This window comes from Paralichthys olivaceus, chromosome 14 (assembly GCF_024713975.1).
Source record: "Paralichthys olivaceus isolate ysfri-2021 chromosome 14, ASM2471397v2, whole genome shotgun sequence".
Lineage (NCBI taxonomy): Eukaryota > Metazoa > Chordata > Actinopteri > Pleuronectiformes > Paralichthyidae > Paralichthys > Paralichthys olivaceus.
The window spans coordinates 9,980,242-10,481,070 of NC_091106.1; the positions used below are offsets into that span (position 1 = coordinate 9,980,242).

General features: G+C 41.5%; 24 protein-coding genes across 54 annotated transcripts; 10 read left to right on the plus strand and 14 right to left on the minus strand.

Annotated features, from left to right (window-relative positions):
• Window positions 1–2,772: 2,772 nt before the first annotated feature.
• On the plus strand, window positions 2,773–52,071 carry unc5b (unc-5 netrin receptor B). 3 transcript variants are annotated; one of them, XM_069538278.1, is made up of 17 exons: window positions 2,773–3,631; window positions 34,901–35,131; window positions 35,417–35,560; window positions 36,122–36,225; window positions 37,234–37,414; window positions 37,523–37,690; window positions 38,075–38,239; window positions 40,897–40,929; window positions 43,262–43,456; window positions 43,796–44,164; window positions 44,275–44,362; window positions 44,628–44,802; window positions 44,885–45,124; window positions 46,754–46,903; window positions 47,994–48,158; window positions 48,259–48,437; window positions 49,320–52,071. In XM_069538278.1, the coding sequence occupies exons 1-17, from the start codon at window positions 3,544–3,546 to the stop codon at window positions 49,483–49,485; spliced, it is 2,841 nt and encodes a 946-aa protein (XP_069394379.1). In that variant the 5' UTR covers window positions 2,773–3,543; the 3' UTR covers window positions 49,486–52,071. The 3 variants fall into 3 exon arrangements, with proteins under 3 accessions (XP_069394379.1, XP_069394380.1, XP_069394381.1); XM_069538279.1 differs by having other exon boundaries at window positions 43,823–44,164; XM_069538280.1 differs by lacking the exon at window positions 40,897–40,929.
• Window positions 52,072–54,890: 2,819 nt separating this feature from the next.
• Window positions 54,891–62,246, plus strand: slc29a3 (solute carrier family 29 member 3). 2 transcript variants are annotated; one of them, XM_069538283.1, is made up of 7 exons: window positions 54,891–55,075; window positions 55,968–56,078; window positions 57,217–57,651; window positions 58,360–58,442; window positions 58,943–59,169; window positions 60,293–60,455; window positions 60,988–62,246. In XM_069538283.1, the coding sequence occupies exons 3-7, from the start codon at window positions 57,328–57,330 to the stop codon at window positions 61,613–61,615; spliced, it is 1,425 nt and encodes a 474-aa protein (XP_069394384.1). In that variant the 5' UTR covers window positions 54,891–55,075; window positions 55,968–56,078; window positions 57,217–57,327; the 3' UTR covers window positions 61,616–62,246. The 2 variants fall into 2 exon arrangements, with proteins under 2 accessions (XP_069394384.1, XP_069394385.1); XM_069538284.1 differs by lacking the exons at window positions 54,891–55,075; window positions 55,968–56,078 and adding an exon at window positions 56,111–56,798.
• A 406-nt stretch (window positions 62,247–62,652) lies between these two features.
• Window positions 62,653–70,636, minus strand: psap (prosaposin). Of its 2 annotated transcripts, none has more exons than XM_020093837.2 (14): window positions 70,439–70,636; window positions 67,939–68,072; window positions 67,643–67,717; window positions 67,407–67,532; window positions 66,636–66,848; window positions 66,409–66,552; window positions 66,263–66,319; window positions 65,173–65,331; window positions 64,980–65,072; window positions 64,684–64,867; window positions 64,040–64,203; window positions 63,866–63,946; window positions 63,563–63,670; window positions 62,653–63,392 (listed from the first exon to the last, which is right to left on the minus strand). In XM_020093837.2, exons 1-14 carry the CDS (start codon window positions 70,470–70,472, stop codon window positions 63,357–63,359), a joined length of 1,608 nt encoding a protein of 535 aa, XP_019949396.2. In that variant the 5' UTR covers window positions 70,473–70,636; the 3' UTR covers window positions 62,653–63,356. The 2 variants fall into 2 exon arrangements, with proteins under 2 accessions (XP_019949396.2, XP_069394383.1); XM_069538282.1 differs by having other exon boundaries at window positions 67,939–69,920; window positions 70,033–70,492.
• Window positions 70,637–71,562: 926 nt separating this feature from the next.
• Window positions 71,563–73,869, minus strand: mrps6 (mitochondrial ribosomal protein S6). Its single transcript, XM_020087901.2, has 2 exons — window positions 72,915–73,869; window positions 71,563–71,672 (listed from the first exon to the last, which is right to left on the minus strand). Exon 1 carries the CDS (start codon window positions 73,269–73,271, stop codon window positions 72,939–72,941), a length of 333 nt encoding a protein of 110 aa, XP_019943460.2. The 5' UTR covers window positions 73,272–73,869; the 3' UTR covers window positions 71,563–71,672; window positions 72,915–72,938.
• A 150-nt stretch (window positions 73,870–74,019) lies between these two features.
• Window positions 74,020–80,675, plus strand: nolc1 (nucleolar and coiled-body phosphoprotein 1). Of its 4 annotated transcripts, none has more exons than XM_069538276.1 (15): window positions 74,312–74,490; window positions 74,786–74,841; window positions 74,939–75,102; window positions 75,192–75,289; window positions 75,367–75,586; window positions 75,699–75,823; window positions 75,967–76,072; window positions 76,399–76,536; window positions 76,618–76,707; window positions 76,805–76,849; window positions 76,880–77,116; window positions 77,310–79,052; window positions 79,238–79,365; window positions 79,478–79,561; window positions 79,651–80,675. In XM_069538276.1, exons 1-15 carry the CDS (start codon window positions 74,329–74,331, stop codon window positions 79,807–79,809), a joined length of 3,555 nt encoding a protein of 1,184 aa, XP_069394377.1. In that variant the 5' UTR covers window positions 74,312–74,328; the 3' UTR covers window positions 79,810–80,675. The 4 variants fall into 4 exon arrangements, with proteins under 4 accessions (XP_069394376.1, XP_069394377.1, XP_069394375.1 ...); XM_069538277.1 differs by having other exon boundaries at window positions 74,318–74,490; window positions 75,367–75,399; window positions 75,454–75,586; window positions 76,805–77,116; XM_069538275.1 differs by having other exon boundaries at window positions 74,020–74,490; window positions 75,195–75,289; window positions 76,805–77,116.
• Window positions 80,676–87,577: 6,902 nt separating this feature from the next.
• micu1 (mitochondrial calcium uptake 1) lies at window positions 87,578–116,816 on the minus strand. Of its 6 annotated transcripts, none has more exons than XM_020094660.2 (14): window positions 116,589–116,729; window positions 113,169–113,333; window positions 111,313–111,508; window positions 109,197–109,359; window positions 106,979–107,022; window positions 104,729–104,740; window positions 99,278–99,283; window positions 98,466–98,580; window positions 96,966–97,048; window positions 96,025–96,225; window positions 94,650–94,787; window positions 92,583–92,691; window positions 88,692–88,781; window positions 87,578–88,483 (listed from the first exon to the last, which is right to left on the minus strand). In XM_020094660.2, coding segments are annotated over exons 1-14 (1,485 nt in total). In that variant the 5' UTR covers window positions 116,591–116,729; the 3' UTR covers window positions 87,578–88,322. The 6 variants fall into 6 exon arrangements, with proteins under 6 accessions (XP_019950219.1, XP_019950196.1, XP_019950236.1 ...); XM_020094637.2 differs by having other exon boundaries at window positions 99,221–99,283; XM_020094677.2 differs by lacking the exon at window positions 104,729–104,740.
• Window positions 116,817–123,453: 6,637 nt separating this feature from the next.
• Window positions 123,454–182,925, plus strand: mcu (mitochondrial calcium uniporter). Of its 2 annotated transcripts, none has more exons than XM_069538285.1 (9): window positions 123,454–123,635; window positions 149,657–149,770; window positions 173,397–173,460; window positions 175,547–175,717; window positions 176,104–176,208; window positions 176,346–176,506; window positions 176,957–177,160; window positions 178,303–178,419; window positions 178,585–182,925. In XM_069538285.1, the coding sequence occupies exons 1-9, from the start codon at window positions 123,522–123,524 to the stop codon at window positions 178,663–178,665; spliced, it is 1,131 nt and encodes a 376-aa protein (XP_069394386.1). In that variant the 5' UTR covers window positions 123,454–123,521; the 3' UTR covers window positions 178,666–182,925. The 2 variants fall into 2 exon arrangements, with proteins under 2 accessions (XP_069394386.1, XP_069394387.1); XM_069538286.1 differs by having other exon boundaries at window positions 149,660–149,770; window positions 178,585–180,062.
• A 1,524-nt stretch (window positions 182,926–184,449) lies between these two features.
• On the plus strand, window positions 184,450–194,981 carry oit3 (oncoprotein induced transcript 3). Of its 2 annotated transcripts, none has more exons than XM_020097664.2 (9): window positions 184,450–184,594; window positions 187,155–187,529; window positions 187,622–187,732; window positions 190,199–190,321; window positions 190,430–190,552; window positions 191,400–191,560; window positions 191,703–192,115; window positions 193,236–193,335; window positions 193,531–194,981. In XM_020097664.2, the coding sequence occupies exons 1-9, from the start codon at window positions 184,537–184,539 to the stop codon at window positions 193,681–193,683; spliced, it is 1,617 nt and encodes a 538-aa protein (XP_019953223.1). In that variant the 5' UTR covers window positions 184,450–184,536; the 3' UTR covers window positions 193,684–194,981. The 2 variants fall into 2 exon arrangements, with proteins under 2 accessions (XP_019953223.1, XP_019953232.1); XM_020097673.2 differs by having other exon boundaries at window positions 184,460–184,588.
• Window positions 194,982–194,985: 4 nt separating this feature from the next.
• pla2g12b (phospholipase A2, group XIIB) lies at window positions 194,986–199,584 on the minus strand. Of its 2 annotated transcripts, none has more exons than XM_020097684.2 (4): window positions 197,466–199,584; window positions 196,920–197,008; window positions 195,993–196,158; window positions 194,986–195,264 (listed from the first exon to the last, which is right to left on the minus strand). In XM_020097684.2, the coding sequence occupies exons 1-4, from the start codon at window positions 198,232–198,234 to the stop codon at window positions 195,146–195,148; spliced, it is 1,143 nt and encodes a 380-aa protein (XP_019953243.2). In that variant the 5' UTR covers window positions 198,235–199,584; the 3' UTR covers window positions 194,986–195,145. The 2 variants fall into 2 exon arrangements, with proteins under 2 accessions (XP_019953243.2, XP_019953252.2); XM_020097693.2 differs by having other exon boundaries at window positions 196,932–197,008; window positions 197,466–199,580.
• Window positions 199,585–199,724: 140 nt separating this feature from the next.
• On the minus strand, window positions 199,725–203,524 carry LOC109631808 (uncharacterized protein C6orf118). 4 transcript variants are annotated; one of them, XM_020090807.2, is made up of 10 exons: window positions 203,378–203,524; window positions 202,317–202,948; window positions 201,988–202,110; window positions 201,470–201,529; window positions 200,992–201,116; window positions 200,832–200,893; window positions 200,352–200,521; window positions 200,178–200,231; window positions 199,991–200,052; window positions 199,725–199,876 (listed from the first exon to the last, which is right to left on the minus strand). In XM_020090807.2, the coding sequence occupies exons 2-10, from the start codon at window positions 202,944–202,946 to the stop codon at window positions 199,828–199,830; spliced, it is 1,335 nt and encodes a 444-aa protein (XP_019946366.2). In that variant the 5' UTR covers window positions 202,947–202,948; window positions 203,378–203,524; the 3' UTR covers window positions 199,725–199,827. The 4 variants fall into 4 exon arrangements, 3 of the variants coding, with proteins under 3 accessions (XP_019946366.2, XP_069395089.1, XP_069395088.1); XM_069538988.1 differs by lacking the exon at window positions 203,378–203,524 and adding an exon at window positions 203,237–203,368 and having other exon boundaries at window positions 202,036–202,110; XM_069538987.1 differs by lacking the exon at window positions 203,378–203,524 and adding an exon at window positions 203,237–203,366.
• A 2,256-nt stretch (window positions 203,525–205,780) lies between these two features.
• pde10a (phosphodiesterase 10A) lies at window positions 205,781–260,534 on the minus strand. Of its 3 annotated transcripts, XM_069539077.1 has the most exons (23): window positions 260,406–260,534; window positions 260,115–260,291; window positions 232,115–232,246; window positions 221,404–221,432; window positions 220,103–220,226; window positions 219,344–219,393; window positions 219,084–219,224; window positions 217,516–217,671; window positions 216,907–216,957; window positions 216,399–216,457; window positions 216,071–216,122; window positions 215,294–215,436; window positions 214,904–214,996; window positions 214,526–214,712; window positions 213,535–213,677; window positions 213,227–213,310; window positions 212,992–213,142; window positions 212,712–212,867; window positions 211,718–211,890; window positions 211,474–211,585; window positions 211,190–211,270; window positions 210,332–210,420; window positions 205,781–208,610 (listed from the first exon to the last, which is right to left on the minus strand). In XM_069539077.1, exons 2-23 carry the CDS (start codon window positions 260,185–260,187, stop codon window positions 208,511–208,513), a joined length of 2,379 nt encoding a protein of 792 aa, XP_069395178.1. In that variant the 5' UTR covers window positions 260,188–260,291; window positions 260,406–260,534; the 3' UTR covers window positions 205,781–208,510. The 3 variants fall into 3 exon arrangements, with proteins under 3 accessions (XP_069395178.1, XP_069395179.1, XP_069395181.1); XM_069539078.1 differs by lacking the exons at window positions 260,115–260,291; window positions 260,406–260,534 and adding an exon at window positions 243,938–244,426; XM_069539080.1 differs by lacking the exons at window positions 260,115–260,291; window positions 260,406–260,534 and adding an exon at window positions 243,938–244,424 and having other exon boundaries at window positions 220,103–220,223.
• Window positions 260,535–261,698: 1,164 nt separating this feature from the next.
• Window positions 261,699–267,176, minus strand: tbxtb (T-box transcription factor Tb). Its single transcript, XM_020090106.2, has 8 exons — window positions 266,432–267,176; window positions 266,080–266,344; window positions 265,814–265,948; window positions 265,557–265,618; window positions 265,370–265,431; window positions 265,086–265,262; window positions 264,616–264,748; window positions 261,699–264,419 (listed from the first exon to the last, which is right to left on the minus strand). The coding sequence occupies exons 1-8, from the start codon at window positions 266,635–266,637 to the stop codon at window positions 264,149–264,151; spliced, it is 1,311 nt and encodes a 436-aa protein (XP_019945665.1). The 5' UTR covers window positions 266,638–267,176; the 3' UTR covers window positions 261,699–264,148.
• Window positions 267,177–267,260: 84 nt separating this feature from the next.
• On the minus strand, window positions 267,261–277,578 carry LOC109632024 (uncharacterized). Of its 4 annotated transcripts, none has more exons than XM_069539082.1 (12): window positions 276,633–277,578; window positions 276,294–276,449; window positions 274,192–274,272; window positions 273,955–274,093; window positions 273,744–273,852; window positions 271,070–271,166; window positions 268,751–268,822; window positions 268,567–268,670; window positions 268,327–268,387; window positions 267,953–268,077; window positions 267,737–267,855; window positions 267,261–267,646 (listed from the first exon to the last, which is right to left on the minus strand). In XM_069539082.1, the coding sequence occupies exons 2-11, from the start codon at window positions 276,423–276,425 to the stop codon at window positions 267,780–267,782; spliced, it is 996 nt and encodes a 331-aa protein (XP_069395183.1). In that variant the 5' UTR covers window positions 276,426–276,449; window positions 276,633–277,578; the 3' UTR covers window positions 267,261–267,646; window positions 267,737–267,779. The 4 variants fall into 4 exon arrangements, with proteins under 4 accessions (XP_069395183.1, XP_069395186.1, XP_069395185.1 ...); XM_069539085.1 differs by having other exon boundaries at window positions 267,737–267,801; window positions 276,633–277,573; XM_069539084.1 differs by having other exon boundaries at window positions 267,737–267,804; window positions 276,633–277,573.
• A 2,793-nt stretch (window positions 277,579–280,371) lies between these two features.
• Window positions 280,372–281,989, minus strand: prr18 (proline rich 18). The gene has a single exon (XM_020088455.2). It carries the CDS (start codon window positions 281,832–281,834, stop codon window positions 281,067–281,069), a length of 768 nt encoding a protein of 255 aa, XP_019944014.1. The 5' UTR covers window positions 281,835–281,989; the 3' UTR covers window positions 280,372–281,066.
• Window positions 281,990–284,282: 2,293 nt separating this feature from the next.
• On the minus strand, window positions 284,283–296,875 carry sft2d1 (SFT2 domain containing 1). The gene is made up of 8 exons (XM_020086643.2): window positions 296,534–296,875; window positions 295,920–296,006; window positions 294,506–294,588; window positions 291,564–291,645; window positions 290,789–290,824; window positions 290,636–290,694; window positions 287,733–287,762; window positions 284,283–284,824 (listed from the first exon to the last, which is right to left on the minus strand). Exons 1-8 carry the CDS (start codon window positions 296,597–296,599, stop codon window positions 284,782–284,784), a joined length of 486 nt encoding a protein of 161 aa, XP_019942202.1. The 5' UTR covers window positions 296,600–296,875; the 3' UTR covers window positions 284,283–284,781.
• Window positions 296,738–304,641, plus strand: lhcgr (luteinizing hormone/choriogonadotropin receptor). 2 transcript variants are annotated; one of them, XM_069539081.1, is made up of 13 exons: window positions 296,738–296,877; window positions 297,549–297,603; window positions 298,835–299,459; window positions 300,631–300,702; window positions 301,126–301,200; window positions 301,278–301,352; window positions 301,496–301,570; window positions 301,660–301,737; window positions 301,828–301,896; window positions 301,996–302,070; window positions 302,320–302,505; window positions 303,151–303,219; window positions 303,330–304,641. In XM_069539081.1, exons 3-13 carry the CDS (start codon window positions 299,044–299,046, stop codon window positions 304,492–304,494), a joined length of 2,355 nt encoding a protein of 784 aa, XP_069395182.1. In that variant the 5' UTR covers window positions 296,738–296,877; window positions 297,549–297,603; window positions 298,835–299,043; the 3' UTR covers window positions 304,495–304,641. The 2 variants fall into 2 exon arrangements, with proteins under 2 accessions (XP_069395182.1, XP_019952217.2); XM_020096658.2 differs by lacking the exons at window positions 296,738–296,877; window positions 297,549–297,603 and having other exon boundaries at window positions 298,574–299,459.
• A 1,096-nt stretch (window positions 304,642–305,737) lies between these two features.
• Window positions 305,738–319,022, plus strand: mertka (c-mer proto-oncogene tyrosine kinase a). Its single transcript, XM_020096643.2, has 19 exons — window positions 305,738–306,014; window positions 306,875–307,190; window positions 307,283–307,383; window positions 307,478–307,648; window positions 311,285–311,371; window positions 311,454–311,569; window positions 311,653–311,842; window positions 312,747–312,892; window positions 314,474–314,609; window positions 314,846–314,996; window positions 315,556–315,644; window positions 315,816–315,911; window positions 316,001–316,081; window positions 316,166–316,258; window positions 316,362–316,480; window positions 316,576–316,685; window positions 316,795–316,954; window positions 317,598–317,734; window positions 318,271–319,022. The coding sequence occupies exons 1-19, from the start codon at window positions 305,927–305,929 to the stop codon at window positions 318,707–318,709; spliced, it is 2,826 nt and encodes a 941-aa protein (XP_019952202.1). The 5' UTR covers window positions 305,738–305,926; the 3' UTR covers window positions 318,710–319,022.
• A 1,485-nt stretch (window positions 319,023–320,507) lies between these two features.
• On the plus strand, window positions 320,508–330,026 carry tmem87b (transmembrane protein 87B). Of its 2 annotated transcripts, none has more exons than XM_020097451.2 (19): window positions 320,508–320,704; window positions 321,656–321,716; window positions 321,807–321,898; window positions 321,998–322,132; window positions 322,234–322,287; window positions 322,415–322,586; window positions 323,204–323,265; window positions 323,933–324,116; window positions 324,205–324,304; window positions 324,411–324,504; window positions 324,680–324,751; window positions 325,759–325,867; window positions 326,021–326,079; window positions 326,170–326,273; window positions 326,379–326,449; window positions 326,557–326,630; window positions 326,800–326,852; window positions 326,954–326,984; window positions 328,287–330,026. In XM_020097451.2, exons 1-19 carry the CDS (start codon window positions 320,555–320,557, stop codon window positions 328,326–328,328), a joined length of 1,719 nt encoding a protein of 572 aa, XP_019953010.1. In that variant the 5' UTR covers window positions 320,508–320,554; the 3' UTR covers window positions 328,329–330,026. The 2 variants fall into 2 exon arrangements, with proteins under 2 accessions (XP_019953010.1, XP_019953018.1); XM_020097459.2 differs by lacking the exon at window positions 324,680–324,751 and adding an exon at window positions 325,026–325,097 and having other exon boundaries at window positions 320,509–320,704.
• Window positions 330,027–332,752: 2,726 nt separating this feature from the next.
• Window positions 332,753–344,605, minus strand: LOC109631464 (fibulin-7). The gene is made up of 8 exons (XM_020090260.2): window positions 344,310–344,605; window positions 342,884–343,046; window positions 341,217–341,393; window positions 338,348–338,473; window positions 338,126–338,263; window positions 337,035–337,172; window positions 336,469–336,607; window positions 332,753–334,282 (listed from the first exon to the last, which is right to left on the minus strand). Exons 1-8 carry the CDS (start codon window positions 344,385–344,387, stop codon window positions 333,910–333,912), a joined length of 1,332 nt encoding a protein of 443 aa, XP_019945819.2. The 5' UTR covers window positions 344,388–344,605; the 3' UTR covers window positions 332,753–333,909.
• A 2,066-nt stretch (window positions 344,606–346,671) lies between these two features.
• On the plus strand, window positions 346,672–355,899 carry LOC109635521 (zinc finger CCCH domain-containing protein 6). Of its 2 annotated transcripts, none has more exons than XM_020096745.2 (12): window positions 346,672–347,139; window positions 349,703–349,910; window positions 350,002–350,124; window positions 350,201–350,432; window positions 350,515–350,651; window positions 350,903–351,031; window positions 351,153–351,267; window positions 351,374–351,483; window positions 351,560–351,789; window positions 351,875–352,269; window positions 352,620–352,790; window positions 352,925–355,899. In XM_020096745.2, the coding sequence occupies exons 1-12, from the start codon at window positions 347,054–347,056 to the stop codon at window positions 354,439–354,441; spliced, it is 3,453 nt and encodes a 1,150-aa protein (XP_019952304.2). In that variant the 5' UTR covers window positions 346,672–347,053; the 3' UTR covers window positions 354,442–355,899. The 2 variants fall into 2 exon arrangements, with proteins under 2 accessions (XP_019952304.2, XP_069394943.1); XM_069538842.1 differs by having other exon boundaries at window positions 346,672–346,963.
• Window positions 355,900–355,932: 33 nt separating this feature from the next.
• Window positions 355,933–361,378, minus strand: LOC138413644 (uncharacterized). Its single transcript, XM_069538841.1, has 5 exons — window positions 358,111–361,378; window positions 357,853–358,032; window positions 357,601–357,773; window positions 356,236–356,353; window positions 355,933–356,141 (listed from the first exon to the last, which is right to left on the minus strand). Exons 1-5 carry the CDS (start codon window positions 361,300–361,302, stop codon window positions 355,938–355,940), a joined length of 3,867 nt encoding a protein of 1,288 aa, XP_069394942.1. The 5' UTR covers window positions 361,303–361,378; the 3' UTR covers window positions 355,933–355,937.
• Window positions 361,379–363,995: 2,617 nt separating this feature from the next.
• itga9 (integrin, alpha 9) lies at window positions 363,996–415,553 on the minus strand. Its single transcript, XM_020097653.2, has 28 exons — window positions 415,080–415,553; window positions 414,746–414,873; window positions 412,815–412,921; window positions 410,542–410,665; window positions 408,739–408,806; window positions 406,579–406,708; window positions 406,410–406,495; window positions 406,245–406,307; window positions 405,617–405,754; window positions 405,053–405,158; window positions 402,450–402,544; window positions 401,579–401,669; window positions 401,208–401,253; window positions 400,936–401,090; window positions 399,289–399,449; window positions 382,385–382,537; window positions 381,380–381,456; window positions 380,809–380,956; window positions 375,506–375,592; window positions 375,223–375,302; window positions 374,989–375,072; window positions 374,445–374,553; window positions 374,237–374,344; window positions 372,479–372,604; window positions 372,178–372,297; window positions 371,988–372,083; window positions 368,324–368,443; window positions 363,996–366,262 (listed from the first exon to the last, which is right to left on the minus strand). Exons 1-28 carry the CDS (start codon window positions 415,265–415,267, stop codon window positions 366,164–366,166), a joined length of 3,093 nt encoding a protein of 1,030 aa, XP_019953212.2. The 5' UTR covers window positions 415,268–415,553; the 3' UTR covers window positions 363,996–366,163.
• Window positions 415,554–418,387: 2,834 nt separating this feature from the next.
• golga4 (golgin A4) lies at window positions 418,388–443,536 on the minus strand. 5 transcript variants are annotated; one of them, XM_069539209.1, is made up of 25 exons: window positions 443,309–443,536; window positions 441,891–441,968; window positions 440,267–440,368; window positions 437,566–437,634; window positions 436,705–437,031; window positions 436,534–436,581; window positions 436,355–436,411; window positions 436,164–436,262; window positions 435,043–435,181; window positions 434,720–434,907; window positions 433,334–433,417; window positions 432,354–432,501; window positions 432,089–432,267; window positions 431,697–431,795; window positions 431,434–431,589; window positions 426,902–430,701; window positions 426,598–426,734; window positions 425,780–425,910; window positions 424,935–425,021; window positions 423,498–423,518; window positions 423,251–423,319; window positions 422,687–422,762; window positions 420,492–420,589; window positions 419,349–419,435; window positions 418,388–419,076 (listed from the first exon to the last, which is right to left on the minus strand). In XM_069539209.1, exons 1-25 carry the CDS (start codon window positions 443,384–443,386, stop codon window positions 419,062–419,064), a joined length of 6,372 nt encoding a protein of 2,123 aa, XP_069395310.1. In that variant the 5' UTR covers window positions 443,387–443,536; the 3' UTR covers window positions 418,388–419,061. The 5 variants fall into 5 exon arrangements, with proteins under 5 accessions (XP_069395310.1, XP_069395311.1, XP_069395309.1 ...); XM_069539210.1 differs by having other exon boundaries at window positions 426,613–426,734; window positions 434,720–434,910; XM_069539208.1 differs by having other exon boundaries at window positions 434,720–434,910.
• A 20,676-nt stretch (window positions 443,537–464,212) lies between these two features.
• kcnk12 (potassium channel, subfamily K, member 12) lies at window positions 464,213–484,298 on the plus strand. The gene is made up of 2 exons (XM_020091252.2): window positions 464,213–465,099; window positions 481,146–484,298. The coding sequence occupies exons 1-2, from the start codon at window positions 464,760–464,762 to the stop codon at window positions 482,036–482,038; spliced, it is 1,233 nt and encodes a 410-aa protein (XP_019946811.1). The 5' UTR covers window positions 464,213–464,759; the 3' UTR covers window positions 482,039–484,298.
• The last annotated feature ends 16,531 nt before the right edge of the window (window positions 484,299–500,829 follow it).

Here is a 500,829-nt window from a genome sequence, read left to right on the forward strand (position 1 = left end):
TCTCACTCTCACTTTCTCCATCAGTGTCTCTCGTCTCTGTCACTCTCCCCCTTACCTCTCCTGCTCCCTCGCCAGTCACAATAAAGACTGGGAGAATAAATAAATAATCCACAGTGTATTCTGTGCTCCAAGAAGCAGCATAATTGTTGTCGGAGGAGGGAGGCACAGGGAGTCATCACTTGTCCAGACGGATTATAACCTTTGAAGTTGGATTTGAGCAAAGTATAGCAATGCTGTTCTGTTGCCAGATACTGTCACATCTTAGAAGAGCGCCTTGCTTTTGGCTCAGCAGCACTCGTGCATATACATATACTGGCTCTTTGTCTGCCTCGCCCCACGCTCAAAACTCTGGGCTTCACTCTGTTTTACTCCCAAGTATCTTATTTAACATTTTACACTTAAGTGTTAATCCAATTTCAAATTACAAGTCACGCAAGGCTAAACCTTTCCCTCACTGACCATCAATGTGACTCAGCATCAGAAGGAATAAATGATAGACTCGGTATGAGCCAGGGAGTGATAATGTCCATAGAGAGTAACATTCAGAAAAGGCAGGATGTAATAATGACTGACATTTTCTTCGGGGAAAAAAAAGTCTGTTTTAATAATCTTTGTCACCCAATTATTCAAAATAAATTGATATATAAGAAAACATCCATCCATCCATTATCTATAATGCTTATCCTTTGAGGGTCACGAGGGGAGGTGGAACCAATCCCAGCTGATATCGTACGAGAGGGTGTGCAGGTCGCCATTGTATCACAGGGCCAACAAAAACCTATATTACACCAAAATGAATGTCTATACGCAGGTTATTTAAATAGCCATTGACTCCTTTCCTACTGCCAGTAGCAGTTTGCCATTCGTTTTTTTCCGTAATGTTGTGTCATGTTCAACGAATGTACCAGAAATGGAGGCCCTCTCACCTCTTTGTCTTGCTAAATTAATGTGATCATCCAGTCATCACGTTTCCACCACTGCCGATCGGAGCTGAAGCTGATTATAACCTTTGTGTACTGCAGAGTAATTTGACCCGGGAGTGAATGCGGTTTGAATACGGTCCCATTGCAGACAAAAACCAGATGTTTGTGGGTGTTTGTGAGTTTTTTGACCAGTGGAAAAGGGCCTATGCAGACACACACAACCATTCACATTCTCACCTACGGTCAATCCAGAGTCTCCAATTAACCTAACCACAATCTGCAGTTCTTTGGACTGTGGGAGTATTTGGGAGTGTCAGGAGAAAACCCACACAGCCACGGGAGGAGCACACACTCCACACAGGAAGGACCTGGACAAATCGGGATTCAAACCAAGAACCTTCTTGCTGTTCTGCCCGAAGCATTACATTCCCAAAACAGCTTCATTGCTATAGATTCTCCGTCTTTTGAGTTCTACCAGGATGATGAACAACCTACATCTAAAAAAAGATGTTCAATCCTCTGATGTTTTTATGATTGAGTGTGCTGTTGTCCCAAAATCTCCCCTGTGTTTGTCTGGCTCGAGGTCTGTCGACTATGGAGGCACACCATTTACATTTTTCTATCCTCATCAAACCCTCTAATGAGCACTTGTGTGCTGTATGTGCAAGCATCTGCACTTGTAATGATTCTCCACGCATGTATTTTTTCTTTCATTTGTCATCCATCTGCACATCATATGCCCATTTAGTGAAAGCATTAACATAGATTTGTTGCTCTATAATCCAGTGCTGTGTGGGCGTCTCATGGGAGAACATTTTAGGTGCAAGGGAAGGAGCTTCCCCAGCTCACAGAGCAGTGTTTGTAATAAACTGCAGAAGAAATTAACAGTTAGCAGGATTAGTGATTTTCTCCACGGCTCAACACACATAAAGGACGGTCACCTGAGGAGAGGGGAACTTTGGCGACATCGAATACATTCAGGCGCTGTTTTAATTTGAAAATGTGCAACAATCAATGACTCTGTCAGTATTAGAATAAAGCTATAACACTCGCTTTCCAATGTCAAACTGCGAGAGAAGCCTTAGACTTTCATCGTTGTTCTTACCTGCTCAATTCAACATTAAAGCACTCAACTTCCAAAGCAATAATCACCCTTCCATCATGGCCCCTGTGGTGTCCGCCCGCCAATCAGACCATCAGCACCGTCCAGGCAGACAGGAAACGACTTTGTTAATGAAGACTTGCTGCAGGAGACCCAGTCAGCTCCGGTCCTCACTGGAGACAGGCTCGTTTATGAAAGGGTGCTCTCTTGTGGCCACCTGGAGTAAAAATATGATCCTGGGGTGAAGGGGAGGAAGGATTGACAGGAAATAATATGCTCTCATAAAGAAAGACTGGTGCTGCATGGACTCCTTTTACACACTCAAGACAGCTGTCCACAGACTGCTTATAACTGCAGGAAAGAAAATGTCAGTTGTTATATTGAATGTCTAGATAGATAGATGTCTAGATAGAAAGATGTCTAGATAGATAGATAGATAGATAGATAGATAGATAGATAGATAGATAGATATAACATAACTTTATAGATGTATAGATTGTTCTCAGGTGAATATATATAAACGATGTTCCTAGATAATTCATCGTTTTATAGATATTGTTCTGAGATGATTATAGATAAACCTTGTTCCTAGATGATTCATAGTTTTAAAGATATACATTGTTCCCAGAAGATTATAGATAAACCTTGGTTGTTCCTGTTGAATCCGGAGCGGTACTAGGCGATCTATGGTCCGGGTTTTCTGTCTCTCCCCTCCCATCTATTTCCTCCTCGCCTGCCTCTGGTTTACCTTCACTAGTTCAGCCTTCACTCTGAAGAGAGGAGGAGGATGGTGTATGATTGGCCGGGCGGGGACTGGTAGTCCGGAGGCTGGCGTTGTGCTCCGCGTTGATTCTTGTTTACACCTTACGGACAGAGGGGGGACGAGACAGGACACCCAGGGGCCCATGCAGACCAGGACCCGGGAGTTCAGTGTGCAGTGTGCGCGGCTCTCTGACACCATCGCCCCGTGGTTTACTACATTTTATATGGGCAAGTTTGTGTTTGCTGGGAATCGGACTCCCTCGTCTAATTGAATCCCTCCATTAACAGCAGCGGTGCGTAAAAGTTTTTGGTGACTTTTTGTGGCACCTTTTTTTTGCGCTTATGGTTCCAGGTCAAGCGCGGCACAAGCTGAGCTGGACATGAAATCCACCAGGAATAGTCCCGACAACTTGTTTCTTGACATCCACACGGTGTGACATTTACGGACCTCTTCAAACTTTGATTACTGGCGGAAATTACAGCCTTTCTCATCTTTCTCTGCCAAGTTGCTCAGGGATGGATGTGTTGTGAGCCTGTTTGCGTCAACAGTCAGAAGAGTGAACTATTTACCAGAACCGCGGCATCCGAAAAACAATCATTGTACTCGTTAGTATTCAAGCCAATCCTGGGGAAACCATTCAGGGATAAAGACATTGCTATTTTGGAGACGAGAGCCACTTTGGTGTGTCAGGAGCAGCGCAGGTTCCCCTGTGTGGACAAACCCCGGGACGTTTCGCCACGGCGTAGCCGGAAAAGATGCCCTCTGCTCGGGTGCAGCGCGACCAAGGTGTCGGTCCTCTGGTTCTCCTCCTCCTGTTCGGCGGATATGTTGCGTCTGGCACTGGTATGTTTCACAAATCACTTCACTTTACGCATGTGTTACATGGCACAATATTAACAAAACACAAACATTACGCGCGCGCTCATACGCACAGAGTAGCTGTTATTTATTTATTTATTCATTACCAGCTCAAGTTAAAGAAAATATTCAGACTTTTTACTTTTAGTGTGCAACCTTGAAGTTACCATCAGATCTTACAACCTTTGGTCCATGGGAATTTAAAATAGCCTCGGATTGCACTAGTGGTCTCCACCTGTAACAGTGCAGGGGTCCGCGGTGCTGCGCAGACCTGCTGACCAGCACTTTTCTTATTTTACCGTCAGCAAAGTCTTCATCCTTTGAGGAGACCCGAGCTCAGAGCACTCTTTTCTACTCGGAGCGGAAAAATCAAACTCCCCCTGGTGCGCATGCAGGGAGTAATTAAGGTTTTGCTCCATGCCTTTTGGCCTCTCCAAAAACAGAATAAGCCAAAGCCTTGGGAAGAGTAATACAGAGCATTTCAAGGGCTCCACAGATTCTTCTAATTTTTTATTCTCAACGCAAGATACAACATCTAATGCCACATGGTTTGAGCGTGGGTGTACGCGTTGTTTTTCAACTCTCTCAGTGGATCATAAACCATTTATGCGTTTTTTAAATCATTATTTTTGTTCCACATAGTGTTTTTGGTTTGAAGAGAGCAGGCTTTGATGAGAGCAGACTTTTATCAGTGGATTGCTCCGTGTTAATGCCATCAAAGACTGCAGCCAGCAGCTCTCAAACACATTCAATCACTTGGCACACAGGGGCATGTTATTCAGGACCCGGGAAACCAAGGTAACACTGCCCATCTCCAGTGTTAGATTAATGATTTGCCTTAGTTTGACCCTTTGTCAGGCCAGCGTGGACACCCCCCACCCCCCCCCCCTTCTGCCTGATCAGAATGAAATACAAGGCAGAAATCTGAGGGTTTAGTGGATTGTGGATTAAGGTCTGTTTACAGTAGGAAAAGGAGAACAATGTGGACAACAATGAGCGCAGGATCCTCACGAGCTCTGCTAAAGGACTCCAGTAAATGAAGCTGTCCCTCATTTCTCATTTTATTTCTTATTTAACAACAGCAGTAATCTTTTGAGGGACACACTGACCGTCTGTCCAGGTCTGTGTGGCCACTTCTTCAAATGCCAATAAGAACTCCCCCCCCCCTGCTGTACCTCCTAAGGACCTTGTGTAGCCTATGTATTATTCCCCAAACAGTCAGAGCAGAAAAGCAGCTTACGTTTATTAAAATTGTGGACTGCTCTGAAATCCTTGCACGAGAAATGAGAATCATTGATATAAACAGGGTTAAACAGGGAGGAGGGGGACACCCGGGGACAACGGCTCAGTGTGCCCCAGTAAAGTTTCTGTCTGGGAGAGGAGAAGAAAGTAGAGATATATATTTAGGCAATGCATGATGGGACAGACAGATTGCATTTATCATCTTTCTTTCTCTCTCTCTTCTCATTATGTTTCCCACCCACCCCCAACCTTCCTGGCTCAGTCTGTGCCTGTGTTGTGGATGTGCTGAGCTCACATTTCTAATGTGTAGCTCCTCTTTCTGTGTTGATGTACACATTAATTACCAGGACTGCCAGGAACACTTGTCTGGAGTAACTACCCCGCTGTCCACTGTCCGTCTCTGCATGTGTCATTATTAATGACTTCTTCGGAATGAGAGAAAACCAACATAAGAGAAGTGTGTGCACTGTTTGTGAAACATCAGGTGCCCTGTGATCTCTGTGCATGTGTGTGTGGAGGGGGGAGTCCGGAGCAGAAGGTCAAGACAGGAGCGGAGTAAGGGCAAGGGTAGCGAAGGGGCAGTGGAGTGTTCCGAGTTAGAGAGCATAGCATGTCAGACACTCCCAGTGAGGTTTGGATGAATGGGGACACTCTTGTCTCATTTGTGTTAAGTGTGGGAATCCTCCTCACTCCCATATAACAGTGCAGCAGCTGCAAGGAGACTCACACCCTTCAATATTATATGTGTGCGCAAGTAAAGGGTTGCTTTAATATTTGTTTCCCTTCTTCTGACACGCTTTGGTCAGAAGAATCCTGCGGTTTTCTGACAGATTAAATATGATTCTTCAATGCGCGGAAAGACAGGAATGTGACGACAAAGCTAGCCTCAAACAAACAACAAAGCAGATTTGGCTTCAAAGACCCTTAACAGATTGAGATGTCAGATTAGATTAAAGTGGCTCTGAAACATGTAGTCATAACATAAGTGCTGCCAGGCTGTTGCATCTGCAGAGATGTGGACAGGTGGTTGGGCACCGTGATAAATAAACACACAGACAGCTCTCTTTGGGCAAGGCCATGGGCCAGACAAGTTCCCCGGGCAAGTCCTGCTGGCAGATCCGACCAGGCTACATTCTATCCTGGAGCAGTGCATTAGTTTTATGGCCGTCAGGCGGCAGGGGATGGGATCACTGGCCAGCCACTGCCCTCTCTGCTGTATTATTCATACGTGCAAAGTGGTCTTTGTTAATATTTAAAATGTGCTTATAATGCTCAAATCTTTGACAGCAGAGGAGAAGGAGGTGGGAGGGGAACAGCTGCTCGGCTCTCATTGGCGTAACTGACCCGGGTGGCTGTGGGGGTTAGTGGAGGATTTTAGGGCAACGATAGGCATTTATAGACTAGATAAAAGAGTGGCAGTCCGAAGTGTGCCAATTGCAGCTAGGGGCTGTTGCAGAGGATGTGTGTGCACCAAACAAGGAGAGGGGTTACACAGGGTAATGCTATCCATCGGATAGTGAAGGGGAAAAAGACCAGAAAGAGAAGATGGAAGAGAAATTAATCCATGAGGGACACTTTGAGACAGATTGATCTCAGGGCATGACTTTTGAATATTCTTTATGAGAAAAGAGTGAAGAGGAAAACTCCATAGCAGTGGCATTCAAGCATCATTAAACCTCTGGCACAGGCCATAGAATGAAGTGGCGAATGGGTGAAGAAAAAGGTGGAAAAGCGTGAGAAGAAGGCAAGCGATGTGTGCGGCAGGGTCCGTGGTTAAAACTCGCAAAGCAGCAGAAGAAACAGTGGTTAGGAAAGGATATTCTGGAGGAGGGAGGCGGAGGGTGGAAAGTGAAAAAGAGACACAAATCCACTCGGGAGATGTTTTTATTAAGGCTCTTATCGATGGAGAGAGCTCACAGTATTAAGAGTAGACATGTTTAATGCTTTGCCAATATTGTACATGTTAGATTGGACCATAAATCTGCACCAAACAGCAAGGTAAATGGAGGAGGGCGCTGACTGTAGAAGAATGGAAAGAGGATTAGCAGCAGCAGAAAGTTTTAAGCGGAGATTGGCAGACGTAAGATGAATATAATTTTAAGCAGCGGTCATTATTTTCTTTCTGCAAAGAAAATCTGCTCCCGAGGTGTTTAGAATGCTGGTTGATAATGATTTAATCAATACAGCAGGGCACACCAGCTATTTCAGTGTGAATGTTATTCAAAAGGAATACAAAAAGAAAAATCTGTACATAATTATCATCAGCGACTCTGGTTAAAAATGTTTTGTTAAACTTACACCAGATGGTCTCTGTTGCCTGGATCAAATAAAATACAGGAATGTTTCAATTTAATCCAATAATTTAAAGCCATTAAGGTCCGGAATAAAAATAAATTTAAAAACTTTTTTGACCAAACTTTTTATACCAAGATCAAGGTCGTCTTTTTAATATTAATAATATAATTCATTTAATTCTGTCTCTGACCCTTGAGGGCGATGCTTCAAAATAAATACAGGATTTTGGTTTGGGTTATGAAATGGGTAATAAGTTAAAGATAAAAGTTGGAGGCTGGAGTGAAAGAAGGGGGATGGATAGATGGATCAACCCAGGGTGGAGGAGGGAGAGTTTCGGTGGCAGATGGGAGCTGAAGTTGCTGCTGGGCCGGCAGGACGGGGTACCCCCTGCCCCTCCATTCTGCCCCTGTGGGGGGAGATGGGTGGGGCAGACAGGGAAACAGGAAGAAAACCTCAGTGGGGTTCCATTGTGCTTCAGATGAATAGGAGACTTTGGAGAGCTTTTTCTGCCCCTTTTGTGTGGTGGTAAGGGGGGTGGCAGCAGCAGAACACACACACACTCATTTCCACCATCCAAACTTACACAGTGTGTGTTTACTTCTTGAGAGGTGGGTTACTGTTGCATAACCACGCATGAATAGGAAAAGAGCACATCTGCTTGTTTTAGCTTAAAAATCACTTGATGATTGATGTGCTAAGATGCTCAGCGACATCACACACACACACACACACACACACACACACACACACACACACACACACACACACACACTCTCACAGTCACATATATGCAAACTGCGGCCACTTCCTCTGATGAAGAGGTAGCACATATGTGTATAATGGCTGAAGACCTGCTGGGTGACTTGGGAGGAGTGAGCGAGTGAAGGAATTTTCATTTAAGATCTCAGCAGCACTCTGAGCATCGTGACCAATAGGATCAGGATTCACTACGGGGGGTCATGCCAGATCCTGAATAAACCCCCTATAGACACATACACACACGTACACACACACAAACACACACACACACACACTTGGTAAAAGTGGTTGCGCCGAGGTTCGTGGATCAGAGGCAGTGTCAGCACTTGATTGGCTGTGCCGTGGTCCAGCGCTCTGCGTGTGTCCTCGTCTTTAAAGGGAGGTTTTTCAGGCCATGTAGATTCCCCTCATCTTCTTAGTGGAGGCTTTATTGTCTTCAAAAGGCAGTTGAGCCAAGTCCACTCAGCTTATACCGCAGCCGACCTGGTAATGCTTGTGTTTGTATCCGAGTGCAGGGTTATGTGGCAGTGTGTTAATAATATACTTTCTCACCAGGAGAGGAGATGTGCTGCATTGGAGCAAGTGGTGGCGTTATTCTGACTTATTTTTTATGAAAGCTACATTCCCCCACATCCACATTAATAAATTTGCCTCCACTTCCCTCTATTTCCCTTTCCTTTTCCTTCAATCTCTTGATAGTCTCATCAGGCGTATTTATAGCTTTATAGTTCCACATATACCAACCTCTGTCATCCATATCTTATTCACTCCATCATTTTTTTCCTCTCCCAGCCAGCTCTCTGGTGGAGTTTGGGAATTGCTCTTTAGAAGCCACTGTGAAGAATCCTATTTCTCTGAGTGTAACGCTTATTAGGGTCCCATCTGTCCTCGGGGTACTCATGAATGTGGGGGGTGTTTGGGTTGTCGAGGGGTAGGTAAAGGAGGGGAGCGAGGGAAGCTTTGTCATGCCTGCGTGTAAGTGGATGTGGGTGCCACTGGGGGCTTGTGCGAGGTGGGAAGGGGCTCTTAACATTGCAGAGCACACACACTGAGCAGCTGGTGTGTCTAAAGTAAGGGAATGACACACAGACCTCCCCGGAGATGCGGGCGTATTGAGCGTATACGTGCACGTGTCTCTGCCGGAGAGAGTGCAGTCGGAAATGATCCCGCTTCCTTCTGTTTGCATGGCAGCCAGCTAGGCAACAGCAGGACCCTCACTAAAAACTATTTTTTTCCTCCCCTGTTTTAAATCAAGCCGAGTGATGCTTAATGAGCGTATCTGTGGGCATGTGTTGATTGGGGGGGTTAAGTGTGTGATTGGCTGGATGTCAGCAGAGTGACACAGTGTTATTTAATGTATTGACTGTCCCTAAGTTAAATCACCATGTTTGTCTCTTAAGCTCATTGTCCCTGTCAGTAACTGATTGGCCACTTAATCAGAGGTCAACAAGGGCAAGTCCTGACCTTTCCTGTCCTTCTCCTTTCTATACCTTCTCTTTCCATTCCTCTTCCACCCTCTCATTTCTTGCTTTTACTTTCCTTTCCAGTTTGAGCTTCAAAGATCGTGTTAAAGAAAACGGTCTGCAGTGCATTATCAAGCTTCATCCCGAAAACACATGCAGACACATTCAAACACGCACAGTGGGGGCCATAATCCCAGTTTCTGCTTAGACCCTCTTGGATCGCAAACACAGCAAAGAGAAGAGTGAAAGAATGAGATCTGCCCTCATCCACCCTTTAATTCCTCCGCCCGTCTTCAGCTCCAGGACTTAATTCTTATTTCTCCTCCAGAGGCTTTGACTGGGAGCCTCCAAACACACAAGTAAAGATTCTCTCTTTCTGCCTTGGATGCAGGTCTTAATCAAGAGCTGACAGGCTCCTCTTGGTGCAGTCTGTGTGCTTGGCATGGGTGTGTGATGGGTGCACGCTGATGGGAAGTCAGCCGTATAGGTATTACTCCCTTTTCTGCATGGGTCACAGTCAGGTCACACTCCCAGTCTCATTCAGAACACAGCCCTCGTACACGGCCATCTCTCTCTCTCTCACTCTGGCAGCCGTTCTGAATTGCACAAAAGGAAAACCTGTTTTGTCCTCCTGGTACGTCTGCTGTACCAGGTGTACACGGCGCACGCCACAAAAAATGCCACCGGTCGAAGAAGATTTAGGAGTCGCTTTAAATGAGTGCCATGTGCGAAGTAGTGGGACGAGGTCTGGTCTAATGTGGCAGATGTACCTGCATGTAATTAAGGTTAGATTTAAGTGTATGAGCTCACACGCGCATCAAGTGTGTCAGCGGGTGTGTGTTTCAAGCCTCTTACCTGCTGCTGACCAGATGGGCTCAACAGCCGACCTCATGCTCACCTCACCCCGCCATTCCGCTTAGATTAGCTGGTGAGCTGAGCTAAGGCACACAGTCATTATAATGGACACATCAGCCCCGCCCTTCACCACCCACCAACACCCAATGCCGTACACACACATACACAGGGACAAACACAGGGACATGTGCAGTCCTCATTTGTCATACAGGATATTTGGGATGACGATATACAGTTTTTGTGTGTGTGTGTGTGTGTGTGTGTGTGTGTGTGTGTGTGTGTGTGTGTGTTTAGCTGGTTGGGCAGAGACCCTGGCCTGTTGTTTATGGGGATTATGAAAGCAGATGGACAGCCATGCTGACTGGTGAGGGTTCATTAACTCTGGGTGTCTCTGCTCTGACTCTGTCGCTGCTGTAGCACAGCTTCACTTGCCTGCAATCCTCTCAGCAACAAGATGTGTGTGTGTGTTTGTGAGTGTGTGTACCTACAGCAGGTATGGAAAGCATGTTGAATAAACAAAGGGAAGCCATATAGATGTTTGTCAATCACAAATAGACGTGAGCTTGAAATTTGTGCCTGATTAGTTTAGGCAGCGACTACCACTTTTTTGTTTTTGCACTCTCTACCATTTCCTTCCAGATTAACGTAATTTGCACTGAAGGATCCCTGAGCCATTTTGTGTCAAAGGGAGTCTTCCATACATGAGAGGAAACATGTTTCATGTAGTATGTTTTCAAACTGGATTAGGCAGAAGACTTATGATATAGCGCTATGCAATATCTTCAGCAGAGTGCCGTTCACATGGTGTTTCACTGCTCTGCCATGGGAGATGAATAGGTATAGTTATAGTGGGTCATTAAACACTGAGCGGTGTCTCTCTGTATAGCTTCAACCTTCACGCTGCAGCCAGCCCCTGCCCTCCTCTTCAACTGCTTATTAAAAGAAACATGGATCACGTAGGGGCCGACCGACGTACCTGTGGAGAGACAGACTGACAGACGGACCAGCAGATTCCTGGGCAGATGGGTGGTTTGTAGCCCTCAGAGGCCTTTGACGCCATTAGACAGACAGGAAGAGCAGTAGTCTGTCACCTGGTGTCATGAAGGCTTGGTAGGGATGTGACCATGAAACAAAAAGAATATATTAAATATTGATTATTTTCATTATCAGCTAATCTATTTATTCTTATTATCGTCATGATTACAGGATGGTTCCTGATTCGAATCCTGGTTTGGCCGATGTCTTTCTGTGTGGAGTTTACATGGTTTCCCCATCAGAGTGTGTTTTCTCTGACTATCTCCCACAGTCCAAAGACAGATTATGGTATGGTTGATTGGAGACTGTAATTGGCTGTAGATGAGAATATGAATGTGGATGTTTGTTGGTCTCTGCATTTTGGCCCAAAGGTATGATGCCATAAAACAAAGAAACCATAAACTTTCATATTAACAAGCAAATGTTTGTCATTTCTGTTTTATCATGACTCAGATGACTCAAAAACACTTTGGGAAATACCGTCATGTACACTCTTGAGGGGAGGTAGATGAAAAATATAGTATATTTCACAAAATGTCAAACTGCCTTTTAAAGGAATTATCATAATTGTTGTGACTGAATTTCACTGTTGATCAGCTAAATGTTTAATCATATATACACTGTATACGAACAACAGATGTTACCAAACAACACAAACACAAAGATTATCAAGTCAACACATCCTCAGAAGCAAGAAGAGATCATTAGCAGCCTGGTACCTTTCTGGTGTTCCCCCCCTGTGCCCTTGAGAGTAAATAAGGCCTGTAATGGAAAAATATTGAGTTGTACTGTGGAGCAGGGATAGATTGTAACTTCACTGCTGCTCTCAAGCCCTTAGTGACGAGGTGACAGAGGGTTTTAGTTCAATTTAAACAAGGACACTATAAACAGCAACAGGAAATGTAATGTTTTAAGGTGGATGTCAAGCTCCACCCACACCTCTGTCAGATCCAGAGTGTGTGTCTGTGCATGTGTGCGTACACGTGCATGGTCTGGTGAGTGTGTGTGTGTGTGTGCGTGCATGTGCGTGTGTGCTGTCGCTCCCGCCGCCCCTCTTCATGCTCCTGTGAGCGTGAGTTTGTGAGTGACGGTTATACAGTGGTGCGGAGTGTGTAAATCTCCTTCTCTCTAAAGCTCTCAGCAGTGGACCTTACATTAGCACAACAATTTACACATCTGTCCCGAGGCAAAGAACAGGCAACTCTGAGAATAATGAAAGCCTCATCCAGAGAGTGTGTGTGTGTGTGTGTGTGTGTGTGTGTGTGTGTGAGAGGGAGAGACTCTGTAAACAAGAGACGGAGGAGGTTTATTAATACCCCACCACCTCTCAACATCCTTTTGTCCTCCTATTCTCTGTGTCCCTCACCTCCTCTCCCCTTCTTCGAGTCAGAGGAGCGATTACATGCCACTGTCTCTCTTGTCTTTCATCTCCTCCCGTGAAGAGGAGAGGAATGAAGCTCTTCTGTGGCGTGTAATTACACAGAGACATCCTGGATGAGGGCGTCTGTCTCCACAAACAAAAAAAAGCAACCCCCCCCTCTCCTAAATACCTCTTGATAGGGGGGGGGGGGGTCTAAAAAGAGACATTTAACTGGCTTGCATCCACCCCGGGGCCCTTGTCTTTACCTGCCACGTATGGAGCTCTAATAAGTACTATCACAAGTCTATTTATCTCATTAGAAGCGCTGACACTAACATATGCGTGGCTCAGCTCCAGCACCGTGGGAATGATATACTCAGCTCCTGCGTTCATTTTAAGCACAAAGTCATAATCGTGACACATTTACAGGCCGGTGTTCCAATCTCACCCATGAGTCATATTGCTGAATGATTATGGAAGGGCGGATTTTTATGGGCTTACATTGGTATTGGCTCAACCTTTAATTGGCCCGATGCACATTTGCATTCTGCTAAGGTAATAATGGGGCTCTTTGGAGACACTTAAAACGAGAAAGTCATTGCACTCTGACTTAATACCACACATAGAAGTGATGATGCCTCCAGATGGCTTTTTTTTTTTTACTGAGTGTGATATGGCCATTTTCTGTGCATAATCATACACTTACACCCAATACTTTGCAAGTAGCTAACTTCTTGGCAGCGCCACCTGTCTCTTGTTTTTGCATCACAATATTTTTATTAGTTCATTACTTATTTCATACATTTTCACACTCGCAATTGAAGAGTAATGCAAACAGAGACGTGTTTCCTAAAATAAATAAAAGGTGATGATGCTAATAGGTTGTTCACCATGAATCTAGTTGACAAGTGAGAATCTTCTTTCCCGCCTCATCCTTTTAGTGTCGTTTCTGTTTCTATATATTTCTTTATGTATGAGCGTCATGCTGGGAAGCAAACAGAGGTCATACAGTGTGGTTTAAGATTCCGCAGAGGTCACCGAGGTCAAGCATCTCCCTGTTTGAGAGTAGGAGTTGGTCTGAATGTGTTTAACGTGTCTTTTTTACTGCTGTAATTCCGCCCCCATTCACGGAGACTTAACTGTTTCTCTGAACTCGCTGGGAGATGAAGTGAGCACTCTGGCCCAGCTCAAACAGACGTGGCACCAGACAATAGGCCGGGGTCTTCCAATGCACTTAGCCGAAGCTGCTGAATAGACTCTGAATAGACCTGTAGTGTCGCAGCCACGCAGCTGCCAGACAATAGCCTGCTCAGCAGAAAGGCAGCCGCTGACCTCGAGGTCTGCTCCGGCCCTGTCCGCTCTGATCCCTGAACCCTCGGGCGCACAGAGTCAGCACCGGCAAAGGCCACGGCAGAGACCCTGCAGTAAACAGAGCGAATCAAGCGCAATCACAGTTTAGAGCTGTGAACGTTGTTGTGCAGTATGCAGGTTGTAGTCAGCAAGGAAGAAAACGAAAATATGCTTTTATTTGCGAGTTAGATGAGCAGATCAATACCCGTCTCGTGTGTGTGCCCTAAATATGCAGCAAAAGCAAGCTGGTGTTTAGTTTAGTTTATCACAAACACTGGAAGCAGAGGAAAAGAGGTAGCATGGCACTGCTAATTGACTTATTAGATATTTTTTGTTTGATCCATTCAGAAACAGGTAAAAGTTGTGGTTTTATGTGCAGGTTTTATATTTTTACACACAGGCTGTGGAATTATTAGGCCAGGGGCGTTGATTTATTGGAGATTTGTCACAGTAAAGTTGGCACTGACTTCCCTAAAATGTCAAAATAGTCTTTTATTTTCAAAGATGTGGCTCCTCTTCTTAGGGCATAAAATCATAGTGACACTACTCTGCAGTATGTGCTCAAATCTTGTCCACTCCTTCTAGCTAAACTGAATCCAGTGATGTTAAGGTACTTATTTTGCATTTGGATGTGCAATCAGAACTGAGACTCAGGCGATTCCTTTTCTCCATTTTTTCTTTTATTAAGGTGGCAGGAGAAGTGTTTGCCTACCCAAATGAGCTTCTGAGGTCTTTGTCTTTCGTGTGATGATGCATTTTAATAAATCTGGATCCCATTTGGAAATTATTTTACTCGGTTTGGCTGTGAGACGAAAGAAAATGTTCTGGAATCCATCACACAGAGGGGATCTCTCCTTGAGTGTTTGAGGAGGGAATGGGAAGCATTTTATTCAACTTTAATAATAGCAACTCTTTGAGCTTCAGACACACTCTCATTTCCAAAAATAAACACTCCTACACCCAAACTCTAACAAAATTTTACACAAATCCCACCGTCAGGAACAAAAACATCAGCCACGGCGACGCAGCTCCCTGCATTTGATCACAAGCGGCCTCCCCCTCCGCCCCCGTTTGTGTTTATTCTCTGGATTATTCTGACCTAATCTCTTTAGAGCATAATTCAGATTAGATTTGTGTTATTATTATTGCTGTGTCCATTCCCCCACTGTCCTGCTGGGATTTCCTGACTGCTGTAGTGCTCCTGTGTTTGGAAAATTGATTAAAACTGCAGACCACTGCCCTAGATAGCGTAGGCTTGGGGAAAGTGGATGAAAATAAAATAGAAGCAAACACAAATGATACACTATGGCATTTTCTAAAAACATGTACTCTCTTAATAGAACAGCGGGAGGACATACTCAGACAGTGGCAGGCAATGCAGAAATCCCCCTCTGATTAAATATCTAACAATATACTCAAACACAACTTGTGCCGCAACCAAGTAGCTACCAGGAGTTTGCTTTGAACTTCATATAGCTATAAAGAGAACAAAAAAAACACCCCAGAATCCTCTGCTAATCACCTGAAGCGTACGTCTGTATGTGTGCAATTAGAGCTGGGGCTCCATCTGTATTTGAGCTGCCTACAAGTCGCTCAACAATGTGATGTGTTTAGTCTGCATTTTCTAGATAGTTTTAAGCACCATCTGCCTTTTAGCTCCGTCTCTAAGTTTGAAAATTTGGCCCTGAGAACCCTTGAATAAATTACAGTATATGGAAAAAATCACAGCGAGTGCAGAAAAAAAATGCATCCCTGTACCTACAGAGCAAAGGGGTCAAATTTTTCCTCTGTTTTTTTTCCAAAATACCTTTTATGAAATCATACGAGTATAAAATATTGCCTCAATTATTGAGCCAAATGACAGTGACTCATTACATGAAATAACCCCTTTGTATAAGTTGTCCCTAGTCCCACCACTTCGTTTTTTAAAACTCATTAGAGGAAAATACATTTTCTGCAATAGTAAGCACCTGAGTTCACCTTTCACAGACACAAAACATACAGTAGATCCCTCAGGGCTATGACCTGCATTTTTCCTCCCACCAGTGCTCCCCTTTGCTTACTTGTTTTCCTCAATTAAGATGAATTATAGAATTGCATAGGGGAGCAGGGACAAGGAGCATTCGCTGTGATGTTACCCTGAGGCACTCACTCAATGAGCTGGGGAGAGAGGGGGGGGGGGGGGGGGGGGGGGGGGGGCATAGTGCTGTAGATATTTTGGTCTACTATATTTTGGTCTTTGTGCATCACACCCTTCATATTCCTAATGGATATTCAAGTTTCCCCAAACATGAGAGCCCAAGCGCGTGCGCAAGAAGGAGAGAGGGTGGGAAAAGGAGCTGACGTTTAGGTTTATTGCTCATATGTGGTGATGGAGGAGATCAAGGAGGGAGAGGCGTAGGTGGGCAGGCTGTGTTTGTACTAGCTGTTGGGGACTCTGAGCACAGAGCCCGGGCTGCAGTGTACATTTCATTACTCTGTTCTCCTCCCGGGGCCCCAGGTGTGTGTCACAGCTTCTGTGGGCAGCAAAACACCATATGATTAGATGAGCTGCAGTAAATGGATACTATTGATCTCCACAACTTGTTATATGGAACCCCAAAGAACATGATGAGTCCAAGACAAGACGGCGCGATGAATCTCACACTGTACAAAATTGCCTCTTCTGCTGAGCTAACTCTTTCTCTTTTTCATCGTCACACTACTTAAGTACACAGGTAGCTTCGCTGTACGTCGTCCACTTTGCTTCACTGGGTCTTCCTATCCCTCTTTCAGTTTTTTTTTTATTTGCTCCACTGATTGCTTTCAGTGTCTCACCAGCCATTAAAATGATTGGAGACTGTGTAATGTATATTAATGTGCTTGTACTTAGAGTAGTTTCGCCGTGCATGCCATAATATTTCATGGGGAGAGAAAATACTTAGGGAGCCTCTGTGTCGGGTAATTAAATTGAGATTGTGATCTGTATTTCTACATATATATGCAGAATAGTCATGATGTCTCTAGTCATTATTTCACATTTATTCACTTTTTTTGTAGTTTTGTTACGATACAACGATACAAACCTTTAGTCCGGCAGCAGAGGTCGTTTACATTCATACTATTTCAGTTTGAAAATGCATCAACTCTGCTACGTATACGCCTGGTGTCCACACTACTCAGGAGTTTGAGACCTGCTAAAATGGAGAAGTTTGGAAATGTTGCTGGCCCCATGTTAGTTTGAAAACTCTGTGGCAGCGTTTAAGTCTGGACGGGCAGAAACTGCGAAGTTTGGACGATGGTGATAAACTCACAACTGCTTGCTGTTTGGGTCTTTTTAGTCACAACGTAACCTTCATTGATTTCTCAGGCTTCTATCACATGACCCCCCTTCCAGAAGAAAACAACCAACATTAGACTGTGAGTGAGTCACTGATTTCCGAACACTGGAAATTCTTTCTAAAATCCTTCGCTGGGGCGTCAGTGTTTGATTCATCGAGGAATAATGAGGGTTATTTTTAATGACAGTATAACCGGATCTCAGAGTAGGACCACCTGTGGGGAGTCCATTACAGATGAAGGTGAAGCCATAGCACTGGCTACGAGACCCCATACCTAGGCCTGTGTATGAAGCCCTGATTGCTGTGCAGGTTTTATCAGTGTGGCAGTAGTTCGTACTGCAGCAGAACCAAAGGAGCATGGCATGTGGAAGGCTGTGACCTCTGACCCACAGATTTGCACTAGAGTGTTGAGTTATGAGGGCACTAGCACGAGCTATGATAACAGAAGCCCCAACATGAATCCTGAATGTTATTAACTAGCTTCAGTGTGTTGCTGAGATGATAAAGTCGTGGCATAAATTTTCCATAATGCATATTTGCAGAGAAGCTATGTACACCCAGCATCTCATTTTATTCACATCAATCATTTTCTGTTTGCTTTGTAGTCTGGTGCCAGAGTGTTATTTATTGAAACAGGGCCAGTCTTATTATTGTGCATGATGTAATTGGTAATATTAACAGAATAGCGTGCCACTGTATATCGCACATGGTTTCTGTAATTTGCGACCCAAACATCAGTCACCGACATGTTCTCTAGCACATCCTCTCTACACTCACCGCACACACCGGCACACAGCAAAAGCCAGCCCTTTGTTGTTGTGGAAAATGGAAGTTGTGAAGTCAGTCATGCTGAATAGATTGTAAATTGTGGGAAAGATATAAACACCTTTCTGTTTGCAGGCTGCCATTGTGCTTCACAAATGACCCAGCTGACCACAGCCATATGAGGGTCAAGCAGTTCCATTCAAGAGCCGCTGTTGCTCTGTGGACCATCAGTATCAGGGGAGTTTGAACTATAAGAGACATCTCAAGAGAGAAAATAGAAAGTTAAGAATTGGATCAACAATACCACCTGCAAACTCTGAAGTTCAAACTCTTCAAGATTGCTCAAACCTTATCTGTTTAAAGTGACTGGGTCTGTCATAATAACAAACCCACAGGAAATATTCACCTGAGTAGAGTTTCCTCATTAGCTCTATACAGAGCATTGTTGTATCTTTAAGCTTAGTGTTTTGGTTTTCCAGCTCACTGCTTTAATACAATTGCTCGGCATTACTGTCACCATTTTCAGCTGCAAGAGGAAGCTGCAAGGAGCTCTGATAAATCCACTGTATGCCACATGTTCTGCACTAAACTGCAGAAAGATTAAATAAACCGTTAGCTAGTGATTGATGGCTTCATGTACATAATGGAACAAAGCAGCTTAAGATCCAGATCTTTTCCTCAGGAGTTGGTGGAAACCAAAACAGAGCTAAAAGGAGATTTAGGATTGGACTTTTACTTAACAGGTTTTTGCAATGTATGAAAGTACACAGATGATTGTCCGATCAATGAGAATTTGGTCAGATGAGAGAACCCAGATGACCGGGAGACTAAAGACCTCAAAGGTCCAGTCTGTAAGATTAAAGTGAAAGGGAACAATTGGCAGAAATTTAATTTAGAACAATCCTCATGATGTTTTCAGTAGTTTGTTTCATCTAAATTGTATGAATTGTAGTTTTCTTTACCCTAGAAAAGGCCCTTTATATTTAAATACTTTATATTTAAATCAGGTAGGGTCCTCTCTACGGAGGCCGCCATGGTTTTTACTGTAGTTCAGACTGGACAAACTAAACACCTTTTGAGTTTTTATGACAACTGAAGTTTGCTACAGGTTCTTTTTCATGTTTGGAAGGAGAGGGTGAGGTGAGGGGTGTTCAGCGGCAACATGCAATTTCAACACTCGATATCACTTAATTCTACAAACTGTACTTTTAATTGGGTATTAGCAGAAGTAATACCTCATATCTCAGTGTTTATACCAAATGTCATTAAGTTAACATTAATGCTTATCTATTTATTACCGAAGAGAGCACAGTATTTGGCAGTTTACGTTTTACCTGTGTTTTATTTTCTTTGGGTGGCGTACTGACGCCTCAGAATTCCCAAAGCGATTATAAAAAATCAATCTATGTTGAGCAAAATAATCCAGACTACTGAAGGCGAGATGGGCCTCTGTGTTGTGTAAATGAATGTGTGTGTTTGTGTGGCTTTAAACTCCCATACATCATCTATACACATTCCATAGATAGTCCCATAAATCCCTCTCAGAATAAAATTTAATCAGATCATGTAGTCTCCCATATGCTGCATGAGTGCTCTTGTTAATGTGGTTTGTGCCTACACACAGATAGTTCCAGTCCCTTCCTGTCACACTGATTTTTTTATCTATCACACTGTATCTTCCATCATAGCAATATTTATTAAGGAGCTGACTTGTCAGATTTAAGGCAAATCAGTGTACCTGATTAATGTGCTCCTCTGTGCACACCTTTTGTTTTTTACTTTCACCCAGTTCTGTCTTTCCAGGTCTTTGTGTGTGAGATAATTTATCTAGTGTCTAAGCAGAACTCTTTCCTTTGCGTTTCATCCTTAAGTAATCAATACTGGTCCTATGAATCCAGGTCATCTTGGCTCTTGTGGCTTCTCTGTCTCCCATTCTCTCTCCTGTGCTGTCCTCATCAGTCTCTGTCTCTCTTTCTCCCTTTTTCTCTCTCTCGCTTGTACTCTATTCCTGTCACTTCTTTTTTCCCTCTTCCGTCCTCACGTTCTGTCCTTTTCCTCCCGCTCTTCCACTCCTGAAAAATTACTTTACCCATCTGGACGGAGGCCTGCACAGCCTTACACTATTAGTCCTCGTGTGGCAGTGATTAAAAATAGATCAGAGTCAGAATTAGTCCAGACTCTCCAGCCCCTTCTTGTCTTCCCTCCTCTGATGCAGAATCATAGTGCAGAATGCTATTGGCCGCTGTAAAAATGGATATAAGAGCAAAAGTGAAAAGTTGGCAACAAAAAGTCTCAGTCTTACCTTTTTTCTGAGCTCTGAGTCTGTATGTGTGCATGTATGTATGTGTGTGTGTTCCGCCTGCGGACCACTTCGCTGGGTGCTGTCTCACGTCAAGCAGTGTGTTTGAGAGGCTTGTCGAGGTAAAGCTCCTGTCAGCGCCTGGCCTGAGGGAGTCTACTGATGAAAGGCCTCTTCATCATCCTAATGGGCTACACAAACCTCTTAACCAGCACCGCTGCCATGGCATCAGCTGGGTGAGGCTGAGGAGCGAGACGTAGAGGGTTGAAGAGAGGAAGAGAGAGCTCTGAGTGACTTGCCAAGGCCACACACACCAAGGACCACAGTGGAAAAACATACATAAGTGCACAGGTCAGAAAAAGGCACAGTGTAAACACAACAACGCTTGATGGGAGTCGGTGCAGAGGAGGAGTGGTGGCTCCGGGCAGCCGTGGGTTTGTGAGAGGTTCAGTAGGCCAGAGTCATTAGGATCTAGGACAGAGTGTTAATGCCCTTCTGTCCACTGGAGCTACAGCCATGTGCCCCCTCTATCCACTGGCAGAGACCCAGCCTAAGAGGGCAGGGACCAGAAATATGTCAAATTATACTTTTGATTATATCAGTCCATTTTATTTCATGATGAACTTCAGTTTAATGTGTAAAGAAAACCAAATAGGAACTACCAGAGAAGAGAAAAATACCTGAATATCACAAGAATTCAGGTCCATTTCTCCTCCGTTTCTAAAAGCTGCTCTCTCTACTGAACCAGATTCACGCCTGGAAGCTGCCCAATAAATTCACAATGTAATCTGCTGACCTCTGAGCAGCTCCACTGGGGCAGCTGGGGGTGAAGGGCCGTGCTCAGTAGTAATGAGAGCAGGGTAAGTTCTGCTCTCTCATATTCCCCAACCAGATTTCTTTAGCTTCAGGTACTGATGCCCATTTTTTTGCTGTGCAGACCATTTTGGAGGGATGGTACCGCTGGTCAGTGAAGTGATCTGTCACTTGGTGGATCCACCGGATTTCTGTAATATGACTGTAATATTTCAAAAACAATTTGATGGATTGACTTTCACCAGAGAATGAATCCTACAGACATTGACAAGAAATGTCCAAGTAGCCGTTGGACAGATTGCCATGACAGTGCCCAGAGGATGAACCTCAATGATGCCTTCATTAGGCCGACATTTGTTGAATGAAATAAGTATTTCATTGAATTTCATGAAATTTGACTCATTCATGGACCCTTGGGATGAAGTGTTAAGACTTTTGGTCATCCCCTGACTTATTCTGTTGCATTGTCATTGAGTCAAATTATAACTTTTTGCATTGTTTTTGTTTATGAGAAAATGCCTGTAAAACTTTCCTTTGTTTTTAGTGCTTGTTGGCTCACTTTGGTGTCGTGATTGTCCGCTCAGGGCACCTTTACTTGCTAGTGTCCTTCATTTTTGTAGCAAAGCAACATACTATTTCCGGCCTAAGTTACTGATAGCTCAAGAGGATATTTGTAAAGCTGTTAGGCTTGTTTGAAAGCAAGCAAGTTTAAACACTTGACTACTTGACAGATTACTACGAAACTTGTTGCAGGGAACAAACCAGTCTCTACTGAGAGCCATTCCAGTTCCTTCAGATTTTAAATACTTAACATCACACATTTTCCTCCGATCACCTTTTGCATAGTTGAACAATCAGATAGAGAACCCTTTTTCTTTTCTTTTTTTCTATTCAGTGGGGTTTTCAGGATCTGGATTTAAGGCTTAAGGGTGTGGCTGAGAGGAAGAGCCTGCTGCTGGGGGTGACAGAGGGAGGGATGCAGGGAGGAGGAGGGAGTAGAAGTCAGGGAGAGATTGGGAAAGAGTCTTTCATCATTATTGTCACAGTGTCACACACTCTGGCCACTCATTGTCACCATCAGTCTGCGCTGGCCCCGGGCGTCTGGCGGGTGACACTCTGCCTCTCCCTCCTTCCATCCATCCATTACTCCCTCTTTGCAGCTCTCACACACACACACCAGCACATTTTCTCTCTCATTCGCAGCCTACAATTTTATTTGCTTATGCCAAGGGGATTTCGTCATGCTCTCTTCTTCACTGCTCTCCATCACCACTCCATTCCTGCCTGTCCAGTCATACTGGTTCTGGCCTGAGGCTCTGGGATGTTCTCCTTTGCGTTCCAGCCCAGTCCCCATCCTGTCACTGGGTCAAGGACACGTTATGGTTGCTGCTCATTGAAGAGCAGCTAGAACAACAACTTTGACATCAGAGACGAACCATAGCATCATGAATGATTGATGCAGAAATGCTGACTCAGCCCACTGGGGAAAGAACCAATATTTTGACATGAAACATAACACGATTTAGGTTTGCAGAGTGGAGCAGTGATGCATGCAGTGTGTCTTTGCAGTGATGGTACCAGTCCCTTTGTGCAATGAAGAGATTTCAGTTCTCAGTGTTTCACAATCTGTTAGCGGCTGAGATTGCCTGATATGGAGAAGTTGGCCTGGCTAAAAGTGATAGTCTGTGAGATGCTTGTGCTTTAGTTATTACTTTTATGTTTTGTTGCTGCGCCGCGCTGAGATTACCTGGCAGTCAAACAGTGTGGTGTGTTTTTCCCTTCCTATCTTGAACTGCACATTTCCTTCTGAAGTTTAACTACCTCTGGGTTTAGGATTTTTCTTCCCCTTTCTTGCTGTTGAATTGGAAAAAAGGCACCACTATAGCTATTGTAAAGCAGCAAAAATAAATCCTGTTTTTAAAAATGTAAGGAATAATGATTGACGATCAAAACATTCAGATTCATATGTGGAAGACGCTTGCATGGAAATTTCGTCTTTCTCCTTTGGCCTGAGTCGAAGCACGGAGGGCAATTTATTTTGAGAGCATGATGAAGTGAAGTATAAAGGGAGATCAAAAAGGATAAAATGAACATTAGCCTCTGCACAGGACTACTTTTATTTACAAGCCCACAACGTTTTGCAGGGTGAGGAGATTGAATTGCACCTCTATCTTCAGCCTCTCCATTTGTCCTCCCCTGCTATCGCCACATCACCTCTCGTCATCTATCTCTTCCAACATGGATTTTCTGCCTATTAGTGCCCTAATCTTTCCTGGTCCTTACCTGCCTCTCCATCTTGTCTTGCTATCTGCCCATTTCAATCTCTATCCTTCTCGTGATTTTTTGAAAATGTTTTTTACGGAGTTCCTGTTGCTGTTATCCAAACCCTCATTTCAGAAACATTTTAATATCACTATATATATATATTTATTTATAATTTGGAGACAAGAAAATGTTTTGTTTATAGAATATTAATGCCACTACATTCTCTCCCACACTCTCACACACACACACAGAGGCTAGCCTACAGCATGTTGCTTGTTATGTACTGCATATCTAGGGATTTCTCTGATGCAAGGGGAAGCAATGGAGGAGCAGAGTGACGCCAACCTCTCTGTGTTTGTGTGTGGTGTGATCATGTCTGTGCATCCGTATTATTATTTTTTTTCTTCGTCTCACTATTGTTTGTCCATGTGCCATCACCTCTATCACACCGACTTAAAAAGTAAAAAGTTATTTGAGCGGAGACGTCTGCAGCAGTGTGTCATGCAGTGCGAACATTTATGACAGCAAGGTCTACTCATGTCATCAACATCTACACCGGCTTTTAAACCCTCTGTTGTCTGAGTGTGCGATGAGTCATGTGCACGGCCTGTCGATCTGCTGTCAATCCGGCTCATCTCCTCGTCCGTTCATTAGCATGACAGAGGATCTCTCCTGCCAAAGCAGTTAGTCACAAGAATCAGCCCCTGTCATAACACATTACAGCAGCAGGCATTTCTAATAGCACTGGCAATCGTGGCAACCGTAGCCGATGCCACACATTACGCACACACACACACACACGCATGCACACAAACAAGCACACGCACTAATCAAGAGTTGCACTTGATCTGCACTCAGGGAGTGTTTCTGTCTCTCTCTCCATCTCTTCTTTCTCCCTCGCTCTTTCCGTTCACATTTCCTCCCTCTGTCTCTCCCCTCCCCATTTAGCATGGCTACCCACACACAGCAAATCTCACAAGCCATGTCATTGACTTCCTTCTTTTTCCTCCCTCCCTCACCCTCCATCATCATATCTATAAGTCACCTGTACTCACCTCTCCATCTCTCCCCCATGTTCAAGTCTACCCGACTAGCTCTATTTCTGTCTCCCTCCCTCCTCCTCTCTGTCTTCGTAATGTTCGAAGAGAGCGAGACTTTTCATTTTAAATCCATCCGTCTCCTTCCCGTGATGTTTTAGCTCTCTCTCTCTCTCTCCTTCTCTGCTAGCCCCTCAACACTCTGCTCTCTCTTCATTATCACCTGCTCAGGATGTCTGATGAGATTTTTACAGGAAGTTTGATCCGGTCGTCTTCCTGTCTCCAGGGAGACCGGGTTGTCATATCAAATAATAAAAAACACATGTTGTGACGCCTTTTGCAGAATCTTCTCACGATCACAGTTCGTGTCTCATGGTTACATAGTTAACCGATGACAGCACAAAATGACAATAAGTCAAACTTCAACTGAAAAGTTTTACACAATGAGTGTCTTGAAATACAACTGTGAATGAGTTCCACGCTGAATTTGTGCTTGAATTGAAATGAAAGGGTTGCAGGGACTCAGGCTGTTGTTTGGTGCAACAACCGAGTGTGTTTGGGGTGAGGAACGTGTAATTTAAATGTTTCTGTGCCTCCAGTTTTACCGGAATTCCAGTCTGGGATGGACTTACTGGTTTTGTTGTGGCCTGTGTTATGTGTGAGGTCATGTGCACAACCCCACCCATACTGTGTGTGTGTGTGTGTGTGTGTGTGTGTGTGTGTGTGTGTGTGTGTGTGTGTGTGTGTGAGAGAGGGAGGGTGACACGGAGCGTGACACAGAGCTGGGATTTATTTGCAAGGCAAGAGCTGTCAAGACTGAGTGGCATTTTGCATTAACTGTGTTATCTATACACACACAAACACACGGCAGCAGTGGTAGTATTAGTTGTCATAAAGATTTGACCAATATGGCTGTTTAATGTGCACTGAACACAAAGTAGACTGTTTATATGCATAATGCAGGATCCTGTCTACTATTTTCAGAAGTTCAAAGACATGATGCATGATACAATTTAATGGCTCCGTGCACTTTGTTCATGATGCCACATCTGCTATTTGTCCTCTGAGTGGTGTGTGTGTGTGTGTGTGTGCATTTGCGTGTGTGTGTGTGTAGTGAGTTGTAATCAGTTCGGAGAGCAATGAGAGAGGACAGAAGAGTGACCTGGTGAGGGGATGGGAGGTGGAGTGTTGTAGAAGTTGGGGAATGAGCGGAAGGTGGTGGGGGGGGGGGGGGGGGGGGGTTAAACTCGCCTGTAGCCCTGTCGAGGCTGAAGCCGAGCAGGGTAGAGTAGGTAATTACAGGGGCCCAGAGAGGAGAGGCCTGTAATCAGCCTGCCCTCAGGAAGGAATGCAGCTCATCTTCTCATGTAATTACTGCCATTTAAACGGCCCCAGCCTCCAAACACTCATCCCACTGTACTGCTCACCTATTTACTGTATGTATGTGATGTATGTGATGTATATGTAAACACTCACACAGTCACAGTGACACAATCAGGGACAGAGAGGGAGAGAGAGACAAAGTGTGTGTGTGTGTGTGTGTGTGTGTGTGTGTGTGTGTGTGTGTGTGTGTGTGTGTGTGTGTGTGTGTGTGTGTGTGTGTGTGTGTGTGTGTGTGTGTGTGTGTGTGCGCCCCAGCTTATGGTTGTGGAGACTCCAGGCCTCTAGAGGAGCCGGCTCTGTGTGAATATACCCACCATGGCAACCAGTTACTCCATGTAGATTTGTGCAACTGTTATAAAGCAGCTGCGCAGTGGTGGAGCAGACAAGCAGTGGCGCCTTACACTCAACACGTACAGTTAGTCTACACACACACACACACAAAGGAAGGGGAAAAGAGTCACTCTGCCATATGAGTTTGACCTCCTCCAAGTAATAGTTGTGACATTGGTCTGTAATTTCAAGAAGATAATAGGAAAACAACTTCGTCTCACCCACTCTGTCTCCTCTCTCCCTCCCTTCCTCTCGCTCTGTCTCCTCACTCCTCTCGTTCTCTTTCTCTCTCCACCTCTGATAGTGATTGATAGTGGTGCTTGTGTATGCCCATGTTCCCATGCAGTAGGTGGTCGTCGGGGCACACACAGGCAACGCAGGGCCACTTTTTTGATGGGCTATGATTAATGAGCACTGTGGGGGGTGGCGCCCCCTAGCTGCGACGGAGCACACTTTCAACCGCGACACATCGCCCCCTCCTCTTGTCTACTCAAATGCACCAGTAGCAGCAGTGGGATCAGAGCTACAACACAAGCATAAATCCTCTTAGCGCTCTCACAGTCACACTCACCCACACATTCAAAAACACAGTCACAGAATCTCGCTCGGAGTAGGCTGTCCCCTGCATGCACAGTGGGTAAATATAATCCATGGTCTGCTACAAACACAGCCGCCCTACCTCTCACACACACACTTTAAATAGTGTGGGTCTGTGTGAAACAGCCACAAAATTCTCCAGGATTCACCCAGTTATCAGTAGAAAACACTACTGACTGTCACTGGGTCTTACTTAATGTCTGGAACCATGTACTTACATAACACATTTACGTGTGTGTACGTGTGTGTACGTGTGTGTGCGTGTGTGTTTTTTTCTACATTGGGACTGATGTAATAATGATCTGATGGGCTAATGGGGAAAAAAGACGGAAGATAAGTCCTTCATTCACTTCATTTACTATTAGAGGGTTACAGGGTAACACACCTTGCAGCTAAGTGTGCGGCATAACACTCGATATATGAGCCGATCTGTTAAAAGAGGTATTTCCAAGTGTCTGCATTTGTTGTGTGTGTGTGTGTGTGTGTGTGTGTGTGTGTGTTACCATGTCCTCAGGCTTGCTTTCTCTCCTCCTGCCAACCGGACATGCTGGATGGACAAGCGAAGCATTTCTGTCACTCTGCATCTCCATCACCTGCTCGGCCTTCCCCCTCTGCCAATCAGCCTCCTGTCACCTCTCTCTCTCTCTCTCTCTTTCTTTCTCCCTCTCTCTCTCTCTCTCTCTCTCTCATACACACACACATGCACGCATCGCTTTCGGCCTTTCTCTGGCTCACACTTGCACACGCTTGCACAATCAATTATACACTCAATCATACACGCTTGTATCTTGATGTAGCATGGGAGGCTTCACACTCCATAGAAATAGCTGCTCTGCAGGCGTCCTCACATACTGGAACCAATCAAAGGTGTGACACTGCTGTGATCAACTTCCAACAAGTTGCAGCTCCAAAGTTCCCGCAAGAAAAACAATTATGCATTTTTTATTTGTATTGGGTTTTGTATTGATGATTGTTCTACAATCTACACAGTTCTACACTTTCTCCCATTGTCCAGAAAAGAAGCAAAATATCTTGAATGGTACCATCATGCGCTGATGATGCAATTTTATTCAGTGCATATAGCGACTGGGGGAAGGCGGTATCATGGTCACAAGGACACGCCCGACCAATTGAGAGTCAGTCTCACCTATCAATCATGAAGTTTCTCCCTGTTTTCAAAGCACCACTTAAGTAATTAAAACCAAACTTACCTGGTAAATAAACATACATCAGTGTGATATAACATGACAGAAACCATCTTAGGGAATAATTCATTTAATTTGTAATATCACTTTTTAGTTTGGTCCATGTCCCATTCGCTAACATGGAGGAGACAGGGTTTCTGACCTATATTCCAGCCAGCCACCAGGTGTGGCTTCACACTCTGGGAGCTGTCATGTTGTCCATCTTTATACTATGTATATGTACTGGACATACAATCTGTGTTTTGTTTTTGAATTAAGGCAAAATAGTCGTGAATTTCATTTATGACATATTTGATTTGTTGTTGTCATTGTACATCTTTAAAAAAAAGAAAGGAAACATTGTCTGTTGCTAGTTATTAAGTGAAAAAAAGCTTAAAGAGAGAAGGTAGAAAGAATGAAGATGTACCTGAAGAGGAATGTGTGTGAGAGATGACGTACGTTAGTTAGACAGTCACCATGGTGAGTGCAAGGAAACAGGCTGCAGAACCATGTGGAGACACTGCAGGTGCACGTCTTGGTGGTAGCATCAATTTATCCAAACAGGACATTTCAAGGCCGTGTCAAAGGCTTTATGAGAGAGCACACAGAGTCGGATCTGTGTCCCTCCTAGCAGGACGTCAAATTTGGCTTCCTGTCGCTTAGCTACCAGACAGAAATGAAAATAATGGCTTCTGTTAGTCACTGGGGAATTAATGACATCCCTCTTTAAAAGATGACCAATTTGGCCCCCCCAGTCTGGGCTCAAAAAGCGTTGCTTATACTGGAGGTGTTAGTGCCAGTGTGTGCGTGGTAAGTCAGATGGGTGAACTGCATGACTCTTCACACTCTGTCTACTTTTGTTGGTGTGAGGAGTGAAGCTGTGTGGCTTCAACCTTTATACCTATCTGATGCCAACATCCACACACACACAGGCACACACACAGGCACACACACATTGTTTAAATGTAATTGTGCAGGACTTGTCATTGGCGTAATGTATTCCTGGCCTCTTACCTAAACCTTAAACATCACAACTGAATGCCAAACCCCAAACTAAACCTAATTCTAACCCTAAAGGCCTTTGCACATCAATGACAATGCAAATAAATGGCACACAATGACACAAATAGACAAAAACAAGCTGTATGACACAGTTTCACTGCTTGGTACCACGGCAGCTTCAGGATGCATTTCAGGATGTCCATGGGACAAGAAGAACGGAACAGGTGGCATCAAGATCATAGTTTTTCTTTAGTATTTGATTTGATTAAATGTCCACTTTGCATGTAAACAGTCCTACGTTTGGTTCATTCCTTTTGTTCAACAGTAGTTTGGTCGCCTGTTACTTAAAGTCGGCTACATCATATCTTTTTACAAAGTAATTTTGAGCATCTGATTATTATGTGTACATATCAGAATGGAAGAAATCCCGTCACTGATGTGAAAGCTTGTATTGACTAGGTACAGGTTCGAAAAATATTAACGTGCAAGTGAATCATACAAAAGACAAGTCTTGTTTGCTTTAAGAGCTTTAACCCTCAAACAACTATTTTAATTTATGGGTTCCAGAATTTTGATGCTCACAAGCACTGTGGTCTTCAGACCCCACTAATATATTAACACAAGGCAACACACACTCATGCATGCTGTCCCACTCACACTTTCAGGGATTTTCCATCAAATGTCTCAATTGCACGTCTGTGCACTTCATCTTCTCCCTGCTCGCAGGGTTCTTCTTCATCCTCGCGCAGTAAGTCGTTTTCAGGCTGATGAGGATGAGGTCAGTCTGAATATCAATCACTCGGTGTAATTGTCCTTTTAAAGAAGGCAAGGAGAGATTTTCCCCCTCCATCCATCTCCTTCTCTTTTGACCTGCCTCAGTGTATGTGTGTGTGGCGTGCACAACTCTACCTCAGTGCTTCCTAGCAAGAATGATGATAACGAGCTAAATTGGGTGAGGATGATGGATGTATGGTCAGCCGCTCAATGTTACATAATGGCTGCTGATCACTCCATTTATTGGTCGTATTTCCTGTTATCAGCAGTGTTGTTATATTTGACTGACTCACAGCCGTCTGTCCTTTAGTGGGCTGAGCTGGTTGTTCTCCATAGCTGCAGGCTATCGTCCTCTCTCTTTGCGTTCAAGGCTGGATGTCATTTGAAGTTGACTGTAGCTGCACAAAGTGCCTCGAATCCAGGAAGCAAGAGGGAAGGAGAAGCTGGAGTCAGTGAAGGGCAGGGAGACAAGCACTGCCATGTCAGACACCAAACTGGAGAGTGGAAGGGAGGAGGCGGTGCTATGTTGTTTGTTTGTTTTTGGCCTCATAAGAAGCCAAAGAAAAATAAAGTGATTCTCGATCTTGCCAAACCCAGTGAGACCCTGTGTCTTTTGTAGTGTTCCTCTGTTGTTCGGCTGCTTCAAAGTATACTTCTCCCTATGCTTTATTCTCCTTCTTTTTTTCCACTCCACTTCTGAGAGTTGTGTTGGGATAGTGAGGGCACTAGAGGGGACAGTAATGACTAACCCTGTAAAGGTAATGATAAAGTACAGACGCTTTAGACTCCATTCTGGCTAGAGGCACTGGGGCTAAGAAAATTACAGTGTGTATGTGTTTGTGTAAGAGAGAGAGAGAGAATGAGAGGCAACAGAAAAAAGAGGGTGGAAAAAGACAGGGGGCAGAAAGAACAACAGAGACAGGCTTTAGACTAAGACTGTTATTCATTTTCCTTCCCAGTTATTATAGCGGAACGGTATGTGTGTGTGTGTGTGTGTGTGTGTGTGTGTGTGTGTGTGTGTGCGTGCGTGCTGCATCGTCTCCCTCCTCTCCACTTGTCTACAAGTGTCTCCTGACCTGTCTTTGTCCAGCCCTCCTGTCGTCCCATATTGTCACCTCTGTCCACATTCCCCCTATCTCTCTCCCACACATTATTGCCTTCTAGTGTGGCCCCGCTCCGCCACTGTCACTCTGACTCCCAGTTACTCTGTCGTGAAGCTTCGCACTCCAGCCACCCGGTCACCAAAAGGACTTGCCTCCTTCAGTTGCACTGTTTGAGCGCCGCACACACATGTGTACAAGTCGATGAGAAAGCACATCATACTGTCATCTCGTCTCTGGGCCCGTGTGCGCAGGTTTGCGTGTGCACGATTGTGTGCTCCAGAAAAAGAATACCCAGACGTTTGTGTTTGCTTTCGAGCTGTCTTATGTCTATCATTAGAGTAATAAAAGACTTGCTGTGCTGCACGGCGAGGAGTTCTCTGTCTATAAGGTTCCTCCATTCCGCACAAATTGCCGGCTGCTGAGTTCTGATGGATGTTTGTATGGTGGCCCAAAAACACAGATTCCACTTTAAACCTCCAGCTCCATTATCTCGGAGGGAGACAGGGGAAAAGAAAGAAGCTGTCTGTCTCCTACCTCTGTCATGCAAAAGTGTTTTAATTAAAGTGCACAGGCCTTAGAACACACACACACACTGCACAAGGAGAAAGAGAGAGGTTTATCCCAACACATAGGGCTCTCCTCCCATTCTGTCTCCGTCTGAACTGCTGTCTCTCTCTGTTCCTCTGTCTCCACTGCCATTCTTCTCTTGCCTCCCTCCGTCTCTCCCTGTGCCCCCTCTCATCGCGCCTGAGGAGTGACAGGCTGTGTTTTTCAGCCAATGTTTGAACACCGTGCGATCAATGCCGGACAAAGGGAGGGAGCGGGGGTGAGAGGCGGGCAGGGCCGACACAATTGGTTATTGACAGAGAATTTAAAGTCTGAAAGACTGGGGGCGACAGCTTAGTAAATGGAGAGTGAGGGGATGCGAGAGGCGGGGAGGAAAGGATTGGGAGAGAGGCACAACGACAAGTGTGATTCACCGTCACGGCCAAGCGTCACTTTGAGATGTGTTAACTTTCATTATTCAGGTTTGTGTTTACCTGTGCGCGTACCTACTCACAGTAAAGTGCGTGTTTAATTGAGTGTATGCAAGTGACATTAACTGGGTGGAACCTGTGGGAGCAGAAACAAGCATGTGTGTGTATTGTGTGTGTGTGTGCGTGTGAGTGTGTGTGCGCATGGATTTGTTTGTAATTATCTTTCTCAATACACAGAACCTCAACACTAAGATGGGCACTAGAGTATTTCCTAACCACTCCGGCAAAACATATTCAGTAGCTGAGTGATGCTCTCATAAACACTCCCATCTTTTCCCCAGGTACTGCAGCTTCTTCCAACAGTCCAAAGATATGCAGCTTCAGTTGATGGGAGACTCTAAAATGCCCATTGGTGTGAAAATGAGTGTGAATGGTTTTTTTGATATGAGCACATACCTGCACCATGGGAAACGTCATATCTCACCATGTTAAAGAAAAGTTCCTGAAATCGGTTCTGTAGTTTTTGTGTAATCCTAATAAACAAGCAACATACAAACAGCAATGAAAACATCCTCCTTGGCGAAGATAACAAATGCAATCAGAGATCACATGACTCAAAGAAAGGGCTGACTGGGTTTAGAAAAGCTGCACAATTATTTAAAGAAAGAAATGTATCACAATTTTGTGTGTCCTTGGGATAAATGCAATGGAATCAGAAAGTCATGTTTCATTTTAAACCAAGACTTTATCATCTGTTATTCTGATCATTGCTTGTGATTGGTTTCAGCAGCTGATGGAAAATTATTAGTTTTTGTGTGTTTGCAAGTTTGTTATGCATTTCTATTTGTGGCCTATCTATTGCAAAACACTGAAAAGTAACAAAGAAATCTCCTGATATTTTGTGATTTTTTTTTTTGTTATCATCACCAGAATAAAAATGTTCTGCCTTTGCAACACAGCCTGGTGGGAGAGAGCGTGTGCAGAGACGAGGGTTCAGTTTGGGGTCACGGGTTAGTGTGTAAATATAGTCGACATTGAGAAGTGACGGGAGAAGAACAAGGATGTGTTTGTGAAGGGACGAGCTACAGAGAGGCAGAGACAGACAGAGGATGACGGGTGCATCCTGGGTGGCTGTCAGGCCTGGAGCAGCTGTTGCTCTTTCTGTCCGTCCTGCGGCCACAGCGCTGCCAGGCTCCAGGCTGTGGGCAGTGCCACTTCAGACTCTCTTCCCCACTGGCCCTTTTCCTGCTGGAGGAGACTCAATACCTGATGATGGCACAGCATCTCTGTTGGCCTCAGTTTGTGTCCTGCCACAACTTTTTCTCCGGCTTCCTTCATGCTTGCGTTGCCCTAATGTCTCCGACAGAGTGTATCAGGGGAACAGTGGGATGGGGGTGGTAAAGTGCTCATGTTCCTAAAATAGGTGATGCTAAGTAGTTTTCCCTGTTCCTTGGTTGTGGCATAACTGATTTGAAAACTGAACTCTGCAAATTAGTCTGGTTTAAATCTCTAAGTATTCTGGAAGCTGCCCTCACACCTCGCTCTTGAAATTTGAAAAAGTACAGCGTTATGAGAGACTCCCTGTGTAAGAGAAGCACAATTACCCACGAGCTGTGTTCATCTGCATGTGCGTGTCAAATGGAGAAAGTGCACTCGGCTGCTGACTGGAGCCGACGCTGTCAATCCCTTGCAAGTTTTTTATTGGAAGGTCAGACCCATTAAGAATTCATAAGAAGTTGGATTTACCCAAAATGCAAAATCTGAAAATTATGATGAGAGTTTGAACTTTGCTTAAAAAGAGTAATTTTCAATTTCAACATTTCAATTTTGGCTTTTGTACCACACCCTGACAAAGTGTGTAGTTGTATTTGTGCTGAATGTGTCAGGGTTCACGCAGGTCTATAGAGCTATTGCAGTAACTTCATTCTTCAAGGCAAAGGATGCTGCAGTCCTGTTGTCTGCAAGTGATATACCACAGGGTCCTCTCCAGTCTGTTGGTGCTTGTGTTTTTTGCTCAGGTATCCAGTTGATGGGCACGAGTTGTGGTTGAGTTTGCATCATATTCTGTCACCCTGACAGTCTGATGGATACTCTCTCCAGCATGATACGTTTGTTTTGGACTGTTGACCTTGGGTGTGATTAAAAAAACATTAAAATATTCGTAGAGATTTCCTGTCATATGCTGTTACTTAGTGGATGTCTGATGTCTTATCCACGCGTCTTGCCTATCATCATCTTGTCATAAGTGATCTCATGTGTTCGACAGCTTATGCCAATACATGGTCAGCTGTATTTATTGTGCCAACCTTTGACATTTTTAGAAAACAACATAGCACATAACAAAGTTATTAGTGCAGGCACATAAATCTCTCTGCTGCTGTGAAAACAATAGAAGCCAGTCACACCACAGCATTGATATACTGCCTGGGATCTATCCGTCATTATTAGAGAAACAAGTCAGAGTGAAGAGGTCAGAAATATTGTGTCCTTCCTGCCAGGAGAAGCTCTTGGCGGCATCGCTGCGAGGAAAGTGTCACATCGTAAATGTCAGGGGATAAATGTGCGATCAACAGGACCTGTCCATGGAAGGTCAGCGAGCTCCTTCCCCAGCTGAGAGGCGTGGACTCATGCAGGGAGACTAGAGCAGGACCAGATTACTGGCAATACAGGGAGGCGGAAATGTCACTGTGCCGATGCATCTTTAGTGAAAAACTGTCAGCTGCTTAAATGTCTTCTTGAAATAAAACCAACTTGGGTTCTCTTAATGTATGCAGTGCAACCCCACTGACAGAACTGTTCATACATGCCCTAAAGCTGGATTGAGACACACAAGACAAGCTGTCACACACACAATCCCCTCCAGTTATGTGATAGCAGATTGATCGCCATGGGATAAATTTGTCATTTTCTTTATCTTTGACGTCCCTGTTGGGGAGGTCAGAGTTCAAGATCCAAATACTGATGGAGACTCGCTGCTCTGCCTCCAGCTGGAGGGCACTTTAACTCAAATCTTTCCATCCTGACCACTTCTGTTTTCTGTTTCCAGAAAGCAGTGACTACAGCGAGGCAGAGGTCCTCCCCGACTCCTTCCCCTCAGCACCGGCAGAGCCTCTCCCAGAATTCCTTCTGGAGCCAGAAGACGCTTTCATCGTGAAGAACCGGCCAGTCCAGCTGCGGTGCCGGGCGTCGCCGGCCACACAGATCTACTTTAAGTGCAACGGAGAATGGGTCAATCAGAACGATCACGTCACCAGGGAGAACCTGGACCAGATCACAGGTAATATGCATACACACACACACAAACAGAGATCTGTACTGAAGACACAACCACACACAGTAATTTCACCTTGTATTTCACAGTCATAAACATCATACTCAATTACAAACATAATTTTCAACTACATAATCCATTAGCTCCTATAGGGTTTTATGTGCACATTAACAGCTTTTGGCCTGTAGCCAATGCATTATTTATATGCACTGTCAAAAATACGGCCCACTAGTCTCTCTCAACCCCTCTCTCTCACTCTCTCTCACTCTCTCTCTCTCTCTCTCTGCTCAGGACTGGTGGTGAGGGAAGTGGACATCTCCGTGTCGAGGACCCAGGTGGAGGAGCTGTTTGGGCTGGAGGACTACTGGTGCCAGTGTGTGGCCTGGAGCTCAGCTGGCACCACCAAGAGCAACCGTGCCTATGTTCGCATTGCATGTCAGTATCGAGTGTGTGTGTGTGTGTGTGTGTGTGTGTGTGTGTGTGTGTGTATGTGTGTGTGTGTGTGTGTGTGTGTGTGTGAGAGACAGAGTGAAAAGTGGGAAGCGAGATAGCAGAAGGGCAAATGTTTCTGACTTTTCTCTTGTCAGCTTTAGTATATATGCAAATGAACTTGCTGTTGCATTCCGTCTTAGTCCCTTGTGGTAATGTGTGGTGCAGGGTGATTGACACTGTGCATGTTTATGAGGGTATTAAGGAAAAAAACGACGAGTTACAGAGGCTTTTTGGAGCTTTGTGTGTGTGTGTGTGTGTGTGTGTGTGTGTGTGTGTGTGTGTGTGTGTGTGTGTGTGTGTGTGTGTGTGTGTGTGTGTGTGTGTGTGTGTGTGTGTGTTTGTGTGCGCGCGCGCGTGTGTGTTCGTGTGCGCCTGTGCGTGTGCATGCATGCGTGAGCGCGCGCTCGTCTGACAAACATTGGCACCTAGATAAACAGGGTGTCACACTGCTGTCATGAAGCATGCTTCACTATTTGTTGACTACACTTGTGTTGCCCACTGCAGACCTGAGGAAGAACTTTGAGCAGGAGCCACTGGGGCGGGAGGTGCGGCTGGAGCAGGAGGTGCTCCTGCAGTGTCGCCCCCCGGAGGGAATGCCAGCTGCTGAGGTAGCTCTCCCCCTCCTCATCCCTGCACTCATTTAGCCACGCTCATTTTCTATTTCACATGTTAGTCTTCCATCGCCATTGGGGTTAAATTAATGCTCTAGATATAAATGGGCAGTAAATACATCAAATATATTTATATCTTGTTGTGTCTTGCGAGTCCATGTGTTTTAGGGAGACAACAAAGCAGAGGGCTAGCTAATCAATAATCGATCGTACACATTTATGCACTACAGTTTACAGCAACATAAAGCAAGAGCGAAGAAAAGGGCAAGCCACTGAAGTTTGAAAGATTTAAGAGCATCCAGCTACGTGACACCATCAAGAAAAAAACCTCCTTAAACCATAAAGCGATCAGTAATAATACGCTCAGTTATTTGAGCAACAAAGTAAAAGAAGGCAGAACTTAAATCCACTTTGTGTCAGGTTTTTACACTAAGCTTCTCCAACTGTACGACACGGCATCAGAAATTTTTACTTCTCTCATAAAAGGCAGTGTAACAATATATTAAAATAGAAAAAAATGAGTCAGAAATGTAGGTTTTTATATTTATGTTCTGCCAGGCATTGTTGCATGGTTATTATGTTACATAAAAAGTCCCTAGCATGATAAAGTTATGTGATCGCAAGAAAACTGGAATTTAAAAATGATCACCAATTGCATTATTTGTGGTTGTTTTCTGCGATTATTGTGGAGTGTGTGTCAGTTTGGACAAAAGAAGTCACTCTAAACAAAAAAGATCAAATATTGAGCCGTGGCTTAACACTGCAGGTTTATACTGAATGAGTCTGTGTGTTTTGTGCCGACTCATGTTTATGCATACACACCTGCTAATTTGTACAATGATTTATGTGAAGAAATATCTGCCAAAAAAATTAGTCCATCCATCAGTCCAAATAGAAACAACACAGACGGCTGAGAGTTTGTCTAAACTAAACTAATTTCTTGTGGCAAAGTTTTATCGTTTTAATCCCGGTGCTGTAAATGTGTCTGTTCCTGCTTCTTCACAGGTTGACTGGCTGAAGAACGAGGAAGCCATTGCTCCGTCACAGGATTCCAACTTCCTGATCACCATTGACCATGATCTGATCATAAAACAGGCCAGACTCTCAGACACGGCAAACTACACGTGTGTGGCTCGTAACGTGGTGGCCAAAAGACGCAGCAGCACGGCGACTCTCATCGTTTACGGTAACGCAAACCTCCTGCCATTCATCATAGATGTCAGCCATGATACAGAACTATGAAATGATGGCTTGGGGGTATATTAGCACATTAATTGATCTGTCTCTCTGTCAGTGAGTGGAGGTTGGTCTTCTTGGACTGAATGGTCAGAGTGCAATGCTCAGTGTGGGCGGGGCTGGCAGCGACGGACACGCAGCTGCACCAATCCTGCTCCTCTGAACGGTGGCGCCTTCTGTGAGGGTCCGCCCTTCCAGAGGGTGACCTGCACCACACTGTGTCCAGGTGAACATCTGCATTATTTACATTTAAAATAAATATACATTGTATGTTTTTTTTCCAAATGGGCAAAGAAATATCAACATAAATTTTAAAACTTCATCATATAATTTGTTCATGTGGTCATGTAAATTCTCTCATTTGATCATGTATGTCATGTAGATCAGAAACACAGTGTTATGATTTGCTGTCACATATCATTCTGGTTCTTATTGCTTTGCCCCTGTGTCAGACCACCTTCACTCTAAAGTCCCAAAAAGTTTTGCACTTCCAGTCATTACATATGCATCGTGCTGCACTGTAATGTCACGCCCAATTCCCCCTCTACCTGGAGTGATTTAGCTGTTGGCTAGCTATTAAATGACTTACATCTGCGCTGTATCATTCCAGTGGATGGAGGCTGGACAGAGTGGGCAAAGTGGTCCGCCTGTGGTACAGAGTGCACCCACTGGCGCAGCCGCGAGTGCCAAGCTCCCCCTCCCAGGAACGGAGGGAAGCACTGCAGCGGCAGCATGATGGAGAGCAAAAACTGCACTGAGGGGCTGTGTACACGTAGTAAGTCACCAGATCAATTCATTTGAACTGGGGTGGTTGTTAAATGTCAAAAGGGAGTAAATATTTAGCTCATATATAATTCCTCATGTAATGTCTTCTAATTCCTAAGTTGCCTTTAGTAGAGATCAGCATCTGGTGAATTCAGTTCACCTGAGCTGTCTATCTAAATAAATGTGTTTCTATAGGGGTCAGCTCCCTTACAGCATATTTGTTGCTTCAGATAATAGTACGTTTTTTGAGCCAGTGATTTCTTTGCTCATGCTTCGGTTTTATGCGGTGGATTTAATTTCAAAGCTACTCTGTATGAAACTGTATTCCCAAGGTGCTTTAGTAATTGCAGCAATGTGAGAGTACAAATGTTGTAGAGTGAGATGAAAAGAACATCTCAGACAGATGTTTCACGAGGGAGAATTTAGGTTCGCAAAGAAAAGTGATCCACATCTAAAAAGCACAGATGGAGAGGGAGAAAGGGAGAGGGAGAGCGAGTGCACACTAAGGAAGCGCATGGAGTGGGAAGTGAGCATGACACGGCCAAGTCGAAAATTAGCACAGGGAAGAGCATATGAGAGTGAGTCAGACTCACACTGACGCCCAGTGTGCAGCCTGTGATGAGCACGGAGGAATCCAGCTGACAGCGCATTAGAATCTTAGAGACGCACATCCACAGAGGCAGTGAGATACGTTCAAGTACACACTTAAGCACACACAGAAACCAACACATCCGAGCACACGCACGAACCTTGTAAATGCACATGCAACGGTGGGGGATCATATCCACATTAAGTGCAGTGGTGTGGCTTCAACTCCATCAGACCTACACGCGACTCTTCACATAAACAGGCTTCCACAGAGCAGACAGATTAGACAAATACATTTTCTGATTTGGCTGCAGAGAGCCCAGCGTTCTCTGGAGGCCGTCAGGAAAACATGCTCTCAAGTCGGTCTGACAGAAGGGGGAGATGGGAGGCACTGCGCTGTATAAGAATCTGTGAAGGTGTCACTCTGCAACCTGCAGGTTACTGACTGACTTATTCAATTTCCACACTAAATGTGATTATGCAGCGGTCGCAAACATCCCGAAGACATCCTGACTCTGACGATCAAGAGTTTCTCTTTTTGTTAATCCCTCTGGGAATCAGCTAAAGTCATAAATGTAAAATACTCTGAGACGCCACTAACCATCCTCATCGCTGCATCCTGCCGGAGTCTTAATTGCTGCTGGATGTTTGGGAGATCCGAGAGAAAACATTTGGTGTTTTGATGATGCTCGAGCGATGAGGTGTTTTCGACACTCGCTCAGTGATGATTCATGTTGTTCTTATGTTGGAAAAGACGGTTCCTGTCAGGATGAAGGTGATAACATATTCTGTGGGATTTACATCATAATTATATGGTTTTAAATCTACGTCGTCAGCTACATGTACCACACAACACCAGGGCCCTCACTCATGTTTACGTCTGTCTTTATCTTTACCAATCTCATCTAAAACTTCTCCAAACCCATTTCTAATAGACTTTTATATTCATTTTCTCTTGTACTCGACATCATCCATCCATCCATTTTCTAAACCGCTTATCTTTTGAGGGTCGCATTGGGAGCTGGAGCCAATCCCAGCTGACATTGGGCAAGAGGCGGGGTACACCCTGGACAGGTCGCCAGTGTAATGGAAATTTTAACTGTCTGTACCTCGTATGAAATGTCTTTCTACTCCATGAACTTTCCTTTACCTTTTGTGCATGAACCTTCCTTAACCTTGTAAGAAACAAAGATGCAGATGCGACCAACCGAACTGGCTTTGGTCCAGTACTGACTGCGTTAACAGAAGAATCATTGTTGAAAATGTTTCCTCTATCTGACGATAGTTATACGACTAGAATATCATAAATATCTGGAGCAGTGAACTCTGTCAGACTTCTGCTTCACATTGTGATATTGAGAACTCTTTCCTATTCAGCTGAATATAGAACCTGATAGATTCTGATAGATACTTGGTTATATTCTTAGATACCTTTGTTATTTTTTGTTATATTCTCTGTTGTATTTCCTGCTTCAATAAATTCTCAAAAGAGAGTTTGCGAGAAATGTAATTTCTCTCACCAAGAATTTCCACCACAGTCAGCATATCACAGGGCCAACATACAGAGACAAACAACCATAGACACCTACTATCAATTCAGAGGCTTCAATTACCTTAATAAAGACAAGCAAACTCTTTGTCTTTGGACTGCGGGAGGCAGTTTTAGTATCTGGAGAAAAGCCTCGCAGACACGGGAGAGAAAGTGCAAACAGAGAGACCCTGGCCAAACTTGGATTCGAACAGGTCGACAGTGCTAATCACCACACCACTGTGCTACCCCTCTACATTTATCTACTCTCTACATTATATAAACAGTTATTCCACAATGCTGCACCTTCTATAACACATCCCCAGATATGGGTCATTTATTGTGTGGGTATAAAGTCTGTTTTCTTGTTCTCGGTATGCCCTTTATGTTTACATTTGTATTTTCATATTGACAAGCTATTGTTTCCTTTAGCCGTTTTCTGCTTTGCATTATGTTGCTGTATCTTTCATTTGCATAACGACTAGTCCATCCATTTTTATGTTTTATGTTTTTCTTCCTTTCTTCTCCTGTTTTTTCTCCTGTTCAAACAGATAAAAAGATTTCTATTGAACATGCAACCCATCGTAAGTTCACCTTCCCATGACTTCACTCTTTCTCTGCCTCATACTGTTTGTACTGTATGTGTGTGTGTGCGTGCGTGCGTGCGTGCGTGCGTGCGTGCGTGCGTGCGTGCGTGTTTGTGTGTGAGAGTGTGAGCTCATACAGGTTAGGAGTCCTAACATCTGTGTTGGCACGTGGATACGAGTGTGCATCATTTGTGTCGAGTCTGCCCGTCCACACTCTGTTGTCATCTCAGATCGAGCTCAGGAAGCCGCTGCTCACCTTCTTGTCCAGTTAGCTTACGATCGTTGTTAACCCATCCTGTCCATTATGTTGAGTAAGCGTAGCATAGGTTTCCGGGCTGGCTTCATTTTTGCACATTGCTCCACTTACATGACAGCTGGCTGCAACTGTAGCATGGGGTGTGTGTGTGTGTGTGTGTGTGTGTGTGTGGGGGGGGGGTTACAGTAATAATAAATAAATGTTTGAATTTGTTAAACATAAGAGAACCAGTTCAGCTCGTTCTGACCCAACATGACACAGAGAAAATCTGCAAGCTCTGTCATGGATGAGCTTAAGGACACGTCTATAAACTGAGACTCTGTGAGTGGAGGTGTCGTAACTTCCTGGAGAAAAGCTGTTGATTTCCGTCTGACTTTCCGTTAATCTGTGATATAGTTTACATTTGAAGTGATGGTAATTCCTCTTGCTCAATGTGACGTGGGCTCAGGGGAGAGCAGCCACAGTAATGCACCTAATTCGCCATTGTTCCGTTTCTGGTAACAAGTGCGGACGGCTGTCAGATTTGGTTCCATCGCGCCACGTGAGCATGGGAGCTCTCCTCTGCCAGCCTGTCTGCCTCTGGCTTTCCTCTTCCTCTCTCCGCCCGTTCCTCCTTCCACTCTCGCTGCTGCTGCGTAGTGTCGACGCTTTCCTCACAACTTCTTCCCCACTCTTCCCTGCTCTGTTAACACAGGCCTCTTCCTCAAGCACTTTTATCCTTATCTTTTTTCTCCTCACCATACTTATAATCCCTCTGTCCTCTCAACAAATCACAACCTTATCAGGCTTCTTCCTCTCCCTTTTGCCAAATTGCCTCTCCTCTAGCTCTCTTCTCCTCTCTTTATCCAGCCTGTCTACTCTCTCTCTCTCTTTTTTTTTTGTTGCTTTTTCTTTGTCTCTGGCCAACCTCTCTCCTTGTCTTTTCTGCTGTAGTGTGACTGGCTCACGTGTCTGGGTTGGGCCTGGCTCTGCTTGTGTGGAAGAGGAGGCCGTGGTGTGCTGACCACTCACAACATAGAGAAAAAAGGATGGAGCCGGCTGCCATAGTTAAAGAATAGCTTCACATTTTCATTCTATCTTAAAACAACACTCACACGTCCACACGTACACTGAAAGAGTCATCCGTCACCATGATTGTGGCTCCTCTCTTTGCTGGCGCGGGAGCGATCTCCTCCCTAATGCAATTCCAATGTAACAGATGGTTGGACAAAGTCCACTGTCCTAGTTCTGTGTAAATAATGCATTATAAGGTTTCAGCTGAAGCTCGTTTTCTAACTTCCAATGCCAATAGCTCATCACAGGGGGTCTGGCTTCACCAGGGATCTTTTTCCACAACTTTTAAAATTGTATGTAACGTTTACCCTCTGCATTAAATTCAACACAATCTTTATTTTTGGCAGATACACACTTAATCCGACGTACTCTGACTGTTGAAGCCTCACATTAGCTTCAGCAGGAACTTCTGAGAGTATTTTAACATAGATCAAGCACTGTGAGTCTCGTCCTTCATCTGCTACAAAGGAATCATGTACGAGGACGGATCCCCTCGAACTCTGTGTGGACATGGCAAAAAATTAAAGCGACCGACAACTCATTTAATGCACTAGTGGTCTTGTCAGTGTTGTCTCAAGATAGACATGAACAAATCTGAATCTATCTGTAAGAAAAGGGCTGCGACCATTTTCACCGCTGATTAATCTGTTGGTAATTTGTTTTGGTTAATCAGGAAGTCAGACACGTCAGACAGTATAGATGATCGAGATTAAGTATTGTGCAAGATGATGTCTTCGTCTCTTGATTTGTCGAATGCAACAGATTTAATTTTTGTAGCTGGAGAAAAGTTATTTATAGCCTGTGGACTAATTAATTAATTGACTAATCTTGTCAACACTAACTAATACCCCAACAACTAATTTATACTATTTCCTGCAGCAAATCAGATGACTTCTCATGAATGAATTTTCCTTTCCCCATCATTCCTTCCTAAATGGTTTTCCTTTGTGTTTCCATTGTATTTGTGTCTGTATGTTTTTTCCTGTGTCTCCTAACTCTCGTTGTTGTCCTTCTTTCCAGCGCTAGCTCCAGGTATGGGCGTAGCAGTCTACGCTGGTCTGGTGGTGGCCCTGCTGTTGTGCGTGATCCTGGCGCTGTGCGTGGGAGGGCTCGCTTATCGTCGCAGACGCCGCCATCTCCATGGAGACATCACAGATTCCTCATCCGCACTCACAACCGCTTTCCACCCCGGCAACTACAAGCCTCCCAGACAAGGTAAACACTTCATTCAATTCATTTCTCTTTTTCTTTTAATCATTGTGTTTGTTTTCACAATCTTCTTCACAATTCATTTAATTATCACGCAGCTATCTATAGCAGCTTTTAAATTAATTCTCTGTTATCTCCCCTCGCTTCATCATGTCTCCATTCTTTACTACATTACATTTTTTTTAATATTTTAAGCATTTGCTATGGTATCCCTTCTCTTGGTCTTGCCATCAAATATTAATTAGCATTAATCTGTTTCACTGGCATCACTCTCGGCGCTCTCTGTCCTGCCTGTGTCCTTTCTGGTGATAAGCGAGCAGATCCTCTCTCCTCCTGCGTCCACAGATAACCCTCACCCTCTGCATCCCTCAGCTCCTCCGGATCTGACAGCCACAGCAGGGACTTTCCGTGGGCCGCTCTTCTCACTGCAGCACGTGGTGAACGACAGCCCCCACAAGATCCCTATGACCACCTCGCCCCTGCTGGACCCCCTGCCCAGTCTCAAAATCAAGGTGTACAACTCCGCCACACTCTCCTCCATGGAGCTCCCCGCCGACATGGTCATTAGCGACGGGGAGATCCTCAGCCTGAAGTCGGTGGGCACTGTGGGTAGAGAGCGAGACTACCACAGTCACACACTGTCCAGAGAGCCCGGGCTAAGCACCAGTGCCACCCTGGGTAACCTGGGAGGACGCCTCACCATCCCCAACACAGGTAACTGTTGTTTCATGCACAAATGGGAAGATTCGTGTGCTCTATTGAGCAATGACGTGTCCACTTAGTCACACGTAAGACAAGAAAAGTCATGACGCTTTCTGCCTTAGGTGTGAGTCTGCTGGTCCCCCCTGGCACAATCCCCCAGGGGAAGTTCTACGAGATGTACCTCATTATCAACAAGTGGGACAAAACAACGTGAGTGCCGTCTGTTTCATTCATTTCCTTTGCAACCATGAAGCAGACTACAGCAGAATATCTCCCATGCAAGCCTTGCCTACTGTAAATCACATGAAGATTATTTGGAAGTTATCCCACTTGACTTGGATTATACACAGATATTTGACTAGATTAATTTCTTGCCAATTCTCTGGAAGTCTGATATTCCCTTTGTTCTTTTATAAATGAAGTGTGATTTTTTCTGCAACTGTTTTCCCTGTGTGTGTGGGGGGGACATTTACAGGCTACCCTCAGAGGGCAGTCAGACTGTACTAAGTCCTGTGGTGAGCTGCGGTCCGTCCGGCATGCTGCTGAACCGTCCTGTGGTCCTCACGTTGCCCCACTGTGCTCAGCTAGACACGCCCACACCTGACTGGACCCTCACACTTAAGACGCAGACGCACCAGGGGGCGTGGGAGGTCAGGCAGCTTAAAACTGGAATCAAATAATGGCGATCACGTTAGGCTGCTGTTGCGTCACTGAACCGTGCTTCTTTTTCAGGAGGTGCTGACGGTGGGCGAAGAGACTTTGTCGTCTCCTTGCTACCTGCAACTGGAGGAGGAGTGTTGTCACGTGCTCATGGAGCAGCTGGGGACGTACGGCCTGGTGGGTCAGTCCTGCCCTCCACAGCCCGCCTGCAAACGCCTGCAGCTGGCTCTGTTCGCCCCCCGAGCACCGTGCCTCTCGCTGGACTTCAGCCTCAGGATCTACTGCATCCATGACACCCCGCATGCCCTCAAGGTACTGATTGTGTTGCTATCCTTTATTCTTCTAGTGTGTCTTTTTCTCCACCGATTAAGCATTGCACTTCTGTAACAGTACTGGACACGAAAAAAGAACCAGAATTAATGCAGCAGAGCCACCGATACTGTCTTCTTTTCTTCCACTCATTCTTCTTTCTTGTCAAAACTGGGCACCGACATTACTCAAAGTATAACTCGTCTGCCAACAATTCTGGTGGAGATTCAGGTGCGTTGAGCAAGTGGCAGCTAATGCATCTTTGTGCAGCAATTCTCAAAAAGAGGTGATCCAAACAAAGATTTTTTTTTTTCGCTTGTACCCCCAACTAAAGCTGATTCAGTAATTTTTGACTGCTCTGTCTGGAGCCACAGAGGCTCTGGTGTCTGTGGCTTAGGAGGTAGTGCAGGTTATCCACCAGAAGATCTGCGGTTTGATCCCTGGCTCCTCCACTCCGTACTGCAGTGTCCTTTAGCAAGACCTGAACTCCAGTTTGCCCCTGAAGGCTTTACTGCAGCGTGTGTATAGAAGCATTGTATGAATGTGTGCAGCCGAATAGCCGACATGTTCTCCAGAACACAAACAACGCAGCAGGAGAGTCTCCACTAAGACGCATTCACAACACAGAAATCTCCAGAGCGTTCAGGTGAGGAGGAATGTTGCAGCAGGGAAAGGCAGGACGTGAGGCATTGATTAATCTGTGAAGATCATGTGCTTTTATAAACAGCACATCGACACCAGCGTCTTTTAATTCCACACATGCTCTGGACACAACCAAGGAAGCATTAACAGACATACATTGGTAAATAATAATTCAATTTAAATCTGCACTAATTTAAAATTGTCTGTTGTAGCTGGGTCTCTATGAAAGAGCTTGGTTTGGTTCTATAATGTCACAAACAATCTATTAAATCTATCTAAATGGTTAAAAAAGTTAAGAAATCCAAATAAAAGAGCAAGATCAATCCTCGCAGAGGACCTGGACATGCAAAACCAATACTACAAAAACAAGTACTACATGAAATATAATAAAATAGAAGTATAAATAGAAATGTGAAATCGAAGCGTGACACATGATAATAACAGTAAAAGTTAATATAGCTTATTTCCATAGTGGTTCAGGGATATAGAGGATCAGCCTCCCGTCCAAACTGATCCTGCAGATTCTTCCTGTTTCTAAAAATTACATTCTGGGGGCGTCACATGTTGGATCTTTCCTGTCCCAATAGAAGCCTCAAAATAGCACAGCACAATACAAGCTCCATACCAAACAACAAAAGAGCATCCAGTCAAAGTTGGAATGACTGACGTTAAATATTTTCCCTCTCCCGGTCCCTTTTGTGTGAAGTGTTCACAGACCAGCCGGGGTAGTAAACATGAGCGTGCCGCGTTCAGTTCTACTGGCATCAGATCACATGGTTCCTGGCTGCTAGAGTTTAAACAGCTTTCAGACTGTTAGCGCTCACACATATCCATTTGGGGATGCCGACTCCGGGAGTGCACGACACATTTTAATTAAGCATTTGAGAAAGTATGCTCTCCAATGTGTTAGAATTATAAATCCATAATAAAAGTGATCGAATGTGCATGTTTCTAAAAGCCCGTCTTCTCCTCTCCTCTCCGCCTGTGCAGGAGGTGCTGGATTTGGAAAGGAGTCTGGGTGGAGTTCTGCTGGAGGATCCCAAGCCGCTGCTCTTCAAAGACAGCTACCACAACCTGCGCCTGTCCATCCATGACATTCCCCACACCCACTGGAGGAGCAAACTACTGGCCAAGTACCAGGTAACATAATGCACCAGAAAAAACACTATATGACACTCAGTAGTGCTCATAAACCTCCGTCAAGGCTTCACAGTTGCCTAAAATTTGACCTGCACCAAATTTCTGTGGTGGTTTGGTTAATTGAATCGGTTAAATTAATTAAGCAGCTCATGTCCAATTTTTCTATTGTGACAAAGAGGTCACATGTATTTTGTGTGTGACGATTTTAAGATTAAAATTATATTTTCTTATTATTATTCATGAAATATGGTTGGCATGTTACATGTAATATAGGACATGTTATTTAAGTAAGTAATGTGTTGAATAAGTAAAAACTTTAGAATTAGCTGGCTTATGCACATGCGCCAAACATGCACACGGCTGTTTTGGAAATGTATGTTATTATTAACTTATTACCTAAAGGTATAGGTAAAATGTAAAATTAAAAATTAAAAAACATCCCTATCTCTCTGTTAAATAAAGTGGGGGAAACTATCCTGGATTTTTATGGAAATCCATTCAGTTGTTTTTGTGTAATTTTATTCACAAACCAACCAACACATAAACAGACAGGGGTTAAAACTGATGTGTATTGTAGGTCTGGAAGTGAGCATACGGCCTCTATTTAAATACATTACACATCATCAGAAGCTTAAAATTTGTATCAATGGATTGTCAGTGTTACTTATAAATTAACAAGCAAGACGTCCTGTTTTCACTTGAGCAGAATGGTTTATTTTCTCAGAGAAAACAGCCTGTGGACTTTATAGAAGTCACTGCTGTTGTAAACATGGAAACTCTCTGCTGCAGTCTCTTGGCATCAGAACTGAGATTGCAGTCGGAACCTTCTCTGAATAAACAAACGGCCAATCTGATAGTGTTTCTAATTTATGGACAGTGCGCTTTAGAAATAAATTGTGCTCTGACACTTCGAGACCCAGTTGCTGGAGGCACCCAGAACCAAAATAAAAATAGTGCACCCTCCTCGAATGGAAACAGTGTTCTAGATTGTTCGCTGATTGTGCTGCTCACGTAGGACGGAGGCTCTTTAATCACCACGTAGACACTTTTGTCCAGATTCTCACTTTACCACTTCTCTTTTATGTGACAGGAGATCCCGTTCTATCACATTTGGAGCGGCAGTCAGAGACCTCTGCACTGCACCTTCAGCCTGGAGAGAGGCAGCCTTGCCGTGTCGCAGCTCACCTGTAAGATCTGCGTGCGACAGGTGGAAGGGGAGGGACAGATATTCCAGCTGCATACAGACATCCAGGAGGTAATGGCTTAACAGCTAAGCACAGATCTAGAAAACTGCTATATGAAGCCACACAGTTGTTCCAAAAAGCAAACGAGACAAACCTCCCTGTCGTTTCCAGACTTTACCGCCACACTCGCCCCTCCCCTCAGGAGGCACCTGCCTGCCCTCCTCCCAAGTGGGACCCTATGCCTTTCGCTTGCCTGACTCCATCCGCCAGAAGATCTGTGCCAGTTTGGATGCACCCAGCGCTCGCGGGTGTGACTGGAGGCTACTGGCACGCAGTCTGGGCTTTGACAGGTCAGATCAGCCTCACAGGTTTAATGTGTGAAAGGCAGCATGGTCAGGCTAGCAGTGATAGATCTGTGTCACGTGTCTAAAGTTTGGTGTATGGGTCACAATTTTAAAAAGGGCTTGAAGTTGGGGTTGATGTGTGATATAACATTGAGCACAAATCACATACAGGCAACTGTAATAAAATAGTTATAAACTGATAGAACTGGAAGGAAGCTTGATTTTAAGCTTGGCTTAAAATAATCATTGAATAAATTCATTTTTACAAAAATTATAAACTTTGCATCCATCCTACCCCGTTTATCTACAGTGATTTTAATGTCAATGTTTTTAATCAAATTAAACTGATTTTTTTTTTATTACTGTTCAGATATTTGACTCTATAACTTATCAAAATAAAAGCTCTGTAATTTAGCCCAATATAAAGCATGACAGCAACTGACCAAACGTTTCGGTTTTACTTTGAAGACAAATTGCTTAACAGGAAGTGATTATATGAATGTTGTTGCTTATTATCTGGCGACATGAAAGTTCACTCCCCCCCACACACACACACTACAGAGCTACAGAGTGTGACTGGCCTGATGATTTAAATTGTATTAATGTATCTCATATTCAAAACCAAACCCAATTCTACACTCCACTTCATTGCACCATTAACAATACTCATGCCTGATGTGAAGCTGATCAGATGAAGATATGTGTTCCTCATACAGCCATTTGCTGAACTAGTGGGCAGATATAAGCAGATATAATAGTTTCAAAACTGAAGTGTAACCACCAGCAGTGTTATAACAAGTATTAATGACTGTAAATGTTCAATAATAAGGGAGAGGCTTCTTTTTGCCCTTTTCTTCATACAACTCCTCTTGTCTTTCTTCTCCTCAGGTACTTGAACTATTTTGCAACAAAGCCCAGCCCCACAGGTGTTCTACTGGACTTATGGGAAGCCTGTCACCAAGGTGACGCAGACCTGGTCTCTCTGGCGACTGCGCTGGAAGAAATGGGCAAAAGTGAAGTGCTAGTTGTCATGACAACAGATGGGGATTGTTGATTGGGCACGGAACAAGAGAGCAAACAAGACTTCTCTTTTTTTCTTTCCTTTTTTTTTTTACTGGCGTGATGAAAATAAGAAAACCTGCCTATGAATATGCACACCCTGCGAGTTTTTGGTTTTCACACGTACTGCGTTACCTCTGTCTCATCTCGCTTTCTCTCCACTGGCCACTGATCAGCCACCGTAGCTGCATCCACCATAATCCATCTCCATCCTCAGATAACTGATTCAGCTTGAATCCACCAAAGCAATGTTGCATATGCAAGAGTTAAAAGTCTGAGGGTAACAAAAGTATAAAATAAGTGTGAAGTCACCTGTTGGTGTTATTTCATGACACTTTTCTTTTATATAATACAAAATAATCCATGTATTCAGCACGCACAATAACCCAGTCAGACAAATGCTATCATGGGATCACCCAGGTTTCAGTGGCAGCATGAAAGTGCATGATTTATCCACCATCTCACCTCATGGCAGGGGCCTTTGTTTTCTCCACTGTCGCTCTGTGTGAGCAGTGAATGACGGGCAGCACCGACCCGTCCACAACCCCCTCAGGCTACAGATGCACGTGGACAAACTGGTCATTAATCGCCTTTGAATGAGACATCCTGGGATTTCCGGTTTAACTGCTTCAACTGTCAACAAATCGTACGAGCGCAGAGCTCTCGAGGTTCCAGACCTTGAGCTTAAAGCTTTGGGCTGATTTTTTTTTCTTCTAAACAACAGGTGCCTCCTCTTTGTGGTGGGAGGGCGAATTCTGTTGATGGAAGTGTGTTTTAAGAATTGGTGGATAACTCAACCGGCTGACTCTTTATATTGTACAGCACCAACAAATGCCTCAAAGCCTTGGCACATCTTTCCGACTCACTTGGGTGTTTCTCTTTCATCTCTCCTCGCGTTCCTCTATCGCGCTGCCACACTCCTCCGAGCTGTTGAGAATAAACTGCAGGAGAGCTTTCTGGTCATCTCTTAAAAGTTTCCTTTGGGGAACGCTCTATAAGTTATTATCCATTTGTGGATTTTTTTGTTTCCCATTGTCATTGCTGTCACGATATATAGACGCAGTTTTATCATTTGTGCTTCTTTAGGCTACTGAGCTGCTGTCTTATTTTTTATTCTGCGGGCCAAATGGGAGACATAGGTGCACAGTGGATGTCTCATGTTTATTTGTTATTTTTAAAACTGTGCATCTATTCAAAAAGTAAAAATATGAAGTGTAAAACATGATTATAGGTGGTGAAATGTCAAATGCGGTCACTGTTTTCGATCGGCTTTTTGCTTTCCTGTGACTGAGTGCGGTTTCCACTGCTCAGAGATGAATATTGCAGAATAGATTAGCCTCGCTTTGTGTCAACTAGGCAGCGAGGGCCCATCAAATTTACCTCAGCGCTAACTGAATCATGTTTCTATCTATTCTCTGTACGCCATTTAACTACATGTGTCCATCTGTCAACGTATCGCCATAATGCTCATTATGTCTCCGTCCTCTTAATCTGATAACGCATTGTTAACCTCTTTACTAAGCCGCCTGCTTTGTGGTCAGGGCCCCTCAAGCTACTCGCATTATCAATATCGTTCTGTCAGTTTATTGTTGGACGGGAATTGAAAACGCTGTCGTCAGTAACATCATCGTCTTTACTTAATTTCTGTGTGTTATTGAATCTGTTTTCTCCCTGGAGAGCAAAAAAAGAAATAAAGTGTTCATGTCTTTGAAACCACTAAAACCAAAACACAGGCAGTATCCCTCCTCTCCAGCAGTGAGTCACGTAACTGCTTTGTGTGAATGGACTTAAAATATACGTGTGTGTGAGAGTGTGTGTGTGTGTGTGTGTGGGCAGGTGGATGTGCAAATACAGTGTGTGCACACACTCAAGGTCTGTCATTTCTCTTTGTAAGTGCTATGCAAGTACAAAAGAAAAGCAAAGCATTTTGAATTATTTTGTTTCCTGGAATAGTAAATTCTATTTTTTCAGCCCAGGGCAATGACAGGGTTTTGTTTTTGTATCCTGAAGTGGTTTAACTGTGCTGATGGTAAATGTCTGTGGGAGAATCCTCCATCTGGATCCACCAACGAAGGAAGAAACTACTGAGAAAAAAAAAAAGCACACGTGGAAAAAGAAAACTGGTGCAATGGCTACAACACAAGTCGTGACTAACACTATGAACTCGAGCCCTGCAGATCTTTGCCTGTGAGGAAATAAATCTGAACTCAACCAGTTCAGTACTTTGGATCCCTGAACTCTGCAGGACTATTTTCTTTCCTCCAATCTTGTTACAGAGACTTGGTAGCTGTAGACCACAGTGTTTATTCGTCCGGATTTCTTGAGTATCTGTCGGATTTTTCAGCCATAGCTCTGGATCATTGTGCTGGAACTAGGTCTGGATTCTACCTTGTTCCTGTGCAAGAGAAAACTTCAGCCTTTTGTTCAAGAAGTCAGACATTTTTACAAAAAAAGAAAAACAGAATCGAATCAGTGACATTATTTTATCTCTGTAAAAAGTACCAATTGTAAATAAACGTCTAGCCTTCTTACTTGTAACTAAATACAATTTTTATGCAATAAATTATATTTCTTAGTTTAACAACAGTGTTTGTTTGGTGGTTTGTGTGTTTGTTTGTGGTCAAGATTACACAAAAACGGATTTCCATAAAACTTGGTGGAAGGATGTGATATGGATCATGTAGATCCAGGAATTTTTTATCACGTTTATTATCATTGAGAGATATCCTGTCTCTCATTTTCACCATTTTCCCTTAATGATTCATGGATCTTCATGAAAACATCAGGCACATTCAGGTAACTGATCTAATCTATGAGTGTGGGAAATCTAGTTTAGCTTGATTGAGGTTAAGTTGAATGTTGGGCTGTGGCAGAGGTGTAGGGTGCACCTTCTAGTTTCTGTTTGTTGTCATTAAGGTAAAACTTTTCTTACAAAAACCAAACAAATATCGGTGCAACTTCCAATATTTCCTGCTCCTTATCAGTGCAAGGTCACCGTTACATAGAGTCTGTGTTTTTATCAATTACACCTCATTTCCACGGAAAATTTAGAGCTGCTCAACCTGTCCCCTCTTTTTCTCACACCTCATTGGAAACATTCCCTGTAGGTCCATTTAGCTTTGAAAGCTTTTCCCTGGCAAGCTGTCGGGCCTTCAAATTAACAAGGTTTTACAGACACTAATAGTGGCCTTTGAGGTTCAACTCTGGGCCTTTAGATCTGACTTCAGCCTGTTTTTTATGAGTGCTGAATGTGTGGGGACTTATCAGATGAGGCTCTTATATCGAGGACAAACATCCCAGTGAGTCATCTGGAGCGAGTGTGAGCTGCACTATGCCTTTGATGGCAGGCGACACTTTGCACCTGTGTGTGTGTCATCAGATGCACTGCTAATTGAGGACTGATGTGCCACCCTGCAGTGCATTACTGAATTCATCCCTTTATTCATGCAGTGGTGGTATAACAGCTGCTTCAGCCCCGCCCCTGTACGGCATGTTTCTGTTACTTTTTACGTGAATAAATCAACTGTGAGAACATGTTAAACTGATCTGAGAACTCACTGATGCCAGATTATGCAAACACACACATTTTCATCACATATCCTTCTTCTGCATTATGAAATTACAGTGGTAGTCGACATAGCTCATCTAAATGATATGCAGTCTGCACTGACACATTGAGTATCCAAGCTTTACACTCTAATGTTATGAATTCCCTTTGTTTTAGTTTTACAATACACATTCAGGGAGGATATATTTGGTTTTAGGCTGCAAAGAAAAAACAATTTGCAGTCGAGCACTTGTGCAGATTGGTCTTTCGCAATAAGATGCGTAGTTGCAGAGGGGAAAGAGCAGTTAAGCAGCTGTGGGTTAGAAAATGTCTCCATGTTTGGACAGTGTCTCATTTAATTAGTTCAGTGGTGTCCACTCGTGTTACTCAGAGATCTGGGAGTCTGCGCTTTATCATTCCAGCTGAGCACAAAATCATTTGATGTCATGTTTCACAGCGAAGACTTGTTGTTTTACTCTTTTCACAGGTTCCTGTAAATATGTTTATAAAGCAGAGAGGTGCAGTGATTGGTATTTAACATGCTGCCCTCTAGTGCCCTCCACTGGTAAACATTAGTGCTGCACACCCATCAACTGTCAGTGGGCCTGTACACAGAGTGGTACAACCATAGACTGTGTGTAAAGATCAGAACTGTCCCTTCATGTTCCTCCAGTTAAATCCCTGACCTCCTCCCCTGCTCCGGTGTTCGAGCCCCAACACATTGACTTTATGTGTGACTTCTGGGGGGAGAGGTGATAGACAGAATTCACCAAAGACTGTGGTTGAGGTTCACACAGTGTTTGATTTGCACGATGTGGTTATGACGTGGTTTACACTATGGGGTTAGAAGCGGATGTTTCGCTGACACCCGGAAGTTCTCTGTGGTCGGAAAATGGTGTAAATAAACGAACATCGAGAGGTGCAGAAAATAATTCTCACGACTTCTTTATCCCATCGACTCCTACAACATGCCATACAAAACAAGTTTTATATCTGAGTGTGTTTTCAGATTAATAAAAGACAAACAAAAGATATCAAAAGAAAATCCCTGAGACATTTCTCACGAAGAAACTTAAAAAAAAATGCTTTACATTTTATTTTTAACCATTAGATTTGTGCATATCTCACAAATCAAGCTTAAGATCTGTATTTAGATCGAATCAGAAACCACACAAATTTCAATATAGAATAAGTAAACCCAACAAATATCATCCTATAATAAGGACAGTTTCTCGTGGATATGTATGTTTTAAATTCTGTGTTTTTAACTTTTTTTGGTTTAGTGTGTGTCTTCATTTCATGAGCTTTGTAGTAGCAAAAGCACAAACGAAAAACTAATTTGGACTCAGTTAAGTCTCGACTATTTACAATTCTATCTCTAAAGGGGTAGCCCATTCATGTCACATACATTTTTGGTATCAGATATTTTTACAGAATTTGTATGTCATATTGCAACCTTTTTTTTTTTTGCCTTTTCAGCAGGATTCTCAATAACTGTTTGTTTGTAGAAATCACTATCATCCGCATATTATGTAAATAACAATTTAGCATTAATTGTTCAAGCAATATCGACTCCAACTATAATTGAATAAACTTATTTTTACTCAACTCCGCTGTACCGAAAATAAAAGCTTCCGGCACCGCTTTAATTTTGGAAAGGCTGTACAGGAAAAAGGGCAAACTGCTGATAATAAAACCTTTTCAGGTTTGTGGGTCTGGCTTTCAAAATAATAGAAGTAAGTCACTTTATATTTTATTTTGATTTCCAGAATCCACTAATTCTTTAACAAAATAAATCACTTTATAATCACGATGGTTCAGTTCTGTGAAATATACGTTTTTAATCAGTCTTCTTTAGATTTGTGCAGAGGACGCTGTTATTGTGAAAGACTTGTACCGGATATGTCACTGTTGTCACTGTCGGGGCTGGAGAGTCAGCTGACCAGAAAACAGAGTCAGGTCGTGAAATGGATTTAAATGTCAGTGTAAGTCTTCACGAAAGGACAGAAACAACACACAGCTTCCCCCCGACACACAGGTACGTTGATATTTTACGTATTTAAGTCAAACAGCTCGGTTTCGTAAATTTGTGCCTCAAAGCGTAAGCTAGCTTAGCTTCTAATTTTGGAAAAGCAGTTTGAACATCACACTAAACAAATAAACCTCCACATGTGTCGCCTGAGGATCATGACATCGCAGACTGCGGCGGAATTAGCGCAGTTTTTAGCGTTAAAGGGTGTTAATGGAGTAAGTGAAAGCAGCTGTCTGCGGGGATAAGGATCATACTTCCCTGATCCAAACTGACCGGTGTGGTTTGAGTGTTTTCACGTCGTGTAGCTACATTTCCTTCCACTGATTATCTGGCTGAGCATCATGTGAATACTGGTTCCTCATTAGTGATGCACACGATGCCAGATCAGCGTTTTTGTTGTGTTAGTCAAACTTTCACCGCCTTGAATAGTGCAAACTAATGACATCTTATTGTGCAAGAAAGTCTTGAGCTTCTATTTCTATCCCGTCTCGTGTCTGCACCACCCCAGTCAGTAATTTTCAACATGTGAGGGTGTGGAAGAGACGCAGGATCAAACTGCTGTAATTGCAGAAAGTCAGTACATCAACTCAAACAACCTTAATAAAGGACATGCGGTTGCATTAACTTCCAAGAATAAACTGGTGAGTGAGAACGGACAGTCCTGTGTGAGAGCAGCGGGTTCACATCAACACGCTGCTGCCAAATACTAATGATGATTAGTGATAGCACATTGATGTCACATTCCTGCCACTGTTCAATCCTGTATCTTTCTGATCCCTTTGTAAACAACAGTGTGACATGTTCTGTGTAATGTGCTGAGCTTGTAACACATGTGTGAAAACATATTAAAAATACATGTTTGTTTCCCCAGAGGTTAATTATCACTCTTACATTGTAGCGTCACAGGATCTTAACATCTGGACTGATCTCTACCAGCTACAGTTTGGAAATATTTCCAGACTATGGCTTCAGATCAACAACAGTCTGGTCTGGACAAGCACAAGTAAAAGTAAGAATAATCCAAACCCTGTGTTTTGCAAAAGTAGTGCTCAGCGAAATAGCCAAAGATTATTACAAGATAAAAAAAAAAAAAGCTCTTTACTATTACTGATTTTGCTGACCTCATCGCCTGCTTCTGTGTTCGAGACCCAACACATTGACTTTGTGTAGAATTCACCAAAGACTGTGGTTGAGATTCACACCAAGTTTGATTTGCACAATGTGGTTATGATGTGTTTTGCACTATAACTCACTCCAGTAAGAAGCTGTGGGGTTACCATGGTAACAAGGGCTTAGAAGCGGATGTTTCGCTGACACCCTGAAGTTCTCTGTGGTCGGAAAATTGTGTAAATAAACGAACATCGAGAGGTGCAGAAAACAAAAATTCTCCAGACTTCTTTATCATTCTTTATCGATTATTACAACATATTATAAATATGTATCTTATAAAATATCATAAAAAACAAGTTATATACCTTTTCAGATTAATAAAAGACAAACAAAACAATATCAAAAGAAAATCCCTGAGACATTTCTCACTAAGATTTTTTTTTAACCAATTTTAACCATTAGATTTGTGCATATCTCACAAATCAAACCTAAGATCTGTATTTAGATCGAATCAAAAACCACACAAAGTTCAATATAGAAAAAGTAAACCCAACAAACATCATCCTATAATAAGGACAGTTTCTCGTGGACAGTCTGTTCTGGACAAGCACAAGTAAAAGTAAGAATAATCCAAACCCTGTGTTTGGCAAAAGTAGTGCTCAGCGAAATGGCCAAAGGTTATTACAAGATCAAAAATAAGAATTTGAGGCAATATCGAGAATTATCATGTCACATGCCCATCCTTTTCCCACTTTTGCTCCTGATTGAAGGTTGTGGTTTTAAACTCTTCTCTATGAGCAGAGAATGAAAAATGCTTGATAAACAGCAAAGTATTTTTTAAATCTGAGATCGATCAATTATGTGTTGTACATCCTCCCTGTCCATACACGATGCTTAAATGCTATATTGATATATATATTTGACCTTTGTTATATTGCTATTGATAACAATGTATTAACTTTGTTTACCACACAGTCATATGCAGTAGTATTACAATGTTGCAGTGATTTATTTTTTTAACTTCTTCTCTTTCGCAGGTCTCTGTTTAACACCTCCTGTCTTGTCTCCTGTTCTTTTCACTACCTCAACCTTCCCTGTTCTCTCTCATCTTTACTTTCTGAGGCTTCTGTATCCTTCTTTCCATCAAAATGGACGTCACAGAGCCGGTGCAGCCCAGTCTTAACTCCTCCTATGTTCCGACTGCTCTCGGCAGCCACAACATCTCTGAGGACGAGGAGAACGAGGATCAGAATGCCTCTGCGTCCCTCTTGCCCAAACATTCCTCAGTGCCTCTGGCTGTGCGCTACAGTCCAGAAGACTCTTATTGTCTTGTGTACATAATCTTCTTTCTGATGGGTATCGGCTCCCTGCTGCCCTGGAACTTCTTCATAACAGCCAAACACTACTGGCTCTACAAATTGAGTAACAACACTAATCCCAGCAACAGTGAGGATCAACGTTCACAACTCAGTGTGAGTGACAGGGACGCCAAACTCAACTCAAAGTATTTTTATTGTTCAAGTGTGTACACAGGAATCATGTGACAGATATGAGGACTGAGTGTCCTCTCACATTTGTCATCCATTCCAACAGAGTCACACTTTTAGAAATGCCAAAGGCTTGTCAATGAGGGATTAGTCAAAGTCAAAAAGGGTAAAAGAAAAATATCTTGCCTCTAAATGCTATTAGTCAGGATAGTAAACACAGAATAGGTAACTATTAATCTGCTTTGATACTATGTGAGTTCATGCAACAGCTATCAACTATCAAAGTGGACTTGTGTGTCATGGTTAGTACAACAATATCTGTCACAGAAAGAAAACAGCTACAGGAAGTAAGTGATGGATTTAAATGTCTTCACACCTCAGTTGATCTGTACAATGCAGCTACTATTAGCTGCCACTTCCTGATGGGATGCAGCCATACATTCTTGATGACACACAATAATTATAGTAATAGTAATAGTTGAGCATACAACAGCCAAATTTCTTTTCTGTAAAGAACAATAAAATTACTTTGAGCCCATTTTAGATTTTATATGAGTGAAACTACAAATATAAGAAATAAATGTTATATAAATGTGTTCTTCCCCTCCTCTCAGTTTCTCTTACTTGGTTTGATAAGATATTTAAATGTATGGGTGTGTGCTGTTGTGTTCAAAGAAACTCTTCTGTTCACAGGACTACTTTGAAAGTTATCTGGTCATTGCTTCCACGGTTCCTTCTGTGCTGTGTCTGATACTCAACTACTTCCTAGTTAACAGGTTGGCACACACACACACACACACACACACACACACACACACACACACACACACACACACACACACACACACACACACACACACACACACACACACACAGAGAGAGAGAGAGCTCCACGACAGATAGTATTAAGTACATTTTGCACAGTTTCACTGTTATTTTCCAGTGTTTAGTTGTTACAATGGTACATTTGTCCTTTTCTACATCCTTACAGCTTTATTAATCCTTCTGTGTTTCTTTACATTTGTCTGTTCTGGTTTGAGATAACATGAGGGTTTGATAAAGTGATGTTTCGTCAAATCTCTGCAGCAGAATACAATTACATTATTTGTGTAGATAATCAAATATATCACCTTTGTGTGGAGTCAGTATGGTTCATATTTATGTTGTACTCAGTTGTATAGTTTGTTACTTGTTCTCAAAGTGAAACAAAACATCTCATGTTAAATCAGAATTTCTGCCTAATCCCTGTACATCTGTGTGTTTCCTGTGCTGGTAGGTTGTCTCCCAGTGTCCGGATCCTGACATCTCTCTTTGTGATCCTGGGGGTGTTTGTGGTGACCACGGTGCTGGTGAAGGTGGACGTGTCAGACAGCAGGATGGAGTTCTTTGTCGGGACACTGATCAGCGTGGCTATTGTCAGTGGGGCCTCCAACCTCTTCTCTGGCAGCGTGTTTGGCATCAGTGGACATTTCCCCATGAGGATCTCTCAGGCTCTTATATCAGGTACTGTCCTCATTCAGGTCAGGAATGTCTCTTGTTGACACTGTTTTGGGTATTGTAGTATTTACACAGCACTATAGTAAAAATACTTTTTTGTGTTATCTTGATAACCACAGAATATGTGCTGTAGAGGCCTCAGAACACAAAACAAGTGCTAGTGCTGGTTCAGACCTGTGCTAACTTTTTAAGAAGCTGTTTAGAACAAGCTTAGAGTCACATCATTACGTCACTGATTTCCCAGTGGGTGATTGTTTGGGTGATTTATCATTTCATTGCTGATATAATGTTTCTACACATTATTAACACTGATCGGCACATAATGTTCAATACTTTCCTCAAATGGGTCAAATCTTTCTTCATAACTGCGCACATTCATTCATTTATTCAGTTTTTCTGGCCAAGAGCCAGTTCTTTGGCTGTTGAGACACAAAGAACTGATTCCAGACAAGCCACTAGCTCTGAACTGGCCCTGGGACGGCCTTTGTGGAAAAGGGAAATAAATGATCCAGTTTTTGGAGCATTGATTTAAACATTTGCATATTCATGCAACACTGATTTCATCATTAACCATCTCTATTACCTCAACCTTTAGGTTGAATGCAGTGTTTTCTTTAGTGGCAAATGATCAATTAATGGTTTTAATTTTATTCAAAGCAACACTATACAACTTTTACCTTAAAATCCCAGCCTCATAATGTGCTTGATGGTTCACTTATTTGGAATAGAGAGAAGGGTGCAGCTTTCATTCAATTCAAATGTCAGAGTGAGAGCCTCTTGAGTTTCTGCAGACCGGCTAGTAAAAAGTTAGCAGAAAGTTATAAGGATTCAATGTGAGAACACAGCAGTAGATCCTCTGAGTGAGCGAGTGGACGTGTTGTTTCTAACAACAGATGCAAAAACCTAAAGACAATCTTTTGTCTTTGATGAAAAAGCAGGTCAATTAAAACCAGCGTTCATTTCCAATATTCAGCAAGGAACCTTTGAAATAATCAAACAGAGTCAATCACCTTGTGTGGCTGTCGCTCAGTAAAACCTACATAGTGTTGCTTTAACGTAGACCGTTTGGTAGTTGAATGTTCTATCCTTAAATGACTGCACAATAAGCTGAGTCTTATTTTTTTCATAGGTCAGGCGATGGGCGGCACGCTGAGTGCAGTAGCAGCAGTAATGGACCTGGCGCTCACGAAGGATGTGACAGACAGCGCTCTGGCCTATTTCCTGACAGCTGACGTCTTCATTGTGCTCTGTATCATCACATATCTGCTGTTGCCAAAACTGGCATATTCAAGGTCAGAAGCAGACAAAGACATTGTGGGTCCTGTATGGATGAATATTTTCACATACCAAATCTGCCACGTGTCATTTTGCATACTACCACCAGATGGTGCCAGAGCTAGAAAAGTTCAAATCTGAAACACAGTGGGTTTAAATTGGTTCAAAATAACTAAATATTTAAGATTTACATGCATCAGTTATTTTGTATGCCAATTTAAAATTTTCAGCTACTGTGTAAAACTTCCTAATTTACTATTTAGGTCAGGAGCAATGCACATAATAGACACAATTCTATTTTCATTTTTCTGATGTATTTCACATGATGAAATTGAAGTAATTTGAAGTTTTACCTGTCCTTTGAATCAGAGTAATAATGACCTTATGATAACAGTACTGTAAGACGACATGATCAATACATCTTGTTTTTAAAATGATTCTTTACATTAAGAGCATTCAAAGCTGTGTTGCAGCCTAATTCTGTTAAAACTTCACAGATAAAATTCAGAAAGACATCCCACTCTTTTATGCCACTTCTTTCCCCTATAGACATTACATGCTGGCAGCAACATGCACCAGTGCAGGAGTGAGGACAGAAGATGGAGGTGACGGCTCAGTGAGCAGAGTCTCTACCCCACCACTGCGTCCCATCCTGAGGAAGACGTGGGTGCTGGGCTTCAGTGTCTTCTACGTCTTCTGCATCTCTATAATGGTGTTTCCTGCAGTATCCTCAGGGATCCAGTCTGTCAACAAGGACAGCGGCAGCCCCTGGACAACCACTTACTTTGTGCCTCTCACCAGTTTCCTCCTGTACAATGTAGCAGACTTCTGCGGCAGGCAGGCCACCGCCTGGCTGCAAGTCCCAGGCCCCACCAGCCGAATCCTGCCGGTGCTGGTGCTGTGTCGCACCATCATGGTCCCACTTATCATGTTTTGTAACTACCAGCCAAGGGACCAAATTCACACAGTGCTATTCACACATGATGCTTTTCCTGTGCTGTTTAATTGCATGTTAGGCCTCTCCAATGGCTACTTAGGAACTCTACCCATGATCTATGGACCTAAGGTGGTCCCTCGGGAGCTGGCAGAGGCCACAGGAGTGGTCATGTCCTTCTTCCTCACTCTGGGACTGGCTGTTGGATCTGCATTCTCTGTGCTCATCGTGCACTGCATCTGATCATGCTGTGAGGCAATGACCCTGTCACGTACAGTGGATTAACATAGCAGGACAGATGAGGTAGTTTGCCCACTGCTTATGAAAAACCAGGACCTCAAAGCAAAGCACATCAGTACAGCCGGTGTGTTATGAGGGAAAAACTTCTGATAAGCTTCTCATTGCCCCTCTTGTCTAGAAAGCCTTTTTCTAGACAAGAGGTTTAAACTGATGTAGCTCATAATGAGCTATAGGGGCCGAGCCTACATCTCTCTATGTTTGAAATGAGGAAATGGCTCCTAGAGTTGCAATCTATGCAGTCCATAAGGGACAATTCATTAAACAAACATTTCCTTTTATATGACATTTCGTATCGGTTGTACAGATATTTCAAGGAGAAAATTTGGGATAGATGTTTTGCAGGGGGTGTTAAATGTTATAGTTCAAAATAAATTAACAAACTTGCCAGTGGTAAAGAAACACCACCTCTTACTGAGGGACACAGGTGGAAAATGTGGCAAGTGTGCTCACTAAACAGGATGTGGATTTGTCTGTAACTTTTGTAACTGAACTTGATCACACATTATAAACTGAACATTTCCAGTAACTTGTGGATTTACTTGATCATGCATTATAAACAGAACATTTCCATTAAGTTGTGGATTTCAGTTATTTTTAAATGATCACGTTAGCTTCAAGTGACAAGTAAAGCATTTTGTGTAGCTTGGGCTAAAAGTAGCACTTCAACTGCTCAAACTGGTGTTTTTAAATCACAAACTCACAGATGACACATGGTCATTCTCCTGTAGTTAAATGGAGGAAATCAAATGACTTCCTGGGGAAGTTAACCCAGACACCAAGTCAGCTGTATTTGCAGTTTATGGAGCCCCTCAAATATCAAAAGTTAAGTGGGGTTGTTTAGTGTTGTATTGACTATGGAGTTGTTCTTTACATGACTTGATGGTTTGTGGAAATGGCCATTGTATAATAAGGAACCAGATTGATTCATTTTAAAAATACATGACTAAATTCAGTTTACAGTAAAGTAAAATAGACTGAAGTTTATTGGGATCATTTTAATTGTTAAAATGTACAGATCAATTGACAGTGTGCTCAGGGTTTAAAGCAGACAAATCAAATTTCAGATGTTTTGTACGTTAGAGATGCAGTGATTTACAAACAGTAGGAAGAGTGCAAACAATGGGAGGCACAATCTCAGACTTATCACCTCCACCTCAGCTCCTTTAAACAAAATCTAACCTATTTTGTCTACGAAATAGAAATTAGTTTCAAAGATCAGACATCCTACTTAAAGTAATGCCAGTCATTAACACACTGAGCCATCTCTCCTATTTGCAGTGAGTGGTTTCACCAGGGCAAAGAATCAGAATGGGGGTCGGAAGACGAGCAGGACGGCAGCCATCTGATGCGTCGTCAACATTATACAACACTTGAAAAAACTACAAAAACAAACAAGCAATGTAGGGAAATATAACAACTTAAATGTGCTCAGTGAGGCAATGACAGGCTTGAGCTGCAGGCCATTATACACAAATCACTCCTTCCCTGTCCCCCACCCCGAAAAAAAAAAAAAAAAAGGTCCAGTCCCTTTCCTCCATGACATCATTGAAAATATCAAAGTTAAGTTGAAACAGAAGTCATTTAAGTCTGTTAAAAAAGTAATGGGACAAAAATTAAAACTGGGAAGCAGCACTACCATATTGTTTCTTTTCAATTCCCTACAGATGAGTCTGTGCTTCTTCCTCTATACCCACACATGACGTTTGCAGTGAGCCACAGCCTGAAAGACAGAAAGAAGCGGTTGGGATGTGCTCATTAAAAGAAAACATGTATCTTTATAGTTTACATGAATGGATATGAAATTATGATTGTTCATATCCTCAAAACAGGCTTCAAGAGCACCCCACCGGAGACATATTTTGGTGTCCGAAAAGAACTTAAATTACTCACATTGCACCGAGATGCTGTCTCCATGTTTTTGCACCAGAATGCAGGTCCCCAGCTGCACTGCTCTGTTCCCAGCAGCCTGTGCACAGCTTCAGGACAGGCTCCTAGTTTCTGTTAGACACACACAAGTCAAATATTAAACCAGGCTGCAGGGACGCAGTGTAAGCTGAATATCAAATTTACTGTCTATTCCCAATAATACATGGGGGGGGGGAAGACACTATAATAGTAAGGACAACCTTAAATTCCCCTTCACAATGAAGATTATGCAACACTTTTTTCATGAATAAATATATATATATTTACCATGCAAACAAACTCTGGGTCAAGCATCTGGAGCAGCAGCTGGACAAGCATTGGCTCATACTGTACAATCATCTGGTCACACTGTAGACAGACCCAACAACACAGGGGTTAATATAAGTCTGTCACCTGAGGATGGGTAAAAGTTACACAATCTAAGAAGGTGCAACTTCTCACCTCAGTCTGGAAAGAGTCAGGCAGGAAGCTGCACACTTTCCTCACTGCCTCCTTTATCTGTTCCTCTGTAGCGTTCTTCTCCAGAATCTTATCGATGTAGGTAATGGCCGTCTCGCACACCTTGCAGTAGCCTCCTGCCTTGAAGCGAATCTGGTCAAGTGCAGCTGGAAACAATTCAAACAGAAATCAGTGTTGTGTTACATATGTGGGGAAAAACTTTGGGTTTAAAAGAGGTAAATGAAAAGTGATGATACAATAAGATCTCGATAAGATCTCTGTGCTGCCAGCAAAGCCATTGTTGCATTCAGCTTTTACTTAACGGGTTCAGTGCGTAGAATTTGGTGAAATCTAGTGGTGAAGTTGCATGTTGCATCTAAATACCCCTCCCCTCACACTCTCCTTCCAAACATGAGAGAACCTGTGGTTTTTGTCATAAAAATTCAAATGATGCTTAGCTTGTCCAGTCCGGGCTATTATAAAAAACATGGCAGCCTCCGTAGAGAGGACCCGCTCCCGATTTAAGTAAAAGGACCCATTCAAGCGCACATAAAACAATTTGTACAATTTTGATGAATACAAATGAGTGAAAACAACACTACGATTATTTTATATTTAATTTCTGCCTTTAAAGAGTGAAGACTTACGGACATATGCACGGCTGGCATCATTGCAGAGAGCCAGCACTGTGCAGACAGTCTTGGGGTCAGCCTGCTGCACCAGCAGCTCAATGATGGCCTGGCCGTAGGTCTCGATCAGGTCCTTACACTGGGCAGTCAGAGTGGAGGGCAGTATTGTGCACACCTTCTCCACAGCCTGAAGCACCTCCTCCTGAGACAAACACAGATGGGTCAGCTCAATAGCAGTGTCTGAACACCATTAGTCCCTTTACAGCAGTTTCTGTAATTATGGTAATGGTTGCATTGTGTTGCATGTGTCGCACCTCTGTTTTCTGATCCTGCAACATTTCCTCCAGCTGCTTCATCACAAACTCACAGATGGCACATGTTGGGGATTCCTTGACACGCACCATTGGCTAGAACAAACAGAGGCAATGTCTCATGTGAGCGTGAAATACAGAGGTGAATTTTTTCTTCTATCAATAACTGCTGATATGTCAGTTCGCCATAACTTACAGACTTAGCAGACTCCATCTTTGTGGCGGGGACCATCTTGAGAGCAGGAACTGTCTTGGCCGTGGACACAGTCTTGGCTGCCTGAAGCTTCAGCATGGGAAAAGACTTCTTCAGAGCAGCAGTACAGAAGCCAGCGTGGACGCAGATATCCTTGGGTTGCTGAGGACAGAACCAGAAACATTAGGATACACGGCAAAAGGTCTGTAGGCTAAATAGGCCACAGTGCATGCTATCACCATAAACCATGTTTTTTTTAGTCTGCATATCACACCACATAATTACCACCCATGCAAACATCTATCTCAACCCCCCTCCAAAAAAAACACATCTCAATCAGTTTTCTTATAACTGTAACACACACACCTGAAGTGTATGTTTCATTCTGCAGCTCAGAACTTAGTATTTAAGAAAGATTAGACATTTAAAACATGCTGTTTGTTATAGGCCCTTCATTGCATCACTCATTTAACCTATTCATCTTTTAAGACAAAAGATCCAAGCATACTTTAACAATGACTGCATTGTGAGGGGATGTTAATGAGACCCTTTGCTGCAGTGTGATCCAACAAGCACTCATTAGCCAAATAAACAGTGTTCAGGTAAGGTCTAGTGATATCAGTCATAATTAGAGCATTGTTGCACATGCGCCTGTACTGTTTGAGGTGAGTAGCTCTAGTGGAGTGGACAGCACAAAAAGCCAGAGCTAGTTGTTAAGAGGCTATAGGCTGAACACAAAGGAGACCTACCTGTTCCTGGGGAGCAGCACACAACACCCAGAGCGGGATGGAAAAAAGAGCAAGACAACATGAATGGAGGGAGGACAGAAAAGAAGAAACACACATGAAAAAAGATAAGAAATTAAATATGAAGAGAAAGTAAGGAATCCAAAGAAATGAATAGATTCAGTGAGCAAGCCAAGGGGTGGTATGGGCTTAGGACCACCAACAATTACAACTTATCAATCATTAGCTATGATGAACAGTTTAATTAGGTAATTATTCAATATTAGAATACACTGGCCATTCAGGTTAAAAGGGGACAAAAAAAATGTGTCTTTTACATCCTGAATTAGAAAAGTTAGAAGACTCACCATGGACATGAGCTGCTCAACAACAAGGGGGCCATAATTGGAGACATACTGCTTGCACTGCAATGAGAAAAACTGTTAATATACAGCATTTTGGGGACAGAAAATTGTTTTTAAAATCAAAAATGCTGAACTTGTTTGAGTCTTACCATGTCAGAGATGCCTGGCCCCAGCAGGTCACATTGGTTCTCAATATTCTCAATGAGAGTGTCTGTAAAAGAGGAGTTGGCCTTGGCCTCGGCTTGAGCATCAGTCAGGAACTTGATGCAGTCTTGGCACACCTGATCGTTTTTCTAAGAGAAACGCAAGATTCAGAGCAAAATGAATACAAAGAACATAATGTCTGTGTGGATGCAGAGGAAAGTTATTTCATTACCTCTTTTGTATCCTCTTTGACCACCTCCTGCTTGGGACTCTCCTGAGGATAGAGGAGCCCGGGCACATTGAGGAGGAAAGGAACCACTGGCTGGGCAAGGTCGATCTGAGGGATTTCATTGGACACAAGCTGCTGCTGGGCCTCAACCTTCGCCAGAGCTGCCTGCTGAGACTGACACAGCCCGATGAGAGCACACACGACGTTGGGATCCTCCTAAAGACAGAAAACATCATGTTTATTCAACAATTGGAACATTTTAATTGTCACTTTATAGGGAAGTGCTATCTGGAACAAATTGTCCCTTTTTGCTCCCATCATGGTTAGAGCAGGTGAAAGTTGAGACAAAGAAGCCTACACTAAATGGTCTCCCAGTCATGGGGTTTATACAATGACTCATCTGTTCCCCTTTAGACTTGGGATTCACTTCCCCATCAATAGCCCTCATTTAGCTCGCTGCACTTTTCCCTTTTTCATTGGGCAGATGGACCATTTAAGAGTCTTAGATGAGGCTGAACAATAAACTGACAAACAACCTTAATAAGACCTTGGGTTAAACATGGCTGTAGCTCATTTGTATGTGCTGAATATTGTTCTAAATTCAAACCTTGAATAAACAGTGATGGCAAAATTAAAAGGCTAATTTGTTGTGGCCTTAAACTAATTTATTATTTCAGCTAATTATTAGATTCAAGGATGCTCCAACAGTGACCATATTTAAAAAAAGAAAACAAAAACCACGCTATGGCTTGTTAATAGCTTGACAGTATTCACCAGTTCTCCAGTAAGAATTCCAATGATGATGGGATAATAGTCATCCAACATCTCCTTGCACTCAGCGGCCATTTTTTGATCAGGGATGAGCTGGCAGGCCTTCTCTAGGTACTCAAGGACCTCAGTCTGCAATCACAGATACAAACAGACATCAGTATTTCAAATTAGTTTTTAAATCTAGGTATAGTCAAGTAAAATCCCCCCCTCATCACACTGATTTTTGGTCTTTATCTTACCTCAGTGCCATTGTCCTTCAGTACCTGCTCCACCACTATCAACACCTCTTTACACAAGTCACATGGCACCGTTTTCTGAAAACACAATGAATGTGTAAAATAAATATGTATTTATCTCATATTTGTAAGTGTACAGAACACAAATATAAAGATATAAAGAGCATGTGTGTTATGATAGTGACACATTTCAATATAGAATAAAATAAAAAATATTACAGTTTCTAGAATAAACATATAGATGGTGCTTGTCACGATCTTATAAAAGAAATAATAAAAACTTTAAAAATCTGTCTCACCAACTGAGGCTTGTTCCACACGTTCTGCTGGCAGTGAGTCACAGCTCCACACAAAGACGCCGTCTTTATATTCTGACACCAGTAGGGGGGGCCACGGGCACACTGCTCAGTGCCCAGCAGAGGTGTTGCTGCAACTGCAACATGGAAAAAAATATATGATTTCACACTCTTACTACAGAGTTGAGAAAGCAGGTCACATGGTGAAACCATATTAAAGGAATATATATACAAATATTATACTAATACTAGATATTATTAATATAGTTTTTATTTAATGAATATATATTAATCTAGTTTTACCAAATGAACTCAGGGCTATGTCCGATTCAAGTTTTGTTTATTTAATATTTGAATTTTGCACTGAGGAGCCCAAATGTACAGACACTGACATAGCTGGAGATAAATGTTGTCTTTCTCATGCATGTCTTCCCAATTGGGAATTCTTCATTTTGACATTTCAATCAACAAACAAACTTGTCAGCCAACTATGAAATTATTAAAGACAGATTCAATCCTCTGCCATGGCAGTTTGTTCCAACCTCCCGAACCCAATCAAATACAGTTGTTGTTGTACTTGCTCTAAGAGGACTGAACTCCCTCAAGCATTGTGGGTAAATGGACTGCTTAACTGTTTTATAACTGTTATCAAGGAAAAACACTAAATCCTATGAGTTCAAACTGCTGAATAAAGTATCATTAGCATATGATTTCTAGTCTGGCATCATTTCCCACCAGCCAGCAACAGCCAGATGTAACCAGTCCGCATAAAGCAGAACTATTGTTAACAGTTGCATTTGCAGTTCCACAAATGAAAAAGTGGTTCATCACAAAATACATTTTACTGAAGTGAAATGGTGAAGTGAAACCAACCACTCTTATCAGTGGTTACGCTTTAGTAATTATGGTGGCCCAGCAAAGCACAAACCTTTGGTCCCTGAGCCCTGGGAGCCCCCCCCCCCTCTCTCAGCACTCATACCAGTGCAGCCACAGTTCAGGCAGGGCACTCCCACCCTCCGACTGGAGTCACATGAGCAGTCAAACAAAATAACAAGCTGTTCCGCAAGAGACAGACTGTACCGATGAGGAGGACATTTCTGGATACTACCACTTCAGCTCTGTAGTCAACCATTTACAGTCAACAGGGAAGTACAGAGCAGGGGAAAAACTGCATTATGTTTCTGTTGTCACCTGTTTGATAAATAATTCAACTTTTATGACAGGAAAAAAAGGCATAAATTGGCATATTTTTATGTAACTTTCTTTGACCCTGAAACAGATTATACATTTAAGTGAATCAGTTTAATCTGACACGATGAAGAGCAAAAAGCTGTGCAGGTATGACTCAGTTTGCATTGTTCAAAAACAACATGTGACCCCGAAACTAGTTCAGTGCAAAAGGCCTCACACATCACTTTACCCCAACGACTTAAGATAAGTAGAGAACATGCACAACCCTCCCCGATCAATATGTTTTAGTCCTGAAGCTTAACACAGGGAATCTTTAGTAATGTCTGCAGCAAACAGGAGCAAAGATCGTGGAAGTGCAAAGAATCCATCCACATGAATTCTTTTTAAACCAAAGTTCAAGATAAGGGCTAAATACACAAAGTCCTAATATGACTTGAAGGAACCAATATCACACAGCTTCAGCTCTAATTAAAAGCAAACAAATGAACTAATCCTTAAAATCACAAAGCCAAGCCAGCAAAATGTCAGGTGTTCATTTCTCTGTGACACACATTTGGCTGAACAAAAAAAGATGAGAGGGTGAGTGACTAACCGAACCGATTATGGTCAAGAGAAAGGGAACAAAACTGAAAATACACCTTACAAGTTACTGCTATTTAAGTGAAAAGCTAAACTCAAGGTTGATGTCTGGAGGGATTTACTTAACTTCTTGGAAACCAAACCAAGGGTGAAGGGTCAACAGAAGATCCCATTCAGTACAAAGCAGGTAGCACCTACCAGCCCTCAGTGAGTTTCTTAAAAAGAGTAAAGTTATTTTAAAACGACGTCAATGTCATCCAAAACAAGTGTGAGTTAGCTAACTGCTGTGTTAGTTGGCTTTGTGTACATGTTCCTTCATGTCCTCACCCAACGCTAGCGTTCAAGCGGCGTTTAGCTGACCAACTGCTGCTGGCTGGCAGGCTAACGCTTCAATAACAACATTGGCCGAGACTGTGCAAACAAAAGCGCGTTTGACCCTCAGAGACAAAATAGCAATTGAGAGAATATAAAGATTCACTGAACATCGACGAACAAATTCAGCTCCGTTCTGTATCAAATCGTTTTAAAGAGGACAGACGCCCGACTCGTGCGAATAACAACATGTCCAGAACAAGCCCGTGTTAGCAGTTAGCGTTAGCCGCTCCGCTTCAGACGCTTCCGCGTTGATGAAACGCACTTGAGTTACACAACTTGTCCGCCTTTACTGTGAGCTAACAGCGTGCACACACCGCTCACAACAACACCGTGCACCCAGCCACGGCTCTGGCGTTACCTGTGGCCACGAACAGCAGCGTTAGAGGCAGCATGACTGCGCTGTTTCTCGGGTGTTTCGGTCGCTCCGCGGGTTGAAGATGACTCGGGGAGATGTGATCACTGCAATGCAGGCGGCGGAGAGGCGTGATGCCTTTATGGCGTCTCACAGTCAGCTGACTGCTCGACCATGTGACCGAGTGATCTCATCAGTCGCCATCAGACGCCGATACTCTTTCAAAACTTCGAATGCCGTTATACAAACTTCATCTAACAGGTTGCATTCATGAGGTTTGACTTAGATGTCGAATGGATTCGTATATTCTAACAGCTTTGTGTTTCTACACTGAACACTGGGATTTTTACTTTGCAAAACAATGGTGGCTGCACATCTGACTGTTCGTTATATCAGCTTTTCGCAGCATCTGAATAAATGAATAAATGATCAAGATTAATTGCTAATTTCAACAGATTTGACAAAATAAATATATGAAATACCAATGATATGGGCATTATTGTTTGTTTGGATCAAAGTATACACAGATATAAAGATGTATATACGGTCTCTGCATGATATGTGGCCAAGCACAGGTAAACAACACTAATGCCATTCCAGCCAAGAAGGCCCCTGTATAGCATCGTTAACCCTGACCTCTTATAATCTAACAGGGCTTTTTACTGTGATCAGGTGAGGGCAACTGACCCACATTTGGCAGCATCATGGCCTTGTCTTACAGAACCTTGTCAGATGACAGTGAACAAGGTTTTATGGGATCAGGCAGGTGAACTTTCCATCTAAAGGTTGTCAAGCAGCACACCTTCAAACCCACTACTGGTGATTTCATAATGTGACAACTCAATTTTAGTGGTAAATCACATGTTTTTTCATACATGAATAATCCAGGATTCAACGAAATTGTTGAAAAACACCCTCTTGTGCAATGTAAAAGAAGGTTAAAAAAATAAAAAATCCTGCATCCGCTCCCTGATCCAGATCACCACCTAATTTCACAGGTTCTTCCTTGGGTCATGCCCCACACTTCCTCAAAATGTAATGGAAATGACTGAAAATGAAACCTATCACATTACTGAACATCACATGAAGCACAATGTCTAAAAGGAAGTCATGAAAAACTCAAAAGCATAAGTGAAAAAAGAGTAATTTATTATAACATTCTAATGCAGATATTCAACTAAGAAAAGGTCAAAGATGGAAGCATCACACTGTGTGTCTTCTGGAGACGAGCAGTGAATACCTGAAAAACAAAGGGAATAACGTTACATGGGGTTAAGATACAGCAGTCAGCACAGCATGGGCTCCATAAACAGAAGATTGAGGAAACAGACTGCATGAAGGTTGTCAGTGACAACCTGTGTTGGTTAAAGAACTGTGACAATAATGTGCACTGATCATGACATTAAAAACTGAAAAATAAACTTGTCACTGCTCTCTGGTGGACAAACTCTACAACGTGTCAATTTCTTGTCAACCAAATGAAACCAAAATCAAAATCCCTGACGAATGCCAACATATCACTCTGGCTCCACCGCATTTGAAACAAAAACATTCATATTATCACTGACCAAATGTGTATTTCCAACACTGGTGGTGCGGTAAGTCTGTATTATGTAAGCTCTCCTATTTTTGGACAATTATTCATCTGTGTTAATGACAAAGAGGCCAGCACCTTTAAATCATACAGTTATATACGTTAATGAGCTCTAGGGGCTACTTATATAAGTAATACAGTACGTATTATATAAGCACTCCACTTTTTGCTTCCTATAGGTTCCTCTGAACAGTGACCTGATTTACAGGTTTCAGGTTCAAGCTGACTTTAACATACAAGAAGACAGAGCACCACAGCTAACAGCAGGGCATCAATATCATAATATCAATATAGATCCATACTTTTGAAAGGGTCTTATTACAACTTTGCAAATCTTAACATTAAATAGTAATTGATTCATCATTTTACAACATGGGAATCAGTTTTATAGTTTTGGGACATCACCTCGGGTTACAGTATTTAAACCAACAGATTAATTGATCGTACTACACGATTCGGCTTAGACAAAATCTACAATCTGTTGGTTAATAATAAACACAGTTAATACAGCTGTTCATTTACACCCTCTTTTTTTTTTTAGGCACAACTTTGCTGCCTAATATCTTCCATAATGGACCCATAAAGCTGCCAAGAACAAAATATAATATGATAGTGTATCAAAATAATGCATGTAGGGTTCTAGCTCCTTGTAATGAATTTATTTCCATTAGGTTTATCAACTAAAACTAAATTCAACAAACAAAAATCGGAAATGTCACAGCAACACAAATGCAATGACATTTGTCGATCGTATTGGTTTCATATGTTTGACAAAAACAATCCTGAGGTTTGGGAGAATTGTGCACACATGAGAGCATGACTCCTGCTCATACACCAGCTGAGGGTTTCATTCATCAGAAGCATGGTGCTGCTGCACTTTATCCACACCTGTAATTCCTTCCTGACACTCAGTCACTGTTGGGGGCCGCAGCAGCTGCTCCCTGGAGCCTGGTCGTCCTTCTTCAGCACGGTGGGCCTCACCACGTCCACATCCCGCTGCAGGTGATTCAAGACGCCAGGGAGGATGTCGGGGGCCGCGTAGAAGTCGAGCAGAAAGTACGAGCCCCGGGTGTGCCTCTCGTTGTGCTTGGTGATCTTGTAGGGCAGCAGTCTCTCTCCCAGGTTCTCCAGTCCCCTCACCACTGCGCCCCTCTCCATCAGACTCTCCACAGTCCGCCGCAGAGCTGCCGCCGTCTCCGGCCGCTGCATCGCCTTCAGGATCAGGGCCAGCTCGTAGCGAGGCATGGCTCCAGAGAAGTGGTCCCTCAAATCACACGCGTTTAACTCCGCCGGCTCTGGATCTCTGTCATCACCTGGTTATTCCTCTGCGAAGACGACCATGTTGAAACATGAGGGACAAGGAAGGTCTTCCGTGATGACGTATAAAGCATGCGCCGCAAGACAGGACTCCACTCCTCTATCTAGGGAAGAACACGTCCTGATGTCTCAGCTTTCTGTTCCATCTAAAGCTAAAGACGTGCACTTTATAACAATCCATTATATTTACCCCTGTAACGAATGTTTGAGACTCGTGTTCAGTGTTGATCCTCTTTACTGTGCATTTAGTAAAACAAATAGAAACATTACAGAACATGTAATGTTTTCTTAATGTCTCCACCGTTTTGATTTTCACAATTGGGTATAAAATAACAACTTGTGTTTTTTTATGGTGAATTATTGTTGGTCTCATAATGGATGACAGACATGTATATAGTAATCATTTGATAACACTCGACAAGTTTTTTTGTGCACAAATGTAATTTATGAAAGAGCCACCCCAAGATAAAGTATATTTTAAAATAATATTTACTTTATTTTTTTAAATTTTATTTTACTTTTGAGTTGCCCCACTTATTTTATGTTTTTGTACATTCATTTATTTAGTGTTTTATGATTATTATTATTATTTCTCTTCAATTTATTTATTTTCTTTTTAAAATGAGGATCGTTACATAATATGTGGCGTTAAACCAGTAAAACTTTAAATGTACTTGTTATGATCCTGTGATTTAATTAACCAACACATGCGACACTGTTCACACCAGAGGAGAGTGAGCAAGAAAAAGAGGTCTCACTCTGACTCGTTTTCCTGACGCCACCGGGCGGAAATGATTTCCACTGAAAAGCTGAATCATCATAAACCATTAAACCATTATCTAAAGAGATTCATGTTTATCTGGATTATTTAAATTCAAGTCACCTGACGGTTAAATGAACGCATGAATCCTCTTCAGAAACTGTGTGATTTCTCTTAGCGGAGTGAACCATCTCAAGTCTCGAGGAGTGTGTCCACGGCATCATTATGCGCCGGAGCTCCGCACACTTCTTCCCTTCCAGAAAGAGCGTGGTAAAGATGGCGGAGAAGAGCTCGGTGCCGAGTGATCTCTACAAGTGCGTTTATTCATTTCTACGGGAAAACAAGTTCACCAGGGCGGCGCAGCAGTTCCTGAAGCAGACCCAAGTGGTAAGCAGCCACTGTTGTGCGGTTCGCAGACGCGTGGAAGCGCGGTCTCCTCCGCCGGTGTCGGAAGGGAAAGTAGTCCAGACATGTCGCACGAGGAGGCTGCGGATACGGATCGAGTCAGCACGTGGAGGCTCTCACCTGCACACCGTGTGTCAGCGGCCTCTTGTTGTTTATCATCGGCCGATTAATGTTTCAGATAATCACTAATGAAGATCAATGTATTCTGTTGTGCTCTGCAGGAGAAAGTCAAGGTACACAATGTACTAGTTAAATACTTCACGTGTTTTCTCCACAGACTCCCCAAGACGAAAATGAGGAAAACCTCGTCAACATCTACAACTTCTGGGTGAAGTGAGTGCTTGATTTTCTCGACAGTTTTCCAATGTTTTCTCTTTATTATCTCGAGGTTCTTCAAATGATATTAACACTTATTGATTACTCTTCCTAGGTCTCCTGAATCCAAGAAACGAAAAGCGCCTCCTACCAAGGCTGAAGCTGGCGACGGTCCATCGTCCAAGAAAGCAAAGCCAAGTACAGAGTCCTCCAGCAGCGAAGATTCGAGCAGCGAGGATGAAGAAGTTGCTGCAAAACCAGCTAAGGCAGCCGCTGCAGGTAAGATCACGAAGGCTGGTGGATTCTGTGTGAACCGTGGCTTTTAGAAATCATTTGCAGTATCAGATTCCATGTCGTGTTTGTTTTAGCAGCTAAGGTGGTCCCTGCTAAAGCAGCAGCTGCTAAAGCTGCATCCAGCAGCAGTGAAGACTCCAGTGACTCTGAGGAGGAGAAGGCTCCTGTAAAGGTTGGAGGAAACATCCATACTGAAGATATAACATTTAACCCATTGATGCTGGTTTTAAATATTTTTTGTGCTTATAGGCTCCTGTGAAGAAGGTTGCTGCTGCGAAGAAGGTTGTTGCTGCTCCTGCTGCGAAGAAGGTTGTTGCTGCTCCTGCTGCGAAGAAGGTTGTTGCTGCTCCTGCTGCGAAGAAGGTTGTTGCTGCTCCTGCTGCAGGTGGCACAAGGAAGAAAGACAGCAGCTCAAGCAGCGAAGAGTCCGACTCTGAGGAGGAGCAGCCGGCTAAAGCCCCTGCACCAAGTGAGTTTATTGCCACTGCCATTAATTCTCAACACTGCAACTTTAATTGGAGCCAAAATGCAGCTGATGAAAATGTTTTATCTAATTTGCCTCATCTAACTCTGGATAATAGAACCCAAGCCGGGTGCCGTCACTACATCTAAACCTGCTGCTCCTGCTAAAGGTGCAGGTCAGAAAAAACAGGAGAGCACCAGTGAAGACAGTTCCTCAGATTCTGAACCTGAAGAACCAGCAAAGGTATCCCAGAGAATCTGGTCATATCTTAATATTACATAGTGTTAATTGTATTTTTGAGTCAGTGCTCAATCAAACACTGATGGATGTTATTGATTATTGTAGACACAGCAGACTTTAACTGCTTACGTCATGTGTCCTGATAGGCTCCAGCCAAACCCACCCCAGTAAAAGCTGCTGCTGCAGCCGAATCAACCAGTGAAGACTCTTCATCCGAAGATGAGGCTCCTCCCAGTAAAAAACCCAAAGCAGGTGTGTTTATGTTTACCTTGTTGAGGAATTCCTTCTTTCTTTCGTTCATTTAGTTTGTTTTGCTGTTCAGTCCAAAAATGTGAATGACAGTTGCTAGTGCCATCGTATAATTTTAATAACCCCCCCCCTTCACAAATACAGCCCATTCCTCCCCAAGCCTGATTTGTTCCTCCATGGTCTTTTCTGGCCACCACGTGTCTCTTAAGACGAATTTGTCAAGAACTCATCCCCTTGTCCAACCCGAAATAATAATTCATGAAAATACTAAACTGTCCTGAGGCCCCGTCTTATGTCATGATGTTGATTGAATTCCTCTGCCCTTTTAGGAGCATACAGCGCCGTACCACCTCCTGCATCAGTCCAGAAAGCACCAGCCGCACCGGCTGCCAGCAAGGCCAAGGACAGCGACTCCTCAGACAGCAGTGATGACAGCAGTGATGAGGAAGAAGAGAAGAAAGTGGCTGGTAAGAAGTGACCACCTTTTACAGCATGTTACAACCGTCAGTGTTTTTAATACGTGTCTAACAACACTGTCATCCTCACAGCAAAACCTGCCCCAGTTAAGACCCCTGCTGTCAAACCTGCCACGGCCAAACCTGCTGCAAAGAAGCAGGAATCCAGCTCAGAGAGCTCAGGTAATGATTGGAAAATGGGATGGCCGCTTTTTACTTTTTGCTGACCTGATGACCAACGTGCGACAAACATTCTTCTTTATTCCAATGGTATTTCTAGATTCAAGCTCAGAAGAAGAGGCAAAGAAGACCCCAGCCAAAGTCACCCCAGCTAAAGCAGCCCCAGCCAAAGCAGCCCCAGCTAAAGCAGCCCCAGCTAAAGCAGCCCCAGCCAAAGCAGCCCCAGCCAAAGCTGCACCTGCTAAGAAGCAAGATTCAGACTCTGAATCATCAAGTTCAGAGGATGAAGAAGAGGTGAAGAAACCTGCTGCAAAGGTGACCCCTGCTAAGGCTACACCGGCTAAGGCTACACTGGCTAAAGCTACACCTGCCAAGACTCCCCCAGCTAAAAAGGAGGAGTCCTCAAGCTCAGGTAACAGATGCCGAAATAAAGCATGCATAATTTTAAGAATGATGCATGTTTGCTGTCATTTTGTAAATCTTGTCTCTGGCTTTTTGGGACAAAGGCCAGAAATTTTGTTGGTTGAGATTATATATAATTATTTTCTGGCACAGGCATTCATGTTTTTGTAAAAATCGTTCTGAAGGTTTTTCTTGTATCCTAGATTCAGATAGCAGCTCTGAAGATGAGGCTCCTTCAAAACCTGCCGCGAAAACTGCAGCCCCACCGAAACCTGCTGCTGCTTCCAAAGCCCCCACCAAGAAAGCTGAGAGCAGCTCTGATTCAGAGGACTCATCCGAAGATGAGGAAGAAGCAGTTAAAGCCAAACCCAAAGCAACTAAATCAACGACCCCAGCCTCAAAGCCTGCTACGCCTGCAGCTAAGACCCCTGCTGCAGCAGAGAGTAGCTCAGACTCTGACTCATCCTCTGAGGAAGAAGAAGAAACGGTCAAGTCTAAGCCTGCAGCAACTAAACTAGCTACCCCTGCTTCAAAGCCTGCCACTCCTGCTACAAAGCCTGCTGCTGCAGCAGAGAGCAGTTCTGACTCTGACTCCTCTGAGGAAGAAGAACCAGCTAAAGCTAAGCCTGCTACCCCTGCTTCAAAGCCTTCTACCCCTGCAACTAAGCCTGCTACTCCTGCTTCCAAGCCTGCTGCTGTAGCAGAGAGCAGTTCTGACTCTGACTCCTCTGAGGAAGAGGAACCAGCTAAAGTTAAGCCTGCTACCCCTGCTTCAAAGCCTTCTACCCCTGCAACTAAGCCTGCTACTCCTGCAACTAAGCCTGCTGCTGCAGCAGAGAGCAGTTCTGACTCTGACTCCTCTGAGGAAGAGGAACCAGCTAAAGTTAAGCCTGCTACCCCTGCTTCAAAGCCTTCTACCCCTGCAACTAAGCCTGCTACTCCTGCAACTAAGCCTGCTGCTGCTGCAGCAGAGAGCAGTTCTGACTCTGACTCCTCTGAGGAAGAAGAACCAGTTAAAGCTAAGGCTGCTACCCCTGCTTCAAAGGCTGCTACCCCCTCAACTAAGCCTGCTACTCCTGCTTCAAAGCCTGCTGCTGCTGCAGCAGAGAGCAGTTCTGACTCTGACTCCTCTGAGGAAGAAGAACCAGTTAAAGCTAAGCCTGCTACCCCTGCTTCAAAGGCTGCTACCCCCTCAACTAAGCCTGCTACTCCTGCTTCAAAGCCTGCTGCTGCTGCAGCAGAGAGCAGTTCTGACTCCTCTGAGGATGAGGAAGAACCAGCTAAAGCTAAGCCAGTAGCAGCAACTAAACCTGCTACCCCAGCAGCGAAGCCTGCCACTCCTGCAGCAAAGCCTGCAGCAGCAGAGAGCAGCTCAGACTCTGACAGCTCAGACTCTGAGAATGAGGCCTCAAAACCTGCAGTCAAGAAGCCAGCTCCAGCTAAAACAGTGGCTAAGAAACCTGCTGCTGCTGCAAAGGCCCCCGCAGACTCCAGTGATGACAGCTCTAGTGATGAGGAGGAACCCAAGAAGGCAGCACCACAGACCCCCAAACCTGCAGCCACAAAGGCAGCAGCTGCTCCACCAAAGAAGACTCAGGAGAGCAGCTCTGACTCCTCAGACAGCTCTGACTCTGAGGCAGAGACCAAGTCCACCCCTGCTAAGCCTGCGGTCACAAACGGCAAGGCAGCAACACCCAAGACCCCAGCCAAGACCCCAGCCAAGACCCCAGCAAAGCCAGAAGAGTCTTCATCCAGTGACAGCAGCTCCGAGGAGGAGGAAGAGGCCAGTAAAAGCACTAAAGTAAAAAAACCTGCAACACCAGTTGCAACAGCAAAGACGACTCCAGCAGCGAAACCTAAAGAGAGCAGCTCCTCAGACAGTTCATCAGATGAGGACGAAGCTCCACAGAAAGCAGCCACAGCACCCACCACCCCCACAACAAATGGTACGTCTCAACAAATACTGAACATGACGAGGCTTTTTAACAGGGAAGTCAAATATGTCGAGTTAGATGGCACAGTCATTACATGAAGCGTCACTCGCTTTGTACCTTAGTTTTACTGTGTAATGTCATGCATCTCAGCATGAGTGAGCTCTTGTAATGTTAACTGGTTCCTCTGATTCATGCAGGTACCAATGGAAAGAGAAAAAAAGATGACGAATCATCAGAAAGTGAAGACGAAGATACAGAGGTCACAACCCCAAAAAACAAGAAGGCAGCAACCACACCTCAGACTTTCCCTAAAGCCAATAAGAAGGTAAGAGCTGCGCTGTTCTGGAAATCTGTAATGCCTGAGTTACCAGTGAAGGTCTGGTGGCGGCTGGATAAAAGTGATGGACTAAATTTGATGGAAACAACTTGTCTTTCAGTCTTCCAACGTACCTTTCCGTAGAATAAGGGAGGAACAAGTTGATGTGGATCCCCGTCTTGCAGATAACTCCTTTGATGCAAAGGTCAGCTCAGTTATCTGTCTCATATCAACATTTTGATTGGTAGCTGAGATCACCAAATAAATAACCATTATGTTCCTTTGTGATTCCAGGGTGGATCCAGAGGTGACTGGGGCGAGAAAGCAAACGATGTGCTCAGGTTCACGAAAGGCAAATCTTTCCGCCACGAAAAGACCAAGAAGAAGAGGGGAAGCTACCGCGGCGGAGCCATCTCCACCACTATCAACTCCATTAAGTTTGACAGTGATTGAGCTCATTCTCTTCCTGGTTCCTGATGCGATCAAGACTTTGACTGTGCTCCCTTCCCCTGTATCCAGTCCCTCTGTCCTAAGAAGATCAGAGACAGAGGAACTCAACCTGTAGAGCTGAGCTGACACTTCAATTCAGTTTGCAGCTCTAAGATTGTAATTGAGACAGCTAGTTTGGTCTGAGGCAGCAGGAGACAGATGGACCCAGCTGTGCTGCATACTGTACTGGTTGACATCTACGTGACATTACACTTATAGCCACTAGGTGGCTGCAGGCCACCTGTTAATGGTAAAAAGCCAATATGAGTGTTAGGCCCTTTTTTTTCCTCTTGTTTTGACTTTGTTAACCTGTATTATTCTCAAATTACAAATGTCCTGTCACTTTGTTTGGTATCATGACTTTGTTCCTTTATCTATGTCTGAGTTGCAGCCAGCCATCTCACCAGGTTCTTTGTTGTGATACTGATTTTTAATGGAATCTTGAAGTTTGTTTGGTTGGTTGTTCCTTTTTCATGAGTCCACATTTAAATGGGGAGAGGGTGTGACCTTGGGCTTTTTCTCTTGACATTACATAAAAACATTTAGTGAGTAATCTCAGTTTTATACTGTATTTATTACGTTTTATTCCATTGACCTTTAGGACCTCCGATGTTTCTTTCATGCTGTATTCAAGCCATTTTGCTTTGAGGATGTTTCTTTTGATAGGATGCCCCTGTCTACCCCTCATTATTCTGTTCATCAGTGGTATGGAAATAATGGATTGGTACAAACTTAACAGAGCCATAATTGTCTCAATGATTTTTATTTAGTGTATGAACTTGTTTTTTTATTACCTGTTGTAGCTGTGATTAAAGACCTAACAGATTAAATGGTGTTATTGGTGTGCTTGGAATCACTATATTTATTCTTTCTTCAAACCTATATTCAGTTAGAACAGACAGAACGTAACCTTGAATACCTCACCACTAGGTGGCAGTGCAGCACATAGAGTGTCACTACCTTAATGTGAGGCAGTTAAGAAATTTTACTATTTATACATTCATGTTAATTTGTGTCTGAACACTCTTTACAACTCTGGCTTCATGCAACCCTGAACACAAATCATCAACCCTGGAAATTGTTGTTCCCTGAACTTTAAACAACACATTCTCTGTTTCTTCATCTCTCTCTTTCCTACTAAACATCTGAATCATTTTTCATAGAAATCTTATAGTTAAAGCGTTCTTAGTTCTGTACTTGAGTAAATTTACTTTATAACTCACCATCACTGTGTTGAGATATTACATACCAGGTTTACCTGCTGTCAAACGTCAGCCAGCTGAAACTCTCTTTTCTGCCATTTCAATGTGATTAATGACGTTGCTGATGTTTCTCCTCTGCAGTGTCTCCTTTCTCTTCTTAAAGCAGCTGCAGCAGGTGAAGAGTTGGAAGTCAGTGATGAGGTGTCCCTATGAAGTGTCCGTAGAAACTGGTTATTTCAGGGAGTAAAGTGGTATTTGACCAGTTCAAGAAGTAACAATGTGATACAACATCAAACAAATGTAACACAATGTTAAACTTGAACATCAAACAGTTCTGTGCTCACTACAATCACTTGACACACACACACACACACACGTTTGTACTTCTATGTTAGTGGACACTCACTGGCATAATGCATTTCCCAGCCCCTTACCCTAATCATCCAAACTAAATGCCTAACCCTGATTCTAACCCTAATCCTAAAACCAATTCTTAACTCAATGAATCTATAAGTGGGAGAACTGTTTGTTAGCATGAATCTCTCATTATGAGATTATTCTCATAATTGCGAATTTGTCAAGAAATAATGCAGAGATATTTCTTCACAAAAGGCCAATCCTATGATTGTCTGATATCTATGAGTGTGTATATTTGGTGCAGTTTAAATGAACTGAAGGGGCCTGTCGGCCTCGGCAGAGGTTTGCTCCACTGATAAGTGCCAGTTTAGTTGTCACCAGTTTAATGTTCTCATTTGGCCTCATTCACATGTAAACTCAGTTCATTTCCCAGTTTTAAATGTGACACTGGTTCCCACCAAAACCTGACAGTCCAACCAGGTTTGCTTTAGAGACACTGAATCTTTGACATCTCGTTAAACAACAAAGATGTGGTGGTTTGAAATGACTTGAACTCTTCTTCCAAAACAAAGATTGGTCTCTCTTCACAGCAATGCAAGCCTGGTGCCTTGTTAAGCAAAATAAATTTCCCCTGAAACTCCCTTTAAACAGACCATCAATGCACGTACATAGGATAATTATTCTTTTACAAGCTCATCATACATGACAGATTGCACATGACACATGGTTCAATGAAGCATACACTTACTGTATTAAGTGAGAGGAAGTCTGCAGTCACGCTAAATATAGTTTCCCTCCCAAGTCTGACAACAGTTAACCACGGAGCGTTGCTGCAGAGGACCCTGACAGATGTGTGTGCAGCTCGGGGGAGGGGGCTTGGGCGTACTGTAGAAAGACTGTAGAGCTGTTACTGGGCAATTTTACACTGCACAAATTTAGAGACTGTGCTGCTTGGTGTCATGTCCTCAAAGTTACTATGGGCCGCATGAGCCTTCATCAAGCTTTTGAATGCTTTGTTACTAAACACCTACGTGGTGCTTTCATTGCTTTTCTGACTGATTATTCAAAATCTATAAAAGTGATCTTCTTGAAAGTTCTTGAAACTGTGGAACATGAGCCCAGAAAGAAACCGTTACTTGTTGGTGTTGATGAGAACAAAAGGGCGGATACAGGAATTCTATTTTTAATCACTTTGTAATGGAAAACTTGCACATGACCTTAGCTTGAACTCTGATTTCCGTCTAATCTCACCACACTGGGATGATGTTGTTAATGCAGCATATGCCAATGCTCTCAATACACTCCTTAACGCCCTGAGGATCGCCTTTCCCAATAAAATTGACATGTCCAAAATTACAGGGTGCAAACAACAACCGGGAGAAACCGTGGGGGACTTCCTCACATGTCTGACCGTCCTGTTTAATCAACACAGCGGCATCCCGATACCCCACAACCTTGGCAACGAACCAGGGATTTATGAAACACATCTGAAACAGGCCTTCCTGAATGGTCTGCTCCTTCCACTACGGGCAGACGTAGGTCGCACCTGCAGCGGGCTTGGGGATGCTTGCTTGACCGAAGTCAGGCGTCATTCTGAACATGCCGAAAGACAACAGCTCCAGAAAACCCAGCTCACTATGATGCAGGCTGTGTCAGCACTGGCAGGGCCCTTTAACCATGGTGGCGGCACCAGCAGAGGCAACTTCACGGCTCCAGGAAGAGAAGGGAGGGGACGTGGACGTGAGCGTAGGTACTATCGAAAGGCCCCAGTTGCCAGAGATGAGTGTTACATCTGCAGGCAGAAGGAACACTGGGCAGTGGCAGCGAGTGGACAGTGCTGCATGAGCCTCCACATCTGACTGAGATGCAGAAAGGGGGGGGGACTTGTCTACCCGAGAGGAGCACACGAACATGCACACACGAACATGCACACACGAACATGCACACACGAACATGCACACACTCCACACACACCAGAGCACATACTGTACAACCTGTTGGCTCTTATGTTAAATACAATAGCGATGCTTTCAAGAAAATGCCTCAACTTGAACTGTGTGTTAACGGTCACAAACTTAAATTTATGGTCGACTCTGGTGCAGGTTCTTCTGTGGTTAGGATGTATTATTAGCCCACACTTCCTGAAATGAGTAGTCGCTTTATTTTCTCTCAAGCATGAGTGTCACAGACCACACATGAGCCGCTGTTTGTGTATCAGTGGCATCTCCCCATGCATGCCTCTACTGATCTGCTTTCCATGTCACACTCTTTTGTCACTTCTTCTTCTGAGTTTATGTCACTTCACATGTGACAGATGCATCTGATCATGCTTTTGAAACTGTGTTTTTTGAAACTGTCCTGAGGACTCTCTGGTTGTGTCTATCATATTCTGGTCTGGTTCCAAGAGTGCAGCTGCTGTCTCACTCACTGACCAACAGAAGTCACTGTTCTGCGTTCCGAATTCCAGCCCTCACATCTCGCTCTCCAAATCACATGATGACCAGTGGAGGGACCTTGGACCATTTGTCCGATCATGTCAGACAGTTTCAAATTGTATCCAAATCAGTGTCATCCTGCCACACGATCATTGTATGTGGTTGATCTCCATTCTCATATCATGTTGTCAAACTCCTCAGATGTTCTCCTCTGCTTGCAGACTTGCCTTTGTGGGCAAAGGACAAATACGATGTGGGCCTCATCAGAAACTGTGACCCAGTTACAATCCCCCCAAAATCTGAATATCGACCATGTAAACAACAGTACCCACTCAGACAGGAAGCTGTGGGTGGGATACGCCCTGTTTTTGAATCTCTGTTGCAGGCTGGTGGAATTATCCCCTGCCCTGATTCGCCTGTCCGTACTCCACTGTTTCCAGTTAAGAAAATCGGAGATAAAGGTCGACCTACTGAGTGGCGATTTGTGCAGGATTTGAAGGCTCTGAATGACGCTGTAATTCCTCGATCACCTATTGTTCCCAACCCGTGAACGTTGCTTTACCAAATTCCGCCTGACGCAGAGTGGTTTTCGGTTGTAGATTTATCCAGTGCTTTTTTTAGCGTTCCTGTCCACAAGGACAGCCAGTACCGGTTTGCTTTAAACTTTGAAAGCAAGGCCTACACATTCACACGCCTTTGTCGCTGCTACTGTGAGTCTCCAGGTTCAGCTCTCTTGCAGTATGTTGATGATTTACTCATTGCCAGTCCCACACAGGAGTAATGTGAAACAGATACGATTGCTTTGCTGACACATCTGGCTCGCGAGGGCCATAAAGTCAGCCTCAGTAAACTGCAGTTTGTTCAACAAGCTGTCACGTTTCTGGGTCATGCCATCACCAAGGACGTGTTGCTGTGTCTCTGATTCTCACGGAACAGAAGACCTCACATCTTTCTGCTGCTCGCTGGTTGAGGCATCACACTGTTCTTCTTGATATGCCCAACATCACAGTGAAACGCTGTTCAACCTTGAATCCAGCCACTTCCAGATGACGGGGAAGAACACAACTGTGTCGCTGAACTACAAGTCCAGTGTTCGGCATGACCTGACCTTTCCGACGAACCTCTTCCTAACTCTGACTTGATTCTGTATGTAGATGGGTCCGCCTCACGTGACCCTGTCTCTGGTACTAACTGTGTTGGTTTTTCTGTCTGTTCTGATAGTGACGTTCTCCTCTCTGGTCCTCTTCCTCATCACCTCTCAGCCCAGGCAGCAGAACTCATCGCGCTCACTGAAGCATGCAAATTGGCTACTGGTAAAACACTCACAGTTTGCACAGACTCCAGATATGCATTCGGTGTCACTCATGATTTTGGTGCTCTCAGGTAAAAAGATTGCTCACCATGGCCTCATTTTGCTGTATGCAAATGTGCTGCACACACGCGTGCCATGGATGTGGTGTCCAGGGGAAATGCCATAGCTGATGTTGCGGCTAAAGCTGCAGCTCGCCTACCACTTCCTCCTTCAAGTACACAGGCTGTTGCACTCACATCTGATATGTCCTCCTCTCTTTCTGCAGTTCAGTCCACTGCCACTCCTCCTGAGATTTCCCTGTGGAAGGCTTCCGGGGCTACGTTTCGAACTGGTGTGTGGTATGGTCCTGACAACAAACCCTATTTGCCTAAACATTTGGTTGGTAAAGACCATGTGTCAAAAGGGGGGATGTTAGCTATGATCATGGAACATTGGTTTACAAAAGGTTTCTCCACCTATGCTCAAAAACACTTGGAGGCATGTGTTATCTGTGCCACACACAACGTCGGCAGACCAGTGGCTGTAACCAGCCAAACGGCACACCCGCCACCTACTCGACCTTTTGAATATCTGATGATGGACTTCATAGAGCTATCACCATCAGAAGGTAAATCTCACTGCTTAGTGATGGTCGATATGTGGTCAAAATGGGTTGAAGCCTTTCCTGCCTCAAAACAAACTGCAAGTGTAGTCACCAAAGCACTGTTACGAGACATCATTCCACGATGGGGGATTCTTAGCAGAATCTCAAGTGACAACGGCAGACACTTCGTAAACGAAGCTGTCAAACTCTCATCTGGGAATGGATGTGCGAACACACTGTGCATATCATCCAGCCAGTGGTGGAGCTGTGGAACGAGAGAATGGCACACTCAAAACTAAGCTTGCAAAATGCTGTGAAGACACAGGTCTCACATGGACAAAGGTCCTGCCTCTGGTGCTGATGTATATGAGGATGAGAAAACAAACCAGGTCTAACCTTTCACCTTATGAGATTCTTTTTACAACTCCTCCCCACATTGGTGTGGGTCCTTCACCCTCTCCACTTCCATCCACAGACTTGTGTGATCATGATATGTTGTCCTATTGTTCTAACCTGACTAATGCTCTTTCAGACATCAGGAAACAGGTGACATCTTCCATACCTCATCCAGCGACTGAACCACTTCACAACCACCATCCAGGCGACTTTGTGGTGGTCAACAACTTTCACTTCCACAACTTTCGTTAACATTTTCACTGATTTCCCAGGAAATAATTCATGGATCTTGATGAGCAAAACTCTGTCACATTTAGTGGACCCACTTCTATGAGCAATGTGATGGAGAAACACACTCTAAGTGCCATCCTAGTTCATTAAGGTTTCTTGGATAGCTTAATCGCTGAAGCAGTAAATTACTATTTATTCTAGGTTTTCATTTCTTTTATAAATCGCTGTTAGAACAATTATTAGGGAAAAATTCAATACTGGCTCTGTCTGCACGCTGGCTGCTTTTCTGTTTCACAACATGAACAAGAAATTATTTGGGTGTTGGTATCCAAACATGTTCTGTCATAGTATTGATCCATTAATTAACAATTAAACAGATCAATGGTCCATGAGAGGAACTTGCAGCTCTAGTTAGATCTACGCACCTTTGAATTGGTTAAGCTCTACAGCTGAAAAAGCACGTTTGTGTAATGGAATAAACTTGTTGTTGCTTTTCAAACAAAACTAATTTGCATGAATGATAATAGGTTGAGACAATGTTCCAACCTTTTATGCTATTCAGCTAAAGAATCATTTAAAACCAGTTGGATTAGTTAAAAAGTGCATTTTCACAAAGCTGAGGATGAGCTGTTTTTCTTCGCTCAGGAAAAGTACTCATGCAAGTATTGAAGTTGTTATGTTTCGTGTGAGTGTGGAGCCAGATTCAAATCGAGATCTAGAAAGAACATGGGTGAGGAACAGCGATGAGTCCCTTCAACCTAATCTCCTGCTGAGCAGTTAGTCCTGAGAATCACTTCCTGTCTGTCAGTTGCAATGTGAGAAAGCAAGAGAGTGAGCAGCTTGTTTCAGGCCACTGCAGCAGTGTGTGTGTGTGTGTGTGTGTGTGTGAAGGGGCTGCAGGACAATCTTTTAATGGGCAGCAGAGGCTGAGGCCTGCCCATCCTGTCCATTTCAATTAAACAAAACTGCTGACTACTCTTGCACACTCACACACACATTCTTCTTTCACTGGTACGCATTCAAAACCATTGCACTCATTCAGCAGTGTTTTTTGCCTTAAAAATGTTTCAACCCATTTCATGGCGCACCATAGATTGGTTTCGCTAATCCTCCACTGTCCTCTTCACACAGTCAGAGGGGGAAAATGAGAACACGGCAGAACAATCCAACTTTGAAGTCGAGCCGAGCCGTTGTTTAGAAATAAATCTTAAACCACTTTACTTTATTAAAACATCTTTAATAGAGCATTTCTTTAACCATCCATCTTATAAAGTATTTAAGTGAGAAATAATAATTTGAGGATTCCACCCTTTGAACAGGACATTGTAAAACAGAGACAAGCATCTTTGATCATTCATGGGACAAAAACGATTGGGAGTAAAGCTGCAGTTGAAGCTATCAAGCTGAATGAAGAGGTGCTAACAAGATTACAGACTTCTTCTACCTGTCCCACCAAAGAAATAATTAAGGGTCTGTTGTCAGACTAGAACAGACTACTGCAGCGTTTATACAGCTGAAGGTCAAATAAGATTGATTCCACTTCTTCTCTTCCCTTTTGCAGTAAAACGTGTTAAATACAGATATCAAAGTGCTGTTATTAGCGTCACACAGAAAACTGTGAATATAACTTCTAGAATATGGCAAAAATACACATAAAAAGTTTGCGTGTATATTTCAAGATATACAAATACCCATGATGCTTTGGACAGGCACACCAGAGAGGCCTCTCAGGACACACAATGCTGTGTCAGCATGCTTCAGTCACTGAATTGATAGCTTGAACTACATAGGCATGCGTTAATGATTTATGATGCCCCTCAGAGCTGCCGTCCTAATGAGTTCATTGCACTAATTGTTTTTTTTTTATTCTCAAGACCTGTAGAAGGAGAATGCGTTTGATGCTTTATGGGTTGTTGCTTTATTCACACAGTGTCCTTCTCTTTTCGCTCAGCCGCTGCTTCCTATGTCTTGGGTGTGGCAAAGTCCCAGGCAGTGTCCTGGGCACACTTCCACATGGCCCGCACCAGCCGAGTGAAGCCCATGTCCTTGGGTTTCTCCAGCCCACGCATCAGCCGCTGCTTCATAATGGCTATGAACTCCTTATTACTGAGCTCTCCGTTCCCTGAGGAGGACAGGCGGGTCGGGGAGCAGCAGAAGAAAAGGAAAGTGATGGACACACGGGGTGAGAGGAGGAAATTATAGAGGAAGAGCAGGTACCAAGGGGGAATGACTTCCATTTATTGATGATTTCCATCTGTCAGTGGGGATGTTATTTTCTTCCAATAAATATCTGCAGTGGGGGTGATATGATGAACCTGTCAGCTACTTACCATCACAGTCGAACAGAGCGAACACCACGTCGCACACATGATCTGAAAGCTCCACCTTGGCCACAGTGCGGGCCACCTGCTTCATGGTAACTAGGAGACACAGAGAGACAAACACGAGTGAATCTTTTGCACTAATAAAATTCAGATTCTGCAATGTCATCTGAAAAAAAAAAAAAAAGAAATACCATACGTGTCACTTACAGACAATGTATCTGCTTTTACTGAAGCTATGTGTACATGTAGAGAAATCACTCACTAAACCCATGTTCACATGATCGTGCACTATATATATATATATATCTCAATACCGTGGGAAACAAGTTTATTTCTATATTTTAAGCACATGTCTGTAATAGGGGAAAACAATCAATAACTATGCTTTTTAACACAAAGTCAGTGCAGCTTATATTAACTGCATCAGGCTCAGGTCATATTCAAATGCAAAAAACAGAATGTCGAGAAGAATGCCCAAGCTAAACTCTATTGCCATCCAACCAAAAATGATGGAGTGTGAGAGGACGAGTACAGTGTATAAAGTGAAATTAAGATGTTGACTGGGCAGAAAAAACACTATTAGAACCACAAATAGATGATTAAAAGATAAAAAACTAATAAATCTCAACCAGAATTATTGATCGCCAGACAAACAAATCTGACAAAAGCTTACTGCAAATGGTGAGATTAAATATTTGAAGAGGAATCAGTCCAGCAAGAATCTCATTAGTGGGCTTCTTTGCTACATTTAAGAAGGACTATGCACTGTTCCATATAACACACACACACACAAATTAGATACTGTGCTCAATTAATGGGAAATCATTGTATTTGAGCAATAGATGACAGAAAGAACAGAAAACGTTATAAAAGAGAATAGAGAAATACAAGTCTTCCTTTAGCCTTTCAGTGAAGAAAGAGGGTTTCAGTGCATGGACAAGGGGAGGATGGAGATAAATTAGAGGCGCATGCCTGGCAGCTCTCCACAAACCCACAGCAGCATGTTGTCACTATCCCTCCGCAACACACTCACAAATTCACTGTAGTGACTAACACGCATGTACAGCTTGTTAGTGTGGAGACATGCAGCCAAAACAACACCCTAGAAACAAGCACCTCAGGGTTGACCTGCACTCGCTGCTTCATTAGTGAATCAGAACTAATGGACAAACTGGCATGAAACATATGGAGACATATTGAAGGACTGAATCACTACAGCAAATGAAGGAAACACAGACTCATCAAATGATTACCATATATTAAAAGTTACAGGTCCTCACCGCTTGCTCTCCCCTCACCTTTAATTGACTTCATTGTTAGGATCTGAAAGACTAATTAGTTCAGTAAAAATGAATGTGCTGAGGAAGATAAAGGAAATATTACTAATTTAAAGACTTTTCTTTTTCATAACCATCGCCCATCCATTTTCTGCCAATTATCTGGGGTTGGGGTGACACAGGTCAAACAAAGTATTCCAGATGTTACTATCTCCAGTGATGTTTTCAATCTCTTCCTGGGGGATCACAAGGCGTTCACAGGCCAGATGAAATATATAATCGCTGCAGTGTGTTCTGGGTCTACCCCGGGGTCATTTACCAGTGGGACATGCCCAGGAGGCGTCCTAAGCAGATATCCAAATCACCTCAATGGGCTCCTTGTGACGCAAAGGTGCAGCTGCTCGACTCGGAGCTCCCTCCAAATGTTGGAGCTCCCATATAGGAACATTCAGCCGCTCGCATCCACAATCTCTTTATTTCGGTCACTACCCAAAGCTCATGACCAGGTTAGGGTCAGATGTGTATCGGCTAGTAAGTTGAAAAACTTTGCCTTCTTAACTCTTCTCCTTCATGATCAAAACGGTCTGGTTCTGTAGCTATACTTTCTCGCTTCACCGATCCATTTGTCAATCTTCTAATCCCTGAACAGTTCCACTTGTCCAAACCCTCTGGTCCTCCTTTCATTAAAAATGGGAACCACCATCCAAGTCTGCCAGTCCACAGGCACTGTCCCAAACCTCTTTGAGGGTTCCCCTGGTATCATTATCAATCCTCATGAAAGAGAATACAGACTGACACAGTCAACTCTCTGTCCCTGAGATTGTTAAGTTAAACTACTTTTATGATGCTAGTTATAGTCAGTATTTTTTCAACAATAGCAATACAATGGATTTATAATCAGTAATTACCTCTTTATAGGGCAGTTTTCATATTTTAGTGGCAAATAGAATACCCAGCTGCTAATGCTTCACATAAAAAGTGTTCAACTGGCAAAACAAGGATGGTTTTTATCGTAAAGAATCCATGGTACAAAAGCTGCATCTACAACACAAGATGAATCACTGTTTGTATTTTTTGACAATATATCAGTTATATGTTTGAAAAGGAGTAATGCAAAAAGAGGAAGTAGCCACAGTCAACTCCTTAGCAAGTTCACGTTGGAATCTCTTGGAAACTCACAATTCAATTGCGATACAGAGGGCTGTGATTCGATTATAAAAAGAATTTCATTATTTTTGTATTCCTGTGTGACTACAAGAGGTGTGCATCTTCACTAGCCTCATGATTTGTGCTTTAAAAAGTCGCTTCTTCCTGTCTCACAAAAACCCCCCACATGTATTTAGTTATGAATTGATGGTGTCGGATCATGAATTCTGGTCACTTCAAACCTGATTTCCTGGCTGTGTGCGACTCGTGTTTGTGTGGCAGATAAACAAAAATGTGCCTCATAAATTCTAATGGGAATCAAAAAACACAAACTTAACGGCAGTAATGTTCAGATCCTAATAAACTTAATAGTGTTGGTTTTTATTGTTAAAATGTAAAGTGAGCGCAGAGTAGAGGGAGGACACTAAGACGTGGGCTCTGAAATGTGTCTGTCCTGAAGCAGTGGTGGTTATAATTATGCAGTGCCAGGACATTACAAAAAAGTAATGAAGCGGAAAACATGAGTCAAATATGTTCTGACTCAGCATTGATGCAGAGTCATCGTGGTGATAAAATTGATAAAATTCCCCAGCTTGAACAGCAAGGTAGCCAACTTTTTACAATGTTTTACCTTTCTGTGCACAAAATCAGATTCTCGTTACATGATGTTAAAAGGCAAATTACTGACTGACTTAACTATAAAAACAATGCAGGTTTGTATGGCTGCACTAAAAACAGACAGACCAGGTGCTTTTCTGTTAGATTTCTGTGTGTGTTTACTACTGTTGGTAACCACAGTTACCGGATCCACCGATTCTAGATTTTTTAAAACTTCTCGCTTTACCTTGGATGTGTGGTTAAACTGTTGTTATCAACCACTGTCAAGTCATCTGCTAACAGCTTTTTTTACACCCGTCTGGTGATCAGGAGGGAAAGAGTAACCATGATGGGGTAGCCTGGTCTCAACCCTCCTCTCCCTCCCTCAGTCTTGATGTTGACATGTGTCAGTGAGCATCAGTAGCCTGCACGGTCATGTGAGAAGTGATCTGTCATGTATGCATGTTTGTGATGCGTCATGTTTTCCCCCCCTGAGGCTCTGAGACCCCATCTTACCCTGCCTATACTTAAGCAACCCAACCGACACAAGCAATGAGTACCACAATGAGTACTACTACAATCCGAAACAGGCAAACCGTTAGTGAAAAAAATGTGGTGTTTGTGGTCCTTAAGCATGCGCTCTCCTGTGGGCACGGAGGAAGAAGCGGTAGACAAACGGATGGATAGATGGAGATACAGATGACAAATGGCTGAGCTATGACTGGGAGCCTAGCCAGGCAAAGAGAGACGTGGGAGGCTATGGCTGGATGGAGTGTTAAAAGCTCTGAGAGACAGAGTGTGAAAGTGACAACAGTTAAGTCTAAAGGGGAGTAATTAGGAGAAATTGAAGCAGCAGAAAAGGGCAAATGCAGTGTACCTTTATCTATGGAGGCTCCGGCCATGTGGTAGAAACTCAGAGCTGTGTCCACGTCATTCACGTTCTTTAAGAAAGTAAAGAAATTCTCCACCTCCTCAAATGTGATACCCTGAAACAGTAGAAAAATATGAAAAAAAAAAAAAAGAGTCAGGAACAAATCATTCATGCACTTTTACCTGAGCTGGGACAATTCTGTGATAAATTGGCCTACTGTTGCCATGACAAGAGCTGCACCTGCACAATGGCATTTTTTGGAGCAGCTCAGCAGTGTGATACAAATGACAAGAGGAAGTGGACAGAGGAAATCGTCACACATGGATGAACAGTGAGCCGCTGACAAACGGGGGAACAGACGGTCTTAGACACATATGCACAAATACACATACACAGTCACACAGCTGCGATGCTGCTGATGAGCTCATTTGCAAAGTAAAGTAAGCAGCTGGTCTCAGGCAATAAATAACACTTTTCTCATTTATGTTGGAGGTTATGCCAAGGCTGAGAGACAGATAAAGGGAAAGAAAGAAAGAGAGAGAGAGAGAGAGAGAGAGAGAGAGAGAGAGAGAGAGAGAGAGAGAGAGAGAGAGAGAGAGAGAGAGATTACTGATTTGCAGCAGTAATTCCTTGGAGAGGCTCAACTCGAGCCTCATCTTTTTCTCATGCCTTGGAGGAAAGGCAGCGTCCCGGCTCTGTTTTCTTTTCTCTGCTAATCACTGCATTTAACCGTACACACTTTCCGTATCATTGTTAACTTTTGTTTTTGCTACAGCACCTGAGGTTACAATATGCACTGGTGTAAGTTCAGTCAATTGAATGATGGGGCTCATTGCAGTGTAGCAGAACCAGCATGAACCCAAAGTTCATGCCAAGCAATGGAGAAAGGTATAGGCATATATTTAAGTTGGTTTCAAGCCCTCTACATTTAGAATATTTTTACATTTTCTCCAGTTTGGTCCCAGTGCATTGTTCTGCTTTATGCGACTGTTCAGTGAAGAGGGGCGTGGGTTAAGAAAATATATTCTTTCTATATACTATTTTTGTCAGCGAATTTGAATGCTGACACTGTTAGACACACAACTAAGCTGAAAAAGGAGAACCTGACTAACTGAAGAGCAAACGTGAAAGAAGAGAGAGCCTGAAGCTACAGCCATACTACTAAGTATTTGTTTAAAAGAGCATCAACTCTGCTACGGACACGCCAGGTGTCCACACTATGGAGTTTTAGAGCTGAGAAGTTAGAAGTTAGAATTTAGTTAGAAGTTTGGAAAGGCTGCTGTCCCTGTTTAAGTTGGAAAACTCCAGGGAAGCATTTTTAGTCTGGATAAATGTTTGGGTATGATGATGTTGACACTGCACTGATTCGTCAGCCTGCGATCACATGACCCTCTTTCAGAGAAACAACTGACATTAGCCTCGGCTACCAGTGTAGAACATAACCTGGATAATTAGAAGCATTGCTGACTCTTCAGTTGTCTGTACTAACAGCTGTTGTACAGTTAAATCCCTGCTGTACATTTTCCACCATTGTTGCTTCTATTTGTAGCCTAGCTCTTTCTGCAACTAACAACCAAATGCTTTCTGTGTACATGCCTGCACACTGTGCCTGACTGGTCATGTGATATGCATTTTCAGCTGTGTTAATATGGACAGGGATTAAAACTGATACACTTGTGTGGACAGAGATTGTTTAAGTTTGAAAACGCCATTTTCAAATGAAAATGTAAACTTTCTCAGAGAGAGCTCAGAGACAGATGAAGGATTAACTTATGTCCCGCTGCCAAGCACTGTCTGCTCTATGTTTGGTCACCACTGAAACAATGGAAGGTGGTGGATTGTGACTGTTGGTCAGATGGATGAGATCAGACTCTGAATGTGTTGTCCTCTCCCAGTGATGTATTACCTCTCATCTGTCTCTTTCACACACTCACCATGTCCCAGCACAATCTCCTTTTACCTCAGGCACACTTTGTCTGTCACACATCCTGGCATGTAGGCCAACACACCACCACATCGAGCACCATATATAACCACAGAGTACCAATCACTTTGAGCATGAGATTTATATACCTGCGCATCCTTAAACATCTTCTTCAATCCCTTCTGCATCAGCTTGAGTTTACGAGATTGGACGCCACTGTAGGCCAGCAACATACCTCCAAACTGTCTCTCTGTGATTCTGCCATCCATCGGATCATTCCTCTCAAACTAGAGGAGGAGGGAGAGACAGAGAAAAAGATGAAGATTGAGTGCTATGCAGAGAGACAAACACATGAACTGGAGGAGTAGGGCATGGTGAGATGGGAAACAGTAAATACTGGTGTCAGGCTTCAGGTTGAAGCACGTGTGGAGCTGGCATTGGTGACATTAAATCTACATGTGCATTTTTATTTTTTACAATGTTCCAGCAGTGAGCCTCGGCTGTGTCAGGTCAATCCATTCGATTTATATCTGAGGATGTTTGACAGCCACATGGCTTCCTCTCTCCCTCTTCATCTCTGAATGTGCCGACCTCTCAAAATGTTAATTTGTCGCACTTGCAAGAGGCAGCTGATGACTAAGCCTGAATAACCCTGATGTTTTAAGTGGTGACCTGTGTATTCATGCAGCTCTAGAGGATCCAATGATTGTGAGGTGAAGTTTCTGGTTATTATGACCTTTATGTTTTTACACATGATACATTTGGGAAAGATAATCTCTCATTTTCCAAATTCAGATTGTGATTTCAGCTTCACTAGGGAATTCACCAACTGTTATATTAAAACAAAAAAAGCTCAGAGAAGGGGAGAAAATACGCAAGAGACTAAGTTAATTACATACAGCTTGTAAAATATGGCAAGGGGTGAACTGCAGCCTCAGCAATCACAGAAAAAGTGCACACGTATGACCCACATTAAAACAGGGTCACCCTTATTTGTCGCATTATGATTGCACCCTCTGAACATTGTGGTACCATTAACACTTGATAGATGGTGCTTTCTTTCTGGCAGATGCTTTAGCTCATGTCCTATTCTTAGAGCTTTAGATGATGCTGCCCATTATGGTTCCATGTATCAGTTAGTCACTACCCATGCTAATTAAAAAGAAGAACCATATGCTCAACAACACTGATCAGTAGCTGTTACTGCAGAGAAGGAGGACAGGAGGGGGTCTGGTGTCACTCTGAGGAGGCAGATGACGGCTTTTATACACTGTTGAAAGAGTGACGCTGACCAGTGCTGACAGACCATTCACATTATATGTCTGTCATCCTTAGCCCTTGTTTTCAGAGGAAAACTGTTTGCTCATCTCTGAGCAGGTAATGAGAGGAGACCTGGATCAGAGCAAAGCCATAAAATTCAGATCCATTCATTACCACTGTACACAACAGAGCAGTGAAGCAGTGGATGAAATTTCTCAGTACAACACTGTCTTTCTCTGCTCATTGAAATTCCTCTTTCATTACCTCTAGTTTGAGCACATCGTGCTGCAGTTTCCTCTGAAACTCCAGGAAGCTGCCGATGGTGAGTTTTCCCTTCAGGTCTTCTCCAAAGAAGTATGTGGTGAGAGCAGAGCTGCAGCCGGCTGTCTTCAGGGTATTTCCTGTGGTGGAGCGGTCACGATGTCGCATGCCCATGCTGGTCTGAGAACGAATGATGCTCTGGACCTGAGGATGAGGAAAGTCCAATGACAACCAGGATCAGCGTGGACACTTTGTTTTAGAAATAGTTGTGACTCTTCACTTTCTGGAGACTATGGCAAATGAACTGTATTTATATAAATATACATTTATATACATTTTATGTCCTGCAGTTTTTTAATGGTTTTGTGGACTTGTTGATCACTCAAATCATTTCATAAACATCATTTAGGGAATGGGTTGGTTAGTGGAAGTCCAGCTCTACCTCCTGAGCCACATATGTCATATAAACATCCATTAAATCTCACAGTCATTGATTTAAAAATTATTTCATCAGACAAAATGACAAAACACAGCTTTATGTAAGATGAGCTTGCTATAAAATAGATTTACTTGGTTTCTTCACATTTCAAAACAGTTACATTTCAAAATTAGGGATTTACATTTATTCTCTTAGATACTTAGGTTTAACTGAAAAATATCCATCACAATAATTCTGTAAATGTTTTTAGAGTGTATGAATAACCCGATCAGATCCAGTGGTACAGTGAGTATTACATTATAATATATGGTAGACTGCAGTGCAGCAGTTATCTACTCCCTCTGAGAGTGCACAACATTGCGGGGACCTGCCTTTATTGGCTGTCAGTTTGCATTACTGGTTACTGTAATGCAATCATGAGCTACATTAGATTTACGCACAGTCCAGAGGTGTGCACTTGCTGTTTTAACCTTGCGTCTCTCTGTTTGCAAGATGAGCTGCTCACCTGTTCAAATTCCTCCAAGTCCACCTCTCCGTCACCGTTGAGATCAAACATCTTGAAAGCAATTTCAAAGTTTCTCTGGGGAGCTGGACACCACATGATACAAACACACACAAAGAGACACATTGTCACATCAGCATAGCATATTATGAAATCCAATGCTGCACTGGATCGACCCAGAAAATAGCCAAAGAGTTCAATACTGACTAAGTCATGAATTCTTCACAATCAGCTGCAACCTTCTAATTAAAGTGATCGTCTGCATACTTTCAGTAGATAAATTCAGCCCTCAGAGTTGCAGTCTGAAAATAATGCACATTTTCTATGCCAGACATACACAGACTATGAAGTCACATATTAAATAAAACACTACATACATTTCATTGAGCTTCACATTTGCTCATTCTACTTTATTTTACATTTTATTTGAATATGAAATACTCAATATTCCATCTGTGTAATTCAATACCTTATGTTCAATCCTGTTACAATTTGTTTACATTGAATATATAACTTCACTTTTCTGTTTCTATTTTTTTGTTGTTAATATTTTATATTGAGTTGTTCATTTATTTTACTGGGTGTCTATTTTTATTATTGTCTATCCCCTTTGCCTCTGTAATACTAATTTTCCTCTTTTGGAATTGGTAAAGAATTATTTCACGTTATCTTATCATATCATGTCTAACATTTATCCATCTCAAATAAAAATTCACTCAGTCACTCAAACAACCAATACCATAATATGTAGGGTTGTTCATACAGTAGCAATACTTCATATTTCTGAATTGTTTCACTAACCCTACTCCTTGAAAAGAAAATGTGGAAAGTTTCTCCTTTCTTATGTAAGAAATAATTAAACAGGAAAGCAGTAAATATGTGCAGTAGCACTATGAGGCTTAAAGCAATGTGTGCGTCCATTAGGAAAAATATGTCCTCATTTGTACTATTTTTGCGGCTGTGTTAAATGGATTGAAACCAAACATAAGGCACCCTGCCCTGCCTGCTTAGAATGATTTGTCCTTGAAAATTTCCCCAGAGACTTTCTCCATATGAATGGATTACAAAAAATGGTCGACCTAAGCTGGAAGAGAGACGTTTGCTTGCAATCAGTCAGAGCTTCATTAGACATTCAGAGATGAGGTATTTGTGTGAATCGACTCCATGCATCTACCATCAGTGGTAGATCAGGCTAAAATTATCTGAGTCTGTGATACACAGCATCTCAAAGGCAGCTAGCCTGGCAGAATCAACGTTATTAACTTTGGCAGAATTGGAGATCACTCTGAATGGGTAGCCAGCTTTGTGTCCTGAGTAATAAGATCATATTGGAAATTTTGTTTGACCTGATGCAGAAAGAAGGCAGACAGAGGAGAGCATCTTGGCACTGATTGGGACTGATTTGTGATACGAATGGTGGATTTTAAAGATGAGGAATGGAATGACTTAGGTCACAAGAACCATTAGATCTCTTAGAAGACTCTAGTTGAGCAATATACTTACTGGACAGCACAGTGGTGAGAAAGATGTAGTCTGAGAAGGAGATAAGGCCACATTCTCCCAGAGAGTAAAATATGCTGTCCTCATCTGCAAACTTCTCCCTCTCCTGGGCTATTTTCTGCTCATCCAGGTCAGGAAAAGGGGGGGGGGGGGGGGGGGAAGGTGGTATTAAAAACCTTTCACATGATTCAGCAAAAGCCTTATCAAGCCTTTACAGCTCCAGGTGTGGCTTTTTGTGTGTGTGCAATCAAGCGTGTGTGGGTGTGTCTTAGAGCAAAGCTCAATAAGAGACACGCAAACACAGAAACACACTGTTGAACCAGTATGAGTATGCATACACAGTCACAAAAACATTCATGCAAGTGCTGCATACACATGAAGCCATACAGGCAGGTGAGAGTGGTAGTTACATGTTCATGGTCAGTTCAGATACAAAACACATTAGTCACCAGAGGTTGTACTCACAGTGTGAAACTGACATAAAGAGAGAGAAAACATCACAAGAGCACAGGCGCACACAATCGATTAACCGTCTTTAACACAACCCAAATGTTAAAATCGTTAAACACAAAGTGACTTTATCTCTTTCACACACGCACAAAAACGCACAGGTATTTTTCTGTTAGCATGTGTATACTCACAGCATTGCATGAAAAAGTGACCTAATCACATGCACACTACAAGAGACTTGAAAGACAGTTTCCTGACAAGTAAAACGCTCTAAAAAAAAGAGAGTGGACAAGACGGACAAAGCATGCCTGAAGAGGGAGGGGGGCTGCGGGAGGTTGGGCTTCGTAGAGCCCGTGTGGAGTTACCTCCGTCTGCAAAGGTTCCATTCAGAGGAGGAGGAAGGAGGAGAAAAAAAACTGTTAGAGAACAGCGCGGCCTCTGCTGTCTTTAGCAGGGCCTTAAACAACAAAGACACATTCATATTGTTGTACATCAACACACACAGAAAAACATCTTGTTCACAACAAGATAATTGGGGATACCACTCAAATTAAGAATACAATTATGTTTTGCCATCTCTGCAGTCCATAATTACAATTTTCACGTATGAACAACAATAATGCCGGCCAAAGCTGGAAAGAATAAGGCAAAGACTGTGATTTGCCCAAAATACAAAATTATACTGCTCCACAAACAAGGCTATTAGAAAATGTGTCCAAAACTACTGTGTCTCCCTTTTCCATCTTTCCGAATATTTTCAATGGAGCGGTGATACAAATGAAAGCTAGTCCCATATTCTTTTAACAAGGAAACTGGGAAAACATATGTGAATACTACAATTTGGTGGTCGCCCCTTTATAGCATAACAAGTCTTACAAATTATTTTCCCATTAACCCACTCCCTCCTCATAAGACTCAGACTGTATCATGTCTGCTAAAGGCAAATAGTATAAGCTTATTAAATGTATCATCAATTTGTCTTTCTTCACTTTAACATATTGAAAATACAGTCTATTGTTGTTTTTACAGTTACATATTATTATTTGCAGTGTAAACAGAGAAGGGAGTGGGAGTGAGAAGGGTAGGTGAGAGAAAAAAGTTATTTTTGGAGCAAGGATACTGGTTGAGAGATGTAACAAAAAACACAATAAAAACTCTTGGTGTCATAAGACTTGAGGGTATCAGGTGTTTTTAAGTGGAAGTCTAAGTGATAGAGAGGACTAGAAATAAACAGATACAGTTTGTACATAGAGGAAAAACAAAGAGCAGGTTGAGAAAGTGAGAATAGAAGAGGTTGGTATTTGCCTCCTGAGTTTGGAATGATGACCCAAAGAGAACGCCTTCTGAGCCCGAGGGGGACCGGAGTCCTAATGTTATAATAACATGACATATAATAACTCACTATTTTTTTCAGTGTCCACAGTCAAGGACAAAATCACCCCAGCAGAATAGACAAAATGACATTCAAGGTAAACAAATATAACTCCAGTGGCAAAGACTGGAACCAAAATGATATTCTGCTGATAGAAGAAGAGATTTCAGAGAGTGCGTGGACATACTAACTAATAAGCACTGAGCTTTTCGAATGCTCAGATGCAGCCTGTGTCCTAGTTAGAAGAGAACATGATTCTCTTTTAGGATCCAACTCTATAGCCACAGTCTCCCCTGCTGAGCTGACAATATACTGTAGCTTGTACTCTAATATACAGTGTGCTATTACACTGTAACTCTCTCCAGAAAACTTCTGCACTGATGATGCAGACACAGAGGTGTGAAGTGGGTTTTATTTAAAGCTTTCCCATGAAGCTTTTGGGTTTTAGGGCCCCTACACCCCCACTGAAATCCTGTCTTATCTTCCCCTCTATCTTTTCTGTCATTGGTGCAAGCAATAGCTTCCAACTAAAGATGTGTAATATTGGATGCTCCAGCAATAAAACAGTAAAGCGTAGTTAGACTGATATGGATTTTTTGGGGGCCCATGTCGATATGTTATAAGAGTAAAACATTTTCCGATATATATATGTATATGTATATATATATATATTTTTAATTTTTTTTTTAAATCAATGATTCCTATGATGTCAATGTCAAGCCCTTCTGACAAGGAAATTAAATTCAGGCTTGATATTTTACAGTTAAACCATAAAAGTTATATAAAAACCTACAAATAAAACACAAATACAACAGAACTTATAAACATAAATTAAGAACGAAATCACTCGTGATCATATATGTCTTCATGTGCGAGAATGTCATGGCCGAGTCCACGGGCTGTGTCCAGATGAACCACCCAACTAGCCTGTGAGCTGAGGCAGAAACGCAGCACTGACAAGGCTTCTGGCTGCACGGTGCTGGCGGCAGGGCAGACAAATGTGCTGTAGTCATATTACACACACAGATGGGGTAAAGGGTTTGGTCAGGGCTAATCTCTCCACTCCATCAGGCTATAGCCCTATGGCTGCCTGGGCCAAATTTAAACTCGCCCAAGCTTTAACAGCTCAACAAATGAGACTCATACAAGTTAAAGCACAGCTAGGAGCGTGCATGCACAAGGGATAATTCTCTGTCTGCTCATTTCACATGAGAGGCCAAGAGACACTTTCTAAGCACAACACTGGAAAGTGAGTTCAAAACTTGGACACCATAAAAGTTCTTTAGGAATCTCACATTTATGTCACACAAAAACCTCGGATGGCAGAAAACTCAACAAATGATCAATGCTTTTATTAATGTCAATTGTCAATGTTATATTTGTTGACTTTCTTTTACTTTCAAACAAAAATATAGCCTTACATTATCAAATCAATCACATGGCACTGTTCTTCTTGCAGGTTAAATTATACCACTGCATTTCTGAAATCCTGCATCATCATGTCATAAAAAGCAGCAAGCTGTTGAAGCAATTATGAGAAGAGACGTAATTCAACATGGTATCCTATAGTCTTCTAACATGGACATTTATACTAAAATTCTGTCATGTACCACCCATGCATTTTCTGCTAGCTTTATTCTCATCATTTACAGTGAACACTTTGTGCGGCCAGGCATTTGGCTAAGGAGCTGATGACAGTTCAGTCTTGGCCCTCTCTAATACCACTGTGCTCTGTTATTGATTAAACTCCGTCCAACACTGCAGCTGCAGACAACCCGATAACAGGACAGAGAGAGAAGTAGATGATGAAAGAATGAGATATAAGCCATGTAGTTTGTGTTCAAGCCTTCGCACTACAAAGACAATGACTTTTCTAGGATATTGTCATGAGTCTGTTGTCTGCACAGTCTGCTCTGAGTGCCAAAACAAAGAGTTGTCACAGATGATGCTCAGGATGCAAAGTGATGAAATCTGCTCCCATGCATTCATGTTTGTGTGGCGAGTGTGTTTAAATGATGCCTGTTCCCAAGCGACCACTCATCTCTTGTACAGGTGAGTCTCACTAGAAGTCAGTGTACTGGAGCATCACACCAGTGGGGATACACAGATTTAAGAAAGCAAGAGACGAGAACAGTGTGACAGCAGTGTGGCGTGTGTGAAAGAGAGGGGTACGGGGGATGTGAGACAAATGCATTAAAAATGGATCAGTAGCTTTAAGTCCTTTGTGCTGCTTTGTGTGATGTGATAGCTGTGGGGTTAGAGTCACTGTGACAGGTACAATAAAAAGATGTGCGTATCAAAATGAAAGGGAATTCAGAATAGCCTTCTTGAGGGCAAAAGTCAACCTTGGACTGGGTCTGACATTGGCATGAATGATGGTCAAAAGTTATCAGTGCACTTGTCTTATACTGCAACACGGCCTCCATCCAACCCTCAAATAAAACCACCCACTTCATATAATCCATGCTAGATACTCAGCCTTGAACACCACAGTTAACTTAAACAAAACCCATCCTTGACCATCTGAATGGTTATGTGAGAGTATTTTCTCCTTACGCATGACGACACCTTGGGACCAAAACATCACAGTGTGTAGGTGCGTGGGCAGTTGTGTGGGTGAAAAGAACATTCATGTATTAGTTTTCCACCTCTAGTCCCAGGAGGAGCTGCAGAGCAGGTGTACTGTTAATAACTCATAATTATTCTGGGCGCACGCTCAGAATAATGGGCCATGATGTGGAACGCTCAATAAACACATTTTTGTCGCTGAGGAATGGCAGCTGTTTCATAAGGGGGGGGGGCACATTTTCTGACCAGGTGTACAGACAATCCAACCTCTTCTACATGAAGAAAGGGAAGAGAGAAAGAAATGGAGAGAAGGATTTGGTGTGTAAATGTGTTTATGTGCGAGTTTTCTTCTTGACACCAAAACAGACAGAGAGGGAAAATAAATCGTGGGACAGTTGAAGACAAAGTGAAAAGAAAGAGAAATAGCACTGTGACAGTCCAAGCAGCCGCCCCTGGGAGCTTCCTGCGAAATCAGAAAGAGTGAATATGACAACAGTTGGTGTAACGAGAGGCTTGTTTCCATTCAAGCAGCCCCCGCCACGCTCCATCTGAGTGACAGGTGTCCGCTCTCAGTTGTAACAGGTCATGTGGCAGATGCTGTGACTTTACACAGAGAGAGGGCCACAGCATGTAGGAACAGTTTCGACACATATTAGATCCAGTACTGCCTAAACCATGCTCTACAGAAATCATGCAGCATTGACATCTGAACAATCCAGAGGATGGATTTGTGAAGGCTACCAAGCACATCAATACAGCCTCGATGTTAGCTAGAAGAGCCATCTCCTGGGTCCAAACCCCCCCATGATGCCACCATGCGCAGAGAGGAGGCGCCACCACCAACTACTTGCTCTGTGAGACACAGACAATAGAGCAGTGCATGCTGGGGAAAAGGCTTGAGTGCCAAAGCAAGTGGGAAGCTAGAGGTGATATTTCTCAGAAGACATGAGCAGGAAAAAGGTGTTTATAAAGCAAGACAGAGGGACTGAAGGAGAACAGCTCTGCTGACTTAGTATTGACCAACAAAGTTCCTGACAAGTGAATCATTCTAGCAGCTCTTTGCATCTCAGTTTAATCTCTGTTTAGTAAATCCCTGTGCAGGTAAAGTATAAAGTATTCACTGTTAATAATTCAACAGAGAAGGCATGATATACAGCTGCATCTAACAAGCTATACAAAGAGCCCCAGTGTGCTGGAGCAGGTCTCACACTGTCCAATAACAATGAAGGGGTTGTGTTTGCATATCTACGCACTCACAATGGAGTGCACATCAACTTCAGTTTCTGACACTCCCCGTCATTATACAGTGAATATGTTGCCACTTGCCCTTTGCTGTGCTTGGCTTATCTTTGCATCATCCTGACTGAAAGAAGCATCCAGACGCACTTCAAGATCAAATCCTTTTGTAGATAAAGGCTACTTTATCTACACTCATCAAACTAAATGTGAATATCACAAGAATTGAATCACAAAAGGGCACGGCTGGAGACTAGGAGCAAGCAAATCTAAAATGATCAAGCTCATACGCATTTACAGAAGTGTAGGTGGTATTAGACTTTTGTATGTGAGTGATACAAGTGATTTAAAAGCTCTGGTATAGCTCTGGTTTGCTAAAGTTGTGATGTGGTCAACACAGAAAAACTAGTTAATTAGCTGTTCCCCTGGACTATCGACAGTGAATAGCTATGTCATCCATACTTCAAGAGAAGAGTGACAGAGTGAGTAATAGAAAGAAAGTAAAGAAAGTTTAAAAAAAAAAATAAAGAAGAGAGATGGAAGAAGAAGAAATATAAAGGAGAGGGAGGGAGTAGGTAGTGACTACGAAGTGCAGTTTGTCATTCAGGTGCACACATGCTGCTCAGAACACACCCCATACCTGCCAGAAGTCCTGCAGAGAGGGAGGGGCACAACGAGGGAGGAGATGGGGATTGGGGAGAGGGAGGGAGACAGCAGGGGAGTAGAGGAGGAAGAGAGGAGGATTGGGGAGTTTGTGGGAAGAGATGGGGTTCAGTAGATGGAATGATTGGGGGAGGGAAAAAGTGGGAATTTCAGAGGTGGGGAGTTGGCGATGATGGTTATTCACGAGGAAGAGAGGAGAGAGAAAATGGAGGGATTACTTGTTATGTGAATGAGAGAGAATGGCTGATACAAATTAATCAACAGTTAACAATGGCTAGGTCAGGTCACATCAACATATGATTAAAGCAGCTAAAAGCATGCCCACATCATCATCAGGGTGGGGAGGAGAACTCACATGGTGTGAATTGACAACAGAGAAAAGATGCAGTTAAACAACTGGTTGAACAAACAGAGAAATCCCATTTAAAGGCTCCTCAAATAACTGTGTTTCCAGGAGAACAAAAATAAAACAAACAGGGTGAGTCAATATGAACAGTTGTTAAACAACCAGACAGGGCATGTGCAGTTTGCCTACATACAAACTGAACCTGGAACAAATTGTGTGAGCAGGAGACGGTGAGGAGGGGGATGAAGCCAGAGGTTTATAACACGTATACTTTTATCTTCCCCTCAACTATGGACAAACAGTATGCATGTGACAAATCTCTCAGTTGGCTGTGCTATTTTTAAATTAAATCACGTGAAGTGAGACATAGAGGTCTTTAAAGAGAGCTCTCATGTTACTCTCACATAAATACTCTACTTCTTTCAGCAGATAACCTTAGCCTTGATCATAGTTTAACCCAAGCTGAAACACTCCCCTCGCACTTCACCACACCCTCCATCAAATTCATGATTTACACACTACAGAGATTGCGCCACTATACTCGCCGCGGCCATTTCATTTAGGTCTGATTCATTGCAGTTTTAAAGTTCATGTGAACTCGATTTCATGGCTTCTTGGCAGGAAACTGTAATGGTTTGTTCCACCTCCAACTAGCTAGGGGTGCCCATCAAGCCAATGAGGAAGAGGCATGTGTCTCTGGGCAAAAAGAGTTGGATAGTGCTTGTGAGGGAGGGGAGCTCTCGGGTCGCTCTGAGCATGGCAGGAAAATCTCATGGGACATCCAAAGCTAAACTCAGTAACAGAGAAAACCATGTGTCGAGGGATTTGCTTGGCAAATAAAAGAAACACGAGGCCTGAAGATAGGAACAACATTTATATAAGCAGACAAGGGCCATAAATATACCCTGCTCAGTTTCCAAATTTCTTATACTTGTGTTTCTAAGAGTATAATTTTAATTTCTTTCCATTTTTTATGTTGCTGTAACCCCCCTGTCCATGGTTAGTATTTATTTATTTCTATGACAGTGAGTCATACATTGTTTCTGTTTTATGTATCCACTTTTTTACATTGCTGTCATTTTAGTCAATAAGATGAATGAATTTGCCAGTTTGATTTGTATTGTACCTTATAGAAGAAGATCATTATGCTATTATTTATCACTTATGAGAATCGAGACTCAGAAAAAGACAAATATAAAATAGACATATGCTACTTACTTATTACAAAACAATCTCAGGGAATTACATTTTAGTTGTGTGTTGAAAAGCAAGGCTGACTTAGAAGTTAGTTAACTGTGAGTTGATACATGGTTTTTCTTGAGAGATACTATCTGACTTAAAAACCTCACATTCTAATCCCTAATTCCTTCAAGGTTTGCATATTTAAAATCCAAGGCTGGCAGTGATAAAACACTAAAATTAGTATTCTGGTATAATAAAGTCTAATTATCAAGTGCAAATGTAATTTGCTTAATCGTATGAAAGTAAGATCAATATTTCTGAGTTAAGTGACACATTTCTGACAAGATTCTTAAATGATAACTTTCTAGGTATGTGCATAAGGAAAATGCTGAAAAGTGAGAGCATTGTTCCTGGGACGGCATTGGTACAGTTGAGTTTTTCAAAAGACATTTTTACATTCAAGGTGCTACTGTTTTATCTCTATTGTATTCTTGTGGTGACGGGAGCTTCAGAAATCATCAACTAAACATCAACAAGAAGTAAATTATCTGCATACCCACACACCATAAAAGGTCATTGGTGAGTTTCATTTACTTTGGCATTAAAACATCTCTAAAAGATAAAACTCCCTACAGCTGAACTCCATCATTGCTAAACTGAACTTGTGTCCTTTTTACCACCCCAACACCCACTTCTTACCTTTCCATCATAGCGCTTCACAATGAACTGATCAAGGCCTAGACCTGAAAAAGAGAGAGACAAACAGATTAGAGGATAAATATAAAAAATGAAATGAGACACTAGTTAAACAGCAGGGGTATCAAGAGTTATGCTCAGCATAAAACACTGAAAATAGTTGGTGTCATTGCTGAGCCTCTAGTTATCAGTGATGTGCTAGAGATTAATAATAGTCATAAACCATCTTTTCCCATTTTGCCAGGTACTTAACAGCATTCATCATTGACTCTTCTAATGATCAGATATTACTTTATTATTAATTTTCAATCAGGATTTAGGTCAGAAAGTCACAAATGTTGACTGCATATAGTTTAAAATTTAAAATTATTATGTTTAATAATAATATCTGGAGGTTATTCACAAGTCCATGTCAATATTTCATGCAAAGATAATCAATAATCACTATAACAAAGCACATATGGATTAGAACATTAGAGGTTTTCACTGTGGCCCGGTCGTTTTTATCATTAGTGTTAGCGCAGGTCAATTTCTTTGTCATGTCTTTCTATGCAAATGTCATGGATTTATTTTTGTAGCAAAATAAATAAATTCTGCTCCCTTCAAAAAAACATAAAGAAATGTGATTACTCACACTTTTCACTAAACTTAATCAAATATACTTTCCACAATGAATTTTGCCTCAAAAAGACAACCATAACTTAAGTAATTCAAACTAATAAACCTTGTTGAGGTGATTATTTTTTAAACTACTGTGAGACACAGCAGTTCTTATCTATTAAATGTATCTATAAAGTAAATCCACCTGCATTTCTTCAGAGAAAATCATACAGGCTCTTGATCACACAGAAGCAGTAGCAGCACCAACTGACTGTCTTAATAGTTAGTGACAGTTGGAATATAATCTCATTAAGCCGAATGCTAATGAGTGAGTATCATAATTCTGTTTGAAATTGGCTTCATCAACATTACAGAAAACCTAATGACACCAAAGACCTCCACAAACAGCCCTACCGCCTTAGTAAAATTATTCTTTAATGTTAATTACTACAATAAACAGCGATTCAGGGACTGGAACTTTGAGCTGAAACCAACAATTCCGAATATTGTGCCAATAAGGTCTGTGCCAATTCAAAGGCTGTTTCATATGAAAAAGGTATTCAACTTTTGGCCAGATATGACAGGAAACAGCTGGTCATCCCCAGCAGCCCTCCCTTTTTTTGCAATGTGTCATGAGAAGGGTAACATCCCAGTCATAAAATTCACATTTTAGCTTAACAAGTTCATAACCACTTGAAAGCAGCAATATAATATTAGTCCCTGTGAGGCTGGACTTTTGGATTTTAAGCAACAAAAGGAACTGAGACCATCACTTTTTAAAACTGAACAGGGGGTCTGTGGGTTAACTCCACCTGGAGAAGGAAATGGCTGCCTGTGAAGTAAACTGCAGTTTCTCATCGCTTTTTCATCTGCTTAACTGTACCTTCTCTTATCCAACAGAGCTCAGCTCATCGATACTTTAATTGCAGTTTAGAAGGCGAAAGACAGGACAATGAAATGAAGAGCTGGGGACTCGTGAAGTAGGTCTGAGAATGGAAGGCCAATGGGGGCCAAGTCTTGAGCGTGGTTAACAGATGGAAGTGCTGAGGTGAGCAGGAACGGCAAGCGTGGATGTGACAGGCCCAGCTAAGTCCTTATTAAGTGCTAACAACGTTTCCTTGACTGTGAATCCTCACGATGAAACAGTTCTTACACACTGAGCATTCGACCAAAGGTCTGTGATAGAGGCGAATACACACTCACATAATAAAATGTGACATAAATCTAACTGGATTTTTGGTTTTGAATAACAAGATTGTAGCAGATAGAGTCAAGTGTGGAACTGACACATGTGTATGCCAAGTTAAGCTCTCTGCCATCCCAATCCTCCCATGGCTCAAGATCAAATATCTCTCACTGGCTTCATGTGTGACGCCCAAGGTCTGCTCTGTTTTGAAGCTGTTAATTGATACACCAACTGCTGTGTCGTGATAACCTCAACTCGCTGTGATCGGATAGTTTTGTCACCACCCTTAGCTTCATACTTGTGAACACAGTCAGAGGGATGGTTAAATCCTGAACTATGCTAAGTCCTAATCTGCGTGTGGTGAAAGTGGAGTCACATCTCAGTGAATGTTAAGAAATCAAAGAGCAAAGGTAGAAGGAAAGAGAAGAAACTCACTCTCAGGCTGCTTTTCATTTGGAGTTATGGAGCGTATGAAGTCCTGGGGCGTCATGTAAACCTCAGCATCTCCATGCTCCCCGATGACCTTCAGGGTGGCAAAATAGCGGAAAATCTTGTCCGGAGTCGAGTAAGCCCTTATCCTGTTCTCATACTCCATCACCTGCAAACCAGACAGGACGCACAATTAATCGAGCACAACTCTAATACACACAAAGGTGCAGAAAGTGACCAAATATTTCTACTTCACTGTACCAAAACAATGAAATCAAAGAACCAGCAATATTTCAATCCTGTGAGCAGCAAGGAAAATCACCTGAGTGAGATTTAAGATAGAATACTTCCAACTCTTTGGGAAATACAAAAACACATTTTTCAGCCTTGTTACTCATGATCCATGTCAGTGTTTATTTTACAATGCGTTTCAGATAGATGTAGCATAACTGGGAAACTGACAGTCTGTCAAGTGGTTATTTTATGTGATGCTGAATGATTGTGTTGTGTAACCTAAACAAACTCCCTATGGAAAAGTAAAAATAATTTTGCAGCTTCAACTTTTTGAGTTGATGCACCCACTTTGGTTGTAAACAGAATGAATGAGACAGACATACAGACTGATCAAACTAGATTTTCTTCATGAGTTTGTAACTATGATTAAGTGCTTTTCCTGCTCTTTACGGAAATATCGACGAATGTGTTCAATAAAATAAGCAACTATCTGTGTATCGACGGGAAGTTACAGAACAGTCATGTGGAAACGTGTACATCATGAGTGACACACTGTCATCTCTCTCTAGCGCTCATCTCCTGAGATTTACAGGCTTCTAAACTCAGCATCACCCATAGTGATTGAGACTGAAGTCTGTTCTTTTGACCTTAAAGCCTTTTATGCTCTCTCGCTCTCTTTCCATTAAAAAAATTGCATTTACACAACTGTATGTGTGGGGGGGATGCCTACTTCAAGACAGGTCAGTTAGTTATTCGTCTGACACAAGAGTGGTAAATCAGTTTACAAGTAAGGAGGTGGAAGCACTGAATTTTAAAACACACAGAGGGAATATTCACCTATAACTATATTGGATTCTGAAAATTGCAGCCACAAAAACATACATGAACCAAAAACTGAAAGTAAACACTCTAAAAACCTGCTAATCTTTAATGTTTCAGTACTTTCCACTACATTTATACAGGACTCACACTGAAACATTGTTCATTCACTTAAAAGTGGATGACGTCATGCATGGCTAAACTACATGGTGGTTCCATTGCATGGCGCTGTTTGTGCTGCATTTGGCAAAAGAGCTCAGTTTTTCATGCAGCAACTGAGGCAACAGCCAATCTGATTGATAGTTTAAACTAACACTAAAGCACAAGCGCTATCCAATCAAATCAAAGGAATGCGAAAGAGGCAGCACACCCACCGCGACGTGTTAACGCCACATGTTTGTGTGAGTCAGCATTACTGTAAACTTCTATCAAGTCTTGAACATTTGGATGGCAATACCAGTCTGAAGTATGGGTGCACAAGCACGCTGAGGCTCTATCTTTTATGTAGTGAGTGCGCTGGCATAAACAATCTATTTTTACCAACACACCACTGAACCCTATGTTGCTGTGAGCCGCTAAAACAGTTTGCTCCCTAGACATACAGTATGCTTTCAGCGCTCTATGGCAGCTGCAGAAGCAAGAGTGATCGCACAATTTAAACATCTGCATCCATTTGTAAGACTTACCATTGCATCATGTTGTTTGAAAAAAAAAACCCCATCTAATTTCCAATGCCCTCCTTTCCTTCTCCAACAACAATATGCAGAATAATAAACCATGTTGTGAAAAAAATTGGCATAATTTTCAAAACCCTTTGTTTCCTCTGCTTGTCCTCTGTCATCTGCGGCCTAATTAAAAGCAATAAAATCTTATGGGTGGTACATTTCTGTTATTTATGAAAGCAGAAACATGAGCTGATTACAATTGTGTATCTTCGTAAAATATTCTGTCAAAATATACTGATGTGTGCATATTCAGCATTGATTAGGAGGGTGTTAAAACACCATTCTGGATGTGAATTAAATAGGGGAGTGTCTAAATGGCAGGATGTTTACTTTCTATTGATTACCTTGCGGTCACGGAATCCAGAGCGTGGCTTCTTTTTTTTCCCCTCTGCCCCTTCATCCTTCACTTCCTTATCTCCGCTGCTGGCCTCAACCGATTTCTCAGACTCCGTCTCTGAGTCCGTATCCCTCATAAAATCAGCTTCCTCTCCTCCTGGTTGCTCAGAGTGTCGAACGGAAGACCCAGCGTCTGCATAAGCTCTTTTTTTTTTAAAAGAAAAAGATTAGACAAAGATTTATACCTGAGGAATAGTTTGATACTGACTGTCAAGAAGGTTAAGTATAACAATGTCTCTGTGTTTTGCAGTGGTACCAAGTAGAACAGGGGAAGTAGGTAGCTGACTCAGATTTTTTATGTATTTGTGTGCTGTGGGTATGATGCTAAGCAGAGATAAAAGAAGAGGAATGAGAGAGATTATCTGCTGCACTGCATTTTGCTTGTCTGTGCAATACGCAGAGGTTTACCATGCCAAACTCCAACTTGACTATTTTTCTGGCCAAATTGGAAATTGGAATAATAATAATAAATAGCCGGGTCTGTCTTAAGCAGGCTGAATAATTCAGTTTAATGAGACACACAGAGAATGAAGCCTGGGGTGAAGGCCTGGAACAGTCTTGTCCCATCAGTCTCAAATGCCCTGAGGTACCATCCATCACTCTACCTACTGCAGCACAGTCACTGTGTCCCCATAGAGCTCTCAAGTCAACACCCTCTCTACCATTTTGCCTTAACTAAACACCAGCCTTCTTAGTAATGGATAGTCATAAAAACAATGTGACACCCCTGGGTGGTGGCTTGGGTGTCATCAGAAATGCAGGTAAGCAACTTCAATGGGCGGTTTCACTAACAATTGTGTAACGTTGGGGAATCAAATCTGGCATGTGCTCTAGAGTCGTACTAATGTTAAAGACTGCACTGCAAACAACTGCTAGTTAACCTACCTAATACATTGCACTCAAAAGAGTGGAGTGTATAATGCAAAAAAATTCAGGTAAAAAGCTATGTGAGAAATGAAAACAGTTATATGACATTTTTGCAAGGAACACTGTATTTTAAGGTGGAGAAAAACTGAAGGTTTACTGGCAAGCCAGAGGCAATCAAAGACAGTCTTTTCCCATTAATTACCTCTGCTGCGCTGGCCAACCGCAGTCTAATTTGTCACGCTTCCATTATAAATCTGAATTTTCCTCCAGAAAATATGAAAAAAATCTCCATGTTTTGCTTCATCAACCATCTCCCTCTTTTTCTCAAACACATTGACTTGTCATTGACTGGGACAAATCATGCCGCCTCGATGGGCCAGGGGATCGCCAAAAAAATCCATTATGTTTTTATCGTCCTCTGCGGACAGACGGAGCTCAGCATAACATCAGTACCTTCTGCTTTAACTGTGAATGTTCATGTGATGGAAATAGAGCTCTCAACTGGCACGCAGACCTCTGCATAACACCTGCCCTCTACGTGTACCTGTCATTTGGATGTGCATTAGAGCGCACTGCATGCTTTTTCACTGGGCAATCCTCCATGATCAACCTTCATAAAATGCTCGTATTGACAGAGATCGTTTAATATATGAGAGTGGACGCAGCCTCACACGTCAATGAAGCGGAGCTGCCATATAAGGGAACTACAAGGGTTCAGCGTCTTCCCCAAGGACACTTCCGAGATGAAGACATAAGAAGTCATGGATTGAACCGCCCCAACCCAACATTCTGTGTGTGTTCTTATGTTTGCAAACCAGATTTGAACCAGAACTGAATAAATGATAAATAATGTAAAGTAGGTGTCAGAAAGTTACAATTATTTTCTGAACAGTGTAGAAGTAGAAGTGCACAAATGTAGTCATGGTATCAGACCTACCTTTTCCAAAGCAGCCCAGCGCTAGCAGACACACCAGTGACCCCAGCCAGGGCTGCCAGCATCAGCCTCCTCTGGGCAGGCCTTCGCACTGCCCCACTGTGGTAACGTCGGGACAACTGCGTTAGCCCCACTGAAACTGCGGACAATACCCGCAAGCGGAACATCCTGCAATGAAAAGAATTGAGATGTGGTGAGACATAAAACTGACACCCTATGAAATTAGAAACACTCCAGGTTATTTTCTTTAATTTCTGAAACATGGAGGGTTGTGGCCCGGATAAACAAGTGTTTGATAAAAATTGTCAATACCAACTTTTAATGATAGGTGCTTGAAATGTTCAGGGTTGTATTTCCCTGTTAAATGGTTGACCTGCAGTTGCATATTTGGTTATATATTGCTTGCTGGAAATTGTATTTAAAAATCATTTTAGGATTTGAAGCCCAAAACACCCTAAAACTGAACCACATATCTTTTCAACAGGTTTTGGTTGTTCGTTTATTTCTTTTTGTGGCATTGCTTTTGTGTACACAGCTGTGTGCTTTTGTCCCCCCCTCCCTTACCTTATTCTGTTAATTAGCTGATCATTGTCTAACACTGTTTTCACCTGTTCCTCATTGTGTTTAACCAATGATGTTATCCCTGGTTGGTTCTCACTGTGAACTGAAGCCTTTGTGTGTGACCTGTCCCTGTGCCACCAGTGGTCTGTGTTAATGAACAGAATAAGGTAAAAGGGTGGAAACAGCTCAGGAGGACAGGCTGTGACCCAACTTGGCTGTCAGAGAGGAAATACTCATCCTGGCTCTACAACTACTGAGATTGGAAAGATTAGTTGGAAAAGCTAGAAAGAGGCACACACCAGAACTTAATTGTAACCAGGCTGTTGCTTAATTCATCTGTGTCACTGGAAGACGATTAACAATTAAGCAAAGGGGGCTACTGGTGTGCATGCGTGGCTCATGTATGTGCACTTTTAAAACCGCGGTACGGAGGAGTTAACCTCATAGGCATGAAGCTGCTACCTGTCATTATGCTATCAACAATCCAGAAACTGAGACAAAATATGTCATAGTCTATGGGTGAGTGTTCAGCAGGATCTTGAGATAGCCTGGTCCTAAAACACTGGCACAAAAGACTACACACACCAGAGAAACAAACACATATAGAACATGAGGACAGTCTGTCGGTGGTTGGTGTATACAGCTGTATAATAAAGTAGCAAACAACAAGATCAATGGCCCATATTAGTACATAGAATGAGGCCATAATTACAGAATAATTTCTCAAATGTATCACCGCGGGAATTCGCCGATTTCTGCTTGAAATGTTTTTAGAGGTTTTATGTTCAACTGGAAAGATTTGTTTCATCTCTGCCCCAACAATGACACAAACACATATGCCAGACAAGCCGAAATCATACACAAGAGGCAGAGGGACAAACACAAAACACAGATTAATTTTTCTTGATCACTTTGGCTCAGAGCTGCCAGCTGAGGTCCGCCAAATTTTGTATGTGTAATTAATGTCCGCCTGGAGCTTTGAAATATGCTTATTGAGTTTAAACGAATCATTTTCAAAGTGAGAGTTACCTATGATCTGTAAAATCCCTGGCTGAGGCATACAAACACTTTTTTTTGTAAAGGAACAGTCAAATAAAAATCGTATCACTGAGTCCTACAAAAGAATATGTTAACTCCTACATCAACGTCAGCCAAGTAGGACTTGAGTTTAAATACAATGCTGCCCTCCTGATAGAATAAGGCATGGGATTTCATTTAACATATGGATGTCTCAAGCTGTTCTATTTCACACATTCAGTTCTTTTAATCGAGTGTCAATTGAACCAAGATTTCACCTGGTACCTAGTAAATCAATATCTGGTTCTATCAATATCCTCCACCTTACAGATAAACTGTATTTCAGTTGTGTGGATTATGCCATCTAAAAAAAGAGTACCACCTCAACAGCCATGGGCACTAGAAATGATCAGTCATGTCTTCAGTTCAGACTTGTAATGCATAATTCTCAAATAACAGTAAACTTGGCAGTTTCAAGAAGCTAAATTCTGCATTTCCTCTGTTGTTCAGGGATGTTTTCGGCCTCTGAGCGATAAACATAAACAGAGAGAGGGGATTATTGTCAGAAGTAGCAGAAGCACCGAAGAAGAAGTTTTTATGTATACCTCTTACCCTCAGTGTCTCATGAAAACAACAGTCACCAATTTGGAAATTTAAACCATTTTCAGACATGAACCTCGGAAAATTGGGCACAAACTTTGCCTTTTGCATATCTAGAACACAGCAGGGGATTCCCACAGACGTGTTCAAAAGACAATCTCCAGAGCTATCAAGTGAGGGGGGGGCATTTACTCAGAAATTCTACAGCAACATCGTCTGAAACTTGACATGCTTGTCAGAAACTAGAGTGAGGTGAAATATCTGTGTCACCTCTCAATGATTTTTTTTCATAAATATTTTAAAAGAGCAAGTTATGAGTGTCATAAAGAAAAAATTGCCAACTTTCCCGTCACTTTGCTCATTATTTCTACAGTAAAATCACTTGTAACTTGACATTCAGATGGTGGGAGTCACCATGAACAAGAGTGAGGTGAAATATCTGTCACCTCTCAAGGATATATAAGAAAAAAAAAACATATTTCATATGACATGTTATGAGTGTCATAATGGAAAATTCACATACTTTACCTATAATTTTCACAAAAAACATATTGACATATAATAATTCATTATACTTTTCTTGTGTGGACAACAAATCAATCGTCCATAAAAGTGCCATTGAACTTTCAACGTTTGTTTTTGTCTTTTTTCCGCTCCAATCGATACCCAGGGTTTAGAGTAGAATAAATATAGAATAAATAATATAGCAGAGGTTACCTCAACACAAACCAGTCAGACAATAATAAAGCTTTTATTCTTCCAATGTCCACTCATAGATCTCACCATACAACATTAAAAAAGGAGCGTGCCCTGGAAAATGTTTGTAAGTCAGAAAAATAATGTTGAAAAGGGAAAAAAAGAAACATAATGTTTATGATGCGGATGTTATGATGGACATGATGGACATGATGCACAAGGACCACAATGTTTTGTTTTTAGCCCCAGGTTAAGCTAACTGACAGCTGACTTCTGTAAAACAACGTCTGTAGTTAGCTGCCTGCTAACCAACATCAGCCCACATGTTTTCACCGTCAGTCCTCAGCATGTATAACTTGTTTTCATGATGTGACGGACTTAACTATCGAGTCCAGCCGTCACAGTATAGCTTCGTGGGGCAGCTAACGCCAGCTAGCCAGCAAGCTAACAGTGGACGTCAGGATTAAATGACAACTGTTAGCTCCCGGTTAGCTGCTACATATCGACGACATGCTACTATGTTAGCAAAGAAGAGACGTGGTAACTCACATTAATGGCAACTTGGACGCCAGTCAGTCCAAACGTGTCGCTGTGTCTTCTGCGTTGGACGGTCCGTCTGCAGAGATGGAGCCGCAGACAGCAGTTCCGTGTTCAGCAGCGGGGCGGGGCAACATCTGGGACCCACGCCCCGCGCTGGTCAGCCGTGGTCACCGTCCCTCCCTCTGCCGCTGGAGATGAAACTTTATATACAGTCTACGGGATTAAATGAGCAGTGGAGCTTTGTTTTCCACATCCGTCACCACTTATAAGAGATAAATGCCTTAAATGAATCATCACCGAAAGATTAAACATCTGTATATGGAGAAAATCTGTCTAAACCAGTCCACTCCGGTATTATTTACTGTTACTAACTTAGTTAGAATAAAAATAGAAAAAAAAAGTAACTCACACACAAGACAAAAGTTAGAAAGCACCCTTACATTATTTCCAAATGCTGTCTTCTTTATATTTATTGCAGGGTTTTTTGTGCATATCAAATAGGATAAGTACCCTCTGACTAAATATAAATAAACTAATAAAAGGATCTCATATAAAAATTGGGGCCCAAACTTACACCATTGTATTCATTTTAGTCAAAAATGATAATTAACCCCAAAAAATGTACTATATGATTAAGTTTACAGGCTGATTTTGGCTCCTGAGTGAAGGTTGTGGTTTTAAACTGTTCTTTGTGAGCAGAGAATGAAAACACAAAACATTTTAACAATCTGAGATCATTCAATTATTTGTTGTTGAGTTTCAAGTTTTTATTTTTTACATGCAGTTTACACAGGGTCAACAGTACAATGAAAGGTCAGACAAGAAGAAACCGGTCAGCTCAGCTGTGCAATAGTAAAATAAAAATAAAATCAAAGTTGAAGGAGCTTACTATTAAAAAAAAGACAAATACAATACTATATGATACTAAGACATAATACATTCAAAGGCACACATTCTTCTTTGCTAATATATCACTGTGTTTACACAATGGATAAGATGGATTGGACAATGGATTGATATACATTGTATAATGCAGCTTTGCTGTTTTGCAATTGAAAAATAATTATGTTGCAATGAATACTGATATTTTTTGCCCTGCTCTATGTTTAATTACTTTCTGCATATTTTGAGATCTCATTGCTTTGACTACAGCTTTGGCAATTCTCTTTCTGATTATGAAAACACTGAGTTTAATAACATGACAGAATTAAACTGGGAAGTAGGGAGTCCCTGCTGTCAGTCTTGCATGCCTTGACAGAGCTCCAGCCCAAAAAAATGTATCAGAATAAATTGTCTCTCCGCAGTGTGCCAGTTATAATTGTTGTCGTGAATACATTTGCTGGACTGAATGCATTATGTAAAAAGGAAAAGCTGCTGAGCTGCTGAGCTGGCTGGGGATGTGTCAATATAGGGATTTGTCACATCCTGTGAAAGTGCAGGTCAGATTTCAGCTTTATGTGACTGTACATCGATGTTAATGTGGTTATGAATAAAGTGAAGATAGACTGCTCGACAATGCAACACAGCACTGTACATTCAGTATAAACAGCAGTTAGTTCAAAAGGGACCATGTTCCCCCTCTATGCATGGTTTATTCAATTTATAGATTTGATGTTTATTTCCTGCACCTATGATACTTAAACTCATATTCATGAACTTAAAAACAGCAAAACAAGCTCTGTGACAAGGCCTCTCAAAAAATTGTTGCTTAATGATTTTTGATTAAGAGCCAATGACAGGAAATATTTAAAAAATCAAAGTTGCCACTGTGAGGTTTTAATGTCATTGTTCAGACCAAATCTGATATAATTAACTCTAATAACTCGCGACAAAGTGAAAAGACTGGAGACACATATTGTTAATAACAATAATAATAATAATCATCATCTATATGGCACATTTCAAGCACATTTTTACAAAGAACTCCACAGATATAAAAACAGAACATACATGCAGTGCAATTACTAATTTTAACACTTATTTCAAATTAATTCAAGGCAATTGGTAGCAATAAAACAAAATAACTACAATTATACCAAAAATATTAGCATTTATGTGGTCGCAAAGTAAGAGTTTGATTCTTTGCTCTCATTCAAGAGATATTCGGGGGATATTATTTAATTCATTTAGAAAACACTTCCCTGACAAGTATTCAGGATCAGAATCTGGGCATTCCGAGCATCTGGGTATTCTGTCAATATATTGATAATCAATAACACTATTACAATACTAAAGAAAGCTGTCGTAAGAAAGGTCAGGGGGTCACAGACTGTTCTCTGAGAGCTTTTTTGTTGACAGTTTGTCGTTGTTTCATGTAGCTGAGTCACAGGAGTTAATGTTTTCAGTGAAGTTTAATCGAAGGTGCCACTTTCATACCAAACACACACAACTAATACCTCTGATTACCTTCTCTATTAGAAATTATTATCTATACTAATCTCTTGGTCTTTTCCAATCATATTTTTTTTAATAAGGAACACCATTTAACTGTGCCTGCTGCCTCCAGCACAGGGTTCATTAATGCAAGCAATTTATCACAAGCACCTCACAATATGAGATTGCCCACTATTGAAATTATATATTGAATTTGAATAGCTCCAAGACAATAGTTACATCAGCATTGGCTACGTGTCCACAGTGATAGTGGAAATGTATCTGTTGCAAACAGGTTTTTCTCAATCACAAACACCATGTCAGTCTTTTCTTGTTCTCATACACGTTTTAAGATTTTGCATGTCCAATAGTTGCGTAAATTTGGAGCCTGGAACAAATCAGCCTCTTGATACCCAGATGTCTTTAAGTACATGCTTCAATAAGACACAACATGCAAATGACACATGTAAAATACATGTACAAGTACACCATCTCACATAGTTGGGAAGTAATAGCTGTTAAATAGCTCATGACCAGAGTGTTTTTAGAACTGTAACTGTGTCTGAGGTCATGGTGTAGAGTTTTGGGTCCTGGCCCATTAACCCTCAAGGATCAGCTAATTGCAGCAGTGTCGTGCTTGAAACACATCACATGCCTTGTTTCTACTCACGTTTCTACTTTCTAACTTCAGCTCTGATCAGTCTGACAGACTCAGTGTTTAAGATTAAGCTTGCAAGTCAAATGTTTACTTTGTAGACTTTGTGTTGAAATGTGACAATAATCCATACAACAACACACAGTGATTGACGCAAACCTACTATTGCAGCAGTGCAAAGGTGGAGCCGGAGATAAGAGGGGCCTGCAGAAGAGCCTCCTCAGTGCACAACAGTAATGCCACTGCTGTGACTTGTGTTTGGTTCATGACAGCGTCTCATGGCCTGAGTGTTCCATAGAGAACACAAATCCATTGGGAGAGTTTTGGGCCTTACAGCAACAGCAGCAGTTTTTGTGCTTGCAGCTGAACTGCTGTGTAGAATGAAAACTTTGGTGAAATTTGACCCACATGTACCTTACTATATAATGGTGACAGATGGCTCAGGTGAAGACCTGCAGACAAAAGCAGGCTCTGGTTTCAGCGGTCATATTGCTCTGTGTTGTCTGTGAGCCTTCATGTGTATGAGTAAGCACGAAAAGAAAAGAGCCGTTTGCTGCCTTAATAGGTTTGTGTTTGCAATATGTAGCACCTGATTGGTGGTGTGATGAAATAGACGATACACACCCACGCGTGCTTGTTTTCAGCATGCCCAGTTTGGGAGGGGATCTTGAATGCTCCTATGTGACGTTCCAGTCATGCATTGACACGCAGACACAAACACACACCTACGCACACAGGCAAGCGTACACGCCTTTTTTTGTGTTCTGCTCAATTGATCCATCTCTGACCTTGACATTTGCATTCAGAGGGTTTTTAAAAGCAGTTGTGTCATTATTAAAATAGTGTTTATTTTTTAAAGTTGGCAGACAATTGTCAAAATAGACTAGTCAGCAGAGATTATATTGGAATTGCATGAATCTTAATTTCCCCTGAAATTAAAGGTCCAGTGTGTAAGACTTGGGTGAAAGGGAACTATTGGAACTACAGTAGTTCAAACAGAACAAACTAAAAACCTTTTGAGTTTTTATGACAGCTGAAGTCTACCACAGGTTCTTTTCATGTTTGGAAGGGGAGGGTGAGGTGAGGGGAATTCAGCTGCAACATTAGATATTAGATATCACAAAATCTACACACTGTACCTTTAAGTTCAAACATTGAATCAAACATTGGATATATTTAAGGACTCATTTAAGAGTAGTGGTGTCACTTCTACTTGAACTTGTTATCTTATGTGTACTGCTTTCAGCCATTTTAATGGTGTGAGCTTGCTGATTTAATCTTTTATAATAAAAAGTTATGCATTTGCTATTACATGGATAGATGTTTTGGTCATTTTGTGCAATTATTTTCATTTTGAGTCCAAGGTAATATAATGAATAGATAGTGAGTAGATAAGATAAATCCAGTTAGTGTTATGACCTAGTATGCTACAGCTTTCATTATCACTCAGATATTGAGGTCTCACGTACATTGGTAAAAGTATTGGCAATTACATTTTGTTAGCCTCTCTTTATGAACTGAATTACTCTGATTAAGTCATTGATTTCACTCTACCACAGCTTGCTTTGTTTACAGTGCCAACGCACCCCGGATAGATGACATGTTCCATTTACCCACAGTACAGTTACAATGAGAGTGTAAAGGTTTATGTGAGCAGGTGCTCGGTAGTATTTGGCATCACACTAAAGATTCCCTTTGTGAATCAATGCACACTCGAGGCCCTGAGCAGGTCCTTGTCCATGGCTGAGAATTTGCATTTAAATTGCATTGCCCACGCAGCCAGATGCACCGCACCTGAAGAAGTACAGAAGGAGCCGAGATGAGTTGTAGTGATGACACATTACCACTGGATTTCACAAACAAACAGCAGACAATCTACAACAGCAAAACTAATAAATCTCTGTTTGAATATTTTACCCATGTTCATCTTTTTCTTGTTTTCTAAAGTTCGAGCTATAATATGAAGCTGAATTACAACAATAAAAGTTGCCTGGTTTCACCCTTGACAAATACAGGTGTTGCAAACTGTATCATATGACAGGATTGGTCAAAGATTACAGAAAACCTGTTAAATTCCACAGAGGGGAGTCTCCTTGACATTCATTGACCAAACAGGCCCATTACCACACCTCTTACCTACATTTGCACTGGTTGACTGAATCTGGTTGAAGCTAAACACCTCATACTTGACTTGTTTGCCCTTATGTTCTGACATTTAGGGACAGAAACACTGTCAAATGCTTGTACATTAAAGGTCCAGTGTGTACGATTTAGGTGAAAGGGATCTATTGGCAGAAATTGGTTATAAAATAATCCTAGTGATCTTTTCACAAGTGTGTTTCATCTAAATTGTAGAAATTGTTGTTTTCTTTACCCTAGAATGGGGCCTTTATATTTAAATACTTTTTATTTACATCGGGAGCAGGTCCTCTCTATGGAGGTCGTCATGTTTTTTACTGTAGCCCAGACTGGACAAACTAAAGATCTTTTGAGTTTTTATGACAACTGAAGTCTACCACAGGTTCATCTTTCATATTTGGAAGGGGAGGGCGAGGTCAGGTGTATTCAGCTGCAACATGAAACTTCACAACTAGATGTCACTAAATTGTTCACACTGAATCTTTAAGATGTAGCCCAAGCAGTTTAAAAGTCGTTGAAGATCAGTTCAGTTTGATTTGATACTGTGGGTATTTTGGGATGTCACACGAGCAACTGAAGGACAAAGCTAATATTAGACATAGTTATAGAGGAATGAATGGAGGCAGGGAGCAGGCAAACATCAGTTAGCCCTGTCTTATCATGTCTGTCTTTTTCAAATAAAGGTGAAGATCTTTGAGGTGATGTCAGCTCTTCACTAGTGCAAAAGTTTGCTATAGTGATAGCTGAGCAAGTCAGGAGACAGCTGCAGACAGGTATGAACACTATGTGGCTGTGTCTCAGCACGGTTGTCCACTGACCAGAAGGCTGGTTGACAGTGGTATTTAAAGCTTGTTCAGCACTTTGGCCAACTGTGGTTGTTTAAAACATGCTACAACTTTATACAACAATACAACTTTAGTGGACTTGACCTGATCCATATCACTTCAGGCAAGATGCTGGACCCAGAATCGGCCATGGTGTTTGATATATTTGTCCCTACCAGTATTGCACTGCTGAATACCACAGCACTTTACTGTTATATAATGTAGAATTATTTGGTGTGATGTGTATTGGTCTATGATCATATTACAAATCGATTTAACTTTCTATCTTGCCATGTTTGTATTGTCAATAAGTGTAACACTTGTTTTTCTTAAATACACAGGATTTATATGTTTTTAATTTTTAGCAGTAATGTTATGCACCAACAGTAACACAATACAGAGTTTTTAGTGTTGGATTAACATCCTGTATTCCATTATGACAGACAGGGAAACTGGAAACTGTGAATTTGGTCTCATGTGTATCGCAGTTTTATCTCACATATTCAGCACATTAGCATTTCTTTATCTTACAGTATTCTTCCACTGATATGATGTCAGCAGAGAGACTATAGAGGAGATAATGTTCAGAAAAGAAGCTTTGATTCAATGTGTCTTCATCTAATTTCTACCAAAGTAAAATGTAGTAATGCAGCAATGTCCTGCCACAGCACATCTGCACACATCTGGAATTAGATGCCACTTTTTGTGACCTTCAATAGAGCAAGTGAGTGTAGTGAGGTGTGTTAATAAGTCAAACGCAGTCTGTGCATGTGTTTGCTTTGTGGGAACACACAAGTATTTTTTCTCTGTGCAAACTGGTGCAACACTGGGCATGTGTATAAGCTATAGTCCAGCCCTAGAAAACCCGCCCACCACCCCCCCCTTCTTCCTTTCGATGTGTCTAGGTCGGCCTGCAGCAGTCTTGTCCCCGGCGAGTGTTTCACTACAGAGATGGCAGCGAAAGTGTGTAGGTCGGTGCTCCTGTTGTCCCGAAGCAGCGGAGCGACGGCCGGTAGCCTCCCCGCACTTGTCTCGTCACAGCGGCGACATCAGCACATACGACCGGTAAGTCCCAGGACGGTGCGCGCTCCGCCGACTACCAGGGCAAGAGAGGTTTGGGAGACCGGGAGGGAAGGAGAGGGAGAAAGCGGCGCTGCTCGCGGCGGCTGGGCTGGGCTGGCTATGGAAGTAAAGCTAACTAGCCTCAAGGTTTCTCTCCGTTCATGTGTTTCATGAAAGGTGAAGCACCGGGATGAGTCATGAGACCATCCTGGTGCCGTGTGATTGTGTTAATCAACAGCGGGACACGGAGCTTTCACACGGGTAATGCAGTTTTTCTCCAGTGGAGAGCTTCCTGGAGCTAATCAACACACCACTGGCGGTGCCCTGCCTCGTACAGTAACCAGCCTCCAGACACAGCTCTGCCCCACATCCCATGTTCCCCGCCGCGTCCTTCAACTTTGCAGGGGTATTAATCCAGCCCCTGTCATCCCCATTGTTGTGGGTTCATTTGAATGCGATCCCACTGTAGGTGATGGGACTATTTCTGCAGCAGATGTTGGGGTTTGAGGTTGGATCACAGACAGATGTGTGTCTGATTTTTTTCCTGTGCTGTTACAATAAGGATGTTTGGTGTGAAGATAGGCTTTTATTTTTTTGGGGTGCTGCAGGATGGTTTGGTTGCCAGTCCATGACCAATGGTTCCCCTCTCTCTCTTCTACACAGTGTGTGAACTGCAGCGTGTGTGTGTGTGTGTGTGTGTGTGTGTGTGTGTGTGTGTGTGTGTGTGTGTGTGTGTGTGTGTGTGTGTGTGTGTGTGGTGCAGCAGCAGCAGCAACTCCGAATAATGAATGTCTACCCAGCAGAGCTCCAGAGGAAAACTACAGTTGTGCTTGTGTGAGAGCAGGAGAGGGACACACACACACACACAAGCCCTGTAACATGGAAAACCCACACTTGGATGATGTCAGACTCTCCAGTCAGCCTGTCTTTATGCTCCCCGCCCTGTGGGTGTTTCCCCATTCAGCAGGGGGGGACCTGGGTTTTCCTGCAAGCTAATTCAGTTACTTTACACACAGCCACTGTAGCGATAGACGCAGCCTACAAAAAATGGCCCACAACCACAGCAAGGTAATTGGGTTTTACAGAACTGTCACTACGGCGCATTGGTGGTAGCACACGTCATTCCCGCCCCTGTGACCCACTCCCTCGGCAGAGTAAACTCTCAGCCCAAGCACAGGATGGACCTGAATACGAAAGAATGAGGAAGTCATTGCAGCCCAGGACAGAGCGATCCATTCGTTGTAGCAAGGAACATCACTGTGATAGTTTTTGGTCTCCTTTTGTCAACAGGGCTCACTTCTCTTTATGTATTTCTTTTTCTTGCTCTCTGTTTTTTCTTATGTTTGCCTTTTTTTCCTCTTTCTCTTGTTGTTCTTTTCCTACCCCTCCCTTGAACAAACACATGCGCATGCTTGCAACAGGCCTTGTGAAACCATGTGAGGCTTCTCCTTTCTGTGTAACAGGCTGGTCTGGATGTTAAGAAGCTGTCAAAATAGACACACAGTCTGGCGCCCCGTTGCTGTTGCCCACTGTGGACTATTACAACAGAACACATTTACCCCTGAGGAGAGGAAATGTTCTCCCCTTCTCTAAAATAACTTGGCCTATTTAAACCTTAAGTGATTTAACAGGGTGAGCTGTATCACTGCAGAGTTGGCCCTAATAGGCTTTCATTTCAGTCTGCTCAAGTTGTAGTTTTGTTTGCCTGTTGTATTGTGTCTCCGTCTGTCAGCTTTGCTGCTGCAGCTCCTGAACGCGGGTCTGTTACTGTGTGACAGTCATACCTCTATATTCATTTGTGAGACTTTCACTGCAGTGGGGGATATCTGTTTCTAGACGTGTGCCTATAAAGCTGCAGTAGGGAACGTGCCATGAGTTTCCACTAAGCATTTTGTGTCTGTTAGTGGGACATGTTTGCCAAAAAGCAGAATTATGCCAGTTTCAAGCAGTAAGCAGCTCAGACTCAGTGCTGCTTCTTTAACAAGGTGCAGTCCTGATGGGTTGTCTTCTCAGGTATGCAGAACAGACAGGGGGTTCCAGAGGCTTGCGTTTAACCTGCATCAGATAACTGTTGAGTCAGCCGTCATATTTAAATGATGCTGTCTGAAAGTGTGGCAGAAGAGTTGAGTCATTGCAAATGAAAAATTGCTCTAAAAGCACAGAGTCTCATGGTGAACCTGGGAGTAAAATGGAGATCGAATCACGTTTCGTTTACTTATTTGTTTCCATTTAAGCTGACGTGTTCATTAAAGCTGAGCAGTTGGTGGCTTTTGTCTTTGGGGCCACGAGTTCAAAGCCCACTCCTTGCTTAAAATCCAATCAGTGTAGGACTAAACTAATTTATCCCTGCTGCTTTGACGGGCTCACCGCTGAAGTTATCCGGCTTAGTGTGATAAGAGAGTAAATGTGTGCTTGTGGCTGTTGTCTGCTAAAGGTGATAAGATGGTTGACTGATTGATAAACCTGTCCACACAGGCACGCTCATCAATAAAATCCTGCCCTAATATGAGCAAAATGGTTTCTGACTCCATTTATGATCTCACATTTACATGTATGTAAATAGGTGTATTGTATGGAGGATAACACATTCAACAATAAATGATGAATGGAGGGTTTTATTAGCTGTCATTTATGCAGTTTAGCCTCATCAACGATTGCTTTGTTCTCACTGGAGCCTGATGATTGACAGGCTTGCCTCCTGTATGGAAAATAATTTATGGCATTTCAATACTGATATTAGAGGTCTCTAATGGTGACCTGCATATCTACCCCCAGATTTTATCGTACATTGTCTGGTACCTTAAGTGAAGAGAAATCTTAATAATCTTTGTCAGTGCGGCTGTATTGTTCCATCTTTTCAATGATATTGGATTACTGTCTGTACACAGGCAATTTTAATGGACACAAAGTGCAATCTAGAGGGTTTTCTTTAGTGGTTAAGACAATTGATTTGAGTATTCCTGCAGTGTTTCGTATGCTCCTGGTAGACTATATGATGTGAAGTGATATGATAGAATTTCAGTCAGTCAAAGGTAAAGTTACAAAAATGATTGATTTGTAAGCCTGTATATTCCATTCAGTCCATATAGCATGCCATGTTACTGCTTTTTATATGCTTACACTTTCCACATTAGTATACAATATTGACTACTTTGGGTACAGCGGACGTTAAAGGCCTGGAATAGCTACATGAGGTGCTTTGTAGCTTCACAGCAAACGACACAAAGAACTAATGTGGATAAGGGGAAAAAAAAGAACCCTCTGTTAAAAAATTCAAACCACTTGGAGAGGGATCACACAAAAGAAAACCCTCTTTCAGGGATTGGGGTTATCAGAAAGATCACCTATTTGATATCATTTAGTATTTAGAATACTGCTAATGCCAATAATTTGCTATCTGGTGTCAGACTGATAATCACAAAGAAATCCTTAATTGTAAATCAGCTGTAAGTCAAGCTGATATCTATACCCAGTAAACGGTTGGACAGTCGAGTAGTTCGGTCCACTGCTGAGCGCCCACTTCACTGTTTGAATTAGTTTTAAATTGGGGGCTGCAGAGAAATAGACAGGAAATAAAGGAGGACCAACCAATCTTGTGTTGCCAGGCAGGCGGGCTTGTTAGTCCACTCTTTTTCAGTGGCATCTGATCTTAGTTACAAAATGATTACATTTGCCCTTCTAACAGACTTCAGTGCCTGCTAAAATCAAAAATGTATCACAAGCTGTGACCCATATATGTTTTTGTGTCGTTTCTATGGGGATAGATTCCTGATAAAGGAGGCTACTGTGTTGCTACTAAAGCAGTGTCTCTACAGTGTTGCTGTTTGCTCTCATTTCTTTCTTTGTGTACAGAAGATCAGTGGAAATGTAGGTGTATTGGGGACATGCAGCAATTCATCCTATAATAATAATCATAATAATGTATAATGCAAGAATGTTAAAATATAGAAAGATGTTAGCATTAATAGCTCTGGATAGTGATGTTGTGTATGGTCCACCATTCTTCTCAGTTCTAATTTCAGATAACCAGGTAAGCACTATTATCGCTTAAGGTGATTTTAAACACAAACACTGGAAAATGTACGGATCCAAATATCCAGACAGAATGCAGCAGGAGATTGTTTAGGTCGGGCACGTTTACAACAACAAGAAGAGGAAGCGCCTGGAAAGAGCATGCAAACATTTTGCAATGTAAATCACATATCTTTGTATGTATTATACCACGTTTCATTTAACGTCAGGCCTAATATACAAAGGCCCTTGAATCTCATTGTATATCAGAGTTGACATCTTCATCAGTGTCTCCTTTGTGTATGGCACCTGTATTTCATCCCAAGATATTTGTACTGGTGGATTTTTTTTCACTTTTGTATCCAGTTTCCATTTGAAACAACATAAACATGCCCACTGTGCCCAATCACTGTGAATTTTTTTGTGGACATTTAACTGTTGTATTCCTACATGGGCTCATTCTGACATTTTCCAGATATTTTTACTAGTGGGCTGGCAGGAAAAAGTTCCAGAAAATGTCTAGAGCAACTGTAATATTTCGCATTCGCATTCTCACATACAGCCCCCCTGGAGTGTCTAGAGTTCAGTGCATGTCTAAGAGGAGCTAAACATGTTGCATTTGCACATACCCATGTCATAGGTAGATTTTATGACTGAACAGAAGAACCAGATTGTGTTACAGATACCATACTTGTGTCTACACCAAAACAAATGTATGCTGAATAATTAGTGCTTTAGAAATTGTTTAACTTTGGTCAAGGAACTACTTCAGTGTTTCAGTTTGTTTGGGGAATTCTAACATTTGTCATCTTGGCATCAAAACACTGTGCTCACTCAAGGGTGAGGTATGCGTTTCTCAAATTATAAAAAAATGCAGTTTATTAACAGATGATCTTTCTCCATTTCTCCTTCCTCATAAAAACAACTAAGATGGTTGACTTGAAACAACCCAGTGTGTCCAATGGATGCACACAAAACTGCTATTTTATTGGCCAGAACATTTTGTGTTAGGATTTAGCTTGTACTTGGCCATAATGAAACTGAGTAACTCAAGAACCATGCCTGTCTGTAGAGGCACATTCTCTCACTCCCTAAAACTTAAGTGAAAATACCATGGATTGTCTCGCCAAACAAAGTCACTTGTGTGTTGTCTTCTTGGTGCAGTGATGAAAAATGCAGTTTAAGTTAGTGTGTTTCTGACAGAGCTCCTGTCAGTTCAGATGGTGATCAGCCTGGCGAGCAGTAGCCAGAATAATCACCAGCCATGAGAGAGGGGCTGGTGTTGTTTGCATTTGTGGGTTTGTGTGGGACGTGTGCATGTGTGATTACAGCAAAATGTGGTACTGGCAGCAAACTGTCATGCCAAGTACCTTTAAGGGGGTTTCGACTACTATGGGAGTTGTATTATGATTCTGCAAATTTAATCTAAAATTCGATGTAAATTGGGTCCATGTCTTTGCAGTTGCAATAGCATCTGTTCTCTCTTTCCATCTTTGTGATTCATTGCCATATGGCGTGCACAGACAAAAGCCTCTTGCTATGTCTGACTGTGGGTTTCTTTTTTGAGCTGTCAACTCTACTTGTATGGCTCTCATTCACTGACCCTCAGTATATGTGACAGAATTCTTTTGTAAAAGAGGTTATTTCTCCCTTGTCGGGATCGGTTTGTGGCATAATTTGCAAAGTAAATATTTATTTTTTCAAAAAATAAACACAATAAAATTTAGAATCAACAATAGTTGGTGAGGGGTATAATTACATGCAGAGCAAACCAAGGTGCTACAAACATTTTAAACAGAAAGTCCATATCAAGTCAAAATAAACATAATTCCTGTCATGTGTCACATCTCATTTTTGAATTTAAACAGTTGAAATGAAAAGGACTGAATGAAACGTGTGATGAAACGAGTTGAAACGTGTTGAGCAATGATCTGATTAAAGTCCAAGGGCCTTCAAGTCCATTGTCCAGCATTTGTAAGGTTGAGGCCGCTCATTCCATTTAGACTATTCCTTGAAACCATTTGAAGCAGTTGGTTTTCCTCGCTTTCCAATGAATGAGTATTGTTCTTTTCACAGAGATAAATGCTAGTCCCATCAGCCGTTGTATCACAGGGGAATTAATTCCCTCTACCTGCCCAGTGGACACACAATGGGGCACATGCAACACTATTGAGATATTTACACAAAAAATTGAAGTTTTCTTTTTAATGTCAGTCTTTTCATACTTGAGAACATTTCATTGTGACATGTGTCTCTTTTAGGTACGAGCTCCTTGTTTTGTCTTGGCTGGTCGGAGTCCATCATCAATTCAGAATTCAGTTCTGTGTCACTTTCCCTGTTCTCCTTCCATTTCGGTTTATTTTGCCTTACTGCAATTTTCCTGTTTGCATCTGTCGTTTGGAAGATCACCAAATGTCAAAACGATCAAAAATATTGCTGTATAGAGTGATTTGTGGCTCAATTAATAAACGATGTGTAATATAAAGAATGAGACATGTCTGTTTTGTCACCTAATATAAGATACAGTCAAAGTGTGTGTTGTTAAGAGTGTGATTCGAGGAAGGTCTCTGGTAGCTGCGAGTTTGTAAATAGGAAAGTACTCAGGGTGCCAGAACGTCGTTGATGTGTGATTTCCATAGCAAGAACGTGTCCACCTTTCATTGTCTGCTTTCTTCAGTAGGAGTATGGCTGACCCGGCAGGCGTTCTGCACTGGAACTGAGTTTTATGACACTTTTCTATCACCCTTTTTTACTGTTTCCATTAATCAGGTTTATGAAATGTTGGAGCTGCAGTCTGAGACAAGCTTCAGCAGAAGAGATAATATTCCTGCAGCTCTTCAACCATCCCATGAACTAAAGTGGGTTATTGTGCTGCATTTGTTGGTTTACTGGTTTACTGCATATAAATACAGGGCAGCAACAAGGTTCCTGGTTCAAATTCCTATTCAGCCAGGGTCTTTCTGTGCTAAGTATGCATGGGTGGGCTTTTTTCCAGGTACTGCAACTTCTATGTGTCACCCCTGCGATGCACTGGTGACCTGTACAGGATGTACAGGAAAGTGGGATAGTGATGCAGTCATGGCACTGATAACATTTTGTTAATTGCTTCAACTATTGCTGCAACTGAAGGAAGTCCTGTTTGAACAGAATGCAATGCAGCAGCAAGTATTTTGTCACTTGACCCCAAAACAGATGTGAGTTTCATAGCTATATTGTTGCATAACTTTTCTATACAAGGTTGTTTTAAAGCAATGCACTGGCACAGAGAGAAAAAAAACCCTCCCTTTTCTTCTCCCTCGTATACCTCCACCAGACATATGCTGGTGCGTGTCCTGTTTCCCCTGTGCTTTCCTCTTCTAATTTCCCTGAGCTCTCTGAGTGCATCACACTACAGCACCTACTCAGCACAGTAGCCTTTCTCACGCTCGCCAGCTGTTTACCCTCTGGTCAAAAGAACTTTCCTAGAAGGTGAAATGGTTCAGTAGACTCTTGCTGAATGTTGCAGTATTCTTCAATCTGTGTCCTTGTTTGAATAAACGTTATCATTGTAATGCTTTCTTCAAGGGGCCACATGCGTTTGTAATCTGTTGTTCATTATGGAGATGCTGCAGCATTGTTATGGATGAGACTACTGTGATGGACAAAGGCCTCATTAGTATTCTGGAAGGGATTTCACCCTTGAAGTGGTAAATGACTGGTGAACCTCTGCTGTTGGCATAGACTAATTAGCTGCTTCCCATGTTTCTGTGTGGCCCAGCGTGTCTTCAGTCAAGTCTGCAAAGGACATTAAACTAGGCCAATGTGTGTAATGTGATGATGGATGGCAGCAACGCTTGGTTACCCCCTCTCATTTCTGGGACATGGAGCTGGTGGCATCCTCTGCTAGGAGGGCAGGTGAGTCTGCTGCTAGAACCTGAAGGTCATCGGCAGCTCAGCCTTTCCTTCCATTAGATTTGGGATTGGGCTCATTATTGTGACAGCCAAGCAAATCTGTTATAATGGTGGGTCCAAATAAGCCCTATAAATTAGCCTGGGCAGGTCCAGGTCAGCTGTTCCCACATCTGTCGAAAAAATGTGACAGTTATGTGAAAGCATTTCCAGGTATAGGTGCTTTGCCAATAGTTTGTTCAAATTCATACATTTACTTGCAGTTACTGGTAGGATCTGAACTGACTTATATAATTCTTGTTTGTGGACATCCTTTAATTGACTGTAATATTTGTTTATTACATTTTTACATCTATATTTACATAAAACCTTGGCGATGTAACCACATGAGGGGGAAAGAGTCAGTTATATCTGCAGGCCAGAGAGCCTTAAAAATAGGGCAGCCCTAATTGCAAATGAATATGCTAATGTGGTACCTGAAGCTGTTCATGTGTGGTTATCAACCTTTCTTCTGTCGGAGGCGTACACCCACTGGCTGCTCTAAAGGTGCCTCATCTTCAAAATTCACTCCCCACTAGGAGTTCTGACACTGATACAAATGTCCACAATCTTGCATATTGACACAGGACGTCCCTAATACACGGCGCCACTGCAGAAAGTGCAGCTCTCATTACTTTATCGATAAAAGAAAAACTAATTTTTCTTTATTCAAGTAACACCATGTTAATCTGAAAACTATTATTCTATTTAAAGTTAGGGCAAAACCAAGGTATGAATTAAACTGTGACTCAAACATCAAACCATTCCACCCCTACTCCTCGCACATCCTGCTTAACAAAGGCTTCAAGATGCATTTGCGTCCTGTCGTTTACTGATCACACCTTGTTTGCTTTTCATAGAGTTCAATTTGATTGAAGTGAAAAATATCAAGATTCTTCAATTATTGTAAGAGCAGGCTGGAGTTGACCTCTCCTAAAGGAATCAATTGATTTTTGTTTATATATCTTCATGTGGAATTAATACAAGCACCATTTTAGGGCTGGCTGAGTGCTGGGACATTGACAGTTGGTTGTTACAATTTCTCCTGTCTGACTTGAATTTTTTCACAATATGCAATGTAGTTTCACTTTGCCAATTCATGTGTGTCCTCACTTTTACTCAGGTAGGACCACCCTCTCAGAGGAATGTTGTGTGGATGCAGGCCCATTTAAATATCTGTTATACATGTCTGGGGAAAGTCAAGATTTTATTCTGGGAGTAAAAAACATTATCAGATTATTGCGAGTAGAGCGTCTCATTTCAATCCAATGATAAAGATGTATTTTCCGGATCCAAACTCCCCAGTATTCACACCATGCGTGCGCTTATCTACATTGTGCTGTTTTATTGAATTGAAAACAATATAGTGTATTGAGTCTGACAGCTCCGTAAATTCCGATTGTGCTGTGAAAAGCAGAAAACAATCATATCAGGGAAGAGGAGAGTCATCGCTGTAAGACGGGCAACAGGAGAGAAGAAAGTGGCTTGGCTGTCAAGAGAGGCAGCTCTTAATTGGAAATACTTCTTAGTATGTATGAATGAGTCGTGTCTCACTGATTAGTGGAGTAATGGCTGAAAGTTGTTCACAGGAATGTAGGGATTTTTTGATGTGAAGATTCCCCCGGCCTCGGGCTCACCCCTTCACTGAAGAGAGACTGAGTGAGCAAAGCTGCTTCTCATTAGCAGTCCCATGTCACCACCAGCCGAACTGAAAGGATTATTGCAGACGTCAAGCTGCTAAACACAGTTTGCCTTGAAATAGAAGTTTTTCTTACCATTGCACTGTTTCAGGCAACATTATCGATATATGGATAAAAATCCTCAGTCAACTTTTTGTGCTTGGTAGCATTCTCTAAAATGGAGCGAACCCTGCGAGCTAGTTCAGGCAGCCAATTTGAGCTGTGCTGCTCCAGTCATGTGACATACATCATGTGACATACCTCATTCTCCACAATCATCTATTATACACACCCACCTTATTAGACGACCTATTTAAGCAGAGAGACATTTCCCATCAACCCCTTTGCTCGCACTGCTGCTGCAGTATTGCTACCAGTTGCTTCAGCCCCTCCACCACCCCAGCATCCACCAGAGCCTAGACCCAAAACACAAAAAGTAGTCATAAGTATAAGTAGTCCTTTTGTTCCTGCTTGTTCAATGCACTAGGTTAATGGCGAGAGAGCTTGACATTTTCAAGTTTGTTACACCTTTTTTGTACCAGTGATTTGAGAGATCAGGCCAGTGTCTCCCCTGACAAAGCCTGTCGATCTCTGAGCAGCAGAGGACAGATTAGAGGCCTGCACCGCTGGAAGGGAAATCTGCATGGCATTAATCTGTGTAGCTAAACAATCTTCAGTTACCAAGGAAATAAGGGCTGTTGTTGGTTACAGTTAAACAGGATGTGTGTGTGTGTGTGTGTGTGTGTGTGTGTGTGTGTGTGTGTGTGTGTGTGTGTGTGTGTGTGTGTGTGTGTGTGTGTGTGTGTGTGGTAGGTGTGTTGTTTTTTTTTTGGAGCATTTACTATAGCACTCATTTAAGAGCAAGTCAAAGAAATGTGCAGATTAGACATGTGTCCATTTAAAGGTTATTTAGGAGGAAATTAAACTTGTCATCACATATTCTTGATTTGAAAAGAATATGCACGAGTTCTAAAAATAAATATATTTGTTGATATTTAAACATTTGCAAAATTACTTATTTTCTCTTCAAATGGAATTTAAAGGTCATATTTGAGCACTTGTTCTGCTAAGGAGAATAGTGTACGTCAGCTGGCCCTGCTCTGTTTGTATTTTGAGCCCACGCTTGAGGACACAACAAACATAGTAAAATATCTAGAAAAAAATGTCGGTGAAGTTGCTTAAGCTCATGACAACATCAATTTTCCTGCTGTTTTCCCTCATGGGCACACTCATTTTCTCGACATTTTACCAGGGGTCTGTCAGGAAAAGATCCAGCAAATATACACGACAAAATATGTCTGAAAGCAGATTGTAATGATGCCAGTCACCCTTTGAACGTACAATCACTATGTATCTCAGGAGGCACACAGAAAGCAGTGGTTGCTTGGCAGCTGCTCAGAGAAATGTTATCTGAAAGGTCATGACAGAACAGTATGTCTGCCAACCACAAAACAACATTGTGCATTACAATTTGTATTATCCAGAAGCTTCAAGGACCATTTATGCTGACTCACAAAACTACACTATTTCTGTTTTTTTCTTCTTCGCTTTTCCAATAACAGTCTGCTCTCTGTCTCAAATGAGCCGTCAGTATTTTCTGAATGATGCTTGTAGCAACCTCATTACACAAAAAGAAGTCAAGAACTGAACCTTAACTGAGATTGATCAGGCTTTGAGCACATCCAGCGAGTCAATGAGCCCCAGAAAGCAAGACTCTGTTCGGCCTGGCGCCTGATTTGTTTGCACTGTAATTACCCAGTTTGTAGCTGTGCCTAGGTACACAAAAACACACATACGCACACACACGGGATTCACCATGGAAAACAAAGATGCACACCTTTGTCCAACAATGGACTTTAATCCCTCAAGTTCTATTGTGTTATTTGTAATGATGAACTGGACCAGAGAGACATACATGGTCACAACAAGCTCATTCATAAGCTCATGCTATTTTAATACAGTTCTCTGGTGTTTGTGCATAGTTTCTTTGGTCTGATTCTCATGGTTTTCCTGTTGATTGGAGGCCCATCTCCTAAGACTACTTTACTGCCAGTTTTAAATGAATCAGGGATCTGAGCTTTGAGTCTTGTTTCTTTTAATTAACTCCTGTATCAGGATAAGTGGATCAATGGCTGGAGATACGTGGAATGAGCCGGTCTGTTACAGAGAACAGAGTGGAGGTTGAATGGGCACGAGATGAGGTGGGGAGGGGTCTTATATTATGTGGTGGGGCAGTGGTGGTGGTTAAGGCTTTTGTTTTGCTGCCTCAGCGCTTCAGAGCCTCATTCAAGCCGACCAGTCGTTTTAATGGTGTTTTATATTCCTGGGTGGACTGGAGGCTCTGACCAGATAATCCTATTAGAGGTGTACTTTGCAAGATGTTGCTTGGCATGGGAAATACTGCTGAATTATCATATCACGGTTTTTGGACTTTATAGGAAACAGGACGTTGTTAATGTTTGATTTAGCTCCTGTATTCACAAGCATTATGTGACTTGATTTTTGGTCATATAGCAGCTGTACATCGTGAGACCAAAGAGATCTGCAGTGTCAACCATTTTCCATGTATATAAGTGGTGTTCTGTCTTGCACGTGTGGACTTAAATGGGACAATGTGTGAGAGACACAATCTCATCTCTGCTCAAAGGCACCTCCAGGAAGCAGGACAGTAAATAAATTGCTTATGTAAATGTCTCTTGCTGCTTTAATCCATTGTTGATGAGGTCTGTGATGTGATGCTGAATTTCCTTACCTTTGGATTGAATGAACATTCAACATTTGACTCAGTGATATCACATCATCAATTCATTTAGGGGATAGTGATAACAACAGCAGCACTAACGGACACCGAAGAGTGAGTGCGTCGGCTAATCAAATCTGACGGCCATAGTTGTTCTCGGTCATTGAGTTAAAGCTGTGCTGTTTGCTGGAGCTCATCTTTAACGTGCAACTGCGACACGGGGCAACTTTATAGATAGGCATCCGTGTAGTCTAATGCTAATTAGCAAAAGTAGCATGACAGGAGAGGACTTTCCCTTGACTGTAGACAATTCGCTCAGCTCGTTACTTTAAAGGCCGCAGAGGGGGAAGTCTTTTTGTTCCTCTTTTCTAAGGCTGAGGCTTTGCTGCAGGTGCACTAAAGCTATGCGAGTCCGGCTCTTTGTTGTTATGGCAGATCTGTGAGGCGAATGCAAACCATCTTATCTCCACTGATTAATTTTTGTGTGTGAGATTTTGCATGCACACACTCACCGCACACCCGTTCTGCTGACGGACATTGAGAAAGAAGCTGTTGACCTCAGAAATGCGGTTTTCTCATCCTCATTCTGCGCACGGAGGTTGGAAAGCAGCAGGCCGCAGAGTCCCACGACCTTCTGCCAGAGAGGGTTAGCGATGACCCTGCTGCCCGCTGTCTTCACACTGATATCTGCCATGTGCGCATACCCTGCAGGCTTTGCATAAGCATAGACAAACACACAACCTGCTCTCACTCAAGGTTGTCGTCAGCCGTTTGTGTGAACACTTGTTCAAAGCCTTTGGTTTGAAATGAAGCTACAAGCAGAATGAGAGGCAGCACAGAGAGGTGGAGATACTCGACATTTCTATTCGCACTATACTGTTACTCATCCTTTGCCAGCTCGCCAGCGCCACCATTCTATAAATAGAGTGGTGAAGATGGTGGAGAGGAGACTTTGTTGGAGAATACATTTCCATGGCGACAGTCTCCGTTGGTCCTCTTGTGCTTTTCTGAGCAGCGAGCGATTGTGCAGGACTGGAGTCTGGTCTGATTGAGCGGGGACTATGTATTTACATTCCATATCCAGTTGTCAGGACAGTGTTTCCACAGCAGTGCAGGGAAGCCAGATTCAAACTAGTTTGTTCCTCTCTGCTGTTTGCTGTCTGAGTCGACTCCAAATATAGCAGCATCTACATTCTGCTTTGGAAATAACCTGTGACTGGCTCCTTCAAATCATCATTCGGCCTTGCTTAATGCCACACACGCGCGCACACACTCGCAAAGTATATGCAAATCAAACACTGCACTGCTTCTTACCCTGATGCATGTGGAATAACCAGTGTGGACAGACGCACACATGCATATTTGAATCTTATTTTCATAGAGCATAGAGTAAAAGAGCGTCTCATGGTTTTTATTTCACTGGAATCACATTGACCCCTGGTAGCCTGCATGAGGCATGTGAGTGTCTGCCTAAATGTAATCAGGCTCCATTATGTTGCTCTAAAGGTATTTAAAAGTCGCCACATGTCCAGCATTTGGCAGCTATAATAATTATTTGAATGTTTTTGGTTCAGCTGTTTCCTTGCTCTGCTCATTTGCATAACACAGTTTAAATATCGTCTCCAGGGTATTGATCTTACAGTGGACATGGACGTTCGCTGTACCTGTGGCACTGGAATAACTCAACTCAATAACTTGTATGAAAAAAAACAACTGATGCTAATATAAATCTGTTGTTTTCCCTTGGAAAATATTTGAGCTGTGAGGAGGATGCAGAAGAGCTGAGGTTAGCATTAGAGCGGATCAGCTGAGCGCTTTGTCCGGGTCCTGAGGGGAACTCTGGGGATATCCTGACCCGGATATGAGTGGGATGGGAAAGGCAAACAGATGCACTTTTTAAGGTGAGAAGATAAGGAAATATCAAGGTAAATATACAAGTGAACCGACAGGTTTCTGGAGCTTTTCAGTAGTTCTAGTGCAGCTGTTGCCTGGGTAACATGTTTCACATTGAACATGTTCTTTTTTCCAACAGAACTGAAGGTTATCCACTACATTGTGTCCTGTTCTCTGCTCATTATGCAAAAATGGCTTCTCCGCTCTTCACAAAGTCCTTTTACTTCTACAACCACCTAGTTTGTTTCTGCCCAACCTCAGATGCGACCCATAGGAGCGTCTCCTGAAATAGTGCACCTTTAGCTGCAGGCCCAAAAACAACTTGGTTTGGTTTTAGATCACCTGGTGTCCTCTTTCCTCTCGTCATATTTAGTACAGCAACTAGAGGACGCAACATTGATGTGTAATAAGCTGCCTGCACAAACAACCTGTGTGCTAATTCTTATTTTTTTAAGGAGAGTCTCTATCTGGCAGGATACAGCAGCACATTTCTCTGTGCAAACACTAAGTAGAAAGCTTTAACAAGTCAGCTACCAGGCTACTGCACTGCCCTGCACTCTTCACCTTCTTCCATTCAGCACGCTCCTCAGTATAACTGTAACGCTACGATGCACATGGCACTAGTGGCAGTTTTCATTCCATCCTTGAATTATTGATTTGCCTCTGAGGAGTTCCTTCACATGTATACTTCCTTTGATGCAAAATTGAATATGAATTATTATTTAGTCTAATATTATGTGAAATGAATTGTTACTGCTCAAGTTGGATCTTTTCCTTTGCATATTTTGCATTTGTCATGAAAACCCACAAGGGAAATTGCATTAACTCTGCACTCTGGTTCTTCTTTGCCATTAGGGTTTGTTTCTCTACTAATTCTGTGCTCACCTGACTTCTTTCTTCACACCAAAAGAGATGTTGTGTGTGTAAGGCAGATTGATGATTTAGGTGGAGCAAGAGGTTGTAGTTTAAAATGAAAGAAGATGGTGCGTATATGTTTTAAAATGATGAAATGACTGCAATACCTGTGCTCAGGACCTGTGACGTGAGCATGGTTAGGCATATGACCTGAATAGGGATGCACTAATACCACTTCTTTAGTCCCGATACCAACACTGATATACATTCTGGGTGTCTGACCCGAAATTGGTATATGTTTAATAAGATGTATGCCCCACTGTGTGGGATATATCCTTTGAACTTTGCTTTCCTTATTGTGTAAAAATACAATACATGCACATACATTTACTAAATTGCTTTTATTCAAATTTATAATATACTTGAATTATCTCCAACATTGACTTGAAATACAATTCAAATGCAAATCCAGTAAAGAAAAAAAACCAGGTTCATCATAAGAGAACAATATTAAAGCACAAACACCTCATAGCTCATCCCTTGTTTTTGAATTTCCCTATGGGGATTAGTAAAGTATTTCTGATTCTGATTCTGATTGTTGTCACTTATACTCGATCGTTTGAGTCAGAATGGATTGATAACAAATATCACTCAGCATCCGATCAATGAATCCCTTCACAGGAAGACACCGATGTTGTCTGCCCCAATGTCAAAGAGGTTTGAGTTTCACCCAAAATAAAGAAAGCATCTGCTGCCTCCATATATTTCTTTAAATCTCCCTACCTCTGTTACACTCGTCTATAGGATATAGCTCTTTTTAGTGGTTTGCTTATGATAAACTTTAGAAGTGAATGCACCACAGAACATCTTGAGTTTTATGTGAAAAGTGATACACAACCATAATATAGTGGGTCAGTGTGATCACTTCCTGATGTGAGGAGTAAATAGTGAAAGTGATGCGTGTTATATAACAGTCTGCAGAAGCAGTTCAATGAAAGTAGTAGGAATCCTGTTTCCTGTGACCTACAAAATCTTATTTCCTTAAAATGTAAATACCTGATAATAAAATACCTGCTGTGCCTGTTAAATACAGAAGCAATATACCGCACATGGGATCTTAGGGGAACCAGTCAACTGTATTCCACGTAAGCCTCAGTTTCAGCAGAGGCAAATGACAGAGCCATAAAGGTTTAATTTATGTGCTTAGCTAGAGTTACAGTACAGGTTCAACTTGTCGTCAAAGCTGAGCTACAGCGTTGTGATGCCATGTCTGCAGACTCGCAGGGTTACTCCAGAAGTGATCTGTATTCATAGTTGTTGATCCTGAGTCAACCTGCACAAACACAGTGTGGAGACGCCCATCAACCTATGTGCTCATTCGACTGCAGGCTGTTGTAAGCAGCTATTTCCTATTCACTCATAGCATTTTCCACTGGTTTAAGACAAATGGGTTCAGACATTTTTGTCAGGTGCTGGATCCAAAAAATGAACTGAACAATGAAATGCACTGAACCTATCTTATGTTTACAGACATTTTTACTAATATCGTTAATGTGTGATTATAAAAGTTACATCTTTCTTTTTTTTCTTTCACAGTTGAACTTATTTCTATCAGTATAAATTCTGGCAACTCTAGTACTTTATTAGAGTACCTTTTTTCTATATTTTCTGTAACAGTATATTTGTTTTTCTTTTCTTTTCTGCTTACCTATGGGATCTATAGCCTACATTTGACAATATTGTTAGTTCTGCCAAGGAGGATGTGTTTTCATTGTTGTTTTCTGTCTGTTTGTCTGTAATGGAGCCAAATCTATTGTAACTTGGTGGGCGGGGCCGGGTGTCAATATAAAAATAATTATTCATGCAGAGAAAATAGTTCTATGAAAAATATCAGGCACATATAGAGCTCTAACATCTATGAACACGTGAAACTGTGAGCAGTTTGCAGAAAATGTCTACATGATACAAGTATCTGGTCTCTATACATGCATATGCAATATGGTGAAAATGTGGCCAATCAGCCTTGAACGTTCTCTCTAGTTTTGGTTGATGGTTGAGGTTGTTCTAGCCCATGTGCTCACAGTCACACTCTGTCCCCATCATGTGGAAGTATCAGTCAGTGTTACCCACCTCTGTCCTGATTGGTCCAGCCACAGAGTAAATTGACTCTGAATCTCGCAGCACCTGAGCGATGAATGTATTCGTGTCTGTATATTACTTTGTACTGCCTAAGATGGCGAGTACCTGAGGAAGATCTTTGTAAGATGGAGACATAGCTTGTTAAGAATAGAGTCAAGCTATCAGTGCTGCGGGATGCTCTTGTAATTCTTGCCCCCTTTGTACAATTAGGAACCTGCCAATACTCAGTGTGTGAGCCATACTTTTCTAAATAGATGTAGCAATTTACAGTGAATGTTATTGAATGTGCCCTATTTCTGTGCTGAAACTGGAACTTAACATATTCATATAGCTCTGTGCCAGTAGGTGGTACTTGCTATTTGAGGATCTCACTGATTTGAACGAATGCTTTGAAATGATTGCACACACACGCAGAGGCCAACAGACATAAAGAGACAAACACTACTGCACAGTCCTTCCTCTCCTTCTAATGCTGGTTCTCTCCATCTGTCTCTCTCTCTCTCTCTCTCTCTCTGCCTGTGTTTCCTCCCCCTCACGCCCACGTTCCACTCTCTGTACTGCTGATCATCAGCTTCATCTCCATGACTCGGAGGATGTCTGTCTTTTGACATAAAACAAACAGCACAAACGTTTCATGTTAACCCTCCATCCATTACCTTGACACTGCTGTTTCAAAATCCCTTATTGGTCCTTCATTTCATTCTAATTTACAAGACACTAAAGGGATAGTTCACCCAAAATTGAAAATTCACTCATTATCGACTCACCACTATGTCGATGGAGGAGTGGGTGAAGTCTGTAAGCCTCGATATTCTAATTCATCTCAAAGTGGCAAAATTAACACCATGTTTTTAGACTAAATGTCCGCTGTTATCCTTCTCCTATAGTTATTGCAGCAGTCAGTCTAAAAACATGGTGTAAACATGCCAGCTGTTTTGAGTTGACTTTGAATGTCTGGTCTTACGGACACTTGGATGTAGTGTATGGAGGCATTTGTTTTTTTTCTGTTTTACATAATTATACATTTTACCTTTGTGGCAGTGGTTGCCAGTTACTTCAGTTGTATTGGATTTGGCTGCAACGCTGTTTACACCGAAACTCAAAGTGTTTTGTGGACTCAAACACTTCACCCACCCCTCCAACGGAATAGTGGCGAGTAGATGAGTGAATTTTCATTTTGGGGTGAACTATCTCTTTGAGTCCTCCCATTTTAAAGGCTAGATGGAACAAAGGCTTTCACTGTGCGATAAACTCTGCAGTGTTTGTTCTGACATTTCCAGGCCACTCTGATTCTGACAATGCCAGCAATGCTTTGGTGTTGCTCTCTCTGCCCCTCTAACCTTTATTTGGGTAACAGCTTGGTAATAAATGAAAATAAAATATTTCTATGGAAGACATAGGACTTTTCTCTTATTTTCTCTCTATGTCCGGCTCTTACTGTCCCTGAGACACCTGGGGATGAAGCTGCTTTGTTGCCGTACTCCATTATGAATGAAGGCAGTTTTCCGCCCGCCCATTCATCTCTGCTGCAGCAGGAGACGCTAAGCTGTCAACCCCACTCTCTGCACTCCCCGCCTTCATGACCCTGTTTGTGTATATGAGTGTGTGTATCCCACATGAGCAGTGCATAAATGGCAAATGGCTAGTGAGTTTTTGCGTGGCATACATGTTGCGGGTGTGTCCTTATTTCTCTGTTGATTTATGGTAAAGACCAACACTGACCATGCAACCCTCTCTCCTTCTGTCTCGGTTATATTGGTTTTTCAGAATCTGGGAGTGTGGCTCATGTTTCTCTGTCCAGCTCTGCAGAAAAGCTGCACACACGCCAGTTTGGTTCCCTGGGAATGCGACTCTGTCTATGATGTGATTAGTCTGAGTCCTTTATCCTCTCACTCACCTGGACAGGCTATTTTTCTATCTATCCTTTAGCCTCCATCTTTATTTGTCTCCCCATCATCTGGAAATGTCGGGGGAACCCCTGCAACTGGATCAATTCTCGTTAGCTTTAAAGGACTATCATTGGCCGGCAGCCCCCCTCCTCTCTACCCTGCAAGTGCAAGCACTGGATACCAGGGTGTGCTTAATGTGTTGGAAATTTCGTTTAACTGTCTTCTCCCCCATCTTCTATCTCACTCTTCATCCCTCCTCTTGGTGGCCAGTGATTGCCTGCAGCCTCCCCATGTTCTCTTCCTCTCACCCCTGACTGCCTCTGTTATACGAGGAAGATGCAGAGGGTGGATGAGCAAGGCAGAAGGAAGAGCTGAGAGAGGAAGATAAGGCGGAGAGATGGCCAGATCAGAATGTGAATTGCGTAAGTTGTACAATAAATGCTGGTAACTTTGGTGCAGAGTCTCTCGAAAGACCCAGTACAGAAGTGCTATCAGCATCTGCCCTGAATGATCACAAGTGGTCAGCGGTACGTACACTCAGACCACATTTGGAGGTGGTGTGGGACGCATTATTTTCGCTGCAGTGAACGCAAATCTGTCATGGGCCACATGTGAAGGACCGCCCACTCTGCTGACGTCTCTGACCCACTGCAGTTTAAACGAATTTGTGTGCTTCTCTGTGTCCATACCTTGATTTAATTTTTGCCACCCCCACAATATCAACCCTGATCATTACATTATGACTGATACTCTTTCCTAAATTGGTTAAATCTATCTTGATAGCTGTGCACCTTCATTCATTCAGTTCCTCCTGACTTCCGGCTCTCTCACGCTGACACACAAACACAGTGACATTGGACGCATCCGTAAACTCCAATAACATACTATTGTCTTTGCAGATCTAATGGGGAAGTGAGATTTGATCACAAGTGGTCACAGGAGATATGAACAGAGAAACTTAATGCTGCCCCGTTGATCTGATCTCTTAGGACAGATGTTAATACCAGGTCTGAACAGGGCCAAAGCTTTGTAGCCTCCGCTGACATGACCTTGTGCAGTACAAACACAAAGCATCAGACTCTACATCTTATTTTCTGTATGTATTCAACATACAATATTAAGTAGCTGTGTACATTTGAACACACAGGATGTGACGTAGGCTCCTCTCTCTGTACGATACCCTCCATTTACCATCTGCTGATGTATCGCTTAACTGGGAACAGACAGCATTCCCATTAATTTGACTGCAATTATCTCTCAGCTGCTTTTTCCTCCACTGGGCTGATATGATGTGGTGCGTGAACACACACACCATGCTCTGACACCTGCCTCACTATTCTTTCATGTCATTTCTTTACTGAGCAGCTTGTTAAAGTCACGCTGAGGAACCAGTGTTTATTAACCGTCATGTGCTTTATGTATACATCTCACTGCCCTTCATAGAGTACTGCACAACTTAATTATCGGGTTTAATTTAGAAAATTTGAATTTGTTTTCTTGGCCTATACACAGATTTCCATCGGCTTCAGCTACTGCTGTGGTGAGTAATGTTGTTAGACTGTTGGATCATTTATTAAAATAGTTTATTAGGTGGCTCTCTTGCTGTATGGAGTATAAAGACTTGACTTGAGCAGCGGCCTTGTCGAGTATACAAGACATTACCAACTGTTTCCACGTAGGGAATCATGTACACAATGAAATTGCTGAGGCTAATCAGGTCTTAGGTGGATGTAGCTGAAAACCCAGTCTGACGGCATCCTTCGCAGAGCACACCCACAGGCCTATTCAGTTGCACAATCCTCCGCGAAGGCCCACTTAACTTACCATCTGTGACACCTAAGTTTAACCATTAGCCAATCTGTGCTGTGAGATATCTTGTATAAAGAGACATCTGAGTCCTGAAGCTTCTTGCTGATGAGCAAGTAATTAAAGCTGCCGGGGATCACGTCAGTTCAGGCGTGGAGGAAATGTGCAGAGGTGACAAAATGCTGGAGTCTGGCTCTGGCTCCAAGTTCATGTAAAACTATCCTGCAGACTCCAGACATATGAAGCACGACTGATAAGGTGGAGTTACCTGAGAATCTCGGCAGCTGCATGCACCACACATGGATCTGATGTGTCTGTGATTGGAGGGGATTGGTCCCAGAGCAGCAGCAAGCTCATAGCTCACTACGCTTTAAGTCAATCAGCAAATCAATACATGACAGCTTGAGGTTGTTCATTTTCTCACTGTGACAAGGAGTATGAAGCACTTTTCTGTCTGAGCCCTGAATGTGTCACACATGATGGGGCTGGACCTTTGAAACTTGACTTATCATCTAAAATGAAAAAATCCAGTCCGTGTTTCAGATTTTCTTCTGAGTACATGTGTTTTGGACGACTGGAATCATTCTTGACTCAACAAAACCTAAAGTCCTAATCATGTGTTGCATGCGCTACTTCTGAGCTACTGTCCTGATAATAGTGGCACATTCCCATCACATTATGGTAAAATGATACATTTTCACACCTGAAAGTCCAAACTAAGGTCTGAACTAAGGTTCGGGTCTTTGTTAATAGTCTGATGGTGAAGTGTATTAAATGATGTGTTGTGAAAATTTGGAAAACTATTGAACCGGCTACTATAATATCAGTACCACTACCAGCACGACCAACTTCAGACACAATAAACAACTAGTTCGAGTGCACCTTATGAGCGTCCTTGGCGCTCATAGGTTATATCACCAGAAGAGGCTTGTAGGATTGCTTGCAATCTTCACCTCTGTTTTTCTTCTTCTATTGTTTAAAGCCATCTTTAAGTTTTACTTCAAACCATCATAGGGTTTTACATTAATACATTAAACATTGCCTTTTGGAGAATAAATATGAAATGTGAAAATAAAAATGATCTCCTTTTTATATCACACAGTAAAAATGTTCATATCATCGATTATTTTTCAAATTTTTGTTATTTAATAAGTCTTTCCTTTGAAAAATCTGTGTCTTTTATGTAAGATCTGTGCTGACTTTATCCTCCACTCTGGGTTTGCAGCCTTCCCACACTGCTGTACTCCAGAGCGTGTGTCTATTCGCAGTGGTTAGTGTTGGCACCAGTCACTGTTTATTTTATTAAAAACTACCAAGCTGACTGTTGTAATTGAGAAAAAAAGGTATCGCAAATTATTATTCCCACTTTATTCCCCGGCTCTGCTGTGCGATATTCAGAGCTACACATGTCTCACTCTGCGGCAGTGAAATCTTATCATCATGTTTTGCTGCAGGCTGGGAACTGGGATGTTTCCCTTTTTACTGCAAGTGGCTGGTTTAGAAGCAGAAAACAAGTATGTCTCTGCACATGTTTGTGGCTTTCTTATTTTTAATTCAAAAAGAAAGGTGCTGTTTGTTGGGACTAAACCAGCTGGGGCCTTTTTGTATCAGAAGAATAAAGTGGAGTACTTTCTGTATGATCCTGCCCAGTTGGTTGTAGCTGGTATCTAGAGCGAGCAGCTGTTTTCCCCTGAGGCAATCTAATCAACAGAAATAGACGGTGCCTGCCCTCAGCGGACCAGAGGCCTGGTGGTGCGAAGAGGTCACAGCTACTTCTTTAAGAAACTACTCTTATAAACTGGTGCACATGGTGACACATGATGTACGTGTCTGAAACGTTGGCTGATTGCCTTTCACAGACATATTGTTTGTTTGTCAATATATTCCAAACATTTTTTACAGAACAAACAATGCAGAAAATATGTGAATTAATGTTTACATTATATGTAAAAATAATCCTTTGACTTTGGATCTATATATTTGGTTATATTTTTGATTTCTGTTTAGTTATATTGTATGCTTAAACTGTAAAATATCTCATAAAAAAGCCTTAATCATGTTTCCTTGTCAGGATAAGGATTTGATAAGGACTCTTAGGAATAAGAAGCAAGTTTTTAAAAATATTATCAGCCGATCCGATCGGTATCTGGAATTATTTTGCTCTCTAACATTGTTGTTTGCAAATCCATATCGGTTGGGCTCCAATTTATTTTCATCACACTGAAGTCTTGGAATGAATAATTTCCAAAAGCAACATTTTCAGCTTCCAGCTGTGGCTTTAAATGTTTCTTGTGTTTTGCAGCAACATACTTTTGTGTGTGTGTGTGTGTGCAGCATTGACAAGTCCTGAGAGCTTAACTGTCCCCATTCAAACAGAGGGGATTTCATTGTTCTGAACAATGCCTTGTTCTGTATTTCCCATAGTCTGTGGGGTCTCATTATTTTGGGTTAGTGGTCGAGCATTAAACCCCATTAGTTGCATGATTTCCTTACAGTGTTGTGATGTTTATTTTGCAAACCTTAAGCTCAAAGTTATTTCACTTTAAATGAAACCTAGTAGTGTTTTTGTGTTTTTAATACAGGCATATTATTCAGCGACTGTATTGCTGCAGCTTGAGATCACTGCAAGAATGAAAATTAGTCAGTTTGGTTGCTTGGCCTAGCTTCAGTCACAGCATCAACAATTCCACAAACACTGTTCCTCCTCCACAGGAGCGCATGGAGATTCTCTTGGCAGGTCGTGGACACGTTTTTATAGTCTTTGGAGTTTCACACACGGCCCCTCCTAGGAGTTGACGCCTGACTCGTATTGATAAGGAATAGTGGAATAATCCTGTTGCAACATGCTATCTGAGTACCAAGGTCCATTGCCTATCTTAATGTTGAGGCCTTACTGTGATGTGAGCTCTAGTGCACATTCTTTTGTTGGACAATGGGTGAGGTCAGTTGGTGAAATTGGACCCATGTGGGGCTAATAGGCTGCTCCAGTCTGTGGTGAACAGACTGTGTCAAAAATAATTGTGAGGAATGGAAAGTCTGTTTCATTAGCTGTCCTCAAAACACATTTTCTGCTTGTTTGCAGTTGCAGAACCTGAGAATTGGAGTCATAAATGAAACATGTCATTAGTGCTGGTTATTTTTTACAGCACCTCTCCAACATGACCAACGCTTGAGCCTAACTGGTCATTAACCCTCTGCACGCCCGAGAATCATGAATCTTATGTAATCTATTTATTTTAGAGAAGCTACAGACCTCATTTACTTAAGTGTAAAGATATATTCTTAACTGTTACAGATGGTAAAAACACACACGGGCATAATCCAAAGTCCTATGTCCTAGCTTGTAATGTAATTTGCCAAGGCTGAAAGTCGTTAAAGGAAAGGTAATTGTGTGTGTAATAACATGTTGAGGAAAAAGGTATTAAGCAGTCATCTATTCATAGATTGGAGCCCTGATCGCAGAAAGGACTCAGCATATATGTCATTAAAGACGTACTGGTGCTTCTCATGCCATCCTTCTCATTATTGGATGTCTCACTGATTACCATTGATTAATTAATGTGAAGCTTACATTTGCTGGCAGCGCAGGGGCTCAGTGGTTAGCTCTGTCGTGTCACTGCTGGAATCCACCAGCCACATGGGGCCTCCTCTGTGTGGGGGTGGAGGGGTTTCCCTCCACATTCCCAACACATGCAGAACTGGTGCTTTTAAGTCTTTGATTAGTTAAAACAAATAATCAATCAATACCCTGTTTTTATAATGATATGAGTTGTGTGTATATATGAGTCCTGTGACCTCTCGTTGATGTACGGCACCTCTTGTGGTGCCTCTTGCCCAATGCATGCTGGGACAGCTTCCAGTGTGATTTAGCTCTGAACAGAAAACGCAGTTTAGAGAATGAACTGATGGAAGGAGGTTCATATTTGGTAATAAGGTGGAAACAATAAAACTGTTTTATTATTTCCACCTGCCCATGTTCAAACTTAGTTAATCATGTCTTACCTTAATAAATCTTAATAAATCTGCATGTAACTGTTTGTCAGTGTAGCCTCTGTGCTGGTGAAGGTGAACGGTTTTAGAAATATAATCTTCATGTCCGACCTTTGTGGCTGTAATTGCTGACTGGCTGCATAATGCTGACAGCGGGTTTGGGAAGTGTTTCAGTACAAATCTTATATTGTAAAGTGTCTGTGATGAGACCCTCCCCTCAGAGCTAAGTGCATATACTAGGGTCTAATACATGTAGTTAATGTGTTGCACTGGTTGTTGTTCAGTGTGCACAGTTAAGGTACTCTCAGTGTTTATAATGGAAGAGTCTTCCACTTTATTTCCATCTAACCTTTCCTTGGCAATGGGAGGCAGGAAACATTTGAGTGCACACTAACTTTGAAGGTGAAAGTATTTTAGGCAATCCAGTCTACCGTGACCCTGTGCCATGCACCTGTCTACACACACACACACACACACACGCACGCACGCACGCACGCACGCACGCACGCACACAAACACACACACACAAACACGCATACGCTAGAAAGAGCACAGAAAAGCTCTTACCCGACACATCAGATCAACCATATTTTTCATCATGATAACAGTCAGTTTGTAAATAACCAAACAGTGGCGTAGTCGAAAAAAATCACTGCTGATCTTGGTAGAGGTGTGAAGCATCTGCAGGCTGGTCAGCTCTTTCATCTGAGATTGACAGGTGCAGCAGCAGAGACCGGCTCACATATTTCCCCTCAGCGCATGGCACGGAGGATTTCACATAATATGCACGGTCTTGCAGGCACGGCTCCGACCACACGGTGTGTTTGAATTGCTGCACAGAAGAAACTGGTCTGTTTTTTTTTTGAGTAGAATAGAAAATAAAACACAATCACCACTTTCACGCCTCATTATTTTAAGCTCCTTTTTTGCTCATATGAATGTACTGTGGGTCCTGTTAGTGGCTGTTTTGAAAATAGCATGTGATATGTTGTTTTTCATTTTGCTCTGCGATTATCCTAAACACTTTATTTCCACTTTGACCCTAATGATGATGTGCTCTAACCTGGCATGTGTGTCTGTGTGTGTGTTCTCCAGCAGGACGTTCTGTCTGCTCCGCTCAGCCGCCAGACTGTCAGGAGAGCACATGGCCTACGGTCAGCACCCCACTCCACACTCTTCACCCAGCCTCCCACTGCCCTGTCTCCACAGGTTAGTGTGTCTGCGTGTGTGCATATCTGCGAGCAATTGAAAATAATGGATTCTTGTTTCAAATGTATCATTCTGTACAATATTGATTTCTGTGCCAAACAGCCTCAAACTAAATCCATATTTATTAGCTTAGACAGCACATGAATCCAGAGCTTCTTAATATATAGACAGCGACGGGCATCGGGTCCTTCATCACCCAAATGCAGTCTTAAAAGTCATGTGGAAAGGTCAATCAGAAAATTGTTATGTCATTATAAAGCCTAAATTTTAAATTGTATTAGATATCAGATCGATACCAGCCAACTAACTATTGGTAGTGTAACCTGCATAATTGTAGTTTAGTAGTTTAGGAAGCTGCTAACTAGCATTAGAGTGTCAGAAGCAACTATTAGTTTATTCTCTTGTGTTCTTTTTAAAAGCTGAAAGAATAAAACTGCTAAACCTCACATTCAATTTTAAATATCTCCAGCCTCAGTTGAGATGTATTTGTCCACTGATATCCTCTCATAAAAACTGCTGTCATCCAATTCTCAATAATCCCTCACCACTTCCTGTTTCGAACCAGAGTAATCTGTTGTTGTCTCTATTATTTCCAGTTTACCAGTGATTAACATGCAAGAGAATCCTTTGAAGGTTGGTGAGGTCGCTGGACGGCAGCCGTTTGATGAAGCCATTCCTGGGCTAAATCTATTTAAATGTATTCAAACAGCCTCACTGTTCAAAAGCAACCTCTCCACTGGGGGTGTCGCTGCCTTGATTCGCTGTTGTTTACATGAACCGGTGTGTGTGCGCTGCCATATGAAGCCAGTTCTCCCACCGTACCATAATGCGGCCTGCGACAAATATGGATTTGGAATATTGCAAAACATGTTGCTTCTTTGGATTTGGTGTGAAAGAAAATGTATTAAAAGCAACGCCCACCAAAGTTTCACTACTACACTCTTGTGTGTGTGGGAAATAGAAACCTAATAGCTTTGTGAGCACGCCAAAATCATTTATAGAGGGAGTTAACATCAGCACAGTTGAGTGAGAGTCATATAAGCCATCATAATATACTTAATCGACTGGCAGATGTTGGATTCACTTGCTACACTGTCTGGTTTCGACGCCTTGAGCCGGAAATTTGTTGTCTGACTAAATAAAAGATGACTCAGGGTTACTGTGCATTGCTGGGCCCAGTTGGGTGACATCAATTCCATATGCATTTCTTCCTAAGTTATTAATTTGATTGACTGTGGCCATCTGTTTCTGGATCCTGCCAGATTTGTCTCATTGTCTGCTTCTGCAGTGTTGTACAGATTCTTGAAGGTCATGTCTGTTGTATTCCACAATTTGAGTATTAATGAAGTTTGAAGGTTTGTGTAAACGTAACAGAAGAACATTGAAATATTGACAAATCCATTGTCGGCACACCTGGATTCTATAGACACATTCTTATTCCAAAAGATCGACATCTAAAATGCTAACTATCAGAAATTCTGGTTTCTATGTATCCGTATGTTGTAACGATGATTTCACAGCTTACTTTGTACATGCCCACTGTTGCTTTGTTTAATGAGCATGCACCAGAAACAAAAACAGCAATGGCTGCTATATACTGGTTTTTTTATCTGTATGTTTGCATATATACAAGTTTACCAGTTTTCACACGCGTCTGCGTTTCCTAATATTACTTGGATCTGAGTTCACCTGGCATGCTCACAATTTTCTCCTCTGGTATTTGCTGTATTGTTGATATCGATGTTGACTTTATCACCACCTACTGGCCTGGCATGATCGTTTGAGGGTCTGTAGTTGTCCTTGTGTTGGAGAAGATGGAGACATTTTGTTAAACGAATGTTGTGTGGATGGAGATTTGCAGTTGACAGGGTGAAGATGCTTTTGATGAAACCATAATCTTCATCAATCTTCATTGAAATTTGCTTTGTCAATGCTAAGGTGTCGCTATTAAACCCTTATGACAAAATTATGTAATTTAGGCTTGACATTTTACATATCTTAAACTTTATTAGAAACAAATAAAAATAATTAAGAAAATGCACATATTTTCTTTGCTAAAAATGACAACATAAATACTGATTTTGCAGTTACAGCATTTAGATCATTATTCAAGTGGGTATCCATAAGAACAATTGACAGGCTGCATGTGAAAAGATACACAAGAACGTCAGAGTCTCTTCACAATGTTCTCAGCACAAGGTGTCATATCAGTGTCCTTCCAGTGGAACATAACGACCAGTCATAAGATCTGGCACAACTACTCCTCGGCACTGCCACTTCGTCCTTCATCTCCACTCCAACCTGGTTCTACGTCAGACCTCAACTCTTTTCACTTGGTATTCCTGTGAGTAAGGTCCAGCTCGAATCCAATAAAGCAGACGCATTATGTTAAAAAGATCAGCTCAAGGTTAAGTGTGTATATTTTTCACCCGGAAATGCGCTTAGCCCACCAACAAGCTTGCTGGGGATGAAAATTTCATGACGAGAACAGGATATTTGTTCCTTGAGTGCTTGCAATCCTCCTGCTGTGCATTAGCTCGTCTTCTCTTCTTTCTATACGTGTGTGTACTGTGTGGTTACGTGCATGGGAGAAAGTGTGTGTTTGGTGCACTATGATTGTGTTTGTGCTTGTGCATTTATTTGTCACTGGGCTGCATGAAATGGAGAAGGCCAGGCGTACGTTTGCACAGGGTGGGGGTTGTGGTTGTACAGAGAAAAATGAGCAGAGGCTTCCCTCGGACTGTGTTTACATTTTACTGCAGCGGCCCGCTCTGAGAGGCAATGGAGAGAGGGTATACAATAAAACACAGGCCATGGGTTGTCCTAGCAAGAACATGTTTACATGGGGGTGAAACAACTGAGCTGAGAGCCAGTCAATAGTCACGAGTGTCCCAGTCCCTGCCAAAGAGCGTCCGGAGGGAGAGCTGTTTGTTTAGAGGCCAAGGGAGGGAGGAGACACAGGAGGCTCCGCAGGGAGTGTTTGCTCTGCCAGGGCTTGTTGTCCTTGCCCAGGTAGGCTGAGGATGATACTGTCATAACTACAGCACGACGAGCACTGACGCTGAAAAGATATTCTGGAAGATTTCACACCAGGTTGCAGTCATTTGTCGGCTCTAAACATGCCTCGCTGCGATATGTGACACTCGCTTCTTTTTCATTCAACACTTTTTTTTCTTTTTTCATCTCATTGACATCTCTCTCCCTCACTTCTGCATTGCTGCAGTACAGGCACTTGTCTCCTACTTAGCTAAGCAAGCACTACCTCCCTTTCTCCCCTCCTCCCCCTGTTGTTCCTTGGCATCCATCAGTTTAGCTGCAGCTTCCCACGAGGCCTGATGGGTCACGGCTACACACACAAGCAAACACACACCAGCAAACACACACCAGCACCCTTCTCAGCAGCACTGTTCATGCATGGACCTCTCGACCCATCTGCCCCTCAGCTTCTACAGATGGGAGCCGTGGCGATGCAGAGAAGTTGTCAAATGTCACGCTGACGGATGAAGAGAGAAATCTAAATGGGGGAAACAAGATGCTGGCTCCTCATTGGAAATTCATGCAGTCCATGCTGCTTCATGTGTAATACTGTGCGAGATTAAACTGCGAGTACACTGGTGGATGGAGTGAAGATAACAGTGATGGAACTTGGTAAAGATTTATTATCAGAGAAGGGGCAGATGTTGAAGTCTGAGGCAAGTCTCACTCGACAGGCTCTTTGAACCTGTTCCCTGACTCATGTCTTCAGGAAGCCTGTCTACGTCAAGATGATCCACCCTGACATGTAATGTTTCTCTTAAACAGCAGACACAGATAAGTAAAGAAAGAACAATGTTTGGTTTCCACTGTTTATTGCTCCCCTCTCCATCTCTGTTGAGTGATTTTTGTCAGTAATCTATCCGCTCCCGGGCGATCACACATTGTTTAATCTTTGGCAGGTGGATGTAGTTCAAGAGCAGAGTCTTTGTGTAGACGGCTCAGTGTACAGGAGGTGAGGTGAGGAGTTCGGAAAATGGCCAGTTTCTGAAAGGAATGGCTGCTGTTTTCTCCATGACCCAGATGTGTGTATGAAGACGGCCTTGGGAACTCTTTTATTTAAATGACACATTGAACTGCCCAAGCAGAAGTAGCAAACACCCTTTCCCCCTCAAACAGTTTTGTTGTGAAGCAAACGTTCTCTGCAGAGAGCACCTCTCTCTCTCTCTCTCTCTCTCTCTCTCTCTCTCTCTCTCTCTCTCTCTCTCTCTCTCTTTCCATCGCTGCTTCTCCTTTTATGGCGTCAAGTCAGCAATTGTTTGTGCCCTGTCGTCCATTTACACCGGTTGACTGTAAACTGAGTGGGAGAGAACCTGTCTTGTTTGTAATGTGGCCATGAAGTTCAGAGAAGCTCTTAACAGAAAACATAAAGGGTTAAGTCAAGCTAAAAAACACTCAGTGTTTTATAAATCCACTATAAAATCCACTCTGAGCTATTTAGCACCTATTCTTCTTTTAATAGTGCTACGTAACATCCTGTCTTTTCACTGTTTTCATTCGCTGAAATGAGGTTTTCAAGTTTCAAAAGAGGTTTCCAAACTGAGGCGCACCTCCCTAGGGGGGCACAGGAGAGCAAGAAGAGGAGGCAAAAATACTATGACATCAATTGCCACAATTTGAGTCAAATGTCGCACTTCTTCTCTGAGTCAGAACTCCACAATTGGAGCAAACAGGCATAATATATTATTTTTAGATTCAGCGTGTCTTACACTTGTTGAAAACATCATTATCCACAATGTCAATTGCGAATAAACATATATAAATCAGCTCGGAAACTGTAGAAAGTCTCTTTTTATAACCCCAGAACTTGTCCAAGAATAATCACATTTGTAAGTTTTCTTTTGTTTAAAACTAATCCAGTAGTTGTTTTGATTTATATCCATTATAACCAGTGCTTAAACATGTAACAATAGAATAGTCAGTTCATATAAATAAAATATATGAAAGCATACTAGTTAAATAAAACAAAGACCAAAATAGGGAAATAAAAAGAAGTATTGGAAATGGCATTCATTGCACATTATAATGAATGTAATATTTCAAAATAACCAAACTATTAGTAGAAGGAAGTACCCACTGGTGATTTGACATGCCTTTACACTTAAAAACTCTTTTCTCGGTTTGAGCCTCTTGTCCACATGCAAAAGGCGCTTAAAGTCACTTAATCAGAAAAATAAAGTGCAGATATTCAAAGAATGATCTAAAAAGGAGCATTTGAGAAGCGAATAGTAGTATTGCTTTATGTACGTCATTTGGTTTTGGTGGACCTGTGAATTAGTTGACCAAGAAGATGTAAAGCAAAGATACAAGTTAAAAAGAGATGAGTTTGTATTGTTAAATGTATTATACCTCACTGAGTGAGCTCACAATGTTTTTCTCTGGTATTTGACGGATCGTTGAGATGGACTTTATCACCTCTTACTAGCCCAGCATGCTTGTTTGAGCGTTTGTAGTCGTTTTTGTGTTCTCGGTTTTTATAAATACAACAGGGAAAATATCTGCTCAAAAAAATAGCTGCATTAGTGTAGACAAAGCCTGACTGTCCTTTCTCACGCCTAAGCTGTGTAAATTGTTGTTGCAGTAGACTCTGAACCTGAGTGATTATTATTACAACCATGTCACACCCTCACATCTGACATGTGAGGTACAGGTACCTCAGACAGGTAGTCACTGGAAATAATGACCAGCCTAAAGTTTAATTTAGGTAATTAACATTTATAAGTTGCGTAACTGCTTTACTATTTGAATTGCTCCTCACTGGCAGCGTTGTGTAAAAAAAACAAAAAACCTGTGTGAACAGGCTCAAGCAAGCAGGGAGTAATAATAAGAGTTGATAAAGGCTGCACAGAACTGATTGTTTCATGCTCCTTGAACCTGTTTGTTTTCTTTATTTTTTATCGTTGGAAGAAAGAGAAGACGAGGAGGAATAAATAAGGAGACACACCTCTACAACCGGGTTTCCAACTCTTTGTTTACTAAATCACACAACTGGAGTTAACAGATGACTTTTCTTCCCCCTCCATGAACATTAATCACCCAACGTCTAAACCACCAACAAAGCTATTTTAGGTTTCATTAACTTGGCTATTAATTATAATGTCGCCAAGCACATTCTAATGCCATTGTCTGTTTGGTTGCTGCCTCTGAGTGAGGAGTCACTGCGGCGGTTGTCTGATTTCAAGTGTCATTTGTCTGCTGATATAAGGTAAACAGTTCTCCTAGGTGTCGGTGAGGTGATGCTTTGTAAGAAAGACATTCTTTATTTGTTTCCTCCTTATCAAACTGGTTATTCCTTCATGACACACAGAGAGCGATCGGCTTAGTAAAGCTCAAAGCTACCCAAGAGGCTCAGATAGCACTGCTGTGTCTAATTACATTATTGATCTGTTTGTGTGTGTGGTGGAACCCAGATTTTTGATAAAATGAAATTTCAGTGAAAGGAGATCTTGACTTTATATTGGATTTGTTATGTTGGTTACATGTTGAATGTGTCTGCAGGGTGAAGGCAAATAAAAGTTTAGCCTGACCAAAAGCAGTGGTCTTTGTCCAAACTGCACCTTAATTGGTATCATTATTTGGACCAATTGCAGGAGGTTGAACCAGCATTAAACAATAGAAGAAGAAAGAGGAGTGAAAGGGGCTTGCAGGATTTCTTGCAGTTGCTATCACACGGCGATGTCAGATGCACGCCCATAACGTTTCAGTGTCTTGTATAGGTCGGGGCAGCCCATGAACGTGATGAAGACAGGATGTACATTTTTGTACTATACATTCTTTCATTCCACTCTCTAAATTACAATATGAAACCAAAAATAGGCAAATCAAATAAAAACAATGGTACAAAGACATGAGTTCTTTCACGTGTGAAAACACAACAGCTTACGTAAAGAGTTGTGTAATAACTTATCCTTAACTAAACAAACTCACTGCTTTTCTTTTATTGATCAAATAATCAATAGTTCAGTTTTCAGGATATTAACAGACATTCCCTGCCCCTCTGTTTCCTGTCTGATCAAACAAATTGATTATGTTCACACCTTCAACCTTGATTGATTGTAACCAACCTTTAGTCCAGCAACTCATCATCACTGTGTAAAAGTTATAGTCTGAAAAGAACAAGCAGGAATTAATGATCAACTGCACCTAGTGCATTGACTTTGAAGTCCTCACTTAGGTCCTCTTACACTTATATATAGTAGGGGAAGGAAAAATGGCTGATGATGATGCAGCAATGAGTTTCCCTTGTCTGCCATATTCTCAGCTAGAGTCCACGATGGTGTTTCAATGTAAATCTATGATATATTGCTGTAATACAACCCGCTTGTTGAATCTTGCTTGTTGAAAACATGTCTGTACATTTTGTGCTGAAATTCAGGAAATTGCAGTCTTGCAGATACAACTGACCCTGACACATTAAATAAAATACATTAACAGTATCATTATACTGTTTAATCAACAATAATTTGTTCCAGTCAAGGTTTTCTGCTCTTAAAGGCCTATTAAGAAAATCATGAGCTTAATTATGACAATTAACAAAGATGGTAATTCATTAAATACATGTCCTTGTCAACCATCTGACCTTCTTTTGCCAATATAGCATTTATTGGACCACAGGGATTATGTAAATGGCTTTTGAATGTATATAAATATGATTTCTGATCAGTGCAAATAATTACTATAAATACACACATGTAGTGCTAATGGCATCGCAGTAAAGTAGAGTATCAGAGGTTTATTTGTATCTTTCATTTTTTTCGGTCTTGTTATTCCTTCAAGGACAAGCTGTGAAAATGAAATGCATATCAGTAAACAGATTTTTGAAAAATGCATCCATCAAAACACTCCGTTCCAATTAAAATCCGCGGTCAAGCTGGCGCCGTGCTGTGTCTGGCAGCTTGTTAGAGGTGACACCGTGAGGTGCTGCTTTCAGAAAGATGTCTCAGTTATAGCATGTAGCCCTTTGAGATAAAATCAACATGCATGTTAGTCAGATTTCTCACAAAAAAGAACATAATGTCTTCTGTTCCAAGGTAACTGAACAACTTGAATCATCTTGATAGCATTACCACGGGAAGAAAGCAGAGCTGCAGTGGTTAGTCTGCTGTGGGAGGCGGTGTGATGGAGAGACCTGGGTGCCCTTGCCTGAGCTCATGCGCCAAAATCCAAGCTGAGTCCTGCAGCGAGGGGGAGAGGGAAATGGGCAGGAACCAATGGCAGCGGGGTGTCGAGCAGTAGAGGAGGCCCTCGAGAAAGATGGGAGAGTCAAATCACATTCACACTGGGACATAGGAAGAAAGGCGTCACAATGTTGATGAGGATTAAGATATTTTGAAAGGGGGCACAAGGACAGAGAGATATGAAGAAGAGTCATTGTCGGAGCATTACGGAGGCTGACTGGCTCACTTTAGTCTCGGGTCATGATGTCACTTAGTGGAGAGGAAAGGGCAGAGATGAGAGGAGGAGCAGGAGGCGAGATTAGAGGACAGGGACGTTCTTAAACAAAGTCATCATCATCCATGCAGCCTGATCCAATATTAATATCAGCTGACTTTGTTTGAGACTGTTCTGTAGTGTCTTGTGTTGTCTGCGGGTCAGGACGGTGGGTTGTCATGACTCCCAGAGCTCGTGGAGCAGAGAGCGTCACATGACAGGGCGGGTACGAGAGGTCTCCCAGAACCCTTTGCGATCTGAAGGCTGCGCTGTCTGCTCATTTGACTGCAGTGACTTCCATTCCCCCGGCCCTGCAGTTTGGCACAATGACAGACGGTTCACAGACTCTGCCCCGCTTTCTGCAGACTGTGTGAGAGCGAGCTTCTCCTCACGCGGCCCCACGGCACAGGATCTGTGAATTTTAGACGCCTGTTGTGAATGGCATGAAGGGCAGCTTTTGTTGTCACTAACAATCTGACAAACATGACCCCCACTCCTGCTGTCACTCTAATGCAGTATCCTCCACTGAAAGTCAGCATTATCTTTTTATTTTAACTCTGACATGATTTGATTTTAATGAGGGCTGTGGAGATGCTTGTAACTTTGTCTAACTGAGGTTTTAGCCTTGGTCCACAATTAATTGACTTCATCTGTGTGTCTTCATTAAATAGGTGATGTAAGGTGCAACTTGCCTGCACGATAATTTGGTGAACTCTAAAAACTAGCCCAGCTGGGAATGTGCTTCCATAAGTCATTCATAATGCCTCATATTGTTAATTCAAGCCTTCACTCTGTCTCACAACTATGTAGAAATGATGTCTCTTTTATCAGTGCTGCTGGCACTGAACTGGAAGGTCAGCACAGCTCATTAAGTTGTCAGCTTTTTCTGTTTTGGATTCTCCAGCCTTCAGTTCCCTCTCTGGCAGTTTCCTGTGGTCCAAGGTGTTGATTGACATCTGTTTTGAAAAGTTTGATACAAAACATTTATTTCAATGTTGGAGTGACTGGGACTTAATTTATGACCCTTTCTTTGCTAGAAGATAATGACAAGAAAATGTATTAAAATTGATGTAATACTATAAACAGTATGATATTCTGTATGGATTACATAGACATTTTGTTGATTTGATTGATCGATTGAATTATTCCAGTATTTTTGACTTGAAAATTTGTTGAAATCGTCTTCACATCCCAATAGCCATCGATTGAGTTGTCTGAGAACAAAAGGGCTTGAAAAAGCCAGAGCCTGCGGCCCTTGAAGATCTGTAATAAACACGATCAATCATTTCATACTGACCGAATGAAAAGATTCACTGGCGTAGCTGTCTGTCACTTATCGACCCGACTTCATGTGCGTACCTTGCTCATGCTCTCACTGCACATGACCAGAGACAACAGCCAGAAGCCACCGAGCGAGTCATGGAAAAGTCGGCTTCTCGCAGTTGTCAGGCAGTGCATGCAGTTCGTTTGTTTTGGGGGCGTAGCTTTGATGAGAGGGCTGATGGGAGGTGGTTGGATATATTAGTTTAGTCATTTATTCAATGTGTAGCCTGCTCTTGCTTGCTTTTCCAGGATTACCAACCTTAGCTTTAAGAAAATAATCCTGCACACTCTAACCACTTGAACTTGTTTAACAACCTTTCAGTCCTCAGAGCTTCAGTGGACAAAATACATATGCACACACACACAATTATATTTCATTTTTTCATTTTGTCTTCTTGGTTTACCATACAGTCACTGACTGCAGCTTTCCTCTGTCATTACCCAGTATAACTGGGACAATGCACCGATTTGTTGATTTTTCGACCGATCCATCTGTTTTTGTATTCCTTACATGTGCAGGTCTTTTATTTATATAGAGCATTTAATAAAGCAAATGCATATGTTACAGTGCTTAGTTCCCAACAATGTAGTACAAGCTAAGGTTTTCAGTTTTTCAGACTGGCTGTTAGAATTGTCTTACTGTGATTTATGTTAAACTCTATTTCTGCTGCTTCCTGAGGGATGGAAGAAAAAATACAAATTAAATATTAGTGCATGGATGGATGGCTTTGTCTGGAGTTTATCCGTCAGTATGTGAAATTCAGGTCTTAAGTCAAGTTACTCTAAACCTAGAGGTACCATAAATATAGTTTTTACTACGACAGAGTGACAGAGATCTGCGAGTATTGATTTAATGTTGCCGTGAAGGAACATTTATACTGCTGTGCTCTTAAAAAGAAAAAAAACAGTTCTCTATTTTTCACTCCTTTTTTCTAACAGCTGCCTTTTCAGCTGTATTCATTTTTCTTTCCCTTCATCTTTCAGGTACACAGACATTGCGTACCTGCCCAGAGACCACGGTTTAGCATCTAGAGTGTTAGTCCCCATGTAGGTTTTGCTCTCCCACTGAAACACCTTGGTGTCAGGTCAAAAGAGCAGCTGGTGGCTGTAGGGGAGGCATATGGTGGTCTACACCCTCACTGGGTGAAAGTAAATGTGGGGCTCAGTGGCGAATGGAAATTACTAATTTGAGGAAAAGACTAGTCATGCATAAAGCTTTTTGAAAAAACAATACACCTCTTAAAAATTTAACTATTGTTGCTTTAAACTACTAAATCATCATCATCTGAGGCCATAAATCAACTGTTTCACTACAGATGTCCACATTACAACAAGCTGTGTGTTGCCATGTTCTCTACGAGTCGGTTTTTGTGCCGCAGTCTCCCCTCAGCTCCTTCAGCAGCGCCTGGTTCAGTGTGTGTCTGAGTCACATTCATTCGCCCAGTTCGAGCTCTGACATGTTGGCATGCCATATGTCTACAGGGACAGCTGCAAAGTCAAACTCAGACAGACCTGCTGACACAGCCAAGATGGCAAAGTGTAACAATGCTGTTGTTTTGGTTTTCCAGACTTCCAAGTCCTCTCCACTGACCATCCACTCGTGAGGCTGGACAGCTAATGCTGCACATTGAAAGCTCACCACTGAGCTCATGAGAACAAAGCACTGATTTTCTCGGTATATTGTAGCCACGCTTTCTAGACTGTGCAGCAGGGCACAGGATTTATGTGGGCTGACACTGATATTGATATTGTGGAATAAAAAATGTATGATACTGAAGTATTGGCAGATAAATATATATTTTTTTAAATGTCAGTAATTTCTGAGATGTCATTATCAAACCCTTTTGACAAATACATGTACATTTTATTTATAAATAATGAAATAATAATAAACTAAGACACAATACATAGAACCTAATTAAACATAATCTTTTTATTTAAAATGTAAACACGAATGCACATCTCTTCTGCATTGTTTATTCTCTAAAATAAAAATGGTCATGTTGCCACATGTATGAAAACATAAACACAGATTTTCAGTGAAAGGCTCATATCGACTGACTGTGCACTAGAGCCTGGTCGATCATTTGGGGGCAGATACTAGTAAAACATTTCTGATACCATATCATAGCTGGGCTGATGTATGTTATCTCTTACTTACCTTTCTTTGTCATAAAGGATTTATTAAGTGTTAGTATTTCACAGTTTAACAGCACACATGACTACAACTTAAAATAAACATAATCCTTTTTAAGTGAAATGTTAACATTAACACAGATACCAATATGTTTTGAAAGCTTTATTTCATTTGAAAGGATCTGGTATGTATCAATCGTGCAACTTAACGGTCCGAGTCATATTGAAAGCATGAGGGGGAGGCAGAGGAAAGACTTCTTGTGAGAGGGAGAGCTCTGTCAAAGTTTCTCACAAGGAGTATTCCCAGGCTCAGCTCCATAAATAACAGCTGCTGCTTCATGGACAGCAAGACACTGAACACTGCTCTGAATGTCACCTCACACTCTCTCAGGGATTCAAACATCCATGGTCAGCTCTGCATCAGGGGGAAATTAAGTAAAACATGCTGCTGTTACCATTTATGGCAGCAACTGTCTTATTAACTAACAATGTGTAGGTTATTACAGCTGCCTCCAATGGTTCTCAGTACGATGTGGGTATATAATCTTTTTCTATGAAAGGAGTTGCCTACAAATGATAAAATTATGCCATTGCTTCAATTGTGAATGCAGACCCAGGCTGATACTGAGATTTATCAAGTTCCCCGTATGCCCTTCCCTCCCATCCATCCAGACCAGGTGGACACTTTTAATACCTGCAGGTTAAAGCACTTTGTTGCCAGTGGTCTGACCTATTAGTCAAACAACTGCAAATTCCACTCCACCTCATTGCTCACTAAAAGCTTGGAAGAGAGGACAAAAACTAGCAGCTCCCCAATCAGGATTTATAGTAATTTAGCTGCCTTGAATTTCAAATTTGACATTTTCACTATTGAGTTTCAGTGCATGTTTTGTCTCAGCTGACAGTTAATTAGAGACTCTCTCAAGTGAACAATTCCAGAGAAAATCTCTGTGCCTCTTGTACCTTTTCAGATTCTCAAAACTTTAGATTAGCTGAAAGGTGAACATTGTGATTTGTAGAACTCTTTATAAAGAAAACTTTTTGAAGGTAAATGTAAAGGATGTAGAATTGCCAACGTGAATGTATGGAAGCTATCAGCAATCTATTGAATATTCTTCAAATGTACTACTTAACCTACAACAGAAGTTTCAAAATTGAGGCGCCATTCCAAGATATTGTGACTTGTTTTGCAAATAGAGATCATATGATCATATATCATCATATAACCAATTAAAACCAAACTTGATGGAAATATGAACACGTAAACATAATAAGAACAACTTAAAAAAACAGAAACGTCCATGTCCCATCCACTAACATGGAGGAGGTGGGCTTCACTTTGTCTTCACTTTTAGAGAGCGGTCATGTCGTCCATCTTTATATGATCTATTTGTCTCTTTTCTGGAACATAACATGAGTTCAGATTTTGGAAGGAAGGCAAGAGATGAAGCAGGAAAGGGAGAAAGTAGAGCATCTTGTGCCCTTCAGCATCACAGATGAGATAAATTGGTGATGACCTTGTACTGATGCATGTGTTTTGAAGACGATTTCTTTCCTGTGGGTTTTGATAAAAATGATCATGGACTTTAAATCCTTGAGAGATTTTTTTTTTTTTTTAATGGACCATTTATATCTGACACCAAGGAGAAAAAAACCTTGGAAGAATATTTGTTTCTCAGTTGCCCAGAGCAGATTCAGCAGGACAAGAGGCGAAGTGGTCACAGAGGGACACTGCAGTGGATAGACTGAATGAATGTGAGATACTTGTGTTTTATCTCCACTATAATTAATGCTTCCAATAACAGTGGGGAAAGCTGCTGCAAAATGTAGCTGTGCTGTCTTGCAAATTGGATAACTATAATGTTGGGAAGTAGATGGACAGCAAGTCTCTCTATGTGTTGCTGTAGGTAGTGGGAAGAGAAAGAAAGGGAGGATAATAAGCATTGAACAGTGCTTATTCAGCAGTATTGATTGGTGTGTGATATGTGAAGGAGTCGCAGGCCTCTACCTTTTGATCACAGCTGGTGTGTTGGGTGTGCATGTGTGAGGCTGGATTTCCATGCATTCCTTCACAGGATGGACCAATAATTCAGCGCAGGAATTTGACTCCATCCCGGTTCACGCAACCCCTAGGCCGCTAATTCTTGAGACTAACCCAATTTGGTGATATAAAGGGAATCAGACTAGTTGGAAAAGTCCCCCCTATGTTCATCTTGGATGAAAGATATCCAAAAATACAGGACTATCCACACAGTTACATATCTCTATGCTGACTCTCCAAGGTATGCTATGGCCATAAATGAGCCCTCAAAAACTAGTAATACAACAATTACAGAACATGAAAACAGTTAGCTTACACTTAATAAAAAAAAAAAAAAGAAAAAAGAATGAGCTACAGCCAGCTTTGACTCACATGTTAAAATGATTATTAAAGCATCCAGCAAATCAAAAGTATCCAAAAGCCTTGCGCTAACAAATTGAGTTTAGCTATGTTTTTGACTGACTTGGTCCCTTATTGATTACTATCTCACTTATCATGCAGCATTTAGCTGCATCTGTGGTGAGGACCTTTCTCTTATTAATCCTTTCCCAGTGTGCACCACCTTTGCTTTTCTTCTGACCGTGTTAACCAGCCATTTTGGCGTGCATCCTGTCCAAAATGTTAGTGTGGAAAAACAGGCATACGATTGGTATTTGCAAATTACCAATTACCAAAATAATTTTTTTTATTTAAGAATCCCTTAGAAGCACATGGGTGTGCCTCTATTCGACAGACACGATGACGTCACATCTCAGGCATGGATTCTGAGGTCTGTCATCTCATTCGCTTGTCATGTTGACCGTTCACAGCACAGCATATCAAAACGGCCCTCAGGCCAAAGGGAAATGTCCCAGTGTGGCCCAACGAGCTGTCCACCACTGCATGTCTTAGATGGGCTGTATGTCTCTGAATGTCAGAAGGGTCTTAATTACTTTTAAAAGAGGAGAAAAACAATAAGGTTAGATGAAGTAAAGCTGAGAAGGAAAAAGAGAAGATAGCGATTAAAGCCATAAAAGAACCTTCTGCTACAGTAGTTGAGGGAAAGAGTATCGCGTGACCTGCACTGAAATTGACACTGACCCAAGCAACGGGTGCCATCTGCTGTATGAGCAATCAGAGAGGGTCTTACTGATCCTGCACACTGACCCCACACACATTTTCACTTACTGTACATACCCTACATCGCTCTGATCTCAAATGTGACCCAAGGAAGTGGGAAAATGCAGATTCTGCTCCTCAGCTGGATTTGAATCCTTCGAGGAACAGAGCTGTGAAGCACGGTGGCCGTCTTGTAAGCTCAGGCGTGAAAGCCTGCACTGCTGTTTAATAATGTATCAGGTTCCAGTGTCGCTGGCATCAAGGTAGGGGTTGGGGGTTGGTGGTGTCAGGGGTGATGAGGGTATGCTGACTCGAACCTGCCCTTCTTAAGTAGCCTTCGTGTCATGGAAACACAATCGTTCACTGGCGAGATCCTATCCAATGGATTAAGTATGCAATGAGCCAGCATTAATTAATCAACGCATGACCATAGTCTAAAAGGCAATTTATTGAAATGGAATGAAAGATGAAGCCAGAATTATTCATATCTTGCTGTAACTGGTGTGGGGTTCTCATGTTTGAAATTGCCTGATCAGAGGAAGGTTGTTTTCACTATCAACTCTGCATTGCAGTGGAGAGATCAGACTGGTGTGGGCTTTCGTGGGGTGCACTCTGCTTTGTCACTGCTTTCCCCTCAGTGTGTATATGTGTCTGTGAGCAGAGATTACTTAATACTATGGTGTTGAAGAATGTGACTGCAGATTTCATATCTTTTAATGGCTTCTACCAAGCGAGGAACACAGTCGAGAGAAATGGCAGCATTTTCTCTTTTGTTACATAAGCTTGTCGGCGCTGAGGCAGAAGAAATGACAGAGTGATTATTGTCACACTGTACTTAAATCCACTTTCTTCTGTAGCAATTGCTGAGTGCCCACCTTATCTAGGTGAATTTCTGCTTTTTTGTTTGTATTAATGCGGGGACAGACGTTGTGGGCGTGCAGGGGATTGTGAGTGGCTCGCTCGGAACGCTTGCTGCTCTGCTTTTCAACTTGTTAACCCCACGATGCAGAGGTGTGGGCTGGAGGAAGCTCAGTGGAAAGGAGCTCACCGTGGAGCCGAGAAAGAAAGGAGGTGACATGAAGCACAGCGAGATATTATCCTGGACACATCAGCTGCACTACACTGACACAATGTTCCCTTTACATACCAGCTGCATCAGTAATAAGATGTGAGCCAGCAGGGTTTTTTCCTATTTACTGTGCTTTTCCTTCAGTGTGAGGGGATTAAGGAAGACATGGCTTTTACAGTGAGCCATAAATCCATCAGTCGACAGAAAAAGAATCAACAATTTGATGATCAATTAGAAAATTTGCCTTTTTCTGTTGATAAATGCCAACAATTTTCTCGCGTGAACATAAAAAGATGGTCTGGTTTGTTTTTTTCCTTTGTGTCAGTAATTGTTGAATATTGTCATAATTGGATTCAATGAAATTTTACACATAAAACAATAGAGCCTGACTGATATATCAGTGGGGTGATTTTATGTGCTGATATTGACCTGTGACACATGTATTGTATCAACATGAGTTGTCTGATATTTGCCATTATAAAAAGCCTTTTTACTGAAATTACCGCAATGTAATTTAGAAATTGTCTCACATACAGTTTTTTGTCCTGCAAAGTTTGTTCATCCATCATTTACAGCACATGAATGTCCTGCTGATAGAGCTTAAAACTGAAATTGAAAAATAAAATTGAGAGAGAATATCAGCCAATGGAATTTTTTTTCTTCTCTAAAATCAGTGTCTGCATCAGCCTTGAAACCCCAGCATTGGTCAGACAAAACAATGAACCAGGTTCACAAAAAATTGTTAATCAAGATTTACTGGTTGTGGAAAATAATCATTTATGTTTCACAGTTTTGTTCAGTTGTCACAACAGCAATCCAAACAGATATTTAAGATAATATCTAATTATGCAAGGCAATAAAAAATATGCTTTTGTCTTAAGTAAACAATTAAAATCTTACAAATTTAGTCGATATTTAATTATTTCTCAGGGGAAAAAAATAATACTCATCACTGTAAATTAGAGTTAAAGATTTTAAACTTGCACAGGCAGCAGTCTCTTAATCTCCTATAAAAACACAAGGATACAAAAAGAAGCTCAGACATCTCACTGGGTTAATGAATGAGAGCGTCGTCCACACATTTTGCTCCCAGCAGCTGAAGAGATGGTCGACGCAGTGCATTTCCAATTTAATAGCTCATAAACCTCAATCACCATCTCTGACAATCCACATGGAAGTAGTCTTCAAAGCGGAGTCAGCAGAATGTCACAGCCAATTGTTGGTGATATACAGTAAACATGGTTCCGATTGACTGCGTAATATAATTCGCTGTCAGTGTCTTGTTAACGCCTCCACTCTGTATCGTACATTTGGACTTTCCCTGCAGCTATCACTTCTTGGGGCGAAGGCAGGAATCGTACACATCTGTCTGTCCTGTCCTCTCTACTGGCCTCACGTAAATTTATCCCTTTGTGTACCGTCGTTCTGCACACAGTGATCCCCCTCTGACCCCACCTTGACCTCCACTCCCTGCCTTTGTCTGTCACGGTGGCATGATGGAGCACCGCACTGCTCCTCCACCATATAGCTTTTCTTAAACGACTGAGCCTCTGGGGAATTGATCCCAACCTCTTCACTTTTAAATCTTTCCACACGTTACGACTTCTGCGTGTAAAGGAAATCTGAAAAAATAAATATTCCAACCATGTCTGATAAGTAGGTGTAATTACGCTGCATGTGTGCAGTCATGCCTAGAATTGGATGTATAGTATGGACTCTAGTAACATGGTGTATACGAGCCTGTGTATCCCTGAATGATTTCATGAATGACTTTGTGTGACTAACCACATTATCTGGTCCATAGCCGTGGCCCAAGACAGCACATTACCACATAGATGGATGCAGTCATTGTGTAAATAAAAGACAGAGGCTTCCATTCCCTCACCCCACTGCAAGAAGAACATCGTGTCGGCGACATTATTCCTTGGTGCATACACTTTGTCTCTCTCATACACACACACACACACACACACACACACACACACACATACACACACATACACACACATACACACTCTTTACTCTTTTAGCTTTTTAAACTGCTGTGTCATCTTGTGTTGAGATCCAGCCATAACAACTAAGCTCAAAGAAACTGAGCTGCAGTTGACACATGGAGTTTTGTGATTGCAGTCCAGGGTAGCCTTCTTCTGCAGAGTGCACATGCACAAAAAAATTTGGTAAATAGAATTCAAATCTGATAAAAAAATATATATATCTATAGCCTATTTTATGTCAGGACATAAATATTGCAAAGTAATCAAAGCCTGCAGGTCATTCAGTCATCAGTGACTTGTCCAGACTCATTGCAGATTTGTTTCTTTTTAACATATCTGGCGTTCGACTTTTTCAAACATTCCAGACGCTTTACTTTTTCGACATCTGAGTAGTGTTGTTGAAACCTGTAAGCCTGTAATATGTCTCATCATGTGTTAGTGTCCCGTTGTCAGTGCTGGTAATTTGAATGCAATATGCAGTGCAATACCACACAAGATCAGATGTTGTTCTCTGAGAAAAACAATAATTATTAATGTTAACAAGTAATAAATTGTGTTGGAATTCTTTTTCTCATTTCATCGGCTATTTCAATTTTATTTTTGTAGTAATGCATATGCAATGATAATCATATTAATAGGGAGCACATACCTCTAACATTATCGACATATTACATGCTGAGGGGTATTTGATATCAGATATACAAATATTTTCTAAAATGTATGCACATTTTAACACCATGTTTAAACAAATTCCTTGATTTGCCCTGAATCCCTTGGGCCCTGCCACACCCTTGCACAAAATGTTATGGAACTCAGTTGCAGCAGTTTTTCAGTTGGCCTAACAGACAGTGATGAAAACATAACCTTCTTGATGCAGATGAAGCATTTGAAATACTCAGTTTGACGTCAGTTACCATGACAACAGCCGGCAATTCTTCACATTCTTTCAGTCATCCCTTTAAACCTCATACATTTTATCACACAGACACCTCTCCTGAAATAACTTGATTATGCTTTAGATTGGGTGAACACATTTGATTAAAACCAAACCTCAAAGCTGCACCAACAGGTTCTGTGAATGTGCTGGGGGAGGAGGCTCTTAAATCTTGCATACATACATAATCTGGACTGAAATGAGGACAAGAATGTCATTATGTTGCTGAAATTCAACACAGCAAGTGGAAACAGTTTGCACATAGGGGAGATATTGATAGTAGACCGAGATGCAGCAGTTTCAGTCCCCTCCTTTGGTTCTATGTATGAATGGGAGGGTTTTCCTTTCTTCTTTCTTCCTTTTCCATAAAAACTGGCACATCTGTGTGAGATTGTCGGAGCGGTGATTTATGAGAAGGATTAATCTTTACAAAAGATCAATACACAGGCGAGTGACAGATTAAAGGGACAATCTGAAAAAAGAGTGAAGAAACTGGATGACAGTGTCCTCATCCACAGGGCACGAGGGTGAATCAAATGCTGTGGCCTTTTGCAGTCACCAGATCTCAACTTAATTAAATGTCTAGGGACATTTTGGACTGTCTTGTTAGACAGGCTCTCCACCACCATCTCTAAAACACCAAATGAGGGAAGAAGTTCCAGATACTGCTGCTCTGTTGACACGTGTATAAGACGCCTTATACAAGGACACTTTTATGTCTAATTAGCAAGTGTTCGTGGGTTTTTTAAGCACGGTTAAACCTGCTAAAAATTGTCTTTCCTGATTCGTCATGCTCCACGTCACAGATGCACCGAAACTGAGGTGCTCTTTTACCTCGCTGTCTTGCCAAAGCAGCGTGTTCACCCTTTTGTTGTCTTTCCATCACTGCGATGGCAGCTGGAGCCGATAGAAACTCGTGTCCACTGCACTCCACAGTCATTTGACCCGGGAGTGAATGCACATTGTGTCCATTCTCCAGCCTGATGTTAGTGGGTGTCAGTGGGTTTTGTGACCACTGAAGTGGCTTTAGTGTTGGTTTTTCCTTTAATTCATCACCTTCTGCACAGGACCCCTCACCCTGGAGCATAGAGAGAGAGACAGTTAATATATTAGAGCCGTGAAGAAGAAGCAGCATGCTTTCCCCCTGTGACTCCAATTTAGTTTCATCCCCCACAATATTACCTGTATCATCTACTGGGTCCCTGCTCGCAGTGCATTTACTACACTGGCAATGAGATTCTAAATTGTGGAGTGTGGAGTTTTTTTGATTCAAGAGAAAAAGCACACGTGAGCTCGTGGTAAAATGCAGAGGACGCTAATGCGCAGTGCAGATGAGAATTGAAAGAAGATCAAAACCCGGCACATCAGGATTCATTGTGAGTAGGAGATGGAGGGGAGGGGAGGGGGAGGGTGAAGTTGAGGGGCAACCCCCCTTTCTAGACGAGGGATTCCTTTACTGCAGTGATCAGCAGTCCCCCTCTCCTCCATCCCTCCATCCTCCCCTCCTGGCAAGTCTGCCTCTCCCCTCCTCCCTCCCACTTGCTTTCCCCTCACACTCACGGCTCTCTCTTTTCTTCTCCCTCCCTCTCTAGCCACCATCTCTCTCACACACATACGATAGTCACGTTTCAGTGGGGAGGGTATTGTCTGCTGCAGGGTACAGTATACGCAGCACATGGTTAGAAACGCAAGCGCACTCGTGACTCACACCCTCTTTACTCCAGCCTTCATTTATCTCTATCGCTCCCCTGCTGCTCCTCCATTTATCCTCGCATTCTTCCTCCTCCTCCTCCTCCAGCTCGTCTGTCCATCTTCCACCAGCCATCCTCAATGCCCCCTTTTCCTTCCTTTTTCTGGCTCCCTCTCTCTCTCTCTTAGCTGTATGACATTGATTCCAAGGTTGCTGTGTTATTGACTGCTGCTTTGCTGTTAAATATTTCAGGCAGCGTTTCAGTGGCTGTGTGCCGAGGGAGGGATGGGGAAGGTGGTGGTGGTGGGGGGGGGTCTCAGTTCCTCTGCAACTACCGCTGACAAACAGGCTGGCGAACAGACGGATGGACACACACACACACACACACACACACACACACACACACACACACACACACACACACACACACACACACACACACACACACACTCTAGCAGCGTATTTGCATGTGTTTGGGACGGTGTCCTGTGCCTCGGTGTGTTGTGCGTATCTCGATGAAATCTTTCCTCCTGGCTTCAAGCAGCTGAAGTTAATGAATGAACAAAGCTTTGTTGGACCGCTCTCTGCAAACTGTGCAGTTATCCCAGACCAGCCGAAACTCCTATCTCAGCATGTCATCTGATCGACTGTTTCAGCTCTTCTTGGTGCCACGGGACTGTAATTAGTATTCTCATTCTGGACACACACACACACACACACACACACACACACACACACAGACACACACAGACACACACACAAGCACTCACACAGTGGAGTTACTGTCAAGTTCAGTCATGTTTGGCCTGGTGATGTTTAAATGAGACTTTTACAGTCCTGATGTGTAGACACATTCACACTCCCCTGTGATCCTTATGGTTCACAGCAGAAGTCACTGTATCAGTCCTGCATCACTCGCATGTTTAGAGAACTGATATTTACGAGTGTGTGCAATTTGGTACAGATCCAAATAAAGACCTGGACCCGCTTAATATGTGGTTTTATTGGGCGTCTGTTTGGCCTTGTGGAGGTACAGTATGTACTCTGATTTCTCTTTGGGGGCTTACAACATGCAACAGAGAAGATCTGATTGACGGTCACATTCTCTGATTGACAGCCGGGACATTTAATCAGCAGTGGTTGATTGGCAGCAGTGTTTGTCAGGTTGACGCTGGGATTACAGTGAGTCCCACTGCTGTGCCCCCACTGTCCTCTCACAAAAAAAAAACACTTTCCGATTGAGTCTTGAGTCTGTTTTAATGACGTGTGACTGTGGCAGTAAAGTTCAGACAGCTTTCACTTCACCATAAATCAGACTAAACTTCTCTAAATTTGAACTTTATACAAACTGTTATCCGTGACACACAAAACTAACCATAAAGGTTTTTATCCTGAAACATGAAACACGAATCACAAATTCCCAAAGTCTTCACTTGTGTCTCTGGGCTGTTTCATGAATCACACAGTGGAAAAAATAGTACACTTGAGCTTCTTCTGTTGCTAACCAGGATATCAGTCCTCCTGAGAAGTGAAAATCTTGTCTTAGTATTCACAACACTGACTTTATTGCTGGCAGCCTCGCCTTGATCTCGTTTCTCTGAAGTTTTCGACCGTCCGGCATGTAAACGCTTTGATTGGTAGAATGGTATCCACGGTGTTTGTGCCTAGCTCAGTGATGTGGAATTGAAAAATGCATCTAGTTGCAGTGATAGTGTGTGTGTATACATAAATACACATATACACCTTCTATATTTTTGGTCTATAATTGTCGGTGCAGTCATAAAAAGTGAAGCCGCGAGACTCATGAATGTCTGCTGCTGTGATTCATGTCTGTAAGGGTCAGAGAGAGTGTGCATATTGTTAATCTGATAATACAGCAGTTGTACGCTGGGTGAGTGCATCACACTGAGGCCTGCTGCATGCTGGGTAAAATGCAGTGAGGTCTGTTGATAGTGAGAAAGCAGTCCAGTGTATTTCATCAGAAACCGCAGGGTTAACTGATTGTGTGTGTGTGTGATTCAGTGGTGACACTGCACTCTTAGGAGAAAGTAATGTGTTTGTATTGTGTCACAATACGACAGTGTTGCATAGCTGTGGGCAGCGCTTATTAAATATTAGGACCAGTCTGCAGAGAAACAGAGACATATTTTGTTTGTGCATGTACGCACAAATAAAACTTTTATCGAAAAAGTTATGTTTTTGCTGGCGCACTTTCTTCATATTTAATTTCCGATGTCTGGTCCTCACCCTGTGTTTTCTCTCCACAAGTGTGAGGAGCTCTAACATAAAAAAAGGCTCCATCGTAGCTGAGCGGAAAATAAGAAGGAAAATAAGAAGAGCTCTGTAATTCAAAACATACGCAAAGCAAATGAGCACTTTACTGAAGAGGAAAAAAAACGGGAGGGTTTCCCCAAGCTCTGCTGCTCCGTTGGTCTTCTTCCCCTCCTCCTCCTCCTCCTGCTAGTCTAGAGTGAGGAAGAACAAGTGGAGACTTCATGCTTAACCACACTGTTGTTACTCAAGCTGCATTTGGCTGCCTCCTTCTCGTGTCTCCCACTGTGCTGTCTTCATCCTGGTTTCTGTTTTTGGATGCTGGTGTATTTAGATATGATAGGCTGTGTGTGAGAGAGTGTGTGTGTGTGGTCGTTTCTGCATGGGCCTATCTGATAATCTGTGTTTCTTGGGTGTGGCTGCAATCTGCATTTGTGGAAAATGGAACAGAGTGAGCCATTTTGTAACATGATCAATGGTCAGCCACACATGAACATGAGTGAGGTAAATAGATAAGGCTGGTGTCACATGACTAGCAGAACAGAACTGTTAGATAAGAGGGAGCTCTGTACAAGTGGATTTACCACGTTTCTCTTCCTGTCTGCAGGTTTGGAGGGGCGGCTCCTCATGGCATGGCCAGAGACTGTTGTGTTCCTCCGCTGCTCCAGAAGGTAAGTCCAGAAGAGCCGTATCCCTTTTCAAATCAAACCCCCAAATCCAGGCCAGGCCACCATCCAAGAAAAATAATATTTGTACCAGAAAGTAATTCTTCATTGATCAGACAGAAGAGGCCTTTTGAGTTACAGCCAGTAGTCATTAATATGAAATCTGTCTCGGGGTAGCAGCTGCTCGTCTGCGTGAGAGGCAGGAGACGGGGGGGGGGGTGAGAGTAAAAGGGAGGTAGGAGAGGATTGGAAGGAGAAGGCCGCAGCATTACGGTACAAGCTGATTTGATTTTAAAGCATTAATAGCTGGGGCATTGGAGCGGAGATTGGCACAGGATCCTCACACCTTCAGTGATGTGCCTGTGATGCTCAGATAAAGCAGGACAAAGGGAGCAGGTGCAGGAGGAGAACAGCACAGGCACTCGGGGCAATGTTTCAAATTGTCACTGTAATGAATGAAGAAGTCGGTGCGCAATGAAATGTCTGCGCCTCTTTGTCTCTGAACATGATCCAGAAACTCCTGCTTGAGCCGCCCGCGCTACACGATGATCCGTCACTTCTTGGTGTGAGCCCAAGTGGAGATCTGCTGATTCACTGCAGTGGTCCTGAGCAGGAGGGAGAGGTTGCTGCTTGGATCCCGCTCCTATGTGGGCTCGCAAGCGTAGATGCATGGCCCTGTCATTAGGGGCCACTCAGTATGATACTTGTATAAGCTGTGAAGGATCATTGGAACCTGTTTGGTTACAGACCAGAAGAGCTGGATTGCACACCATTGTTACCATGCTAGGAAAAAATGCCACTGAGCAAAACACTGGCTCGGCTGTGTGGTTTTACAAAGTGACAATCCTTATGGTGGTGCTTAAAAACCTGCAAGGACAAATAAAAGTTCTAAATCACCACAGACGTCAAAATTCATGACGAGAATGTTTTCTGTTTGCCCTCTGAGTCCTTCCTTTTCTTTTTTTTTCTTTATTCGCTGTTATGAAAAACCTTTCAAGCAATGAATGGATTGTTATATGTAGCTCAAGGTCTGTTTGATCGTAAGTCCCACCACACAAGCATTATTTAGAGTTTTTTTAGTCTTTCTGTGGGAATAAGGAATATCAATAGTTGGCTCAACGAATCAAAATAGCTGCTCTGTGATGAGAAGGTTAGCAATGTTATGCTGTATTGATTCTCAGGGTCTGAAAGGCCCACATGGGCTTATTTTGATGCCTTCAGCAAAACAAATCAGAGTTTATATTACAAAAACCTCCTGAATTAGAAACAGTCTTAACCTACCTTGTTATAGATTATATATATGTATATATATATGTGGTGTTTACAACAGTGACACATCAGTTTCAGGAGAGTATGCTGACAAAGAATTTACACATAGTCTGGTTATTCTGTCGCTGAACTCCTCCAACAGGTGGAGCTGCCGTTGTACTGCCCCCTGCTGGGTCTCAAACCACCCTCCTTGAAAGCTTTTCTGCAGAAAAGTCAACTTGAACTTAGCATAACAAAATCTCCTCACAGCACGATGGTTCTGGGTTCAAACCTTTCTGTGTAGAGTTAGCATGCCCTCCCTATGCTGGTGTGTTTTCTCCAGCTTCCTCCCACAGTTTTGCCCGTAGGTGTGAATGTGAGCATGACTGATTGTTTGCCTCTTGATGTCAGTCCTCTGATGGAAAGCCGATGAATTCAGGGTGTGACCCCGCCTCTCACCCGATGATAGCTGTGATTGGCTGCAGCCCACCCCTTCAGGAGATTAGCACATTTGGAAGTGGAACTGTTGTAACGTTGTTATGGATGGTTTTTGGTTATTTGGCAGTTTCCAGAGTTCACCTTGGAAGTCATTCATGATTTTTCTGCACATATTCAAAATGTAATAATCCAGAAAAAACCAAGACAAACATACAGAGCAAAACAAACAATGAACTGCCGCTAATGCATTCATACTAAATACTACAAACACCCAGAGGGAGCAGCAGTACATGGAAACACAATTCCATGGTTCATTTGAGACCTCAGGGTGTCATTTTACATTTTCTTCTTTTGTGACATTGATTTTGACTCATGTTTTTTTTCCTGCCTCCGACCTTTCTCACAGAGGTGACGGTGGTGTATCAGAACGGACTGCCGGTGATCTCAGTCAGTTTGCCTTCCAGGCGAGAGCGCTGTCAGTTCACCCTCAAGCCTCTCAGTGACTGTGTGGGAGTTTTCCTGCAACAGCTCCAGGCAGAGGACAGAGGCATTGACCGGGTAGCCATCTACTCCATAGGTATGCACACAAACACACCCAGAGTATAATCATTTACCCAAGCAGGTCATACATATGCAGGCCCTTACAAGCTTTCAGGTGTTTTTACATATTGAGGCTATGAGGTGTTCCTGCAGCTGTGGCTTTTATCCAGATTCAGACATCAACGTATGCACCATGAGAGGATTTTTCAGCCCTCACTCTGCTCAGAGGGCTCGTTATACGGGAACAACTGGTACTTGAAATCTGGCTCTTAGTGTGTAAGTGCATCTGCTTTGACCTCTCTCGATAATCAGGCTCATTGCTGTCTGATTATCGAGAGGTTTAAGGGTGTTTGAAGTGGATGCCCATCAACACTCCATCTCTCTTACCGCCTCTTTTCCCATTTGTCCTCCCTCCTCATCCAGATGGAGCGAGGGTTGCCTCCTCCACGGGTATAGACATCCTGCTGCTGGATGATTTCAAACTCGTCATCAATGACACCACACACCTCGTGCGGCCACCAAGGAGAGGTGAGGACTGTCACAGAGACCTTTGCTTTTACACTCACAGTTTGGCTCACCACCAGTGAGACGGATTGAGGGTTTTTTATTGTTTTACATGTGGATTGTGGTAAAACCTGTTTTATTTATTCGCTTTTGTTCCTCAGAGCTGCTGCCCCACGAGGAGGCAGAAAGGCTGAATGACGTCAAGTTCCTGGTGCAGCAGCTCTACACCACCCTGCGCATCGAGGACCACCAACTTAGCAAAGAGCGCGAGCTGATTGGACGACTGGAGGACCTCAACTCTCAAATCCGCCCTTTAGAAAAGGTCTCCCCACTGGCATTTCTGTTGTTTAAGCAAAACTTTGACACGTAATTGAATAGAAACATGTGACCATATGAAAAAAAGAATATGCATACTTCCAATGAAAAGTTGATTAGAATTTTTAATGTCTTTTTACAATCTGCAAGTGTTTTACTTCATCATTATTATTATTGAGATTTCAGGTGTTGTTTCAATTTACAAATTACTGGCTTAAGACGTCCCGGCCAGTTGAGTCATGAGGCGAGATGCTTCAGGGGCTATCAAGTTGGGGAATCGGCAAAACAATTAATTTGTCTTCCCTGTTATGAGAAAATCGATGTCATGATAATTAAATTGTTATCTGTTAAAATGCTTTTTTTGTGCCAAAAAATGGTAAAGTAATTTCCTCAGTAAGGTCTGAATGTAAATGTCCTTTTTATGTCTGGCTGTCTGTCATGGTCCTGACTTGTGTAGGTGAGGGAGGAGTTGAGTAAGAAGGCAGAGCGGCGTACCACCTGGGTGCTGTGGGGAGGCATGGCTTACATGGCCACCCAGTTCGGGATCCTGGCCCGGCTCACTTGGTGGGAATACTCCTGGGATATCATGGAGCCCGTCACCTACTTTATCACTTATGGCACAGCCATGGCCATGTATGCCTACTTTGTGCTGACACGCCAGGTGAGACAACTCAACACTGTAAAATCATACATACTGCTCCTTATACTGCAGCTACATCTATGCTATTACGTTTTCAAGCAAGAACAATTTTGTCCACATGACAGTTTTGGCGCCTATTTAATCCATGTCAATATTGACACATCTGAAAATGCAAATCACTTGACCCCTTACACGTGGCGTGCGTTTAAGCAGATTACTCGAATAACAGCTTGTCTTCTATGCATGTAAGCAGTTGTGACATTGTTAAATGTAGAGTTTCAATGCACAACAACTGTTTGCAAGAATAACAGAATAAGCAACACATGTAATGTGTGTTCTACAATGTTAACCAACGCAATGCAGATTGTGTACTTCCAGAAAAGGATCACTTGATAGGAGCCTTATGAATCAGCGATGGCAACCGGCTGTGAGTGTCCATGTCAGACAGGCATTTTCAAACAAAAATCGGGCTGGCAGCCATTTCCAAACTTCTCCATTTTAGCAGCTTTAAAACTCTGGAGCAGTGTGGACAGCAGATGTATAATGCTGTTTCAAATGAAAACATAGTAGTATGGAGGTAGTCTGCATCTACTATTGCTGTTACAGCTAAGAAGATTAGTTGAATAAACTGATTTACAGAAAATAATCTTTATAATCCATTAACAGTTTAAATCAAGCAAAAGGACCAAACATTCTTTGGTTGCCGCTTCGTAAATCTGACGAAAGGAAACGTCTTTGGGTTATTAAATAAATAAAAAGTCAACTTAACCTTACACTTTTATGATATTAAATATTTACTAATAATTTTAGTTATCATTAGATTATTTTACGAAATAACTTTACTGTGAGTGGGCACACTTTTGTATTTGATGCTTTTTTTGTGCCAAATAATGTGTTTACTTGAGCAACATATGCAGCATCCAGAGAAAGAAGCATCACAGTAATGAAATCTGATGGTTACCGACTTTGCAACACCCTGCTCTAAACTATTTTATTTTTAGCTGTTTAAAAGGCCAGTCTGGTGACACGCTTGACCTCCAAATTCAATTCAGCATTTATGAATCACCGATTGATGTCACCATTGTGTGATTTGGCTCGAGGCTATTCGATCAACTTACGTCCTCTTATAAAGTGCTCCGTCTGTGTCTGTCTATAATCTGCAGGAGTATGTTTACCCCGACGCCAGAGACAGACAGTATCTGCTGTTCTTCCACAAGGGGGTGAAGAGGACACGCTTCGACATTGAAAAGTACAACAAGCTGAAGGAAGATATTGCTGAGGTACAGACGTTTGGCAAGAGCTTGATTCACAAATTTTCAGTGCAGTACTTAGATTTGTTACAGCCGCGCATGGACCTACTTTCATGCCATTTCACACACACACACACACACACACACACACAGACACACATTCTTCTCATATTTTTCCCTGTCTACCCTCTCCAGGTGGAGTTGGATCTGAAGCGTCTTCGGGATCCACTCCAGCTCCAGCTCCCGGTCCCTCAGCTCACCGCCAGTAAAAATTGATAGAACGAGTGACTCCCTCCTTTCTCAGCTCCTACAAGCCCCTCTCCCTCCTCCCTCCTACTGTCCAACACCCTTCTCCCTCTCCTTTCACCCTCAGCTATTTCTCAGTCTCCTCCCCCTCTCCTCTAACTCCCATCCCTCCCACACCCAATTATCCCATCCCTTTCTCGACTGTGGGAGTTAGTTTTTTCTCTCTTTTTGTTTTTCTTTATTTTTGATTTATCTTTTTACTTTCCTGACTGAAAACTCCAGTTGGAATCACAAGTAAAGGAAAAAATGCTAAATGACAAAGAAGGATGATGAGAATACCAGGAAGTGAGGTCTCGTACAGGCGAAGGTTGTCGAGGATAACGAAAAGGACGATGATGATTATAATGGAAAAAAACTGGCCAAATGCCTCAAGTCTCCAGAGGGACAGCCTGTAAGGAACTCCAGGGGGATATCGGGAATTATCACACCTCTAGACACTCCAGGACAGAGGACATGCAGAGGGGCATTGTTGAGTGTTTGTGTGCGTGTGTGGAGAGGAGGGCGGACTTTCAGGGTACACTGGGACAACGACCCTGGCCACGCTGCGGATCGACACAGCAGTACACTCCCCCTCTTCACTGAGCAGTCAAACTGTGAACACACACACACCTACTCATTGTCGGGGCAGGCTCCGGGGAGACTCTCTGTCCCACATGTTAAAGTTTACACAGACATCCTTACTGCAGTCGCACCATCAGGGAGACCTTCATCTCCCTGTAGCTGAACTGCTGCCTCTCTCTCCCTGGGCCGAGCCTCCTCCAGGTGACGGACAGCTGTCCTTCCACGTGTGACCTTTGTCAAGAGCTTGTCTACCCGGCAGGATGTAGGCGCAGCAACGCCTCGTTTCCTCTTCCTGTTGACGTCCTGTAGCGGGCCCGGTCTGCGCAAGTATGAGAAGTACTACCGACAACAACATCACTGTGTGTTCTTTTATTCCAAAAAAAATATTTTGGCACTTTTTATTTTGAAAGCCATAGTATATTTGTTATGAGAAGAATATAAATATATATATGTATACAATCAAATAAACAGATGACCAGAGGCTAGTTTCTTTCAGTGGGGGGAGGAGCTCTCTTAAGCACGTCATTTTATGTGAAAACTCGTTTGCATCTCCTGTCATGAAGGAACATCCTGCTACGTCGCGTACGAACACTGAAGAAGAACATTATAATGTATGCTATTTCATATCTTTTCGTGAGAAACACATCATATATTTCACAGCAACAGGCTCCTGTGCATGGCCACCAATAGGGGGCGAACAATATCAAAGCCAAATCAGGGTGAAAATGGCTTTGATTGGAACTGCAATCCCATCCCTGACCTCTGCACTATACTATAGACGGGAGGAAAATTAAAGAAAAAAACAACATTAAGTGTGTTAGTAAAGTGTATGGCCACTGTACGTACCAGAACACCTCTGCATTTATTATACTGGAGGGATGAATGCCATTATTTCAGAAGATATGTGTTTGTGTTTTGACAGTGGTGGTAGGGAGCGCTATATAATAGGCTGGGTGGAGATCTGGTGACTATGAAGGCCACTGCACATGATACACATCATTTAATAACGTACACATATGGATGGGGGCATCATTGTCCTTTTTCTCTACTCGTTATTAAGGCATTTCCTTTAATTTGTCACCCGTCTGTAGCTGCTAACATAAGGAGGTTAAGATGATGAGATCATTGCGTCAGACAAACCTACAGGCATGCTATGGTTTAATATGTCTGAAGAACTGAATGCCTTTAAAGAAAAGATAATTTTCAGTCTACAGGAGGAGCTGAATTCGCCTGCAGTTCAATATCTTCTTTTCAGAGAAAATAACAAAAGGATACATCTATAACAAGAAGCATCATCACATTGTTTCACAGAGAATTTTCGTCGTCATCCTAAAATAAAGCCAGAGCTTTCTCCTCCCACTGTTGCTGTAATGCCCCCCTGCTCCCTTGATGGCAAGGCAGGGTAGACTGCATGCTGTGGTATGCCCTCAGTAGAAATTTGTGAATGTGTAGGAGCATTATTGCAATTTTGTACTTAATTGGACACTTTTATTTGCCACATCTAGCTGAAGTCTCACCCCCCCTTAATCAGTTAAATCAAAGCATATATTTGTGTTGTCCATTTTTGGGGGGGTGGGGGGTTGTCACTGAAGAAACCCTTTGTCGGCTTCACTTAGTGTTCTGTTCAGGGTTAGGAGTGGTGGCCCTCTCTTCGCTCCCCATTTATGTCTCCAAAAAAAAAAAAAAAAAGGTGTCAAAGCCAGTTATGCAGCTGTAGATCACATCTGCAGAGGGGAAGCACAACAACATGATGCCCCCCCCCTGCACACAGACACAACATCGTGTGCATGCACGTGTGTGAGCAGTTGGCTGAATCCTGCTGAGGAGGTTCTAGTGTTTAACTCTGGATTTATTCTAGTAATAAAATGCATGGTTTTGGGTCAAATCAGAAGTTATGCCAAAGCAGGATTCGGTCCAGTCATTTACTGTGTGTGTGTGTTCACTCCAAGGGAAACTGTGCCTTTTGGATGATTAATGGTTTAAAGGTTCAGTGTGTAGAATTCAGTGAGATCTAGTGGTGAAGTTGCATGTTGCAGTTTAATTCCTATCACTTCACCCTCCCCTTCCAGACATGAAACAGAACCTGTGGCAGCCTTCAGTTGTCATAAAAACTTAAAAGGTGTTTGTTCGTCCAGTTAAGACGACTGTAAAAAACATGGCAGCCTCCATAAAGAGGACCTGCTCCCAATGTAAATATAATGTATTTCAATATAAAGGGCCCATTCTAGGGTAAAGAAAACAACATTTGTACAATTTAGATGGAACACACTAGTGAAAACAACTAGGATTATTTTATATTCAATTTCTGCCAATAGATACCTTTCACCTAAATCGTACACACTGGACCTTTAAATGGTGTAACCCATATAGCAACAACAGCAGCAGTGAGAAAGTGAATCTCTTATTTAGAAAACCACCATCATAAAAAGGGTTAAATCACAATGTTTGGAACCAGAAATCCATCTTGCTGTGTGCATGCGTGTGCGTGCACGTACATGTACATAGGATCCAGGTTGACAAATGGTGAGGGGCAAAGTTCAGATCCACACATTAATGAATACTTTGCCCTTAATCCCTGCCCATCCCACTTCATAGCCGTCATTAGCTCTAAATCCACACGCACACACACTAACTTACACACACAAAGCGACGACGGCGACAGTGTTTCCTTGGAGACGTACTGTGTCAGGTGAGAGAGTTGAGGCCTCTCTCTGGAGTCCAATCCTCCCCTCTGCTGTTTCCACACCACACTTCTCTCCATCACCACCACCACCTCCTCTTTTCTTTTCATTACGCCATCCACCGTTAATTTCCTTTGTTGTTCTCTTCACTTTTACTTTTTAAAAACAAAATATATCAAATATAGGGAAACTTTATTATAAAGAGGGTGTTGCATGAATGTATGTTTACAAGGGAAATTATGTAAAAATAAAAAAGATGATTTATCCAAAAAAGAACAAAAAAACAAGCTGCAAAGATAATTTAAGAACGTTGTTTGTAGAGATTCCTAGTTATAAAGGGCAGTGGACAGGGCTGCGTCTTTAGAAGCCGCCCTGCCAAATCTGAATTAATCCCAGCCAACCAACTGCTCCAACCTCATCCAACCCCAGTCCCATCTTCACCTTATTTACTCCTGTGAACCAACCATCAGCGCACGTTTAAACTCCCCAGTAAGATCATTGTCCGTCCTCGTGGAGGATGGATGGTGAAAGCTTTACATCCCCTTGACCTCCATTACTATCGTCCTGGATCTCAGTCCAAAGAAAAAGTGTCAGGTGCACTCTCATCTTATTGGGGAACACCTCCTCTCCTGTCATTTTCACTCACCCTCACCCTTGATTTTTCTTCTCCAAAAATCACATTATTACTCCAGGTTTTTAAATGTGTGTTATGTTTTGGATATCTTGTTTGTGTGCACTTACATTAAGACATGTTTGAAAATGCCTAAAGAGTGAAGCTGAATATAGGATTGAAATGATCTTGTACTCCATCCTGACCTCTTATTTTATTTTTGTTTCACTCAGCCTTCTTTTTTGTTTTTCTTCTGTTGACATATGATGCTGTAATGTTGGCAAAAAAGAAAAATGTAAAATCCTGTATCATTTATGAAATATGTATAAAAGAGAAATGTAATTCAATTATCAATAAAATCCTTATCCAGTTTTTGGAGACAGTGGTCCACTTGCAGTTTTCTGTTCTCTCTGTGATTAATGGATGTTATGCAGATACTGTATTTACAACATGCTTTTCAAGGTCTTGACCATCTCCTCCGTCTCTCCTTGGCCTCCAGCTCTCCTTGCACAGGACATCCTATGAGATAGACCTGTGGAGATTAACTGTGTGTACAATAGCCACACGAAGCAACAGGCTAAAAATCTGAAAGTTTAAAAATAGGTAGGAGGTTATGTTTTAGTCTGCGGCGGTTTGCATGACGCAAGGAAGAACCCAAAACTTGTTGGGGTGGATCAGAAAGTTGACCCAGTATTTTTGTGTGAATTTGGCAAGGAATGGAAAGGATGTTTATGAAACAAATGGGATATCTGTAGAGAGCTATGAAGAGATGAAGTTTTGTGCAGCTCTGGTTTATGCTCTTTTTAGATGGACAAAAAAGGTACAAACCCATTCAATTATGACTGAAACATTTCAGTCTGGGCTAAGGTGGTGGACCAACATATTAACATTATCATCTATACATCATCCCACTGGCATGGGGATTGAAAGAAAATCTGTCTTAACCTGACACTGCTGCACATTTCCCAGCAGTGAAATCACCTTAACTAAACACATTAACCTAAACATTCATCCTTCATCCATATATAGCACTTATCCTCTGCAGAGCAGAGCTGGAGCTAATCCCAGCTGACTTGTTAAATAAATAAAAGCACAAATCAAAACCCTGAAAACTACATCGAGCTGCATTTTAGAGCAAAGTTAAACAAAATTGAAAAGGAAGGGAGCTGTTAAAAACATAAATATATACAGCACGCTCTGCGTCACTTTACTACCACACATTGTGCTGACTGAATCTGCCTGCGCTGTGAAGGCTTGCAGCCATGAGGCCTAACTTATTTCCACGAGTAATCCCAAACAAAGAATGGTGTGTTCCACCTCATTTCTCCTAAAAGCCTTGTGGATTAATGCCTCCATTGATTTAATTACATATGAGAAATAAAAAGTGCAAACATCAGGTTAGTGTGGACAGTCTCTAAAGAAAGCTTCAGGCCTTTACATGGAAGTCAAGTAATGATCTAGATGAGAACATGTTCACTTCACTAGCACAGCATGTCCTCGCCGAGGGTCTCAGTCAAATCTGATAAATCCTGACTGTGCAGACCCCGCCGATCCTCGAAGTGAAGGACGCTCCAGCATGACACTAAACAGATTAATTAGATCGGTTTAATGCTTCTGGAGATTAGATCATTGCTCGTAGTTTCATGCCCGTTAAATCAGAAAGGATAAGAAAGACGAGATAGACATTTAAACGTATCACAAACCCCACACACACTTTTTCTCAGCGTGATAGCAAAACAAAAATAAAAACACTGGAGCAGAATATGAGGAGTATTCAGTGTGAAACAATAGGAGGATGGTCTGTCCTGTTACTGGATTTGGGGAGCAGAAGGTGAAAGGTCAAGGTGAGAAAGAGACATGACAATAAGACACATGCAGATAAGAGGTGACTATTAAAGACAGACTTCCTCTGAGGATGAACCAGAGAGGCTTCACACACACAAACATCCACACTGAGCTCCTGGTATCTTTGATTTAAATAAACACATCATGATTGTTCTGGTGATTATAAGTCTGCTGCAGGAGCTTCTTGCTGTTGCAGGTAAAGGTGAGTGCAACATTTCTTAAGTAACATTTCCTCGTTTTAAGATTATTTATTGTACTGAGTTTCAGTTAAATATCTGTGTTCATATGACTCCTTTGTTTGTCCATTTTGAGAATGTATTGTTACTTTTTCATTACTTTTGACTTCCCTAACCATTTTATAACACTCTGCACCAAGTCAATTTATTTCTACTTAATATGGAGAATATTTTTTTTAAATATATACAAAATCAAATTTAAATTTTTTGTTTAAAAAAATCTAAATAAATAAATAGAAATAAATCTAACCCTAACCCTGGGTAATAAATGTATTTCTTTGGGACTATTCTAAGCTGTGGATTAGTACACAGTTGATGCCGCATCCACAGCAGCAATATATTGGATTAATGCAAAAACAATAAAGACAATTGGACAATAATGACACAGAAGAGAAAGATTGATCAGATTTCAGAAAAATAGGGATTATTTTTTGCAAGATCAAATCACTGATTTGTTTTTTTTATACTATTCATTGAGGACAAGAGAAATAGAAAACATCACCATCTTATTAACATTATTGTTTTTGCAACAATAATAAGAACAATAAGGTTGAGTCTTCACCATCATCATCTTCATCTGTACAGATAAGATGCAGGGTTCTGACACAAGTCAGACACAGCACCACGTTCCCTTAATAGCCATATTAAGCTATTCAAGCTCCATCTGGAAGGTTTAACGCCTCCATTTAAATACACGCACATGAGTCAGCTGTGTCCTCTGCCCCCCTCAGTTGTACGTCTCCAAAACCGGTCGTTTATTCTGTGAGTGGGCCCGGGCCCGTGGATTGATCCCTCTGCTTTTACTGGAGCAGCAGGTCGTGACAAGACAGACTTGTCCATTAGTGGATTAAATCATTTATGGTCTTAAAATTAGTCCCATAGCACACAAATGTGTTTTTGTAGCTTTCAAGATCCAAGGTGCTATCAGTTAATTTGACTTGCGGAATGTGCAGTACGTGTTTGTGTGTTTTAATGCTTCAGCTACGGGAAGAAGAACAGTTATTGTCACAGTAAATGTCAAGTCCATTAGTGGTCAGGCAGATAGTTATTTTCGTTCAACGTATGAGTAACAGTGTTAATATTGGGAGTTTATGCAGAGCAATCCAACTAAATGGAAAGCCCATAGAGTTATAGTGGTGGTTACTGCTGCACTAAAGTGTCACTGAATGTGCTGGTTGCTTGCCCTCATGTTTCCTGGCTTGTCACAAAAGACGCTTTACTGCCGAGCTGATCAACCTCCTGCTGTTCCTCATCCCAGACGACTCTCTCTGGCCCAATTTGCACTTAACCATCATCAGCTCACGTCTCCTTCTTTTCAATTTGTTTCACATCCACCTCTTAATTACACTGTTGACAGGGCCTGAAGAAGCGAGAGGCCATTGATTGTTTTGCTGCACTTTGTTTACTCTGCTCGTTCAGTTGTTTTCCTGATTCAGCACGATAGTGACAAGAGTCACCACAGACAGAAATTGCAGGATAAAGAGCTGTTTGTGGACGGTTTGTTGGCTTTTAGTCCAATTAGAATTGACTGTGTTAGAGTTTATCATGGAGATCCACAGGTTTGCCTCACGGCACAAGAGAAGATTTATAGCTTGTCTATGGACTGAGCTGACATTTGAAACCGTCCAAAGTAATTGAGGGTGTTTCCTGAAATTAGCGTCACTACTAGTAGATCATTTCTCTAAAATAACACACAAAATCACTCTTATGGTATTTAACCATGCAGATAATGTTATTTCAGAGATATTAGTTGGGTCTTTCTGTTTGGTGTTTGCATGTTCTCCCAAACGGTGTGGGTTTCCTATGAGTACTCCTGCTTCCTCCCACAGTCCGAACACATGCGGATAGGGATTAGATTTACTGAAGGCTCTGGATTTAAGAGGTAAATGTTTATGTGAATGGTTGTTTGTATGTCGGCTCTGCAATACGCTATAGCGACCTGTCCAGGGTGTACCCCATCCATCATCCAGTGAGGTGCACATTTAAATTCTACTGTAAGAGCTCTAACTTTGAGCAAAGCCACTTATTGGATATATTTTGACAGTGGTTCTTTGGTTAAGCACATTGTGTACTTAAAAAAAACAAATTGTCATATGTTGTTTGTAAGTGGAAAAACAGACAGGGCCCCACCAGTACCCACCCCTGGATCCGCCCCTGGGCTCCATTTTCCACCGTGACACACAAAAGGATAGTTGGTATTCATGAAGGGTAGATGGAAGATTTATGTTTCTACAGGATCTGGAAGTCCCTATGAAAACCATGGCAGTGATTTCTGGGTTACTCAGAGTTAAGGGGGCAGGACTTTGGGAAAGGTTTCCCTTTCACAGATGGAGAAAGTAGTCAGATAATTTGTTTGAGTAAAAATACAGGCTCAATCCCTGATATCAGACTGTTGTTTCTCTCTATGACTGCACTGGGATCCTATACATTGTACACCCATTCCACTCTGACCTATTTTAAAACACACTTACATCATGTCCATATTTGTTCTTGTTCCATTTTTGTCATCCCACCCTCATGCCTCAGCCTTGGACCCGTGCTCAGCCTACATCAGCCTGAATGAACCCTGGAGGAACACAGATTACCATGTCAACCAGTCATCTGGCGTGCCGTTGTGCGACAGCCACATGTCCGGAGAATGGTACCGCTTCACTGGCATGGCCGGGGATGCCATGCCCACCTTCTGCGTCCCTGAGAATCACTGTGGCACCCACGCTCCCGTCTGGCTCAACGGCAGCCATCCTAAACCCAATGAGGGCATTATCACTCTCCAAGTGTGTGCCAGCTTCAACGACAACTGCTGTCAGTGGAACGCCAGTGTAGACGTGAAGGCCTGCGTCGGGGGATACTTTGTGTACCGCCTACCCAGACCCTCAGTCTGCTTCCATGTGTACTGTGGCCGTGAGTGCATGATATGTAACATTTTTTAAATCATATATTTGCATTGGTTTTCATTTTCCTGTCCTGCATGTATGTTTTCCTGTCCTGCACAGATTTTTATGATATCTGCGATGAGGTTGAATGTGCAGGCCCCAGATGTCCAGAGTCGGACTGCCGCTGTGCTCTTGGAACTGAGCTGGGACCAGACAGACAGACATGCCTGGGTGAGACAGAAACACAGGCAGGAAGAGAGGGGATAGATAAATTGTCAAAGATAAGATGAGAGAACATTGGGGACAGACAGGCTAGAAAAGGTTTCTGAAAAACAATACGTCAATTCATCACCTATTATTTTGACAATTAAAATATCCATGTTTACTTGACATCATGAAGGGGCAGTACGAGCAAACACAACAAAAACCAATGGGATCAAGTGATTAGTGCAAACAACAAAGTGCATATAGATATTTTTAAATAGCTTGGACTGCAGCTTTTTAGGAGCTTTCAGCTGCACCTTATAGTCTTCATCAGCATCAGTATCACTCCACCATGTTCATTTGAATTGATTTTTAAATGGATATATTTAACTATTAATGATATAAAAGTGGATATGAATAGCAGATGTTATAGAAGTTTTCGTTTGATACAGGTGAGCTGTGAAGAATGTTTTTGGCTGGTTTGGTTACACTTCTGCAACCATTTATCCATTACAACATTTTTAGATATTAGTATTGTTTCATTAATTTAAGCTATTCACACTGTTTATCAATCACTTTTGACTCATTTGTCCTTTAGCCACAAGTGTTTTGGGGAATGACACGAACCCGCTCTTCATGGGCACGTGCTTCACTCCCCTGTTGGTGAAGTAGCAACATAATTATTTTCCTCTGTTCAAATGTAAGGTCACCAAAGTCAGAAAGAAAAAAACTTGTACTGCTCTTTAACAGTGGTCTGGCAGCTACTTCCTCATCAGCTACAACCTCATCTCTGGAACAAACGTTAGAGGTTAACACTGTCAAAACACCAACACCATAACTGGGCCCTTAAAGTGGACTGCATAACTTTCTTACGAAACTATTTCATAATGCTTTGCAATTTTTAGTAACTGCTCCTTGGTACATTTTACCAGCACCTCCACACTTGGAGACTGCACAAAATCCTCCGTGGTAGCCATCTTTTCAAAAGAACAAACCCAGATAACTAACTGTTGAAGACAAAAAGCCAAAGCAATCCCAAGTTACTAAATCACTGCCCCGCAGCTCAGGCCAGACATGCTGAACACAGTTTACAACCTGGTGTACTTTTCTTTTTTTAAATTCACCTTTGGAATACCTCTCCCCTGACTAACTGCCTAACCATTACTAACTACCTTCTCTGGACCCTAGTCTTCATGCATTTCATGATGGGTGTTTTAAACACAAAACCAATGACCAGGTAAAGCCCCAGCTATGCTGTTGCTCACCAGATGGACATGGACGTGTACCCAAGACACGAAGTCAAATCATGTTTATGCACAAAAATAACAAACAAAAATAACAAACCAACAGGCCCCCCAGAGAGACGCTGTTGCTTATTCCTACCAGGAGAGGTAACTCCAAAAGTAAATCCCTGTAAGCCTCACACCAGGAACAAACTGTTTAAATAAACCAGCCTCTGGGTTCAAAACCAGCCCCCATTTGTTACACATTGACTGTGTTGTGCAACAAGTAAGGAGGAAGTTCATGGTAATCACTTCTAGTCAGTTCAGTGCAAAGAAATAAGAAGCAAACATTTATCAAGATGGTGTCCATGTGGTGGTGGACCTGGGGAAGGAGAGCCAGTCTGCAGCCATCTTAAATACTGGTCAGCACAGGTGTACCACATCCCTGCTGATTACTATGGTCTGAACCTGAAACACAAGCACGACCCCTAGACTAATGTAATCAACCATTCTTTGCCCACCCTTCTGTAAGGCCCATGCTTTTAGCAAGATCCATCTTTCACACACTGCTCAGGTAGCTGACTAAATATTTGGATACTTTCACATTAAAATTCAAATTAGATCATAATGTCAGTTTTATCCAATTAGCTCCTCCAGTGCCCGTACCCCTTACAAACATCACTCTAGTGTACCACTACCTCATGACTTCTACCACAGCTGTTCTATCTCATGCCTACTCGAGTCTGTTTAGTCAGTTGCAGTAGTGTAGTGGATATGTTTTGTTGCAGGTTAAGTCTCCAGGATATGAAGGTAATGTCTTCAAACACGACCCATGAGCATGTGTGTATGTGTGTGTGGGTGGGATGGTACACCTAATGATGGGTGACGAGCGAGCACTGGGAGCCTATAGCCAGTTTGAGAACAGCTATTATCTCATCATTCACCCATCAACCAAATCTTCTTCTCCCTGTCTCAGAAACAGCTTTCTCATCCCTCCATCTTCACTGCCTCCTCACTGTGTCACACTCTCATTCTTTTCTCTCCTTTTATTCAATCCATCATATATACACACATATTTTTACCAGTTCTGCTTGGTATTATGAAATCTGTTTTAAAGTCCTTTAAAGTTGATTTATGAGCCTCTTCCCTGAAACACTAAGTGAATTGCCTTTGCGGTAATAAACTCCATCCATCTGGTACTCAGTCGATTAAAACAAGACTCATCTGATCGTAATATCTGACCCCGGTGTGTTGCCTGTCCTGTGTTCAGATGTAAATGAGTGTGAGAAGGGCAATGGCGACTGTGCCGAGATGTGTGTGAACACCAAGGGCTCCAGGCGCTGTGAGTGTGGGCCGGGCCGCGTGCTGGATGAGGATGGACGCCACTGCAGAGGTACAATTATATTTGTATATGAAACACCAGCTGAGACAGTTGAACCAACCAGGGGAGCACACTGTGTTCTTCAATATTATTTTCTTTTCTCTATGTGGCCTTGTGCAGAGATAGCAGGCTGCCACGTTAACAATGGAGGCTGCAGCCACGGCTGCTCCTCGCTGCTGGACTCCTATCAGTGCCACTGCCCCAGAGGGCTGGAGCTGGGAGAGGATAAACGCACATGTCAGGGTGAGTGTGTGTGTGTGTGGGTGTGTGTTAGAAAGGTAGATGCTGCAGTTAGATAATCAATCACATAGTGATGCAAGATGACACTCAGCTACATGCTTGTATTAATCTGAAAAGATGCTCTGGATAGTAGAGATTTGACCAGAATGGATTTCCTCAGGCCATAACTTATATTTCTAACATAGTGCTGATTATATATCTTTCAGGGAGGATTATACTGGTGGTGGATAACTGGACTGATGATAAGACGACTGATCAATACTTTCCTACAGACATTCTGTTCAGGGAATGAGACACTTCATTTAGTCATTTGGTCAAAAAGATACTTTGATATTGATATTGAAATCAATTATATCTCACAATGTTAACGAAAGGAAAATCTGAATGGTTCTTCCTTCACCTCATTATTCCACAAAGTGTTGTGGGAATTAATCCAGTAGGTTTTGCGTAATCATGCTTACAAACCAACTAACTATCAAACGGATAGGGTCCTTTGCGAAGGTTTAGATGTAAGAGGCTGGAGCTGGATGATGATATGACTGAACTCATTAATCAACTAAGTAATTGATTAATCATCTTGCTACCACAGTTACAAAATGTTAATTGGGATGTTAAAAAATGACAAAATCAACAAACTCCTGGATGTTAGGTAAGAGTCAGGCCGATGTAATTTAGTTTTTCTCTCAGTTAAACATTTTTTAATCTCCATCTTTGCTTTTACAGTTTTTTTTACAGCTCTAATTTAGGTTGTGTGTTATGTTTTCATCCAATCCCATGGTTGTGATGCTGGCCCTTGTTATTACATCCATGCACAGTGTCATGACATATGTGGTGTTTCTCTTTCCTGCAGTGCCAGTCCAGTGTGAGTCCAACTCTATTACTGTGTCGGTCCCTAAGGACCTTGTAGGAGGACTGGAGCTCTTCCTGTCCAACTCGTCTTGTCGAGGTGTCTCCAATGGCACGCACATCAATCTCAACTTCAGCCTCAAGACCTGCGGCACCATGGTGGAGGTCAGAGACGTCAAGTTAGAATTCTTGAATGTGCACAGGTCTCAGGAATATTTCGATTTTAATTACAGTATATTTCAGAAGTGGGTTGTGTGAGGCTGTCAGTGGAAAAGCTATTAAAAGTGTAGTGAATGTTGACCCTCAGGTGACAGACAACAAGATTGTGGGGACCAACCTGGTGACAGGCCTTCCCAAGAGCAGCCCTGGTAGCAGCAGAGACTTGATCGTCCGCACCAGCAAGTTGGTGCTCCCAGTCACCTGCGAGTTCCCCAGGGAGTACCATGTGTCGGACGGATACCAGGCAAGTCTGCGCAGCTCAGCCCTGCAGCTGGCAGGCCACAGCGAGGGCGTCTTCCCCTTCTCCCTGGAGCTTTTCAAGAACGCTGAGTTCTCAGAGTCCTACCGCACCCCGCCACAGCTCCGCCTGCAGGACTCCCTATTCTTCGGGGTGGAGCCCAAGGAGAGACTGGAGGGCCTCTCAGCACTGGTGGAGAGCTGCTTCGCCACACCAGGCCCCAAAGCTGACCAGGCTCTCAAGTACTACCTCATCAAAGATGGGTGAATAGTTTTATCTGTTGAAATGCCACAACTCATCATGATATAACAACACTGCTGAATCAGTGTTTGCATAACTGTTTTAGAAGAAGAGATGTCCATAAACAAATTAAATAATAAATCAATATTCAAGCTACACCCAGTGTCATGCAGGTAGATTTTCCTAAAAAGAAGAATCTACTACACAGAGAGTGATGGGTCATGTTGTGGAAGATTTCATGACCATGAAGTAAATAAAATGAAATTTTTATTTTTTTCTCTATACCATATCAAGTCAGGTAAATAATTCAGTTTTATTTGCCCACATATTGAGATAATAATGATAATTACTTTATTTGTATAGCATGTATTTGTATAGCACTTTTTAGTACAAGTAACAAAATACTTTACAAGAAACAATATGAAATTCACCAACAATCAGAACAATAATATCAACCTCCACTGTATTAAAGTGGAGGCAGAAATCTCAGTAAATAACCTGAACAAATAAAAATAAAACTGCATGGTTCTGTACTAAAATAAGTGCTTTTTTATCATTTGGATTAACCTTCCCTGTAAAGTGTCTTGCTTATGCAGACACTAAAAAACTGCTGAAGTCTGACTTTTTAATATTTTCCTATAAACACCAGAATCGCTTGTAGTTGTGTAACATTAATAATTCCTTTAATAAATGTCATGGATCTGACCCAGCTGCGGTGTTTGCACAAAGACTCAGCATCAGCCGCTTGACAGTTATAGGACAGGAAATCGCCACTCCTTGAAGGAAATGTCAAATGAAAAATGCCACTGGCCTCATACTCTGATTAATGTGGAAAGAAAACAATCATGTTTTTAGGTAGAAAAATCGAAACGGCCTTGTTATCTGGGGAACACTTACTTCTGGCAAACTATTTCGCCCCTGGATCCAGAGTTAGAGTTGATCGGGCTGCTCCCTGGACACCGAGACAGAGCGTGGCTGTGATCTGTCTTCACGGTTTCCTATTAGAATGCAGCAGAGTTTCAAAGCCTGGGGCCGGCTAAACTTAATGAAGTGGCTTGTTAGAAATACATACGGGTCACTGAGCACTGTGTTGAGATCTTATGCCCTCATGGCTGCATCTCCCCTCTTTGTCTCCCTGCTCAGGTGCATCTCTGATGAGGCGGTGACACAGTACTCCTCAAAGGACCAGCTCTCTAAACACTTCCAAGTCCCTGTCTTCAAGTTTATCGGCAAGGACAACCAAGTGAGTACAAGGGGCATGCTGGGAGCCAGGTGGGAAGTGAGTGTGTGTGTGTGTGTGTGTGTGTGTGTGTGTGTGTGTGTGTGTGTGTGTGGGCGTATGTCTGCATAATATAAAGACTGTGTCCATGGACTGAAGTGAATTATCAGTTTTTTCTCTATCTCTGCCTCAAATATTCTTTGTTTCCTCTGTTTACAGCAAGTGTTCCTCCACTGTCAGGTGTTAGTGTGCGGGTCAGGAGACTCCCGCTGTGCTCAGCACTGTCGAGGACGTGTCCGACGGGAGGCACGGACCAGTGACCCTCAGGAGCAGCACACGCTCACTGGAGGCCCCATCTTCATCCTGCCTTAGTCATGATGCTAACACTCAGCCAGGAACACAGCATGAGAACAGGCCAGCAGCATATAGGGCAGAATTTATCTGCGGGTAGGAGTTCTTAAAGATTAAAATGAACTAGTAATGCTCCTATCTTCCAATTTTGCATTTTGAAATTCACAGTCCCAATAATGCACTAGTTCACGCTCATTTCTTCTGTTTTCTTTTTTACCTCTTGAAAATCACCGTGTCACCTTAATATTTGACTTTAACTTAACTCTGGATAAAAAAAAAGATGTTCACATTTAATTTTATTTGGTATTTACAGCACCAAACAAATGTAGGTATATACACACAGACGCTGAGTATCTCATTTAAAATCCCACGTATAAACATATACATGCAGATATACACACTCCTCTCTTCTCCACCTCCAGTGTCCCTCACATCACTTTGGATTACTCAATTTCTCTTTAATGCATCTGAGTGTGTGAGTCTCATCCACTTTGCCTGGCAGCACAATTTACTGACATTAGAATGAATGGCATTTCTATTAGAAATCATTCTGAGGGGCCACAGTTCATTTGTAACAACTGCAGCATGAGGGATGTTTTTCTGGGTCACACTTTCAGGCATTTCTCAGGCTTGATTATGGCTTAAAGATTTGGTGGATTTATGAAAATGGTTTATATTTCACATCATCACTGACTTGGAAAAATACATGTGATACATACGCAGATGCTTCTTTTTTTTTTCTTGACTCATATGCTCGGTATAATCAATGGCCGGGGAGCATGTCACACATTACAGCATGGTGGAAAAGAGATGTCGGGGCGCCGTGCCTGGAAATTATGCACATCCCTGCTTCATCACTCTGACAGTTAATCTAGAATTAATCAAGTCAGTTAATCTGCAATTAGTCGTGTATTTATCCATACAAAATAACAAATAACATACAAATAACTTACACCTAACATTAACACAGTATAGCTGTAATAGGCATCACATTTTATCTGATGCAGATTTGAGGTTTGAGCAAACTAGTCTAATAAACGTCAAATAGCAGCAAACACTGAAACACATGTGCCATAATAATGATCCTGTGTCTTTCTGTCTAGACCATATTAATCCAACCACAATATCCTCCCCATCAGGAAATTAGTTTGGAGTAATTTATGGTAATGGAGTCATAGGGGCCAAAACATGGCCTAAAAATGAAAAAGAAAAGAGTGGAGAGTGTAATATGCATGAGTGATTCATTAAGATTCTAAAAGTCACAACCAGACACTTAATATTTGTTCGTAATTTCTATGAATAAAACCCAAGAAACTGTTCATCTGCATTTTCCATGTATGTCTTTTTTATAAAACTCTGACTCATGAGAAATATCTCCTCTTTGACAAAGAAACCTATAAATACTCAGAATAATCTGCGGCTAATGAGGCTGGTTATTTGCTCGTGATAGTGTCCATGCAGGGGTCGTCTATAGTTTTCTGTATCACAGTTCATCCCTCTCCTCGTCCCCGCAGACGCACGCTGCCCTCTGGCTGTTCATGTAAGGCCTGCAGCCCAGAGTCCCCACTGTTTTGTGAAGGACGTCTGCCATGGAGTCACAGGCTGAGAGGAGAAGAGAGAGAGGGAACAAAGAAAGAGAAAAAGAAAGGAGGCAGAGATAACACAGAATTGTTATCATATTCATAACATCATATATATTTTGCGGTGGTGGAGACAAATTCAGATCCTTTGAGAATACTCCTCTACAAGTAAGGATCCTGCATGAGTAGAAGTATTTCAGTAAAATGTACTTTATTATGTACTTTAAACTTATACTTTTTCATACTTCAAGTATGAAAAATAAAAGTGCACTATAATGCTTTGCTATTTTATGTGATGTTTTTGGATTCATATTGCTGCTGCTTTGTACTGCTGAAGATGTTTCTCTATATGTTGAGTTCTTTAATTACAGTTGAGTAGTTAATACATAATATTCTATTAGATCATCATATGTTTGTGAGAACCATGTACCTCTAGAAAGTTAACTATTCATGAGGTCTGAAAAACAGCCTGAAATACATAAAGTTTATCCTTCAGTGTATCACAAACATTCAACATTAACACACCCAGAGACATGTGGTTCATACTGACTTCTGCAAAGTGACTAAAGCTGTCTGACAATGGTATGGGAGTAAAAAGTACAATATTTGTATAAAGTTGCATAAACATAAAGCACAAGTACCTCAACTATACAGTACTTGAGTAAATATACGTAGTTACTGTCCACCACTGATATTTTGCCACAGTACAGTCAAGAAAAGGGGAGGAGTAACTATTTGCAAACTTCTCACCTTGTACCTGCGACACAAAGCCCAGGCTCTTCCTGAGGTCAGAGCAGATGTCGAGCAGACACGAGCGAAACACAGCATCACAGTCGTTCTTGCTCGTGCCGCAAGTGTCGTAGCACATGTCGAGCTGGTCACAGCATTTTGTCATGACAGGGACCCCGAGGTCGAGCTGTGAAAAGAAAGAACTTTATTGTGTCAGTGCAGCACTAATAGATCGAGCATTTTTCTAAATCAGGGGCCATGAAGGGGCCACAATTTACACAGACAAGCCAGTTATATGTTAATCAAACATGTACAGCTCCTGGTGCAGTAAAGCCTCGTTCACACTACATGAGTTTCAGCCCAGTTTACCCACAAAAGCACTGATTGGTGCTCAATTAGCTAAGTGTTAAGTCTTTAGAGGTTCGCCATTCTGATCAGATTTACAACCTCCTGGAAATCTTGTCAGAGTCTGCGACTACTCAAGCCAACTCCAGCCACTCAGAGCACAAGAGATAACCAGACTGTTTGTCGGATTCAGTGTGGCATCAATTTGTTTTTCTTATGCCCAAGCCGCTCTCTATTCTTTCACCGCCACTAGCTGGATGTATCATTCTACAGCAGGATGATCACCAGATTCACTGTTTTCATGACTTAACGTAGTTTGGAGACCAGTTGGAGGATTGTGTAGTGTGTGACCCTCTGTTTTCACCAGTCATATAATGTGAACTTATGCGAAATTGTCATATTTATAGTTAGTATTGTTAGTAAACAACTATTTTACAAAAGATTACTGACAGGACAGGGGCACTTCAGGGGCCCGTCAGTTTTTAGCCCCACCTCTGGATCTGCCCCTGTCCTGCTAATTAGTTCAGTCTGCTAATACAGATGTATTATATGGGTTTAATAGTGTAGTTATGGGCTGTTGGTGCTTGGAAACAGGCCACCTACAGCTTCATTCACCTGGAATCCCACCAGAGACGAGCTGCAGCCATTGGGCTCCGGGAGCTGGTAGCCGGCGCGAGGCCGAGGAGTTTCTCCTAAAAGAACAAAAACAAAGAAGTGAGCTGAATGTGTAAACGTGAACAAAGTAATGTCATCACGTCCTCCCAGTCACAGGATATCTGTGTTCTTAGGTGTTCATCTCTTCAAAGATAAGATGTAACTTCTGTTTGAGAACATCAGTATTGATTGTGTAACTGTAGGTACAGTCTGATAAACAGAACGCAGGCAGGTTTCAGTATCAGCAGCTTCAGGGCAGAGTACGTTATCTTGGATCGAGACATTAGTGGTTGATAAACTGACAGAAGCATTGATTCAATCTGCAAGTTCAAGTGAGCTGATCAAATAAACACACATGAAGACAACATAATAATGATTGGAAATCCTGCTTTGGAAAAACCTGAACATCCATTTGTCTCTGTGTCTCCTAAATGACTTTTTCCCCCGGGACACTTAATATTAGTTTTTTCTCTGAAACTCAACACTCAGTCTTACCATATCTGCAGCGGTACTGGCACACACCATCTTGACCCCCCACCAGCTCCACCAGGGAATCAAAGTATCCGTGCATCGTCTGGAAACTATTCCTAATCGAGTGGAGGCCCCAACTGCTTTTATCTTCATTAGCTGAGGGTGTGTCCAGGGAGCGTTTTGTCTCGACCGGTGTGATCTCATTCCCCTCTTCCTCAGGGGAAGGTAGCTTCTGGGTGACAGCTTCCTCAGCGAGGGCCTCCTCAACGAGGGTCTCCTCAGGGAGGGTCTCCTTAACAAGGGCCTCCTCAGTGGGGGTCTTCTCAGGGAGGCTCTCCTCAACGAGGGCCTCTTCAGCGAAGGTCTCCTCAGCGAGGGTCTGCTCAACAAGGGCCTCCTCAGCGAGGGTCTCCACAGCATTGGAGTCTCCGGCAGGTACGTCACTGTCTGCCCCCGGCTCTTCAGCAGCGGCACCATCTGCTACGAGGACATCCACTTCATTGTTGTCAGCTGCTGGTTGATCCACTGCCAGTATTTCTTCTGCCTTCTCAGCTGCAGGAGCATCATCCTCCTGTTCCACTGGAGCAGCAGTTACATCTTCTCCAGCTGCATCCACAGAGGCAGCTGCAACAGCACCATCACTAAGAGCTGCTGGATTTACAACAGGGGCCTCCTCCTCCTCCACTGTCTTCTCCTCCTCCACCTCCTTTGCTTGAGCCTGGTAGTGGCCTAAAGTGGCACACATGGCAACAGACACGCAGAGGAGGAGCAGGGCCAGATTTCGAAGCAGCATGGTGTTAAAGTGGTGGCAATCCAGGCAGAGGAAGCTCCACGCAGGACGAGGTGTTGTTAAACAGTGAGGGACAAAAACACACTGTGCCACTGGTGTCTCTGTCAGCCAGAGAGCAGACTTTGACCTGTGATTAGGTCCCAGCAGACAGCGAGGCACTCTATCACGTCAGGGGCAAAGGTCACCCCATTATCAATCCTAAGAACTCTTATTCTCTTATTCTTCTAATCTACTCATTCCCTGTGATTCCCTATCACATTCAATTGATGCATTTTTATCCACAAAGCTATAATTGAAGTTTAATGACACGATCCTGGAGCAAACATTTTTTATAAAAGTATTCCCTTTAACATTTGACGCCTCGAGTGCTGGCATTTCAGCCTGTGACCTTTCATCAAGATATCACACACTTCAAACGATCTTCAGTGGGTTTTGATAAAGGTCACACTTCAGCACTGAGAATACGTTCAGAGACACAACTAAACATTTTCATGTTCATTTGTCGAGAGAGCATTGGGTGGATTTTTCAGACTAACCTGCTCTAATGCAGACGTCACTGTGTACAAGTCTTTTCTAATGTGCACCTGCTGCCCTCTGGTGTTTGAACTGTAATGTGCATCCAATACTGGAAATTGAATTGTTCTTTTCGGTTTGTCCTCCCCAAAAAGAGAGGTTTGTTTTTCTGATACCAGCAGTAAGTTCTGATAAGGGAGTTTTTCTTCCACTGCCTTTGTGAAAATGAATATCAATGATTTCCTTTTGCATCATGGATCCATACAGAATAAATCAGAAAAAGGTGGCTGATAATATGCAGAACTTTTGTTCAGTTCATTAGAAAGTTAAAGTTTGTCATATTAACAAATACTTACAGGGATGTCCTGGGTCACTAAAACAAATATACATGTTTGAAGTGTTAAACTTACTATTGTTCTTTCACAGTAAAGTGAGTGGAAACTGTGAGACCTGAATTCCTCTTGTATGAAACACCACATGTGCATGTGATCACTTTGTCTGAATCACTTCTAAAAATAAATGTCAGTGTTCACTGCTAAAAAAAAAGAGCAGATTAAATTCCAATTTCAAGGTAATTGCTCTAGTTGTGCTCAAATATTTTCATTTTTATCATTTATATGACACTTAAATTGTATTACTCCACTACTTCAATATGACAGCTATGGTAGAATAATATTAGTCTTAATACTAGTATATCAGAAGTTACCGAAATGAAAGTTTTAGTATAACATGATTCTGTAAAATATACTGCATCATTAGAGGTCAAACTATACAACTGTGTATAAAGTAGCAAATATTAACTTCACATCAGCCTAATGCAACATTTAAATCCTGTAAGATGTCTCATTAGTAACAATTGCAATAGCAACAGCTATGATCTGATCATCTTCTGGTAAAGACTTAACTAAACTAAACTGAAATGAGAAGGGGGTGTAATCAAGTTGTTGCTGGTTGTCAAAGATGTGAAATAAATAAATAAATAAGTTGAAAAACTTTTTATTCAAATTACACTTTAACAAATTCAACCTGTGTGACTTTATAGTAATCTCTAGGGACGATTCTCTGGTTTACTTGTTGATGAAGCTATTTGCTCTCTGTCTGTAGATCACTCTGTATTTCATTCCACAGTGTCCTATTGGTAAATACAGAACAGAGGAGAGAAGAAGAAAATAAGAGTCACTTGATCTCTGTAATCAACAGCAAAGTCCTGCAATCAGCTGTGACATCAGTGCAACATTACATGTACCGTCTTATGGTCTTGCTTGACTTCTCTCTATTCAGCACCATGTTGATTTTGTGCTCCAGATTCTTTAGGGAAAAATACAGAGTAACAAAAAACATCACCCTCTATTATGTAGCAGGAAATGCATTTGAAATATGTCATGGTTTGACAAATGTGATGATGTGGCAGGAAAAAGGTCAAACTCTCTTGCCTCGTTGGTGGCCTTCAGGCGGGCGTTTATCGCTATCAGTCTCACTCTTTCTGACTGGAGGAAAACAGAAAAAGAGGTAAATATAATCTTTAGTTATATAATTCACAGCAATTTATTTCTAAAAGAGGGCAAAGGCCAACATATTCCGAGGATAAGCAGTCTATCTCCCAGCACCTTTAGGTGTTTGATGTGTTTTTCAGTGGCGGTGGTCGTAACAGTAGACACCAGCTTTTCCTTAATCTCCTCCTCCAGCTGCTGGATCTCCCTCCACATGATCAACACCTGGAGCCTCTTGACTTGCACACTGTCGCTGTGGCTGAGAGAGGTCCCACTGTCCGGCAAGCCTGACAGAGACGCATTTGTCCAAACACAGAGGAACACAAGCATGAATGCACTGTAGTGACTAATGCATGTGGAGCTGTGTGTTTGTATCTATGTGCATACACACCCCTGCAGACATCATACAGTCACAGCTGACTCACGGACACTACAACACTCGCTTTATGTCTGATGACATGACAAAGTGATTATTTGCTCAGTCTATCCACAGACTGAACAAATGTGCTGTTGCCCTGCAGGGTAATAAACAGTACAGCTAATGCTTGGATGTGGTTTACCAATGATTACATGTACCAATGTAGTCTTGAGACTTACTCTTCATGGCACTGTCCTCTGGGCCTGTGAGAGCTGGAACATTGTGTGATTCATTTCGGACTCTGGGATTAAAAAAAGAACAAATATGCTTAAACTAATAGAATGGACCATATGTGTGTGTGTGTGTGTGTGTGCGTGTTTAGAGAGATCCTGGCAGTACCGTTTATTCTCCTGTAGAGCCCTCCTAGCCTCCTGCTCCAGCCTGCAAACCTCTTTTTCAGCTTCATCCAGCTCCATTTCCATTTCTTTGCATCTGCCAAGATCTTCAAGTGAAACATTCAGCAACTGTGACATAGGAACAACAACAACTGTCAATTATGTCCAGGCCTCATGATGCTCTTTACATTGAAATGTAAGTGGAACTATATTACAGGTGGCAGTCCTGGTTCAGTTCCTAATGGACATGTGGCCTAAAACTGAATGACAGGCCTTGTAAAGTTTTATCTTTAGTCCTTTTAACTGATCATGATTTTAACTTTTAACTGATGCAGTTTTTTTATATTACTCTAATTTTGTAATTTTAAAATGTTGCAACATCAGAGATTATTTTTCTTTTTTTCTTTCATGTATTTATTTATTAATTAATACAGTTGTATTTAAATGTACAGTATACTGAATATATGTGCGGTGTACTTTACCTGGTCATGTGGTGCAGACTGTGAATCCATCATGTGGTTGACATACAAATCATAATCTGTCTGGAAGATAAAAATATAAACAATATTTGTTTATATTATTACATGTGTGGTGTACAGATATCCAGCTATGTTAGCATATGACATTAAAGTTACTGTGATATACTAGGCACTATTAAATTATACATTTTGTGATATGCATAAATAAATAATAAAGCATAATCCAAGTTCTTCATCGTTGTATCCTGCCATGACTGGATAATAATGTCAACCTGTCTACTCGATACAACATATGAATACCAAGCAATGAACAAAACATGTCTTACTCTGACATATTTCTTATGAATGACGATAATGGACCTGTTGCCCTCTGACAACCTCCCACCTGACACATCCTGACTGGGGTCCAGTGGTTGCTCCACTTCCACACGCTACACCAGGGACTCACTCTCTCTTAGCGCTATTACGTCTTATGGCACATGCTAAAAATGTGCTAGTGGGTACAGAGGAAATGGAAAAACCTTAATTTCCCTCAGGATGCGTCCAAATACTGGCGAGCTTTCACATACATCATCAAAGACGTCACTGAACACCGCAAGGCGGTCTCTGCTGGGCCAGCTCTGCACTGACAGCTTCTTCAGCTCCTGGATATGACAGGAACACACACACACACCACACATCATTAGCAAGTTAAAATGTGCGTGAGAATCTGTGCATGTCTTTATTCATGCACCTTCTGTAAGAGTGTTGAGAGGACATTACAGAATTACCATCTCATTCAAAATGGACAAAGTGGAAAGCCTGAAAGTTAAAAACTAAAGTGTAAAGTGATGGTTTGTGTGCATCTCACCTTTTGTAGCTTCCTCTCGTGCATTTCTGCAACATTTCTTCCAGCCCAGAGGTCCTGCTTGGCTATAAATTCCCTGCAAAACCATTGTTTTGTCTTAAGATGGTCTTCATTATTCAGTTCTCCGTGGTCAACATGACTTGAGCAAAATTGTTGTTTCCCCTCAGGATCGGATGAGGATTCAGGTTTTTTCTGGGAAGAAGCTCTCAGCTTGGACGGCACAGGGTTTGAGGAACAATGAACCATCTCAGGTACACAACCATCTTCTCTTCTGCCTGCATGTGGTAAGCGATCAGTCTGGTCTTGTCTCGACTCCAACACCTCAGACTCTACCAAATTAGTGCTGGCAGTAAACTCTGAAGGAGACTCTCTCATTTCTTTGTCCCTCACAACAGTCAGTGTCTTTATTTGTCTCCGCTGGACTGTCAGAGGCTTTAGGGTTTCTCCTTGGCTCTGGGACATCCTCCAGAAAGGCTGCTTTGTGTCCATATGAGGCCGGTTCGGGCTGCGGGGCCCCAGATGACCTGAGCAGGAGGTCAGGGTGTCAGCCCTCTGAGCAGCCTCAGCAGCCTGCAGCAGTCTGTGGACGTCGGCCCTGAAGCTCCCAGGCTTCGGCCTGCTGCTGCTGGACATGACTGAAGACACAGATTCATTCAGTTGTGATTCACCGAAGTGATCACCTAATGTATAAGACATTACACACTATAAATACATACATATGCATCATAGCAGGCATGAGATGTTGCCATTAAGCTATAGATCATTTCAATAAACTGCATTTACAGAAAATATAATAAACAAATATATTGTTTAACTGAATTAACTAACATACAGTGGGTGACTTTGAAATAATAAATTGATGTTATAACAACAGAAACATGTGAAAACAAACTATAGTGAATCCAGACAGTTCCCAAACAAACCACTTCCGCGTTCGTAAGGCACCACAAAAACAAAACGAGCGTCGTATTTTTTTCTTTTGCGTGATTTAAGTAAATGTGTTAATGCGCAACTGGAGCGCAAAAACAAAGTGGACATAAAGAAAGGATAAGTAATAATCCCACCGGTTATCAAACTGTGTTTTACATCACGACTGAAAATCTTCCTTCATCAGTGTTTCCTCTCCTCGGTTGCCAGGGAGACCGACACGCGTAAGCGTTGCGTTTAGAGCCTCGTTAATAATCGGACCCAAGAGCTTTAAGTTGCGTGTGATCTCACCTGAACCTGCAGAGACAAGAAACGGAAGTAAAAACCAGGACGCGTTTGACACGTAGTGCAAAGACAACCAAGGATTAATGAAAGGACAATAAGAAGAAAAGCAACTAAATAGGAATCAGCTAACTAAACTTCCAGCAAGTCACGAGTTAAATTGTTGTGGCTGACTGATAAAACTCACGTGATTAGAAAAGATATATATATTTTTTATGCTTCAATTATTTGATATGTATGATTCAGTCCTTGAAAAATTCAAAAATCAGACACAGTGGAGTTTATTTTAAAATCTAAACTCTCCACCACATAGAACCATTACCCTCATTGTCACGTTTAAAAGTCTTTAAAATCAATTTTCATTGATTTTAACATGTGCTGTTAATTTTCTACTATTCTTTCAGCCACGGATTCCTATATGTTTCAATGTGTGTTCTTTGTTTTAAATCAGTTTGCTGTGTTTTAGTATGTTTGTGTGTTATCTGTCCCTGCTCGTGTATATTATTTGAAACTTTTTAAATTCATTTTTTCCCATCTTGACCAGAACTAAAAGAGATATTGTATCTCAATGTGACCTTTCTGGTTAAATAAAATAAGTAGAGTATAGTGTCACCATCTGCCAATACTTTTATTCCACTTTGTTGTCTTATGTTGAGCATGATGCGTACTGGTGTCTCACAGAAAAGGGTGTTCACACCATAGACTGTATATAAAGAGGTTCACACACAAAGTGAAGCTGATTCACCAGGCTTCTTCTTAGTCATCCATATCATTATTAGTGAACCCCCACCCCCCTGGGACTGAATAACCAGTCTGCAAGTCAGCAGACTCATCACTGCTGCTGCTGCTGATGTCAGTACCATCATCTAAGTTCATCAGATCATCTGACCTGGATCCAGAGGCAAAACAAGGTGACAAGGTTAAAAAATGGTTTCCAACACTACAAATGACAGATCCGTGTTTTGTGAATTCATTAATATGTAAAAAAGAGTGACCAACAAACACAAGTCGTCTTATTTTGTGGTAGCCTGCCCAGACGTCTCCCTGTGACGAATCCTTTGCGCACAGTAACCCAATTACCAGATGAATCATGTAAACATTGGTTATAGGGGAAATCCTGTAAATGCTTTAATCAAACTATTATCTTAATTGGGTTATTCACAATGATTGGCTTCTTGTGTGCAAGTAAACACACAGTCATGAGTGAAGCCGGTGCTGGAAAACAGAAAAGAAGAGGAGAAGAGGAGTGAGACTCAGCCTTGGGGCTGGAATAGCCAGAATAGGAAAGCACCCAGATGGCAAAGCTGAGCTGAAGGAAAGAGACAGTGTAACATGTTATGCTTCATTGAAACAAATAGGGCTACATGATGGAGTTGGCATTCATTGTGATGTCCACTAACGTTTGATGAAATGATGATTAGGAGGATGCCTGGAGAGCTGAAGCATTTGCCTGCCAACTGAGCTTGTTGTGTAGATGAAAACAACCTCTTTATTGTATTCTATATAAAAAAGATAAAAAGTTGTAGATAACTTTATGTCTCTGTAGTAAATTTACCAGTTATTAAAATGTTGTTAACAGATAATGATCACACGTGTTGCTGAAATAAAAATGTGCCTGTATCTATAAATGTTATAAAAATGCATAACTGTAATTAACCACTTTAACTAGGGAAACCCTGGGCAAAGAAATAAAGAAACGTGGTGTGATGAATCATCCGTCCAAATTAATTTTAATTGGGGAAAACCCAGAGGACACCTTCTAACGTCAGTCGCTTGCATCTAACACTGGAGCGGGTCTGAAGTGGTGGTGGGCAGCCATCTTGTGGAAATGAGTAGGTTTCATTGTTCGTCTGAGAGATGACAAGCGTGTTCAGACAGGAATATTTGTACCATGTGCTGCAAATTTGTTTATATGCTGATATAACATATTAAAAGACAACGACAAAAAAAACTGCTACCACATCCTTTGAGAATGAGAAGAAGGGTGACATTTAGGACTGTTTGCGAAATACAAACTGACACTGTAAGAGCCACTTGATGGGGCCATGGTCATGTGACAAAATTCTTAAATTATTCTAAATATTTGTATAATTTGACAGATAGTCAATTTGTTTGTCCCACTCAAAACTAAGGAAATACATTATCAATATTGTTTCTGCAGCCCTACCAAAACAATAATATGAATGACATATTAGTTAAATACATTAAATACCAGTATGTTTCAAACAATAAGTGAAGAATGATCTGACACACAGGTGTATTTTTCAGGTATTTAATAAAAGTCATTTGGGCTTCTGCTCTTACATTTACAGTTGAGACATTCCTCAATTATTCTGGATAACAGTAACATGTCGAGACCGTTTTGTTTATCTGGATGTTTCACTTTGTACAAAACAAAAAGGCCAACATTATTTTTCTTTGTATAAAAAATATAAGTTAATTTAAATTTAACTCTAATTAAGAAAATAACAATAGTAATAAGAGCAATAATAATAATAATCGTCAATAATAATAATAACGCTAAAGTTCATGAGCTAAACATAGTGCAGACGATGGGATATAACTGGTGCTGAAAAGTAGAAGGGACAGTGCAGTGTAATGGACTTAACCATGTTCTCAGGTGGGGTTGGAATGGGGGAAAGAGACAGTCGAAATCACTCTCACTCTCACTCTCTCTCTCTCTCTCTCATACACGCACACAGACACACAGTCAGAAAGCACACAACTGCCATTCAGTTTAGCACCATCAGAGTGAACAACTCAGTCTGTACAAACTATTTCCTAGGCTGTACATAATATACACCTATTAACCGCATATGCAAAACTATATATAAACTTCAGTTTAGGTGCATGCTAATTGTTGCTCTTGGTTGAAGCTCACTGGAAGCAATTCTTTAAAAGTAAGACAGAGCACGTCGTGGAAACCGACGATGCACTCTCACCCACACGGGGCCACCACCGAGGATCTGCAACCGACAAAACATTCATCAAAATGTACATTCACACCATTAATGGGGGGTGGGTGGGACGTAGGGGATGGGGGAGCCACAGTACCAGTCGGAAAAACAAATGATTTGAGCAGTACTTTCATTCTTGAAGAGGGACTAAGTCCACTGGAATGACAGTTTCAGACAAAAAAAAAAAAAGTGTCCTTTTGAAGATCTTGGGAACTCATTTGAAAGAGTCTGAAAAAAGAATTTAACCCCTGTGCACGGCGTTGGGAGACAGTGTCAGGGGAAGATTTTATTTTACCCCGGTCGTGGGTATGAGAGGAGCGTCACATCCAACGTCAACCAACCGTTGTTTATGTTGCAGTCCCAGAAGAAGACACATACGATGCACTTTAGCTTAACAGGTGAGACGGTGCAGGAGGATATGAAGCTGACCAACAGTTCTGCTGCGGCGTCGGCCCTGAATCAACAGCAAAATGACAAAATGAAAGTTCAGTGTCGTCACTACAGCTTTGAACCAGCAAGGACACTCGCTTGTGTAAGAGAAAGAGAAACATGTGAGAGTGTGTAGGCTACTTATTCCACACTGCACTCTTTGAAACCCTTCACCAGGTTTTAGAGAAGGAGGATTTCTGGACATGACATATACAACAGTTATTCACCTGTTGTTGCAAACAAACTAATCCTTATAATCCACAGGGACATTTGTGCGGTACATTTATTTTTAACACTTAATCTACAAGAAAGCAAATTGTGATTTTCGCTTCTCTTCATTGGCTTCTAGAATTTTAGTGATTTTATTGTTGACTTTCAAGGCCTTGCTCTCCATCCCACAATTGGTTTTAATTGTTTGCCCTAATAAAACATGTTTTTTACTTGTAAAGCACCTTGTAACTGTGTTTTGAAAAGTGCTATATAAATAAAGATTTCTATTAACTCAATTAAAAATGTGAAGTTTAATTCATGAAAGTGATTTTTGATGAATAAAAGTAGATAATTCACAATGTGATAGTGGTGTAAAAATATTGTTATGACAGTGGAGACTCAGTAGTACGCAGTGTTGTCTGACTATAAATGACACGAGCAGTGATTCTATTTGTGCATCTTTTTGTCTCGTGACCTCCCTCCACCAAACATTATGACTGCTGGCCCTGGGTCAGATCCTGTTGATCAGAGGGGAGTCCATGTATTTCTACAGCAGGTTCCTAAATGTCATGGGGAGCTGGGGGGCAGTGCTGAGGGGTCCCACTGGGGAGAAACATTGTGACTCTCTTGTGACTGCGTTCACAAGTGTCCACATTATCTAACTCCTCTCATCACAGTTCATCCATATTTAGTTTTATATGCTGCAGGGGGGATTTCTGCAATCTCCACCTAGGAATAGGCTGTATCACTTTATTCAAGTACTGCAAAGGATTTTTGCTCAAAAAGTGATAAAAGAAAATTAACATTCTGACGCCCACCTTCTCAATAAGGTGGCATTATACCATACATCTGCTCTACACATTCCTTCTGTCTCTGGGAACACCTTGCCGAAGTAGTGCACATACGATAAACCCTACCACAGAAGGCAAACAGTACCATTTCAAAAAAACAAAAAGAAAGCCTGAACCGACAACAAGATTTCACATATCCTAGCCTGTGAAAGGTTCAGAGTAAGGCCTCTGCAAATACAAGACCATAAAAGAATCAGCAAAAATAATAAGATACATATAACAACCAAAATAAAACAACCATAACAGCACAGGTCCATTCTACCAAATGAATTCCCAAGCTGAGTGGACGTAGGGTGATGGGTTGAAGTCCCTCAGCCCCATCAGCTGTCTGTCAGTCTCTGGGATTGGTGAAACCGCCAGTGTTGACACCTCCGTCACCCAATGAGGTAACTGTGTGTGTTTTTGTTTCTTTTAAAGTCAAGTCGCCTTTAGCTGATCCGTCTACCGCTGACACATGTAGGTTCTTCCTCCTGCAGGAGTTCCAGGTCTGTGGCAGGACTCAGGTTGTGTTCCTTTGGTGGGCCAGAGACCCCTTTGGTCGTCAGTTTTCCACCTTGACGGGGCCTGAATCACTAGGTCGGCTGGGCACCACGTCCTCCACCTCCCCCTTTGCAATCTTCTCCCACTGACCATGGTTCTCCCTGCAGACGCACAACACCTTAGGTCAGACACAGACTCTGCACGATATGGGTTTACAATCAGGACAGTCAGACACTTAATTACATTATATTTCACCCCTGTCCGGTTTTTTTTTTTGGTTGACAGCAGGATTACATAAATAACTGATGGATAGAATACCATGGAACTTAGTTTGTTTTATGGTATGGTCAGAAAATAACTAATTAAATTTTGGTGCATATCAGCAGGTGGATCAAGGAATTTTCTGTGAATCACATTTTCACTTATTTCTATGGGAATTATGAATTCCGAGTATTCCGACTATGTTGAAGAAAAATGTCTGAGTTGAAGAATATACGTCTTAAAATGAGGAATAAGCAGCATCTTGTTAAGTTATACGATAATAGTTATACAGTAATACTCACAAATAACTTAATACATGATTTCTTTCTTATTTCTAACGTCACAGGTGGATATTGATGAGTCATATATGATTCATCATTATTGGGACAAAAATATATTTCTAACTTTTAAACAAACAAACACTGTAAATGATACTGTTAATGTAACACATTATGTCACTTCGCTGCTACAAGGGTATGCATTTCATTTTTACTTTAGACATGTTATTTGAATCAGCCAGAACTTAGAAGTGGAAATTAGAGATGGCTAAATTATGTTACTCTGGAAATGATGTCAGAAATATAAGAATTAAATAATCAGATTAAACATCAAAACCTTACAACAATCAACAAACCAAAAGTGCATTAAACCAAGCAAATCTGTATAAAGTGACTAAAGGCATTTCATTTATGCCGACAATTTATCCCAGAGAAAAATCTCAACAAACACATGTGACCACAGCCAGGGAGAGACTGTGCACTTCATTAGTCATCTGCAGACCCATCAGCTCTGCTTGTTACGGAGGTAACCTCCTCTCCTCCCCCTGCTATAATCAAGCCTGACATATGAGCGCAAAAAGTGCTGCCCTTTGCTGCCATTCCTTTCAATTAGCCAGCCTGATGCAGTTTACACGTCTGTGGCAAATCCCACAACAAGCAGCCGGGCTCCGCGGGGTCTAGGCCTGCTGCCCACCCAGAGCCCAGTGCTGACGTACTGCCTGGGCTTAAATATTACCATGCTCACTTTGTTTGCATTCCCCGCAGATCAAGGTCACAGCATTTTAAAAACTAGCGGGTTAACCCCAGAAGGGCGGGCGAGTGAACACGATCCCGCTCAACCACCATAAATTACACACAATACATTCTTGCACTCTTATCGAACGATGCACAGACACAGTTTCACATCACACACTCTGATGCACCATGTTATAGGAGGAGCCACAGTTTCCTGTTAGTACACTGTGTTCTATAAAGAAAAAACACTGAAAGAGATTTCAGAAAGCTATAGCACAAGTTTGTTTATTTAATCCAATACAGTAGCATGTGTGTTTTGTTCGCATTTTCAGTGGAATGTGGAACACACACATGCGCACACACACACACACACACACACACACACACACACACACACACACACACACACACACACACACACACACACACTCCTTATCACCTCTAATCTTATTTGTCTGGCCAACTGCTGCTAGTCAGACCAGGCCTGCACACATATCATTAACCGTATCAGACAATACTGTGTAAAGGAACTGTTTTGACGAAAAAGCACACAATAAAAAAGAGACTTTCTCCAACGCTCTACACACTTTGTAGCTTTGAACACTTACTTGCAGGCTTTTAGTAGAGGACTGGATGGAGGGAAAAGCTCTGCTAGTGTTGTGTAACATGGAATTGCAACAGCATTGTAGAACCCCACCTTTAAAAAACAGCACAAAAAAGCAAATAAAAGTTTATTTATGTTTATAATTAGATAATAGGGGCAAGTTTATGAATACTTATCATAGTATATTGTATAAACTGTTCCAGAGACAGTCTGATAAATTAAGGGTACTACATTAAGGAACCATGGGCCATGTTGAATAGTGTGTTTACAAGATTATTATGCTCAATAAAAACATAATTATTCATTAATTATCATAATATATGCTATTATAATTATGATGTTTACCAGACTATTATGACTACTAATATGTTATCTGCTAAGTGATCTGATTTCCGACCCTGCACAGTATTGACATTAGTTGTGGTAAAGAGTTAACCTTTTATAATTTATCATGCATTACATTACATTACATGTTATTTAACCAACACTTTTATCCAAAGCGACTCCAATATCTGTGAGGGGCAATTTTTGTGGGGGGGTTTAGCATCTTGCTGACCTTAATGCAAAATATATTCAACTACATAAGTCCATAGTTTTGGGCTTTTTACACTGTATGGTGCTTCTAGTACTTTTTTTATTTTGATCTTGTGACCCTAGTCACTGAACTTTTTCTGATTCCAACTTTTCCACTTTAATCCTACCTGAGCAAGACATTCTAATTCTCTCTACTCCTTGTTTTCTTTTTAAAGTATCACTACCTTCCTTTTTCTGGCTATTCCACTCAATCAGAGTGAAATGTTAAATTCTCTGAGCACGTGAGGGTGTGAATGAAGAGTCACATGAGCTAAAGAGCTGGTCTCACTTGGCCTTGGGGAACCTCGTCCTTCTTGTCTCTGTCCATCATTGGGATCGGCTGCATCCCAATCTTCTTCATCTCATCTCCCTGTTGAGGAAAAAAATAATAAGAGAAATCTACTTTTAATTACTGCTGCAAATCTCCTGCCCGTTAGACAACACTAGTCTGTGTCTTACAAACTGCAGGATATCTACAGTGGGTGTAGCAACATTTACACGTATTAATAGAAGTCTGCTTGTTACACTGGAGGCATGGCATGACACTAAAACCCCAACAGTATCCCACAATACCTCAGCCCAGAACTCAGCATAGATGTCGTTGGCTGTGAGTCGGGTGATTTGCCATTGCTTGGTAACAGAACACAGGTCACATGCTGTCATCATCAGACCAATCACACGGTCCCTGGAGGGGAGCAAAGCCTCGTTATGGCCATGTGAAGAAACTCAATGGGCTGTTTATGTGCACCAGATCTGCATGTCTCTGAATGATCTGGTGCGATCCCGTGTACCGGTGCGAGTCGAGTCGAGACCTCACCTGTGCGAGTAGTTGTTAAAGTCCAGCCCACCCTTGGTCAGCAGCTCTGACAGCTGCTGGTGGTTGTTGAAGTAGAGGGCGAGGTCCGTGGCAATGATGGCCTTCCGGATGATCTCCAGCACCTGCTCGTACTCAATGGAATTCAGGTTGGAGAAAATATTGTGCCCTTCCAGCTATGAGAAACAAAGAGATCAATAAAAAAGCAAAAGCTCCACTTATGAGGCGTTCAGCTCAGCGAGACTACAACAGGGTGTAATCTCAGATTCATCCCAGGCCGTCGTAGGTTCATGTCATCCCAGCTGCTCCTGGACGTCACAGGGGAGGGGCTTTCAGACGTAAACGCTGTGTGTGTGTGTGTATGTATATATGTAAGCATTCGTTTTCTAAAACTTATATGTTAATCTAAGCATTTCTGTGTGAGTGTCATGGACTGTATATAAAAATGGATGACACGTCTCCACTTCTTTCACTATCCAGATATTAAGCTTAAATATCCTTGACACAAAAGGCGCCAGCTTGTACAGCTGGAGCCAGAGTCTGCACAGTCGTCTGGTAGTGACTTCCCATTGAGACACAATGTCGTCCATCTATATAAATGGCAAAAATTAAAACCTAAAATTTTAATAAATTCCAGGATGACTTTTATCTCAGTAGTTTTAGTCTATAAAAGCAGCTCCATGGAGTTTTAAAGCTCATTACACCATAACAACTGTCTTTTTAAAATCGCCATCTGTCTTCACTGGCAAGCTTCAAATTGTGATGTGAAGTTTGTCCGCATGTGGAATCATTTTTCACATCCTCTCCCTGCTATGTTCAATTACTTTTTAATCCCTGTGATTCTTTTTATGTGGTGTTTCCGTTGATTTTGCCAAACGTCTGAAGCAAGATTATAAAGTAATTAAAAACATGTTAGGTTAAACACATCATTTCATACTTGTTGTTAGCATATAAAGACAATAAACAGATAGAAATGTTCTGCATGGGGGAGCTCTACCTGCAGGATGGAGACGGTCTGAGAGAAGTGGTGCTGCTCCATGGTGGAGGTGGAATACAGAGCAGCCAGTGGATGGTCAAACTTCTGCAGGTACGCATTGCTGTAACCCCGGTGGTCCAGGTCATGGCACAGGCAGGCTATCAACAGACCTTTCTTCTGTAAATCAGAGTAACAACATCATAATAAAAAATGATTACATGACCTCAGAGGATAATCTTGCTCTCCATTTCATTTATTTTTGACGAGCTGTGCTAAAACCCAGACCCAACAAGGGGCAAACCTCAAGCTCTGTGAAGATCCCAGAGGTTTTCTGTAGGATGGCATACATGCAGTGTGCCACCGTCACTGCATGCTTCCAGTTGTGGTAGGGCACACGTCGGTAGTTCTTCCGTACGGACATGGTGAACCGGCACAGCTTCTCCAGCTCAAAGCTACCAGCAGCGAGGGGGAAAAGAATGATTAACTGTTGCTTTGATGAAGAACTGACGCTAACAGAGTCATCTGTGACGCCTTACCTGGTCTTTCCACAGGAGTTATGAACCATGTAGATAAAGACCGCAGGCCAGATCTCCTCAAAGGGATTGATGTCAAAGTGGAACCTGGAGGACGGAGAAAAGGAGGAGAGTCTTAAATTAGCAGCACACCTCGGAGACGGAGTGGAGACAGATGAGGGGACATCAGAGGACAGTGAGTGTTGAAGTGACAGATTCAGACAAGTCCAGATCTGGACTCTTTCACAGTGGTGCGGGTCTGCTACTCTCAGGTTCACGGCTTTCATACATAAGCAAAGCTGCTCTGCATCTGAATCTGAAAGTGCACTCACGTTTCGATCTCTTTATAAATTGGTGCAGGGAGGTTGAGCTGGGTGAGGGTCTTCCATTCTTCCGATGTGCAGATGCTGTGATAAGACAGTTTCTCCATCGTCACTCTGTAGATGCATTCAGAGTGCCGGATCCTGTGGTACATCTGTGAGAATCACAGAACATGAACTATAATTAAAGAAACTGAAATTAAAGAATATTTCTTATTATTGTTGAATTCTTTGGCTATTACTGTTCAAACAGAGTTAAGTTGTCCACCACAGTCCTGCATCATATTTTATCTGCGTGTCTGCACATCTGGTTTGTATCCCTGTCCCCTTCCCAGACACGCAGAAATAAAGATGGGTGCCAAAGCCTTACACCTTCCAACCATAAATCACCGTAAATCAGGAGCCAGCCCAAGTCCGTTTCCGAGAGACGTGCGGAATAAATTACGGCCAAACATAACTCCTGTCGGCGGACGGATGCCTGCTCGTCTTAAAACATTAAATTGCCTCATCAATTTTAAAAAACAACTTTGTGACGCTGCTCCTGCGTAAGTTTGTCGCACGAGATGATGGTGAGTCAGGCCCCACAGAGGGGAGCGGCTTCTGACAGACAGGGCACACAAGGCAGGCTCAGAGAGAATCGTGAGAGGTAAGAGATGGTCTTGACTGTCAACCGTCAGATGAGATGCTTTTGTTCAGGTTTTTGGGGACAATGTACATTTTAAAGAACAGCTGTTGTCACTACCTTTAGAAAGAAACAGGGAAACCTGCCGTTTAATACCAGCTGAAATGAGCCTCGCAGCAATGAGAGTGAATTTAAGATGAGGCTTCTACGTCAAAGGTGCAGTTTTCTAAAAATAAGCCAGAATCAAGTATTCATTGCTATGACCGTCACATAACCTACCTACACTGCATTACATTAAGAGGAGGCCTGTGCACACACCAAGATCATGTTTCTGCTGTTTCAGTTAGTTTAAATATCTTAAGATGAATTTAGCGTACTCACATTTGCACAGTGTAAGGCCAGAGCACAAAAGACAGCAAACATCTTAAAGTTGTTCTCATCTGTTTTAGTGAAGGCACTTCCGTTTAGCTTGTTCACCATCTGCACCACACCGATAACGGTTCCCCTGCTCACGATGGGCATGCACAGGATGTTCCGTGTGGTGTAGCCGGTTTTCAGGTCCACCTCTCTGTTGGGGAATAGAATGTGAGGCATGGTAAGTTCACATGTTTATGGAAGCAGAAGTGGTGTAAACTGAAAGCTTTACAGTACAATAATCATTTAGGACAACTTTATGAATGTTAACAGGATTGTCGAGAATCATTTGTAATGGGAAAAGATGAGAAAAATGTCTTTTTCGCAGAGTCTGTTGGATGTTACCGGTTGAACCGTGGATCTGCATAGGCATCTGGGATATTTAAGACTTCCCCTGTCTGAGCCACCTGACCAGCTATTCCCTTCTCTATAGAAAACCTGAGAAGACAAAGAAACAGAAGAGGAGAGCAGTTTAACTTGTTGATATTTTCATTAAGACTTCTCAGTAACTCTGTGCTGGGTAGATGAGTGAAACTCTACATTAAAATCTATGGATCAGTAATATGAAAACCCAGAGACAGGGGTTAGGGGTTATTCTAGCTGCACCAAGAAAAGACCCTAAGTACGCTTGTACAGCCCCTGAAGATATGAGGCCTACGTATATGAAGAACACAAATCTAAAAGAGTGAACTATCAAGCAGACTGTGAGAGAAGAAAGCAAATGTTTTTACCAACCTAATTTCTTTGGTTTTCCTAAAGACAGGTTTTCCTTCTTTCTCTTCCCCGATATCGAACAGGTCTGAGTACAGTTCTTTGTTGTTGTGATCTACCTGGAAGAGTGCGCACCGGTCCGCATTCACCAGGTTTTTTGCATATATCTGCAAAACAACACCGAGGACACAAGTTTCATAGCAACACTGAGGATTTGAAAGAACTGAAAAAAAGTTTAAAACACGTCTCGCACCTAAAGCTTAGCTAAATCAGATACATCGCTACGGTTTTAATTTTAAATTCTTTTGGATGAGACAGTTGAGAATGTGGGGATGCACACAGTACAACTACAGGTCATTCAAGTTTGTTTAAACCAGATGGCTTGAATGACCTCAGATGACACCACAGTCACAAGGCAACAAAATACGTACAAACAGAGAGGTGGGTTTTAGTGACAAGACACAGGAAAATCACATTTTACACACATCTACATCATCTGTTTGAGATTTAGACAAAGTGGATGAAAAACTCACGGGAGCTAAGTCTGATCATGAACAGTATTTAGTAAGTATCTATTACACTGATGAGAACTAATAGTTCTAAATATCACTATTACTATGTTGTATTAATGCCAACAAGCTTGTATAATGCCCCTCGCGTGTCGAGAGGGCAAGTGTGTATCTGTGCGTTACAGCAGGTTTCACTACTCGTCTCTAACACACAAAACCTAACACACGCTCCCGGGATGTGTAGCCTTGAAGACAATGTGAATGAACACATACTTGCAGGATTCACACTCACCATAATATGTTCAAGTAGAGAATCTATTGCCACAATGTTATCAAAGTATGTTCTGTGCGAAAAGAAGAAATGGTGCATTGAGATGTTTGACAAATGGGAAGCTCTGATGACGTTCACATTCAAGACATGAAGTTTCTAATTTGTGAGCAAAAAAAACCCTTTTATTGATTTAACCTTGGGCCTGACAAGAGAACAGACTAAATAGCAACTTAGGTTTTTATTTGTTAGACTTAATAAATAGGAACATGATATAAATGCATTTATTTTTTATTTCAAACATCAGTATTGATTTAGTATTGAGGTAAACTGTCTGATCAGCAGCTCTTACTTTGACACATCTAGTAGGAAGTCGTTGAGCTCAGTCTGTTTGGCGAGGCCTCTGCACACCTAGAAGCAAAAAAAGAAATAGGTCACGACACGGCACACAGAGGAATCGAACATCTCCCACTGTCTACACACTTTGTAGGCCTGTTGGCCACCTTCACGTGTGTCAGTAACAACAGGAGTGTTTTGCAGCTTAGGCACATGGCGCTGCAGTGGGACGCCGCCACTCCTCTAAGGTGTTGTGCTATCTGTTCGTATAAAAACAGCACTGGGCCGTAATGACGTCCCCGGGGAGCTGTTTGTTGAATCTAAGGCTTAGTTGATTGGACTGGGCCGAGTGACAACCCAGTTCCTGTACACAGTGGATTTCCCCGTTTAAAAACACACGTGCAGAACCAGAACAAACAAAGTGGCACAAGATTGTAATAAGTGGGACGTGCAGGTTTCACCTTGTTCCCAGCTTCTGCTACAGTGTGTTAACTCACACCGGCCCTCTGTGGAAGTGTGCTCACCTGTACTTGATGAATGGCAACTGACGCCCACGCTAAGTTCGCTGTTGCAACCTGAGAAGGGAAATGAAGCTTCATTTTAAATGACTGCTGGAAATTAAACAATAACGCACAATTAACACAAATCCAAAGGGTTATTAATCTTTCTTACAACTCAACAGATTCAGAGTCACATGGAGACACAACTCACAACTGTAGCACTGCATGTTCGATTTATGGGTTTGCAGTTCAAGCAATGCGAAATAAAAGTTGCACCAATATTGGTTTATATGAAAAATAAATATCAAATGACAGTGATATTTAAGATGTTTAAAAAACGAAATTACTAATTCATTAATTTACATATACTGTGGATGTACTTTTTTTCGGGAGGTTTTAAATTTCAAATGTGAATCTTCGAAGCTGATGCTCTGTGACTGCACTTTCTTGAGTGTTAATCCATTTTCATTAGTGCCTCGTAGAAAGTATCACGATCATCACTGAACCCCACAGAGCTAACAGAGATCAGATCTTAAACAGACCCAGATTAAAGTGAATACCAGGCTAACTGTTGTTCTGTGAGCCTTGCTCCAGCCTCCCACTCTTGGTGTGTTTTGTCAGGGTCAGACTGACCTCCTGGTGGCTGAGGTTGAAGGGCTCCTTGCCCCAGTGCCGATGCAGCTCCAGAATGGCAATGAGGTCCCCGATGGCAGTGAGGATGGGGAGGCACAGGACAGAGTGAACATGGATCCCTGAGTCCTGCCCTGTGCCTTCGGGGAAGCGCTCGTCCTGCGACACAGACGCAAACCAAGATCGTTATCACCTGAACTGCAGAGGAGGTTCGGAAAGGAGGTCAGTGTAGCTGCTGCAAAGGATCTAAATGTGGATTTAATGGATGCAGATGACAAAATGGACAAGACATTTAACCCCACAAGACATTTAACCCACAAGACATTTAACCCACAAGACATTTAACTCTGAGCAAGGCAAACATTTCTATTACTGTCTATGAAGCTGTCTTTAACACTACACATCAAATTTAGAATAACAAATGTCAGTAACTGTGCTATGTACTTCAAGAATTATACCTTAATTACACATTTTAACTTGTATTTTATGTGAGGACAGATTCTGTACACATATCTGTACAGTATTCTGAGGTGGGAAATAATCAAGTAGAAATACTTTGTTACTCTACTTGAGTAGATTTTTCAGGTATCTGTAGATTTACTTTCGTATCCATTTTACTCTCTACATTTCAACACAAATATTTGTACTTGATACTCCTCATATTTTCAAAACTGGCTCATTACTTTTGTTTTATTGAAGAGAATTTATTTTCCTTAAAATTTGCATCATCAAGTGCCACCATCCCAACATCAAGACAGAATTTGATCTAAATGGATGGGGCAGTGACACAGAAAAGATGAGTCCTTGTTGTCTGTGTATATCACACACAACATAAAACATAAAACATGACGTAAAATACACATCAAGATGAAACAGACAAGAGACAGAGACTCAACCACGGAGAAGAGGCACGGTGCAAATGTCAGAGACAAGAAGTTACAACATGGAAGAAAGTGAAGAATCAGCCAACATTACTGATGACGTCTACAACCTTGACAACAAAGCAGAGCAACAAAACATTCCCCACCCCCTGCCTTGTTAAAATCAAGAATACTTAGTTAAATAGTCTTCAAACTATATTAATGTGACATGACGACATAAGTCTATAAGTTTGCTTTGCACAGATTCAGACGGTAGAAATGGTCTTCAGAAGGGAAACATTTTATTTTAATACTTTATATTTAAGACCCTGTAATTTTTTACTCCTACATAAGTAAATAAGTTGAATTAGTACTTTTACCTGAGTCATATTTAACACAAGCATCTGTACAACTACACGAGTAAAGAATGTGTGTACTTTTGTATTATAACTGCAGTAAGTAGTGCAGTGCACAATCCATATGTACACATCCCTGCAAAATGCAAGTCCTTTATAAATTAACTGAATATTTTCAAATTTGTGCAGTTTTACTTCCAGGGTGCTGAGTGCATCCAACCAGGTGGTGAAGAACAAGACTGATTCAATGTACAGGTCGTACAGAGCTCTGTATTTAAACATCACAGCTCTGCAGTGAAATGTTAGATTCCTGTGACAGGTCAATCTGTGCTTGGATGCAAGAAAACCGCCTCACCCCCATGATGTCCTCTACGAGCAGTGTTTTGCGAGTCTTGGCAACATGAGCGGCAATGGTTGTCCCAAATGCGATGGGGCCAGAGGGGATGAGGCCTGAAGGGCCGTCCTTGGCCCCCGTCGGAATGAACACACATAAACTCTATGGAGAAGAACATTAAAGGGAAAAACAGAAAAGGAGAAAGAAATGTCAAAAACATGCATGTGACTCATGTTGCTTTACTGTATGAAATGTCTTCGGCAGACGTCCTGTGCACTTACATTGTTGCATTCTCCCAAGAAGTAAAGTGCAAATCCATCAGCTTTAGTTGCTGTAGAAATACAAGACACAGTGTTTTTAAATACAGTTAAACAGTCCACAATATGTTATCATTCATTCATATGTCCAGCAGCAAATTGCAGGTATGAGCCAGAGAGGGAAACATGTGATGAAGAGACAATGGTCCAGTTACAATATAATAACAATCTGGTAACAATGTCCCACATTACGACAAGGGCGCTTCCACTGTCATCCAGTTCATCTTATTCCCAACACTGCGCTCCAGTCCCATTTCACACTGATATATAGGTCATGTTATCATACAAAGGGACAACAGAGAGACAGTGGGATCATCACTCAATACACTCATGATCAGTGAGGTAATGAGTTGTGAGGTTTTGGTGGAATCAGCCTTTTGTGGTTTGGTTTGTAAGGTACAACATTTCAGACTTAGTTGGGAATAAAAGTCTATTGCTGTCATTGTTCCTGGTGTTTTCATAGACCAATGACTAATCTAGATTCATATCTGATAATAGAAAAATACAATTCTTAAGCAAACAATTAATCATTTTAAATAATAAAAAAACACACAGATGGATAGTTTTCCTTTATTTATTCGCTTCTTTTTTATCTTTTTAATTCAAAATTTTCTGCTACTTCCTAGATTAATCATCGAAGAAACTGTTCTTCCTTCTCCCGGAAGATGCTGCACATATTATTAAGACTCCCAGACTCAGTGAGATGATGATTTCTGCTTTTACCTGTTTTGATGATGTTGCACAACTCATAGAGCAGGAGTTTGTTGTCTCCTCCAGTGTCCAGGCGCTGCTCCATGTAGCTGTTGAGTTCGTACACCACACCCTGCATATTTGTGTCCTGGTACTGCTAGACAAAAGACACAGAACATTGCAACTGCACAGTCTGCCACAAACATTGAGATTGAATTTCAAAACTCAGCAAGTGCTGTGACAAAGAAAAACCGTGGCAGCAACCTGCATCCGGTCTAATGTTACTGAAGCAGAGATCTACTAACTCATGTAGCCAGATTTGAACAGTTTCCCTCATAATGAAAGGAGATTATCTTCCTGCCATTCATCACAACATTACCCTGTTGCCCACCCTTCCACTCTCCCTTTCTCTGTTGCATTCTAGCCCAGGGATCCCCCCGCAGTCCCAAGAGGGGGTCGCTAGAGCCCCACGGCTCTGATTAGAGCCCTGGCAAGCTCTGATGCTCAGCCACAGCTTTAGTGTGGTTACGTAAGAGGCAGACCTCCTGCCTTGTACGGGGCTAGAGAACCGTCTATTTCTGCGCCCGCGGAGAGGGTGAGGACAGGACGGCAGGGAGAGTGGCGCACTAGAAAGCCTTCCCCTATGGGACGCCTTCTATCCTCCCACATCCTGTTTGCAAAGACGTATGGATGACGCACTGAGGGGTCGAGTGGCCCTCGTTTTTTTTCCCACTATCTACGTGTGTGAAGTCCCTTCTACCCAGCTCCAGAGCCCTTCTGCAGATACCGTCACCTGAACTCCTCGGGGTGCAGAGGTGTCAAGTTGACAAAGGTGTGAACATACATAAAGCAGGTAGGGCACAGGGGATCTACTCTTTCTGATGACCTTCCTGCTTAACTCTCACACATGGCAAGTGTACAATGCAACAAAAGATTATTAATGTTTCTCACTATCTTTATCATGTTAAACTGAATCTGCACAGAGCCGGACCTTTTCTGGCCAAGGTATGTACCGTACAGGTTGTAAGCTATTTCATGCATTTTCGATTTTTCAACTAAATGAGACACACAAGTCATTCAAATGTTGTTCTAAAGGACTAAGGACAAATCTGCATGTTAATCAAGCACATCGGGACATTATTGCTATTTATCGAAGGACAGTATCAAATTCTGTACTTGGAATAGTTAGACCATTGTGTCCATTCTTGAATATGAACTCATTAGTCATTTCCTTTGTTGATTAAGGGGCAAAGAAATAAAACATCTGGAATGTGTGAAACTGTGAAGCCTCATGTCACAAAAATATCCAAATATAAATTTAAGTAAAGACGTACCCTGCTGACTTCTTTCGCTGACGTGTCATCTGTAGAGACAAAAATCACAATGTTTCATTTAAGATTTTTTAAAACTTCTTAAGACCATAATGAATGAAAGTTAATACTCAAGTATAACAGATATTTACAAGTTTGGAATTCAACATTTACTGACAACATGCCACCTTATCTCTTAAACTACAGACAGAGAGAGTATCCATATTATTTCCAATTCCCAAGCCAAGTGTCCTGAGATATATTCTGATCAGGGTTTTTGTTGATCAGTTACACATTAGTTTTGTTTGTATTTTTTGGATATTCTATTTACATACACAAATAAAATTAAATCTGTAACTACTGTGTAACTACAACAAATGGCAATGTCAAACTATGCATACCACCAAAACCAAAGTAATTTTAAAACATGACAGGGGTAGTGTCAAATGAAGAATGACTTAAGACCTAATATTTTCACATACCAAACTTCTTAAGAACTAAAACAGATTTTTAGAACATTTTAGACTTTTCCCTGTGCCACATCGTAGCAGCTAGTCGTCTAGTCGCAGAGTTCTTAAGTCAAGGAAACAACTTAAGCAACAGAATAAAAAAATATACATATTCATACTTTTATAAATGAAAATTAAATATGATAGTATGGCAATGAAATACATCCTTTTAATGTGTTCATGAACTTGACTCGGTGTGTTATTACCATGACATGTATAGTTACTGAGGCAGTTTACACAGTAGAAGCCTGTTTTACCTGCTGTTACACAACGTTTTAGCCACAGTAGCTTTTATTTGGTTAAACTTACAAAGTGTCATCATTCTTTGATAATTAGTTAGTGATTAGTGACTTGATTTCAGCTTTAAATGAGAGAAGGTGAGTTGATGCTACTGTCTGACAAAATGTTCTGCCATCCTACAGCACAATATCTCATTTATAATGGTTTAAGTCTGTGTAATTATGCAAAAGCGAATACAGTCATTTAAACTCTGAAAAGCATCATGTGTGACTGACACAGAAACTTGGCCTGGCCGTTTGAATGTTGGGTGGAGTAAGAAGAAACATCTCTACAAGCAGCAAGTAAGAAAAAACAGATGTTGCCCTCGCAACAGTAGTCAGGTACATGTGCAATAAGTCAATGAAAAAAGATCAGGTATTTAAAGGTACAGTGTGTAGAATTTTGTGATATCTAGTGTTGACATTGCATGTTGCAGCTGAACACCCCTCACCTCACCCTCCTCTTCCAAACATGAAAAAGAACCCGTGGTAGACTTCAGTTCTTGTAAAAACTCAAAAGGTTTTTAGTTTGTCCAGTCTACCAATAGTTCCTTTTCACCTAAATCTTACACACTGGACCTTTAAAGCATTAATAAACATCATGCATTAATTAAGGATAATTATATCATCTCGTTTGATGCAAGAAACGCCTGCTTTAACTTTGTTTCTTTAAAAAGAGAATTAACAGAGGTATTAATTTAATTTGACATGTGCAAAATGTTGTGGCCTAAAGTATAAATTCTTGGTGTGATTTCAGGCTGCTGGAGAGACAGAAGACATATGACTATTGTCTTTGGATGCAGTCACCGAAGAATGTGATGATAATGAAAGCCTCAGCCAATCATAACAGTTTCTGGACTTATAGTCTGGGAGCGCGATGAAAATAAAAAACATTCACACAGCAGCCAGAGCGGCTCTTTGTTACACGTGGGTCAACAGCACACGAGAACAGTAACCGCTCAGATCTCTGTGATAACGTCTCATGTGATCAAACCATGCGAAGCGGCTGGGCAAATTTTAGAAACGCCGACTCAAGCTGCTCCTCTTTTGAAACAAACCCCTTTGAACATGTGAAGAAGAAGAAATCACAGCCAGCGACAACATTTGTTGTTTTAAACATTCCCCCAGAACGCTATGAGTTTCCTAACATAGCCATGAGAGCTATTTTGGAGCGAACCCCCGGTCGGGAATGACGTCAATCAGAGGACAGCGAGCTGCCCTTTAAAAAGACTTCAAACCCGTTGGGAAAAAAAAACAACATTTATTTTAATAATGCCTTGTAAATGCCAATGATATCAGAAACCTGTTTGAAGAACACGTCTTAAAGTTTTTCCTGTAAGAGAGAGGTCTGCAAATTTTTTTAAAGCAGTTTAACTTCTATAACGTTAACACAAACACAGTGATGTATCCATTGATTTTCTAGAATAAAATTTAAAAAAGACAAGAATGTCACCCAGTAGAGAGCATATACCTACACTAAGGCCCCACAGTCTTAAATCCAATCAAGCTGCAGCAAACTTCACTCACTCATAGATGTCAGTTCCCAAAGTTGATGATGTCAGTTCCCAAAGTTGATGATGTCAGTTCCCAAAGTTGATGATCTTATATATAATATCCATAAAATACCATTTGAGAAACCAATATGTTAAACAATGTCAAATCTCGCGTTGTTTAAGAAAGTAATAAAAAGCATTCCTGGATCCACCTCCCTATCCAGATCCACTCCAAACTTTTCTGGTTTCCTCCCTGACATATACCCAATTCCTTCCATCATGCACACACACATGCATATCAGTTACTTAAACATGCAAGATCTTGTTCATGAAGATCCATAATTTATTCTCTAAGGAATCAAGACTTTTTTAAATGGTTGTTCCCTGGCCTGTACCAAATCCACGTTTTGAATGAATCTTTCCAGTAGTTTTTGCCTTATCTTGCTGTCAAACAAACCAGCAAATTGACAGCAATGAAAACAGCCTCCTTGGTGGAGGTAATGAAGAAAAAAAAGAAAATATTCTGTCCATGAACTGTGTGCAACAGGAAACACCATTTAACCTTTATTTGCTTTTCTTTACTGAAACAGTTTGACATGTATACAGTGTGATGTAATGTGGTATGTATACATGGTGCAGTGCAGTAAATGTGAGCACTGAGCAGGATGCTGGATAGAGGCCTATGAAAATAAACCTCAATTAAGTAAAAGATGAAAAAAAATACACAATGCAAAAACATATCATGAAATGTAATACTCACTTTACTGTATGTGCAGGGCCTCAGTGTCTGTGGTGTTTGATAGCATGTGTGCACAAACACCCCCCCCCCCTCACTGTCCTCACACACCGGTAAGGAGGGGGCATCTCACGACTGACAGTTCAAGTAAGGGTTTTTACCGCCCTGCCTGCTGATGGTGCGGTGGTTGGTTCTCACTAGAAATATTCCAAAACACTTTTTTTCCTTCCTGACATACAGATTTTGGTCAATACCAACTCAGCACTTATCTGATACCAGTGTATTTAAAAACAACTTCTGCTGCTTACCCTGAATGGAGGGATGTTTGCTATCAGACTCACTACCGAGATACCGAGAGTGCTGTAGAACCTCTTTCATTATCTAGTTTGACAGTCATAACTGAAAAAGAACACAAATGAATAAATCAGGGAAAACAAAGCAATGAATTTGACAAGTGTAATGTTAACTGGGCAAGTTGATGATATTCATGTTGCATGTGAGCAGGGCACTATTTCAGTCCAGAGCTCAGGCACCAACATCTGTGTTGTATCTATATATTTATAATGCATTTATTAACATTTGTATCCCTACATTTGTGCCTTAGTCTTGTCTCCTGCTGTGATTTGTAAATTGCTTTTGATTGTTTTCTATTGTTTGCCTTCAATGCTTAATTTCTTCATTGAAAGGTATAAAAATAGTTGATTATTATTATGACTGCAATAAACATCAGTGGGATTGTTTTACACGTTACTTTGCATTTCCCATTAATCATATTATTAACATTTCCACGGGATCTCTCATCTCTACAGAAGAGCTTCTCTGCTCCCAGAGGTATTACCTCTGCCAGGATATGTGGGTCCCACCAATACTAAATGTTCCTCCTGGAGGAAATGGTCACCAGACACTGTTTGTACCATTGCAAGTCCAATTACAGTCTGGCAAACCACCTCTGCAGGCATCTTGAGAGCAGCGGTCCCAGTGGAACCACAGGGTGAGCACTGATCATTGTGTCCACACACTGAATGTGTCTAAAAGGCCAAAAAGTAACAGGAAGCTTGTATTTGCAGGTAAAAATTCAGACATTTCCAGTGCGAAGGCAGGTGACCTTTAAATCCGACCAGTTCCGGGAGTGTCTTACAAGTCAACATGTAGGTGGAGGTCAAGCAGGGCTCTCATATTCCTGCTTCTCCTTGAAACTGTATTGTATGTTGGGCCGAGCTCTTCCTGCAGGAAGTGTGTAAGAAAATTCTCTCTGTTGTGTGACCAGCACCTTTAACAAAAATATATAAAACTGACACCCTGCCTGCCCCGTTTTGCAACAATAACATCTTTGTTTCATCAGATAAGTGTCAGGGGATTAACTCTACTGATACACCTCCCCTGGGGCTGAGAGGGAAAGAATACATACGGGTGTGTGCATGTGTGTTTTATTGCTGCGCAGTGTGTGGTCAGCCACCAGCACGGGGACAGAGACCAGTAGCCTGCTCTAACGCCACATCCCATATTTTCAGGGAGCTGCAGTGCTTTCAGTAAACACAGCAGGAGAGGGCCGACATATTCTTAGAAAATGCACCTGCCTGTTCACAACGCACTCAACTCTAAACACAACTGTCAAGCAACTCAGGCTGAACAGACCTTTTCTGGTAACTCCATCCAAACGTTTCCTGAACCCTAACAGCCTCCATCACAGGGTTGTTCAGGTGTGCAGCTCTGTGACGTACAGTATTAAGCCGACAGGTAGTTGATGTGGATGCATGCTTCTCTGCCTTGTAAAACAAAGCTGAGTGGGCAAAGCTTCTCTGAGGATTAACAGCTCAACGGGTTCACGTATGTGACCATAATTCCGTTTACTGCCGATAATTGTGCTTAAATAGCCACTTTTGCATATTTTGTTTGAAAAAATTTGAAAGAGCGTTTTGCACCAGTGTGTCAGTTGAGACAGAGGAGCCGGCAGCTAAAGCAGAGAAAAACCCTCTTGCACATCATTTTTAGAAAAGCAGAACAAACAGCAAAGTTGAAATAAATGGATCCGCCTGACGTCACATCACACAAGAGCAAGAGCATCACCATGTCACATGACATTAAACCAACAAGATGGCTGCAAGCGGAGTTGTTGTGTATAATAAAATCCTTAAAATGCATCAGTGACCGATTTGGACTGACAAGAAGAAAAATCGTGACTGATGATATATAGTTATTCATTTAAACATTTCACTGCTGAGGCTGAATGTTGTTCAACGTGGGTTTTGGTGTTTATTTAACTGCTTCCTGATAATTATCTGCACCTTTGAAAGTTAAATGAAATTTTTGTTTATCCAGGCACCAACACACAAAGCCTGTGGTTCACATACAGGTCTGTGCTGAACTGTTTGATAAGATGTGGTGATGAATGATTTGAAGAATTAACAAGACGATACCATCAGCTCTGAGCTCAGGCCTTCCACCGAGAAGAAAAAAATATCCCCCAGTCAGCTGAGTCTAATGTGCACGATACTTGATGGGCGCTTTATCGATCTGCCGCCACAGTCTCCCACGGGACGGGCAGCTAGCAGTGACGCAGCGCTCAATACGAGTTGACCTAGTGGTCGTCCTGCTGCATGGAGGACCTGCAGCTGCCGACAGCAGCAGTCGTCTTCATCTCAGCTCAGCTCTCTTCACCTGCACAATCGTCCTGTCATCTGTACGCAGGTCTCTCTTTAAACAGAGATTCCAACATCAACCAGACTTCCTTTTTTTTTAAATTTAAAACTAACTATAGTTATAATTATTAGAAGAAACTTTTGGTTTAGCAAGACTTCAGAGATTTTTCTCTTTCCGTGGTATTCAATGTCAAAATCTGTATCTGAATGAATAAACATGCAATAACCCACAAAATAAGAAATAGTCATTTAAAATAATTAAATATGCAGCATCAATATTAATTATTATGAGTTAATGACTAATCTAATCAGACTCTGTGTGTGAATGTGTAGAATTTATAGGCGACGAATAAGATTTAGAGGCTGGAATCTTCAAGTTTGACCAATCACATTTGTGCAGGCTTTGGTTGCCTGCAGGTAAACAGTCTGTGTGGAGAGCAAAAGACCAAAATGCTCATTGGCTACATCAGCTTTTTATTTGATCTGCATTCATATAGAGATAGCTGTCAATGGAGATGATCCAAAATGTTGTCTGGACCTAAAGCAGCTACACATCACAAATGTTTGGCTTGGACAGTAAACTGTACGGCCTGGATATCTGCTGTCTACACAGGAAGTGAAAAATATAGACTGTTCCCCCAAGAGGTTAATTCGTCAAGTTTCAAAGCCCCAAAATTTGGTATCTGTTGCAGCCATAGATGTAAGGACACCCACTTTGTGTTTGCCAAATACAGTCACTTAAGGTTGTATCTCAGACTTCACTAGCAAATCAAATTTATTTAAAATTTTAAGCATTTGAAGCAGAATCTACTGAGCGCTGCACATGGGTCCTCCTCCTCCTCCTCCCCGTGATGGAATGCCCTGCAGGTGAGACAGCTATCTTATCACAGTGGAGGGGGGTATGAGTTTCTGCCACACAAGCGCATCTTTGTTTCCTTTGTGACTTCCACACAAACACGTCTGAGAAACAGTATCAGCTGCTTCACAGCTCGGCCCAGCTCTTGCCCTCCAGAGAGAAAACTGGAGACTCACAAACACGCGTCTTAAACACAAGGTTCTCCTTTTTTAACCAGACGTGGCAGCCTGACCTGTCAGAGATCATCAGCTTTGAGAATGAGGCTCTGATCAGGAACATTTGCAGATTCTGCTCATTCACTTGTCAAGTGCTGAAGTGAGTAGTCAACAGAAACGTTTGACTATAGATTAATCACTTATTAACTTGACTTATTGAACAATCTGTATGCAGCCTCTCACCTTTGAGACCAGACTAAAGCTGTGAAAACGTATACTATTCTCTAGCGTTTCATTAATTAAATGATCTAGTTTGGAAATGATTTAATCTTTCAACAAGAATATAAGGGTTGCTACATATACACTGCTCTGTGTGTGTGTGTGTGTGTGTCTGTGTTGCATGAAGCATATACAATAGCGAGAGTCGTCTGCATGGGAGCAACGGAAGGTTTGAGATTCATCAATTACCCCCCCATGGCAGCGTGTGGTGTAAACATTGCCGGCGACTGTGGTCAAGAGAGGTGCAATGGTCAAATGATCCATGTGTACTCTGCTCTTTAGCTCACTGCTGCAACAAACCACCCTCTCACTTTAAAGCAGAAACTCGATATGTAAATGTAACGGCACAAAAGTGTAATTCAGTTAGGATGAGAAGACATGTTGCCACAGAGCAGTATCAAGTGTGCAAGTATGTTGGCTTTCTCTAAAATTAGAGGCTGCTTTGCAAAAACAAATCCTCACACACACTTGTGTGTTTACAGACAAACTGTGTTATGTAATCCAATGTTGTCCATCATATGATAAGTGAGAACGGCACTGGCTGCAGGGACAGCTTCCAGGAAGCAGTGGGTATCTTACTGATGATCACATGATGACAGGACCTGCTGCTGCTGCTGCTGCTGCTGCTCTCATATGCTGCATTAAAGCAGCAGAGAAATTGTGGTAAATAAATCTACAAGTCAAGTCTTCCCAACACAGTGACCATTCAGCTGCGTGATGACCCAGAAATTAGACGGTGCTTGTCACATGAGCGGAAACAGACACTGAGAGGCTTCAGAGTGGTGCCCAAGTGTCTGCTCACAGTGGTCTAACAGAGGAAGTGGACTCAAAGAGATATTACTGATGTAATGTAAAGATCAAGCCCGAGAGACATGAGGTATAATGAGAGAGCTGTCAGGCTGATTACTGATGATTTCACTCCGAGTCTGGTCGCCGCTCACACAGCTCAAGAAATTAACTGTGGAGCTAGTGGCTGAATATTGATCGATACTGTATTAAGTTATGACCTCCACTAAGAGGGTTATGACTCTGTCTGTTTGTTGGAGCGGGTCCAGATAAACAAGCAGATCAAGGATTTTTTTTTCACTCTCTTTAACATGGCAAAATAGGGCATTGGCCCTGGCAGAGGTTTGTGATCTTGGACCATCTTTTGGTTTTAATATTTTACCCTGCAAGGTGAAATACGTATCTATTGTTGCAAAACATTCAAGCAAGTCATCTTCGCTCTGAGAGCAACTCTCATTGAGGACAGAAACTTTAACCTTAGAGCGGGAGTGTGGTCAACACTAGTTCCATGTTAGATACATCTTTTTTAAGGGTGTGATTGGTTGTTGAAAAATATATATATTTTATATTTTATATAAAAATATAAATTGCTAAACCATCATCATACGACACTGTTAATACATGGTGTGATTGTGAAAAGCCTGTTTTATGACATCTCTGTTGAATAAATTGTAAGAGCAGGCTAAGTTTAATGTTTTTTGCTTTAAATTACTTGTTGGTGATTTTACTTTTTAATCTAGTTAATTCTAAAAATCCATTTGTGGCTGCTGGCTGATCTAAATGGATAACGGCATTGGTTAATCTACCATAAACCAGCAAACACACAAACAGTACAAGAAAAAAATAAATAAAATAAATAAATACTTGGCCACTCTCCCACAATGGAACTCGACATCCAGCAGTTGCATTAAATATTCAGATATGTTATTCATGTAGTCTCTAGCCAGAAAGCTAATGCAAAGATTTTGGTTGATTTTAGAATCATCCTCTTCATTCTGACTCAATCCCCTCAAGCAACTAATTTTTTGAACCACAAAAGACAATTTTTGGGAAAAATGCAGTCGAACTCTCCGAGACGTGTAACCTGCACTTATGTTGGCAAGACACAAAAACCTGCACGAACCTGCACTTCGAAGATACATCACAGCCTGTGTGTGTGTGTAAAGAGACTTTTCACTCGAGCAGCATTTACTTTAGTATTTTCAACACACACAACACATGACCAGAGCTGAAGGCATGCAGGTGGACAAACACTGTTAGCAACTGCTCATTTTAATACAGTATAAACTTCTGGCTGTTCCAGATATTCTCTCTATCACCACATTAAAAAAAGTTAACTAGCTTAACAATATAGCTTATTGTTCCAAACACAAAACGCTGTTTTGTAACACTAGTCCTTCACTGTGTTTCCTTATCTAACACAATGATGCCTGCAACCATTTGTCCAGGAGCTTGTTAACTGTTTGACCACTTTCAAAAACAGAGCACTTGGGACCATCTTGTCTATTTTCCAGGCAGTCACACTGTTAGCATTAGTGTGCTTTTCTAAACAACATGAGAATCGACTGAAATCTGAAACTTCAATAATGTAGCCTTCGATAATGCGATGCATCACGATGAACGTCATTTCTGCTTCTGTTTATTTTTTTTGTCAAAGCTTTGTTACACCAGCACAGTGATGCAGCAGCAACTTTGTCTCCGTGCACTGTGATCTGTGGCTCCAGACTCAAGTGAGTTTCCTGCAAGTCCATATTTATACCATACTCGAAAAAAAAACAGCCAGCAGTCATGTAATGGACATTTAATTTCTAATAAACAAAGTGGTTCTTTATATTATCCAGCCTTTGGACATCATGGGAAAAATGCATTTCCTTTGCAACGGGTGAATTTAGTTTCATGAATCATATGATAACTGAAGAGTGATCAAATAAAAGCTCTTAAACACATCTGACTAAAATCTTTGTGCTCAGTTTTTATAAATCTGTGTTCTGCTTTGCACAGGATTCATCTGCTCTGACCTGAACTACTTGGCACCAGAAAAATTATTTAGGCTTCTTTTTTGACGTTTCATCCAAAACACACACACACACACACACACACACACACACACACACACACACACACACACACACACACACACACACACACTGCATACTGCATACTGGAAACAGTTTCACATGCAGGATCTGACATTAGAAACCAGCGTCTCATAGCAGCAATAAACACCACTGTCTGTAAACCTCATGTGGAAAGCAGCTCCAAAATGTGACAAATCCATCCTACGCCAGCTTCCCCCTGCACTTCAACACACCCACACCCTGAGCCAGCACAACCCCTCACCGCCGCCGCCACCATCCCCACCCCTCCCCTGGGCCCCCTTCAGCCGGCTGCATGTCTCTGGAGGTCGCCTCTGACGTCAGCAGCTCGACTGGGCAGAGTGCCAGCACTGTGGGCCCTTGATGGATGCGGTTGGTCTGAGAAACAGTCCGCTGTGTGCGCAGTGCACGGCACAGACTCAACTCGGCTCCGCTCAAACACATCTAACGACCCGTAAACACCCGACAAGCCCGCTCCCTCTCGTCTGTCTATCACACACACTGACGATTAAAGGAAACACGTGAAGATGAGTGATTTGTAGTGCAAATGGCCGGGATAATAAATGGAACCCGCAGAGGCACGGCCTGCCTCGGCTCCGGTTATCCTTTGGATCTCTTGGAGGGGAGGTTTTAGTTTTTCAGCGCAATAAAAGCAAACGACTGACGTGGCTGCAGATATTCATGGCAGCCTGTACTTGTGGTCGACTGTTCGGAACCTGGTATGGGATTATGTGAGCTAAAAAGTACAAACATTTAACCAAAGCAAAATATTACAGAAATCTCAACTGTGCGTCAATATGCTGAAATCCGCTGATCCAATCATTATGTCACAGTGATCCAGAGAGCTGCAGCATATGTGTGTTTCCATGTTTGTCCCTGTTTGTGTGTGGGAGTGGGAGTGGGTATACCTGCAGGCCTGCTGCTGGTCTTCTTCTTCAGCCATCTGTCCAACGTCTCTGCACTCACACTCTCCAACACAAAGTCGTCCAGCATCTGCGGGTGCAGCGAAAGGTAGGCCTTCACTTTCTCATCTGTCAAGCCTGAGGAGCACAGAAACAGAATGTATTTTACTTTCATGCACTGCACAACTTTACCCACGACAAAGCATAAGTGTAAAAACACAAAAAGACACTGGGAGATGATAATTAATGATATTTAAGTTACAACAGGATGGAAATAACGTCTCATTCAGGCTCACACTGTTCATGACAGCCAGCCCAAACAAATCCACTGGCTAGAAACGGCCGAAGGTCATCTCTCATTCACTTTTACTGTGAGGTGAGCGTGGCAGGAGCGCCTATTTTCCGCCCAAAGCTCTCAGATAGCCGGGCTAACTCACTTATGTTTACTGTAAAGCTTCATCTCCAGGGATAGGAGCCCCCAACAGAGGCAGCAGGATAAAGGAGGACTCGATTGTGCTTAATAGGCAATTAGGTTCTTGAGAGCTCGCTAAGTGCTGCTGTTTACTGTCTTTGTTGTCAGGGAAAAAAGCAATTTGCCAGACCATCTTTGAGGGAAAGTTGTTTTTAATATACCCGCTGGCGTCTGAAAGGCCGTCATGATGCGCTGGGAAACCATCATGTTTAGGCCACTCTCTCAAATGGAGTGGGTTTCTTAAAACAAAGACTTGTAGCTGTTTAAATTCAGCCGTGAGATGTAATCTCATCATCGGACTGTGCAGCCCAGCGCTTACATACAAGGCAACCAAAATTTCAAAAAATCCCAGTAAAAGGAAAAACAAATCTCCTGTATTTACATTTGATGGTGTTGTAGATAGGAAATGTAGCTGTTAGCAGATAATTGTAGAAAAGAGGATTGTTGTATTCAGACAGCCCTGATCGTTTTACCGCTTTCCCGAAACGTTTGGTTATCAGCAGCATCTGCGTAGACTCCCTTCAAGTATGAATCACAGGAGGACATGCAGCTGGAAGGCATGTGTTCTGGCGTCTCACACACGCACACACACAGAATGACAATATTACTAAGTGGGGCATCTAGTCTGAAATCCTGTATGATATCGGGGTAGTGAGCAGCTACAGATACTTGTGGACAACAAAATGTTGTGCCAGATGACAAAATAAATCCAGATGCAGGAGATGAAAGCCTCCAATCCAGCTGCAGGTAATGTGTTGCATGTCAGTATAAAGTGTTTAAAACCTGCATCCTCAGAAGAACTCCTACTGGCTTGAGTTTAATTTAATTGTAGAATCAAAGTGACTCTTGTAAACAGACTTGAGCAGCTACCTATGACCTTTGATTTATTACCCCCAGAACAAATCATTTGATCTTCACTTAGGATGGATCATCTGCTCAGTGTGTGTGTGTGTGTGTGTGTGTGTGTGATGGGGGGTGGTGGAGGTGGTTGCAGGCAAATAAGCAGAGGTGGGGGTAAGCTAGGGGGGGCTGTGGTATGATGCTGTCCAGACTCGAGACACAGCTCTTCAGGACGCCTTCCACAACGCCTCACGAGACTCCTGGCCAGCTCTGACGCACATCGGCAGAACACGGCTTAATAAATGAGACAAAGTTGAGGGGGTGGGGGGTGGGGGGTGGTGGTGGAAGGGAGCTGCAGGGGACAGAAAGACACACAAAGAGGAGTAAAATGGGAGCGCTGCAAAACACCCTTATAAATTTGTCCTATCCGACACACAAAGAAGGCACTGTGATTAGAGACACCACAAAAAAAAAGAAAAAACAAGGAGGCTGTATGAATTTATGAATACAAGTTCTGTGCGGTGGACGGGCTCTGAAAATTATTTAGCAATCATATGTGTGCACATGAACAAAAATAGTCAAATGTCCTATCTCCATGGGGCAAAAACAAACAGCAGTGATAAGAATTCTGCACTGGGCATATAACAGCTGATAAAACGGTGTTCTGGGTGTACCCCGCTGCTGAAAATTACAAGCCCGCAACGAAGTGGCGAAGAGCGAGCAAACCACGGCTCTGTGGCACAGCCAGTGTTTATTACACCTAACTCGACCCTTAGCCTAAATGGAAGTGCGACAAATTTCAGTGTCTAAAATTGTAAAGGTCAGGGAGAACAATTCAGCGTATCTATTTGCTAATCAGTATCAAATCAATCATTATATAAAAGAAAAGAACTCTCCGTTCTCTGTTTTTTTATTTTCAACAAGTTACATAAAAAGACGAGACGAAGAATCAACAATGTGTTAGTCTCTCTCTCGCTCTCAGTACTTTCCGACTTCTGTCTGCGGCTGTCGGCTCGAAGCACATTTGTTTCTGCTGAAGACATAAATCTAAAAACAGTTATGAATGTGTGCTTTTATTTCAAAATGATTTCCTAACACACTACAAGTGCTAGTACTGTATTTGCTTTTAACATTATTTAAATAGTAATAAATAGTGCATTTGTTGTGGACTATTTTCAGTTTTGGATTAATGCACATTTGGTGCTTGTGAATTTATTTCAGGCAGCAAGACACTGCTCTGGGCTTGACAATAAATAAACTGGATACCTCAAACCAAGGCCCAACAGTCTCCTTATGAAACCAAATTTAAATGTGCTAGATTTGGATTTATTAATTTTTTTGATCTGCACACATCAATATATATCAGTTCCATGTTATTAATCAAGATCCCTGAATTATTCTCAGAGACATTAAGGAAAATGTTAAAAAAAAAATTCCACATCTTGCTATGTTAAAGAAATTGAAATAAAGATCTAGGACCTGCCCCCTGATCCAGTTCTGCACCAAAATTAAGTTTTGTTGTAATCCATCCAGTAGTTTTTGCATAATCTTGCTAACAAACCACCCAACCAACAATCGTACAGGGGCAAAAACCTAACCACCCAACTACACAGCCAATGTTAAGGAGCATGTCAGCCAGTACAGCTCTGTTGTGTGTATTTATAATTCTTTAATCAATGATGGAGCTTATTTACAGATAAATTGCTAGAATTGTTAATCAATAAATCAATTGTATGTTAATAGGGAAAACATACAACATTAAAGTGCATTAACTGAAGGTGGTGCACATGACAGGAAAACCTTTGACGGTGGACTTCCCCTAGAAAATAAGAGCAAAGATGTTAATCTAAGTTTGATTATCTTGCTGAAATATTTTTTTTTCAGTGAATGACAAATGAAGAAGCATCTTCAACTGCCCTAAGCACCACATGGTAAACTCCAGTGGTGGCATCTATCAGTTTAGAAATCACTGTTTATTGGAAGAACTTTTAGAAACATGTAAATATCGTTTTATCTCTATTAACACTAAGTGGAAAAAGAAGCCAGTGGAGGAAAGGCTGGTTTGACCCAGTCTATGGTTCGACCCGACAGCCTCTATATTACAGCAGGATGTTGATTGATGGCACTTTTTTCCCTCCTGAACATTCCTGCTACTCTCTGCCGACCTTACACGCTGTCTTTCTGATTCCCTCTGAAGTTTTTAGAGCCACAGCTCAACCTAATGTGACCGCAGTGACACTCAGAGCTGTGGGTAATGCGTCAGTGTCCCAAGCCTGCGACTACAGTGGCTAATCAAAGGTGGAGCCTGATCTGTCCCACATGCTGTGGTCCAAAACGGTTAACCCCACAGGGAACCGCATACGCACACTCAATCAGGAGAAAGAGGGCGAGAGGGGGGGAGGCTGCTGCAGTAGATGGTCACTGGTTTGAGTGTTTTTTTCTCTCTCATGTTGTCAAACCTCAGTGAAATTTTCCTTCCCACAGTGGTCAGTGCTGCTGAAGACAATGGCGTCATCAAGTAAAAAACCAGGAAAGGTTTTCATTCACTGACACTGATTCTAGCAGACGTAATGATAGAGAAACACGTTCAACACAAACCGACATGTGCAAACATTATTTAAAAAACATTTAAAATCTTAATCCAGTGCATGAACTGTCTGCCAGAAGGTCCTCCCATGTTTACGTCTGTATACTGTATAAACCTGTGGTGGGGGATAACTGCCTGTAGCAACTATTGTCATGAGAAAAGCCGCCTCTGGACAGACACCTTATTGTGACATGTTCAAAACAGGATCCATGAGTCAAAGATGCCTGCCTTTTTTAAAAACTTTTATTTAAAAGGGACAGTGTACTTTCAATAATATAAGCATAATGGTTCAAAGAAATGTAGCAGTTAGTCTCTTAGACTATTTTCATCTGCAGTCCCAGCATAATTTTAAGCATATCTACAAGCACAATTTATGATTATGATTTAACAAATCTTATACTAAGTTAAAAGAATTAAGCCTTTAAAAATATTCTGTAAAGCTCTATAATGTAAAATTGTCTGTAGGTGTGAATGTGACCGTGAGAGGTTGTTTGTCTCTGTATGTTTGCCCTGTGATACGCTGGCTGTCTGACCAGGGTGTACACCACCTCTTACCTAATGTCAGCTGGGACTGGCTCCAGCTCACCCGTGACCCTCAAAAGGATAAAAAATGGATCCATGAAGTAAACTAGAATCAAGTCTATTTTAAGTATCAGAAAGTTATCATGCTGCAGAAGAATGCCACCTGTGACTGATATGTTATTATATAAATAACAAATGACTTCAATTCCGAAGCATCAGGATTTTACTGTGGTAGGTGGAGCTAGTTTGTTCAGTTTCCATCCTAAGGCTCAGGCCTCCTCAATATGGTCGTAAAATAAATCTGAGGAATCTGTGTAATCATGAGATTATAAATGAGGTAGATATGAAAAAAATTACATTGTTGTGAAATATTGCACCTTGAACCTACTAAAATTTAACAATGTAGGAGGTTTAAAGCTGAAAGTAGGGACAAGGGGACAAAAGCACAAGAAACTGCTTTTTTGAGAGGGGTCACAAACCAAATTGTTCAGGATCTTAAGAATGTTTGAGTTCAATCATTGTATTATGAGTTTCAGTCATAGGATGTCGATCATTCAGACAAGTGTACAGGTGGGAAATAGTGTAGTTTGTTGTGCAGCATGTTTATGAGTGGTTTAAGCCCAGTTGGCGAGATTTTGGTGCCTGACTCAGACTTGGGCTTCCTGTGTAAAAACCAAAGCCTGAGTTCATGCAGTGAGGTATTGTTGCATAACACTTATCTTGAGTATAGCACACCACACCCTGGGACTGGGAAAGGAAGGCCAAGCTAGTCTCAGTCTGTCTGTGTCTTTCAATATGAACATGCTCCTCTTTGATGGGGAATGCATTTGCATGAGCCACCAGTTTGTGGTACTAATATGGAAATTCAAGCTTAAAAACATCCTGAATAAGTTTCAAATTTGTAAATTCTTGGAAGTTACAATTTAAGTTTATGGGCTTTTTTTTATTAAGGAAATCTATTAGGCTCTGATTTTATATGGAAAAGTAAATGGCTTGTAAAGATGCTTGTAAATCACTGCATCGTATATTAAAATGTGCTTTGAATAAAGCTTTTTTTCATGCATTGTGTAAGTATAGTCACAAGTCATAATGAGACACTATCTTTTCTCTGTGTGTGTCCACAACTGTTATTTATTACTCTTGTCAATACATTAACACAGCTCTGAGGATGCATATCATTCAATATTCCTTTGACCTGCTGATCCTTGGTGACTGATTAATACTGATACTGCAGACTGTGCAGAATGCATTGCAGGGGGACGTATGGAAATGCACAAGTGGCCTTTGTACATTTCAAGGAATTTCTGCAGTGAGTGCAGTCTGATTTTCTTTTGCAGCTGGGGGTGACATAATCTGTGCTGATTGTAAGAAGAGAAGAGAGAATTCACATTTAAGCATTTCTGACGCACAACACCAATTTAGTAAAGCAGGCGAGCGTACATGCAACATTAACTTAAATAATCATCTCGTCTTTCCTCAGCCCCTCCAGTCCATTTATCTATGCAAAGGAACGGTCCTCACAAGAGGAACCAGCTATCCAGAAGAGGGGGAAGGAGAAAATCAATCATAGTTGTTTTCAAATGGGGTTGTGTTGACTGTGTTTAAGAGTGAAATATATCCCTCGTGACATATTTATGACCTTGGACCTTAGAATTGTCTGAAAGCTCACAGTTAAGGTGTTGCGACATGTTTGCCGATGTGATCAGAAATGGTGGAGGAAGCTCATAAAGATTTCTAATAAAGATTAATGATAAATTGTTTTGTTGGGTCTGAGTTTTTCTTGAAAATGTTATAATGCCCCTATTGAAAACATTGATATTCTCTAGAGTCTCATCTTTTCCCTTCGTCATTATGCTTTGACATTTCCTGGATTACGTTACCCATCTGTGAGCTTGCTAAACTCTTAGCCTCTGTGGCTTGCAGACACCAATTTATTTTAGCATCGATGTACCAAAACAGTCGTGCTCTCAGAACTTAACCCTTCGAATGCCAAGCATAATGTTCACAACTTTCCATGTAGTTCCCACAAGCTCGGGGGTTTCAGTCAAAAGAAACAGGTCTACAGTGAAGACAAGAGGAACGAATACGGCACCATGATTGGTCGACCTCCTCCTACTTTTTCAGCAGTCTAGCTGCTTTTTGCCGACTTGAGTGGCCTATGGAGTGTAAGATGGCTTGTCACAATCTTTTTGTGTACTTTTTGATTATAGTTTTTTCTTGAAATAGTGCAAAAATCAGCCAAAAGTGCAAGCTCAACAGTACAAAATGTTAGGAATGGTTGATTAGGGTATACTTCTGCAAATGTAGGATTACATCAGACATGGGGAGTTACACTGTCGTATTGAAAAGAAAGCATTGCTGTAACTGAAACAATATGCTCACATACAATATGCTTGCACATGCTTGCATAAAAATCAATATTTGAAGAGCTGTCAAAAGCAGCTTCACATGTCTCCATGACTCATCATCTCATTGTCTCATGCAGCGGTTATGGTTTACTATCAGTGTGACAGTGCCTGAACACAGGTGAACGTGTGTCTTCAGCGCTTCTGTCCGACGATACTGAGCCGTAACGTAAACAGTGGAGGCCAAACATGGCAGTTTCATGAGCAAGGTGTTCCTCCTCTGCAAAAACATGGATGAGAAATGCACATGAGAGAGAAAGGGAAAAGACCACTTCTCTAGATGTGCACTCCTTCTGGCAGAGAGTCAAGGGCAAGCTGCCAAGGTACTACTTTTCACTCTCCTGACATGAGGCTGAGGCAGGAAAGGGGGTGGGGGTTTGCTGCGAGGTGCGTGCGTCAGCAGGTCCGCCTGGGACTCCCTTGCCAGGAGGTGGGAAAAGCATGTGGTTCTTATCTTATCTATGGGAGGGCTGGAGCACAGCGTCCAAGACTGACATCCAGTGAGCGGAGAAGAGGAAAAAAAGAGCAAACACAGTGAAGATGAAAATGCTTCGACTGCTCACCTCATTTATTCATTGAGTCTGTGCCCGGGAAAGTATAGCGTGTGTGTAAGTATGTTTGTGTAGTACTTAAATCATGCACTATACACCCCCCCACGTTCTAAAACAGCCAAAGGTGAGGTGACCGTTCTGCTTAATCAATAAACCAGTCAGTGAAAATGTGTCACATTAAAAAAACACAGTTTCACCGTGGACTGCGGTACCCTCACTTCCAGAGACACGCCCCCACATGGCAAAAACAAACACTGCTGCACAAACACATCACACCTCTCTCTCTCACACACACACACACACACACACACACACACACACACACACACACACACACACACACACACACACACACACACACACACACACACACAGAGAGAGAGGGAGTTCCATGGAAATGTAATTTGCATTATTTCCACTCCCATAGTGCAGGTCATTAGACATAAAGGGTAAGGGCTATAAATGGCAAACTAAGATGTAGATAAGGCATGTCCCTTGATCCGCGGTCGAGTGTGGTCACAGGAAAGCAGCAACACTCTGATTGCAGTTAGAGACCCATTGCAGGTCAACCTTCAACTCAAAAGTCAAAACTTTCTTGAGTATTTCCCCCAGTGAGAGGAAACTAAACGACAGCCAGAGGTTGCAGATCACACAGCCGACAACAATGCTGTTGATGAACCTGAACAGCAACACTGGAGTCGCTGAGAGGGACAGCATCTTGCCCACCCCCAAAGAGCCACATCAGTAAGCAGGGGTCATGTTCCCAGCTCCACATCTGGACTGATGGTAAACTCTGCAGCCGCTCTGCAGAGGGCCCAGTTGGGACCCAATAATGAGAACCACAGATCCTTGTGTCTTCTCCAGCGCCGTGTTCTTTTATGAGTCCCGACACGAGAACAAGCTGTAAAGAAATCGACATGCATGTGGCCTATTCCAATCCCCTCCGATCCACGACAGGCTGATGAGGGGTCAACGAACGCCTTGAGGAGAATGTCATCTGTTTCCCCTGCTCTGATCGTGCACTGTGCCCTGGCACTGGTCCAGTCTTGATATAAAAAAGGGCTCAAAATGCAAACAAGATCATTTTCTTTGGCTTGTTTAAATAAACACTGAAGACAAATCACAAAGAGAAACTATTTGGCTTATGCTCTGCCCAGTCTGGAGTTATTTAGTCATTCAAATTTCAACCTGACTTTTATTTTCATATTGCAATCATATTAAGTGATGTGTAAGTGTGTTATTGGTGACCGTGCTGAGAGAAACCCTGGCAGTGACAGAAGATGTGGAGAGACAGGAAATATCTAGCATGAGCACTTCCTGCTTGACAGTACTGCCTTCTTCACTGAGTCAGTTGCGACTATGGATAAAGATTGTTGATATGTGAATACACCCCTCTCTTCAGCACTCCTTCCGAAACCCCCAAATTCATGGACGCCAACAGTGACGGAAACAACTGGTCTAGCTGCAGGGGTGGGGGGTGGGTAGTGAAAAGAGTGACAGGGCAAGTAAAAACTTTATGGAATTTTTTTTATGGTCTTCCAGGATTTCCCCCGGGAGTCCTGATGATGTGTAGTATAGTTCCATAGAAGAGCACAGAGGAGGGATGAGAAACATTATGCTGGCAAAGACTCAATTCTAATTCCAAGGGAAACTAGAATTGAGCTCAGAGAGATGCTCTACTCATGATGCATGCTGTTTTATATTCAGTATGTACTACTTTGTTGAACAGTGTTTCAGGGTCAGAAGTTTTAATTCAAAAGCATCTTTTTTTATGGGAAAAGATGTGAATTGATATGGCACTAAAACTTTTACTTGGCTCGAAAGCCTGCTTACCCAAATTTGTTATATTTTGACCACGTACACTGTTTTGGCACTCCTGGTGCCCCGGGATTCATGATGATTGACCAAATTCTCAGAGTTACAACCAAGTTTCTCTCGTCCCTGCCGTTTGTGATGATGGCCATGTTTTCTGCCATTCTAACTATTTTAAAATAATCTTACATAATCTTTTATAATGTGTATCTCAGGTTCTTTTCATTTCATTTTCTTTTTACCATTTATTGTAATTTGATCCCATGCTGTGTCCTTGACTTTTGACTTTTTGAAGTTTCATTCAAAATGAATTGAAACTCCAAGAGTTATCAAAGACAAACTGGCAAATAGACACCACTGATTCAAATACCTACTCGCTATCACCGCACAGATCTAAGGTTTGCCGCATCGAATAAAATATTTTTATTCCAAGTTTGCTGGGAAATATCTCCATCTGGATGTTTAAATTTCACTGCTATCATGGTGCAGCTCTGCTTCTGATGTGCGAGGTTGTGGCTGAGGCAGGGCAAAGGTAGAAGAAGAGAGACCTAGAGGTCCAACTTCCACTGGTTCACCAGCCTGACCAGCACAAACACCCCCTGTTGCTGATTTGCTGGGATAGCATGTTGTCCGAGCTACCTGTATTCTGTTTCAAATTTCCTGAGCCAGGGGTGTGTACATGTACAGGATTTTCTTTTTACAGAGCACGCATATAACGGACAACTGGCGGTTCACGAGGAGACAAAAAACTGCATTTGATTACAATAGCTGACTACACCTTTAAGCACTTGGGTTTCAAAATGCCTGCAAGATCATATCAAGGTTGACCCAGACTGACCTCAGACAGTGGCCACAAACAACAGAATAAAACCAACACATGCATATATATTTTCCCACGACATGAGACTTCAAACTTATACAAATCTGAGAACTAACTCAGTGCTGAGAAATGTGTAAGTAAGCAGGGAGCGAATACACCAAAATGTTGTCTTTGCAAACCGGAGTCTGTCTCTCCAGGGAGCAAGGGACAGTTCCATTTCAGAAAGGCCAAACAATGATAGGAGGACAAACATACCATCACTTGCTCGGAAACAGCCCAGAAAAAAGGCCCCTCTGTTCCTTCTGCTGAGTACATTTAACAATGCCAGATGTAACAATGGTGTAAAAACATAGAGAGCATATGACTTGTATCAGATATATATGTGTGCATGTGTTTTTAATCAGTGTCAAAAAGCCCTGGGTGAAGCATGATCAAATTATTTCCTGATCCCAAACCAATCAGAGGGAAACACGGAGTGAAAAGGCAAACAGTATCTCAAGTTAATCCTACGTTTAGCCCAGATTAATTGACAGCTGGACAACATTTGAGAAGGGAGAGAGAGACGGAGAGACAGAAAGGGAGAGAGAGCAGGATAAATGAGAGCTGTGTAACTCACACAAACACACAGCTATGGCAAATGTGGTCAGGGCAACTTTTTTTCTCAAGCCATATATTATTATATTTATATTTAATGTAAAAAATAGTTTAAGACGGATGTTTCAGCTCATCCTATAGTAGGTGAAACATTTAAATCTCCAACTCTGACATCCACACACGTCCACTGCTGTTTGGTAAATCTAAAAAAAGTTAGGAACCTTTGTGGAAATCTGAAATTCTTGTCCTTTTTTGGTCAGCACGAGGGCAGGATACCTACATAATGTACCTCAATACGTCCCATGACTGCACTTTATTGCTATGCACGTACTTTGGCATCATTCAGCATCGCAGGCCGAAAGGTCACCTGAGGTGGCACTGAAACAACGGAAGCCACTGACAGAATTATTCATGTGCAGCACAGACACAGAGTAAATTAAAAAGATATAAGATCATATAAAATATGCAACGTGAACTGTAAATTCACCAGACGTGCCAGAAAAATACAGGTATTTGTTTAGGGGAATATAGTGGATAATTATCATTTTGAGTGTGGTTGCATCAATGTATCATTGAAGTATTTTTTTTCTAAAATAAATTAGGTTTTATTGTGACGATGCCTCAGATGTGTATTTAAATACTGTGCTAAAACTAGTTATAAGAAATTGAGAGGAGTATGAACATGATTAGTTACAGGAGTTAATATAAAATTATAATAATATAATTTCTATAAGAATAATAAAAGACTTGTGTCTCTTCAAGATTTCAGTTTTACACTTTATCCTCCACTCCTGTTCATGACTGTGCTTGGCTTTCTGATGACATGTCTGCCGACTGTCCCCTCAGAGACAAACTCACAACCGAGACGTCAACCACATATTCTCTCCTACATGTTTTCTAAACCCCAAAAAGTGAAACATACACACACACACACACACACACACACACACACACACACACACACACACAGATAGAGGCTACATTTGAGCAACTGCAGTCCTGCTGAGTCCCCTTCCCATGAAGTCCCCACCCATCTAAATCAGCTCTAAATCGGTCATTCATAAAGTTGAGCAGACAAATATCGTCCGCCTGCAGGACCAGCAGGAATAATGCATCCCCCAAAAATGGGTCCATGTTTCTGCCATTAACTCCCCTGTTACTTAAAGTCATTACGCGCCGTATTTCTGCGTAAAATTCAACTAGACTGCTTTACAAAAAATACCTACTTGCACCCAGGAAACAGTCCGTTAACCTTCTGAAACAGCTTGTTGAAGACGGACCATCTTCCATGTCGGATTGTGAGCGCAAAGGGGGAGAGGAGCCTGGGATAAAAGTGCGCCTCTGCAGCAGCAACTCTGTGCGTCTGGGCGAAAAAATCAAAATAAAATAAAAAACAAAAAAGCAAAACTATTCCAGGACGCGTCGAGGTGATGGTGGTGTCCTCGGTGCTCACGGTTCAGGAAGGGCAAGAAGAGCAGTGTGCGGCCCCAACCACCACCACCGCCCCCCCTCCGCCACCGCTATGACCCAGCACCGCTGGCCGAGGTGTAGCTGCAGTCGGTCCGCCTCCTCGGCGCGCTTGCTCCGCTGTGCTGGATGTTCAGCAGCAGACTGGAGGAGCGGAGGCGACGCTGCATAGACACGAAGCGATGGGAGTGTAAACACACACACACACACGTGCACACACATACACACGCACGCACGCACACACACACACACGCACACACACACACACACACACACACACACACACACACACACACACACACACACACACACACACACACACACACACACACGCGGAGAGAGAGAGAGAGAGAGAGAGAGAGAGAGAGAAAGAGAGCCAAGAGCGCGCCAACGTCAAGTCAGCCACAAGAGCAAGTCACGACTTCCCTTCAGATTCTCATAATAAAAGCCCCCCCACAGCCAGAGTGCTGTGCAAGGAGCCTTGTAAGAAATACTGTAATTGAAATATTTGTTTGATAAGTAAGTAGATTAAACAATATGTTGTAAAAGCTGTTTAGTCTGCTTTCCTATGTCTCACCTGCATGTGCTGATATTATATTGCAACAAATGGATAATTGTATTTAAAAAGATGTTTTCCAATATTATTGAGAGCTCGAGTTTCATTTAAAGTCACATTCACAAAAACAATTCTATATGCCGCCCTTTTTCCTATCACACCATGCAAACTGTCGGCACAGCCATCTGGAGAAATTTTGGGTCAGTATCTTGCCCAAGGACATTTTAGAATGAAGACTGGAGGAGCCAGGAATCAAACCACCGGCCTTCTGGTGAGTGGACAACCCACTAAATCTCCTGGGACACAGCCACCACTAACTACAATAACAGAGTGCTTAAATCATGTGTTATTTTCAAATAAAATAAACTGCTCATAATTACTATCAATGTGATATATGATACAGCCAGTAAAGTTTTTTCTACTATAAAATGTATTTACTAAACTTTATTCTGAAGGGTAAATTGTTGGTGTTTCCTGTGTTTTGCAGCAATTGACGTGTCTGGTCAACGAACTCCTCCTGACGCTGGAGCTGCTGTTCCTGTTCCTCAATGTGTCTGCGTAAAAGGGGCCGAGCCTCCTGCGCTGCTGTTTCCTGACCCACCACTCACCCGTCAGGGAGGAGACGGACACAGCAACGAAATGTGGTCTTGTAAATGCTGAGAAATGAACGTTACACTGTTTTTAAGAACCTGGGTTTAAGCATCTTGGTGCCTCACTGATGTGCCACTTGGCAAGGCACTGGTTTACTCCCTGGTCTTGGGGTGCCAGATTCGAACCCGAGCAGAATGAGGGAATTGGAAGAAAAGAGAGACTGATACTGAAGAAACCAAAGTCTACCAGTGTCTTATCCAGCTTGTGATTTCACACAAGAAGATTTAAGAGTTATTTCAGCTCCTGATCTAAACAGAATTGAATTCAACATTTACATAAATTATAATTGTAATTGTATCACATCGAATAAATCAAGTGTATACTTCAGCTCAGGCCTAAAACTCTGCAGATCTATACAGCTACAGTGAGACTGAAATATTTACAATATATGCTCTCCCAACAACAGAGGAGCTGAGTTATAATAATTATATTCATAATAATCATGATAATAATAATAGGTCTGATGCAAGGAATGCATCAACCCACTGCCACATTTACAGCAGTTTCCATAAAGACAACATGTATGTGTGTAAATCGTCACAATTTAAATAAGCAATCTGCCTTTCTCTCTGTGAGAATAGTTAAAGTAAGGATCCCAAATGTAGTGAGCTGCCTGGTTTCACGTCGTGGATGTGTGGTATCAACAATCACAGAGAGCACCTGAACAGCCCTGAGTCTGCAACATGATACGCCATCAACTGTGCACACACACACACACACACACACACACACACACACACACACACACGGCTGCAGCATTACATGCTGATCATATCAAAAGAATGAGAGAGAGAGAGGTGTGGGAGCGGTTGTGTGTGACGTCAGCATGTGCGCTATCAATCTTTGGCATTCCTGCACTCTCGAGCAGCTGGTCTATTCAGAGGTCATGTATGTAACATAATGGATTCTTCCTGACACATTGTAAAAGCCCTTATATGTAGAAGCAACATGCAACCTTAAGGAAACACATCAAGCAGCTGATTTCATGTGTGATGCTGCCTTTTTGAGAGTATATCAATAAAAACATGCAGATTCAGCCATTTAGGTGAAGTTAACATGCATCCCACTGTCAGCCTTTCACTTTTGGAGAAAAACAAATCCTTTAGATACCATTTTAATCTGATCTCCATGGCATCAATACTTTGAGCATTAACAAGCTTTTATTCTAAATCATGAAACTAATGATGATAAATTAAGGTTGTAAAAACACCAACAGACACAAGAAGCTCTGAGTGGATCACCGAGCTCACCTCTGTGCTTCCTCCCTGTTTGTATTTATAAAGAAAGCAAACACTGAAAAATTTCCAGTAAAGTTCGTGACTGGAACTTGATCAGCTTATGTGAGACGGTTATGGATGAAGAACTTAGAGGGAAGTGTGGTGGATCACAAGGAGTGCCACAACTCTGTCTGTAACCCCTCGGTGAACCCAACTGAACCGTGGCTCTGCAGAGAGGAAGAACTATCCCATAATAATCACACAACGTGAAGTGAGCAGCCAGCTTGACCTGTCGAATTAAATCAACATATATATTTGAATGAGTCCATGTGGTTAAAGACAAAGCTCTGATCGACAAATTGAAAACATGCATGAGATGTAATATAGGACAATATAATTGTAATTTTTATTTGTTAACCACTGTATGAGTACTGTTTCAACGTGTATAGACTGGATATGAGACATCCCTCAGACTAATGGTTGAGGAAAGATACAAAAGCAACAGAATGATCCCAGCAAATCTCGAGCTGTCAGACGTTTCCTGTGCTATTTTAAACAAGCTGCATTTTGTTAAGGACACACTGCTGCGCTGGTTTAAAAACTAAAGTTCTTTACTAAATCTTCCTCTGACCCCTGATATTGTAGGATTGTTTTAAATAAGTTCACAAGTACTTTTAATCTAGAACTGTAGTAACTCTGACTATTTATATTTAATAGAGTGATGCAGCTTCTCCATTGATATTAGCACAATTCATTCTGGTGCTCCTGATATTTAAACACTGATAAATAATTTGTCCTGGGCAGTAAGGAAGATATTTTTTTTTTTTTTATTGAAGTTAAAGTGGAAATACCATGTTGTGACTGAAATGTACATATTAGCTTTTTATTGTTACTGATGCACCAATGCACAAGCAGCATTTTACTGTTGCTGTTGCATGAGATAAAGCAGCATTTGACCATTTTGCAGCTAAAGATTATTTTCTTTAAAGCTGAATTTGTTGATCATTACTTAGAATCATTAAAATGATCGTTCTCTTCAAGCCATCCCCCAAATTATTAATTTTAATTAAAAAAAATGTATTTGTGAAGCTGGAAACATTGTAGGCCTAATTTCATTAACCACTGGATTATAATTTCTAAGAAAACATTGTATTTTATAAATTCAGCTTGTATTTTCTATGTAGAAACCTTAATTTCCAAGTTCATTATTAACTATGGCTCTCCAATAGATTTAGGTAAAATGAAATATAAGCATAAAGTAGTTGATATACCTCAAATTTGTACTTACAGTACCTACTACTTAAAACATACTTGTCCTTGTTTATTGAGCTGTGCTGAGGTTAATATGGAAATGGTTGCTCAACGGCACACAGACAGGTCAACAGATGGATATTGTGGCTTCTGTGCGTCACAGTATATTTTTATCAGTTCGGACGCAGTTGGAATAAATGAACTATAAGCACCACAAGACCCCAAAAAACCCTCAAAATGTCCGACAGGGTTCTCTCAAGTTGATCTGTATCAGTTTGGGCCGGCAGGGTGCATTCTTTTCTCCGTCACCATTATCCTGCCACCAAATCCCATATCCATCTGTGAATGAATATGTGTGTTACAGGGACATTTATGGAAATCAAAAAGGTGATGTAAGAAGCTGAAATGTCCTCTGTCTTTATATGGAATCTGTGTCACATGCAGCGGGCTCCTATGGCTGTTGATCGAAAAGTCCAGCTTTGCTATTGTTCGCCGGGGGATCAACAGCTGACTGAGGAGCGAGGTGGTCGACAGCCATGCTTAACTGTTCTCCCCTCTCGGCTGTTTTTAGCAAACCTCCTCCTGATGACTGCGGCCTCTGTCTCCTGACGTAAGAGCTGCACATCTTCAGACGTGTGTGCACCCGTTCACACACGCACACACACACAGCTTTACCCCCTACCCCCACATTACAGACCTCATCCACTTAAGCACATTTCTCATTCAAGGCACTGTACGAGGTTTTTGCAAACTGCACACACACACACACACACACATGCCCAGATGTAAGTGAACGTTTACAGATCACATGCAAGCCCACTTCAAACAGGACACAGGAGCATACTTACATCTATGTAGGCACGAACACACGCACACGCACACACACGGACACACACATTCACATCACATGCAGCAGACACACACCACAGAGACTTTCAGTCCCCTCCCCCAACTGAATAGTCTGTTCTGACAATCCACAGGACAGCCGGAGCATTGACGTCAGAGGCAGGCCCATGAAAATACAGGGTCCCTGGGGGGCTGAGGGAGTTATGCACATCTTCACAGCTTGGCTCGCAACTAGTTCAACAACCAGCGAGCGTATCACTGCCTGTGTTTACTCCTATTTTGTTGGAAAATGCAACTCTTAAAAAAGAAGGAGCTCCACATTTACACATAGCCTGGCATGAACAAATTTGCATGCGACTGCAATGGGAATCATCTTAAATGTGACGTCAATGGACGTCACTGCACTGCGATCCATTAGGAGGAATGTAAGATAGGTGCATAATTTAGGTTAATGGAAATACAAATCACAGCACATCATTACCTGCCCTCTGTCGTCTTAGTAATTGCCATTTTGAATAACTGTTGTCAGACCACAGTATATTAGACGTACCCAGAGGAAAGGTTTGTTGCTCGCTCAGACATCCTCTCGCTCCCAGGAGGAAATATGACATCTTTGTTTATCGCCCAATGTTCTCAACCTCTTTCTGTTTTTTTTCTTTCTCCTCTTCTTCTAAGACATCATTAGGACACCGAAGCCATTAATCTCATTGTTCTCTCTCATTCTCCTCCTCTCTCCTTTTCTGACAGTGGCATATTATGTTAGTTTGTCCGTAGCCAAATACAGTGTGTGTTGCATCGTCTTAGCTGTGAATAAATAATGATTGTCTAATTTGAACTTGAGTCTCACAACACTTATTTATAGATTTCAGATCTCGGTGCTCACTATATGTCTGCTGACAATGTTTTACAGATCTCATCATTAGCTTGTAGCTTGCTAGCTTTATTGCTCCTTTGTTGCATGTTGTTTCCCACATAAAATGACAAAAAGGGAAAATACAAGAAGCTTGAATAGAGGGATTTTAAGGCTCAAGATTACATGTCTGCTAAAATTTATCTCCAGCAGCACGTCTTAGTGCATCGTCAATTGTGAATCAGTGTGATGCCCATCCAGAGGGTGTTGGATTATTAGACTCATGACCATCTTCATATCTAGTCCAGGACAAGTGCAAGTACATCTGAGTCCTTTAAGAAAGTGTCAAAGGTCTGATCTGGGTCCACCATAACTGTTAATGCATTTCAGAGGGGTTCATCATCAGTGATGGGTTTGAGGAAAGAAAGTAGATGTTGGCCTTCACTTGACTCAAAGTCTAAGCATTATGGCTGTCTAGTCTGGAACACTTGTTGGAAGGAACCTGAAATGTTGATAGTTTCCTTACTTAATAAAGCAATAAAGTTGAATATGAAGTCTTGTTCCTAGTGAGATCAAAATGTACACATTCAGCAATTAACAGGTGATGCTCTATTCTCTCTTTTTAATGGTATAACCAACACAATCCATTGTGCTCTGTCCAAATGCAGGTGAACTATGAGGACAATCTTAGAAACGCCTTCTCATCCAAATATTCATCTAATCCTCTGTGGATATGTTGTCATAACCCTGCAGTTTGTGGCCTGCCCAGTTCCCACATAAGCTGACGTGCCTGGTTCCTGGAGAACCCAGGGAACTTAGAGTCCAGTGCATTGGAACCATAAACTACAGACTTTTTCTCAGCATAGTCAGTGAAAGTACTGTGTAGATTACACAGCAGGGATTACATGTTGCGTCCTGGAGGACGAGCGTCCATTAATAAAACTCCTCAGCTAACAACTGACTGTAGTATTAGAGGCTTGTCAACAGGAAACATGTTGATCTGAAACTTGCCTTTTATGGACTCAATGACAGTAACAGGAAAATGCTCAAGTAACCCGAGGAGGCTGAGGGTCCAAACTTTGAGTTGTAGCTGATTAATGAAACACAAACCTGTTCTTTCCATTATGGTGTATTATATCATATGGGCTTGTGCTGCCTGCTCTGCTTCATCTGCAGTTATCTCAGACATACAACAACCTTGCTCCCATTTGCAGACTTCTTTGCAGCAGACCTTTGCACATCCACCGTAAAAGCTGTGTTGCAATCTCTCTGCCCAGCACAAACGGGAGCATCACAAGTAGCTGTGTGGTTGTGAGAGTTTCAGAACAAGGTAGTATGAAATTTCAACATGCAGGATGACTGGACTGACTAACAGGTTAATGCAACCCCTACTTGTTGATTAATAATTATTTATCATTTACAAATATTTCCTGACAAAACTAGACATGTGCTACTAATTACTATATTGCACATCCTTGGCAAAGAGAAGGAGGAAGGAGGAAAAGTTTCATCATATCATTCACCATTTATCTCTGCTACATGGAGGTCAGGGCAAACTGTAGCACCCGTGGAAATAAAAACATTCCAATATGAGCAACATAGATTTGTAATGACGCCCACCAAGCAGAAGATCGTACGTATTTGTTTATCAGCTTGGACCTACATAACCAGCTTATATGGATTAACTGTGTATGCACGTCTAACCCATTTGGTAAACCCATATGGACCCCATTGGTGCTGCCCATTCTCAACCTATCCAATTATTTCCATTAGCGACCCAACTACTTGGGTTGGCCAATGTGGGACCTACCTTTTTATGTACTACCTTGGACCCACCAGTCTATATGGGATTGTGTTTGTACATGTCTAACCCATGTAGTAAACCCAAATGAGTCCCATTTACATATCGCCCATTCTGACCTCATGCACAGATTTCCTACGAGAGATCCTGCTGGGACCCACATAGGGAGCCCAACTGGGTTCACCAATGTGGATCCTATCTGCTAGAGTCAAGTGGGCACCAAACAAAGTACCCATTTTAGGCTGATACCCACTTGGTGCCCATGTAGCCTAAGACAAAACCATGCAGGGCCCATATTTACATTTTGGCTGGGACTTTCCACGACAGTTGAGCTTGAGGGCTGTTACGAGACAGGATGGAGTTGATTAGCACTAAGTTATTATGGTAGAAGTTATGCAACACAATACATAGACGTCTCTGACATAACGTCAAAACAGCAATGTGTGCATTTCCTTGTGTCTTGTGGCAGGGGGCGACACTCCAACTTTCTGGTAGTAAGCTGTTGGCCAATTCTTACACATTGGCTCTTTAATGTGGACAAATAACAAATCTAATGCTTTTCACTGGGGCTCACTGTGATTCAGACCTCAAGTGCACGAATAAATTCAAAAGGATAGAAGATTAACTGGGATTATATTACGCAAATTAAATGAAAGAAATGCTGATAAGGTTCTTATCAGTGCACAAGAGAAAACAGAGAAAGCACGTCCAGCGAGCACACAATGGACAGGGGGTGCAAATATGTGACGTGGAGCTGTGCGGAGCGCTGCAGTGGAGGGAACCGCAGAAAGCGCATGAATAAAAAAACCCACATTTAAATAGGTGGAAAAAAACGTGATGAAAGAAGTCTACAGGGGTGGGGAGGGGGTGGTGGGTGTATCTGCGTCAGAGCTGGAGCCAATGAAGTCAGAGACGGGGCAGGCTGAAGCAGGAGATGCTGTTACTGCCACTCACAGCACCCGCCTGGGCCTCATGTCCTCTACGTCACAGAGCTGGCACAAATTATGCCTGCCTGAGTGTTTGTGTCTCACACGCACGCACACACACGCACGCACGCACACACACGAACGCACGCACACACGCGCGCACACACACACACACACACACACACACACGGTAAAATGTAATTTATGTGCATCACACAAATATACCATACCACAGCATTCAATGACAAATTACATGTATTTTATATCACCTCAAGTACAACAAATATTTAATTTTGCATTCATATTTCGGGAAAAGAGCTGAAAATAACTGAAAACTAGCAGAAGTTATTTCTATACATTATTCTTTGCACCTTATAAAACGCAAGCCGTCCAACGTAAACGTATCTAAATAAATCTAGCATGTAGCCTCATGGTTAAATGGCTTTCTTCTGTCAGTATCAGAGGATTGATGGCAAATAAAGCAACCACAGATGAATTATATTATGCATTTTATCTATCATTATTAGAACATTAAATAGTATGTCTGAGGATTAGCTCTGAAAGGTATTTAAATGTTAAGTGATTGATTATGGATTCCCCCTTGAATATATATTTAGCTTTGCTTTAGTATTTGATAATTTAAAAAAAAAGCTGACAAATAAAAACCATTATTTCATTCTTAAATGTAGAAATTAATTCACACACACACACACACACACACACACACACACACACACACACACACACACACACACACACACACACACACACACACACACACACACACACACACACACACACACAAGCAGCTCTCACACATGCAAATCCTGGTTATTTAGATTAACGGGCAGTGTTTCTGTTGGCACCACTTCTGACCCAGATTATCACATCCGTATTTCTAGAGGATGATAACGATGATGAGCATGTGGTCAGAGGTCTGTTGGGAGGTGGGGGATGAGAAAAAAAAGAAAACTAACAGTGCTTATTTGCTCTGCTGACGTCACGTGTCCATGTAAAACGCTTCACTGTGCAATCTTGTAAAAAACTGCAGGCGAGGCAGGAGGTCAGACTTGTGTCTTCAGATGTGCACATGAAGGCATCATGTGTTTAACACACATGTATAAAACACAGACACACACACACACACACACATACACTAAATATAAATTCTATTGTTTCTGCATGTTTTTTTCATCAGGTACGTTTAACTTTCCCTCACTGGTCTACCAGTGTGATGATGTTTCTCAAAATGTGGTCAAACATGATTTATATCCATTTTTTTCCCATTTTCTTTTGTGCTTCTGACGCTGCTACAAAAAAGCCCTGCTGGAGGAGGTCACATCGTTCAGGTGATGACGCAAGCAGGAGACACGAGCCATGACCTCATCAGCTCCCCATCAAACCATCACTCTGCTCTCCACCTCACACACAAACTCTCTCTCTCTCTCACACACACACACACACACACACACACACACAACAATGATGAGTTACTACTGGCTTTACAAAAAGGTGAACACCCTTCTTCAGTGCGAGCGCTCTGCCTGTTAAGCACACGTGTGCTGATGTCTGAGCTGGCGTGCACACAGAGTCCTATTCAAACAGAGGCCTTTTAAGCAGCGAACAATCATCAGCACTTAGTGATTTCACACGGAGTGTGCTTCTTGTGACGCTGCACAGTGTGTGTACAGTGAGACTCTGCTCCTTGTGCAAGCATCACATGTGGACACATTAACTGGAGCACAACAGTACAGTTGATTTATATTTGATGCTTATTCATTGAATATTTAATGTCAATTATATTTCAACAATATAAGTATATTCCAGTGCAATTAAATAATTGTACCAATATCCAAATGGAACAAATAAATATGTATATATAAAATATAATACAAAGTTTGATGCTTAAATATATATACTCTTTTTTTTAACTTTTTATGTTGCTCATTTCAATTAACCAATGAGGCTTGAATGATTTGGAATAAACTAATTTATTACTCAATAAGGAAAAGAGAGAGAAAGAGAGATCAAGCTCCATATTGAGCTCAAAGAATTTGGGGAGTGGCCGGGGGTTGGAGGGTGGGTGTAGTCGGGCGCCTGCAGCCCTCATCAGAAGCCAAACAAAGTCACCATGAATCATAGGTGGGAAATAATGGAGCTGACGTACGGGGCCTGTCAATCTCTCAGAACAGGCCAAGAAGGTGAAGCAGCCAGGTGTCAGGTCTGCCTGTTTACTGATAACACATGGACACAATCCATTCATGAGGGAAACATACTCACACACACACACACACACACACACACACACACACACACACACACACACACAGCCATGTCCCTTACTTACACAATTGATGCTCGATGTTCCAAGACACATAATTGAGACACACACTGAGACTGTGACATTAATAACCTGTGTAATGTAACAACAATAATTTCACTTCAACCAAATGGAATTATTTTCTCTTTTTCTACCTTCTCCTAATTCCTAGAGGAAAAAGACAATGAAATGTCTTTTGAAATAAGAGGATGATCCAAAACTATACATCTGTGGAACATTCAGCTGCTATTTCCAAGTCTGCAAATAATAATGATAATTAAAAAAAAGAAATTCAGACTAAGTGGTTGTCAGCTCCAGAATTTCTCTGATGCCTCTCCCTGCATTTCATCTTTATACTTTAGCCCCACCTAGTGTCCATTGGCTTTTTTGCGTGTCTGGATACACTGAGGGAAAACCTCGTGTGAAACAGAGCAGAGAGATCGAAGGTCAACGTTACATTTAAATATGAATTTTTTTAACAATATATAATTATGTGAAGACATTTTGGATTTGTATCTGGTACATCTCTTTGCGTGAACTACTGTGACCTGTAATACTCATTCAGACCGCTAAGTGGTGTTCTAGTACAAGGTGAGTTTATTCCAAACAGTCTGCAGCTCAGAGTTTCTGCACAAAATTGTGTTTGAGCCATAGACTGTAGGCTTGAGCAGAATATGGATGATGTGAGTGTGTGTGTGTGTGTGTTTGTGTGTGTGTGTGTGTGTGTGTGTGTGTGTGTGTGACTCTGGCGTCATGAGAATGGCAAATGGCCCTGTGAACTGGAACACTGTGCCAGCGTGTGATGCTGAGTGGCTCCTTAGTTTAATCTATGAGGACAAATCAATCCACAAGATCTGAAACTGTTCTCTCAGCAGTCTCACATCAAAATAAAAAATTAAACTCAAACTCTGATGACCATGACGGCTCTGAGCTCCTGTCTCAGGAACAGTTTGTCTTTTTGTTCCTGGGAGATGAGGCCACTTTGTACTGTTCTTCTTGGCGTATTGTTAATGAGGTGGTAGCACCATCATTGTTGTCAGATGGGAGGAGACATGGCAACTATTTGCGCTGAAGGCCCTCCGCCAAGGCCCAACAAACCCCTAATGAAACAACATTTAAATTCACTAGATCCGGAATTTTATTTGGATCTGCACCAAATAACATAACACAAGTCATAAATATCAGTTCTTTTAATAAACCTAATTATTTTCATCAAGATCCATAAATTGCTAATCATTTTGATGTGTTTCTCACTCCTGAGCTGTAGCAGCTGTTTTGCAGAAGCGCAGTGATGAATATTTAGAGACTAGGGGCCTGATCTACTAAAGGTCTGCACATGTAAAAACGTGTGCAAACTTGATTTCACTTGTAAAAAAACATGCAAGCTGATCTACTAACAGTGTGCACTGAGAGTTGTGTGCAGTATAACACGCTCTGTCCTTTTAGTACATTTTCCTTATTGAATATGTTATATCGGGCGTTTCTACCCGAGTGTGAACATTGGGAGGAGTAGATGCAAATACTTTAGTTTAGCACACTTTTCGTTAACAGAGCCAGAGAGTCCATTTTATTTATTGTTTTGTATGTGTGTGGTTTATTTTATTGATGTTTTTAATTGTTACTCAAATGTCAGACTGAATATTCTTATGAATTAAAAGTTCATTGCTCTTTGAAAGGTTGAACTTGCATGATTATGCTATAATATTATCATCGTACCAGTGGTATAAAATGGTTTTAAAATGATGACAATAATCTCATTTATCACAATAATTTCTGGAACAAAACATTGTCCAACAAAATGTGTTGTAATGACAGCCCTACCTTAAATATTTGTATGTAATGCACCGAGTTAGAGGATTCCTTGTTCAGTTAACAGCTTTAAATCTCTGAGAATTTCTGTCATATCCAAGCAGAACTGGTATTGTAAAAAGAAATATCCTTAACTGAATCAGAGATCAAATCTATACCTTGTGAATCAGAATCAAATTGTTTATGGAAATCAGTAGCGATACCCAACCCCAGTTAAGAAATCCCCAATGTATATGGGACATGTCAAGAAAAGGTACAATATTAATACGCCGGGAAAAGGCGCAGTGATCTATATATATGTCTATAAATATATATTTTTTTCCTTTCATTTCTTTTTCACCAGAAACAATCTGGAAAAATTTAATTAGCAACACATTGGGACATCAAGCTTTCTGTCTTTGATTTCATGAATGTCTTACTGTGATGGGAGAGATCAGGTCATTTGCACAGCTGAAGGCTGCTGACCAGCTGCAGTGGTGACTGGTGGGCGGCTGAGGGCCCCAGGAGTGGCCCTGTAATCGACAGGTCCAGGCTGCACCAAGAGTCCGGACAAAAAAAACCTTTGTGGTCCTGATATGAATCTCAATGCCGCTGTTTCTACACCTCCTCTTCTGGCCTCTGAGCGAGCAAAAACGATCTCCATGAGAAAATACAAGCTCGAACACTCAGGGGGGGGGGGGCTGTGGATGGAGCAGTCACAGTGGCAGCACCATAGTGACATGGCACTAATTTTTAGATACTGTTCATGATACACACAGGCATCATGGATTTATTGTCTGGAACAGCAAGTAACTCTGAAACAGAACTGTTTAACTTCAATTTTATTAGAAGATAGTGTCATTTAAAGCATTTAACCGACTGAGTCAACATGTGTCAACCTGAAACAGAAGCAGATGAACAGAATATAATGCACTACTGCCCCATGTTGTAAAGAAATTTGAAAACTAGGGAATATTCTCTCTAGTGCCTTCATGAATCACTCCTTAGTGTTTGCAAAAAAACTTACAATTATTTCTATGTATTATTCTATACACTTTCTTTAAATTGTATTTGCTTTGACAATACATGCTTGTGTACTACAGTGTATTGAGCCTTTATTAAAGCTTGCATGACCAAATCTTGAGTGGGAGGGTTTCAGTGGGTGTGTACCCCCTACGTAGTCACATATGCCAGGCACAGTCGGGGGGGAAGGAAGTGCCCGGCTCTCCTTCTGCGCTAGCCAAGGGGAACTCTCATTTACAGTGTGGGCCAAAATAAGGTTTGGCGCCAAAGATTGAGATGCAAACAGGTCACATGTTCAGCACAAACAAACAAGCCATCGCTGTAAGTTCAGCACAGTATCTATGAGTTTATTTCTAGGTCTTCATTCTGCCAACTTGTAATAAACAGTGCATCCAGTGGATGAATGCAATTTTATTTGTTCAGCTTTTGAAAACATATGTTTGTCATATTTCTGACATTTTGTTTGATGTTTTCGCAGTATTTTAAAAATGTAAAAATCCAAAATGTCTGGAGTTTTTCAGGATAGCTCACACAGCTAAAACACTGTGGATTGCTAGAAACTATACATACTACAGATGAAACAGTCCTCGTGATAACTGTTCTGTTTCTTTCTAAGAAGTGATATTAGAATTTATAGGATGTCTTTGTTAAATGATCTGAGCAACAAACTAATTCCATTCCACCTCTATTGTAAAGTGGGTGGAGGCAGAGATCTCCCAGATGGATATCTCAAAACATGGGTAAGTAAAAGCATAACCGGCTGCATGCCTTCATATTAGAAGTGAGGAAATAAATGTGGAAGTATCACGTGGCATAAAACAAAATAAATCCAGCAAGTTTCAGACGTAAGATAAGTGTAGTATTAATAAAATAGATATAAAAAAAAGAGTAAATAATTGACAGAATTTTATAATTGGGGAAAATTGAAAATGACAAATGCAGCTTCATGATCATGATCCTGGATGCCAAACTTGAGTAATGGGAAGCAGAGGAAACGCCACACGTCTCACCCCTCACGGTAGCCGTTTCCATTGCTACAGCACTATTCATGCAAGCCAGCACGACTCTCTGCTTGAAGGTGATGTTGTTCTTGGCCTTGAACTTACAACTCCTATCATGCGTCCGCCAGCATAATAGCAGCCACGTTGCCGATCGAGCTGTTTCAAAAGCTGCCTCTTGAAAAAGGAGGTATGCTTGAATTTCAAAAAATGAAAAAAGCACGTGCTGAACAGGTATTTTCCGCGACACAACCAGGGACGCAGCAGAAGAAACCAAACCCAGCTGCGACTCGGTTTGGCCCGAAAATCATCAATATGCAAACAAAGGGTATACGTCAGAGACGGCTGTACGTTACATGAGAACGCATGGGACTTTGAGGAAAGCAAAGCACACATTCCATTAGAACAGGATGGATTTTGTTTACACTTGCTTTTCTTTAACATCCAAAATTCATGCAACATATTTATTTTACACTAAGTCACTGTTATCATCCTCATGACTGGATTTTCTTCTACGTGCCCCCAGGGAGTTCAATGTCAAAGAGATTGGACCTGCAATGACACAGTTTGTTACACTTACTGGTCTAATTTAGTGTTTCATGTTGGAGAGTAAAAAATAACCTTCTACTCAAACAGTAAGACCCAATCAGCCACACAGCCCCCCCTCCTGAACCCCCTCTATACCAGAGTCAGGATTACTGAACAGGCCTATCCAATACAGACCTGTGTACACTGAACTGAACCTCTGTATGAAGTGACTATTACTTCTTGGAGTCAATAGCGCGACCACCAAGAAACTGTTTTACCGCATAGAGACACAAAACCACTACAAAGAGACAGAATTACAAAAAAGAGACACAAAATAACCACACAGAGACAGAATTATGACATAGACACTGCAAACAACTACAAAAGAGAAATAAAACAACAACAAAGAGACATAAAATGACCAGAAAGACACAAAGCAATGACCACAAAGAGACAAAATACAACCATAGACACAAAACAAGCACAGAGATACACAAAACAAGCACAGAGAGACACAAAATAACCACATGGAGACATAAAGTGACTAGAGACATTAAACAACTTAAAAGAGACATAAAACAACGACAAACTGATGCAGAAACAATGTAGAAAACTTGGTATATGAAACTGTGACTGTCCCTCTGAAGTCACACAGTGCATCAGCATATAACTACAACAACCAAAGTCAAAGTAGTATCAGCTTTACACAGTTACTGAATCAACAGGTCCTTCTTAGCCTGAACAATGACATGTTTGAGTTCACCCAGATTCTTTGACCGTGGTGCCACACATTTCATTCAAGCACAGCACACTTCCTCCTGCAGCTGAAAATGAAAGTGTGTCCTGCAGCCAAACCTGCTCTCACACAAATGTGACTCCAGCAGAGATTATAAAAAAAAGTAATCCGCAGCAACACACAAGATCGCTTTCGAGGGATAATGTACTTATTTCAGTGGAAAGTTGATTGCATGGCAGCTTGGTGTTGTCACTGTACAGGTTTAATACTGACATGATTCCTGGATTTAATACAGCAGCAGCATAGATCAGGTCTTCAATAAAACTGTGGCTCCTGCTCATAAACGCTTTGCAGGGGACTGAGAAGTTACAGGACTTGTTCAAACAATCCCTGATTCCATCACACACCAGCACTTCAACTTTCACACTTATCACTTATGTCCTACCTTGGTCGCTGGGTCCTGCAGGCAGAGATCCCTCGAAGCCGTGGTCGTCAGGACTTTTCCGTTTCTTCGACATTTGCTGCTCCCGGTTCCAGTGATGGATCTACCCACCGCTGAATCGATATCTGCCGATAACGTGAGACACCTTCAACCAGCGGGATACACAACACATACAACAGTCTGTGGGGAGGAGGCGAGAAGAGAAATGCGAGTAAATCTCAGTCCCATTCATTCAGATCCCCTCTCTCTCTCTCTACATGTCATCTGTCCAGCGTGCCGTGTGCGCAAAGTTACCATGTGGTGGCCAGCCGAGCATCTGGAGGCGCAGCGAGGCATGGAGCTGCAGCCGCGGTCCGCTCCTGGTTCCCGCCGTACAGTCCGACACAAAGATGTGTCTCCGCGGACAGTCTGAGGCTGATTCCTCCAGACAAATGAGAAATGTTTGCAGCTGAAGTGATTTGTCGATCACGTGCGTTGCGGATTACGCGCGGAGCCTGCTCAAATAGAAATTACGCACTGGAGACAACTTGTTGATCCACGTCTTTTCGTTTTTCGTCACTCCGGGTGGAATTTGGAAGAAAAGAGGAAAGAATTTCATTGTTGAATGAGATTTGTAGTTTTTTTTCTTGAATGATGCTCGGCGACGTCAGACTACAAGTCTAATCAGGCATGGATGACGCACAGCTGACACAACGGGAACTCTCGGGTCTCTTGAAGAGCAGACTATGTACAAGGAGATAATCATCAGGACGTGGTGTGAGTGCGCCGAATCGTGCGTCCATGTGGCGACATTTGTGCTGCACACTAAGTTGCCGGTAGAAAATGTTGTCCGGCATCATCCGTGAAGGAGGCGAGGATCCCCACTGGAACCAGTGCGCTGCAGATGTGGTGTACGGGGAGCAGAGCGTGGCACGACACTGCCTCCTCTCTTACTACACCAGGAGTCCAGGGACGAGTAGAAAAAACTCGGGCTGTCTGTGATACTCTTTGCGTAAAACCTCCTGATCCAAGTGCCAGAGTGACATGAGACGAACAAACGCTCATTGTGTGCTGCCAGTCTCGAACAAGCAGCTTTGCCTTTCAACTCCAGTGCTGTGTGCGCAGAGCAACTTGAGAATAAGCTGTGAATAAATGCAGCAGGAGAGGAGATTCTCGGCGTTGCGCGTAAAGCCCATACATGTAGAGGAGGCAGTGACGCCACCACTCTGGCGCTTACAAATTGCTTGATGCTAGTTTTCCCCTGCAGCTCTGAATACCAGAGAAAACAAAAAAGCCCCTTTCACTGAGCAACAAAAGGACAAATTGCACGCTTTGTTACTTTTATCCAAACTTCTACTTTTACACATTTAATTTCCTGACAGTTGATCCAATAAGACTCCATCCATCGCTCTCCTCCAACCATCCATCCATCCACCTCTCTCTCCTCTTCATTCTCTCATATGCTGATTTATTTATGAACACTCCCGGGTCAGGGGGATCCTGTTCCATTTACTACATTTGGTTTGGATTTCCAGTGCAGCACCTCTGCTGTCTTTCTACTTTCTGTCACTCCAAAAGGAAAAGAAAAAGTCTCACTTGGATGCTTGGATGTCAGGGCCAATTTTTTTTTATTATCGTCGCTATAATTATTTCATTCATGCGCACATCCGCGGCGGCTCTCATGTTGCACACAGCTACAGTGACGCTGGTATTTCGTGGTATTTTCTGAAGGCAAACAAGCCTCCCTCCCCCTTCCCCCCCTCCCCTCTCTCCCTCCTCCCATCCCTCATTCACTGCAGCTACTGACGTCAAGACATGCTTGCGTCAATGCTCCCTGCTTTGACAGAGAGCTTTTTTTTTCATCGGGATCATAATGGGATTATTAGGCTCAGAGAAATACGCTGCCTTCGTGGCTTTTTAGCGTTAGATGTCCCATTATCTTTTCTTGCTTTTAGAATATTATTTATTATAATAGGAAAAAAAACCAGGAGGCATATAATTGCTTTTAGAGCATCACAAGTACTGACTGTATATCATTCCACAATGTGATGCTGCTCTTTGCTTTTCTAATATTTGTCATATGCATAAAGCCACCGGCACAAGCCTACACAATTAAGTATAAATATATGTATTTATTTAAATCTAAATGTTTATGGACTTCAGCCTGCACAAGAATACTTCTTCTTATTTGGTGCTATCATCCACCTGCTCTGTGTTGATGTATTTGATATGTTTTAATCCTCAATTTAAATATGTCTTTGCACAAACAGTATAAAAAAAAATCCATTTGCTGCAAGCCCAAGATCATTTCATCCACTGGGCCGGCATGGCAGTGAGATGCTCCGAGACATGAGCGAGAGAATCAGTCAGTTGTGTATTCGATTTGGCGGATTAGATGTCTGTTCCTTCCTGTCAGTCTGTGGTGGCTGCTTGTATAAGGAGGAGGTCATGATGTCCTCATACACCGACCTTGATCTTTCTTGTCTGAATGGGCCCCTCTTGTGCAGTCGACCGGCCTCGCTTCACTTCAGCCACATAATGTCTTTCTGTACACTTCCTCAGCTCTGCCCTTTGTTTCACACCATGGGTTAATATTCAAAAAGCATAAGCTCTGCATATATTGACTTTTCTCTATCAGTAACATTATTGTGCTATAGAAAGTTTCACTTACTGTGCATGCAGACAGATGGAAATTCAAATGCAAACTAAAAAGATGCAAATGTCATCATTTCACAAAGGGCAAACATCAGATTTTCTTTCCTGTGGAGCTGGAAGTTAAAGGAGATGTCATTGGTTAAACTTCCATCTGAGGGCTATACAGAGGGAAGAAGACAATTGATGATGGCTATAAACTATAACAAATTACAACTTTATAATAAGAACCGAATGTTAAATCATATTGTCATGAGTCATTTTTCTAAACACACCAGTGTGTGTCCTGAGATCAATTTAATGTCATGCCTGCCCTGACATGACTTAGTACATTTTTCTCACCAATTGGACAAAATACATGTCTTGGCTTGCACTATGACAGGATGGGGCTGAAAAGCTCTGCACATACTTAAGAGATAGAACAGACTGCTGTAATTTAAGCAGTTTTTATACAGTATAAATCTTATTTATCCATGAGCTAAGGCTTTAAGTCATATTTTATTAACATTATTTTAAAATTTTATTGAAGATCACCACCTTTCAGATATGCAAATTATGTCTGGAATAGATGGTTTAATGGAGGGGACTCAAAGTGAGTGTGACATGAGATGTTATCTCTCTGAGTAAACACAAGTGAAACTATCACAAGATCCCTGACACGAGCGCTGATCATGTGTGTCCCCCAGGAGAAAACAGCCCTCACGTCAGGGACATGTGAATGGGAACAGGGTGAGAGGGTTAAAGTTAACTGTTTAAAGTTGACCCCCCTCCCCCAGATGTACACAGATGTAATTCCTCACCCATGTGTGCAAAACTCCCCCTTTCTACTGCTCAAACAGTAAGCAGCAGGATGAGGAGTTAGCAGACACTCTGACTCCATAGATAACATCACTGATTCTTACTCTTTACAAAACTGTAATATCTGTTTTAAATTAAAGATAAAATTAATTTAATGTTTTTAAGTGCATTTTGTAATTATATTTTATAAAGAGAGACAAAGAGATTTTTAAGTGGATCTTTTTTAGAACAAAGTAGTGAGAAATGAGCGACACGAAGTGAAGCACATGGTCTTAAATCAGCCAAATGAGAGACCTTGACATGTTGTTTTTAATGACATGGAAAATAGAGAATCATCTGTGTAGCAGAGTATTTACATTTGCTTTTCTGATTTCATTTTTTAAATAAACTGGAACATAAGATCTCAAACAGGGTCATGGAAGCACAAAAAGCTTCATTCTATTTACACTATAAACAATGTTTACATTTTCAGCTGTATGTGTTTTGTTGCTTAATTCTGTGAATATTGTGGATTTATGCTTAATATAAGCAGGTTAAAATGGTTTTTGGTCACAAATATTAAAATATACTTTTCGCTGCTGTGCTGAACATATTCATCTGATGGAAAATCAAAGGGTCGGAGGTGTGACAGGGGTCCAGGATGAAGGTATTCGTGCATGTGGAGAGGTGTCGTACTGAGCTGTGTCGTGCACATCCGTGGCTGTGCCGCTGTCATACATGGGAGAGCCAGAGGATGGCACTGTGACTGAGTGAGCCAGGCCGGGGTAGTGGTTGCTGGACCCTCGCAGGAACTGGGAGCTCAGGCCGTTGTTTAAGCCTCCATTCTGGGACACGGGAGTCAGGGGTGAGTTGCTCACTGACCACAAGCTGGTGTACTGACTGTGCAGAGAGATGGACAGAAAAACATCTCACTCATCTATTCCAGGAATATTTTTTTTAGGTGCGTAAAACAAGTTGAAAACAGCAACATCAGTGAAGAGATGGTAACTGCATCCATTGAGGAATAAAGATTTTCTTATTTTGTTCTTTTCTGTGTTTGATGCAATGAAACTAAACAAAGAGACATAACACAAACCTAGAGTTGGTACCAGAGGTGGAATTGTGGGCCATGGGCATCATGCTGGAGTGTGTTGGCATCTGCAGACTGGACCAGTTATCATGGCTCGAGAGCATGGAGAGACAAGCTGATGAGTTATCGGAGTAACCAGCTGCAACAGAAGCATTGGGGTTACGGAGGCGTACGTCTCTGGTTGTTTCAAATGTGTCTGTCAGAAAACAAACCCTGTATCACTACACCAGTTGTTTCTCAGATTTGTATCTTTGATATCAGTAGCTATGACAGTGAAAGGTATGAATCTTCTGCACGTACATTCCTCTTCTGAAGCCCAGCCCTTTACAGCTCTGTGGCTCAACTCACACAAAAGCCAGAGGAATGCACAACATTCCTCGCTCAGTAACATTTGTTTGTGTTTCTTGTTAATAGCCGGGGAGGAAGTGGTGTGATTCCTGAATGCATGAAGGTGAAAGGTGGAGGAGGGCACTCACTGGGCGAGTTGGTCCGATGGGCATACGGGCTGGTGTACGGGGCAGAGCGATGGTTCCTCAGGGTGGAGTAGCGTTCACAGCCGTGGGAGGGCGAAAGGGAGATGGGACCCCCAAACTGGCCATGGGGACTGGCAGGGGGGCAGAAGGAGCCTGTGCCAGGAATAAACCAGCCACCTACTGGCTCCACAAGAGAACAGACATAAAGGGGCCATTTGAACTCTATTTAAATTACCTGTCTGTAATAAAGCATGACAAATTGTGGATAAATCATAGTGTATACTTACATTGAGAGTAAGTTGTTTGTTGGTTTTCATTGGTGTCTTCTCTGATATCTCTGGTATCACTTCTGCAAAAATATAGTAAGACATAATTAATTTCGATTTGACACATTGTTGGACTCAAATTTGTTCTTGCATCTTGCAGTCATAAATTAAATGTTCCTGAGGAATTTAAAACTTCACATCGTCTTACCTCTCTTTTGAATCCAAGAAGGCCTTGGCAAAAGGATTGTACTTTATTTTAAGGGCAGTTACCTAAAACCCCAAAATGAACAGAAAAGTTTTTTAGGACTGGGTTTGGCATCATTCAAATCACTTAAGATTCAAATCCAAAGCGTGCGTAAAATTACGCACTGTATTTTACGCACACACAATGAACATCGCTGCTAAAGAGTAAGCATTTTTGAATATGTGTGTTATTTAAAATTAATTTTAAATATTACTACCAACCTCTTCGTTTTGGTATGCTGTTACTGCAATGAACTGTGTCTCTGGGAAAGAGTGGCTGGTGATCATCCTCCTCGGGCCTCCGACGCGCACGATGTGGATGCGTGGCTCGTACTTGTGTAAGGAATTTAACATAATCTGAAAAACAACGCATTAGCGCAGACATTGTGATTTCACATTATCGTGTTATATTTTTCATTTGGATTTTATTAAAGAAATAAAAAACTGTCTAAAAGAAACCCCCCAAAAAGTACAACTTGTCTCCTCACCTGACCTCCTCCATTGAGTTTATTGGTGAGTTTGACTTTACTAAATGAGACCGGAGCTTTCATCCAGTGCGCTCCGAAGTTTGGAGAGTCTGGATGGATGTACACGCAGCTGGGAGTCTGAGGTTCCGGCTTCCCTCCGGGGACCCACTCCCCGTTCACATATTTCCATCTGTGGTTGTCCGCAGACACAAAGTCCAGCAAAAAAGAATACATGGCGTTCGGGTCCAACCCAGACACGTTGACTTTCAGCACAGGAAACATGCGCCTTGGTGAAAAAAATAAAAATGACACGTTAGATTAAAAGTGTGGTGCTTAGTATTTTTGTCTAGGTGTAATATTTCCTTGCGCTTACCTGCCGTTCTTTGTCACGATCATTTCATTTGTAAGCTCCTTAAATTTCTGCCAAAGCTCGTTCTCATCCAGGGTCACCTTCAGCTCCCTCTCCGTGGGGTCGCCCTTCTCGCTGCCGGCCTGCAGCTCACTCTCCACCGCACTGAGGAGGTGGTCCACCCGGTAGTTGCTGGCCTTCCCTGCGCACTCACCAGCGCCTGAAGCCATCCTGTCCAACAGCTCCAGGGCGAAATATCTGTAATCTTACGGTCAGTTAGAAACAAATAATAAAGTCTCTATCTTCTTCTTGTGTCTCCACAGAAACAAACTTTATCCGAGGACGTTCACGTCTGAATATATAGAGAGAAGAGGAGCTCCATGTCAGGATGGGTGTTTGGAGCAGAGGTGGTTGGCTCGTCTCCTCTTTGATCTTTGCGGGCTTGTTGCTGATTGGCTGGGAGCGGCCATATCGCTGAGGTCCACAGGATGACAGAGTATTGAATGGAGCAGTTGAACCTACTTTATTACACCAACCTGTAAATATTGACACTTAGATCAAAGTCACACCTGCAGAAGCTAAACCACTGTAGTCTGACTGTCCCTGGTCCGTCTTCAGCGCCACAAGGATTAGATTTGTCTCTAATCTCTCTTCAGCAAGTTTATTTTTTGTGCCATCGAGTTCCATCGCTGTCCAAACATTATTGATTACACATCTGGGCGACATGGCTCATTTCAAAAAACAAAATAAACATGACCACTGCTATTTATTATGAGCGGCTCTGCATGCACTGTCCTCAACATCTTAATCTAATTTTAAATGGTCACCAACAAATAAACCGTTTACTGCTGTTTGTTTAAGGTTCTCAAATGTATTGTGACTGAGTTGTTTTAGGTACTGAGACACATTAAAGCAGGGATTTTTCTTACAACAAGAAAAATATGATTTTATACATAGATAGTATGTTATGGCAAAATATACTTTTATTTCCGAAAAGTCACACATGCATTAGGTCTTTACTGTATAATTTGTGCTAAAACCAATTAAAGAGATGACATAAGAATTATTAAAATATAAAAAACAGATAGATAGATAGATAGATAAGATAGTTGCCTATTTAAGTAATATGTTTGTATGACAGTATAAAAGTGTGTTATATGGGTTAACCACAACATGATTTCCTCAATTATCTGTGTTTTCTGTGTAGTTCCTCCGCAGTTTAAACCCAGGGTCGAGGATCTAAGAAGAAGAGAAGAAAAATATACTGTATATAGGAAAAAAAGAATCAAATCTTTAGAAAAATGACCTCGCTGTGAGAAATCATTTTACCTGTATGTGCTATTGTCGACACACATCCTCAATGGATAAGGGATCAGGTGTTTTCCGGCAGCACACTGCTGTGTACAAAACCAGTCTCAAAACAATGGAGGCTGCCAAGACAACACCCACTAATGAACAATGTCATGTGAGAATCACTCCTTTGTCTCCAACAAACAAACTAAAAAAATAATAATAAATAAGGTTCAGAATATTTTTTTCATGCACCTGGATGAGGTCAATCTGTTCAGCTGTGGAGGTTTCTGGACACTTTTTGGCTGATTCAGGGAGCTGAGAGGTGGCTGGTTGGTTTGGCTCGCCTTCCCTTGTTTGGGGTTAATACCTGGAAGAACCTTTGGAAGAACACATGAACTCATTTACATCCAGATAGGTGGTGATGTGGTGCATCAGCGTCATGCTCACAAATAACCACTGTATGCAGGTAATTCTATTTGGTGTGATCTGTTTCCATGGCGGCTTCCCAAAAAAAAAAGAAAAAACCCAACAAACATTAAATGGCAGATAGTGTGTGACAGCTATGTGTAAGCTTCCATAGCGCTCTGTGGTGTTGTGTTGTGTTGTGGCTGGTTTGTGTTACTAACCAAATCTTGGACGTCTTGCTCCTCCTGCCAGCACAGCGAGTCTCTCTCTCTGTCCAACAGTCTGGACCAGAGTTCACAGCAAGCAGAGAAAAACAAACCCCACTCAGTTTAAAGAGCAGTTAAAAGACTTTTGAATACGCTCCTGATCTTCTGTCTCCTCACTGACAGTACTCAGAAATCTCATTCAAACTCATAGAAAAGGGCTAAAATCTCAGTGTAGAACTTTGCTACATTACCAACCTTTGGGAAAAAGCCATGTTGGTCAAGCAAAGATGATGCATTTGTCTCAGTCGTCTCAAATAAATCTCTGCTCTCCTGCTCTGCTCAGGAATCTCAGGTATCGTCTGGTTTGAGAAAAAGTAAAGTATTGTCGTCATGTGTTAGGCAAACAAACACAGAGAGGTAACATTGACGGCTGACCTACCAGATCAGGCATCTTGCTTTGGAAGTTCCTCATAATGTTGGGCTGCAGAGTTGCAAATGTGGGGGCTTTCATCTAAAGGTGGCACATATTACATTCATTTATCATTTCCTTGTCCATTAATCATTAAGTAATTTAAAAAGAGACACCCCTGGGTATGCGCTGGGATAAACACTGGTGTAAAAGTCCGAGGTGTCATAGCCAGTGTTATTTCCCACAGTCATAGTGTCGCGTTTGGCGCCTTTCTCTACTTCTCCAACTCCCCACCCAGCGCTAACTGTCACACTTGGTCACTTCCTGATGTGAGACTGCAGCATTGTAAATTAATGTTATTGCTCTATGGTAGCTATAGATCTCCCAGCCCATTGCCCCTTTCCATCAAAGGGTAAAATGCAGGTGCAAGTCAAGTAAACACATTCAAGCATGTGTTCACTCTGCTTCTTTTTAAACATTAAAGGACCATCATGGATCAATACAATCCAGATCAATGCAAATCACTTTACGTTCCTCCTTACCGTTTTTTATAACACGCTATGCCTTTGTTTTGTTAAACTATGAGGCACAAAGGTATAATGTGCCTGATAATATAACTTATGAGTGTAGATGGATTTGCAAAATCTCAACTTGAAAACACATTATACTTCCAAAGGAAAACAGTTGGAAGTTATTTGAACTTTTCATAATTTGTTGTACATGGATGAAAACAAACATTATTGTTATAATTTGTTCTCAGTAACTTATCGCATTAATCCTAAATAACTGGAAAAATACAATATAATTGAATAACATATGAGTTAAATTTCCCAAATGATGCTGTTTTATAAAGATCAAAAAGAAGGTGGGGTTTGTTGCTGTATATAACTATCTTTTTCTATTTTTAACTTTATTCTTTCAGGAACTAATGAGTGAAGCTGCAGCCCGCGTCAGGACAATTAACCTGTCGCTCATATAATGAAAGTGCAATAAATTGTAATATGTTGAAAATAAAAATACACCAGAACAATATAACAAGCTCAGGAAATATGTGTTATGAGTGAAAGGTGGTTGTGTACCTCTGACTTCACCACATTCCAACTCGTACGTACAGTACGTACTATAGGTGCCTCACACACACTCAAAGCCGGAATCTTGGACTGAACGTTGGACTGACACCCCAACAGAGATGACAGGGCTCTCCGGCAGCGGTGAATCTGAGACGTCAACTTAAAAAGCTGCAGTGAGTAATGTTTTTACCAGTCCTGTCTGACCAGTGTTTGCCTTCCCCTGCTCTCCCTCCACCCAGGCTCATCCTCTGTTTGCTCAGGCCCAATTTGACACAGAGGTGAGAGGAAAAATGAGTCCTGCGTGCTTGTCCGTATATGCTCAGCTCAGCACCTGAGCATAACCTCATCTCTCATCTGACTTTTCTTTTCCAGCCTCTCATCATTGCTATCGTTGTAAAGATTTGCAATAAATGCTAAGCTAAGACCTGGTTGCTGATGCTGAGACAAGAGTGGTACCAACTTTATTTGATGTATGCTACACCACTTTTCCCATAGACTGATATAAAGAGGGACGACAAGTCTCCACTTCTTCCCACTATCCAGAAATGAAGCCAAAATATCCCTTATAGAAATTCTGCCATCCTGCGCATTTGGAACCAGAGTCTGTGCAGTAGAGATTGGGGGATGGAGTCGGGATACAGATCCTGCCATCACACTTGCTCAACCAATCATGAGTCAGTCTCGGCTGCCAATGATGACACATTTGTCGGCTGCAGTTGGATGAGCCTTACGAACTGGGACAGTCAAGTCTCGCCAGTCTACGAATGCTGCCGACAAAGGACGAGGCCCCTAAATTGAGACACAGCTTATGTCTTATCCTTTGAGGGTCATGGGGGCTACAACCAATCCCAGCTGACACTGGGTGAGATGCTGGGTACACCCAGGTCACCCTCCAGTCCATCACAGAGAGACAAACAACCATACACGCAGAAACTCACTTCACTACAGGCAAGTTAAGTCTCCAATGAACCCACCCTATATGTCTTTGGCCTGAAAAAGGAAGTCAGAAAACCCACACATGCAAATTTCAAACAAAAGGCCCTAGCTGATGAGGTACAGAGGTATAGAGCAACAGTTTAAATGACTGCACCACCAAAATTGCAGAATGAAAGGAGGCTAAACTTGATACAAAGGAAATACATTTAATTCCACATTGATCCATGTCACTGCTGATCAGGGTGGGTTTAAAGAGGCAGATGAGTGAACACTGCTCCAGGTGTGTTTGCCTCTCACCAGCCTTGATAAGTGGGATTACTGCCCCTGCAGTTTTGACACCAACCTTGGGAAACACTGGCTCAATTGCATCCTTCTCCTGGCTGCTACCGGAGATCAGCTCAGTCGAACCCTCTCCTGGACCAGACCATTGCTCTAACAACCTACACACACACACACGCACGCACGCACACGCACACACACACACACGCACGCACACGCACACACACACACGCACGCACGCACACACACGCACGCACACACACGCACACACACTTGTAATGAGTTAGTCTCAAAAGAAACGTGCATCATGCCTTCACAAATGTGTAAAAACCTTTTTATCAGCTTTCTTGCTGCCTTGATATGTGACCTGCACACAAAATGTCGGCTTGTTAATATATTCCTAACGGTGTGCTACTTCACAGGAGCAGCCATATTGTGGTGCTGCTCACACCCGATAACACTGCACACTCGGGTGACAACACACTTTGTCTGCTGGGTGCAAACTGGCTGCAGGGAGGTTTCCTGAGCAAGGCAGCGTTTACTCACAGGACAGTGCAGCAGGTAGCAGATCTATACAAACCCCATGTGCTGTGCAGGATGCAGGTGGAGGAATGAGGATGAGAACCTGTGCACTCATACATGCACACTATTAGTGCTGATGTGTTGACAGGTGGCGCTGTCGAAGCTTGAATGTGAAAAACTCCAATTACTCTTTAAAAATGTTGCCTTGCAGGTTCCTGCAAAATAAGAAGCGGCAGCACCAGCACTGTCTTATGTACGTTTTCCACTCATTGAGGTCAATTTATAGTAATAGACGTGGTATGTTCTGGTAAATTTAATTTTGCTGATCTGTACTGCTTACTTGTGAAATTCAACATGTTGACGAGAGTATGACCAGATGGCCACAAATATAGAGAATTACAGCCTTCACTTTCCAATAAATCACAGCAGCTAATAATAAGCGTATAAATAGCCTCAAACAGGACAGATTGGAGAAATTTGCTCATTATTTATAAAGAATATAACAGAGGATTTTTCCAACTCCATATTTGGCTTCAGCTCTAATTGCTTTTATTTTGGGTATTTCTCATGGACACGGGGAATGCGTTCATGGCACAGGAGGGCTGGGTGTGTGGTGGGTGGAGGGGTGAGCTGCTGTCTCCATGTTTGTCTGTGGAGTGGTGAGATTTCACACTGATGGAAGACTTGTCGGCACAGGTCTTCACTCGCCTTCTTACCAAGCTCCTAATGTCCCCAAGCCAGTGTGCAGCTTCACAGTGGCAGCCTCGCTCTAACATCATACAGGCTCCTACTAAACACAGTTCAGCCCTAATTAACAGTATGACACTGTTCTGTTATACATTCACAGCATGTAAACACAAAGGACACGGAGACGGAGGAGAACAGGTGCAAACAGCGGATCTGATAAACTAATTTGGAGTTTAATTTCATTCAAACAAAAAATGGCTTCAGAATAATTGTGAATTGTGTATTTTAAACTTTGCCTAAACTTAATAGCCATATAGGAAAAAAATTACTTTGGTAAAATATATCTTAATCATTGTTTCTGGCTCTTTAACTAAAAAACATTATATATGGAAAAGAGGGTTTATTGAAGATTCAAGACATCTAAAATAGTTTAAATTGTGGGACACTTGAAATGGGATTTAAAGTGAAATTCAGCTGAAATAGCAGGTAAAAATAGAAGAGCTGAAATAAGTTGAAGTTTGAATTTGAGATAGTGCTGAAAGCTAAGTTTCAAGCTCGGTGGGAAGTTGAAATATCAGTAGATTTTTTTAAATTGAGCTGGATCAGTCCATCAGTTGTATTCTTGATGGACATTTGTATTTTTTTTAAGTGTATGTACTAAAAGACAATGCCAGTTACGCAGCAGCTAAAGTTTTATCTTCAATAAAGGTCCTAAAGCTGAATAATATTATTTTATAGCAGGTAGAATACTTAAAGCATATAACTAATGATGAGTGGAACCACAAACAGGCTCTCACATTATCTCTCCACTCTCAGTAAATGGAGCTCTGTTTGCCTGGAAGCCCATAAAGCTTTAAAAGAGAAGAAACTCTCCAAACATTTCAACATCTGCTCACGGTGCTGGCATGAAGTGACACCACTGGCCCAATTGCTATATCTTTGTTGTAGTGGACATAATTACGACATTTCCCCCCCAGATGATGTTTGCGAGAGTCGGAGCAGACTGTCCGAGGAGGGGACAAGGCTCCGCAGCACAGAGGTCAGATCGGTGTTTGGCTATCTCACTTCTGCGTGAGTACTCAGCTCTCTCCTGCAGAAGGGTCCGTGCTAAACAAGCCTCCATGTGGAGTCTGTGTTTGCACTTGAAGGCAGCGCAAACAAAGATCCAGAGTTGAGACCAGAGGCCTCTGCAGCTGAGTACCATCTCTAGAAACCTAAACCTTTGAAATGTAAAACCCCAGATCTACTATAGATCCTCAAATATCGTGAATATACTATAAGCCTTCATTACATCTGTTTAACACTGACGAACATTTAACCTCCTCAAAAACCATGTATGTATGGGTTCATGTGAAGGAACAGAGAAAAATGTTTTGATGGTTGGAGCTCCAATTATTTTGTGGACCTACTTGATAAAAGCAGCCACTGAAATAAGTTTTGCAGGAGGAAAAATTATAAATAATCATAATGGTCCATACTGAATGTGGTTCAAACAAATGCAGACTAATTGAAGCATAGATAAACACAACCTGGGACAGCAGACGTCATCCTCCGCTTCTCTATCCTCAGCAGTGGACGGGTGTTTTTCTGACGTCTTGCTTTGGGACGTCAAATCAGCTGCAGACCTGCTTTCCAGCACTGTCAACATTACAACATCGTAACGTCAAATGTATAGTCTTTCCACGTACAGTAGATCTAAGAAGACGATCTAAAGTTTTGTTAATGGAGCAGAAACTTAACTCTTTTTCCTCACATCCTGCAGACTTCTCTGTAGCTGTGATGGGTGACTGTTATACTTGATGCACGTGTAAAAGGCCTCCAACTCATGGTGGGTTCTCAGACTACCACGCTCCACTAACTGCGTCTGCAGGTCAAAGATCTCAGAAAACAGTGGATGTTATAATGAGGAATGAAACATAAATAAAGAGTCAAGTGTCACATTTTGTTTTTGGTGTTATCACACTTTCAGTGATCTACCTGGTAGTAGCTGGTTTTGGGGAGAGACCTGAGATACGAGTCATTGTGCTGCAGCTTGGAGAAGGTCAGCTTCTTTTGTTTCTGAGCGGAGAAGAGACGGCGGCAGACAGACTTTCAGAGACGGGAAATGAGGGAATGGAGATCTTAAAGTGAGCCTCCCTTGTTTCAGGGGCTGGGAACCAGAGCACACACAACAAATGAGGAGTAAACACGCAGCCACAGGAAGTCATTCAACTGCAGCAAGGACCAATTAGGCCCCAGCAGGTGTTGTTACTTTGGCCCTGCCTCACTGCCACGTCATGTGACAGAGCCTCTCCAATTGAGTTCAGGAAATTTGCTCAATAACTTGACGCAAAGGATTCCAAGTGGAGGGTCTCTAAAGTCCTTTATTGTGCTGTGTCTTTATCCCCCCCCCCTGCCCCAAGTGCAAGTCATTAGAGGGGACAATTAGATCCTCCTGAAGGAGCTCAGCTTTTATAGGAGAGGAAGATAAGACAGGATCTCTCTCATGTTATACCCCCCCCACGCAGTAACCTTCTGAAGCTTATTGCTCTTTTCACACCCACTTAGGACAGAGACATAAAAAAGTCAATCACAGCGGAAGGAGAACTATGCACAAGAAAACTTCAAGTCAGGCCAAAATTCGATTTTAGAAATGGAGACATCAGAAAAGAAAAATCCCTCGCATATCTATTGATGGACAGGTGCTTCTGAGGAGACAAAGTGGACGTATCATAAAATGTTTTCCATAATGTTTGGTCCAGAAATTGAAACATCAAAATTCGGGATTTCAAAAAAGTCAGCCTTGAAAATCAGGGTTGGTGTCGATATTTAAATGAGAAATTACCATGTTACATTTAAAACTGTCGACACATGAAGAAAAGAGAGTAAACTGTGCTGGGTTGTTTGGTTTCAGCATCGTGATCTGATGAAGTGAAGCCTTATTTACTCAATGAATCGAGCTCCGCATTGAATTCCAATAAAAATATTGTTTTATCATACTGACTAGTGACAGTCTGACATAAATCCTGCGCCGGTGGCCTTTGGGTAATGACAACAATGCAGTACAGTATTTTCATTCAGCTATAAATGAAGCGGTCCACTGTTTATTGTGTGTTTGTGTAGCGCCTTAACTACATCCCTGACCTCGTGTAGTTCACATAACACATACTTTTGTGTGTGAGTAATTTTTTATGCCATGTGAGTAATTATACAAGCTCCTATAAGCCTGCCAGCCCTCTGTTATTGATGGGAAGATGCATCTACTCTAGGATGAAGAAACCCCCCCCCCCCCCCCCCCCCCCCCCCCCCCCCCCCCCCCGTCCATCCTCCTGATGTGTGAACATTTACTGACCCCTGGTGTAAAGTGTAAAGACTGGATAACCAACCAAGAGAGAAATCTCTAACTTATGTATATCAGATGGGTTTAATATTTTTTGTTGGTTTGAAAATGTTGCAGAGATTTTGCAAATTTAGAAATGCAATCAATTAAAGGAGGCTATGTTTCCACCCCTGTACAGATTGCCACAAAACCTGGAGGAAGGATGTGGATATGGGTCAGGGAAGAATTCCTGGGATTTGGGTGTGGATCAAGGTCAGGGGAAAGATCAAGAATATATTTTTACAACTTTCACAGGTGAGATGTGGGTGTTTTTCAACATTTTCGCTGATTTCTCAGGGAATCATTCATGGATCTAGATGACGAGGTGAATGATATAAAATGCTATAAAATTTGGTGCAGCTTGATCAAGTTTCAGATGATATGGTACGGTCTGCACTGAGTGCCTTTCTAATCTTTTCTGGGCCTTGTGTCCAAATCGTACTTATTTTATATTGCACTCTTATAGTTCATATTTCTACATGAACTTATTGTTAAATAAAATAACCCAAAATAATTTAAACACAGAACCCTGGTCCTGGTAATTTAAACTACACTGCTTTTATTTTTACTTTTATTATGGTGCAATAACTTTTTGTACGCATAATAAACTGGAGACAAATATATGACTCTAGATTATAACAATTTACTTTTCATTTGAAACCTTTATATGTGAATGTCAGGCTCTGCACAAGACATGAATAAAGATTTTCTAATGATTTACCTGCTTTGTCTCGTTCTCTGACTTTTCTCTAAGCTTCCTCTCTCTCTGCTGCAGCAGCTCTCTCTGTGAGTGGACCTTGTCTTTGAGCAGAGAAGCATAGCGACGATACAGAGCATCTCTGAGATGGTGCATGTTCCTGTATGTCTCTAGGTGGCGCTGGAGGATAAAAAAGAAAAGAGACAATGAAGGCACTGAAGGGAAATCAGCTGAAAGGAAGTGTGTGAACTAAGTGTGAATGCAGAGAGCAGAGTGTCAGTATTGATTACTAGTAATGACATGATCACATTATTGATTGTGTTATTGTTTCTTCGTGTTAGTACAAGTACAACAGGTATCAACCTGCTCCAACTGAGCCTGACGCCGGATCCTGGCCTCTGGGTCTAAACTGCTGTCCTGCCTCCCCTTCTTCCTCCTCCAGGGATCAACTCTCTCCTCATCCTCTCCCTATCAACAGTGGAAAAAAAAAAATAGTTGAGCTGGTGTTGGAGTGAATCAGTCAGCCCGCCTTAGAAGATTAAAAAAAGAATGCATTTCTGGTAATCCTGCTCGTCTGCCGAGAGCATCCTCCCACACAACAGCCTGACTGTGTGTTCCTGCAATGCTTAAAAAAAAGAGGCTGAGAAGGAAGTACGCAGGATTAATAAAAACCACCTCCTCTCTTACAAATCCCTCACCTTTTTTTTCTGCTTTATATTGAGTGTCTGTAATCTCAGTACGATGAAGACTGACACCATGAGGATATTACAGAGGGGACTTTCAGGGACAGATTTCACGTCTACATCTTGAGGTAGATGTATCCCAGCAAAGAGAAAATGTGAAGCATGTTACAAAAGAACAAGACTTATGGGAGTAACATGATGCCCAAGCTGATTAACTTCAGAAACCCCTGTGCTGCACGCTTGCTTTAAAATGGAGAATAAAACATGCTTGAGCTTTTATGGGAGGACTGTACTCTCTGATCTGGATCCACTCTGAGGCCGCCCTGTCCCTGGGAAATGTCTCCTTCCTAACAGGCCGCCAATGAATGACCACATTACCAGAGTTTATGGGCCGAGTCTGTTCAGGAAGTGTCTATTGTGTCTTTTCTCACAAAAGCTGCTGGACACACAGGATTTATCAGTTTACGTTGCCACAGTGATGCTGTGGTGGCGCAGAGAAGAGAACCTGCATATCTTTTTACTCTCCCTCTGCTGTTCTGTGCAAAGTGTCAGTGACGGGCTCAAGGCAGCATCCATCTGCGCCTCCCTGCCACCGTAAGTCAGTGGAGGATAATGCTGTAGCACGTCACTCCTCCAGACATGGATCATGACACTGCAGTGAGGTGGACACAAGCCTGCAGACATATCCTTTTCACGCCTCTTTAGGGAGTTAGACAAAAAAGACATGAGATGTGGGTGTAAAGAGAAAGGAACAAAAGAGAAACAAAAATACAACAATATTACAAAGGCACAATGACAAAGTGTTTCTACTTTCTACTGACGTCTTAACTATGGCCAGTTCCTGCTTCTTTGAATTATACTTTTCCAATTAAATGAGTATTTGAGCTTACTCAATACCCAGACCCAGTAATGCAGGATATTCATGAGTAGCTTGGCTTCAGGCTTAAATCAGATAGTAATGAATACCAGAGTGAGGCACATAAACAAGGCCACAACTGAAATGACACAATAGACGAGGATTACACAACTTTCAGTCATCGAGCGAGTGGATGATTGTCATCATCAGGGAGGCACGGAGAACTGAACGGGTCTTGGTACATACTGTACGGGCTCAGCCGTGATCTCAGTCTGCCACATGCGACAATAAAAGCAGTTTGTGCGAGAGAGTGGGAATATTGAGTCAGGACATGATGCTGTATTGTAGATGGAGAGATCCTGCAGGAAGGTTGTACCAGGACACATGTTTGACACCTGATTTATAATTCAATTTGTTTCTGTTTCTGAATAAAATGTAGAATAGGAGAACAAAATGTGAAAGGGCTGAAATGTGGGTTATTCAAAAATACCTTTCTGACACCAACAGGAAATAAGTGTTCATCCAAAGTCGAGGGGAGCGTGTGTGACTGGTGAAGGTCTTTCACAGATCTCATGACAAATCAAGACCTTTAGAGAAATCAGGATTTTCTCTCTATAACAGAAATAATCATCAGGCATCAAATAACAAAACATCAAACGACAACGTTGCCTGAGTGTATAAGAAGTAAACGTTCAAAAACAGCTTACCAGTCACGAGCGAGCAAGATTGTCAAATGCACTGCACTGTTGTCACACTCGTCTGTCCGAGCTGTTAAAGTAAACCACAACTCTGGTTTCCAAGTGACAGAGAACAATACGTACAGAGTTAGAGCTTATTGCAGGGAACGTCCACACTGTAAAAACACATTTAATTGTGTTTGTGACCCTGACTGAAGCCTGAATTTGGGTCCAAGGCTTTCATGTGATTGTAGAGTTTCCCTTGAGTGGTTTAATGATCAGTGCAGTAAAGTGAGGGCAGCAACAAAAAGGCCAGCAGCGTCTTTATCACTTCATTTCACTTAGTTTGTTCTATTGAAGGAGGCATTTTACTTAAAATAGTCTTTTACTGGTTTGTAAGCCCTGAATTGAACCTGCATAGAAATATTCCCCTGAACCACATGAGTATGGAAACAATGTTTTCAGACATGACCTCCGGAGGAAGTCTGGAGAGCTGGGTCCAGACGTTCTGCAGAGGTTCATTTTCACATACGAGCAATGCAACCGGAGATTCTCCGTTAGGACCCGTTCACAACAGCACAGAAATGTCTAGACAGTTCAAGTGACGGTTGGTGCAGCAGGCAGAGGCAGGATATATTGAATAAACTCCATTCTGGAGATCAACTCTGGCATCGGCTCGATTCTCCACAAACTCTTGACATCTTCGTTGATGTCTTCTTCGTGTATATCTCGTGATATTTGTTTTCTTTTTGTTTGTTCTCATTCTCGTGAACACAATGGTAGTATTCACTTGGACTCAAGGATGATGTGATTAGATTTTGGTCAAAGGTCAAGGTGGCCTCACATTGTGCGTTTATGTTTTTATTGGACATGATATCTTAAGATCAGCTGGAGGGAATGTCTTAAAAATTGGTACAAATGTTCACTTGGACTCTTGACTATGAATATGATATATTTGGAAAATGCATTATATCATAGGGAATTTAATTACATCTGGCTCGATTCACTGATTTAATTTTGGTGGTCAAAGGTCTAAGGAGCCACAAAAAACATGTTTTAGGCCTCTTGATTGTGATATCTCAACACTGCAAGAATTTCTTCCACTTTTGATCAGTTGTCACTTGGACTCAGAGCTAAAGTGATTAGGTTTCGGTGGTGATCTTATGTGAATCTGGAAAAAAAAAAAGTATGCAGTGTACACATACATTGTACTGGTTGGCGGAGGCATACAACCGTAGTGCGGTAACTGTAGTTTGCATTGTTCGCGTGTTAGAAATGGCATCAACACACCCACTCGCTTGCGCTCAATCCTGTGGAGGATCTCCTGGTTGTGTTCTACAATCGGCTCCTTCTGACTTCCAGCAGACTTTTTACCAGAAGGGACTGGCCGGAGAAATACTGCAGAATGTCTGCAGGCCCTCACTCTGACATTTGTGTTCACAAATACAACCCCTTGGGAGAATGTCTGGATGATCTCTGTGAGAACACATTAGAACACCTCTACTGTGAATCATGGAGTTCTGGCACATTTTTGGTACCAACCCTATTACCTCATGTAGCTGCCTTCAATGTTTTGTTTTAATATGACAAAAGAAAAGCAGGCTGGAGGTCATTTCCTGAAGGGATCATGCACCTGGACCATACAGTGTAGGCCACACTGATCAACCGTGCTTAACAGGAAATCTAAGAAGCTTAGAGCACTAATGCCCACATGGCCTCAGGTAGCAACAGTGGCAACAAAGAGCCTTTAAAACATTGTCTGGGAACTGGCCGGATGTGTAAAAGAAATCGGAATGACTGCAAATCACCATCATCATGTAACAGAATTAGTTCAGAGGCAGCACAGCATGAATCAGGAAAGGATTTAAAAGGCTCTGGGACATGTGTAATTAAAAAAAAGTTTTTTTTACTTAAAACAGCATAAAATCATCAGCTGAGAAAACGTTTTGACAGTACAAATATTTAGTAAATATTAAATACTGTACATGACTGATAAATCCCTACAAAGGATAACACCCTCTTACCAGAGGAACAAAATCAAACAGTCCAGTTTGGTTTCAGCAGCACCAGGCGCATATAAAGCTCTTGTTGACAGCTTATTGTTCCCCCAACACAAAGGGACGGTTTTGCGTCTCCCCTTTTCACACAAACTGAAAATTCACAGGCGCCCCACTGAAAACAAAAACCATGTGCAAAGGACAAGAATATGAAGGTGTAATTCAAACTTCAACAGAACATTGAGTAGGCATCAAAGCAACGTCCATGTGAATCATAACCAACACTGTTGGGTGAGTCAGGCTGCAAATAAGATTTAATATATCCAATGTATTCCACTTTTCCATTTCTACTTTCTTTAACACCACTCATTCTTTTCAGGTAGTGACATCGTTTATAGGATATAAGTCAGACGGGAGGACATTCCTTTGGAGACAGGTATGTCCCCCGCCCCCCTTATCCACAAACGTCCAGTATACAAATATCAACTTTAAGATGCCACAGCAGCAGGCCTCCATCAGTGCACACATTTCTCCATCATCTCCTCACTGAGTTCAGCACTGAAATGTGAATCAAACGTCAGGTGTCAGCAGCCTTTAAGGTGCGGCAGTGCAGAAAGTTTCTCGACTTTTCCCAGAGAGGCCGCGTTCTCGACGCCTTTCAGCCACTCTTTACATTTCCTGACAACCGTCTCATCCACGTCTCCGTCCTCCTCCTCGTACTCCACATCGTCGTACTTGTACTGATCATTCAACAGAGAGATTTTCACGATGGCGGTGATGTCCTGATCGGAGCTCTCCGCCTTGGCGACCGGCGCGCAGCCCTTGGACGGGCCGTGTGCCTTTTTGGACGGGAATACCCGTCTGTGCCTGAAGTCCGTGGAGGCGCAGCACTTCTGCTGCTTCGCCATCATCTGCTTCTCCAGGTTGCGCTTTTGGATGACGAGGATGGCTTCTGGGGTGAGACTGAGGGTAAACTGAATCTCCTTCTTCGCTTCGTCTTTCCCGTGGAGCTGTCTGGCGGAGTCCATGGAGCTGGAGCGCCTGACTCCTTCGGATGCGTCCTGAGGTTTGGGCACAGACAGCCAGGAGCACTTTACCTGAGTCTCCTGACCGGCACTGGGCTTCTGAGCTTGGCTTTTACTCTTGTCCTGCTGGGCTTTCCGCCCCAAGTTTCTAATGTTCGCCGAGGTCCAGGAGCTGGACTGCTTCTCCTTATCCGACCCCCCTCTGTCTGCGCCGGATTTGCTGGTGAGCTCAGTCTGAGGAGGCACTGCGTTGGCTTTCTTTTTCCCGAACAGATCCCTGCCAGGAGAGGAGATCCGCTGGGGGAGGCTGATGGGCGGAAAAGGCATTTTGAGCGTGGAAGTGATCAGGATATAAAAACGTGCAAGTGTCCAAAGTGCAGATGAGGAAGCTGTGCGCCAAGCGACGTGCGGCGCTCTGTGGGCATTATCCTGCAGCGCGGCGGAGGGAGGCTGCACCTGTTGTCTGCGCCGGCCGGAGTTCAACTGGTGCGCGCACACTCCGCCTGGCTGCTTTATGTGCGTGGCGGTGCGGGGGCGTGGCCAGGACACGCACCAAACAAAGCCATGAAGAAAACTGTGGTGATGTCATTTCATAATTACCAATAACTTCCTGAAGCGATGAGCCACATCCGCCTCGAGTCCTCCTGTTCTCTCCTCACAGCAGCAAACACTGGTTTAATGGATCATCAGCCTGAAATCCAAGAAGTGTCTTCAAAGAACTGTGGGAGCCAACAGACACTGACAAATGAGTAATACAGCTCCAGTAAAAAAGGAAAGAGACCACTCCAGAAATGTCTTACATCTACCATATGGAAGCCATGACATTGTGTGTTGAATTTGAGATTTGGGGAGAAATGTCAGTAGTTTAGAGCAGCAGTTCCCAAGAGTTAGGGCACCCTGGGATATGAACATTTAAAACGCAAATACTCTTTCATTATATGAAAACCATTGAAAAACATAATTACAAATAGTAAAATCTGAGACAATTATTATCTTGAAGTGGACTCTTAATTTCTTCCAGAGCTGTATAATATAGTAAGAGGCTTCAGATGTGGGCCAGGTCATTTAGGCCCAATTTATAACAAAGTAATTGCAAATTTAAACTAATAAAGCAGATAAACCCCTAAACATAGTGTTTATACTTTGGTGCTTTAAAGATAACTCTGCTTGTCCTTGAACTGAGAAAACATGTCCCTGGAACAATGACATGCAGTCTGTTTTTATCCCTTCAGTCGGTCAATAAAGTCTCAAATGTCAATAAACTGATGTGTATAGATGGTCCATTGTTGTTCTTTTCAGCCACACATGCAGCCTATGAGAGACCTGTGAGGGGAAATGCACAAATAGTCTACGATATTGATTTCTCTTCCTTTCTGCTGTTATCTGCACTTTCACCCAGACAGTTCCACCATTGATTCAGTGTGATTTCGTTTCCCTCGGAGTAGGGTAGAAGATAAAATCAATACCTCCTTGCAAATGTATAGTTTTTAGAAGGTTTATTTGATATTGCCAGAGGATGCTCATATTTTACACAAAAAAATGGAATTGAATATTACACTGCAAAACAGATACTTGAATCAGAAATATATTCCTTTAGATCATCATTTAAATGCATTCCTCTTCATTTTAGGCCAACCTACAAACTACATGAAAACAGCCTGTTTTTTTAATTAATTTAGCAAGATGAGCTAGATTACAAGGCGGAACCGGACACACACATTTGTTTTATTCCAGTGGTTGATATGTCTTTCTGACATAAGAATGGATTACATGTAATGAAGAGGCAACAGTAGGAACACTGACAGATTGCCAAGGTCAGGGAACACGTCCCCTTCGTCCTCAAAACTTTGGCGTAATCGAAAAATTATGGGTTAAGAAAACAGATCACAAAAACAACAGCAGTCCCTCCATTCAACTGAATTATTTTATCCCTAAGATTACTACGAGAGGGATTTGCTGGGTCTCTGCCAAGTTAGTTTAACAAGTAGTACTGAAGGGAGATTTTGTCTGTGTTAATCCATCACCGCGTTACACAAGCTTCTAAAGAAACTGTGTGGGGGCTGCACAACAGCAAAAATGCAGTTGTTTAGTCACATGGAGTACAAAGAAACCCTTAAGGCATGTTTCAGGGCAAAATATGCAGCTGATGCACCGGGTGATAGGATGCATTAGAGTTTTGTTTTGCACAGACTGATGTAAAAATGTTTTTCATTCTTTTCCCTGTGAAAACCAAAAATGTGGTTTTATATTTTTGTCCAAGTGCCAGTCCAAGACATACAACAAAGCATTCCTTCTCATCAGGATAATGTGAACATCTGCACCACAGACGGGGGGTAGACAAAGGTTATGAATCTTCCGGAGGAGAGGTTGTCATGACAACCGCATCCTCAAAGGCTATACGCCATCGTGCCACAGTAATGTGGGGGACCCGATACAAGCTATACTGGGTTATTAGGTCACGTCAAGATCACAATGCTCAGGAAAGCGTAATTAACTGGGTCATCGCTACATCTGGCAGGAAATCAAATTTAAAAATGAGGAGCTATTTTAATGTAATTTGCTGGGTGGGGGGTGGCGATGGGGGGCAGGTGTATTAAAATGCACATTGAAGACTAACAGATTAGACAGGAGCGGTGGCTTTTTTTTAATCTCTTTAACTGAAGAGAAAAAACATTAAATGAGCAGCAGATATCATACAGCCCAGTGCATCATCAGTGGAGCAGAGCCTCAGGGAAAATGATCATATATAAACAAGGAATAGCACGTGAGAGCCTATTTATACATCAGTGTCTCAGAGGAAACAGAAAGACAATGTGCTTTAATGATGATTATGTGGCAGAAGTTATTACATTCTTTAAAAATCCAAAAATGAAATAGAAGTTCACACTGTAAAAGATGTAAATATGTATGGTTGGTCAATATGTCAACAGATCTGTGTACACACAATGTTAAGGCACTTGTGTTGCAAATTACAATGTATAGAAAAATCTTAATCATTTCCCTGCATAGAATGGTATAAAATTCTCAGAAAATATAGGAATATATATTAAGCATTAAAGGCACTAATTTCTCTCAAATCAAGGGCAGAAGACTGATAACCTTCTAATAATTGTTGTATATGAACTTTGGGTAGTTCTAAAACTAAGGGAAAATTCACAGCATGAAATAGCCACAGTAAAAATTTGGAGATAAAGTGCATAAACAAGATGGATTTATATTACACAGAGCAACTGTTTTTGCAGTTTGCATATTAGGACCAGTCTTCAAAAGGAAATCATGAACCCAGACAAGTTGTGAAGCATTTCATCACAGCATCCCTGTGGAAAAAAGAAAAAGTGGAGAAAATGTTTAGAACAAATTGCAGCATTATAACCAATGAAATCAAGAAAAATATAAGAAAAAGGATGGTTGGGGAGGTTGAGTATTAATCTAAAATTATCCAGGAAAAAATATAACTAGTGGAGGCTAAATGTGGTCATGCATGTAAAATTAAAAGAGACAAAAAAGCCATATTCCCTCTTTGTTACGATGATTTGGGTGGGGCTCGTCATGAATAAGTGAGTGCTTTGGTGGGGGAAGCACCACATGTTCAGAGTGATGGGGAGCTCTCCCTCTCCAGGTAGTCTGTGCTGAGGGATGATGCAATAGGAGCAATTGTCATGGCAACCGCGGACCGATGCCTGCTCTCTTGTTTCCCTTCACACCGTGTGCTCTTGCCATCAGTGTGTTGCTATGCAGACTTCGCTTGCAGCCACAGTCAAATTTCTGTGGAGGAGGTGTGAAGCCCGTCAAGGTTAAAAGGAGAAGTGGTGGTGGAGGGGTGTAGCCTGAGATGGTGGAGGAGGGGAGGTCGGTGAACGGACAGGAGACTGGCTCCTTCCGACGCTCTAGTTTAGCCCCTCCAGCGTTTAAATCACTCAGCACCAGAATCCTCACATTGTCCTGCAATACAGCACGCAGGTTTTTTTTGTTCTTTTATATAATCACTGGAGGTTTGATGCTATTTTTGCTTCCCCCACCAAAAAAGCTGCATGAATAAACGATCAGTCTCTGAGACTTTTCCCCCAGTTCAGATTAAATATCAGAGAAACAGCAGCTTTAAAGGAGTGTGGGAAGTGCACATGCAGCAGGTTTTAGTACCTCAGGTCTGGCATGGGTATGAGAGGTTATAAATAGGCAACAAGGTAAAATACATTAAAGGATCAAGTCAATGGGCCATGTGGTGTTGTGACCCGCCAGGTATCACAGTTTCTCTGACCACAGACAGGGATGAGAGGTGTCTAATGCTTTTTTATGTGTCACCCAAGAAATAAAGGCCTTGGCGCTGTCCCAACATGGCAAACAAAAGAGAGCTAAACGATAAAATCTAAATTAAATGAAAAATGGATTAAAGTAAGAAGCTTAAAAGGAGAAGAGGATAATATGTTGAAAATAAATGAAGAAATATAATAACAAAGCACCAACAAAACAAATAACTGGGATTTCAATAGTCAGCCCCAGAAACTAGCAGTCAAATTTACATTTCTCCATAGGAATTTGGTTTTTGAAGAGTGAACAGGGAAAAGGTCTTTGTCTCGGCTTTGTGTTGTCGTTAGCGTTTGTGTTGGGGGAGGGGTTGCTCTGGGGTGTTATAGTATGTCTCTCAGCTGTCAGAATGGATTATAGGGTTGCCCAAATACACAAGGCACTTTGTGGGGGCTGCACGGGGGCTCGGGACCTCTCACCAAATGAGTCATAACCCTGCTTACAGCTGGACTGACAAAACAACATCACACCTCGTACTTGGTTTGAGGAAAACACTGAGGTGGTAGTCCTTATGGGACAATTGGAGAAGTCAATACCTGAGCATAGGGGTTTTTTTTTAACCCCACCATGGAGGTTATGTTTCCATCTGTGTTTGCATGTTTGTGTGTCTGTTAGCAAGAGTACCAAAAAATCTCTTGACGAAAATTTGGTGGAAGGATGCAGTATGGGTCAGGGAAGAAACTCTCAAATTTTGGTGCAGATGCAGGAGTTTATCCCCTGCTTTCTTTTGAAACATTTTCAAATAAAGCATTTTTAGGGCACTGATGTTCATTAGAGCTAGTGAATTTAAATGTGGCTTCATAAGAGGACTGTTGTGCCTTGGCGGGGGTAAGCACTGTACCATGTGCAATTATAGTCTTTTATTTAAAATTCTGTGGTACACTCTAAAGAAATTACAAAACCAATACCTGCATTTTTTCAAGGTTATCTGGTTCTAAACTGTGTATGATCCAAACCAAGTGACCTGTGAGGAACACAATTTTTTATTCTGGTATTTTTTGGCACCACAACATATTGGAGTTTAGTTTCTGTATTGTGCCTATGAAGCTTAACATAAGCCTTTCAACAACTAATATAAAAGCTTCATGGGGGGGGGGAGAGAGAGAGAGATTTCCTTTAGATATTATGGATAAAGCAAATAATATCACAGCGCTTCAGCGCAGAGTGAGAAACAACAAGCTGCCATTTGTTTGACGCAGAGCCTGCACTAGTCGTAGGGGGGGATTACAGCCATATGGTGGAGGCAAACAGTGTTGGGAGGTAAATAAAAACATGTTTTCATTGAAGAGTCGCCGATGGTTTGCCCTCATGTTTTCTGTGTGAGGCGACACAGTGGCATTAGTATGCAGCACATTACCAAGACATAAATGTTAGGTAAATTATTTAAGATTTCATTGACAGCAATTGGTTTCTTGGATGGCTCATTTACATAATCATATTTAAAGTGCATGGAAAATATTGTTGCCTAATTCATGCAGGTGTAGCCACATGTCAACAACTGCCCTACGCCGACGTAATATTTAATCAAGCTAATAGTTAATATTAGCTCAACGTGAGGATGAGATTCTCAGGCTCACCCTGAATCCTGTGTAAACAGAGAGTCTGGTAAAAACATAACATATTATTTAATGGTCCACTCGCCGACTGACGCAGTAACCCACCAAGAATTGTTCTGGCATGTCCGATGGCCGTTCTGATGGTGGCACGGGGGGAAGGGACCAAAGAGTGTAAAATCTTGTGAGGGACACTAAAATATTCTGCTAATACGCAGCCTCCTATTTGTTTCGAGTTTGGATTTGACAGTTGGCAAACACAATGCTGCTTTAAATCAGAAAGCAACATAACCAAATGAACATGAGATAAAGGACATATTCATTATCTGAGGTAAATGCAGACAAAACATAAATCATCTTGTCTTACCTTGCAAATGGAATGTAAGAGATGCTATACCTGAAAGAGAAAATTCAAAACATAATTGTTAGTGTTAAAGGCAACTTACAGTATTATTATTCTGTATTATGAAGCTGAGCAGGTTAAACAAAGGCTTAAGAAAATTTTAAAATACACTTACATTAGTATTATTTGGTTTCTCAGTTGAATAATATTTTATTCAGCGTATCCACTTCAATTAAATATTTACAAGACACCATTATTTGGCTGCACTGTTACATAGATAGTCCATCACTATGGATCCATTTTTCTGTAATTCAACATGACATATCTGGTATCATTAGAAATTCCAGGATGTTAACTTGAAATGAGTTTCAGTCTGTTATGATAATGCTTGTCTGTATTATGGGATGATGTGACGTCTGTGAGATTAAAAGCGGAAAAAAACCCCTCCCTCCACATAGAAAGAAGTCTCCAACATAGATTGAGGACTTTGCTATTTCATGAGCAACAAACCAAAATGTAAAATGTGTTTAATGCTCCACCAGGCAGTAAATCATTGGACTGAAGGGTCTCTGATGTTGCTCAGTGAGGAGATTAACCAAACATGATGAAGAATGAAGTGGACAGACTGTAGACAGACACCGTGTCTAATACAAACGATAATCTGTATCGTAGTCGCAACTTAAGTTTAGCTTTAAAAAGCCCCTGATCAGACACATGATGTATTTGAAATATGTGAGGAATGTTGGTGCAGCAGTTGAATTATTAACTACAGCCCAAGACTGAGCATGACTGTCATCTTAATCGAACAGCGGTTAACAGGAAACCTTCATCTGTTCCTTCTGAGTCAATTAAGTACGGTAAACACTTTAAGTTCATGTTCTGTCTAGACAAAGTAACCTCAACAAGAAAAATCAAACACAATGTTTTGTTATTAAATGTCCTACTGTCTGCCATGCTCTATACACTCATCTAGTATCAACCAGTTGAGTCTCAGTGTCATATGGTGCCTTGACAGAATTAAACCTGAGGACTGGACTTTGCCCACCACTCTAGCCTGTATTATACAGAGATCCTGCTACATAGAAGACCCCTTGTTATGTCACCTTTACCTGTTTGCATTGAACCCGACAATCCAACATACTGCTGTATGATTTCAGATAGCATGTTGGTGTTGTGACAAAGTCTGTTTCCCCATTGATCTGTTTCCTTTAACCTTATCATAATCACTAAGATGGAGGCAACAACACAATTGAGGAAACAGAATTAAACACAACGCTGGCTTGTTCGGTTCAGTGTAAACGAGTAAAGGCGGCATAATGAGGCATCTTCATAACAGGAATGAAGGCAGATAAAAGGGAGATAGAAGAACTTATTTCATTACGTTTTTGTATGCTTTACACAGGCTGTATAAAAAAGGTTTGAATATGGGTCGATGGCTTATAACAGAACAACCTTCACACAGACGTGGGAACGCACTATGCCCCCGGTCTGTTATGAATGAGTCTGGGATGTGTGACTTGTGGTTGCCATGGCGAAGCCTCTGAGAACGCAGGCAGGGCGGAAATGAATGTACATGTAGGTGCAAAAGCAGCGTCGTCAGTGACAGTCTTGCTCACTGATGCACTGAAACTGTCCGTTCCTTGGAATCTCTACTGTTTGCGTTTCCAGGCACATTCACTCACTTAAACGCTTTTGTAACTGCTGTGCAAATATGCTTAAATTCATGAACATACAAGTGCCAACATGCACATGCACATCACTCACAGGTCTCATTATTCACTGCTGTGCTGCAACTTAACCCCACTGACCCCATTATTTTACGCGCTTTAGTCTAAGTCAGGTGGTCAAAAAGACTAATTTAAAACAGTTTAAAAGTAGTGTGGACAGCAACCAATAGTTCAGATTTTTAATATTCCATAATTGTTTTATCTGAAAAAAGTCACACAATGGACAGAAATGACAATCAGAGATAAAGGTCATGTGTTGTCTTGTCCCACCGACAAACCAAAACCCTAAGATACAGCTTGCATCTATCTATCTTCTAATTGTAGAAATCTCTCTGTCTGTAAGTGGAATGCATATCTCAAGAACTGTTCATCTTATCAGCTTCACAATTGGCATGCATATTTTTAAGGACCAAAAGAAGTGCAGTGTTGAGTTTGGTGCGATTTGAACATGCGTCAATATAAATTTCATGAACAGGTGACAAGCGCTCTGGTCTAATCTATGTAGAACTTAAGCACTTACTGAACTCTCTTCTACACATTTATATATTGATACAAGTTCAGGCTTGCATTTGTATATTTTCACTGGACCATTTATCTGTGGATTTAGTGGTGGTAATGACCACAGAAAGAGCTGCATTAACAGCACAAGTAGGACGACATTAATTTCTGGCAATAAATCTAAAGGCCAAAAATATATCGACCTACTATGGCACCTGGCATGACCTACCTACCAGTTTTATCACAACACCACAAACCTATCTGAAGCACACATCACTGACTGATCAGAGGAAATGATTTTTTTGAAATCATATTCTATCATATGAGATTCTTATTATCAACATATTAAACTTATATGATATGACATTTACTCTGTATAGTCTTGAGTTAAAAATATGAATTTCCCCTCAAACAAAGGGGATTTCAGGTTACGTTTGGTTGAATGTGCAGTGTGACAATGACTGTATAAGTAGAACCTTGTATAGTACTGTCGTGCACATGTCAAAGGGAGTAAGGCAGATTAAAGCATCAGCAGTGTGATTATCTCAACTCATGAGCATTTAATACGAGCCAAAGCAGCTGGAGCAAAGTTCTCCATCACGGAAGGACTACTGTATCTGAGTAGGTGTGAGTGATGAGTCAATTAATCAACAGCTGAAGTACAGTACAGCAGAGAGATGGCTCAGAGACACACACACTTACCACGTCATTGCCAAAAACTGCATAATACAGAAGATGATAGCCAGCCCCTTTTTGTGCCACTGTAAAATAAAACAGCGGTTATTCTGGTATTTTAACACACTGCATTAAAACAATGATGAATATATAGTTACAAGCAATGTATTATCTTCTTACCCAAAACACTGCACAAAGAGTTAAGACAAGGCAGAGCTGGTGGAAGAAGAAAGGAAATGTTACAGTATGGTTTTAGGTTGTCTACGATCCCACATTTGACAGTAATTGTAAGAGTCTCAGCCAATGTGTTGACAGAAAACTACAAGTGTCGAGATAAGTCACTTTATCGTCCCAATCCTTTAAGACCTGAAGGTGAAGAGTAACAGACATTTAACTGAACCTGGCCTTTTAATACAGTCGGTCCTTTTAAGGGAAGGTGAAGGCAAATTCACCGTAAATAAAATGTCACCCGCTAGGGGGTGTAGCTGTGTGTTTGTGTGGTTATAGCCGAATCCTCGCTTTTTCTTCCGTAAAGTAAACAACAGTAAACAATGGCGACCGAGGTGCAGCAGCTGTATTTGTTGTTGGAGCTCATTAATATTGAAGAACAAATGCTCATATTGCAAATGTTGAAGCGCAGGCGACAGAGAAGACGTTTGCGGAGGTGGTTTTTACGACGAGGAAGAAAGACCGGAAAAGCAACTGCCGGAACTTACGTTCTGAGCGGACCAATCACAGCGCTTGCGGTCCGCGTCAACGCGTCGTGTAGTTAGGATTTTTTGGAGGCGCGCGTCAGGCTACGGTGTAGGGGTCCGCGTCGACGCGACGCAGAAGCATAAACTAGGCTTTACAGTAAAGTCAGATACTTCTCAACATAAACTTAAAGATGTATAAATATCCACTGATGTATAATAAGATTTTAAAGTGACAGTAAAACACAAAAAACAGTATTTACCAGCATAACAATGGTGGCTATCAGTCGTGTTGGTTCAAACATGCGCTTCAGCTGTTTCAGTGGTCCCATCAGGAAGCAGGTGCTTTAGAAGAACAAAAAACATGTGGTTGTGTGTGAGCCTTTTGACACATCATTAAAAATTATAGCCCAGGAATTTGTGAGAGATATTACAATGTCGATACAAGCATCAGAAACCTCTCTGATACTGCGGAAAATGCCAGGTTAGGCATCGGTTATTACACAAATCTATGTAATGCTTCAATACAAGGTTCTCAAAGTATATCTGGTTAAACCACATAACACTGCAATTTTCTTTTCCTGGAAATCACTTCTTCTACTGCTACAGCCAAGTATGGAGAAGTTGGCTCCTTTAGTTTAGGGTTAGTAAGAACTAACTTGTCAGCATTTACACAAAATGGCAACATGTACCATGTGCAAGATTTCAGCTTCAAGATTGGCACTACTTAAAGGTTCAGTGTGTAAGATTTAGGTGAAAGGGATCTATTGGCAGCAATTCAATATAAAATAATCCTAGTAATGTTTTCACCAGTGTGTTTCATCTCAATTGTATGAATTGTTTTCTTTAACTTCGAATGGGCCCTTCATATTTAAATCAGGAGCAGGTCCTCTCTACGGAGGCTGCAATGTTTTTACAGTGGCCCAGACTGGACAAACTAAACTTAACTTTTACGACAACTGAAGGCTACCACTGGTTCTCTTTCATGATTAGAAGGGGAGGGTGAGGGGTATTCAGCTGCAATATGCAACTTCACCACTAGATGTCACTAAATTCTACACACTGAACCTTTAAAAGTCTTATTTTTATCAGCTATTTCATAAATATTCCTAGATTTATATTTTTGAGAAATGACTGTCAAACTAGACAATAAACTCAGCTCTATGGCATTCGTTCTCTGTATGTATTTGAGCCAGGCCACTTTTTTTGTCACATATACAAGGTTTTCATACATTATAACAAACGTCGTCACCCTTGTCAGCTATAACAATCATTGTTCACAAAACTCGATATCTGGGGTCAGATATTATGTATATACATATTATCATTAGAGAATAAATAACCTCATCATCTAGGTGGATTTCAGAATATTAATTTACAGTATGTGTATACACACTGACACAAACACAATCAAATCTCTGCTGAGCACGGAGTTGTCTGGCCTGCATAATGGATTTTACACTACATGTTGCAGTTATTAGGAGGGGTAAATATTTCATGGCCGACGCCACAATGACACATTTAAAACCTCCTACATGATGCATGTATGACGTCAAGTAACTGTAACAACACAAAGGCTTTCCCCGCTGATGAGGCACAAAGCTCTGAGGCGCTGTGTGGGTAGAGGGAGTCTGCGGAGTGTCACATCTGTTAGATGAGACACAAGAGTAGTGTACGTTGATGCAGGCTCTTTCTACTGGTCCACTGAGAGGGATGGCTGCTTTTTTCAACTCAGTGCGAGAGAGACACACACACACACACACACACAAATGCTGCTGCTGGCAATAGAGGGAAGGAAATCAGTCATCTGTATATGGTTGGTTGACCTGGGCTATGAGAGCAGAAGATGACCCTGTTTCTTGATGCATCGAAACTATCTTGACACATGATATCTGAAAACAGAGACCACCCTGTCTGAAAGCAGACTCTTCAGTGGTTCACTGTCTCTTAACCGTATCCAAGACGTCATGATTAGGGTTACACCTTGGATTATCTAGATTAAATCATTTATGATGTTTTAAAATCCAGTCAGGTGATGCTATCTAGTGAGGAAAACAGTCAAATCTTAATTAACCATTGTATTACAACAGCTATAGGGATAAGAAAGTGTTTAAATGTCAGTGTAGCACAAAGTCTGATCCTATAGAGCCTGGCTGCATAAATGGCGCTCTACAAAAAGGAAACTTTCAGACTGATTTTAGAATAAAAGCTTTATTATTCTAAAGACTGGCTTTGTGCAAATTACAATAATGTAAAAATAATAATTAGATGCCACCTGATATAATTTAGCTTATACACTTGTACAAAATACTTACATTAGTGAGCAAACACTGATCTTCTCATAGAGATTGCTGGCGAAACAAACGGTTAAGAGACAGCGACTGCTCTCCCCTGTGACCATTGTCTATTTATCCCAATGACTTTCACGCCACATATAATTGAGTGGAATTAATCTCATAATAATAATCAGGATAACAACATGCAATAATCTCCATATGTGATTTGAGTGCCTTTCCCTTCTGCATTAAATAGTGCAATCCCTGTTCAGAGATGAACATGTCTAAGTAGTTTCTGTGGTTCATGTAGGGATTAACAGTCTCTGCTTATTAGATAGAAAGGCAGCTGCACTTACACCATCTTCTAGTCTAAATGCAGTGAATGAGTACTGTCTATGTAGTCTGTGAGCGAGCCCAGTTTTACAACTAGATGGGTTATCACCCTTTTTATGTGACCTTTTTATGAAGCAGTCTTTATGTTTGGGTTTACTATGTAAATGTGATCACAAAGGCAGCAATTGAAGCTATAAAATAATGAACACTGATTTGTTTAAATCATTGAAATTATGATTTTAGCCATAAGCTGAGATGATGGATGCAATTGTTTGTCATCAATATATTATTATTATAATCAATACATCAGAATGAAAAACTCATGGTTCCTGAAGCAACAAGCTACAAACCCTGGACAAAAGGTGGTCAGACAGTAAATTACTAGAATGATTACTTGATGTTTCTTGTTAACATACAGCTTCAAAGCAAAACTTGGAGAAATGTGTATCCCTGCCAAAGATGACTTTAATAAGGTGTGTTGTTGCGTATTAATCTGCATTATTTGTTGTGATTCTGGCTGTGCCTCACACTGGTGAGTAATACTGTAAATAGCACCAAGTTAGAACTCAGACCAGCCAAACATCAGATGGACTTACCTGGCAAGAGCTGCGATATTCCCTATTGTGTAGAAGACAGCGAAAAGCTTGACTCCACCTGGAAGGAACAACAATGCTGAGCCCTGTTAAAACAAAAGAATCCATCAGCTACACATAAAAATGTCACCACACATTCACTAAGAGGTAACAGACAAATTAAACCTTAAATGAACTTAAATTAGTCTAAATAAAAATTAAAAGGGTTACATATTTCTTTATTTTGTGCTGTAAAAAAGGCATTCCTTTAGCTCTTCTATGGTCTTACTGAAACAAAACTAGATATTATGGGATCACCCTTGTGCTAAAATACCACAGGGCTGTGTTAAAGAATCAATGGCTTGATTATATTAAAATCCACAAACATGTCGACTAGATGAACAACTCTCAGGGGAGAGAGTGGTGACGCACTCTGAGTCACGTTTGAAAATGCGTGAAGGGAAGAGACACAATGAGTCTTTTAGATTATGAGTTGTTCAGTTGTTCAGATGCACAGAGATCTCCAGCAGGCCTCCACAGAGAACTTGTGTTGGGGTTTTGTCAGTGTGAATTACAACCACGTGCTGGCTTCAGTGCAAACAGCAAGCGACTTCCTGTCATCTCAACTGTAAGACTACAACCTGAACCTTTCTGTGACATAAAGCAGCTCCTATGTGTCAATGTTGCACAAGTGATGTGTCAATCACTTTCATCTGCAAGTCATGCAAGAAAACAAGAATCCGTCTTGATGGCAGTGGCTTCATTTTTATAGCTATTTAAAGGCAGTATTTATTCCTAGATTTATATATTTATATTCTTTTTCAGTTATGACAGTCAAACTAAATGATAAGTTCCATATATCCTACCCTGTATGCATTGGTTTTTCAAAAGCCAGGCCATACAACAATAGCCAATTTGAGAAATTAACTGCCAACTTTGCCTTTCACATATGAAGAATGCAGCAGGAGATTCTCTGGTCAACAGGTTCACAACAACACAAACATCTCCATCCATTGCATGGCAGAAAGGTTTTAAACACACCCACTCACTCCCTGTGAATTCTCCTGAGGATGTCCTAATGTGTTCTCACATCACGGATAATTCAGACAATCTCCGGAGCGGGCTGGAAGGAGAAACTCTGGATTAATTCCAGAGTCTCTCACTAGGAAGTCCTCACATACAACCCCTCTAGAGAATTTCAGGAGATTATCCAGAGTTCAGTGCGTGTTTGAACACAGCTAATGATAGCAATAATTACTTTTATACAGGATAAAATAAAATAATATTTGTATTGTTTGTTTTTTTTGCACTGGTATTGTATCGGTGTTCCCTATCGGCCAATATGCAAAAGCCAAGTATCAGAAATATTATCTGGAAGGGTAGCAGAATTGTATCGTAAAACATTCCTGCAAAGAGTTTTACAGGAAGAGACACTCACGAGTATTGAGCACAGGATGCCTCCAGCAAAGCATATGACAAACCATTTCACCCTGGTGCTGTAGCTGAGAGTGGAGGCATCAAGGACCTGGAGAGAACAATGAGAGGATGTCACAAGACCTGCACAAACACCAACGAGCTTCCTACACATGATTTACACCATGTTGGCTGGAGACAACCTACTACTACACCCAGCTACAGCGTGACCTCAGGACACAGGGCAGCATTGATTCAACTTAAAAATAACAAGTAGCACCATTTCACATAACAACACAACAAGGTCCAAGTCTTCACCTTACCTCGTTTCCTTCTCAGCGTGAACGCGTGTAAAAGAAATTACAAATAAACAAGCAAAAACGTTTCATTAAATCATACACAAGAACGTGACAGCTAGCTTAAAACGGACAGCTAGCTCACTGTCAACTGTCGTTAAGTGACAATGTAACTGGCAGAGAACAGATAGAAGGAAGTAAAACAACAGAAACACTAATGTCAGACACACACACAGGAACTGTGAGTGTAAGCTGGGTTAAAGACACAAACACAGAGCTGGTTTTTATGAAGTTTTCTCCATTGGCACGACGTTAGCATTGGAGGCTGTCGTCCAGGCGCTACCTGAGCGGTGAGACCCAGCTCCTCGTTGTCCTCTCGGCCGCTCAGCACTCGACGAAGTTTGTCCATCGCTGGAGGGAAACAGTTCAGAGAACAGCGGGCTCGGGTTGATCTTCTGTGACTTTACTCGCTGTTCGTCCGCTCATCTACAACTTCACACCGCAGCAGTTACCAGCAGCCACTCTGACTTCCTGTACGACGCTTTTCTGTCAGAGCTGACCCGGGATCGGTTTGTCCGCGCCCACAGGTTGAGTTAACTCTGCGGAGCAACGTCGCACACTGACCGCAGATCAGCGCAGGAGGGAGACGTAACCGTCGTGCTGCCTTTCAGTGCTGTCGGAAATAATGTAATTACGAAACTACAACCAAAAGTAATTTTGTATGTGACAGTCTTACAATAATCAATCTAATTCATTTGGAAAATAAACACCGATTTTTTTTTATCTATATGAACCAGTCGGACACACTAAAAATATTTCACACATTTCTGTTAGACTGATAAGGGAAATAGCTATAACGTTTTCACTGGTATTATGTTTCAGTTTGTAAACTGACTGAAATCTGATTGTCCCCTGAAGTGCTCCTATCCGTAGTAGTAGTAGAAGTAGTAGTAGTAGTACTATTGCTATTAGTTATCAATGCTGAATGTGTGTGCTTCTACAAAATGTGCTTGAACAAGGCACGGATAGATAGATAGATAGATAGATAGATAGATAGATAGATAGATAGATAGATAGATAGATAGATAGATAGATAGATAGATAGATAGGTATACATACTACATATGTAAAGATATAAGATCAAAACAATACAAATTATAAAGACTATGTTTGAGAATTACTTAAACGTGCACCTCACTGAATCCGGAGCTGTGCACAGATGCTGGACATATAATTGGCCCCTTTGTGTATGTAATTGTGGCCCCTTCATGTCCCCTGATTTAGAAAAATCCTAGATCCGCCACTGCTTCAAATCTCCAAACGTGACCTCTTGTTTATGCTCTCTGCTTGTCTGTCAGTTTGTCGCCACCCAGTGGAAAGAAGATGACCCGACAGGCGTGTCAGTACAGTAGGGTATTTAACTACACTACGTTCTCCTGACATGGCTTCTTTTTCCACACAAGTTATGTCTCTCTTTTTTTCACAAATAGTTAAATAAATAACTTTTTAAGTTTGCAGATGTGGGCTGAATAATTGATGTTTCAGTATATGTGGATGCCATCAAATATTACACACGTCTTAGTGTTACCTGAGGCCTTCATCAGCACTTTAAATCTTCACCTTCTAGAATTAAATGTGATATAAAGTCTAGTGTGTCAAGGCTGTACAATGCTGCCTTGACTTAATCAGCAGAACAACTGGTGCCACACATGATACAGCGAGGGGTGATATGTCACTCTGTCCTCTTGAGGGACACAGTCATTGACGTGCAGCTTTTTATGTGTATGTCAGCAGAAGTCTTTATTTTAATTAGCCTTAAGCCCAGAGCACTTTATGACAAGAGGGTGAGCCAACACAATTGGGAGGAAAGGGTGGCACTGAAAACGCACGCACACTAAATCCTTTGCCAGTAGAGGAGGATGCTGGTTAGTCGGAAAAATGATCACCTGACTATTTTCAATGTCGAGTGATACTTGACATTGAAAATAGATAAAATGTTTTTTTTTACATTAATTACTTTAGTAACAAAAGGCAGAAGCTGACATCTAAATATTTACAAGTTATTGAGGAACATATGTAGTCACAATAGTCAAATAAAAGTAAGATAGCAGCTCACTGGAATATCCAAATATTATCCCCTTGGATTTTTTTACTCAACAATTAAATCTCAGCCTGCCAATAGAATGAAATATATTACATATCTGAAAAATGTATTCCTCCAATAAAACGTAATTTTTAAACAGCTAAATGATCCCTGACTTTATAAGCAGATGACATCCCTCAGATAAAAAGAGTCTGGGACATTATCACAGTTTTGCCCTTCAACTTAATGTCAGTCAAGTTTTAGTAAACCTTAGTTCAGTTCAGCTCTAGCACACTTTTAGAGACCGAGCCAATAAGGTAAAGTGCACATATATGAATAGTCCATATGTCACATTAAAGTGGGGATGAGGAAGTCAAAATTTTGGGATGAACCCAGATTATTACCACTGTACAAACACTTTACACTGATTATGTTCATAATTTGCCTTGTTATCACTGGAGCACTGTATATGAAGAAACATTGCTTTATATCCTTTTCTGTACTTTTTCTGATGATTATCCTGCTTGTTGTTTCTGTGTCTCTGTGCTAAACTATTGTCAGGACTAAGTATCATCAGACTGAGCCGTCCAGATTTTTGAAAGTCCAGACTCAATATGCAGGCCTCCACAAATCCAGGGCTGCAGATCTGAGAGGGATAACTGCCACTGCCCAGATATACTTCTATATCCTTCTATTCTAACAAATAAATGCATTCCTGTTACTGCCTCTTATAAAACAGCATTTGGCTATAAGTCATATCCGACTACCAAATGACAAAAACAACCCTCAACAACATCTGGCTTTTAACTAACTGTTCCTCACTTTCCTGTGACTCAAGCATAAAGCTCACTCAACATGCGTCAGTTGATAAGAAGGTGGCAGAGACGTCAAAGGTCTACTGCAGCTACAAAGAGCCAGAGAGGCTGCAGGGAAGAGCCACACATCTAAACGCTCAGTCCCTGGTGGAAACGTCCAGTTGCAGTATAGTGGACGTATTTGAGACAGCAGCAACAATGCATACTCCTCCGCCAGTGCGCTTGTTCCTGGCTGTTTTACTCTTCTACGGACACAGGGGTGCGTCGGCGTTCTTGTGTCCGAGGATCTGCCGCTGCCATTCCAACACGATCAGATGCAACAACGTGACCGAAGCCTCCGCTGTGATGACGGGACACAGACACAAAAGGCTGTAAGTTCCCAAAACTGTCATGGTTTTACCAACAGTACAGGCTGAGAGGGAGTGCGTGCATGTTTATTGAAGGGTGATCAATGACTGATAACTGACCAGCCTAATGCTTGATACTATAATTATAACAACTAGAATACATGTATTTATTTATTTTAATTTTTTTTATGTCACCAAGTCTATCCCGTGCGTAATTACGCACGGAGCAAAGATCCACTTGAAACGCACTCTCTTGGTTTCACGTAGTAATGAGTTAAAGTTAAACACTGAATTTAAATTTAAATGAAACAATATGCAACATTAAAAATTCATCATATTTATGTCATCTTGGATCCAATATATTGTAAGACTGTTAGTTAGAAAGTTATTTGAACAGTGAACAGTCAACAGGTTGATTAGTTGGTCAGCCTCCTCTGATTTTCAAATGAAAAGATTTGTTACTGTTTTGATAGATAATTTGATTGTAGATTGGCTGCCAAACCTCTGCCATTTTGACAATAATACAATTCTATGCATTTGTAGCCTCGGTAGGAAGAGTAATTTACTGGCGGTATCCTGACATGAATCAAAATAAATCTTATCAGACATACCTTGGCATTAACATGCATGTAGTTTAAACATAGTGCAAAAACCTTTAACATGCAGCCTTTCTTTTAGCAACTCAAACAAATTTCCACTGGTGTTTGGACATTATTCAATTCCCTGTTTTAATTCACAATAAAAGATTGCGGACAGACCTGTGGTGCAGACTGAAAGACAGCAACATCTGACTAATGTTTGTATTTCCTTTATATCTTGTATAAGCTCCACACTTGAATGAGGGCCCTGCATGTGAAGAAAATGTCAAGTTATTCTTGTACAGTTTAACACGGCAGTGTATCCTCTCCGTCTGTAAAGAGTCTCTGGGAAATTAGAGCTCTGCACTTACAGAGTTCACCAGACTGTCACTTTCACCTTGAAGGTGGAGAAACTTTACCTCTCCTCTGGTAAATCACAGAACCCTGAGTCTCTCCTGATAAGTGTTTTAGGCTAACATGAGACTAATAAACCTCCAACGCCCACTCACTCCAGGAACAAGTATAACCACTATTCTTTACTGACTTAAAATGTCTCACATTATCTTGGATATACTTGGAAGTTGCACTAAATTCACATTTGCTTATCCTCTTACCAGGTTTCTCTTTCACTGCTCTTTGCGCACGATTTCCAGCCATTCCTTTGAGGGTTTGAGAGGAGTCCAGAGGATGTAAGTATCTTTCTTGTGTTTTTCCCCCTTCTCTTTATTGTCCATTGAGATAGTCTCATAACCCTGGATTATCAGGTTTAAAACAATTCTTACATTTTGAACAAATATGAAAAATGAGGATCGGGAAAATAGCTGTTATGGTCACTGTTGATGCTTGTATTGAAACGTACTTGGAAGATTGAAGACACAGTGTTTCTCTAATATTGTTCCCTTTTGGCCAAGTCTCTCATGTAGAAGAGATTTTAATGTCAATGGTACTTGGTTAAATAAAGGATATGTATAATAAACATATACCATCACAAAGATTCAAAGAATAGGTTCCAGTGCACGTCCCCATCACGTCATGCTGTTTGAAGACCCTGCACACTGACAAGCCAAATGTCTGACTTTACTGTTTAAATGTTGTTTCTGCTGTGTACTCAGTGAGATTGCTCAGAGCGTAACCCTGGAAACCATCGAGACATTGGCGTTTAACAACCTTCCTAACGTCTCAGAAATGTAAGTCTCTCCTGTGATTATGGGAAATAACAAAAATGATGATTATTGTTGACTGATGATTTAATTTTGCCTTGCAGCCTAATCCAGAACACAAAGAATCTGATGCACATTGGCAGACGGACCTTTAACAATCTTCCCAAGTTACATTACCTGTGAGAGACAAGCTGAATTTATATAAAATTTAAGATTTAAAAGAATTGTTTCTCATTGTATTAAGCACAGCTGAAGCAAGTCATTTCCATTTGTTTTTTTTAATCGAAGGGAAACCAATATGATTTCTGTTTCCCTTTAATAGGAGCATATCAAACACTGGGATCACACTTTTCCCTGACATCACTTCTATCCATTCTCTTGAATCAGAGTTCATCTTGTAAGTAAATCTGTTGCGGAAGTCACGACAAATGGAAAATCAAAATGCATGTCAACATGAACACATCACATTGCTGTTTGCTACTGCAGGGATATCTGTGACAACCTGCATGTACTGGAAATACCTCCAAACGCTTTCATTGGAATGATTAAGGAATATGTTACAATGTGAGTGATTCAAGAGAACGCTTTAAGCGATAAATGTTTGTCAATGAGGTGATTATTCACATTTATTCATAACCTTGTGACTGATTCCAGGAACCTGTATAACAATGGCATCAGAGAAATACACGACCACGCCTTCAATGGGACAAAGATAAATAAACTGTAATTTCCTACATTAAATTGAGTTTTTTTGAATGAATGATTTCAGCCGTGTCTCCTCTTGCATCAGTAAACTTTCTTTCCTTCCCCTTTATTCTTTAGAATGTTAAAGAACAACCGAAACCTCAGAGTGATCCACAGAGATGCTTTCAAAGGAGCCACAGGCCCTGGAGTCTTGTAAGTGATATTCGTAAAACCTCTCAGGAGCCACTTAATGTGACATTTATTTGCCTCGATTTATTTGAGAAGGGAAAAGAGAAGATGTTTGTCAAATTAACCGTACAAACCATAGACATGCTGCAAGCCAAACGGGTGGATATGGTCATTTTGACTGTGCAATACAACCCTCACATACTGGCGCTTACATCCCTCTCTCCATGTGACTGCTCCATCATAATATTCTTGATGTACTCTGTTATGTCACAGGGACGTTTCAGCGACAGCTCTCACAAAGTTACCACCACAGGGGCTGGAGTCGGTCCTGGTGCTGTTGGCTCAGTCAGCGTACGCCTTGAAAAGTCTGCATCCTCTCCGGGGACTATGGAGCCTGCGAGAGGCCCACCTCACCTACAACAGTCACTGCTGCGCTCTGCTGAGCTGGGCTGCACAAAGGTGAATCACACTGATCATTGCACGGATCATCAAGGACTGATTTGTTCATGCATTATCTCAGCCTCACTGCGATTCACTACTTCAGTAACTAGAATGGCACTCAGAAGAGCGCATATCTAGGCCTAACGTCCATCATTTATAACGCTTGTCCTTAAGGGTGGTGGGGGGGACACACACTCCCACGGAGACGCAAGGAGAACATGCAAACTCCACAAAGAAAACCGGGAACATTGCTACTGCACCAGTTCCAATCACCTCAGTCGAACTGCACCAAACTTCACACACTCATAGATATCACTTTCCTATGTGCCAGATCTTTTTGCTGATCCATGAATTCTTCCTTGTTACCAAACAGTGAAAATATTAAAAAATAGTTTCTCGTAATGTTAAAGAGAGTGAAACCACAAACCCTTTTGATTCGCCCCCAAATTTTGTGGGTTTGTTCCTGACCCATACCCCATCCTTCCACCAAGTGTTGTGGAAATCTGTTCTGTTTTTTGTCTCTAATTTTACTTCAGGTAAGAGGCAGGATTTTATTCAGAGAATGTTCTATCCTGCTTATTGAAGAAATCTACAATACGATAACTACTACAGTATCCCACACGTGTGTTCCCATGTCTGCATTATTTCTTTCCTTTGCTCCAGGGACTTTCCAGTTAATCCTTCCTGGACTAATGACTCTAAATACTGTGATGAGAGCGATCCATCAGCGAGGTAAAGAATCTTGTGCCTCATGCCTTTGTTCTAACTTGATCCTGAATTCTTCAGTCTAAGATTAACTAATCAGTTTAATTTCCTCTCTTTGTCATCTCTCTTGAAAACAGGCTTCAGCGCGTGATCGGAGGTTCAGCCGATTCGACTCAAGCTTTCGATGAGCCCTTATTCTCAGATGTTGACCTGTTTCTCGATGATCCAGTTTCTGGGGATGTGAATTTCCTCTATCCAGAGCTGGACTTCTGTCAGACTCGACCAACTCTGGTTTGCACCCCTGAGGCAGACGCTTTCAATCCCTGCGAGGACATTGCCGGTTTCAGTTTTCTCAGAGTGGCTATTTGGTTTATCAACATACTGGCGATCACAGGGAACCTGACAGTGCTCGTGGTCTCGTTTACCAGTCGCAGCAAGATGATGGTCCCCCGCTTCCTCATGTGCCACCTGGCTTTTGCTGACCTCTGCATTGGGATCTACCTTCTGATGATAGCGACTGTAGACATCCGCACGTGTGGTTCCTACAGTCAACATGCGATTGAATGGCAGACGGGGCTGGGCTGCAGCGCCGCAGGCTTCTTGTCTGTGTTTGGCGGGGAGCTGTCAGTCTACACACTTTCCACCATTACACTGGAGCGCTGGCACACCATCACCAACGCTCTGCAGGTAGAGCGTCGCCTGGTGCTCACACAGGCAGCGAGCATAATGGCGGTCGGTTGGCTCATCTGTCTGGGGCTGGGAATGCTGCCCCTGATCGGTGTGAGCAGTTACACCAAAGTAAGCATGTGCTTACCCATGGATATAGAGACTCCTCTGGCTCAAGCCTTCATCATAATTATCCTACTCTTCAACGTGGGAGCCTTCGTTGTTGTGTGCGTCTGTTACGTGCTCCTCTACCTGGCCGTGAAGAACCCTGAATTTCCCGGAAGAAGCGCTGACACCAAGATCGCAAAGCGCATGGCCGTGCTCATCTTCACAGATTTTCTTTGCATGGCACCCATCTCTTTCTTTGCCATCTCTGCTGCCTTCAAAGTCCCCCTCATCACCGTGACTAACTCCAAGATCCTACTGGTCCTCTTCTTCCCCATCAATTCCTGTGCCAACCCTTTCCTCTACGCCATCTTCACCAAGGCTTTCAGAAAGGACGTGTATCGGCTCATGAGTGCCCTGGGCTGCTGCAAGAGCAAGGCCAGCGTTTATTGTATGAAGGCCTACTACTCGGAAAATTCAATCAAGATGGGACCCGAAAATAAAAGATCTCACACGGGAGGCGCCTGCTGATGTGCTGCGGTAGGGTTATGACCATACAGAAGAGGGCCAGCTCACCTATAACCAACAAGGCAACAAGAAACATACAACTGATTTTGACTGATAATGGGATAAGATGTGTTTTTCTTTTGATAATAAAATGTAATATAAGCATGAAAATTCTGGTATCTATGCTGTGGGAGTGGTTGCACAGGTCCATCTGATAACATGTATGAAGGCTCGGTTCATTTAAGTATCCCAGTGAGCCCTGAAATTGGTAAACGTGGGATGCAGCTATGATCAGTGGCTTTAATCCCAGGCTTTACTGCTTATCACGTGTCTAAATTTGTGCAGTGAACAAAAGCAAGGTGGACATCAATAAACACACAAAGGCTCCAGAAAAGCAACTACACGTACCTTGTGGTGGGAAAGAGAATTTGCCTAAATGATCATCCCAATCATGTCTAAGTGGGTGATGCAGTGGAAACCATGACTTCCATGACCATCATTTACAAAACAATACAGTACAAAACAAAACCGTACAATACAACTTTATTTATCCTGAAGGCAATTAGTTTAGAGAGTAAGTAGTAAGTAGTAGTAAGAGAGGACAAGATACAGAAATGCCATAAAAACTTTCACAAACATAACAATAAAATAAAACACAGTAAAAGAGCTGTTTGGTTGCATCGAGCTAAACGTGCAATTTATTTAAAAGTAAAATATTAAATAGCCAAATAAAATATAGATATATCCTAAATAAAAGTAATTTAATCTCAGACCAGGTATTAATTTCTGTCAAATAAAATGTTTGTTTTGTTCAGATTTCAATTTAACAGCCATGATCAGTTTGGAGAAGCTCAATCCAAACTTGACCACGTGGTGGAGGAGTTGCACAGATTTACTCCGCTGCAGAGGTTTTGTGTTTCTTCTGATTGGTGTTTTGACATTTCAAAATAAATGAGTGTTATTCAGTACTAGTCAGTAGACTTCATGCTTGTGCGTAATGTTTATGTACGTTCTTATTTGTGTGGTAGGGGTTCATCAGTTTCAAAAATAGAACAAGAAGAAAGAGACGTGATTTAGAAAAGTGAATAAAAAGACATCAGGTCAAGTGAAGCTGTGTGAGTTGTGTTGAATGTGTGCAGATGTTATTTTACTGCTTTGTTTTTGTGGCTTTCTTTAGTCTTTCGCCGCATTCCTCACTTTTAGTCCCGCCTCCTCCACGGGAACCTCCTTTGACGCGTCGCGTCGAAAGGTTGGCTTTAAACTTATTTCCCTCCCTCCTCTCCAGCTGAATGTGATCCTGGGTCAACAACTCTCCGCACAGAAGCCTCTCCAGTGTGGGTCAGTGTTCAGGCTGAATCACAGCTCATCCGCTGGGAATTAAAAAGACGAGGTGGACGTTTGGAAACTGTTGCGCGCCGGAGCGCAGCGCAGTGGAGAGATCAGCTCAGCTCGGGTCATGGCACAGAAGTCAACTCCAGGCTGGTTTGGACTTTTCCTCTCTACGTCGACCATAGTGGCCATTCTCGTGTGGACTCCTGCCTGCGGTCAGTAGTTTTTTTTTTTTTCGGGGGGGGGGTATTCGTTATTTTGTGTGAGATTTTAAGTGTTTACGCGAGTTTCAGGAGCAGCAGGTTGATGATCTCTGCAGCTGGAACACATCACTTTGAATTTGTATATGATTCATTGACGGAAAGTCTTAAACATATACATCTGAAAAACTAAATACGCCCTGACGTGTATGTTACGGTAACTTCTTTGTAATGACAGTATAATAAAATGTGATTTATTCGCTTGCAGATAGCAGTGGTGATAAATGTTGAACAGTCATTAAGTGTGGATGGACTGTTTTTATTCTGTGGCATAATCGCTCTTATTTTCTTTTAGAATAGTTTTTGTAGTTATATCTTTATGCTGAACTAAATTTTGCTTTTTGAGTTACTTTTGTTAAATTTTGAACAACATAAAATAAATCCACCCATAAAACTATTTTGATAACAAATTAATCATTTAGATTGGTTTTAATGAATTTCCTAGAAATCAACTAGTTCCAGGTTCTCATTTGTAAGAATGTGTTTCTTTTCTCAGATTTTTAGAATTGATCGAATGAAATGAAAATAGGTTTAAGGTCTAAATCTGATCGTAAATACTCGTGATCTTATGGCTACTTATAGTTATGTTATACTTACCTTAATTTTCAGTCATGAACATAATATCCCTCTTCACTTTGGATGTAAAGTCTTTGATTCTCAGAAAGGCAACAACAATTATCATTATTTTATATTTAAACATTTTGTTTGTAATGGTTTTTTTTCTTTTACTATGAAAGAACCATATTTTTTCTCATTTATTCTTGTGATGCGACATTGTTATTATTACAAAACCTAACTTCCTCCTCTACTAACAGCTCAGCATCCAAGGAGCCGTGTTCATCGACCAGTCAGGAACTCTGAGCCTGTTGTGATAGCAGGCAGAGTTTCAAGGTTTTATCTGAGCCCCGATCAGCTCCGACAGCTGCACTTCAAACCCACCATCCGCTCCATCCAGCTGTCAGAGGGCCACGAGTCCAAGTTCAACTGCTCCATCGACATCCCCGACGCCCGGGTGGAGCCCACCATCATCTGGGTGAGGAACCGCCAGGACCTGGCAGCAAATGTTCAGGTGGTGATCAACGAGCTCCAGACTGTCGCAGATGGGGTTACGACTCTCCTCTCCACTGTCAGGTACATGCAGCATGGTGGTTACATTTAAAAAAGCTCATTTATATGTAAGGCTGCGTTAATACAACCATGTGTCCTCATGTTCTGTGTTACAGCATCAACTATGTGCAGAGGGCGGATGCTGGGGAGTATCGCTGCAGGCTGAGCATCGGCAACACGCTGGTGGAGTCTCAGCCAATCATCGTGGAGGTGAATGGTGAGTTTTAACATGAGGAGATGCCATCGTTAGGAGCTTCTTCTTCGCCCTCATTCTTTCGTGATGCTTTAACGCCTCTGGCATTTGTCTGCAGGTCTGCCCACATTTATCCATCAGCCAGAGGACAGGAACATTACAAGAGACACGCCTTTCACTCTGTCGTGTGAGGCGGTGGGACCCCCGGACCCTGTTCAGATCCGCTGGCTCCGTGATGGATTACCTGATAGTGACTTTCATAACTCTCCCAGCAGCTTCTCTGTGTCAGGTGAGACACCGACAACCGCACAGTCCACTTTTCCTCATCTCTCTCTCACAGGTTATCTCACAGCGTAGGAAAGTTTCTGTTTTCACAGTTGGTACTGTTGTCGAGCCCCTCATAAAAGGCAGCCTGAGGCATTATTTTTTCAGGTTGTTCATCCCATTCCAGTGAACATGCTATCTCAAGAATGCCTTATGGGAATTTCTTCAAATTTGGTATAAAGATTCACTTGGACTGAAAGATGAACTGATTAGAGTTTGGAGCTCGGGGGGTCAAAGGTCAAAGTCACAGTGACCTCACATTTATGTGAATGTGATATATTAGGACTGTCCGCAGGGAATTTCATTGCATCTGGTACAATTCACCTGGACTCACTGCAGCGAAAAAAGAATCCTGGATCTGTCCCCTGATGTGGATCTACACCAAAATTGAATGTGTTCTTCCCTGACCTATACCACAACCTTCCACATCTGTCCAGTAGTTTTTGATGAAATCTTGCCTACAAATAAACCAACCAACCAATAAACAAAAGAATGGGTGAAATCATAACCTCCATGGTGGAGGTAAAAAAGAAGAGTTCCTTTAAAGTCTGATCCATCTGAAACGTCTTTTTGATCAAGCTTTATCTTTGTCGGAGGAGAACTATTTTTACTAGAAGAACTGTTTGTATAAAATGTTGTAGTGGAAATGACTCAGTGCTGCAGCTTATTAACCAATTAACTGCTCTCTCTTTGGTACTTGAATGTAGAAGCTTTCATCAGCAGAGATTAAGGGCCTTTTTCCTCTTTGATAGTGGTGACAAAGCACAGAGGTGGTCTTACTCAGCTCTGTTGGTGGTTTCTATTCTGCCTCGTCTCTGCTGCCTCAGCATCTGTACACTTGTTACTGCAGTGGTATTTTTTCACCATTGTCAGAGAGGCCTCATGCTCCACCACTGAATGGTTAACAGAGCTCATTCATGCACAGTCAGTGATTATTGGATGGATTGCAATGAAATTAGATGGAAGGATTGAGTTAGAAAATCCAGATTTTCTCACAAGAATGATTCATGGTTACGTTAAGGATAAGCATGTTTATGGGACTGATATTTATCAGTGAGTGCAATGACTATCTCTTAAAAACTTCATTATTTTATAGAGGTTTTGTTGGAGACTGCAATGATTGGTTGGATTTCTCTTTTGCCTGGGGTCCCCAAAGCCCCTTGAACCACTCCTGAAGTAAAAGTCTGGTTATATAAAATCAGTTCAGATTAAGCTTTTTTATCATGTTATACATGGTATTTTCTTGAAATTATATAGCATTAAGTTTTGAAGAAGTAGAAGCAGAGTTACCAAAATGTTTTTTTTAAGTGAACTCCCCCTTCATGGCCTCTTCTTGAAAGCGAACATTTGTTATTAGAAGCATAACCCTCCTGCTCTCTGCGCTCTAACCCTTCATCTTCAGCCCGCCGCAGGCTACAAGCGCCGCTGCTGTAGTCAGTGAGTGGTGACACAGTCCAAAACCAAGAGGGTTAAAGGTTCAGAGCTGTGCTTTGGTCCTGCATGTGCAAGGACCTGGGCCTGGCGTGAGGATTGAAGGCTGCACAGTGAGCCCGTTTGGGGGTTGACCCCACGTACAAAGACCCCATTCACTGAAAGGCCCACTGGCCAACAGGGAGGGGCCTGGACACAGAGGCTGGCAGCCTGCAGCCTACCAGAGCTTTGAGCACGACCAAACATTGGCACAGTAATACTGTGTAAACCCACTCTGCTGCATACTCCTCTAATGCATACTTTGAGTCTAGGGCCCTTTGTTTCAATTAAGGCTGGAAACCACAATATTATTAGTGCTTTTGTTTTGTAGACAATGTTAAAGGACTGTTGGCTTTATTTTAGGATTCATGCATTTATCATGCATACAGCTTCAAATCAGGATATTATGTGTTCATTAAAGAGAGTCTGTCTCTAAAGAGAGTGTTTGTCTGGAAGACAGAAGTGCAGGTGATCAGGTTTTGCACTTCACCATTGAAAATCCAGACAATAAAACATAGATGGAGAAAAAGTAAGATGTTGTTGGCCGAGTTGTAACCTGACGGAGTAAACAGTAGCTATATTTACTGGCCAAAAATATAAATGGGAAACTAACATAGACATGTCATGCAGCTGAGTGAGCTGGAGCCCTCCCAAACCTGATAATTACAGGTCCACATTATACATTTGGTTGTTTCAGCTCATTCGCTACTCTGCATTTACTGAACCCCTCCATCGTTTCTGATGTTTCCATATGAGAGGCCAACCAATCTTTTTTCGTTTCGTTTTATTTCAATTATTTTTCATTGTTTGTCGTTGTATTTTGTTGATATTTACTTTCAAAGTACAGTTAAAGCAGAAATGGTATTATTATATTATTTTCTCTTTTCCAAATAATATATATAACTTTAAAAGAATGTGCATCTTAAAGGAGCCATGAGATTGAGACCACACCAGGAAGATTTCTAAAACTGAGTCACAACTTGGCCATGTTTTAACAACTGTGAGTGGAAAATACTGATCTCATATATATGGACGTTATGCTGCAACGTTCACCGACACTGTGATGAAAACTCATCACCACAGGAATCCATAATGCGTGGCAGCATTTTAACGTGACTGCAGCCACAAAAAGGAAACAACAAGCTATATGCAGCAATGTCTCAACAGGACTGGGGGAGGAGAGTTGTCAAATCTCCAATGATATATTATGGGAGTTTCACTGCCAGTTTTTCCTCATGTGCCTTTGCTGTTTGTTCAAATTATATAAGAAAGGCCGCTTTCATTTGGGACGAGTGTCAAACCTGCTCAGTTCCCACTGAGACCCAGCCATCTGTTTGCCATGCAATTTGAAATGAGGTACTGTGTGTGGTCAGTGCCTGAGCACAGTTTGGCAGATTTAGATTTGTACATTTCTGTCACAACTTGAACAATATATTCATATTTATTTTACATGAAGGTAACTCTTATATAATGGATTCAATCTGACCATTCAATTTCATTATGGTACAGATGTATGGTCAGTGTTTGGAGTGAAAATCACACCTGAACAGAGGAAGGCAAACTAATGATACTAGTGGTGTCAATCTGTCATATTCTGCAGAACGTAAAACATCCCAAGTCGGTTCCCGTCCTATCTCTCTGGCCGCGCTGTGTTAAGCTTTGTGGAAAGGTTTTTCCGAGACAGAGACACTAGAAAACAGAGCACAAAAGGGACATTATCCAGCAGCTGTCGCAGTTCTATTCTAACTGGGCAGATCTGTGTCCGCTGAAAGACGGGAATTGTGTGTCTACGGAAAGAGACGGCGCAAAAGGATTGTTATGACGGTACATCACATATTGCAGAGGCTCAGTTTGAGCTCACTGTATGAGGCTATGCTGTGTGAGCTGTTAAGGTATAATAAAGGAGTGAGTCATCCCATGTCCCGCTGACATAGCACTTTTTAGTTATTTAGTTTGTACCAAATGCAGAGCTGCAGAAGATTGTGTCTTCATGACTTTGTGAAAGGAAAATAACACCTGACATGAAGGTTGATTTCCCAAAATATTTAGTGCTATCACGACCTTGATAAATAGTTGTGAGTTCATACAACATTGAAGGGCTACATTTTCCTCTCCGATGTGTCCATTGCAGGTGTGGACAAGTACACTCAGTTCAGCTGTGAAGCTTACAACATGAAGGGTGTCACCACCTCCAGAGAAGCAAATATCAACATTAAAGGTAAAACCTTCTCTTCGTGGGGCTGTGATACATCCCAAGCTGACCTCTCTATATAAATAAGGCTTTTCATGTTGTTTTATAGTGCTTCCCAGTCCTATGTATAATGTGACCGTGTTGGAAATGCAGTCCAATAAGTTGCTGTTGAGCTGGAGCCCTGGTCACGATGGTTTCTCTCCGCTCACCAAATGCCACATCAGGGTGAGTCCCACATCTGCACAAGCAGCGCTGTCTTCTTTTTATGTCCTCTGACTGATTCTTACTTGTTCTTTGCTCTGTCTAAGGTTAAAGAGGTGAGTCGGCGGAAGGGGGAGGTGATGACCACCAGGTTCGTCAACGTTACAGTGCCGCCATTCCAGTCTGAAATCCCTGGGCTCCAGGCTTTGACGCTGTACAACATGAGTGTGTCCTGCAGCAATGAGGTTGGAGTGTCTCCTGTCAGCGTGTGGATCCAGAGCAACACCACAGAGGGAGGTGTGTTTGGGAACCATGGAACAATTAGCATTTTGACTATTGAGATACACAGACGTGGATCCAGGGGGTGGAGCCAGAGGGGTACTAACCTCTGATTGGCCCCTGAGGCTACATCCATACTACTATGTTTTTATTTTGAAAAAAGCTGTCCACCTGCGTGTTTTGGCTCCCTATCAGTTTTACTTGCGTCATAATTTCCAAACATCTCAATTTCTGCCCGTCCAAACTAAAACAATATCCTGGAGCATCTCCATTTTTCCTCTCGATTAGTGTGGACGCCAGATAGCAGACTTGATGCATTTCCAAATAATAATTTAATAGTGTGGATGTAGCCAGAAGTGCTTTTTGCTCATGATCCCATCACTATCTATTAACCGTCAAGAAGAATCTCTACGTTGTGCTCCTGCCTCCCTCTCATTACTGCTGAACCCTGTTTGGGTTTCAGAGAGCTGTCACTATGTAATTAGTCCTACGACTTTCCCAAGAAAAAAGTGCATAGTGTAAGCCTCCCTGTAGCAGCCTATAATAAGTGGAATTTACGGAAGTTGGACAACTACCTGCTCTGCTCCTATTGGGAAGGTCCCTTCAGAAGAAAATCATATCCACTTAATCTCTGTTGTTTTCCTGAGGGGGTCACATAGGAAATAGGAGTGGTCTCACTGAGAAAACACAAAGTTCTTACTGGGTGGAACAGCTTTCAATTTCCTTCCTAAGTCATCACAGGGGACATTTTAGTTGAATGATTTGATTCACTCTGCCAGGAAATAACTAAATTCCCAACTGTGATCAAAGATTCCAATGGAAGAACAATTTTAGTTTCTTTTTTCTATTTTTGTTTTATTGTTTGGCATTCCTACAACGCCTTTTTAAATCCCCCTGTCTGCATTTGTTGTCACATTTTCAGTGCCGTCAGTTTATCCCCGAAACGTCACCATACAACAGAACGAGTCGTGGCTGGTGATCAGGTGGAAACCTCCGCCGGATGACAAGATAAATGGCATACTGCGTGGTTACGATGTCATTGTCAGACACGGCATTCAAGAGAAAAAGGTGAGTCAGCAACAGATTTATGGAGCAGTCCCAATAACCTGAAGATTATGTACAAAATATACATGTTTACATAAATACATACATGTATATGTACTACTATGCTACTCCAAACAGCAGTGTCAAATTTGATACATGTATACATAACAGTAGGTCTAAATATTCAGTTTGCATTAGCAGCAAACTACATCTCTGATAAGGTTTAAATCTATGTGAGCATTTTTTCGCTCATATTGTATATATGGTGAAATTAAAAGTTGTTATGCAGTTTTGTCAATGCTCATGTTAATGGTGTTGTCTTTGAGTTTTCTGTTTTCTTCAACAACAACATTTTTCATAACAATTACTAATGTATGACAAATATGAAAAGAATGAGTCTGGGAATACACGATCATCTCTTTGTCCTGCCCACTGAAGCAGAGGTCAACTTCCTTCTTGTCTGTCAACAACAGTTTTTCCACACGTCCCAAAAAGGAACAAGGCAGAGAAAGTCATTTACAAGAAGTTTTTTTTTTTTACATATACTTTCTAAGACACAACAGAGCTAAATACAATAACAACCTTTTTTGTTTATATGAAATGTGTGTGGCATTATTCCATGATGCTGCTCCTGCGTAGTCGTACCTCTGTGACTGCATTAGTACTCTCTAATACAATGGAGCATTTCCCGTCCTTCCTGTCTGTAGTAGTAGTCAAAGGAAGTTAATGGTGTGAAAACTGGCAACCCATGTTGATCGGCACATGGGCTTGAGTCATCACAGAGTGATTAGAATATGAACACAACGGGATGTGTAACATAGACTGAATTATCCCTATGTGCCGTCCAGTCAGATGGTGATGTCATTATTGTACAAAGACTTTGTATTATCAGCAATGACGGGAAATGTGCACAACTTGGCAACTTGTTAAATCCTTAGACTCATCTGCTTCTAAAAAATCCTCAAAGATTCAAAGGCAGGATAAAATAGAGGCATTTATTATTACTGTTATGTTGATGCTAAATTATTTGGTTTTTGTTGTGTGTTTGTTGGAAGAACACACAACCGCATTTTGCCCTTTGTTTGATACCGCAGACGTGACAGGTCGTTAATCATGGGTTCAGCTTTCTCCATCAGATGTGTCAGCACATTAGCGAAGGAGAAGAGCCCCAGATGCTACCAGGCACTGTTGTGAAATACAGGACTGAGTCTGTCACATGCGCCCTCTCATTGCAGCACATGAACTTATAGAGAGTATGTCTCTTCCCTTTTTTATGTAAGTTTCATTATCTATATGAACATTCCCAGGTTACCGGTCAAAGGGGTTTTACACAAAATGACAGTAAGTGACAATATTGAGTTCCTAGTTTTTATAGTGCAATAAGTGGAAAGCAGGAGACAAATCAGAAGGAGACATTAGGTTTAACAGTTTCCCCTCAAAATTATGATTAATGTTAAAATATGTTTGTAAGATAAATCAAATCACGACACATTTATATGATACAGTAGAAAGTCAAGTGGCAGTGTGCACAACTCCACATCCTGAGGAATATATCAGCTACACAGTTATGTACAGATTGAAATAATGTCTATTGTTGTGTTTCAGATCCACAGTTATAGCACCACGGCCTTTGTACCTGTGCAGGAATTCAACACAACCTACAGTGCAGAGGTGGCAGCGTGCACGCAGGCAGGGAGCGGCATGGTCAGCCCACGAGTCTGGCTGTTTGTGCCAGAAGAGAGTAAGCCACTCTACTGATTTATGTCCTCATCTGGGAAATGTTAACTTCATAAATGTCCCAACATTTTTCTGCTGATGTATTGTACTATATTTGAATACTGCTCTGTACACAGAAACAGAACCTATGGAGGCTTTATGCTGTATTTTAGCCACGCTATCACCATGGATCGCGTTGGATGCTGTTTATCTTAACTTATCTAAACTGATCATGCTTAAAGTTTCTTCTTTCTTTCTCAGAATCATCCGTGCACCCATCCTCCAGCCCTGACACTGGGGTCCCAGACTCTGTGTACGTCGTGCTGGGAGTGGTGTGTGGCCTCTGTCTCCTGCTCATCATCCTCTGGGGGGTTATCTGTGTACACAACAGGACATCTGACTCTTGGTTTGGGTATGCTGACTTCTGTGCAAATACAGTGTTGATTAAATTAACTTTAAAAAGTTCAGTTTCTGGTGACCTATTTTCTCTGCACTCTGATTAAAAGACATAGAAGATTTCATTTAAGGTGTTTTGTTCATTTTGGTATTATCATGTGGGGGTGTTGAGTAATCCTTCAGCAACAGTAGGACTTTTGGATTGTGTTAATAAACTGCCTTTGCTTCCTCTAAATCAATCCCCATCACCAGTAATAACTGTGCAGCTGGAGCGATGTACTACAACCACCTGTTAAATCTCAGGAATTCATTGTTATGAAGTATGTGAGTCAGTGTTGCCTCTCAGGATACGGATAGGAATGTGTCAGAGGCTGCTGCACAGGAAAACAGCATCTGAACCCATTCAGGAAAGAAGCTACTCAGAGGGCTGCCTCACTCTGACCAACTCTGATGCTAAATGTCAGTGTGTGTGTGTATGTGTGTGTGTGATTACAGAGCTATTAACACTTGAGTGAAAGGATTCACTCTCTGTTCAACATTCCTTGTTTTATAATTTTCCCTGTCTCCCCCTGCAGGCAGGTGTTTGGAGGTGGGGAAAAGCCGCAGCCTGTCGTCCAGTACAAACCCCAGAGATCCTACAATCGATCAGTCATAGAAGTCACACGTATGTTCTTGCATGTGAAGCTTCTTTCAGACATGCACTATAGTGCAGACATTTTCCTGAAATGATACTGAGATTGCAAATGTCCGAGCTTAACTCTGGGGGGAAATAACATGAATGTAGACATATATGTTACACTGTTTAAAGCAGATTTTTGATATAACTTTTCTGTAGTTGCGAACCTTGGTGTTAGCGATGAACTCCAGGCCAAACTTCAGGACGTGATGGTCATGAGGAACTTGCTCACGATAGGGAAGGTTCTTGGAGAGGGTGAGTGAACAGATTCCTTTCTACGCTGTGATTAAAACAGAATATACGTATGCTTTGCAGAGTATTAATATGTTGGTGTAATTTATCAGGTGAATTTGGCTCAGTGGTGGAGGGACATTTAAGGCAACCAGACGGAACATCGGAAAGAGTGGCTGTGAAGACAATGAAACGTGAGCGGATACCCTTTGAACATCTCTAAACTATAAAACATGTAGACTTGTAAATATTTACCGTCCTCGTCTTTCTTCAAACAGTGGATAGCTTCTCTCACAGGGAGATTGAAGAGTTCCTGAATGAGGCGGCCTGCATGAAGGATTTCAACCATCCTAACGTCATCAGCCTGCTCGGTAGGAGTGCTACTGCAGAACCCCACTACTCTGCTCTGTTCTCTGGTCTGTTTTCATTTAAACAGCCCTACATTATCTGTGTTTACCCACTTCTCATCTGCAGGTGTTTGCTTGGAAGTTGTCTCAGGACATTTTCCCAAGCCCATGGTCATTCTACCATTCATGGAATACGGAGATCTTCACAGCTTCCTGCTGCGCTCACGCCTGGGAGAGAGCCCAATGGCAAGATTTCAGCCAAACACTGAAATACATATGTTGTACAATATCTTATCGTTAGGCTATATAATGTTAACTTATGTGTTTATTTTTCTACACAGTTCTTGCCCACGCAGACACTCCTGAAGTTCATGGTTGACATTGCTTTGGGTATGGAGTATCTCAGCGGACGCAACTTTCTACATCGAGACCTGGCAGCTCGTAACTGCATGTAGGTTGCAAATCCAATTTTTTTTGTGTATTGGACCCTTTTAGAGTAAAGGTGAAACTTATCTGGGACAATTTCCCTGATTTTATTTTGGTTCTTGTTTGTCTTACAGGCTGCGTGATGACATGACGGTGTGTGTAGCAGACTTTGGTTTATCAAAGAAGATCTACAGTGGAGACTATTACAGGCAAGGCAGAATAGCCAAGATGCCTGTGAAATGGATTGCAGTGGAGAGTCTGGCAGACAGAGTCTTTACTGTAAAGAGTGATGTGGTAAGCACTTCCATCTGCTCCTGTCTGTTCTTTACTGGCACTCTGAAGTCATGGTATAAAAATATGTGAATACATCAGATTATTGTCAGTAACAAGACACATTTTAAACCAGTTTCGAGTCACTGAAAGAAGAACTGGTCCTTCATCTTCTCTCAATAATCAGAAATTTCAAAACAGTTCTTAGTCTTGAAATTTACTCAGAGCTGTCATCTGATTTTACTCAGTATTAATTACTCAGCCTTCCTTTAAAGGGCGTGGTAAAGATTTTGTTTTGACATTTGTTCACACGTCATCATTTCTCCTTGAGTGGTATCACTAAAACTTTTGAGTTCTTTCCCAGATTTTGCATTTTAGGACTCTGGACATTGCACATCATTATTTAACAAACAGTTTACTCAAATTCATCTACTTGATATGTTTATTCTCACAACTTTGACATAAGAATAAAAAGAGAGGGTGAACCCATTCACAGTTCTCACACTTTTGTAATGGACTGGACATAAACTTTCTTGATACTTTCTGTAATTTTTAGTATACATTTCCCTTCAGCACATTTTAAGGTTAAGTGAAATTAACAAAGTTGGTGACAAATGTATTCCACATGATGAAATATCCACTACAGTTAATATTCTATGTGTTGCAGTGGGCTTTTGGCATCACCATGTGGGAGATCGCTACACGAGGCATGACTCCCTACCCCGGCATCCCAAACCATGAGATATACGATTACCTTGTTGAAGGACACAGACTGAAACAACCAACAGACTGTTTGGACGAACTGTGAGTTGTAACGAGTTGAATTTGCGTTGGATAAAATAGAATATATAGGTAGAGTGGAACCTTATTTGCCCAAATGCAGGAATGGGGATGCAAATTGAAAATAAAATAAATAATAGAATTTAATGTATTAAGACAAATAATGCAAGTTATATACACAACATGTCTGTGGTTAAAGTGCATAATTTGTACTTCGTAATCTCCTTTTGTATTGCTGCAAACTTTATGGTAAACGTGAGCACCTGTAGGTCGTTTTGAACTACTACTACTGATATACAGCAATATTAGCATGTGATACTAGTTCCTTTTTATGACTTTCGTCCAAGCCAGCAAACAGCCTCAGTCTAAAAACATTGCTCACCACTGCCATCTGTAGGGAAAGCACAGACATGTACACACACTTTGCAAAGTGTGTTCATGAATTGACTTCTAACTGAAGTGAATGCCTCCACATGTGTTTGCTGCATTCAAGGCTCGTATTTAAAAAAAAGCATCAAGATGTATTAAAGGAGTAATTTCCTTGATTTTCCTGTGTCTAGGTATGAGATCATGTACAGCTGCTGGAGGGCTGATCCGCTGGACCGACCTTTCTTCCCCCAACTGCGGGAAATGTTGGAAAAGCTCACAGACAAGCTCCCAGAGTCTTTCAGCAGGGACGATATCATCTATATTAACACCAGCTTTCCTGAAGAGGACCTCGATGGGGACTCACATCCTGCAGAGCATCCTGTGTTCAGCTCCTCCCCTTCCTGCAGCCATCGGGCGGCAGAAAATTCAGTCATCACTGTGGACGTTCATGGGAGCGTGGAGGACGAGGAAGACGAGGGCGATGATCGCTACGTGGTGGTGATCTCCTCTGATCCTTCCCTGAGATCTGCTGAAGTGGACACTCCTCTTCTGTCGAGTGATGCTTTAAGTCGAGCAAACAGAGACACTGGGATTGACCACAGCTCAAGTGACACGTCTTTCCTGCTGTAACATTCGATACCCAGCAGATTAAAACTTTAATAAAACCGTCACTTTGCTGCCTCAGCACTAAAAATGTCGCCTCATTACACTGGGAGAACCTCAACGTCTCCTGGTGTGGACTTTCTGTAGTGTTGTCATTTAAGCAGTTTCATGCTTTAAGTGAACGGCCTGTACGTCAGTGTTAAGAATGTTGTCCAATAAGCTTAAGATGCACTGAACTGTGAAATTGTTTACTGTGCTGAATTGTGTGTTGCTATGTAAATATAGAAATGTACAGAGCATTTATAAAGTGATCTTATACTATAAAAATATAAAAGACTAATTCCATGACTCATTTGAAACTTGATGATTAAACTGGGATTTATTTTTGAGCTGTTGTGGTGGAAAAAGCTAAAATTACAATCACAAGGAGGAAATACATGTACTTATAATATGATAATAATGTAAGTACATGTATATAAAAGTATACAAAAGTAGTCTTCTTTAAAAAATCTTATTTCAGCATTTGTGCACAAACTGACATTTAATCTTGTCTTATATTAAATATTAAAAGTAAGACCCATTTAAAATTCAATAGATGCCGAAACTTTTGTACAGGCTTTGATTATGATGCACTTTGATTGTTGCAACAGTCTCTATTCATGTCTGGTGGAAAATGTTCTTATACCAGAAGCCTTCTTTGTTCCTATCTGGGCTTTATTTTTATTTTGTTTCTGTCCTTTTTATTAATTCTGTTATCTTACTTATTTTAATAATGAAGTAGTTTGTAGTGTTATGGGTTATTCAGTTTCTTATTATTTTATTAGTATAAATAGTAAAATGATTCATATAGGTTTTAATAGCACCAATAACTGCTATTAATTTGAAATATTCAGGTGCTTACCTTAAACCTTAAAACTGGAGAATGTAGAGCTGAGTAGACCCCATTTATGCAACAGCACAGTTCGTAGTCGCCTTTTGTTTTCATGCTCACTGAGTCATTCTTGCTAACATGATATCTCAGAAACACATGAGTGAATTTCTTTAAAAACTTTCACTTGGACTCAAAGATAAACTGATGGGATTTTGGTGGTCGAGAGTCAAAGGTCGAGGTCACTGTGACCTCATGTTCCTGTGAATGTGATGAATCAGGGACTCTGAATTTAATATCATCACTAGGGAATGTCATTTCATCTGGCCCAAACTTTCACTTGGACGTGGAAGAGAATTTAATGGTCACTGTGACATCACAAAACCCCCGTTTCTCTGTGAAGGCTTTATGTGAAGAACGCCCGAAAGAACACTTCAAATGTGGCACAAATGTTCAAGTTCACAATGGCTTTACAAAACAGGCCTTTTGAACATGGATTCTCAAGCCCGCCTTTAGGGAATTTAGATGAACTGATTAGATTTCAGTGGTCAAAGGTCATAGTAACCAATATGAATCTGAAAAACAATCTATGTGCATTGAAACTGCTGTAATTCTAGTAGTTTGTGGATACATAATGAGCAGGAAGGTTGAAAGTTTAACTGAAGTCATAATTATTAATATTGCATGTTGAAAACAACAGGATCTGAGTCAAAATGCTTTACAAACACGGCAAAGGAGGAACAATGGAGGATAAAAAGAAAGTAAAGACAGCACGGCCTTTATTTGACCTTTGTGCCTGCAGGGTACAACCACATGTTACTGCAGATTGTAAGAGTCAGTGTGGGGGCTGACAGTAAATGTGGAGATGTATAAAACTTGTTAGATAGGATTTTATATATAAAGATCAGTTTTACACTGAAATGGCACCATAACTAATAATACAGTCAGACTGAAGTTGGGTTTACAGCGCCCCCTGCACTTCAGGCTCGGATGCCACAGCGAACATGGCTGCCACGGTCAGGATGAGGACGTGGAGCTATGCGACCGGAGGAGTTTTCCACCCGTGGGGAGTCCTGCTCTTAGTGTTGCTCAGCTCCATACACGCGGCTGTCGCAGCTCCAGAGACCGGAGTGTGGAAGACCACCCTTCTGAATGTGAGTGTCAGCTACCCTGCTGGGGAACCACAGCACCGGGCAGCTAACGTTAGCCACGGTAGCCTTGTTATGCTAGCTCCATGTCAGCTGTGGGAGTGGGAGCAGTCATGGAACCTGTCCCGTGTTAACACCACCGCTATAAACACTCAACTTTATATCCTTCGTAGTTTTGTAGAAAGTGCGCCAAACAGAAACAGGGGAGCATGTTGTTAAGCTAGCTAATTAACCCCCGAGAGGAGAAGCACTAGCTAACTAGCTCCTACAGCTTATTTTACACAGCAGTCCAAAGGTGTTTAAACTGTTTAGCCGAGTTAGCGAGGTTCAACTCTAATGTATCTGTGTCTGATCCTTTCTCCACCTCTCAAACAATACTTGAGACCACATCCGTGTTTGTACTGGAGGCTCTGCTTTTCTTAATGTGTTTACTTATGTCCTTAATAAACACCCTGCAACAGGACATGGGTTTAACATAATAAACACAGCCTGAATATGATCAAAAGTGGAATTATTCACTCCTGTATATCAGACGTATTCTTCTTGTTTATCAGTATTAAGACTCAGGTCACAGACTTGGTCCAAGGAGAGGTAGAAAACTTTGATCAATAATTTAAGCAGTGAGAAGTCTCAGTTTCCCCTTTACTGTCGTCTACGTCCTTCAGTATTATATGTGCAGAGAGGCAGAGTGTAACCTGGACAGGTCCGTCTACACAGACACACAGACACAGACACACACACACACACACACACACACACACACCCACACCAACCCACCCAAGGACAGCGTTAAATTTTCCACATTGTCGGATCCCCACAACCGACACAGAGAGGTCCCAGTCTGAACTCAGGACACACACTAACCACTGATCCTCCATCCTGTTTAATTGATTAACCAGTTCATTAATCTAAGAAAATAAATCCTCTGGCTCACAAACCTTGTTTGCTATCCTACAGACCTCAAGACCTCTGCTGTTAAGGAAATCCATGTTTAAAGACACTGATATTGAATTGAAAGGTAAGACGTAGAAAGTGTGCACACAACCCACTACACAAATTTTAGTCCCTTGTGTTTATCGTCACTTGTGTCCTCCACCATCTTTTTTAGTTCTGTTGTTTGGCTGTCCAGAGGAAGTGACCTTCACTATTCACTGGTATTTAAAATACTACCCCTGTCACAATGAATTCAGCAACATTGAAGTAAGTCCAGGAACTTAATGGCACATTAATTACCAGACAGTGTATCTGCCTAGACTTCATTTTTTATGAATGTTGAACCGTGACTTCCACTGTCTGCAGGAAATGTATGAGAGAACGCCTCTGAGTCGTGGAGAGAGCCTGGATCCAAATCCCTTCATACAAGGAGAGTTCATCGAGCACAGGTACAGGCCTGTGACATGTAACAGTGCACTACACTCTTTCCCCATGCTCAAAGTAAGTTTGATTATTTACTCTCCTCAGTGTAATCACATACATCTATTATTTATGATCTGTATTCTGTATGATAATATTTTGTAACACCCTATGATTTTCAGAAAGCCAAGGCAGACCCACGTCCAGTTGTTCCACCTGTCGAGGGCAAAGTGCCAGTGAGAAAATAACTGAAAACTTTTTTCATATAATGTGTTTTTCCCTTAATAGTTTCCAGATACTTTGGATTGAACTATTTTGCTAAAATGGATTTACATGACCTTATTTTTGTTTGTAACACTGCAGGATGAAAATGAAACAAAATTAATTACTGAGGAGTATGACAGCAACAGCGCCACAAAGAATGGCAGTGTTAACCTCAAAGACGACGTCATAGCCACAACATGGAAGGATGGGCCGTACCTGCTGGTTGTTAAGTTTGTGCCCAGTAGGCACGACATTTACTGGAATTTAACAGGTGAGATCTGATTAAAGACGTAATGACTTCATGAGCACTTATCTCATTTATTTCATCTACTAGGGAAATGCAGTTCTTAGCACAGATTGACAGTTAGGCCCTGCTGTGATCTGATATTAACAACAGTCCTGAGGGATCAATCATCAGTGGACAGCATTGTAAAGATTTTTCCTGTGTAATAGTGAGTTTATATTGTTCTTTCCCACAAACAGTTTATGTTGCATTAAATTACATTTGATTCATTCAAATTGTAGTGACGTCAGCTGACTAGGCTCAAGATGCATTTGTGTTTATACAGTTGAAAAGAATGTGCTCCAGATCACCCCAGCGATAAGAGCTCAGGCTGAATTCAGTACTTATTTGGTTGCGTTCCCTTGCGATCGGATCTCTCAGGATGGATGTTAATACCAGATCTGAATGACGTCTAAATGTTTGCCACAGTCGTGCATTCACATGCCGAAATGATTTCCCTGATCAGAACCTGGCTTGTAAAAGCGAAACCTTTTTGTAGTCGACTCTGAAGCGTCAGATTAATGAACTCATCCCAACCCACAAACGCTTTGTTAGGAAACACTGTCACACTTCGTTTATTTACTGTCTGGGTTTTGTTTTTCCAGTGAATGTGGTGATGAAAGGCAGCCATGGCTACATTTCTATCACCGAGTGGCCTCTCATGATTGTAAGTAGATGATTTATGTCGTACACGTCATGTAAAATACATGTAAGATGGTATTATATGTCCATAATTCTTCACTGGCTCTGAAGGACGATTCTGTTTTACTGTTATGGGCATGTTATAAATGAACTGGATATTTACAGCACACTGAACAATACAGAGACAAAATGTGTCCACTGCTTTAAAGGGACAGTTTACCTAAAATACAAAAATGCATACAATTGTAGTTCTGGTCCGCCCAGTTCATTTCACAATACAGGTAAGTAAGTGGGGGACATTTCATAAACCCAAGAGTTGGAAATCAAACTCAATAAAGACAATTTCTTAAAAAATAAAATAAAAAACAGAATATTTCCATCAACTATCACAGCAGAAAAGCATGGAGGGTTACTGGATTATCATGTGCAGCTGTTTTATGTGGGAAGAGACAGTGTTACTGCCTTTTAAAATGTGTTTGAACACCTCTGAGTGTCACCATGTTCACGTGTGCTGCAGTTAACAGATCCAGACCCTGTGAAATCTCCCTGGAACTGGATAAATAGTCGGCACACTGAAGATGTTTTTGGACAAATGATCAATTTTTGAGGAATTTGGTTTCTAGCTAATGGAAACCATCTGCTCCAACATGTGTTTATGGACTAACTCCTCTCTCCTCTCTCTGTGTTTGTAGTTCTACATGGTGATGTGCATCGTGTACATCCTTTACGCCTTGCTGTGGTTTGCCTGGGCAGCGTGCTACTGGAAGGATATGCTGAGGATCCAGTTCTGGATCGCAGGCGTCATATTTCTCGGGATGGTGGAGATGGCCGTCTTCTGCGCCGAATACGAAAACACCAATGCTTCCGGCTCTGCTTGTGAGCATCACAAAATATTTAAACCATTTTTATGTGAGAAAAGGATTTTTTAAATGTAACTCTTTCCCTCTGTTACCGTGGCATTTAGCTTCAGGCTTGTTGATCTTTGCTGAGCTGGTCTCTGCCCTCAAGAGGACTTTGGCACGATTGCTAGTCATCATCGTCAGTCTTGGCTATGGAATTGTAAAGTATGTCAACAAACATTTTGACACATAGATACAAGAGACAGTTTGTTTAATGAAAATCAGACAACAGACTCTTTTTGCTTTGTCTTTTTTTCCCATTTTGTTTTAGGCCTCGACTGGGGACAGTGATGCACAGGGTTGTGGGGCTTGGTGTCCTCTACTTTGCCTTTGCAAGCATTGAAGGTGTCCTGAGGATTACTGGGGTAAGTAGATAATTATTTAATTGATATTACTCTATGGACATAACCAAGAGTCATAACCACGTGTTGATTTAAATGATCAGTTCTAAAGCTTTTTGGTTTGTCAGATTGTTGTTATAGTAAAACTCACTTTGCAGTTTTTGTATTTTCTTTATGCTCTGTGGGGCCAAAAATCAAGGGTAGAGACAATGGCCCTTCTCTCATCACAGCGATTGGTCTGGCTGTGTTTGACTCCTGTGCCATCTGGTTCATATCCTTCCCGTGTGAACTCCTCAGCACCACAGACAATACCAAACCAAATGGACCTATTTGTTTGTCGATTAAATCAAACCAACGCTGAGCATTCCCTGCATTTTTGGGTTTTATGATTTGGTGATTTTCCTCTTTGCACTTTGTTGAATGACTCTATATTTTACCTCCCGTGCTGGTCCTATTTTGTACCATCTATCCTCTCTGTGATTTTTTTTCCACATCTGTCACCTCTGTCCCTGTGTCCTCTGGTGGTGCTCTGTCCTCCCTTCTAGGCACAAGACTCTGACTTGGCCCTGCTAGCCAACATTCCCCTGGCTCTGCTTGACTCCTCTCTATGCTGGTGGATATCCTTTTGTGCACCTACAACCTTTCCTTATGTGGTTCCCCTCTGCTCCTCTCCTCCTTCACACAAGCCCAGATTAGACCAGGATAGTTTGAAAAGCGGCTGTTCACATCCCTGAAGATATGGCCTTGCATTAATAATCATCTTCTACTGTGTTTTGCAACAAGGGATTTTTTTTTCTGGTTGGTGGTTTGACTGCTCTTGAAATTTCCTGCACTTGATGTTTTCTTTTTGTTCTTCGCACAATTTTGCTTTGTTGCTATTTATGGACTGTCTAGGTCTGAATGGGCAAAATGACAAATTCGCATGACCAACCACCGCCCATTATAGGTGCTCATGTTTAAAGGTGATATTAATAAGGATGCCACTAACGTAGGAATTATAGTTTATGTATTTCAAATTTAAACTTTCTTTTGTACAAACAGTGACTGGGAAATTGTTTCAGTTTTTTTTTCTAGCTTAAAATTAATGATACAATTTCATTTGTCTGCATAATTAAGTACACTTAAGAACTGATTAAGGGCAAATTAGGGATCTGTGTGGTCTTAAAGTAATATTGCAAAACATGGATATTATCTACAATATTTAGTCACATGTAGAGGTTAAAGGTCCAATGGTTTCTGTGCAATGTTTCCCACATATTTACCTTGACTGCAACTAACATCTTTGTCAGCCTTGCACAAACCATCAAGACTCTGAAGCTGAGGAGAAACCCTGTCAAGTTGTCTCTCTACAGACACTTTACAAACACACTGATATTTGCTGTGATTGGTAAGTGGTATAATAATATAGTTGCAATCATACTAGAGTGTAGTAGTAATGACATGTAGTTATTTGTATCTAAAACCTGTAAAAACATTCAGTCTTTCTACGCTGTGTGAAAACAGATGATTTTTGTTTCAAACTTGCTTTTGCTTTCCTCAGCTTCCATCATTTTCATGGGCTGGACAACAAAAAAGTTTAGGCTTGCAGATTGTCAGTCTGTAAGTATGTTTTTAATCCTATTCTTAATAAAGAATACATTTTATTTAAAATTTGTACTTTTATTGATAAGCATTTTATTTTGTCTCCAGGATTGGATCGAGCTGTGGGTGGAAGATGCTTTCTGGAGGTTCCTGTTCTCCATCATTCTGCTTGTCATTCTGTTTTTATGGAGACCATCTGCAAACAACCAAAGGCAAGAAATACATTACGACTGTAAAGTTTAACAACATGAACTGAATCGGACCCCTCTTGTCTTTACTGGCACTTTATAATGAATCCCTGAATTCACCATCCACAGGTATGCCTTCATGCCTCTCATTGATGACTCTGACGATGAGATCGAAGAGTTCATCACCTCTACAAATCTTGGTACAGCAACCTCACAAACATCTTATATTTAGCCAGAACACTGCAGACAGTTGCTGTCTCTAATAGTCTTATATTTATTTTCTTTGTTGTTGTTTTTAAATTCACAGCAGATGGCATTAAGTTGAGAGCAACTAAAAATGAGACAAATGGCACAGTGAAGCCTCCTGCAGAAACAACCCCAGTAAGTAACAACTTCACCTTTCATTTTTTGTTCCTCTGTATTCATAAGTTAAATTTGGTGTTGTGCATTGAATATTAAGCATAAACAGTAGGAGTAGTAAATGCAGACCACATTTCAGCAGATGGCAGTGTTGACTTCTTTTCTTTTAACCCTGTTTCTACTTGTCCAGGAGGATGACTTGAAGTGGGTGGAGGACAACATTCCCAGCTCTCTTTCTGATGTGTAAGCATCATATCACATAGATTTGTATTCATCCACTGAGATCTTTTCACAAAAAGTCTGATTCTAACAGAGTTTGTCTTTGGTCCTCTTTGTTCCTGCAGAGCTCTACCAATCCTGCTGGACTCAGACGAGGTATGAACTTACTTTTAAATACTCAGAACAAGTGCAAACCATTACCATGTTTTCTGGGACTGCCCTGTCATGAAGGACTATTGGAGAGAGATACACAATGCCCTACAGGATATCTTCAAATGTAAAATACCCCTCGAGAGCAACACTATGTTTTTTGGACACATACCTGAGGAATGGCCGAAAAGAGACAAACATTTAATAAATATCTTGCTGGTGGCCTGTAAAAAGACTATTACCAGGAAATGGTTATCACATGAGAGCCTAACTTTAAATATGTGGATGGACATTACAAGATAATAGCATTTGTTAATCACAAACTGGAGAATTTTGCTTCACACTGGGAAAACTGGGTCAAGTATGTCACGCCCCATAGACCTGATTTTATTTTCACAGGCTAGTGACTGTGTTGTGTGGAAAGGATCACTTCCTACCTGTACATAGTTTAATTTTTCCTTTTCTCGTTTAGTTGTTTTTTCTTTTCATTCTTCAGATACAAAATAAAAAAGCTATTTTGGCATTTGGGGCAGACAACAGATGTAAGATACTGTATATGCACATACGATGTGTGACAGATATGAATGTCTGATTCTAAATGTCAATAACAAATAAATTACAAAAAAATAAATACTCAGAACAGGATTTAGACATAACACGTCATCTGTTTTACCACCGTTAGAGGGGAAATGTGGAGGTTGGTAACATCCAACAAACAGTAAGAAAGAAGGAAAGAAAGCAAGCATCAGGATGGTGATTCATTTTACATTGCTGAATTAGTGGTGACTTTAGGACTCAGTGACAGGACCCAGGACGACTTTTATAAATACCTTTCAACCCTTAGAGGCCACTGTGTCTGTTTTTCCTCCCACTCCAAAATATAGTGTGGAGTTAAAGAATTTGAGGATGATGTTTTACTCGTTACACTAGCTCTACACTGCAATCCAAGATAAATGTTTTTTCCTTCTTTTCCATTCTCTCAGCTGGTGAGGATGATGACGTTTTAGTTTGGGAAATGCTTTAGCCTTATTCTTTCAGCATGACATCATGTGTATCGCCATGAAATGCATCTAAGACGACTTTTACAAAGATCTCCTTTTTAAAATAGGTTTGCAAAAGTCAGCCGGAGGCAGCTTTTTCTGCCAATTTTCTGTTTATTTTTGGGATAAAACCTGAAATTAAGTACCTGTTGTTTTAAAGATAAATGATCATTCTGACTGGTGAACTGCTGAGAGAGAAAGAAAACCTTTACAGACAACATTTGATAAAACATTGAATGTTTAATTTACATTATTTTATTTTTTCCAGGAAATCATGACAACAAAGTATGAGATGTCAAAGCTGGAGTGAGACAGAACATTTCTGGCCTTCAGCTGACACGGAGGGAGAACAGAAGCAGGTGTCGCTGACTCTGCACCAGGGTCTTCGCTTCTTCTTTTCACCCGACTGGTGGGGGTGCAGTGCCATTTAGCTTTTTCAGGGGATCCTCCAGGTCGCAATTCAGGAGGAGCTCTGCTCATTTCCTCAACTTTTCAAGAACAAAATAACTGTACCAGAGGAAGAAGGGTCTTTTCACTAACCAACTGGTTCATTATTTCCCTAATAAGATCAATTTTGAGGCTTTCTTTCCAAAGAGAATGTTTCATTTAGTATGACATGTATTTATCTCTGTTATGCGAATTTATATTATCAGTTGATTAAGGACCACATGCATGGACGTACTTTAATTTATAAACATGAAGTGTCTTTTTGAGGGTATCTACATATTATTGGTTGGTTGTAAAAAACATTAAATAGAATAGATACCTATTTATGGTGGGGGGAAATAATGAAAAGGCCTTTTTCTTAGTAACAACAATGATTCATTGATTGACTATTTTCAAAATTTCAAAAGGATTCCAATAACACTGTCTTTAACACCTGAGACAAGAAAACTTAAAACATTTAAATAGAACATTTGCTCTAATGCACTTTTGAAGATCAAATCTGTGCCTACATGTTGTTCTTGTCTGGGGCCCTAATCTGTTCAGGAGTCTGAGAGTATATACAAGTGTTGTTCATGTCTTAGATTGAAACTTCCCAGCATCCTCAGTATTGTTGTGTGAATGACTGAGAGAAGCACAAACCAGGGATTTGGTTTGTTTTGAATCTACTGTAGGTGTGTGTGTGGCCTGGTTCTGTGTCTTCTGAAATAAGGAGCAATATACTGTGTGTATGTTGATACATTTAATTATTTATTGTTTTTTCAAGTGTACTTATAAGTTGTTAAAAGTGTGGGTTCAACCAAGTGTGTTTACAATGTGTGTTTCCATGTTTTCTAATGACTTGGATCCTGAACATTCTCACAATGAATTAGGCAGATGGCAAACTGCAGCCTGTTTCTCATTTCTTTGCCGTGTTTGCCGATGATATCATCGTGTTTGTTCAGAGAAACTTCAATGAAGCTCATGTTCTTTCAGATAAGTCTTAACATGTTTATTTTTTATGGTTCTCTTTAAAAATGGCTGGTGTTTTTGTCGGCATAGTTTTGGAGTTGGAACACTGTCGTCGTCTTAATGTTTGTTCTCTCGAGTAAATGTTCAGTTCATCTGTCTAGGCAATCCCATGTTATAACACACTAGTTAAAGTGATGTGGTTAGCACAAGCACAAGCTGATCATCCGAATGAGTTTATAATGTCACTTTTTGAAGTTGGAAACATGGGAAAGTTGTGTTTGCAATGGCAAGCTGTCCTCCTGTTATATAAAACTGCAGACACCTGCAGTGGACCTTTGATTATTTGTACAGATGGGTCGTGGCTCATTCCTGTTATTTCATAACTCCAGAGGTGGAGCGGTGTCTGGATAATATGACTTTTTTTAAATTATTATTTTTCTCCAGTGTTATGAATACCTGGGCTTAAACTTTTTCATACCAGCAGTTTTCTTCTCTCTTCCTTCTCAGGAAGTTTGTACACTCCGATTAAATATGAAATGAATACAGGAGTGTTTGTTTCCTGATCTATGCTTTTCAGTATTCATCTGGCAATAAAAACACACTGCATATTTTACTATGGATTTAAAGTCTGTTTTTAAAGCTGTCTTGCAAATACTAGATTCAAGAGTTTGGATCTGTTGAATGAAAAGGCTATAGTGAGGAAAATTATGATGAATGACGATGAAACGCAGAGACTTAAATTTTAACAGGCAAGATTGAATGAAGCCCAGTTGCTGTATTTTTTTTTCCTCAAGCCATTAGCCCTTAATGTGCTTGTAACTAAGAAGCTGAAACAACACATCATTTATTAACAGGCCAACACATTTGTCATGTCACCATTCTGGTTTGACCTTTACAAGTTGGCATCAACAATGCGGCGCTGGGTTTTAACCTTAACAACCCTTTGTTCCGTTGTCAGTGAAATAAGACGTTTTGAAATCTGCCACACTATTTGTTTTAAAACACCAAACAGTAATCTGCAATGACACAGTTAAGAAGGTAGAATGCCGAATACCTCCACCAAGGGTCCTATCAACCCATGTTTTTTTCCTGGATCCATTCCTTTGTCCAGGTCTGTGCCAAAATATTTTAAGGTACTGTGGTGGAAAAATACTACCCTCCAATGAAGTCACATTTAAATCCACCAAATTGCACACACTCAAATATATCTGTCCCCTTTATCGTGTCCAACTTTTTTTTATCAAGATCTATGAGTTATTCCTTGGAAAATGTTGAAAATATTTTTTTAAATGGCCTGGACTCAGAATGTTAAAATAAAACGTCCTGTATCCACACCCTGATCTGGATCTGCATAAAATATTAATTGGAGCTTTCTTTATCCATCCTCCCACCAAGTTGGGTAAAAATCTGTTCAGTAGTTTTTGTGGGATTCTGTTCTCAATCAAACCGATGGACGGGGGAAAATATAACCTCCGTGGCGGAGGTAATAAAACCATCACTGTCGTTAAGGGTTAAACACTAGAACATGCGCTTATCTTGATCAAAGCTGTGTGGCTCATAGCGAGAGAGGTCTGGTTCCTCTCAGCTTTACATTGAACTAACCTGCAAAACAAATGTATTGGGTGTTTTCTCATCAATTACCTATCGATGATTTCACCCCTTCCTCCCAACTTGGTGGAAGGATGCAATATCTGTCAGGGAAGAAGTGTGTCTAATTTAGAGAGTCCTGATTGAGTTTAAATGGATTGTTGGGCCGTGGCGGAGGTACTTTCTCTACTGAATGCCATCCTAGTTATGTATGCTTCAGTCTATGGTCATAAGATATTTGGATCATTATCACTATCATAATTTTATTAGTAAGTGTAATGTAGATTACAGGCCAAGAGAGACAAAAGCAAAATGCTTTCCTGTTCCCCTCACATATTTCTGGACCTCCTCCAAACATTTATCCCACATGAAAGTTGATCCACAGATGACCTCTCTTGTCTCCGGCATAATAAAAGTGGAGCTGAATTCCTCCACTGTGCCGTCTCATTCTGCACTAACCCACCCGCAACGACACACGTGCCTCTTTAACGTTTTGATGGCAATCCATAAAATGAAAACGTTTCTGCTGTTTCACTTCAAAATGATTTACGGTTTGGTGCATGAATGGGCAATTTTAAGGGATGTTTCAGAAGGCTACTGCATTTACTGTAGCTCGACATTTTACCGCCCTTGGAATTTCAAGAATTTTTGATGAGGAGATTGTTTTCATCCTTTTTTTTGTGAAAAAATGTGCAGGAGCTTTAAAGTCCAGCTACAAATACACAGTGAAGCCCTGCAGCTAGACTTTCTCATGTACCACTCTTTTGCTGGATTTGTGCCCATTTCATGCAAGAACTTCTCCAAAGCACAGGGTGACTTTCACAAACAGAAGCAGTTGTTCAAAAACAAATGATAAGCTCCATAAAACTGAAGTTACTTTGCTGTATTTTTGAATCTGCCTGCGTTTATGTATGATGATGACTCTCTGAAGTCACCTCGAGCATGAAGAGGAAGAGCAGACAGAGCAGGAAAGTCATCGTGTTTCTGTGACCACACTGTGCTGGCTTCGCCTCAAGGCTCCCACTGTATATTTTCATCATTACCCTCCACCAAATGGCTTGTGTTATGTAGCTCAGCGCTCTCCAATCGTCGCTGGCAACATCCCTCGGCCTGAGAATGGATGAAACATGTGAACATCAAACAGCCTGAGGGAAAAACTTGAAACAAAGGCTGCAATGTGAGTGTTCCTGGTCCGGTTACTGGAGGAAATTAGGTCCCGCCATTAAGGCACGTTGTCACTTTCAAAGCAGTGCGTGCCGTCGCGGCATGTGTTTTGATTCTCACCATCCACTCCCTCACTGAAAGCATGAAGCTCCTCTGGCCCCCTTTTATTGCAACGTAAACCCCTGGATGGAGCCAGCCGAGTAGCGGGGGAAGCTGAGAGAACACATGTGGTGAGCATTAGTCTCTTCTTTCTGTAACAAATAGACACACTGAGATATGTTTTCAAAATGTGACATCTAGTTCCTTGTGTTCAAGTCAAACAGGAAATACTGAGAGGCTGCTTTGTTGCCATGTGTCGACTGTGAACCATTGGCTCAGAGTCATAGTATGAAGCACATATTTCTTCCTGTTTTAACCTTTTATCCATTCATTCAGAGAACTGTTCATCGCCATCCAACGTTCATATATCAGCTATGTGTTGGTTTGCGTTTCGCTCATTAAAATTCGCTCTCAGAGGATGTGAAGCACCGACCAAGAACATGTAATAGCACACTGTACAACATCAAGTGAGGTAGTTTCAACAAATGCTGAAAAGTTGGACTGGCTTTATTTGTTTTTTTTTTGCAGAGACAATTAAAATTCCAGATAAATTATGTAGTGCTCCGGCAAGCTCGCTAAATCATCTATGAATTAGAATATGAGAATATGAGACTATTACATACAGAGTAATATTATGGAGGTTTTTTCTTATCTTTTTCAAGAGCTTTTGGACAGGACTTATTGATTTTATGCTCAGATTTTGCTTGCACTCAAATATGCCCTGCTTTGCCCTTGTACTCAGATGTTGTTTTCTTGCTTTGACAGACTTTCTGCGCTCCAGCTTCAGTTTTTATTCTCATGCTGCCTCTGAACAGAAGCAGCTTGAGCATGAGGAGAGGAGCTGAAGCTGAAATGCAGGATGTCTGTCCAAGTGCAAACAAGCGCACAGTTTGAGCACAAGCTGAGGAAATCTAACAACAAGCGGGGGCTATTATAATACAAACCCAGGGTTTTGAGTGAGAGCATTACAACATTTGAATGTGAAGTCCTGCTCTGAAATTGTTACACCACACTCTTGAATAGAGAAAAAAATAAACGCCCTGGTACAATACTGTGTCTACTGTTTTAAAGAAAAACAACTCCCATAGTAAATGACCGGTGCCTTAAACGAAGCAAGCTAGTACAACAAAAACAAATATACAGAATCTAATAGAAGTTAAACATGTGGCATTACAATGTAAAATCCAGCAACAATATTTCCAATAAATTAGAGCCACAGGAGCACTAATGTCTTACAAGGATGTACCATCAATAAAGAGAGGGCAGTGCATCAGCCCCAGGGCCGGACCCTGGGCTACTCAGACATGATTTATGATGGACAAAAATAAAAACATAAAGCAACGGTCATAGTTATCCATCCCTCCAACACGTTCATTATGCTTTTAGCTCCTTTTCATGTATTCAGACTCACTCAGTCAAACAGCGTCAGTCATAGCACATCCTGACTACAGAAGCTTCTATGGTGTGTTTCTGCCATATACTGTTACAATCATAACATAACTGTTAAATATTGGCTGGTCACTCTCACTCTTTTGGTAATTAGGCCTGCGACTGGCAGCTCAAATAAATTCATCTCTGATCGGGGATGAGGAAACTCTTTCTTCTTCCTCTTCTGTGTCTAGTCTCCCTCCTTTCAAACTTTGCCCTCAGAAGTTGTTAGGTGAGACCAGAATGTGGACCCTGGCCACGTGCTTGGCCTGAAAGGTGCGGTCGCTGTACTCGGACATGTCCACGTCAATGCTGATCTCCTGCGGCCCGCGCAGCTGCTGGACTAGTATCAGCTCGCCAGTCTGTCTGTCCGAGCGCTGCATGACAAACATGCCCCGGGAGTTTCCACCCACTATGCCGAAGCGCAGGCTGTCTGGGCCTGTGCGCCCAGGGGCGGCTGCGGTCGCCATACGGAAGAGCGTGGCGGGAGTCTGCAGGTTGGAAGGCAGAGACAGGTAGTGGAAAGACACGGTCTTCGGGGCCAAATGGCAGGAGCGGCTGTCCATGGGGCAGGGGTTTCTCTCACACTGACTACAAGACAGAAATACAGCAAATGTTAATGAGGGAGCATGACAGGACAAAGCAGTGCATGTTCTCTGTGTGTTTTACAGTTGTTATGTAATGTGACCATTTACTCCTTGAGGAACAGTTACACAGTTAATCTGTGGGAAAGTGTTCATAAGTGTTCCTTTGTGACACATACATACAGAACATATGAGGTCAAGAGCCTGAGGTCTCTTGGCTGTTGTGAGCAGAAGATGTTGAAACAACAAGAAAGTTTTACTAACATATGAACCCTGCAGGTCACAATCTCACATCACTGGCTTTTTGTAAACGGTAAATGGTCTTAGCATAATCATAATAAAAAACATATTGTTCCAACTTAAACACATCTTCCATCCATTCATCGTGTACACTGCCTCCTTTGAGGGTCTCTGGAGGAGCCGGAGTCAATCTCAGCAGATATTCGGTGATAGCCTTGGTTTATGCCAGACAGGTCCAACATACTCACATTCACACCTACGATCAATTTAAAGTCTCCAATTAACTTAACACCAATCTGCATTTTTTAACATGTTCATAGCCTTATTGTATTTTATGTCAATATTGTATTCTTATGTAAATTTGGTCGGTATTCCAGAAAGGACAGCACAAGAATTTCAGTTCATAGGGAAACTTGTGTTCTTTGTGTATTTGACAATAAAATCTTTGAATCTTGAATGTCCGACTGTGCGAGGAAGCCAGAACATGCAAACACAGAGAAACCCTGGTCAAGCTGATATTCAAACTGCTATGAGATAACAGTGCTAACCACTGTACCGTCATGCTGTCCCTTTATAGAAATAATATACATATATAATACAATGTTGTACAATACATGTATTGTTTTATTATTGAGATTTTCCTTTGGCTCTCACAGAATCTTTTGTCTTCAAGTGCCACCCCAGCAGCTTATTATACTCCCTCAAACTTTTCTTTGTTTCTCAATATTACATATTTAAAAGGTTTGTCATTTTAAAAGATTCCATTGTGGTGTAATGACTTAAATGTAACTCTTCAATTTCCTCATCTCCTGACTTCCAGCCACTGGATTGGTTGGTTAGGTTTGTTACATCCCAAACTGCTACAGCTTACTTCAAAATATGTCTTTTATTATATAAAAAGCACAAAGGGGACATGCTAACATGTTTAAAAACTAGCTTTTTACTAGCGGGGGTCTTTAATTTCTTGCAGCTGTAAGTAGCAATTTCCTTTTTGCACTGCATCCTGGGACATACCATTAATGAAGTAGATTTTCGTACAAACTCGCATGACTATACCGCATGGAATCAGGACACAGCTACTGGCCTTCTCTATTTTCTGCTTTATTCCTCATTACAAATGTTTTCCGAAACATTTATCCATCCCCTTAGCTGTTAGCGGAGCACCACATTGATGGTTCACCAGAAGAAGACAGAGCTTTGTTTCATGCCTATCTGATGACAGCAAACAGGGCGATGAAAGATGCAATGACACTGGCATTCAATGTGGTTGTCTGGGGAAGTTTTGCTGAGTGTGCATGTTCTATGTCAGAAATCTGTAATTCTGCTATATAACAGAACTCTCAAAAGTAAGATCTGGGAACATGGGGACATCTCTACGATGCCACATAATCTAAACCACTTTATTTGGAGGTAAAACTGAAATTGAATGCACCTAAAATGTTATAGTCTATAATTGCAGCGTATTACTGTTAATGCACAACTACAGGTCCAGTGAGCCAAAGTTGAGGCTGGTGGCTAAACTGTGATAAATGTTTACAGCAGTTTTCGTCATGGTTTCATTGGCAGCCTTCGATTTCACCCCTAAATGTTTGGTTAACTTGGCCCGTGGTGATGTTGCTGCATTGCAAGATCGAAGCTGTTACCATGGCGACTTGAATGTTATTTCAACCAACAAAAAGGATGACCAGAAGTACCAAAATAAGTACCAACTTGTATCAAACCTGGACAACTTTAAATGCACTTCTTTAATGACGGATCTTTCTCTCCACGTCACCCATCAGACTGTCGAATTTGATTTATATGCAGAGGGTCATGTGAAAGTTAACAACAATTCTCTGCTAAAGTGTGGAAGATTCTTAGGTGTGGAAGATGAGATCCTGGTTTATTTATTTCTATTCACTTATACAAGTGAGGGAGAAAACAAAAAGGCCACGCGCTGCTGTATCCACTTACAATGGAGATGTCTTGACGTAGCTGATGTTGCCATGAGAACGAGGACACTCAGGGTTGACGCACTGGAAGCCTCCCCCCATGTTGATACAAGTCGTCCCTCGGCTACAGTTGTGCTGCTGGCTCAAACATTCGTCCACATCTGGAGGACAAAACAGTACAGACATGTAAGAACGAGGAACGGGGAGAGAGACTTGCCAGACTGACTCCCTGCTTCCTGGTTACCACAGTGTGAGCAGTGGGTGCTGTGCAATGAGTGTTTATTTTTTTGATTTTTTTTTTAGTTTAGTCTCCCACAAACGCCTCATGTCCCAAAGATTCACTCTGCTGGAAGACGGTGAGGTCATTCATTCCACTGGCAAAAGCTTAATAAGCTTCAGGGGTGCTGATGGAAGCGGAAGCGAGGTTTGCACAGACACCTCTGCAGAAACTAAAAGCTCTGCGGCTACGAGGCTTTTTGGAGTCTCTCTAATTCACAGGTATTCCTCTCTGGAGCTGCATGCCCAGTGAGATCTCAGCCAGGGACCTTCTGAATGAGCCTTTGTGCTCTGCTGCCTTCTGTCACTCACCCTCGCAGCTCCGCCCATCTGGGAGCAACTTGTAGCCGCTGGGGCAAGAGCAGTGGTACGAGCCGGGGACGTTCACGCACTCGTGGATGCAGAGCTTGCCTCCTTGGTCAAGCCGGTACACTTCACACTCATTCACATCTGTCAAGGAACAGAAGAACAAATGCATGTACATGCACACCTTTAAAATGCAATCGCATGGCAAGACTGTGACTTTGCAGATGCTGTAGAAGTGACTTGGGATATTGGTAAGGATCTGTAATGACAAAAGGTGCATTTGCTCCATCTTTTTGCACTTTCACCATCTTGCACATAAACACATTTGTTGCAGCTGCATGAAAAGTCTCACTTCAAAATCTTACTCAACCAATTACATCTTAAAAACAGCACAACTGTGACCTAAATGCTAATCAGCTTGTGACCTCTCGAGAGGATTATTTTGTTTGTCACAGACTGGCTCTACAGATTACCACCCATTTGTAACAACCTTAATCGCTAGAGGAGTAAAAGATTCACGTATTCAGGGATCACTTCAGCATCCAAGTCCCAATAACATCTGGTACCTGTCCAGCTCTGCTGAGATGGCCGTTTAAAGTTCCAAGTATCTTTATTGTCCCTTTCAGGAAGCCAGGATCATACAAACAGACAAACCACAAACTGTAAAAACGTCCACATACATAAAGCACTAACACATTGGTGGACAACCAGCAGAAAGGGTTGGGGTTGGCAGGACATGTAGTTTAAAGAGTGGTTCAGAGACTATAACATACAGTCAAAGCACCAGTAAAATGATCTCAACAATCTGTGCAAATAAGCAATTTGTGCAATAAAAAATACACAGAATACAGTTAAAGCTATCAGCAGTTGGTTCTAGGAACAGGCACCTGAGGGTAACAGTTCAAACTATGACCTCATAGCTCTCCATGACTAAAGTTTCCCTCCTAAACACATGCTTGTTGTATCTTACCTGTTCCTCTGGTGAGGCTACTGAGCCTGTTTTTGTTGACCATGAGACAAATTTCCGTACCAAGCAGCAATGCAGAACATCGGTCTCCCCGCAGGGATCAAATAAATATGACAGAATTTCAGCTCACCCTGACAGATGCTGTTTTCAGAGGTGCCGCTCATGTGAAAGCCTGCGTCGCAGCTGCAGTGTTGGGCTCGGTTCACTTGGGCGCAGCGAGGTCTGCGGCTGAACGCAGGGTCATTCATGACGCTCCACTCAGGTGGTGCTGCATCAGGGGAAGAAATATGACAGATGAATTACACACTGTAAACATGTATTAGCAGATCTCAGTATGGACTGTAGCACTGACCTGTCTGGGTCTGATGCTGGCAGTGAGAGCCGCTCCAGTTCTGGGGGCAGGTGCATTTGTACTGGTTAAGACCTTCCACACAGGTGCCTCCATTTTGGCAGGGGTTACTTGCACACTCACTTATATCTGTGGGTATAGAGGGAGATCAACTTCTAACCTGCAGCTTCTTCAACACCTCCAGTTGTTTCAGAGAGTTTCAATCTGAAAATACCAGTTTGTTTGCATAAATTCATTTTTTATATTGAAAGAATATTCCATATACTAAATGATGATGTGATTTCCTATTAATCAAATGACACAAAGCGATGGTAATCTTGTTTGAAAGAATATGAGTGGATATGAATATGAAGAATTTGCTTCAGGTTTAACTGAAAAGCCAAAAGTGTGACACTTAAAAAATACAGGAGATGGAAAAAAGTGAGGGAGCCTCTAAATCTTTCCTGTCTGCCATCCATCCATCCATAGAGCGGGAATGAGTCCATGCATCCAGTTTTGATAAATGATACTTCAGAAGGAGAGGCTGCTACTGTCATTATGGGCACAGCATGTCAACAGTAAGTCAGTGATGCCCTTTTATTTGTTCCATTTGTGGAAAAGTAGCGGCTATATTCAGAGAATCAGAAGGGTATCATTATTAAAGTGTAATTCAATAGAATCCATCTGCAGCTGCAAAGTTAAAGTTGTTGGTGTTTGTCGTGTATATGGATTCATATTAGTTAACTTTATACAGTTTGAAGACATGTAAGGAAGTCGTTTTTTGGGAAATGTGAAGACTTTTCCTTTCAGAAAAACAAACAGTTGTGAAGTGCTCTGCTGTCGACACCCTTCAATACGTTGGGAATATTTTTAAGTCCAAATCAGAGTTCATCCATATTTTAGGGGGGTAGTATTTTTCCAGCTGTTGTTAAATGGGACTAGAAACCTGCAACTGCCACCAAAGAGCTGAGATAATGTCAGTGCAGGAAGGTGTGAATGGTTTTAACATATTTAATGTTCGTTTGTGCGTTTGTCAGCACTTAACCGATTTCCACAAAACTAAGAGGAAAAATGGATCATTGGCCAAGAAAGAACTGATTACATTTTGGCGTGGATCTACAAAAAAGAGGCAGATCCAGGAAGGAAGTTTCTACAACATTACGAGATAAAAAGGCATGTTAAGGTAACTGATATGTGTGAGTGTGAACAATTTGGTCCAGTGGAGGTATGCTCTCCAAGAGTTTATACTATTACATTCCTATTGCAAGTCTTCTTCATCTTAACATGTGCAAAGTTACATAGCTATAAATGTTTTTAGCTGTAAGCAAGAGCACAGTAATATATATAAGAGTTGTTACTAACTGAATACATACATGTACAGTGTAAAGTGCAGATCCATCCATTAATCCACTAAGAGGTTGATTGACTTATCTGGCACGTAGATAATCATCAAGCAGTGGTCAACAGAGATAATCCTGAGTCAAATATTCTCTTTTCTGAATACAGAAATACTACAAACTGTTGACAGTAACAGAAGGTAAGATGGATAAATGAATGTCTAAGTGGATAAAAAGAACGTCATGCCTCTGATCAGGACACAGAGTTGTGCAGATGTTCTCTGCTGCTCTTGGAGCTCCGGCACTGACGCCGTACGATAGTGGATGGCAACCAATCCCTTTAATATTTATTTGGCTTCCTCAGGGGCCACCACAGAGCCATAACATGAAAAAGCCCACTTCACTCCACTGAATATTTTTAGATTCTTCTTAACTTTTAAGGGTTTCACACTCTGTCAATGCTGCTCTTTAGACATGACTAAATATAGACCTCTGATTCCAGAGCTGAAAAACATGAACAGGGATAATACTGTGCAGAGTGGAACCTTCTCATGTTGCTTTAACCATGAGTGTCAATAAACATACGTGCACATGTTAAACTGAGTGTGCCACTTGGAATTTTTTGGAAGAGCGCAATCGGAGCAAGCTGAAGGGGCTATCAATAGCGTGCTTAGCATACTTGTGTGTTATCAGACCATGGTGTGGGTATAATGTCTGGTCCTAACCCCGTCCAGTGGGACCGCTGTCAAAGAGCCAGGGGAAACATGAGCAAGAGAGGGAGGGCGTTATCTTACAGTAACTGCTCATGAGGAGGAGAAACCTGAAGGGGAGAGCAGCCCTCGGTGGAATGCAGTACAGGTGTTTTTCTGTGTTCAGAGACATCTAATGCCATTTTAACGAGGGCTTCATTCAGTATGTTGAGCAGCTGAAGAATGGCTCTTTTCTTTGCTTGTTATCTGTGTGTGTGTGTGTTGTGTGTGTGTGTGTGCATGTGTCTGCTTGTAAAAATATCTTTGTGAGACCATTTTGAGGCTTAATCTTACGGAGTCAAGACTCTTTGGCCGGCCCTCATGTTCTGACCCACTTAGGACTTTTAGGTTTTTAGGCTCAGTATTTGGCATAGGTATGGGTTAGGGTATGGGTTAAGGATTAGGCTGAGTGATAGTTCAGGTTAGGATAAGGGGGTAGGGAACTCAATATGCCAATGAGCGTCCTCACTAAAGAAGTACACAATTTGTGTTTGTGTCCAGATATGACAGATACTCATGTTGTGGGGACCATAATCTGTTCACAGAGTCACATTAAGAGGATTTGTCTTCTGATGGAGACAAAAAAATGTCCCCATAACATGAATTATTACTTTTTAAGTTGAAGCCACGATTAAAAGTTAGGTTAAAGTTAGATTTAGGTTAAATTTAGCTTGAGTTTAGGTTAGTTTAGGTTAATTTAACAGCCCTAATCCTGCGATGAAAACATAAAGTAGTTAAAATAGACAGAAATTAGGATTTTAATAGGCCTGGGATTTCTGTATGTTGCTCATCAAATAATAAACTCACCTTTACAGATGGCACTGATGCCGGTCCAGGTGCCGTTGTCCCGGCAAGCACGTGTGGCCGAGCCAACGAGGTGGTAGCCCTGAGAACAAGTGAAATGGACCTCGTGTCCGACAAAATACTTTGAGCCAAACTTGGTTCCGTGAGCTGGGGCCTCTAGGGAGGGGCAGGTGGTGGAAGCTGTGGGAGAGAGCACGAGAGTGAGGCTGGTCACATGTGGAGTCAGCCTCCCGACATCCTCTGGCATTCCCTGCCTGGGGATATACACATGTCACTGAGCAGCGAGCGGAGAGCCTTCATGGGAAGGTTCGCTCCAAACGCCTCATTTGCAGTCAGTTAGCAGAGAAACGGCCATTCCTGTGAGTCAGAGTTGCACCACGCAGGAGCCAGATGCTATGCTATGCTGAACGTTTTCTAAAGAAAGCTTGTATAACATATATATACAATGTAATCACATTACATAACATTGTGAATGCGTTACATTTCTGACTTTCATGAGCCAGTCACTCTTGAAGGACTGTGAGAAAATGTTTCCTATTCTATCAACCTCAAGTGAAAACACTACATTTCAGATACTGTATTATAGGTTTTGCATTGCCAGACCTCAATGTAGTCCAGCTCATATTTATTATTGCAGTACAGCGACAGCCAACTTTGACTCATTGAGGCCTTCTGACCAATTTTTGTGTCAGATTTTCAGACAAATGTGAACAAAATGGCTCAGGGTACACACAAAATCAGTGTGTGTCTGTAATAAATGCATATTATTATAACAATAACCAAATCCAAAAACTTTTGAATTTGATCCTGATCTGAGGCCGTGCAATGATTTTACTTGTCTTTTCATTTTCCTTTATTGCTGCGAATGTTAAGTATCAGTCTCCCACTGTCTTGCCAAGTGCTCTCCACAGAGTTATGGACTGGACTGGTCCATCACTAACAAATTGGCCTCGTGCTTGTCCGCTGCCAAACAACACAATTCCATAAATCCACTTCTCCCTGTCGAGCGTACCCAGCTTTGTAACTGAGATGGCCCTGTGCAGTTTTGATGAATTTGTAATCCCATAATACAGGAAGCTCTCTGCTGTCACTGGTTGACAGGGGACACACACAAAAAACAGTTTGAAGATCAAACAATCGAATGTTCCTAAAAATGCTGTGGATGTGATACTTTGAAACCTTCAGCGATTCACTGAACTACTGAAGGAAACCTCAGCATGAGGTTTATACTGCATAGGATGCATATTTAATGACTGCTCATTTGGAAGGGTCCTTTTTGTGAAGCTAATGCATAAAATATTCCAAAACATCAGAGGTTAAATGATGATCTACTTAAAGATTGACATTCCAACCTTATACAATGTGTGTGACTTATTCTGTTTGATGAAGTATTTCTACCTAGATCGATAGATAGCATTTTTTGTATTTTACCTGAGAAATCTGATTAATGTTTATATCTATATCTTGGCAACATGACCCTGTCTTTTGTAAAATGAGAAGGGAGTTTGTAATAGTTTCCATTTTGCTCAGTTAAAATGAATGAATGCACAGATGGATGGATGAAATACTGTTGTGAACTATATGAACATCCCTGCACTGTGATAAACACCTGTGGTTATTGACAATGATATTGATTATGACGTGTGTTTGATACCAGTTTATTAACTCACCGGCTGACTGGTCTGCTTGAGGCAACTTGGACACAGAGTTCTGCAGCGTCGCCAGCTTGGACTTCATGATCCTGAGGCCCTCGGTGAATCGCATCTCCTGACCTTTCAGGAACTTCTCCATCTGACGGAGCACCCCGACCACCTGGTGCTTATCCATGCACGTCTGTGAACACAGCGCGAGCAACTGTGAGCAGCAGCATCAGGGAGCTGCAAGAGAGTCTTGGCAAAGTGTTATTGCATGCAACTGCTTTCCAAGAAGTAAAACAAGCACAGAAATAAAAGGTTGCCTGAGTTAAATGGTCATAAAATATATTTAAAAAAAACATGAGTGGTCAATAAACATTAATGTGCAGCTGTGGAACATGATGTCACTGAAACTAAATCCATCTTATTAGTAGGCACATGGTCGTTAAGGTTACAGAGTGTTTTCATTGATATTAAACAACCTTATGTAACTCTGACATGGCATATTACTGACATGTTCTTATTGTGCTCACATGACAAACTTACTCTCCATGATTTATTTTACTTAAATTGTCTTAGGCCTCATTGCATTCACTTTTGAGATATTCAAGGCCTCCCTTCTCTTCTTCGGTCTCTTTCCACTTACTACCAGTTCTAGACACAGCTGGACAAAAGCTGCCTGGCAGATGTTGGAGGGACGAAATGCTGTTCCTCTGTATATTTTTGCATGGTGGCAGGAAGGCATATGCTCTGTGGATAATCCTGCAAGCGGGCAGACTCCAAACAGCATGGGTGCCACTGGCAGTTATAGTTGACGCGGGGGGGAAGCTTGTCAAACCGATGCAAAGTTCTTCAGAGAAAGTGCCTCTAATCCTTTCAGCAGGGTTTATTAATCACATGCTCATTGGAACAATTTTCTCTGTGAAGGCATACCTTAAATTCCTGCGCAGGCATTCTGAGGGTAACGACCAATTTCGATGCATTAAAATTCACATTGTGCACATAGCGTGGAGCTGTGCAGGGGCTCAGATAGTGCTCTGCCCCAGGCAAAGGGGAAAGGCCACCAGCTGACAAGGCATGAGAGGCTTCAAATTCAGATGCAACAATGAGTTCTTGTGATTAAAACAGGTTTTAAGTGATTCCTCAAGACGAAATTGTGAACATCACATTACAAAGTGCAAATCATCAAATGCCACATTACACAATGAAAACAGATTGGAGCTGGATAAAGCACATACAAAAAAGACAGAATGTGTTGCGTGTTGTGGTGACTCTTTGTGGATAATAGGCCTGATATTGATATTCCCAGAGGTTGCTCAGATTATAAGATTTGATATGGTCACATTCACTTTACTTGAGCCAGTTTTGCAGGCTCCAGATGTTCCTGGAGAAGTGTCAAAGTTGGACAAGTGAATGACAAGATGTTTGTACATAAACTTAAAGTAAACCAGACTACTCTTACCTGGACTGCAGCATGACCACTGTGGATAACTGTCAAACACAGCAGAAGGAGACACCTGCGTCGAAAAGACAACTCCATCTCTCAAAAGTCCAAGTTACAATTCACTGTTGATGATCTCCAAGATTTTTACAGGCTTCTCTCTTTATGGGGCTTTGATAGAAATCCAAAGGAGCAGCTAACTCTTGAAGAATGAACCGGTCCTGTGTGGAACACGCTCATCAGGTGTCAGAGGGAGATGCGCTCTGGTGCGTGGAGCTGCGCGCTTGGAGAGTTCAGCCTGTGCGCTCTGCACACCACCACCAAAGTTTCCTCCTGCAGCAAGAATCCCTCCCACCGAGATGGACCCAAACGCTGTAAAGCGTTTCTTTATACATGTCTCGTCTGCTGAAGAGGAAAGTCACAGTCTGAATGTGTCAGAATACACGAAAAAGACATTTAGGTTTAATTATAGGGCCATTAAGGATTAACATCAATTGTTTTTCTCTTCCTTGGAAACTCAAATGATTATAAACGTGTTCAGAAAAAACGCCAATAACGGACCATCCTCTGTAATACAGCTGCACACTTCACTGTATTCACTGACACAGGATACAGGGTTTTTCAGACTTGAAAGAGGAACAACAATTTTCAGTTTTTTCCATTAATTTAACAAACAACATTGCTGGACATGCATTATGGTGAGTGGCTCGTTACCGTTGCGCAAACTCACCATAGGAGAGTCTTTTTAGGTTTTTAACGTGTGGAGCTGCAGCGACACCTGGTGGCCCCTGACGGGAGGACTGCGACTGATCAGAGGAGAAGATGGTGGAGGAGAAGGAGGAGGAGGAGGATCTCCATGATACTAGAGCCCAGCCTGGCCTCTGGAACTCAGTCTGTTCAGTATATTAAAAAACTGTAATAGTATAAACATATCCAGTGTAATGAGGAGAAAGTTACAAATGTCTAAAAATAAAAAGGAAAATTCAAAACTAGACTACAACAGGAACAGAAAAAGTAGTATCGGACATTATCACAAGTTTGTGATAATAGCTGTATATTGACATTATAATAATACTGTACATGATATAATAGACGAAGTAATCAGCATTTTTAAAGGTGAATAAGCTGCTCTCAGTATAAAGACAGAGGAACTTTCAGCTTCCTATTTTAGGCTCAAGTTTTTGTTTAAATCAATTATTTTGTACTTGGGTCTGATCTTCACATGGACACACACTCCTCACCTCTGTGACCCTCTGCAGAAACACTCACACACTGCTGTATTAAAGTTATTTAACTGTGTGTCCAGATGTGTTCTCTTTCTCCACTGCAGCTCATTCAAACTGTCTCTGTTACCCAGAGAGAGGGAAAACGTGCCACCTGGCGGACAGACAACGCAGATGCTGCAGTTTGCCTCTAATCCACCTGCTCAGTGTGTTTGTGTCTGCTGTGCTACAATGATCCAGTGATGGGGCTCACTCCACACATGGAGGAATTATACTTATATACGCATATTCAAAAGCAAATACTTGCTAAATTATTTTTACTCATGAAGAACAGTAATTGCAGTACTTTTACTTAAGTGCATGTTTGTCAATTATTTGGAAGTAAATGTTTGAGTAACTACTCGACCTCTGGCAGCATTCAGTATGTAGTTGCATGTAATTGTGTGTCGCTGGGTGTGCTTACACTGTGTTTGCCACTTGTGCATGACCTGTATTTTTATCTGCATAATAATAATAATAACTTTATTTATAGAGCACTTTTCAAAATCTAAGTCACAAAGTGCTTTACCAATGGCAGCAAACTAAAAAAAACAAGTCATAAAATCATGTGTGGCATATGCCAATCACTTTTTATTGCACATGTGCCTCTTACTCTTAAATTCATAAATGCTTATGTATTTATATCATACTGTTTACAACTGTTAATTTACACTTCTCTACAAATCATTGTATCCATAGTGAAAGTGGTAGAATTAGTGAATATTCTCTGAATTTCTATTTCATTTTCTTTTCTATTTTCTGTTATTGCATATTTTATACTGTCACGTGTTCTCTTCCTCATTTTGACTTGTGTTGTTGTTGTGTGCGTGTGTGCGTGAAGTGGGCGTCACCTGAGTTTGTTGTGCGTGTGTAAAAACGTAGTTATAAGTAAAGCGATGATCTTTAATAACAACACATTACACACACACACACACACACACACACACACACACACACACACACACACACACACACACACACAGGAGCGAGCGTCACGTACGCTTCCTTGTTACAGATGTTGGAAGTTACTGACGTCGCTCTGAACCAATGAGAACCGCACCTGCCCCCCCCCTCCCTCTCGACCAATCGGCGACGAGGACTCGCTGCGTCCAAGTTAGATAGATCCGCGTCGGACTATAAAAACCACGGAGGAGTACACGCGCGAGGAAATGTGCAGCAGAACTCAGAAGCCATTTTGAAATGATGATGGCGTCCCTGTTGAGAGAAGCCGTGAGGATGCAGAGAACCAACGAGCAGGGCCACACTCCTGTCTGTGCCTCCTCTTTCCCTCCATCATGGCAGCTGTCTACCGACGGGACATTAGCAGAGCGGCGCTGCTCGCTGAGTTAAAACGTCATTGACATGAAAGAGGACGGTGTCCGTTCACTGTCTCTGTTGGAGACGTGTAACACCGTGAGTTTTTCTCCAGTCTGACATCTTCCAGCTTCTCTCACAGTCTCCCTCTCTGTCACCGGAGCGAGGGGGAGGCAGATCCGCTGTCCAATGGCCTGTGTGAGCCTTGTCTCCAGTCCCCCAGCCCCTGTCCTTGACAAAAACATGACAGACTCTGAGCTTGCAGGGGATGAAAGGTCGAGTAACCTTCTTGTGCAATTGTTCAATTACGCTCATCTGTGCGTGTCAGTGCTGTGGCTCTACGTGCTTGTGCTACTTGTTTTCTTCTCTTATTCAGTGACCGCAGGGTACAGAGACATTTTCTCCCACACCTCCAAAGAGAGAGACAAAGCCTTCTTCTTCTTTGCATGCCTCTTTGGTGCAGTTTAAACCACGCTGTCCAAAACATCCTCGGTTTTTCTTCTTCTTCTTCTTCCCATCACCGTGTCGACAGTCATGATCATCCGCAGACCTCATCCTCTGTTGTTTGTGTGATCGTGGGCGTCATCGTTGCCATCTGCAGGAAACTGCAAATGTTGGAGGTGCCACGCCCATCCTCGCATTGTCACCCACCCCCCAGCCCCTTTCCCTAGCGGACACGCGGCGGTACTGCAGCGACAGGGGTCACGCAAGGTTGAGCTTATGTACCTCTGGTTGGGTTCAGGGACGTGCGTGCTCGTGACTAGTCTGTAATCCTGTAACAGGGCTTTCCAATGTTTACGGCTACACACTCAGTGTTTTCATTGACCTCAACTGAAGAAGAAGAAGAAGAAGAGTCAGTGGGTGGTGTGTGGAGACGAGTGTTACTGTTTTCTTCTTTTCACCATTCATCACAGGGTCCAGAGACATTTGCACGGTTTTCTCCCCCCCTTTGAAAAAGAGAAAACAATCTTTGCATGCTTCTTTGGTGCATTCTAAGTAATACTGTCCAAATGGGCTTGATATCCTATCACAGACACTCACAATCATTCACAGCAGAGCTCATCTTATGTGGTTTTTGTGTGATTGTGGGCTTCGTTGTTGTCAGCTGCAGGCGATGGCGATGAGACGCCTATCCTCGCATTGGGGCCCCCCCTATCCCACCCCTGAGACAGGGGTCATGCAGGGTTGAGATTATGCACCTCTGGCTGGGTTTAGGGCCGTGTGCAGAACAGGGCAGTCCAAGAACAAGACTACAACAGGTGACGCACTGACGTGCACCAAAGAGATAGAATCTGTTGGTTTAGTGTTGAGCTTGGGAAACAAAAAGGTTGATGGTTTATTTTACATGCTGCATCCTGGACACCTGTTACTGTTAGAGATTTAGACCTGTGATTCATGTCCTTCAAATGTATAGTTTCAATCGGGCCCTCAGGAGAGAGAGATTATGGTTTTGTTGCACCTTATAGTGTTACCGTATTACTATGGTATCACTACTGAATTTACATTCGTAGGATTTGCCACGTTTGTTGTCAGACCTGAGTTTGGTGTAATCACATGAAAAAAACAGGAAAGTGTACATTTGTGCCATAGCTCCTTTATTATTAAATGATTTAAGTTGGATGCTGTTACTGGACTAAAAGTGAAGAAGTGTAGCTACAGTGTCATGGCTACTGAGGCTGGTGAGGTGCCAGGTTGAAGCCTGAGCTGCACCAGTGTCCGAGGACAGATCAGCGGGTGGACATACTTTTCCTATTTCATGGTGATTTTGTTTCACTTTTCCTGCCCGCTCTGTATTTTTCAGGCAGCTGACATTACATGTTATGAAAACAAGACCACTATCATACTTTGGTCGGAAATTGTACTTTAAACACATTCTTCAGGATATACTCTTACACAGTTTAATCTGTATTGGCCATCTGCTGTAACACAGTGTGAGTTCATTTCAATTTGAAATATTTCAATCAGATTGATGTTAAATTTGGACCAAGTGTTGTGAGAATTAGTTTCTATTGTACCTGCCAAGCTATATTGTTCTAGCCAACTAACTTTATACTATTTAGCCTGAAACTTATAAAAGCACAATAAAGGTATCTGATTTATTTTTAGAAACAACTCCACAGACTTTAATTCTATTAAACATTATCATCACTTTATTTAATGTACACTCCTCCCTTTCCTGGATATTTTAAATTGTAGTTATTTTGCAGGCCTTTCAGTCAGATAGCTGCTGTATAAATTCCTTTTGAATGTACAGTATTTCATAAATCTGTTTATAATTGTGGTAAATATAATCATGTTTTTGTATCACAAAACGATACCAAATTAGACTTTAGACTTTGATACTCGATACCACGATGAAAAGAAAGAAGGTCCTGTTACGGCAATTGTATTGTTTGAAACATTTGGTATCAAAAAACTATGGATAAATGGGCTGAAATCATATTTCACTAGTTTCTGACGTCAGGTTGGTTTTGTTTAAAAATATGCAAATAACCCTGCTCATTGAAATATGAGGTTTTTATGGATGTTTTCAACCTGAGACTTTAATTTGGTTTTCACGAAATACCTCTACACTGGAAATAAAGACACTGCTTTGAATTATTAATATGATGGTTTTAGTTCAGGAAAGGCTTGGGGTGTTTTTGAAATTGTCTGGCATGATATCTGGTTCTTTGTTCCAACTGAAGGGAAAGACATCAATTCTTTTCAATTTATGACAGCAGTCTCGTGTGTTTTGCTCATGTAAAAAACATTTTAATAATAGTCTGAGGCTGACAAAATACAGCATATAAATCCTTATCCTGGACTCATTGTACTGATTTGTTTTCCTCTTTGTAGAGAGGATGGGGAACTAGAAGATGGAGAAATAGATGATGAAGGGATTGGGATTGAAGAAGAAAACAAAGAGACTACAGAGGTGAATGAAGAGAAAGAAAAAGAGCGAGTTAAAGAAAAAGAAGAAAAGACACACAGGCACTCCAGGAAAAGATACAAAAAGACCAAAGAGAAGAGGAGATCAAAGAGGAGGAGACGTGAGAGACAGAAAGTAAGATTCCATTACACGCGTTATAACACAATATCACAGGACATTCACAATTCAATGAAAATTCACTGTGATGTTGTTGCCCTCTCCTCAGCACCACTCCCCCTCCAGCAGCTCCAGCTCCGACAGTTATGACTCCGACTACGACCGACCAGAAAGGCCCAAAAGCAGGAAGTGCCAGGGATCTAACCGCGAGTCTGACGGCCCACCCTCTCAGGTGACTTCAGCTTCACAGGCCTGCTGACACTTCATATTTATATGAGCATTATTGTGACATTTTTTCTGTTTTCCAGCATGGACGGGACTCTAAAGGAAGCCACGGCAACTCGCAGAAGTCGCCGCCGCACAAGAGCAGTGATTTTGACAAGTACAGCGACTACAGTGATGACTATGATGAAGAGGAGGGCGATTACGACGAGGGCATGTCCGAGTATCAGCAGGCTAAAGATTCCCCAAGTCAGGGAAAGGGGCGCTATGCTAAAGACCAGATGCGGAGAGGAGGCATGAGGGGAATGAAACAACAGTGTATGGAGACTTTTTCCTTTGTCATAGAGCGTATAGTCATTCATCTGACTGATGATAACTTACGTCACACTGTCATTTGCAGTTGGGCAGAGGGGAAGAGGCAGAGGGAGCGGACCAGGCAGAGGACGTGGGATGCTCAACAAGAACAAGAAGCTGATGGGAAAACCCTGGGGTGGACGTGGGCGAGGTCGAGGAGGCGATCAGGGAATGGAAGAAATGGTAAATATGAAAACTTAATCAGATGTGTTAGTATTATATCTTTAATTATCGTGAAGAGACTGCACTTATTTTTATGTGTGTATGTATAAATATTTCTATTTATTTTAGTGTCTGCATTGTAATATGCATTTTGTTGAAAACAATCCAAATACAGCTTTTGACTGTAGATATTTAATCATTTCTACTATGAAGCTGAACTATTATACAAAAAAAACGTACTAACTAATCCTTTTGTTTATTTTGTGTCACAGGAAGGAAAAAATTGTTCTGGTTTTCAGAAGAAACGACCGATAATGAGCAAGGAGTTCATCAGCCAGCACACAGTGGAACACAATGGTCGATACATCTGCAAGTATTTCCTGGAGGGCCGATGCATCAAGGTAAAGTAGTATTTATGTTCTTTTGTTTGCTTTAACAGAGTAAGCAGATTTACTACAAAATATCTGGTAACGATGATAACGTTTTAAATTGAAAGATAAAAATCCTTTTGTCTTTATCCAGGGGGAACAATGCAAGTTTGAACACGAGCTCGTCGTGCCAGATAAGAAAAAGGAACTGTGTAAATTTTACCTCCAAGGATACTGCAGCAAAGGAGATAACTGCATTTACATGCACAATATCCTTCACTGCTGACAACATGTGTTTTTGATTATATTTGTATTTGTTGCACAAGGAGATCTCATAACTTTTAATTAGTCTTGTTCCTTAACCTGTGTTCGCACATGAATACCCGTGCAAGTTCTTTCACACAGGAGCGAAATGTTATCAAGGCGACAACTGCAAATTCTCCCACGAAGAGCTGAATGATGTCACCCAGGAGTTGCTTGATAAGGTTTGTTAAGTTGTTTTTAGTTTTTTTTTCCTTGGTTAACATCCATCTTATATCTGCTTTCTGACTCCTTCGTCAGATCATCAACACTGAAGAGGAGAATGCCCGTGAGGACGAACTGGAGCTGGAGGATCTGAGAAAGCAGGGTATCGCCCCGCTTCCTAAGCCTCCTCCTGGGGTGGGGTTGCTGCCCACTCCTGGTCAGAGCAGTCCCACAGATGGAGCCCCTGGCCAAGCAGGGAAGAAGATCCCCTCCCTCTTTGAAATCAATGTCCAACCTACTGTTGACTTGGTGCAAAAAATTGTCAGGTAACCAAAATAATCTGTATCTATAATCTGTAAACTATAGGAGTGTTCGGATCTTATCCTCAACCTGTGAACTTTTATTTTTCAGTGGATCAAACTACTCCCAGAATCAAGATGATGGCACCAATCAGTTTAGTGGCGGCTCAGAGGACACACAGAGTGGAGGCATGGTGCCTTCAGGTTCCACTGCTCCTTCTATTCCTCCCCCTGGTTCACCTGTTGCCATGGGTCACCCCACGGGACCCTCAATGCCACAAAGCCCGCCAGGCCAGCACCCTCCACATGGATTTCCTGGTCAACCACCACCCTTCCACGGAAACCGACAGAATATCAATCCTCAGATGAATATGCAGAGGCCTCCGTTCCCTCCGATACCAGATCTACAGATGCTGCAAAATCCCTTCCCTTTTCCATCGATGGGCCAGAACCCAGTAGATGCCTTTGGCAGCTTCCTCCAGAACCAGGCCATGGGTCAACAAGGAGGTCAGTGTTATACCTCTTTTTATATAAAGTGGATATACGCGGGTGAAAAGGCGGCTGACTCCTTGCCCATTGACACAATTTTTCGTTCTGTTTTTTTCCCCTGGTGATTCATGTTTGAAGTCGGAAAGTAACATGACCAATGTTTCACAATCCTTGCTGCCTTCCCAGTGTTGCGTCTCACGTAATACAAAGAAGAAAAAAAAAAAAAAAATCACTGTATCCATTCCCATTGCAGACAAAAGCCAGATGTTAGTGGGTGTTTTTTGACCAGTTAAAAATTGTCTTATACGTTAATTCGCTTTTTAGTTTTCACTGAAATTACAAAGAATCCTTTTTTTCCCCCAACACAGTAGACCCTGGCCTGGCCTTCATACAGAACCTCCAGCAACAGATTGGTGCAGAGTCACAGTTGCAGTCTTTACCACCAGCAGTGCAGAAAGCCATCTTTTTACACCTGACACAGCAACAGGGGAATGAGCCACAGAGAGCAGAGGTTCAGGATGATAACAATGCAAACAGAGGTAAGTGCCTGTGTGCAGTAAAATAATAAGGCTAAAGCAAAACCCCAAAAAATCTGAACACCTGTGAAAAATTCTCAATTTCATTCTTTTTGAAAATAACATATAACATATAAATATGATGTCTATCTTTGCAGATGAAACTACAAACTGGTATTCGAGTGATGAGGAGGATGGGAGCTGTGTTGCCTCCATCCTTAAATCTCTGAAAAAGCAGAGTGAGATGCAGCAGTCTCAGTCCAAGCCTCCCCCGACTGCGGTACCGGGCGACCCTCGGCTTGTAAAAGAGAGGGCCCCACCCTGTGACCCGCGTATGAAGACAGACCCTCGACAGCGACCTCCCGATGTGAAAAAGGAGTCGGAGGGGGCTGCAGATCCGCGGTTCTCCAGAGACCCCAGGAAGATGAGGCCAATGGAGAAAAATCCCTATCGCCAGCAGAGCAACCTTGTTCCTCAGAAGCCTCCTACAGGAGAGGAGGATGACGAGGGAGAGAGGGAGCTCAGGGACAGAGCTGTTCTCATCCCTCTTGAAGCCGGCCCCAGTGTGGTGCTGCGGGACCCTCGTTGCCAGTTAAAGCAGTTTAGCCACATCAGGGTGGACATTCTTCTCCAGCGGCCTGCCTTTGCTCAGACCGTGGTGTGGGCCCCTGAGGACCTCATCCCGTCCCTGATCCCCAAACAGGAGCACTCCATCAACCTCCCTTTGCCACCCCTAATTGCCGACGCTCAGATGAACCGATCCAACCTGCCCGACCATCCCCCAGTCACCAGCCCTCCGCCTTCTGACCCCAGGCTGATAGCTGCACGTTTGAAGGAACGTATGAACCGCTTGCCTTCTGGATCCTTAGAGTCTCGATTCCCCACAGAGAGACCCATAGACCCACGCCAACAAAAGGCTCTCGACCCCAGACTCAAGCGTACAGGAAGTCTGGACTCCAAGCTGCTGGTTCAGAAAGAGTCCTCCTCTGTGGGAGGCGGTGTGGACCCCAGGCTACAAAAAAACTCCTCTCCTCAAGCCGCTCGAGCCAAGCCGGAGCCTGAAAAGCTGCCGCCATACGCCCCTCGTCTGGCATCCAGTGGTGGAGGGCTGGAGAGTCCGACCACAATCCTCGGGGGCATCAGCCTGTATGATCCTCGTGCTCAAACAGAGCAGATTCAGAAGGAACAGGCAGAGCCTCCTAAAAAAGTGGGGATTCTGAAACATTCTGCTAAGAAAGACAGTACTGCGCCTCAGTCACTCTCACCGATTCAACAAAGCAGCTCTTTTGAAGAGGTCAAAAGCACAGACACTGCCTCAGATCCGCCTCCACCCTCCCATTCTCCTGCAGTGCCTCCAGCCTCACCTGTCAAACCCCCTGCGGTTCATAATCTCCCCATCCAGGCTCTAGCCGGACTTATCCGACCCCAGTACATGGACCCCAGACAGGTCAAGCAAGCAGGACAGGGCACCACTGGAGCACAAGAAGTGGTAGAGCTAAAGGAGGAGAAGGAGGAGGAAGAGGAGCAGCCAAAAGAGGGGAAGAAGCAGGACGAGGAAAAAGAGGCTTCGAAGGAGGAACAGAAACAGGAGGATCCAGAGGAGGAAGCAGACGACAGGACACTTAAAGACGTCTTCAAGACCTTCGACCCCACTGCTTCTCCTTTCTGTCAGTGATCCCTTAGGAGAATTTGAAAAGCTGCGTGAAATTTGTACATTGATGAGACATTTCTATTAATCTTTATTTAGCTTTACATGAATCTATTTATGTCTGTATATGAATGATGCTGTATAGAATCACATATTATCTAGTGCACTACATGTTTATCAGTACGGAGATGGTGATAGATGTGTGCACAGACACTGTATAGTTCCTTTGAACATAATCACATTAATGCTGTGTGTTTTTGAAAGTGTTTTTATCATTCTGTAATTTTCTTGTTTGTTCTAAAAAGTCAGAAAAAAAAAGGAATAATTTCAACTTGTATATTTTTCTTGAGGACTGATCCGTATGTTGGTTACTAAGCGTTGGGTTGTTCCAGGCATCAAACCCTGTAGATTAGAGTCATTCATTCTCTACATGCACAGAAGTGACGCAGAGTAATCGACCAAACAAAGGTGGTTTTGTAATTACTTATTTATTTCACACACTTTTATATTGTGGTGTATTCATGTTTATGTTCACTTGTGTGAGAAGGGAGTTTTCATGATAAATCAACAGAAGTTTTATGGAACATTTTTACCCCCCACACCCTGATATGAGGATTGTGATCAGCTTAGCCCCAGTTGCTTTTCACATTGACTGATCGCTCCTCCCTTTTTACAGTTTTTCCCTTTTCTCTATAATGACGCTATCCTGCAGAGTTTTTGTGCAATGCCTTGTGCAATATGTTAAGTTTTGACTGCTTAGCTGAGAAGAAATGTGTAATTTTTCTGCAACATTGCCGTTTTTAAGTTTTGTACAATGTTGGCACTATTGTCATTATAAATGGACTGAATGCTTTGAGGACATTACTGTTGTGGCCTTTTCTGACTTGCTGGTAATGACAGTTAATGGAAGAAATTAATATTGGATTAAGATTAGATTTGTCATCGTCATTCCTCAAAATGCTCACTGCTGACAAGCTTGTAAGTCGCTTTTAAAATTTCCTTCACTTCAAAAAAATAGTTGGAAAAAGACGTCAGCAAAGAAAGAAAAATACTATCCTGGTGACATTGTATTACGTGTATATATATATATGTTAAAAATATAACAGTTCTGGCTATTTTCACCGTTTGTTTTATTTGAGTTGACTTAAGATGTCACATGGGGTAATGTGTGTTACAGAGGTCGACTGTTGTAGACCTATGGTGGCATAACAATTGGAAGATTTTTTTTTGATTGAATGGTGTTTTTGTAGTTTGACTGAAACTTAGCTATTTACTTTTTTTTTTATCATTTTCATAATTCACAATGTAAATGCCTATTTTGTATCACTTATACAGTGTTGTTTTTTTTTCAAGTGTTTTAATGAATAATCCTTTATTTTTGTTCTTGTCAGTATGGTGTAAGATACTGTAACAACACACATGCCCGTCACAGACACCTAGTCTGATTTTATGATCATTATCTTAAATAAAGACATAAAACATCAATTTTACTTAGCAGGTTAAGTTGAAATCACAGACAGGCACTACTTTTTGAAGCCATCTTGCACATTAACTGGTGGGGCAAGACTGGGTGCTACAGGGTGCGATGAGGTCTTTCTCAAACCCAGCTCATCAGTCTTCGGGTTTGAGGTTTGCTGAGCTCGATGGATCTCCAGATTCCTCTTCCACTGGAAACACAGAGCTGTAGCCTCAGCGCCATCTGAGTCTGGCTCAGGCTGCTTCAAACCCTGGAATAAGAGAGTCAAATAAATAAATGTGGGCCGAATCAATGAGGCGCTTATTAAAGTCTTGTCATGTGTATGTTTGTGCTGTTAAATTTACTATGATGCAGGCTGTCTCTGCAGCATGGACCCCACGCAGCACCGTCTGGAGGAGATTCTGTGCGTTCTTCACCAGGATCTCATCAGAAGATTTGCACCCAGGTGTTACAGCATTGACACTAAAACAGGATATTCACCACCTTAATTTGTTATTACTTTCACCAAGGAGCTCATGTTTTCACCCGTCTGTTAGTTAGTTAGTTTGTTTGTGAGAAAGATTACACAAAAAATTTCCAGGAAACTTGGTTTAAAGATGTGATATGGGTCAGGAAAGCAACCATTCAATTCTGCAGGATTCAGGACTTTTTTACCACTTTCTTTAAAGGTATATTTTCAGGGTTTAATGAGCAGGTGGACCTAAAAATGCAGGTGAGAGATAAGGTAACACAAAAGGTACTTTAATTAAGGCTAAAGTTCTTATAAAACAAAATCCACAAACAGATAAAACACTCTAAAAGGCTCAACTGAAACAACATGGAAAACACTAGGGAACAAGAACAAAGCAAAGGATCTGAAGATGAATGACGCGAAGGTCAAGATGTCAGACGACAAACTGAAGCACAGGGACTTATATACACAGGGGAGGCAGGGATAATTGGACACAGGTGAAACACATGAGGAACATTAGCAGACAGACAGGAAGTCAAGTAGAAAACACAAGGAGCAACACTTCAAAAATAAAACAGGAAACAGAAGTGAGATAGAAACAAATTAACACAAACCTAAACACAAGGAGACACAGTAAAAGCTCCATAAACAAAGAGTCCATAAACAAAACCTCTTATCTGAGACTCCAAAGCCTAGAGTCATGACAGATTGTTCACCAAAAAATGAAAATGCACTCATCATCTACTCACCACTGTGCAGATGGAGGGAGTGGTTGAAGTGTTTGAGTCCACAAAACACTTCTGGAGTTTCAGAAGTGAACTTTGTAGCAGCCGAATCCGATACAATTGAAGTCAATTGGTGACAGAAAAACACAGCATGCCTCCATACTGCTCCTGTGGTGACCTTTTTATATTCATATTCAGCTCAGTGGTGGTTATTTACATCGTGTTTTAATTCTAAATGTCCGCTGATATCTACCTACCAGGTGCATTCACAGACCCTTTTTTGGTGAAATATCCCTTTAACATTGTTACATAGGCTGCTTTTCAATATTTTCACCATTTTCATGGATCTTGGTGAAGAACAAATCTGACATATTAAGGTAACTGTTGTCTATCAGTGTGAGAAATTCGTTGCTGCTTGATTGAATTTAAGGAGACTGTTTGGCCTTGGCAGAGGTGTGCTCTCTACCATGTGTCATTCTGGTTATATTTTCTAACTGAGTTGTTTGTGTGATGTTTGTGTTACTGTTTCTGACCTGGAGATGATGTTGAGCTGGTTGGTGATGGTGAGAATCTGCTCAACAATCACTGACAGCTCCACTGTGCACTGTTTATCCAAGCAATGGTTGGCAATGACTCTGATGAATTGAGTCAGTGACTGGCAGTTTGAGATCACATCTTTGGCTGCAGTGACAAATCCCTCTTTATTCTGAAAATAGAAATCATTGCATATAACTCTCTGCAAATATCAAGACAAAACTGAAACAGTGGCCTCTGATGGTCCTTACTGGTATTGGGCCTTTCTGCTTTAAGTACTGAGTCATGTAGCATATTGTGTCGGCCATCTTCCTGGTCACCTGGACGATTCTGTTGTCCTTGGGATCCCAGCTGTTGCTTTCTTGTTTTAGAAAAAGGGAGGTGTAGGTCAGTGAAGAAGCTTCTTTGAATGCACCAAATCCGGCACCGTCCTTGTAGAAAAAAATAAGGGCTTGATTTATTGTGGCATAAAGGAATCTGTAAAATCTTGTTAATCATTAGATACCTACAAATTTGTCCGTATTTCCAGGTTCATATTTGGCCACAGCTGCCATGTTTCTATCTGTTTCTGGAGCATCCACACGTTCTGTGTTGCCTTTCAGCCAGGATGTCATTGCCTTGTGAGAGGAAACCTCTACTTCTTTGACTTTAGATGGAATTGCAGCCAACACGTCTTCAGGTGTTCTGCCCTGTAGACCAGTCCTGATGTGCTCTTTGGCATCTTGGTGAACCCTATCCTGCTTCCTGATCTCCTCCACCACATAGTGAGCTTTAGCTGACCAGCACTGTATCTGCACATCTAAACTGAGTGTATCACAAATATATTGAGTCTCTACCATGAGCCGTGCCCTGCTGATCACATCCGAAACCTGAAAGGACAAGAGGTCGTTGATAGACCTCAGATTGGAACGGGTGCGTGGGTCCTGGATGTAGTTTAAGCAGTCCTCCACTTTTTTCGTCGCAGCTTTTACATTTTCAAAAAGTGCTTCTGACGTGATTTCAAATTTTTGCTTTGTATCTTCAATGTCATTCTCCCTGTAGTGTTTAGCTGCATAATAAGCAATGCTGACAATATTTTGTAGTGCAGCATCATAATCCTGATTTGCTTTGCTCAAATGACCACAAAGGACTCTAATTTGAATCAAAAGATTTCTCTTAAGAAATTCAGATTTTGCAAGTTGCATCACTCTTGGCATGAAGTCAAGCTCATCTGCTGCTTCAACGTAGGCTTCAGTCAGTGTTTTCAATTCATCCTGGTGGCCTGTTAACTGTTTTGATTTGAAAGCACTTCTACAATTTAGGCTGGTGATCCTTGCCGCCTCCTGAATACGAAGTGAGCTTTCCGACAACGCTGACAACTGTTTCTGAGGGCTCAGCTGATTCATTGCTGCTGATGTTCCCAAAATCTTATCGAGAGAATTCAGCAAAATCTGAATAGAGAGACCCCAGAGGATACAGAGTCCCTCCAGCTGATCTACCTGTCCATCCACGGAGGCAGAGAACTCGATCAGAAGCCTTGTGTTGTTCTGGGCTTTGTTGAGCTTGTTGTGTAAAACACCGAATGTTTCTTGGCCGTCACTGTGTGAGGTTAAACCAGATGATGTCAACAGCTGGACGACGTCAGCACATAAATTCATCACTTCATTTAGTTGCTGTGTAGCAGTAGCTGCCCCTGTTGGCAGATTTCTTTGCAGCTCAGTGTAAACAGATTGATGCCAGGTTCCAGCTACTGGCAGTAAAACTTTCCTAATGTTGTTAATAAGGTCAGAAAACTGTATGCTGTGTTTGTAGATGCTCTCTGTGCTCATTGCTGAGCTCATTGCCGTCTCTTGAGCCGTCTGGACAAGCAGCGGCGTCAGCGACACCAGCTCTCCTCTGAAAGCTTCCAACGTTTGACAGTCAACCGCATCAACAATGGTCAAAGCTTCCTTTGCAGCTCTAGTGTAACAATTTGACACCTCAAGAACACCAGTGCAGGCCTGGTTGAGCGCTGTCACATCTTTCTCTTTAGTCACAGTCACAACTTCATACAGGAGGGGCAAAAGGTCAAATTCTCGAAGCTTGTGGATCAGTTTTGGTACTTCGGAGACAGCTGGGCTCTTTAAATCATCAATGTCATATTTATGAGGCAGTTCCGCTTCTATAGTTTCCTCATCTGACTGCTCCTTCTCATGCTCGGTATGGGAATCCTTCTCCATAACCTCCAAAGCCGGAGAATGAGAGCCTCTTATATGATCCAGGTTCAGTTCGCAGGTGTCTTTTTCTGGTAAATCTAACACAGAGATTTCAGGCTGACGTGCCCCCTCTCGCAGTGGGCTCAGGAGATGTGGATGCTGCTGGCCATCCAGTCCCTCTCTCAGCACTTTAAAATGCTGAATGACTGTAGATACATTGTCTGAAAAGGTAGAATACACCTCTACATTTAGACAAGTACCAAAAAGCATGTCTCTGATTGACTCAACCACTTTGGTCTGAGATGACTGAACTTGTTTCAGCAGGACCAGGAGGCCATTCCTGTAGATTGGGTTATCACTTGTGTCCAAGTGCCTCCTCACTGAGTGGATCACCAACTTCATGTGACAAATGAGGTTTGTCGCATTTTCATCAAACAGTTTGTAGCTCTGCTCTCTGTACGCCTCGTCACATCCATGCCGGTCATTGACCATTTCATTGATAGCAATACTAGTGAACTCCCTCACATCCATTATATCACTGATAGCATCCTGAAGCTGACAAGTCTCCTCCTCCCATTTCTGACAAACCTCATGAAGCTTTTGAACAGTTTGCATCGAATTATCCTCCAGCTCCAGTGAAAGAGGTGCAATCCGAGCTCTGACTCTTGCAAGGCATGCTCGTGAGTTCTCCACATTCTCCAAAGTCTTTGCGTCAACAGCCACAGCTGAGATAAAATTTGCCACTTGTGCTATTCCATCAGTGGAGGTTATGAAATCCTCAACTAGTGGCTGAAAAAAGTTAAGATCCATCTTTGTAGAGGAATCTGCAGCAAGGATCTGTCTCATCGCACTTAATTGCTCCTCATGTGCTGAAGATGCTGTAAGAAATGTGTCCAAGACTTGATGGAGAATCGCACTCATCAAATCTTTGTCAAGCATTTGTATTTGCTGCACCAGCAAAGTTGAGGAATTCTCAAGGCTCCGATCATCAAGATTCTCTGACGACTTTAGAATCATTTTCATGTCAGACCAGAACTGCAGGATGTGACGACAATGGCCGACCACTCTTTGTTGAAAGTCTCTTCGAGAAGAGTTCGCCACGAGCATACAGTGAAACACAAGATCTCTTACCATGCTGTCCAAGCCACTGCTTGGGATTGAAGAGGGGGAGGAACTTGTCAGTATTTGCAGCAAACTGGTTTTCCTCCCTGTGTAATAGCCTACAGGACCCAGTGATCTTTTATGGCATTCTCTATTAAGGGTTATAATTATGTCACTCACTGTGCTCTGCACCTTTTCCAGAATGTACCTTTTGGCTTCCTGTGCCTGTTCGCTTGCAGGATGTTTGATGTTTGTGCACATGGCCGTGTGCAGCATGGAGATGCACCTCTTTAGGGTATCCAGTGAGTCAAGAAGCTGTTTTGTTTGTCTAGGATCCTGTAAGGAATGTGCTCTCTCTATTGTCAGACTGTTGAGGAGTAACAGGGCCTCAGAAAACTCCTGGAAAGATCTGAGCAGAGACTTCATGTCTGAGGAAGAGCCGAGCTCAGAGAGGGACTCCAACACTCGATCAGCAGCAGCGACAACTCTCCTGACAGTTGCACCATCGTCCACTAAAAGAACCTATGAGCAGAGAGAGATGAGATTCTTTATGTTTAGTACCTGCACAGCCTACCTTAGCCAGTGCTGTAACCATGCAAGCCAGTCGATAGCGTGGATTCACACTTAATCCACACTTAATTAATCATTAAATGTGAAATCTAGAAATGGAAACTATCTCTATAATACATATATAGACAGCTGCTTTCAGACATGCATTGAACTCTGCCGTACCCCGTATTTCCTCCAGTAGAGGTGCATGTGAGAAAGCAAATGTCCGAGTGAGACGCTCCGTAGTTTCTATAGACTTTCTTCACCTTGCCCCCTAATATATTGTCTGTAGAAATCCAGGGAAGTTTGATGTGTGAACGCAGAAGGGGATCCCTGGATTTTTTTACCTTTAGGTCGAAAATCCTACACATAGTAGGTTCCAAATAACAAATGTCCTCTCTACAAAGTAACACAATAGTTTTGCGGTATACGAGTTCTTGTTAGAGTGCTGAAACAGATCTACAAAGAAGGGGAACAGTTTGACTCTGACCAAAATTAAGCTATAACAGCTTATGACAGTTTTAGGACAATAGACTTGCTTCTTTTTCCACTTTATGAGGAATAGTTGATGTGATCCCTTTTCATAAATTATAGACCGTCTGTACACAGACATGACAACACATATAACCATCAATCAGTAGCTAACATTTGGAAAACCTTTGCATTTCAAGAAACCTTGAAAAAAGAATAAAGCAGATGCAGCTGCTGAAGATTAATCTATTGGAAGTCATCATTGTTATTAATCAGTCACTGTCTGGTATTGGACAGGGCAGCCATTCCTTTCTAGAAATCTCTGTTTATTTTGGGATATATATATATACATAACATATGGAATATTTGGCAAGACATTTGCAAATGCCCTTTTTTCAACCAGGAGAAATACAGGTCATACTATACTTTGACTATTCCCAGGAAGACATTCTGTGTAGCGCTGATGAGATCCTCTCTGTGCTCAGCCAAACTGGGCTGGATGCTGAGTTTCTGTGCTGCCAGCAGCACATGCTGTCCAGACTCTGTGACTGACTCCAGAAGGGACGACATCTCCATCTGTAAAACCTCATCGTCTGTCTCACTTATTCGCCTGGAAGTAAAAACCAGGTGTTGGTCTGATAACACATGCACACATATCAGTCTTTTACATTAATTAAATTAGATTATATGTCGTAAATTGACTTTTGCAATCTGTTGCACCTGCAGTGTTACACAAATTACCGCAGTAAATGTCCCCCTGTACGCACCTGGAGGCCACTGCTGCCATGTTCTCAGTAGCTTTGGCCACAGCCTGTGCCGCCTCCTCCAGGTGGCTGAACTGCTCAGGTTCCTCCACACCATCACACAGCAGCACCAAATGGCACAAATTACTTGCAATTGGTGCGACCACCTGCTCCACTGCTGTCGTCCTTATCAAGCCGTGATCCAGGAAAGAGGACATAGTTAGCCGATTGTTACTCTCCGGTCAGTAGAATGAGAGCAGCCCCGCTTGTTTCATGCACTGTGTGGTAGCTGTATTAATAATTCATTGTACTTTACAGGGGAGACTGGGCTTGATGACTGTGTTTCATAGCAACTGCTGTCACCTGACCAAAGGAACTGTTTCCTTTTCACCTCGTTATATTGTTATGTGTACAAATGTGGCACAGCTCTTCCCTACAAGTGTGTATCATGTGCTTCAACTAAGGGTCATTATCATTATTACTAAAACAACTTTTACATTAATTATCAACTAACTAATTATTAATTTAGGAAAGTGGCATATGAAAAAGTGGGACAGTAAATCTTTCTTATCCTGAAATGTTGCCTCAGCTTGTTATTAAACAGTAAATACTATTTGTGACACGAACCTCATATTTTGACAAGTGTTCAGGGAAAGTGTACTAAAAAATGAATTGGGTCTAACCAACCATTGAGTGCTTTGAGTGAATGGTCGGTTATTAGGGACATTTTAATAAATCTGCATTGTGTCTGTGTCGCGATAAGAACACACAATATATGTCTAGAAGAAGAACTGTCCCACAACTGCTGCTTTAAATGAGAGATTATATTTAGTATAAGTTGATTGAAGCATTATTGATTAACACGTTATTTCAAAGAACCTTTATTTATCTGAGTGGTCTAAAAGATTGCCTAAAAAAGTTGGTAAGGAAAAAGGAGTCTTATTGAGTTAAGTTATCAATTCCCATCAAAATGTTTGTGTTCAGAGAAGTTGTTCCAAAAAAAGTATTATATTATATGTTATAATATATGTATAATATTATGATATTTTTGTTTGGACTGTTACCAAAATGTGACCCACCTTTACTAATCCCCCAGCAGAGAAACCCCAGTTATATTAAAATTAGAATAATAGTGGCAGTTCTCATATTTGAGAAAGTAGAACAAGGTATTATAATTATGATGCTGTTTTCGCACCAGGAAATTCATGTTGAAATGTTTTCATGTTAAAAATTTTAACCAATAAGGTTTTCTAACTCCTCTGAATATTTTTTGTTTTTGTCTTTACATTTACAGCCAAGCAGCCAGTAGAGAGCACCACAAACCTTCAGAAAAAAATGGCAGACAGAGCCAGAAGGTTTCACTCTAAAATTTATCAACAGATAAATACACAGCTCAAACATGACTTTAAAAACATACAGCACACTATAATGGAAATGATATTCAGTGACAGTAGTATACTCAGAACAAACCCCCAAATAACGGTGAGATTAACGCTGACAACAAACGAACATTACAAAACAAAATATAACCATCACAGTTAAGATTTTTACCAAAAATGTCAAGTGTTGGTTTCTCTGCATACAAGTGTGGCATCGCTTAACAGATGCAGAGGGAAGACGTGATTGTGTACAGTATATGCCATCGTGCCAGTGGAATTAAATGGTGAAATAAAGTGTATCGGATCAGTAAAAGATTCATTCAACACAATAGAGAGCGAAGCAATCATAGTGAGCCATAAAGTGACTTAGCACTGATGTCTTAAAATATAGTTTTTTGTTCTTTGGCATTGCACGTTTCAATCTGACTCTGGGCTACTGCAAAATTACCCAAAGGTCACAAGACTGCAGGTTTTCATTTCATCTTAACTTTTTAATATCTATTTTAATATCATTAATTTTAGTTACCTTATGAAGCATAATCAAAAAAAAACTTTTATTCTCATTTCATAATTTTTTTTAAAAAGGCGTGTAACTGTATAAAACAGTCAATTTTCTTTTTTGAGGGACATTCGTTATTAAATGTATTTTTTGTTCTGCAAAACTTTATTCACGATCTAGCCCAATGTTTAAAACACATAACAACCATGAGCACTGATGAGCCACGGACTTTAGTGGTGGGCCGATTTTTCGGGTGCTTACATTCCTCGAAGTTGACTTAAAATGAGTGTTTCCCGTGAGCCCCAAAGAGCTCGTTTATGTGCAGTGATTGAGTGCAGCACATTCCCACCTATTTTTAGGGCATTAGTCATGCCATGGGCCCCTGTAAATGACGGTAGGTGCCTCCCATAACAGACTTTCATCTGGTCATGTAGAGTAATGTATCTCATATTTCACGTCAAAGCCCAAGACCTAATAATATAATGGCAGAATTAAACAGTTGACTTAGCTGAAGTCTGGAAAGTTTTTTTTTTCCTTTAGAAATAAACCACGATCAGGTCTTCTGTCTGGACACTTAGGGTTCCATCTAAAAAGCCAGCTGTATACCTGAGCAATAGGTCTTTGCAAAATCAGCTTCAGCTACAAACAACTTAGTTAAAAGTGCGACCAGAACAAATGGAATGCTTATGGAAAGTTGCAAACCTTGAAATGTGAATGGCGCCTTTTACAGTTTAATTTACAACCCACCGCGCTGCATTTTCAGGCGTGGATAACAAAGGAAACATGGGAAATAAAAAGTGTTAATGGAGAGCTCAGTAATAACAGAGGACTGTTGATTACTGCATCCTGAAAAGGGGCCTAATGACCTCAGAGGGTGTTCTCTCTGGGCCTTCGCGGCCATGAGACAACTCTAACAACACTGGTGGATGACATCAGGACACAGCGTCAATCATTGTGTGAGTGGGTGTAAAACAGAGAATTAGCTCAGGCCGACCATCTGTAGGACGCAGGGGCGCTCAGATGTGTAGAGGAGATATCCATAAGCCGGAAACAGCACAGAAAAGATACAATCTTTCACTCTAATCGTATACTATACTGGACAGATCTTTGGCATAAAAAGTAAAGCTGAGAAGCCAAGGCATTCATTCTTATCAAACATCAGTGCTTTTAGGAAAACATACTGCAAGTATGTTTATAATGGCCTTCATAACCCCAGCCCTTCTCAAAGCCCAGTTTTATACAATATGGCTTAAAGTGAATGTATAAAAATAAATTTGCTATATAACGCAGCCCTGAGGGTTTTGTTGTCCATCAGTATTCATGCCGTCTCCGTACGGATGTGGGTCTCCATCAACAGCCACGCTCCGCTGGCTGGGAGTTACCTCCTTTGAGATTAGCTGAATTCTGCAGCAAGTGTCCTCTGGCAAGCCACACTGTCACCTCAGAAGCCTGTTTCCTGGACCCCCACCAACAAAAAAAAGTAAAGTCTCCAAATAAATATGGAGAATATTTTTCTCTTCCACATATGGAAGACTGAAGGGCCCGGTGCCACGGTTGCGGCTGGGCCTGCGAGACCCCGTGCTATTGGATCCTTCCCGACTCAATCCCTAATCGCTTTGGCTCCTCTGGGACCCCCACTGCAGGTCTCAGTGATTCTTTTCCATCCAGTCCCAGCTCTCATCACTGTCCTTCCGGTTCTTCTCAGCCTCGATGATCTCTCTGTAGCGTCGACGGAAGAAACCCATCTGTTAAGGAATGAGAAGAGTTGTGGTGTTGGTAAAGGTGTATCTGTGGTCAGATCTGGCTGCAGGGGTAAAAAACATGCAGTTTCATATTCCACCTCATTACCTACAAATCACACATATATTACATTAGTGCTGACCACTTTCCAAAGAGTTTCATATCTGAGAGTTAGTCAGGGTAGATTTTCCTCTCTTGTGGTGGTCAATGATTTTTCAGACAAAACTGGATAAGTTACGACCCAGAGCTCAACTACTGGCTGATGTTATCACCCACTATTAACTTACCACAGGCATATTAATATTGGTAAATATGTTCACCCTTTACATGAGGAGTTTGAAATTATGCTTAATTGCTTTCTTGCAGAGAGTTAGAAACTAAATATTGTTTGTACAGACATGGGATTGATATTAATCATGTAGCTCTTGGATAGCAAACAAGCATACTTCCCATAATGTTTAATTTTGTTGGTTAGAGCATATCTCTAAAACGCATTTTCCTGGAATCCTTTTCAAAAATATTTATGTATTCATAAGAAAAATATATTGTCTGATTTTAAATTAATAAGTCCTGTATTGGTCAGGCTACACTATGATACTATTCAGCTTTATCTTTTGTAAAATTAGTGTTATCATGGGTTAGGAGGTCAGGGGGAACTGCTTCCCAAAGACTCACAACAATGCAAAATCCTTTTACCATCTTAAACCTTTTAAAACAAATATAAATTCATCATAATCATAATTCATAATCATTATTACATTTCTGGACTCATAAAAGGAAAAAATGCATGTTTTGCAAACTGATCACTGTGTGGTAAGTGCTGGAAGACACTGCTGTTAAACCCTGTAATGGTGCATTCAGTTGCACTATGGCACATATGATTTATGATATTCAGCTGCAGAACAGGAATGCTTTTGACACTAGGGGGGAAAATAAATTACAGAAAAACATTTTTAGTTATAAGTGCAGTGTTTTTCAGCAACTTACTGTTAGGAGTGACACTGAATATAAATAGTTTAGAACAGTCTTCTTGCAGCTGCATCATTACAATAATGACATATCAATAATATAGGAGCTCACTGTGATGGATTATATTTTTCTTTAGGAGTAATATCCTATTTAGAAATATATGCAGGCTGAGATTTGTCCCGCAGCGACAAAAATGGAAAAGGAAATCATTTTTAAAAACATCATGGCATGGTATGCTTTGATAAATGCCCAGCAGTAAAGTCAAGCAGTGAATAGGCTAAACCATACAAAACCTCCTGCATGGATGGACACAATTCAAGTCTTTCCCCTGTAGAAATGTTCTGTTTCTCTAGGAACGTAATACTGTAGCCTAATTTCCATTTAACACACCTACAACATGCATTTACAACGTCTTATATAAAGGAGATATGAAGGGATAGAGAAGGTTCTTGGTGTGTATGTAAATAAAGCGTCCACACTGGGATACCGTCTCCCTCACTACGACTCCATTCATTTACTTTATCTACATTTGGCTACTAAAGTTTATTGATGCAGACCTGTACTCTCCTCAGGCATTTCCTGAAAAGAGCAATACAGGACATGTGCTGCTCTTGTAAGTGGGGTTTACTTTGGCAAGGTCCGAGGTTTGGGGGGGAACATATCCCAGGACCAACATTCCTAGGTTTAGTTGTGGTATTCCCAATGGAAAATGAGGCAGTTTGAAAGAAAAGGAGTTTTGTGCTAACAGGGCCTCTGGACATCAGTGTAATTGCCATTTCCCCTTTAGATTCTTCTTTCATGTGAGGGGTATGGTGTGAATTATAGTCCACTCTGTGATTTGTCCTTTTCACAGTTGTTAAAGGTCCAAAGCTCTCGTCTTCCCTTGCCTCCAGCTGTCTCTGTACAACTGTATACTGTGCTGACGTCTGATGGGAGTCAGACACAGGGTTTCTGGCTGTGACACAAGTTTGTGACAACTTATTTACCTTATTTACTGTCGTAGCTTCAGCAAATTCTTACCAGAAAAACAAGCGGCATTGTAAGTTTTCTGACTGAGCTTTGTGGGGGGATGAATCTGAGCTCATGTGTTGCATTACCTTCCATAGTAGCACAGCTAACAGCAAAAAGATGAGGATTCCCACCAGCAGACTGATGGCAATGATCCAGCCCACTACGTAACCCCTTGGCTCCTGACTGTGCAGAGCCTCGAACACCAACTGAAACACAACAAGACTTTGGTCAGTGAGTGAGTCACACACACACACACAAGGCGTGCACATTAAGTCATGTGCTGCTAATGATGCAATACAGTGCAATGATAACCAAACAACCAAAACACATCTTGTTTCTGTTTGCTTTAGCTGGTCAACACTTGTGACTTGAGATGTAAAGGAAAGATATCATCACACATCAGGAAACTAATGGAATTGATTTCATAAAGAAAACAATGAATTGATTCATCATTCAAACAAACCCGCAAAATAATAAAAATCAACATGGATTAAAGATCAGTTTATAGTGTACAGTATCACGTTTCAAAGTAAATCTATTGAAATACATTTTTCAAGTAAAGTCCATATTTAACCACATCTTTAACACACCCAGGTCAGGACCAGGGTGCTATGATGACTTGTGTTCCACATGCAAGTGTCACTTAGCAGCACAAAAATATTTTCATTCACATTATTAGTAATGTTCTTTATTACTCTGGCAACATGGCTCTGATGATGGATCTGACAGTCCACCACTTTGTTATAGGCTAAAATATTTGTATCACAACAGCTATAACATGGATTACTGTAAAATGTTTTACACGTGTCGTCTCCAGAGGAGACTTTTTCCACTACTTTGGTTACAGGAGACATATTATGCCCAGATTTATCAATTTAATTTGGTTATTAATCAAAAGGGTTTACATGCTCTATACACATCACTGTCCTCAGACTGTCCATCGCTGCAGCTCCTCTTTTCAGCCTCTGTCTGAAACACTTGGTTTTACCTCCTGTCTCTTTAGGAGCCCCCTCCCTAAAAGCCCAGTCTGCTTTGATTGGCCAGCAGGCCCACTCTGTTCTGATTGGTCAACCACTTCCAGTGCATGCAGGAAATGTTGGTCTCTGTCACTTTACCTGGCTTCTTTGCCGGGCTAGCTAACGGAAGTATTGCCTGAACTACTTCAGGATGAGTGTTTTCTTTGGGGGAGAGGAGGCTTTCAGCTTTTTTAAATTAGCAGAAATGTTAATGCACTAGAAGAAAGAGAAACTGAAAAAAATACCTATATTTCCTCCTAACATCATAGAGCTAGTTAATAAGCTGGACCATCACATCCTTTCACAATAAACTGCCAAGTATTCATATGATCAGCATTATACAAAATAATAAATCATCCACTCCCTTTTTCAGTTTGGAGATGCCTTTAACATGATTGGTGGAAGCTGCTTCTGAATGTTATCTCATCAAATCAGGGAGGTTGGGCAACTTTTAAAAAATAGCCTGGTTTCACAATAAATAAGAGCTGCTTAGGCTATTTCCCACTAGACACTGACCTCCTGTCAAATCCATCATGGACAGCTAGATAAATAGTATGTTGCTCAACTACAATGTAATTTAATACACAATTATCTTAAAACAGCTTTGATTTGTATTTAGTTTTCTTTCTTTCTTTCTGTCTTTTTTTGTGGCAGTCAAATGTTTGATTGTGGATTTGTACTTAGGTTCTTTGCTGTTTACCAAAAGAATTACTGTCACCGCTTGATCTGATTGAATTAACAGTGAATTAACAGACTTGAGTGAATTATTACATTACTCAGCACCATAGGTTATCATGCACTGGATAGAACATCCACATAGGATCATGCAATAGTTGTGTTAATTGACTAATGATATTGAATAAAGGTAAATAATGTGCATTGTCTTAAATGTCACTCACATTCCTGCATAATATGTTGCTGCAAACAGTACAAACACTGAGGAAACTGAGGAACTTCACTGCTGCACTGCACACTGCACTGCTGCATGGGCTTTGAACACAAATGTGGCAAGAGATGCCAACTGCGAGCCAAGACAAAACCAAGGGAGGAATAATCTCTGTTGAATAGTTTCCCACATTAACACCTCCCCCTTCCTCCGAGCGCTGGAATCTAACCGTTGTTATGGATGCCAAAGTGCTTGCGTGATCAAAAAAGATGAAAGCTCTGCCGGTCGTTGCTCTTTGACTCCGACTTTCCCAATTTAACTTGTGACATCGGTTAATTCTGGGAATGTGTGGCTGAAAGTGAGGTTCGTTCAACTCTGCTGTGTGATGCTAACTTTGCAACTCGCACACTTACAGCAAATACATATGGATTTATGTGGGTTTGTTTAAATATCATGGGCGATAAGGAGCTAGCGTGTTATTCTGCTGACAACCAGCAGGCTTGCTGAGAGCAACATGAGCAGGGACCACAAATCATACTTTGCAGTGTGTATTCAAGCCAGTAGGGATCCTGAGGGACAAGCTAACTGTGTTTACTGAAGACCTGGGGTGGGGTCATAGTCAGTGGAATGAGCACACTGAGTGTGTGCTGAGAGAGTGGCATGGTTTGGACATATTCATAGCTGGTCTGAACTTTCCGGGCATGTCTGGAGCTCAGGGTCAGCGGGGCTGTGGCCCCGGTCAGCACCCTAATCACTTAGGAGATCCCAGTAAGAGTGTACTGGGTGCTCAGTGTAATCATCACATCTGATCTACTGGGCCCTTCAATCACTCAGCAAACAACAGTGGGGGCAGGGTCTGTCCTTGAGCACAGCTGAGGACCCTGAAAACAGCCAATGGAAGTGGCACCATACATTATACCCACATTTCCCAGCTGTTCCCTGGAATCACATCCTTGAGTGAAGCACATCAGCGGCTCAAGGAATGTTTAACCCCAGTCTGATAGACTGTACTTATAAAAATAAATATGCCTTATATGGGCATATTGGTGTGGTGAGGTCCCCAACCTGCCCTGGCACAGTGCCTTTGAGCAAGGCACAATTGTTTTGTGTTTGCCCTGTGTCTTCACCTGTGACTTTAGGCAAGAGAAAAAAGTCAATGTGAATGATTTAATCCAAGGTTTAGAGGTTCAGTTCACTCAAATTAGACAAACACAATTTCTCACATACCTTCAGTGAATTAAATTCAGGTTTATTTCTCCAGGTTTTGAGATATAATCACAGTAAACTGTTGTAATGGAACCACTTTCTACCAAAGAACTAGTTACCACGAACACAGGGATTTGTGTGCATTATTTAGGGTAACAGCAAAAGCAAAGGGTGAAGTTTAAGTGTGGTACAAAGTCGGCAAAATGTTGACATATTGTCATCTGAAAACTCAATACGATGGACCTGTTAGAAAACAGTTACAAATGTACACAGACAGGGAGCTATCTAAGTCTAATATTAATTGTCGAGCTACCTGGGGAAAAACATCAAGCTGCTAATCTCATTTAGTCTGTGTGCTGTTTGGTGCTTGATAGATGTTTTTTAGTGTTTGTTTATCTGAGAACAGTTCTGCTGTTGGGGATGAGGTGGATTAAAGCATTGCAAGTGTCTGAAAACAATCAAATAAATAAATGAGCTGAAAGGTACAATGAAGGTCTGAGCCATTGTTATTTAAAAAGTTTTGCATAGTAAAACCTGCCTTCTGATGCTCTTGAGATACTTTACAGTCATTTGGGTGCTACAATTAGCATTAGTGCCACTGCTGTCAGTGTAGGCAGATGCATTAGCTGATGATATACTCACAGAAATGTCCTCTGACAGACCATTTGGCACCTCCACTGCCCTGTCATTGACTTGCACACTTCCCCTCGTCACAAACTGGATCACTGAGGAACTGTCCTGTGGGTTAACAGAGGTAAGATCGTTGAAGCTCTGATATCACAACTAAATGTCCTAAAAACTAAATGAATCAAGCCAGTGACATGCCTCTTACCCTCTTAAGGATTTCAGTGTTGAGCAGAAGTTTCATATCTATGCTCAAAGCTTCTTCTTTTAACTGTGGACCCAGACTGCAGGAGATCGTCATACACGCTCTTCCAGGTCGGTCACAGTCCTTTTAAAAAAAAAAACATAGGGAGAGTGAGGGGGAGAGCAGGAGATTGTGTGTGGGAGAAAGAAGTATGTCTGATAAACAGATGTTGTACTGCAAAAAAAAGAAGAAAATAATTCTTCAGGGGGTGACAGTCCGTGAACTCTGAACTGTCAAATTGCAAATAGAGGAGCTGCATTTTTACCAAGACTTTGCGTCCTGATTTGGTGAAGAAGGCGAATATGGAGTGGAAGATGTTCTCTCTGTCCTGGGGGATGGTGCACGGTGTTGGGTTCTTGTGAGTGGTGCAGTTTCCTCGACCATCAGCCACCTGCAATACGACAGTGGTATAGAAAAATTGAGTATTGTTGACTTTATGTAAAATCAAAAGAACTGAACTCAGTAGAGTGCATAGCTCCATCAAGAGAGTCCCCTTAAATCAAAACAAGCCTCATAGCTAGGGAAACATTACAGCTGAAAAAAGACTTCACCCCTTTTTGTTTGGGGGGATTTTGCACAAACTTATGAAAATCAACAAAAAAACTAAAATACACATCTTATAATGTTAAAGAAAAATTCCTAGATCCGTCCCTATATCTGGATCCGCACCAAAATTTAGTGGATTTCTCCTTGGCCCATGTCCCATCCTTTCACCAAGTTTTGTGCAAATCCATGTATTTGTTTTTGTGTAATCTTGCTTACAAACAAACACACACCAACCAACATGCAAACAAAGACGGGTGATGACACAACCTACTTGGTGGTCTGGTGTGTGGCATGAACGTGTAGGAAAGCAGGACTTCAGTCATGTTGCAAAGATTGGTTTGTATTTGATTTTGACACCAAAGATGTGAACTCTTTTGTCACCTAAACTGGCCCAATCCCACTACTGTTACTAGTCTCCAGTTATCACAGGAAGACAAGAAGCTGGTACCGCTCCCTGACAGTATTCCCATATGGAGTGATTTAGAGGTGTCCGCTTTACTGCCCGAACCCCCCAGGGAACACTTTCCCCTTTCCCTTCTTCCCAGTCCGACCTGAAGCTCTGGAGGTGAAGATCTCCACCGGCCTTCCTCATTGTTTGCTCTGCTACCACCCAGCGTGCCTCAGCTTTAATTACCTACACTTCCTCATGTCCTGCTTTCTGCTGCCATTGGTGGTGTGAAGAGTCATAGGCTGCACTAACGTTGATCTTGGGTGAGATCCCCCCACAAGCACAGTAAGTAATGCGGAGTAAGCAAGAAAAATTTGAACATATGGAGCAACAGTCAGGAACCTGTATATTATGTCCGAGCAAATGAAGGTCTGTGCAAGTATGTAAGAATATCTGGCTATAAAATATGAGTGTGCAACTGTCCGGTGTACCACAGGCTTGACGTAGTGTTAACAGTGTTTATGATGTGTGGTTCGAGGCTGGGGATGGTACGGGGCAGTAGCCAGCTCCGCAGGTGTCCCATTCCCATTTCGTGCAAGCTGTCTGATCCCCTGAAAGTGATTCCAGATGGGGTCTAGGAGGGTGGGATACAGTCAACCCTGTCAGCCCATTCACAGCAAATACAATTAACAGCTTGAGCTCCCCTATGATCTACCTATATGAAAGGGCGCGACGCAAGGGTTAACAAAACATTTCAACCCAGCGGGAGTATTGCGTTTCTTTATCTAAATGCAAAATGTTGTGAGACAAAATGGTTGCACAGCTTCAGTAGCAATGTCAACACTTTCACTTAAGATTTTCACTGGCCCGTTGGTGCCTCACACTAAGGTAATTGCCCGTGCCAAAACACAAGGGCCAGAAGTTTAGCAGCCTTCTGTACTTAAAGGTAGAGTGGAGACAGGCAGCTGTGCCATGCATGACAGGCAGGAGCTGGAGAAATAAAAAAATGTGTCTGCCTGCAGGTGAGTAAACTAATAAATAGGATTTGGGCTGCATAAATAATGTAGATAGACTGCTGTTGGCATTCACCTGTGTTTCTATGATGTGGAACATGTCAGCTCCGCTGCCAGCCAGCCGGTTGGGTATCCTGATGTCCACGGTGGAGCCAGGCAGCCGACTGGGCCCCTTGTTTATGGCCTGGAACCACATCACAAAGACACAGGGAGAAAAAGAAAGAGAAGTGAATATATAGGAACCGTAAAAATTTTGAAAATCCTATACACTGTGATAGTTATACCTGTAAAGTGACATTAAGAGGCTGAAAGTTGCACTCCATGTCTTCCAGCTGGACGAAGCGTGAGGCGTCGATGGAATTTCCATAAACAAAGGAGCTTGGTGTCACCACGCTGCAGACAAGTGTTCAGGAGAGAGATACCAGACGGTATATTAACATTAAATCCTAAATATTTACTCAAATGCACAATGACATATCCTTTAAAATGCTTCATAAAAAATCTCTGGCTTCAGTCATGTTATTAGCTGGACAGCAGGGATTTTCTCTAGGGGTGCTGAGATGTGAGTCAGATGTGTCCAGCTTTGCTCTAAAGCCTCCCCTCACTTTAAAGACAGCACACATTGCAGCCTTATCAGATGTCAGAGTTCTGCTGGATTTGGGCTGTTTTACATCTCTCTCCCGTCTCTGTGAGGCAGAGCTACGATAAAAGTGCTCAGAGATAAGGCCTTTCAAGTTGATGTGCTCAATTCTGACATAAGCACTCCCTCTCATCCCAGCAGATGAGCAACCAGCTTCAGTCTACACATGGAAACATTCTTGTTCTTACCCAGTAATAGTTGTGTCAGTCTCATGAACCAGAGGGATGGACAGATCCAAGCTGTTGTCGGAGAGCTTGTGCTCAGGGTTGGCGCTAAAACAAACAAGCAAGAATAGTCATTCAGTAATTTTTTGAATCGATTCACAAACAGGATTAAATTCAACAAACATCTATGGGGCATAAAAATGGGAACATTTATTGGGATAAATAAACAATTTATTTTAAAAGAAACATATTTTTTACCTTTTTGCTTGAACTAGGAACTGCAATGTATCGTTTTCCCCAGAGACCTGACTTGTGTCAAAAATGACTGCAAAATGATACTGAAGAGAAAAAGATAGAATAAACCAGGGTGTCATCTACTGTACTCTCAACTGTTTTCTGTAAGTTTGCTGTCAGATATTGAAATTTCTCCCAAATGCTTTCACCAGGTGGGTTCTGCACAACACTGCCCCAGAGCAACCTCTAAAACTGCATGCAGGCCTTTGTGGATTTAGTTCCAAGTCACTCACACGTGTGTGCTTACCTTGGTCTGTGCTCTCATGAAGGGAAATCCCACGCTGCATTTGAGGAAGTCCAATTCAACAAGTTCACAGGAAATACCCTTCTCTTCCTGCAAAAAGACAGATAGACATGAGAGGGAGTGATAAAGACAGACAGACTGGAGACAGAGTGGGTGACACTTGTGGAGACAGAAGACATGGAGAGGAAGGGAATCAGTAGACAAGACGCAGACTGGGACAATCAGTTCCGATAAGTTAACAGGAGAAAAGCTTTGGCAATGGCTTTGGATTGTAAACTTAACCCATTTACCTTAATAGTGCAGTGCCTGTTGTAAACCTGCCTGTGTTAATGCTTCAGAGCTACTTCAGAATAATTCGTTGTCATAAGTGAGTCCTTCACAAACAGTTCTACAATATACTGTCACTTTTTATTGTTTGTGTGCAGAGCTTTTTATAGTCAATGGTGCAGAGTGACATTAGAAAACTTTGTTTATCCTACCTGGTTTATCTGCAGTGAAGATTTTATATCAATATTATTCATCAAATGAAACTGACTTTGCTTTATTACTGGTCAAGTGTTGCTTATAAGTTAGAAATATTTACTGAGCTGTAGTTATTTTTGCATATGTTCCATGCCGGCTTTTTCAGAGGTGAGTTAAACATCTGAAACAATCAATTCAACTCAATATAAAGCATTGCAGCCACAAACCACACGTTATGCTCTTACTTTGTAGAGACATTGCTAAAAAGGAAGTGATTCTATGAATGTTGCTGCCATGCCATTATCCGCGACTCCCGTGAATATTGAATGTATCACTTGTTCAAATCACACCAAATTTGACAGACGTTGTGGAAATAGTAGGTAGACATACATGACAAAAAGAAACATTCTTCTGCTGCAGCTATAAAAAAGTGCACATGGACACATGCCTGTCACCATTTACAGTATAGGCAAAGTTTAAAGTTGGAAAAAGACTTCTACGTGTTAAAGAAAAGAGTCTCATATCTCATTGAAGTTAGGTAAACTGAAGAATGTACAGAGCAGTGATGGCACACACACTTCCTAGCAGGAGGGTAATTGGCCGGCCTCCAGGCTGTGTGTTTGGAAGCTTGTCTAAACAATATGGAGCTTAACCGGCTGCGCTGTGTAAACACTCGGGCCTTGACCCTGCGAGGGGTAAGAATTCTTTTAGCGAGAAAGTCCGCTGAGAGTCTGTCAGCTGAGCTTGTGTGCTGGGAGCGGGAAAGAGGGCAGTGATACTTTAAAAAAAAGAAATAAAAAAAAAAAGAAAAGACACAGATGGGTGCTGCTGAAAGATTTAGGAAGGGTTTTAAGGTAAGTCATACAAAATATCTGCGTTCTTGTTCCGCTGCCCAGTGTCAGCCTGTGTTTATAACATGTTTCCAAATGCAATAAAAAAAAGAGGTGTGAAGGTTGTGTCTGCGGACATATCTAAAGGTGCACAGTATCATCTGCACTCCCATTCCCCTTATTCATCAGATTCCCAGGGCGTGGCTGTGCCTTCAATCTTCATTAAGTCGTCTCAAATAAGCAGCGTGGCCATTTTTTGCATGGAGATTAGAGCAAGACCCTCAGGGGGTGGTGGTGGTGGTGGTGGAGGAATGACGTGTCACAATCGGCAGTGATGGAATTTCCTCTATTTCCTGTATCCCTGCATGCTGCTGTGCAAACACCGCCTGTCCCGTGGGGCTGGGCAGGATTGGGGAAGTCAGCCTGTTTACCCATCAGCCACCTAGAACCCCCAGAGAGGGAGCAGAGCACTCAAAACATGCAGTCAGTGTGTGTTGGGCCTCCAAATGACAACGTCTGTTTGTTCAGCACTTCTTCACTTTCTTTCTCTTGCTCACTTTCTCTCTGTGTCAGGAACAAATGCATGCTGGGGTTTTCACAAATGGCAGCACCATTAAATATCACAGCTGGATTGTTTACTTCTGCTGCAGTGTCAGCTGAAGCCTCAGCAGCGTGTCAGTGAGGATGACGATATGCAGGAGGCCCACTCTCTGCATCATCTGCTGTCACATAGACTGTATATAAAGATCTTTTTCTTGGTTTACTTTTCATGCTCCATCCACTTTTTTTTAGATCTCACATTGGTATTTGTAAATTTGGCTTTACTTTGCTCAATCTTTTCCAAATCATAGCCATCCTCATCCTTTTAGTTACACCCCTCACAGGTATATATCTCAGATGCATTCCCAATATCTGGGCTTTTCACAACAATGCTCCAACTGATAAATCACCATGTGTCGGCAGCAGAACAAATGTTCAGACCTCTAACTAAAGTACAAGCTGTACTACCTCACCATAATAATATTTGTTTTTTCAGGTCAAAGTCCTGCATTTTCAATTTAACACAAATAAACCAAACCATTATCAGCAAAATGCAGTAGGTTATGTCCTGCAGTATCTGATGAAGCTTTAAAATAATTTATTCTTTTGTCTCACCATGTGCACTGTAGTGTTTATTATGTATCACTACTTCCTGGTGTTTATTTATGTGAAGCGCTTTGTTTCTTTGATCTGAGAAAACTGTTGCATTAAATACACTTTACTTTCTTGCATACTTACTTACATTATGGAAAAATGCAGCTTACAGAATGGTATATGAATAATTTATATACCATTCTATAAGCTGCCTCTTAGTTTTTATTGCTGAGTTAAGTATATTGAGGTAAACTTTAATTAAATTAAGTTCTAGATTTACATATATGGAGGGTTTTGACCAAGGTAATACTTTGTAATAGTTCTGTAACAAACATTAAGTTGGAATGTCTTTTGATTTTCCTTTCATGTTTTCAATATGTAAAACTGGAAGAAGACGTACTGTAGGTGTCTGTAAATTTGGGGGGGGGGGGGGGGTGTCTTGTAATACCATGAGGAGATGGGCCAAATGCATTGGCATGACATATACACGTACTCACCCATAAATATCATGAAATTTACATTTGTCCAATATGATCCAGCTCATGTCACATTAACGTGTACACATCATTTTAATATAGTAACTGATTTCGGTGAATCTTTAAAAAAAGGCTGTGTGTTTAAGTCTAACAAATCATTTTCTACAAATGGGCATGTTTTGTGTGCAAAAGGTAAATTAAATGGGTAGTAGAGTATAAACCTCTGCCAGAAATACATATGACAAACATCAGGCCTCAGCTCTGACCTTAAAACAACAGACGACTCAAATATTTTAAAGATAAAAAATGAAAACACAGGAGCTGGTGCGGGGGGAGTGGAGGCTGTGGCTCCTGAAACCAATTCACCTCCGCAGCTCTCTGACAGCTTGTGTTGCAAGAACAACAGTGGAAATAACACACTCCACTCTTAAACATGCGAGGAGAAGTCCACGCTCCACTCAATGGTGAAAAGGCCACAGGGGAGTATTGGGGATGATGCTAACTTTCATTTCCTAAGCTCCGGCTTCTCCAGCAGTAATTAGAAATGTCTAACAAGAGCATATGGCAGCAAATCTACTCGGTGGCCTCTTTGTCATCTCCTCACTTCCTGTGCAGCAGGTCCGTCCTGACTTATCAGTTTCCCCAAACACAACAAGCCTCTGTGGCTGCTGGAAACCCGACACTGAATGCGAGCCTGAGTAATTAGATCAGCTATGAAACTGAGACTGAAGCGTTGTTATTCTAATATTTGCCTGCAGCATGTATTCTATATAAATTCAATTTCAGCTTTGTTATGGGGTTTTAAATCATATCACGAGTTTTGCGCTTGACAGAGATGGTCCTATCCATCACTTGGGGGGCAAAGCAGCTGGAGGATAAACACAAGGTCTATTATGGGGGGGCTTGCTGATGGATGTTGCCCTCCCCCCTCGAGTTACTGAGCTGCTGAACCCATGCAGGGCGCTTTCTGACGTGGCGTCTCTCTCTGTCAGCTGTGAGCGGACCTGCTGCTGCTCTGTGCAACAAGTGAGCAAACAGACGTGAGGCAGAGGTGGGCGCTGTGAAATCCATCCACATGCAGTGAAAGGAAAATCTATCAGGTTTAATGTGGGATGGTAGGGGGCAGATATTTCTTTAACAGAATGCTGGAGTTGTTCTGTTAGAGGTCGACGAGTGTGAGGAGCAGGTCTGATCAATACCTGGTAAACTTTGCAAACCTATACGCCATTCGTCTTTCGTGACTGTTTTTGCTATGATGCCGGTGTCACCTTTGAGACCCTGACTTTATGAGGGGAGTTGATCCCCTGGGCCCAGTGACCTCCAGGAAATAAAAACTCAAACTCAAACGAGGCTCACTCTCTCACTCTCCTACTCTCCAACCACCTTTTGTTTTCTTTAATTGTATTTAACTCCACAATAGGCACCCTACACTATTTACATAAATCACTATCGACGACATTAACTCAGGACGTTTTCACACTGAAAGTTTGGCCAGTGGTCCTAACCATCTTCACCATATCGTAATAGTATTACTACCAGCATCACCATCTTCAGATGAGAAATCAACACTGGTTCAATTGAGCCAAATGGTCAGAGGTGAAGACTAGTAGCAATCCTGCTGCTCCCACTTCTTTTTCTTCAATTCTTTAATGAAATTTGTCTGAAAGTCTGAAATATCCAAAAACAATGACCTCTTCTTTAACCCACCTCCATAATTTTGGTCTTTTGTTCGATCCACCTTTCACACCTGTAAGTTTGGTTCAGACAAACTGAAAAGTCCAAGGGTCTGGACCAAACAAGGCGTTAAAGGTCCCTAACAAATAATAACAATTTCTTTTCATTTGCATCTGTGTCGTTTCCCACTTTTTGTCATGACCCCTGAGCGGTGTTATGACAACATGAATAACAACATTGGAATAGTGCAGGCATGAAGCGTGAGGTAATATAAAGTATGTGATTTGTTCTCATGCACGCAGCTCGTATGTTCCAGACATTCTGCGTCTGTCTTGTATGATTCAGGGAAGCGTATACGACAGGTCAGCCAGAGGAGCTGCTGTCTGACATGCGACAGCTGCTGTTTCTGCTGCTGTGGCTCTCCTGCTCCTTATCCTTTCATCAGGGCTGCGTTTATGGCTCAGACATGGCTTTAAATCCAACTGTCCTCTCCCAGGTCTGTCCTTTTCTATGCTTCACTGTTTATGCTGCGCTCCTGACATATAATCAGTCTTTTTTTTAAATAAACCATTTTTGAGAAACTGTACATCCCAGTGGAAAAACTACAGATATTCACCTGATATGCGTGTGTATGAAATATGGTTACATTTATCATTTCTACTGGTTTAAGATTTCAGAAATAAACACAAGCACAAGAAAAATATAATAAACAACTGATTCCTCAACTGACCTTCTGCCAGAAGTTGATGTAGAAAACCTCTCTGGAGAAGTTTAAGTAGATGTTGGTGTCGTAGGCATCGTCTCCAGCGTTGGAGATGGTCAGGTTCAGAGAGACGTTCCTCACTCCGCCGAGGGCTAAATGGGGTTTGCTGTGCAGCCTGATGGGAAAATGAAGTAAACAACGTATTTCAGAAAATAAACAAACTGCTGATAAATAAATGCAGGATGTTAAAGGAGGGGATTAAGCAAATATTTCTATCAAGAAGGCGTCCGAGTTTGTTTTATTTTGAAATTCTTATGAGAAGATGTGAGTAAACAAAGAGGAGTGATCTTCAAATTGTAATATATGTTACAACTGGTTACCATGACAGACGTAAACCTTTACTAAACTCCTACAGGGAGCAGATGATCCACAACAGAAAGAAAGTGAACTCCCTAGCTATGGAAAAACATATGGATATCCTCCAGGCATGTGTCATGGTTCCACTACCCACACCCACATGGCCTATGACGTCAGCTTGCACTGGAAGAAAAGACAAAGGCAGAGAATCTAAACAGTGAAGTAAGAGGTTTTTTTTTACCCAGAAAGCAACAGTTTCCCATGAAGCTTCAGGTCTGCAGCGCAGTCGTCTGACAGGCAGTTCTTCTCAAACCACGTCTGAAGAGGAAACAGCAAAGTACACAGTTCACATGACCTCATACGCAAGACACACCTACTCCATGTTCAGACTAGGGGGCAGTGTTGTGTTGATGTTGGAGCCATGCAGCTGAAGTACCCAGAATCTATGACTATGTCTGATCTCTCTTTTAATTAGTCGCAGGGTGGTCTTTGGTTTAGAGCTAAACCCTGAAAGGAAACTCGCAGTCTAGCGTTCGACTTCGATGAGTTTTAGATAAATGGATTCTGTAGCTGCTGAGAGACGCAAATCCCGCCGCTTTAGCAAGAAGTGCAGACAGTAGGGGGAAACACATGTGGGGCAGGTTAGAGGTGGTTTCAAAGAAAATAAATGAACCGGTCTTTTTTGGATTCCACTCAAGAAAAGCTAACAAAGACAATAATAAGCCGGTAACTAACACCGAATCATTATAACCTCGATTTTGGGCTATTTCCTTCATTCCTTCTGTGGTGCTGGTGTCAGGTGTAGGCGAGAAGTTCACGTTCAGAAGCAGCTGAGGTGATGAACTGTATCAGAATTGATGGAAAGCAACTGTGATCCTCTGAATACAGGAGGAGGATAAACATTAAACAAATGCTGTCGCAACCCGTCTGATCTAAATCTTAATACAAATGTAGAATGATACATTAGCTGGATAAAGAGGCTTCGGTTTGGGGAAAGAAATCCTCTCTGATGCCTGTCTTGCTCAGAACAATAAATTATCCACATATTGGGTTAGAATGTTTTTTTGTTCAGAAATATACAACAAGTTTTCTTCACATGAGATTTTTCAAAGTAAATTTTGAAATCACTCATCCCTACACATCTTTAAAACCTATTATTCAGTTTAATAAAAAAGGGAAACCTTCAGTAGCTTCACTTAAAAGAATTAGACATTTTATATTGACGTGATACTGATCCGTATTTCACCTCATTCCTCACTGCGATCTTGTTTCCTTTCCTCCATCGCAGCACAGGCATGAGCGCGGGCAGGTCTCGCTCCTGGTGTCCGGCCAGCACGTGCTTCCCCAGGCTGTACGCCACCTCGAACGTGATGGCAGTGAACACGTCCTTCACGTCTTTCTGCAGAAAACATAAACAAAAATAATGAAAAAAAAATTTCCCGAGCATATTTACACAAAAATATTGAAAGTAATCTCAACCTCAAAGCAAAACCTTGTAGCAGCCTGGGTGATTAAAGCAATTTAACATCTTTGTCCAATTGACACTGGGCGTAAAAGCAGATTGCACTGCAGATTATGAGATCACACAGTCTGGATATGATGTTATCAATCACTGAGCCAGAGATCCACATGGATGACTGCAGATGTAAGTAAACGATAAACCACAAAATCATCTCAACTGGTTTTAATTGACGTGCGACATGGCTCTCATCAATTGCTCTTTCTTTTTTGTCATTTTGCTGAAAGCAGTAGAAACAGGGCCACTGTTCTCAGCAAAGCGAACACATGGACCTTCTTAAAGAAAAAAAAAAAAAACCTGCTGGCACTGCCTCTGAGAGCTATCTTTGCAGTTTCTGGCGGCTCCATGTGAGACCACAGAAGAAGTGTTTGATTTGGCATCCTGCTTGGAAACAATGCAGACAAAATGAAACCCTAGCTTGAACGTGATCAAACTACATATCTTCATTAGATGACAGCGCTGAAATAAATACATGGGAATAGCAGATACGGATGTTGCTTTTTCATCTCTCCTTTCTATCACAGCTCCACTCGGAAAGTGATTTTTTTTTAGTGATTCCTAAAAGCTGCAGCAATCATACAGCAGGCCGCCTGTGCCCCTTTGCCCAACGTCAACACAAAGGGCTTCCCTGTGTTTTCTGGTGGCCACTCGTACTTCTGCCCTTTCTCTCTCTTTTGTCTGTTATCAGAATGTTTTTCCACCCATCCTCTTCCCTCAGGGAGGGCCGGTCTAAGCTTTGAACCAATTTAGGCAATCCACCCAACTCATCGACAATGAGAGATTTACAGCAGGAAGGAGCTGCCGTTAGTGCAGGACATGAGTAGACAAAAACAGAAGATTTGGGGATCACTTGGGAAACGGTGCAGCACACAGATAAAACATGGTGCTGCTGATAATAGCGTGTTGAAAGTTATTTTCTGACATTACCTGATTGTCTTTTTAAGACTGACAGACACAAATAGGGCTGTTACATGTTAATTAATCTGTTATTCTCTTGATTTATCAGTTCCTCTTTTCAACATTTCAGTTTTGAGTTCAAACTGTAAAGATAGAATTTTTTTTCAAATAAGATCAAGAAAAACAGCCAATATTAATAGTGAACGTGAAAGAATAATTGTATTTATTTAATTATTATATTATTTTTAAGATATTTTGAGGTATTTGACAAGACAGTGCAAAAATAAAATGGGGAGAGAGAATCAGAAGGACTTGCAGCAAAAGGCAGAGGTTGGAACCAAACCTGAGGCCCCTTCAGGAGGACTCAAACCTCTGACTTCACCCATTTTGAGCGTCTGCAGCCATTCTCAGCTCTGTGGGGCTGAACTCTTCACACAGCAGCGCTTTGACCTTCATGTTAACATCACAATGTTAACATATTCGCAATGACAGCGCTAACAAGCGGATGCTGAGCAGGTATCAGCAGCAGCTGAGTCGAGTGCAGCGTACATTTTTGTTCAGCTTTGCAGGACGAAATCCTCTCAGCAGTGAGCTCACAGTCTCAGGCTAACATTTTCCACACAGTGCATTTTAAACACTATTTAGGGTTGTAATGCTTCCACATATAGAGCTCACAGTTGAGCATTACCGACTGGGAAAAAAATCATTGTAAACAGAAAATGCTTAATGCTTGAAATAAGATGCTTTCGTCTTGACATACTGTTTAAAATAAGGATTCTATATCCTTGAAGTGGATGCTTTATAGAGAAGTTCCTTTATATCTTGTTAAATATAAGTCAAATATAGTTAGACAAGAGAAAAACAACTTTGACTTGAATTAAGTCAAGGAGCTCAATAGATAATCAATATGTACTAAAGACTAAAGACAAGAGCAACTACTTTTTAAAACTAACCTAAAACTATTACTTAATATAGATTTATTACACTTGGTTAGATCTGCAGTTTGCAGCCAGCAGATACCGTTGTAAACTTTTTGTGTCAAACTTGTAAAAACTTCTCTGAGCCACTAAATCAGTAGCAGTGGTCCAGTAAGGCTGGGTAACAAAGATCTTAAAAAGACCTCACAGCCATCCCTGGAGTACAATCCATGCCTCATTGGACTTACAGAGGTGGTGTTGTTCTGCTAGTGTGTCGGTTCAGCTGGGAGGTAACATGACACAGTGTGGTAGTCAGCGCTGGACAGGAGGTGGTATACTATGCGTGGCACTGGCAGAGTCCTGAGCCTCAGTGGCCATTAAAGCAGAATGCTTGAAATGGCCCCTGTCCTCTGGCCTCCGAGTGAACTGACCCCCTGGGACTTTGCTACTCGGGTCTCCAGCCCCAAATTCCCACTGCTTATCTCACATTTTCACAGGCCACAGGGGAACTGGAGGGCATCATGGCCTGAAATGAAATGTGTGTTTGCACAATCTCATTCTTTAAGAGGGGCTAGTAAACAGGTCCAATCCTTCATTAAAACCAGTTTGACATTGAGGTCTTTCCACATTTTTTAACAGAGCATTTAAAATTATGTAGACACAGGATGGTTTTCTTCTTGAGGCACAGATTGCTAACTAACTAGGGAGCTCCCAAGACTCCAGGCGAGCTCACACTAGAAGTGTCGGCGGCAAGTAACACTTGGCCTTAAGTTTTTATTATCCCTTTATCAATGCTGCCAATTGCCCCACCCACATTTACTCCCTGCTCCGCTCATTTACTCCCTCCCGATCCTGCTTTTAATTCGTTTATTTATGGAACAGAGGAATTCCTGAGCTCCAGCTGAGAAAGACACCGGCTGGTGTTAACTGCCTGCTACACATCATTTTATGGAAAGAAACCCAACAACTGCTCCTTACATGACGGTGAGTTCACAAGAGAAAACTTTGTCACAGGTCATTTTCTGCTTAAAGGCTCCCACTCCCACTGGTTTAGCAGGGTGTGTCCCTCATCTCATATCACACAGGGCAATGCCGGGATTTATGCTTTTTAAAGGTCATAACAATAAGAGTGGACATATGAAACAACAGGTTTATATTAGATTTGACCAGTTTTAAAGCAACAGTACATGATATTTGAAAGAAAAAAATAAAACTTCCTTCCTCATATGATAGATAGATGGAGGATTAAGTTAACTAATGTTAGCCAACATTAGAAAAGATTTAAATAGGTCAGGAGTTGTGTTCATAAATGACTGCTTCCACTGCTTTGAGAAACAATTGACCAATCAGAGCCCTGTAGGCGGACTTTACAATGTTGATGTCGTACGTACAGTTTCGGTGTTCTTTCTGCCAACAGACTGTATATAAGGATGGACACAAAAGTAGAGCCAACACGTCTTGATCACCACCTAGTGGCTGGATGCAGTATAGGTAATAAACCCTTCTTCCTCCATGTTAATGGATGGGTCATGGGCCAAAACTAAAAAGCCAATCAAATATAGATGCTTTATGTCATTGTAGTTAGTTCCTCTCATTTTGATCTATGTTCATTTGCAATTTTTTCCAATAAGTTTGGTTTTAATTAGTTGTTTGATGTGATAGACACAGGGTAAGACATTATGATTGAGAGCTGATTCCTGATTGCTCCATTCCACAATTGCGACTGCTCAGACTCTGCTTCCAAATGACGTCATCAGCAAGATATTAACATTGGTATCTGCAATATTTTGACTTCTTTTGTGGCTAGTCGGAGGAAATGGAGGCTTGGGGTTAACAATTATACATACAGTCTATGTTTCAGTTCCATTCATCATGTTGGGTGCATGTATTTCTGCATAAAACCTTAGAAATACTGCCAGTTAAAAAAGGTACATTTCCTGCATGGTCACAGAAATAGTCTCATTATTGGTTCCAGTCACACAACTAGAGATGCCAGCACACTTAGAAGGAAGCGGCTGTTTTCCAGCAGTTCCCAGGATTCTTTGGAAACTGTAAATTCTCGACAATGGGATGAAAATCTGCATGTACAGCAATCGGGAACATTAATGACTCACTTGATACAAACCCCTTCTCCCAGAATGCATATTCATATGGTTAATTCACGGCATGGAGGACAGCTTGCTACTCCTGCATATTTTGAAAGAAAACAACTGGGAGTTAAACCTTCACCTACACCCCCCCTCTCTGTGGAACAAGGTCTCTGCCAATATACTATCTCTGTGTTTATCTTCACACTCAGGACCCATTTATTTAATACAACTGGGGTGAATTCGCCCCCCCTTTTCAGCCATTCTTTCCCCTCGATTTCCTTCTCTGCTACATGTATGACTTTTTCCCTGCTTGCATATGTTTTTAAGAGCATACACACTGCTGGTGTATGAATGAATCTGGATAGTTGAGCATATTTTATAGATTTCACCCTGAACTCTGGCTGCAGGAGTATTTCTCCAGGGCCGCGAGCTCTGAATCTCACATGTTAATCTGATCAACAAGATGGCAATGTACCAAGCCGCCCCCTTCATGCAGAGCAGCTCCAGCGTGGTGGGTGAGGGGAGGGTGACGTCAGGCTGCGAAACCCTCTGATCCTCACTTTAAACGCACCACGCTTGGCTGAAATGCACAAGAGCTCCTCTCTCAGCCAAACCATTCTCTCAAAAGCGTATAGCCTACAAGCTCGGTCATGGGAAGTCTTTATTAACTTGTGAGGGAAACGTGCACGCAGCACTCCTTTTAAGGACAATGGGTGTTTGGATGACTTGCAGGTTGAGGCCATTTCATTCAAGGGCCAAACTCCAGGGATTCTTGATTTAAATGGAAAAAGCTTTTTAGTTAAGTGATGACTGGTTTCAGCTTGTCAAATGTTGGGGTTATGTGTGTATACTGAGACAAATGGTGACAACTTGAAATTGAAAGTATTTACAGTAACGCCTGCAGCATACTAAAGAAAGCTTGTCCTTGAAAATAGCCAAGACAGTTACTGAAACTTAGAGTGTATCTCTCTGCTGTATTGACTGTATGTCAAACTATAGCAGCTGCTCAGCTCTGAATAGGTTAGCAGATGTTTGGGCGCTTAGAATGACGAACTACGTCGGAGCAGGAATGAGTATCATTGCATTGTTTTTGCTAGGAACCTTTTTAGGAGAGGTCAACTATAAACAGCTTCACTCAGTCAGTGAAAATGATCATCAGGCTCCTAAAAGTCTCCCGTCTCATGATGTGGCAGAAAGATCAGAGTCTTCACATGCCTCGCTTTCACACAACAGCTCCTTGAAACAACGAAACAATCAGAAAATTGCCCATCCTTACATTCAACAGATTATTGGTCTGATCCCCTCTTACTTGACTGAGCAAATCCTTAGTTTACTGGTGTTGGCAGTGATGGTGATCTGAATTCCTTTCCTCAAGGACATTGTCATGGACTTCTGAATAAGAGTGAATGCAGCTGCATCTCATGGGGGTTGGTTTTTACGGTTAAAGTCCTCAAGTGCCCTTTCTATTGTTTTGATAGATTAGCTGTGCCTTGCTCTCAGTTCCTGTGTCCACTCATCTGCTTTTCTTAAAGTGTTAAATACTTTTTTGAGGAGCAGCAGAATAAAAGCCAACACTGACATATTACCACCATATAAAGCACATATTGTGAACCTGTAAGCCCATTAAATAAAACAAAATGTGATATTTATCAAATCCATTTACATATCCAGCAGACACAAAGCAACCTTGGAATTTATTTGGAATCATGTTTCTGGCCTCCTGGCAAATCTACAGCAGTCCCTGTCCTATTTGATCTCCACCAACTCCATCAACTGATTGTTTAGGGGAAACAATTCTTGGGGGAAATAACTTGTTCTTTACCTGCTTAAGGCTCCACTATGTTCAGTAGATAGACACTAACATTATCTGTCTGTCCTTTGGTCAGTGTATCAGAGCTGCTTCACTGAAAACAGCTGTGACAGTGGTGAGAGTGACCCAAAAGAGTAGATAGCAGACAGTAAAATCAGGCTGTTGTGGTCAGTTTTCTAATCCTCAACTAAACTGCAGATGAGGGTGATGAATGGTTGTGTCTCATTCTTTTATTTTTGTTTTGGGGGAAATATCTGGCTCTTTAGTTGCTCAATGATTGTTATTTTACGAAGACATATATGGTTAAACAGTATAATATCAAGCTTCACTTACATCTGTCATAAGGATTTAATAAAAAATCAAAAACAGTTTTGTTTTCAATTTATATGGATAAATAACAGCTGATAAATTACTATCAGACATTTTCAACTCCTTGATATTGTTATCTGCATCTGTGCCCAAAAATCTAGATTACACAGGCTTTACTGTAAAGCTCCTTAAATCCTTAATGAACAACAGATTTCGAAAAATGTCTTACACGAATCTGCGAAAGTGAAGTCTGGGAAAAATGTTACAAATCAATAAAAAATGCACTTAAATACCTTCATCCTGTCCAAACCGAAATAATTCTGAGTAACGTGAAAACACTGCACTACCAGTCATACCAAATGTATGAAGTATGCCTTTGAAAAGCGGTTCCCATTCAATATGAGCCATGTTTACTCCGACCACTGGAAAATCTTTCAGTCTGTCTGATGTTAGTAGTAGACAGTGATTCTCAGATGTCTGTCCAGCCTCAGGCACCGGGCCGATAAATCACACACTTCACACACTCGGCAACCTGTTGTGCATAAAGACACACACACTGTGCCCAAAAAACAAATTGAACTGACAGGGCATTTCAGCAGAGAGAACAGTAGAGCTCAGGGCTCACTGAACAGTGTGTCTAGTACAAAACAAAACAAATATGTTCTTATTACTGAGAGATAATCCAGGGATGGTTCTGCTTATTAAGATCATTTAGTTAGAAATGAAAACAAATGTGTGGATTTACAGGATTCACATTCATGGTAATTATAAGTAAATTGTACTTTCAATGAACATGGAGCGTCCTTGCCATATATTCAACTCTTGCACAAATAAATCTAAACCTCGTCTGACGTACAGTGTGAACCCTCCACTTGTTACTGTGGCACTTGGACAAGATGGATACATGTATTTGGAACATCGGACTTGCTGCCATAGTGAAAGCGTGAGTCTCTCATATGGTTATGAAGTTTGAAAGTTTCTCAATCTTCCCAATTTGATGATGAAATAATAAATAAATAAAAAGGCCAAAATGAAACAACCTGTTAAAAGTTGAAATTTCTTTGGGTTTGACCATTGTTGAAAACATTTTGGATAATGTAGATACACAAGTCAACAAAATATATAACATAGATCTAGTCATTTCCAGACATTTTAATGAAGAACTGTTACTAATTACACAAAGAAAAATTTAGCCGCGCTGCTGTACATTTTCAAAAACACAGTTTTAAGGAAAACTATTTCAGGCCGCCGTTGTCATGAAAACATAAATCAACCACATCTTAACTGTTAGCAGACTGAGTGTTGGTAGATATGACCGTGTGCTTTAATGTCTCCCATGAGCAATCGCATATTTCCTCTCTGCTAAAACAGCAGAGCACCATCAAGTAACTGACAGGAAACGTATACCATCTGCACTGTCACATGCAAAACATTTATTTGTCCACACTACCTGCTGTGCACACACCAACTCTCAGTCAGATGACTCTCCCTCAATAAAGATCCCAAGGGTGCAGATAAGGAGATATGCACCTCGGAGAATCTGAGTGCAGTGAATTTACTGCTTTTTAAAACAATGGTCACGTAAACACAAATTACAGGAAACTTTTATGGTCTTGCATGCATCATGAAGAAAGCATTCAACATTTGACCCTTGGACAGTTAAAACCAGCTGGGATTTATAAAGGAGGAGAACACGGTGCCTCACTACTCCCGGTGGAAATTGGCAGATGGAGTAGGTTTACGGCTCAAACATACCAAATTCATCAGCTTGTTATTTTTACTGCTTACTATTAACAATGACTGGATTTAATGCCAACAAGAACTATAGCTGCATTGGTGCAATATCTGGAGCTGAAATCAAGCCAGACACCTATAAATACACTGATGTGTTCCCTCACGTCTCAGTTCCTCCTCACTCAGCCTCCACATTGTGAAATTTTCAACACATTACTTTTGTCTGGTCTATTTTCAGTCTCATTTGAGAGAATTGCAAGACTTTACACTTGTGCATGACTCTAAAGTTGAGTTGTAGAAAGTCAGGGGCAGATGTGGAGATAGACGGTCTAAAAGGTTACTGTGCTGTTCGTTTCCCAAATTCTTGACCCGGGGTCTTCTGTCATCTTCACATCTATTATCTTTAAGCCCCTGCTGATCTCTATTGTAACCTGACTGATGAGTGTGGAGTCACCGCATGGACACATGTGAGATGTCTCTCAAGAAGTAAAAACAGACCTTTTAGCTGAAAAAAAAAAAGGAAGAATCCAGATGAGGTCCTTTTAAGGAAGCAGCTCTGTGTTTTGAGTACCGGGAACAAGGTGGATTTAGACACCATTTAAGTCTGTGTTATGTTTTTGGAAATAATGGGGAGAATATTAATACTATCACTACAAATAACAAGAGCTTTCACAATAGTTTCACCCTCAAATAGAATAGCAGGAGGTCAATATAGTGCACTAAGTAGCAAATATGGAGCAATTTGAGGCACTGTTTTATTGGGTTTTATGCATAAACTCTTTAAACCAAAGGCATCAGAATTTTGTTGTCATTTAGGATGAACAACAAGCATCTGAAGACTTCCTGTCTATTAGTGATTAACTACCCTCAACATCCTGATAAACATTCTTTCTCTATAAACAGGAAGCTCGTAATCTGTGCTCATTCGAAAAAATTAAAGACGCACAGTGAAGGAAGGAGGATTCCTTTACAGAAGCTGACAGCTGATGATTCCTGCACCAAGGCTTGTCATTTTATGTATTACTACACTGTAATTGCAGGTTTTTGTTGTGTTGTTGTTGTATGTAAATCTCAGGAGAAAACCACCTGCTGGTAGATGAGACACCAGCAGATCAGTTTTTAAAATGCAGTAACAGTATACAGTAGAACAGTGTGTTTGTGAGTGTGTTTGAGACAGAGGAAGTCTCCAGATGTTTCCTTCAGCTGATTTCATCACTGTGCACAAAATCCAAGGTATTTTTTACTCGTCCGTTATTGTTGGATCTATTGTTTTTAGACAAAGCCCCTGATAAAAACTCATAACACAAATTAGTCAAATCCACCTGATGTGTCCAGGCAGCTTATATCACTGCCGCATATAAACAAATGTCCTCTGTATATATTTGCTCCACTTCCTTTGTAGCGGATCTTGCCCATCTATACAGGAAGCAGAGTTTGATGCTGACGCAACATCATACGCTAATATTAACAAATGGGTCAAGTAGAGGAAAATGATGGCAGGGGAGTCAAAGAAAGGAAGCGCTGTGGATGGCGTTTGATGAAGCAACCCTTTGTGTTATCTTGGTGTGGTGGAGCACAGGCACCATCACATTATCACATTCTGACTTGACACCCGCACACATATATATTACCCGGGAAACATGGCGGGAAAAACTCTTTCACAGCGGCCACCCATTCCGCTGCCTCACAATGACATTGTGTAGCAGCGATGCGGCCGAGGGACTGTGGAAACATTTCTGCCCAGCATGCTTTGCTGCCAAAATCAACAAAGTCATCAAATCTGCCCAACCTCTGGTCACGTCTCGATACAAGCAACGGTGACGGATTTACTACGACAACAACATAGTAGAACTAGGACTAACGAGCAGTGTTAACCACAAGTAATACCACACTTACATCTTCAGTGCAAATTCATGAACTTCATGAGGAATATGATTTGTTTTACTGTAACAAAAGCCTGTTGGAGTCTGTGCTCTCCCAAAACAAGCCTGGAGAACTGTTGAAAGTTCACTCTGGCATGACCATGTAGGGAAATCCTGACCAAAATATTACCCTGAGCTAAAATTAACCTGGATAACTCTTCTTTAGTGTCCAGTAAATATTATCAACGTACCTGCAGAGAAAGCATTCAGACAAACTTATCTATGTGGCAGTGTCTATGACATTTTACACCTGATTTATCATTAGAGTGCACCGCCCTATTATTTTCTTAATACATTTTTTTCATTGTGGTCTCTAGAAATACTGTGGGTGCTGCCATGTGTAATAGAAGTCAGCTGGATTTCATTACCTTCCTGCTATATACTTTCATTGTATCAGCTCTCTTGGCCTGAGCTAAATGAAACCAGGGGAACAGCATCAAGGGAATTGCACGTTTCTATTGAACTGTAAGGAGGCAAACAAAGCCGGCAGTGTGGCAGTGGCCCAGCTCTGGGTTTCCACGTGCCAGACACTGTTGAGGCTCTGGGACTCCTGTCTGACTTTGGATGTCAGTGACAGGAACTCCCATTTTTGCTTTGCTCTCCAGAGCTTCCTGTTTGTCTGTGGGATCAGACTTGGGTCAAATACTAAGTGTAAATGATTATTCATATTTGTTCAGACTCACTTTGAGGAACAGATTAGTGGATTTAACCATATAACGCACTTCAAATGATGTCATGGAAGCTGTCAATCACTGATAAGAGTATTGCAGTGTCTGTGATCTTTTCACATTGTTGTTACATGGTATGAGCCACAGCTCCCTCTTTGGCTCTGGATACACTGAGGGAAAGCAAGTAAAATATCTGTAAAAACAGTTTCACCCAGTTTGTTTGTTAGTAAGCAAGATTACACAAAACACAACATGAACAGATTTCCACATAACTCGGTGGAAGGATGCAGTATGGGCCAGGAAAGAACCCATAAAGTGTTGGTGCGGATCTGGATTAAAGGGTGGATCCGGGAATTATTTTTATCACTTTCTTCAACACTGCGAGAAACATCGTTACTCAAGATTTCCAACATTTACCCAGACAGTGATTCATGGATCTTGATGAAAACATCAGGCACAATCATTTGTTCAATCTCTTGAACACAATCTGTTTTCGATCAAATAAAACTTTAGACCTAGAACCACAACAGACTAAAGCTACCAAATTTATACAAACAATTTGTTTCTCGATTTGTCTTTTGGTCTGCAAAATCTCAGAAAACTGGGAAAAGGGGCTCTTCATATTTTCCCAAAGATCTAGTTGGCATTAACAATCGCTTCTCATGTCTGCCCAAGGATCCAAGACCCAAATAGAGGCAGTTATCAATGATATAAATAGGTTGGCATGTGAGAAGTTACAACTGGTGAATTTGGGGAATTTCTGCTTAAATAGTTGTTAAACCAAAAAAATAGAAGGACATATCTGACCATGGTGAGAGTGCAGTCTCTTGTGCATAACAGATCACAGAAGAGAGTTCTCACTGCATGCAGTAACATAATCAGCTCTTCTAGGGGACCCTGTCCCAGCTTGGGGCCCAATTGCCGTCTTTACATAACATGTTGCAACACCCTTTACAGCTGTAGCATTTTGTTGGTACCTAATTTCAGAACTGACCACTTGTGGATACAAGCATCACATTATGACCTGAAATTCATTAATGAACTTGATAATGCACAAAAAACACAGGACATATTTATTCTCTATGAATTGCAAAGCCGCAGTTTATTATTTGTATAGGACATAAACATTGATCATCCAGCCAATTGAGTCCAAAGAAACCTTCAACATTATTGCCTTTCAACTAAATCAGAGATAATCCTACAAGTATCCTGGTTCCTACTGTTACCTCATAGACCATCATTTGTCCATCTACCCGCGCTGGAAATCTAATGTGGCATTGTACTCGAATCCAACATGTCTGCATAATCTAATTTTTCCATTCAGTCACAGGCAACTGGAGACTTGCAGAGGCCTTAAATGCATTTAGCCTTCACAAATAGATATTCATCCTGCAGATGCCTCAATAACAACAGCAGTCTTCAGAATAAAGTTTGATGGAGCTTTAAATACTCCGCTGGTGCCAAGCAAATGTTTGGGGGGATATGAGATATATGGGACACACACACAGTGGAATATAGGCCAGAGGAAAGTGAGCAGGATACTTTACAAGCTAAATTAAACAGACAACTGTGACAGGCTGGGTCCAAGCTGCCTATTTTAGCTCCTCCACGGAGACCGTGCTGCATCTACAGCATGGCATAATACCACTCGTGACCACAAATGGAAGTGGCTCTTGGCACGATTTCAAGGCTCACGTGTGCTGTGAGTGCTGGAGGACAAAACACGTCCACGACGATGGATGAACCGCCAAAAATGTAAACACACCATGAGTTGCGATCAGGAAAAAGTGCTGAACATCCAACAGAGGAATACTTAAACCCTGTTTACTGAGACGAGCAATAAATCAAAGAGGTGTGAGCGGTAAAATCCGGCCTGTAACCAAATTGTAGCTGACACAATGGATAAGGAATGTTTGATTGTTTGGAATAAGATATACAACACTCTGTTATATTGACATTACACCTGCTGCACTGGTGAACTATGAAATCCACTAATAAATTGCACTTAAAATAGAGTGTGCATAGATAAAGTTTAGAATATGATCTTATTACGTTATGTTTTCATCTGTGTTTGTTGGTTTGTTGTTTATCAGTTTGTCAGTTAGAAGGATTTAAATAAATAATAGATACATTTTGTGGAGAGGGGGGGCATGACCCAATTAAGTAAAAACCCACTCAATTTTGGTGCAGATCAGGAGGCAGAGCCACGATTTGCTCTCATTTTCTGTAACAATGCGCGATAAGCAGTTTAGTTGATTTCTAAGAGAATAATTCATGGATCTTGATGAAAGTATCCTGTATCTTTAGAGGACTGATATTCATGAGTATGTGCAATTTGGTGAAGATCCAAATAAAAATTTTGATTTAGTGAATTTAAATGTAGTTTCATAAGGGCACTGTTGGGCCTTGGCAGAGGTATGTAGAGTTTTATTCTTTAAATCTGAGTCTTAAATCTATTTATGATGTTATGAATTCCTCAATTCCTCTAACTATTATAGTGTAAATGGTCAATGGACTGTATTTATAAAGCACCTTTCTTGTCCTAGTGGGTACAGTGGATAGCAGTGTTGCCTCACAACAAGAACGTTCTTGGTTCAAAAATCCCAGTATGGCCAGGGGTCTTTCTGTGTGGAGTTTATATGCTGCTAATGGTTAATTGGAGATTCAATTGTGCGTAGATGTGAGTGTGAATAGTTGTTTGTCTCTGTACAGTGTATGTTGGTCCTGTGACTTGCAGGTGACCTGTTAAGGGTGTACCCCTTCTCTTGCCCAATGTCAGCTGGCTACAGCTCCCTCGCACTTTCAAAGAATCGTCTCTAATGAATAGTTTTAGTGACTATTCAGAGTGCTTTACAATAATTTACTCTTTTCTATCACACATTCACACAGGAGCAATGGTTCAGTGTCTTGCCCAAGGACACTTGGAAAAGGCAGAGATTGAACAACCGACTTTCAGGTTAGTAGACGATCCCCTCTACCTCCTGAGCCACAGCTGTTCCAGGTTTTTGTTTTCGCTGCCACTATAATGAAGTTCAATTACTGAGGCGTCCACTTGAACGTGAATAATTCTACAAACATTCAATCTTTTTCACTACAACTGCTCTGCCTCACACAATAACATGGAATACCTCACCACACTAAAGCAAACCAACTAAACAAAATTGATTAAAACAACACATTCAACTGAGGAATTTCACAAAAAACTTGAAGCTTGGATTGTTAAATGACTAATTTCCATCTCACGCACAGCACCTCTGGTCATCTGAGCCCTAATCATTCATCAGTCATCACTTTTAGGAACTGCTCTCGCTCCTTAATGTGAGCTACAACCCAACTAAAAGCCTGTGTGGAGTTTATTTTGCTAAAAATAACCAAACAAAGTCCATCTGGAGGGGCCGGTATGCTGTCAGCCAACGAAAACATGTTTAAAATCACTTGCATAATTTCAGAAATAATTAATCCAGGACAAATATGTTAGGGTTGAACTTTTAGCTCCTGATCTTGCAAATGTCTCCTGATAAATTCTTTGTGTTCAGTAGATGATTTACTGAGTGGCCCGTCCAGCTTTTTACTTGATGTCAAATGGTTTCAGATCTGATTGTTCAAGGAAAAACTACTAAAAGTGCATTATATAAACCTTGCTGTTCGCTCTGGTCCCTAAAAAGTGTTTCATTTAAAAAGTCGGGGGGTCGACAGATGGTCCGAGCAGTTACAAACGTGAGCGTGGCTCAGAATAGCTCGTGCCTCATGCCTCCACCGGCCCTCACGCATCAGGGCTTGAGCAATCAACCCTGACGTGAGGGTTTTCCATCAGCAGTGCCAGCACGCAGCCCCAGTTGACACAACAGCAACCCACCTCCCTGCTGTGACGCTGCGGCCCTGTGTTTTTCACTGCATGTTTCAGCTGTGAGGAGGGAGGGGGGGGTGTTCAGACCGCCCCTTCCTCTACCAACAACACCCCCTGCCACCCACCCTTGAGGATGGCAGGCAGCTGGTTTCCATTAGCATACCTCTACTAGGGAATGGGAAGAACTGGCTCATGTGGGCAGGACACATAAGGAAGAAGATAAATTATGCAACTGGGCAAGCAGATGTGACCTGAGACAGACCATCTCTGATTATGGTGATTCTTCCTTTCTTCTGTTATCATGGTAGCTCACTACTTTTCATACATAATCATTCAGCCCGTAAACAAGTCTGCTAAGGTTGTGATTTGGGCACCACACCTTCACCATCCTGTGTGGCTTTTCAGCGTTTGGTAGCTCTAGGAATCTCACTTGTGGTTTTTTGCTGCTGAGCAGGTGGAATGTGTAGATACATGAATACATACAGTGAAAAATAATCTGCAGCTGCACTTCACACCTCAATCGAGGCCAATCCAAATATTCACATAGAGGAAAGATGTAATATTGTCTGTATGAAGTCAGCCAAAATAATACTCGTCATCTGTAAATGTAAATATTTACAGAGTACTTTTGGGATATATATGTATTTTGAGGGCATAGTGATCCAATACAGATATTTTGAAAAACAAACACTGCATTTGAAACCTCTTGTCCACAAGTAAACAGCATTTTTACAAACGCCTTCCCTCAAGTTTGTGTGTATCCGTGTGAGCGTGTAAAACTGAGTGTTTGGGAAAAAATGACGTCACAGCTTACTTTGCACACGCCCACTCTTTCTTGATAATTCTCGATGGCACCATGTTTGGTTGGCACTGCAAGGTCTAAATACAAGTTTGCCGGTACAATAATATCCGCAGTAGTGCAGACAAGACTTTAAATCACAAGGTTAATTCTCATATTAGTCTCTTTAATATAAAGCTAAAGCCAGGAGATAATTGATGTAGGTTCATATAAAGACTGGAAACAAAGATAACAAAAATACACCTGACAGAACCTTTAAAGGTCATTAGTTATATCTCATTCACTTCATTCGTACTAAGTATGAAGGTGCAGCATATAGCTTGTTAATAGATGTTTTTTTTTCCTCAAGACAAACTTTTCCTGCGGTTTCCAGTCTTTTTGTTAAGCTAACTATCTCCCAGCTCCAGCTTCATATGAAACAACAGACACAAGGGTGGCATCAATCTTTAATTTCCCAGAATTTCCCTAAAAACGACCTACTCCTTTAACGACATCCAAGTGAAACTTCATCCAGCAAAATAAGAGCCTCAACTAACCAACAGAACTGCAAAATACGGCTCTTCACTGAAGCCGGCATCTGCCTGATGGATGGCGCTTAAAGTTTAAGAGTGTTTAACTCCCAGCAAGAAAGATGCCACAGATAGGTGGCAGCTACAAGTAAAGACTGAGCGATAACTCACTAGCCCACCCACAAACCTGAGCTTATTTGGCTCATGTGTTGAAATGCCAGATTTACTTTGAGCAGAAACCCCACCTTACAGGACTTGAACCCTCCTGTTATTGTCCTCTGTGTTGAAACTTAGATGAAGAGAAGTGAAAAGTATGTTTGAAAGGTGCCATGCAGTTTTAATGAAGAGCCTGGATAAACACACGCCAGACTCTGCTGAATAAACCTTGATACTGGTGTGAGTGATGTGCACTCATTACAGTCTGAATGGTTGAAGGAAGAGAGGCAGGCGCCTTGATGACAGCCCCCCCTCAGTTCGCAGCTCAGCCTCCCATGGTGAAAGTGCCTGGAGAGAACCGTTAAGAACGGCAGTGAAATTTACAGGCCTGCAGCGGGCCTCTGAATTACAGGAGGTGAAACATAGATAGTGACCTCAGGACGAGGACCCTCTGTGGCCACTCCACCTAATCACAGAGGAACACAATAGAGGGACTATGCAATGACAAAGAAGACTCTGTTTCCTGTTTCTGCAGACACACACTTGAGCAGCATGGTTTCACGAACCAAGTGCCTGACTATTACCTTTAACCTAACCCAGCAGGAGGACACAAATAACCTCCAAGCAGATGCCTGCTCATCTAACGCCTTCGCTCTGAACTCCGGATAATCTCCCAATGAATCAGCCTCCTGTGTCTATGTCTGAAAAAAGGCTTATCGGATATGTGACGGTCATTCCAGCATTTTGACATTCAAATCTTTATCTCTTGTTTTTAATCTGTGTAAACATTTTAGATGTGACCTTTAAGACTGCAAGGAAAAATAAAGAAGAAAAACAGTCAACATAAGCAAATAAGTCATATCACAGATCAACACTGCGGAGTGGGGGCTCTCGAGGTCGTGGGAAACTGAGAGATCAGTTGTGGAAACGAGCGGAAGACCAAACACAAACTCAGCAGACGATCTAAGCGTACCTTGACGTAGGCAGTGTAGGGCTGGCACTGCTCCCTGTTGATGTCCAGGCTGAGCTGCTGGCTCATCTGGCTGATCTGAGATCCACTGTGAATGAAGTAAACCCGCGCAGGCTGGCTCTTCTGTCGCTTATCCACATCAGCCGTCAAGTTATACAGCAACTCTGAAAAGTGACAGAGACGCTTTAACACACGACATCGGCTGACAGCAGCGGTTCATCCAGCAGAGAAAATCCTGAAGTATGCAGGGTCTGGTTTTCTGCTAAATGTAATAAATAATGTTATTGCTGTCAAATTAGAGGGAAGATGGGAACATGTTGGACATTTCTTGGTCAAATCATCTGAATTGAGATTAACAGGAGCTCTTTGTTCTGCGTTGCCTCTTAAAATCAGAAGTAATTTTAGTCGATGTGATTTAATTGCCCCATAGGTTTCCTACTGTGATGAATTTCGGTTTCATCCGGAGATCATAGATCAATCTTTCATCCACAGAGACGTAACATATTTTTATTAATATTAGCTCATGCTGGGATGAATACGGACAAACTGCTCTTATATTTAAAAATAGGCCTTTTGTGCAGATATTTCGGTAGCTTAGGATAAGCAGACAAAAAAAGGAAATTAATTTTCCAACCGGTAGGGCTGAACTACTATTGCTGTGAAAGAAAACATTTCAATAATTACATTCCTGAAGGCTCCACCCCTGGCTTTAGTGACGCTGAGACACAAAATCTATTTTGAAATGAGAAATCATAAGCATGAAGCCAAACATTACTAATGTTTCCGAGAAACCCATATATGGGCCTCTGGCCATTAAAACCCAGTTCTCTGAATGAATCAGCCTCAGTTTGTAGTAATTGCTTCAAGAGGGTGTCATACTGGTAAAACAGTGGGAGGGGCAGCGCACACACTCCAGTCGGACCAAAGCCTACTGTTTCCTCCGTCCAACAGAGGGAACGCCATGCGCTCACTCCAGAGGAGGCAAAGGAAGGTTTCATTATGGGAGTCACCAAACACATAGTGCTGCACTTTCCATGGCGTTCGCCAGACAGCTCAACAGAGAAGCTTTATTTCTGCGAGCCAGGATGTAGTCATTATGTAACGACAGGACTCTTGCTCCCCTGGGGGCGGCTCCAAATGACCACACCCAAACACTGGAACAGGACTGCACCTCAGCGCTCAACAGGCGCCGCACCCAAGAGCCAGTTAGCAAAGGCTGAAGGGTAAAATATCGGCCAAAACCAGTGACCAGTGAGCCAACGACGGCCAAGGGCTAACCACACTGAGGGTGTGATCGCATGATCATGTTTACACATTTTCATATTTAAATGACCTTCTAAACGGAGTATGAATTTCACTTAAGCATTAATGCATCTGCAGGTGAATGATAGAGCAATGACAAATGCCAACTGAGATTTTGAGAATCACTTTCAAAATTCAACCTCTGATGACAAGAACCAGAAAGTCAGTGTGTTTGAACGCTGGTCTCCAACAAATGGTTTACATTTCAGGTTAGATAGACCATGGGCTGTACTTAAAGATGGACGCCAAGACTGCTCCACAAGCCAAAGCATCTTGATTGCCAGCTCATGGCTTGATCCCACCTCCTCCATATTAATGGATGGGACATGGGCCAAATTAAAAACCTACCTATCTGTCCGGGCAGCTGTCTTCCTCGGAAGCGCATGCAGACGGTGACGTTGAAGCAGTTCAGGTTCTGGTGGCCCTCGTGGCACTGCGGCACTGAGATGTTGATGGAGACAGGGAGGAAGATGGAGATGTCCACCGTTATGATAGGCCGGGACCTACGACCACATCAGCCGCCACAGGAACACAGTGCAGGAGAGATCAGACATTAATATGACACAGGGAGAGAAGAAGAAAAACAGGTCTGTGCCCAAGAGTTCAATCCAGTCGCTCACCTCAGCAGCACCACGCTATCTGCCATGAACGCTCCGATAGTGACATCTAGAACAAATACATGAGCATGATGGATTAATAAACAACCACAGAGAAGATATGATCTGCTGACAACACACTTTACACCTGCAAATCCCAAACAATGCACAGAGGTCTTTTAACTGTCATGCTAGCTCAGTCTGGAAGTCAGCTGTGGAATGCAGTAAACAAGATGCCTCTATCACGAGTCTGAAACTCTGCACATATACAGCACAATGAGAGCCTAAAACTAGGAGGGTGTAAAAACAGATATTTAATCATCTCATCCTTTTTCCATTTGTTATGTTTTTACTCAATTTCCCTGACGCCCTCATCCAGTCTGGTATGACTTCACCTGTGTAACCATTGCCATCCATGTCCACGTTGCCGGAGATCGACTGGCCAAACATCTGCAGACCAGGGTTAACGCTGCGCCCAGACAGTTTCTGTAACAGATGATACCAGCCTTCAAACAACTCGTGAGCCAACATGGACACAAGCACATTGTGTAATGTGTCTCTCTGGGTTTGTTTTTTTTTTTCATATATAAATCTTTGCTTTTACAGACTTGTAAAAAATAACACATGTGGTATCCCAGTTTGGCATTAGGACTGTAAACAGGGGGAAAAAGCCAGCTTAACAGTTTCCTGAGCTCAATTAATTGATGTATTATATCTTGTTGGTTTAATATGTGCATGAGTAAGTGTAAAAGAGACAACTATGTTTTACTAAAAAGAGATTCACATATATATTTCTTTGCCAACTACTAAAACACACTATGAAACTAGTGCTGCTTTTAGACATGCACTGGCCCCATTTGTCCTGTAATTTTTCAGGTGGGCTCTATGTGAAAATGCTAACGTCTGAGTCAGTTGCTGCAGAACTTTTCCTGCCATTCCCCTCGTAAAAGTAGTAGTAAAATATAATGACGCTTCAAACATACATCAAATGCAAAACTGAAAAAGGAAAAAAATAAGCACTAAGAAGACATAGACAAAGATGTGAAATTGGAAAGATGAGAGTTTTTGGTAGAAAGTGCCAACGCCCGTGTTGATGTGCTGTAAACAAAATACATGTGAATTTCACAAGGGAATTTGCACATCATCTCCTGCATCCTTCATGCTTTACCTAGGCCCCACTCCTTGAATAAGTGTTCTGGACATTTAGAAAAGCAAACCAAAAAAAATTAATTTCCATCTCAGAAAACGACTCAGGAGTTGTCTTACCATTGAGTACTTGCTGATTATTCCTGTGGCGTCCCCGTGGTAGATGTAAACAGCTCCCCCATAGTCGTCCTCTTTAGGTGCTCCTATGGCTACATCTAACAAATAAAGCACAAAAAGTGTTTCTCTGTAAAAGCTGGAACAGAAATGAATGAGTACACAAATGACTTTGTGTGTTTGTTGGTGCGTGTACATACACAAGCCTTCATTAAGCTTTGGCCAGTGCCTGGGAAACAAGCTTTTACAGTAAGACTCTTAATAGACAATTATGTGATTTTAGTGGCAATAAAAACATGTGCGACCTCTGAGAAAGTGGAAACAAGACTATAAAGTTCTGGCGAGAGTAGTGAAACAACGTCCCCTTATCCCATTTCCACAAAGTCCATATGTAAACGTTCTTTTTATAAACCAGAACACTTGCACCACACCATGTGGTGCAGCAGAAACTGTAGAAGAACAAAAAATACCCGACAACAAAATATGTGGAAGTAGAATTAGTCTACTGCTGTTGGTTAAACCAAATTCATAATATTATTTCTACAGTAGTTCTTTCAAATTAAATGGCAGCAGTTGTGCTGTAAATAATATTTTCAGTCATGGAGCTACTGGCTCTTTCGACACTTTGAGAGGGATGAGTTACGAGATGAGTTATACTTCCCAGCTGCCATCTTTCCCTACACACACACACACACACACACTGTGCCAGGCTGCAGGCCTTGAGGCATATCTCACACGGAGATGAAACCAGGCAGCAGCTTCCAGCCCGAGACAGACGCCAAGTCGAGTCACCGGAGAAACAGACTGTAAATGTGGGTCTCCGTGTGTGAGGCTAATTTGGATTTCATCTGGATGAACCCGTGCACACAAGGGCACGAGAGGGCAATATTTCCTCCAGATCCCCCAAAGCAGCAGGTTAATCAATACAAAATGATGGCATTTTGTTGCACCTACTGGGAAACTCAGCCAGCCAGCATTAGCCTGTGGGCTGATGTGAAGAATATAAAGTGTGTGACTTTATTACTCGCCAGAAGAGAGGAAATGGTTTTGTTGCATGAGTATGGGACAATAGCACTGAACGCTGTTATAAAGTGGTTGCCTTTGCTGTGGTAGCTTCATAGACCACTAGAGAGCTGTAACAAGGTTTATACCTATGTAACACGGCCCCCAGCTTTGTTCTGACCTCTCACCGGTGGCTAGAAATAGTCTACATGCCCAGAGATACTTCAGGACAATGCCAATTGTTCTGCATCTTGGGAATGTTTTGAAACTCTCCTTCAAGGACACTTACTTTGTGCAGCAGACGTTGACGTTGCCATGGTTGTAGTACTATACAAGACATTTGTGCTTACTGGACGGAAGCATGTTAAATCCACAATGTGCTTCTTTTTCTTCTTTCTTATTCCATTAATAATCTCCTCATAATAATTATAATAACCCAATTATTAGTTGGAGTCATGACCCACAACTTGGTCTTTAGCGTTAATCTATGGCTTTTGCATATGCCTCTCGATTGTCGTGTGCCCACCAGAAGTTCTGTTTGAATTTGTAATTTGAACTATTTCTGTTTTATGTATCTGAACTTTTAGTACCTAACGCATTGGCTCGTACCTTGAGATCCTTGGGCAGAGGCCTGCTATCTGTTCCAGACTCTCGGCTGAAAACCGAAGGACACGGAACCTTTGCAGTCAGAGCCCAGAGGCTCTGGAATTATTTGCCCGAGGAAATTAGGTCAGCTGACTCAATAAAAATTTTTTTGAATCCCTCCTGAACACATACTTTTATCAGATAGCCTTTCCTGATTTAACTTGAATTTTTGAACTTGCTTCTATCTATCTACTCATTCCAGAAATGTCTGTCGGAGTCTTGCATATCTCAATAACCATCGATCATATTGGCTTGCCCTTGGCTTGTTAAGGGCCCAGGGAAGTACAGGGTTGAATTTGGTATGAATTGGAGACATGATATGTTCCTTATTAATAAAATTTGAATAAACAGCGACCAGCGCTCCACAGCAGCGGGTGCAGTGTTCGATCTTTAAATTAAGAGGTGAAAAGTTTCATAAAGAAAAAAAAAGAAAGTTGCAACCGTCTTTAGCACAGATGAAGCAAACAGCCCGTTCCCAAAGGCACTGCACTAGTTCTCTTGAACTCTGATGATTTATGAATTATGTGATTATGTGATATCATTGTTGAGTTCATGAAGCAGTTTGAATTTTGAAAGGTCTTCTATAAATAAAGATCATCATTATTATTACATTAAAATTATAATAAGCGTTTTATGTATCAGTTTCTCTGTCTTCCCATTGGACAGATACAGAATATGTAAACACTAACCAGCATTGTACTGCCACAATAAATGCATAGTAACATAATATTTATAATAATATATACAATAATTACCCAATAGTTAGTTAAAATGCAGCATTGTCAGGTAAATGACATTTGCTGATGAAGCCCATGTGATAAATAATTAGATAAATGGAAAAATGTGACCTAAAAGTGTCACTTTGTACTGAACTTTATGTAAATATGTTACTTTTTTCTGACCTTGTTATAAATATGTTACTGTATGCAGACCTTGATATAAATTGGTTACTTTGTACTGACCTTGATAACCATCGTCATCTATGTCTCCTATAGCAGCGATGCATTCTCCAAAGTGAGCATTGAAAGCACTGTCGCCAGTCAAAACGCCGCCCTCCTCCATCACTCCCTGAGAACAGAAGCAGGGGAGAGAAGAGTTTACACAGAGCAAACAGATGAACGAAGAAAGGTCCTACAGTTTCCTGCAGCAGTGAAATGACTGCAGCTTCTCTCAGATAAACGGATTTGGCCGCGTATGCACAGTCAACTTTTATATAAACAATTTCACAACCAAAGAGACAGAGAGTCCTGCAATAACTCCTACATATAAACTGTACAAACAGAAGCTCTATTCTCAGTCGATTAAATTATCTCACTCCTGAATCACACATTGCGCAACTGTTTTAGTGTATGAACATGATAATAAATACAGTCAGGAATAAATCAAACAGGAGCAAAGATAAAAATCAACAGTGCAGGAATAATAACAGTTCCGACATGTACTGTACATCTGTGTAGAGAGAGACAGAGCAAGTAAATCTGTGAGTCAGGGTATCATGTTCCCACTGACCCACAGATCCCACTCACGTTGCCCATGCTGAGGTACACAGACACCTGGCCCTCATCCCGGAGCTGGCTGTGCATGGGTGCCCCCACCAGCAGGTCCGACAGGCCGTCCTGGTTCAGATCAACTGCACACAATGAGGAGCCAAAGTAAGAGCCCATCTGGAACCAAGCCGAGCCACAGAGCAATGGGTCAGATCACAGACACGTCTCCTTCAGGTTACACAGTTTATTACACGTTGTGACTTTACTCTTTACATATGAACATACATATACTGTACATAGACAAAAAAATCAGGAATATTTAGAGGGCTGATTTTGTGTGAAACTTGGTGCAGCTTGATTTAATCTAAGGGGACTGATAGGCAGAAGTATGCTTTCTACTGAGTTAGCTACCTCCCTGGCTGTGGTTTCTGGCAAATGTGTTGCTTCTTTAAATAACTGTTACTGTCTAAGTGTTTAAACGAGACATAAACAGAGCAGCTCGGACAACAATTACACCGGAGTGTCTGCACTGTATCTAAAGAGTGGACTACACAGTCCCTGCGGCAGATACGGCTGTTGTACTGTTCCTAACAATAACCTCAATGCAAAATATGTGCTGCGTATTGATTAAAAACAGATACAAGACAAACCACATCCGAGCTCATACCATTTTCCCTGAGGCCTGAAAACTCTTCACCAAAGACCCACCATCGATTTTGAAAATGTAAACCTGTGTGGGAGAAGAAAAAAAACAAAAATCACTGCAGCAGCCAACAAAAATGAGGACTTCATCTCGACAGCTGAAAATGAAGAGAAAAGATGAAGTCCCTACTTTTCCACTGCCGCTGTGCTGAGGCGCCCCTGCAGCTATGTCTATCACATTAGGAGAGGAGAAGTGTCCCGCCGTCACAGCGTAGCCTGCAGACACGGGGAGTAATCACTTCCAGCTCCTTATATTTCAGACGTTCAACACAAAACGTTCCTCAGCGACAGACTCTTACCAAGGTAGCTGTATCTGTGGGAGTCCACGTCTTCTTTGTTTGGGCTGTAGAAAGAGTCCGAGGTCAGGTTGTACACCTTGATCGTCCCCGTCCAGTAGTAGGAACCCGGAGCCCCCATCACCACCAGCTCCTAAAAAAATTACAAACCCAACATTCATTGAGTTTCACCTTCCATGTGCATAGCCTTCTGAAGAGGGAGGTGAAAAGGGAAACCCTGCTGGGTGCAGCTCTGGTTAACCAGTGGCCACAGACTGGTTTGTGCTATCTGATCTAAAACACATCTCCAGACTTCGCATGCCAGCTGAAGCTTTGATGTGACGAGCACTTGGGAGCAGACTGACAGCTGTAAAATGAGCTGTTCACGGCTTCTTCTTCTTTTTGTAACGGGCCTCAGCCATGACAATTAGGATGCTCTGTTTCTGCTACGGCCAATAAAAGGTGCTGTGTTCCCGGCTCATCACACTGGAGCAAATCTCGCCACCACAAGACCCCCCACTTCATACAAACATCAGTGGAGAACACAGCGTGCGACCTGACTCAGCAGGATGTGTTCAAACATCTGGGCACCACCAGGCGCACGGACCATGGTTCAGACAAGGATAAGGTTTAACAGTTGGACATCTTTTCTTTAAATTCCCTGCATTCTTTTCTAAGGGGGGGGATGGGGGTCATTCAAATACTTTAACAGATCAACAGTGGCATTTTCAGCCGGCGAAAGAAAGAAGTGGGTGTAAAGATTTCTCTCTGGTTTTAAAACAGTGGGTTCATTGTGGAATCCAGCGTCTCCAGGACCTTTTCTTTTCTGAAGCCAAACGTCTTTTTACAGCCTCCACCTGACGACTCAACCATTTCACATACAGTTCCACACCTGCACAGTACTTTCAAGCCCACACTATGTTTTTTAATTGAAGTTCATGTACTAAAACAACCCTACAACATGACGTCATACTCTGCTCCAAGCCAAAGGAAAGTTTTAACAGAGGTCTTTGAAAAACACGTCAAAGTTTTTTGTTTTCTATGAAAAGAAAAACTTGTTTTACATTATGCTTATTATTGATGAATGGAAAGATGTAAAATAAAGTGTTACAATTAATCGGCTGATTTTTCTCAATGAATCATCCACAGCTTTAAGCACCCAAAATATTCAGTTTACAATGATAAAACAAAAAAAAAGGATAAATAGAGTTTCTTTAATTTGCTTTAAATGGATTAATCACTGTTTAAAATTGTTTTTGACAAATGTTCTGGTCAGTGACTATTTAAATTTTTTTTCTTTTCTTGACTTTCACCCAGGTGAACTTAAAAAGCTAAAATAATATAATTATTTATTATAATTACATTAAACATGAATAAGACTTTCTCCCCTTAAGGGCAGAGCTCCAGGACACATTTTAAGCCTTTTACATTCTACTGTTCTTTACTGTGTCTCAAATGAAATGAAGCTGTAATTTGAGACTTGAAAAAAGGTCTTTGCCGAACATGCTGCACATGAGAAACATCAGGAAAGAATCATAACGCTAATGTAAAGAAAACAAAATGTCTAAAGTGATCAAATTTACATTTTTTACATTTTAATTTATTCCTCATATGCACATTTTTTCCTTTCAAACTAAATTTGCACAAAAATAACCTTTTAGAAGTTAAATCTATTTGACCTTTCTCTCGCCATCTCTGCTCACTGCACCAGCTGCTTCTTTCCAGACTGCTCACAGACAAACATGTGCAAGACCGAAGGATGTTGTTCCAAGAAACAAAATGGTAATTACAAAAACAATAATGAGTCTGTGCTATAGAAAAAAGTCATATATTCTGGAGCACTTGTAAGCTGTTCTAACTGTGTTAGTCCCCAGAGCACTGACTAACATGTATATCTGACTGTAAAATTCAGATTTTCAACATCTTAAAAAAAAAAGAAGAGTAGAAATCCCCCTCAGCTCCATACATAACATCACTATCCTCAGAATACCAGACAGTCAAAGTCCAGAAGGAAAAAAAGGTTCTATGAAACATGGCATGTGATAATACTCTCCACATAGAAAGTAAAGAATATTAGAAAAATCTAAATCAAAGAACAGAACATGAATGAAAATGTGACTGACGACAATCAACACAAAGTGAGCATTACATGGATAAAGAGGATGAACAAGCAGTGTTACCGACCTCTGTGAAAACTCCTGCTATCCCGGCTTGGCACGAGCCGTGCTCTTCCCCATACTTCTGCTTATAGTCTGTAAGAAAAAAGAAAACCACAAATTATTTCTCTGCGCTCGGGCCAGCGTTTACTGGAGGGTTTTTTTCCTGCATTCCATATGGAGCTAGTCAAAGTCCCTGGTCCCATCCAAGAGGAATCTGGGGGCAGAGAAGCAGACTGAGAAGACCTCTTACTTAAAAGAGGGTAGGGGGGATGACAGTGCTCTCAGGTTACAAAAATATTGAGTTTGGATCCGTATAAAATGCAGTAAATATAAACTGCAAAGTCCACTTGGCATCTCCTCTGTTGGCAACAAGAGTTACGGAAGGAAGTGAGATCCTGACCTGGGAGCACAATGAAGGTGTAAAACAGCCTTTGGTAAACAGCCCTGAGTCACATGAAAACATATGTGGGAACACATTTGCATGAGTCAGCTTAAAATGTTACGCGCAGCATTATTTTCCAAATGGAAGCTGATTTAACTGTCGTAGAGTGTGCACAAAGGAAAACAACCAGCAGCACGAATGGATTTGATTTGTTACAGTCATAAAAATCAATCTGATTTCTCTACTTCGTGAGTAAATCTTTTCTTATAAACACATGACTTCTGGAAAATGAAATATAAAAACCTGTGCTCATACAAATACAATTATGCTGTAATGACATTTAACAATAATAACAATGTTTTTCTTTTGCAAAAAGGTGTATTGAAAATAAAACTCCACCTCCATTGGACAAGTGTTCCTTTCGTTAGTTACATAAACTGTGTTCTTCAGTATAGTGGGAGCTGACTCCTGCCAGAGAACTTGTGCTGGACTGAGGATGAGAGATCACACCTCAAGGCTCTCGTGCTACTGTTCCTCTGTGCCAACACACCAATCAGAGGCCAGGAGCAGGTGTGATGGTGCTGGCTCCACCCAAAGTGGAGGTCTGGACCTCTCATGGGGTCCCAACAGAAATCTGTGTGGTCCCAAGACCATTGTAGGAGTAGGAAATAAACACAACCTGTGGGCTTTAAAGTCTGATCATCTTCACTGGACCCACAGCCGAGGACGAGAGACATTTGTTCACAAGATATTTGATCATAAACCAATGAACTGGATATATTAAAGGTTTGACCCCATGATAAAGAGATTAGAGTTCATCCTCAGGAGGACACGAACACAGAGCTCAGATTTCACAGCAAATCATTCAGTAGGTATCAGAGATAGAGGAAAAGGGCATCATCAAAACCATTGGGGCTCATTCTCTGGGGACCCAGAATATCTCTGATCAAATCATCTTTTACAAGATTTTTCACTGACTTTTCTTTAGGGGTGACATATAATACAAAATTAACCTTTCGCGAATGAGGCTCATAATCTGTCTTTTTTGCCTCCATCAGACTTTTCTTTGTTTGCTGGTACATTGGTGTTTGTTTATTTGTATGTGAACAGGATTATATGAAAACTACAGAACACATTTCGCCAAAACTCGGGTGGAGGGATGGGCCAGGAAGGAACCCATTAAAAGTTGGCTTAGATCTGGACAAAGGGGCAGATCCAGGAAGTTTTTCTGACAATTTAACAAATTTCCCAGGGAATAATTATTAAGGAGACTGATATCTATGTGTGTGTAGATTGAATTCAATGGGACTGTTGGTGGAGGTATGCACTCTACTGAGGGCCATTACACTTTTTATTAGATTTTGAAGGGGTTATGAGTTTAAAGCCGCTAAAAAGACATCTCTTTTGAGTTAATGTTGGTTGAAGTGAAGATAAAGGGAACTGTACCTTCGTAACAAGGGATGAGGGGTTTCGTCCTGCCCTGAAGCGTTGGAGGAATGATGGAGCAGTATCCATGTGGAAGGATGTGCTCTGAGTCGTAGTAGACGTTTTTCCAGCGGTGAGCACAGGCCTGCAGGAGGAGAACACAAATTCAGACAGCATGCTCGCTCTGTAAACACAAACATTTCAGACTACACGCCGACTGAATAAGCCCCTTCCTCGCCGGGCTGGAGTCAGAGCGTCTCTGTGGCTGTCAAACCATCATCAATGAGAGAGGGGGGGATTAAAGCCCTTCCATAACCCTGACCATAACAGCCACGGTCTGTGGTGTGAATATCTCAGCCTGATGGCCTGGGATCTGTGTTTCTCAAACTGGATTTAATGTGCAGTGAGAAAATCTTCAAATTAACATTTGTGTTTTAAACGTTTTCACTTCAAAACAGCTCTGACGGGTTTTTACAGGCAACTAGAGAAGCAAAAAAGAAAAAGAAAAAGAAGAAGAACTAAAAGATCAGAAACAGAACAAATTTAGACTTAAATGTGGCGCTGCTAAAACAGGGTTTACATTTCTTATTTCTGGAGTATTTCTTAAAACAATATTTTACTAAATAAAACATTTCACAGAGAAGAAAGCAAACGGGGGAAATGTAGACCAGAGTTCAAACTCGGCACAGATCAGGCCACGTACAGTATAAGTGTGAATGTGGTAATAATTTAGTACCCCGGGGGGACGGTGGTGGGGGCTCCTGTGGCTCTGGGGACACTTCATTTCCCCCTGCACTGTTTAACTCCCCCACTCTCCCTCCCACACACACACACACACACACACACATACACAGCCAATCCAAATGAATACAAGAGTTTGGGCGCACACAAAGCGTCAGATGTCTGGAAGCGAGATGCTTTCTGGAGAAACAAACGACAAGCTTGGCGCACAGTAGTAGTGACGCCATCATGAACTGTTGAGTAGAAGCAGATTCTTCTGAAAGAAAAGAGCAATCAGCTGATATAAACATAGCTGAAGGAGAGATTCCAGCAGCTGACAGGTTCTGTCGAAGCTGCACATGGAGGCATCCATGGCTGGTGTATTGTATTGGAGTAATGTATTGCTGTTGTCACGTTAAAGAACTTGCCACTCGCAAACTAGGCTTTCGCCGACCGTGCAGATGAAATCACCACTGCACACATCTGCCGAGCAGCCGTTTCTCTCCTGTTGCACAGGAACGTGAGTCCATTCACATGAGATAAAGAAAAAAAGAAAAGTAACATGTGGCTCTGGGAAGTCACGACCTATTCATTTATCATAACTCTCTATGGGCAGCCAAAGACTGTGCACGTAACGGCTCGTTGTTACACATGTCTACGCTCTAATCCCGGAGTCTGACAACTCCAAGAAGTCTGCAGACTTTCTGACGAACCGACTGACAAGGAAAGCCGAAGGTAACAGTTTGTAAATCGTGCCAATACATTCCACCAGGGGGGAAAAAAAGAAGGGAGCAAGGACAAACATAGGAATAAGGGCTGAACATTTCCCTCAACCTCTTCAGGGAAGAGGATTCCTGTGACTCCCAGAGCTGGAGGTCAATCAGTGAAGGTATTCAAGCACATTCACACTTGTCATGAAGGGCTCAAGAGTCCCAGTCCACCTTCAAAGTGTCATGGGATGCCCACTGCTCCCTCGCTACCCATTGCAGGAGACCAGGGTTAACATTTAATGAAAGGCTGCCCTTAGATGGGACCACTGCGGAGGGGCCGAAGCCTAAACAAACTCTGCCAGCTGCCCTGTGATCTCTGAGCAAACACCCAGCGAAGCACGTCTGGGATTAGCACCACTATACATCTAATTTCTCTAAACACTGCTTTTTTTTTTTACACGTTTCATAAACAACAATCTACTTTTGACAAACCCCTTGTTCCACTGACTCGTCCAGCTCCAAACACGAGGTAAATGCTTCACAGTATTATGTAACCACGCAGCACTTTCCAAATCTGTCTGGCTTCAGCTGTGACTCCAGCTCTAAATATGCAAAGAAAGAGTTGAAAATCATGGACTTGAACTCTGCTTGTAAGCATGTGGCACAGAATTGAAGCAAAGGCCTTTTTTTTGCAAGAGACGGGTTGTAATGTTGAGAGCAGCTGTGGTTTAACAGTGTGGTTCATGGTAAGACGTTTGTTACAATGATGTTGGTATAATCGGGCCGGGTTTAGGGGCGTGCATGGTTCATATTAAAGCAGTCTTGCTGAAGTGGCGACAGCGGCGTTTTTGCCTGTGAACTCACCAGTATTTTGCCGTTGGCTTTGTCCTGGCGGGCCAGGCTGACTCCCATCCACTCGTTGTCCCTGTCCCCCTGGCACGTCTTCCCACAGGACTCTCTCGGGTTGTTTCCTGAGGACACAATGAGAGTCAGGATGGAGGACGTCTTGGAGCGAGTAACTTGTTACTTGTCAGTTGTTAGCTTTCTGAGCTCTGGTCTTTATTAGTTGTTGCTGTTAAATATGCAAGTTGATACAGTTGACATGTTCACTTAACGAAAAAAAAACTATTGTGACATTTATTAAAGCTCTGACTCTGGATGTTTGAAGTAGATATCAATGTTAAAATGTGAAAGTTGAACAACTCTAATAACTGGTTGATACATGAAGCAATCAGCCTGCTATTTTGTCAATCAATCAACTGATTGTCACCTTCAAACATCAGAAAGCTAGAACGGCTCTCAGGAGAGCACACACCTCCGCCAAGGCCCAACAGTTTCCTTCAATTCAATCAAGCTGCACCAAATGTCCTACACAGACATCAATTCCCTTAATGTGTCCAATCTCAAAATGTTAAAGTGAGTGATAAATAAAATTCCTGGATCCGACCCCTGATCCAGATACAAAATGTAATTAATTTTCCCTGACCCTCATCACATCCTTCTGCCGAGTTTCGTAGAAATCTGTTCAGTAGTTGTTTGTGTAATCTTACTCATGAACAAACAAACCAACAAACAAACCAAGGTGAAACATAAGTTACATGGTGGAGGTAAAAATGAAGAAAATCCTCACTGCAATTTCCTTGAGACAAATCAAATGTCCTGTTTTGTCCCGACAACACTGAGAAACCCAGGAATATTCTGTTTACACTAACGTTCGGACAAAAACAAGCTGCAAACTCACACCTTAGAGTTTGGAATCCCTGCTTAAAAAATGCTTGTTTGTTTTTGGACAGCCAATGAAATGTGGTTGTCTGTCAGTGTTATTAGTTTCCTCTGACCCTTCAAGGTTCGGCTCCTCTGACCCATGATTCACTGGTCACGGCAGCACATGTGGTCACTGCCTCTTTCTTTCTCTGTGATACATTGACAGAGCACGGGGTTAATATTAAAGCCATGCGTGCAGCCCGGCTTTTTGACCACAAAAACAGAGCTGGGGGGGAGAGTGGACGCGCTGCTGCTGAACCTTTTGGCTCACGTGCTTGGAAAATATTAGCAGGGGCATAAATCATATTTATCATAATATTTATGGACCTCTGCACACAGAACCCTCTTGTCTCTCGCATGTCCCCATTAACACAGGTTGAGAACTAAAAAAAGAACAACTGTCACACTGTGAAAGAGGAGAGAGAGAGAGAGAGAGAGAGAGAGAGAGGAGCATAAGGCTGCATTATTCTTATAAAACAAAACAGATGCTGGGGGGAGTTTATACACAGAGTGGACGAGAGAGATAGAGAGTGTGTGTGTGGATAGTGAACTTTTCCGTGTGAGTAAAGTATTAATATCTGCACTGTTCAAGTTGTGTGTGTGCATGTGCGTGTGTGTGTGTGTGCATGTGCGTGTGTGTGTGTGTGTGTGGGGGGGGGGGGGTACTGCAGCTCGTGATGGTGAACTTTTCTGTGTGTGTGTGTGGATAGGGAACTTTGATAAAGCCTTCATTTTTGCACTGCTCTAGTTGCTTGTGTGTGAATGGGTGTGTGTGTGTGTGTCTGTACTGTAGCCCCTGATTAATTTCTGCACTGTTCCAGTTGTGTGTCTCTGTGTGCATGTGCGTGTGTGTGCATGTGTGTGTGTGTGTGTGTGTGTGTGTACTGTAGCCCCTGATCGTGAACTTTCCTGTGTTGGTTTAGTGTTAATTTCTGCACTGTTCCAGTTGTGTGCCTCTGTGTGCATGTGTGTGTGTGTGTGTTTGTGTGTGTGTGGCTGCTGTGGTGATGCTGCGGGCTGTGGTGACTGACCTCTGCCCAGGTCCATCTCTGTGCAGCGGCGCTCCGGGTTGCTGTGAACCCGACACTTGAACACGGATCCAGGAGAGTGCACGGAACTACTGTAGGTGGAGTTCGCTTTCGGAGCTCCTACTATCACCCTGCACACACGAGAGCGGAGAGGATGGGACACAGAGGAGTTTTCATCTCATGCAACATTAAACTGTGCCACTGCAGCCACTGAATAGAGAGAATTTACTGCGCACAGGAGAAAGTGAAAGAACAAGTTCTGCAAACATTTGTTCAAAAAGTTCACTTTCATCATCATTGCTAGAAACCAACATCTCTTCCAGGAACAGGAACTCACCAGCGTGTGTTGTCATGATAATGCTCCAGCACCGAGTAGCCAAAAAAACTAGAATTTGGTCCGCGGAACACTAAAGGATGTTCTAAGTCTATGTTGTAAGAATAAGCTGCTGAAATAAAGAGACAGACGTGAAAAACATTTAGTACTCCCGTGTTTTGTCCCCGGAGAGGAGCCATCCCTTTGCGCATCGTGCGTAAAAACGCGGTTAAAGTGTCCAAAAAGAAGAAAAAGGAAACAATGAGGAGGAATTGCCAACACTTCTGTGGTCAGAGTTGTGGAAAACTATCTTCTCCCTGGTCTGAGACAACATGCAGGCTGTGATGGCATGAGGGAAAGCTGGAGGAGCAAAGTTAACGGTCCGGTAAATAACGGTGCGTCAGCTTCTCTCCATTCTGTGTCAATCTGAGAAAGTTGCAGCACGCAGGCTCCTGTCGTGGAGATAAACTCAGTCAGATGTGTCAATGGACACAGTCAGGGAGAAGAGGAAATAAAACGAGAGCCATCTGACTGTAAAATAAAAGCACAGGCGCTGAGATGGACAGCTGTTCCAACGCTGGAGGGCGCAGCGAGGGTTTTATTGTGAAAGAGACAAACCGGACTGTGTGATTTCACTGTGGGGACATGACGCTGGTACCGAGGGTCAGGGGGAGACGCGGATGGTTTTGAGGCGCAAAGCATCACATTTCAGGGGCGAGCAAAACTGAGACACGAGGGCGCACTGCTGCCACCTAACGTTTTACACCCAGAATCAACCGAACAATAGTTATTGTTTTATTCAACAGAGTATTTATTCATCCTCACCCAAGAGTTAAATCAGGAGGAACCAAGGAGGTTGATAAAGTCAACACAGGGAGATGTCAAAAACTATTTGCCTCCCTCCTGTCACAGGCAGTTGTGACCAATCACGTTTTATCCATTGAAGTCCTGAACAAAAAATGTTTTAGATCCCAGTGTACCCTCTGCAGGAGTTCCGAACCAGCTCTCCATTAAAAGGGTCCGGGTCTCAGGCTCTCAAGAGATTCACTAAAACTTCATTAAGCTGGTGTTGAGGACACACGCCCAGCTTCTAACTGCCTTCATCCAAGCGTCCACCCTGCTTCCACTGAAATAGTAATAATTCTCGATAGCCATGTGAGAAAAGTTAGATTTCAGTCATGCCTGTTAACTTCAGCTCTCCTCGTGTAAAAATAAATGTGCACTAGGAAGTTGCTAGGAATTTGTTTAGTGGCTTTGTAAGCCCAGAGGATCTGTGACTCTGTAAAGAATCAGTAAGTTGTAAAAGTTACCAAAGTAATCCAGTTACTGTCACACTGACAGCACCAAAGCAATGTCCACATTGTCTTTTATTGATTTAGCAGTGGCGAAGCATACAGCGTTGATTTAAAATCTAATGTAAAAACTTAAAAAGTAAAGAGTAAGAATATAAAAGAGAAAAATGACAGGATGTTGTAAAAAGGAAGAAAACGTGATGACATTTTTAGAGAAAGTGAGAAACTGCTTGGTCAAAGCCACTTTTCGTTTTCTACCAAAAATCGGATTTGTGTTGAAAACATCTCTCGTCTTAATCAGCAGTTTTTTTACAATTCACACAATGTTTTGACTGTTACTTTCTGTTATCTGTTACTTCCTCTTTTTCATCAACATCTGAGTTTTTAAATTAACAGCTTTCTGCACACAGAGTAAATAAGGCAACAACACTTTTAACTTATTTCGCCTTAACTATTCTATTTCATTAATCATCACTATAAAGAATTTTCTTCTGGTTATATTTCACTCATTTTACCAGAGGCTTTCTTCTCATGATTCGTGTTACAGTAGTTACTAAAAGGTCCAGTGTGTAAGATTTAGGTGAAAGGGAACAATTGGCAGACATTTAATGTAGAATAATCCTCATGATGTTTACACTAGATCGTTTCATCTAAATTGTATGAATCGTAGTTTTCTTTACCACAGAAAAGACTCTTTATATTTAAATACTTTACATTTACATCGAGGGGACCCTCTCTACAGAGGTCGCCATGTTTTATACATTAGTCCAGACTGGACCAACTAAACATCTTTTGAGTTTTTATGATAACTGAAGCTACCACAGGTTCTTTTTCATGTTTGGAAGGAGAGGGTGAGGTGAAGGGTGTTCAGCTGCAACATGCAACTTCAACACTAGATATCACAAAATTCTACACACTGTACCTTTAACACAGCAGGTTATAGGTAATAACCATTTCCGTGTATTATAAAGCAGAATTGTGTACTTTCACCTGCTTAAGCTCGTGAGATCCCACACTCTTTTGGAAAAAATGCAAATGTATATATTATTTAAATAAGCATAACAGTGTAAGGCAGAGACAGTTTTTTTCTGTCCCTCTTTTCTTACACTGTTTTTTATCCTTCCACATCTTGTGGGGGTCATGAATCTATAATATGTGCACAAGCTTTCATTGTAAAGCACACTGTCTACGCTATGCAATATCCTTACAGTGTACACATTAACTACCTCTGTGTGTATGTAGTAGTACTTTATCTCTGTATCTCTACCAAAGTCTGGGTATAAACTAACAGTCTGACCTGTATATACTGTCTCATAACAGACCAGCTACATGTTCTGGTTTGCTTATATGCATATAGTGTGTCTGTATTTATGCACTCGATGTATGTGCAGAGTGTGAAGATGTGTAAATTCATCTGCTGAACGTGGAAACTTTATTTAAACTGGATTTAAGACTGAATGTGTGTGAGACGTTGCAACCAGTTTGGAGGATAATCTTCTGATAAATATGCAACTTACTAAAATGTAAAGACATATTTACACTTTAAAAGATACTCTATGGGATTTTTGTCATTTTAACTTACACATTTGAGAAAGAAAAATCTTATCTGTGAGGTTTAAGTGTATTTAAAGAGACAGAAAAGGAGTCAAAATCCTTGTAAACTTACTTCTAACATTCTTGACCAATACAGTTTATTCTGCTTCTTATCAAATGAGGGTGTAGACAGTCTAATACACGTATGTGTGTTCTTTACATGAGAAAACTGAAGTGTTGTACGAAACCAAATGAAGAAATGAGAGGTCAAACAAAGGTCACCTGCTGGTAGTGGCTTACCGTTGCTCAACACAAAACCAAGAGGATCTTTATGACCAATGTTTGTTGAGATGTCTGCATTCTACAAGTGTCTATTTAAACTGTCTGTTATCATTCTTTAGCCTCTGGGAACCGGACGAAACAATGTTAAAATAAGATAAGATAAAGGTTTGGATTTAACATTCAAGACACAGTGAGATAAGAAGGATGAAGGAGTGACAAAAGGTGTTCTGTAAATAAGATTTAATCTGTTAATCTGAAAATGTATAGCAAGTCATATGGTGCCCTATAGTACAGTTCTCATAATCACAGTACAATTTACAGTTGTGAGTTTTGGGGGGTTTCTATATCAGTGTCAGAATATAAAGCATAAAAAGGCTGCATTAGACAAACAAGGTCCAGAATCTTAACGTGGTGCGAGTGCACAGTTAAAGGGTCGTTTAACGTTTTACAGAGGAAGTGATTCAGACAACAGCACGACACAGAAACCTATTAATCAACTGACTGTCAGCATCAATACATTATGATAATATCATTTATTGCACAAGCCAAACCATATTCAAACATTCTGAAATAAACAGAAACTCATTTTTTCTTCATCTAAAACAAATAAATTAAGCTTAATCCTAAAGTAAAATTGGATTCATGGAAGATTTGTGTTTCTGGTATATTCTCTCATAATTCCCTCATACCTTTACATATAGTCACACATACTGCAGCCCACACACACGCACGCACGCACACACACACACACACACACACACACACACACACACAAACACACACACAGATATAAAATGACAAGAAATGCAGAGAGAAGGACTCGATCAAATCCATGGCAGTCTTCCCCTTCAGCAGCAGCAGCAGATTTTCACCTCAAAGTACAGGAATTATTTAGCCACTCATCGTAACCAAGGCTGTGGAGAGATGGACATGACAGGAACTTGGTCAATCAAGAAAGTATCAATGAAGAATTCATTCATCGTATATGTTGATACCAGCAAAGGAGGCTGAGGTGAGTTCAACCAATGAGTTATTTAAAAGCAGAGTCTTGCACCGGGTCGGGGGACACCCACAGAACAGATGTGAGAGGGTCAAAACACATGCTAAAGGTTGAGTTGTGGGTAACGGGTTGGGTTTGATACTGAGCTTTGTTCAAAGTATCCTGAGGAGGTAAACAGATGCTCACAATCGCTTTCGAGTCTTCTTTATCCAAAACCTTTTGCGCTTGATCTGGAGAAAACTTGAGCATGGAGGTAATCACTTTGGCCATTGTCTGCAGATGAGAAGGAAAAGAATGAATTAACAAACAAAAAAGTGAATCCAAACGCTTCACAACTGACATTTGAACCAATAAACTCTGAACTTCCTCAACCTCAGTGAAGAAGAGTTTGTCATCTTCATCTTTCATTTCAACATCCCTTGGACAAACACCAGAGACACACACACACACCTCTTACCCTGTGACACCATGATGTAATTATATTAAACTTGTTCGGAGACAATTTAAGTCCGACAGGAACGAAAAAACGAAAGGGAAAAAACATTATCTGCATAATCAACTCCAGGCCTATCTGCCAGGGAGCATGCATTTCCCCATAAACGCCGGGGATAATCAGAAACAGGGCTGCTGTGTAGGAAACCTAACCACTCCACTAACACTAAACAAGGCCAGCACGTCTTTAAATGGCAATTCTGCGTCATGCAGGATGCATGTGTGAGCAGGCAGCCCGAGGGACATCCTCCTCCAACACTGGGGAGGTCTGCCATGTTGCCATAAAGACTAACTGTTTGCTGAGGAGCCGAGAAACTCCCGCTGACTTTAGGACCATGTCAACAGCACTGTTAATTAAACAGATCACTGTTAATTTTACCTGAGAAAACTGGACACAACGTGACTTCTTTACGACTTTACCAAATGATATCACAGTCACCTCAAAATCACCCAAAATTATACATCTATAAAATAAATCATATCAAATTTAAACTATCACTGTTTTACTGTCCATCAAGCATAACCTCGTCCTATTCTGTCTTATCCTGTAATTTTGTTTTACATAAATTTGGTTTACTATTATAAATATTCACATACGATGTATTGTAAGATCTGTGTCCTTGGGTGTTTAGAAAGGTGCCTTGAAATAAAAATGTATTATTATTGTCATCATCATCATCATCATCATCATTGTTATTATTTTATTATTATTATTCATTCATTAAGGTGACAGACATCCAGCACTTGAGATTTAGAAATATTACAAAATAAGAATTAAAAAAATAGGACACTAACCAAAATTGAAAAATATCTTTTGTGTATAAAAATGTCACATACTTTTGTTTCCCGTCCCATCATGTATTCAAACAACACCTTCCTCAGGTACTCCATCTCAGTGGCTTCTGAAAGAGCCTCAGTGCTGTTGAAAACAGGATCTGTAAAAACAAGCAGAGCCCGACATTTCATTATCAGTCCACTATAAATTAAATGTTATATTTAAATAATACTGCATTCAAATTGTAAATGATCAATTAGTTTACTGAGTTTTATGAGATACTCTGCTACCAGTCTGTCCAGGTCTCTGTTCTGAGATATAATGTGTCTCTGAAGAAGATTTCTTAGTTAAATACAGTACACAAATAAAGAATAAAACATTGCTTTAAGATTCAAATTGGAATATCTGTCTAAAAACGTAACTAATTTGGTTTGTAAATGTAGAGCGTTTGATTTTCTTCTGCAGTTTTCAAGTACAACCATTACACATTCAACCTCACTCCAGCTGAATTGTCGCACAACATCATGTTTGTTTTAGCAACCGAACACAGAACCTCTGTCTGCGTAGGCATGGGTTCAAATTAAGCAGCGACTACAAGCACAGGAAAGAATGGCGAGGCCCAGCAGGAGCATTTTAATAATACAAGAGTCTAAGAATGAACTTTTTAATTCTCAGCCCCAAAGCTATAACACCATTATCCCTTTAAAAACTATGAATGAGAGAATCAGTGCGACAACTCGGGCAGGGCTGGTAACACTTAGGCTTCTGCTACAACAACTGAAAAATCCCCATTATTTATCTGGAATAATAATTCAGACGACACCTAATGTCCCTGTGTGGGCCAAGAGAGGCCGTGAGTTTAGTCTAGTGTAAACAACTCTTATCTTTGCTGTGAAGTATTGCGTCACCAATAAATCCTCCTCCTCGCCTTTGTCCTCCTGACTCCATGTTGCACCAGGCAAGCTACAGACCTGAAAACACTTATCAGCAGCCGTATACCTGATATCACTGCTCTGTCTGGGTTAAGACGGCTCAACACAATGAGAGGCGGACACTTTCACTGATAAGTACAGTGGTCGAAAAGAAATACAGGACAGAGCAGGCACTAGGTTGGATACAGTATGTGTGTAGCGGATGATTTGAAAAGTCTGTGTGCTGTGGGGTCTTGTGTGGGAAACATTAAGACCACGATCTGCAAAACCCATTAAATCCAAGGATGGCTTCTTCACCGCCCCCCCTCTGACAGCGGCTCCTCTTTATTACACCAGCAGGAAAGGAGGGGAGGATTCACTCCATCTCTCTAAACACCGTCTGGCACACACACGCAAGCAACGCAACGTTTAGTCTATGATACAGTTGAGGATACAACTTTGAGAGCTGGAGCCAGACCTCAACAACAAGAGCTATATGACGAACCCCAACTCCGACCATAACCAAACCCTAATTATAACCACAGCTCCAACCATAACTCTAACCCTTACCAGTCCACGTTAAGTCACAGTTCAAATACAAATGTCCTCAAAAGTATAGTTCAACCAGTCTAGAAAATAAGACGTTAGCACACATTACTCTGAATCTGCATCTCTTGCCTTATCTCTGATCTAACGTGATGTGGTTAAGGGCAGATTAGGCAGAACTATGATATCTGACAGCAGCAGTTCTGAGACAATAACTATTAAATATACAAAGATTGTAACAGTATTAGGACCATACTGACAAAAAAAATCGTGATTGTAAGAAAAGAGTAATTACAGAAGTAAAGTGGTAATATTATGAGAATAAAGTTGTAATATTAGTAGAGGATGAAGAACAAATGATTTTTCAGGAAATAACCAGCAAGGAGTACATGTGCTTTCAGGAGCTCCAGTCGTTCTGGATCCAGACTCAGGGAGCAGGATGTGACCAATCATTTCATTCAGTTCAAATGCAATATTCAATATAATCTGTCTTTATTACAGTCATTTTTTTTTTCAGATGAATTATTTAGGGCTACAAATTCAACAATAAGATGTGTTTCAGAAACAAATGGCCAATCCTACCTTTAAGTGGCCCTAATACTTGCCTGCCCTAATATGACGTAACAATAATGAGTTAAAAATCCCTTTCTAAATAAACATTGTGTAACCGATCTTTTACTGTAGGTGTGTTAATGTTACTCTCCTGTGTTCAGCCGCTGTGTATGGGATCTTTGTTAAGCTGATCCCAGGGAAAATTGGTTCGAAAAGCAGAACTAAGTGATTCATGGTGTTAACATTACCTTTGAATGTGCTCCCGAGATGAGTTACAACAGTCTTTCGGTGGAAACATTTAATCTTGTCCTCGAGCGAGTGAATCTAGCGTGGACAAACACACAAGAACGCACAGTTTAATAATACAATAGGGCTATCTGACCCCACTGGGTTAATGCTATGCATTAGCCTAAATTGTTGCAAGTGATAAACATTTTGTTGGTCGTCCTTTGGGGATGTTTTTGAGAATGACGATATGTGTGAGAAAAACTGTGGGAGGCGTTGCTGTGATTGTTTATGGAGTTAAACCAAATGTAAACAGATGTGCCGCGTAATTAAGTTGATGCAGCGGGAGAGCAGTAGCTGCTCTCGCTAGAGGCAACAGAACCCTGGGAATACACTGTGTGGGATTTGCTGTTCACTTGTACCCGCAGAGAGGGCACGCACACACACACACACACACACACACACACACACACACACACACACACACACACACACACACACACACACACACACACACACACACACACACACACACACACACACACACACACACACACACACACACACACACAGGGGTCGACACTCACTCTGTCAACAAATTCCTGCTCCTTCAGCCGAGCCTCGCTCAGTAAGGTAGTCTTCTCAGCGAGCTGAGCCTGAGGTGAAGGACAGAACATTCATTATAATGAGGAGGTGGAACAAGTAATACAACACACTGATAGTATGTGCCCATCAATGAGGCACGTTTTCATGATCAAACACTGTTTTACAGTGATAATGGGCTTAGATGATATGACCCGTAAAACAGTGAAACCAGTGAAGCAGCACACGCACCTGTAGTTCTTCTGAGCTCATCTGCACCAGAATTAAAGAGAAATAAGAAGATACCGTGAGTTAGTACAAAATATATAAGATATATGTGTACCTACAGTAAAAATAATAATAGCCAAATTCAGTCAGTTATTTTATAACAACATTTAAACTACATAGTTTATCTTTAAAGGACAAGTGTACCGATATTCCACATTTTTCTTTTAGTCAACAAATATCAATCAAAACCAACAATAAATTCATCATAAATATTGTCTGTGTGTGAAAATCCTGTTTGAGTTGATTCATCTGTGCCATAGAGCCCCAGTGTCATCAATTCACATCTTTACCATGAACATAAGCACTGTAACTTTAAACCTCACTGCCGCTCTTTTCATGGGATTTTTGAGAAAAGACGAACATTTAGAATATTACCTGCCTAACCTTTAAATTACACAGTGCAATGGAAGGACTGTTAACACACTGAAACGAGTGCTGTCTCTAAGGGAAGACATATAGGCCCACTGTCTAAATGAAGAATGGTTTGTGAGCCCTGTAGTAAAGAAAAGCCTCCTGGAGCGTAAACCCATACAATCCACCCATAAAAATTATGACCTCACGAGGGAAAAATGCAGCAGAGGGTGCAACGTAATTCTTTGTTTGTGTGCATCTGGACATGAGTAGAAAAATCAATGCAGGGGTCTCATGGCACCCTCAGCACCTGGGTTAGAACATCTCTCAGGAGTACTTCTGTCCTTTATGGACTCTTGCCAGCATACACATCTTGAATGCGAGTATTGCTGTGGTATAAATCTTAGGCTGTGAATCACCTCGCATGATGATAATTGAGAACAGGAACTGAGGCTGGCTGCTGCCTCGCAATCTCTGTTTTCAGAGGAGAACATTCCTGAGTGAATCAAAAGAGCTTCACAGCATCCGGTGCGCTTTGGAGAGGAGCCACGTGACCGGAGCGAGACACTGATCACAGCAAAGAGCGAAGACAAATTGTCTCCCAGCTTTCAAAAGAAATCCTTCAATTACGGAACAAGGCAAAGGAAAAGATAACCGGTAACTGCTAAGTCTATTATACTGGATATGAACTTTCAATAATAAGGCAACTGAAGGGGCCTTGTGATACTGAAACTAAAACACACCTGGATTAAGCTGTCATTCAAAACTAGTAATGCTTCCGTCAATATCCCAGAAGGAAACTGCAAAAGTGATTTCATACAGCCGTTGTTATTTCGTGTAGCCATTGTTAAGTGACTTATGACTTCAAATCAGTCTATAAATTGAATCTAACCCTCTCGACTCATATATAATGAACTGATAGCTGCAGGTATGAATTTCTACATCTGTGTAAATGGGGAAAATGTCCCTATTGCATCAACCAGTTTCAAAACCAATCACAGATGTTTGAAGAACTGTTGAAAATGTACAGAAGGTCAGAGCTGTTTGTACCTCAGACGTGCCGTGGCTCCTCGCTCGCAACTCCTCCAGTTCTTTCTGAACCTGCCACACTCTGTCTCCCATCTCCTCCTCTCGACTCTACAAAAAAAGATAATAATAATAATAGTGGCTGAGTCATTTCCTATGTTTCATCGCAGCATCACAACTCAACTATTTTAGAGCCAGTCACTGCACTTATTTCAGACCTGTCTTAAATTACATCAGGAGACAGTAACAGAGGAAAATTTCATACCAGCCACTGAGTGTTTGTAAATTATCATTTAACCAGATTCCAAACACAGACATGTGACAAATCCAAGGGCAAACCTGAGAAACAGGATGACACTGGCCTCGTCCACAGGGTACAAGAGGTCACTGATTGGTTTGATGATGTGTGAAAATGATGTGAATCATGTGCTACGGCTTTCACAGACACAAGTCAACCCATCTTAACAGCTATGTGAGGTACTTCGTGTTGTTTTTCCCCCGTTTTAATTCATCACCTGTCCTTGTTTATCATTCAGCAGGTTTTCACTGATAATTAAGTTAAGTTCTTTTAGATCCTGGTAGAAGGCTCCAAGGAGATACATGAAAATACTGTGTAGTAGAAGAATTTATGATTTAAATAACATAGATACATCATGTATTATGTCAGTTTGTCAGTTTAGAATCAATTAATAAAATCAGATGATTAATGGTATTCAGGGGTTTTGATCTAATCTGATAGGTCAAAGAGAACGTAGCTGCCAACTAGGGCAGTGATAGCTTCCAAATGGTGAAAGTTCAATCTCCTTTCTACAGTAAAACTATTTTCTTTTCTTGTTTTAGGAGTAACGTTTTTGTCTTTTTTACTGTACCTGTATGACCTGTTCATATTTCTGAACAGTCCTGTGCAAATCATCCTCCTTCTGCGTGATCACCTTCTTGAACTGACTGGCTTCTTCACGGTGGCTGCTGATGAGCTCTGCTTCAACGCTCTGGGCCTTCACTGTGTCGAGGAGCGGGACAGAAGCCAGAGTTAGCAAATAAAACCATAGTCATGCTCCAAACTGCTCACTCACAACCCATCTGGAAATTTAACAGGATTTTAACCATGGAGGAAATAAGGAAACATGTTAAATCAGTTGCACTGTTCCAAGTGCAACAATTGCTTAATTTTGTTCCACCCAGTGTCAAGATGAAATAAAACATGTTTCCATGTTATTCCACACTATTGTTGTACATGGAAGTCATCATCTTTACGATTATAAGTCAGATACTTGGATGGTTAATACATGAGCAGACTGTATTGTGCTAAAAGATTTATTTCAAAGGAGACATATAATGCGTTATCAGTTTTTTCTTTCATGTGTGTTGTAGAGGTTTTGGGGAATTTTAAATGTCTGCAAAGTGAAAAAAGCCCAAGGCCTGTGGTAAAGTGAGCTTTTCTCCCCAACAGAAAACACTGAAGCTCCTGAGTACTGTCTTATCAGGAGGGGGACAGGAGCTAAGACCAAGTGTTTCAGGCAGAGGCTGAAAAGAGGGGCTGCAGCAATGATGATGCAGAATGAGGAAATTGATGTCCTTTCTGTCCATTAGAGCATGAACCTGAATATAAGCATTATATGTCTTCTTTAATCACTAATATCCAGTGCTTTGAATCTCATCACTTTGAATTTGATGAATGGAGATTTACTTTCTTCCGCCTCACCAATGGCTTCCTTTACTGCCGCGTCAAGCTCCGTCTCTTTTAAGGCCATTTGTGTGTTGATCTCTCTCATTAAATGCTTGATAGCAGAATTGTGCCTCATTTCCACATCTTCCAACTCCATTCTATGACAACACAAGGTAAAAGCAATGTAGTAAATCAGTTTGGACAACACAATAATGTGTTTAAATATTTACAGAGACAAAAGGTCAATGAAATGTGTTGTCTACAAATGTAGGATGTCAATGGTTAGTTACACATTATTACAACTACCTTCATATCATGGACTTACTTCAGCTTTTTCTCGTTCTCCTCTAACAACTCTTTCTTCATGTACTCTAAGTCCTGTTCATGCTCCTTCCTCAGTAATCGCACGTCTTTCTGTAACCGGGTGAAGTCCTTGTGGATTTTCTCCTTCTCGTTCGTCACTCGACTCAGCTTGCTCTTGAGCAACTCCAGAGAATCGCCATCCACTTCTTGCAGGGGATAGTGGTTTTGCGTTTCGTTTTCCATCACGCTCTTGGTTTGCTGAGCACTGCTACATTCAACCATCATCTCAGCCACTACTTCTGGTTGTTTAATAGTTTCCTGATGTTGATTAAGCCGGGCTTCCCTCTCACGCATCTCTTCTTTCAGATGATTTATTTCTGTAAGGAGATTTTGATTTTGCTCCTCTGCTTCTTTTAGCTTTACCTCGATCTCTTGCAGTGCTGACTTAGCTTCTTTGAGTTCCCCTTGTTGAGCTGTATCTGTCTGAACTAAAGACAACTTCTCTTCATACATAATTTTCACTTCTTCCAAAGACTTTTCTTTCTCAAGCCTCTCATTACTCAGCGTCTGCTCAAGTTCTTTCTCCTGCTCCTCTTTTAGCTTGACAAGAGCTTCCTCCAGAGTTTTCGTTCTCTCCTCTAATGTTTCTATGTGTTGTTTGCCTGACGTTTCGCTGCTCTTGATTTCCTCCACCCTGGTCTGAAGATCTTTGATTGTCTGCTCCTTCTCCTCAAGCTGTGAAGTCAGCTGTTTTTTAATCTGACCGATTTTCTGCTCAGCTTTCTTCTTCAGCTCTGACACTTTCCGAGCACTCTCTGTGGATAACTTCTCCTCAGTTGCCTTCAGACTCTCCTCTTTGCTCTTTATAATCTCGTTTTTCATCCTTTCAAATTCCTCCCTTTGACTCTCTAGCTCGAGTTTACACTTTTGGTTGTCTTCCTCGAGGGAGTGTAACTTCCCTGCCATCTCCTGCTCTAAGTTACCATTCAGAGCGCACTGCATCTGGGTCTGCTGCAGCTGCTCCACCAGCTCCCTTTTGTCGCTCTCTCTGATGCTATGTTGCTGCTTCAGATCTGCTGCGAGTTGTTCACACTCTTTTGACTTTAAGGCTAACTGCTCCTGCAGCTCGGCGAGTCTGCCAACGCAACTCTCTAGCTCCGAGGTAAGTCCGCTGAGTTTCTGCTCTTTCTCGCTCAACACCTGGTCCATCTCAGACTTGCTGATGGACTGATTGTCAATACTTGCTGTCAGGCTTTGCAGAGCTTCGTTCTTTTCAGATATTTCACGCTCCAGCTCTTCCAGCCGGGCCTGTAGAGATCTGATAGTGTTGTCATTCTGGACGAACTTGCTCTCTGCTTTGTTCTCATACTCAGACAGACTGTTCCTGAGTGTGTCTGCCTGCTCCGATGCAGACTTCCTCTCCTGCTCCAATCTCTCAATGGTCTCCTTCATCTGAACAGCAGCCTGTCGTCTCTCCTCTTCATACTGCTGCTTCAGATGATTTATGGCTTCCTCCTTCTCTTTTATGCAACTTTCTAGCTGATTTTTCAAGTCACTGACGATGCTTTCCAACTCACCGATATGTGCCTCATTTGTTTTCATGCTATCCGATATGATTCTGTTTGCTTCCCTCAGCTCATCGATTTTCTGAACTTTGTCATTGATAGACAGGGAATGATTCTCCTTGTCGTTTGTTAAGGCTTTGATATGCTCTGCGTGAGCATTTACCTGAGCAGTCGTCTGTTCTAATGAAATGCATAGATTCTTGTTCTCCTCCATCTGCCGGCGGAGAGTCTCCTCTAAAGTGCAAATTCTGTCTGCCCTGGTAAGGATAGTGTTTTTGAGATTCCCTACCTTTCTCTGACTACACAGCAGTCTGTCATTCAGCTCATTCACCCTACATTCAACTCTTTGACTGAGTTCATTAGATCCACACTCCACTTTAGACTGAACCTCCTGACAGTAATTCTCCACTTGCTTATTGATCATAATTAATTGCTGCTGGAACTCTGCTTCCTTGGCTTGTAGTTGACGGGCAGTTTCCTCACATTTACTCTGCAAGTCATCACTTTCTTTATATTTGGAACTTTCCAGTGCTTTAAGCTGTGTCTCTCTTTCCTCCAACTTATCTGACAAACTCTTAGTCTTCTCTCTGCTCTCTTCCTCCGTCGTGCTCAGCTTGTCTTGCAGGGCGTTTCTCTCATTCATAGCCTGGTTCAGGTTCCTCTCCACTGACTCCATTTGCTCTTTCAACACTGCTTCACCCTGAGACAAACTTTCTAGCTTCATTGCTGCTTCGTTAAGCTCTTCCTGCAGCTTCTGCACAGTGGTCTCTCGAATTGCCAGCTCCTCCTTTAAGTCCTTTATTTCACACATCACTTGATCAGTCTCCTCTCTGCTTTTGCCAAGTTGCTGAGATAATTCCTCCAATTCCTGAGCCTTCTCCTGTAGCACGACTGAGTGTTTTTCCATCAGTTCCTCTTCCTGCTGCCCAAACCTCTCCTGCCACTGACGCTGCAGCTCATCAGCCTCATGCTTGTGGGTGTCACGCAGCTTCTCCACTTCCTCCTTATGGTTAGCCTGCAGCTCTGTCATTGCAGAGCTCAGGCCATGGGAGCTTTTTTGGGCCATCTCGAGAATTTTCTCTTGAACTTGTTGCTCTTTCTGCTGAAGCTCTGTCTCCTTCTTTGCCAGTTCATTCTTCATGGTCTCTTCATTCTGCTGAAGTTTTCTCTTAAAACTCTCCTGCATCTCTTTGGCCTTCTGCTTGAACTTTTCCATTTTAGTTTCCTGTGATTTCACCTTAGTTTCCAACTCAGTTATAGTGTTTTTCATCTTCTTCTCATGGGCGTTTTTTTCATTTAGCTGTTTCTTAAGGTGTGTTTGTTCCTCCTGCTTAGTGTTCAGTTCTATAGTAAATGACTTCGCTTGGTCTGAAAGATCCTTTTTGGTCTGTTGTAACTGATGTTCTTGTTCTTGAAGTGACTTCTCTTTCTGTTCACAATCTTTCTTTGCAGCTTCCAACTGATGCTCCAAATCAGCCAACTCGTTCTTACACTGATCAAGCTCCTCAGAGATTTTACTTAACTGTCCGTAAGAGTCTTTAAGGCTTCCGTTTTCCAACTGGGATTGTGATAAACTCTGTTGCAGCTCTTCAAGTTCCTTAACCTTGACCTTTATTTCCTGCATATTGGAATTTGATTCCTCTTGTAGTGTTTTTTCTCGAAGGATATGTTCCCCAATTTCCTTTTCCTTTTCCCTCAAAACGATCTGCATAGCATTAAGTTCCTGCTTTAGAATTTTCTCTACACCTCCGACTGACCGCTCGTGCTCCTGTTTGACGTTTGCAAGCTCGACAATGTGCTTTGCCATTTGATCCTGAAATTTCTGCTCGTGCTCCTTCTGAGCTAAACATTGAGCCTCTTCAGCTGCCACCAACTTCTCCTCCAGAAGCTGTTTACTGGCCAAAGCCTCAGAGGCTTCAGAGGAAAGAGCCTCCAGTTCTGCCTGCTTTGCATCCAGTTTCTCTAATGTTTTCAGGTTCATGTCTTCAACATGCGCTTGGAACTGCAGTTCTTTGTCCTTCATGAGGGTTTCCACTTCGACTCTGTGTTTTTCTTTGAGCTCCTCAACAACAGCATCATGCTGCTGTTTGAGGACACCCTTGTGCTTTTCCAGCTGCTCCTGGTGCTTTTCCTGTAATGCGGAGATTTGCTCCTTGAGTTTATCTTTCAGCTCATCCATCTGACCGGAAAATTCATGGGAGAGACTTGATCCATCTTGTGAGATCTTCTCCAGAGAACTCTCTAGCTCCAGTATCCTCTGCAATCACACACATCCAGGTCGTTATATATTTTTTTCACATAGTCAATACAGTTTATAATTTCACATGATTCTGACTGCTATAAAAACAAACAGTTAATGGATATTTTTTTTACCAATGGGGCTGCACAGAAATGGCAGAAAGATGTATGTGTAGGCGATTCAAATAAAACTGACTTTCAATTTATCAAAAATGTAAATCATTTACACATGTAGTTGTATACACTTAGAAGTATACTGCATTTACTTAACTTGCCAGATTACCTTAAAATCAAATGATATAAAAGCTATTTTTATTTATCAATTAAGTTATTAAGCAGTTAGGGTTGGTAATCCTGGAAAAGTTCGCAAGAGCCGACTACACAAAATGGGACCCCTATCCCAGCCCCTCCCATTGGTCCTTGTGAAAGCTACGCCCCCAAAACACATGAACGTGCACTTTCTGAGAACTGCTTCAACAGTGTATGTCTCCGGGCTGAAGACACTACATCATGCACGGTGAGAGCATGGCAGGGTGCATGCAGGCCAGCAGCAATTATTTCATAGGGACCAAATTAAATGATTGGTCGTGTTTAATACAGTCCTGGAAGGGAAAACTGACACCAGCTATTTTTCTTTTTCTTTTCAGGCGACTGGTTATTGATAGGGACGTGCTTAACAAATAAAAACATTTAAAGCTTTCACACAAGCCTAGTTAATAACTGCATTAGAAAGAGTGTAAAATAGACTCACGGTTCTTGCAGTTTCCAGCTCCAGCTGTATCTCTTTAACCTTGCTATCAGCTTCATTCCTCAGAGCAGTCTTCTGTAACTCTGCGTCCTCCAGAGCTAGAGACGACTGCTGCTCCTGCTCCTTTGTTAACTGGGCAAACTCTGCTCTGCACTCCTCCTAAACAGCACAATCACGTCAAAATAACATTTAAAAAGTAATTGTTTTTCATCTGATGTGCTTGTTTATACTGTGAAATGATATTTGTGAAATCGTTTGGCACCTACCACAGCTTTGCTGATTCTGGCATTTGTCTCTACTTCTTTTGCAGCCAGAGTTTCAGAGTGGAGTTTTTCCAAACCAGCCACTGTCTCCTCAGATGATTTCTAATAGAAATAATAATACATCTGTTTTAATAGAGCTCTTTTTTGTAAAGAGACAATTTACAATATAAAACACATTGCAAATATCAAACAAATATCAACAGTCAATACAAATCTAATAGGTTAAATTTGCCTTACACTGTAGAAAATGTGAAATACTGTTATAAGAAGAGTTTTCTGTTTTAATTATTTACTTACTATAACATGCCATGTTTAAATAACAATCAACACTCTTACAAGGTGATACCTTTTAATGTATTAATCACTTCTTTAGAAAGAATTTGTCACTCCCTGACCTTCATGATGATGACCACCTCCTGTTTGACTCGTGTGAGTTCCTGCTGCAGTTTCTTTCTCTCTTCTTCACTGGCCATTTCAATGTTGTTCACTTGCTCTTCCAGCTGAACCTGCAGCTGCTTGCGGGCCTCCTCCGCCTTCTGAGCTACACCAAGGGCTCGTTCAAGTTCTTCAAATGCTTTGTGAGGGAAAATCAACATGACATTAGAACGTGCTTCGAAAAATTATTTTAGCAGAATTTTAACAGAGGTGGATTCCACTCACCTGTTTTCTCAGCCTTTTCTTTCTGGTCCTGTAATTCTTCTTTCTGGGCAGTAGCCTGCTGGAGCCTGGAGCGGAGCTGCGCAATCTCCTCTTCTTTCATTTCCAATGTCTCATGCATCTGCCGCTTTGTCTCAGCAATGACCATTCCCTAAAAGCCATGAAAGAAAATCAACCATCTGAGCAAATGCTTCAATACTGAAACTGATCACTACTATATCTGTATTTCAAACCCTAACTCAAGCCCTGTGTGTGTCTCTTTTACCACTTTTACCTCAGCCAAGGAGGTTATTTTCATTTTGTATATCCATCTATTATTTAGCAGTACTACAAAAACTGCAGGACAGATTACCACAATACTTGGGAGGAAGATGTGGTCAGGAAAGAACCCATTAAATGCTTGTGTGGAAATCAGTAGATCCAGGAATTATTTTGTTTCACTTTCTTTGCAACGTTTCCCACAGAATTCATTAAATCTATGGTGGACGCAACAGACCCTTGAGTGGCATGTACACAGACTACAGAGGGAAAGACAAGTTGCAAATGATGCTGCAAATAGCTGTACAATGCAGCAATGGAACAAATCACCAAGTTAGAGTTCTCCTATGTTAATATGAGAAGTGTAATAAATAGTTTGGTTCATTATAAGACTGCAGAAGGACATATTAGACTATGGCTACCATCAGAGTCGAGAGAATTAATGGGAAACACTGCTTTGACATGGCGAAATAGGGCATTAGCTTTGGCGGACACATGCTGGTTGTTTTTAACCTCATGAGCTTTTGGTCTACCTCCCAAGAGATCTCACGGGCTGCTGTCCATCCTGCACAGCTGAGGTCAAAGTTTAAGAGAAACAACATGGGGCGTCAAGGTGTCTTTACTCAGGAGCAGATTGAAAAAACATGTCTAGTTTTCTAGAACAACTGAATCTGCAGGACCATCAATGAAGATATGTCTAAAGACTAAAAAACCTCCTCACCCACCTTGTCCTGCTCTAGCTGTTCAATTAGATTCTTGGCGTCACGCAGCTGAGTGATCAACTTGGTCTTTTCTGTTGTGTGCAGTTCCTTCAAACAGAAAACATGAGAGAATTAAAGATGACAAATATCCCACTTTACACTGGGCCATCTCCGACTTTCAGGCTCATGTTCTGTTTATGCTTTGGTCAGACAACTTCTAAATGAGATGTTTTATGCACCACACAGGATTCCTCACCCACAAGCCAAACAACCATAGTGTACACAAGCCCTGCTAAACCAACAAGTTGACCCAAATTACAGCCCAGTTTTGCAGCAGTGGCATGTAGATGCTATGTCTCCATGCCACCACAGTTTAACAGGAGGTTACTAGACAGGAAATGCTGGATTGTCTGTGTTTCTCAGTTGTTTGATGTGTGTGGGCTACAAGGCATCAGTGTCGATACTGCCTTTTGATTAGCATTTAAAGTTCAAAACTTGATAAAACGAACATGAAAAATCTATATTTTTCTTGTGAATGTACAAAAAGTAAAAACATTATACAATACTCTGTACACCAGATTGCAAATAATGATTTTGAAAATCCTTGTGCCATGGGACAGGAATCGCAGACAGATGGTTTGTTTTATGGGATATTTGTCTGAGGCAGGGGATGAGCACAGGCCAGCCCAGCGCTTCCAGGATGCCTTCATGCTGCTTAAGAGGGCTAAATGCCAGTTAACCTCTGCTTTTCCAGACACGGGAAAGGCTGCTACTCCCAAACAGGGTGCAGATTTAATATACAAATCATGGCATCAACTGAAAGCAACTTGATCAACATACAGCCAGTTATAGCAGCGTATTTCTAACAATATTTACAGTTTGGAGAAGCCAAATTAAGCCGGTCATTCCACTGAAGCTAAATCTTCTGAAATCAACAAAAACAATGGTTCAGTCATGTCACACTGACATGAACCCTTGTCCTGGAGCGTGGCCAGAGAATTGGGATGTTCGGACACGGAGAACCACAGCAATGCACAGTGTCACTGAGATAATGGAGTCACATTATCAGTGGACCACAGAGACTCTGGCAGGCACTCTGTAGCCGAACATGAATTACTATAAACAAACTGATCAGTCATTCGAAGCGTCTCGGCTCCGCTCCAGTTTAATCAAACCTCTTCGTAATTACAGTTTACTGCCACATCAATTTCTAATGAGAGGCTGTTGCCATGAAATTGCTCTCTGACTGCTTTGAGGAAAAGTAAAATGTGACAAAGAGTTACAGTGTATGGGAAGATATTTTCTAAACTTTATGGATCAATTTGAATTAAAAGGTGCTGATATTAAAGATGAATGTGGTCACTACTCAAGCATAATAACTATCATCGTATTATAACTCATCTTAACTACCTTCATCTTCTCCAGCTCCTGCAGTCTTTCCTGCAGCTGCTCCTGCAGAGTTTCATTCTCACTGCCCAGCTGGGCACTGCGCTCCTTGTGTGTACGCATCACTTCTTTGCACTTCTGCAGAAGGTTCTCCTGCCTTGTCACTCTCTTCTGTAGAGCCTCCATTAGTTTGGCTGGATCACTGTTGCCCTCTGCTGTCCAGAAAGCACATTACACTAATTAAAAACACACTATAGTTTCCTAGAGATGTCACATGAATATAACCCACAATATCTTTATACTGACTTTTGGAATTTACTCTTAGCTAAATAAAAAAGTATGCTGACCCTCAGTGACTTCAGACTCAGCTCCTTGCTCCTTAGAAGGACTTTGTGCAGCAGAGGAGGAGTCTTCAGTATCTTCAGACTGAGGGACTTCATTTTCAGATGGCAGCGACACCTTGACTCGTTTCTTCAACAGAGCAACCTGACAGAAAAAACCAAAACCACAGTTAGTGAAAGAAAATCTCTCTTACCACTGAAGACAATAACAGGCTGCGTTCTGAATTTGTCACAATTCCCTGTGGACCTAACCATGTCCATTTACATGGTTTTTATCTGTGTAGTTTTTACAGATGTTGCAGGAGCAGAGCCAAGAACTAAGATTTGAAGTTATATAAACACACCAAAAAAAGAAATCATGTTCAACCAAACAAACTTATGATCATTTTCATATAAATGTATTACTGCATTGAATTTGAGCAGATAAAAACATCTGTAAATAGATTTGTTGACAATATTGATTGCAAACAAATATTTCCTAAAGATAAAAACATAAAGTCATCAGTCTTTTCAACCTCTATAGCGCCACCGTCACAGTCCAATGCTACATCTCCAAGTGTGTGTGTGCATGCGTGAGTTAGGTTTGTGATCATTGACCAGTAGAGCGTTGAGTGTTGGGAGTTAAGCCATTGGCAGCTGATCTTTTATAATGAATTGGCACTAGCAGATTCTATTTTTAGACCTGTGCATGTCAATGACATTTATATCACTTCACCTACACGGCCTACCCATGTGCCACCTCACTCCCAATCCAAAACGCATTACCAGTATGTTGGAACATGTGTCATGTGACAATAGTTGGGGTTCACTTGTGAAAACAGCTAAAATAAGATGGCTCATATGTGAAACTGCTTGGATGGGACTGTTGGGTAACATGTTGTCTTAATGTTTGTCACTGTCTGTCTGACAACAGGAGCAGAAACAAACATGTAAATGAGAGAAGCTTCATTGGAAATTGAGCTGTATTAAAATACTGTAAATGTAAACACAGACAGAAGCAAAGCTATAAAGAACTTTGCAAATGTTCAGTGCAAAAACTGAATTTATGTGTAATATTGATCCAAACTTAAACAACTTGTAAACCCTTAAAGCTGTTGTTATAGTTTATCATTCACACATAACCTGACCTGTGTTTGGAGGACAGTGATCATCTGGTCTTTCTCCTCCAGCGCAGCATCAAACTCTTCCTGTATGTGTTTCTTGGCCTGCTGATCCATTTGAAGCTCCTAGACATCATTCAATATATAAAACTATTTAATTAAACAGGCGGACAGATATCGACGTACAGAGACATACCATTTATAATGTAGATCCGTACCTCCCGTAGCTCCCCTATCCTGCGGAGAGCTTTGTCTTGACTCTGACTGAGGATGACCTGAGGAGGAGGAGAACAGAATTGAAAATTTGATCAGCTCAGGATGGTACATTTGTTCTGAAAATGCCTGATGAAAAAACCCCTTTGGGAAAACTTATCAAAAGTAAAACGATTAAATGTACCTGCGTTTTTTCTTTATCTCGTTGTACTGTTCGGTACGCAGTAACCAGCTGCCCAATGAAAAAGGTGGTATGAAGTAAAAGAAGAAACAGAGAGAAATAAATCCTCAATGAGAATACAAAAAAATAATTAAAAGTTTGTTTCAACATTTGAATCTCTTGTGTGACTCTCACCTCTGAGTACTTCCCTCTGTACTTCCCCAGACTACTCTCCACCTGGAGCAGTCGGTGCAACAGCTGTTCTTTGGAGAGGGACTCCACGGTTCCTGGCGGCTCCTCAGCCTCGCTCTCTATATCTGAGGGGGGATCATATGTGGGGGCACCTGGGGAGTCGTTTTCTCCCAAAGGAGTCAGGGATTCACGTGATGAGCTGCGGACCAGGTTGTCTTTGGAAGGGGAGCGGAACAGACTTTCTGCTCGACTGGCACCACCACGAATTAGCGACTCCATCGAGGGAACTTTTAACTGCAGTTTCTGAGCAAATGACTGCGGCTCCTCTCTCTGTTAGGATGTTATTGCATGAAAACATTAACTAACCAGATAATGAGTGACAGCATCATAACATTAAAGTGATACTGAACACTTGAATGTGTTTTGAGCTGTAAAATACTGTTCTTTGATGAAATCACATTTATTACCAAATGTATACAAAAATCTACTTTTATGGGTTAAACATGTCTCACAACGCCACCATGTGTTTCAAACCATCTTTGCTGTACATACAGTCAACTGACGCCTCTACATCACGAACTGTGAACATATTTGAGTTGTTCACAGCCTCTAATCAAAGGTGGGCGGCCCTCTGGCACCAGGGACCACTTGTATGTGGGGATCTTGAAAGCTGTCCTCATTTTCAAATTTATGTTGAAACTAAACCCCAAAACCAGGTGATTTAGGTTTGCAGGAAGGCGTGTCTTAGCCCTGCCTCACTGCGTTCTCAAATCCTTTTGAGGATTTCCACAGAGAGACACTTTCAGCCAAACTTAGGGGGGAAGTTAAACTTCAACTTAAAAATGAGATAGAAAAAAAACGTACGTGAGGAGAAGCACTTCCTTCGCCATTGATGCTGCCTCTGGGAGACCTGGCTGGTCCTTTAGAGGCACCCTGCAGATTAAAAGACATAATGAGAGGAAGGAAAGCTGCGCTGGTGAATTTGTCCTGGGCCAGTTAGTCATCCACACCCAGCGTGGCTCTCCCTGATTACTCTGGTGGGAGCAATATTAGTATTGCTGGGAGCAATGCAGGGGCAATGGGTACCCTCATGCAACTTGGAAAAAACAGAGGGGTTATATACATAAAAAAGAAGGCATCTCTACTGTACATGAAACAAAAAAGGGTTAAACTAGACTCTACAGAACAGCCATGAGGACAGAACAGACAGACAGTTAAAAGTCAAGTCGAAGAGCCGGTATTTGAATTAAAGATGCCTGGCAGTGCACTCGCAGCTGTATTACAAGAGCACAAAGACATAACTCAAGTGAGTGAACATTGAGCAGCTCAGTTGGTTTAGTTGACTTGTTAAAAGCAGGAACAGAATAAGCAAATTTTCTCCTCCTCTTTTCCATCTCCGAGCTACTCCTTCCTTTAGGATTACTGTGCAAAACATTCAACATTTATTTCCTGTTTCATATGAACATTTTCTTCATGGACCAGTTGTCACTGTTGGCTCTGGGTTTTAAGGATCACTCTTAAAGCAAATAATCAAGAACGGCGCATAAAGTACGCTAGTTATTTTTCCAGGGTGTGTTTTTTCTTTTAAGCATATTAATAAATGTATGTCATTATGTGTGTGTATGTGCGTGTGTGGGACAAGGTGAGAAAGAGCTTCATTCAAGCAAAGGGCACTGTACCAAGGATTATTGAAGCTCTAACTTCACACTTATGGTTTCTGTAGTAGAAATGAAAGTAGACATTAGCATTAAACCCCCATTTGGAAACACAGATCTCAAGCTTTTAAGAAAAATAATCTTTACAAAGGTTTTACAAAAGGAAATAAATTCAGCATTTTTGTTAGTTATCAAGGACACGCATCATGTTGATAAAACCCTGCCTGTTTACAAGAGAAATGCAGAGTCCTTTAAAGATCTAAATTCTCCACTGCAAACACCACTTATGTTGACTTGAGCCTACATTACTTTGACATCTTTCACTAGTGTTATTTCACTAAGATGCTGTTGAAGGTTGGACCTCGACTAATGGAGATCTAGTTCAAGGAGGGCTACAGTAAACTTGACTTTTATTTTTGTACTGAATGCTCAAACACGACCCATCCAGACTCTTAACAGGATAAACGATAAACAAAATACAAAGACGTTCTGAATCCAAAATCTTGTGACTCACAATCGTTACCATGACCAATATTTAGTTAAAGTAAGACACAAAATTTTAAAAGATTCCTTGAAAGGTGGCCAACAAGGTTAATCTAAAAAACCAAACTTTGAAAAAAGCAAATAATGAAAGAATTTGATTTGATTATGATATGATTTGATTGTAGAAGGACATTTTTGTTAAGATGTAAATGGAACATGACAAAGATATTGTGATGGATTGAAGATATTTATGGTTAATAACAATCTGTAGTTGCAACCGGTTCACAAACTGTAAACGAGCCATCGATCTCTACAGACAAACACCTGCTGATAAAGATTATGTAAGCTGAGGAAAATGTTATAGACTAACCAGTTACATATAGTACAGCTTCTTCAACCATATTTAGACTAAATGTAATCAATCAACAAGACTCAAACACTCACTCACTTCACCAGTATTTCCTCACTGGTATTATTCAACAAAGTAGTTATCATTGGCACTAGAAGAAGACTTTCATATTTCTTTCAATTAATGTCACACAGTTTTCTAATATAAACAATTACAATACCCGTATTAATGTACAATTAAAACTGTCCAATGGAAAGTGTTTGAGATAAACAAACCGCAATCAGCATTTAAATTTAGAGTTTTAAAATAGATGTGCATGTGCAAAGAAACATTTTACATGATACATTAAGTACACACTAAACAGACAAACACATTTTTGGCAAAAATGAATGAAATCATTAATGATTATTGGTAACTGTCTGGCTTCTGTTAAATGATGAGGTAACTAATGCTCGACATGTGGTAAAATATATTGTTTGTGTCACAAAAATCGTTTTCTTGCTGCCTCCACATATAAACACACGCCATCCATTTTCTAAGCTCCACGAGAGCAAAGAGACGCTGTTTTGTTTGTTTACTTGGAAGAGTTACAGACAAATTTAACATATCAACTGCTTACACAGCCTGCCCGTGGGTTGTAAAATGAGAACATCAACTTTCCAAATCAACAGACTTCTGGGGAGAAGGGACAAAGGTCTTCAGGCAACATAACAAGGAGTTGAGGGGCTTTAAGGCAAGCAACTAAAGGATATCTAATAACAAGGGGGCAGTATTAAACTCTATGGCAGGTCATAAAAACTGAAAGGTGAGGCAATAAACCAACATACGGCAGAAAGCACACAAAGCTTCTATCCCACATTGTAAACCCCAGTGGATGCAGGTTTAGCCTACGTATGAGATGCCTTCTTGATGCTACATCCAAACGAAACAGGAGACAGAGAGCAGGGAACAAGCTGTCCCTTTTCGGGCCACATGTCTACCGATTTCCCAAAGGCGCAGAGACAGGAGGAAGGATCAGGGCAAGAGGAGGAGGAGGACGAAGAGGAGGAGGAGGAGGAGGAAGTGAGGACAAACTCACCACACTGGCTACCTGGGCCGATTTGGGTCGATTTGAATGGTCCAGAGCAAAGATAGTATACTCAGAGAGAAAAGCGGGCTCTGCTATCATCCCAGCCAGCATCTGACCCCCCCGTCAGTGCCATGCCGGGACGAAAGGTGGGGGAAAGGAGAGGAACACAGAGAGCAATGAGAATAAAACAACACCATGAGAGTGACATAGCGCTGAAGGGAGTGTCTGGCCAGACTGAGATGGATGGAGAAATAGACAGTGTTGAGAGGGAGAGAGAGGTAGAGAGACTACATGAAATAGGGAAAAAAAATTGGAAAAACGAGAAAGTGAAACACTCAATCAACATTAATGTCATGAATAACAGTTTGACATCTCTGCATGTAGTCTAAAGTTATGGTGTCTTTACAGACAGGTTAAATCTGTTCAATGATCAAATAAAAACACATTTTCAGAGTGTGTCAAAGTGTTTGAGAAGAGAAAAAAAGATGCTGCGATGATAAGAAGTTCTTAAGTTGAGGGAACGCGAACCCAAACTACACCTGAACCTGAGCTGAGAAAGGAGGAGGTATAGATGATATAACCGTGATCAAATATGGGCATTGTCACTTATGCAGTGGTCTGCAGTGTTTCGATGTAGAAAACTTGTCATGAATAAGTAATTACGCCCTTTTTTGATCTGAAGATCAGAAACACTCTAAACATCCATTTTTATGCTCTGAAATATATTTATTAACCACACGTTGCATCATCCATCTCACAGAGGTGGTCAGTGCCTCGCTGACAGTCTATGTCTGTCTAACGAATCAGAGAAGTCTAGTGGGGAAAATATTGCAGCAACACACCCAAGAAAGAAAAACACTGAGGGGAGGATACATCAATTATTCATACACACGCTGAAATATACCACCAATATAATGTCCTTCCCAATGCTTTGGCAAGCAGTAATGGTAACTGTGAAATATAATTTATGTTGTATTGTTAAATGAGCGATAGTAAAATCATATTTGACTTCATGCAGTGATATTTTATGTTTAAAAGAGTTGTAACAAAATAAACAACATGATAATATAATAATAATATTAAATGGAAAAAAAATCTTTTCATTATTCCCTGACTTTATTCTAAATACACATGCAGTTAGATGAAGAGAAAACTTAAGAGACTGTACCTGTATAAAATGAGATAGCAGTGCTGATTTGATCTATGACATCAATTATGACAAGGTAATTCCATTTCCATGTGTTCTTTTATCATCCTTTTAATTGAGCCTGTGGTAAGAGCCTTTGCTTAAAGCAATGGAGCAGCTATGACTGAGTACATATGCTTGGGGAATATGTGCAGGGAACAAAATTTGTGTCTTTAATTATAAGAGTAAATTATATAATTATCTTACACTCTCAGAGATCGGTCTCGGATTTACTTTCACTTGGCACAGCCATTGAAAGGCACTGGTTTGTTATTGGGAGAACATCAAGCATAGCAAAAAACAAGACAAACAAGTTTTCGAGCACTGACAAGACATTACTCTGTACTGAAAATAGGAATAGAAGCTGGCGGGAGGACGTGGCATCTCTGCAGGCAGCTGCTGAGTTTAAATATATTAGACATTAACACAGGCTAACGCCATGCTCACCTCTCTATCACTGGGAGAAGGAGATCCATCGTGATGAAACGGTGGAGTTTGGCTGCTGCGCCGCTCACCAGAGCTCATCTGTTAAAATCAAAAAGTTTATATAAGTATATGTGTGTTTTATGTTACCTCTTAATGTTACTGTAGCACGCAAACTGTACGTGTGTGTGTGTTCTTCTTCCTTATTCAAATAGGACAATAGGCGTCTTTGAGGATTCAAGTTGAGACTTTCAGATCAATAAATTCTGCACTTTGTTTAAACCAACTTTTAATGTAATTGTTACCCCACTGTTTGTCTATCTTTACCTTTGAACCTCCTGATCTTAACATGGTTGTGCAACAACACAATGGGTGTCAGGAACTGCAAAATCAAACAAACTTTAAGTAACTAAGTGAAGTTTGCTCCATACTAACAGGTAGTCAAATACATAGGAGGTTAACAATGAGTGAATTTTAGATTTGAAAGCTATATCGGAGTAGGGCTTGGCGATAAAACAATATCAATAGTTATTTTCATCAATTGCATTAACGAAAATCCAATATATGTAACAACATAACATTTATGCATTGTGTTAACACAGTCAGCACGTATAACACACAATTGATAAACCCAAGATTTATAAAATGTTTTTCATTCCCTGCTCATACAGACACTTTGAAAACTACAACTTTCACTCAGGAGCAAAAATGTATCTTTGATGACGTGACATTTATCATAATTATCGATACAGACTGATGATGTAAGTAAGAGCAAGTAATCTGTGTTGAAACTGCGGGACAATAGTTTAGAAATGTAGACAACACATGCAAAACACCGATCGACTCCACAGACGTGAGGAGAGGTCGCACCAGGACAACATGATCACGTGTGGTTCACTGCAAACTAAACAGGAAACAAGCTCTGCAGCATCGTCTCCAGCGATTATTCGCTTTGACTTTCACGTTGGAGTCTGTGGTTTCTCCACATCTTTTATATTTGCATCCTTCTTTGCAGCCGGACTTTTACACAGGCAGGAACTGGATGTGACACGTGAAGCCGCCAGCTGTCATCTCAGCCCACATAAACAGACACGCCCATGTTGCCCATCGCATTTTTGACGAGTGTTTCATCCACTCACAAGTTCACGGACGATTACTGTTACTTGTTTTTTTAAACATGGTGGGACAACACGATTTACCAGTTTAAGTGTTCTTGAACGCACCTAACGCAGCTAACTCCCTCGGCATGGTGCTAACTTTTAAAAAGCCCAGGAGCCGACTCACGGAACAAGCTAAACACAGCTGAAAGCTCATTAAGTCAATTAAACATAAATAGACTAGTATTCTGGATGAACTAATCGGCGACACGGCCGACCTCGTCCTCGTCGAGCAGTGTAAACAGACGTTAGCTTAGCATGTTAGCTCCCAGCACCACAACCGACCTGGGCCTGCGGCGGTGACTGCGCATTCCGCTGCGGCGACTGCTCCTCGTTGATCTTCTGCTTCAGCTTCTTGAACATCTCGTCGAGCAGACGCGGCCTGGAGCCGACGAGCAGAAAGTTACAGTCCTCCTGAGGTGCGTTTTCCTCTCGCTCAGCCCTGACATCCACAGACTTCCTTGTTCGTCTCTGATCCTCAGCAGGTGACCGGCGTCTGTGCGCATGTGCGGCCAACGTGGAGGAGAAGGGAGACGTCACGGTTAAAGGGACAGACTCAATGAGCTGCAGCGCCGCCTGTGGAGAAAGGAGAGCACAACACTATCAGCAGACTCAGATCAGGTCGTGTTGTGTCGCTGCGGGAACATTAACTTTTATAAATGTGGTCCAATGGTGGTTTGGTTTTTATGACATGATTCTTTATTGAGGGAAACTTAAGTCAAACTGATTTTGCTGGTCTCATCAACATTACGAGTTGTTATAATTACGTTATAATTAAGTTAATTTAAGGTTTGTGCAGCTATCCTCATAGAAAAGTCATTTGCATCGACTAATCTATCTATTATTTTGTTTATCTTGTAAATGTTTTGGAGATGCACAGTAAATAGAACAGTGGCAATAAAATAATTCTATTCTAATCTATTATATTCTATTAATTGCGGAAAGGCTAACCAAAACTTTATCCCTAACCTAAAACATGACCAATTCATGCCTAACCCTAACCTTCAACCACAATACACATTTTATCACTAACCTTTCCCTACATCTTTCTTTCTCATCCCTTTAATATTCTAATCCAGCTTTGTTTGGTTTTTCAACCACCACTTTGTGACACACTCGTCTTGTGAGTAAAAAAAATACCCAACATGTGTCTCATGATTTTCCACAAATAAAATAAATAAATGCACCACAGATAAATACATAGCATTCCTTGAACAGAAGAGGGCACTGCCTGAACAAGTTTGCTCCAGGCCAGTTCAAAGTCTCCAGACTTATTCAATATTTCATGTATGAGCAATCAAGGTTTCATGACTAACACATTAACTATTCTCTCTATTCTCCCTAAAACTTCACATTGAAAAATTGTGTCAAAACTGAAGTAGACATGGATCAGTGTCAGATTCACCTGTGGGATGATGCATCATTATTTATAATTTATTGGACAAGGATCATAGTACCTTTTGGAGTAGCCGTTGTATTCACCCGATTTGTCTTGTGAGAGTAAAACATATAGAAACATATTGCAATGGATATGACGATGATGAATAATATATGACGTCCAACACATTTTACCTGTGTGAAAGTTTATACTGTGTGAAAGTTTATACTGACACTGCAGTAATTCACAAAACCAGGTCAGTGTTACATCACACAAACACCAGTGCTCTTGTTGGCCGTTTGTTTCTGTGGTGGAGCCCCTGCTCTTCAGGGTTTTATATTAATCTTATCCGTGCATATCTAAACTTTCTCATATGACTCATAAGGTCCTTGGGTAATATAAAGAAAACTGTAACAGACAGAAAGGTTGATAGAGAGGATCACACAGTCTGTGTGAGTCATGGTTTAAAATACATGGTATTTTCCTGCCTTTGGGATCCTGGCCAATGTGCAAATATTTGAATGAGTCAGACTTTGCCGTCCAGTGGAGGATCCAAATGTAGGTCATTTTGGGCCCAAAAGACAAAACACAAAAAAGATTGAAATTAATATGTGATTTCAAATTTTTCACCATTATGACTCTAATGTTCACAACTCAGCGCAGTGCTTATGATCTACGATGGGAGCCTGGAACAGTGGGTATGAATGATGGGTGGTTAATGGCAGAGTGATGGAGCTCCTGTATACACTGCTGCAGTTTATTCTTTACCCTTAGGCGCACGGATGATATGTGGCTCAAACAGGGAAATTGGTTCTGTATATCTTGTATTGAGGAATTTTCATATATACTCACACATTACTGTATACGCCACTATACCGTATTATAGTGTATATTACATTGTATCTGTACACCATTAAGAGAAGAGTGCCTGGCTAATTCCACAGATACTCCCTTCTCTCTTTAAGCATTACACATGGTCAGGTTATAGATAACCAACAGTACATTGTGGTGTCCACACTTAGAGACTTTCATATCTAACTCAGATGCCCCAGACAGAGAGACACCAACTTCAACTCTCACCAACTTCAACTCGTATTACATCAGTATCCAATAGGATGCGAACGCCTCCATGTAACATAGAGAGTGACAGCAATTCTTGCCATTCACTGATGTGCTGTTAGAATGGGTGACACAAGTAGAGGAAGATATATGGGGATGCTGTGGGAGACATCTTCAGACTTGGGGGTGATAATTACTCATGTTAGTGTTTGTATATTGTTTCACCTTCTGGTCTCCTTGATCCATCAACTCTTCATTAAAATCTTCTGCATCAGCTGCTACAAAAACAAACGTGTAAATAGTCGGTTGTGCAAAGAGACAATGTCGGTAGTGCAAGATTTCCTTTATTATGTGGGGAGGGTCAGTGGTCTGGTCCGCATCATGGACTTTAGGTAGAACATCTGTTATAGTCCTGCATTTCAGTGTCATATACATCATCAAGATTTCTGTGTTATTTCTTTCAGAATTCACAAAAATGTAAAATCACAACGTTAAAGAGAATAACATCTGCCCCTTCTGATCCAGATCCTCTAAACCCTAACCAATGAAAAAATGCAGATTAAAACATAACCTCCTTGGCGGAGGTAATTAAATTCATTTTTGATCTTGGAAACAGTCATTGTTCAATGTGTCATTTTTGGCCTTTGGAAAACAGCAGCTGGGATTATGTAACACATTTCCATCACAAGGTCATTTAATAGCTGTTCTGCAGCTTTGGTACAGATTATATTCATCATTTCAGTCCATGTTGTGTTGAGACTCCAAACAGGCTTCTCACTCTGTTGATCCCCAAGTTTCTGAGTGGGCAGTCAGCACAGTTGACTGACTGCTGCAGGTGTAAAAGTGTTTTGTCACTTAAGACATTCCTCCACACCTCTGCAGGAACAGCTCAGGTGGAATTGATCAAATGAATGATGGCTGACTTTCACTCAGTTGCTTCAGTTACAGAGTCCTGTTGTTGTAAATGCAGACTCACTGTCAAACTGTTCATATTTATGGGAAACCGGAGCAGAACAGAGCCATTGTTGTTGTTTTTAGCAACATCTGTGCTTTTGCTGAAATGTCAGCCTCTGTGTCTGCTATTGGTGGATACTGGTGTATTGCATTCTATTGTGTTTATATAATTTTCAAGTGTTTGCCCCTTCTGAAAAGAAATGTAGAAGCTTTGTTTTGCTTAAATAATGTTTCATATTTTTGAGCTTCAGAATTTGTAGTTTCTCGCATGACTCATTTTATGGGATTGTAGTTCCTGTAATGTAAACATTATTCCATAAATCCTACTTTACATTTCTGTTTCACTTATCTGTTCCTTCTGTGCCTCTCTGCAGGTTTATCAGGCACCTTTCTGGACAGCAAAAGGTATCAAATCTCCAGGAGAGTAATATGCACGTCAGATTCATTGTTAACAATAGTGGGCTTCAGAGACCGGATCAATAAGAAGAAAGCTACAAATCCTCTGTGGAGTTCTTTGATGCCCAATTAAAGGCATATGTCCACAAGAACTTGAAGACCAAGCAAACATACACCCACACCAGAGAGAGGTCAAAACCTATTAAATATTGATACTCACCCTCTACCCCTCCAAAAACCTCTCCACAGTGTGGATCCTGGGCGCACTGGTCATCTGAAGCTGAGCCTCACCATGTTTAATGCATCATTTCTCCTATTCCTGTTCTGTCCTGTATTAAGTTGCGTGAAAAATCCTCCAATTCACCAACAATCTACCTGCCTGCCCACATTTTGCATGATCGGTGTCTATGTATGCAAAGGGCTTCAAACACCTAGATATAAATACAAGTGCTCAAGTGATACTTATAATGTTGTACAATAAAGTTGCTTTAGTATTACATCATACTCCCTTTAAAATGCAGGCGTCTTGTGTTGATATAACAACTGTTTCAGACACAGTTTGATGACTCAGGGCTGTTACACTGACCAACTCTTGCCCCTCTCCCATCTCCCACGGTGTCATCATCTGGTTGTTCTGCGCCCATGCCTGCTGTCACGGTGAGGCAGTGCCAGCCAGAAAGGCCTGTTAAGAATGTAGTTCCTGCAGCATGTATCTTTCACAGGCATGGAGAGAAGGACTGCACAGCTAAGAGCACAGCATCAATAATCGTGTCGCAGTCAAAAACACAGATATGTACACGATGCTGCACCAACCCTTTCATAGCCTTGCAGTGATAAATGTGTGCGGTGGACAAATGCCAATGTCAGCACTAAAATGTCCATCAGCATCAAAAGGTCATAGCTTTTGAACAGAGACTGAAATGCTTTTTGTGTGTGTGTGATGCTTGTGTATTATAAACCGAATGGCACCCATATAATAAACAAGCAATAAACACATTATATTCAAGGATGTGTGTGACATTCATCCCCTAATACACTTACATTCATGCATACACATTATTATGGATGACATATTGGACAAAACTCAAAGCAGGTCGACCAGCAGTTTGCTTTTGTCAGGATTGGCTCAGATTACTTTGACATGAAATCAGTTGCTAAATACACAAAATCCATAAATATATTTCATTGCAAAATAAAACGGGGAAAATAATGCAGCTAAGTGTTGGTGTTATTAAGTAAAAGTAGATGCAGCTATCTACAAATATTGTTTTTTTTAGAAGTACTTCAAAAACATTTCCATTGCAAATGAAATAAATTTTGCAAACAGGCTAACTGTAATTTGTGTGTGTTGTATGTTAGCTGAAGAGCTAAGCCGTTATTACCATAACCCACCGGGCATGAATGAAATCAGGTGATGAGCACTGTTGTGCAAATGGTTGAAACGAGTAAAAGCAACCATTAAACCATTAAACCATTAAGTAAAACCATTAAGTAAAAGCAAAACAAGAAAGCTAAAATCTTTCTCTAAATTGACTAGCTAACCCAGAGGGAAACTTTTGTCAGACTTGATGTTGAAGTCTTTAAGGATGGCAGCCATTTAAATAATGTCTTGCATAAGTTGCAGTGGACGTAGAGGTTCTAATGTTGCAGATCTCTGAAGTTGAAGTAATGGTGGTTAGTGCTGCTGGTTGAAGCTTTCATCTTGTCACAACACTTTTCTTTTTTCCTGTAACAAAATAAAGCACTGTGTGTTGGATGTACTATTTTAGAGTTAAAAGCAGGGATTAGCATGAAAACAGAATAATAATTAAAAATGTCCATATCGTAAAAACATTGTTAAAATATAATCATGTAATCCTTGACAATGTAACTGTAACATTCAAATGCAATCTGGGATGATTGCTCCTACTCATTTTTATGATTACATAATCCAATTATCCATATACTACCATATAGACAGTCTATAAAAAGAATACCTCCCAACTCTGTCTCTAGTGATTCATTGACCTCTATTGAATATGTTGACTGTTGCCATTGTTTAATATAAGATAGATCCATGTGATGGTGCTGCACCTGTATCGCAACCCACCCACCTCAACGCCTTGTGTCGTATGTTGATAGATGAGGAACAGAGAGAGACAGTGCAGCTCTGCCTTTCTCATCGGACTAGCTGCACCTGAGACGACACTAATGTGTATTATATGTAAGAGGGAGCGGTTGCTCTGCCACACATTATTTCACAAAGTTGACAGCATGTTGCAACTTGTCAGCAGCTTCTGAACAACCTCCCACCACATCTGAGTAACTGCTCAGTTTTGGAGGCTCATGATTCTTTGGGGATATATTTCACATATACTGCACCTGGTAAGAATTTATAACGAAAATAGTGAAGGTGTTGTATCTTTGTCCACTTTTAGTTAACTTGTATACATATACAGCTTGGATCCACTTTTACACTGCATGTTAACATGTTTTGAAGAAGAGATCTTTAAGCATTTCTGTGTGTTTATAGCCTGAATGCATGAACTCAAATGTCCAGTAAAACATCACAGTGTCATTGAGCAAGCATGAACAATGTCAGGACCTTGAAACAGAAGCAACTTAATGGAATTCAAATGATATGAATCAATGTTTTTCCTACTGTGCTATTATAAAATGTCTTCAGTAAAAAAGGTCTACACCACAATTCTGCACCTGGATCAGATACATTCTTAAAACTCTTAGTTATTCAAACACATTCTATAAAATGATAATGGAATCTCATGTCTCATTGAAATAAAAAAATCTTATTCAAGAAAGGCATGACTTGTTGAACCTGTGATGATGTTTGATGATCAACACACTAATCCTACTGGACTTTTGCAATTTGAAAAAAACCTAATAGCTTGTTCTGACCATGCTGAACGGTCTTCTCGACTGGATATCAGTGTATTGATCTGAGCAGTCCTGTGAGGATTTTCAGTTCAAGCCTGTGAGGCTTGTCATGAATGCCAAACAGCAACTCAGAAATACAAAGAAATCTCAGAACAGCATTTTTTCTGCAGTAACAGAGAAGAAATAGGCAGTAGAATAACATGTCCTTCAGGGTGGTCTCTTCTGGCTGTCAGGTCACAGTCAGGACGAAGCGAGCTCTCACATTGGTATAACATCACTAACAAGCATCATGGTGAATGTCAGGAAAAGAAAAGTAGACAGATCTTAACATTTTTCTAAAGGAAAGGGCAAATAATATTTTTCTGTAAAAGACAGACCAGTGTGCCTAGTTTATGGGGATGTGCTCAGACTGATGGAAACATCTCCAGGATGATTCTATCTGGAAAAAAGTCCCTAGGATAAAGTTAACACTGATGGTGCCCAACAAGCAGCTTTCATAACACCACATTCTGGAGGAATATGCTGCCTTTAAATCAACAGTGAGTAGCATCGTCATCACCACCATCTGATGTCAGATGCATTGCTAAAGAGAAGTAGTTCCAGCAATTACATCAGAGAAGTTAATGTGAAATATGTGTTCAGTTATTTTCTAATTGACTGAAGAATATGTGGCATATACAATTTAGAACATATACAGAAAGGCATATACCATGTACATACAGTACATACCTGCATCTCATAGACCTGTGCTATGTCTTTGTAAAAATACATTTGTTGTATTCAATGTTTTAACATTTTTACTAGAAACTAATAATGAAATTATACATCGGGTAAGTTACACAGTTTTTCCATCTCACAACTTGCCATACATTTTTTCAACTAGTAAGAGGAGTGATTCAGCATAGAGAACAGGCAACTGCTTCTATTACAATACAAAGTCTCTTGTGGTCATGAATAACGGTCCCAAACATCAAATGTTAAGCAGTTAAATTGCAGCCTGAAGCTATTACGAGGCGCTCCCCACAGCTGGGGACTCATGCAGAACTATACATCCCTCCTGAGGACATAATTGCTATTTTCAGTTTCTCCTTTTCTTGTCATCAGTCAGTATATCATAACTTTCTGTATAATTGCTGTGGGACGGAGGAAAAGATGTGTCTTTGCTCTGCTCTTTGGGGGTATTGACTCCACTGCCACAATTTGTTCTGCTCCCATATTGATATAACACATTTGGAAAACTGAACATTGGAGTATTAAGAAGAGAAAGGACGGTGAAACGTTTGCACTGGTAATTATTTAGGTCTCTGCATGATCACATCTGGGGATGGCTAATTTTTTCCGTTTGTCTGATGAGAATGATGGCGTTCATTACGAAGGCTCCAGCTGTTAAAAGATTCAGCATCTTGTTGGGAGGATGGCACATGTAGGTGAGTGTGTTTTATATAAGAAGGTTAATCTTTCCAGAGGACTCGACTCGCTGTTATTATCTCAAGCTCCTGGATTCCCATTTTTCATGGTCAGATCCAACTGGCATGAAAACATTGGTTCAATCAAAGCTCATGGTGCTCACATCCATTTATCATTGTTACAAACCACTATACAATATTGCATAGCACATATTTTGTGTTTCATTGTTTTTCACGGCTGTGGAAACCCCAGAGGAAATTGGAAAGATGTGTGAGCAGACATTTAATATTTAAAATAAAGTTGCGGTTTGTGTTTTATCGGCTGATTTCAGTATCTCATAAGATTCCTCTGGGAGAAGACTTTTACAGTTTTAATCTGTAAGAAACATAAAATCAATACATTGTGTTTGTAATTGATAGGGGTAGAGTCTGCCATTTTAATGAGGCATTGAAATGACTTACCTGTGCTCGAGGGGTTCATGGGAAACTAGACACGCATTTAATCCAGAGTTCCTCTTTTATTTTCATCTCTATTGCAACAGCCTCAATCACCAAATGTTCCTTACTGCTGCTGTTTCACATACAAGTCAAGGTGGCCTTTATAGGTGAAGAACACACAGGAAAAAAGCTGCATTGTAAACTAACTACTGTTATTAAATAAATGAATGAAGACCATTGAATTATTGAAGTATCTATGCTTGAAAATGAAAAGGAAGAAGTTGAAAGAAAATAATCATCCTACCCCTCTTTTTGCTGCCTCTTCTAAATCCATATGTATTGGAGTAAAAGTGAAAAGTACCTGAAAATAAATCTACTTCAGTAAAATGCAGATACATGAAAAATGTACTTGAGTTCAATAACAAATCTGTTACATCCCACCACTGGAGAAACAGTTCCCACAGTGAGCAAAGACTTGGTGACAGTGAAGAGAAAACAAAGAGTGGGCGGCCATCTGTCTTGAAGGGAGAGAATTGCAGAAGAGATGGAGAGCAGGAAGAGTTGTGAGGTCAGACTGGTTGTTGTAATGACGATGATAACAGGGACAGTTACAGCGGACAGAGAGATGGACATTACTTCTCAAATCTGGCTTCTTGCATTGCAGCCCTGATGGTTTTACAGTTTTATTATGCAGATATAATGGGGTGCATGTGAATATCAAGCAGCAGGAAGCAGCACTGTATAATAACTACTGAGCTGAAACTTGTCACTTATCTCCATGAATCAAGTGAGCTCCAATTAGTTTCTACACTGACATGAATATGAGTCCAATTAGACTCACTTCTATGTTTTTTTTGGAATACTACAAGGCATCTGCCACAACAGACAGACCGGCTCATCTGTTACTGACAGTACGATTAGACAAACATCCGTCTTGTGTATTAAAATGTCTCCAGTGTGTCCTTGCTGTGGCCGTAACGGCACAGCCTTGAAAAGGGATTGACAAAGAGCTGAGCTGAATGAGCAGCAGCGAGTCTGGCTTCCCAATGCAGTTTCTTTTGGGTAATGGTACAATGGGTTATCTACTTGCCCCCTCATCACCAGTGATAACAAAACATCGCTGTGTGGCGGAGGATAAAAAGCGACCCTGCTGATAACTGTGATTCCCCTCCTGGAGGTGGGGCTGAGACAGAGAAGCCATTACAGAAGAAAAGGAGCAGTAATCTGATCGTGTCCTAAAGGGGTGAATGCATCATCGGTCAGCTGTGTCATAATCTCAAACCTTCTGCCCCGGAGCAAACACAAATTCTCCATTTGTTCTCTGTTTACATGAGATGACATCTGCGCTTCTCTGCTCGTATCCTCGTGTCTGTGTCATCTAGATAACCTCTTAGCTCACCTGGCCTAAGGAGAACCATGAGGTTTGGCTCAGTGATTGCAGGCTCATAAAGTAAATGACTCGCTGAATGAGTACAAATGACGACAGTCATTGATAAAGCAAACGGCTGCAGAGTGTTTATGTCGAGGTCGTCTAAAACTGGTGCCAATATGATTTCTGACAACATCACCATTTTGGAAGGTAGAAATTTGTCAAAACCTTCATATTAATTTGCAGTACACAGAGCTTTACAGTCTGTTTGATAAAAACACACTTTTATGATTTTTCAATCATTCCAATCCACAATCACAAAGTTTCAAAAATAAGAACAAACAAATGTGAAAGGGTTTGTGCTCTCAGGTACACACCAAAAATCTGTAATCACTTTTTATCACATTTATTCACATTGTCACCTTTTGTATATTTGATGAACTGATTATTTTTCATCTTAATTACTGTACCTGTGTATCTGCATCCCCACAGAAGGATGAGGATGTAATAATTATGCAGCTGACCATTCTTTTTTTGCTAGCAATATACAGTAAATCAGCACCAGCATGGACATTATCTCAGGTTCTTGTATGTTCAGTCAGGTGTGGGCAATAAAACAATAGTAATAACTACAGCAATATAATTGTCATCAAGAGCAAAATCACAAAAGTCCAATATATACATCACTGTTATATTAACATATTGTGTAATCACACTGAGGAGGGATAAAACTAATGTTTTGCTGTTTATCAAGTGTTTTTCATTCTCTGCTCATAAAGATTTAAATCACAACCTTCACTCAGGAGCAAAAATCAGACTTTAAACTTAAAGCAAATAATAATGTGACATTTAACCTAATTAGAATTATTATTCTTATATGAAAATGTTTAGTTCTATATCATTTTTGGACATATCATCGTGCAGCCTAATTTCAGTGATTTGGTACTTGCCTTTACTTTAAACAACAGCAGCACAAATCTTTCATGTATTACTTTAACAGTTAAGGAAATTTTCATTTTGGTTTTAAGTGTGGGTGTGAGGAATTCACACGTCACTTGGCCATAACCTGTAGGAGGCTGCGTCTGTATGAGAAAAGCTTAAAAACACAGTTTATAAAAAAACAAACTGTCTGGAAAAGAGGTTAAGCTGCCATTTTTTATAAACAGCATCGGTTCTGCACCGAGGGTTCACAATCTGCTGACTAAGACGTCAGCTAAGAACGCAACACACCTTATCAAATCACTATTAAAACCTCTACTGCTGCAGCTCAGTTTCTGCTCGACAACAGCACAACATGTTGTATAAATGCCTAACCGTATCTCAACATGATTACTAAGCACTGATGGCCTTTTATTATACGGTTGTAAGGGCAGTCACTGCAGTTACAATGTTTAGGTTGCCTGTTTATCTTCTTCACCTCCCATCCCTTTATGCTGCAGATTACAAACCTGCTGGAGCAGTAAATCCTCACGGGAAGTGTCGGTTTTTTGACAGGTAGTAGGTTCGACTTATGTTGCGTGAGAACATCCAGACATTTCCTGTTGCTACAGTTCATGCAGCAGTGGGTTAAGATAATAATAGTTCTCTCCTCAGCAACATTTTCATGCTGCTGCTTGGTGATCCCTTAAGCTTGCAAACTAAATGAGAGACATCATCTCTCCAGCATATTGGGAGGCTCCCCCGAGGTCTCCTATCAGTTTACTGTGCCTGAAAACCTCCAGAGGATGCCTCTCAGGGGGAAGCCTCATCAGATACTCTATCCACTTCAATTGGCTCCTTTAGATGCTAAGAAGCAGTGGCTTTACCTCTTACCCAGTCACTGATGGAGAGCCCAGCTTTGGTCCATTTTTGTGAACCCGCATCCTCCATGAAATGACCCATCACCTGAATCATCTTATCCAGGTCAAATGTATGTCCTGTCCTGTCATCTGTGATTAAACACACACTCTACGTGCATGGTCATTCACATCAAATCACTAATGTCCTCCTTGTTCAGTTGGTTAAGTTCTGTGAATTGTTACAGCACCTGTGCTCCTGCAGCTGTCATTGTGCTGCTGCAGTGATGTTGTGTTGAGCTTGTGGCTAACAAAAGTTTATACTTTTTGGCTATTTTTACAAGCAGCAAAGCCACTGAAAATGTGTTCAACACAGGCTGTAAATGTCTTTATGTGATCTATATCAATGTAGATTGTAGTCAGTGGTGACAGGTATCTGAGCGGAGGGGAAGGGGTCATAATAAAAATAAAACAAAGCCTAGTGGCTGACTAGGCCTCATATAAGATGATTTCAAACTTGAAAATGATGCATGATCCTTTTTATTCTGAATTTTCCAGAAAAAACATAGTTTACTTCTCACCATCTGCCTGCCCATGTTTTCTTGATTTTGTATTTATATAAATATATATTTTCCCCCACAACACAACTACACAACTCAGGACTTTGACTTTGCTACTCTATCTTCTTCTAACTTCTTTCTTTCATCTTCATCTTTCTTCCCCAACACCATTTGAGGAGAGAGTTGGAGCAAAGACAGAGAGCTCTGCCTCCTGGCTACACTCCTGCATCACTGCTGCTGGCACTGCACTTATCTGCATGTCAGTCCCACACTCCATTTTATAAATGCACGTGAACAAGACGACTAAACTCAGGACATAAACTCTAATTACTCACTCACTCACTGGCTCAATCTGTGCCTTGAAACCCTGTCTGTAAAAAAATCACAAACAGAATCTGTGACAAGAGACGACCTTCACAGAACCTGACCCCTATCGAAACGTGTTTGTCTTCCTGCCAAGACTACGGACATATTGTTATGGCACCACAACACTCTTAATGTCCTTTCTAGATACCTGGTAGTGGTGTTGTAATTTCATCTTTACGACAAAGACAACTTTATTTTCTATTTGTTCTGTCAGACATGCAGCATCGTTGATTAACTCAGATTTCCTCTCATCTTGTCTGAAGCAGGAAAGTAAAAAGACAGTGTTCAGAGTGACTTTGGTAAAAAAAAAAAAAAATGAACTTGAGACTATGAAATTGAGGGTAACAATAACACGTTTTGAAAAGTGAAGGGAAATGTCACCGTCAGCTCCGGTGGGAATCGTGCCCTTGGTATTTCGCAACACATCAGAATGTAGATACTGACAGATGGCCTTTGCTATGATATCAAGTACATACTGCCAACAGGGTAGTATGTTTGTGGGTTTCTTTTTTTATTTGCAGGCAAGTGACACAGTGAATCTCTTGTGTATCATGCTCCAGTCCTATTATCTCTGCAATTCTAAACCGAAAGATGTGGGGAGGTGGTTTAGTAGAAAGATGGAGCCTATGGAGGGAGATAGAAACCTATAGGCGACAGTCACCATGATGAATTATTCTCCGGGAGTGTAAGATTTCCTCTACTCTACAGTTTAAATCCCCAATGGAGGAAAAATCAATCTACCTACACAACATGAACAGGATCTATACAATGATGGGATGAACTGGACACTGTACTACTACTTCTGTTCTTCAACATAGTGTAAAAGAAGTAGACTTAAAATGTTTTACTTTATCCATAACTCATTTCTTTTCTTTGTGGCATTGATGATGTAGTGAATCGTCATTTAAATCAACACTAAACATACAGCATGTGAAATAAGACTCATCTGTGACACTGGATTAATTCCAGAGGTCTTGGTTTACTGCAAAACCACAGGACCGTGACATTTGCCGCTTCAAGGTATTCACGCTAACCAGGGATGCAGCCCATGGGAGGTAGATCTGTCCAGTCAGTCTTTTCCCAGTAATTAACAGTCCAGTGCTACATCTCAGCCTGCACTTTCAGTTTGACATCTGTGTTTCGTGGCCTTAAAGAACAAAGACAAATCTGGAAAGAAAAACACTGCAGTGTCCCGCTGTGCTTTGTCAGGGATTTACTTGCTATAATTACTTTAAGTTAATTCATAAAGCCAATTTAAACCCAGCGATGCATGTGTTGAATTTAAAAAGTGAAGAGTGTTGCAGCACTGAATTGCAGCTGGCAATTACATGAGCATGTTTTAGGAAGATAAGCATCCGAAGGAGGCTTATCCACTGTCAGGCATGACTTGTGCATATTATCTTTTCAGTCTGCATTGGCGAAGAAAAAGAAAAGATTATGACAGTAAAACAACTGGCAGCATGAAATACCCCTGAAGTGCTTAAAACTCTGCTTCCCACCTCCCTGCTCCCTTAAGCTTGTCGGACTGTTCTGATATGTTCATTTGTAAATCTGCCCAAGAGAGGCTGCTGAGAAGGATTTGAAATGTGTTGTAATGCAGGAGAAGTGTGTCAAACTAAAAGCAAGTACAGAGTGGACCACCTCCAGGTTCTGACTGGACTGGACTTATGAGTGTCTCAGTGTCTAGCCTCTCAAAAGGCTACGATTATGAGGACCGGCAAAAAGCTAGTGTCACGCTGCAGAATGACTGAAGTGCATCTGTTGCATAAAGGCTTGAAGAATAACACCAGATATTGTAGGAAGTATGGATGTGGACATGATGCAGGGAAAGGTGAAACACTCTGAATCTTGTTTCCAACCAGAATAAAATAAATAACTATGGAATTTATGAGAAAAATGTTTTTCATTTTAAAGCAGTTCAATTCTTCATGAGGTCTCACAGTCAAACAGCTTTACAATGTAAAATAAGATGGCAAGAAACAAATATACTGTTTGGCAGGTTTCACCTCAGTTCACTGCTGAGAAGCAGCAGTAGGTGGATATGCATGTTTCTGAAGAAAGTAAAATAATGCAGGTTCCACAACTGAATGAGTCACTTTAAACTCACAATCACTGCATCCCCCGCCCCACGCTCCCAAACTCACCCCTGGTTCAAGGAGGACCATTGTTGTTGGACTGTAAATCTAATTGGATTCTTGATGGCAAATCCTTCTTGGCGGGAAGACTGGGGAAATGGTTTTCATTTAAAGTAAATGCAAGCACAACACACACGCACATACACACATGCACAGGCTATAACAAAAGAATTGGATTAAAGTTGCGGGACAGACGTGCACCTTTGTCGTGTCTGAAAGTGAAGCAGGATTTTCAAAAAAAAGAATCGTCTGGTTCATAATAGGAAACAGGCAAAAGCTACATGCATCTATAATTTTGCATATAACCTTGATTTATGGATATTACTTCTATCATAACAATAAATTCCGTATTAACAGAAAAAGTTGTGCTCATTGAAGCAGAGGTTTCTGAACATGTGTAGTTGCTCTTATTGCCTAGATAAGAGGGGGGGGCAAGAACAACTGATTATGTTAGTCAAATAAGAATTATGTAGGGGCCCCTCAGCTCCCTTTACAGCAACAGATACCATAAAATAACAGCTTCAAAATCATTTTAATCATTCTCAGTGTCATCATGGCAGAATATTAGAAACCGAAGAGCTCATTGTCAGAGGAAATTAAGAAGAGGAAGTGATAGAACAAGGGTGAATATCTGTTTCACTCGTTGAGAGCTAAAAGAGGCCAAAGGATCCAGGACAGATGCCGACCTGGTGCTGTTGTTAATGGACAAGCACTGTTTCTGATTACATGAAGTTGAGTTATGCAAGTAAAGTTGTAGAGTCGCTAGGTAATCATCAGAGTCAGGTAAACCCATTTCAATAGTGTTAACTGCATGTTAGCCAAAGAACATGCTCACACATTGATAACTGTGTTGTCTGCTTGCCCTCCGTGTTAGCTTGTTGGCTTGTATGCGACTGTTCGACTCTGGGTTGAGTGCAGTGAATGTGGAAATGTTTTCTGTCAGACTCCAAAAACATTGTCGGCCGACATTGTTCTTTGGCTTCTCTTCTTCTTCTTTGACAGTTCCTTCTCCGTCAGCTTGTCGAGAAGTGCATGAGTAGATCCGAGTGCATGGGGGGTTGGACCGCGTTCCAGCCGTAGGGGGAACCTGAGTATAGCCAAGAGCGAATCTTGCATTCTGTCGCTTCAAGTATAAAATGAGATTGACATGTGCACTAGTACACAAGATGCAGATGGGATTTCCACCTTATTGGCTTGTTGTCTATTGGTTTGACATCTTTGAATTGTTTTTACAAACACCTATGGACACACATTTAACTCCACTGACCTGTGACACCATGTGCAGGTGTTGCTACGTGAGTCCTTCATAGCAAATGAGTTCTCTGAATGGTTCTTCTCAAATCTCAGAGGACTGTGTTGAGCAAATTGGCCGCGTCAAGCCAGATCCAAATCAATATTGCCTCACTCCTTTAAACACTGTTGAGTCTGCTCTTTACCTCTTAAGTCAACCAGTTCAATTTATTAGATTACATCAATGCACTGAGGCACCCTGTGTGTTTTGACGGGAAATGATTACAGACTGAACAACACTGGATTCTTGGGGATATAAGGGAGCAGAAAATATATTGGCCAATGCACGTAGTGTCTGAGATCATAATGAAAATCTGTAATATTTTCACATAAACCTGGAAATAAGAGTTGAGGATTCAGACACATTTCTAAAAAGTTATGTGATGCAAAATGAGGAAATGTTTAAGAGTCTGCACTGATTCTATGTTACTAATCAGATTTAAGCACATTTAGGGTATTTGCCAACTTCTTTGTACAAAAGATTAGATTTCCTTGAGTTGAATCCTTTCAACGGAAACTAATGTTGATTCGACACTCAGATAGATTCGATCTATTCATTATTCAAGTCACTCAGGTGGTATATTGTTGGTCCATTTGAATAGGAAATGAAAGTTCAGGGACTGCAAAGCACAATCAGCGTGCAGCTATATTTTCTACAAAGTCCCTTTTCTTTTTGTTTGAGATTAATCTAGTTGAGATATTCAACATTTCCAAATTTCTCTGAGCTTCTTTTTTTCATAACATCAACATGTACTCTGATACTGATGCATCTGTGATAGACGAAATATTGTTGGGGTCTGCACAAAATGATTGATTTCACCATTATATTCTCAATCATTGGGAGCAGCTCTTGCACAGCGGGATGAGAGGAAATCCCTCACTTGCTTCCTTCCCCGTTTCATTTCTCAATGTAAGTGGATGTGTGTCCTCCCTTGTCTGCTCATCTTTATTCACTGCAGGAGTGCTTGTTGCTGCACTCTGAAGGATTGTCTCTCCTCTGTCTTTGCCACATGCCCTCTACAGCTGCCACAGTAGGCCAGTTGAGGTGTGTGTGGAGTGCTTTTACTTTTTTAACACTTAACCAGCGCTACACTGTTAAGTATCTGCTGCATAGGCACATGGAGGAATTTATTTATTTATTATTTTCATGTTCAAACAGATTCAAAGACAGATTGTGTGTCATTTGAAAGTAGACATTACCCATTTTTCATCTTACAAATAAAAATTTGATCTCATGGGCAATAAAACACACCATTGCGTAATGTGATACACTCAGCAGTTTTCCAGCTACAGCTCTGGAATGAGCACCGTGCAGCTTATATTCTTTACTCTATAACTCTGTTTCTGACTTTGTTCTTCTTATGCTACTCTTACTCAATGCTTTCATTTGAACCACTGCCATGTTGTTGTCAGTGTTGGCCTTGATGTCTGTACATAATAAAAGTCTCAAATAGACCATTTTAATAAACTGCCTCGAAATCATCACAGCATACAATAGAGTACAGGACACAATCTTTGGGTTAGGTCTTATAAAAGTTGTTATGACCAGAAACGGGTGACTGAATCCCATTTTACTGATAAAGCCTTTATTCACAATTTGCCTCATTGTGCTCCACAAAGTGCAACATCTTCTGGCCCTCAACTAGAGTGAAGAAAATCTACTAATAAAACCAAAACCCTTTTAAAAGGGAAATAAGCTGCATGTGAGGGATCCCTCTCCCAGCACAGACAGAAGTGCAACACAGCACATTAACAAAGTAACAATATTTCCAACACTTGTGAGAAAAGACTGCGTCTAACATAACAGTAGAGGTGCATCAGTGTTTTAAATATTTCTAGGAAAGAAAAAGTCTGACAGATGAAGGGAACAGCAATGACAGCTTTAATGACAGCGGCATTAATTGTAATATATGTGGGCAGGCATTGTGCATATATGGGCAGGCACGTTTTATATCTAAGCAATTTAATTATCACAAATCCACGATCAGATGCAACCACAATCAATCATCAATGATCAAGATGTGGCCACTGCAGCGATCCTGGATCTGCAAACGATAAAGCACAAGGACTCTAGGGAAGAAGTGAAGTCAGTAACTTGTATTGATGAGACATTAATGTGTTGAAGAGGGATGGGGGCGAAAGAGAATCTCCATGTGTCATGACTCACGAGAGCTGGTCCAAGGCCGACCTGAGCCAGCTCTAACTATAAGCTCTATCAACAAGAAGGTTTTACACTGACTCTTAAACATAGAGCTGGTGTCTGCCTCCCAAACTGAAACTGGGGAATGATTCCACAGGAGAGGAAGTAGATGGCTGAACAGATGAGGACTTAAATGCAAATGTACACACAAGCACTGATCAAACAAGATGGTTTGACTTAGGGTGTACAGCTTGGCAGTGAAATCAGGTAGAAGTATCCATAAATTACTCTGGCTGGGAGCAAAAACATAACTGTGCAAATACATGAGGAACTATTGTGAGGAAAAACACTGAATTCTCAAACTGGTGACGAGGAAGAGGAAACATTATAGATGATTTAGGTGAACATAATAAAGGCGAGGCAAGGAATCAGACATGGTGGGATGGTAGATGTAGAGGACAAGTGATATGAAAGAGAGGAAAAGAAGCTTCAAAGTAAATCAGGCATAAAGAAAAGAGCAAATAAGATATAAATCAAAAGCCAAACATGAGGAAAACAACAAGGTCAACAAAAGATTTACAAAGATAAATCAAGAGACCACAACCAAACACACTAACAGTCAAAAAAGTCTCCTCAAAACATCACAAGGGTGGAATCAGGACAAAAGTGAAACATTATATTTACACTGTTTATTATTAAAACTAACCAAAGCAATACTTAATACCTAAAAGATGTTTGACATGATCATCATTGGATTCTGATCAATAATTATAGCTGAAGAGACACTGCTTAGCATTTATAAGCAGAATATATAGAGGATATATGGATATTGAAAATTAATATTTCTTTGATATTGATGTTTTAAGATGTTTTAATATTTTCCTTTATAATAACCTGTAAGTTGCGCATATATGTCATAACACATCACTGCATATAATTGCACCTGTGATAAAGTGCTATCAAAGGTTATTAACAGGTGTGTATCGTTTGCAAAATCTTTAAAATACATTGAAAGATGTGCTTATATTTTCTCAGAGCTACATTATCAGAATCACAATTACTTTATTGATCCCAAAGGGGATAATGGTTTTTATTACAATCACTCCAGCCAAGAATAGAAATCTATACAGACCAAGACAATGAAGAGAAAAACAAAGCTGAATAAGAATATGTAAAAATGCAGTACATACTATAATTCTGTATATACAACAGAAGATTGATTAAGGGTCAATGTGCTGACAGAGTAAATGACTCAATGACTGTTGATGACAGCAGGCAGTGATTGGTTCCTGTGGCGTTCTTTGGTGCATCTTGGTTGAGTTAGTTAAATGTTAAACATGTGAGGTTAAAAAGCCATGTGAAAAGCAACTTGTTGTCTAAAATGCTGCATCTCAGTCGTCTGAGAAGAAATGGAGCCAGGATTCGTCTCTGCTTCAGATGTGCTGCTTTCCTCCCACGATCAGATGGACCAGAGAATCTACATCGCCTTAAGGTATGATTGGGCATCTGTGCTGTGCCTTGACTTTGCCTGCTCTTCCGCCCAGTGCATGCTGGGACAGTCTGCGGGCCCCACATGACCCTGAAAAGAAATTAGTGGGTGGAGAACATAAATTACTGAAGAGAGAGAAAGAAGGGGAGGGGGGGACATATTGTATTTTACTAGATTTCCACTGATCAGTTCTTTCAGTGATGCTGTGGTTTGACTATTTCCTGTAAGTCGTGCACCCTCAGAAACGACTAATGAGCATATTTTGATCCCATGAGAGCTAATGCTTTAATTAAATAAATGGATAGACACCCTGTCAATACCACAGACACATTTCCATTCACGTCTCCTTCTATTAAATCCCTGCCCTGTGCTTTTTTTCTTATATTTTTGAGGTAATCATTAGAATTGACAAGGACAGCCAGTGTGGAGCAGTGCTGAGTCTGCCCTTGCTCTGCAGTCTGCCTTGATATTTGTAAGCCAATTAGCTAGATTAGAAAGCATAATCAATACGGCCACCTCATGCAGCCCCAGCATCTTCTCATTAGAAAAACAGCCACTGCCTGTCACAGCAATGTGAAGACTGTCCTCTCTTCAAAAGACAAACTCTTCTTTATGACATTACTGAAATTGTAGTCACATCAGGGTTTCACTGGGGGATAACTGATGCTTTTCAAAGCCCCAGTTGATGTTTTCATGGTTTACCAGCTCCAGGTCGTCATAGATTTTCCCAGAAATTGTAAACAGACTAGTTTTCTGCAAGGTCACCGCAATGTAGAAAATAATTTAATATGATTTAATGAAATGAAAATCATTACCACCAAGAAATGGTTTTGTTTCATCTGAATTTCTTTGTTAGTTAGTTTGCAGGATTACACAAAAACTAATCAACTGATTTCTATGAAATTTTGTGGAGGCGTGGGGCATGACCCGAGGAAGAAGTTATTACATATATATACAGTTCAGGACCTTTTTTCTACTTTCTTTAGGCTAACGTTGGGCGTTTTCCCCCATTTTTCTTGATTTCTCAGAGAATAATTCTTAGATCCTGATGAAACAACCACACATGTTTATGAGACTGATATTTATGACTGTGAACAATTGTGTGCAGCTCCAAATATAACCTCTTACAGAATATGTCTGGGTAATAAAAATCCAATGCATCCAAATGTAATTGCAACAGGAGCTATTGTGCTGCATAATGATTACTTTAGTGATGATTAATTGACAGTTTTTGCTTACGCCGTCATATTCTTACTACATTAACTAATCTGACTCTTTCTTCCACTAACATTGATAATCTTTTTATTTATTTTATCAAGCTTCGAAGAACTTTTTAGTCTCAGAAGTCTGTCTTTGTTTTCATCTGTGCTATCCACGGTGCAGAAAGTGAGTAACGTTGAGTAGAGTGTCCTCAGTGCGCATGACACAAGGTAACACGGCTGCTCTCAAGTGTACATCCTCTGTTTCCTGAGGGTTATCTCAGCTGCAGGACGCACGGACATGCTCCCCCCTCCGTCCTGATTTGCAGCGGGGAGTTGTCTCAGAGGATGCAGTGTGCACATGAAGGCTGCAGCTCCAAGCATGCAAAGCTCAAGATGCTCCGCGACTTTATGTGAGCACAATTGGGGCTTTTCCTGAGACGCGTAAATCTGCAAGTTGCATAATTTTCGAGCGTCATTTACCGGGAGAAGCATTTTGGTGCAGAGGACCCAGAAGAGGATACTACTGCTGCTGCTGCTGGTCGCGTTGGCACAAAGACGCGCGTCTGCTGGGATTGGAGCTGCAGTCCACTTTACAGCAGCTGCAGTGCCACAAGTGGAGGAGGACATCTGTCATGAAAACTACGCGCCCGCTGCTTTTCTCCTGAACTCCTTTGTGGATGAAGTAGAGCTTCTTTTAGTTCATTCTCCTGCAGCCACTGAGAACAATGATCACTTCACAAGTACAATGAGACAAGGTGCAGGGCTGAGTGGAGGAGCTTTGTTAGGAGAAGTGCAGTGAGGAGGAGAAGCAGGACAGAGACCTCCAGGAGACCCGCAGACGAGTGGATGCCGCCTCCGGTGCGGAGCTGGTCGCTGTCCGACGCGCAAGTGGTGCTGAAATTTGGATGATGCCCGGCCAGCGACTGCAAGGCTGCCGCTCCCTGCACCTCAACGAGGACAACGGCCGCTTCGTGCTGCTCGCCCTCCTCATCGTCCTGTACCTGCTGTGCGGCGCCTCGGTCTTCTCGGCCATCGAACGGCCCTCGGAGCTGCGGGCCCACGGGCGCTGGAACGGGACGCTCCTCAACTTCAGCGAGACCTTCAACATCAGCCTGCGGGACCTCAACTCCTTCCTGAGGGAGTATGAAGCCGCCATCGCCGCCGGCATCCGGGCTGACGCTCTGAGGCCACGATGGGATTTTACAGGGGCTTTTTATTTTGTTGGAACTGTGGTGTCGACTATAGGTGGGTGATCTATACGGTATCCAGCATGTACAGGTTTCCCCGTGGCCATTGCGTCCATTTGGTTGCAAGCATGGTGTCCTCCACATACTTGTTGCAAAGGCAAGGTGGTTTTATTCAGAAGGCAAAAATCAATCAACTTCAAATCAGAAAATTTAAGGGAGTATAATAAAAGAAAGTATGTAAAGTAGTAAACTCCAAAAAATGCCTTCTATTTAGCTCACAGCACATTTTTAGTATGAATGGGAATCTGCATAATATTCATTTTGTTACCTGATGACCTGAGGATTCAAGGCAAATGAATTGGAGAATGGTCATTATTAATCTGCCCTCTGTTTGTTAAATTAAAATCATGTCATCACTGACAGGCTGGGTGTCAAAAGCTCTAGTGCTGCCATCCCTTTAGGCTCATTTCCTCCCTCTGGCTTACATACAGAATAACAGATTAGCAATTCTTTTCCAGTCATGTGTTACATTTTGGCAGTGAGGCACTTTGGCAACAGTGGCGACATCTGACCCGTCTGCCATTTGGAACGCCACACTCATCCTTGGCTATAGGACAGCACCCATGGGTGCAGTCTTCTCCCCTTTTTTGCCACATTTCCATTCAAACCAACAGGAATGTCAATGAGAGGCCCCCGTCTGCTCCCCTCTCGTTTAACATTTACTGTGCAATAGGTCAGAAAAGAGCAACTGTCCCTCGCAGGGACAGTCAGTGTGGTGCACTGCATGCCTGATGTTCTGGTGAACTCATCCCCCACCACTCAACACCATCTACCATATCCTCGGCAGCAGCTTTCGAGGTGACAGCAGCTCAAATTATTACCTGGAGTGTTGTAAACTGTGACGAAGGGAGTGATAAGGAAAGCTGGTGGCTGCTACACAGTGAGAATTGGCTCCACATGAGCAGAGAACCTGTCAGAACTTTATTCACTTTAGACCTGTCAGCAGAGCTTTAGTAGCTCTTCCACTGTCTACCCCCACATACAGATGCATAAATGCAGAGCTCTCAGGGAGCCAATGGACTGAGCTCACCCAGTCACAGAAGAGACTGTGTTTGTGTGCATGTCTGTGGCAGGTTTTAAATCCTCTGTGCTCCACTTGTCATGCAGCAGCGCAGTGTTTCCCCTGAAAAGCAGATCATGTACAGTGACTTGGTTGCTTGGGGGTAAAAAGAGGGTGATGTTGATCTCTCTACAGTGTTTGTCTTTTTCTTTTGCAGACGTGTTTTGTATCTGTCTGGATTTCCATCTTGCTTTGATCTCCACCCCCCCACCCCTCTGGCTTCTGTGCTACTTTTTCTGCATGCTTGTGTGCGGCTGATATAAAAGGGATCTATGGGCCTCCCCACACAGCTCTTTATCAGAGCGGCATCCCCCTGCGCACTCCAGACACTTCCCGCCTCTGACTCTGCTGTGGCAGAGGCTTCAAATCAGCAGCAACACTTTGCTCTTCCTGATGTGTCTCCACGATATTACTTTGAAAACAGAAAAAGAAGCTATGGCCACTTAAGGCACTTGTTTACCCACTTGTTTACCCATTGGCTCTGCCAAATTCACTGGCCAATAGTGCCGCAAACAAAAGTGCATAGCAGCCTTTTACTAAAGGAGACCTATTTTGTATTTCCTTATTTTCTGATCTTTTAAAATACTGAATTATCGTATTAGACATAGTTTAAGTTAATGGCAAAAACAGACAGTTAGGTTTCCGATGTGTAACAAGCTGTGACGTGATTTTCTTCATACAACCATCCATTATGAGCTCTTTCACCTTAAATAGTCCACTAGGGTAGTATTACAGGTGTTAAATCCACTCTGCCAGCAGAATGTTTTACAACCATCGTTAGCTTTTTATTACCTGACAGCAGATGCTTTCCAATTCAGTTTGCATTTTTGCACATTTCCTACACACAAACTATTAACAGGAGCATTTATATAATATTTTTGCATTCAAATTGTATTTGAAAGACTGAATCCATCATTATGTCACACAATTAGCAGCTAATGACTATAATATTTCCTGAACAGAGATGTCCTGCAGTCATCTCTACTGCTGCAGAGGTTTGTGCTGTCCACTCTCACTGCTCTGGGTCAGATTAGACACCAGCTGGTCGACATTTGTTGTTTTGAAAATCCAACTAACTGGAAAAATGAACACTTGAACATACACCAGAACTGCCTAAAATGACAGAGACAATTTTTGTGAAAAATGTATTTGATGTGATTGTTCCCTTTTCACTTGTTCATCCGCTAACATGGAGGAGACAGGGTTTATGACCCAGTCAGCCACCAGAGGCCAATCAAAACTCTTCACTTTTGGGGAGTGATGATGTTGTCTATCTTTATATACCTTCTCCATTAGGGCATCATAATAAATCATGATTGTGTAACTGCTGAAATAGCACTTTAAAGCTGCAAACAAAGTCAATTATTTCATTAAAAAGCTATTTGTGTAAAATCAATGTTTCTTTGTGGGACATTATCCCGATGCAAAGAGACGTCACGTGTGTAGTGTGCAGCAGAACACAGGAAATCAACTACAAAAATATTTTTGTCTTCGGTGCTCAAAGAACACTCAGTCCATATAATAGATCCATAAACAACAACAGGTCTCAGAGAGCCTGTTAACACGTTGACCGTGGCATCTAATTCAAAGCACCACTGTGTCGGAATTCACTCTCACTGAGCCACTAAAGCAGCACTTCATGTTTTTCATTTCTTCTGATCTTGTTGAAATGCAGGTTTGAAGAGTTTGTCAGTATCCAACACTTGCTTGCGTTGTGTTGTCCTGCCCTACATTTTCAGACGGAGCCTCGCTATTTGTCTGCTCATTAAAAAATAAACAAGAGTCTGCTCTGCAAATAGACTTTCTATTAATATCAAAAGTTATTTGTAATGCTCAGGGCTGATTGATAAGTCCTGACTGCCAATCAGGACAGCTCTCTGAGGTCCTCTGCTTGCCAGTATGTCTCACTGTAAGATGCTGCAGTGACATTTTGGAGAAATCCTCTCTCAGTTTTGAAGTAGCAGAATGAATACTTGTCAAGAGTACTTAGTGAGGGCGTTAAACTTGTTGAGATTGAGTGGAACATATTACATAGGATGGTTAAGCGTTCGTCGCTTTACTACACAATAATCCACTGCAGGTTTGGATTCTGTTCCCATTTATTCCTGGACTTATAGATTCTGTATCTCCTGTCTGTTCTTGCCCCTGGCAGCCACAGCTTCCTGCTCCATCACATTCATATCCACCCACTCAGAGAAGTCACAAAAGAAGGTGAGGCAAAAAGGACCGTTTAACAAAAACTGTAGGAAGCAGACCTTTACACAGTTTCCCCCTTTTAATGAGGGCAGATTTAAACCTTGGTGCTGTTCACGACGAAATGTCAGAAGTGGGTGGAGCTAAGAGAAGTAGAAATCCTGGTTGTACAGAGATGTGCTGCAGCAAAATGACTGTGGCTCTTCCCTCGGTTCACATGCAGGCATTATCTCCTCCATCACAAATCATTGATTTAAATGTTAAAGTATCCTCATTAGTGGCTTCAGTTTAAACTGCAGTTTACAGTTTGTGCTGACACTGTAAGAGAGGTGTTAAAGCAACTCTACTGTATTGTCTGGTTTGCAGTTTGTTGTGTTGCATTAGGTGTACTGGAAGCACACATCAAGATTTAGCCTGAAACAGCAATAATAAAACTTTCTTACCATATGAAAAAAAAAGTCGCTGATAGGAACAAACCCACAGACATTTGTCATTTAAATGTGCATTTCCTCAGAGCATTTTAGCCTTTCAGTTTATCGTTTTGATTTTACAGTCAAAATGTCTATAGAGTAGATTACTTGGTTTTTGTCATTATCGCCAAATTCTTGTCACACTGATGTAAAGTGTTTATGTTTCCGACAGGACTGGTTTTAATGAGTTTGTTGCTTTAAAAACACGGTGAACTATCATGACTGCAGCAGAGACAGTGGCTTCAAATGACATCACCACTGTAAGATGGGGGCACCTATATGGGGGATATTTTGACTTAATTCTTTCTTCAGTGGGAGGATGTGGTGACGTGTCATCCATCTTTGTATACATTCAATGAGTGGGCTATGGATGGGTTTCTGCACACTGCAGAACCTGCAACATAAAAACCCATGTAAAGGACATGTTGCAGTGTAGGACCTTTAAGGAGCAATTATTTGACCTAATCCATTACTACAAAAAGGCCAGCGAGGACATGCATGTTATTATTTACCATGTGTTGTATTATTGTTATATAATCTGGATTATGTTGTTTTGCTGTGATCACAAAGTAGTTATTGGAGATCACAAAAGCACATATATTGTGATAAAAAGTAATTTTGTCAACACAAAAGACTAAAAGCTTATTATGAGAACAACATTGATTTCCCATGTCCTCTCCCATGATTCAAAGTGTGAATAAACAATCAGACCTAATGGCTTAGTGGCATTTATCCTCCTCCTTGTCTTGTGCCAATTTAAAAAGTGTTGAATTGGCTTCAGCATCTCATTTAAGCAGACTTGTAGGGTTAGTGTGACTATTACACGCCTGTCTGACCAAAGCCGATGTGTCTGGAGGAGAACTGCACACCACATTTGTCCTCTGTACTGTACGCTGCCACGCCTTGTAATTCACATCTCTCTGAGGCTACCTCACCTCTGAGTCACCTCAGACTGGTGGAGCGTGCATTTGGCATTTAGGCACTGTGAAATGCCACATGACAGACGGGAGTGGATTCCTCAAGGCCGTCTGTGTTTTTGTTTTGCTTTCTCATTTAGATTAACTGCTCGGTGCTGCCTAGTCAGAACAAAACCATCTGTGTTGTTGCAATTGTGTCTGTTGTGAGCGTTCTTTCAGGAGGTGGTTGGGAATTCGGCCTGCAATCTGTGAAAGCAGATTCATTGGTGTGCATCAACTCGTTCTGTTTCTTCCCACAGCACCGTTCAGACTGTCCCACAAAGGCCTGACTCCTGTTTTTAAACTAATCACAAATCTTAACTCGGCTCCTTTGTCATGTTGAGCCCCTGCACATTTCATACGATGTGTTTCTGTGGTGAAGCATTGTAATTGTGTTACAAAATAGAAGCTTCTCATATTGCATAGATCATATGAAAACATTTGGAGCTGGTCACTGTGATTCTATCTCCTATCTGGTGTCTGATGCCGTCCTTCTTAACCACAAAATCACAGAGTCAGAGGGAATGAATGCATGCAAGGCACGGAGGGTTTGTCTAGATTGGGTGTTGTCCAGATCCTCAACACGAGTGTATCCTCGATTAGGGAATTGAGGCTCTAAGAGAGAATGATGAGACTGTGTCGGAATTAATCTAGTTGTTGCATTATGTATCTAATTTCTACCTTAAAGGGCAATTCCAGTATTTTTCAACCTGGGCTTTATGTTGTTAAATGTGTGTGTGTGTGTGTGTGTGTGTAAATGAATGGTACTTTGGAATTGGTCCAGTAGATAGACTTTGCCAACTGCTGCAACACAACAGCAGTGACAACAATGTAATCTTATGTGGTAACAGTGAAGGGCCATGACATGTCCATTGTCTAAGAGGTTTTTTTTCAACCATAAAAGGCTCAAATTCTTATTCTGCGTCTTTGCTCAGTGTCTGGCAACAACCCTGGAGCTCTTTGTTTGTATATACTCTGTAGAAGAAGGGACGACCATCGAAGTAAAAAAGCTTTATTGTCATTGTCCACATCAGACGATGTTTAATAATTCTCTGAGGAAAATCTGAATTCCTCTCTGTAACTGCAGACATCCCTCCAACTCCAATTCTTACATGAACTCAAGTCTCAAGACACTTGAGAGTGAGACTTCTCATTGAGCCAGACCTGTGTAATGTTGCCAGACTCAAAGTAACCCTGTAAGGCTTTTCTTGGTGAAACAAATACACTATAAGTGGACATTTCATTTTGTTGCAGTTGCCCCATAAGAGCCGGCGGAGACGATCTATTGAACCAAAGTTTAAAAATAAATTCCCATTATCAGATATCAGATATGTAAATGTATATGCTCAAATATTATAGCCTATAAGACACCTACATTGATATGTTATGTAAAATAATGAACGATAATTGGGATACAATTACACTCCTCTCCATCCATTAGCTACACTGCTGCAAGGGTCAAAGTGGGCTGAAGAGTCATCACATAATCTGATACCTGCATGCCTTTGGATTGTGGGAGGAAGCTGGAGAATAGAACATGCAAAGTCCGAACAGAAACTTGGGTTCAAACTCAGAACCATTAGTGTAGCATGTTAGCATGTTTACATTTGCCCATTACAAGTTAAAGAAATTGTAGGTGAGGCGAAGGGGAATGTCATTAGCCTCAGTGTCATAAATCCAACTATAGGGGGGCCAACAAAATGATTACTATTCATCCAGTGGATAAAAATAGATGCAAGCTGGTAAACAGACTCACTGCACTGTTCCCTAGTGTGGAGTACATGCGTGTGTGTGTGTGTGTTTGCCTGCATGTGTGTGTGTGTTTATAACCTTTTCTATTGTAAACACAGACCTGTAGACCTCATGGGGACCAAAGCCTGCTCCGAATTAAGTAAAATGTCATTTCTAAGGTCCAGGTTAAGGTTAGGAGTGGGATGTGGATTGTGGTCATGGCTAAGGTTAGGGATAATGTTCTGGTTAGGCTGTACGCAATGAATTAAAGTAAATGTCCACATAAGTATAGCTACTCAAACCTGTGTGTGTGTACCGTGTGTGTGTAAGAGGCAACCTGCTGAGAGTGTACGCCTTTCTGTGTTCTGTCACTGTGGATCATAAATCTGCCCCGACACGCCGAGGCGTGTACTCACCCACAACCTGTAACTCACGTGGTCAGATCATCCCGGCCGAGCGATGCCAAGATCATTTTAGAGGACACAGCACATTTTCTGTGCTTCTGATTAGCATTTCACTGATTCTGCTCTTTGTACCAGCAAGCCAAGGAGAGGATAAACTCTGTGTGCTCTCTGCACTTCCTATCAGGGCTAAGTTCATTTTAAATTTCCCTTCTGTTACTATTACGATCATCATCAGTTTCACCAACCATGATGCGAATGCTGACTTGCAGCTATGAGATTTTAAACTTCCCCCCATAAGACGATAAGTCCTTCTCTCTCTGAAAAGTGGCAAAAATGTCATCTCATTGCAGGAAGTCTTACACAACTATTGCACTTCTGCACCAGCGGAACATGTATCTGCATCTAGGGGCCATGAATATAAATAGTTATCAGTGTTAATAACCTAAGAGCAAGTTGGCAAACAGCATGATTTGGCAGCCGTCCATCTGTCTCTGGGTGTCAAGGAAGGGTTGCTTGTGTGAGAGCAGGGAGATAAACATGCTGCAATAGAGCATCTGTCAAATGACTGAACATAAACACTGGAATAATGTTAAATGTAAAATAGTTAAATCAAATGTCAGGTTCAAGATGAATCAAAAGTCTAAAATCCTATAACAGTGTAACTCATAGGAGAAGAGACACATGTGGATTTTGAGTATGACCTTGAATCAGTGAGATGGTTGGTCATGATTAGATTACATTGACAAAGCACTTTGTCATCCCTGGAGCTTGATCATGGAGCACATGCAATTAGGAGTTATGGATATTGCTGTTATAGTAAGTCTATTATTGAGATTAATCACCTGCAATTTAAACACTACAGCTGGTAAAGAAATGGCAGCTGCTGTACATGAGCCACTCGTGTTCAATGTTTCTATATAATCTACCTACCTATTCCACAAATGTCTGTTATTCCATGTGTCTTTAAGTGGAAGACATATTTAGCGAAACCATTCATCTTATCAGCTTCACAATTGGCATGTGTATTGTTAATGGCTTGAGCAAGTTGACAAGTTGTGAACTTATGTCTGAAGATTGTATCAATTGCTTAACAGACCTCTTAAATAGCAGTAAATCATAAATCATTCAAACTTCTTCAGTGCTGATAAACCTGGTCGGATGAACACAAAGTTTCCTAACTTCACTCTGAACAAAGTTTATAAAAAGCTCTGCACACAATGTCCAGCACACTAACTATAAAAAAGTGACAGTGTATTGTAGAACTGAGGACTCACTGAGGACAAGGAATAATTGAGAAGTAGCTCTGGAGCATTAACACAGGACAAGAGAACATTCCAAACAGACAGGTGTAGAACACCCACTGCACTCGCCTGTGTGAATTAGAGGAAGCTGTGCTCACAAGCCTTCTTTATCAGGAGGAAAATGTTCTACCAGTAAAACCATGTGAGTTTCTCAATTAATCTACCGCCCTGGAAAATACCAGGATAACATGTAGCCAAATGAGTTTCTTTGTCCTCATGCCAGCATTCAGAGATCACTGAGCCACCGACAGTCACTGACAGAGTCACTGTCTCAGACTCGTAGTGGGCCCTTTGAGTTAATAGTAAGTAAAACATGATTTAATTGTGAGCAGCAGAGCATCGCCTCATCATTTCTCCGAGACACCTTGCTGGTGCCCAGCCTCTATGATCCAGGATCATTATTGCAGCTGTCAGTAATTTAGCAGGGCCTGACAGGAATCAATTTTTTGCAAGGCTTTAAATTTCAGGGACTTGTGCTTTCACATTAGCAGTAATGAAAAAACATTGAATCAAAACTCCACCAAAGCTAAAGCATTCATTTCATGGTAGCATGTGATCACACTCTTTTCATGAGATGCCTAAAAAGCTGGAGCAGCTGTGAGAGACTGACAGTACAATAAATGTAGCCAGTGGCAGAGGAAGTAATATTTTTGACAAAAATGTACCCAAGTAAAAGTAAAGTCTCTTTTCCACTAGTCAAAAAATCCATTAACATGTGGCTTTTGTCTGCAAAGGGAATGGCTACAATCAGCATTCACTCCTGGATCAAGTGACAGTAAACTTGACACACTACATTTTCTACTAGAGTAAAAGTAAATAAGTACTTATATATTATAGGCAGAAGTACTTGCAGAGTATAGCCTGTTCCCTGTTTCATCAATGTGGTTGAGTTGTTGCACTGTTTCTTCATCAGTGATGCTGCTGCTGCAGGAGGCAGGGTCTGATGCTACCTGTCTTCTCTGATTGGATCAGTGGACCAATTCCCCTTGAAAAAATATGAAAAACAATGTGAACACAAATATTTGCTGGTAGTGAAATGCTGAAAGTTACAAGTTCCCTAAAATAAATCTATTTAAGAACAGTAATTAAGTTAATGTAGTCTATTACATCCCACCACTGAAGGTAGCGTTACCATGGTACTGCATGAGCTCCAGATCTGTGTTATCAGTGATGCTGAACATGGAGGCTTATCACACTGACCTGAGGGGGATAGTGTTTCAAAAGCTCCACCTGAGCAGGTGTGTTTGCTTTTTGGAATAATACAAGAGGGGCGTTATGTAGCCAAGCTTTTATTCAAACATTGACAGTGCAAGATAATAGGGAAGCACAAGGACGTCGCCTTCAGATCCATCAGGGAGAAGCTATTAATCCGACGAGAGAATTACTCCTCAGTCAAATTGAGAGGACAAAATCTCTGTTCCCTGTTTGCAGATGAACGACGAAGCAACATGACTCTTAACTTTAATTTTGCTTATATAACCCCTGTTCTACCTTGACTGTGAAACTGAATAATGACACACCCTGTTTGTCCGGTTCTGTTTTTCTGTTCTTTTAAAATGATGTGAACACGGAGAACTGAAAAAAAAAAAAAAACTTTGGCGCAGATCCAAAGTCAGTGCAGCATATTTTTTTTGACAACAAATCAATGTGGACAGCGGCGGACTCATCAATCCCCCTGGTTTCGCTTCGCCAAGGAATTAAGTGGCGAGATACGATTGAAAACAGCGGGTCCTGATTCAGTCAAGATGGAGCCAAAGGAATCACTGAATCAGAAGACGGAGGTATATTTTATGTTGTTGTTCACTGACTGGGTTTGTAATCTATATGCGTATTGACCAGCTTTAATGACTCTTGGTTACATGTTTCATTATGATCACCACAGTCCATTATCTTAAATTACTACACAGCCATGTATAACAGTGAGAACACTCATTATCAATGCTTTGACAGCAGAAATTAATGGATCGTGTGTGAGTGAGCTCTGTGAAATTCAAAGCCACATTGTTTTGCTTGAGGGCCCCATAGGATATATTGTAGTATGTAGGCTTCGGGAGATTTATTAATATTTCATAGCATTTGTTTAATATGCACAGATCTCAAACTAAACTTGTATAGGACCTATTATTTAATCATCATGTCAGCATTTTCCTACATTAGAAACCCTGGCATTTCCCCAGCAGATGGTGCGGCAATGATGTCCGCAGAGTCGCTGTTCCCTCAGCCCTCCTCTGTCCTCTCTGCAGACCCCCCGCCAAGTTGCCCCATGACTAATGGTTTCCTGTTTGCAGCAAGAAACATAGAGGGTCGAGCATGTGTGGCGTTTTCTGTTGCTGCTGTTATCACGCCAATTTACGACCTTTCCCTGTGGGAAGCTGTTGACTGGGGGCTTGTTTTTTAAGCTCATCAATTGGGGACATGAGGAGATTTGATGTTTGGTTTGGAAAACATTTCCCATAATGAATCTTTGAGTCCATTTTGTGTGCTCCAGGGAGGTGTGTGTGTTTTAGCGGTAACCTTCAGTCTCAATGCTACTGAGAGAGAGTAGTGCGTGTCCTTGGTTCAAACACAGAAACATAACTGAGTGCTTTTAGTTACCATCCACTCTCATGTGGGTCTCCATTAGGAGCTTTGGTCCACTTGAACTGGCTCTTTTGTATTTTTCTGCTGTTCTGTGTTCTTCTCCAGCTTTGGGAGACTAAATCTGAATGCCTCAGTACAATGAATCAATACATTACCTTTTCAATAAGTCAGGAATCAATAGGTGTTGAATCAATAGGTCAGGAAACCAAAACAAAGAGTGGAAATACACTAAAATGCTCCCTAGAGCTGAAGAAGTGTGCTGATTTGGAGGATACTGGGTTAGGGCTAACCCAGCACAAAGCTCCCATTTCCAATATATTTAATGATTTGACTGATTTTTAGTATCATAAATTTTGGTCATTGCAACTTGAAGATTTACGTAGTATGTGGAAGGTAGATTGGCACTGAGCTCATACCTCCACCAAAGTTCAACAGTCCCCATCAGGAAATCACTTTTTAAGTCACAATATTTGGATCTGCACCAAATTGCACACAGTCCCCTAAACAAGCCTGATCTTTTTCATCAAGATCCATGAATTATTCTCCAAGAATAAATTGAAAATGTTAAAAAAAAACTAGTGGACAATGTTAAAGAAAAGGGACAACAATTCTGCATCCGTCTGTTGGGTTCATTCTTGGGTCATACCACAGTAGTAAGAAACCTGCTCACAAACAAATAAACAAACAATCAAACAGACAAATTATTACTTAGGTATTAATGCATGATTTTTGATCTTAAAGAAAAATACCCATGGCAGTGGCTCAGAGTCTAAAACTGAAAAATGGTCAGGTAAAAGATTCTGACTAAATCAGTGTTGACCAATATTGACTGAAGCTTTAAAAGGCATCAATTATCCCACTGAAAATATGAGTTTAACAGAAGTGGGGTTTAGTGGATTATAAAAATCAAACTTGAAATGTTGAAGGAAGTGAAAAAAGTATCCTTGATCAACAGCAAATTAAATAAGTTTTTCCTTGATCTACCCTGCATCCTTCCACCAAGTTTTGAGGAAACCCGTCCTGTAGTTTTTGCTTAATCTTGATAACAAACAAACAAACAAACATCATAAAACAACACACAAATGGACCTTGTTGAAAATATAACCTCACTGTGATTATCTCGTTATTTTTAAAGGTACATTGAAAATATGACAGAGTAAATTTGACTTCCTGCTCTCTGAGCTGTGGAGAGTTTGGACACTTTGGACCATTTCACAGCTGCTGTTAGCTCCTTTGTGCTGACAGCTCCTCACATAATGAAAAACCTGTTGAGTCTGATTGCACAGTCCTGTTTCCCTCAGAGTGGTTCCTTTGGTGTAAAATTTCATGACTAATTACTGTTTGGAGAGGAGTCCTCTACTAAGGGGAGCAAATGAAATGCAGAGCAGTCCATCAATACATCTATTAGCAGCACTCTGTGGTTTGTGCTATTTAGGTCCTGACTTTACTGCCCCCTTTAATGAGCCATTGTAACTTGCCATTGGCCTGTAATGAGAGCTGCTCTTTCTAAATTGTGTCAACTCCGTGATTGCCCCTCAGAACATGTGATTTTACCTCGATCCCTGACAATAAATGCTGACCTGAACGCTGGAGTCACTGCAGTCCGCTTATGATCTATCTAGGTCTCTCCCCACATTTCATTTCCCCACAGTCTGATAACCATTAAAGCTGCTTCTTCTTCTCTGTGCAAAGCTGTCAAATGGTAATTAATGGATACTAATGGCACCATTTCCATCACTTTCCCTCTGGTTGAATCTCCAGTGTGTAATTGAGTATGCAAGCATCATTTTCAATGTTGAGTTGAGCATACCTTATTTAATGCAAATGGGTAAATATTCTCCCAAGGCTTTGATTGAATTGGATTAGCACACATATGATGTCCTGCTTGATCAAGTTCTGCAGGATTAAAATCTCATCCTGGCTTGGACAGAGTGCAAAGTGTTGTGTGAGGTCAGCAGCAGGATCATTGGTCTGTTCCTGGCACTTCAACCTTTAGTTTTAAAGTATAAATAAAGAAGTATTTGTGAATAAAGTCCCAGAGTGTTTGCGTGTTTGGTTTCAGCTCAGTCCTTTACCTTCTATTATTGTTTTGTTGTCCCTAATGCGTCTTGACACAGTAGTCTGGAGTAATGGCTCTGAAACGCTACACTGAATCGATGCCTGGTGCCTTTTCCTCTCTTAGGTAATTTACTTGGTAATGAGAGACGGTGCAAAGGACTGCCTCTGCGCGCACTGAAAAGATGTAATCTGTTTTCCCTCTGATTCAGTTGGGTTAGAGAGTCATGGGCAGCTAATTAATTAACTATGAAACAGGAAAATAGGATTTCACTGGAGGGCTTAATTTGGGTTATCATTGCCCCTCACCATCCTGTTAGCCAACAGTGCCTGGCTGTGTGTTACTGCGCTACTGTATGTTACTTTCTTTAGCTGCTTTCAGACATGCAATGAATAGCAGTAATCTCCTGATGTTCTCCGGAGAGGCGCTGAACTTTCTCTGGAGTTTTTCCTGCCGACCACCTGGTTAAATAAAAAAACCTGGGGAATGTCTAAGTGAGCTCATGTGAAAAAACAGCACGAGATCTTCTGGAGGAGTTGGGCACGTTTCTGAGAGGAGACATATGCAAAAATGAAAAAAGAAAACAAATAACTCAGAAGACACCAATGCAGATGTCAAGAGAGCTTTTGATGTGATCTCATGCCAGTGTAAACAAAGACACTGCAGCGGAAATGATATGTTTTGTCCTGTCTCTGCCTACTGCACCACCCCTCACCCGGACGATGTGGAGATGTTCCTGTTGTTTTGAGCACGTCTGAGAGGAGAATCTCCCGCTGCGTTCTTCATGTGTGAAAGGCAAACTCCACGGAGTCCGAACCTAATTCTCACCTTCTCTGGACTTCATGTCTGAAAAGGCTGTTGACAACACCAGATTTTTCAATGTCTGATGTAATGTAGAAAACCTAGAAAAGTAAATCTGTGCATGTGTGTGTGTGAGACCATAATGTGTGTGTATACGTGGGTTTATATTTATTTTCCCTTGGCTCTAAAACACAATCTGTATCAATCAGCGTTGATCTAAATGACCCAGCGTGTCAACAGCAAACCCACACAAGAGTGGTTTCCAGTGGGAGAGATAAGGTCGAAAAAGCCATTTTGGGCATCATAAAGGAACCACTGGCTGGATATTGATGTCATTTATTACCTGACAAGGATGGTTAGAGACAGATTCACGTTTAATGGGGGAAACGCGCTGCCCTCATCTTCAGAGAAGACTGAAATGGTGGATGGACATGATGAAAGAATCAATTAACCTTGGCCTGGAAGTGAACTAGTTGATCTTTCAGCACGATTTTATTTGTTGGGTGACATTGCCTGTGGTTTCAAGTGTGTGTGTGTGTGTGTGTGTCTGTGTGTGCATGCACGTGTGTGTGTATGCTCACATTGACCCTGGAATATAAAAGAATGGGTGATGTGTGTGTGTGAAAACAAATAACCATATAATGTACACATGTAAGAGGAGAATGATTGCACATGAGAAATCAAACAACAGCAGATGTGATAGATGAGTGGTGCATTAATTAAAGTCTCCTTCTAGCTGACGAATATGTGTGGATTTTACACTTGTATGAAAAAATATATCTATAATATCTATATGCATACAATTTATAATGTTTATATTTATATTGTATCTTCACTTCAATTTACACTTTTCAGCAATGGCAATTCGGTCAGGCTGGTTTAACACTTATGGTTGGAAGTACCTTATAATAATTGTATTATTATGTTATGAACTACAACAAATATTGGAAGGATTAAGGATTTAAACTGTGTATTTGCTGTTAGTGTGTTTAAGTGGTAAAAGAATTTGTAAGTAGCACCTGTGACACTCTTGAAACGGAGAAGTGCACATTCAACATGCAACAGAATCCATAAACATCCTCTCATCTCCTCCCCTCTCCTCTCCTCTCCTCTCCTCTCCTCTCCTCTCATAACCCCCTGCCGCTGCTCGAACATTCAGTCTAATTGACTAAGAAATCAGAAAATAGCAGGAGGCCAAACCGCACAGCCCAGAAAAAAAAGGATTCAAAAGGCTTACCTAAGCTTATTCCTGACAATCTCCTCCCTTCGATATGACCCCTGCGTCCTTGATTTTCCAGGCCCCACCAACAGTAATGAACAGTATAGAAAATACTCTATATAAACATATGTTGTATACACAACGGCATATGGCTTTGTGTGCAAACATATACTTACTGTAAAAGGAGACATGTTATGCTCATTTTCAGGTTCATATTCAAATGTCGGTTATTAGTTTAAAAGGATTACATGCTTTGATTTAGCTAACACATCACTTTCCTCAGACTGTCCATTGCTGCAGCTCCTCTTTTCAGCCTCTGTCTTAATCACTTGGTTTTAGCTCCTGTCTCTTTAAGGCCCCCCTCCCGATGATTGGCCAGCTGGCCCACTCTCTTGTGATTGGTCAACTGCTTCCAGCGCGAGTATAAATGTCAGCCTCTGCTCTCACTTTATCTGCTTCGTCAGGCTAGCTGCTAGTTGTGCATTATGCAAATGTGAGGCATTGAGATGTCACGATGATGCAGAAATGTTGGCTGGACGACTGATGATGGTCAGGAGCTTCAGGAGCTTCAGGAGGAGCTTCAGGAGCAGTGATTTCTGTGCAAGGGAGGAGTTTCTTTACTGCTGACTTTGCAGATCTTTACAATTAAACAAAAAAACATACGAGGCACAAGGAAAGAAAAAAAATGTCTCTTTAATATCATCTAACTTATGTCAGTGTCAAGCTTCTGAATAATGTTTATTTAATTTAATAAAATGTTAAGTGTGAGACTGTCATTGGATACAACTCATACATGTCATACACGTGTTTTGTATTTTGTTCTACATCGAGTAATTGTAACTTTTGGTTTTACATTAGTTGCTATTTCTCCTCATTATTTCTTATTTCACAGCATGTATCTTCACTTGCAATACAGAATGTTCCTATTATTATTTATTACCCTATTGTCACTTTTCTCATTACTGTGACTTTCACAAATTAATCATCACAAATTATCACCCAGTATTTCCTTGATATCACTTGTGTGTGCCCAAATCAAGCCCCCTTTAAGATATTTTTCATTACTGCCACAAATATTTACAACTAAGATTTAAGCCTTATTTGAAAAGCTCATTTAGATTTGAGATTGTTTGGCTTTCACGCACCACTTCCCTCATCTCAAACCAGCAACATAATTTCTTGTGAGGAAACTGAAGACACCCTGCAATTGAAAGTTTCTTTTTAAACTCGCTCAAGGAACTCACTGTCTAATGTTGCTCCTGTGTCTCCACAGGTTTTGGGATGACAACACCTGTGACAGTCGCAGGAAAGGTGTTCTTGATCTTTTATGGTCTTCTGGGCTGCGCTGCCACCATCCTCTTCTTTAACCTTTTCCTGGAGCGCATCATCACTCTGCTGGCCGTGGTGATGAAGGCCGTAAGGGAGCGACGAATCAGGAACAGTGGTCTACTCCCGCCAGGCATTCGCCATGACTTCTCAGCCTACTCCCTCCCAGGCTGGAAGCCCTCTGTGTACCATGTGATGCTGATTCTCGGCCTGTCAGCCATCACCATCTCCTGCTGTGCATCAGCCATGTACACCCCCGTTGAGGGCTGGGCGTACTTAGACTCGCTCTACTTCTGCTTCGTCACCTTTAGCACCATCGGCTTTGGGGACTACGTCAGCAGCCAGAGCGCCGCTTATGAATACCAAAGCCTCTACAGGGTGGCCAACTTCCTTTTCATGCTAATGGGCGTGTGCTGCATCTACTCGCTCTTCAATGTCATCTCTATCGTCATCAAGCAGGTGCTCAACTGGATCCTAGAGAAAATGAGCTGCTTGTTTTGCCAGCGCTGCAGTAACGCCAACGTCTTGTTGGGCAGACGCAACGCCATCCGACCGGGCTCCCGGGGTCGCCAGGGTCGGTTTGGCCAGCCACCCGACTCCGAAGAACCTTGTGATAGTGACACTGAGGGACGCAGACTATCCGGGGAGATGATCTCCATGAAAGACCTGGCAGCCTCCAACAAGGTGTCACTGGCCATCATGCAGAAGCAGCTATCTGAGTCAGCCAATGGATATCCCAGGACAGTCTGTGGCAGCTCGCGCATTAATGGTTTCTCCGGGGGGGTTGGAGCCCTCGGTATCATGAACAACAGGCTGGCAGAGACGAGTAACTCAAGGTAGAAGGCACAGTCAAACAGGATGTGCAACAAACCCTGACGCTTTTGAAATGGATCACCAGTGTAACTTGTTATGCATGATACATTTTGAATTTTATTTAGATACTTTTGGAAATACAAGCCTGTGGTGACGTTACAGGCAATGATTTTGATGGTTTGATGATGATGGCATGAAGAGAGAACCACAGAGTCATCATTAACAAAAACTTAAGTAAATTGGGAAGCATGGGGACCACCCATCACCCATTTCATTAATTTTAAACCCAACCAAGAACAAATATCTCTTAAATATCAGTCCGCTGAAATAGTTTGTTGTACATGCTCAATATATATGACTTACATGACTGAAATCTTCTGAGTCAAGGGAGGTAGTCAGTGCAATCTTAATTCTTCGTGGGAGTTTGCCAGTTTATATGAATGTACATATTTAATACTGATATAGACATGACGAGTGTAATCACAGAATGATATAGACATGACGAGTGTAATCACAGAATGATATAGCACATACTGAACTATGCATTATACTTTTCATGCATTTTTTTGCACCATTTCTAGACCTTCAATTGATTGTGCAATCCCCATTCTTTCTTGACACGGGTCAAGTTTCTACCCTCAGGTGACTACTTTCATTTCTGGGGCGGTGTGTGGAAAGCATGGCAGTGATGTAGCTGATTTTGTTGGGGCTGTAGTGAACAGAGGTTTTTAAGAGATTAAGGGGCTACAAAGAGTAGTTTCCCCATTGCTGGAGATGGAGGAAAAGAGCCATGCTGAAGAATGAAAATCCATTTCTCGTGAGAGAGGAACAGGCCTTCTTATCAGCTCGCAACATGCTTTGGTGGCTGAGACTTTGACTTGAAGGGTAAAAGACGGCACCTTCCAACTGTTTCTGTCTCAGTGTTTTTTTTTTAAAGCCTTCAGCTGTCTGCGAGGAAAACAAATGATAAAAGCTTGCAATGTATTAATTATTCGTTGAAAGCAGACTTATGTATTTTTAAAACTAAATAAACGGAGGGTGAGTTTATTTTTGCTTGAAGTTAAATATAAGGGATTGAAAGGAAGCAAATTATTGTTATTGGCACATTATGGTAAATTAATCAAACACAGCCGGTTCAATCTCTTTCGCTGGAGTGGGAACACAAACTTTATAGATTCTTGTATTGATTTATCCTTCCTGGACATTTTCCGTTTTCATCCAGGGTGAAAGAAAGCCTGTAGAGGTTGATTTTCCTCTTGATTTCCGTGTAAATGTGTAGCCAAGATTTAATGGATAGACGTTTTTCGGAAACAGGGTGCTACCCTGTCAGGCTTCATTTGCGATGTCCGTGTTGCCAGGAGCGATCTACTCTGAGGAATCTGTGATGTAAATGTTTGTAAACAGGAAGACAGAGGAGAAGACATTGATTGTAGGAGAGAGAATAAATTCCAAATTCACAACCGATATAGATCAACTGCCTCTCAAATCAACTCCTCCTGGCGTCCATCTTCATCATCTTAATATCCTCGCGGGCCGCTCACTTCTTCATCTCTGCATTCACTTCACACACATTGCACCAAAACCCTCCTGCTTCCTTTTTCTTGCAGATCTCTGCTCTCTCCTCACGCTCATCACCCTTTACACTGTGAATATGAGACATGCCATAAATGTATATACACATGAGGAACTGGAACATCTTAAAAAGCGCTCTCAAGGTGTGACACGGATCTAGATCTGTCCTATGTTGTATTTTATCACTTCAGAGCATAGAGCTGAATAATTTCCTTCACTCCCCAGTCTCACTGAGAGGACTAGAGAAAAATGACTCAGGTAGTTCAATCTTCAGGCTTGTCTTAGTTTTTTCCTGCATGCCATTATGGTAAAGCCATACAAGATAGATGTATATAATACAGAGGACTCTTTAAAGTCTATTTTTCTACTTACAGTATAGCTTTCAATTATCTACATGTGGATGACTGAAGAGGTCACTGTCATGTCTCTCACACAATCCGTCAACAGACTGATGAGATGCAGCATTCAGAATTTACCTACCCACAAAACAATATGGTCATAGAGTTAACACAGGTATTTCAAGTGTTGAAGAATATTTGGAAAGATTTGGAAAAATGCATGTTGATGTATTGTTGACAGTTAGATGAGAAGATTGACAGCACTTCACATCTGTGCTGTGAATATGAAGCTAAAGCTCAAATTTAGCATAAAGACCAGAAGCTATTTTGTCATAAAAATCTAATTGAATTATGATGGCTGAGAGGGTTAAATGCACTACAAAGTAAGAAAACACATGCAAATTGAAAAAAAAAAAGCAAATTAAGAAAACAACTTCATCAAGTTGACAACATATGCGGTGCAAAACGTCACAACACGTGCAAATAAAAGAAACGCACTGCAAATAAAGACAATGGAAATGTGTCCAGTGCATTGAACTCTCTCGGCTATCGTATTCAACAGACGGGGCGGAACATATTAATTTGTTTGCTTTAAACGAGCTAGTCTTGGAGGCAGATTCCTTGGGGAGAGCTAGGCTAGCTGCCTCCAGTTTTGATGCCTGAAAACCAGTAACCTCCATGGGTTACCTAGCAATTTGTGCCAACCAAGAAATAGTTTGGCACATAATACCCCATAAAACAGTTTGTCTACGAGCTTAGGTGTAGTGCCAGTCTTTACACTATGCTAAGCTGACTTCCTCATTGGTAAACAAATTATACACATGAATTGTTAAATTCATTTGAAAATTACTAGTTCTATGACTAACCAGCTATTGCCCCATTCTCTGTCTTAATGCTAAACTAAGCTCACCAGCTGCTGGCTATAGCTTCATATTATTGAATACCTTAGACTGTAAATAAAGATGGACGACGCATTTCTACTTCCTCCCTCCATCCAGATACGAAGCCTTAAGAACGTAACCTGTTAGAGAGAGTCAGGCTCAGCTGTCAATCATCATGTTTAAAACTGATTTGATAGCATCAAATAATTCATTAAAACCAAACTTATTGGAGATATTAGCACTGGGACATCCACCAGTGTGATAAGAACTACCTAAAAACCATTACATTTATTTGACGTCTACTTTGACTTTTTAGTATGGTCCATGTTTCATCCGCTAACATGGAGGAGGCATGATTTATATTGTAGCCAGCAACCCCCAACATTTTGGCTTCACTTTTAGGGGTTGTTACATTGTTCATCTTTATATACAGGCTATGATAAACACATGTATTTCCAAAATTGTTCAATTTGTTCTTTGACAATACCTAACGGAGTCACTCTTTAACAGTGGAGTGAACATGTGTTGGTGATGTGGAGCTTGCAGAGCCAGTTGGGGTTCATGAGATGCCACCCTTTTGTTAACTGTGACATTGCAGACATTAAAGTGTAGAGTCCAGGGACATGTATGGAGGAGTGCGGCCATGTTGTAGCAAACAACATTTAGAATATAGGACAAGGTGTTGATTATCCCTTGTACGTTTGATGGACTTCTGCACAATTTAGGTTACCAACTACCAGTAGATGTTAGCAGGTGATAATGGCCACCAGCGGATGTTAGGGACATAGCTTCTGTTGTGCACGATAGCGTCATCAAGTGTTTTGGCCTTGTAATCAATGATACAAACTCCCCACTCTCGCCAACTTAGGGGGTATTTTTTCATTTAAATTGCTTTCGAAACCATTAGTGAGTGTCTCCAAATACCAATTTGTATTGCATCCTGCCAGTATGGGTAGCTAACCCATGCCAGCCCAGTGGGGTCTATTCCCCCCAGTCAGCTGTCTGTCCTCACAGTCACAAGGTCTTTCCCTTGTTGTTAACTATCCTGTTCATAGCGGCCACTGGATGCATTCAGCTACAATCATTAAGAATATAGGACAAGATGTTGAATATCCGTTGTACGTTTGAAGCTCCTCTGCACAATTTAGGTTTCCAACTACCAGCAGATGTAAGCAGGTGTTAGTGGCCACCAGCGGATGTTAGTACTACATACTGTAGTCTGAATTCATTGGTGTTTCCCTGCTGCAATATGTCACCAGAGGAGGAGGTTTTGCTGCCATGGCCGTAGAATAATGATTCATAGCTGATGTAATACAGTATGTGAACCTTCATATTTCCCCCCTGGGGTTTATGGTTACAGTGGCAGAGGTTTCAGGATCGCTAACTGAGTTATACAAGCTCCTGTTGCTACCTGCTGCATTGTATACTTAACCTCACTTTCCAACAAGGAGCATGTGTGTGTTTAATGCTTCTCCTTTTCCAAACCAGTATGTAAATGATTGAAAATGAAAATTAAAGGACTGTGAATGTTACCTTAAATGCTTCCCTGAATATACATCCCCCTAGAAAGCATTAGATTCAGTATAATAACCATCAAAATGCATTTTCCCTAAGTCTGAAACATCAAGCTTTTGAAGACATTCAATACCTTAAATGCATGCGTGTCTTGAAATCAATTGCCTTACTGTAGTCCTTGCATATGACAAAAAGGTTCCTAATTGAAAAAGATCTTAGTGTTTAGAGCTTGTGTATTGTACCATACAATCCTTTTGCATTTTGCAAAATAGATCTCCATTGATTGCAATGGTTTTAACTGCTCCGCAGTCCCTGTATCTTCTGTAAGAGGAGATAGGCGGAATAGGTTTGTTATCAGCAGAAATGCCTCTTGAATATGATTTCACTGATTTATCTTTTTTGTGTAATCAATTTTCTCATGTTGTCATCAAATATGAAATTAGACTGAATATTTTAAGCCTACACTATTTGTACATACATACATGGGGGAACATAGCAGACTTGGATACCAGCGCTATGAGATTTGCAGTAAAGTTATCAATGTTAATTCAGACATTAATTGTTAAAAATCTGCGTGTTTATCCCAGTTAACACATTGTGCTGTATTCACACTGGAAACTCTGATCTGTAGTCAACAACCCTTTGACTGTGCAGTAGCTTCATTAAAATGACGTGCTCCATATCTGTTACATGCCCCATAATAAAACAATTAATTTGAAATTAGCAGAGACTGGAGATGTTGTTAGAGTTCATCTTAAAGGCTTCCAATGGTGCTGACAGCTTTATCATTAATTCAGCAAAGATACGATTTCACAGTATGATACACAACACTGTGCTCTCCTCTCCGCCCTCCCCTCCACTCTCCTCTGAGGTGGAGCGCGTGAACTCTTTTGCATTCCGAGACTGTTAAAACCATTTGTTTCAGGAACAACACGCATGCACATTCATTTGTCTGGAGCACACTAGATATTGCTGTTAGCAGCAGGCAGGTAAACAGCTGAGTGGCTTGGAAACAGAATGATGTATTACAGCTCTGCTCGGCTGCTTCTGATCTCAAACAAGAGTCACACTATCAGCTTTGATCCAGAGCTCGATTTCCAAATCCACAGGACATGTGTACCGGCTGGTTTTTTATACACGCTATATGAAGACGATGATATGGAGACACAAACTGCATCCACATTTCAATTGAACAGCTGCTCCAGGTGTAATAAACAGCTATGTTGACCTTTGCCTCCATCAACATCGGCATCGACACCTCGGTGTGTCTTATGTTGCTTGCATTGTGGTTTGACATCCAGTTAATGTATGCAAATTAATTCTGTTTGCAAGTTGCACATTTATACCAATGATTGTACTTTTATATTTATGTAATTAAAAGTAAAACCTATATGAAACAAGACGGGGTTCCAATTAAACACTGATATTTAATGATGTCCCTTTGATGTTTTGATGTTCCTATAAATCTGATAATGATTGTTGATAATGCTCATTTTATTGACAATGAGATATATATATACATTAGACTTTGGCTAGTTACTCGGTTGTAATTTTGACTTTTGTATTAACATGATCACTCTTTACAAGTCATAAATGAATACCACTAATGAATAACAAAATAGCCTGGCACATAATCCCTCTAAACCTACAATTTTACACTTCCAGAGATGGTGGATATAAATACTCTCAGGCAGATATTTCCAGTCTTTATGCTTAACTAATCTGTATCATATAAATCTTAACCAAAGAAAGTATATTTCACGAAATCACAAACCATTGCTTAACTGACTCAGCAAGAAGGTATTTCCACAAACTTGCAACCTTAACATACTTACTGAACAGATTTACATGAAACTCTGTGGGAGGATGGGATATGGGTCAAGACTGAAATCACTCAATTTTGGCACAGATATGGACAACAGATTTTTTTCTTAACATTGCAAAATGTATATTGACATTTTCACCAATTTTCCAATGAATAATTTATGGGTATTCATGAAAAAAGTATGAGGGGGCTGATATCTGAGTTTGAGCAATATGTTGCAGATCCCAACTAAATAGATATAATGAAGATAAATGTTTCATAAGTGCTACAGTCATTTATGGTTTATGGCTGGACTTATAATAATCTGTTCATAGTAATTGATTAACTATTAATAGATACATCTGAACTTATTAACTCTTTTATGGGGGCATCTAACTAGTGATACCATAATTAGATAAAACATTGTTCAGCCATGCAGGTTCAATGCAAATAGTAATTGTAAAAACACTATTGAGCTGCATTACTGGCACTAACAGAAAAATTCAGAACCTTCAGTCTTAATAAATCCGAGGTTCCAGCAGAGGTCAGACAAAGACCCGCTGCGTCTCAGCGTCACATTTCAGAGTAAAGAGAACAGAAGAGGTGGAATTTTTTTATTAATTATTATTAACAGCTCTCTCTTTATCGTGATCATAAATGCTCTGCTGGTTTTTAGCAGCTAATAAATAGCTAATAAATTATCATTTTGGTAGCCTGCTCTACATACAGTTTGCTGGAAGGACCTTGAAACAGCGTGGCTCATCGGTAATGGGTCGATCAGGATGTTAGTCATAAAGGGGAGCCTGTAATTGCATTCATTATTGAAATGAGTCTGATCCCAGCAAATTATGCAGAAAAACAACATACATTATCTCACTGAACAGGGGGTAAGAGGAGTCTGTGTGGAGGAAATGTCTGTACTCAACAGTAATTTTCTGTTTAGCGAGAAGACTCGATTCAACCGTTAGCAGAGACATTTTGAGCAATTAACACCCACCGAGGATGACTTCAGCTCTCCCTCTACTTCTGCCCGACCACCTTTGATCACTGGTGTTATTGTTTTGCTGGAATATCTGTACTTTGCCAGACGTTTAAAAAACAACTAGCCTCTGCTTCCTACAATAAATCACACAAAAATAAATCCATCTTTTACTGCAGCGCAGCCAAATTCTGCTTTGACGCCCAAAAGACTTGCCTGATTTTAGACAGTTACAGAGGGAAAACAAATCAAATGCATGTGTCTTGTTCTTTGTTTTTTCTTTTTTTGGCAAGCAAACAAACCTTCATGTCACACTGTTACAATGTGAACAGCAAGATTATTCCATGGGGAGACGGGACTGCAGTCAAACCTCTAGCAGTAGCAAGCTGAAGTGTTTCCTCTGGGTCCAGCCGTCAGAGACATGTGCCTCAATACCTTCACTGCGGCAGAAACCTCAGAATCCCTGCCATTTGTCAAAGGCTGCTCACACTCTTTCTCTGCACCTCTCCTCTACTTCCTTCCCACCACAGCAAAATATGAACACTGCTGTTGCAACTTCATTAGGATACATCAGAGCATCTTTCTGTAAATAGACACATACATCCACAGTATGTATAGTGTTCTTAGCTTCTCTACTGAACTGCCTTAGAAAATGTAATCAGTCTTCATATATAGATTGTCCCAAGTGATTTGGATGACAGGCTGTCGAGTATCAAGTTTTAATTTTCAAATTAAATACATTGTCTGACGGGAAAATAGTGACAGATATGTGATCATTAAAAGTGGCAGTAGGTGTGTAGAAGAAAGTCAATTAAAGTGCAATTTGTTTTTTGGTTAATGTTATTTTTACCACGTTCAACAAATGGTCAGCATTTTTTGACTTAATGGATATAATAAAAGCAGGAAGAACTAAGGGAAACTGATGCAACTTGTGATGTGGGTTGCATTTTGTTGCATATTCAAGTTCTTTTTCTCACAAACCCCATAAATACAAGAAAACCAACCAAAATGTTCTTGTGTAGCCAAAACCTGATATGGTGTATTCTCCATTGACAGACTAAAACATTTTCCTTTCTTACAGTAAACATCCTTACGATCTGAAATGGGCATGGTACTTAATTTTAAATCAATTCCACATATACCATAGTAGTGCCATGAATTCTCGCTTGTGCAACATATGTGTATTAATCTGCACTGAATAGTAGTCAACAACAAAACTTCTATTCCCTCTCAGTCAAGTAAGTTCTGCACCAAAAAATACTGCAGTGCCCAGCTGTTTTTTAAAAATTGAAAGTGTATATTCTTGTTTTTAAAGATATGCACCTTTATTGATAACAAACAGGCTGGAGGCTGCAGCCAAATTCAGCAGTAAAGGAATGCTTTGTTGGTTTTGGGCTTTTCTCTGGATTTGCTAGAGATTGAACATCAGCAGCCTTTTACTTTAATTAGAAATAAGGCAGCGAAAAAATTTGCTTGGAGCTCAACTAAATTAATTAAGATATTTTCTCAGAGTTGTGAGGTTCAGATCTTTGGAGATGAAAAGAAAGATTAAGCAGAACATCTACTGCAGGCATACTGATGTCCAAAAATGTGTAACGTCTCAAATAACTCTTATCGTTGACTGACTCTTTGATATAGAAAAATATATTTTTTAAATGGCAAAGAACCTGTGACTCTAAACGGTGAATGTGTCAACACTATACATTTAGGTATTTAAATAAACTCCATAATAATGGGGTTATTGCTCCAGTGTCCTCCAGTCACCTCAGGCTTGGTACTCTTTACCCTAATGTCTTAACCTGGGGCAAATATATATTTAATCACATTAAGGATCCTTTTCAATCCCAACAACCTCTTCTTACACTTTTCTTTCATGTGCTTCAAACGTGGCAGCTGTTTTATTCCTCTGCTCAGGATGCATGCAGAGACGTCTGCTGAAATAGCCCACAGCCCTCTAATGTTATCTGAGGAGACCACAATCCCCTGAATTCTAGTGTTGGAGTGTGAGAGTCAAGAGTCAGTGAGAAAACAGGAAATTTACATGTATAAAGGGGCTGAGCCATCTGAGCAATGAGGCAATTACCTTATAACATCTGCTCCTTCAGTCACTGTGGGAGGAGAGACAGAGGAAGCGAGGGGTTAAAAGATAAGAGAGACTCACCATTTCTGCTAATGAAGTTCAATATGATCTCTTCCTCAGATTAGAATGGAGCGGCATTTACAACTGAAGGGATGCTTCAGCGTCAGCCGGCTTAAATGGAATGAGCCTCACAGTTTGCAGCAGATAAAGGTAGAGGAATGGTAATCAAGCTAGAGGTGAGGGGAAAACCATTTAGCTTTGAGCACCTCATTGACTCAGATCAAGTATGAAGTACATTTCAAATGGCTTTTCTTTAACTTAAAAAAGAAATAGTTCCTGATTCCTAATTTACTCTACCTGAAGAATTATTAGTATTTGTTCATAACACAATTTTATTATCATCTGCTTACAATTTCCACAGAGTCTGTGTTTGGAATGCATATTTCATGAACCATTCAGCTTACGGGCTTCACACCTGGCTTGTGTATTTTCAATGGCCCAGGGAAGTACAGTGTCAAATTTGGTGGGATTTGGACACGTAATACATTCAATATTACTATTGAATAAACAGTAGACCGGCACTTTGACACTCGTACGTGTTCGCGTCAGTGTGACATGGTTTGCTTAAAGTAATCAGATTAACAAAATGATCTGACAGGAGAGATATTATTTGTCACAGGCCGCCAGTTTTTGAAGACATGTTAAACTCGGTCCACAGACTGAATTTTTGAAAGATTGAATGAATTATTTATCCAGATCAAACCAAAATCAGCACTACATTTCCCTGGGCAACAAACCTGCCAAGTGTGAGGTGGATAAGAAAAATGGTTCCACATACGGACAGACGTGTGTGGCATAGGTAGATAAAAAGTATTTGCAGTTCTGCAGATAAAACACTTAAGTTTTTTTCTAAAATCTGAAGGTCTCTTGCAGAAAAGAAGAGAAAATTAAATTTGAAAAATGCCATGATTGCGTTTGAATTGCAAATCAGCGAGCACAGCTTTGGTGCATGTCAAGGAGAGCAGAAATTCTACACATGATGGAACTTTTTTCATCCTTTAACGACACATTTTTTCAGGTTTTCTTAGTGGGAATGTGAAAAATAACCTTGTTTGCAAAGAGTAAATGTGTCTAAATATAGACAAATTCTTTCGTATTGCACCAAAGAGAGGGCTGCACTGTTCGCACTAATATTTTCTCCCATCTCTCTTCTCGATCATTTTCCCATTTTCATCTACACAAATACTCCCTCGCTTCCCCTCTGGACAAAGATACTGCAGTTGCTGTTAAATCTGCTGACTGCACTATCACTGGCTTATCAGTGCATCTCTTCCCTCCTGCCACAGCTCCCCGAAAGGCAGCTGAATAAAGATGTGACCGAACCCTACACATTCATAGTGCTTCAGTGAGGCTCAGTGACAGAGGAGAGGTGCAGAGCAATGGGGGGAAACTCTGAGTGGATCCCTGCGAGGAGGCAAACTGCATGCTTCAGTCATCTGCATTAGGACTTTTAATTGGGCTCTGTGTTTTACTGTGCTGCATTGAAAGTAAAAATGAACCCCTGTGATCATGAAATCTGTCTCAAGTCGAGTAAAGTGAGAGCAATGAAAAAGAGAGGGAGCCCGTGTTTATCCGGGCTCCCTATTAGGCAGCACGGCAGAGGAAGAAGAGATGAGAGGGAGGAAGGAGTGAAGGAAGGAAGAGGGAGAGAAGGGGCTGAGCTGGGAGTTTTTTTTCTTCATGGTTTTTCTCTCCATACAGCAGTGCACAGGGAACGGGTCTCTACATGAGCCTGATGTGCACTCCTCATTATGCTAATAGGAGTCCCATGGAGGCTGCTTTTTCGAACGGTGATGCTCCAGGAGTGGATGGAGGAGAGAAAAGACCCCCAGGAGGAAGAAATAAAAAATAATAATCATAAAAATAACAGGTAAGGTAGCTGTGGTGCAGCCCATCAAAGAAAGAATGGGAATAAGAATAATAGAGATGCAGAAGACAGGCTCTGTCCTCTCATCAGCCATATTGCCTTCGCTCCCCAGCTACTACAGGTAATAACTGTCGATCAAAATAAGATATTGATCGTAATATACTCCAGCTTCCTACAGTCCAGAGGTCAGGGTAAGACTGTAGACGTGAATTTCTGTGGGAATGTTTGTTTGTGTCTTGGTCCTGTCATACACTGGTGACCAGGGTGAACATCGCCTCTTACAGATGATAAAAATAAATTTTATATAAATAGCACCTTTTAAAACACAGTTGCAAGGGTCTTTTTAATTTACAAATAAAGGCTCAAAGCAATTTGAAGATCACACAGCATTGGAGAACAAATACAATATTAAACGTAAAGATTAGAAAAGATTAAAAACAAGATAAAAATACAATGTTTTAAAATACGTCGGTAAGATCAGAACTCGGGGAAAGCTGATGAAAGTTGAAGGATGATCAGACAGATGGATGGATGGATGGACGTACGCACTTTACCTCATTACTGTACTTAAATACATGTTTCATGTATCTGTACTTTACCTAGGTAGATTTATTTTCAGGTTCTTTTACTCCACTACATATAACAGGAAATATTTGTACTTTCTTCTCCACTACATTTTTACAATGCATTGTGTTACATGTTCATAGGCCACCACTGTAACGGAGTGTGTAGAGTCTACACATCCAGTAAATGTTTATCTCTGAAAGCCTAATTTTGTGGAGACTATTTTCAGAAACCACCATGTGCACGACAACCAGAATGTGGCACTTTAAATCCATGTCAGTGTGTAGAGGCACAGTGGAAACAGCCATCAGGGGATGCTAAACTGTGGCCTTAAATGTTAAAATCTTTAAATGTGAGTTTAAAATCTATTAGTTTAGCTTGTCTTTTGATTAAGTTTTGTTTATATAAACATTATCTTATCGTATCCTTGTTGTGAATTGTATTCTGATTCACTGTGTTACTATTACTGCTACTGCTAACGTTTACTATAAATACATTTTTGTAATCATTTTCTTTTTCTGCTTTTATATTGTAATACGTTTTGTCTGAATAGATATTTTACTGCATCCTTGTGATTTTTATCCACTTTAATCTGTGTGTTAAAGCTATTATTGTATGTTTTCTTCACGTGTTATTTATATTTTCTTCTTCTTTTTATTTATCATATTTGTAATTGTTTCTTTTTTTAGCTTCATTTTATCTCATTTCATTGTGAGCTATTTCATTTGTTTTGTCTTATTTTCAGTTCATCAGTCAACTGTAAACCAGTTTAAACTGCACTAACCTGTATAAAAAGTCCTTTGCAAATAAAGTTTGATTGACTGACATATCAGACCTGGCTTCATTTTTCCAGTCTTCTACTATAACTCCTCTATTTTACCACTAAGTATGAGTCTCATATTATTAGTTTAACACTAGTGTGGTTAAAAATCGACCCTAAAAAAAATGATCCAGTGACTGATACAAAATGTGACGTATTCTCTGTCCTGACATGAAACCCTTTAAGAACATTAGTAGTTAACAGCAGGCTGAGAAATGTTGAGTTTGACAGTTTCCAACAATCCATTATATCATGTTTACAACAGATACATAAGAAATGAATTAGTCCAGTGGATGCTGAAATGTTCATTACACCAAACCACTGTTGGAGAAAAACTCATCTGAGAGTTGTTCAGTAGAGGGAATGAAAATAGAAAGTTTACCCTGAGGGTGATGCTGAAGAAAGGACATAGAATCAAGACAATCACAGAGATTTGTCCTCTTGGAAGCATAAATGTGTTCTGTAAATCCCACTCTCTTGTGGAAAAAACAAAGATTTGACCTAAATGTGGTGCCACAGCTTTGCTCTTTAGGTGTCCACTGTAGAAAAGGCTCATCCTTCAGCACAGTGGTTCTCAACCTATTTGTTTGAAGATGAGTTTAAAATAAATATATCTACTCCTTCATCACAAGTGACAACCTTAGATTTCCTTCTTGGATTATTGGGGTCGGAGCACCAGTGATGCAAGGACACAGTTGTTCACGTAAACTTTAAGTCTTTTGATGTATTTTTGAAGGACTAAACATGTCAACTTTGTACACGTGTGCGGTCTGATAAAAAGTCTACATTTACTAGGGTTAGGGTTTGTATGGGACCCATAGTGATTTTAGCAGCAAGAACAGCTACCCACCCATACTAGGATTTTGAATGACATTTCACTACTCTGGTTATTGTCATACATTATTTCTACATTGTGTATTATTTGTATTTCTGATTACCCGAGAGACACTGGAATGAATATAAACACTGACCATGTTAATGCTTATTTACGTAAGCATTAAAATGGTCAGAAAGGGTGTCCTGCGGGCGTGGTCAAGCTACTGATTAGAAGACCGCCACACAGCTAGCTTACATGTAGCAACAGGGTGATGCTCATGTAAACATCTCTGAGTTGCAGAAAATAAAGCCTGAACCCCCATGTTAACTCATGCACACCTGGAAGTGTTTTTTGTCTCCGCGGTTGCAACATTTGCACTTTTGAATTATAAACTGGCTCGATTGTGTCCCTGTGTGTGGAGGTCACTCTGACAGATCGTTGAAGTTCGGTTCAGGTAAAGCTACGTAAAAGGTTTTTAGGAAAGTGAGTATTTGTCTCTGGCTGAGCTCCATTCTTTGATTGTTTTTTACCAACTGATTCTAGATAAGGCTGAGGAATTAAAGGAAGAAACTAAACTGATTTCTTTATCCAGTGGAAAATATGAAACGGTTTCAGTTAGACTTGTACGACACAACTTTATTCTCTGTGACATAATCCAACACACTTAAAACCGCAAATATTCAAAGAAAAAAAAAATTGGAATTGGAAAACTACATTTGGCTTCTTGTCAGTTTTCCTATTGAATTTAAGATGTTTTACAAGAATCTGTCCTTTTCTCTGCAGGTAATTCTTTAGAGGTTTAAAGATAGAAACCACTCCCTTCTGCATTCTGCTGAAAAATTTGGAGATGGAATGAAATGGTTTCTTCCTGCGAGCTCTATGAATGGCAGTCTTGTGATCCTCACCATCAACAGGTCTGATGGCGGCTGTAGCATCATTGTTTGGAGAAACAGAGAAATCATCATCAACATGTACACACATGTAAACACTTGGCTTTGAATTCTCAGCTTCAATGTCGTCAACTTCATCTCTGGAGACCTCTACATCTGCATCGTAGTAACCGTCAGAGGTTGCTGCCTCTTCACCATCTTGTTCTTCACTGTAACTTTCCCTGAGTTCATGTTCTCTGCTGATGTTTGTGTCTGAAGAGACGGACACTACATTTTCAGTGTTGGAATCTTTATCAGGGTGGTCTTCTCCATCTGAAAGATTGATTGGTTCATCTCCACAACAAGGAGATGGCACATTCATGACAGAAAAGGCTGTGCCTGTGTTGGAGTTGGTTTCTTTTTCTTCTTCCGGGTAAGCCATTGTTATGAAACGATGGTTGAGGGCTTCGCTGGGAGTCATTCTCTGCCCAGCGTTCACATTCAGACAACACTTGATGAAGTCCAAAAATGCCATCCTTTCTTTGTACTCATGATCATCTGGATTTTCTCGCCATCGCATCACTGCATCCTCCAAACTCAACAAGTCAGAAGGTAGTTGGATATCAAGTGGCCGGTCACCAGTCACATCCTCATACTCTTCTGGCGTACGTAGTCTCCAGCCTGCGTCCTGATCTGAGGTGAAATACCTCCAGCTGTGTTTTCCTGCACTTATCAGCTCATCATTTGGCTGGCCCAGCCAGTGCAGAAGAGCTTTCACCCAGTCGTATTCAGAGGTGTCAGGGAAGAAGTCAATGCCAAAGTACAAATATGCCACGATACAGCCTAATCCCCACATGTCCACCGACTCTGACAAGGGGAGGCCCAAGACCACTTCTGGAGCCCTGTATGAAAGGGTCTGTACGGTCATTCCAGTCCTCAAATGGCTCAATAGACGAGCCAGTCCAAAGTCAATGAGCTTGATCCTGAACGGCTGACTCTTTTGGTTGACCAGCATTATGTTGTCCGGTTTCAAGTCCGTGTGAATCATGCCAGTGTTCTTCAGCGCTTTCAACGCAATCAATAACTGCTGGGTCACAAGGCGGATTTCACAGAGACTCCGTGGCATCATATCATTCTCTGTCATCAGGTCAAAAAGGCTCCTGTCCAGCATTTCGAAAACAAGACAAGACATTCCATGGAAATGGAACTTCTCAATGAATTTCACAATGTTGTGCTGGTCAGGGTTGAGAGCGCTGAGCTTTTCCAACATCGCAAATTCTCTTTGATTGAACTGGTCGTCATCCAGTTTGTGCATTTTTATAGCCAACAGCTCTTGGGTCCGCAGGTTGACACATCTGGCGACTCGGCCAAAACCTCCTTCTCCACTTAGGCCCAGTATTTTGTAGCTGGTGGTACCGCTGTGGAGTACTTGAAATGTTCCTGATTCTTCCGCCATTCTCATTGATGATGTTGCTGCTGTTCAGAAGATTTTGCAGGAAAATGGTCCAAAAGCTCTTGACTTGTGACTGGCTTTCACAATCCCAAGTCTAATCTGACCACAGCCAACTAACTGATCAGATAAAGGGTTTCACATCAAAGGCATAAAGAAGTAAAGGAATAAATTAATAGAATGTTCACATTTTGAGTGATGTCATTAGTGACCCCATCATCACCATCAAACTTAATTAATTACTGCTAGCAATATTACTACTACGAATACTATTATTGTTATTATTATAATAAGATTTGTTTTTATTGCACAAAACACAGTTACAAAGTGTGCAGCCCTTTACAATTTGTCAGATGCACAGTTTCACATATACAACAACACAATAATGCAAACAACAAAACAAAAACAATACTACAAACATACACTAAGTTGGCAGTTTACTGGATACACTTGATTTTTTTCTGTGGAATTAAAACAACATATTTTGTCGAATGATTACGTAGAAAAATGTATATGCACCTATGGTATAAATGAACTTATATGTTTATGTCCATCCAGTAAATGTTAATCTCCGAAAGGCTTATTTTGTGGAGACTATTTTCAGAAACCACAATGTGCACGACGACCAGAATGTGGCACCTTAAATCCATGTCAGTTTGTAGAGGCACAGTGGAAACAGCCATCAGGGGAAAATCCCAAGTCTTATACTCCAATGCAACGGTCTACACTGGACAGAAGAAGTAGATGAGCATGAAAAGGAAGCAATCCTGGAGCCCTTCAAGTTCATATTTTGCAACACTGAGGATATGTGGAAATTCTGTGAACAAACAATAGACCAAAGAAATTATTTGGCCTATTGTGAATGTCACACGAGTGAGTTTTTGTGTTAGAGAATAAAGGGCTACAGAACATTTGATCATGTTGTGACTTGGTGTGTTTTTTATGTTTTTCTCATTGATCACTTAATAATTTTATTTGGACTATACTGTAGATATCAAGAGTTAGGGTAGTATTTAGTTGTACTTAGGTGTTCCAGCAGCACAAGAACATAATTAGCATAGACATAGAACCAAACATGAAATATAGCTGCGTTAAAAGTTTTATCTTAAGAGAATGAGTATTTGTCTCTGGCTGAGCTCCATTCTTTGATTGAACTGATTCTAGAGACACATGATGGCTGATGAATTCAAGGAAGAAAGTAAACTGATTTCTTTATCCAGTGGAAAAATATGAAACGGTTTCAGTTAGACTTGTACGACACAACTTTATTCTCTGTGACATAATCCAACACACTTAAAACCGCAAATATTCAAAGAAAAAAAAAATTGGAATTGGAAAACTACATTTGGCTTCTTGTCAGTTTTCTTATTGAATTTAAGATGTTTTACAAGAATCTGTCCTTTTCTCTGCAGGTAATTCTTTAGAGGTTTAAAGATAGAAACCACTCCCTTCTGCATTCTGCTGAAAAATTTGGAGATGGAATGAAATGGTTTCTTCCTGCAAGCTCTATGAATGGCAGTCTTGCGATCCTCACCATCAACAGGTCTGATGGCGGCTGTAGCATCATTGTTTGAAGAAACAGAGAAATCATCATCAACATGTACACACATGTAAACACTTGGCTTTGAATTCTCAGCTTCAATGTTGTCAACTTCATCTCTGGAGACCTCTACATCTGCATCATAGTAACCGTCAGAGGTTGCTGCCTCTTCACCATCTTGTTCTTCACTGTAACTTTCCCTGAGTTCATGTTCTCTGCTGATGTTTGTGTCTGAAGAGACGGACACTACATTTTCAGTGTTGGAATCTTTATCAGGGTGGTCTTCTCCATCTGAAAGATTGATTGGTTCATCTCCACAACACGGAGATGGCACATTCATGACAGGAAAGGCTGTGCCTGTGTTGGAGTTGGAGTTGGTTTCTTTTTCTTCCTCCAGGTAGGCCATTGTTATGAAACGATGGTTGAGGGCTTCGCTGGGAGTCATTCTCTGCCCAGCGTTCACATTCAGACAACACTTGATGAAGTCCAAAAATGCCATCCTTTCTTTGTACTCATGATCATCTGGTTTTTTTGGCCATCGCATCACTGCATCCTCCAAACTAAACAAGTCAGAAGGTAGTTGGATATCAAGTGGCCGGTCACCAGTCACATCCTCATACTCTTCTGGCGTCCTTAGTCTCCAGCCTGCGTCCTGATCTGAGGTGAAATACCTCCAGCTGTGTTTTCCTGCACTTATCAGCTCATCATTTGGCTGGCCCAGCCAGTGCAGAAGAGCTTTCACCCAGTCGTATTCAGAGGTGTCAGGGAAGAAGTCAATGCCAAAGTACAAATATGCCACGATACAGCCTAATCCCCACATGTCCACCGACTCTGACAAGGGGAGGCCCAAGACCACTTCTGGAGCCCTGTATGAAAGGGTCTGTACGGTCATTCCAGTCCTCAAATGGCTCAATAGACGAGCCAGTCCAAAGTCAATGAGCTTGATCCTGAACGGCTGACTCTTTTGGTTGACCAGCATTATGTTGTCCGGTTTCAAGTCCGTGTGAATCATGCCAGTGTTCTTCAGCGCTTTCAACGCAACCAACAACTGCTGGGTCACAAGGCGGATTTCACAGAGACTCCGTGGCATCATATCATTCTCTGTCATCAGGTCAAAAAGGCTCCTGTCCAGCATTTCAAAAACAAGACAAGACATTCCATGGAAATGGAACTTCTCAATGAATTTCACAATGTTGTGCTGGTCAGGGTTGAGAGCGCTGAGCTTTTCCAACATCGCAAATTCTCTTTGATTGAACTGGTCGTCATCCAGTTTGTGCATTTTTATAGCCAACAGCTCTTGGGTCCGCAGGTTGACACATCTGGCGACTCGGCCAAAACCTCCTTCTCCACTTAGGCCCAGTATTTTGTAGCTGGTGGTACCGCTGTGGAGTACTTGAAATGTTCCTGATTCTTCCGCCATTCTCATTGATGATGTTGCTGCTGTTCAGAAGATTTTGCAGGAAAATGGTCCAAAAGCTCTTGACTTGTGACTGGCTTTCACAATCCCAAGTCTAATCTGACCACAGCCAACTAACTGATCAGATAAAGGGTTTCACATCAAAGGAATAAAAGAGTAAAGGAATAAATTAATAGAATGTTCACATTTTGAGTGATGTCATTAGTGACCCCATCATCACCATCAAACTTAATTAATTACTGCTA

Excerpts from the sequence above, each read along its gene's own strand:
- micu1 (XM_020094637.2), bottom strand. Across the intron at positions 94,788-96,024 it reads ACGATGTGCTCAAACTAGAG|TTTGAGAGGAATGATCCGAT; the intron begins GTAATGAAAGAG and ends CTCCTCCTCTAG. Across the intron at positions 92,692-94,649 it reads AGATGTTTAAGGATGCGCAG|GGTATCACATTTGAGGAGGT; the intron begins GTATATAAATCT and ends CTACTGTTTCAG.
- mcu (XM_069538285.1), top strand. The coding sequence starts at position 123,522 with ATGGCAGCGAAAGTGTGTAGGTCGGTGCTCCTGTTGTCCCGAAGCAGC. Across the intron at positions 123,636-149,656 it reads GACATCAGCACATACGACCG|CAGGACGTTCTGTCTGCTCC; the intron begins GTAAGTCCCAGG and ends TGTGTTCTCCAG. Across the intron at positions 176,209-176,345 it reads CGTGCGGCCACCAAGGAGAG|AGCTGCTGCCCCACGAGGAG; the intron begins GTGAGGACTGTC and ends TTTGTTCCTCAG.
- LOC138413644 (XM_069538841.1), bottom strand. The coding sequence starts at position 361,302 with ATGAAGTCTCTGCTCAGATCTTTCCAGGAGTTTTCTGAGGCCCTGTTA. Across the intron at positions 358,033-358,110 it reads CTGGAAATACGGACAAATTT|GACGGTGCCGGATTTGGTGC; the intron begins GTAGGTATCTAA and ends TTTTTCTACAAG. Across the intron at positions 356,354-357,600 it reads CAGCTCAACATCATCTCCAG|TGTCAATGCTGTAACACCTG; the intron begins GTCAGAAACAGT and ends ATCCTGTTTTAG.
- nolc1 (XM_069538274.1), top strand. The coding sequence starts at position 74,329 with ATGCGCCGGAGCTCCGCACACTTCTTCCCTTCCAGAAAGAGCGTGGTA. Across the intron at positions 76,073-76,398 it reads CAGTAAAAAACCCAAAGCAG|GAGCATACAGCGCCGTACCA; the intron begins GTGTGTTTATGT and ends CTGCCCTTTTAG. Across the intron at positions 77,117-77,309 it reads GGAGGAGTCCTCAAGCTCAG|ATTCAGATAGCAGCTCTGAA; the intron begins GTAACAGATGCC and ends CTTGTATCCTAG.
- mertka (XM_020096643.2), top strand. The coding sequence starts at position 305,927 with ATGGCACAGAAGTCAACTCCAGGCTGGTTTGGACTTTTCCTCTCTACG. Across the intron at positions 315,645-315,815 it reads ATCAGTCATAGAAGTCACAC|TTGCGAACCTTGGTGTTAGC; the intron begins GTATGTTCTTGC and ends ACTTTTCTGTAG. Across the intron at positions 316,082-316,165 it reads GGCTGTGAAGACAATGAAAC|TGGATAGCTTCTCTCACAGG; the intron begins GTGAGCGGATAC and ends TTCTTCAAACAG.
- tbxtb (XM_020090106.2), bottom strand. The coding sequence starts at position 266,637 with ATGGCTTCAGGCGCTGGTGAGTGCGCAGGGAAGGCCAGCAACTACCGG. Across the intron at positions 265,432-265,556 it reads TTCTTGGATTCAAAAGAGAG|AAGTGATACCAGAGATATCA; the intron begins GTAAGACGATGT and ends ATATTTTTGCAG. Across the intron at positions 265,263-265,369 it reads ACAAACAACTTACTCTCAAT|TAGGTGGCTGGTTTATTCCT; the intron begins GTAAGTATACAC and ends TTGTGGAGCCAG.
- oit3 (XM_020097664.2), top strand. The coding sequence starts at position 184,537 with ATGATTGTTCTGGTGATTATAAGTCTGCTGCAGGAGCTTCTTGCTGTT. Across the intron at positions 190,322-190,429 it reads GGATGGACGCCACTGCAGAG|AGATAGCAGGCTGCCACGTT; the intron begins GTACAATTATAT and ends GGCCTTGTGCAG. Across the intron at positions 192,116-193,235 it reads TACTACCTCATCAAAGATGG|GTGCATCTCTGATGAGGCGG; the intron begins GTGAATAGTTTT and ends CTCCCTGCTCAG.
- lhcgr (XM_069539081.1), top strand. The coding sequence starts at position 299,044 with ATGACAAAAACAACCCTCAACAACATCTGGCTTTTAACTAACTGTTCC. Across the intron at positions 301,353-301,495 it reads CTTCCCAAGTTACATTACCT|GAGCATATCAAACACTGGGA; the intron begins GTGAGAGACAAG and ends TCCCTTTAATAG. Across the intron at positions 302,071-302,319 it reads GCCACAGGCCCTGGAGTCTT|GGACGTTTCAGCGACAGCTC; the intron begins GTAAGTGATATT and ends GTTATGTCACAG.
- prr18 (XM_020088455.2), bottom strand. The coding sequence starts at position 281,834 with ATGCCTTTTCCGCCCATCAGCCTCCCCCAGCGGATCTCCTCTCCTGGC.
- LOC109631464 (XM_020090260.2), bottom strand. The coding sequence starts at position 344,387 with ATGGAGTTGTCTTTTCGACGCAGGTGTCTCCTTCTGCTGTGTTTGACA. Across the intron at positions 337,173-338,125 it reads TGAAAACAGCATCTGTCAGG|ATGTGAATGAGTGTGAAGTG; the intron begins GTGAGCTGAAAT and ends GTTCCTTGACAG. Across the intron at positions 336,608-337,034 it reads AGATGGGCGGAGCTGCGAGG|ATGTGGACGAATGTTTGAGC; the intron begins GTGAGTGACAGA and ends TTTGTCCTCCAG.
- LOC109635521 (XM_020096745.2), top strand. The coding sequence starts at position 347,054 with ATGGCCTGTGTGAGCCTTGTCTCCAGTCCCCCAGCCCCTGTCCTTGAC. Across the intron at positions 351,268-351,373 it reads TAACTGCATTTACATGCACA|ATGAATACCCGTGCAAGTTC; the intron begins ATATCCTTCACT and ends CTGTGTTCGCAC. Across the intron at positions 352,270-352,619 it reads GGCCATGGGTCAACAAGGAG|TAGACCCTGGCCTGGCCTTC; the intron begins GTCAGTGTTATA and ends CCCCCAACACAG.
- tmem87b (XM_020097451.2), top strand. The coding sequence starts at position 320,555 with ATGGCTGCCACGGTCAGGATGAGGACGTGGAGCTATGCGACCGGAGGA. Across the intron at positions 321,717-321,806 it reads CACTGATATTGAATTGAAAG|TTCTGTTGTTTGGCTGTCCA; the intron begins GTAAGACGTAGA and ends CATCTTTTTTAG. Across the intron at positions 324,117-324,204 it reads CAATGCTTCCGGCTCTGCTT|CTTCAGGCTTGTTGATCTTT; the intron begins GTGAGCATCACA and ends CGTGGCATTTAG.
- LOC109631808 (XM_069538987.1), bottom strand. The coding sequence starts at position 203,351 with ATGTCCACTTTGTTTTTGCGCTCCAGTTGCGCATTAACACATTTACTT. Across the intron at positions 202,111-202,316 it reads ACGAGAGGAAGCTACAAAAG|GAGCTGAAGAAGCTGTCAGT; the intron begins GTGAGATGCACA and ends TGTCATATCCAG. Across the intron at positions 200,232-200,351 it reads AACACATCAAACACCTAAAG|TCAGAAAGAGTGAGACTGAT; the intron begins GTGCTGGGAGAT and ends GTTTTCCTCCAG.
- sft2d1 (XM_020086643.2), bottom strand. The coding sequence starts at position 296,599 with ATGGACAAACTTCGTCGAGTGCTGAGCGGCCGAGAGGACAACGAGGAG. Across the intron at positions 290,695-290,788 it reads CTCTTTGTGCAGTGTTTTGG|TGGCACAAAAAGGGGCTGGC; the intron begins GTAAGAAGATAA and ends TTTATTTTACAG. Across the intron at positions 287,763-290,635 it reads CAGTTTTTGGCAATGACGTG|GTATAGCATCTCTTACATTC; the intron begins GTAAGTGTGTGT and ends TTTCTCTTTCAG.
- unc5b (XM_069538278.1), top strand. The coding sequence starts at position 3,544 with ATGCCCTCTGCTCGGGTGCAGCGCGACCAAGGTGTCGGTCCTCTGGTT. Across the intron at positions 44,165-44,274 it reads CCTCACCATCCCCAACACAG|GTGTGAGTCTGCTGGTCCCC; the intron begins GTAACTGTTGTT and ends TTTCTGCCTTAG. Across the intron at positions 46,904-47,993 it reads AACTACTGGCCAAGTACCAG|GAGATCCCGTTCTATCACAT; the intron begins GTAACATAATGC and ends TTTATGTGACAG.
- pde10a (XM_069539077.1), bottom strand. The coding sequence starts at position 260,187 with ATGTCGAAGAAACGGAAAAGTCCTGACGACCACGGCTTCGAGGGATCT. Across the intron at positions 213,311-213,534 it reads ATTTATAAAGAGATCGAAAC|GTTCCACTTTGACATCAATC; the intron begins GTGAGTGCACTT and ends TCCGTCCTCCAG. Across the intron at positions 211,891-212,711 it reads AGACCGTCTCCATCCTGCAG|CTGGAAGGGCACAATATTTT; the intron begins GTAGAGCTCCCC and ends TGTTTCTCATAG.
- golga4 (XM_069539208.1), bottom strand. The coding sequence starts at position 443,386 with ATGTTCAAGAAGCTGAAGCAGAAGATCAACGAGGAGCAGTCGCCGCAG. Across the intron at positions 432,502-433,333 it reads AACAGCTAGAGCAGGACAAG|GGAATGGTCATTGCTGAGAC; the intron begins GTGGGTGAGGAG and ends CATGGCTTTTAG. Across the intron at positions 432,268-432,353 it reads AGAAAAGGCTGAGAAAACAG|CATTTGAAGAACTTGAACGA; the intron begins GTGAGTGGAATC and ends TCCCTCACAAAG.
- kcnk12 (XM_020091252.2), top strand. The coding sequence starts at position 464,760 with ATGATGCCCGGCCAGCGACTGCAAGGCTGCCGCTCCCTGCACCTCAAC. Across the intron at positions 465,100-481,145 it reads AACTGTGGTGTCGACTATAG|GTTTTGGGATGACAACACCT; the intron begins GTGGGTGATCTA and ends GTGTCTCCACAG.
- LOC109632024 (XM_069539082.1), bottom strand. The coding sequence starts at position 276,425 with ATGCACCATCTCAGAGATGCTCTGTATCGTCGCTATGCTTCTCTGCTC. Across the intron at positions 273,853-273,954 it reads GCAGGATGTGAGGAAAAAGA|TGCTGGAAAGCAGGTCTGCA; the intron begins GTTAAGTTTCTG and ends TAATGTTGACAG. Across the intron at positions 268,388-268,566 it reads AACATGGCTTTTTCCCAAAG|ACTGTTGGACAGAGAGAGAG; the intron begins GTTGGTAATGTA and ends ACTCTGGTCCAG.
- pla2g12b (XM_020097684.2), bottom strand. The coding sequence starts at position 198,234 with ATGCTGCTTCGAAATCTGGCCCTGCTCCTCCTCTGCGTGTCTGTTGCC. Across the intron at positions 197,009-197,465 it reads CCAGTACCGCTGCAGATATG|GAGAAACTCCTCGGCCTCGC; the intron begins GTAAGACTGAGT and ends TTGTTCTTTTAG. Across the intron at positions 195,265-195,992 it reads CTTTGTGTCGCAGGTACAAG|CCTGTGACTCCATGGCAGAC; the intron begins GTGAGAAGTTTG and ends TTCTCCTCTCAG.
- psap (XM_069538282.1), bottom strand. The coding sequence starts at position 68,148 with ATGGTTTCACCATGTGACCTGCTTTCTCAACTCTGTAGTAAGAGTGTG. Across the intron at positions 67,533-67,642 it reads TGAAGGACAATGGCACTGAG|ACTGAGGTCCTTGAGTACCT; the intron begins GTAAGATAAAGA and ends CTGTGATTGCAG. Across the intron at positions 65,073-65,172 it reads AGATGGAGTCTGCTAAGTCT|CCAATGGTGCGTGTCAAGGA; the intron begins GTAAGTTATGGC and ends TGTTTGTTCTAG.
- slc29a3 (XM_069538283.1), top strand. The coding sequence starts at position 57,328 with ATGGACGTCACAGAGCCGGTGCAGCCCAGTCTTAACTCCTCCTATGTT. Across the intron at positions 57,652-58,359 it reads ATCAACGTTCACAACTCAGT|GACTACTTTGAAAGTTATCT; the intron begins GTGAGTGACAGG and ends TTCTGTTCACAG. Across the intron at positions 58,443-58,942 it reads AACTACTTCCTAGTTAACAG|GTTGTCTCCCAGTGTCCGGA; the intron begins GTTGGCACACAC and ends CTGTGCTGGTAG.
- itga9 (XM_020097653.2), bottom strand. The coding sequence starts at position 415,267 with ATGCGCAAAGGGATGGCTCCTCTCCGGGGACAAAACACGGGAGTACTA. Across the intron at positions 406,496-406,578 it reads CCACAGATACAGCTACCTTG|GCTACGCTGTGACGGCGGGA; the intron begins GTAAGAGTCTGT and ends CCGTGTCTGCAG. Across the intron at positions 368,444-371,987 it reads GTCTGTCAGAGGACATTTCT|TTGGTGTTCGAGGCTCTGCA; the intron begins GTGAGTATATCA and ends GTTGTGTTTCAG.
- mrps6 (XM_020087901.2), bottom strand. The coding sequence starts at position 73,271 with ATGCCTCGCTACGAGCTGGCCCTGATCCTGAAGGCGATGCAGCGGCCG.